The following is a 560,185-nucleotide window of genomic DNA, read 5'->3' as shown; positions in this document are numbered from 1 at the left end:
AACCTCAAATCCTACCTTGCAGATGGTATGTTACAAATCAGATGATTTTGTGTGTGGTAAATACATTTAAGGCACTCAGGACCTTAAGTCAGGGAGTCTCAATATTTCAACACCTGGGGCTGTGTTCACACTGTCTGCTCACCGGCTGCCAAGTTATAAATGATGACAGTTTATTGAAATTGCTACTAATTTAATTACTAATACAAACTGGTTTACATATTTTTTCAATAATTTTCTTTAACAATCCCACTGATTTATTTTTATTAATTGTTCATTTAAAATAAAAACTTCTAAAAATTGTCTACAGAATGATAAAATATTACAGAAATGTATGGATGCCACACAAAACACATTGGCAGGCCATGGGTTTTGAATCCTCTACATTAAAAAACTTGTATGTTTTAAAATGTTTCAGGGTCTCAGATTGGAGTGAACTTTTTGGGTATGGAATCAATTGGCTCAGGATAGGGTCCAATGTCAGACTGTTGTGAGCATGGTGATGGATCTTTTGTTTCAATAAAAGGCATAGAATTTCTTTACTAGCTGAGTGACTGTCAGGTTCTTAACAATTAGTCTGCTCGGTTTGAGTTTGAATATATACTTGAAGTTAATATTGTATATTTCATTGTTCCATGGATATTCCTTTATTTATTTTCAGTGCTGTGCTGTTGACATGTTTGATAATCAGTACTGTGCAGGTTCGCTGAATAGCAACACACCAGACTTGTATTTAGTGGATACCCTAAAGACAGATAAAGCCGTAAAGAGTATCATACCAATTCTGATCTGCATTCAGGATCAAGTAATGAAAATGCACAAAATTTGCTTGCCTTCATTTGAAAGCTTATATATATATATATATTTATATACATAATATTTGAAATCTGCAATACATGTAATAGTACAAATTAACAGTTAACATTGATCAAGATCACTATTTAATTCAACTTCTGTTAAACTGTAAACAAAGACAACAACAAAATAGAGTAAGGAAACAATGAGTTGCTGTTATTGTTTCAGGAAGTTAGGGGTCTCTGTATTTGGCCATGCTTGCTCTACGTTTATGTGCTATTATAACAATTCCTATTTTCGAAAGATTCGTCTTCGTAGTCAACAATACAGTATTGAGGAGCGCTATTTATTAGGGTATAAGCATTTATATTAAAAACCTTCCTTAAGGAATCATTGAAAGTTTTGAACACTATGTATGGTGACATTCAAAAACAGGTAAAAATATTAACACCAGTTTCTAAGAAATCAATCTAGGGAACAACACCTTGGAACTGTGTCACTGTTGCAGTAGCCATATGTATGTCCTGGTTTGAAATTTTCAAAGTAAAGGTAAAGGTAGGAAGACAAAAATGAAGATTTATGTAGTAACAATACAAGATTCATATAAAAAATCACAGTTCCTGTACTTGTCATAAAAATGTAAATTGTTAAAACTGATGAATCTTATAATTGCAGTTACGTCCTTTTAAAGGATTAACCAGATGAAAAAATGTCACTTCCCTACAAAAATATTTTTGTGATAAACTATGACTGATGCAGGCTTAATCATTAGAATATATAAACATACACAAATTCTCCAAGTCTACTTCAAATGCTGGAAAAATACATCGTATCATGCAGTCACTTGCTTCAGAAAGTTATGTTTTGTAATTTTGTGTGGCAGAAGAATGTTGATATTTTATTACTTTCTGAATTATGTCATACTTTAAAAAAGATACAGGAAATAGTATGTGGAATAAAATACTATTAATGATAGATAACCGTAAAGCATAATGAAATCTGCAGATAAAGTAAAGCATGACAACAGTTGCAAGGATTTTACCCTTGAATGTTATACCTGGAGTGTTTGTAGTCAAAGCCTGCTACATGATAGATTAAAGATGCATTGTTACAGGCACAAAAGCCTGAGATGTGCTAAATGAAATGCAGACTGATTGTTTATACTGTCCTTATTCTTAATAACTGTAGTATTAGAGTTACGTATAATTGTGAGACTTCACAGTATTGGATAGATCTTGGAATGGAGGGTCGTATATAATTTTTAACCCCTTTATATCCTCATAGGACTTAGAAGTCCCACCAATTTTATGATCATATATTTTGAAATTGGTAAGAAACAGAACAGTGTGGCTTCAAGTTCTAACATCAATAAATACTGTTATAAAGAAATAATTATTATTATGAATATTATTATTGTATAATTATCTTAATCATATTCATTAATATGAACCTTAACATTATCACTAAGTTAAGTGAAGTAATTTTCTCCAAAGTAAAATTCAAGGACCAAATGTCATTATTTGTATTCAGGAGAACCGCAGTTTGCCAGAGAGGTTTTCTGTGGTCTTTGTTAGGTTCTACAAGAGATGCCAGGGTACTATATTAAAGTGGACAATTCTGCTTCCTTTTGCAGTCCTCCAAACTCTTGATTCTTAACCAATCCATCATACCACATGTGACTGCATAACTCCAAGAGTTGATACGACATTGCGTAGCAGTTTCTTAAACAGGTAATAAAATTCAGGACATAAAGGGCTAGTGTGATAGTTCATAGTAATTTTAAATTCTACAGAAAATTTCAAAACATTTTGCCAGAGAACGAAGCTGTCAGTATCACAGTTATGAGCAAAGAAGTTCATTGAACTTTAGGGCAGCCTGTATATACACTTGTGTTGAATACTTGCTTGATCATAAACATCAAAGAGACATTTGTTGACGATTAAAACAAATGCCTGATTTTCTTTCATGTAGCAGGATTTGATACAATTTGAAAAGTGTTCAAAAAGTTGATGTCCCTTCTTCAATGTAATGCTGCGTTCCAGGGGGAGCTTTGTACGTGGGGTAGTTCGGGGTGAGAGCGTTCTGGGCAAAGAAGGCAGAATAGTCTTTCTTGACTTTCTTTGGACGGAAGGCAGGTCCTTTGGCCAATGCTTTCCTGGCCTCGTTCTCAGCCTCTGCTTGCAGCTTGTAAGCTGATGGTGGCCACTTCTGATCCCCCCTCATGTTTTGTCCAACTCCTTTTGTTGCCGCGGGTTGGGACGTGAACACGGGCGGAGGTTCCTGGCTCACTGGTGCAGCAGCTCGTAGGACGACTGTCGTGGGAGGTGTCTCGTACTGCGGTTGGTACACCTGTTGTTGGGGAGGTGGGTAGAACTGATTCTGTTCCTGTTGTTGCTGTAGTTGTGATGCTGGTACTTGGTCAAATGAATTCTCCCAAGTATTTTGCTGCTGAGACACAGGACCCTGTAAGCATTTATCACTAGAATCCAGGTGTTTCTTTTCAAGACTAAACGTGCATAAATCACTTTCCTTTCCTTTGGAACAAGTGTAAAGTCTAGATTGCAGCCTTCTGGCTGTGCCAACATTCAGTTTTGTAGTGGCTACCAACGTTATAGAGTAACACTGTTTTCCAGCTTCCAATTGTACCCTGAGGATGGAGGCAATGTTTTCCGGGGAATTGTTGGTAGTCACCCACAAACCATATTCTGAACACTCATTACAGTGAAAACCTCAAATCACATACATAATGAAGTTATTTTTTAAGGAATGCACTTAAACAACACTGCAAAGTTGTCGTTCTGTCCGATAATCTGATGTCACACAGTTGAAGTACACGCAATAAATTTCACGTCAGTAAAAGTTTGATGCGGTGGGTAGGATATGTTATCTTATTAGAAATCTCTAAATGTAGAATGAACGGATGGTGCAGCGAGAATTTGGGGATGCCCAGAAAAATTGGTTAAGCCATATAGTTAAGAGACCACAGTTAAGGGAGAGTCTACTGTAGTTTTTCCAAGTTACCCCAAATTAATTTACCCTACGTATAATAAAGATGTTAATTTATTCATAACTTGGGTTGGATACTACTAGTAAGGTTATGTTATGCAGTCCCCCAATTAACCGAGCACTTATTACCTTTTTGTAAACTGCTTGTTCTGCTACAATGTTCTCAGAGTTTTCTGAGGGAGGTGGCCAGGCAACTCGTTTCAGACCTGAAATGGTAAGACATCCACAGTTACTGTTTGCCTGCCCCACCGATTAAATATTTTAGTAACTCAGCGTGTTTCTTCAAAAAAACAAAAGAAATAATGACTGCGCGTGAGTTTTTTTACAAAACTATTGTTCACTTCATGTATCCATACATTTAATGGCTCATGGAAGAATATTTATGAATATTGATTTGTCTTAATATGTGTGTGTAGAAGGAATTCAGTGTTTATTGTATAATTTACAGAAGTTAATAGACTTTCTTTCTGATTCTTACTCTTGAATTCCGAAGAATATTAAGGGTTTGTGAAGATATAAAAAAAAGTGAAATTGTGTTAACATTATCTGTAATTTTCAGGAGTGCATTAAGTTATTAATTTATGTATACAGTGACGCTGTGTTCATTGTCAGCCATTGCAGTGCACAGTTATATTAACCCCCCCCCCTCCCCCCCCCCCGACATTTACTGTGCTAGCTGCTCATCACTTTACAAAATATATTATGTGCAGGTACAGATGTGTCAAATTCTGAGTACCATTATGCTTTTTTTTCTGAGGATTTGTTACGGTGACATTATGGTTTAGCATTAAAATGTACCTTGTACTAGCCAGTGATTTGAAGGAGATTACATTATTATATCAGAAATAAATAACTCCGATGCAGACCTTATCTTATACAGTAACGTAGTACTAATATTGTTGGTGATAAACAAATGAACAGCAAAGCAGAGACAAATGTTCTTCCGTAAAAAAAATTAGTGCAAATAAATTAATACATTACTACCAACAAGCGTTCCAAAGTCTTGCAGCCATATTCGACCAATGGGAAGATTCCCAAGAACTATTCTGGAATATTTTGCTTGCCACAACCATTACTTTTATCCAAACGGATTGGCCATTAGTACAGTTCGGATGACAAAACTTAAACTGGCCAGCTGGCCGTAATGAAAAACTGTGACTGGACCAATCAGCACATTTGCTTTTTCATTCAGTTCACTCGACGTAAGAATATTAATTAAGTAGATGAATGGACTGTTGGACAGGTGAGTAATAAGAGACCTGAAACGTTGCCAGAGACCCTTCATAACTAATTTCCCATTTTAACTACATTATAACGTAAACAACGGAGAAAACATAGCCCAAATAATCTAAATGTAAGCTGTCTTGTTTACTTAAAAGAGAAAAAAAGAATTATTTTTGCCAAACAGTGAGTCCTCTCTCTTTTCTATTCGGAATTATGACTAACTCATTTAATTAGTTTTTATATTAAACATGAAATCATAATGTTATGTTCACTAACTTTTAAGTGACAGAAATCTATTAAATAAAGAAGACATTTTCTCCCATCTCAGTGTTTTACTGTGTGAATACTTGCAGTCGAAAAGGCCAGCTGTCAACGAAATTTGATATTAAAATTGACATCAGTTTTGTATTAACCGAGCCCGTGTTTTGGCTAATGAAGGATTTCACATAAGTCCATATAGGCAAACATCAAACTAAATTATAGTTGCTAACATTCATTAAATTGCACAATAGAACCTATGTGATTTCAACGGCTGCACGTAAACTTTGCATCATAAATTTCGTCGAAAATGCAATATTTAGAAAGGAAAATTACTTATTCCCTATCAAATCTAAAACTTCTTGACGATGGTGAAGAGTCATTTGAATAAAAATTTCCTTGGATATTATCCATCGTCTAGTAAAATATAAAATATAAAACGTAAAACGACGTTTCGGAGATGGGACTCTATCTCCGTCTTCAGGTTCCTACTTATTCCCTGTGGCATCTTCAGTAAGGGAAGTTTCTTTAACAAACGTTGGCATCATTCAAATTTTGTGTATCAGACCTAGTTACGACCACTTAAACACTGCATGTGTGCTTACCCTTGATGTTTCTATTCCGCGTTGGGCAGATATAGCACCAACCATTTCTCTGCTACAACTAGCCGTTTCCGTAAGTTAGTTTGAAGTTAGCTCTGTGTTAATATTTATCGACTTTCTGATATGTTAATCGTAAGAATCGATATAGTCGCTTCATGTTCGAGATGTCTTGGATTCAGTTTTAATAAACCAAGAATCAGTCATAATTCAGATCTGTTCTTCAACCACGATTTCCCCTGGTAAACAAGTTGTTATGAAAGAAGAGACTTGTTATACATTTGCCTTTCAGGTACCAGCAGTCTACATTCACTTCCTCCTGCCTACTAAGGAACGAACGAACCAGCTAACTAACCAAACTGTCCTCGACAGCTATCGCCTTCATCCCATCAGGCAGTCATAATAGGTATAATGGAGTTGTACTATGACAGACGATCTATAAGCTACGAGGCAGGATTCGAGGCTGTGCTTCGGTCGTCAGACAGGCACACTCACGCGGAAGAACGTCGCCCACCAGTTCAGTGAAGCGAGGTAATTATTGACACGTGTTAAGTAATTATGTCCCAACAGAAAACTTGGCTTCTGCGGCGATGAAAAATAACTACGACATCCTCAAAGTATCTGAGCAGAGTTGCAATGTTGACATGTGACCGCCTTCCTGGCCTGGCAAAATAACAAACACTGTTTCTGTAACAGGGGCACTGTCTGCATGTAACAACTCTATAAGGACAGCGTGAATTTTGATAAAATTTAATACTCGGGAGTTTTGTTAATTGTCCTTACAGATTCCAATTTTAGTTGGAATCGGACAACAATAACGGGCACATTATATGAGTATGCATGCATGCGTTGCTGCTCGCGTGACGGGGGAATCCCTCCCATGCATTTTGCATGGGGAATCTCCATCCAGGGAATTCTCCTGTCATTCACAAGAACCAAAGGTCAAATTCTGGCGAACGCGACAGAATTTTTATCCTTTGTGTGCATTTCCTAGCTTGTTAATATTATTACATGTGAGGACAACGAGAAGTGGATTTACATTGCGTTACAAATTTAAGAATACGACAGATAATATTAAGTGTCTTCGAAAACACACGATTTGACGAACTCATAAGTCGACTACTTAACTGTAGCTCATAAATCATCCTTCCTAACACAGGTGAGACCTCCAACCGGGTGAGTTCAGGTGCTGCCAACAGTCGGCAGGCTGATTACACAGGCTTCTCAAATTAGAGAACAGAATGCCTGGACAATGAGACATACACACAACATAAGCTCACGGACTAGCTTGTTGGTCCACCGCTGTTGCAACATACCGAACAATTTTATCACAAAACAATCTTTTCCTGGTGCCCATTATTATGCGTTCTCACGTAACGAGTTCATGTTATGTCTGTCCGCATATTTAAATTCGAGAACCCCTGGACGGATTTTGATTAAATTTGGAATTGTCGCTATGATATTGGACGTTAACACAACTCGAAACTTTTAATTTCGCTCAATCGGTAATACCAATAGGAGAAAAAAAGTAATTTTCGTTGGGCTGGTAGCGTCTCTGAAACTACGTATGATAACAGATATAAAATTACGCGAGTTTGTTAAAATATTTTTTTTAATGTGAAACAATAAATGGCGGCTCCATTAAATCGGTTTTTGGCTTTCGGTTTAATGGGGCAAGTAATTAACCATTAGAGCATTCAGAATGAAATGTTGTAAAGAACGCATTCATAAATTACATCTTCAAAATGCGTATTTGTTACTTGTATTGTTATGAAAGGTAAAAGAGTAAAATTCCTCCTTATAATACCTCCACACATTTTTAATCTCGTTCTAGACGACTAGACGGAGGTGAGTGGTCGGCCACCTTTTTGTTCCGGGTACCCACTGGATGGGAAGCTGAGTGAACCCCAAAATCGGTCGTGGTGACGAAGGGAATAATCGTGGTCCCGCCGATGAGGTGAAACTGTATTTAGGACGGGGAACCATTTATAATTTTAGTCAGAAGTGGTCGTTTGCACGATTGAGAAAGAGATCGTGCAATCTCGATGTGGCATGTTCGCTGCACAGGAATGCTACGTTAATCAATGGAGCAGTCTTGCCCTGCTGTGTCTTGTGAATCTGTATCCTGTCTCGTCTCTGCATTCCGCGATACCAATTTCTACTTTCTAGACTGACGCCAGTGAAATGCGATTAATGTACGGAGCCAAGGGTGTGTTGCTTTTTTTTTTAAAACTTCCGAAGGCCGATAGGAGAGAAATAAGTTGGTGATTCACATATTCAAGTGGGTGTAATGTACAGCTAATTCTACTTCTAACCCTTCAGTTTTCCGTTTTCATTGGCGTTTGAGTTGTTTTAGATACACTAGGTACACTAGCTGTACCTTTAGAAAAAATAAAATAAAAGTACTGAACTATTCGAAATATTAGCTGCTCGTGACACCTTCACCGATCAATAGAGTTTTTACTTTTCCTGTCATAAAACGGCGAACTTATATTTAATACAGAAAGCGGTTCAACAGTTTTGTTAACGAATTGGCATGGATATATACTTCCTGTCTGAAGTACAAACCAGTCTTTATTTTTCCAAAATGCTTTCTTTCTTATTCTATATACTTCATTGGGCTGGCATTTATGTGGTGTACCTGATAGATACAAGTTAGCTGTGACCATAAAGCAGGGCAAAGTTACATTACAGAGTAACAAATTATTTTTGTTTTTGTATGTCGTCATATATTGCCCACATTGAAAATACCCGAAAATAAAAGTTATATGTTAGTTTTTAATGTGTCAGTTTAGTGTTAGTGTGACGTTTTCGCATTACGCCATGGAGGCGTGCAGGGATTTGACCTTGAAAGTAAGATAGTGTAGTTGCGTCATATTGTGATTTATTAAATTAAAATTAAATTATTTGGTTATTCCGTCAAATCACAATGTATTTAAAATAAGATAATTAAAATATCATTCTGTGTTCCATATCGAATATTAATACAATTGTAAATCGATTATTCGATATGGAACACAGAATGATATTTTAATTATTTTAATTATCTTATTTTAAATACATTGTGATTTGACGGAATGACCAAATAATTTAATTTTAACTTGAAAGTAAATAAAATAGGTTAATACATGACAACCCGAAAGTCATCATGTTGAAATCGCTGCGATAACTTAAAATCTTGTAATACGTATAGGTTAAGGGTCATCATAACGCTCCGGACGTTTAACGTTGGATCTAAGGCTTTGTTTTCCGTAGATCTGGTACGAAATGCTTGTCCCTTCCAAGAATCCATCCCTGACTGTGTAGCCCCTAGTCAGTTTACTGATTAATCTGCTTTGCCTGCCTGGCTCATAAAATAAATTTATAGCTCACTAAAGAATTTAACGGGTTTAAAACGCCTCGCGAAAGCTTCAAAGTGTGTATAAAATCTGATTGATGGATTTTCAGAATGTCAAAAATAATTTAAGGTTAGGAACTCGGTTATAACGTCCTGTCAGACAGCCCTTCATAGTAGGTCCAGGTAGAAATTTTTGTGCACTAAAGTTCTGTAGGAGAAACTTTCAAAATAGCTTAACACAACAACATACGTCCCAAATATATCTCGACTGCTGGCAAGTGTTTCGGTCTTGAATATTCATCAATCAACAGCTATGAAACTGAGAAGCCAGTGGTCCTGCATTCTGTACACATTCTTTTTCTTTTTCCTTTCTTTTTTCTTTTTCTGTAGCTCGCATGATTGAAATCGTGTTAACGTTGCACTCATATATAATTTAACTAAACGTAGTCTGTGTTTCATCTTCCATTATTTACACTTCTGTTATGTTCGATAGTGCCCATTGTATGAGGTGAATTTAATACAGATGACGTTACGGGGATTCGATGTAATCCCGTGTTCAGATTACTGTCATTGTAATTAATTTACTGATGGTGCGGTGATTAATATACGGGCTTCATATTCCAACGGGCTTGATTCGGACCCCAGCCATTAACATCGAACACAAAAGAACAATAAAGTTTCCTTTAGCATAATAATCAGTCACATTAAAGAAAAGAGACAATTCCTGAAACATTCTATACATTAAATATATTTCAGAAAATAGGTATTATACAATATAATTCGCTTGTCTCATGTGTTAGGCAATTATTAGTGTTTTTGCCTTTTGGGGTAACTTACAGTCACTTTCTCGGATAACGTCAGTCCCATTTTTGCGAACAATTAAAAGTAATTGTCGTCTAAATGTGATGATAGAAACGTTACCTACGTTCAACCTTTCAGCACAGTAAACTTTACTGTAAAATATCTTGGGTTTTAGTCAATTTATAAAAATTGTTAATCTCCTTAGGTAGGCCTAAATATCTCATGCCACGGCTTATGAAAGGATAGGTTTGCAAAAATTGGATTGTTTTCTTTTTACATTTTTAAATAAACTTACACAGAAAGACGTTCGTATTAGAAAAGTATTAAAATATGTGACCACAAACTAAACGCGCTATATCATTATAATGTTAGTCTCAAATACAATATTAATCGTTACTACAGAAAAAAATGCAGACCTTTATAATTTCTATTCCAAAATTCCTCTCGCTTATATAAATTTTAGAATTGCTAAGGTTCGGGAATGTGCCGCGGTTGTACAGAATATGAAGTTAATATAGTATAAACTTGGTACAAGAACAAGAATATGTAAATTTAACTGTGTGATCAGTCTAAAGGTCCATCTAGCAGTTGCATTCATGATTCCATTTTTCCTAATAGCAATGTATCAGAGCGTTAAGAAATGCCATACCGTGTTGATTTATTTTAAATTTGCCAAGTAATGTTACGTTGACCCCGATTTAATTTCATCGAATGTTATAATTAGAAAGAATTTTTAACGTGCAGGTCTCTCTGGACCCTGAGTTATAATAAAATAATTCTTTATGCTCTGTCATAATTATACAAAGTATTTGAGATTATAAATGCGACCACAAAAATTACGACTATCCGAGTCGTTCAAAGCAATTGCTTCCGTACTGGGTATTGAAACTGTTTGAAAATCCAGTGTTACAAGGACAGGCTAGAAAGCAACCGATAAGAAACAATGAAGAAGTTAAGCAAATCTGCTTAAGAAATTCTTACGAATGAAACCCGACTTATACCAGAAAATCGTTTTTTATCACCCCGAATTACGAAGTATTTCGAAAGTTATGTCTTGTAATTATAAGAAGACGCGATTATATTTGGATTACCTTCTCGTTCTTTGCTTTCACCGATGATTTGTCTACCTACGAAACAATACTTAATAAGATGACGGATAACTGCTACCCGCTACTGAAGGAAAAGAATTCACTTGATGATTTCAGTTGGTAGGTGATTCAGAATATCTCCGACTTTCGCGGCAGTCCACTGCTAATATGGATTCTATATCTGGGTCATGGCACACCCTGTATTTACTTACAGCGTAATCGATAGAGCACCTTCACTTGCAAACAGGATGGTTATATTCACTGACTAAACGAAATGGGTGTTACCTTCGGTGCGCGTTGTGTTCGTGAGTTAAAATATGTTAGCAGTTATTTTGATTATGCTTATTTAAGAAGTCAATGATTTATCGTATTTTTGCATTTGCCTCAAAGTATATTAGAAATAAAAGCGTGTAGCGAACATTTAATGAAGCAGTTACTTAGTAAAGACGCCTTACCCGAAGGTTGTAGGAAAGAGGACCGCAGGTCGTCTAGTATGTTCTCCTGCACACCAAGGAACTAAAATGCTAAACCAGATATAATAATGGGAACTAGGCCAAAATGTCTCAGCCTACATGGCGGCAGGGGGTAGAGGAGAGTTGTACCGTAACACAGTTCGCACGTAAGTATTCTGCAAATCACAGTATTTTGGGTTTGGTGGAGAGATGTTTACAAACAACGCATGCGCGGGTCTGTTTGTGTGTTGTTTCGAAGGTGGTGGAAGGAGAAAGTGGGGACAGATATCTGTATTAGTTTTTTCCCTTCTTTTACCTGGCAAAGTGCTGAAATAAAAAGTCGAGAAGGAACAATGTCGATATTTGATGTCGTTGCTAATGCCATGGATGCGGTGGCCAACATCCTTTGGTGGCCACTCGAATTGATGAAGGCTTCCTCTAGTGTTCGTCCCTGATATGTCTTCTTTTTTAGTACCGTTTTAAGAGAAATATATTAGTAAAGAATAGAAAGAAGGAAATACAAAGTCAAATAAAAAGATAGAAAAAACAGAAGTATTAGTAGTTAGCAACAACAGTCCTCAGCGAGTTGATCTACCAGATTTCTTCGGCTCCAGATGCGTCAGTTGATGCAGAAACCACGTGATGACGTAAGCATGAATGTGCAGGAATAGCAACTTCAAATCAAATGGCTTACTCTTTAGGATATTTGTTTAGTGTAAATGTCTCGAAACCATTTCGTGCGCGTTTGAATTTTTGAGTTCGTTTTGAAAGACTTGGAAACGATAAAATTTCAGCGACAAAATCTCTGGCATAGACACGAAATATTAAGCCAGCGTCTGTTATACTTAACATTGAATTAGTGTCAATCCTAAATGTAATCCACCCGTAGTTGTTGTTCATGAACTAACTACACCCACGATGCAGTTCCCTCTAGTGAAACAGAAGTCACGCAAATTTTACAAGCTGAAAGCAACCCGACGACGAGATACAAAGTTTCCATACGATTTTACGTGTTACCTTCTGGTCTGTGAAACCTCATAATGGTAGACGTTTCCGACGTTTCGGAGGAATATTTTGTATTCAGGTATAAGTTATGGGAAAGTATCAGAACTAAATACCCCATTACTACAAGGCGTCAGATTCCACGACGAAACGCTGGAAATTTTAAGCAAAACACTTCTTAATTCTACAATCTGATTTGGCGTTAATCGCCATTTTCCTGTATTGATAATAAAAGAAACAAAAGAAACCGGTAATGATCTGCGTAAACAGCTTCATTCGCGTTTGCAAGAAACGTCCAGGAGATTTCACATGTGCAACGGTCGGAAAATAAATATGAGGAAAAGGAGGGACGGAGATGAGGTGAGAATGAGGGATTAAGATACGAAATAAATCATTCCCCGTTAAATTTAAACGGGTTTTATCACTTTTCTCGAAAAAAAATTTGAAACTTTACATCCTGCTGACAATAATTCCACGGAAGAAAATAAAGCAAATTCCACTGTTGTTGCACACTTATTTCTGTTTATGTTGGACGATTTATATAAGACTACAAATATTTGGCTTTCAGAAATCTTGATGCACTCAACTGAGTCATTAGGAGACGTGGAAACAAGATGGATGATTCGTCCGATGGACAAACCGGTCATTTACATAAGACGTATGTACTCATTTAATATTCCCGGATTAATATAAATTAAGCTAACTCAAAATGGAGGTTCCTACAACTTGTGTCTTCTTCTTTTATTGGTTTTGAAGAATGGCATGTATGAGCGATTTATTTCACCAAAAACTTTGGAATCACTGTTAAGAGTTGATGAAGAAACTGTTGTAACCATTTCAGCGAATACGTATATAAGCCTAAAATGTTATTTCTCATCACTTCCGTACACATTCGTTTCGTATTGGAATTATCTCAAGTCCCAGAGAATAGCTTACGTATTTACAAAAATTCTTACGTATTATATTATTAATGAAACTTTCATTACGGAAATTAAATTTCCGATCCGGCATGTCAGTCAAATTATGACATTACATTATGACGTTACAGCATAAAATAATGTAAAAACATTCTTCATATTTATCACCTGCATTGTTTTTACCACTGCAAGTATATTTAATTTAGATAAGAAAATAATTATTACTATCGGTACCAGCACATTTCGAGTATGTAAGTGCATTTGATCTTGGTTATATTCTACGCAGAAGAGATGCTTTCCAGTGCATCGTCCAACAGAACCGCTCTGCAAATCCTCGCACTGAATTAGAAGCTTCCCGCTCTAAGCGACCCAGGAGCACACAAAATGCAAGTGTGTTATCCCTCTGGCCTGTCTACAGTCACTACTCACTGCCCGAACCTTCCCTGGGATCTTGAAACAACCACGTGGGTTAATGCTGTATCGTCATACTGACCCCCCACCACGGACTACATAATTGCTACAAAGACCACTACTCCGGCCCCTCGACTGACCCTGTCTATTGTGAGCCCTGGTTCCACACAGAGAATCTAATTGGTTCGACTGGACTACTTGTGCATTAGAGAGAATCGGAGATAAGACACTAAAATACTTTTCCTGCTGGGATTGAGAGTATGTGAAGTGGTAATTATGTAAATTTGTACTAGGAAATACGCGGTTCGAAACTCGTGTGTTCCACGTGCTATTCTGGCCTATGTTTTACGTGGTTGTATAGCCTGACAGAGCAAATGGCATGATAGAATCTTAAAACAGGCCACGGCCAAATTAATCAGCGACGTAGTCCGGGCTGCAAGCATTCACGGACTAAGGTGTCAGCTTATGCATGGTCTATGATGCTATACATCTTCTCTGGACCTCTGTTCTTATTTAGATCCTCCACTGAAGAATCTACCCTCGCCTACGTCACACTAATAATACTACGACGCATAAAATAGGTTTCTGAAACTTATCTCTGAAGAGACAGGTAGCAGAATCCTTCGCCATTAACTTCTCCGAATTCAAGTCTATTTCTCTCTCTGCTTTATATCATGAAATAGGTTATAATCATTCCCTTGGAAATTTACATTAATTCATAATTCAACTCTCCTGAAGGGGTGATTAACTAGAGGCAGAATATTAAATTAAACGTTAAGTAATTTTTTAATAAAACATCCGTCATCTTCCTTCTTCTTAAGCTCCCTCATGGAAATGACCGGTCCATTTCACGGACGTCAACTCGCTGAGCCTACCTGGTAGTTTGGAGTAAATTCTTACCACGCAAAAATAAACTACAGAACATACCTTTGCCTCCTCGTTGCCTCTCTTCCTCCTCCAACATCTTGAGAACAGCAGAATTTGCCAAGTTTGGAGCTGCAAGTTGATGGAAGTCAATTCTGCAGGAGATGAAACCCACAAAAACATATTAAAAAGGTAACCAAGGTCGCGTATAGTAACTTTCACATTCACAGGGTCTAACACACCATTCCGCCAGCGGTCTCTGTACTTGATACTCTACCTTCAATTATCTTGAATTATCCTTCTCGATCTAGGTCACTGCACTTTCAAACCGTTGAACCACTAAAGAAGTTCGGACAGTGATCCTGTGTGCGATGTGTAAGGAATACAGTGCATTAACTCTTACTTAAATATTGTATAATGCAAGCCGCGGATTTGAGCAGCACACAGTGTCGTCTCTATGTACGCAGATGTAGAGAACTGTATTGCAAGTGGAGAGCTCGCTTGTTTTATTACGAACAAAAAACCGGCTCTTGCTAGAGACCTTGGAGGTGAATGAAAACTGTGTTCCGACGGTAATTGCAGAACTGCTTTTTTGTTCCCAAAATAAATGCATGAAATTATCTGCGCAAGGCATTTCCGTAACTGCACAAACACGGCGAAGCCCGCAACGCCAAACATTTCATTTCGTGTAGTCGAGGAGAGCCCCAACAGTTCGTGTAGAGATGTGACGGACCAGTTTCGAATCTTGGCCGGATTATAATCTATATTGACGGAAATTATTGTTAGCCTGCATTACCATCAGAAGGGCAGGGAGTGCATCCTTCAGAATCCTTATCTAATCACCTTATACGTGTATGATCATCGTCCCACTCTGCTAACCTTGTAACTTATGTAGTTGAGACAGCGTCGCATACTGACCAATGAACCGACCAAGCAATCAGTTATCTTCAGAGTAGATAGTGCGGTTCGTACTTGGAAGGTCCTTCGAGATGATCCTTTGACTTCTCTTTCCACTTATCGATATCAGTGGCGGCAAACTGTCTTTTAGGAAAAGTGTAGGTTTGCTATGAACTAACCGTGGGCCGGAGAATCCCATGACAGAAACTATGAAGTTCAAATTGTTAAATAGCTATCTGTTATTCGCATAGAGTGAATATGCTGTATAGACATAGTTTCAAATGAGACGATTAATTTCTCTGCCGCCATTTTGTGCGCTTGGCGACCATCAAAGACCTACGCCTACGTCTTAGGTTTCTACTGCGTAAGTTTAACTAAGCGGTACACCTTTTGACCTGTATTAGGAACGTCCCCTTTTGAAAATGTGTTAGGGCTCCAGCGATTCGGACCCCCTCTGCGTGGTTTTCCTCCTTTCCTGTGGTCCATTTATAGCAGTTGTCCCTTGAAAGAGTCTATGCCCACGTAAGCCTCCACCCACTAATATTTATTCAGTAGTTTCCATCAACGCTAAATAATCCTTGTAGCTGAATAAGCGTCTTTAAATAGGATTTGAATCAATAACGAGTCTGTGTAAAATCACACTTCAAAAGTAACGGTCATTTTATCGTAGCCTTCGTGAGTTCATGTTAGACGCCAGTAAGGATCATAAACTACCAATAACGCAGATAGAATTAAATGTATGTTCACATTCCGTCACCAGAATTCACAACAAAATCACAGTATTAAGATAGCACTGAGAAACATAAATTATTTTCTTATTTTTTACGTTAACTCGTATATGTGTCTGCTTTAGTGTCGAAATTTTCGATGAATTTGTTTTAAAAAGTCATGCGTAATTAGGTGTTGAATTTGTATAATAAATTTGCATTATAAAATATTTAAATATATATACATATCACTGTGTCAAACGTCACTTCAATAATGAAATCTGTCTAAACAGATATCACAATAATTTTAAAAAAATAATAAATAATTTTTATCACGTGTGTCATAAATATTAGACGACAAAAATTGGAAAGGCTAAGATAATTAAGTACGTGGACTTAAAGTGAATGTGTGAGATTAGCAAGTTTTGTGTTGGCATTGCCATATTTAAACCCATGAGACATCATGTTGTAATTTTAGATTTGAAACTCACCCAAACACACAAATTACTCATATATTTACCACAGGCTAAAACTTCGTTCTGCTGATAATATCCACTTGGCTTAGATCCTGAGGATGTTAAGTTGTGTTTGAGAGGTAATGGGGTTCGAATCCTCCGTACAGCAACCCAGACGACTATCGTTCGAGGCTCCGGCTATGTGACTGCGTCTCCTCTCGCGGTGATGGCTGAATCCGTGCGCTCCCGTCACCTTGGAGACGTGTCGAAACCCACCCCCTCCCCCCTCCGTTCGGTAAGTTGTCATCAGAACTGGAATATCCCATATACTGGCCCGCATATTTTGCTGCCCACTACGAATGACTTTAATTTCTCTCGTTACTGAACGCACAATAGAAATCCTGGTATCACGTGAGACTGTTATTCAGATATACATTTAATTCTTTCATGTGCGTTGTATGCCATGTCGCTCACCCCCATCGATTTAAAATCCATACCAAAATTTTAGTCGGAAAACCTGTAGAGGAGTGGCTTTAGAGGTTTAGGCGCAGATGGGAGGATAATATTAAATTGATCTTAATAAAGTAGCACGTGAGGATGTAGACAGAGCAATGGCGGGCTCTTGTGTACCTTCGGGTGCCATAAAAGACTAGAAATTCTTTACTGGCTTATTGAAAGGAGTTCTTCTCCATAAAATTGCTTAATAACTAAATGTCTTGAATTAAATTGATACAAACTGTTTTTAAAATAAGACAAATCAGTGCAGAGATAGCGGTAACTATGTTAAGTATCAAGATCACTTGATTCCTACACATAAATTCCGTTTTGGCCCTTGTTTATGAAAATATTTATGTATTTATTAACATTTATTTAACGATGCTGTCAATATCTCAGCGCGTACAAGCTGGAAGAAATAAACTTAAGTAGACCAGTTGATGCGCTGCTAATTAGACGACGTATGTAATAATTAAGCAAATTATATGCATCAGAGCGCAATTCCTTATGCTGAGATGCATGTAGCTGAGAGTAAGGCCATGGGAGCGGTGCACTCATGGCAAGAAGACACACTGCTTTGTTCTCACATTAAACTGCACTTTCTCTCTGTACTAGTTACTTTTAACAAATGACGGTCACTATGCGTCCTTTGCACGGTGTTTATGAAATATATGTGCTCGGCTGTTTAAATTCGAGAACTGCCGGACGAGTTTTGACGAAATTTGTTACGGACGTTATGTCATTAAGGACTGTTCTAAAATCGTATTTTTTAAATTCTTTTAAATACGTAATACCACCATGGCGGATACACGAACTTGTGAGGCGGAATGGACTTTAAGCTCAATTTAATATATGTTTCAAAAATTCTGCATTATGATTATCATGAAGGCGGTAGTTCACGTTGTGCTATACAAAACTCCTGGAATCTACGTGGTAAGGAAGGTACCCTCTATTTGCATTTGTTTATAACTTTCTGTCAAATGTTTGGCAGAAGTTCTTGCGATATGTAATCCAAAGTATGCGCTATAGGCTATTGATGATCTGAAAATAAACCTCATCTATCATCAATATTTACGGACCTGTGATCGCGTTGAAGGTGGTGGATTAAATTCCCACCTACTAACAAATATTCACTTTCGTCAACGGTGACGAACATTGTCGAATTATTTTACAGTTACATTTGAACACACGAAATAAATAGTTATTGCTAAAGATACGATTTTGAGGCTTTTGAAAACACATCGGCGAGATCCGGCCCGTGTACACGGTCGTTTCCATGCCTTCAAGATGTTTAACTACAGACAAGATGCTTTGAAATGAAAATGTGTATTTATCGTAAGTCAGTCAATAGTATTAGAATTTCGGTGCAATAGCCCACGCTTAACACCATTAGACACAATACTGAAGTGGTTTGAACCAGGACACACTGCAACTATCAGCTTCTTATGAAACGTGTTACTGGCCAGGTTGTTTGGCTCTGATGTTGTAGACTTGAATCTTGTTCGATTCCCAACCGGATTACAGGCTATTCTAATTGTTCGTGCTTTACCTCAGTTTATCTAGGAGAATATTGATAACAGAGCTCGCTTCCGATCTTCGAAGAGGACTCTCACAAAGACGTTTCCGAAATAAATTCTTCTATGAATTTGTTTCCTCATTGTAACTACCTTCTGAGAAGTGTTAATTTGGGTTATTAAGCTGTTTCGCGTTACTACTTTTTTTTTCTCTCTCTCTCTCTCTCTCCCCCCCCCCTTCCAGTGTTAATCCAGATATTTCTCTGAACATTTTGTTTTTAGTAACTATGTTTCAATTCTGTCGAAATAAGAGAAGTTGTTTCGCCAGTGATACGTATTAAATCAATATGCAATGCTAATAATATGTATTTTACTTTATATGTTCATAAATTTCCCACCATTCGGTTTTTATTTACTTGGTGAAGATGGTATCTCAATTTGTTCCGTATAGTAATTTAGTAAGAACACAAGTCAAGCAACAAAATATGAATTGCATTTCCTTAACAATGGTCAATTAGAGAGATTGATGTAAAAACAAATTATCACCAGTTCGAATAATGAGAGATCTTTTGTATCACAGCTGAGGTAGCATCGTGTCGCCGTGTTGATGCGGCAACTTCTCCGTCACGTCAATCAGGCGGGACAGTCTAAACGATCAATTAAGGCGTTTTCCTTTCTCGGAGGAATCGCAGTTTGCAGATTTTCTTAATTGCATTTACTCTGCAAAATTCGAACATACCTTCTGTAATATGTAATATTATTGTTATCTGATGCACTGCAGCAAGAACCTAGTTTACATAATTCACATCATAATCTTCTTCCCGCTATTCGTTCATCAGAATATTGGTACTCAAATAATTTAAACTTTCGTCACCTTTGCAGTAAGAAGCACGTGCTAGTATTGTTCCCGTCATATAATTCTTTATTGCAGTTTGCAGCGCTTGAAAATGTTGCTTTTTTTAGTCACCACTTGTTAATCGCCTGTACATAAACCATAAGCCGGAGTTGAATGACCGAGGTTCGAGGCAAGTGCGTGTTACAGATTTCTGACTCGCGTGTGGTACTGAGGTTTTAGATTTCTTGGAACTTTGTATTAATCATCTCTGCACGTCTTTACGGTACAGTCACCCTTTATCGCTGCATAACATAACACAGCTTAGTTCATAAAACAAGGTAAAATAATATAAAACTTCGGCATTAGAGGATGGGCCGCAAAGAATTTTGAAAGTTGTTGAACGTTTCGGTAAACATTTTAGATTCCATCTTCAGGGTGAATTTGTTGGTTGGACGTTTTAAGCCTTACATAGGCTAGGTATGTAGCAAGTGTCTGATTGGCGGAGGTAAAATAAGTTAAAGTTATGCTTAAGCAACATATCCTGAGGATATATTGACGCTTTTTGGAAAATCCCCAGCTGATCTTTGGGTAGGAGGCTGACTGGACACCGCAGGTGGCTTAAATGTGATGGCGAAGAAGTTCTTTTGTCCCTCATGGGAATAGAACCACGATCGTCACGATAGCCAGTCAGTTCACTAATTTAGCTATTCTAGCTAACACGTAAACCAAGAATCAGTATTTTATTCTGTTAATTCTTTAACTAATTTCGCATGATGTGTATAACCTACTTTTATTCGAAGCCTCTAAAGCACTGTACTGTATCCATCCGTCTAATTTCAGATGTACGAAGTTGCATGACACATGAAGGAATCCACTCCGGAGCTGACAGTTCTGTTCTAAATCTGTATTCATCTAGTTTCACCACCGAAACCGATGAATCACAGTCACCGTAGTTGATACACACATCATAATAAGTAGATGTTATTCATCGCGTTTAATTAGGTCTACATCTGAATGAAAATATCTCAGGGCTTCGACTGTTTTAAAGATTCAGGAGGTGTGGTTGACATCCTATCCGTAAACGTGGGGTTCTAGGGTCATTAACCAAACTCCGGCGTGTGTAAGAAACATGAGATTTGTGATGATCGTCTGTTTACTTTCCATGTTGTTTTAAATATATTTTCTTAAAAATAAATGTACGTTTCTCGGTCCACTAAACCTCCGACTCTTCGAGGAGTGACTCATCCGCATGCCAAGTCTCCTCTGACTCTGACGCACGGAGCGATGACGCTTGAGAGACGCCATCTGTCGTCGTCGGACGGAGCATCCTCGTACTTGACCCTCGTTACCTAGCACTTAACAACCGACAGGGTTAATGACATTCAACTGTAGTACTTTGTGTAATAAGTAAATAAAAGTGCGGACTATTAAATGTAATCCCGTCGGCACGATATCTGATACTACTACTTTAATTCATTGACAAATTTCGTCTCAATGCTTTAAACCCTACTGCTAACTATGTGTGCCACTTGCTAAGCAATCAGTAAAGCTGCACTTTTTATTTATGGAATTCGTATGATTCCCACCTTTCACATCGATTATTTTAATGGTGAAGTGATGTGTTTACTTTGCGGTATGGACTGGATTATTAAATATTATTTAGACGAGCTCCCTCTTTAATAGAGTAATCGTCGCATATTGAAGCATTACTTTTTCCAGGTTATTTAATTACGATGTTTGTACTTGATGAATTTTATGGCGTTAGAGGAATGGGAAGAACTTCTTGAAGGGTTGGTTTACGCTATGAGGATTTGGAACGAAGCTGTTGTATATTTTAACATGTCATCTCGCAGTTTCTTGGAGAGGCAAGGAAACGCAGGAACAATTTGAAAATTCCTTGTGGCATGATCAATATTCGAAGTAGGTACGTCCCGAATACAAGTATTAAAGCTACATTTGAATATTAATTTTGGGGATTTTAACGTGGTTATCAGTAGCCCAAACTTTTGAAATGTGGTTGACTTTTTATGTGATTCATTTGTTTTAGAGTTCTCTAAACTCTTGACTAATTCATTTAATTGTGAGTACACACATATACACATTCATCATAAGGTATAATGACATGGTGTAAGCGACGTTGTCTCAAAACCTAGTCACATTATATTTTTGTACTTACAAACTATGAGTATTTCAGATGGCTCAGACCTAGATAGGTTGCCAGTGGATTTATTGGTTCTAGTCCAATCCCTTAATTCGGTGGGTCAGAGTAGCTATTTGTCAGCGTTTATAGAAAAGGCGGCAGGTGATTCTGCACTATTTGTCATACCGTGAGGGACGCATGTACAAGGCTTGCATGTTCCGAGGTCTTCATCTTACGTCTATTGGCCGAATTTCTACACTGCATGCTGTTCACAGCGTTTTCGACACTTGGTAACACCGCACTCAGGCTATTTTTTTTAAATAACTAAGTTTTTGCCTTGTCTGTGCAAACTACGGCTCTTGGATAACTGGTATTCTAGTTTAAGAAAGAAAGCAAACCTTTTTCAAGGAAAAAACTGTCGTCTGAAATATTATTTTCTCATAATTTAAGCCTAAGTTGTGAAAACCTCTGAAGAAACCAGCTATTATGAGTATCAAAGACTGACGCTGATTGGTTCAACTCTCATCACGTGATACAATGCTTATTTATGCATGAATGTTATAAAATCTTCTCGGGCGATCACTTGCACGAATGTTGAATCAAAAACCGACGTTTTGGAAATAGAATTAGTTTCCGACATGGCAAATCGCCCGAGAGGTTTCTGTAAGTTAAAGTTTGTAATAGCTCGATTAGCACTCGCCCATCGTCTGGTTTGAATCGTGGCTTTGTTTAACTGACGAAATGAGGTCTGTTTCGTCTCTGACATAACGCCTTGACCGTGATACGCCTGTACTCAGTGAGTCATTTCAAGCGATCGATTACTCGCCAAAGTTTTAAAATACCAAACTATTTGTCGCTTCTGGATAATTACATTTGTGGTTCTCGCGGCAGTGAAGATGAGTGTGTTGATCTTCTGAACTGTAACACAGTGCGTAACTTTACATCACTGCGTTGTACCGAGCCACTACTTCATACAACGTTTGTTTGAGGTAACCTTAAGTTAGCGCCATTTTTCGGTCTCTAATTACGGTGGTTTATAAATCTTGGCTTTTGACTGTTGCGTTCATGTGTATTTAATCGAATCTCTCACTCTTCATTCGTACAGACTCCAAATTCTATCGCTTTACGAGTTATGTAACTAAATACCATGGAAGTCAGTCATTAATTCAAGGACACGGTGATCCTTTTGTTAACGGATGGCTGTGAACAATGGTCCCAATTGGTAGATTTTGTAACTGATGACAGCGGCCACCAGGTTGCCTATGTGTAGCATATGTGCGGATAGTTCTGCCAAACTGCCAAGTGTGTCTACACACACCACTCATTTGTTTGGTATTTCTATGTGTGCAACCCTTTGTTAGTCCACTAGTCCCTATCTGTCTTCCTGCACACACATATCACTGAGTCAACATAACTAAAATTAAGTTTACTTACTCAATCCGTATGTTACGGGAATAATTTGCAACTGCTAAATATATTCTAAGTAATGTTATTAAAATACTTTAAATACCTGTAATTGTCACTATAATTATTATCGTATTTAATAAAAACTGTTGTAGACGGAACAAAATACGTACATTACAAGATGTATTATTCCTACACCGGTATTAAGCTATTTATAAGAAATTATTTCTTAGAAAACCACACATTTTTCACTTTTTACCTTTAACATAAGTCGCATCCAATGCACCATTACAAGGCTACATTACAAATCAAAGGACACAGATATCTCCTACATAAATGTACGTTATCGATAGATGTATAATATTCGAGAGTGTTTTCGTTATGAGTCCGTTGCATAAGATGCGTAAAATGACGAACAAAAATCACATTCGCCCTCGCCTCTGCTCACTTGCTATTGTCCGAATTTGTCCGATGTCTGTTTACGAAATTCCGCTTTTGGGATGCAATCCCATAATCATTAGTCATTAAGCTAATTTAATTTTGGTTTGTATCGATCTAACACATTCCATAATGAATAATGTGTCTGAAGGGTTCATCGGGGTAAATGTAGCATAAAGCAAATTTCATTTTATTTTAAATATTTTTGTGTTGTTAAACAGAAAATAAATTCTACAATTATATGGGAAATTTACTTTGAATTTGTTGCTGCATCCATATTGTTTTCGTTCTGATGGGCCTACTCTCAAGAAGTTGCCATGTTGGCATTATTTACGATAGGAAATTGAAACCCGTAAAGTCGATATGGGCTCTTATTGAAACCAAATTTCATGAAAATCCGTCGAATGAATAAGAAGTTACTAAAGGTGTAAAAAACAGACTTGATCACACCTAAGACTTAATAAAAACAGACTGGACCTATTGACCGCAATTAATACTAAACCACTACTACAGGAATCACAGCCGCTGACGCTCAGACGACCTTGAAAGTCGAGGTCAGCAGTAAAATCTGAGGTGGGAGTTTGTACCCACTCTCGATAAATGATGCCTGAAACCTCGGCTAGTCCTGTGACGTAACACTGCACTCGTCGTCCTTCAACTCCTTATTGCGTTGAGGAGTAACTGAGTTTATTGCCTGTACTCTTAAAATCGTCATGCGCAAACTACCAGCTTCGTCGCTAACCGACGCTAGTCCAGGATTACTTAAGAATTGAGCAAATTTCTATTGCAGCTTTTCCAACCCCATAGATCAGAGTTCTTGACAACCTGACAGTCGTTCAAGTGGTCAAGGAATTCCCTGCATTTTACGGAACTAATCCGTCGCCATCGGTCCCTGTACTGAAACGGCTGAGTACCGAGTCAGAGCAGAGACCGTTTGGCTACACGCTACGTTTTCACAGCTAAGAATTATTAGCCCCTGCCCCACGCCATTCCTTGCCGGCTGTCTGCAACTGCTTATTCAATATTTCTCAACTACTCGCCAAATTTGGAGGCCACAGCCTCCATCTGTAACCTGAGAACGCTCCATGACGTAACAATGGACCACATTAATATCTTCATTAAGTCCAGCTTAAGAAATAACAAAAAAATCAGAAGATGTCCCGTCTTCTGGGTTGTAGCATCATGTAGTCTGGTACAAGTTTACCAATGTTTCAGAGGCCCTTGCTGCCTCCATCGTCAGGGCGATATGTACTTATCGCCCTGATGATGGCCATCTTCGTACTCACCGACGCGGTAACCTCAAGCCCTACTTTTCACATTTATTATCGTGCTTATGTAACAAAGGGCTTCACTTATAACGTCCTGCTTTCAACTTTCAATAGCTGTGCGCTTTGATCTCGTAGCAATATAATGAGGTTCATATCATTAGCAGTAAAACAGCTATTATTTCCATGGACAACATTGACCAACTGATGTTTGTTTGAAATGCAGACGTAGAAAGTTTTTTTAAAGATATTATTTATATCAACTTGTGCTTCAAACCGTTAAAACTAGCTTCAGGATCTCAGTCATGAATAAAACCGTGGACTCGAAAGATGGCTGTTGAGTGGAATTACAGCGTCTCTGTGCTTGTTTTGCATTATATTTCAGTGACTCATCAATGCACTAGCTTCATTCCACCTTCCTGCTGCACACTGGTTTTTGTGTTCTGACTCTGCTCTATGTTTAGAACTTGAAATATAGGCCCCTGTGTGTTTTTGTAACTTTGAGTTGACTTTTTGTAGCATGTTAAGTATGAGGTCACACGCTGCGGTTACTTAGTTGCTGTAACTGGACCCCTGGTTTTTGTAGTAACAATATTATTTAAATTTAATACAAGTTTAATTTCTAAATCTGTTCAAACAATGAATTAGATGGTTTATAAATACAATGCAATAAATACAATGATTTGTGTTCAGTGGACTATTTTCAGAAAAATTCCGAGCGGAATGAACTATTTTTACGGAGCAGAGCTGACAGAGAATTTCACTGCCTTTTACAGAACACAAAGCTTTATTACTGTGTTTACAAAGTCCCACCAATTGACAAATCTTACGCCAGATGAATCCAATTCACATCTTATTTTCATTAAGAATCATCTTAATATTATCCTTTCATTCACACGTTGGAATTGAGTTCTAGAAGCATCGGTTCGAATCTCGACCGGATTACAAACTGAATAACGTTTTCAGCTGCCTTTCAGTGATTTTTCAGCGAATTCTGTAAAAGTTCCTTTGAGACAGACAATTTTCTGTTATATTATGAGAGAATCTTCATATTTAAGTTTCAGAGGAATGTCTCGCCTCAATTTTTTGAGTGTGGGCCATACGAAAACCCAGAAAACCGCCCACTTCGACGATCTTCTGTGGTATGACGTCCACACTGTTTAATGAAACTCCGTTCGATACTTTTTCTTACCACGTGAGCTTATTCACTACATCTCTCTCTTTCCATTCTTCGTTTTTAAAGTTTTGGAACACTTTGGTTCTGCAGCGACCAGACCCGCCGTCTGAAGTGGACCCGCGTCTGTGTTTTTTCACGTGGATTCTTTCAGACGGGAAGATTAATCGCCCGTGTGACTTCTGATTTAGAACAACTAACACGATTTTCGCTAGGTCTGATGCGTGTGCACTGTGGTGAGCATAGGATTTCATTTAATTCGAAGTGTTCATAAAATAACGTTGTAAACACTCTTGTTAATGTCCCATTTTGCGAGGCGAAAGATGAAAATTCCGCCCACTTTCGTTCAATGATTTTACATCAACACATATTTATCAATCGTTTTATATTCGACTTCAGTAGAACCGAGCCCGGATCCCTTTTAATAATAAACTTTATGCTATTTAATAACTGCTAATCTGGAACAAATTCGTTTAGTATTAAAAGGAATCCAATTTTCAAAATAAAACAAAGGATTAAAATTGGATATTAGCAGCGCACCAGGAAATGATTTCCCGAGCTCAGTTGTAGCCCTGATGATGAAGGCAGCAAGTACTTCTGAAGAATTGACAAACTTCTACCAGACTACACGGACCAACAACTCAGATGGCGTCTTATCCCGGTTCCATTATTCGGTGATATACTTTTGTCTCATTAATTATTGTCATAGTGTCTTAAAAAGGTCGTCTTACCATCGCTAAAATATTTTACAATTAAATGGGCCCACTTTGTTTTCAGGTAACATAATTGTTTACATTATAATCTTATTTAGTGCGGAGATGGAGTAGATCAACTGGAAACTGAGAAGTCAACTAGCCTCAGTAATAATGAGAAACGTTGAAAATCGGAAAGTGTTATTCACTTTTGTGATTTAATTGCATTATTTATAATGCAGTCAGTCACAGTATTAACAGTTGAGAGCTAAAAGTACAGATCAGAAAGGAAGAAATTATAACCTGTGGTATCACTCAGACGTTCTGCTTACCCGATGGCACCATTGGACAGAGCCTGGGTGTGTTTGTTGAGGGCTTCCTGCACACTTTCTGGCGAGTACAGTCTGATGGGTGAGTTGAACTGCTTGTTCACAAGAGTAGGCGCAGCCCCTCTGCCCAGCGACATATTGGTGCACCACTGCTCGACCTGTAGGAAAAATAGAGTTGTCTTATGTTGTGACGGTGGGAAAATTGACCGGGTCTTTAAAACATATGCAACGCACATTCAGTGCAACACAGTAAACTTAAAGACAACAAATTAACAAATGTGTCTGACTTTTATTTTGAGGTATCCTGTTCGAATATCGTCCAGGAGAGAGGTTTCACAATGTTTTCTTTAGTCATTCCAAAAAAATGAGATGTCCACGCTCATTTCCAGTATTGCTCCCCGTTGCTTTCACGTTATATTCGACACGTCTCCTCAGCTGAATCAACAAGTGGCCGAATTTTTAAAAAAAATTAAACGTAATGAGAATCATGGCAGAATAAACGGACGATTTCGAGAGCTTTCTTGGTTCACTCGACGTTATGCAGACACGAAGGCTTGTGGTATCACTACCATGAGTGTCCCCGTAATAACATCTTATAAGTAGGAAATTCCATTGCTATACAACATGTTAGATTAATTATAGTAATCATTCTGATAGCATTTCTTTAATTTAAAACCGAACTTAAATAATCAAAAATGTAAGTCATCTCGATCTAGTTGTACACACCAAATGAAACACATAAGTGTAATGAAATTAGGTACTCGAATTATGGAGCAGAAATTATCGTGTTGGTAAAAGCTCTATAAATATATTCAGTAACTCCCGGTTCGAAACTTAACTGCGCTACGAGATATCGTAGCTGGTTTTCTGTAATTTTACTCAGTGTCCCGAGTGAATACCGACGCAGTACGTTCTCCTTTTTCGAAATTCTAAACTTCTTCAGAACAAATTAATTATCAATATCTCATTTAAATCTCCTCGAGTATAACTTCTGGATTCAATATAACGCCATTAAATAATGGTTACTCGTTATTAATTAAACATTACATGCGTAAAAGTTTAGGGCATTCAGTAGCGTTGATGAAATGTTTGTCAAACTGTCAGAATATTTAGAACGCTTTCTAGATAGTGAAGGAATTTAATTTACTCTTGGACATAAATGCAGGGACTGAGCACCCCCTCTCCCACCCTCAGATTTAACAAACCGAGGTCGCAGTTTTCTTGCCAAGTGCGTCACTGCAAAGTGACAAAAATACCCAACCAAGATAAAGGACTGTATTTATGTGACATGTAATTTCACAAGTGTTTTAAAACACTGAAGAAATTTGCATTAGTGTTTACTTTCGCTTGACCTGGTGTAATATAAATATCCTTAAGTTTCTGCCAAGCTACCACAAAATACGAGGGCATGTGACACATTTATTTTTAGTTTTAAAGGCTTTCATGACAGAAATCGTAATGGAAGTAACGTTGAATCTATAGTGAATGTTTAAATGTACCATAAAAACAAGCTACCATCCTTCAATCAAAAAATAACAAAGAACTCCGAAGCAAAGGTTTTAGTTCACATGTAGCACTTATAGAATTTATCTTGGGGGGGGGGGGGGTTCTGTTGTCTCAACGCCTTCAATAGAAATATGAGTTTTGAAAGTGACCTTACTTTGGTGAAATATTTACATATTTCAAATATGTTTATTTCAGTGCCCATGCTCTGATGAAGTATTTGTGCTCAGTCCTTTCTGAGGCTGTCTCCTTTCTGATATGATAAGCACAAAAGTTGCCCGATGTATTTATTTTTCGGTGTAAAGGAGTGAGTTATTTCTTTATGTTCTTGTACTTAAAAAATTTCAGCTAATACGAGAATAATTTTATGCTTGTGAATGATGGAAAATAGTAGTGGCATGTTTTAAGCTGTAATCATAGACAGATACACGGCAAACAGGAAGGATTCATAGTAAGATGTAGGATTCTCGTGACAAAACATTCTTCTCAGAGCTTTGTTCTCAAACACATTCGAATTACGGGGTTTTTTAGGGCGGGTAACCAAATTTAGCTCCCTTAAAAACAAGTAAATTTTTCTTCTGTATAGTTTATTAGCAATTTTTTACATTTTTAAATAGGCGTCGGGAAGATAAAAGATTTTAACTAAATAGTAACAATCATTTTCAGAATTCAGCCCGTTCTTTACTTCTCCATCAATGCAATTTCAATCTGTTTGTCCTCTTGTGTCAGAATCTATTAGTTACCCATTCAGCTTAATTTATCATATTATCTGCATGAAAAATTTCCTCTGTTGAGAGAAATTCCCATCGGATGTCCTGAAATGAACCCGTGTAGCTAATGCTCCTGGAATTAAATAGGCTGCTGCTTCGCTATAAAAAGTATAACGCTTAGGAATGCCGGCCAATGACGTCACACCGAAGCGATGTTACATACATTGGAAGGAATCAGAGTCGTTATTTTAAAATAAGCGTAAAAATCTGTTTGTCATAACCCCACACACAGTTTTTATTTTAAAACATCAAGTTAATTGTAGCCAGAATTCATAAATCTGATGTATTTAATATTATCATAAAAAAATTCATGTTGTTTTTGGTGGTCTGATTGATGCTTTGCATCTTGTATTCTTTCTCCAGGAATTAAGACGAGAAGAGTGACGTAAGCACTATTTTGAGAAAGCACCGTGCATTGTTTTGTACTAAGAAATGTGCTCACGATCTACTTTTTTCTTAAATTTGGAATCGTGCCTTTAAATGCAGGCCGACAAAACATAACGTCATATAGCGATACTTTTTTTGGACTGTCTCATGCATACACACGTAAGATTAAAGCGTCTGCTCATTGCCCAATATGTTATGCACGTAACGAACGAGACCTCATACTCTCTCCTTTCACGATCTGTTCCTTGAAATTCGTTCAATTAATGAATGCATATTATTAAGATACTAAAGAGAGAATAAAAACACGGTTGAAATGTTACAAGTTCTGTCAATATTTATATTAAAATATGGGTATAGGAAACAATTATTTATTTTCATCCGTCTTATCACAATATTTAAAATTTCTTATAATTAAGATAATAAAATATTATTGATGTTCCATATCGATTGATCGATTTACACTTTGGAACATCCTTTACACAACATGTTTCAGTTTTTATAAAACCATCTTCAGGTGTATAAGATTTTCGAACTTAAAACTCAAATATTATTCCATTTGGTGATGTTTTATGCCATTTTTTTTGTTTTTTGTTTTTTTTGGAATAATATTTGAGTTTTAAGTTCGAAAATCTTATACACCTGAAGATGGTTTTATAAAAACTGAAACATGTTGTGTAAAGGATGTTCCAAAGTGTAAATCGATCAATCGATATGGAACATCAATAATATTTTATTATCTTAATTATAAGAAATTTTAAATATTGTGATAAGACGGATGAAAATAAATAATTGTTAGACTATTCACAATATGACGCAATTACACTATCTTATGGGTATAGGAACTGCGCTTTAAATGGAGCTAATGCAAAGATGGAAATAGCAGAAATTGTATTCACTCATTAAAACCGATTTGTAACCATGGGCACGTACCATCTGCTTTAACAGTCAGTAATTCTGCACTTTGTTTCTGTGTGATTTTGTATGATTCTTAGTGTAAAGAGAGATTATTTCCTTAAACTTCATTATCAATTCATCCTTGAAATGCAGTCGCGTAGTTTTTGTGGTACTGACTGAATTCTTAAATATTACATAGATGAGCTTCAGCTTTAAAGGGATGAGATGTGATTTTGGAAGTTTCCATTATGTCCATTTACGTAACAATATAATGAGTAATAGACTGAAGAATACTGGAAAATAAGGATAAATTAGAAGCGTGTGTTCTGCAAAATATTTTCTTCTTTGAGTAAGATGTGACACTCAGTTGAGCGTGGAAACAAAACTATCCCATCTGGATTCAAACTTAATGACCATGGTGGAATTTTGTGTGCGAGAACTGTAGAATCTATTTTTGCCTGGAATTTCAGCAGCCGAGTCCGACCTGTGTGTGGTTCACACGACACTTGGCGATGTGAATCAGCGGCAGCCAGACGATGTCAGATAAGATTCTGTATTATTATGTCGCAAGTAGGCATTGTCCATTGTCTGAGATTCATTTAATAAGTCGATTTCATATTTTTTTGGACTTAGATTTACTCCCGTCTTCGTAATTTTTTAATGGACTCTTTGCCATCTAAATAGATTACATAACGAAAAATGAAAAAAAAAAAAAAAAGGGGGAATATTTGAATGCTACTTTATTCATATGTTTGTGAACTAATTTGCTTGTGCATTTAAATATCTGCTTTTCCTCGCCAGTTGGGCTTGCGATTTCCCACATACTCAAAATCATGTGTTTACTGGTCTGACGGTAGATGAATGCTTCTTCCTAAACATAGCAAGCTTTGTTCTAGTTTATTTAAGTTTGGTGAGTTCAGTTTGTATTTAGGCTAGACAGTCGCAAATAAACCTGGCAAACGAAGCAGCTACAGACCCATTAGCCTAACTGTATCCTAAATACTGATACCTTTTATTATTTGTATCTGCGATTTTTAATTTGTGTACACTAATAGAATTAAATAATCTTATTACGAATATTTTTTATGAATTCGGTTATTATGCGTAGTTCGTAATGCATAATTGGTGGTTATTATCTATAATTCCCAGTTGGGAATTTCCACAACCGCCATTTTTGATTCATAATTGCCAGTTAATCGCTCTTGCCGTAATACATACATCTCCTAGTTTGTGGCTTTCGCACTGTGAGATTCATTTTGTCTGGGGGCAAGGCAGCCACGGTTCCCCAAACTCACATTTTCTCATAAGGACTTGGTGTTGCCAACAGCAGGGTTTTTCAGGAACGCAGCCCCCACAGTTGGCGAGAGACCGAAATGTATGTGTGTACTGTATCGCCATTTCGTTTGGAATAGTGCCTTTCTTGGAACATTAAAACCGTCTGCTTTTGCGCAATCTTCTGGCTTTGTTTTCTGAGCTTTGCAAGCGGCTTGAGTAGGATTGGAACTCAGTGTCTGACAGCTAACTTGAAGAACATCGCTTCGACACCCGACATTGCTACCTCAAAACACTTCTACATTAAACACACATATCCGATTTGTTCATCGATTTGTATTGTTTAGACACTTCTTCAATAATTGCAGAGGTTATGTGCTTGGAATGGGATACAAAGTAAGCAAGAATGTCAGGTTTATAAGATTTCGAAGGAGGTGGTCATGACATATTTCACGGTACTAACCAGGCATTTGCTTGTAAACACTGATGAAAATCTCATGGTAATAGGTGTCGCGGCCATGATTAAAACAGCGCTGACAGTTACCGGTTGAGCGGACGCTCGGTGAAATGACATTTAATAAAGACAGAAAAATGGTTTAATGTAAAAGCTTTCATTATGTGTAACTCTTAAAATTAGTCGTCTGAAAAATTGACGGTGATCAGTTGACTTTAATACTTACACATTTTTGAGAACATCTCGCCGAGAATTCACTTAAGAGAACTGTCCTGAGTAAAAGTTGCAGATACCCGTAAAATACGCACGTTGAGTCTGGTAGGATTTGAGGTTTTTCTCAGCTGTGAGTAAGAAGATGACTGTCTTCTGGGTCGTAATGTTTTGTAGTCTGGTTGAAGTTTACCAACATTTCGGAGGTTCTTGCTGCCTTTAGCAGCAAGGACATCTGCCAATATTACAACCCAGAAGGTAGCCACCACGCTGTTTCTGCTCGATCGTAATAGAGCCTAGTTGCCGAACCACCAGCGTTCAACTGTCATCTAGTTGATCTCCGCTCTTAATTGTTTTACCTGATTCCTAGATATTTAGAAAGCTGTGAATAACCAGCGTATCTGAGTGTATAAAATGTCACATATTAACCCACAAATTCATTTAAATAGTGATACTGATTTTTTTAAAGGAAAACTTTGCTTATTGAAAATATTTTAAGAACTTTCAAATCACAATAATAATGAAAACTATATTTTGTGATGATTTTGTTGTTGACCTATGGCTTGCACCTGTTACGCCACTGCAGTTTAGGTCACTGTCAGGATCTCTGATGTCTTATTATAGATCCTGGCGTCGATTAATCGGTTGCAGTCAGACGTCTACGTCTTTCATCAGACAACAAAGTCTGCAACACTCTAATTGTCATCAGAACATCAGTGGTACCGCTCAGTGAATCTCTGCAGTCTCTTATGAGTATGTCTCAAGTCTGCTGAGGCAGGAGTTCTAGAATTGGAGTCCTCGCTTAATTTAATGCTTTCAAAAATGTTTTGAATATAAAATAAATTTTATCTTTGTAATGATTTTCATGTTTTAATGTCAGAAGGTGTACCACTTTTCTGTCTTTATCTCCAGTTCAGATCTGGAACTTTCCTTAAAAGAATCAATCATTCATCTGCCAAGCTGTATATGTCAACTTTTGACGAAATGGACCACAAAATTTTCCTCTCATTCTTAAACCGTTTAGCCAGATTGAATTCGAAATTAACCTAGAAGTTATTTTATATATTTGGAGGACTCCTTAAGCGGGATACTGGTTTATTGTAAGGCTTGTATCTACAAAGGAGAGCACAGTATAGAACAAGTTAGGAAATATAGGCGTTGCGTAACATTGCTGGAGTGTTCGTCTTATTATTGCGTCTAGATTTTCAGTTCGTGGATAAGTAGTGTTAGGAGCTACGGACTGTTATCATGTTAAATAAAAACTTGATAAATAATTTTAAACTAACTTGAAATTTAAATTTTAGGAGTGGCAATTTTCTACAACAGAAGGGGAGTCTAATAGGCCAAAGTATACAGCAGTTAGGTCTATTCAGTCGCCAGAGCCTTATTTATGAAACGTTTGTTGCATGTATGTTTTCTTTTCTCCACCGTGAAAGTCTCTTGTCTGTCGTGTGTCGAAGTACTACAAAATTATTAAGCTCCTTATCATGTAGGTTTGTTCAACCTTCGGTTACTTACTCTTTATGCAGTCCAAAGATTCTCCTCAACATTTATTTTCAAAAACCTAAAGTTTGAGTTTATTTCCTAGGGACAGATAGAGCCCGGTAAGTAAATTATTCTGAAGCAAATTATAACAAAGCTTTTCTCGAATTGAACCGGTTCTTAATTTTATCATGAATAAAAATTTTATTAAATTAAAAAATATCATGGAGTAAATATGGGTAATCAAGGATATTGTGTTCTCTGTACTACCACATCTCTCGACACCGAGAAAGACAGTGTTAGAACTATGACTAAATCCTACAATGTTTATGTTAGTGTTGACAGGAAGTGCTGAAAAGTTAGGTTATGAATAGCTCCCTTCATGTTCTGAGATTTGTGTCTTCACTTATGTTTCCGAATTTACTAAACATTTCTATCATCTGTGTCTTTAAGTAAAACCATGGAATCTTCAATTTAATTTGCTTACCAACTTACAATAGTGTTGAATTTTTCTGTAGTAAAACATCTTGAAATGTTGACTGACAATAAAAAAATGAAAGAATAAACGGAAGTCGGAGGGCGTGTCTCGCGTCAAACTGGCCGGCCTATTCAAAAGCAAATGCGATCCATGTGGTAATATGTTTATGTTAGAAAAACCTACCTGAATCTCTGGAGCACCCAGAACTGCCTTCCTCCCTTCTGCAGCCACTACAAGCACCTCCTCTTGTCGTGTAACTAAAAATCTGTGATAATTCCAAGTTTACATTCCATTACGAGGATAAAGGTGGGTGTTGTGACTTACTCACAGAAGCAAGCCTGATGGGATGAGCCCGGGGCGTGAAGGGGGGCATGCCTTGGAAACATTTTATTTTTAGCAACCTTTCTTCGCAACCAAAGTGTTAAGTTTCTAGAAACACTCTTGTATTGGCTACATGTGTTCACGTGGCTTTGCTTCAATTTTACTATTGGTGAAACTGATGTCTCATTCACTAGACTGAATATGAACATATTTTGTGTTAACTTTTATCGAATGATGAGATTAAAAACAACGACTATTAGCTGACCACAGGGTCATGCATGTTTTACAGTATTACGTTTCCTTTACGGAATTAAATTTAATCTTTGGAAGTGTATACTTTTATTTTGTTTGTGTTTGTCTGGAACTGGATTCGAAAGTTTGGCTTCAATAAAGACGAACATTTTGGACCAAAGCCGAGTCCGCAAGCGATGGAACGCTTCTCAACTGATGGTTCTTCCTCCTTTACATTACAAAGTACTGGAACGGGGGTTATTAAAATTTTGGCGCCCAACAGAAATATGAAACATAAATGAGACGTGGAAATCACTGTAAAGACGCCTGGACGTAATTTGAACCCAGAAAATAAATTATAAAAGTTGGCCTCTGTCCGTGTAAGGAAATAAAAATAAAAAACCAATCGCATTCCTGATGTTATTTAATGTCTGGATAGCCTGCTGAGGTTAAGGGAGTAAAATGTATATTCTTGATGTTCTTAAGATAAGAGCCATTAAAGGAAGGTTTTTAATAAAGTTCTTGATTCTCTGTCTTCTTGTTCTATTTGTAGAAAACATGCTCCTAAAAGATAAACTGGCTCAGGAGAGGTGCCTATGACGGGATTTTTGTGAACACGGTAACGGACATGAAGATTTGGGTCGTCTGGTTTGTGACGCCATGTCTTCTTGTAGATGATTGCCAACTTTCCGGGTGAAAGCTCGGTCGACAGATTCACTCCCGTGAGAACATGAAATTTTAGGTGGTAACGAACGTTAAAGTTTCGCAAAACAAAGAATGTCTTGACAGGCTGAGTAACTATTATATTTTAAAATAATAACTTGCACTACTATCTATTTAGGTGCATTACAGACGATTCTTCCCGCGTAGCTTCTGGGCAGGTACATTCCCGACAGCAGCGACACACCAGTGGTTTAAATACGAACTGTATGTTTTGTAGAACATTGAAGTAGTTTATCTTTCTTTTTAACTTATTTGCATAAACTCGATTGTAGAGGGCGGTAGTGGAAAAGAAGCTTCGGAAACAGCTATCGGCCCTGTTGGTTTTGTCGGTATTGAATTCTGTGGAAGGTGTTGAAAGTGTCACAAAAATGAAAACTTACAGTCGCAAGAAACAGTCGCCAAGATATGATTTTGACGACACGTCTATGAATTTTAATGAAATATGCAGGCTATGTTTATCAGAAGAAGGAGAAAAGGTTCAGATTTTTGAAGTTGTTGATGAGGTTCCTCTCCCATTGAAAATAATGGCTTGTGTGTCAGTAGAGGTTGGTTCAATTTCGAAGTATTTATATTGACATTCTTCTGTAATGTATTGTGAATTGTATTAATTAAAGGCTAACGTGTGTTTGAGTAAAGCTATTTTGAATTTCTCTGATGCCCAGATGTGCTCGGAACGTGCCGTCTTTTAAAATAACGTTGACTTTTTTTGTTGTTGACATACAGGGACAGTTGCCCTCACATATAGAAATATATTCAGTGGGTTGGGCGGTAGCTTTATTTATTATTAATGGCTTTGTTACATGATTACTTCAATTTATGACTAGGTTTCATAGTATACATCAAGCATTAATCCTGTTGTGTTTTAAAATATTCTGTTTATGGTACAATTTATATAGTGCAGCCCCCAATTTATATATGTATTAGTGAGTCTGCTCCTATTTCTTAATTTTAATGGCCACTGATCATACTAAAAAAGCAACGTGAAAGGACCCGTAGTAAGAGATCGTGAACTTCATTTCTTTACATTTTGTGTTTTTAATTTATATTGTGAGTTACATAAGACTCTCAAGACATGTGACAGTGAACAGTAGGACAGGCACAGAAAAATTAAAATATTAAAGAAATGACAAGTGAAAATTACTGAATGATTTCTCACCACATAGTGTTGCAGGGCGGTTTTTGATCCCATTTGGTTAATATGGAGTACTTTTCCAGGTTTTTGAAGGGGATGGTTTGCCATCTCAGATATGCCGACAGTGTACTGAAGAATTAGACAGTTATTACAAATTCAAGCAGAAATGTGAAAACTCGGATGCTAGACTGAGACAGCGTCTGAAAAATATTAAAACAATGCAATTCCAAGCCAAGGTACCTCAGGTAAAGTGTAAGTTTACTGTAAGCAAGACCACACACACTTGTCTGTCAAATTAAACATAATTACTCACAACATGGTGGACAAAGAGGGAAGTGGTTTCTTTGTATCAGTGACTGCTTACTTATCTGTTGTAAGTCACATGCACGTTTTATTTGATAGACGTGTGAGTGAGTCTAGAGCTCACCCTGTTTCCTATGAAGTGGATAGCTGGGAATAAAGCGACCAGAGTTTGAAGCTGGCCGCTTGCCTCCAGTGCAAAGGTCTAGAAAGCATGGAGATTAATCTCTGTGCTCTCTGTATGTGATTATACTGTTGCACAAGGACAACTTTAACCTTCCTTACCCTTCACTTATTCTGTTGTTTTGAAAGTGGCTTGTTTCATTTTGGATTTATCTTACACCTGTCTACAAGGAAAGTCAGTCATAATTAACTTGGTTTATTTATTGTAACAAAGAAGCTCATAATTTCCTGTCTTTTTTTCAGACTTCAAGCCTGATTAAAGGAGATGAAGATGAAGATTCAAATGAAGTAGATGATTTATTTACACAGCAGGAAGAAGAGGAACAAGAAATCATAAATAATATCAGAGAAGATCTTGAAAATCATAAAAGAAATAATGTAAATAGTGGTCCAGTTGATCAGAGTATAAACTACAATGTAAAGACAAATGTGGGTGAGAGAAATAATGAAAGGGAAGGTGCTGTACGTCCTACAAGGTCCTCTGAAAATTACATGCAATCAAGTTTCAAGCGGTCCGCAAATATGACAATGTTAGCAGTGAAACATGAACAGGTTGAATCAGAACATTCCAATGTAGCTACAAAACAGAACCAGAATCTTCAGAGTGGTGATCAGAACCAAGGACAGCAGCAGAGTGATGCTGCTGTGGGTTCACTCCCTTCCATCAGCCATCTGCAGCATTATACTCCACAAGGTTTACCATTCATATGCACCAACTGTCCAAAGAGATTTGCAAAAAGAATTGACCTGCGCCGCCACGAATCAGTTCACAATCAACAACGAGGTTTCGAGTGTCCTGTGTGCGAGAAGTGGTTTCCCAATAAGACAAGTTTTGGGCGCCATCAGCGCACCCACACAGGGGAGCGCCCTTTCTCTTGCAATCACTGTGCCAAGAGCTTTTCACAAGGAGCTATCCTTGCTCGTCACATTATGACTCACACAGGAGTCAAACCATTTAAGTGTGAAATCTGCTGCAAAGGGTTTACACAGCGAGAAGGTCTTCGTACCCATATGCGTCAGCACACTAATGAGCAACCAGAAATACAGCTTCATGAATGCCCTCTTTGTGAAAAGTCATTCTGCCATCCATCTGGCCTCTCCAGACATTTAATTATACACACTGGAAAAACATTTGATTGTACTATATGTCCTAAAGTTTTCACGGATTCATCATCTCTTAGAAGGCACATGAGACGTCATGGGGATACCTCAGAATCACCATTAAATCAACCACCACAAGAACACGGTTCAGCATAAGTAATGCCTTTTCATACACTTGGATAATATTGCTATATTTACTATTAACTTTTCATAGCTTTGCAATTATTATGAAATCTTTATTGCAAGATGTAAGATCCACATGTTTTCCAGTTGTATAAATCCATCTTGTATGTGGTAGTTATTTCCGGTCATGGAAACTAGCAATGGCTGGGGGTTTGTCGTGCTGACCACAAGTCACCCTATATCTGGTTGGATGATCGTTCCCCTCTGCTTAGGCATGTGAACGTGAGGCCAGCAGTCAAGCTAGTCGGCTTTGGCTCTCTGGAGCTGTTACGCCACAGATTTAATTTTTAATGTGGTAGTTATTATGACTTAAAGCATATTTAGCTTTATGTTTTTTTTTAAAAACTTTAATGGCATTTTCCTGTGTCTATATCAGTGTACTTGTAGATTTTATAGTTTTAAAGTTCTCCGTATTGGGATGGTATATACATACTGTGTCACAACTACTACAGTCAAGCTCTTTTCTAAAATGAAAAACTATATCTGTTCACATTATTGTCATATTGAAATGTATGTTTGAATTAAAACATATTTGCATGAATTGGTTATTTGATTTGCCTCTTAATTTTCTATGAACTTCTATTGTTCTATTCTAGGAGCATGAAAATTGACTTGCAAAGAATTTTATTAAGATTTTCATGATGTTTCATGCATGGAGAAAAATTATAATTGAGGCACATATTTGATTCCATTATAGCAATTTTCATGTCTAGGAATTTAAAAGTTTGCAGACAGAGGAAACGTGTGTGTGTGTGTGTGTGTGTTAAGAAGTAACAAGAGAAGTCTCATGAGGTAAGGCTGACAACACAAAATCTTCGTTCTATAGTGACTACAAAATATGGTTAATTTCATATTATCTTTTATGAATACTAATAGATCTTCATTGTATTGTTTACTGAGTGTTGTAAATCTAGTGGATCATAAATTTATGGAACTGCATCAGTCTGGTTGTGTGTATTTGTATTAAATTTGGTCATGAAGTTTTGTTTTATGTTGAAAATCAGAAGTTAATATTCACTGAACTGCAAAAATTTGACTTAGATATTGATGTTCTAAGATGCATAGTATGTATGATGTGTTTCTACTGCTTACCATTTTAGAATGTGAACATTTCTTTACAATTAAAGAAAAGCAATCAAAATGCATGGGAGCTGGCAATGTGTGCTGATCTCTGTTCTACACCTATTTATTCAGCAATCATCATTCTGGAAACACCATCACAACATTGTTGTTCAGCATTACCGGACATGTTCTGGGATGCAGTACTGCAAGACGCCCATCACTTTACAGATCAACTCAGGCAGGGAGTGATCTTAATAGACTGTCAGTTTCCTTATGGCTGCATGTCGCACTTGTCTATCTGGTGGCTAGCAGACTTGAGCAACCAGTGGGAGAGAGTGTTCATGTTAACTGTGTTCATCTGGCAAAGACTTTCAATAATGAAACACAAAAAGTATTACTTTTGTAGTTTACTGGTATACCATATTTTGGAATGCAGGAGAACCAGCCAGATAAAAACATCTTTAGCCTGCTCCAGCCAGCCAGACATTGCTAGGCAGCTATTTGAGGCTTATGCTCATTGTCTGTGGAAGTGCTGTTAAAGAAACATATTAGACTTAAGGGGGGGGGGGGGGGGGGAGACTGCATGACATTCCATGTTCTATGTTAGCAAGTCTTCAGATGTTGACAGCTGTTTGCATGCTGTCATTTGATGTATCATGCAGCATCATATCCCTTGCAATTATAATTGTGTAACCTTTGTTGTGTGCTGCGTTGTAATTTGTGTATCATCGAAGATGAAGTACAGAAGTATACACTTACATGCCAAGATTTTCATGCCACACAGGATTTGGTTAACACATGCTCATGCTGTGCTTCTGGTGACTTAATAATGACTAATCATGTCAATGATTATATGCCCTGTGAGAGTGCTGAAGTCTCTGGTAAGACAGACAGAACAGTGACGTTAACACATTCTGTTGAAGTTCCATTTCTCGCCCCACAGCCATTCAATTTTCCTTGGATGTACTTCAAATTTCTTAGCATCTATACATAATTTACACATTTTTATACTACCCAGGTTTCTTTTATTGTGGAATGTCTCTCAAGAGTCTCAGAGCTTGTGCCTAACACAAGAATCTAAAGATTAAAATACACTTAGATTTGAATGGTAAATATGTAGAAATTTTGAAACATGCAGTCCTATATTATAACAGTATATAATGTCCATATGACTTTCTAGTTAGACATGATGTTTTCCTCCACATAACTTAGAAAGAAATTTAGAAATAATGAATGTCTTGACCTCTTTTGTGATGAGATTAGTTTAGAAATGTTATGTCGTTACTGAACTTTAATGTTCACAATCATCAGAAAAGTCTGCCTTCGGACATTATAGGGAAGTTTGTATTACTATTGTGTGATTTATGCCACTGTTTCCAATTGGTCTGAAATAATGTCATTTTCCTAGCAAAACTGTGCATACATTTCTAACTACCCTCTTCCTAAGTGGCCATCAGTGGTGATGCAATAAGTAAGGGCCTGTTTGTATCTGTATCGCCATCTAACATACGATACCTTTAACTTCTATGTCAATACAGTTACAAAATTAAATACTAGATGGACGCAATGAAATACCTCTTTCACGAGCTCTTTTTCTATAATAAAATGTTCCAATCTGGTTACAGTTTCTGATTATCGCTACTAGCACTTATTGATGTAATATATGTCGACTAGAAAAGAGTATTAAGGTGATTTTTATTGAATTTACTTTAGTTCCAAATTTTAAATGATGACTGTAGGTAACTTGGAAAGGCGCGAAACGCCTTTATACGCTGTGCGCATAGTTACCGCGCATGAATGAACCCATAGTTGAACGCCCCACCCTTTACGGCGGACGCCATATTGTCAATGAGGTGTCAGTCAACGTGACGGTTTTGTGTGTGTTGGAGTTATGAGAAAGTAAGATTGACTGTTCATGTAATTTTGTGGATGTATAGCGTCTGGGAGTTTTAGTTTATGTAAGTACTAATCGAATTCATATTTCTCTATTGCTGCTTTTTAAATTGAGAATGAAACTGACATTTTCACATATTCCGTGTAGCTTAAGGAAAGGCGCTAGTGTCGCAAAATTAATTGTTTTATTAAATTGTAATTCAGTCTTTTTTAAATACATGCGGAAGAAATGGATATGAACATATTATTCTGTGTTTCAGTTGAACCTATTGTTTCAAGTTACCGGCTAAATAATATGGTGGGTAATATTGAATTCTCATACATGTGGATTTAGGCCACAGTATGCAATAAAAGTCACCGCCACCTGTGAAGTTGCCGTTGCTTTACGTGTTTTGTCTTTTCATGTCGTCTCTTGTAAAATTTCAGAAGGAAGGTACTTAGATCAGGAAAAGTAACTGTTTTAGCTGACTATCGAAACTGTAGTCGGTCACATGTGTTCTGCATGTCCAATGTCTGCTGCCCGAAGTATTTTGCCTATATATATATATATATATATATTTGGGGGGCAGTCGTTGATACACAGAAAATTCTGCTAATAGTGTGTCATGGGATACCACTTGCTTCGAAATGGAACATTAAAACAAGATATGATAACTTCCAGCTTCAACCAGTTTATAATCTTCTGAAAATTTGCCATTGTCTTGAGGGTAACTGTTGTTTAATCTTTTTCTAAACAAATGGCTTCTAATGAAATTTCATATGTTGAAAACAGTGAAGTCTTCCAAGAATAGTGCATTTTTTAACTTATGTGTCCAGTAACAGCACTGATGTTTCATTTCTCATTTAGAAAGTGGTTTTGTTGTTAGTAGTGTAATATTTTGTTTCTCCAGTGGATGTAAAACCAAATGCAGTGTGGAAGGATATAGGTGTAACTTTTTAAAATACTGGTTTAGATATTTGTATGAGCAGAATCATGTTCAAATTTAAAAGGCACATTACATGGTCTTGCAGCCATATTTTAATGACTCTAAGACTAAGGCTACTTAAGATAATTATGCCATAGCTTAGGTACATTTTTATATAACACCACAATAGGATACATAAGGATAAAAATTTACATTGCATGTTCATGTAAAACTGTGAATAAGAACTTGGAAGTGCACCATTGTAACCAAGATTTGCATTTTATTGCAGCATTGCATTTCCTTTCAATCACATGAACAATTTTTAATCTTTTCCTCTCTGTTTGCAGGTGAATTTTTTTTCTTTGGTCGAAATACCCGCACTATACATTCAAAATGCCGAAGTCGGTGAGTACAGTTCCGTGTTCATGTTTAGTATGACATATTAAAGTTGGTACATTACAATTCTCGCCTTCAGAACATGTGGCTTATGCTGTCATATTATGCTTTTCAGGAAAGTATTGATCATTCTGATCTTCATGACGATCCACTCATTTTTGACATCGTGTTGGAAAAAACCTGTTAACAAAATACCATTTTGTTGAGATTTATAGGTGGTCTATGCTGCTGATGTAAATGTTCTGTTCCTTATCAAACTCTTCTTCTCCTGATTGCATTGTCCCAAAAAGAAGCCTTTTTGTGTTGTCTCAAAGATTTCAGCAGTGCTGTGAACCTATTAACTCTCCCGTTTAGCATTTTATATGTGGCATTATAATGATGTCTTTCATGAGTCAGCTTGTAGTACACATTGAAATCATGTGACATGATTTTTTGCTATGATTGAACTCCAATATTTGAAGATGTTTTCTGATTTGATGTGCAGGTCAGATATGGATGCTTACATTGTTTGGAATGCCTTTTGATAAAACACATATTTTAGTAGTTTTATGTCTTCTTAAGTCTTGGTCAGTTTTAATGCCATTATGTATAATCAGCTAGATGGGAATACAAAATAGAAGGTCATATCCAGATACTCTCTCTCTGGAAGTACATATTTGATTTTTGTAACATTTGGTAATGGGGTGCCTGTGCTAAAAGTTCTGAAGCAAATTCTGATTTTGGTCTTTTGGGCTGAGTTCATGCCAGGACCTCTCAAATGAGAAAAAGAAGTGTTGCCACATTGTAACATTTTTGTGTCAGGCTCATTGCGTTCACAGTTGATTGTGATCCATAAATGGGTTGAAAATTGGAAAGCTTCTCCATCCTCATCCCAAGCACTTCTAAGATTTTCTATGCAGTATTTGTATAATTCTGTCTTCAGAATGAACGTTTTTGTTTTGCTGATTGCTGTTTTAAGACAGGCCTGTTTGTGCATGTGGTTTGATATCTGATCTAGGAAAAAAATTTTGGCAGGAAGACAATTACTTTCCAATGCTCTCAGCATTAGCATTTCTGTGTTTGAACTAAATTACTCGGTCAGCTAACATCAGTTAACATGGATAGCATTTATGGTACTAAATTATTGACCTTCAACCAATGGTCTATGTACCCACAGGTGACAAGTTGTGTGCATTAATTGCAAGACAATTCTGTTTGCTGGTTTGTTCTTGGTGGGGATGGTTTACATTACCAATCAGCCAGTCTGCCAGCCAGGTTGTGCTAATGACTATTTACACAATGCTGTTTGTGAACATCACCGTCAAGTGGTTAGCAGTCCTGCTTTGTGCTTGGGAGGTTGTGGGTTCAGATTTTGACATGACCAACCAAGGTTCTTTATTGTCGTTAGGTTGGCAGTTCATCTACATAACAAGTTTTCTGATGAAGGTCTCAGTGTTTATTAGAATCCTCCACATGTTTTAGCCTCAATAGGTCGTCTTCAGGTGGTTCTTTTTAAGTGGTCGAAACTAATAGATACAAACGCTAAATTGTATATGTATTTGAATCAAATAACATTCACATGCGACCTTAATCGTAAAACTTATTGTGTAGACAGACTGTTTACCTAAGGATCAACACCGACATGTAACGGGATGCATTCTTTAAAAAAGATTTTTTTTTCCCTCTGTCCTCCAAGCAAATGCCAGGATACTACCTCAAAACTCTTTTCCATTTAATTAATTACTGTCAACCTGCTATTTGAGGCGATTTAATCAAAGCAATTAAAAATGTTATTAAATAAACCAAGAAAAAGTGCCCACATGGTTTGCACTTTACAACAAATAGCGGTATTATTATATCCAGGATTTTTTCTTTCTTTTTTTCCCATCAGTCATTTATTAGTGCCTTATTTGTTATAACTTAAAATGAGAGAGGATAACTTTTTCCAAATGAAATTATCACGCAGAATTTTGTTAATGTCACATTGGTTATTGCATTTGTAGAGAAAATGAAATACCCCCATATGTTTTAGTCTCGTACCGGATTGCATGATAGAAAGTGTTAAAAGTGCTGATGAACGTTTAGGAAATGTGGCAGTTTCAACATTTGGAAATGACTGTAACAGATTGAAAGTATATTCATGAATGCGGGGAATGCTTGCTACCTTTCGGTTCTTCCCATTTGCAGTTCCGACATTTTTAAACAATAATTTTACCCTTTTTATGGAACTTTGTATTCTACATTCGAGGGAAAACAGCTTGAGGTACTGAGGTTAATATTTTACCTAAGAGAGCTGAAGTAATAAGGGACTGGAGAAAGCTACACGACAAGTGACTTCATAATTACCTTATGTTACAAGGGTAATCAAGTCAAGGAGAATAATATGAGTGGGGCATGTAGCACGCATTTTAGCTTTGAGAAAGCTGTATACAATTTTAGTTTGAAGGCATGAATGGTCCATTTACATGTAGGTCTTTAGGTTTTCCGATAAAACTTTTGTATGCACACTTCAGTATCTTTATTGTTGATTTTTGTCGAGAAGAAAATCCACAGCTTGACTGAGGTATTAATTAGCTTGGTCGTAAATGGCAGGAACTCGTTTGGGAAATGTGAATTCCAAATAACGGCGCACTTTGTTTACTTCATGTGTCGGTGTGATGCCTAATCAATTTACTGCCATGTGTTTGACTAGGAGGAATGACAATTACCTATGGGGATAAAATAAGTGGTATCAATTATCGAGTGAAATATTGAGCAACAGACTGACGAGTGCTGTATTTGTATCACGTGATGTAATCATGTGTTCATTTTATTGCATTTCAAGATTGTCTGAAAGGTGGTGTGCTATGACTAATGCGAATGGTTAGTCCACGCGTGCCAGGTGTTTTGTGCGTTCAGTAAGTTTTAACTGATGTTATAAAGTGAATTAATTGTACAGAATGATCTCTAAGCCAGTGTGGTGGATCTGGAACGTTAATTATCTATTCTATTATAAAAATTTGTGATTCCTCGTTGTCGTCAATAAATTACGTCATCAACAATGCCGAGTATAAACAAACTCGGCATTGTTGTGGAACACGACAATGCCGAGTACAACACAACAATGCCGAGTTTAGTGTCTTACTCAAGATTTTAAAACGCAACCAACCCCCCCGAAGGGGTTCGTTGCTTTTTAAAAACTTGACCAACCCCTCCGAGGAGCTCCGAAAGGAGCGTTCTGCCCTAGTTTATTCACATATTTGGAATATCTGATTATTATAAAGCTGAACAAGACTGCAGGGAAAACTTTGTGAAGCAGAGTCCTTCTTGAGAAGGCCGTAGTTTCTCATCTGCCCAAGAAATTTACCAACGTTTATGGAACCAGATGGTTTATTACCTCATTCACAAGAACCTGTCACTGCTGTATATCCTTAGATACCTCCATATTTCAATTATTTTCCAAAGCTGAAACTGTTAACCATCTGAAGCTCGAAGCTTGTGAAAAGAGTATTTAAAAATTCAGTCTGTACTTCAAGCACACTTCTTCAGTACAAAGAGTAATTGGCTGTTTGTTCATAGAATCATACGAAACCCATAAATATTCTGTGAGGAAACTGAATGTTAAAGTAGGCTAAAGGGCTAAGTGAAGGAAGAGCTGTTAGCGTTGAGTGGTTTTTACCCCTCCCCCCCAACTGTGTCCTTTCTCATTCTTTCTGCTCTTGCCTCTTCAAAAAAATCTAGAGTTTCTTCATGTGAGATTTAAGGTTTTCACAGCGTTGAAAACGTGTTCTTAGTATTGTGAATGGTGACGAAAGTTTCGGAGAAACAGCGCATCTACGTTCAGAGGAGTCTTTTTTTTTCCCCTTCAGATCAGATATTTATGTGTAGTTAAAAAGAAAACAGTTATACCGGATCCATAAGAAATTTCTTGGAGAGATCGCTATTTCACCAATTTATTATACAAGTTTTGATACGAAAATAATGTACAATTGTATATCGAGCTCTTATAATTGAAAAAAATCGGATTTTGTAGTCCGTCCGACAGCTAGCATAAAATGTATATGAGGTTTGACGACATGGAATATTTTAAACCTGCGGATTCAGATGACTTACTACGATATTGACAGCAAACATATATACGTAGGTGCAGTGGTTGAATTTCTTAGTTCGTTTCAAACGCCCCCGTAGAAACATAGCTTGTTCAGATTACAAGTTACAGTGCATTACAGCGTGCTGTACAGTTCTTATACTCGAATGTATTTGTAGATTGAGGTATGATGAAATTATTTCTTCCCTGTAAGTGGCAAGAACAAATTAAGCAACGAACTCAACCTTTGTCGTTATTACCTTCCTACGTGTATGAATTGATTACCAGACCCATAATGGAATAGCTGTAACAGGCAATGAAGTGTGTTACGGATTACTAATGCACCTCCTGCCGCTACCAAGATATTGGTTGATGTATGCATGTATTTTGAGCGTCTCCCCACCCACCCACCTTTGGAACACCAAAGCATTCGGAGGCGTTTGGATGCACAGTATAAGCAGCTCAAGGATTACTTCGTGGAGTTGAGATTTTGGTCCTTTTAGTTGGATGGAATTTAAGGACAGCGACTGTTGAAATAAACCAACCTTGACCTTGAATGCAGCTGACATTCTCTGGGTCCTCAATACTGTATTTATGACTGTTCTGAAGACCTCGCAAATGGTCTTTTTCCTCGCGGAACTGGTTGAAGAATGTTTGTACAATGTCGATATTAGTAACACTCCAGTGTTATTTACTGGTGTGAAATCCGGTCTCTCAAATTAAGGGAAGAACACAGATTGAGAGGTTTTTTTATTTAGTGTTCTATCTGACGACATGTCCATATGAAGAGGATCCTTCCATCCTTTTCTCGGACTGGGACCTGTTCATATACGTTCTTGGCAGATGATCCAGAAGTGGTTTGCCATTGCCTTCTTCTGTGTGTGAATGGGATGCCACGGAGAAACCGGGGAAGCCCCCGGAGGAAAACTCCGTGTTGCCTAGACCACGGCCTTGCCCAACACAAGTTGGATCAAATTTCAAAATGAAGAGATTTGTAATTTCTTCTCTACACGGAATTTTATTAGAATCATTTCAAGGAGTAGGCGTATGTGGTGATCGGGGAATGTAACACATTTAGTTTTAGTTGGCAGACCTGAAAAGGTAAAGGCTGAACATGAATCATTAACCTGTCGGATTCTTTCCAAGTATCTTTCACCGTCTGGTGTGTGTGTTCTTTACAGATCAAGGGGGGGGGGGAAATATTGTTACTGACATGGATGCGTCATAGAAAAATCCTCTTGCCCTGTCAGGGATCGGTGGATGTGTCATATGATGATAATATTGTTAAAGAATTCGAGTGGTCGGAAATTATTTCAGTACCCACACGAATTTATCATATTGAAATAATTACAATGTTATAACAAGCTGCTGGTAGTTACATTTATTCGATGACTTATCGCAGAAAAAATGTTATCTCGCTTTTGACAAGTTGTAATCGTTTGGCGATAATCTGACATTAATCTTTACGCTGATCCGAAATTGGAGTTTGGACGAAAAATACCTTGCAACTGTGGTTATCTCTCAGAATTGAAAGAATGTGATGTTTACAAGTAAGTGTGGCCTGATAATGCAATAAACGCGATATAAACACACGTTCGTATGAGGGATGCCTTTACAAAGGAATTTAGTGTCTAGTATCAAAATAAGGAATCGAGATGCGTATTTTTTCGAGCCTTTTCTATACAAGTGGGGCTATTCCATATCATTAAGATAAAAAGAGTAAAGCTGTCCCGCTACACGCCATGTAGGCTTTTTTTGGGGGGGGGGGGAGAGGCGATATAGCTCTTACTCATTCTTAACCTCGACACCAGATGGGGTTGAGTGGTCAGCATCACGCCCCGGCCGGATTTACCCCCGGGAAAGGACCCCGGTACCCATCGGATAGGAGGGTCTGGGACTAGAAGAAAAACCACCTGCCACTGTCCGGGATCGAACCCCGTAGGCCTATTAATTCTGACAAATATTGGAGTTTCCATCATATTCAGTGTTATATAGAGCAGAACATTGCTGATGTTTGAAGTGTTGGAACAGTTTGGGGCGTATCGAGTACGAATGGGATGAATTCCTTGAAAGAACTTCATTATGACTCTGTTAGTTAAACGAAAATTTTCCAGTAACTGTAAGGCAGTAATTAGAGGCATGGTGACCTGAGGGGAAAATATATTAAACTGGTATACAAGAGTGTAAGTATATGCCATACGTAATGAGCATTAATTTGAAATGAACGTTGCTCATTAAAAACACAGCTTAAAGAAAATGGGAGAGGCTGTTTGACTTTGAAGTTGATGAACAAGGTTTTGGCGCCCTTCTAACCTCTCGAGTTCCAGAACCTCTTCAAGGCTTTGCGTATTTTCGTTGCCCATTGCCGAAAACGATTACATTAATTTTTTATGCGCGTCAATATTGAACGTTCATAAAACGGAATTATGCAGTATATATTACACTTAAGATAAACGCAGTTCTGCTGGCCCAGGGCGAGTTGTCTGTCGCTCGTCGGGCGTCAGTGCTGCTGGCTCCTGTCCATGTCCTGGAAGATGCGGCATGTTGCTACGTTTACAGTTCCGCGTTACATGTTCACATATGTATCAGTTTATATACGTACTGTTATCTGGAACGAAGTTTCACATAACTGGTTTTATCCCTGAAAGTGTTGCGCGGTCGTTGCTATTTGTTTATCAGATTTTAGATAGAACAGTTGATGAAACTAACTTATCATGCAATTGTATGTTTACCCATGTCATATATTCAGACACGACCCGTCGCCGTTTAGAATTTACTCTTCACAAACACCGGCCTTTTGGTGTTTGTCCCACGTTTGTGGTTGATCGTGGCTGTTAACTGCCAGCGCTGCAATGTGCAGGGTAGTGGACAACTCAGGCTGTTGTAGGCAATCACGTTTTGAAACAGCCCCCTCTGACCATATCGTAAACCTCAGGTGGTGGTTAAAAGTCTTTCGTGAAAACATGAAATTTCACTACTTGAGGACAAATTGAAGCTCCTGGAATGGTTTTGGCTTCGTCAGCTTAATTTGCAGTTTATCTTTTATTTTTAACTTTTTTTGCCGTTGTTAAACGCACTCAAGGCAGTCTGTAGGTTTTTTTTTTGCAAACTCATCATTAACCTCCCTCTGACAACACGTATTTCGTATCTCGCAATAACGCGGACCGATTAAAACTGTTTAAGATTTTTAAGCATGCCAACTGGTTGTGTGGGACGCTGTTACGTGATCATGTGCACAAGTTTGGAAATGTACGTGTAGCATCACAATTCTGACGTGTTTCCTGTCATGAGTAGCGGATGAACTATTCGTCTAGCATGGAACACAATATTTTCTCTAGCTTGCACTTCAGACAGACATTAATTGATATATTAACACTTCGTGGTGGAGGAAGTGAGGTCTTGACATTTTTATTGATTCAAAACGAACGATAACATTAATAGCCACGGCTCGATGTTCATTAGTTTTCTCAATATACGTTCAATAAAAGTCTAAAGTAGATCGTGTTGAGGAAACTGTATTTGTCACGAAATCCCATGTTAATTTTCTGTGCAGTTTAGACAATACTGAGTATAATGTGGGTTTGGGACGAACTGTGGATGATTGATGATGTCGTATTTCTTTATACACCTTTAATCGCGAGTATTGATAGTGTTTTGAAAGAGTTGCATTCTTGACGTTTTATCTTTTCATAGTAGGTTCACGTGTGATTGAACCTCTGTATACCTCGCGCATGTCAGCCACATGTTGGTTCGCATATTCTGTAATATGATCTTAGGATCCTGGTAAAACCCCGGAGTCAGGACATTTTTTTAATTGCGCCACATTTTAGATTTTATTATTTAGACCAGTGGTATTCAACCTTTTTTGTTCGCGTACCCCCCAGATGTAATTTCTCTTCAACTTTGTACCCCCCCAAATTTGTTGGTGTATAATTCAAGTTATACATAGTATATAATCTACATCTAAAATAAATTAAATAAATTACATTACTGATTATTCAGTGTTTATCATAATTTTTTTTTTTAAATTTCACGTACCCCCTAAGATGTCTTCACGTACCCCCGGGGGTATGCGTACCCCAGGTTGAATACCACTGATTTAGACTATTATGATTTTGCCCTGCATTTTGGTGGAATCCCAGGCGTGTAGTTGAGATGTAGAATTGACTCCTTCCCAAAGGATTGTTCAGAATTTGTCTAAAAATGAGATACTACAGACTTCAGAAGATTCGGTAGGATTTGGGGTTTTCACGGCGGCGAGTCCGAAGATGGCTATATTCTGGGTTGTAGCGCCGTGCAGTCTGGTAGAAGTTTACGAACGTTACAGAGGTTCTTCCTGCCGTCATCATCAGGGCGACTCATCACCAGACTACACGGCGCTACAACCCAGCAGACAGTCATCTTCAGAAGACTCGATCCGTGAACGTTCTTAACACAAACCCCACATTTCATTGTGGAGTTCTGTTATAAAATTCAAAATGGGCTTATTTGTTAATAAAGATGTCTTATAATGTTTAGTCTTCGGTTTGAGGATCGCTATTTTGCAATTCGGAACAGGCAACTCAATGTATGTCATTGGACATGTAAAATGCGTTCTAGACACGAACGTGTTTGAAAGCCGTTCCAGGCGTCATCTGTTTGATGTGGGCAGTGTTCAAAGCACCCGAGTCTGGCATGTTGCTACTTATCCTGAATTTCTAGAAAAATTGTTTATTTGGTAACCAGCATAAAGTTGGCGCTGAAATTCAACTCTCTTTCGCATTTTAATTCCCGACTCTCTTTTGTCCTTTCATTTATCCGGCCCCTCGTTTTTATCGTTGTTCCTTTCGTACCCGTGTCTCCATCAGAGGTGGTAGTGACGGACTCAATCATCAGGTCGATCACTCATCACCCTGATAATGGAAGCATAAATCGTCTTTGAAACGCCGTTCAGATTGTGTGAGGTGTGACATTCCAGTCAGCCATCTTCACTTAACCCCTTTTTTTACTTGAATTTCAACAGTTTTTTAATTTTTCACATATTGCACAGATCTTAGTAAGACTACAGCTTTTATTTAAAACATTTTTGGATATAGTTTATATAGTCTATTTATTTAAATGAATCTCATGACGGCGAATATGAAGATGGCTGTCTTCTGGGTTGTTGCGCCGTGTAGGTTGGCACACGTTTGCCGTCATTTCAGAGGTGATGTGTCGTCCTGATAATGGAGGCAGCAAGCACCTTTGAAACATCTGTAAACTTTTGCGACAAACGAGAAGACAGCCATCTTCAGTGGTTACAGTTATTTTCTGTCTTTATTTTGGGGGTTTACGATGCGTGGACGAATTTCTAACTTAAATATTGTCACCGAAAGTCGAGCTCTCCTTGGTAAGGCCCTGGGTTCGAAAATTAAGCTAACCTATCTCCGCAAGAGTGTTTCTATGATTTTCTTCAGTCCCTTCAGGTAAGTGCCGGGCTGTACCTTCTGTCACATACCATCCAATTTGCGTTTGTCATGCTATATAATTAGGCTTATGTAATAACAACTGCAATCGCCTTTAGAGATTCTTTGAAGCCTTGTATCAACTCCAGTTTGTATTTTCCATTTACCTCTCATCGTTTATGAAATGAATGGAGAAAATTACGAATTCCGTGTATTCTGTACGCCGAGTGGCAGGCATTCGTGTTTGGTTCCAGATCTGAACAGTGACCCAGATTTCTCCTTCGTGACCTTGAACTACCGTCGTGATACGGTATCGCATCCTGCTTACGGAGATGAAGCCGACGCTGTGATGAGCGTTGTGTTTCCTGTGCATGCTCTTGTGAGAATGCACTAATTTATTGCGATTAATGAAGACTACATTGTCATGTAGTCTCTGATTCATAAATGTACATTTCTTACCTTATATTTGCAACTTCTTGGGCATTTCATGCTTGCAGCTTTTGTTAACGTAAAATTGGGTTTCCAGAACGAAGTGAAACAACTTTTTCGCTTGGCCAGTTTTGCCTAAAACCGTTTTAAAGCAGTAGCTGAGTTTAATTTCCAGGTTAATGTGTTTGCAACTCGGCCATGTGTTGGAATTAAATTGTATAAAATAATTTAATGAAACCGCTATAACGTTTTTTTTTTTAAAAAAATTTGATCAGTTCAGTGAATTTTAACAAGTCTGACTATAAAGTAAACGTGGACACAGCGTGTCTGGGGGAAACTAACTAACTAACTAACTAGATGGCTTACCGAACCCGAAGGTTCATCACCGAATTAACCAAAGCCCTCCACCGGACCCTGTCCTGGGCCAACAAAATCCAGTCTCCTTCAACTCCTATCTCCCATAGAGATTATCCTCCCATCTACGTCTAGGTCTCCCGAGAGGTCTCTTCCCCTCAGGCTTCCCAACCAGTACCCGGTGCACACCTCTTGTCCCATCCATGCGCGCTACATGCCCAGCCCAGTGTCTGGGGGAAAACCAACATTAAACAGAAGTTTTCTCCGGTCATGAATTTAAATATTTCCTGGTTGACCTTGGTTTTCTTCAGGCTAATGTCTTCGAACAGGCCTTGGGCATCTCCTTCCGAGTCCTTACCTATTCGCATTTTAACCTCCACCTTTAACTTTCCTTTCACTGTAACCGACTGTTGAAAATCTGCCGTTAAATCACTTGAATACGCCAATAGTCGCGTGATGTTTGACGTGCTGATTAGATTTCGACACTTTGGCCCCAGCCAATTGTGCAAATAGTTGGGTTTGAATTCTTTCCACTTGGTTCCGTTCAGCGTTCTGGCTTTGTTCAGCGCCGTATCGCCGGATGCAATGGTATATCTGAGGTTGAGGTGGTGTCTAGAGAGTGGATAAAAAGATAAATTTGCTGTACCAGTGTTGCCAATATACCTCTAGTTAAAAAGTTGTCAGTGGAACCATGGTTCCGGAGAATTTGACGTAAATACGTCTATACGGAAAGTAAGTTTATATATTGGCTTTATTTTAAATATTTTCTTCATACATGCTTTACAATTGAGTAAAGTTTGTTTAAGACATTGCTGGACATGTCTACAAGATGGAAGAGTATAGGATACCCCAAAAAATATTGGAAGGAACAATATATGGGAGAAGGCCAGTGGGAAGACCTAAAGGTAGATGGCTGGATGCAGGGACGACTGACTCCTGAGATCTCCTTGGAACAGCAGCTTGGAGAAGGATAGCGTTGGATAGAGAGGATTGGAGGAAGAAGATAGAGGAGGCTAGGGCTCGATTTTGGGCTGTTACGCCATGGTAGTAGTGGTAACAAGTATTTGATTATGATCAATATTGGGTTTTATGAAAACGTGATATGTAGTTAATGTAATGTTGGTTGGGAATGCGTCGAATACAGAACGCAGAGGTAATTGGTTTCCTTTTCTCCTCGTACTAAGCGTAATTATGAATTGTACTGTACGGCTGTGAATGGGGGGGGGGGGGGGGTAGTGCACTTATTGCGCGGAAGTCGTATGGAAGGAAACTTTGAGGTGGTATTCCAACGCGGAAGACCACAAGATTCACATCTTCCCCGCCGTGAGAACCTCAAGCCGAGGAAGCTTATTGTTTTGTTCTGGGTTGTAGTGTCGCGTAGTCTGGAAGCGTTAACAGGCGTTTCAGAGGTTCTTGCTGCTGCCATCATCAAGACGATAATGGAGGCAGCAAGTACCTCTGAAACGTCGGCGAACCTCTTGACTAGCAATCATACCCCCCCCCCCCCGAGAAACTAAACTAACCGCTCGAATGGAGGGTTAATTAATGCTTGATTAAGAACGTGTGGATCGTATTTTTTTTAAAATCCATTCGCGGCATTTCGTTGATCGGTTCTTCCGTCAGAGTCGTGAGATGAATCTTATGCTGCTTGAATTACGAAACAAATTAAAGCTTAAATATCCGTGTGAAACTGTAAGAGCAAATACTTAGGCCACTGTTTGAATAGTTCTAATGCGTAATGTCATCTATTTTTTCCTCTTGTGCAAACCTACACACACGAACGACTGACGGCAGATATATAAGCCTCAATTCGAACGTCTGAAAGAGTTTTTGTTGGAGGTGGAAGAATAATCAAAGATTGGTATCCGGTGACACCCGGAGCCTGGTGACAAATAATGAGACAGCATCCAAAATTAAGTCGTAGCAAAAAAAAAATAAAAATGTGTGCTGTAGCCTTTAGTCGTCTGTTTGTGTACACGGGCTTAATAAAAGATGGAGAATTTCTCGTCTTTGCTGCTAACACGCGTAGAGATGTTTGAGAACAGGAAGACGGAGAAAAGGCATAATCGGGGCTTTATAATGTGCACTTTGTCAGATAGTGTTGGGGTTGGAGAGGCAAGTAGCACGTGTGGAAGGACTGAGAAATTTGCAAGAAATTTTGTTAGGAAGGCATAGGTGGGAGAATAATATTAAAATGGACTAAAATGTAAATTTGGGTTGTGAGGTGAGGTCGAATTCATGTGATTCAGGGTAGGAGTCTATGGTGGGATCTTATAAACATAACCGGTTTAATATTTTTTTTTACTTTTTTGGTCGCCATTGTGCTGCTTCAGTCCACTACGTTTCGCGAGATGGCTCTCCCATCCTCTTGTGAACCTTCGTGCTCCATGAAGGCTAGTTGATAGGCGTTGGTTTGTGAAGAGAGATTCTGTTGCTTGGAATGAGATATCTAGTATGAGTTTAGTTTTGTTTTCAAGAATCTGGCGTTAAGAGGATAAGATATGCAAATCCATGAGTTGGCTTCGGGTATCTCCGTATTGAACAGGTGTTTTGGACATGTGCTTTCAATTGTTCTGCAACACTGCACTTGGCGTCGGACAGGTGGAACTTTGGCGGTTCAATTTGAATGTTTGTAAAGGGAGTTGAGCACTTTTTTTAGTCTTGTTTAGTTTCATTGGTGGATGGCTTTGAATGTGTCGGTTGTTATTGGTCAAGGAACGAGTGCGCATAGTCAGACCCCCAAGGTCGTCAAACCGGCTCCTGACTGGCAGATGTACGAAGACTACGTCATATCCAGTCTTCTGAATGTCTGTTCTTTTGTAAAGGCTGGTTTGTCGTTCAGTGAGGAGCGTTCATTTCTGCAGTGTGAAGTCGTGGTATTAGTCTGTAAAGCAAGGAAGCTTTCAAGATGGTGGCCGGAGGCAAATTGGTAAGCTTTCCATTGTTAACATACTGGTGGTTAGTTTCTTCAGTGTCGAGAAAATGTTTGGAAACTTGAAGTTGCGGGGTCTGTGTTCTGTTTTCGTGTTATAAGAAATTCTATTGGAAACGAAACATTTTCAGAAATTCGAATCTCTGATATTAATAATGGAAGGTAAAACGTTGCGTGATGTTTGAATGCCAGACTGCATTACCCTACAGACCAGGAGACAAGCCATTGGATTTAAGTTGTTAACGGTACGAATTACCTTTTAAGACTTTACATGGCGTGAAGGTTTTCAAGATTATGTACATGAAAATTGCATTTTTATTGACATCGATTTCAATAAGAGCAATTTTGGTCAAAATTTCGGAGCTGTAGTGACGTTTTCAAGTCATGTTGTGACACCTATGGATTGGAATGATTGTGATATTGATTCGTAATCACCTGGGACAGATATCCGTTAATAGTGATTTCATATCATTTAGGTCTGATACGTATTATCTTAGAACGTAAAGTTATGATAATTGATAACTAGCACGATAACGCAACTTTTGATAACTAGGAAGAGGAAATGTCATCCATGTATTGTGTTTGTTAAATTTCAGATCATGTACAGAAATGTTCAAGTTCGGTTAGCACCACAGCCAAGAAAACAGTTTGCCCCACCCAAACTATACGGACATGACATAACCAGTGCTTTCAAGCTAGTAGTGGTAGTTGAATTAGCAGTTTGGTTCAACAAGAACAGAATTATAATTTCTGCATCGCGTCTTTAACCTCGGGTATCGTTGATTATTCCCCAGTGCCGGATGAGGGCTGATTTTATCCTAAATTATTATCTAGGTATTTGGAAGACCGAAATGAAGTTGGGCCGTCTAGGCTGGTAGATATTTACCTAAGGTTTCTGAAGAGCTTACTGGCTCCTGAAGCCTCAGTCAATATTTACCAAACTACACGTTACAAGAAGATAAGCTGTGTTTTAAGATTTTCCTTGCAACAGGGCAGAAGTCATAGTTCGCTAGAGGTTGACTTATTTCCAATACCTTCATGCCTTTGGGTGCGTTGGTGTGAGATAAAGGTAAAGTTTACCCTGATACTAAGTACGTGCGGCCCAGATATCACCGGTATGTAGGATTAATGCAGGTCTTTTTTCGTTTCATACAAACTCATTTTAAACGCCTGAGGCAAATCTATATATATATTATTATATTATAAAAATTTGTGATTCCTCGTTGTCGTCAATAAATTACGTCATCAACAATGCCGAGTATAAACAAACTCGGCATTGTTGTGGAACACGACACTGCCGAGTATAAACAAACTCGGCATTGTTGTGGAACACGACACTGCCGAGTATAAACAAACTCGGCATTGTTGTGGAACACGACAATGCCGAGTATAAACAAACTCGGCATTGTTGTGGAACACGACACTGCCGAGTACAACACAACAATGCCGAGTTTAGTGTCTTACTCAAGATTTTAAAACGCAACCAACCCCCCCGAAAGAGGGTTGGTTGCTTTTTAAACACTTGAACAAGCTACCCCGAAAAAGGGGGTTGGTCAAGTATTTTAACCCTCCATTCGGGGCAACCAACCCCCTCCCCCCGAAGGGGTTCGTTGCTTTTTAAAAACTTGACCAACCCCTCCGAGGAGCTCCGAAAGGAGCGTTCTGCCCTAGTAGATTTAAATTTGTCCATTACTAAAATGTGTTGATGAAACGTGGTGTTATTTGATCAACATTGAATACCCAGTGGTATATTTATACTGCCCCCCCCCCCCCCAAAGGCTGTTAGGCACGTGCTGTGGCATTTGATTTGAACGTAGAAACGTTTCCCGGTTTTCTCATGTTACGCGTTTTCGAGTTTAAATAATAAATTACGACAATGGGTTACTGCTGCCGCCCGTTGTTATAAGTCGTGAAACAGAAGTTGTTCATTATTGTAGACATTATGTTGGAGGGGAAATGTTAAACAGGAGACTATCTTTGACTTCTGTAAATACTGACACAAACGTAAAACATTACCATATACATGAAATTAACTTTGCGTAATTTGGTTTTTATAAATTTGTTGAAATTAACTTTGCGTAATTTGATTTTTATAAATTCGTTGAAATTAACTTTGCGTAATTTGGTTTTTATAAATTTGTTGAAATTAACTTTGCGTAATTTGGTTTTTATAAATTTGTTTAAATTAACTTTGCGTAATTTGGTATTTATAAATTTGTTGAAATTAACTTTGCGTAATTTGGTTTTTATAAATTTGTTGAAATTAACTTTGCGTAATTTGATTTTTATAAATTTATTGAAATTAGCTTTGCGTAATTTGATTTTTATAAATTTGTTGAAATTAACTTTGCGTAATTTGGTTTTTATAAATTTGTTGAAATTAACTTTGCGTAATTTGGTTTTTATAAATTTGTTTAAATTAACTTTGCGTAATTTGGTATTTATAAATTTGTTGAAATTAACTTTGCGTAATTTGGTTTTTATAAATTTGTTGAAATTAACTTTGCGTAATTTGATTTTTATAAATTTGTTGAAATTAGCTTTGCGTAATTTGATTTTTATAAATTTGTTGAAATTAACTTTGCGTAATTTGATTTTTATAAATTTGTTGAATTTGGCTTTCCTTTCCAAATCTTAACGACATTCTTGTGGGTGTTACTATATCTTGTGCAGCTTTAACGATAATCTTGTGGAAAAGCTCGTATAGCTTGAGTACGATACTAACTATTGTCGTGGTCATGGTTAACTTATAATTTCTGAGGCAATGTTCCAAAAGTGTTTAAATAATTTCTATGGCGAAAGCGGCTCTTTGATAGTGCGTGCTGTAAAGATAAGCTGATTCATTAATGCCACTCTCATACAGTTGGCGTTTTGCGACAACCTTGCCTGGAACACTTCATCTTGCACTGATGATGAAGGAAAAGTGTGTCAGTAACCAACTCTCCTTGAAGTTTTCGAATTGGGACTGCGTCGTGCAGCTGCCTAGCCTTCAGAAGAGTTACAATACAAAACACATGCAATTGTACTGCAGGCTTTAAAATAAATGTCTCCCCTTGATGCCAGCTATGAACTTATGACAGTCTTTCAGTTGTGACCCACTTACTACGTTGGCAGTCGAAGAAAGATCTGAAGTAAGATTTCAGAGTCGTTGGACTTCGAAGATCATTGATTTTGTTTTTATTTAAAGTAAAACCTGGAAAAAGTATGTTGTGATGTATTAAATGTAGGGGTGGGGTGGGGGGAGGGCAATAAGTGTCATTTATTTATTTATAGTTTTAAAGTACCTCCTAGCTTTGTCGCGTCCACCCGAATGTCGTTGTAAGATTTAAAATATTCTGGATTTTGGACTAAATGTTACGATATGGAGTAGCAGTATTATATGAAGACCGAAATATGCACAATGCATGTTTTAATAAACGATTTCAACGAAATTGTAGCTATTTGTAATTTGGCCCCGGAGGTGAACTGCTTCTTACGCACCCGTTGTTCATAATTTTTTGCAGATGAATGTCCGGGTGACGACGATGGACGCGGAACTGGAGTTCGCGATCCAGCAGACGACTACGGGCAAGCAACTTTTTGATCAAGTTGTGAAGACAATCGGCCTGCGGGAAGTGTGGTTCTTTGGTCTCCAGTATACGGACAGCAAAGGCGACCTCACGTGGATTAAGCTCTACAAGAAGGTATGTATTGTGCAGTCTTGGCTTGCGACGTATTTAACATAATTTAATCGTGTGGTGGATTACGGGCCGTGTCCGAAATAATGGTGAAAAATACTAATGCTTTTCATGTTCCTAGTTTTTTATTTTTGTAATTTCGTGTTTTGGAAGTGTAAAAGCACTTGCAGGTAACAGTTGCCGTGAGTAAGTACTCAGTTCAGCTTGGGTACTCCCTGACCTCCTTAGATTATGTATTTATTATGTTGAAAAGGTGTCACGGGCGTTTTTTTAATTTAGCACATTTGTTTATTTTTGCCTAGCCTAAATTGGGTGTGTTCTAAAATGTCTCAGGCCCTTGTTATGTGATTTTCAAAAGGAGAGGAAGATGTAGTTGAGTGTTTTGTGGAAACTGCCGAGTTTTAACGAGGGATTCTGACCCAGCTGGCCGCCAACGCCTAGTAGCCCTTTTGCGATAGTGACGTAGAATTTTCAACAAATTGCCATGAATCTTTAGTCTTCGCCTACATTGCTGCTATCAGCAGATCTATAAACGTGAACGTGGGTCCAAGATAGTGAAAATCTGAGAGCACTGACTGGCTTTAATAATTCTGACATCAAGAAATGCTGTAGTCCTTAATCTCTTTACTGCGTGGGCTTATCTTTGTAGATAAGTGTGCGAACTACTGAACTCTTACCGATCCCACTCGAGATTCGTGTACCTGTCTACTGATGTCATTTTTTCCCTCAGAGCCGACCAGACAATTTCTTCGTTCTAGTCCAGAGGTTCCCAAAGTGTGCCCCCCCCCCCCGGGGGGGGGGCGTGTTTTTATGAAAAACTTTTTTTAACGAAATATAGAGAAACATTTTTAACATCCTTTGCTTGGTTGAGGCAGTTTAGTTGTCTTACAGTGCTGTATACTAATACGTAAATTTTTATGTCAAATCTGTTTGCTTGCACTTGTTCTGGAAAGGCTGGGCGTCAAATTTATGAAATGTTTTTAAGGGGGGCGCAAGGTATAAAAGTTTGAGAAACTCTGTTCTAGTCACTTTTTAGAATGATTCAGAGGCTGTAAGAAACTTCACCGAGTGTACGCAGGTGGTGAATCTCATGGTGTAGGAAAGTCGATGATGTCATTTCGAAAGACGCGTCAGAATTACGTATTAGCTCACAATAGTATCCGGGAATGAGAGAGACGAGCGTAAAAGCGTGTGAGTCATCCGTTTGAACATCTAGTTTGTGATCTGTGTGGCGGATTGTAATTACTTCATATATAAAGATGCGGATCATTGTTCGGTGTCTGCAAGGACGATTAGGTGACTTTGCTCCGGGGAAGGTGTGCGTCAGACCGTAATGTGTGGGCGGTTATTCAGGTCGAATAACCCGGTTATTTGACTTCGTGCAGAATTCGTTTCTGATCAATAGTTGGTGTTTTAAAAGGGGATTTATGTAAATCATTTAACGAAGACAGGCTATCGTGAGGTATTTTCGTTGTCTTCCTTAGTTCCTTCATGTAAAATCACTAGGGTGTAGGTGTTCTGTGTTAAGGGTAAATCTGTAATGCCGAGGGTGTGGCTGTGCGCCACACCGAGGTATGTGTGAGAGGGGCAACGCTTTGAATATTGTTAACCGCCTCACTAGACGGCTTCATGTTCTGAATGTTTTGTCGGCGGAGAAGGGGGAACCCCCGTGGCACAGCGAGGAATTCATGCCACCTACCGGAATAGAACCCCGATCTTCCAACCCCTAGCCAGCTATCCCTGCTTCCTCTTAAATCTGAGCGTGCTGATTTTAAGTAAATTGATTTTATTACGCACTGATGCAATTTATTATAAACTAGCTCGGTTCTACACGCGTGGGAGGACTGGAGGAATTTATTTTATAACTTGTGGCATCAAAATGTCGTGCAACAGAAGATGAACCAGTGCCCAGCTAAGTGTCACCTACAAAATACCAAAGTTAATAAACTTGTTTCATTTCTGGTTGAATTTAATTGAAAGAATTTGTATTTGTCAGAACACGTTGTTTCTTCGTTTCTGTAATCCGATTACTAAGCCTTAAGTACCCCTGCTGATTAGTCGTGGCTTCATAGTAGGAAGCGACTTAAATATTTCTTAACTTTGCCCTTCACTGGGGTGAATTAAGTCGCAGTGTTTCGAGTGCATAGCAGAATAATTGTAGGAGGAACATACTCGGTGGGGCATACATTTGTAACTGTCCGCTTTTCATTTAATATTTACTGCTTCTTAAAGCGGGACAAGGTTCCGAACAGTGTGGAAACGACGGCCTTGTGTAACCGGCGTTTTAATTGCGTCATGTACTTTATACTGGCAAGAAAGTAAGAGAACGTTTGAACGGAACGTGTAGTCTTTGCCAAATTGAATTAGTGTGGGCGGGCTCAGATTTCAGCGATTAAATTTTTTTTTAAATTAGGTACTAATGGGTTATATTATGCCGAGACCTGTCTAAGAAAAAGCTGTTACTCGTAGGTTATCCCGTACCTGAACATCCCTCTAGTTCGGTGCAGGTAAACTTTTACACGAAGTTAGGGTCAGGTAGATGGTCACGTCATCCAGTGGCGGCGCAGAGAACTAAGACTTTCGGGGATAGAACGTTAGCTGTTCTTTTTCGAATTCAGGTGCGTTGAACGAGACGTAACTTTAAGAACTAATAGTTACTTGTTAAGTGTTCGTAGGTCACGTTTCAGAACGTTTCGAAATATGTTATGTAAGTAAGTCTGCGGAAATGAAGGACGTGAAAAAATACAGCGTTCCCACCAGGTATCCCATATTAAAGCCGAGGACAGAAATCTACGTCATACACGGATACAACCCCTATTACCTCCACGTGCCCTATACTCTTCTGCTACTAAAGGTGAACGTTGAGTAACTCCGATTTGATACGCAGGCCATCCCTCCTTTGCCTTGTTTCATACCTTTATTTTTGAACGTGGCTGTACTGCGTTACTTTATTTTCCCCTCCGGAGATATCTTTACAATAAAATCGGGGTTTGATCCCCGATGGGGGCAGAGAATTTTTCCTCTAGCCTCTGCGTCCAGACCGGCTCTGGGGCCCACCCAGCCTCCTCTACAATGGGTACCGGGGGCCTTTCCCGGGGGTAAAGCCGGCCGGGGCGTGATGCTGACTACTCACCCCCATCTAGTGCCGAGGTCAAGGAAGAGAGGAGCTATACCTCCCCTCCCCCCAAGCGCCTACATGGCGTATAGTGGGACAAACTTTACTAACTTTACTTACTGGCTTTTAGACGGTTAATGCACTAAATTTCGATACCAAGCGGCTGAAAGACCAGTGCAAGAGACGTCAGGTTTTGTGGGACTGCCCAACATAAATTAGAAGGCATTGAACAGTAACCGTCTGTATTAGAGACGTTTCCGGCCTTAATCGGTCGTTGGGGTAGCCATTTGACATGACGTGACCCGACCCGACCCGGTTTCCCTTTAAACAGCGTACAATCGCGTTCACGTTCTGTTAATTAACTTTTTTTAATTGGGAGCTTGAATGGGTCAATAATCGAGATTCACATCAAACTCAGAACTATCAAAGATCAACTGGAAAGATCAAAGGGGAGAACTTGACTTTTCTTAAGTTCGCCCTTCCCTAAAAATTTGATTACATTTGATGTTGTTTATTTTCGTTAAGATTTTGGTAATCTGTAATAAGACTCGTTCATTCAAAGGCTTGAATGGACGCCAAAAGTTCATGCACATTTTCTAAATAATTCTTGAAAACACATGAAATCGCTGATCGTTTCTGGACCATATTCTGGCAAGAAACTCGTGATTTGTACATGGGCTTTCCCGTGGTGCGTATTCTCGTACAAACATTTTTTGGACAACAAGGCGTTGGGCTTCCTGGATCTGATTTCGATTAGGCGTGTTCAGAATGCATGTAATTTCCATATCGTTACTCGTACCATAAGAAGATCCTTTCTCTGATAAAGCGAAGACCCGTAGTAATTGCTGTTAAGTACAAATATTCCGAGACTTATGAAGACAAATAATTTGGTGTGGCGCCGAACCCAGACATCGACATGCCCCTCCCCGAATGCTTATCCAATACTGATACATAGGCGGATTCATGATTCGCTTTCTTCCCTACTTACCTACGTATTTTAACAACAGTTAAATTCGAAACAGATCATCAGGGAATTTTGTTGTTTTAATATCTATTAGCTTGATTGAGAATGTTTGCCGACGTGCTCCACTGCTGTAAGAGATGTTTTCGTCTTTCGTAACAGAAGACGGGTTGCCAGGCCACATGTTGTGTATACGCACGAAAAAGAGCAGGTTGAATAGTGTTACGTGTATGATGATGTAACTCCTCCTCGCGTGATAGGAACAACAAAGCAGTTCTGCCATAAAATACATCATCCGAACTTGAAAATGGCAGCAGTGTTTATGACTTAACCTTGGCCTGGTGGTTCGCACACCGTTCAAATTGCTGGCAAAGACACCTTTCAGCTTGAACGGTTCAAAAGCTCTTCGTCACAGAAAGTTGCGTGCCTGCAGTTTGGCTGGAGAGCCTCTGTTCTTTGGTTCATTAGCAGTTTTACGGTTCTAAGGGATTCAGACCAAATATGAAAGCACAACTTGCTATTCGAATGAGTCTCTCCATATGTTCGTCAGTCTGACACCTCCTGTTAATTTAACGCTCTAATTAAGCTGGAAAATTATGTACAGAGGTAGGTATTGCCAAATACTGACATTAACAAAACATTTTTCTTGATATCACGTTAGTTTTTATTCTGTGGGGTGATACATTTTTGTGAATAACGCGGACCGCGTGTTGCGAAATCCTGTGCTGGGAGCTTTTTGAATGAGTCGTGTTGTAATTTTCCTCGATGTGCTGAGAAGGGGACTTTATACGTCCTTGAACGAAGGGACACTCAGGTGATCTTGAGGTCAGTATCGCACTGTAGTTGTTGGTAAATACACTTCAGACCTGTATTCACAGTGAAATGTAAGACATGTATTTACTTAATCTTACCCACGGGTTGTTGACATTGGGTTTGTTTCCCCCTCTGGTGTGGTGTATGTCAGAAATTGCATTACTTGTTTATAGGTGTTAAAGGAGTTGTAGTACAGAAATTAATAATTTGCTCCTGATTATTTGAAATTCATGAGTAATGTCATATTGGCGTGTATTATTAATATTAAGAATTAACATTACGTTTAGTTCCATAATAATGTCAGGTCTAATAGAGTATCTCCTCGTTACGCAATCAGCTGTTTTGTTTCAAACACGGATTTACTGCAACTTAATATACAAAGTGTTTCTTTGCCGATCTTCATAGATCTGTATTGTGGACTGGATAAAACGTCCTTAGTTTTACAATATAATTGTACAGGATTTTGCATGTTTTGTTGCTAGAGAGTGTTAATGGTCTATTTTGGTTCTTACGCATGCTAGCCTGAGAACATACTCTCTAGGATACTTCGAAAGCTGAAGAAGACTGATTCTCTCGACGAAGACGATTTGGTAAGATTGAAGCAGGATGCCCCCTTTAACCACTTCCCCATTTGCCTGTTGTAAATAGCTTAGTAACTTTGTGGTTTTAGTAGAGTTGGCCTGAATCAGTTGTTGTGTTACGTGCTTCGTGGCACGATGGAATGAGGTTCAGTTGAGCGCCCGGGTAGTTATGCAATGTGCGCTGCAAGATTATTTTCGTATTGCACGTTTGATATTATTGGAATTAATATTATATTTGATATTATTGTCCCACAAATCGCGGATGCCGTAAATAATTTTCCACGCCATTAGATTTTATTGTAATATAGTGGATTTATTCTCTTTGTGCGAACGTTATCTACACAGAATTTATATTCGACGAGATTTTGTATTTAAGATGTTATTGGAACCCTGTTGGCGTGTCATAAAGTTGGCCCCGGGGGGGGGGGGGCGAAAGTAGGTACACAGCATTGTATTTCTCCGTTGCCTTCCAGAAATTCACAAATTTTTACATGCAGGAATTTGACCTTGATATAATGGAATGGTGCCCAGTAGGCGGACACCATTTAACTGGCTTGTGAAGTGTCAGTGAATACGAATATGGCTGTATCGTGCGATCTTCATCGATATTTTTAATTCTTCCACAACCTCTGTACTCATAGACCCTGCCGATTTGTACCCGTTCCCGAGAATGAAAGCCACCCTAGTCAATAAAATGGGCTGAAGGAGGTCACAGGAAGAGGTTGAACGGGTGCTTCCAGAAGTGGTACTGCCTCTGGCAGAAATTTGACACAGCGGAAGGAAGTAGAGTGAACGGGACCGCGGACAACAGCAAATATATTTTTTCTCTCTCTTAATGAAGGTTGGGGATTAATTTGTTTCATTCCGTAATTGCAGTGATTGATTCAGGCCAGGAGTGAGAGGTGTTACTGTTTGTAAAGAAACACGGTATTTACGTATTTGTGACGTGAGAGTGGGTTGGACCAATGGCAGCTGGGTTAGTAGGAGCTTTGATTTGATCTCCAGCTGCGCTTGGAAGATAATTAAGTAAATCCCGCGATGATGACACGTATTACTATCACGCAGGTTACGCAAAGCAGGCCACTACACCACTTTAAAAATCGCTTTAAGTTAGCGGGAATTGCGTGTTTGTCGCAGATAGAATTAATACTGGTACGAAGAACTCTTGTAACAGAGCGATATCGTGCTTTGTTCTGAAGTATGGTCAGGAAGAAGGGAAGTGCAGTATTGTTTTGCAAGTGTCTCACGGTGTCTTGATATCATTCAGAACACGTAATTCAGAAAGCGTCTGTTGTGTTGTAAGCAAAGATAGGAAGTCAGCAGTGTACTTATAAAGAAGCTAAGTTGATCATTCGTATGAATAGCTGTTCCATCACAAGGATGACAGGTTGTTGGAATAATCAGGGGTCGGATTCATACAGCAGGCCTGCAATGATACGGGACTCATCCGGTTTCAAACCATTTTTCGGATGCGTTGACATAAGTTTTAGCTGCTGCTGTTTGATGTAATTTCGGGTTTCGGGAATGAGCAGCATCGTAAGTAAATAGGTCAGTCTATACTAATGAATAGATAATGTAGCCTGGTGACAGTAGGGGACAACGGGAGACCCAGAAGTTGGCTGCATTCACTCTGGAGCAGTTTTTGGCTAGTTGTGTGCCGCGATGTAAATTGTATAATTATTCGCACACGAAATCAAAAAGGCAGTATCTTATCGTTCGTAATTATAATTCATAATGCACTCACATATTCGTCATCGATAATTTTATTCAACGTGTGTTAGGTTTTGTTTTAATAAGCGTGCGCACTTACAGGACAGAGATTTGTCTCCTCTCGTAACGATACATTTTCCTGTGTACCGTAATGTTTCTTTGACAAAGCAGGGCGTGCAGCGGTTGAAGAGTTTCCACTGCTGTGGGGAAAAAAAACTTTAGCGCCTGTTTCAAGAATAATTATTGTATTTGCCGCGTTCCTGTTCATACTGCGACTTTTATTCAACTCCTGGAATGTGGTTCGTGACCGTAAGGAATTTCATGAAAGCCGTGTACAAACATATTCAAGGCCGACTGTTCTTATTAGAAACGTGTTTTCTTTTTTCGTGTGAAAATATGGCAAAATATAATTTGTCCCGTCGTGAGGAAATAATCGATCTGAATAGAATTCGGCCGCTTAAATTCGTACATTTGCCGCAAAATACTTTCGAGCTTGGATGACCTTGAAAAGAAACGTAGTAGGTATGGGAACACAACGAAGCGAAGTCTGTCTGTGAAAATGCCATCGATTGTGTCGAAATTAAAAGGGTACTTCTTTTGCACTGTATCGTGTATGGTCAGACTCTTAGCTGTCTTGGTCACCTTGTCCTTGCCATCTTTCGTTCTCTTTCAGTGACATAGTTTTGCTTCCTCTGTAGCTCCGATGCCGAATTCTGTCCAAATCCACATTCGACCATACGGGGTAGATTTGACACCAAGATATTAATAGTTTTGTTCTGTCAGTTCATAGTTCATTATCACGAATTCATACATTTGTTACAATGACGGCTGTAATGATAGAAGCGAGTTCGTGTACCATCTGTGGTGTTAGTGCAACGTCATTGCATAGTCAGTCTTCAGTTGACCTTTAATTGAGCAGTCAAGTTTGACGATGCCAAATTGACCAAACCATGACAGTAGCAAGCTTTGTTCTCCACATAAAGCCAGGATGTATTCAGAATTTTTAGATATGCTGGGTGCATCGATATATCAACGAACTCCATGGAGCGGTCTTCCTTGAGAATCTAACAGTCGCTTAGCAAATCAGTTTCCGTCTGTAACGGAACTCTGAAGGTTTATTGCCGTTTTTACAAGTCATTCACCTGAACCAGGAGAAAAACTAGGTCACATCCTCGCTGACTATTTCTTGAAGGTACACGTGCGTCTCCGAAATGGCATCTTCGTTTTTGGTTTTACCCTAAAAATGCTCAGATACGTGTCTTGTGTCTAAACAGAGGGCAAGAAGGGCATTTTGCTATCAGGAAACTTCACATGGATGATGCAGTGACGAATTAACTACTTACTTGAATAGAACAGAGTTTATTTACGTTGCGTACATCCTTCATAGGCCTAAGCCAAGGAAGAGTTCTGTGGGGCCCATAACCTGACTTCCCCCCCCCCCCCCCCAAGAGGGCGTGTGTGCTACGTAATGTAAGCAGTTAACCAGCGTTGATTATGTGTAAGTAGACCACGGACCGGCAAAAAGTTTATTAATTAAGGCTTTGACCGGGATGTTAAATCTTATGTGGTACTGCCTGATTCGACTTCTAATGGTTAAGTGAAGTGTTTTCTTCGCGGTACGGTCTGGATTCGTAAATATTATGAAGACGAGCTTCGGCTTCAAAGGGTTAACCAGCTGATTTTCGTAATGGTGAGGTGTAGTGTTTTCTTCGCGGTACGGACTGAATTCATAAATAATATTCAGACGATCTTCGGCTTCAAAGGGTTAAACGATGGTATTTGAAAGCGGTACTGAGGAATATTGAGTCCCTGTTATCGACTGACCTTGTGGATTCTTGAGTTGTCTGCCAGAATTCTAACTTGCCAAGAGAAAGTGGCACTTCACGCGGTGACACTTACCAGTGACTCGGCGCAGTAGAATTTCGTATATTTCAGGTTTTTGCTTGAGATTTCTTGCTATTTTTAGCGGGTATATTTTGTTGTCATGTCGTAACTATCGGGGTGTTTCCGCCCTTTAAGAACATAACAAGCGCTCAGTATACTTTGAATCGCCATGTTTGGCGACTTCACCGTCCTTGTGAATGACACGTTTTATTAAATTACTTTTGGTGAAAGTTTTTTTGGAAAACGGAGAAGTGTTGGAGGCATGTTGAGGGGCAGCTTGACTGAAGTCTCTGTTAACCCTGTGAAGAACAGTAATAGCTATGCGCCATCTGCATTAACGGCGTTCCCAATTGAATCGGTTAGCATAAAAGGGACCCCACTCCACTATCTGGGCCAGCGTACTTTATTATTTTTTTGGCATGAAAATATATTATACACTGTTTGAGAAGGCGGGTCTTTTGAGCAGAAGAAAGTCAGTCCATACGAATTTTAAACCAGCGAGGAAGATCGCAACAAACCCAGTAAAGTAAGCGTTCTTAGGCTGAAAAGGATACTAACCAATGCAAAGGCTGAAGCTTGAAGTTGAGTTCTAACAGCAGCATTGGCGATGTTTGAAATAGATACGTATTGTGTTTCCTTTGAGGTAGGAGCTGGGTTTTTAAATAATTAGGTAGACTTCGTGCTTCATTTGCCTGTCTTGGGTGTTCGTACAAATTCTTCGTTATTTGTGCACTTTATTGGTGAGAATTCAAAATCTGCCCAGCATGTGAGCCATTTTGTTTATAAATTAGAAGGAAAAACTGAATGAGGAGTTTCTGTTGTATTTTTCCCCAAATACTGATATTAAAGGTGGTCAGAATTGAGCATTGTGTGGGTGAGGCATGTAGCACGCACGGGGATTTGGGAAATTAATTCAGACTGCCAGAGAAGTCCGAAGAGTCCATCAGTAACCTGGTCACGAATGGGTGTTAAAGTGGATGTCAAGTAGGGTGTAAACATGTTGATTGGATTTAACTGGCGCAGGTTTCAGTCTGATTCAGAGTTCTTGTGAACGGCTGGGACCAGGTGAACAGCAGTCAGCTTTTGTTTAAGATCTCTGCTCCATGAGTTGCTCGGTTATAAACTCAGAATATGCCTGTGCGGGTTTTCATTCGTTCTGCCGCCTTTCAGATTTTATTCCTCAGGAGATCTCTAGAATGAAATGGTTTAGCAATACATTTACCTTTAAATGGCAATTGAGTTGCCACACCAGTTTCTTTTAAGTAACCTGGTTAAAGCCTGTCGTAAATATCGTACTAATAATAGTCGAGTGGATGAGGTAAGACGTTGAATGAGTTGGAGTAAGAACCGAGATTTTGAAGTGCACAATCTGGGCGTTTCGCGCATGTTGTTTGTGTTTTTACGATAATTTCATAAGCAACGCGTGGTGCAAGGTGATGTTAAGAACTGATTTTTTGTAACTGTACCAGACAGGTTAATTTATTCGTTAATACGACTGATTTATTGGTGGTGTACCCAAATATTTGAACAGAGCTACATTTACGAAGGGTGTATTAGCTGTCTTCATTTCATTCTGCACTCAGGCGTTTGGAAGTTGGACCATTTGGTCGGCCGCTTGGAGAGATGGATTGGCATCCGCTCAAATATGGAGCACAAGTCTTTTGAGAAGCTAATAGTATCTCAGCTAGTTAAGTGCCCCTCCTTTTGTAGAATCCCTTGTCTCAAACCGTATGACCATTTAACATCATCACTTTATTTGGGATCGATTTGAATGTTATTCGCCCATCTATATCCAGGTATTCAAAGTGGCCTCTGCCCTTCAGTGTTCACAGCTAAAATTGTGTGTGCATTTCTTATCTCTCCAACCTACTGGCACAATTCCTCACAAATAATCTTTCCAGTTATTTTCTCAAAGCCCTCAAGTGTAATACGACAACTTGCAGTTGAATATATTAAGTTCTCGTTTAAGAGACGGGAAGGTAAAGTGTGAACTTGATACAAGAAATATAATTTGTGAAGCTTCTCGCTGTGTCAAATCTAAAAAGAAACGTTCTGACTCTTTATGTGTGTTTGTTTTTGAGTGGTGCCTGATGCACAGAACTCGTTTTTGAATTAAAATGGTGTCCCAGTTCTCGTTGTTATATTGCCGAGTACAGACATATACGAGTACATCACTCTTGCATGTAATAGCAAATTGGCGGGTGTTACTTCACAGCTGGTGAGCAGTCGCTTTGTGAAGACGATGGAAGTGTCTTGTTCCGTCAGAGTTAACGTCATGCCATTCCGTCAGATCTCCTAATAGAGTTAGGTGTGGGTGTGCGGTAAGCGCTGTTTCACGCAAGTAAATTAAGAGTCCGCACATCCATCTCTTATGATAAAAGTAGTTAAATGCGTGTTGTCATGCACATGTTATGCGTTAATAGGAACTTTGTTCGATCAGTGAAAACCAACAGAATGGTTAGCATTCCTGCTTTCGGTTAGATAGGTGTCAGGTGCATCTGTCCGGAGGCCGGATCTCCTGACAGGGATTTTATTCCCCTTGTAGTCCACAACCCCGCCAGACATGCTGTTGCCACATGTCCGCTTCCTTCCATGCCCTTCCCAATTCTCTGTTAGTTACTTATCCTGTCATTTGTCACGTTAAATTGTATATAATTAATAGCAACAGTACTTTATAGATGTCGACTTAAGTTTTTCTTGACAACTTTCGAAAGTCTGGGAACCACAGGATTAAGACATGCATCCTGTAACTTCGGTTATGGGAAACTTGCAGGTTGCATTTTAATCAATCCTCAGAACCAAGTCATTGCGTACTGTGTTGACGGAGACGGGAACGCTATTATAACCCGTCGTTGATTGAAATTTATGTGTTTGCATTTTTTTTAATCCCCTGATTTAGAACAGTAGGACGCACGTGTGATACAGGTTTAATAAGCCTAATTAATGCTAGTTCAAAAAGTAGCAGAAGAAGAATGGAGTTGTTTCATACGAAGTCTTTCAGATGAGGTAACGGAGCCAAATAAGCTAAAGCAGTGGGATAGAGAAAATATTTCGGTAGTAATTGACGGGTAAACATGGACGTAACGTATTGGTTGATACCTCTTTTAAGAAGTTGTCACGCAGTATAAAAACCAGTGAAATTTGACAGGTCCTCCGTTAATAATTTCTCCCTTTTAAGGTTTGCTGGAAAACAGCTGTTGGCGTGTGTGTTTATATGAATTACAAGCTGCAAAATATCGGTAATGGGATATAAACTAGGACGTATTGAGTTAAGAACCGGATAAACACAGCTAGCTGACAGCCTTGTTAAAAATAGTACCGGTAGATCATTTAAGATTGCAAAGTGTCGTTCTCTCCCCCACATTTTGAATACGAACTTGTGTACGCGACGGAATGCCTGTGTGACACGATCCGACACCTCGGATGCTCTTGTTTGCGAGATTGCAGATGAGAGATCGTGTTTCAGAACGATCATTTCGGTTAGCGTTGGTTATTGTTAGCAGTAACCTTTTCGCAGGTGGTCACTCCCCCTCCCCACTACCAAGAATTTAAAATGACGCAATGTTTACGTATTTCCTTGTTTCTTACGGAGAACTGATATCCGATTAGGTTTCTCCTAAGATTGAGACATTGTATGAGATGTTCACTTTTTCCTCTCAGTTGCCCTGGAAGCAGTGACAGTGATCGACGCTGAAGCAAACATCTTTGGCAAGCGCATCCGGTCTAGTGGCGGGAAACTGTGCCTCATAAAACATAAAAATATCAACACATGGAATGACGCTTTTGCCAAAAGGCCCCCCCCCTCCCGGATCCTGCCCCTTTAGTAAATCCTGCTTGGCTGTTTTGCGTTGATGAATGTCAGAACAGTTATCAAGACGATGTAAAGAAATTTTAATTGGTTGATTATAATAAACTTCATTGTATTTCCAGATGTTTGCATGATGTTTAAAAATAATACTTTATCATTAAATATTTTAAATGTAGTGGTCTAGTTCAGTGGTATTCAACCTTTTTCGTTCGCGTACCCCCCAGATAAAATTTCTCTTCAACTTTGTACCCTCCAAAGTTATTGGTGTATAATTCAAGTTGTACATAGTATATAATCTACATATAAAATAAATTAAATAAATTACATTACTGATTATTCAGTGTTTATCATAAAATAATATATTTTTTTTAAATTTCACGTACCCCCTAAGATGTCTTTGCTTACCCCAGGTTGAATACCACTGGTCTAGTTGATAACTTTAGGAAAATACGTTGATACTTCTAGACGAATGAAACAGTTTGCCAGTTGTCAGAGGTGAAAGCATTATCTGAAATGAAAAACAGCATTAACCTTTACGTTTTGTATTAACTTTCATACATTTTGATTTGTCAAAAAAAAACCTGTTTTATACATTTATAAAGATGCTAGTTCTGTTGGTAACATTTGAATTGTTCTTACACGTGCACTTACTGGGATCCATGAACAAGATGCAGTAATATCAACGTACATATTGTTTTAGACGTTTGACTACAGTTATAATCCCTTCGAGGAGTTGTAATTCAGATGGAGGAAAGATGAAGTTAACAGACAGACTTTATGGAAGTTTGGAAATCTTTAGCTTCTGACTTGTTGGTAACTCAGGGTTGTGTCTTTGATATTGGCAGGTTCGAACGGTTTTGTTCGAGTCTGTCATCAAATCATACATGAACTCTGGTATTCAAGCTTGATAGTCTTCGGCTTGTGTAGTAGTAATTAGACCCTGAATGAATGACCTTCGGTCGAAACAAGTTTTGCATCTATTAATATGCTAGCACATCTCCGCTGTAGACTTCATACATGTCTTTCAGACATTTTATATTTTTGCTTGGCTCTGTCGATACAGACATTTAATTTCACAGCCTGTGTGAAGTAGCAGTTAAAATGAAAGACTAAAGATTTGCTTCCTTGTACTTTAACTTAAGAAGGATGTAGGAGCAGCGTGAAAGCTTGTGCTTCTAATGACGGAACATTCCAGTTGTAGGTAGGATTTGAGGTTCTCACGGCGGTGAGTACTAAGATGGCTGTCGTCTGGGTTGTAGCTCCGAAAAGTCTGGATTTACCAACGTTTCAGAGGTTCTTGCTGCCTTCATCATTATAGCACCGAATCAGCTGCACACCAAAGCAGCGAATAACCAAATCTTCAGTTTTAAATTGCTCTTTTGGATAATAAAATAAGCCTGTATGTCTAATTTCTGTAGCTGCATTTTGTCATTGCCCTGTTGCTTAGTTGAAATTCCGAAGGAATTGGAGATACTTAGTGCACGTATGAAGCACTTGAACACGTTTTAGTCTGGCTTAGACTGGTTAATTTCGTCATGGTTACGTGTTGAAGCAGACATCGTGTTCTCTTGTTTAACATTTTATTTGCTGTTGCACGTTTCGGCGAAGTTTGTTAAACAGATGAAGTTCACAGCACGCTTTTTTTTTAAACTGAAGTGAGGTTTTCTGATCTTGTCGACGAGTTCCCTAACACATGTAAAAACGATGTAATACCCGTTTTAACATTCGTAAAACCAGGCGCGTTTCGGTATTATAGGGCAGTATTTATTGTCATACATGAACCAAAACTATCTAGAATAACAGCAAATCCAGATACCAGCTCAAGTTGAATTTCATAATCAGACGCTGTTGTCTTTGGGGAATACTAAAATTATTTTGTGACGTGCGTGCTGGTTTTGTATAATATGTATTGTGTGCGGTAATAAGTCACTCCTCTGTAAGGGTTTCGATTTCTGAAGTCCAGCCATTAAAAATTTTGTCGGTGAGTCGTACAATTTCCACAGGCAACCTGGAAGTGACGGTTGCGTTCAACTTAATAAGTGAACGCACTGTATTTCGATGTCTGATGACATTTCACAGCCGAACGGGCTTGCATCTCGCGGCAGTGTTAACGTAATATTTCAACACAGCCCACAAACAAGAACATGTGATTGGATAGGCGGTTTCAGATGTGTAATAGAACATTTTTTGCGACAACCTGACTCGTCTGATTTTCCGAGATTATTTTAATTCTTCCAGCTGTCTAACCAGAGTAAAACGTAAGTGTTGTTACATGGGCGCATTTGTACACTAAGAATGAAATAGGTCACGTTGTCAAACCTGCTTTATTTTGTTTTTTATTTTACTTGCTGTGAATGAAAACTTGTTGGATTCTGGAAGCCGGCAGGTGTACTTGATGTCAAGGACAGTGAAGGATTCATATGGAGAGCCCAGGTCCAATATTTTTGCATTACAAATACGGTGCAGCTCAGTATTTGCAGATTATGTAAACCCCTTGTTCTCGTCTGTCCAACTCTCACATGAGCCGCCTTTGAGGATCCAACGTCATCAAGGATGCAAACAGTGGCCGCAAGTCATGTTTTGCGAGATACATGGTAAAAGAAATATGATCAAGACAGGTTTTCGCAATGCTTTAAGAGCCTGCGTTTTTCGCTTTACGTCAGTAGCGGGAGACTCGTAGATAGGCTCATGAATACTTGAAGGCCATTGCCGGCAGAATTTTGCAGTGATGGCTGTCTTCTGGGTTGTCAGGCCATGTAGTTTAGCAGGTTCACCAACGTTTCAAAAGTCCTTGCTGCCGCCGTAGCCAGGCTGTTACGATGGAGGCAGCAGTGACCTCTGAAAAGTCTACCAAACTACACGGAGCTACAACCTGGAAGACAGTCCTATTTGTACTCACTGCCACGAGAACCCAAAATCCCACTGAGAGGTAGCATGTTTAGAATCTGGGACAATTTTTTTATTTTGTGATTTTTCTTGGTTAATAATTTATAATTTCGTATAATTTGTCCCCAGTTTTTAGATGCATATACGCTGCAAATATCTGGAAATACAAATGTGTGGTAAGTGGTTACCCAGAAACTCCCTACTTATATTGTCTGTTTATAGTTGACTTCAAGCAGATTTGGCACCAGTGTAATTGGCATACAAAAATTCTGTATTGGAAAGTATTCACTCGTCTGCAAATTGTATCTATCGCCTCAGATGAACTTGTTGTTCTGGACCACCAGACAAGTTTTCCTCTGTGAAAATTATTAAATTTTCTTCCCCCCACCCCCAGTCAGTACTTAAATTATTGCTGACTTGAAATTCAATACAGATCTATGTTTTTGAGGACAGCTGCTCTCATCTTCAGATAGTAGAAGCCAAAGCCATTGGACACAATCTTTAGCCAACATTCTATTCAGCTGACAGTATTTATTGTAGAACCTCCACACCAAATTTCACCAAAATTGTAACTCAACCTCCGATCATGCATACGTCGTTACATAGACCATTTATTTTAAGGCCTCGGTGATTAAAGAATTGCAGTGGAACATCTGCATGTATTACAATATTCTTGAAGTTGCTTTTGTGATTAGCATTTTGTCTTGCTTGGTTATCCAGGCTCTTTTTTAATTATAATTAAGAGTTAAAAAAGAAAACATTTTTCTGTCATTTTATGTCTTGTGTTGTAAGTACTTGCTACATTTTTAAATACAGATTAATAATGATTGATGCACATTTTGTATGTTGGCTGGAAATAGCAACACTAAAGTGTGGCTCTTTACGCATTGACGCAGGTTGATATGTGCAGGATGTCTGCCATCGCGATTTAATTTGAAATGACTGGTAGGCCTAGGATGGAATTTAGTTAACATTGGATTCAGGATCAATTTTTTAGCTGTTATGTGACTTGCGTGTGAATATGTTCTCTACTTATGCAAGGTGATTTTAGTGTTTTTGCTTATGGCCACATAATCTTTTCTTATTTGGAATGTGATTGATGTGGTTTATGTATTATTCTGCATTAATTTTTTTTCTCTTTTGATGCTTGCAATTCTGTTCGCTCTTGTGGAAGACAAGTCTTACCAAAATATGGGTGAGTGACAGTATATGCTGAAGTACACAGCTGTTTTGGCCATTATATTGGGCTGCTTTATGGTCCAGTAATGAGATCTGGCAATTATGTAACTGGTCTGAGTTTGTGTGCAGCAGTCAGCAAGACTATTGTTTACTGTGTTGGATTGTGTGACAGCACAATTCGTCAGTTTTGTGCCAGTCATTGGGAAGGTCCTGATGTTTTAAAAATTAGTGACTTGTCATGAGACTTGACTTTTCCAATATGGTACGAAGAGAAACACCAAAAGCCTTCACTCGAAACACACTAGCTTCTAAGACTGGGAAACTGCAAATGTCAAAATTTGAAGTTAAAACCATTCTCATTTGCTTCTTTATATAAAAGGAATATCCTGTGTATGAGTTTGTTTCCTTTGAACAGATTATTCTACCATCACCATTTAGTATGTTTAAGGTAGTGCAGTTGATAGAAAGTGTTTGGTCGGACAAATGGATTTTGCATCGTGACCTCACACAGCACTTTCGGTAAAGTGATTTTTGCCGAGAAAATTGAGAAGTGTTGTATTAAACATCATACTTAGCAAATTCAATCTCAGATGCCTTCTTATCTTCACAAAACTCCTTGAAATGGTCTCTTTTTAAATAACTGGAAGATATTCATTGCAGTGGAATGGCTGGAAGGAGATTTGGAAAGTGATTTCCAGATATGGCAGAAATGCTGTAATGTTGATGTTTTGTCAAAACCAGTCCAGTTTTGTAATCATCAGGTCTTGTAAATAACATTTTGTGTTTTAGTATTCAGAGATTGGTTGAGTATTTTTGTCTGCTGTACCGTCATTTATGGTAGTTTTAATAAGTTCTCAGTTCTGTCACCGTTATTGTACTAAAGTTTTTAAATATGTCATTACGTAATATTGTGCGTGTGGACATAATTGATGTTTGTTTCTTAATTATTTGAGTCACTTCCTTGTATTTCCTTCAGTCAGTTTTACGTTCCTGTTACACTGGTGAAAATAAGTGCATGTGGGCATGAAGGAATTTTTACAATTTGACATAAGAATTAAGGTTTCTTGTGCTTCTAAACATTGTCAAGTGAATGGCATGTCCATTGGCTCTGTAGTTGTGGTTTCTTAGTTTCAGTGGGTACTTAACGCATCATTTGTAATTAGTTACAGCAGGTGAATCTAAGCGGGTGTGATTTTTATTTTTGGGAGGCAGAGCTCACCAGCAAATGCACGATACTTATTAACCATATTTTGAAGGTTTAATAAGGTTCATTTCTGCTTCATCTGCCTCAAGAGCATATATTAGATCACTCATGTTCCATACACTATTATAATTGTAAACCATTTCTCAGCAGATTGCTTCGTAATTTGCGACTGTATGTTCACTCACTTTACTCCACTTTTAAAGGTTATCAATACTTATTCTTCCATTTTAATTATTTTAATAATGTTACAACTGTGCTGTGTTGTATTCTGTTTTTGCCATTGATGGAAGTTAACTTTGCTGTACTGCTGCCACAGAAGATGAAAAGAAAACTGTGTGAATGTAATCGGCCTCTCTACCTCCATCCTTTAGACCAGTGGTATTCAACCTTTTATGTTTGTGTACCCCTAGATATAATTTCTCTTCAACTTTGTACCCCCAAAGTTGTTGGTGTATAATTCAAGTTATATGTAGTATATAAAAAAACAGGAGTAGAAAGGGTTAAACCATAAGGTCGGTTATAATTCATAATGATGAGTAGTAATAATAGTACTAAAGCTTAATTGTTAAATGTCTTTGTTGTGGTTACAACTTGCGTACATTATTTTCTAAATGTTGCATTCTTCAGGTGATGAGCCAGGATGTAAAGAAGGAAAACCCCCTTCAGTTCAAGTTCCGCGCCAAATTCTACCCAGAAGATGTTGCCGAGGAGCTGATTCAGGATATCACGCTCCGTCTTTTCTATTTGCAGGTAATGTGCTTGGCTTGTCCACTTGTGTTTCATCATGAATTGTCATGTTGTGATGCAAAAGTATTTCAGCTGTAAGTTAGAAAGGAAGTAGGGGTAGGAAATAATGATTATGGAACTTCCCAGGTAGTGGTCTGCATCCTGTGGTGTATGATATGTGAGGGGCTAAGTCAGTTATCGTCATCCTCTAGAAATTGACTGTTGCAGATCTGCATGTGTGCAGGGTGGAACATTGCTAGCCCATAAGATATCATGCAGCCTGTGTCTACAAGCATCTGCCACTGGACCTATCCTAAGGCAGCTGAGTCCACCTCATGCCCTCACGCTGTTTCTTCAAAATAAATTTTAGTATCAGTTGCACCCACTTCATTGCTGGTTTGTTGAAGTTCGGGATTGAACATCATGGTGAAGTGACTAACGCTCGTGCTTCAAATTTGGGACTTCCAGGTTAAAATCTGGGGCTGGAGCCCAGCTATCCTGGGTGGGTTGTGGTCTTCCTCAGTCCCTTCAGATATCCTAGTCTAGTAGCTAAAATTAGGCATCAGACTCTTTCTAATTCAGTAATTGTCCTGCAATTTGATGCTAGGTAATCTGAGCTATTGAAAGCATTGGTAAGTAAACCATAAATAAAATAGAAGTTTAGGAAAATTTACAGAAATGATTTGTGTTCAAAATCAGCTGAAATATAAAATGATTGTATGTACAGTTGCTCAGTCAGTATAATGACTAGCTACAGAATAATGCATGATTTGATTTGTTAAAGGGTAATATAAAAAATATTTTCTGTACTTAAGATAGGGTATTTGCCTGTTTGGCATGTTTATATTCTCATTTTTAAAAGGAGCATTGTGGGAAGATGATGGTTGAAAACTTTTTTTTCTGTTGATTACAGCAATGTCTGTTATTTCTAACAAGGGGAAGTTTAGTGACTTTAATTGTCTGAAAAAAAAAAGGAGCAGCATGATTTATTAATTTTGTAAGTAAAGGTCAGAAGAGTTAATTCATATTGAGTTAATAACTGTAATGATTTTATCATTTTCCTTCCCTTCCCATTCCATTCTCATTGTCTTCTCATGAGGTCATTACAGGGGTCAGTCCTCTTGATATTGCACAGTCGTCCTGATCACCATAAATTTCAGTTGGCATCAGGGTGAACTGAATTTATCACAAGACTGATTTAACCAATTTTGCATTCAGGTGAAGAACTCCATTTTGTCTGATGAGATATATTGCCCACCTGAGACATCTGTTCTTTTGGCATCATATGCTGTTCAGGCTCGTCATGGAGATTACATGAAGTCTCTCCATAGTTCTGGATTCCTTGCAAATGATCGCTTACTGCCTCAGAGGTGAGTCTTTTAAAGTAGACGTTCATATAGCTGGGATTTCAGTGGCTATTGTCGCATGACTTGCCGTATATAGTTTATTGGTTATTGTTCTGAATATAAAGTCATGCTACTCATGTCATTAAACATCCTTCGTAATAATGTGCGAAGCATTCTTCATTTTGCCAGTTTGTGTGTGTCAGAAGTTCGTAAATTAATAACGTTGCTAATTCTTACCTTTTTGTTTCTTTCTTTTCCAGAGTCATGGACCAACACAAGATGTCCCGAGATGAGTGGGAACAAAGTATCACCACCTGGTGGAATGAACATAAGGGAATGCTGAGGTTTGTGATGATTTCTAATGAATTTGATGTGATTGTCAACATTGGTGTTATGTCACTAGCAACCTCTCTCTGGGTGAGGCCACATTCAGCATGTGAAAAGGGAATGAAGGGTTACATTTTAATTGCCAATACATGCTCATTAAAATACGGTACACAGTGTTTTTATTCAAGTGGCATCACAACAAAGGAAGTTGGTATTCTGAATTTATTTAATTTTGACTGAAGGAAAACTGCATGTAAATTTGTAATGTATAGTTTGTATATGTCATCCATGGGCATAATGATTTACACAGAATTTACAGCTCATACATTGGGCAGTGAATATGTTAAATTGAGCATACTTTGTGATTCAGGTATATGGAGTACATTAACTTCTAGTCTTTGAAATAGCCACTACTGAGGACTGTGAAATCTTTGTGTTGTTGTTTTCCAGGGAAGATTCCATGATGGAATACTTGAGAATTGCACAAGATCTGGAGATGTATGGTGTGAATTACTTCGAGATTCGCAACAAGAAAGGAACTGAACTGTGGCTTGGTGTGGATGCTCTAGGACTTAATATTTATGAAAAGGAAGATAAGTAAGAAGCATCTTGTAACTCTGTAGAACTTTCTAAATGTTGGGTGTTTATGTCTTGGGTTGAGACCACTTTATTTGTGGAGCATAATGTTAATTGACACTTGAAACTCATAATGAATTTGTGGGCAGGATAAAATTAGAGTTTAAGGCTTCATCATCAGGGCTTATAAAGTAGCAACGGTTACAGTTTTTAATTTTAATACATAATACGCTAGTCAGTAAAACAGTTATCTTGCTGCTGTGATGAGACAGTTTGTAGAACATGGCTGACACTACACCTCTCTACCATTTTGTCAGGTTTGTCTTACACAGGTGACACTCAGCAGATTGTTGCAGCATACCATAAAACAGGGAAGTATATTCAAAAGTTGGTCATATTTTGGCATATTTGTATATATTGAGCCAAAAATACTTTTAATTTTTTTTTTGCACTTGATGATGGGGAGAAGTGCAGAAAAATGTTTAATCTACACCATAACATGAGAGACCAGGCCTAAATTTTTTGTGTGAATGCCAAGTAAATGGTAAAATGTGTTTGAAAGATTTGTTCATTGTCTGCAATATAATGTGTTTTATTTACTGTGTTTCGGAACTTGTTCAAGCTAAGAAAAAGCCAAAAGAACAGGTAATATGAAGGAAACTGAAGTTGTAATCACTTCACATGAGAAACTATAATGACTGGTAAACATTGTAATGTAAGTAATTATATTGCCAGTAAGACTTTGTGTGGGACCTTGGAAAATTTAATTAGCATGTTGTAAAAGTAGTATAACGACCTTGACTACACTGCAACTACCCAGGTTAGTAATTAAATGTTTTGTTTCATTAACAGATTGACACCGAAGATTGGTTTCCCTTGGTCAGAAATACGGAACATCTCCTTTAATGACCGGAAATTCATCATTAAGCCCATTGATAAGAAAGCGCCAGATTTTGTATTCTTTGCACCACGTGTACGCATCAACAAACGTATTTTAGCTCTGTGCATGGGTAATCATGAACTGTACATGCGTCGCCGCAAACCAGACACCATTGATGTCCAGCAAATGAAGGCCCAGGCACGTGAAGAGAAGACTGCAAAGCAACAACAGAGGTCAGGAAAATACATGCAAATGAATGGAAGTATAAAGCCCTATATTATTAGATGAGCAGTTGTTTATTGTTTTGGAAAGATTGCGGATCAATTCTTTGTTCTTGCTACATGTGTGTGTTCATTTGTACTTTAGGTCTTGTTATTTCACAATAGAATCCTGTATTATCCCAACAGACTTCATGTGAGGTCCTTACATTCTCTAAACCACTGTTTCTTAACTGCATACCACAGACCCTTACCCAGATTTATCTCATACATCTTGAAAAATATAATATGGACTAACCAAAACATGAACATACTACTGTTGTAAGCTATTGGGTTGTTCATTCCCATCTTCTGGCATCATGTGAAGTGTATATATGCAGAATTTAAGTGATTGACATCAGAGATCTAGAAGTAGTTATTTTACTCTTGCAGGGAAAAACTGCAGCTTGAGATTGCAGCAAGAGAACGTGCAGAGAAGAAGCAACAGGAATATGAGGAACGGCTTCGCACCATGCAAGAGGAAATGGAGAAGAGACAACAGGATCTTGCTGACGCTCAAGACATGATCAGGCGTCTTGAGGAGCAGCTCAAACTGTTGCAAGCAGCCAAGGAAGAGCTGGAGGCTCGACAGAATGAATTGCAGGTACATAACATGAAAGACTGGAACAAATGGACTAAAGCCATTCAGCTTCCATTTCTTAAATTAAGAATCATGGTGTAGTCAGTGACTCCACCATAAATCATCCTTTTCAAGGGTTGTTTGGAATAATAAATTTTAATTTATTGTTTGTGCATGTAATTAGTATTGTGGACAAACATGAAAACAGATTTTGTAATCTTTAGTGTGGTTAATATATAATGGACAGGATCAAATAACAACAGCCTTTGGGTCTTTAACCTTTTACATTCCAACATCAAATGGAAATTGAGTTTAAAACCAACACTGTACAGTGTCATTGAACTGTAAACAAATCATGCCAGTTGTTGTTGACTTGTAAGTTTGCAAGTACATAGTAGTTAACGTCTTACACAGTGAGGAGAGGTCTTGCAGTTCCAACTTAACGTTAACAGTGTGATGACTCGGAATGAAGCTAGAAGGCAGTTGTTTCAGTGATGGTAGTTATTTTTTTTATATGAGCAAGATGAAAAGACAATAGGGAACGAGCAGGCATGGGTACAAATAGTGCTTGTGGAAGGATAGAGAAGGCTTTGCTATATGGTAACCCACCTGAGTGGGTAAACATCACTGAATGATTACGGAAAGGAAGGAGGAGTTAATGTAAAGTTTGGCCTAGACGGTGATTATGGGAGCTGTCTTGCTGAAAACTTCATTATTGAGATGCTTCAGCATGGGCAAAGATGTTAGGTACTTTTGTCTTCTGATACTTTTCACATGAATCATAATTGAATAGAGTTGCAGAAGTTTATAATTATTGCAGTCCATGATGGAGCGCCTGGAGGAGAGTAAGAACATGGAAGCTGTTGAGCGAGCCAAGCTGGAGGAAGAAATCAGAGCTAAACAAGATGAGGTGGTGAGGATCCAGACTGAAGTGGAGCAGAAGGATGAGGAGACGAGACGTCTTCAGGTATAATGCGTTAACATAATAAAGCATAAGAGTGATGAGTACCTTATCAATTAACATTGCTTTATCAATTATGTATGCAATTTGCTCCTGAAAGTTGCAATTTTTTCAAGTTTTAAGGTGTGGGTTTTGTTACAATAGGAAGAAGTTGAAGAGGCAAGACGGAAGCAAGACGAGGTGAAGCAGGCACTTCTTGCGGCCACTACAACACCGCAACATCACCATGTCCAAGAAAATGAACAGGATGAAGATGATGAGGTGTTAAATGGGGATGTAAGCCGGGACTTAGCAACGGATGACAATATTATTGACCCCATAGAGGAGAGACGAACATTAGCTGAACGCAATGAACGTCTTCATGACCAGCTCAAGGTAAAACCTCAGTTGATATAAGAACTTTGGGGCGGCAAACAAAAGTCTTTCGTGTCCTCTTTCCCTCTTTTTGCTGAAGATGAAAGCAGAATTTGGCTTCCAAAATGTGATTTTATTTATGATTTAGCCAATGCATATTGCCCAAGGAAATAATTTTACACAATTATGTCTGTTCTGAAGTAAGCCCATTGTGCCATGGTACATTGAATTTTGGTACATTATACCCATTCACTGCACTTTCTGACATACAGATAAGAACCTCAAAATACCAAATTGATTAATCAGTTTTACTTATTTTAAGGAAATGAGTTAAAGGAAATATCTCCATGTGAGGTTGTTGTGTACATAAGTGCATTGTGTGTATGGAGCCCAAAGAAGTCTGTTACTAGTTACAGTTTGCAACTTGTTTTGCCAAAAGTATGACCCAAAATGTGTTGCCACTGTCCTGGGTGAAACTTAGAATATGTACAATGTTATCACTAAGCCAAATTGCTCAATGACATGGAGTCAAGTCATTTCACTTGTCTGTTAAATGTATTTGGTTTTCAGGTGTTACTGTCTGTAACAGTAAATACTTGTAAGACTAGAGTAAACATTCTGCATAATCATCTTTGTTTACAATCCTTATCTTGAAAGACCTTGAACAGGAAATGAACTAATCATACATTTAAAGGCAAGCTTACAAGATTTCACTTTTGAATTGTGATGTGTAAGTCAATATATGAGATGTTGCCACATAAGTCATGTTTTGTTGTTGAGCAAATTAGCTCAGCAGTGGTACATTCATCTTAGGTTCGGTAAGAGGACTGGTTGTTTAGACTTTTGGTATTTGAATTTTTTCTTCAGTCCCTCTGTAGTGCCCTAAAATATTCTGTCTTATTTCTTTCCCATTTATTGGTTACAGTCATTCTGACATCTTGTAGGTTCAAAACTATGTACAAACGATTCAGCATAATTGAAGAAGCAACGGTTGATCCATTAAATGTTACGCATGTATATCTTCTAGTTTCAAGCAGGGTTTTGTTGTTTAAGTTCTTGACCCAATTAAAAAGTGGAAACATCTTGAGAAGAGAATTTATGTGCATGTAAAATCGTATGTTGATGTTTCTGTGTTTTTTAAAAGTTCATTTTGGAAGTAAAATTATAACGTACAGTATCCCTGCTAATATTTAATCTTAAAATAAAAACATCAGTCCTGCGCTGTAGCCGCACGGTCTGAGGCATCATGCTTCTGACCGGTGATACGGAATGCGCACTGGTTTGAGTCTCGGGGAAAGAAATTTCTCATGAGATTTTTGACCAGTGTATGGGACCGGTGCCAACCCAGCATCATGAGGAAATTGGGGAGCTACGATGGTTAGCGTAATCCGGTCATGAGAACTAGCAATGGCTGGGGGTTTGTCGTGCTTACCACACATCACCCTATATCCGGTTGGATGATCGTTCACCTTTGCTTAGGCATGTGAACATGAGGCCAGCAGCCAGTTGGTCGGCTTTGGCTCTCAGAGGGCTGTTACGCCACGGATTATTATTTATATAAACATCATGTTTGTATTTCAGGCTCTGAAGCAAGACTTGGCTCAGTCTCGTGATGAAACAAAGGAGACAGCAATGGACAAGATTCATAGGGAAAATGTTCGTCAGGGTCGCGACAAGTACAAGACCTTGCGCGAAATTCGTAAAGGCAATACCAAGCGTCGTGTGGATCAGTTTGAAAACATGTAACCAGTTGGAAGGGCATGGTTTATTGATAGCTGCATCAGAGTCAGCAGAGCCAAGCTACAGGCACTGATTGGAACTGCAACACACACACACATCCAAATTTTATTGATGTGTTACCTTCGTGATTATTTCTGATGTAACAGATCATTAAAATTGAACTTATCAGTGAGATTGATGTTGCTGAAAATTAATTTAGTAAGGAAATGATTCACATGTATGGTAATTGTTGAAAAGCAAGAAATTTCGTAGTAAGGGTGATAGTGTGCTCTTTTTGTCTGGGCTTCCTAATTGTCATCATGAAAAAGAGAAATGTAAATACTTTGCTATATTTTTTGTGGGCAGTGTTGATGGCAATATTTATTTCACAAAACTGGGAACCACATGGGATTAGGATTACTGTTATGCTGGCAACTCTTGTGTTTCTTGTTATTGGTGCAACAGTTACCATGCATTTGAAACTTCTGATGGAGAATCATTTTCGTTTTCTGCAACAAATGATGTTGACTTGATAACTTACTATTCAGCAATCATCCGGCCTAAGATATCATTTAACCTGGAAAGTGGCCATGGTGTATCATGCACTTTTCAGCGAATATTTGGGAGAAATGGACATATCTTATATTAAAAATTGTTGCCTTGGTATGTTTGCCCTTCCCTCACCCCGAGCCCCTCACCCCCCCCCCCCCCACACACACACACACAGGATGATTGAAGCAGGAATTAATATTATGAAAAAGACTTTTTAAAGGTATACTGATAGTATTGTTAATGAAAATGCAGGTTGTCTGATTATTTCAGATGTTTGTAAATTATTTTTCAATGCAATAATTTTTATAATCAACTGCTGTCTCTAGTAACAGTCAAGTCTGATGCCAAGCTTTACAACTTTTAATATTAATTGCAATCTTCTGTTGAATACTTACACTTGAAATTCACTTAACGAGCCTTGGCATGTTATTTGAACACACATAGAAACTAAATAAATTTACGTTCAGTTGCATAAAATCTGGGATTAGGCCCCCTCGTGCATTCATTTTTAGAGTGTATTTGTTCATGCCAAATAACTTCAGTAAGTCAAGTCTTTTGCCAGTTAAAAGAGAAGTAATAATTTATATGGAGCTCAGAAAGGGAGAGGTTTATTCACTTAAAAATATATATAATTTTGATTCCATTAGGAAGTTTTCTTGGACTGCAGTTGTGTAGTAGTAATTCATTTAAACATACTCATTTTCATATGCTAAATATAAGGTATTGTTTTGTCTTCTCTGTTGTAGCATTCCATTTCTTTATTTTCCAGGTTCAAAGGTCAGTCTTAGAATTTTTATGAAGCTCAAAGCTGTATTTGGTGACCACGTGTTAACCCACTGACAATAGCACTAGTTTTATATGTGCTATATGCCTTGTCTCTTGTTACAGCAATACAGCTTTGAATTTCTACTTGACTGCTAGTTTCTAAACTTTGTATGTGTAACCTAAATTTTTATGTAAACTGATGTCTGCTTTACACCTGTCACATTGAATACTTTCATTTTTTGTTTGGATGGCTGAAAATCTATGGTCGATCTTATGTGCAGTGCCATTTTACAGAATTCTTCCAAACCTTAATCTCTTCACTGTCACTTAAGTCATGTTACTAATATTGTACTGATTGGTGCTTTAAGATTTGTGTTGTATATAGTTCTACAATTGTTGGTGCGCAAACGCAAGTCCTGTGTTCCTCTCCAATTTCCATTCTTTGACATTAACAGTGGAATAGTAGGCTCTCATTTGTTGACTGCAGTAGTTGATAATTCAATGCGTAAGCCACTGGTAGAGAAATGTCTTTAAAATATTCAATTATTAACCAAGTTGCCTTTTGAAGAAGAGTAATGGAAAGTTGGTGAATGGAGATTGAAGCTTTGTTGAAGCTTGTAAGACACTTTTCCTATACTGGAAAAATGATTACATCAAGCACTTGTACTTCTCTTGTTCCTGTTAGAAGAAAAATATTGTTAACATGAAGCTAATTTTTTATATCAGCTTGAACAGTTAATTAAGTACTAAATAATATTAAAAATAGTTATTGGAAATTTTGGTTTACTTCTTAATAAGTATAATAAGAAAACTTCTGATATTTTTTTTCTGGTATGGGATATATAGTATGTATATGTAGTCCTACAAAAATAATTGAATCCCAGCTTGTAAGATTTAAAGTAAGTTGATATTCCTTAACAGGCCATTTGTACTATTTTGAAGAGACATAGGGAGTACTCAGATTTGGATATTCTGTAAAGCAGCAGATTTGGACTGAAAGTGCAAAAAAATGAGACAGAAGATATTAGTTTTTTAAGTACTTTCTGTATAGCCGTAGGGATATTCAAAACAAGTAATAAAATCATTTCAATTTGTTTTTTTTCTCTCTCTGTCCATCAGCAGCTGAATTGGTTTTGCAGGTTAAATTTTATATAGGATCATGCCATGCTAAATCACAGCCCTTAGCACAAAGACTGCAACCTTTCCTTAAGATCAGCACGTCTGTTGACCCTTCAGTTATCTTAGTGTAGTCCTGCTCATTATTTCCACAGACATATCCTTAGTTACTTTTATAAAATGGTTGCAACTACATGTTTCTGTGGATGAGTAGCACGTTAAAAATATGGAACATATGCCAGTACTTCATTCTAGTTGGCTTTCTTTGGGTACTAACTGTATTGACTGCCTCTTTACCAAATACTGGTGAAAGTTCATGCAAGAATGTAAGAAATATCCTTGCCAAGAAAGAAATGCATCTTATTTTCTCAACACAACTATTTGGTAACAGACTTGGATTGACCATCTTGTGATAATAGCATGGCAACATAATTTTAATGTTTGTGTATGCGAAACATGATTCATTACGGTGCCATACTTTTAAATTATCATTTTCTTTCATGTTCTGTGCCTTAAGGCTGTTTAAGGTCCAGGCATATAGCGTGTGCCCATAATTTTGATTTACTGTTGCTTGTAACAGCTTTGGGTCTGTGACTTTGGTCCCTGTATTCTAGCTCAGTTTTTTTCCTTGCACTGTTCTGTTATTAGTTTCTGAGTGACTGAAACCATTTTCTTTGGGACTCTAACCCATGACAGTTTTCAGGGTTGTGGCCTTTGTTACTGTAATCTACTTGCCCAAAATAACTGGCCTTGGTGCTGTTCTATAGAAGTGTGTTATGGGACAGTTGTCCTAGGTGGGTATTTGAGGTGAAGAATGAGTGAAAAATTGTAAAAGTAATGGTTTTAATTTTGATACACAGACTAGTAATTTTTTAATTGTGAAGTTCATATTCGTTCAATTGTTTGGAAGAGGCAGACTCCAATACTGCATTAGAAGATTGATTATTTTCCATGCCAGAGTATGATTGTATGTACTGCATTTTCTTAACAGGAGAGTGCTTTGGAAATCTTTAGGGAAACTAATGTCAGGTGCTGATCTTCAAGTTAAGTATAATCACGCTTTAAAGATAACGTGATTTCGTGGAAGGGAAGGGATGATAAGTTTGCTACCTGAAGCAGCAGTAGTTCTGGAACTGTTTTTGTGTGTTTGTTTGTTTAAGGTCCCTGCTGGATAGATTTTCGTAACAAGATTTATGGGATGCTGTGAATTAAGGTTGGTTGGTGTTGGTAGTTTCATTCATCAATGCTGTTTGCTAGTTTCTATTGGGCATAGCGGAAATGTGAGGTTACGAAATTCATGTTCGCCTAACTAAAATAATTCAAAACTATGAAGATCCAATGTAACTGCACAAAATTGCTTGTATTTGAAACTACTTTATTATGGAAAGTCTCATGAGACATCCGTAAGTAAATGGATAAAAAGCAGATCTTTGGAGAAACGTAGTCTGAAGGTTCTGAGGTGAAGTCAAAATATTTGTGCACGGCAGGTCTTTCACGGGGTTACTTATTTGGGTCGTGTGTGAAGACCTTAATGAACCTTTTGGTTTTATACAAACGGACTGTAATCAGTAGCAATTGTCAACCAAAGACGGAATACAAATGTTACTGTGTTGAAGCGGGTTAGTGCAATCTACTTCTTACAAAAAACTGCGATCTGTATGTGTATTTATTTGGTATTTAAATCAGCCTGAAACATGTAAACTATACACGACAGCTAGAAACTTTTCAACCTGGAAATGAGTTATGTTGGTAGGACTGTTGGAAGTGTTCTTTCGGCAATGTTTAGGATATACCGACTGAAGTGATTGACGCCGACTAGTGTGTACCTTAATTAAACATTTTTAGTACTGATTACTGGTAGCAAAATAGGCCAAAGAAATACATATGGCAGATGATGACTGGAAGAAGAGAGTGGGGATTAAAATAAATTTTAGCCCAGAAAGTTCTGAGGATGAAGGGTAAGACGAGTTACTCTTTAATACTGACAAGTTATGTCAGCTCTTACGCTGTATATTCCTTTATATAAACAAGTTCATTGCTTTATTACTGATGTTGGAAGTGTCACTGCACTTGGTTTTATCAATTCAGTTTTCAGCATTGTATGGGGTATGTGAAAAGAATGTTTCGAATTGAATTTCTTTTTTCACAAATCAAGAATTTATTTTAGGGTGAACAAGAATGTTGATCATGCCAACGGAAATCATTTGTCGCCCCACTGCTTTGACAGCATTGAAGGAAGTTTTGATGGCGAATACCCCAGTGATGATATATTGAAAGAATTCGGTGATTATGGATCCACCCCACCGCGAACACGCATATCTCGTCGACAGAGAGAAAGGAGACAGCGAGAAAAAGAGGAATTATGGTAAGGTTCTAAAATGTTTCTTTGTAGAAATTTCTTTCCTTATATCTTGGACGATGTTTTATTCGCCCAGCTAAAGTGCAAAACTCGGTCCTGCGATATGAGTCAATGATGTGTTTGAAAACCGGTTTTCGAATTCGGAATTTGAAGCCTTTACATTTAACTTTTTTTACACAGTTACTTATTTTATGTTTTACTAATAATGAAAACCTCATTATTTATTACCTTTCATGTAAAAATCTACTAACTCATTGCACTTCTACACAGGCAGTCAAGTATAAAATTTGGACTAGCTTTACATTGTTTTAATTTACAATTTCGTTTGGGCTTTTTGTTTAGGCAGTTTGAGAATTTGAGGGAGTGATAGCTGCCAGTAAATTTTCCAGAACTTACTGTTACTTGCCTTATTCTGTTTCATATATTTGCTTTTTGTTTATTTTCCATTTTCTGTCAAATTAATAAAGCGCCTAATTACTTTTCTTGTGTTCTGCAGTAACACAAAGAGTGTACCAAAGTTGATCCAAGCCAAAACAAGGCGACGAAATACAATGGACAGTTTGTATTTTACTGAACTCATGGAAAGATCAGAAAACAACACACAGCAGGAAACTGGTGAGTATTATGCTCAAATGGGAACTGGGAAGGGGCTTCTTCCCCCTCTCCCCAACATTTTGTATATGCAAAATTTATGAAGCGTGACAGACACATACTGGGGTGTGCACATACAGATACATTTATTCTTGTGAAATATTTTTTTTTGTGTATTCATTACACAAAGAATATAGAATTAATGTATAATGTGAAGGTTATGTTTTATCTGCCCATCTATATGTTTCACCTGAAACTACTAACCAGACTTAGATGAAATTTGGTATTAAGGGGTCTACTCTGAATGTTGAGTGAATATAATTTTGGTTTGTGTCAGTCATTGATACATGACAAATTATTAAACTCGTTAAGATCTACCATTTTTATTTTAATTTTTTTTAATGTGGTGAATAATGAAATGCAGCATTTCTGACTCTGCAGTGCTTGTACTGTGATTAGCTTCCAATATATACATAAATCATGTTTGTGTAAATATATGCAATAAAAGCACATTCAGTGAGGTATGCAGCAAAGAATATCAGATTTGAGTTTTTCATGATGGTAGCAGTGGTGATGATGATGATCTGGGTTCTGGCACTGTGTGTGCTGGTAAGTAGATGCCATTGTTTTAGAGAAGCATACTGTCTCCATCTTGATGGCTGATGTGACAATGCTGGGAATCAAAGGGATTATATAGAATGGCAGAAATAACACAAAGAGTGTGTTTGAAAAAATGTACTCCGTAGGATTACACCTTTGTACTCTTGTCTGTCTTCAGTAATGTGTACTCCTTAGTGGTGGTGTACGTAGAGTGTTTATTCTTCCTTACTGATAAAAATATCTGAATTCCACTTACATAAATATAATTACAAAAATTTCAGACCAGCTTTCACGGCCAGAATCAAACAAACGCAACAAGCGGACACTGAAGTTATTACGAGGATCAGAACGTGATCTGAAGTTGGATATTTCTGGTGTGGAACACCCTACACATAATATGGAAAATGGAGGTGAAAACAGAGCTGAGAGTCTGCCTGCTGTACCACCACAACCAGCCATAAAGGTAATAACACTATTTAGAAGTACAATTTATGGATTCAACTCCCTTCTTGAAATGTTATAAACAAATCAGGTATTAAGTATTTTAGGAGACAGTCATTGTCACCTATTGCATGAGAAACAAGTGTACAGTCATGCTTCATTAAATGAGTGTTTACTGTTTAAATGTGCACAGTGTATAATATAAATCAGATAGGTATTTTTCATGACAAAATTTGGTTTCAAAGGAACATTTTATGATGGCAGAACCAGTGTGTATGTTGACATCATACTTATATTTTGAATACTGATATTCATCTTCTAGGATGTAATGCTATAAGAAGCTGTTGGTAGATACCGTTGTTTTGGAGGAGCGTATTGTAACCCTGAAGAAGGAGACACAGTGTTCCTCCAAGGTATCTACCAACGAGTCCATGAAGGATTACGACCCGTAAGACCATAATTTACATCTTCACTACTACGAGAACCTAAAATCTCGTATTGTATTTTTAATCTATGAAATGTGATTTAGTCCCTATTAATTGATTTTTCACAGCATCCCCCGAAATGAAATCCTAGTTACATCACTTAGTCGTGCATTGATTAAACTTCAGTATAAGTCTGAACATTAAATTTAACAAAGTTGGATTTTATTCTAGATTTGTTATTCTGCAAATTTATGGTGGTTGTAGAATCTAACAAACCTGGATAGAGATTTAGTATGTCAGTATGTTGTAATTATGTAGCATGTAATGAAACGTGTTGTGTGTGGTAGAAAATATTGTATCGCTGAATTTACAAAATTTGATATCCAGTTATAAGACAGACGTAATCAGAGTACTGTAGATTTTGTAGAAATGCATCTAAAAAGACGTGATCACTGTTTGTTCCAGAACGTCTTAGTGTTAATGACAATTTTGTTTCCGTCTCCAGATTTTAAATTGATGCCTTAATTCTGGGTGTTGGTATGTCGTGATTATGTAATTTATTGTATTGCTGTACCCCTATTTGAAGGATGTATGAAATCGTATTTCACCCGTAACTCTTTTCTCCAAAGGAGTTACTCTTATGAGTTGATTTTTGTCTGTGTGTGTGTAGAACAGCCAGTAATTAGTGTATTCTGTTACATTTTTCCCCCAAAGTCCATTTTTTGTATTGTTTTCACATACCAATATGTGAGAAGCGTGTTTGTATTTGCATTAGAATGAGTATGTTCTAATTTTTATAATGTATAATTTTTATTTTTCTCTTATTATAAGAGACCTTGTTATGTATTCTGTCAGATGAAGATTTTGTGATCTTATCTTGTAGTAGTAGTGGTAATTTGTATTTGTATTTGTCTGTTTTCTTTAACATTTGCTGGGATAAACGACTTGGTATCAAGATGATGGTTTTGTTATGTAGGTGGAGACATGTAATCGATTCTTCAGCCTCACATCAAAACTTGTTGCCTGCAATGTATTGAAAAAGAAATCAGAGCTGAAAAATAAACCTGCTGACTGTCCGGATGAACGAGTAGACTTCTACAACATGTTTTCTAAACTCATCCGCATGGGCAGTAGTGATAAACAGAATGATAAAAATCCAAGAAGACATGTGAGTCAAATTGTGTATTGTTTTATTATTATGTTATTAGGTAATATTATTATTATTATTTGGTTTTATTTTAGAGAGAAGATTTTGCTGCACTGAGGCTCACTCGGTGTTTGCATTTTGGAAGAATTTCAGGTTCTTTGGGTAACTTTTGAAGTCAATTTAAGGTATGATATCAGATAATGAGTTGTTTTGGAGTTGCATTTAGTGTATTTCTTTGTAATTACAGTTTAAAATTTGTAGAAAAAGGCTCAAAATGGTAAGTACTGAAAGTGACTTTGACTTTGTTTTCTTTGTAATTCCCGTCATGTAAGCACATTTTGGTAGTCTTTTCTCTGTGAAATATTTTGAAATACATTTAAAACAGCTTTATATTTTATTCCAATGTCTAATGGGCTTTTAGTATACAAATATAGAATTGCGGTGCTTGCAACTCCAAGAAAGTTTTGCAAGTATAATTAAAATTGGTCATTTATTTTGAATTACATATTTTTGTGGAGAGAATGATCAATATGCTTTCAAGTGTATTGTCTGTCTATAAATTTAGAGGTGTTATGTTGGCCTCAAAAGTACTTCTTTAGAGCACTAAACTTGTTTCAAAATTATTCTCTAACTAGTACTGTAAGTTTAACTGAGTTCATTTGCTTCTCAGTTGAGCCGGGAAGAGCATCTTTGGCAAAATGAGTTGAAGGACCTGATCTGGTTAGAACTGCAAGCATGGCACGCTGACAGAACACCCACCGAGCAAGATGAGTATGTTTGCAAGGCTAGACAGAACGTGGCAGATTTACTGAATGACATTATGAGCTACAGGTACATTCAGAATTTAGGTTATGCTGGTTTTAAGTTTATGAGCTGAAAAATGTTATTCTGTTCTTATGTTTATGTTCTTTCAATTTTTATTCTGTGTATTTTTTAAGATTTGAGCGGAAAGAGGTATCGACAGTGGAAGGTGACTTGAGGCAGTTACCTGCACCAGTTTCCACTCAGTCAAGTGATAGCGGTGTTAGTGGTGATGGGAAAGAGGACTTTTGTGAACCATGTAGTATATCAGACAATAACAGCAAAAAATGTGTGTGTGCCGGCTGTCTCTCCATGTACTGCCATAGCTGTGTGGATATTCAGAACCAAGCATTAAAGGATGTGGAGAAGTTACTTCAAAGACTGGAGGCCGCTGAAGCCCTGTATCCATCGAGCAAAGCGTTTGCAGCTCAGCATCCTCTTTACAAATGTTCGCTGTTTGTCGGGAGGGTTAAGGTAAGTATTTATGAAAATAAAGAAGTGAAGAGTGACACTCCTCAGTACTTTCCCATATACTACAATGGTAGAGGGAATGTTCTGCCCTTATGTTAAAGAAAGGACTACAGTAATTCCCAGGGAAGTGGAGAAACTGCATTAGTAATTGGATGTCTTACTGTTTTTGTACTGTCAGAAAACAAGAATTTTTGGGAAGAACTTATGTCTTCTGCTTTCCTTCAAGTGTTTTGGTCGGTATGCTAAGGCTGGCAAGGCAGTACATTACTAATAACACTATTTAGTTGTTCATTTCTATTCTAGTTCACACTGTTACAAATTCCAATCATGTTTAAGTTTTTAGCTGCAACCTCAGTTTTTTCAGTTGACGACTTGAATTAATATTTTTTTGCAGAATTTGTAGGTATGTTATCCAAAACCACATCGTGTTAACTGAGAAGACTGCAGTCCACATTTCCACTGCCATGTAATTCTCATACCTGACAAGATGTCTCTTGTTTCATGCAGGCAATGTGCTTATGGTACAACATGACAAAACATCACCGCCTTAAAATGCTGATCATCGGGAAGCTTATGTATCTTCATCAACCAAAGAATTATAGTTGGCCTCAAGTGGGACCCTTAAATGAGGATGATCCAAATGTGTCATCTGGTGTTGGAACAGACATAAGTGATGATAATTATTACCAAGATTTTCGTCACACTTCTAGGTAAGTGGTGACACAGAAGAACAGCAATTGTACTTTCATTTCAAATTGTTATCTTCTGAGCTGTGACACTATGTAGTTTTGTAGCCAGTTACCAATATTTTAGAGATGTTTCAGTTTGTTTTGCATACTAATTAATTATCTTTTAGGTATATACTTATTTACAGACTTTAATTCCATTGGGAAGCACTTTAATAAATGTGATCGTGATAGTTTGATGGTTTGATACTAGTTTGTATTCCTCCTCAGTCTGTTTGTACGTATTTCTGTTTTGCAGAAGTGGTTCGGTTGAAGGGAAACCATTCCGACTTCACAACAGAACTGTCCAGTTTGATGTGGACAGCAGTAGTCCATCAGATTCAAATAATTCAAATTTCTCACATGGTACAACTACCACCTCATCATCAGATGGAGGACTAGAACCTACAGAATGTCAAGTGTATTTTTACAGTGCATCAATGATTGCAAGCATGGGCTCAACATTTTGTTCCTACAAGGAGTCAACATACCCTTATAGGTAAGGTAGAACAAAGTTATAAAATTGCTGTACAGCTGAAGATATAGCCCTTACTACTCGGAACAAATTTTTTAGATCGGTAAAAATGAGAAAAAGTGAACATGTGATTTGATGTCCGCTGTTATGTTTGTCTCTCATCATTAATAAGTAAGGTGTTAATTTCAAGTCTGAACTTGGGTATTTTCTGAATTAACATTTTGGAAAATCACTTACCAGTTTTTGTCATGTCTGTTCTTCTATTTGATAACAGCACCCTGAGTATCAAACTGTGATATTAAGTCAGATCCATTAAATTTTCCCTCTTATCAATATATGACAACTTGATTTACAATAACTTATGATTATGCAACCAATAAACAATCATACATTTTTAATTTAGCACTCAAGGGTGTATTTGTCCACTGTTGTTTTGGTATCTTCATTTTCATATGAACAGTATTGACATCTTCACTCATGTGACAACCTCATATTTCAGATTTACATGATTTTATTGAAGAAGTTATTTTTTATGCAGGAAATACATGGAAGAAGTTCTGAAAACAAGAGGCTTGAGGAAAGCAATAAATTTCTTAGAAAAGCTACACCATTATGTGCTCCGAAAGGCAATGATTACTTTGGCAAAACCAGCTGAATCTGCTTACGTTGTCATAAATAATAATGACACTGCAGAAAAGGCAAGTGCATGTAATACAGATCTGACAGACTTTGGAAAAAGGCAGTGATCTAGGTACATAGTACAATAAAAAGGTGGCATAGAAGTGTTGAAGGAAATAAAATTTCTATTGCTTGAAAATTGTGAACCTTGGTAGCATATTAAGGCATTTCATTACTGCCAGTTTTAATGTAACAGAAATTCCAGTTTTATGAATAATGTCTATCTTACTGTTTTATACTAATATGACAATAACTGAAGCCATGATTAATATAATTTTGCCTTTAAACTCCTCTCTCAAGATGTCTTCAGACTGGCACAAGTAATATCCAGCACAAAGATTGTAGTACAGGTACTAAACTTTGTCATATGACAGTAGGGGATTTAAAGCCGTGTACTATGGTCCTGCTGGCTGGGCTCTAACGCCATGTTTAATGGTTCTCTGATGCACAGACTGCTGAATTTCCATATGCCTCTTAAGGTTGTGTAATCCTCATTCCCATCAAAACTAGGAACCTTAAACAAAATATAAGTGAAAGATACAAAGTATGTATATAGGAAAAGAGAATGGTAAAGGTCATCCATGTGGTGAACTTCAGTTAAGTTTTCATAGTTTAAGGCCATTCTTCCCTTTTTCTCTCCAATGTAACATCTTTAATCTGTTTTAATGGTGACTGGTCCACTAATTAGAATCTTAATTTCTAATTATGACTTTTTAATTTATTTTTCAAAGAGTGATGCTTTATCATCACAACAGGAGATCACTCTCGCGGAGACTGTTGAACATTCTGAAGATGACGAGGAAGAGGAATTACGCCGTTATGGCTTTTGGAGCTGTGAAGCACAGTCTCTTGGTCTGCCCTCATATCGGGCAGCTTTTTTGTTTCTGTCACGTATACCACTTGAGATGATTCATGAGTTCCTTCGTATGCGCCTTGAACAGAAACCAAATCAGCCATCAGTATTGAGTATCCGTCAGGTAAGCATGACATTCATTTGTGTCAGGGTTTTCAGTCAACCAATAAAATTGTGTCTTTATGGAGGCTGTATAATCAAATGAAAGAGATCAGGGTAACTCTGCATTGTGTCTGTTTTATAGGTAATCTTATTACTGTCATGTGTTGATCGTATATATCCATGTTTTCTTGCAGTTGATGAGGGAGTTGAAGGAAGGACTCCGAATTGCTGTGCTACACCGACAGAGGTATCTGACTTTGATCCATACAGTTCTATGGGACAAGGAAAAAGAAACGCTAGAATTATATGAATCAGTAGTGTCTGAATTTGATCAGAGTATGAAAGCTGTCCTTAAGGTAAGACATCAAGTCTGTTGTTGTTTTTTCCCTTCTTCTTCTTCTTCTTCTTCTTCTTGTGTAGCAGAAGTTTTGGTTCCTTGTGTGTGTGTAATTTTACAAAGTAAATGGAAAGTAATACATTGGATAGATACTAATATGACCCATGGTACAGGATCTTCCTAGAAGAGTTTAGTTTTGATGCTGATCAAGAAATTTCCTTTTTTATGGAAGCCAGTGGTTCACTGTTACGGTTGCTAAAGCCAGCCATTGGATCCTGTTGTGAGCTAGGTGAATTTAGCTCACATTTTCACACCCCTTTCATGTTCTAAGGTCTATCTTAATATTATCTTCCCATCTTTATTTAGGTATTCAAAATAGTCACTTCCACTGAGGTTTTTCAGCCAAAATGTTGTGTGCATTTCTCATTTCTGTCATTTGTGCTATATGGTTCCCAATCCTATCCATCTTGATTGAATCACCCTCATAATATTAGGTGAAGCTTTTTTTTATGGGGTGTCATTACATTGCTATTTCATCTCTCCTTAGTCCAAATATTTCCTTCAGCACTTTATTATCATAAACCCTCATTCTGTATTCTTCCTTTAGAAAGAAAGACCAAATTTCATTCCCTTATAAAACAAGAAAAACATTATAGTTGTATAAAGACACTGATATTCTGATTCAAAAAAGTGAATAGGATAAGTCTGTATCGCAGTTTAAAAAATTACAAGGTAAAATGTAATCTAAATTTTAAGGCACGGTGCTTTTGTGGAGATTATATATAAGTACAAAACCTTCAATTTATTAATATAAAAATGGTTCTTTATATTTGTGACATATGCTGTTGCTGTTGTTCATACAGTAACTGAATGATTTATTCTTATTTGCTTATTGTAGGTCAAGCTTTTATTCCAGAATTATAGTCCATTATTAGGAGTGATATTTATGTATGGTCCATGTTTGTCTCATTTGCAGTATATATATATTTCATACGCATTTTTACAGCACATTTGGCTGGATTATATGTTTGCATTATGGGCAGCATCTTCCTTTTGTAAAAAATGTATTTTTTTTATTTATGTTCACAAATGTATGGTTACAGATAGTGAGAATTTAATGTAAATTTCTTGCTCTGTCTTGTTGTCAGGTTTATCTTGAATATGTGCAACAGTGGGTGCTTATGGTGCAACAGGAGGGTTACCAGAAGAACCTGTTGGAGGAGGAGTGGTGCTTTGTGAGGACAACGTGCCCAAAAATTCCTGGTGGGAAGGGAATGGCAAGCAGTACTTTTTGGTAAGAAGCTCTTCCTGTTGGACTGCTTGTACATATTGTTTACATCTTATTCCAGATTAGTAGTTCATATGTAGTCTTGTTTTGAGCTGTAACTTACTTCCAATTCAGTTAGGATATAGTGTAAATATTTCAGACTTGTATTTGAGAGGTATGGACTTAAAATCTCAGGCTAAGTATCTGAGTGAAGCTCTTGTGGTTTTTCTCAGTCTGTCCATTGAGTATTGGGACAGTACCTTCAAACAGCCATAACTGCCTCCTTCCTAACCCTTACTCACCATTTATCAGCTTCCCATTCCATTCAGTGCTATGTAAACAACATTCTTAAAACATAATTTTAAGTCACTTAAGAATCAATTTGTCTGTCTTGAGGGTTGTTCATTACATTTATATTACCTTAATTATAGTTAATATTCTAATTATATTAAGCATGATTTGTTTTCTTCTTGTAGTCATATAGCCAGCAGTATGCTCGGAGCCATTACAACTCAACTTGTATCAAAATGTGAGCAACTCAAACAGAATATGTGCAGTTGTGATGCATCAGATGACGAATCTTCACCCAAGTGAGTTTGTCACTTTCTCCTCTTAATTGCCAAATTTATCCACATGATAGACTACTCCAAATCTAAGGTGGCCCTCACCCCTAATAAGAATCACACACTGAAAATTATTCTTACATATATATATATATAGTATGTACATTTTACCTTCAAGTTCAGGACGGACCTTTCTTCTCGTAAATTCAAAATCAGTGATATTGCCTTTTCAGTATAAATGACTGATTACAGCCACCATGTTGTCTATCCCTTTTATCAGGTACTGTGATGGAAGTTGTGCATTAATTTTAAAAGTTTTCATATATATATTCTCTTGGTCAGTTTATGAAGAACAAAGTCTTTCCTGGAGTAGCTCAGTCAGTGTAGTGACCGGGCCACAGGCTGGATGACCAGTGTTCTGTTTGCTGGCAGAGCAGGAATTTTCTTTTTATCATTAGACTGGATCTGAGGTCCATCCAGCTTCTTATCCTGTAGGTGCTGGAGTTCTTCCCTTGGGGCCAGGTGCCAGGGAGTGAAACTATGTCTCTGTCTAGTGTTAAGGTTAAGAATGACTGGAACTATATATCTAGCCCTCTGTACATCTACATGGTATGGTGTTTAGTTAAGCACCAGCTTTGTCTTTCTAGTTCTTACTTTATCTCTCTCTTGTTTTTGTAGATTTAGGAACCCTGTAATGAGTGTGATCATTTGTACGCCATGAATGTGTAGTCTTACTTCATAAATGAATGATTCATAATTGAGCATTTATCTTATTTCATAGCCATACTCAAATGTTCAGTGTGAAATTTTCATCCTTTGTTTACAGGCAAACAATGTTAACAGTATGTAGAGAATTTCAAATTCTGTTCAATGAGACCCGCGAGAAAGCTTTAAAAGCTGTTGCTTTCTCTAAAACTCTCAGAAAAGATCTAGAGAATGGAGCTTTTAAAGAAGGAATTAGTCCAAAATGCAATGCCATAATTGCTGAAGCTTTAGAAGAACTGAAGGTAAGAGGAATGCCTTTGCTAACTTACAAAACTCATTTGATTTCCCAGTAGTCATTAAATTTGGTCCAATTGATAATGGTTTATTAAGTGTTCTTCATGCTCTAGTGTGACTAAACAACACCTTTAGGGCCCATCTGTCAGTCAGTCAGTGGAAACTGATGCCATTCAATTCTGAAAGTTTGTGACGATGGTGTATTGTTGAAGTAAACAGTTTTCTGGATATTATCCATCGTCCAGTACTAAATAAAGTCAATAAAATCCACGGAATTTCGGAGACAGGGATTAGCTCTCGATTTGGCCCAACAGAGTAGGTCTACCTGAAGACGTAAATAAGAGTCCCATCTCTGAAACGTCATGGATTTTATTGATTTTATTTAGTATTGGACGATGGATAAAATCCAGAAAACTATTTAATTCAACTGAGGCCATTGCTGAATTGCACTGTCGCAACAGTGGGCCAAGGTCGTTGTTGGGACCCGTTATTACAAGAATGGGAATAATGCTTGTTGGCTCACAAAAGTGTCCTTGGATTATGTTATTGCAATCTTCAGTCATTACTGGCTTAATTGCATCAGTGTGTACGAAAGTGTGGTTTAATTTTTTCTTAGAAAGAAACTTTATCGTTTCGAGTTGCCATAACTTCAAGTTTAAAAAGTGCAGAAGAAACCTGTGATGTACGAGATATGTCTGAGGTGGATGATACGGAGAAGAGTGCACTGGTGTCACGTTGTAGGGAAATACTGCATCAAGGATACAAGTTTGGTTTTGAGGTAAGTTCAGTTTTTTTGTTGCAATGGATTATGACATTATACTTATTAAATGGAGTAGGTGGATACCATATATTTCCAACTGTGATGATTGAGGGTTGAATTGTTAGCACTCCTGTTTGAGTCCAGCAGTAACTGGTTTTAAATCTTGGCCTGAGGGCTGTTTGTGCTGATATGTTTATTGTGGTGTTCCTCACACCCTCTGAACACTTCCTTCCACAACCTTCGCAATTAATTATTCATAATCATTCTTCGATTTGATGCTGTCTGACTGACCCATGTAGTTGAGAATGGAAGAATATATCTCTGTGGATGAAAGATGTCATTTAATTTTTGCAGTACCATAAAGAAGTATGCCGCTTGGTGACAGGAGATGCTCGTGAAAAACTGGCCCGTGGGATGATTAGTTTTGCACAACAGTGGATGCACTTTGTCAAGGAACGCTGTGAACGAGGAAGGGGTTTAAGGCCCAGATGGGCTAATCAGGGCTTGGATTTTCTCATGACAGTCTGTGAACCTCAAAATACAAACTTTCTTGATGATCAGCAGTTTGAGGTAAGTCTAGGGAATGTAGTATTGAAATAAAGCATTTAGAGCTCCTGTTCAGATCATGGAGGTATGTAGGTGCTTGAAATCATGTGTGAAATAGCACCCAATTTTTGTCTTCTGCATTAATAAGACTAGAGAAGCATATTCTATGCTAGGGGTAAATGATTTTGTTTAAGAAACTAATATTTTGTACCATTTGTTTTAATGGTACTTTTTTTTCTTTTCTTTCAGGCTCTGAAAAGTAGTATTGATGAATGTATTTCCCATGTAATTGGGACAGCAACTCCTACCAGCAGTACTCCCCCATTTCACCCTCACAATTCTCGGTCACCGTTAGATCATTATCCTCGGTCACGGGGATCCTCACCTTCTCCCCGCTCAAGGACCCCTACATACAGAGTCTCTCGTTCCCAACCCGATACTGCAGTAACTCCAGCCCCACCATCAACCCAGCATTCGCTGTCAGCTCAAAACAGTCATAGTGGTACTGACAGTCCCAGTGAAACAGTAGATGAAAGTTTAGATGGAGCTGTAGCTGAGACCCTTCATATTCCTCTTAAAGGTAGGTATCATCATAAAGATATTGTGGTAATTTGTTTACTGCCATGGGCAAACCATAAAATTATTCTTTATTTATGCAAAATTTAAGGGCATATTTAATAACTGCATTTAAATTTAAAATTTTATTTGACTCTGAAAATTCTTATTATAGAGAACTTCTTCCAAGAGGAAGAATCATTTTGACTTAAAATAGTTTTTTTTTCCATGAACAATGGTATGTTTTCTATGTTCATTAAAATTACTGTATTGATTAGTTTTAAGTAGGTGTAACTTACTTTCACATTAAGAGATGAGTATGAAAATATTAATGTAGATTTTATACGTGACAGTTATGAAAATAAATGGTTTGAAGAAAACATGTAGTGTGAAGACATGTTATTACAGAATTCATTCATTAAATTTGTTATTAGAAGTAATATATTTTAAGAAACAGGCCTGCATGATGGAGAAATTTTATAATATATAACAGTGAACTTTCATTTCATACCTAGAAATTTGAAAATATGTTAGCCTATACCTGTTGTTTGATGCGGGTGTAAAACCTTGTCTCTTACTTTAAGGGAAATATATTTAGGTTTTTTGAGAAAACACTGCTGAAGTAGAGGTAGACAGGCAGAAGTAGTCATAAGAATTTGGACAGTGATATAATGAGGATCTTCATACTGTTGTCTTATATTGTTAGGATAGGATGACATTTGGACCGAATAGGTTAACATATGTAAATCTCTCTTACAGTTTGTTTTAGTAGGGTTTTATGTTATAAATTGCTGTTGTTGCTGCAATGTGAAAGTGCCATGCCTTGTTTTGCTCCCTTAGCATTGCCTCGAATTGAACGAGTTCGAGAAGCTGTCAAGAAACTGGATAGATCCTTAGAGGAGAGCTTACGTATCCAAGAGCTGATAGGTTCAGTCACTGATACCGAGTCTGAAGACAAGATCCATATTAAATCACGGAGTGTCACCTTTAGTTGGCAGAGAGGCATCAAGATTGGTAAGTCATGGTTTTCAGTATTTGCTATCATCACACACCTGTTTAACATTGTAACATTTGTGCGTCCCTCAAAATGGCTATAATGTCATATGGAGACAGTGGTGATTACATGGTTTACAGACTTTGAATTCCTTTTTCTTGAAAGGCATCCCATTTTTGTAGCACCATCAGTTTGCAGATGCAGTTTACAGGCCTAGTAAGTGATAAAAATGTTAATTGGTGGTTAACGTTATTGTTGTCATTCACAAGATGTAAATTTAATTCATGCATGTAAGATTTGAGGTTTTCACAGCGGTGAGTATGAAGATTTCTGTCTTCTGGGTTGTTGCGCTGTGTGAATATTCATCGCCCTGATGACGGAGGCAGTATGACCTCTGAAACATTGGTAAACATCTACCAGACTACACAGCGCAACAACTCAGAAGACAGAAATCTTCATACTAATCGCCCTGATGACGGAGGCAGTATGACCTCAGACACGTTGGTTAACATCGACCAGACTACACAGCGCAACATCCCAGAAGACAGAAATCTTCTTAATTCATGCACCTTTTTTGTCTCACCTTCATCTGAAGACAGTGAAATCAAGATCATAAGAAAAACATCATCAATCATATGAACTGATTATTGCAATAAAATATACTTCAATGCAAGGAATGACTATTTGGATTCTTTAAGACTTGTGAATTAATTCTTTTACATGAAACTGTTAAATCTGAGCATACTCGTGTTGTTCATGTCATAACATCAAGGTTGGTAATCATAAGTGTTACTGCCATACTGTGAAGACGATTCTGGATATTCTGTAAAGTGGTGAAACTCTCCGTTTGTGTTTTCATTTATTGGAGGGCTGTCTTCTTTTCCTAGGTTTTCTTTAAGACTTTTTTCAGTGATGTTCAGCCGTGGTCCGTATTCTCTGTGTCTCGTAGCATTCCCATAGATTGTTTGAACAGTAGGATGCTTCCTCTTCCCTTGGATCTTGTTAGTTTTATTGGTTGTTCGTTTGGCATCTTGCACTCTCAGATGCGAGTGTGAATGCTTGCTTGAACGTACCGAGATGCGTGATTTCATGAGGGAGTAACCTGGACCATGCCAGTCATACCAGTACATTCCCTGGTACTCAAACATTTCTGGAAGCTCTCCATTCAGGTACCGGCCATTTAGGTTGCTGCAAAGAAAGAGGTTTAACATTAATTTGGTTGTGTAGTTTTCTTTATAACATTTGGTGGACTCTTATGTGAATATGCTTTCCTGACTGATTTATAAGTTCTTATATTTAAGAACAGTACTTCATCGTGCTAACATTTGCATTTTAAGCTAACTACTTTTGTTTCAAAATGCATGAAAAGTGTTAACTAGTTCTTGGTGCCTATTTTTATGAGTAAGAATGATTGGGCATAACGTAACTGAGTAAAGAAACTTTGAGTCTCTTGCTGAGCACTACACCATGAAGATGTATATGGGAAGGAGGAATTAAGGCTCCATACATTCACCAAATGATGGTGTCAGTTGAATGAAACCCATACGCCTTCACACAAAATCTTTTTAAGATACATTTTGGTATTATTCTCCTAGCTGCACCTAGGTCTTCCTGATGATGTGTTCCGCTTTGGTTTTACATTCTGTATTTAAATCCAAAGAAAACAGCAACATACTGGCAGGCACTTGGTTCTCTAAGCGTAGATCGTTTCTGGATTTTTTGTTCTGTACTGTAGATGTCTGCACTGTTTTGAGTTTGTAGTTGTTTATACCTGGTGTCACATCCATTGTACCACCATGCTCCAGTATGGGATTCTGCACAGTTTCCATCATGCCAGTTATCATGATCCATGTCATAAGTTGAGAATTTCATGCCAGCATGGTACACCAGTGAATCTCCTGTGGATTTCAATTAAACACAGTTTTGTTGTAAGTTTATAATAATCTGGTTTTATGTAACTGCAGGTGTCCCATAAGTCTGGAACCACAGGCACTATCAGAGTTCTGACACAGCTGTTATAAAGTATTCTCAATACTTGCACCAACTTACGCAACTCATTGCTGGCTGTGACCCTATATGGAAGAATTACCTTCACTTATCTTTTTTCACCCATAACTATGACGAAGACAAGATATGTGTTGTCTGTGGTTTCAGGTATTGGGACACTTGTACAGTACATGATATGTTATTAGGACTAATTTATTGAGTTTTGATTACAATAGTTAGTTCCCTAATGCTTATTGTTTTCTATACCTGCATCTCCTTCATAACTTCCTAAGAAAGAGACTGAATATCCTTCCACTTCTGTACCAATGGCAAAGGCTGAGTAGAGGGCATAAGATTTTTCCAAGTTGAAATCTTGCAATTCTATCAGTAATTCAGTTACCTGGAATAGTAGTAGTGGGATTTAGAATAGGAAAATAATAGATACATTTATTATCATAGTATTTGCTGTCAAACCAAAATTACCTTGTAATTTGTTAATGTGTGAAGCTTCTCAAGACCAAGCCAGAATTCTCCCCCAATATTACCAAACCCGTGTTTGTAATCATGCCAGCCTCGGTAGAAATCCACAGTGCCTTCATAACGATTTTGTACCACCTGTTACGATAAAATTATTTGAACTATAGAATATAGTATATGAAGCAGTTCCACAAAACACACTTTCAAATTTTTATGGACACAGACATTTTTGTTTCCAGTTTTATATATCCATGTAGAAACACAAATCTCATGAAAAAATATTCATCCTTGCAAAGGAGTTAACTTAGTCATCATATTAATAGTACCCAGCATGGGGCCGTCATATAATATGGCAGTATTTGCTAGCAAGAAGGGCATAAGAAATGTTGTCCTTAACATGTTAATATACAACTTACAGTCCAACCTCCTCCTCATGTCTCCAACTGGCAGTACACAAAGAAAGGTACAGAAGAGAGAGCGGGTTTGATCCTGTAAATGCCTGAAATGTTGTGGCCTTGCTGCTGCACTTCCCAGCAGTCCCGTGGCAGAGCCTGATCACTGGGGCAGTTGACAGAGGCAAGCTGTGCTTGTGGTAGAACTTTTACTGGTGAGATGGACTCATGTTTCAAGTCTAGCATCGCGTTCGTAAAGTACTGCTTGGTGAGGAACTGTCCACTGATCCCCATCATATGGCTAGAAGAGTGATCAAATATAGATGAAAGATTAAAAACTACTTGGAGGCTTGAAATCTGCATTAACTGACCTTCATGTAGTGACTGAGAACATTTTATTTACAAATGTATGACACATCTCAATATATTACCTATCGGGTAGGTAAAAAAATTAGCATCACCCATTATAATTGAATGTCTTAATGGTTGGCAAGCAATACCACTTTTAAATATAAGTGATATGGTATTGGTATGAAATACTTATACTATAATTTTCCAAAAAGCACATAGGTATATGTAGAGTCAGATACAGATGACTTCATCTGTGAATAAATTGTTTTATTTATATAGGAACATAAATTTACACATTGCCATATATGTAAAACTATGAAATTAAATGTGGTGCACATGTTTCATTTCCGGAAAATAGTTCCCTTCCCCAGAAGGATCCTTATTAAACCATTTATAACATGTCACAACACTTGTGCAATACAGTGCTCTGCTAATTATGTATCCAGTGTCCATCTTTACTGCCACTTGTATGTTGCGATCAAAATTACACCCGCACAAACGTATGACGAGGTTTATGACATGATTGCATCTCAGAGAAAGGAACCATATGCTACATCTATCAATATGCGCATCATTCCTAACTTCCAAGTTTTACATTACTTCGTAATTTATAAATCTACATTCCGTAATTAATTGAACAATTTTCAAGAATGCAGAAATCCATTTTCTCTGTCACACTCTGTAGATGTCTGCACTCGTCGCATTTTTAAAAACTAATATTTCATTATAACTGTTAAACTGCTAATACCTTGTCATATTATTTAGTTTTGTGATGTTCAGTTTGAGGATATCATAATCATCTTTTATGTGTCCTATTGCAGCACGTATGGTGGAAACAGCAGTCATCGTCATTTGTAATCTGTTATTCAGGTCATCTTCCGCTAGATCTAACACCTTTCTTTCTGTAAGAAATTGTGCATATGCATATGAAAATAACAATCTCACCATAGTTTTGTCTGATAATGCGTTTGATCGAACATGCCACTGATTTTCATTTGGGATTCATGATTGTGAATTATTGGTGCATATGTTTAACCGAATATTACGTGAACATTTCTGGTCATGAAGTTTTGGATTCATAAGGAGGCGGCATTAGGATTATATTATATTTAGAATTATTACATATGAATGAGGTTTGATGTATTGTAGGGTAGTGACACACAGTCAGAGATACATTTGTCTTAGTGATGATGGTCGGGCTCATTCTCAACAAAAAATAATTTATGCAGTTGAAAGTTGTTAAATAAGCAAGGAACTGATTAATCATTCAGTCAGCAATCTGTTAAATGTTGTGTAAAAGACAATGGAAGGTCTGAGAAAAATTTATTATCATCACCAACTATTGTAGATAACCTTATGATTTGATCCATGAAACTTAGAAGTGTGAAGTAAACATGCAAGATAAAAGTCGGTAAGCTCATTGTCTAGAGTTAAACATGTTCTTGTGTGGAATATTCTTCCACAATCACCTGACCCAGCCTGATAGCCACGTATCTGGTCTTGCCCGTGTTTGAGCCCAGTGGTGTCAATCTTAATAGCCTCCAGTGCAGCCTCCATCTTGCTATTCTGCCAGTCCAACTGCCGTACCCGCTGCGATACTTCCCTTAGTTCGGACTTGATTCCATCATTTCTCTCCTGTGTTTGCACTTCCATCTTTGTGAGCCTGAAGAACATTGAAACTAATTAATGCAATGGTGCAGGGTATGATAGTTACTCAGCTAAACAGAAAAATTTCTATTTTATGGAACTTGAAGGGTCATTGTCATGTTCACAAAAGTCGATTGTGAAATTAAGGAGCTTGTTCTTGTTTAAGTGCCTGGTGCTCACTTATTACAATAAATTTTTTATTAGTATGTTTTGTGAAAAAAAAACCAACGATACCTTACTGCCAGACAAAGTAACTAATGGTGTGATGTGTATTTTTCTACTGGCAAAAGGAAAGAGTGAGTTAAAAAAAATACTCTTTTCAGTTTGAAGAAATAAAGAATTTAACTCTTATCTGCAGCTTTTGAAAATTGAGTAGTGAACCTCATTGACAAATTAGCAAAATCCCTGAGCAAGTCCAATACATAACCCTATTCTTCGTCACATGTGTAAACACATACATAAATGTACATTATTTGTCTTTATTTGACTGTGTTTGTACCTTCATTGGTTATTCACTTAGAAGAAATCTTCGTTAGAAGCTAGATTTGCAGAGTGCGCTTGTTAAGATTGTTGTTATTTCTTACCTGTACTCTAAAGTTTCAAGTCTTCTAAGCTGCTGCTCATATAATGCATTCAGTGCAGTCATACGGTCACTGATTCGCTGCAACAGTTGAATTGCTCTGTCCAGCAGCTGTCCATCTTCAGATGTACTGGGGTTTGTTCCACTTGGATCCAGATCTCTTGACCCAGAAGGCAACACAAGGGTAGATGCATTTTGAACCTGGAGTGAAAAATATGCCTTTTTCCTCATTTAAAAAGATTAATGGCCCTGACATTGGAATGCTTTTTTTTAAATCCCCTCTTATTTTGACAGCAACATTTTGTGACATGGAAAAATCCAGTATGAATTTACATATGGAAGCCATAGAGCTGGGAAATTGTGGCAGACTATTAAAGATAAGATTTGGAATTTGGAAGTGTCAGGAACAGTTTTAATTGCGTTACATAAAACATGACAAGCAATATAGATACAGTTTTTGTGAAGTATTATGAAATAAACAAGAAGGGATGAAGTTTGAAACCCTGACATTAGGCAAAGATGCGAGAGTAGAGACATTATGAAAAGAAAGTACGCCATTGAGGATACACTTGCATGGACATGTGTTATGAATGGATGACTATAAGATTTTTTTAGGATAAGGTGGAAAGAGTAAGAATGCAGAGAACTTGTTGCAAGATGAAGATGTTATGATGTAATGTACTGTGGTAATTACTCATGTATTTCTTAGCATGTGTGTGACTACCAAAAAATTTAGGAAAGTCAAGTTGGAATAACATTAATGATCTAGATTTATGTTTTGGGTGGTACTTGGTTTCTTACCGAGGGTTTCATAATTTATCTAATTCTCCAAGAAATTGTACGATAATATCTTGAAACAGGCCACAGTAACATTCATCTTTCCTTCTCATCCAGCGTCATGTAATAACCCAAAAATTAATAAATGAACATGCAAGAAAAAAAACCTCAAGGTAATCTCACCACAGAATTTCTGGTCCCTTCACTGAGACCTGCCGTGCCTTCGGTGTCCCTTATCCGAACACTTCTTCGTCCTTGACGGCCCTTTTGTGCAACATTGAATGATGGTAGCTGAAATTGAGAATTTTGAGCCCTGTCTTTGTTTTCATTTTGTGCATAAATAAACACATACATAAGGCTTAAAAGTAACACTGAAATGACTGAATGGACAATTTTCATGTTGATCAGTGATCTGTGTAGCACTGTGCTCTGTTGAAGCTGCTGAACATGTGGGCAGTATCATTTCTGATGGGTTTACCAACTTAAGTGTCTGCAGGCTGCTTGTCTTTTTGTTTCTCCTTTACTCACTGATGCTTTGGTGGTTGTTTTTTTCTTCCCCTACAGGACTGAGAAGAAATTCATGTTCTCTTGTGACAGAATTGAAACAAACATTTCAATTTGGTAACCAGTTGATTCTTTAATATGTTCTTTGAAAAAATATTTGTGCTGAGAATGATGGTTGATGCACAAAATATATGAAAATCAAGTCTTTTAGTAATTATTGTATCACTTCATTATGTCTGTATCAATTATTATTTCTAATTTATTAGTTATTGGCCAGCTAGAATCAGGTAGTAGCACTTCCTGTACAAATGATGAAGTGGTTGTCAGAACCGTGCCTGTGACATGTAGAATGCCTTGTGAAGTTTAAGTTGGTGTAGGTTGAGGGCCTTTGAAAGTACGATGCAGAGGAAAATTTTTTGAAGATAAGAGAGAGGAGAAGTAACAAGAGGATGGAGAACATTTCATAATGAAAAGTCTGATTATGATTTTAGAGCGTGAACTACCAGGAACGTATGTTCATAACTTTCAATGTTAAAAAATTAGCATGGCGTGCTAATCTTTGCATTTGAATAGCACTGTCTGTGGGCACCAAACTTGCAGTGTTTGATAAACTTACTCTTTCATTTTTCTTCTTGATTGGGTGTCTTAGTTATGTTACAAACTTTATTTGTAAAGGGAAATCCTCTCTTCTTCATTCCATCATTGCAGTGTTGTTTATGTATTCTGAAGGGCCTGTGTTTTATTTCACATATTACAGTGTTAGTTTTGTCTTTCTGGCCTGTAATGTGCATCTGTCAGATATTTTTTATTGTGTAATTCTATGCCTCAGAGCCTTCTTTGTCCATCTGTTTTTAATTTACAGTTGCCAGACTTCCATTATGAAATGACTGGCTTCTTTGTCTCTAATAAACAAGTTCTGGACAGTTGAATAAGTTAGTTTACTGTAACAGTAGGTAATGCTTATTGCTGTGAATTTAGACAGAATACTTCTGACATCATAGATTTTTGTCAGTAGGAAATAATTTGCTGTTTTCTTCGGTGTTGATTCCCTAAAGTCACTGTAGCATCTCTAGAAGTTAGACTTGGTGTAATACTAAAGCCCTAGACTTGTATTCAGCAGGTACTGGGTCTAAATATCAGCTGTCCTGACTGTTTTTTATAGTTTTAATTAGTCTTTCCAGGCCAATACCCAGACGCTACCTGAGACAGATCATGAGTGCCTCCTTCCGTATCCTTACCTACTCACAATTCATGATCATCTTCCATGTCTTTTGGTATTGTTTATACTCTGCATTTTAAGTTATATATTTTAATAACCAAAGAATAAATCAAATATTTATAAAAATAAATATTGTATGTGGTCTTATTGATAAATCATACGCAGATTTTCAGAGTATTTTTATTTAAGCATCACCTTGTATTTGGAAAAGAAATTCCTTGTAATTCATCTTACAATCCATTATTTTCTGAGGGATGCTGTGGCTATCTGGTATGAATATGTGAGCTGAAGCTCTTGTAATCATTCTTATTTAATGAGTCCTAGAAACTTCACGAAGAAGTAAATATATAAGATTAATTTATTGGAACAGATGGAAATGGTTTCTTCCGCCACTGACATCAGTTAAAAACTTTTGTTTTTATGCTAGAAATGAAACTGTTTTTTGCAGTGAATAATTTGTAAATAAGATTGTACATTGAATTGCTAATTTATTCCTTCTAGTGATTGGCGGTTGTAACATATTCCCTCACCTCAAAAAATCAAAATTCATATTTTCTCATCAGCATTTTCTAAATGTTTTCTCCTCACAATTCCAAATTATATTTTCGTCTTATTGAAATCCTTATATCATTTATCATTAGTCATCTCTGTAATAAGGCAAAGGAAATGTACTTCTTTTTAACAGAAATATGAATTTTATAATTTGAAGACTGAACCTAGAAAAGCTGAATGAAGGTTCTGGCAGTGAGCGAAATCTTGAAGTTCAAAATTGAGAAAACTCATAAATAACTTTTAAAAACATACAGTATAGCAAACATGAAAAATGTATACAATATCTGAAGCAAATTTCTCATCCTGAGTTTAAGATTCAAGATACTGCAGGCTTAATTGATTACCCCTTTAAATTAAATATTGAGTGATTAAAAATTATTTATCAGTTAATCATGACAGTTTAATGTAGTTTTATTGTAAGTGTGAATTCATCTCTGATGGAGTGATTATTTTTCTGTTCACATTATTTTGCTTGCGTTTGTGCGCAGGTCAAGGCCGATTTGGTAAAGTGTACACCGCTGTCAACAATGAGACCGGTGAACTAATGGCAATGAAGGAGATTCAGTTGCAGCCTAATGACCACAGAACAATCCGCAGGGTGGCAGAAGAGTTGCGCATATTTGAAGGGATACATCACAGCAACCTAGTGCGCTACTATGGTGTGGAAATACACAGAGTAAGTCCCCCCCCCCCCCCATCTCATCTTATGTGCTCAATATGGTTCCAGCCAAACAGACTTATGGGACTACACGGAGTTTCCGCTGCAACATGACTAGACTGTTGGGCTGTTGACCATGTGTTGTTTCATATGTTGAAGGTCAGAGGAAGAGATGTTACAGCTGTTTGTTTCTCCAGTATCACTTTTGTGGGAGTTCAGAAAATGCTAAGGGCCGTGTTTTGTCTTATTATTTTTAGCCTGTACACAGTCTCCGATAGAAGAAATGAGAGAAATGGCTTAAATTGGTTTAAATCTGGTATTTGGAAATTGAGAAGGATGAGGAAAGAATTTTGAGAAAAGAAAATGCTGTCTGTGCAGTGAGCATGAAAATTCTGTACATATACGTAAAATGCGTCGAAACGAAGAAGTGGAGTGAAAAATGTTTGTGTGATATAAATGAAGATCTCGCTTACAAGATGATGATAAATGTATGATTAAATATATAATAAAACACTTGTACAAAATTGGATGTATTTTTAAAATACAATTAGTAAGATATATTTAGAGGAAGTTGGGGGGGGGAATTGTAATTAAAAGAAGAGATATTTCATGATGTTAATGTTTTTAAATGTTGCATTGAGGCCTGTACCAGTTACGAAGTTCAACCAGAGTGTTAAGTAAAAATGTATACACTTTCTTGAAGGAACATGCTTTTGATGTTCTGCGTAACTTGTTCGGAATGTAGATATTTCTTTGTTTAATTTTTCTTTAGAGACATGAATTTAATATAGTTTTATAATATTGATAATTTTTTATGTATTTTAATTTTATCTTGATGAGTCATGCTTATGTACTTACCTATAAAGTATTAAGGAATCAGTTTTTCTGATGTTGGAAATCCCTAATTATTACTTTAAAAATTGTGGATTAGAGAAATGTTAATTGTGATGTTGCAGGAAGAGATGCTTATCTTCATGGAGTTCTGTACAGAAGGCACTTTGGAGAGTCTTGTAGCTGCAGCAGAGACCAGCGGTCTGCCCGAAGTTCTGATCCGTCGATACACTCGGCAGCTGCTGCAGGCAGTGGCTGCTCTCCATGATCATGGCGTTGTACATCGTGACATTAAAAGTAAATTACCACTACAGGTCCTCTTTATTGAGGCTTTGGTGAGATTTTAGTATGCTCATTTAGGTCTGCCACTTTACCTGACAATCTAACAAAATGTGATGTTGTGTCTTCTGTTCATATTTCTGATCTGGTCCCACTTCTAGAAATATGACGATTATGTGCAAGTAAGAATGCTGTACCATAGCTCAAGCATTTAAGTGATGCTTTCAGAGTTACGTTCAGTACCAGACAAAGCATAGGAACTTGTGATGGACAAAGTGGCATTGAGTTAGATTTCTCTCCAAGTTCTTTGGTTTTACTTTGTCAGTCGTCGGTACACGCAACCTTGGTCCTCAACTGGGTTCGTGTTGTGTAAAAGTAGAGTAATATTACCAGTAACTTTTTCCATTCTTCTAGGTGCAAATATCTTCCTAACAGATGAAGGAAACTGTCTCAAGCTGGGAGATTTTGGCTCAGCAGTGAAGATCAAAGCTCACACTACGCTGCCCGGAGAACTGCAGGGCTTTGTTGGAACTCAAGGTCAGGACCCTTTTAGCCTCATTAGCTTGCTTGCTTGCTTCTCCCCGCCCCCCTCCTGTTTTGAAATTATCTGTTGTGTTTTGGAACTAAGTTTTCTTTTCCATACTTGTGCTTATGTTTTTATTGCTAAGTGGTAAATGAATAAGGAAATCAGATACATAAGATGCTTATGTTACATACATATGGACGGGGTCTGTTAAAGTTGCAAGTTGCAGGGTGGATACCTGGAGTTTAATTCTCAGCAGGAACAGGAATTTTTTGCTTTATACTACATTCAGACTGATTCAGCCCATAGCCAGTGATTATGAAAATCTTTAATTCGTAAGATATTAATCGTGCGCTGCTTTTACTGTTCTTAAAGTTTCAAACATTTTGTTGTAGCGTACATGGCTCCAGAAGTGTTCATGAAGACAAATACTGAAGGACATGGCAGAGCGGCAGATATTTGGTCTGTTGGCTGCGTTGTTGTTGAAATGTCTTCGGGAAAGGTATGTTTATGTATGACTGAAGAGTGAAGGGTTCCACATTGACACGTTCTCATTATAAAAAATATCATTTGGAAAATATGTGTATTCCAGTTTGGAATAAAGCTTTCTTTTGTTGTTATTATGTAGCAAATGGAAAATAAAGAGACATGTGAGAGAATAGAGGTTTTGTTGCAGCGTCCCTGGGCAGAGTTTGACTCCAATTACCAAATAATGTTCAAAGTAGGAATGGGGGAGACGCCTGCTGTTCCAGACAGTCTTAGTGAAGAAGGTCATCAATTTTTGCAGCACTGTCTCCAACATGACCCACGGCAGCGAGCCTCTGCAAGTGACCTCCTGCACCATACCTTTGTGAAGGCGAGTGCATTGACTTGTTTCTCAATGGGGATCCTGTCAGTAGAGTTTTAAGTTACTTAAAGAACAAGTTGGAATGCTCATTCTCTTAGGAGATAATTCTTTTGAATAAATATAAAAGAATATTTGAGACTGAATAATCTTTAATCCTAACTCAGAAATTATTCTGGTGCATTCACCAGAATTTGTTATTTAACCTTTGTGGATGGCTCCAATGACAGAGTTGTTTGGGTGTGTGGTGCCTGTCTAGCTGGGCAATGACATCATCATGGAGTATTCTTCCTATGTTGCACAGCTGGCTGCAGATTCCCCAGGTAAATGAGGTAACTTGGGGATTCCTCGCCCAGTTACTTCCACGTGCAGAAAGGTGTGTAGGTCTTCATCTAAAGTTCCCATTATCATGTTTGAACCAGAATATCAGTGTGTCAATAGATTTTAGTATAACAACCCTTTTTTTAATCCCGCTACATGCCTATGCAGGCACTTGGGGGGGGGGGGGGGGAGTGGAGGTATGGCTCATACTCTATCTTGACTTCAGCACCAGATGGGGTGAGTGGTCAGCATCACGCCCCGGCCGTGCTTTACCCCCGGTACCCATTGGACAGTAAGCTGGGTGGGCTCCAGAGCCGGTCTGGACGCAGAGGCTAGAGGAAAAATCCTCTGTCCCTGTCGGGGATCGAACCCCGATCGCCCAGCCCGTAGCTAGTCACTATACTGACTGAGCTATCCCCGCTCTCTATAATGTAAATATGTTCTGTGATTCTCAAGTTTTTACATGCGGATACGTACAGGAAATATAATAGGTGCGTTTCTGCAGGTTTAGTTGTGAACACGGCTAAAAGTGGATGAGTATGCCACCAGATGTGAAATGTTTGTCTCCATTTCTGCGTTTCAGATTGAAGATGATGACGAATGCATCTCGACTGATATACCGTCACTTGTTGAAGACTTCTTAAAAGACGGTGTGAAGAAGGTCGTGAAGTAGGCATCAAGTGTGGGAAACACTCCTCAAAGTATTTGAGAAGTGTGATGCTGTGAGTATGGGGCGACGAGTATAAGATACAAAGTAGTTGATGGAGCCTATTTCTTTACTATACTGCCTACAGGAAATGTTACAAATATACAAACCTATAGAGAATCCGGTGATGGGATTGCTGTATGTGTATATGACGTAGAGTTATTTTTGGGTAAAGATTTTTTTGCCTTTATTTTGTTGCTGAATGTTAATCTCAGGGCTAGAATTATTAAGCTTTTTTTTGGATTTGTCTTTTGAATGTTATCTTTTATTTACTTTAGGTATGCATCTCAAACTTCCATTATCAAACCACTTTTTTGGTGGATGTTCTTCAGTTTTACGTAATTCTCCTGAATTTTGTAGATGATAACACGGACAGAATCCAAATATTGCTTATAATTTTATGCTCTGATATATATATATATATATATATATATATATATAAACTGTTAGTCTGTACATTTTATTGTATATAGTACATTATAGTGAGCATAGGCTGCGTGTGCCACAGTATTGACAACTTTGCATTATATTATAACTTGTCATTTTTGAACCTTTTCCAGTGAATATAATTCTTGGTCTCAGAATGAAACTTCATATATCCATTTTTAACACAGAATTTTATTTCTATTGTAAATCGTGTAAAAACAGATCTCTTTTGTGCCCTTCTGATCTGTGTGACAAATTAAATATATTTAACATGTCGCATAATGGGGCTGCATGTAGCTGCTGGAATACATATATTCATAATTGTATGTATTTATTTATTATAATGTAGAGTGATTGTCCCGTGCCATAGCCGCGCGGTCCAAGGCATCGTGCTTCGGACCGGTGATACGGAATGCGCGCTAGCTTGAGTCTCGGGGAAAGAAGTTTCTCATGAGATTTTCGACCAGTGTATGGGACCGGTGCCAACCCAGCATCATCAGAAAATTGGGGAGCTACAATAAGTAGCGTAATCCAGTCATGAAAACTAGCTGGTTCGTTGTGCTGACCACACATCACCCTATATCTGGTTGGATGATCGTTCACCTCTGCTTAGGCATGTGAACGTGAGGCCAGCAGCCAGTTAGTCGGCTTTGGCTCTCTGGAGCTGTTACGCCACGGATTTAATTTTTATGGATATTGCCATTATTATTATTATTTAAAACTCTGAACCTTACATAAGAGGAGGTGTTGCATTGCAATCCTTATCCAAGTTTTCCGTGGTTTGAAATACTGCACTTCCCTTCTGGAAGCTGTCAGTCTTTGAATTCCTACTCCATATCTGAGAGACTTTTCTGTGTTCAGTTACAGCTCTTCAGCTAGTACCTTGTTTGTTTTGCATATTTTCTTCTCTTTTTAATCTAATTGACTTAATTTCTGATTTGAGTTTAGCAGGATTTAGTTTACTGTATTTATCAGAATAAATAATAAGGGCACAATAGTACAGAAATTAAAACAGTGTCGAAACAACTGAAGAAATTAGTTCTTTTATTGATACAGATGCAGTTACTTCGTTCTGAGAGCATATCAGCTGTTAGACCACGTAGTGCATTGTTTTTACGTACTGTGGCACGTGTGCGTACCAGGAAGTAAGATGAGATTTTAGGTCTTCATAGCAGTGAGTTTTTGGATGTAGTCTTGTCAGTGGTTACCAAAATTTTGAAGGTACATCCTGCCTCTTTTAGTGTAGAATATTGCCCTGAAGAAAGTGGAGGCAGTATGTTCCTCCCGAACATCAGTAACCACCAGCATTACTACACTGTAATGACCCAAAAGATTACAGTTTGAGGAAATAAGATGACCACTTGATAGTTTGCTGGAAAAATGGTTCTAGAACCCACTTACAAAATTTTTATGAAATATTAAAGGTTTGCTACTCAGTTATGATTTCTAAATCAAAATTTCTTTTGATAAATTGGTTTGGGATGAAATAATTTTAATTTCTATTCTTGAATAAGCTAAAGAATGATAAACGTCTTTTCTGCGAAATGCAGTCATCATGTAGCCCAGGCCTGTCCAACCATTTCAGGGTCTTGTATTACTTTCACTTATGTAAGTGATTTAATAGATTACAAAAGAAATATACATGTTTGGTAGTTAATTTAACATATGAAAAAACGTACTGTACTCGGTCACAATTTCTCTGTGCAGTCATGTAAGTATTTTTCTGTTAAAATTGAATTGTATCTTCGTGTTAGTATTTTCATAGTTGAAAACCCAAGTTGATTAAAAGGACAGGTCGATCCAACTTTTTTTTTACAGTAGCAATAATTTATCTGCTGCAAGCTACACGTTGAACAGATTCTCTAGCTTCTTGTGTTTTCTTCTGGGGTGTAGAGGTTATTTATAAACTGAATCCTACTTAAATCATACACTCCCAGTACAATTACATTTTTCAGGTTAATATTTTCATTATAATTTTTGTACATGTGGCCATCTGATTTCTTGTTTGGCGAATTACAAAGCTGTATTTCTTTTGTATGATTGGTGAATTGCTTTTAAATTGCTCTGAGATCAAATTTAGTAGTTGTCAGTCACTTTACATAATGTAATTATTGTGTAGAAGTAAGTGTTATACAATCCTTGTAGTGTGTATATTGTTTATTGCTCATGATGGAACAGTACACAGAAAATTGGCAATCTTCTCTGTGGGACCAATTAGAATTTTGTGTTCTGCTCTATATGACATGCTCAGTAGTATGAGTGTACTATAAGAAAGTGAAGTATATAATGTATATGTGATGTTTTTAAGATTATCTTCAACATGATAGAGTAAGTTGATGAGATTAGCGGGTGACTCCATAGGAACGTTAGTCAGAAGTCTCTTATCGGTTTCGGCTCTGTGAGATCGGTTGATTCTTGGTTTAATTAATGACTTTTTATTTTAATTAAATTAGTTATGTAGCATTAAAAGGATCAGTGTGATGATGAATTGAGAACTGTTCACGGTCTTTCTGTTCCTACAATGGTGTGGAGGAACTGAAAAAAACAGCAAAAATCTCAGCTGACCGTAGGGCCAAGACCCAAAGTAAAGACCTGTCAAATGCAAATGGATGACCTGGTCACTCAAAATATTTTTCAGGTTAATGCACAGTTCTGCATAAAAATTTTAAATTGGGGCGTGCGCATTTGAACTGCCATCATTTATTTTTATTTTGGTGGATCATTTAAAAAAAATTGGATTGCTCCCTATTACCACAGCAAAGCATTCATATTAAGTGTGTTATCTCAGCAAACACTTTAAAAAACAATTTCTCTCCGTTTGTTGTATAAAAGTGCCATGTTGTGACTTGTGATGTACGTCATGGAAGATTAAGTATGGTGTATATATTCAGTTGCCAAAATTTTCACAACTCGTGCCTTGGGATTTGGCCGACACTTTTGGACAGGTCATGTTAAAAAACACTTCTTTCACTTTGGATGTAATTCTATCGGAGACTGAGTTTCTTGGCTCAATCTTTTAATTGTCGATGTTTGCCTTCTGGTCAGTAACTCTGTCTGATATTGAAAATATGCACGTAAGTTCGGTGTGAAGTACCTTGAAATGCTGCATAACCCTAAGGACAATTTTTATGTGTGTTTACACACTTTCTGGCTTTCCTGTTGTAGACACCTGCTGCTTCAATTATTTTAAATCAATGCATTGTGTTTCATTTTTAAATAATGGTGGTTTCAGGTATATTATTTGTAGCATTTTCATTTTACAAGTTTTATCTGTTTTGAGGACATTGATACCTGATGCTATGACTATTGTTAAAATACTTAGTATTATAAATCCTAAGGAATACATTTGTGATAATACCCTGCTTATGTGGCAGCATGTATTTTGGGTTTCAGTTGCTGACAGCAGAAGTGTCGTACCGAGCCACACGAACAAACTGTCAAGTTTGAGCAGTACTTGAAGTACTTTAGCTGTTTAGTGGCACATTGATTGAAGTTCTGTACCTTTTTTGTAATTTAATTGGCCTGAAAACAAATTATGTTTCCTGCCTCTCATTCCACATCGTTCCAGACAGTAGTTGGTACTGCGTCGAAAAGCCAGCTCGGTGGTTTTTCAGGTGGATAAACTGAAGTTCTAAGAACTTAATCTACAAAATAGGCATTTCCTTATTTTAAAATTTAAGTTCAAGCAGATTTTATCAAAGTGTAATCAAGCTGGATTGCTGGAGTTCAATTCCTGGTAGGGGCAGGAATGTTTCTGTTGCCACTGCTTTTGGACTGGTTCTGAGGCTGGATATATTTTGCCGAGAGTAAAGTGGCCAGAAATTGAAAATGACCATTTGGCTCCTTGCAGATTTCATGACTGTCCTCATTTCTGCTGAATCAGGTTTACGTCTGCTTATCCAGTTAGGAGGCCATTATTTTTTTACTATGTGCTTGACGTCAGGTTTAAATCCACTGATAAATCACAGAATGGAATGGAAGGTAAGTGAATGTTATCTGCCCATGTGGACACTTAATGGCGCATCTAGGTTGAAAAAATTGTAGCCCAGAACAATTATGTCAATTAGAACAATGTCATTAATGTTACATCTTGAATGAAAGCTCGGTTCACTTTTTTTTTTTTACCATTCTGTATCTGGCATGGATATTGTTGCAGTCACTGGTGTTCTTTGCTTTAATTGTTAATTGTGTTTAATGTTTCAATATTTCATCCATCTTGCGATGGTTTATTTTAATGGCGTGCTTAAGAAAATTAGTCTGTTGTTCAGGCGTTCCGCAATTCTGTCTTTGTGAATGGTACGTAGAAGTGGAACTTCTGTCAGAAATGAAATCTTTCACGAAACAGATTTTACATTAAATTCCCCAAACTGTTGACTTTATAGGCTTTTAGTAGAGTGATCGTGTTGAGCGCTTGTTATTATTAATAGATCCCGCATTCAAGCCAAAGAATCTGTATAAACAGGAATACGTTTTACTTCTGTTACATTTCTTTTGAAGTTAGTTTGAAGAATTATGTCAGAAAATTTAGCAACTAGTAGGAGCTCTAGGCCATTTAGGTGGCAGTAGTGGTACTGAACCAGGGTTGCCATTTGATAGTACAGTATTCTGTTTACGTTTGTCAAATCACAGAAATGCGTGCAAATGACAACCCTTCGGCACAGTATTGTAACATTTGTATAAAACATTATACTTTGAAATCAGAACTTGTTTTTGTTTTGTTTAATATAAAAAGAGTTTGGCGTGCAGAATGTGCCTAGAACTTCGGATATAATTTCTGTATTACCTTATACGATACTTGAGGTTATGTGTCGTATTACGCCCATTTCTCTTACAAGCACGGTGCTCGTATTGAAAGTTGTGATGTACAAGACTGAAGTATTTAATTATTCATCCATATAAAATAATTAGCATTGTACAAACTTTGATTTTTTAAATCCAAGCAGAATAGGTCTGCTGGGGTATCATATGTAACAGTATACAGACCCCAAAGGTTACAAGAGGGGGTGTACATTTTTCTCATTTTATTATAATTAATGTCATAGAAATATGAATGGTTTGCTTAGGGTAAGGGGGAAGCTGGTCGTGGCCTGTTTTAGTGTATATTGTAAGTACGACCGAACCGCAGTGTGAATCGGCACCTTCATACGCTTCTTTAAGCTCCATTTTGATATTATCCTCCCATTGAAACCTCGGTCTCCTAAGTGTTTCTGTATTTGAGGTTTTTGGCTAAAATTTTGTATGCACTTATCATCTGTCGCAGGCACGCTATATGGACCACCCGATACTTTATTTGATCACGTCGGCAATATTAAATGAAGAGTACAAATTGTGAAGTTTTGCATTCTGTGATGTTATCTGGCTTCCCGTTTCTTACGCCCGAATATTCTCTATATTCATACATTTATCTCAGATCTTTTAAGTCATTTTATGTATTAAGACAAAAATCAAAATATTTGTACGCATATACAGACTGAACTATCAAAACTTATTTTTGCCTTTCATGTCTATTCATGAAAAGTTGTGGAATGTTTGCAGTTTCCAATACGAGCACTGTGAACTGATGTTACAGAGACTGTGAACAAATATCCTACTCTGTGAAGAAATTCAATACCATTTTTGCAATAATAAAATATTGTTGAAGTTTAGAAATCATTTATTGTAAATAAAGTAAATTTATAAATAAATAAACTGTATTTAGTTTTCTCAGGACAGGTCCAGTGGGTTGGCTTTCGAAAACATGTTGATGAATCCTTGAGTTTCATAAACGCAGTTTTTTTTGACAACTCTTGTTACATTCAACCAACATGTCTGATTATACCATGCAACCATGGACAGTATAATTTGGTTCGGTGTCTGCCATCCATTAGAAGTCTCCTCCAAGATCATACATAATTAAATTTTATTTAGAAATTCATATAGTGTCAATTGACCCAATGGGATAATTATTCTTCGGACGGAACAAAATTATATGCATGAAGTGCATGAAATTAAGGCATAATGCGGTCCTGTTTGCTGTTTTATCTCCAAAAGTATCACTGGATGGCAGTGCTGTGAAGACCTTGTTTCAATTCCTGATCAAGACATTTTAAGGTACTACACTGCATTTGTTATTTTCACTGGATATGTATTTATTTGTTGTGGATTAAACAATTTTGGGGGGGGGGGGACATGATTGTTGGTAAGGGTTAATGACGAATATTGGAGGTCGTGATGGCGTCAAGAAGAAGAAGCATTTACCTTTGGTCGTAGTGGGAGTGGCAACCTCCCTGTGGGGCTGGTCACTTCATAAAGGTCGTGCTAACAGTCACGTACACAGATTAAAGGTTGCAGTTTCTTACTTCAGTGCATCAAATTACATAAATGACGTAGCTGGGAGCGATGGTCGATTGCCATTTCCGCGTCAGATGATGACCACATCAAGTTTACCTTCACTCGGCCTTCCAATGTCAAGTGGAGTAAGTCATTCATTCCTTGATTTAAAAGTGGGTCACCGATGTTGTAGGCTACTGTTCGATGCTATTTGTATGCCTTTCACATTCAGTTTGAATATGTCCTCAGAGGAGGCCACGACATTCCCTTAGAGGATTGCAGGGTTTGTAATGACAGCCAGTCCGGTCAATTGAAAGTCCGCGTAGTCTAATATTCCAATTACATAATTTACTGTCGTAGGACACGTAAGACGTCATGTAATTATAACGAAGCGATCGAATCAGCGTCCTAGATTGAATCTTAAAGCCAGTTTCAAGGCTTTCCTTGTCGTTTCAAGGTCACTGTGCGTTTGTTGAAATTGTACCAAATTGGTACTGACCTCGCAAACGTTGGGTTCCCTCTATTTTGAAAGATGTTGGGACTGGTGAAAGCGATGACAGAAAGTTTGGAAGGATCTCACCAGGTACCACTTAACCGGCTTAAAACAATTAATTATGCAGTCAATATAGGCTATTTTTCAAGGTTTGTAATCATAATCCATTGACGTTTTCAACAGGGTGAATCCTCTTATGACACTGTCTTGTCAGTCTCTCTCTGCCGTCACACAACCCTCTCTTGAGAACCGCTGAGTTAGTTCGTAAAGTACGTAAGGTCCCGAATTGGGGGGACAGGCTGCTCTGGGCGCAATGAGACGCATATCGAAGCAGTGCGATTGGTCATTGTGGTTCTCTCGCATCGAGTGCGTTGTTATCGTTTGGAAATGCAGGGAATACGAACAACAAATCCCCAAACGTGCAATGCCGAATTAGGCAAAGTTTTCCCAGGAGTATTCTTATCTTCGTGACGCAAGATTGTACGAATTGTATGTGAATCTGGTTTAGATCGTGAATGTGAAGCGGCGAACTTGATTTATGTTGCAGTGATATTTGTTTTAACGTTATTGCTTGAGGATTACGCAATCCATTATACATTTGATATGTGATCTGAATGAATTAGTCCTTATAAACGCATTTAAATGCTCTTATCAGTTGGGGGGGGGGGGGCAATTTGGCTATCACCAATCAGGTAGAATAGCTCAGGCTGAATTCGTTTAAAAGCAAAATTTAATCGTAATTATAAACGAAGAAGCTGTTTCAAACGAAACACCAGGCCGCGTGCTCGGAAGTTTTCTCATTCGCATTTCCTAGCAGAGTTTAAAAATTATGCTAATAGTCCATCTCACGTGATCACGTACTTTAACGAGGCCACATTTACCAACTCCGACGACAAAGTAATAACATTGTACATGTACTACGCAGTAGTAGTACTAGTTGTTGTTGTTCTCATAATTAACTTAAGCTGCAGGGTCGATTGGTCAATAAGTTATTTTCTTTTCAGGAAGTTTCGTCTCAGTGCTCACGAAAGACCGCAACTGGATTTTGTCCTGAGCCAAAACCAGTCTCAGTATTTCAAGTTCTCCAACTAAAAATGTTGGATTAAACGCCTTCCCACTCGTGCTACATGCCCTCCCATCTCATCCTTGTGACGTTTATTGCCGTCCTTGTGCTTTCTGTTCAATGGGATTGGATCTCAAAGAAGGGCAGTGATAATTAGCAAAGTTCTGGCCACTCGTTATACGCGGGTTTGCGTTCCTGTGAATCGTCTTGTATATCGAAAACGTGTAAAATGAGAGACGTACTAGGCATCCAGGCTAAAAACTTGTACTTTAAATTAAATGTTTACTTGTACTAATGAAACATGTCCATTCTACATGAAGACCAAACATCGCGACCTGGTGGTTCGTATTCCATAAGACCCGGCTTCATATCTTGGAACAGAGACCGGTTATCTTTTATGAAGATTCTCGTACCTTTCTTCAGTCCCTCCAGACAAATGCGAGAATATAATATTTTAAATTATTACATGACTGTTTACATTCATATCCTTTCCAATCCATTTCTTTTTTTCACTGCAGTCTGACTTGCTGACAGCGTCGTTAGATAAACCAAAGGTAAATAAATATATGAGTATCAAATTGAGCTTAAAATATTTCTCGAAATACGACTCGCTACACAGAAAGATCTGCAAGTTGCATATGAACGTTTTTGGTGTATTTTTTTCATTTTATGATGCAGGCCTCAACAAAAATAATTTATTATTCTGCATCGCAATTAATAAGGCAGCGGTAGATTTGTGTATGTAGTAAATTAACTTAAAACGTCAATGAGGTATATAAAAACACGTTCTAAAAATATGCTGGCTCAATGAAGAACATTTTTCCAAACTTGTATTTATTATGCCACGGTAAACAGGACTATCTGTTGCAGTGTTGGCCGTGGGTGATACAAAAGACCAAAGCTCTGTAACAAATCTGCGTGGAGTGATATGAAAGCAGAATTTCACTATCTGTTGGCCGCTCTGTAACATGGCTTGGGCTAAATGATTCACGCGCCAGTAGACCGAAAGTACAAATGACCCTTTTTCATTAGTGTCCGTCGACTGTTTTGAAAGCGAATTTCCAAATAGTGAAAACTAGACGTTCGTTAAACAGAACAAATCAGCGTTGGGAACATGAATAACAATTGTGAGTCTCAGCACCGAAAGACGTCTGTGTTAGGCGTCCGTAAAATCTGCTTTTCTTAAAGAGCAATTCGCCTGAATGTGTGTTTGCTTCGGTGTTGATAAAACGCTGATTAACTGAAATGACCCATTTGTCATTTATGGTCGGAACATTCATGCAAAATATTTCCAGCAGTTGCTCTGGTGGTTCCCAAACAATTAGAACAGACATAATTAATTTACGAATTCTGCAACATTATAATGTCGGAAAAGGTGTAAATTTAATCCACATAAAATGCAGACAATTTTTTCATGTACAGAATTCCTTTTGTTAGAGAAGTAGATATATCAAATCCCAATATTTAGACAGATGAAAATACATTCTCAATATTATGATGGCTTTAACTGGAAAGAGCATTTTCCATTGGACCTTTTCTGGAGGCTACTAACATATTATCTTAAAATGTTTTTTTTTTTAAACTAAAGCATATACTTATGTTCATATTTATTAAAATTTCGTGTAATCATTTTTAAGAATGTTACTTACCACATCTTTGAGATTTAGTTGCGAAACATGGTTTGTTTAAAATTTATTGTAAACACGAAGATAATAAATACACATTTGATACAGTGTTCATAATTATTTTACAAGAGTACTAATTTTTTGAAAATCCGTCGAAATTCTGAAACAGGTCACTTGGTGTCTCACTCAGCAACACAAATAGTCAAAGATTATTAATTAATCGATACAGTCAAATCGGAAGATTGGCAGCAGTGCTGTTTGATATGTTCCGTGTTAGTCCGCAAGAACAAGTAAGTTGTTGGGTCAGGTTCTGAAATGAATTTGTGTAATGAAATGCGTGCTACATATTCGTCCATATTAGAAGTTTCGAGATCTAATAGTGTAAATTTGTGTTTGGTTTTATACACAAATATTTGTGAAAAGCGTATCAATTAGGTATAAAGATTATATTCTTTTCCTGTCGCAAAGGAGGTGCCTGAAACAGGGCTCGCTAATGCATCTCTTCTGTTGGAACGGACGTTATCGGGAAATAAACTTCCAGAGACCATTCAGATGCATCAGAAGGTAGATGAAGGTGAGTGTATCTTTGTTAATTTAAATGGGATTCGTGCTGTAAAGTGTGTGTATGATTAGTAATGTTTCTGATTATAGTTTTAATGCTTATTATAAATTCAGTCGTAATTGGCCATCTTCAGTGTTTGAAACTAATAGATGTGACTGCTAAGTTGTATACATATTTCGTGTTCCTGACATTACTTCGTAATAGACTGTCTTTTGTTTCTGAGTACGTGATCAAACAGCACCAGCTTTCCTTATTTATTTATGCTTATTTAACGACACTATCAGTAGCTCATAGTATACAGTATCTTTGTTTACTACGAAGAAAGACGGCGGTACATGGTACACGGTGGAGTAATTTTTTTAAAGTTTATGCTAAAAACAACAACGTCACTAATACGGCTGCATTTTGGCTGTAGATTTTTGTATTTTTATGTTTTTGTTTTTTAATATTCGTGGTTTATGAGAAACAGCCTACTGCTATGACAAGTCTTACATGAAACATCTTTCAGTAGACGCTCCAACGAAATATATATATATAAAAGAGACAGTGTCTGTGTAGACCTGACCTGATGAAGGGTGGGTTTTCATGCCTTTAAAATTACATCCTCACACGCTCGTGTTGTCCCCACGTTGATTGATCCCCCCCCCCCCCCCCCCATACACACAAATATTTCATACGGTGTGTGTGTGTGTGTGTGTGGACACAGTTATAATCTTCTGTCACACTAAATTCAATTTGCTTAAATGCAGTGGTTAATCCGCTTATCATAAACTCAAAAAATATTGTGTTCGATTGCCCTCTAGAACAGTTGTGTAATTTTAAACCTCTATTATTGCACACATTCTCGGGTTCTCATAAATAACACCAGAGCTTCTTGCAACTGAAAAAAATTTGTGCCGATGCTGGATTTAAAAGAATTAAAAAGTGTACTCCAGTTTGGAGCACACGTGCAATAAACTAACTTCATGTAGCAGAATCATTCTTGAGAAACTAAAATTCTCTAAACTAGTCAATAAACCCCTCTCCTTTTAAGAATCCTGAAGGTTCATTAGGCCTAACCTGTTCACAAGAGCCAGGTGTCGGTCCCTATCCTAAGCCAGATTAATCCAATCCACGCCCTCTCACCCTATTTTCCTAATACCCATTTTAATATTATTCTCCCATCCGCACATGAGTCTTAAAATGTCGGATTTTCCAACCATAATGCCTCACCCATCTCATTGTGAGAATATAGTCATGTTGCTAACTCTTGTCGTTACTTAATTTTAAAGATGTCCCTGTAGATCGAATACCGTCTGATCCACTTGTCTGCGTTTGCCTTAGTTTTAAGATCTGATGACATATCACGATGCTTATAGAAGTAAGCATTTGCCTCTGCTTAGTTAATTCATATCAGAGATTTATTACGTCACAGCACGTAAGGCATTGTAAGATATCTGAGGCTTATGTCCATGTAGATTGCTCTAATCTAGTCTTGGCAGTCATTATGGACCTACTGACTGCGTGTATTAGCTGCAGGGGTTTGTATCAAATTCTGAGCCATTTGAGCCTTTAGGGTACTGCAGTAGTTACCATATAATTTTTATATCAAAATGTCCTGAGTTCGACACTGACTTATATAATTAATTCATTTCAATTCCTTTATTAGAGTGTTTGCCAACAGCAAAGAGCCTATGACAGGCAAACACTAAAACAAAAATACAACAAAAAATACAAATTACATACAAAAACAAATAACTACCAAACACTAATATAAAAGTAAAACGTCAGTACACTGAAAATGAATTGCTTGGTAAGGGGAGTAGAGTCGAAACGTCGTACCTTACGTGTCGCAGATAATTTCCAACTTAATAATGAATCGACCAATGCAACTAAACTTTACAGACTCTACAAGATTCCACTGACCCTGAGACAAAGTATCAGTTTGTTATTGATTACCTCAAAGACCTAAGTCAATCAGCGGCTTTTTCTATCAAGCATAGTAAAAATTCATTTGTAAACGTAAAGTAACTGGAGGTCTCCTTGGGAGTTACATATGATCAACATTTCTAGCAATAGATCAGTAGAACTGGGCCACTTTATTCAGAGCAAGGTTCAAGTGTTTTCAGTAAGAGTATTCTATAACAAAATGGAGTTAAGAATGTTATAACAACTTTCAATAATGTCTGCTGTTCGTGAAACAACTGAGAGGGCAGTCAGACAAGACATTACATGTCAGCGCCCTTTCAGATATGAAAACAATTTTAGAATGCTCGACTTTTACTGTTGGAATAATTTTATTGGCTGTGCCTTGTTTATAACCAAGATCCGGAACAGTTCGGAAGCCAGTCGAATCTGACATAACCTCAACATGCTGTCTCTTTATTGAAAGACGTGAATTGTGTTTCATGGAAACCTGTAATTCACAAAGAATTTTATGTTCTCCCTCAACGAAGTGCATAACATAAAACGCGAAATGTTGATGAAATTTGGTACTGGCTTTATAGCCTACACAAAAAGTCCTTGATTTTTTTTCGTACCGGTAAAATATAACCCGTCAAATGGAAACGTATATTTTTTTTTGTCAAAAACTGCCCGTGATACATTGAAAGTTGATACCAAACGTAAGATACAGGCTTCTTTATGTTTCAAATAAGTGAAGATGATTTCCTTCTGGGACGTTACTCCGTGTAGTCTCGTAGAAGTTTAGCGACGTTTCACAAGTGGTTTTTGCTTCCGTCATCAGCGCCCTGATGATGAATGCAGTGAATATCTCTGAAACGTCGATAATCTACCACATAACACGGCGAAACATCTCATAAGACAGTCGTCATCTATTTAAATATTTTATGGTGAATAGCCTTATTTAACGAAACACAAAGAAAAATAATTTCAGCGATAAATTTGTGTAGTCCTGTAACTAATAGTTACTTGGTCGGCAAGAAATGAACAACAAAGTCGCTGAGGTATTCAAAATCGCAAGGAACGTATTTAGAAAGTAATTTACGAGAAAGGGTAGAATACTCCAAATTGAAGTAAAACTTTCTGCTTACGTTGGTATAATGTACGAGCATCCATTACACTTTAACTTCCAGTAAAACAGCTTGCGGTATCCGAAAACATAAGCACGTCTCTTCATTTCGCTACAACACAATCATCTGTAAAAGAGTCTGTCTTTCCCACAAGGGCGTACAGCACAGTAAAACAGGCTACAGCCATGCCAAAATTTACAGAAACATTTCTTTCTCAGAAAAGAATAAACTTTCTCGTAAATCGGCTTCACATTACCAGCAAACAAATGGAATATTTTAGCGCAGACAAGTGTATGATAATTTTAATAACAAGTGATTAATTATTACGTGTTTTTTATCACTTGAGTTTTAGGTTATTCAATTATTTTGGGTGAGAATGTACTGAGTTTCCATAAAAGGAATAAGTGAAATTCAATGTTCACCTTTGGTTTCAACTTATCACTATCACCGACCGGCATATTACAGCGTACTGAAATACCGATACATAGCAATCTATCGCGTTAAATAATCGGTATCGACAAGCAGAACAGGGAAAACAGGGAACTGCAGTACCGACACATGTCAACCTCTCGTACCAAAATGTCGTTGTATCAGTGCACCTCCCCGTGAAGCTGGTGAAAGCGTGATCATCACAAGCCGCTGCCCTAATTTGTGCAGCAGATGGGGCGGCGAACACTATGAAAAGACTATTGAATCCCTCGCACAAAAAAGTGATTCATATTGAAATTGTGACGTCTGATGAACAGCATTCTACGTCTGTCCTCTTTTGTGTCCACTCGGCGGTTTCTATGGGGCAGCTACAACGCACGAATCACAGCTTTTTGAAACTAAAATTCAGGATACCATTTGCATGGGGGCTTATGTTTTTATTTAGCGAATTCGTGCTCGTTCACCATTTATTATCAAAATAGCGCACCTGGAACCTTCTGTCAAGTTATCTGTCTTCTGGGGTGTTGCACCGTGCAGTCTGGTAGAAGTTTACCAACGTTTCAGAGGTCGCCTCTGCCTCCATCATCAGGGCGATCAGTTAAAAAAGTGTCCAAAGAATTTACTTACCGAACGTTGTTCTTTGCTAAAATAAAGGACCTCTATCTGACGTCATCACCAGTCCCAGTCGATTAAATCCAATACCTAAAAGACAAAACACGCTCAATTGTAACTTTCTATTTATTCATCTTTATGAAATTATGTTAATCCTTTCAGAATTTTGTATTGCACTTTCGAACAGCACGACGTCAACATCCATTCATGCTTCTCGTGTGCTCAACACCGAACGCATAATCCTTCCCTCTCCCTGCCCCAAAATTGTTTTCTTTTCCGAGAAGAAAGTGCCAGCTGTCTGTATTGGACGTTTTGCCTTCATTCTCTTAGGTATACGACGTTTCGATAGTTGGCTCTATTCCCATCTTCAGGCGACTTGTTATTATATTGACACGATATTTTTTTTATATTTCAAGGATAGTGTGGACGAGTGGAATCAAATCTAGGTTTATCACAATGTAGTACAAGGCTAGTGCGTTGTCTACTAGACTATCGTAATGAAATATAAATCAGTCCACAAATTAACATCCTGGTCTTTAAAATCTATTTAGTGATACTTTTGAGTCTACTCTTAAATTACCAAAGCGGGACTTTCTCCACGCGTGCTGTGTGTCCCACCTACGTCATCGTCTTTAACGTAATGATTCTAACAGTACTGTGAAGAGCACGAGCTCCGCACTGTGGAATTGTCTTGTCCGTCTTCAGTCATTTGAATATACAGGGTGTCTACAATGAAACGCCCGAATTTCATCGTATTCTCAGGAAGTAACGAATAGAGATATGGCCTATTTATTGACAAATATCAGTCACACAACACATCAAGTTTAATCAATACACTTGTACGTGAGCACCGTTGGTGAGTAGGATATCTAGTCTGTAATCGAGTTCCGCCCAGGTCCGCTGCAAAATGTCAGGGCATTTCATTGTAGACACCTGTATGTTAATCTATCAGTGAAATAGACCGCGTTTCATCGGAACTCTACGAAATGATGAATACTTAAATGGATCAGTAATTGTATAATTATTCATTTGTAGTTTTTCCTGCACTAATGTTATACACAGACACGTATAAATAAAAGAAATAAACACTGCACGGTAATTTGAAACCTGTTCTGCAGCGTAAGGAACAACCACAAACAACGGTGAATTTTACGCTATTCGGAGCTAAACGAAGCAGGGAGGCAGTGTTACAGCCGCAACGCCCGAGGCCTGGACAATTTCTCCCCGTTCTTTCATGCTCCTTAAACACCGCCCCAGTGACGGTCGCCTTGTTAAGAAATACTTCAGAATGTGATAGCTGTTCAGAAATCATTACCTTCAAAGAGTACTTACTGCTTTGCACGTAAATTCAGACATCAGTAACTTACAGTTATTTACTAAATAAAGCAAATTTTAAGTTAGTAAAAGCTAAATATGTTTCTCAGAGGTGCTTCAGTTTACAAGGCAATGTTGGTAAAAAAAAAGAGTGAAATTGTCTGTTAAATCATCATCAAATAAGAGAGTTGTTTTTAAATTAATTTTAAATTGTTAAATGAATTTATATTTATTTCTTCTTTGTTGATTAGGATAATATCAATAAATATAATAAATCTAATAAATATCAGTACGTATGTGGCACTATAAACATCCCATAAAGAATTAAAACTACAAAACTGGAGAAGACTTCACTGAATTGATAAGACTTTAACGTACATTTGCGACATTTGTCTGCAGTGACTGATAGAAAAACATAACTCATTAGTCAGAAAACGTAGCTTGTAGTGTGTGTAATCTGTAATGGGGCAGAAGTTTCAGCGATAGATATGTATCTGCAGCAACCTATCTGAGTCTACAAGATAATAAATAGAAGACGGTGGACGTCATAACGCCTGAGAGCGCCATCCATGATCTTTCTTACGTTCCTTGAATAAACAGCATTACTCTGCCGATTGGGACATTGACGACAATCATCGGGGTTCAGCAGGCTAGTCAGAATTAATTGTCTTAGGAGTTCTGAACGTAACTGTGTACGATAAATGAAAAGGAAAGCTAATGACGTATATGAATCAGTAAAGAAGGCTTTCGCAAAAATGGTTATATCGCATAATTTCGGGCTCATTTTGATCTGTGCCCGTTTTCGTAGCATTTCATTGGATGGTAATGTTAAGTAGATTCACCATAGTGTAGCGAATTGGCTTGAATCCGCCTAGATTATTTACCATTGTCATAACAATTAAATTGTTTTCGTCCTAGCATTTCGCAGAAACGGCCAACGCGAATTTCAGTCGCGCCAGGCGGTTTCAGGAGTTCCACGTCTGTGCCGCAGACATGCACTACTAACCATCGTGATCGCCGTCGTGAGCTGAAAGTGATTACCCCAGCGCATTCATAAAACATAATTATATAATACAGCTTCACTCGTACTGTGCCTCACCACGAGGCTTTCTTCAGCTGTTTCGGTCTGGTACTGTACCTCCGTGAGAGGCATTATCCATTTGCTTTATTCGTATACCGTGACTAACCAGCGAGGCTCTACCCAACTGTTTCTAGCTCATCAGTGAGGCATAATGCATGTGCCTCCTTGGAGTATATTATCCAGTCGATCCGATCGTATATTGTGCCTCAACTCAAGGCACGTTTCATTTTTTGAGAATCACTGATAGCTCTTTGGGGGGGGGGGGGGGGCACTGACCACGAAGCAACTTCCGTCAAATGAATGCGTTTGAATTTACATTCGTATCATTACATCATGCTCTCAAACGCTCCAATATAGCATCGTGTCTAGCGATTGAGGTTATGTTTTCAATCACCCCCAACAAAATAAACAAAAAACGAGTATTTATCAGGTCGAGATCCATCTGATCCACATGTTGTGTTTCTACGGTAATATGAAAGTCTTAAATGCAAAAATTTCGGGTTTGTTTTGCTTTGTAATTTTAAGTATGTAAAAGAAACTGCAGAATTTCTACAAATACTTGTCTTAAATGTCGATTGTTATCAGTGCCATGTGAAAGATTGTGAGGCCATGCGATACAAATGACAAACAAATAATACGAGAGACGGTGGTATATGTGGAAACACATTTTGTGGATAACGTTTCCACGGATAGAAGCTAACAACGGTGCAACACGAAGTGAGAGTTTCTTTTCTTTTCTACCCAACCGCAGAAGCAGCAATGCAGACAGCGAGTTACTGTTCTCCGGGTCCTGTAGGGGAACACGTCGTAAGACATGCTCTGTTGTTCAGAGTAGCTGTGGATATTGCAAGTGAAAGGTGATAGATAGTGTTTGTTCCGGCACCTTCAAGACACCCAACGTCAAGGACGAACTTACTGGTCCACATGTTCACTATGTCGCTTCTGCAGGTATGCACCAGGGTCGCTGCTCTCAGCTTATTTTAACGCCACTGTACTACTTCAGGGATACGTGGACAGACGAAATATTTAGCCTAAGACAGAGGAGTAAGACGTCAGGATGTGGAATGGATTTATCTAGCTCACGTCAAGTGCCAGGGTCTGATTATTTTGGATATGGTAATGGAACCTTCGAGTTCCAATAAAGGCAAAAACTTTTTGGCTAGTTGAATGTACTCGTATATTAGTTTCTCACGAAGGACTCTTCTCCAAGGATTTGGTGGGATATTAACACTCATACTACACACGAGAATCTCAATTTAAAACATTGTTTTTTTTAAAAAATTATTTATTGTTTGAGATCAGTGTAACAAATATTTCGGATCATCCCTTACCAACTGAAGTTAATTATCAACACAGATCACCCTTTCTCGTGGAAATATATTAGCACAAGACAGTTTCTAAATAGAAACTAAAATGGAAAGTTTCCAGTCTGACTTTATTTGGGGCGTAATCTTTTTTTTCCAGCATATGATGTGTTTAACATGCCAACTTTTTTGGTCTGAATTTATTATACGTTTTATTATACGTTGATCAGAAGCATTTCCAGCTATCTGCGAACACTTAAAATTAACGCCTCGTGACTTCCCAACAAATCAGATTATACGTTATAATGATAATTTAGACTCTTTAATCGCAGGACGATAGGCACATGATCGACTTACTTCGTGCGAAAGCGACGTCACGTGTACGAAGGGCGAAGAGTGGTAGTTGGGTTGATGTAGTGATTTCTTGTTTCGTGGAAGCCATCTCAATTTATGTTCCTGATAGTAATTCCAGGCAGGTCTGGTTTAATATCTCGAAACAGAGGGCAAGGTCTTCATTAGCTACACAGGAGACAAATGAGTGGATGGTTATTTCCGTAACGAGAAGACAGACTGGGCACGCTCAAGGAAGAGAGATGTGTACGTATAACTTGTTATGTCCGCCTGTGAAACTTGGTGTCTGAGCTTAAGGGTAGAACGCTGATTGAGGACGTTTATCTTATCACCAGTTTTTACAGAGATCAAATCAAAGAGTGAGATAAGTGATGAATGTAGCATGCATGGGGAAACTAGAAATATTTTTTAATTTTATTCGGAATTTTCTAAGGGAAAATGCCACTTCAAACATATAGAAAGGATCTTAAAGAAATCGGGGGTGAATCTGATTAATGTGACTTGTGATGAGATGAAGTGGCGAGTTCTTGTGAATGCAATGACGAACTATTTTATTTGACTGTAATCAGTGGCGGATGGTGATTTTTTAAAAATATTAGTCAAATCCCTAGGCGGGTGGAGGTTCGTAAAAATGTTAACACTTGAGTATATATACAACATACTACATTTTCCATGGTGCAGAATTACGGGTCCCAACACGGCACACGCGTACAACAAAGGTTACATAATTAAAATAGCGAGAATTTTGATAGAGCACGCAAGCAATCAGATTGTTAGGAGACCTCCTTAATATAAAGTAGAAACACAAAGTTCGATATGAAGGAGAAACAGTAAGATATTATTTGTGAGTTCTGAACCAAGTCGATGTTCTTTATGTCAATTTGAACTATTTTCAATAACGTTTTATTAATTATTTAAGTATAATATTCCCTGCATAAAACTCAATAAATATCTTACATTACGATACAATTTTCGAAGCCCATAAAATAGCGAGCGAAATGTTACAATCTGTCGTAAAGTGAATAACAGAAATGTTCAAATATACATCTAGCATTCAATATGTTCAGCGCATGAAACCAGTAGGAGAGCTTTCTGTGCTATAACAAACCTGCTAATAAAATTCCCTTACAATTTGAAGATTTTAATTTAACGAGTATTTTAGAAACCCCATATATGGAATTAGTAGGCAAATTGAGTAAACTATGGTTTCATCAATAACTGGTATGAATCATTTATTATCGGAACAGGGGGAGATCACTTTGATGAGTTTGGTGAATCTGTGGGGTTTCTGAAATATTGATTGAACTATGAATGCAGCATAGCCCTACAGATCCAGCTGCTGGCATACAAATTTCTTTTGTAATGTGAAACGAATTGCACATATAGAACGCTGCTTTCAGAAATTTAACATGGACCTTGTTCGTTGTGTGACAGTTACAATTTATCCTGCAATAAGAAATTGACTCTGGGGAAAATTCATGACACCTACTTTTCTCAAAATGTTTCAATAGATATAATAACAACAGTAAGACGTATAAATTAAAGAGTACACATGTTATTTGTTTATTTATATTATAATTTCCACCAAAACCCGCCCGATACAATCTCAAACATTCGCACAGTAGTTATGTTTGTAACTGTTAACATATAAAAGAATATTTCACACAGAATTTGTACGTATGCCTTATATCGTATCATTACTCATACATTACGTTACACCTACCTTCAGTGATTATTTAGTTACCTTTGACAGTTTGACAGATAAATATATAATTCTCACGATCGCCATGTTGTTTTACGTTCTTCAAAGCATTACCTTAACAAAATCCACATGGACCTTTTCCATTGAATCTCTATTACCACTCGAGATTTTAAGATCATGCGCTAGTAGTTGATGCAGTGTCGCTCCCCTTACAGATTTGCATTATCGGCACTGTTGATGGTTGGAAATTAATTTTGCCTTGAATCAATGGCCTCCAGTAGCATGTTCTTCATACCAGTTTTCATGACTTTAAATATATTGTCGAAATATACCATTCTAGACTCTAGCAGGTCGTACTTCGATCTTCTAAGTATAAAAATTTAGAATATATACTTTTAGACCTTGAAGAAACTGTATATGGCTAACTTGTCTGATGACAATTGCACGTGGTCACGAAGATGACCACAGGGTCTTCCCAGAATGAACTGATGATGAGGGTTGCCACATCTGCGGTTTTGGTCTCGTATCCTTGGAAACTGAGATCCAAATTGCAGTCGGAATGAGTCAGAATTCTGGATTTCCAAAGTTTTAATGCCTTATAAATTTATATTGCGGTTAAATTTTTTTTACTGAAAACAAGTTTTATATTTGTTATATGCTGTGGAAGCTTAAGAAGTTGGTGTCCACCCGGATTAGTCTTAGAATTTCAATAAAAACTTCAAGAAGGATTTAATTCTGTCGCTATATATATATATATATAAGCAGGCTTTGTACAAATTCAACTGGCCTGGATCCGAAAGGTCTGCAAATTCTCTCATGCAAATCTCGTATTTTATCACATTAAGTAACACGCCTCGATTATTTTGTTTGGGGAGAATTCAGCAAGTCACGCGCACTTTCTAAATCTTGCAAAACGACACGTACTGGTCAAATTTCTCGTACATAACGGCTGCAGGAACTAATATGTTCTCTTGATGTGAGCTCCGATATTGAATAATGCAACAACGAGAGGTCTGTCTGTTGAACTTAGGTTATATCAGATATGATTATAATTTTAAACAAATGAAAATAAGTTCAATTAAGAATTTATACCTGACTTTAAAAACAAAAATTTGATATTATAAAGAAAATGCCCCATTTTAATTAAAATGGCCATAGATCAACCCCTTGTGGTATCGTAATGAGCTTCGTATAATGTTATATTGATAATTAAATAAAGGTTTCGTCGATTCATTAATGGACGAGTAGATCTTCGTATAGTCATGGATACACCAAAGAGTAGATGAATGTTAAGTGATGAATATACAAGGAGAAATAAAGCTGGAAAGATGTAAAGGGGAATACAGATGGAGGACGAAAGAAAGAAAGAAAGAAAGCTTACAGAGTTATTGTAAATGAATAGTTATATATTGACGATTATATTTTTCCATCCGTCTGTACGCATAAAATATATCCTGAACGGCTAAACGGATTCTTATTAAAATTTGTATGGACGTTGGGCCCCTGGAGGCTACTACAAACTCATAAATTTACATTTTCTATAATCCTTCCTATAATCATTAATACCGACGTGACAAATGCTCAGACTTTTGAGGATGCGCCACTCATCATGCCCCTGACGACGTCATCACCTCCTGATGGATGGATGACTATGAAAAGAGTGGAGAATGGGTGAATCTGTATTGTTTTCGTGCCAGAGGTAAGCCGCTTCACACTTGAGCCTGAAGGCTATGCTGACGGTAGCGTAGCTACTGGTAGGGCCTTCCTTGTCAGACAGACCGAAGTTGAGATGCCAGACTAAGAAAGACACCCTGGTCCACCAGGTTGGAGGTTGAGGCGTCGGGCTAGCTCCTCAGCACTCGTAAAAAATAAACAATTGCTAAACTCCCCAAACGGAGAATCGGAGGACGTCGACAGATGTTTTAAACAGATATAATATATATGAATCTTGAATGTTATTATCTTAATGGCAGTGGACACTTATGAGGCAAAAGAAAAGTATATAGTTATATAATTTTTACATAGTAAAAAATAATGAAATTTTCAAGATATTTTTGGGTAAGTGAAAATTTGAAAATAAAATTTGGCGTGCATTACAAAATTACAAACCTGTCAACTTAACTGTCTTTCACTTTTATTGTTTTTTTTTTAATGTACTTGAAATGTTTATCTGATACATTCGCTTCAGGTACGCCTAAGTCTGTTATTCTGGAATGTGTATATTTTCAGATGAAACACCTAAATGAAAGTAGAATCATGAGATCTTCCCAGAAAGTTGTGTTTGTTATTAGTTTCGGATTTTAAATTACCTTCTTGTTAATGGCAACACGCGACTGTCACGCTATGTGGCGAAAGTGAAAGCTACCCGCTGACAGTCCCCGGGTAGAGTGTCTTTTCGTCGACTTCTGCGCATCAGATTTATTCGTACGGCGATACAATATTTAAATTTAAATGCTTCTGACGATGGTCTGTTTCAGTAAGCATAAGTATCATCATCAGCTGCATGTCATCCATCGTCTTGGTTTTTCTCAAACATAACTTTCATCTTTACTCGACACGATCTCTGACCAGGCCTAACGAAAGCGAAACTCCTGTCAAATTATTAACTCTTTAAAGTCCAGTGGTAACTATACGTACCACCTGTTTCTCAACCAGTAAATCTGCATCATTATTTATTTCCTTTATATGACTCTCGAAATAAACAGCAACTATTTCCTCAAACAATATTGACCAGCTGATCTTAGTAACGGTGAAGTGAAGTATTTTATTTGTGGTACGGTTTGAGTTCTTAAATATTATTTTTGCGAGCTTCGGCTTCAGAGGGTTACGACTAGTAGGGATTTGTCTACTTGAAACGTCTGCAAGTTTAGCACAGAAGTGGGATCTGCAAGCGTCTACTCTCTGTCAACTCGACAGCCTAGAAAATGCGGGTGAAATGGGAAATTAACGCATTACACAACACAGCCTTCACCTTCCACTCCAAACATACTTTCGCTTCTCATCCGCAGGTAAGTGTACACGTGGTAATTCAGATAAATAAGCTAATTACGCTGTTGACTAATGCGTTTTTCTTGCTTTAATTTGTTAATAGATTTTTAATTCCTTTGTCAACGCTAACCCCAGGGGATGTAAATTGATTGCAGGTGAGGTGGAATAAAGTGCTGAGAGGGGAATATATGGACCGAACAAAGATTAAATGGGGAGGATGCGAAAAAATGCACTTCATAATTTGTAACTTATGTTGCACGACTTTGCATTTTTCTCTTGTAAAACAACAGAATAAATTGCAGATACGTCTGTCTGAAAGGTGACCAGTGAGGAGGAAAGACGCAAACCATTCTGAAACTAAACCGTGCTGCATCAAGTTTTTATACGAGGGACGAATTGTCCCTTACCATGTACGTCAGCTCCTGACACCTCAATATATATCCATGATTAAAACTTTTATTAATATTCCAAATAATTTCCACTACGCTCATCTCAATAGTTTCGATATCACACAAGTGATTTCTTCTTACAATATTGAAATCACTTCTGAAAGAAAGGAAGACAAACACGACGGTCTAGACATGCTGTTTACTGTGCCATTCTTCGTGCCTGGGTAATACAACTTGTATTCATATCATTTATCTACGACACATTCGCCAATTTCAAACTATTTACAGGCGTCATTTTCTGTTGTTACTCCTTCTCTATACTACGTGAAGTTCTAAATCTGAAATTTGAAATCTCAGAAGTTTCACAAATGTTTCTTCCGCTTTAAATGGATCTGTTACCTCAGGCATGTCACGCGGCACAGAACTGGAAGGAGCACACCCATTTACATTTTCCAGGTCACTTACGTTCTTATTTGTTACCTTCTTATTAGTACGATACAAATCTACAGAATTTGTTGTGATGTCTGAGTGCTTTCTAAGAGCTTTCAACTTTTATTTTAATTGGCTTATTAAAGTTTTCTGCTCTGTACTTCATCAAAAATTCTTTCTTCCAAATCTCCATCGAACAATGAAAACGAAGTAATTATGTCATTTATTCTCCCCTTCTTTATATGAGAGACCCTCACAATAAGAATTCCTCCACATACCTCACCACTCTGCCTTCCTTCGTTTGCTCCACTGGAGGCGGGTCCAGCAACTGACTGAGGTGCAAATGTGTGCTCATGGCACAAGACATCCGCGAAGGCAATTGAGTAGAAACGAAATGGCAGAGCGTCGCTATGCGCATCTCCGAGCCGACTTCACGGCAGATTGGTATAGATATGCTACGACGTCGTGACAAGCCATATTTACAACAGAAATGAGGGGCAAGAGGCAAACTCGAAGCCAAGCGTCACGACGCCAATCGCCGAACACGCAAAAAGGACGATTCATTTGCGAATTTGGGATTCCGGACGTATCTGAAACGACGTCGTAAAACCGACGCCGGTCCTCGCGACGTATGGCTATATTTAGCATCGGTGACACTCTGAAAGCACCTTGAAAAGATGCTTCAAAACTGACGCCGATCGTCGCGACGCCAGTCGCCGAGATGCTCCAAGAGACGCCATATTATCGCGGGCTTGCATGGGATGCGTTTTCAAATCGAGTTGGAAAACCGACGCCAGGCGTCGCGACGCCACTCGTCGCGACGTCGACTGAAAAGGCCATATTAAGCATTCGTATCACCCTGCAAGGACTTTAAGCCGAAATATCAAAACCGACGCCGAGCGTCGTGACGCCTATCGTCGTGACTCGCCCTAGAGACGCCATTTTAATGCAGGCTTGCATGGGATCAGTTTGTAGATTTAATTGAAAAAACGACGCCAGGCGTCGCGACGCCTGTCGCCACTACGACGCTTCAACAACCGTTTCGTTCTGTCACAATTGGCAGAAACATGAGCAAGAACTTTCATAACCGACACTGAGCGTCGGAAAAATATTCGTCGCTATTCATCATCAGACATCATATTTGGAAGTACGATCGCTGTTCTTCCATCGGGCACGTCGGATTAAAACCGACGTCATCAGTATAAGCGACGACCTTGAGGACGACGACATTAGACGCCATATACATCGGTGGTGAGCGTCGGAAAACCACTTTACTCGACATAAAAATTACGCCATGTTACAAACCCTAAGGCAAAGACGTCTATTTCGCAACGTAACCTAACCCAACCTACCCGAACCTATCCCTGCCTAACCTAACCTAACCGAACGAATCACAATCTAACCTTACCCAACATGACCAAATAACCTACTCTATGCTGCCAATGTGATCTTCTAGGTGGCATAAGGCGCTACGGGGACAAAGCGACGCGACGCTTATGGTATCTACGTCGGGAAATGACACCAAGGAGACTAGATGAACCTCGTATTTAAATTCGACTCGAAAGTGAAAGATAAGTGCTTGAAAGACGTGCGTACAGATAAGACGGTGGCATTTGGAGCTCCTATTCAAGTTCCTGGACTTTTTCAGAGTCGGTACCGTCACGACTTACCTTGATTCTAGCATATGGCTTCCCGGCCAGAATTTCCTTTACTTTGAGGTTCTTTATTGCAACTCTAACACTGGCTTTCTGCCATCATATTCTTGTGTATCTCGATCAAATTATCGATTCTCGCTAATCAACTTGTCGCGATTACTATGTCATATGTCCCACCTTGATATTTGATTTAACTGTTCGCGGTTCAAAGCAATCTGCATGCATTTCACGGGGTGTGAAGACTTATGAAAACAGTCAAGGCTTTCGGATCCATGTAGAAGAAGCATGTTATTGGAATATTACCGTTAATGGTGACATACTGAGGATTTAGGAGGAGGTTCATTCGCTTCGAAAGACTGAAGACAACAACGTAAATAACTCTGGTTAGGACAGCGGGTAGCCCGCCTTGATCCCAACCGGGTACCTTTCGAATGAAGTTCTACAAAAAACAGTGACCAATCTGCTGTTAAAAGTTGTCCATGAACCAACAGGTCCTCCCTCACATACCTCATGGTCGCTATGTGTGTCAAGTATGTTCATTAAAGTGTCTTACAGTAGCAACGAAAATGGTTGTTCTATTGGCGGTACTAACAGGTCGGCGATGTTAAAGAAGCCAGTTCGTAGGCAACTGTAATTGGAGACTACTCCATAATGACTACATTTCAAGGTTCTACGGAGGTCTTATTACGTCACGAATTGTGAATGAAGTAGGAGGTCATTACAAAGAGCGGTCTGCAGTTCCGGTAGCCTGGTGGACTATTTGACTTAATTATTTTGGCAACGAAGATGGCGTATGCAAAAATTCAGCGGAAATGCAACACTCGTTGTCAAAGACACGGACGCAACTGGCAACTTGAATAATTGTATCACTCGATTTCTGGATTTTCTGCGTCTGTTCACTTAAAATAACGCGATGTTTGGGAAAGTGAATCTGTTTTCGTCTTCAGGTGGAAAAGCGAAATTTATTCACTGTAAGAGTGGACTACTGGATCACTGGCGACATCTTAAAAAATGAGAAGCCTATCCAACGTTTTGTGCCACATAAAATACTGAGAAAAAATTCGGACCCTGAATACTACAATAAGGAGGTGAAACGGTTAAAGTCAAGGGTGAGAAAAGCATATAACAGCAGAAAATTAGGACAACAGCACCAAGAGGAACTGAAACGTCTATCAAAGCAGTTGCTATTAGCTAAACAAAATGCGCAGGAAACATTTTTACGGACAATATTAAGAAATGAAGGTAAATGCTGGACCGATTTCTACAAGTATGTAAAACGACGTAAAGGAAACAGGGAAAATATTCCGGCGATCAAGGATGGTAATGGACGGCTCATTACTGACTCGATAGAAAAGGCCAACTCCCTTAATTTCTATTATTCTTCGGTATTTAGCTGCGAGCGTAGCATCCCGCAGATACAATGCGCTAACTCAGGCGAACCCTTCGCCATTAGTACTAAAATCATTAGAAAAAGGCTAGCAGGGATGGGAAAAAGCAAATCAGTAGGGCCTGACAGCATTTCTGGGGAAATTCTAAAACTGGGTGGGGAAGCCATGATTCCATACCTGGCGCGATTATTGGACGTAACAATTAATAATGCCACTATACCAAGGGACTGGAAAAAAGCCATAGTGGTTCCTATTTACAAAGGAGGTGATCGATCATTGGTCACAAATTACAGACCGGTCAGTTTAACATCGGTGGTCTGCAAACAAATGGAACACGTTATAGCATCGTACCTGAGGAAAAACTGGGAGGAAAAGAATTGGTTATTCGAGGGTCAACATGGGTTCAGGCCGGGATATTCATGTGAAAGTCAAGTAATCACGGTTTGTCAGGACATTGCAGACACACTGGATAACGGAGGAAGGTTAGACGCGATTATAATAGATTTTTCGAAGGCCTTCGATTTAGTTCCTCACGATCGGCTGCTTATGAAAATCGCGGCATCGGGCGTGGACTCGAGGATAGTCGTATGGATAAGAGAATTTCTTTTAGGCCGAACGCAGAGAGTTAGAGTAGGAGGGCAATTATCAGAGGAAGTCAGAGTAACATCAGGAGTACCGCAAGGGAGTGTATTGGGTCCACTTCTATTCCTCGCGTACGTAAATGATATTTGGAGGAACATTGAATCGACTATTAGACTTTTTGCAGATGACTGTATAATATATAGGAAAATTATAAATAGTAAAGATATAGAAAAGATGCAGATGGATCTAAACAGTCTGGGGGAGTGGGCGGTTGAAAATGATATGAAAATTAACCCAAGTAAAAGTAAGGCAGTTAGTTTCACGAGAAGTCGGGTGAAGGAACCACTAAACTATTCGTTACGGGACCAAATAATTCCGGAAGTGAGCAGTTGTAAATACTTGGGAATTATCTTAAGCAGCGATTTAAGCTGGGCTGATCAAGTAAATTATACGGTGAAAAAAGCCTGGAAGGCACTTCATTTTACAATGCGTGTTCTCAAAAAGGGGAATAGTAACACTAAAAGTCTAGCCTACACATCACTAGTGCGTCCGATTCTGGAATATGGGGCGGCGTGCTGGGATCCTTACAGGGAGGGGCAGATAAATGCGTTAGAACGGGTGCAAAGGAAAGCATGTAAATTTGCATATCACAGGAGCGATTCGAACTGGGAAACCCTGGCACAGCGTAGAAAGATAGCACGAATATGTGCTCTCTTCAAGGCGTACACGGGAGATCGGGCATGGAAAGCTATAGGTGTCAGATTGCAAAGGCCATACTACCTGAGCAGAGTCGATCATATTCGGAAAGTTAGGAGCAGAAAACAAAGAACAGATATCGGAAAATATTCCTTTGTAAATAGGACCATCCAACTCTGGAACCAGCTACCTGCTGAGGTTTTAGGGACTCTCTCCTGTAAACCAAGTACGTTTAGGAAGAAGGTTAGGAAAGTGATAAATGAGGTGAAGTAAAGGGAATAGATGGGTGGGTGCAGTGAAGGGGGGTAAATTGGGGTGAGGATGGGAAGGTTTCATAAGTGTAGTGAAGTGAAGAGAAGGTCCTGATGAAACGTGTGATTCATTACTGTTACTGACTTATGTCTAGTTGGTATTAATTTTTAAGTTATGTACTTTAGGTTATACGGTTTTGTAATATTATGAGCTGTTTTATTTTGAGTGTGGTGTGTTGTTTTGTTGTGTCTTATTGTTCTTGTTGTGCCTTATGCTTTTTGTGTCTCATTGTTTTTGTTGTGTCATGTCTTTTTGTCTTACTGTATTGTTGTGTCTCATTGCTTTGTTGTGTCTTATTGTTCTTGTTGTGCCTTATGTTTTTTGTGTCTCATTGTTTTGTTGTCTTATTGTTTTGTTGTGTCTTATGTCTTTTTGTCTTACTGTTTTGTTGTGTCTCATTGTTCTGTTGTTTCTTATTGTTATTGTTTGTGTTGTCTTATGTTTTTTGTGTTATTGTTTTGTTCTGTTTCATTGTTCTCTTGTTTCTTATTGTTTTTGTTGTCTTATGATTTTTGTGTCTTATTGTTTTGTTCTGTCTCATTGTTCTGTTGTTTCTTATTGTTTTTGTTGTCTTATGTTTTGTTGTGTCTTATTGTAGGACCACTGCCACCGGGTAAAAACCCATTTGCAGTCAAATAAATAAATGTAAAAAAATATTCCCTAATTTGACGGATACGTTTGGTGATTCACCAGTTAGTAAAGGGGTAATCCAGTGTCGAGAAAAAGAATGCACGGAGCTTTACCTCCATTCCCCATGTGTCTTCATTGCGTCATGCTTAAACAGAGGGGTACCTTTACCAATTGACCTCATGGTCAGTGTACTCGATCTCCCTCGCGTGACTGAGTGTCTTTCTTTAAGGTCGTACGGTCCAGCGAGTGTGTTTAGAGGTACTTTCTGCCTCCATCATCAGTTTGATCGCCCTCTGATACGTCGGTTAACTTTTGCCAAACTACACGGCGCAACAACCCAGAAGTAATCTTCATACTCGTCTTGAAATCTCACCTGTCACTGTCATTGTGCTACCGTTGAAATAACGGGTGTGCTGCTTTCCCGGCCCCTTCAGTTAACAGGAGCCGGAGCTGTTGTGCTGCATTTCAATAAGACAAACACTATCTTACTCCAGTTTACAAATCGTAAGTGTCGCTGTGTGTGTACTGCTAAACCATGCCCTGCCCTTTCCTATTTCCACGGCTTCTCAGCTCGACGCCCGTTGCATGTCCTTGCTTTCAGTTATATCCGTTTAGGGCCATAACTGATAATTACTTTATTTGCATTAGCGTCAGCTAGTGTCCGTCCTTCGCTTACCAGCAGTTCGGAAACTGTGGTCAGCGAACCGCGTTGACGTTAGAATTATCCTGAGTGATCGACTATTAGATTCTAGATTTTCGCTGAGCTGAAATTGTATACTTTTATTTTCAATATTATTAGACACCTTATAGTCGTTCGGGTGGTTATTGACGTGTCGGAGGAAACTGGTGTTTCTTTCTTCATAGTAGACGCACGGGATAGTCAGGTTCCTCCGAAAATCTGATACATTTAAACAATCTACAAACTCAGGAAACCACGACATAAAAAATTCTTAGGTTGTTTGGCAAATTTATTCTAACTGTAGCATCAAATTACATTGGATGATAATCAGGGTTGGAGATCAGATAATTATTTGAGAGGGTTAAGACTTTTTGTCTGTGTTCACAACGGTTACACGTTTCAGAGTCACCTCCATACTCAGAGTCCTGGCGAGTGTTTGTGTCCTTCGTAAATTTATGCTAAAGGACTATAGACGTCCCGTGTAATAATCAGCGTCTCAAAGAGGGGTACAAATAAATAAGAGGTCACGGACTTTCATTTTTAAAATTTGTGTAAATAGGCTTGTGGCAAAGATGGATTAAAATTCCTCAAACAAAAATTTATTTTCACTTCGAAAACACCTGCACATTTTAACTCTAACTGAAATAACTTCATACAAAAAGTTAATAAATTCCGATCTGAACTTCCTGTAAAGTAGAGGTTAAACTGAAGCGTTACTAATCAAAATTAAATTCTGTCCGAAAACTTTTATCGTAGCTTCCCCCCACACAAGATTTCGTCCACTTCAACACAGACACGGCTTCCAAATTAGGCGCTCATTTTGTGCAATTTGTATGACGAGAAAACCGTGTTAATGGCACAGAACGCTGTGTTTTCATCGGATTTATATCCTTATAATTGAAATAGCTTTGCCCCTGATCTCTTGTTGAGACTGTACAGCATGAACCATGAACGCAGGTACTGGATAATTTTGGAAAGGGCATTGGACAGGCTCCAACTTCGCTGGGCTTTAACACCGTCAGCGAGATGGAAAAGCAACGTAACTTAGTCGTCCGTTGCCTTGGTATATAACAATTTTGAAAGCCAGAAATGAGCTTTCAAGCGTAATTCAACCTCACATCGAAACACTTAACGAAGATCTGAGTAATGCGCTGTCTACATGATTTATCCACGTCTTACGCATGACTGCAATAGAATTCCCTTCCATCGCAACGACGAAGGAGAAGCGTGGTAGGTCTCTAGACGTGGCAGATCATACTGAAGGCTCCGTTCAGAATGAGGCTACACCTATTGCCCTACTGATATAACAGGTCTCTTCCTACTTCCTGAAGATAGAGAGCTTTCGAATCGTCGCTTATTTGTGGTATATTTAACTACGCTGGTATTACGTCGAATGATGGGATGATTAATCCTTTGAAGTCGTATCTTGTCTAAATATGATATATAAGAATTCATTCCGTACCGCAAAGAAAACACAACTCTTAACCATTAAGAACTCAGATGGTTAATGTTGTTTGAGGAAATTATCGCTGTTTATAGTGAAAATCATACGAAACACACAAATATAAACTGAAAGAGTTATTGATTATTAACGAAAGGTAGGAAATATTGTTACCATTGGTATCTACAGGTTAATGAGAAATGAACTGGAAAATACAATAGGTCAATACGAAATTTCAAGATTACGCCTGTATAGACCAGTACAGGATATGAAATGAAGTGTAGAGTGTAATGGAACTGTGTGCACACTCATGTATACGGGTCTATAATCGCGTCTGTGTATATGTGTACATGTATGTATGTATGTAGACCTACGTTGACCGAACGTCGAGTGGTTACCAATCGTAATTTGGGGCCTCCTGCGTTCATATCTCGGTCCGGAGACCAGCTGTCCTGACTGAGATTTTTCGTGGATTTTATTACTACTTCTAGGGCAGTGCTTTGAAATAGACCACGGCCACTTCTCTACCAATTATTTCCAATTAGAACGCTGGCCTTGTAATCCTGGGGTCTCGGGTTTGATTCCCGGCGGTGCCCGAATTTATAACTTGTGTTGGGCAAGATCGTGGTCTAGGCAACACGGAGTTTTCCTCCGGGGGCTTCCCCGGTTTCTCCGTGGCATCCCAACAATTACTCCATTCACACACAGAAGAAGGCAATGGCAAACCACTTCTGTATCATCTGCCAAGAACGTATATGAACAGGTCCCAGTCCGAGAAAAGGATGGAAGGATCCTGTTCATATGGACCTGTCGTCAGACAGAACACTAAATAATAATAATCATTATATCAGTCGACGCCATTTCGTCTGAACTACTGACAGTACCATTAAATGAAACGTAGATAAATAAATAAATACACAATAAATTAATGCGCGGAGGCCCGCGCGCGTATGTGTGCGCGGGCGTACGTATAGAAAGGAAGTATCTGAAAATGGAAAAGTTCGCAAGTTTTCAAAAATAATCTTATCCTGGTTATCTGAAGTGAAAGGAGATTTTTCATCTCTGCTTGTATTGTATATTCTGTGCCATTATTCGGGCTCTATTATGTAAATGGCACTGGTGACTGCACTGCTTTTGGAGTTCGTTTGAAGTTCTATAGAAACTACTGCTGTGAATATAGATTCCCTGTTTGCATCGATGCTTAGTCATGTATGTGAAGTTCGCTTCCAAACGTTTGCTTTGACACGCAGTGCCTCTACGGAGGAATGCATAATATGCCGTTTTCTTGTGACATCACGAGTATTCGAAAAAATGTTAAACATCGGTTTGTATCCTTTGAGGGAGGTTTATCGTTTTTATGTTTTAAACCTTCGTTTCAATATTTGATTTTTGAACATCATAATCTTTAATAACTCGTGGACTATTAATTGCTATAAGAGTATAAGAAATCATTTGGTAGAACACCTTTAACTAAATCACTGTGGCCGAGTCCTTTTTGAGAAGCTTGTAGTCGCTCAGCTAATCAAAAACTTCCCCGACGTTTACGAACCCAAAAGTTGAATTACGTTTTCAACTATCCTGAGTTAGTTAAATCCAGATCACAACCCAATAACCTGTGTATTTAAGAACCATTTTAATAGTATCCCGAGTGGTATCTTTTTCCACAATTTTTCTACAATTTTCTCGCTCGTCTCTTGAAAATCTTCTGTATCTTTTGTTAAGGAGGACAAATTAAGGCAGTCTCGTTGATTCCGGGTGAAATAAAAATAAACACCGAGACTTAAAGCGGAAACGCCTCGAAAAAAGTCTTGTAGGTTAGGCAGAGTAGATAATATTGTAATGACTCTTACACGGGTTGTAAACAGAGCAATCTGAAAATGGCGTAGCGCAGCGACTTTTAATAACAACTTTGGTACCAACTGGGTCGAGCCTTCTCTTTCCGTTGCCAGGAATTTGGACGATTACTTAGTCATATGGTCTGCTGGCTAGTTATGCAGTTAATAAATGAATCAGTTAACATCGCCGACTATTAACTTAATACTTAACACGTGCTGCACACGGTCCTCGAACCCTGTGTTGTGAATCTCTGTTTCATGCATTGGGCGATATTGTTCATTCATTTTATTGAATCATTTCGTGATAAAGCTTCTACTCCACTGACAGAGGTCAACCATCTTTTTCTTGGACAACATCGATAGTTTTCATCCGATCTCGACAGCGTGCCGTCCGCTTTCCAACCAAGACTGTTTGTACTTGTATTAGCAAAAACTCGAGTTGAGATGAAATATCCAGCCAAGTGGCTCCATCTTGCAGGGCCTTCGTTGGAAGTTGATAGTTGCTCAGCTGCTAAAGAAATTACGCGGGTTTTTAGAACCAAAAGTTGAGTCACAAACTCCCAATATCGAAGCCTACACTGAGATCGCTGGATAGAGCATGCTCCTTCATGTTGCTCTTTTGTAGTAGTCTGGGTGACCCACGTGATCTCTTCCCTAAAATTTAGTGCGCATTCTCACTTTTACGTGTTTCGCCTAACTCATTCTGCTTTGTGTATTTTTTTTAACACTTTGGATGATCGATAAATTGACAGTTTTCTGCAATTTAAGCAGGATATCTTCTGAATTTTGACTGCTCATAACGTCAAAATTAAACATTTTTTTATCATCGCTGAATCACCACTACATTAGCTTTTATATACTTGACAGGTTTGTTTTGTGTGTGTGTGCATCACATGCTATAGTAACAGCATAGTTCTTGATTTTCATCATTCGCAATAATATAACCATTTGACAAAAAAAAAATTAATGCTCGTAAAGAACATCATAAAGTTTCTAAAAGTGAAGGTTCTTAGTCCTTGAATTTAAAGAAAATACAGGTCTTTTTTAACTGTATCCTACTGGCGTATCTCTTCTGTTCCTTCCGTTAAGTTCTGCTGGTCATTCAGAACGGCATATGTCCACTTTTCCTTCCAAACCGCCATGTTCATTGTCAATGAACGAATCTTCAAACGACCTTCTTTTGTCGATTGCAGGAATTTCTGTTAATCACCATGACGACGATCTTCAAGGTGAGATTTATGTTATGACGCTCTACTGAACAGCGCGAAGTAACAACTCGGCCTTGTGTTATCACAGACTTCTCAGCGGCTCTCAAAAGCTTTTATTTACAACAGATTTCAGCACTTGATTAACTACTTAATGAATTGTTTTATAATCTTCGCAATTTATTGAACGGAATTAAAAATCTTCTTTCTGGCGTCTCTTTCGTTGCCACCTATGTTCACCCTGTCTACCGTACAAAATATTTTAATCTATTTCCTTGTCTAGTCATCTTTCAGACTATCCTACTGGCCTAGCTGTATTACCCACGTAATTTTATTTATTGTCTAACAAGCTTACATCCAGCGTTTTAAGGGTTGTCATTTTTACAGTTTATGTTATTCTTTTGTTTTTATCACGCCTCGTAATGCATTTGATAATGGGTTTAAAGTCGACTCTGTTGAGCGGTTATTCATGATTGTCAAAGGGTCTATTACGAAATCATCTCTCGTTCTAATGCAACAACACGTCAATCCCTACTCTGGCGAATCCCAGCCTCCATTCGAATGGATGCCTAGGAGGTTTACCCTATGAGTTAAAACGGTAGTAGCGTGAAACTGACCACTCGTCTCAACGTAGTGACGAGTTACGAAAGTATGGATTTTTGGTTCCATTTTCCTTGCAGTTTACGCCGTCATGATCTGGTGCTGAGTCACAGGGGAAACCTGTGTGCTAACCTTCTAAATATTGTCGGGAAGGGTTATTCCACGTGCTGATATTGAAATAGTGAGCAATTAACATTCTTCACGTTACGAAAGAAATATACAACGTCTTAAAACCAGTCTCTCATGCCCAACATATTTCTTTAAAAAAGCGAAATCTCTCCCCACGTCTGTTAAAATTTCATGGTGATCAGTGCAACTTTCGAAATAAGTAATTTTCTCGGTTACTATGCACAAACAAAAGAAGGCGGGACCCACGCCCTGAAAATTTTCGCGGCAGAAACTGTAACTAAAAGTCAGCGCAAAGTCATTTTCTTTGTTTCAACATGCCGAATAATGAGAGATTCTTAATGATCGGAATTCCGTAAGAAGTGATGCTGCTGTTATTAGTTGTCTTTATTACATTATAAAACTTAAAGCAGTAATTTTCTTTAATCCTATTCAAAATTGAATCACATTGTTCTTTGGAGCAAGTGCATTCTGTAAATTAGTGAGATTGCTTTTCTCATTATATCTCATACGCTTGAGGTGTCAGAAAATGTTAAATTAATTTTATTTAATGCTTGCTTGCTTCAGAGAGGGAATTGAAATTTCGGATGAAATACAAGTGTCTCCTGTTTTCAACAAGTCACGACCCCCGTTTCATAATATCCGCTGCTTTAGAACACAATGAAACGTTGTTCAAGAGAAATCCTTCATATTTATATCTGTCATGTTGGCTTGTTCAGATTATACTAACAATTACTTAACGTTCTTTCTTGTAGTCGAGAGACAACTTTTTTCCCCCCACAGTTCAGAATTATTTAATAAATTTACTTTCAAACTTAATGTGATTTGCAGCGTGCAATACATGAATACTCAGCCGAAATATGTTCTCCCTATTCCTCTGTTCTGAACAATAACCTCGTGCCTTGAATATGGCGATTGTGTAGGTGGGAAGGTGGTATAAATTATGGGTAATCTGTAAAGTCTTCGTCATAGGACGTCTATTACTCGAATGGAACTGTAAGCCAGTTGATAAACAGTCAGCGAACCAGGATCCTTTTTAGAGATTTAAATATCACTGTCTATGGTACTTCAACAGTTTAAACTTTTTAATAAATATAAAAAATTAGAGTGAAAAGACTGTGTTGATGTATTTCCTAAAAAAAATCTGGGTATAAGGGTGACTACATTCTAAATCTCATTATTCCCCTGATCACAAAAGCTCTAGTATAAGAAACACCGGACGTCTATCGTGGAGAAACGAACACACACCAAACTCTTGGAAAATCTGAAGTCGATCTACAGAAACAGAAAACATCATTGAGGTCACTTCCAATAAAAAATCATTAGAAGCGATGATTTTTATTCACCTCAGCGTTGTCGTACGTTTTATTGACAAGACAAAGTCTGCATTCCATTGACCGGGGGTCGAATACGGCAATTCCAACTTTAATTAAATCACCACATTAATTAATACGAGGTTAATCTGAAATACACGTAAATCCACAGGACCTTAAACTACAATTTTGCCCTGAATGTCATGTTTTTTCCTCGAGTGTCCCTCTCACCTCTCAGCCGGCCGGCCATGCGGTGTGTAAGCTGGTAGGGACTGTGACCTCGCATTCAGTGCCGTATAAATATGACACCGGCCATTCAGGGTATCAGCACTATCTCACGTGTCACGATATACACTCAAGATCATGTCTAAGCTGGTAAGTCTGCTTAGTGGGCCGGAAATATTTGCTCGTTGAACCGACAGGCCGATTATTGCATTCCATACTCAGGACGGCAGAATAGTGTAATTAGTTTACGTGCCTGGATGTGGTGTGTGGTGTGGTGTGTGTGAAGCGATGAAATTGGTGTGACTTTCTGTGCGGTAATTTGTTTGCGAAGAATTATTGGATATGGGACACTAATATTAATGACGCTTAAAAATGTTATACAACACGGATATGGGCTTTTAATTCCGTGTATGGAAAATACTCACAAAAATTATTCACAGTTAACCCTTCGAAGCCGAAGCTCGTCTAAATAACATCTAAACGTTCAGTCCGTACCGCAAAGAAAACAACACAATTTCGAAGATCGACTTGTTAATACGGAGGCGTTTTAATGATGTGTCGATAGGTGTCATAATCTGAGGCATCCTGGTTCATTTCGACACCAAGGAAATCATGGGCTCAGCGCAAAGAAACACGTAATCAGGGTCTAGTGGCTGGACGCTTTCTTACGTAATACGATTGAGGAACTGGAAATCTGGAATTTTATAGTTATTGTAAAGCTGTCGTTAATGTGAAAATATTGCATTCAGCTGTTTTAAGAGAAATCAGCACATTGTTTCCGTTCAGTTGCATAAAACAAAGTTAGTGTCGGTTTTATTTGTGTAAACTTGGCCCCGTTAAAGACAAACATGTCGCATTGCGTAACATATTCATTTCGATTCAACGAAATTGTTATAGAGCAATTGAACTCAACAGTGGCAGGCAGACACAGTAAGAGTGTCATTTAATGGGACAGACCAGTCTAGCAGCAGGTGGTACCCTGTTTTATACAGATAATTTTTATGGGTTCACTCCTTACTGAATCGAAATTATAAATCTTGAAGATCTTGCGCCACCATTTTGTTTATGTATCTGTAACGTGCAGGCGGGTGTGCATATAAGCAGACATTATAATCATTACCACATTACGCCTATCGTATATTTGAATCATAATATTTTTAAAATGATTTGATATTTTATAATCTATACTTTATGGAAGCCATCTGGACTTAAAAGAGAGGAAGAAATAAACTGGAAAAAGAAAATCACGTGGAAAACTTCAGTGTATGTGCTTTTCACCAAAAACTGTTAGAGCCGTTACATCAAGAAGGGTGATGATAAATTTATACAAATTTTGGTAGGGAAATCTAAAGAGAAGAGACCACTTGGGAGACCTAGGCATAGATGTAAGGATTCTGTTGTAGTTGGTCTTAAATGTGTTATTTGTGCGACAGCAGACTGGATTAATCTAGGTCAGCACAAATTTAGTCACGGTTATTGTAAACATGATAGCAAACCCTTCATTCACGTCCTAAGCTTAAGTCATATTACATGAAAAGTTATTTGTAAAATTCAATATTAACTTCCATTACGAACATTTAATAGCCTTGTGATTCAATTTAAACGGTTTCGTAGGTATAGAAAATGAACAAACACATAATAACTGTTGCCTGTAGGTTAATCTAATGACACTGTAAAAAGTTCATGATATAAATCTCAGTCAATCTGAAAATATTTTTAATTTAAATTTTGCCATAAAAATAAAATATTTTTTCTTCTTATCGAGCCAAATAGCGCGAGAGGTTTCGACCCATAATACCCTCTTAACTCGGACTTATATTTATGATGGTTGTATTCAGGGTGTTACCGTACCATGACTCTGGTCCTACCTAAAAATATTAAAAGCTCCTTTCAATGCAGCATCGACATGCAAACAGGAAACAGAATTTGAAAATGAAAGTATGAAGAAAAACTCTATACTCAAATGTGGGTATAAATGCCGAGGATTAATTTCAGTATTGACAATTTATCTCTGAGATGCGTCAAGGTGTATTTTATTGTATTTAAGTGGCCATATTTCATATGAAATTAAGTTAACTCATCTGTAGTCCGATACATCAAAAGTGTTAGCTGACGGCCTATTGTAGGAGCCCAGGTGTGTTGTATAGGAACTGCTGAACAAACTAACAGCATTGAAACGGCGTCCGTTACAGTTGTTTGTCACGGGTGAAAGTGACGAGCGCTCTGTGGGTGAAAGCGATTCGCGGATCGCATGTTGCATCGAACTCTCGAAGTGAAACATTCTGAGCACCGCTGAATACAACTCGTCACTTCGTTACAAGAATGGCAAGTTGCAGGTTTGTTCCCTACGAGAACGCATATTTTCCATATTCGATCTTCGGTTTTTTTTTTCGTACATCAATGCCCTTGACGTTTACTTATTGCAGAAAAAATTCTAATTGCAATATTAATCATGTTATGAACTAACAAGATGATGCGTTGTCCTTGAAAAGCACACAGTCCGCTCGGCTAGTCAAGAAATTCCTCATTACCGTGTTGATAAAAATCCTCTACAGCTCCCTCTGTGACCTGTTTCCTTAAGGCCCACTTCAATACCATCCTCACACCTAGGTCTCCAACTAAATGTAGCCATTTCTTATCTCCCGCATGTGTGCTACATGGCCCACCCATCTTATCCTCACTGACGTGATTATCCTTATAATAATCGCTGAAGAATGAAAGTTACGGCATTCCTCATCATGCAGTTTTCTCCAGCCTGTAACTTCACCATTCTTCGGTCTAAATATTTTCCTCAGTATGCCGTTCTCAAAGATCTTCAATCTGTGTTCCCATCTCAACGTTAGACACCAACTTTTACACCATAAAAAACAATAGGTGAAATTGCAGGTTTTATATCTTAATCCTTGTTCTCAGATAGCAGACGGGAAGACAAAAGATTCCTAACTGCATGGTAGCAAGCATTTCACGAAATTAATCTGTCTGTTAATACAATTTTGAATCATATTATGGTTTTGTAAATTATTGTTTCTTGTAATTTATTAAATATTGGTCATCCCAGATAATACCTTAAGTATAAGCACCTGAAAGACTACACGGGTTCGCAACCCTGATGGCCAAAATCAAAATTTTCACGGTCATAAAATACCTCAAATTTGAATTATCTAACTGGGTGACTGACCACAAGCTTGTCAACAAGGACTCTGCTTCATGGAGTTAGTTACTTAAATCTGTGGGCCACAGTGTATGCCCGGATGTTGAAACGAAAAAATATACAATTATATTCATTAATTTAAAATTTAAAATTACTTTCTTTGGCCGGTTATGAAATGAAGAGCCTGTGTTCGATTCTCTGCAAATTTTTTGATTCTAAAGTGTGTTTTTTTCACTCAATCCTTTGTTACAGTTGCAATAATATGGTTTTTGAGTATCCGAATAAATAATAGGCATTAATTCTATCACACTTCGGAACAGTGACCTGATACTAAAATCCAGTGTTTATGGTTGATCAGTTTCATCGCTTTACTGAAACAAACGTCATCAACATATTTATAAAAGGATTAACTTCACTTCGCGTTTCAGTTCGCTGACTGTAAATTGCGAATCCTTGCTCTTTATACAACTCGCCATGCACCAGTGCGGTACGGGTGGACACCTGATTCTGTAAACGGTCAGCGCTCTTCACCGATTTGCTTTCTTACCTTAAATTGGACTTTCGTAATCCGAGAGCAGCATTTCGCTAATGCAGCGTGTCCAATTTATCGCGAAACCCTCAATGACAACATGGCGTCACAACCCGCCAGCTTAGTTTCAAGATAAATATGACTCCCCACATTTGTATGACGAGTTTGCAGCCATGCATTGGAGAAAACTAATTACGTCATCTTGAAATGTTCGCCTGTTTCAGTGACTTTCAGACGTAGTTTTATTACAAAACAGATGACAAGCGCTCTGAGTGACGCAAGTAGTACGTATTTTGTTCACATGTGGGCAGTCAACGAGTATCGTTTTTCTCTTTTCATGCTGGTTTGTGAACTAATAGACGAAGGATTGCCAATGAGATCAGAATCATTCAATGGGTTCCTGTATGGGCATGCGGTAATATAACTGAGTACATTTCTGTTCTCGGAGTCAGTACCACGCGGTTTCTTGAGAAGTGTGTGCTATTTCATTGTGACTCAACAGTAATGGATCCCATGCTTCATTTATTACTTAAGGTATTTTGTACAAGGGAAGTATTTGTAATCGTGAAAAAGTGGAATGTGTGAACGTTCAGTCTACAGCACAATATGTTTTATAACCACAAATTGCAAGTAGTTTTGATAAGATCACAAAATAAATTCATGGTTTCCTGGCTACATGGATATAATTAGTAGCAATTAGTTTTTACAATGCGAGAGTAGTTTTCTGTTTCGGAAAAGGAAATATGGATAATAGAAATCGTTCCGATCGAAGGAAAGGACGTCTATAGGAGAGCAGTGGAATATTATTTACTGTGACATGTGTTGTGGAATGTTAAATGAAGTCTGAGTGTCAAGAATGTTGTTACTGAGCATTGCGTACTGTAGGAGCAGATACTACCAAGATATATTAGTGATATGTGGTGTGTCAGAAACAGATAAATATGAACAATAAATAATATAAAATTGTAAAGTGAGAATGTGTCAACGTTTTTAGTTATTACCGTCTCCTGTCTAAATCTTAAGACAGAAACGCAAATTTATCTGTTGTTTTGTACTGTGTGAAATTTGGTCCCTCATCCTAAGGAAAGAACACGTTTTGAGGATCTAGTTTTGTAGCATCCTGTTCTGTTTCAATTATAACAATTACACAGACTTTCCGGGAACATTAACAAAATTATTTATTGTACTATAATCGGACGTTATATTAATAAAACGGTGTATGACGGGTGGACATAGGTGAAATTAGCTTGTGTTTGCACACAGGATGAGAAACATTAAGACGCAGTGGTGACGTTTCAAGTTTTAGAGTGTTTACATGACTCTGGTAGAAGATGCGAAAATGTAGAAAGTAAAATTTTATGACAGTGCTGTACCTGCCTGCAAGCGCACACGGTGGTATAACCAATAAGGATAACATCGTCTTCCTCACCTCAGTGAGAACCTCAAAACTCATGAAGTCTTAGTGCTCTGTAAACAGCATTACTTTTCATAACCGACTAGTGGCATAAAATGAGGCATGCTCTAAAGTGGACCTAATTTCTAAGTGCGCAGAAGTAATCATAGCTGACGCTCCAAATGTGGGATAAGTCGTCATGAATTATTATTCGTTCGAAAAAATATTTCCACAAAAGAGTTATTTCTCTTAATATGAGGGAGTAGACTGCAAGGAGACATGCATTATAGCTGAAGTGGGTGTTTAATATCGCACTCCGTCCGCTCTAACTACCAGGAAAGAGTTAATCACTTTGTTGACTGAGCTATCATGCTTATAGGACACTTTCGCATGGAATAGAAAACATACGGATCCAATATTCATATGTCAAACGGGTAAGTTGACGTTAGGAAAATGCACCCACCTGTATTGCAACGCAAAATCGTTGTGTTAGAAGCAAACTTTGGAATGAAAATTCTTTTGCTCCTTACTGAAGTAAGAAATGTAAAAATATGGACATACTTCAACTTGACGTCATATGTGGGAAGGGAAATACAACAAAGAAACGTGATCCACATTAACAACGTTACTATGGCGACTGCTAGTTCAACACTTTCCCTGCCGCGTTCAGTGAGTGAACAGCAAGTTACTTTGAAACGATTAAACGTGCTTTTAATCATGGATTTGTCCAGTTTCTTACAAACGGATAAACATTCTGGCCACACTGCCCGTGTAACATCGGTAAAAGTATTTCAGTATTCGATTGTCGTTTTCTGGGTATGGTTGTGAAGTTAAGACTTCAACTCAGAAGATAGAGGCGATACGTTCTTCCAAAACATTGGTAACCACCCTTGAGGTATGACAGTCACAACACAGAAGACCGCAGTCAACATCTATAACGCCACAAGGATCTGAAACGTCAGGTGCTTATTAAATTTTCGTCGGATTTATGAAAAGGAAGTGACAATCTGGAACGTGATCACACATGTGTAAGCGACGAAACAAGAGCATTCTCAAGTTTAAAAGCAGAAACAGCTTCTGGCGATACGAAACTTTTGAATGAAGAAAATTAATTCTTATCACGTAGTCTTCACCGAATCTCCGTATGAGCGGATCCCTGGGGCAATGCTATGTCCCTTGTATGAAAGGCCTGTTCTATCAGTCGCCCTTTGCCACATTTCTGAATCCTTTATAAAGTACAAAAATTTAAGAAGAAAAAAATTCACAATTTCGAAGACGTTAAAAGGTAAAAAAACAATTAAGAGATCCCGGTTTTAAAAGATCTCAAACGTTCATTGTCGTCTTCACAGTCCACTACTTGAACTCGTAGGCCAGTTTTATCAATTCCACGCCCTACTCACAAGTAGGAATTTACGTTCATTCCAGTTGTAGTTCGTCAGCAACACAGAGTACTTACAGATACAATCTTGTTCTTTGACTTCATTGTCATCTTGACGAAGTTGAATACTCTAGATCCGTCTACTCAGAGAAGGATATAGGTAACCTGGGGCGTATTTCTGTAGGAAGGAATGCAGCACACGTGGCTGGGTATTTTCTTGCGTAACTCCCAGCTGTGACCGACTTAATGCCCGTGTCTTGAAGGACAATGGCTGCTGGCAAGGCCAGCAAACAAACGAGTCGTGTTACACAGAGCGAAGGAGTTCAAGCGGTAGTAGCCAGCAACTGAACTCGCGTTACAAAGAAACGAACTTGAACTTATTTGGGAGTCCTTACGTGGCTTAAAAACCGGAAATGAACTTTAAACTCTTGGAGAATTCTTACTAAGAAACGAAGTTGGACTTATTTGGGAGTCCTTACGTGGCTTAAAAACCGGAAATGAACTTTAAACTCTTGGAGAATTCTTACTAAGAAACGAAGTTGGACTTATTTGGGAGTCCGTACGTGGCTTGAAAACCGGAAATGACCTTTAAACTCTTGGAGAATTCTTACTAAGAAACGAAGTTGGACTTATTTGGGAGTCCGTACGTGGATTAAAAACCGGAAATGAACTTTAAACTCTTGGAGAATTCTTACTAAGAAACGAAGTTGGACTTATTTGGGAGTCCTTACGTGGCTTAAAAACCGGAAATGAACTTTAAACTCTTGGAGAATACTTACTAAGAAACGAAGTTGAACTTATTTGGGAGTCCTTACGTGGCTTAAAAACCGGAAATGAACTTTAAACTCTTGGAGAATTCTTACTAAGAAACGAAGTTGGACTTATTTGGGAGTCCGTACGTGGCTTAAAAACCGGAAATGACCTTTAAACTCTTGGAGAATTCTTACTAAGAAACGAAGTTGGACTTATTTGGGAGTCCGTACGTGGATTAAAAACCGGAAATGAACTTTAAACTCTTAGAGAAATCTTACTAAGAAACGAAGTTGAACAGCTTGATTGTTGTTTCCTGTGCATGGCGATGTTTATATAGATCTTAAGAAGCAAGAATGGAGTCGCTGTGTTTTGGTTGAAAGAAGTTCCGATAATCACTGCCATAAAAACGCAATGCATTCTATGGACGAAATGCCACGTTACTAACAATTAAAATGATCAACATACAGAATGTCCCGAAAAAAGACGCGAACACACATTCAGTGAATGAACATTCAATTAAAGTTGCTAACAAAGAATGTTTTGTGCCCCCGGATCTTGTCAAAGGAACTCAAGCCAGGGCATAATTCCGATTGTCTGTGCCTTCCATTCATTGCTTCGACTTTAACCTTTACTTTGGTTACAGGTTTTGGTTTGCTTGGCCGTCGCGGTTGGTGTAGCCGTTTCTCAGGATGACTATGACCATTTCTTTAGCGGCCCCAACCCCGGCAGCGGGCCATCCATCCCCAGCACCCCTAGCGGAGGTAATGATAATACCGGTATGTATGTCTGTTTAGTGGTCCCTGGGACGAATCCATTGTTGTTCGGTGTATGACAGGAGTACTAGGACGTATGCTGTTATAGAATAGGCTGGTATTCTTAATTATTTAATGATAATGCTTTATATTTAATCAAATTAGTCTAACGCTTGTAAAATAATGCTTATCTGAGATGACCGTTGGGGCACTATTCTGGTAAAACTTGAAAAAATAAGAAGACTAGAGAATTAAAAAGAACCTGTTCATACAAAAATCTGACTTCGTGGAGTGGTGGCGTACTCCTGTAATCCAGCTACTTGGAGGCTAGATGTTGAGGATGATCCTCAACATCTAGCCTCCAAGTAGCTGGATTACAGGAGTACGCCACCGCTCGTTAGAACAGGAGATCAGCTGGTGAAGACTGTTTCCCGCTTTGTGTAGAGCCCAAAAGTTCATTACTGTGTTAAAAAAGACATGACACTGGACCCTATCCTGTGTTTGCTTAATACAGTCCACATCATCTACCACTATTTTCATTACACATATTTTAATATTATCCTCCCATCAACTCCTTGGTCTATCACTTACTTCCTTCCTTACAGGTATTCCGACAAAAATTTTGCAAGCATTTCTCAGGTCCCGCCCATTTCACCAACCTTGATTGTATCGTCATTATAATGTTTGCCCAAAAAATACAAACTGTGAATCTCCTCATTGTGTAACTTTTTCATCATGTCTATTACTTGATCTATCTTAAGTTTAGATGTTTTCTTCAGCAACCTCTTCTCAAAGACCCTCAGTCTGTATTTTTCCAACAGAATGAGGTCCAGGCTTCTGATCCATATAAAACAACAGGTAACATTTCAGTTTTCTATATTTTAATCCCAAATGTTTAAACTCTGCCACAGTGCGAATAATCTGAAGACATTCTAATAACAGCATAAGAAACCAGTATAGCAGTGTTGAAGTTACTTACGCTGGGACCTACAAAAATGCTAGAGTCCAAAAGAAAAGTTCAAAAGTTTTGTAAAAATATGTCTGTTCATTAACCTCTGACAGTATTCAGTCCTGGAAGCAGGTGAACCAGATCGTAGAATCATCAAAGCTCTGTTCATATTAATACCGAAACATCTAGTTTCTCTGTCTTCAATACACGCGATGTTAATTAACGTGCTGTGTCGTGAATGAAGCATTCAGACATACCAAACTTTGTTCTGTGCAGACGAGAAAGTGTTGGCTTCATTAGTAGACTCCTTGCACTGACAGTGATAATTAACCATCTCTCATTCACTTCTAGGGCCTGTCCTCTTCCCAAATTCACCGGCCGGTGATGAAACAAGTGGTGTCATCGTAGGAGCTTCCGGCTATGGTTTCGTTCCTCCCCGAAACTCAATTGGTAAGCGTTGATAATTACAGAACCAGCAACTGTTATGATAACGGAGGCTCGTTTGCCAGCGCGCAAACACAGCCCCTCGCAATTAGAATAACACACCCACGGCACACTCTCTAATAAAACAAGCTGATAAAATTCGGTCACTGCTTTTGAGTATAAAACATGGTTGGTTTAGACAAGGGACGAAGTCATTCCTCTCTGCACGTGTTACTCACGTGTGTATAACAACATGCGGGCTTCGGATAGTGGCTAAATACATGAATAATCGCTCTTGTATTGATCTGACAAGTTACACATAATTATCTTCCCTGGACTGCGTGAAATAATTCGCTCAAGTCTGAGGTCCTGTCTAACATATCGTAAAATGAACATGACTATTTTCTAAATTCTTGCGCTGAGTAATCTGGTAGAAATTTACTGCACTGGTAGTTTTGGAAATAAGAGCAAATGTTGTGAGTCACAAATAGGGCACAACAATTACTGAGAGACTTATTGGTAAAATGAATGTCTGGCGATAAAAATTTGATTGCCTGTACAGTCGAGTGCCACAGAAGACTTTAATGCAGCTCATATTATGCTACTATAAATAAGTGTCTTGGTGTACATACAAACACGTTTAATCTTGTACGACATATTAGTGCTTTCCCCATAACAAAAAGAGGAACTCACAATACATTGGCCACGTGAAAGTAGATTTTTTGTTATGGTAGAAACAAATTGGCTTAGACAGAGTAATCGGCGTACTATTGAGTACGAGCCTCTTATAAAAACACAGTCCGTGATTATCCACAGTAAAACGCCTAGCAGCATACCTTTCTTTCGATAGATAATTTGATATCGCGTTAATGTAATCTACGTTATTTCTTTCTGTATGTCAGGCTCCGTCAGACGTGATCTAACCAGAATGGCAGTCAATGAACCATTTAGATGTATTTGCTGCTGACAATTATATATAAATTATTATTATTACTATTATCATTATTAAGGAATGAATCCCATGATGTAAATTGATGCCTATTACACAGCAAAAGAGATACGAGCAAGTTTAAAAAAAGAGTTTAAGATATTTACTGAAAAGTATGCTATAAATATATTGTTCTGGGTTGTGTTGACTTGTACGTAGATACGTTTTGGAGAAACGTGCTTTAGCCCTAAAGGTGGAGACAGGATTTCTCCGAAAACTTAGCATCCACTTCAAGCCCCCACGGAGTTAGCAACCCAGAATAACATCGAAATCTTCGCTGCTGTGATAAGATAAGGAAATCGTCAAGATCACTGGGAATGGTAAATTATTGGAACGTTCAAAAATATCTTCAATCTCAGGAAGTTCTTGTATATCAGCACGCCTGTTAAAACTATTATTAGTGCCATAAAACATTAAATTCCAAAGAGAAATAACGAGGAATGCAGTTAAATTGTCCAAATTGTCACAAACAGGTAATGAAAGAAAGTAGTCAGAAAAATAGCATTAACATTTTAAAATGCATGTTAGAAAGAAGTGGTTCGAAGCCTGGAAAAGTGTTCCGACATTCCAGGTTGAATGCCTCTACCAGATTCGTCATAATTTGAATTCGGTTTACGTGACAAATGCGAGCGGTCTGGTGTTCAGACTGTCCAGATCTCTGTGTAGGGCAAGTGGTAGACAGTGAGTTGGCAACACTTGAATTTCGTAATTACAAACAAAGCTCATTTCTGGAATAAAGTTTTGTGGCCCCTGAAGAACAGCAACCCTCACTCCGCAACTACAAGGGGTCGAGTCAGTTTGCAGTTAATGTTCTCATCTGCTGGGGGCACAGACACGCAAACTACTCCTTTCTGGAAAGAGGCGCCATTCTTTAAAGCACTTAAGTAACTAACTAAATGACTTACAAAACCCGAATTTTCATCACCGAATTAACCAGTGCCCTCCACCGGTCCATGTCCTGGGCTTTAAAATTATTCCTTCCCGTTCCGAGGCTTGGTATAATGTTTCGTAAAAACACAGTTTTTTTACGGTGAAAGGTTGTTAGCCTCACGCCCAGCCCCCAAGTTAGAAGGCCACCCCTCGGCGTCTGTCCGCGACTGCTTTTTAAATATATTCGCAGCTAACCTTCATAACTGGAGTCTGTTCCTTCAATCGCAACTTGAGGACGAGCCATGCCGTGGTGGCAGGGACACACCAAATTAGTTACGAGAAAATCAATTAAGTAAAAATCAGTACCTCATTAATTTGAAGGAATTATTAATAAAATCATAGTGATGTACGAAATTAGACTGGCATATATAAATAGAATGCGTATGACTGACTCCAATAATGCAGAGATTTCTTTGAAAAGTTGACAGTCGCTCAGCTAGGCAAAATTTTTCGTGTTTCATACAGACTCAGAATGACCACCGTCACAATTGACAGCGGTGAGCAACGTTGCTGCTGTGTGTACATTTTCTTGGAACAGCTGTATGTTAATCTTTCGTACGTAGACTAATTAAAAAGCCAATTAACACCTTGCCGTTGCGCTACTGTAATCCCGCATCACATGAACCAAGTTTCTAACTAGCAGGGAAATATTCACTTACATTTCTTTTGACAGCGCCAAGTGCTGTCACACTTTCTTCACGCTGCAACATCGAAGAAAACAAAATATTACGAACGCCAACATTTAATATTTTTTCCGTCAAATACGATACGCCCAGATAACGCAAACTGTCCACATTTTTTATCGCAAAAAATAAAAGCATTTATTAATTGATGTCCGCTCTGTTTGACTGCAGTCGCAAAAATACCAAACATTACACTGGATCCATGTTTTGTCTTCGGCGAACGCGAAAGGGGGAGGGCAGGTTGAAAATGACGAAAACACTAAAAAGGTTTTGCAAAAACCGTAAACTGTCACGCTTAAAATTCCTATCGTGACGCACTACAGGGAACAGGATTACCACGGCCCAATATCCCGCTCCATCATCATGGTTTGCAGTGCTTAATTTGACTAATTTGCCGGTAGAAATAGAAGGGGTGATTAGTTGGGTGGGGGAAGGGGGCAGGAACGTCAACTCACTCCGCTGCACTTGATGGGAAGTGCCAGCGCTTCCCCAAGCGCTTTGGGACTTCCAGCCGTAGGGATTATTGCTAATTCGTTGCGTGGTGGTTCTGCAGGGGCTGGTGCAAGCCCGTGATACGATGGACCCCACCTGCCGGTCACTCTCACTAACTGCCATCCGCGAATATGGCAGTACAGGCCTTGCCTGCAACAGTGGAACAACTGTTCTGAACGAATTCTTTTCTCTGACAGTCTCGACCAGCTGTCCGTCGATGTATTTTGCGAAGCCGATATTAATTTTTGTAATATTGCACAATTTGCCCCTAAATTAAATACCATATTTTCTTCGGATTATTAATACATATAATAAATCAAGTTTGTTTAAGAAAGGTTTTCATGAATATGTGTTTCTGTTTGCAGTCGTGAGTTAGTAGCGTTTTTAAACAAATTGTCATAAAGGCTCAATAAATTTCTCTTATTTATAACTCCGCGAGTTGATAAGGAGAGTTGAGTGTGGTGCTAGGTCTTAAAAACTTTTGAGAAATCTTTCCCTCCTCAAAACCCTATAGGACCTGCCATAAGTGTGTGAAGATGTGGGCTGAATTATGTGTCTTCAGCGTAGGGTCAAATATAGGATCTCGTGAATGCGATAATAAAACTCTGAATTCGTTAAAAGGCGAGCTATGTTTCGATAATCTGAGCGATTTATCAGCTCCATATACTTAGCTTAATTATCAAGATATTTATCAGCTTAAATATAAACTACCTAAGAAAAATGGGGAAATGTTCAACATAATTTCCGTGTAACAAACTCGTACTGAGATTTGAATCAGGTTCTCAAAGGCGTCATTTTCGGAAGGATAAACAGGCGATGCATCAGTTTTGACTAATGGCTTGTCGCAATGAGGTGACCTCCGGGGACTATTAATTCTGTTCCTTGCCACATTAATCGTCTTCGGCAATTGGGGACATTCTGCAGTTAAAAAAAAAAGCTGTGGTTGGTTGCAATACGTGAGCTGTGACTGCAGAATAGCGCTCCGGATCGTTCCAGTCTGCTTGAGATCCACAGGTTTTAGTATTATCACGAACAGAGTTGCGGTGCGCGGTTGAATTTGCACGGAACTCGAGTCTAATTCAACCATCCCGATATCAGTCTCAGGACTAGGCTTTCAATTTAACTTTCCCAGTTCACTTCAAGTGCAGAACAGAGCCCCGAAAGTTACTGACCAGTGGCCACCATCGAAATTCTCAGTTCTTCTCGCTTTCCGCTCTGTTCCCATATTTCTGGCTTTCCATTGCATTTCGGCTAGAATATGTGGTAGATGTTACATATATGCAGTTTAATATGAAGGCATGAGATTACACGTGATAGGAGTGGACTTAAACACACGCTTATATTACTTCAGCCTATCAATAATGTATTCTCTTTGCATACGCAGTTTGAAAACGAAATATAAATTGAAATTTTGGATTCACATGCAGAATAGAGGGACCCACCATTCTCCTAACTATCAGCTAGTTCCAGGGTTCATAATTTTGCGTGCTGGTGATGTGGTGTTACGGGCTAATTATTCTATAAGCCCGCAAAAATCTATAAACATAAATGACAATAACGTAAAATTCCATGGAACTACACAATGTCCTACTCTGGTGAATTACTAGAAATGTCTACTGCCCTATTATAACACCTTAACGGCATTACGTCTAGGTGTGGGTAACCGTAAGTTTATCGACCCGAGTGACACAGTAAAAAAATTTAAGAAGTTAAAAAATGTCAGTTAGGTTTTGATATGTATGAATGTTGGCCTAATATTACGCCTTATATCAGACCGAATTAACCAACTCCATGAAGCAGAGTCCTTATTGAGAAGCTAAGATTCGGACAGATAATAACAAATTCCCCCGTCCTATGGAAACCGAACTGTCGTATTTACAAGAGCCTGCCATCGGTTCATATTTTGAGCCAGATAAATTCAATCCACACCCTCCAATCGTATTTTCCCTCAGATCAAATTCAATATATCCTTCTCACGGCGGATAATACGAGGCGCGTCCCAAAAGTAAGTTTCCCAGGGGCCGTTTACAGAAACAAAACACAATTTCATGGAAATATTTATTGCAACAGATACAGCAAGTGTCCAGCTATTTTTCAACATATTCGCCACCGGAATTGAGACATTTGTCATACCGTGGGACCAACTTTTGAATACCTGTGTCGTAGAAGTCTGCCGCCTGGGATTGGAACCACTGTGTGACAACCATCTCCGCCTCTCTGTCATTCTCAAAACGCTGACGCTGACCGGACAGGAATTTCTTGAGGTGTAGGAAAAGATGGAAATCACTGGGAGCGAGGTCCGGGCTGTAGGGTGAATGATTAAACACCTCCCAGCTGAACTCCTGCAGGAGACTTGCTGTCCGGCGAGCCGTGTGCGGCCTAGCGTTATCACTGACCGCACTTCACAGTCGGCGGGAGCTGGAATAAGAACCTCCATCTTCAACAGCTGCAACGATGCTACTGTGAGAACGCGGGAAGTACCGCTAGTGCATGCGCCATGCTACGTCATTGCTCTATCACGTACGCACAGTCGCTTCGCGCAATATAAGGTTTGCTAGCTGTGGGACGAGTGGGAAACTTACTTTTGGGACGCGCCTCGTACATCTGTCGTTGTTCTCGGATGTAACGTCGTGTAGATACGAACGTTTCGGAGTAACATAGTGTCTCTATCTTCAGGGCTGATATCAACGTTTCGGAGAAACACACTCTTTCCATCGTCAGTCCTAAAAATGTAATGAGTATTTTATGCGAAACGTTAGTTATCTATCTAAGAGTCAATATGGCGTCACAACACAGAATAAAAACATCATCGGACACTTTTATTGTGCAGAACGCGTGAGACGGATGTGAATAATCTTGGTGGCTTGCGCAGGCTCTAAGAACTTTAAAGAACTCTGTGTTCACAAAGAAACGACAGATCATAACGTCTCCGTAAAAGTACTCAGGTTTAAATTATCTGAACACGTCGGTTAGCTAAACTGTAATTCAAATTAATAATCGGGGAGAATGGATGTTTGCGAACTAACCTCTTCTCGCGGCAGCTTTATCTTAACGGCTGTTACGAGATTTTACGACGCGGGACACGAAGAACCGCGCACTCGAATCGTCTCCTTTATTACCTGACGCAATAAACACAAAAGTAACAGGGAGTCTCATAGTAGCTCCTGAGGGCTGTTTAACATGTAAATTTGCAATCACACTTCTTGAGCCACCTTCCTTAACTGCAACATTCGCTAGAACTGTACGTATCTTCACACACACTCAGACTTTAAAGCCCTACACATGCACGCAGAAGCGTCTAAGTACAAGGTCCAAGGTCTCATCTCAACTTGTATGTCAGGAAATCAGAGCTCCTCAAACCTAAAGTAGTACGAGTCAAATTATTTTTTAATATCGTATGAGATGAGATGAATCTACATATCTCCTTGAAAATCTTTGGACCTAAACTGTGAAATAGACATGTGCAGACCTATTCTACGAGAGAATCTAGTTGAGGTAAAGGGAAAACTGAAAATATTAATACATTTTTCATCTTTATAGTCTATATATTCCGGTATATTTTCTACTCCTGGCTATGTGACGAATATATTTATTATTTTTTGCTTAACAGATGACGTACGAACAGATTTTCTTATAACTTAGAAAATGTCAGGCCAAAGACGCCTTAACAGAAGCTGTCTTTTCAACTACGAGATACATTTTAACGTGGGGTACTTCAGTGGCTTGTCGGGTGTCACCTTTCCACAATAAATGGAGATGTTTCTACGCGAGATATACGAATTCTAGTGATTTCTGAAATGTGTACAGATTAAGCACGAATTTACTAATATTTTCTACATGTTATCCAAATCTTAAAAAAAAAAACTGATTTGCGTTGTACGTCGAATCCTGACTGTACACATCCAAACGTCAACACTCACAGAATGATAAAAGTGTATCAAAGCAAAACACTTTTAACACATCGTGACCTATTATACGTTCATATTAATTTTGCAGAATTATTTCGACGCAGCGAAACACGTTGCTACGTTACTCGTAAATTCGTTGCTAGGTAACCAGCCCACAGAATCCACAAACATTCCTTTCGTATTAGAGCAGATAGACATGTACACAAAAGTATGCATTATTTTTACAGAGATCTGTCGAGTGTGAAAATTTTAAAAGAGTCATTATTATTTTATTACTCGGTGTGCGTGGTGTTTGTCCGTGGAAACTGTCTGTCATGTTTGCATGACCATCTTGTGGCCTGGGGATACGAAAGTGTTCGCCTGAGGAAATACATTTAGCAAACAGAGGCATGCAGGAGACGACGTATGCAAATGATGTGCTCTGAAGCAACATTTGGATGTAGCACTGCTGCTGCATTAATTCAATATTGATTCACCTGTGAGCTATGAGAATCAAAAACCATCGGCAATAATTGCACGTAAATAAATTACGAAAAAAGCAGGAAGTTAGGTTATGTGTACAGGTACAAGCCATTAGCAAATAAAGACTGCTACTTCGTTGAAGGGGGAAGAATATTCTGGGACAAAGCTAAATTGTATTAATAAAATTTTTTAAAAAAACTATGCTGTCACCAATTTCGATCGTATTAATAGTACATTGAGTATTTATATTTCTTTCGAAATTTGAGGTGCAATGGATACCACGCCTGGCCTATCATTTGATTCTCTTCCGAAGGCTGAGTGAACTAAATCAACTTTTCGTGGGGGGTCTCTAAGTTCTTGCAAGAAAATTCTGGGATCTCACCAAGAACTTAATCACGAACGCCCCCTTCCACAACCGAGACAACATTAGTGTGTAATGTTGTGGTTGTACCATTCAATTACTGATACTAAAGCATATCTTCTCGAGGCCCTTCCAGTATTGCTTCTGTCAATTACAGACAATTGCATCTGTCATTGTCCCAATTAACATGCAATGGCTTCACGTCGGACAGTAGTTCTGGTGGAAACACCCCCCCCCCCTCCCGCTTCGGGTGCGACCACAGCAATTCCAGGTAGCGTCTGACTAATTGTGAACTATTCACTGTGACAGGAAGATGTCTTCTGGGTTGTTGTGCCGTGTAGTCTGATAGAAGTTTACCGACGTTTCAGAGGTGCTTGCTGCCTCCATAATCAGGGCGACGACTGAAAAATCTCATATGACAACCATAAATAGGAGTACCATTTGTGGGTAAAATGCAGAATTATTTGTTATTAAAACAGGTGGTACTGGTATATATATTTACCGCTGGGCTTCAAATGGTTAATTCCTCACAATTCATAATGTGTCCAAGCTACGTAACGTCGAACGTTGGTAAAGTATGGTTATATAACTTGGAAGTTAATTAATGTCGTTTGGTGCAACTCAGAAACTTTTCAGTGTTAGGGACATGACCACTTATCAAAACTCGTTTGTATGCCGTGGGGAATAAATCAGAAGTTTAGTGAGCTTATTTCATAAACTAGAATGTCTGTCGTATAAATCCTTCGGTGCTGTTTCCAGGAATGGATTAACATAGACCATCATTCAGAGCGTGACAGACGAAGAAAGTTTATGAGTTTGCCCCAAGTTGGAAATCATAAAGAAGCTTATACGATTAAATTAGGTTCAACACGACATAAAAAAATTCTACCCCATTTTTCAGGTTATGGGGGCTAAGAACACAGAAGATGAATACTACTACTTAGAATTAAAATTTGTAAAACATCGTCATATTACGCTATAAATGTACGCTTTCCCTGGTATTATGTATTTTTATATTTTTTGAAAGAAAGTGTGAACTTTACTCAAGTTTTTCACATTTCCTAAGCAGATGTGTCGTCTTTGGAGAACTCTTTGAGTGTTTCTGTGGTTTTCCCTCAGTCTTACATCCGTAATTCTAAAGTAGATCAAGATGTCTCCCATAATTCATAATATTCTATGTACGATAAATCTTCTCATTTAGATAATTCGCAGTAGTTTAAACTTCTACACTGGTTAAATAGCTTAACAACCAACCAGCCAGCCAAAAAAGTATGTTCCTTAATAGATGGGGTTTGAAAAATACTGAAAAGTCCTGGCGTTATCAAGGTTTTGGAGGTGGACGGAAGCACAGCTAGTATTAGAATGGCATTGTTGTGCAGTAAACAATGAAATTGTTTGTTGCAGGTGGTGTACCGCACTATGGCAGTTTCTCATCGGGTCCTAGTTACGGCGGCTTCTTCTAGACTGACTACCTCATACCACATCTCACCACTTTCATCAACATTTCCACACTTCAAACAAATGTCTTTTATTTATGTTTAAAATAAACAATATGTTTTAAAATTAGATATTCCTTACTTCAAAGACATCTTTTTCCTACGCCCAACTCTTTTGATGAGAACATGTCACACGTGTTAGAAATCATTAATACGTAATTTCGTCATACATGAGAGAAAAGGATAGAAGCAAAGTTGAAGTCTTTCAAGTACGCTGACGCGAATACTGGCTTTTGAAAAGAAAAGAAACACATGTCCAGTAGCCAAGTGTATCTGACACTTCAACAGGAAAGAAAAAACGTCAACTTCCTAAACGATTTTCTTCACATTTCCTCTCTCCCTTTTCATTTCATTACGTTTCGTGTCTCCCTCACTCCCTTCTTCTCAAAAGTTTCTATTTGCTAAATCGATTAGCTTCATTGCTTTAACGAGAAGTTGGTTGAAAACGCTTAAGAAACTGTCAAGTATGTCCCGTTGCGGCTTCGAAAGAAACGAAATTCCCACAGCGTGCAACAATGGCACACGATCCCTTAGAACTCAATTACGTTTTACGTTACCTAAAAAACCAAAGGTGTCTTGAAGATTTCTGTCTTCTGGGTAGTTGCGCTGTGTCGATGTTAACCAACGTTTCAGAGGTCATACTGCCTCCGTCTATGCGATGACGGAGGCAGTATGACCTCTGAAACGTTGGTAAACATCGACCAGACTACACAGAGCAACAACCCAGAAGACAGAATTCTTCATACTCACCGCTGTGAAAACCTCAAATACTACAAAAGTGTCTTGTTTCAGTGTCACGACCTAGTTGAACAACAATGGGAAAAAACATTAAATAATAGACAGGAGCAGAAATATTATCAATATCCATGTTATGCACCCTATTGTGATTATTAAAATATATACAGATTATTTACTAAGGTGTCATGTTTAGAATCCACGAAACATGTCACTGTAGGAAGTATCTTTGGGGATAAAAATATACTGTGTATGACGAAACCTCTGCCTTCTGCATACACGGAAATACTGAAAACTACGCTGATGGATTACAACAGATTTAGTCCTTCCAAACGCGCGTAATACCGAGAATATAAAAAGTTAACTGCTTCTTGTGTCCTTTTTGCCTCAAAATCCAATGACAAGAGAGCAGACCTCTCAAGATTTGCACAGTCAGCTTCGTTAGGGCCGTAACCACTTCACACAGCTGTGGTTAGTTCCTGAAATCCAGTTAACTTTTTTTTTTCCATAAGTAACGCGACAACAATTACAGAAACGAAGTTTCTGGAATTGTTAGTCATTAATCAAGCGTAATAGTAGCGGTAATTCGGACAAGTGGTCAGGACGCTCACGTGTGAAGTTAAATTGTTGCCCTGGCAGGTCCTGGACCGTATTATTCACTTTTCTCTTTGTTATAGTTCCTTGTCGTTCTGAGCGATTTCCTGTTTCATTCGATGGATAACATGAATATTCAACACGGCTTTATTCAAACAGAGGTTGATCTTACACATTTCTGTTGGAAAATGCTCAAAGCATATTTACCCTTGAAATCCCCTCGAGGGGAATATGAATAAAGTTAATGAAATTTCAATGTTTTGACTCATTTTGGACATACAACACATGTCAAGCAAACATTTAAAATTTGAATTGCTTCTGTAATGCTTCGTGGAAAGGAAATTGATTAAAAATAACCACAAGAATAGAATCCAAATCCTTTCAAATACAACGAAACAAACCAGTGTTGTCAGGTTATAATCTACATTTCAACATTAAAAATAAAAAAAACTGCTACAACAGAAAAAAAAAAATACTGGAACTGTTGGTTTCTCAATTTTAAATGATCATCAAATACACATGAAACTGGTGCCTGTAGGAAGGAATATAATTTCGATACGAAGTGACGTTATTAGAATACAGTAACATTACAATTAATTATAAATTGATTTTTCTGTACAAAAAAGTTGTTAAAAGGCGTTTATGCACATATTGAGATCAGAAAAATGCACATGACTCGTTTGCGTGAACATTGCTATCGCCATAGAAACATTTATTTTTGTAGTTAAAACAGTGAACTGTCAAAGTGGTCCAACCCATAACCTATTTATTTATACAATAAATTCCATAAAAAAATGAGTTACAATGAGAGAAAATGTAATTTGTTTTACAATTGCTGAATTTAATGTTGGTTGTGTCACCTTTGTTATGAGCGTGTCTCTATTGAGATCTAGCAATTATGTTAAGTTTATTCTTAATGTTGCAAATTAATTTCCATGTATTATATTGATAAATATATTGTGAATCTGTGTGTATTGTTTGTTTCTCCAGCCATATTTGTTTTTTTCTGAATTTACTAAGCTTTAGGACTACACACGTTGCGTCTTCAAGATAGAATATTTTAATGCCACTCATGGAATTTGTGATTCAACGTCACGATCGTAATAATAATCTCAGTTAAAAAGGTGTTAATGCATTCATGATAACAAACAGGATAAATGTTACAAAAATATGACTCTATGTTATGACTATTTTTTTCAATAAATTACTTTCATCTGTTACCTTTAGTCTCTTTCTTTAAACATTCTCTTATATAATATTTATTTTCTCCTCGACACGAACTTTTTAATCACCCTGTATAAAATTCCTTCTCTTGTTGACATTAACATTAACTCCACCTCTGTGAACGTTCACTACACGTCACTGCAGTCGCCATGACGCGTAGTATGCAGCAGCTCCACCAAATGGGCAGAATTTAACCCGTTCTTCTTGAGTTCGATCCCGTGCAAGGCAGTTTGCTCTGGCAAGGGCGACGATTGCGTGTGGTATAACTGTATACTGTATGAAGTTTTACTGACGTAGATGCGTACTGATTTTATTCTAAACAAGTTTAATAATAATAATAACATCGCGATATAACAGTGAATACCAGTACTTGTGCGGATGTTTATGTTAAGGATAGAATCGTGTGAGGACTTGTGTACGAGCAGAGAGCCAAAGGACGGGCTAAATTGTGTGTTCTTATGAGACCACCAAACCCAGGTGAATGCAAAGTAACTTAACCTAACAGTTTTTCAGTAGATAAATTAAGAAACAATCAACTGTTTGAAGCTGGCACTTGGAGATAATGTTATTCACGTGAGTTCAATGTGGTTGCCAGTTTACCTGAATTAACTACATTGAAAAGTTTAATTTAAATTAATGAAACCACAGACATACAAACATAATATTTCTTTATAATAATCACGGGGTTTAGTAGTGAATATTACAGTTATTAGTAAAAAGGCTTAATTATTTAATTCACAACAGAAAGAAATTAATTTCGCTAAATAATGTTCGTATTACCTTTTGAAGAATTTCTCTGTTGTAAATATTGTAAATAATTCTTTATTCGTCTGTAAATCACGTTCGCCATGGACGGGGTGATTTATAGGTTTTATCAGGGTAGTAGTTCAAGTTGTACCGTAATTGGGCCTTGTGCAATATTTTTTATAATCTGCGATAATTAGGTTAGTCAAAATTAAACTGTGATATTTGGACTACCAGTGTGTAGAATTAAACTCCCCATATGGTAATTTTCTGTGCAATATTTAGAGTCAAACTCGCCATATTATATCATTTCATACACTGTCTGGTCGACGTTAAATATCGTCGATTTTGGAAACAATATTTGAAGTAATCATGAAATCGGGGTGATTACATACAAAAAGCTGTGCAGTAATTTATTATCACTAAACTAACTAACTAGATGGCTTACCGAACCCGAAGGTTCATCACCGAATTAACCAAAGCCCTCCACCGGACCCTGTCCTGGGCCAACAAAATCCAGTCTCCTTCAACTCCTATCTCCCATAGAGATTATCCTCCTATCTGTGTCTAGGTCTCCCCAGCGGTCTCTTCCCCTCAGCCTTCCTGACCAATACCCGGTGCACACCTCTTGTCCCATTCATGCGCGCTACATGCCCAGCCCATCTCATTCTTCTCGACAATACTGGGGGAGGAGTACAGATTTTTTTAAGCTCATCATTATGCAGTTTTCTCCACGCCCCATCGTCTTCTCTCCTAACCCCAAATATCCTCCTCAACACCCTGTTCTCAAACACCTGCAATCTGTGTTCCTCTGTGTTTAATTGCCTTGATTTTTTGTCTTCATTAATTTTAAATCCAGGGATAAAAAGATATTGGACATGACTCGACACCGAATTCCCCTTCCTTTTTGCGTTGTAAGAGATTGTAGACAGCGTTTGTTTCAAGTAACCAGTGTCTACTGGAAATAAGCTTGCCCAGCAAGAAACCAACAAAATACAGACTGGCGTCCCACAAAGCAAGCGAAGCGCGAAGACTTGGAGCTGTGTCAGTCACATGGGTGTGGATTTCGCCAAGCGCGAGGAACTATACAATTAAAGAAGTAAAACCAGGAAACACCAAGGAAAAACGACATCAGATGCAAATTTTGGACACAACTCCTGGAGGACCAAGAATCACATTGGCCCTAACAACACCTAATAGACGGTTGTTCCAGAGAAGTGCCACATCGGAGATCGTTGCCAACAATAATTTCGTTGCGCAAAACTTCCATTATGAATTAACCCGGAACTGAACACAAGGAAACATTTTAGAACCTCTGATCGCGCGCTTGCCAATATAATCTCGTGAAACAGAGTACTGATTGAAATTTCAATTAGTACTAACAGGCTGTTCAAGAAATCCCACGCTTCTATGACTTCGAAGTTTCATTACTTTCTTCACAAGAACCTGCCATTAGCCTCTTGAATCCAGTCCACAACCGTAAGATGAATTTTAATACGATCCTCCCATCTGAGCTAGGTCTGCGTCTCGCAAGTTGCCTTTTCATTTGAGGTGTTCACAGAACAACGCTTTTTACAATCAAGAGTTGTGAACTGTTCACAACGTTATGTTACAGGGTCTAAGCAGATTTGCTACATAAATGTAGGCCTAACGTGCATTAGACGCAGAAATTAATCACGTAGCTATTCAATTATTAATTTGCATTTCCTGCTCTCTTCTCTGTCCAGATGGAAACATTTAAGGGGAAGCAGGCATTACCGTTTTCTCTCTTGAACTTCTCTTATGCATTGACGGATCGGGAATTATGTTCGTAACTTTGCGTTTAGTTCGTGTTGGAAACGGTAAACTTTTAGCAAAATGTTAATTGGTAGGATTTGAGATTTTCATGGCGGTGATTCTGAAGATGGCTGTCTTTCGGGTTTTTGAGCAGTAGAAGTTTACCGACGTTTCAGACTACACGGCGCAACAACCCAGAAGACAACCATCTTCAGAATGTTAATTTATTTGTTTGGAACTCTCAGAAGCGCACAAAATGTCGTGAAGTTTCCAAATTAAATAATGATAGCAATGAAAACTATAACAGAGAAAGTCTATTCTTTAAAGAATCAAATCGCGGCTGGATGGAATTCGTGCGTATGTACGAACGTTTTTTAGTCGGAATTAAAAAAAAGAAACTACCTTTCCGCCATTAATAATATCTTACTTTTAATTTAGTTAATTTTGTAATGAGTATGTGCCTTTACGGATGCATGAGGACACTAATAATTTACGACAAAAATTATAATAATAATATAATTGAAGAAAGCGAAGATAAAAGAACGTTGTGGAATATTTTGGTTGGTGAATGTATCATTAAACACACATTGCAATGGATAAAATAACAACTGCAGTAAAAGAGTCACAAACAGAGGATTTTTAATATATGCAGACTGTATCATTCTACGTGAGAATAAGGAAAATAAAGTGAAATATGTCTTAAAAGGGCATAAAAATTCTAGAAAAGTCAAATTAAAAGACCGGTTGGGATAAAAGCGTAGTCATTAGAATTCACAAATAAAATGCAGTCGTTGTAAGAAGTAAAATGTCACAACACTTTGAATAAATTTAAAAGCGTTTCTTACTTAAGTATTAAATTACAGGGATAATGTTAAAAATAGTTAACATAAAATATTACTTTCCTGTTATGCCTATTTTGACACACGAAAAGAAACGTACAAAAAACTGAGAGAGTTGTAAGCAGATTACAAGCAACGGACATTGATTATTTAAGCAACGAAGGAGGAAGGAAGGAAGAAAGACAACTTAAACCGAAAAGCGGACAGCATCTGAAGGTAGAAGAAATGTGATACAAATATCAGTGAAATCAAGGCTCAGATAAGATGAGATCTGTTCAGGCTCGGACCGTTCATGTTGATCGTGTCAGCCGTAACAGCCCGGCTAACACTGAAAAATGTAAACAATAATAAGTCCTCTGTCTTGCTCTCTTGGTCCAGTGATACTCCAGGATGGAACAGTGGCGTACTACATACGCTCGCGGCGAGCGTAAGCCCCTGATTAGCTGACTAACGACGCCTGGCAGGACGAGTTTTAGAAAAATGCAAGGACAGAAACACTGAACGTAACATGCAAGAATATATTTTTGCCCAATGTAATTAAAACAGGTGAAATGGAATAGACGAAATTTTATTAGGTGTTATGGAAGGTACGTAAAATAGCTTGTAGGAGAAATAAAGGTGATAGAAGTGGTCAGATAATACTACAGTAGGAAAATTGGTACTTAGATGAAATAGATGCACGTAATTGTACTATTGTATTACAGTTCCTGAAACTACCGCTAGATGTAGAAACCAGGGAAGTTGTGGTTTTGCGACAGCCTGCCATCTAAGATAAGAATGTAGTACTATGCACAAAGTGCATTCCTCCCGTAGTAAAAGTACGTAGAGTCTTTACTGCATACATTTCTTGCAATATCGTTATAGTGCACCAACTCTAATATTTGAGTATTATGTACAGTTCTTGATTCAAAATGTAAAGCGTAGAGAATACCCTGTTTCATGCTACATTAGAATTGGAAGGAAAGAACACAAAGTAGTCTCTGATTATTAATTCTTACTTTTCGTATAGAGACAAACTAAGTACACAACAACACGACAAAAACACGTAAAAGTTAAAAGGATGAAAAATTCTCTTCTGACTCTAGTTCTGCTAACATTTAGTAAGCGACGATTATTATATACAATAATTTAAAAGAAATTGGCGTTATTGGTTTTTAACTGTGACGTAATGAAATCGGGTTTGCCTCCCATTGTATCTTAAATTAACAGGCCTTAAACATTCTGATTTCAGGTATCAAACTGTTCTTTAATCTTCGCCACGACGGCTGCTGGGTACAATATCAGAGCAGGGATCTTATCACTTTTTCTCTCCGATAGACGATGTAAAATTTTCGAATTTAATCTTTACGTGTCATGGAACAAATTTTGAGAAACTATTACTTGTCGTTGTTAGGATTCCAAGCAAATACTCTTCTAATTTTATTGGTAATTTTTATTATATTACCGTATTAATAAAATAATCGTTCTTAATTTCAGCCAAACCATGTCGAATATCTTTTGTAGTTAATATAGGGCACGACATTATAATTTTCAATCATTTCACTGTATGCGATTTCAGATTCTCACGGCGGCGAATATGAAGATCGCCTTCTGGCAATTTGCGCCGTGTAGTCTCGTACAAACTGACAGATTTTTCAGAGGTTCGATCGTCCTGATAATGGTGGCAATTATCACCACCGAAACATCGGCCGATTTCTAAGAGACTACACGGCGCACTATACCATAAGACATGTATCTTCATATTTTTCCACTGTCATCCTCTCGTATTTAGGCTAATGCGATTGTACTTAGTTTCAGAGCACGAAATATTGTTAAATAATGCATGAATCAATCCAAGCTACAGACAGGAGTCTGTCTTCTTCAGTTCCATTACCCCCAAACCGTTTCAAATCCCCATATTTTTGTCTCAAGGCGTTTCCCATAGCAGCAGGAACTGTATTTCAAAGTAAACGACTGGCTGGCTACTTGTGAGCATTTCAAAAAACAGATGAGTTGGATGGTGGTCGGTGAAATATGAGGTTCGTAGAAAGAAAAGCTGCCGGTTATTGAAACTGTAGCTACCATACTTGAAAACGATATTGAAACTGGATATTATGAACCTAAACATGCAGAAAACTGAAAAAAGAGAGGCTTTACTTTGTCGTCTGAAACTTTTTATGGATGAAAGTCAAAACTCACTTTCTGAAATAAAGTGCATAGAGCGTCATTCAGTATCACGATGGCTAACTTCTACGATTTTGGGCCCGTGTAGTATGGCAGAAGTTTACTGACGTTACAGAGGTGCTTGCTGATTCCATCATCAGTACGATGATGACGTCAAACTTCTATAAGACTATATAGCGTAACATAACAAAATCCTTAGTATATTTCTCATCTCCCCCATCCAAACCGCAATATTAAGTCAATCAAAATTGCATAATACTAAGGGGTCTCTATAGATCACAAAGCTTCTTCTTGTGTAACAATCTAAATTTTTAATTTCTTCCTTCTTTATCCAAGAAATTTCTTGTATTTTTTTTTAAATTTTCCCTCACGTCTTAGATTATATTTCAGATCCATATAAACTACTGGCACAATTAATTCTTTGTCGTTTTCGAAAATATACAGAATAATAACATTTTCTGAACTGGATAATATCAAGCGTTTACATAATTTATTGTTTCGAATTTCACCATGAACTTAATTTTTTATTTTATTCCATTCTGTGTCCGTTCGCGTGTTTGATTTCCAATAATAATGAGTTTATACCTATTTTAAATGAACATGAAGGCTAATGATGAATGTAAAACCTCGAACAAAGCGTGTGCCTACCGTCAACTGCACTAACATTCAACTCCTGTACATATTTGCCCGGAGTGGTCATAGTACAAAAATTAAATTCAAATCCCAGTTTGTATCAAGGTTCATAACGCAGAAATCAAACGCCCCGAGTGAGCGAGAAGTAGCAGTGTTAAGCACAGCATCTTACTGAAAGGTAGACCAAGTTAATTAAGTTTGTTCTTACGCTGAAGAGGCGGTGTGTGTGTGTTTACAGGCGCTTCAACTGACTGGATGTTTGCACCTCTAGGGATATCTGCACATCCAAAGAGATTATTGTACTCGAAACTTTGCACTAGTGAATTCTACAAATGAAATTTCAAGACGGGAAAGCGAAGATTGAGTTATGTTGTTCAACCTTACAAATTTTACAAGTTTATTGAGAAACACTGCCTTAAGTCTAAGGGGTTAATTATGAACATGGATTAACGGCGGTAAAGTTGCATTCTGGCATTACTGTCATTGACGGAAACTTAAACATACTGAAGAGTTCGTGTCCCTCCGCCCATCGGCGTGTTTCATCTCTAAAATTACCGAAAAGGTTCGACCACATTCTACACTGTCAAACATTGTTATAAAAATTGAATAATATTGTCGCAACCGCCACGGTGGTCTAGCGGTTAGAACGCTGGCTCGGGTTCGATTCCCGGCTGTGCCCGAATTTATAACTTGTGTTGGGCAAGGCCGTGGTCTAGGCAACACGGAGTTTTCCTCCGGGGGCTTCCCCGGTTTCTCCGTGGCATCCCAACAATTACTCCATTCACACACAGAAGAAGGCAATGGCAAACCACTTCTGGATCATCTGCCAAGAACGTATATGAACAGGTCCCAGTCCGAGAAAAGGATGGAAGGATCCTGTTCATATGGACCTGTCGTCAGACAGAACACTAAAAAAATAATAATATTGTCGCAACAGTGTCCTTGGACCAGTGTTACAATCACGGCCTTGTTATCTGATAATATTGTATTTATTTATTCATTTGCTTGCCCCAATGGCATTATTTCTCTTGATGTGGCTTAAAAACACTTCTAGAGTTGTCAGTGTATTCCAAAGAACACACCTTTCTAGCCTTGTTTATTTATAATTTATTCAATTTTTGTGACAATGGCCTTGGACCTCACGTTCATAAACAATTTCCTATCAGAAGACAAGTAATAGTTGCATGCATACTCGTTGCAAATGTGAATTACAGACAAGAAACGATTCTGAATTGGTACTGGGCCTACTGTAACTTTATGCCGTTAAAATAGATGGGTTTCCCCAAGCGAACTTCTCTTCTGTCGTTGCATTTTAAATAGCCATAAAATGTCCAATTTCTGCTACCTTTAAAGCTCTCTGTTCTTAAGACTATCAACACTCCACGTCCCAAAACGCTGAAAGTACGTTCTTTTGTACTGGATTTTCCTTTTGAAGTGATGTACCCTATATTGCAGCCATTTTATTAACAAACTAACAGTAAAAATTCCCATTTTATTTTTACTACTCTGCAAATGCGTCGATGATACTGATGACGATGACTATAATGACGAAACTTAAGTGTATGGAAGCAAAAATAAATAAAAAAATAATAAAGCGAATGGAAGATGGAAACGAAATGGACCATAAAAACGAATGAAGAAAACCTTTAAATCAAACCAAACCGAACTAAACCTGGAGTTATTAAAACGTAGCCTTTAAACGTTGTTTTGGTTCCTTGGTTTTGAAAGTTCTTCCTTCTCTTTTTAACGACTGCATATCAAAAAGCTGTTGCGGTGGAGAATGGTACTATTTTCAAGACACAAGAACCTCTTTGTACAAACACAAAGAGTAGCACAAAAGAAGGGTAAGGGATGTATTTTTGAAAGTTGTGATTTACGACACAAACAATAATATTCCTGTTCTCCTTCCCCCCCTCCCCCTTACTAACAGATAGGTTTTTACGACTTCGTACGTTTTTGTACTGTGCGCGTATAGCTATAAGGCACAAACTCCCCACCTCCTCTTCATCAGCATAGACTCGTCTATTAAAGTTCATAATATCCCTTCGCGTCGTATTACTCATAAACGAAGCTCGGAACCTTGTTTTATAGGCTCTGCTTGTCGTTTCTGTTGAATTTGACAAGGTTATTATATTATCAGGACTTGGCTATAAAATATACATTATAGTGTCTAAATGCTACCATTTTCTCCAGTGCAATACTCCTCACAGCAAGCGTCATTGCTGTTTTGCATTGCACGGTGAGGTGAGAACATAAAAGATGGGTTAGGCTGACAGTCATTTGCGTTGAACACTGTAACACTGTATTCTAGGATTCAGTCAAGGCTATTACGTGAGCGGAAATAAGGACTTTCAGGTGATAAGATATGAGTGATAGTCTTCGATACTAACACCTCCAGCTTCCTTTAACAGTTATTACATATCATTTTTTAAAAATCAAATGTTTGAGGCTGTCGTTTGGTTTTAGTGGCTTTTACGCTTTCTTAAATAACAAGATATCCAAAACGCGAAGAATGTCTTGCACGGAAAAGATGCAAAATGAAAAGGTGGAGAATAGTGGGACAACGAAAGGTAATTCACTACCACATAAGAGGTTAAACATACTCCGTGTCTTTGTAACCAAAAATAATATTTAACGACACATAATTGAAATACACTGACAGCGAAATAGTCCAGTATCCTCTCTATTTATCCTGCTCAATTTTACTGTCTTCCATACTCACATAAACTTGTCGCCTGTGACGCCATGCAGGTGAGCTTCCTGGCTGAACAGCACATAGAAATCTTCATTCCGTGTCTGTGGATGCTTTAACTTTGCACTGCGTTGACTTCAGTTTATATTTTACGAGTTTCTAACGCTCACTGTTCACAGTAAACCATAATAAATACAATATGATACTTTACAATAACTTCACATGGTAATTTCCAACGAAATACACACGCAGAATAAACTGTAATCTATCACTCTTGCATGCATGCACGCTACTATCTTCCGTCTTTTGTTTCGAACCTTCGCGAAAGTTCGGCTTCAATTCGATTGTTTTCGTACAATCATATGTTACGTGAGGCACTAGTGTAGTGAAATGATCTAAGATGGCGCAGAACTGCATAAAATTCACTGTTAATTAGTTAATATTTATATACTAAGTTATGTGTTGTACTTTACGGATTAGGGAATAGGACTGAAGATTGTGCATGGGGAAAGGAGAAGCAAATGCCAGTCAACTGAAGAGTAAGTACTTTACAAATGCTTTCATTTTTGTAGAATGCAAAAACAGCACCAAGATGGCCTCATGGAATCAGCATTTAACTGTAGGTTTCACAAGTAACGTACCACTGAGGCAAGGAGCTTAAAAGTTATTTCGTAGACAAATCATACACATACTTACAAAAAAAAAGTCGTTGATATTCTGGCAATTACAAACGTGGTAAATGATCGAATATTTTAAAATCTGTTTCTTTATTAATGTAGTCACAATCTGTATTAGTATAAATTATGTACAGAAATGAAGATGGCAGTCTTCTGGGTTGCAGCGTCGTGTAGTCTGTTAGACGTTTACCAATATTTCAGAGGTCCTTTATGCCTCTAACATCAGGACGATCACCGCCCTGATGATGGAAGAAGCAAGTACCTCTGAAACGACTGTAAACTTTTACCAGACTACAGAGCTAAAACTCAGAAGACTGCCATATTCATACACATCGCAGTGAGGACTAAAATTTCTATGTTCAGAAATGGATCACTAAATTCTGTGATTAGTAATAGTTTTTAATTCTTGCTAGCTTCATATTGAGTCGTTTTAAGGAACTCAGACATCTGAAGTTCTTCCATGACGTCATCATGTTCTGTTGTTCATTTGTTCATACCTACGAGTACTTAGTTATTCTCTACCAGTTAGTGTTTCTATGTAATTTTATATATATATATATATATATATATATATATATATATATAGTGTTAAAAAAATAAGAAGGGAAAACTTAGACGGTTAAATTACAGTACTTTAACATAAAGATAAAATTACTGTGCCCCAGTCTCCAAAAGATAAGGATCCCGGGTTCGACACTTGGAAGCATTTTATTACTGGCGAGGAATTATTCTGTCGCATTTATTTTTCCTTCATTGTATTCACTGGAGATAAATGGCTGATGAACATTTTCATTTTGTCAAAATATGAAAACATATTCAACCTCTGTTGCACCCTGAAGATGGAAGCTATGCTTTCTTCCGAAACGTCGGTGAGCACATACAAGACCACACGGCGTCATAACCCAGAAAACCAACCTTAACATCTGATGAAACTGAAGTGGTCTTTTGCTAAAAAAAATTTCATCTCAGTTTATTAATTTGTGTATATTGTATGCAGGCTAACCAATTTTTCAGGTTGAATGTTGTAGAGGACCAGAAATAGAAAAGTTTTGGAAACACAGGCTATGCCTTCCACGCTTTTATGATTTTCCAAGTGATACAATCTGTGTTCACAGTGGATGGACAGCCTCTGTACGTCCGTGTTCATGTATCCGCATCAGTAGTCACAAGTTAGTGCTACGATCTGTTGAGTGGGTTATTCAGTAGCTAAATTCACAGCGGGAATTTATGGCAACAGATTCGCTCGTCCAAGTTCCTGATGAATCATTATTGTATTTAGTCAAATAGTGGCGCTAAAGCAATGCAATTAATGACTATCCTACTGTAAATAAATAGTACCAAACACATTTCACGCGTTTTTTCATATGTTTTGATCACAGAAATAAATGCACTGCAGTCAGTACAATGACTGGGCTGTGGTCTGGACGACTGCTGTTCGATTTACGGTAGGGGCATTTTCGCCACGTTTAGGACGACTCTGGAGGCACTCCCAGATTTGTATCCCATGTACAGAGCTGCCGCAGGGTCCTTATACGGGGTAATGCGGCCAGAGAGTAAAGCTGACAAGTCTCAGCTGCGTCTCCGATCTCTCATTTATGTTCCTACAAAATTGAGACTCCGCCAGACCCTACCATAGGCGCCACCTTAACCTCGTTTGTATTACCAGCTACCAGAGTCGCCATCGTCAGAACTTATTTTAAATGTTTTCCGCATCAGACTCGTACAGTCAAGCGTGACGGACATTGGGTGTTATAGATGATAATGATGATGGTGGTAGAAATCTACTAAACGTGGGGGTTTACGTGACTAACACGAAAGTAAAATTCATATGCATTAATTTTGATAGGCAGGGCTACAGTAAAAATCAGACATCGTGTTCCTAGCAAATTCCGTAGGATTATGCGGGTTTTTTTTACAATTACCTGAGATAACGTGCAGATGCGACAAGTAAAAGACAGAATATTAACTTTTCTCCCCAATGCGACTTACGTGCATCGCCCATCTCACACTTGATGATTTCATTGTTCTTATAAAGATTTTAAAATATTAACTATTAACGTGAATGATATATCTCTACTACATAATATCCAGTTTATTCAAAATAAGTCGGAAAGTAGCACTTCTGTGAGCCTGATATTGATTAACGATCACACAAGCTTCATGACAATCTTGATCCAGTGTGAACGAACTGGGGAGGTTTCATTATTCATGAAATTCTTTTGAACGGAACAGAAGATCAGAGAATGGCTCAATTAAAGGAGATTTTCCGCCTGTTTGAAGTCTCGAAGCATCTCTGCCTTCATTAAGCTTAGCCTCTCGATGATCTCTGCACATAGCCCCACCCCAGTCTTTCGCATCGCAATAAAACCATTTCAGAGCCAGTATCGAAAACACTTTTAGACAGAATGCCTCTTCCAGACATTGCGTGTACGGTACTTGACATATTTTCTAGCGAAAGGATTCTCCGTTTTTGAAAATAAAAGTAATTATTCCTTTACACTTTATTTCATTATTACGCAGTCGCCAATAAATGTTTTGATAAAGGATTTTTTTTGCGTTGTTGTATTCTACAGCACGGGGAAGAAATGCAAATAATTTATAAGCGACGTGTTCTTAAAAATTCCGCAGCTTTTACATAAATTCTTTTTATAATATCATTAGTAGCAAATTTTCATTAGATGGGTGAACATCAGAAAGAGCTGCTGTTTTGTGTGATTATAACTAGAACGTATGTGTGTTATTAAAATTCCTACGTATGGTACGAAAAATAAATGAATAATTATCCATTTAAAGCAGGAACTTACATAAACTTACCTAAGCTGAAATTGTGCGATTTGCACCAAACTAGGCGGCTTTTTTTTCTTGAGACCAGGAAGAGATCATGTGATATTAAAAACCGCGGAAAATATAACTGAGTTTGTTTCCCATTGAGGGCATTTCCCGTAGCTCGGGAACTAAGCGTGATAGAAGAATGGCGGCAAGGAAAAATTTGTTCGTTTCAGAGAAAATATTATAGGAACTCAGGTCACAAACCCGAAAACTATCCTGATTTAGAGTCCCGGTAAAGATTTTGGATTTAGGGATAATTTTTTTCTATAATATTCAACGGCACCTGACCCTCGGGAACACATACGTGACAAATACGAACCCGCGACGAGAGGCTCAATGATGTGTTTCGACCTCGACACGTGATGAGCCGGGGAATGCCACAAGAAACGACGATGGAAAACAGACGTCAACTCAGACCAAAAACCAAGCCAAGAAATATTCTGGAAGCGATAGTGTAAGATGTCAGCAAACCGACGAGCAGCGTCGAGACACCAATTTCCCGACACCGAAATTAAACTCCATACTAGGCTAAGGACGGAATCCGTCACGGCGTTAAAAACCGACGTCGAGCGGCGGCGATTCAGAATTCAAAATCTTACCAGGAAGAACGTCGGAAATGCGTAAGGCACAATGTTGGAAAACCGACGCAAAGCTTCGCGACGCAGCAACAAGAAGCAAAATGTAGCGTAGATTAACCTAACCTAACAAAACCAAACCTAACCTAACGTAACATAACGAAACCTAACCTAACCATACCCAACCTAACCTAACCTAACCCAAACTAACCAAACCTTCATCACGGCGCAATACCAACATCAGAAAGATGGCTGGAAATCTTGCAACATCACTGGTCAGGAAGATAGTGAATCGACGCGAAGCGTCGCGACGCCGAACATCACGATGCCCTCGAGAGACGCCAAATGTACTTAGAATATATATCCTGATTAAACTGGATACATACCAGAAACCGACGCCGAGCGTCGCGACGCCCGCCATCTCGACGCCACAACAAGCACACAGGAAAGTTACTCAGACCGATAGAATAACTTTCGGAGAGACTTTAGAAAATCGACGCCCGGCGTCGCGACGCCTAACATCGCGACGCCCGCAAATAACGGAAAATGTATAGTACAGAATTTCAAAAATGACAATGAACACTAATGTTGAAAACCGACGCCATTCGTCGCGACGCCTATAGTGTCGTCATCAACAGACGCCAGAAAGAGCCATACATTTTTGGTACAACGTTCGGAACAATACTCGAAAATCGACGCCAAAGTTAGCGACGCTATTGAAGGACGAAATCTTACTAAAGACGGCGAATCAACCTAACCTGAACCAACCTTACATAACCTAACCTAACCTAACCTAACTCAACCTAACCTAACCTAAACTAACCCAACCTAACCTAACATAACATAACCTAACCCAACCGAACCTAACCTAACGTAACCAAACAGAACCAAATCTAACCTAACCTAACCTAACCCCACCCAACCTCATCTAACCTAAATCAAACTAACCTAACCTTCATCACGGCGCCATACCAACGTCAGAAAGATTTCTGGAAATCTTGCAACAGCACTGGTCAGGAAGATAGTGAATCGACGCGAAGCGTCGCGACGCCGAACATCACGATGCCCTCGAGAGACGCCAAAAGTACTTAGAATATATATCCTGATTAAACTGGAGACATACCAGAAACCGACACCGAGCGTCGCGACGGCCGCCATCTCGACGCCACCACAAGTACGCAGGAAAGTTACTCAGACCGATAGAATAACTTTCGGAGAGACATTAGAAAATCGACGCCCGGCGTCGCGACGCCTAACATCGCGACGCCCGCAAATAACGGAAAATTTATAGTACAGAATTTTAAAAATGACAATGAACACTAATGTTGAAAACCGACACCATTCGTCGCGACGCCTATAGTGACATCATCAACAGACGCCAGAAAGAATCATACATCTTTGGTACAACGTTCGGAACAATACTCGAAAATCGACGCCAAAGTTAGAGACGCTATTGAAGGACGAAATTTTACCAAAGACGCGCATCAATCTAACCTGAACCAACCTTACATAACCTAACATAACCTAACCTAACCTAGCCTAAACTAACCCAACATAACCTAACCTAACATAAACTAAACCAACCTAACCTAACCTAACCTAACGTAACCTAACAAAACAAAACCTAACCTAACCTAATCTAACCCTACCCAACCTAACCTAACCTAACCCAAACTAACCTAACCTTCATCACGGCGCCATACCAACACAAGAAAGAATTCTTGAAATCTAGCAACAGCACTGGTCAGGAAGATAGTGAATCGTCGCGAAGCGTCACGACGCCGAACATCACGATGCCCTCGAGAGACGCCAAATGTACCGCGAATATATATCCTGATTAAATTGGAGACATACCAGAAACCGACGCCGAGCGTCGCGACGCCCGCCATCTCGACGCTACAACAAGTACGCAGGAAAGTTACTCAGACCGATAGAATAACTTTCGGAGAGACTTTAGAAAATCGACGCCCGGCGTCGCGATGCCTAACGTCGCGACGCCAGCAAATAACTGAAAATTTATGGTACAGAATTTCAAAAATGACAATGAACACTAATGTTGAAAACCGACGCCATTCGTCGCGACGCCTGTAGTGTCGTCATCAACAGACGCCAGAAAAAAGCATACATCTTTGGTACAACGTTCGGAACAATACTCGAAAATCAACGCCAAAGTTAGCGACGCTATTGAAGGACGAAATCTTACCAAAGACGGCGCATCAACCTAAACTGAACCAACCTTACATAACCTAACCTAACCTAACTCAACCTAACCTAACCTAACCTAACCTAACTCAACCTAACCTAACCTAACCCAACCTAACCTAACCTAACGTAACCTAACAAAACCAAACCTAACCTAACGTAACCTAACGCAACCTAACCTAACCTAATCTAACCCTACCCAACCTAACCTAACCTAACCCAAACTAACCAAACCTTCATCACGGCGCAATACCAACATCAGAAAGATGGCTGGAAATCTTGCAACAGCACTGGTCTGGAAGATAGTGAATCGACGCGAAGCGTCGCGACGCCGAACATCACGATGCCCTCGAGAGATGCCAAAAGTACTTAGAATATATATCCTGATTAAACTGGAGACATACCAGAAACCGACGCCGAGCGTCGCGACGCCCGCCATCTCGACGCCACCACAAGTACGCAGGAAAGTTACTCAGACCGATAGAATAACTTTCGGAGATACATTAGAAAATCGACGCCCGGCGTCGCGACGCCTAACATCGCGACGCCCGCAAATAACGGAAAATTTATAGTACAGAATTTTAAAAATGACAATGAACACTAATGTTGAAAACCGACGCCATTCGTCGCGACGCCTATAGTAACGTCATCAACAGACGCCAGAAAGAATCATACATCTTTGGTACAACGTTCGGAACAATACTCGAAAATCGACGCCAAAGTTAGCGACGCTATTGAAGGACGAAATTTTACCAAAGACGCGCATCAACCTAACCTGAACCAACCTTACATAACCTAACATAACCTAACTTAACCTAACCTAACCTAACATAACCTAACCTAACATAACATAACATAACTTAACCTAACCTAACCTAACTTAATCTCGTGATGACATTTGACACAAAGCTGGCAAATAGGGGCCTAAACCGACCGCAAAATGCAAATGAAGCCAACAGAAACCTCAGAACGCCACGTGCAACGATTGTGACAAACCGACGCCGAGCGTCGGCAGGTCGCCAAAAAGACCTGCTATATATACTCTGACGAACCAAACGTACCCGTCCTTATACACTCTTTGTGTGGTCTCAGGGGAGAACTTGTTACTTGATTCATAAAAAAAACCCGTACATTTTATAACTTTGGGCTGTGGATAGGGGTCGAAATCCTCAGAATTGGACCCCCCGGCTCCTGATGATGGCCACTTTAAGATCTCTCGTCTCCTATCTGAAATGCATCTAATCGGATTTATGATTGAAACGTAACATAGAGGACTGCATAAATAGCACGACGAATCGAACCCATTTCCAATTTCAAAGTGAGATATTGCACAGTTCAAAAACTGCTGGGTGATGAGTCATACACTCGGACGCAACCTTCCAATATTATTACGTATTCCTGTTGCTGCAAATCCCGGTTTAACGGGCCCATAACTGCATTCGGTGGCCATTGTATGGGGCGCCATGTTGTATTGAAGTGATAAAGTTTATTACTTATTATGCTTGAACAAGCCCAAACTATAGACTATATTTTGGCAACACATAACAAAAAAAAATGTCTTTACTCCTCGGTTTAACGACCCCATATTGTTTTTCATTGCGGACTGGATGGGGGATAATATTACGAGGTCGCAAAATTTACGTTTTATAGGTTATCAACATTATGCAAGAACAGTGAAACATTGGGATGGAGAAAAGATAAAGGGGCTCGGGGGGGGGGGGGAAGCAGAAGCTGGATGATGAGCCATTAAAATTTTGGACGCGAGATTTCAGGTCCAACAAAGACAACAGGGGGACCCCACCCCCGCCACTAAAAGCTGTCTCATTTCAAAAGGGGCCCTAAAATAGAAAGTCCTAAATGTAGAAGCGAAAGGTAACTAACTCTTTGGCGTCGATCGCAGGACTGGAGGAGGCCGGAAGAGGTAGCTAGGCAAAGATAGCGTCAAACCTAAGTGTATAAACGACCTATGTCTCTTTCATGAAATCTGCTCGGTTAAAATGCTAAGTAGTGTTTAGTAGTCGTGCGTTGTACTCCGAAAGACCCGACTTTGAATCACGACTCGGCGACCGACTATACAAGCTAAAGTTTTTCGCTGTTTTTATTCAGTCCCTCTAAGCAAATTTTACTCGTAGGCCTTAAAAAATGTCAAACAAAGTCTAATCTAGTGCCTTAAAACAGTCTCGATCTCTTCCTTCCACGTCCTATCCTGTTTATCTTTCACGATATGTCCATTCAATTCTGTGTAACAAGCGGATAAATTTGAAACATCTATTTTAAATTAAACAAAAAAGAATTAACTAATGATACATGTATCCAATAAGGACATAGGGATGTGTGAATATTATTGACATGTCAATCTTCCTTGAAAGCTGCATGTTTTTTTTTAAGACCAGCTACCACAAAGGGGTGCAGAACGGAAGCAAACTTGCAGTAAAGAGTGTTTCATGAGAGTGATTTTCGTAAGAAAATTAGCAGGGTTGCAGAATCGTTTCTGAGGAAACTTTTGTGTTAGTACGAACGACAGTGGAGTTGACTCCTTCTCATGCAGCAGTCACTAATTTTTCTCGAAGCGCTCGGTGTGAATATCGCGTTATAAAGGAATTACTCAACTGGCTACAGACAGGACCAGTCAGACTTCTTCCCTAGGGAAAATCTGTGACCAGATTTTGGGAACACCGAAAGACAAAGAACGATAGTAGAATAGAATAAGAGTGGTTATTTATTTGGTTGAAACACATTTTAAATTATGAATAACTTGGCGAATGGGGATGGACGTAGATTTCATCATTCACTCGCCTCTGTCCAGTGTCGATTCGTGGAATGCGTGGAGTTTTACCTCCGCTGTACAAAATGTACAGGAACAACTTCACAGAATAATATGCCGACGTTATAACATATAATTTTCTTTTTTTTTTTTAGTTTCTCAAATGCCGAGATTTCCTTCTTAAAGCTTCAGTGTCTCTTACTTTCCTTGTTTCTGTTTTGTTGTAATGCACTTCAAGGGGAACTCTTGAACAGGCAAAAACGAGGGCCCAGCTCCGCCTTTGAAGGGAAGCTTGCGTAGCAGAGCTCTGGGTAATTAATTAATATGATGCAGCGCCATAGCTGAAAATCGCATCGTGTGTTCCTGTTCCCTCTCCCATAATTCATGTAAATTTGAGTTGAGTCAAATCCGCACGCAACCAATGCTGATTAGGCTAACTTTGATCTATAGTGCATTACACTGACCCAGGTTTGCTTCTCTCCCTAACTTGTCCCACCTGTTAAGCATTCCACGGGTCACAATCTATTGTCATGAATTTGCGTATTATTATATGGGGTACTGCAGCGTATACGATACGGATCAAAGTTCTCGAGATGTTTCCGAAACTTGACGTAAAAACACTCTTCACGCCGTGATAACATCTTACTGTTCTGTCTCTCAAGGACAGACTCACAAATATCTTCCTACCTCAGACCAGCAATTACAATACGTACAAAGTTGATTATAAAATTTTGAATTATGTGCATTTATAAATTCCACTGTAGACATTTTAAAAGTCGACATGCACTTTTCAACGATGAAACAATCTTCATTCCTTCTTTCTGTGTTACGAAACGTTTTAATAGATTATTTTCACCAATTAAATGTACTTCATCGTACTTACGACACGTATTTCAGTGTTAGAATACTTAATGAATTTGAAAGGATATGGCGTATTCTGCCATTTGCGTGGAGGGACTGAGAAAAAACATGAAAATGCTCACTCAGACATGGTAGCCGGTACCTGGACAGAGATTTTAATGAAGAACCTCCTTAATATGAAGGTAAATATATAAGCGCCCGCACCACTACGTTCGATTAAGGGGCCTAAGAATCAGTTTTATTTATAATAACGCATTTTTTGAAAATTATGACAAGATTATTAAGTGAATTTATACTTTAAGAGAAATGTATTGGTTTCGGAATACCCTGTAAGTAACGCGTGGAGTTTTGTTCATTAACACGTCCAGCCAGATTAACTCTTTGGCAGCTCAAAGGCTGGGTTTAACATCTGCCCGTTATTGATTTTCTTCTGAGCAAAAAAACTGTCACTGAATCGTGGAATCCGAATTGAAGTTACGCTCAATGGAAAGCGATCCTTGCAATTACGCTGCGTACACTCAACAGCCGTGTTGAATCTGAGGAAGGTGCAATTATAATGGAATTAGCCACTGCTGGGTTCCCCGTTGCTCTAGAAACGCCACCAACCAGAGATATTAAAGTGCGGTTACCAGGATCCATCATGGCTACAGTTGGGGTCAAAAACTTGACCCTGGCTTGATTGTTGTATGGCAGGAGACTTTGCCGCGTCACCAAAATTCAAACACTGATTAGTTGTTAGTCTATTCATATTCGGGAGGTCCTGCGATAGAGTTTAACCGGGAAAGAAGCAGTTCTGATTGAAGTATTTCGTCGGCTTACTCAGAACGTCTAGGAAAATCCCGTTGTTGTACCGGGACCCACACAAAGATAACCAAGTACCTTTTTCACCTACAACTCTATTAATTAATTGCCCTGTGATTTTAAGTTATGTAACTTAACGTAATAAGAGCCGGGATAGCTCAGTCAGTATAGTGACTAGCTACGGGTTGGATGGCCGGGGTTCGATCTCCGACGGGGGCAGAGGATTTTTCCTCTAGCCTCTGCGTCCAGACCGGCTCTGGGGCCCACCCAGCCTCCTCTACAATGGGTACCGTGGTCCTTTCCCGGGGGTAAAGCCGGCCGGGGCGTGATGCTGACCACTCACCCCCCATCTAGTGCCGAGGTCAAGGAAGAGAGGAGCTATACCTTCTCTCCCCCAAACGCCTACATGGCGTACAGTGGGACAAACTTTACTTTACTTTTTTAACTTCACGTAATTTGAAAACAATGTTAGCTGGTCTAATAATAACTCATAAACTCAATGCATTAATGTTAATCGTCACTGTGAATATCTAACAGCCATTTTGAAAAATCAAGTAGCAGTGCGAGCCACTATTTTGAAATTACGATAAATATACAATATAATAAAATGTAGGATTTGATATTTTCACGGCGGTAAGTTTGAGGATGGCTGTCTTCTGGGTTGTTACGCCGTGTAGTCTGGCAGACGTTTACCAACGTTTCAGAGGTCCTTCATGCCTTCATCATCGCCGTGAAGTCAGACATCTTAATATAATAATACTTCCTTATGAGATTTACATGCAGAAATCAAAGTGTATAATAAACTGGGCATTAGAAAGGGGGGAAATGATCTTGGCAGAGATCTAAGTTACAGAACGCTATGAGACTAATGTTTTCTGCTCAGTTGATATAACTAACTCGGCTCCAGCTAATGTTCCTGGAACCATGACAACTAATTCCAGGAAATGTTTAATATTTCTCGCTCTGTACGATTGATTCACACCACTCGACGTCTGCTTACCGCTTCTGTATTGTTCGGCGTGTATACAAAATATATATTTTAAAGGAATTTAAGAATAGACGACACAACGAAAATACTTTGTCTGGGAAAGTGAAACGTTGAATAAAGTTACACACGTAACAGAATTTATTTCTTTTGAGTTGTGCGTGGCCCTTCAGCCGGACAATGAACTCATTAGATTATATATATTATATATTAAATTAAATCCGTTTTGTAAAATATTTCACTTACTAGGAATGGCAGTGATATCACATCTCGTGGGAGCATTCTGTGCTTTGTTTTAATGGGCCTTGGCGTATTACGAGAGGGATTTAAAGGAATTTACGTTACGCTGGAATATTTTTGCTGTATGATTGGCAAAGCCTTGTCATATTGTAGCTCAAGGTCATAATGTGAGTGTAGTTCAGTCATGGACCATTCATGCTGTAAAGATGGCCACTCCACTATAGAAAATTGCGTTTTAATAAGTATTTTTCAAGCAGATTTATTTATATAAGAAGTTTCTGATAAACATGAAGTCCTTTGTTCATTTTACACAAAGTTCGTGGAAGAACATGTCCTTCTGATTTGTCACTTAAGCAGCATCAAATTGCATGCTTCGAGGTCACGGACGAACTATCCTGCTCGGTTCTAAGTCACCAGTACAGGGTTGCTGCATTTGCTACGGTGCGCGTTCTGAGCTGTCGTCACTCGCCTGGACTCAGCTGTTCGTGCCGCGAAGGTGCACGATTTTTCTGTGACTTTGACGCGTGCAATTTGGCGACGACTAATACAGAAATAATTAAAGACTGTGTTAGAACTAGTGTTCCAACTGTAATAAACTTGGTCATAAAGAAAGTGGGCCATGTCTGAAGGTCATAAAACCATAACCCTTCTGAACCACTACCACTTTCAGAATGACATCCCTTTTCTGTTTCCTGTCGCCCATTTGCTGAGCGTGGTAAACTTTTCCAGGGCTGGGAACTTAACTCCCCAGAAGAAGTCACTGCATGAAGTACCTCCCCCAAAAAAGAGATGTAATTTTGACTGTTCTGGTTAGGGACGCCATTAATGCCGATTTCACTGCGTCTCAAAGTGCCCACTAAATACTGCGTCTAACTTGTCTTTGCACTGGGTTTGAGTTGTCTTTGAATCCTGGTTGCTTGAAACTTGACTATAACAACTGTTTCCGAGCCACGAATATTAAAGCAGTTTTTTAATTAAGGGGGAGGTGGAAATTTTATAGCTTACATTACGGAATATTAACATTCACCAAAAACTATTTTTGCATAGAAATACAGGTTCAGCCGGAAATCAAGGCAGCCAGCTATATTTTATGTGCGCATTAAAAGAAGACAGAATTCGTCCTGAATTTAAATATTTTGTGCATCAAAAATAGGCTTGTCATTATTTCTTTCCCTCTCACTTTAATGGGTTTTGTATTTAAGACTACTCGATTGACAATTCTGCTCCCAAATCTTGGTAAGTCGTAGCTCTGTTGTGTCTTTCGAGGCTGGGGTTACAAAATTAGGTCGTGGAAAATTACATTTCTCCATATCATAAAATTCGTAATATCTCTGGCAACCAAAAGGTAAAAACGGATTATTGAACGATGAGATTTTAAAGTATTTCGGATATGTTTAAATATCATTTCCTGTTATGATTCATGTACGTATCAGTTTATTAACGTCACTTTTCGTCTTCTAGCAGCCAATCAAAATTCTTCTCTATCTTTCCACTGTCTTTCTCTCACCCTCTCTCTACCATTCCATCCGTCCGACTCTCGGCTTTCCTCTCCTATCATCATTCATACAAAGTAACATTTAAATCAAGAGGAATCGCAGGCATTTTTTATACGGTTTAATATTTGGAGCAAAAATAAGTTGCACTTTAAATATTTATTAAATATGTTAATGTATGGGTCTTGATGGGTACAGATACAAATGTTGGTTATAAAGCCATTAACACTTTTTAGAGCCAGAAACTTCTAATCCTTATTCGAATAAATATTGACAATACCAAAATATATTTCGAATAAATTTTAACCTTAATGTTATCAGTATTTTCGTCATGTACACATATTTTGTACAATAAGACTTTTAAAAAAAACTTATAACTTCGATCTGATCTTCGTGTAAAGTTTATATCGATGGGAGTAACAATTAAATTTTTTCGACAATTTTAAATACACATAACACCGGACTTTTAGTAGTTTTTGAAATGACACTTGCAGCTGGAGACACATAATGACTTCGCATTAATAGCTTATTTTATGCACTTTGTTCAGGAATGATTTTTTTCCCCCCCTTTTTATGTTTTCGGACGCATTGTGTTTTCTGCTACATGTGTGAACATGTGCTCGCACATCTGCAGTTAAATTTCAACAGGGACGGACACGCTGTCCGTAATAACTTTGTGGTTTACTTGCAGTCCTGTACCCCAAGCAGTGCTGGCACTGAACGCCCTCAGCAGGGTCAATGAAAGCGAAAGTACCTTGTCACAGCGAGATTAAAAGCGCGTGCATAGAATAAGTCGTGGTCGCAAACATTCGCCTCTTTTCCTGCCACCCTCAGGGTTGTTACAACGAGCTGCTAAACAAAGCCCTTGCCCTACACCCAGTGTCGTTATCTGCTGTGTGTTTTTATTTATTCTAAACACTAATGCCCTGTTTATTCTTTTCAGAGATACATTTTTTGTTAACATGATAATACACTTACAAAAAACATAATTTCTTTAATTTTATGTGAGTTTCAAGAAGCTTTATAATTTATTCAACATTTTTATAAAATATGATTGCGGTGAATAAATCAGGGAGAATTACATGAATGGGACACGTAGGACGCATGAAATTCGTAAGAAATGTCATTGTTTGAATCGTAAACCCGGAGAAAAGAAACCAGGAGACGTAGGTAAGAGAATAATATTAAAATGGAACATAAAATATAATATACAAGGCTACGGAGTAAGCTCCTATGGCGGGCTATTTTGAGGTCCGTAATGTACTTTGAATTTCTAAAAAAGGTAGGAATTTGTTGGCCAGCTTAGAGATTTTATCCTTCTAAAGAAGAAGTCGCTGTCTTCTGTATTGTGACGCCATGTAGTCTGATAGAAATTTAACAACTTTTCAGAGGTCCTTGCGGTGTCCATCTTCAGGAACCTGATGATGGAGGCAGCAATGACCAGACTACATGGCGCTTCAACCGAGAAGGCAGCCATATTCTTAGTCACCGCTGTGGGAACCTCAAAGTCAACGACAAACGAGTTAATTTAGTTTTTTGCGAATATGATTGAATGACCGGAAGCATAGGTACAGTTATGCAAAAATCGTGGCTGATAAAATGACACTGAATACAGTTTTTAGTTGTCTTATAATTTAATTTAAATATTTGAAAGCATGAAGCTGTTACATACGCCGCTGTTGCTCAGAGATGCTTTCCTTATTACTATTGTTGAGGGAGTCCTTGCACGCATATTAATGTATTTTAACGACTCTGCTGCTGAAGGACAATGGGGACCGCAACCACTAGAAAAGGGCCGAAGAGAAATGTGGGGGGGGGGGGGGAGGTAAGGTGCTGTACAGGATTAAAGCCAGATTAGAGGAAGAAGTATTTTGTGGCCTTAAGATTACGCAATATGACGCTTCTAACTTTATTTTTTCTTATCTCCTCTAAGGGGGATATAATACAATAAGAATGAAATAATAAGACACAAAATCTGTCGCTTGGGATTGGATTGTCGCCACTCCAGTCCTTGTATTGTCTAAGATGGGTTTCCCCCCCGCTCCTCCTTCTACTTGGTTCGTATTCTAATTGCATTTCAAGGTGTCGCATTTGCGTATTGTTCGCTTACTTGCTCTGAATTATAAAATCAGTCGTATTAAGCATGTGTTCCACAGTAAAGGAAAACCGCAGAGCCTTCTTATTATTCTAGAGGTGTCTGTGTTAGTACCACAAACGAAGCGAAATTCGCAAAGCGGTACATTTCTTGCCCACGTTCCGATTGTATTTTGCTGCCTGAAAACAGCACTGACCCAATCAGTCACGCGTTTGCAAGACTCTTTACCAGTATTTGTGAGTACTGATGATTCTTTCCGCAGTTAAACATAATCTGGCCGCCATGAGCTAGGAATCACACGCTTAGATATTTGCAGTTCAAACGAATACCTGACAACACAGCTCTGTATTCTTTCGCCCAAGCTGGATCTTGCTACGTCGACATCAGGTAGTACTGTAAATCTATGCAGTAGCGAGGCGTCTGTTGGGCCCGCTATTTTCTCTCTCAGGCGCAAGTCACGTGCCCTCATATATATTACGAAGTGAACGAGTAAAACCATGATTCGCTGCCTCTGTAATGCAGGCGTGCGATCTGTACCACGCTGTGCACGAAACATTGTACAGTACATGTGAAAATCGCCACATGGTCATCGTGTCGTACCCCATTGCACTAATTGACTTCATTAATGTTCCTATTGATACAACGCCATCTGCAACGTGATGCAGGAGACCGGCAAGCAGCGTCGATGCCCACTTGGCGTCTACCTGCACAGGAGTAATTATGCAGCCTCGTTTCACTATGGCTGCCAAATTCTGAAACTACGTCGCGAAGCTTTCAGTGGTCTGTTGTACCAATTGTTTAACGAATGTAAAAAAGGAAAAAATGTATACCTAATTTTCACGCAGATACGTCCAGCTTTTTGTCAGGTAACCGTAAGAACACTGAAATTACGACTGCAAAGCTAAAGGATAGGGAGTGCTGTGGAGGATAATATTATAATGGGTGTTAAATAAATAAAATAAGAGGATATTAATTGGTTGTGTCTGTTTCTGAACGCGGTAATGAACCTTTAATTCTATAAAGAGAGGAATATTTCTTGTTTAATTAAGCAGCAATTAGCTTCTTAATAAGAATTCTGCTTCATGAAGTTAGCATCTTCTTATACACACTGTACCCTACAAGACATTTGCCAGACTTACTGTTTTCCTAAATTAAAATGATTTTAATTCTCCATCGCCTGGCAATTACAAAGCACGTAATTTCTGGGCGTCTTGAATCGCGTGTAGGGGTTGTAGCAAAGGATAAGGAACTTTTCTTGGCTCCGGGTAAAACGAGACGATCTTCACTGCAGTACTTATCTCCTTATTGCCAATGTCTTCCAATTATAATCCGTGTACACGGGCTGGTGATTACCGCCAGGCGCGTGATAACGAGATAGCATCCTCAAATAGCGTTTAATATTATAGACTATCATACTGCTGATCGTTAGGCACAGGAACTGCTAGAAACTGGCTTGATACTGGAGCTCAGACATTTCTAAGGTTTGAACTCATGGCCTAATATAGGTGTTAAAACGTAATCAACTCTTATTTTGTTGATTATTACACTTTTCCAGCCTCTTAAGCAGAAATTTAACCAAGCTCATCTACAAACTAAAACTCTGATAACTGTTTTTGTTTGTAAAAATGGCGGATTGTAGGTGAAATTGAAGAGGTTAACGACTGACAGAACATACATATAGCTTAATGTAAAACACGCTCGTTATGCTAAAACGCGGATAGCGAAAGCGCATATAACGAGAGTCGCCTGCATCCACAAATACAGCTTAAATTTGAAAAAAAAATTCTATTTAGTAAATATTTAACGAATTAGTAGAAGGTGCTTTCAATTTAACATTTTCACTTCTGTAATATTTCCTTGGTTACAAATTGATGACAGCTAAGTGTTCTTTATTGAAATCCGATAACTAACAATGACAACGCAGATGGTGATTGGTGGTGGTGATGATGACGATGATAATGATTCTCTAAAGTCTGTGGCGTAATTGCGAGACGGGAATTATACGTAATTGCCGGTTATTATTTATAATTCCCAGACTGGAATTATACTTTATAATTGCCAGTCGGGAATTATAGTTTATAATGCCGACTATTGTTCATAACTGACAATTAAACTCTAGTACTGTAAAAAAAACAGGGCGTTTAAAATAAACTTCAGACACTGAACAATAGTCAACTTAATACTTATATGATGATGATGATGATATTGGTACTTCTGTACGGATTGTCAAGATGGTTGCTGGGTCGAACCTCGAACGAACATGACTAGCTGGCTGTCCTCAGCACGCCGTATCTGTGCGTCACGTGAGCGGAGGGAAGTTCCCTCAAAGTGCTCACGCGTGTTGTGGTCAAATTTATGCACATTTTACATGTTCAATGTAGTTATATGGTGGGGGGGGGGGGGGGGCTCGTAAATTAGTGAACTGCCTGCTCAACCCGACAGCATTACAACGCGGTGTTATGTGGTGTGTGAGATCGTGCGCTGGTCCAACCCGGCGCGAATATCCAATGCATTTAACTACGACTATGAGGAAGTTACAAGGAATTTATCTTGAAGCGGTGAATGAGATTGGCCGGTTATTTAACATGCGTAGAGTCGATGAAAAATGCACACAAAGTTTAAGTCAAAAAACATGAATGGAATAGGTCACTTGAGAGACTTAAGGCATTAAGGTGTGGATTGGACTCATCTGGCTTAATGTACAGTTCAGCGGCGGGTTTTTGTAAACGCGATAAGAAACCTTCGGGTTTCATAGAATGTAGAGAATTTATTTTGTCGCCTCAATGATTTTCGATTTCTCAGATTGAACTGCTTTCTTTCCTGTAGTTAGTTGTATTCTGAAGTGACTCATGGAATTTTCCATACAAATATGCGCCCTACAAACATGCGATGTCTCTATGGAAACTGAGACATTTATCAGAGTGGTATGCGTCCTCTGTCCTTCGTCCATAAATATCCATTCCCTGTTCTTTTAACCACCGTTTCACTGCTTTTCAATTTAGCAATATCAAGTCCAAGACTGCAGGTGCTGCTTCATATATTACCACTACCAATAAATTGATCGTTGATAGTATTACATAATAACAGTGATTCAGCTGCACATGGCATCTAATAAAATGGGGGGATGTTGATGTATGAATATGCAAAGAGTCGGTTGTGGCATATATGAAGATACTATTACAGCATGAGTCCAAAGGGATTGAGTAAAACTGCGAAGAACCTCGGTCAGGAACCACTAACCCAACCGAGATTCGAAACTGATGCTTTCTCACTATAAATCTTACAGTGCCACACGGAGCTGCCCGGTTTGTTTATAGGCTTTATTAAGATTTCTCCACTTTGTGTAGTCTTTGTTCACTATAGAATAGAAGATGGAAAAGTGGATTGGATTTGCATAGAAAATTAAACTGAATTTTTGAACTCCTTAAATATCGAAAAATTCTGCATTATGCATACGCACAATATATGGATTTAACTTCACCAAACCTCCTTATAACGGAAGCCGATCGATATCAATATTTTTCTGTTTAAAACACATTCCCCTTTCTACACACTTGTTATTTCTGGATAAAAATGTTGTACAGTGAACGAGCGTACCGCGTGCGATCCAAATCAGAAGTGTGGCGTCCATGCTATACCCCCTCCTGTGTACAACAAACAGACAATAATCATATAACTTGAAATTTCATTCCTTTACACACTATTTCGTTTCTTTCTTATGTATTTCTCTCTTTCATCCTCTCATTCTTCCGTTCGTTTTTCAGTAGTGGTATTAAATGCGGTCAAATTTATGTATTTGTTTCCCGTTTGTGACAGGAATGCTCAGTCTCAAATACATTATAAGAAGTACATTAACGGAAAACAATAAATACTTAAGGATATTATTTATTATGTTTTCCATTCCGCAACCGTATATTGGAAGTAATAATATATTAATGTATCAATACATATTTGTCAAAACAGGAAAATTGTCCGATAAATAATGCTAGCTGAGTTTTACACTTTCTTTTCACTGCGTAATTGCATACAATATCATATTTTCTGTCTTAAGTTAGTGGCTTCAAATCTGGTCTCATAGTAAAGGCAGTTTTATTGATTCGAAGACTTCGATCAAGAAGTAACTTATTTCATGAAAAGAACAGCTTCAGAATTAACTGATGTGTAGATGATAATAATATTCCAACTCTTACGTTTTCGTCTTCTGAATTACCCCGATTCGACAGAAATTTCTTGTAAATCTCCATGCATTCATAACCTAAGCACTAAATAGTGGTAACTGGTTCGTCCTATATTCTAGCCCCTTTTTACAAGGAGGCAATCAGCGATGATACTGAATGGGAAATTAGATGAGAAGTTTTTCGGTATTGAACTCTGTTCCTCTGGGAATTGATCCACGGTCACTTTACTGAGCTGTCCTTGCTCAAGTGACGTGCTTTTATGATTTATACACAGCGGAGGTCCAAGGTCAGTCCATGTGGGGTTTGTGGTACACGAAGTCCTTCGGCTGTCTGCTGCCAGCATCGTTCCACCGCTGCTCCATATTCTCCCGTGTATCATCTGGGGATGGACAATGGAGCAGTTAGCTGCCCATTTTCATATAGACGTAGTCTTGCCCCATTGCAACAATAAAAATAAACAAAAAATAATTTCTATCGCACTCAAACATTACAATAGAAATGAAACATAACGGATCTGTCGTAATATCGAACTTTCTATGTTCAACTTCCATGCACTAAACGTAAAAGTGAACTTTTTGGTTCGTGTTAAAATCCCCTTCAACCAACGCGTTACCTGTGCTGGGAGGGGGGGGGGGGGGAGGGTAGGCAGCATCAGTCATTTTCTGCAATTTGCTTGCGAAAAAAGGCTTTTGTGAGTTTTCATTTTATTTCACAGTTTTTCGGCATGAAGTTAAATTTTAAATCAGATCTAAGAAACGAAAATACTGGTAACATTTATGCATCTCATTCATTGAAGTAAACATTTCCTTAAAATTTTCTCAGATAACTTGTTCGGTTGAAGATTGCTATTCTAAATTCTAATCGGACAAAGTAAAACCTCTAAAAATTAAACATTAATAATCAGACCGACAAACACAGGCAAAAATAAAAACAATACAGAAATAAAACGGCAAATAACTCGATACTGAAGTTAAAATATGCAACCCATAAATTAATTTATACTAAGTTACACTATCGTCACAAACTTTCAGATTTAACATGTCCTAAATAGAAATATTCCTAATTATATGTATACGTATTTGGTAAATTATTTAAGCCGTTACATAGTTCATTAATCACTAATGTATTCGGCTTATTACTTATTTTCATAGTATGTTACTAGAGACAATCCGTTATTCCATTCATCCAACTTTTCCATTAGTGAAAGCCTACCTACCTGTGTCTTTATAAACTGAAAATGGAGAGAAAAAAAATCACGAGAACTAACAGAGCGGTGGATTCGCTACGACTTACACCTCTTTATTACAGCCCATGGAAGGAAGACGCTGTCTTTTGAATAGCCTCTTCAGTTTACTTACAGGAACAGAAGTACGAGATTAAATGCAGCACTTTTAGTACTCCGAAATGGAAGCTCTGGAACTATCCATAGTCACAGGGATTTCCAGACGAACTCCAGAGGGAAAATCAAATAGGTCTCTCTAAGTGAGTCATAATGCTCCAGTCTCTCTCCCCCCCTCCAGTCTTCATATAAAAGTAATGCGCTCGGTAACTGTAAAATATCCCAGTTCCAATCAGTCGCAGAGGATTGGGAATCATTTCTGTAAGTTTAACGTCTCACTGTGGACACGGAGGTTGTATACCACGAGTGATGACTCAGGCCTAGCGTCCCTGCTTCGCATTCGGAAATTCCACTTTCCATCCAGTCTTATATTAGGAAGAATCGATACGAAACTCAGCTGAGTTATCGACTGTCCCTAACAGGTTTTTCGTCATTAAAGGAAACTCCCATGGTAGCAACAAATGTTCAAGCAAATTACACCTCCGTCTTGTAATAACAGTTTTTTTTTCCCGGGAGCCAGAAATGACAGTTCCGTTCAACTTTAAAAGTGAACGCACTGTATGACTTAGACGCAAATAACTGAGTAAACATAATTCTCATTCACCACCCACAGATCCACTTATAAACGAATTCCAAACAGCAGCGTCATACAATTAATGCTAGTAGTCTCTTAGCTGGTCAATATATACGAAACTAGAAAGTTGATTACGGTGTTCATAAAATTTTATTTTTTTTGCGCTCTGTTCTGATCAAGAAGAATGCAATCCACTATCTTTATCGCCTTACTTCACTTAACATTTATTTTAATGACGTCTTCCCATCTACGCCTAGGCGATTTCTTGTTTTCAGGTTTTTCAGCTAAATTTTATTTTTAATGGTTTTCTCACCTGTGTTTTGCGCAAGGTTTACTAAACTTCCAACGTATCTTGTCCTCCTTCATTTTATGAGAACAAATTATGGAGGTCCCAATTTATCCGGGGTTCAGACATCTACAAACTGTTCATATAGAAGATTAGTTTATCCCTGCGTCTAACAGTTCCGTCAGTGGAATGGACTAAATTTCCTACGCAGTGTCCCAACTGAATAAACGCCATCTGTCTCTTACCAGCACAGTCAGGCCGGCTCTCCTATTCGCCTGTCCGTTCCTAGCTTTCACTCTGTGCACGTTACAAAGTAGTAGTGACGTAGTCCATTGTTTCCTGCATAAAGTCATGAGAACGCTATTGGTAAGTACTGTGGTCATAAAAATACACAGGGAATGGGTAAGTGCTTTGTCATTTAAAAGAGTGATTTTGTAGGGTTGAATGTGGTAGCGTTCGAGTGCAAAAGTGTAACAACATTTTGTGAATCTCTTCAGTGATGTGCCTTTAATGGCAGTGTGTCGCTTCAATCCTTTCAATAGAGATTTAGTTCTGTTTGTCTATGGGCTCAAGGCGGCTTCAAAGCTCTTGTCCGTACCTAATATAGGGGCTAAAATTAAGTCAGGTAAATTCCTCTCCCGAAACAAAATTATTGTAGGAAGGACTGAGAAAGAATTTAAAACTGAGTAGTAGTATTATTACCAAGAAGTTTTAAAATAACTTACGACGCCTGATTCATTAAATAAGTTACTTAAATCTGTAATTTGAGACCAGCAAATGAATTATTAATGATGATGGTGGTGTGACAGGTGGGGGTCTTCACGTTTCGAGAAAATCGTGCAATGCGAATCCTTGTGCTTTGGTGGCGTAACATCGACTTTCGAAGATACGCCCCGTGCTTAAATAAGTATTAAGCCGTGCAGACTATGATGAAGTGCCTCACCTCCAAGGTAGCAACCCCAATACCCTATGGGTGGACCCCAGAGACGGTCTGGACATTGTATCCAACAGTTTACCTGTGGTCCATAAGGTCCAACTGCTGTAGTCGGGACGAATCTGTGCGTCTGAAGACCGTTAGAAGTAAATTACAACGTCGTCAGAAGGCTTGGGAGGGGCAGTAGATAAGAAAGCATATACTGTCCACACCATAAACATTGCTTCTCAGAGGCAATATTTTGTAACTCGCTGCCTTAGTTCCTGTGTGGGTGGGTAACGTCTTTGGTTTACGTAGTATATGCTTTGTTTTCCTACTACCTGAAAACTAGTGGTATAGGCAAAACGCAGTTTACTTCTGGATACATTCATTACCCGGAAAATAAAATCTTTTAAAGCGCACGGCTTTGGCACACGTCAACCCTTGAAATCTAGCAGTGCGTTCGGGTTCGGTAGTCAAAGAATCTTTGTCCCAGTAGTTCTATCAGTTTAGTACGTTTTATGCTGGTGGTTGTAGCTGTTAAGGGCTTTCCGAAGCGGCAGTTTAAGGGCCGCTGATCCTGCTCTGCGCTGTACCTCGTGATTGAAAACGTCTCACTCCAGTCCAGCCAGCAGTTTCCCTCAACGCATAAAAAGTTCTATTTTATTGCCGCGTCAAGAAAGTCGATTCTTTCCCACTTCGTTGACGGCGTAAGTGCGTGTGAGTGTGTGTGACGTTGTTTTGATTGAAAGGTCACTGCATTGCGGATGTGCATTCTTAACCACTCGCAAATGGTATCATTCAACCTGCACTACACCACGAAGCTCGATATTTATATGTTTCTTGTAAATGTAACTCCTCTGTCTTCTGGGTTGCTACGCCGTGCAGTCTGGTATAATTTATCGACGTTTGATAGATCCTTGTTGCCACTATCATCAGGGCGTCTGGTAAGTTTCTATCAGTCTACAAGGCGCTACAGCAAATATGAAAACAGCAATCTTCATCTTTTTTCGGTTATTCAACATAAATATATAATCGTGATATCGTAGAAAAGGCATACCTAGACCTGTAAATGCGGGTTTGTGCGATGATTTTCATTCAAAATATGTTATTTGTGTATTATAATACAAGGACTTTGTCATTTTTATATGCGTCATTGCAGCGTCACGGTTCACCAGACCTGCGGAGGAATTGTGTGACCCATAAAAACATTTTTGCTGGCTGTCGTAAAATCGTATGGATACAAAAAAATAAATGACGCAAAATAAGCGGGTAATACATGAAAACGTTATGGGAAATGTAAATGGAACCAGCAGTGGGAATAATATCATTTCAGATTATAGACTCAGTATATTTCTCAAATTCTACCAAAGGTTTGAGCTCTGTACAGATTCTGAAGTGTTTTCAGGACAGAAAAGTAAGTTATATGGCCGGCCACGCTCTCTGCAGACAGGATGACCAAAAGCTATTTAAATGAAAAAGATAAAGCACTTGAACATTCATAAACTCAACTCGTGGCTTCATAATTCAACTATTTAATTACGTAATCTCAAACGTTTCTTGCATCTGTCATACATTTTGAAATAGGGTTTTCCCACCAATGTTGACAACCTATATAACAATAGTAAATTATAAAGGCGTGTGAACTTACGCATAAGCTACTTCAATGTTCCAGCACAGTTAATTATAGACTAGAATTGGCCTACGACCTTAAACTCTACCCAGCCTACCTAGTCATTGAAGAGTTAATGATGCTTAATAAGACCTCAATCCTGTTTAATAAAAACTCATAAACATTTAATATATAAATGTCTTGTTTCCAGTTGCAACTGACTTGTTTCGACTGAGAATCTGCCGTAGGCTGTGGAAAAATAAAATAATAGCTAGAGAATGTAGAATGCTGTAATTTTTAATAAACAAAAATACAATTGCATCACATTTTTATGATGGATAAAACATTATTTAACAAACGAAAGATTATCGGGTTATTAAATCTGGCTTCGTTCGTCCGAAACCTACACTTCTAAGGAAGAAAGTCCCACGCCAGAATAAACGAAATAACAACATTAACAGAGCCTTGAGATAAGCATGAATATAAGAAATTTACTCTGCCTTTATAACGAAAGAGTCTCTGCATCTAATACAAACAAAAAATATAACCTTTCACATAGCGAGAGCTGCTCTCATTTCATATAGGGTTTATTAACGTGATTTTCTGCATCGCAATAATATTAACGAGATTTCAAATAATCAAAAAGCTTTCACTCACTGAAAGAAATATTTAAATCAGTTATATCCGTTCAAGAACGTAACCCACGTTGTTAACACGGGATCTGTGTAAAAGAAAAAGCCTTTTATTTCGCATTACGCAACATTTTCCAAGAACTATCGCATAAATTGTGTATAGTTGCTAAAAGAAGGTTGTGTTTGTAAAGTGCAGATGCTTTTCTGTAAAGCCATCTTGATACAACGCAAAGAAGTCAGTCTGATTACGTTTCTAGAGTGAGTGACAAGAAGTGTTATATTATGTATGATCTTCCATCCACTTTATTTATCTCGGCATCCTAAGATATTCAGCGACCATAACATTGCATTCTTCATATCCTATCCATAACCCCACTACCGAGAGTCGTTACGTAAAAAGACATGGCGTCCTTACCACCTCGTAAAGACAGCATCGGGCCTGTCACTACTTCTCGCCTTCCCTCTTTTAGACGTCGCAAAGGGGATCTTTCTGTGTAAGGTTTCGTTCTTATATTTCACTGCTGAAATCCCCGGTTCATATCAGGTTATAATAAATACTAGGGGAACACCGGGTCTGCGGGAAATGGTGCACAAGCGAATAATCTCTTCTATACATCGATGAGTAAAATGAGCTGTTCTCTTTTCGTATTTTGTGCACACAAATTAAAATTAACACATTCGTACTCGACTGTGTTACGAGAATATCAGCTTTAATTAAAGAGACTTGGTAAATAGAGGGACTCATGTTATTTCAGGTTCATATATTTTGGGAATAAAGGAATGGATAAAACAAGAAAAGTATAAAAGTGGAGGAAGAAAGGACAGAAAGCAAGAAAGAAAAACGGAAAATATTTTATTAAAGTTCCATAAGGGGTTTTTCTTCTATTTGATACCGTGTAAGGTCCTTTGAAATATAAATATAAATTAAAATTTATAAAATTGCAAACAGAAAACAAGTTATATGAAACTACTGACATGAAAAGTCTCACCACCCCTACAAGAAAGACCAGTAAAACCATAAAATGTCCATATGGAGGAACGGGAATACAGAATCAGAGTAAGAAGATTAATTGGCATGCGATAAGACAAACTTTAGCTCTTTCCTAGCATATCTGTGTAGTAATAATGCTTTTATTTATATTATGGGCACACCGGGGTTAAATATTTCTTTTGTTCCTCTTTATTAAATGTCGCAACGTTTAATAGTGGTTAGTGAAACACGATCATTTATTGTTGTTTAAATTTTTTTAATACGGTAACATAATTACATTTTATATTGTCGACAGTTGGGAAGTCGATAATTTGAACTCATTAAATTGTATGAAATGTGATTAAAGAGAAGGGTCCATAAATTGGAAGTTATTATATAAAACACGGGTGTTGGCTGATTCCTTCTCCAGCATTTGGGAATGGCTTAAAGGCTACAGCGAAAGATCTTAACGACGCAAAGAGAAAGTAATTGAAATCGTTCTGTAGCGATATTTAGTGTAATGACGTACGAGAAGGAGCCAAGAATTCTGTTCTTTTGTAAGTTTTAATTAGATCAGCTGTCAGGCACATTTGAATGAAACTGTCTGTCTGTGTGCCTGTACTCTTGATTGGGTGCAGGTGGCTGATAAAGATCAAGGTCGTGTTAAAACACATCACAGCTAGCAGTGTTGGTTTAATACAGTGCACCACCTGCTTTAACACTCAGTAATTCTGTGTTTTGAGCACGGAGTGTGTTTGTGTGTTTTATACGACTCTCAGAATAAGTATCAGTTTTTTTTTCTTCAGAAAAACAAACAAACCATATTTATCACATGTTTAACGTATTTATTAGTTCTGAAAATGGAGATAGTATGTTCATCCGAAACTCTGGCATCTGCCGACGAGTCTACACGGCGCCAGAACCCAGAAGATCGTCACAATATTTGTACATAACCAGCTAACAAAGTATGTTTCATATTGGAGGGCCCTCTGAAAATTATGGTGATTGCTTTATTGAATTGAATATTCGTTACCGTATTCACAAGAACCAGCCACTAGTTCATAATCTGAGCCAGTTGAATCCAGTTCACAGTTTACGCTATATTTCTTTGAGACATATTTACTGAAGAGTAAATAAGTATATAAGGTATTATTCACACATATCTTTGATGAATAACGGGCGAATAGAGTGGATATAGGCTGCAAGTTTTTCTTAGGAGTAATGTGTAAGACTCTGGAAAAATTAGTTTGACAGCATGAATGTTATCAGTGAGCTGTTCGCTGGTTTGCGATTTCCAGGAGAGCAGTTTCTTCAGGTGCGGTTACGTCGTTCTTATGTCAGTGTCGAGGGAGGAAAGACAGTTCAGTGGTCGTTTTCTTCTGTTCCAGTAGTACGAGAAACCAAACGGGTTTGCAATAAACCTTTTTAACTAGGGTTTTCGTATATCAGAAAGTGTCTTTACGATGCCCTTACTACTCTCCTTCCACCTTTTTATGATTCTTTTCGTCTTTACTTTCCGAAAGCGTTTCTGCTTGCGTTTTTATGAGCCCTCTTCTACTAAACCCGTCCAAATTCCGTCTCAGCGGAGCGTGAGTTAGGGGAGACATTGGTGGGGTGGAGCGATTCATCGGGAACACGATACAAAGAGTCAGGACACTAAACAGTCTCAATCGCCCGCCGAGGTACCTTCAGTCATGCTCACGTGCTGCTGTGGGTCTACCCTGGCTTCCTTACTCTTCTAGTGCTGTTATTATTAGTGCTATTTACTCTTCACTGCAATTGGTCGGAGCATGACTTATCACGTGCCCTGCAATAAGTCTCGGATTTTACGAAAGGAGGGTTAAGGAAATTGTATTTGTGATTTAACTCTTTGAAGACAGAGAGAGAGTCCACGAAACCCTGTTCACATTCACGTCTTGATGCCGAGCTCTGGGTCAGTTTTTGTATTCTACCTGTTTTACGTCCCTGTACGTAAAATGTCATTACGCTGACGGATACTGTGAATAGAATGTCCTGAAAGGAACATCCTGCAGACTCCAGATTATATTGAACTTGCATCTGCATTCGCTCAGTTCACATTGACCCAAAGTTCTCCATATGAATGTATCGCATACGATACATTCATATGGAATCCTTTCAGACACGTACGTCGTACGTGTAGTATACACGCACTGCTTTGCAGGCTGAAAGTCTCTTACAGGCTTCGTCAATATTCTGACGCCGTGCACTCTTGTGGCTAGAAGAGCTTCCTATGCCACATATATGTTACACTGGATATTTAACCCTTTTCATGCTGTGAATGAGTTATATCGCTTAGAAACATCAATCTTCTATTGTGAATGCTTTTGGAATATGTGTGAGTTAGTAAAAGTAGCTACTCTATAAAATGGAAGAAGCCTCATAGCAAGAAAGAAGGAAAATAAAGGAAACGCGAAGAGAAAAGAAGGAGGCGAGCAGAAAACAGGAGGAAGAAACAAACAAAAAGGAAACTAACCAAAAGACAGATAAATAATTATTTAGTGGGCGATAAAAGAAAGATAAAATAAAGCAATCAAACCGATTTAGCAACTTTAGACGAAGGAAAGAAATCAGGTGGTAAAAACGCGAACCAGTGCAGAACGCGAAGATATCATTAGTCTCGAACGCCTGCTTTTCATAAACATCCCTTCCTAGTTGTATATAACACTTCAGTTAATTGGGAAAGTTATTACATTATAATTTAATGACGGCAATTGACGGACCGTGTTCTGAGAACTATATGAAATTCAAAATACAAATATTTGTCTCAGAGCTGTTTATTAATACACGTTAATAATAAATGTAAATAAAGTTGAAGCAAGCATCTTGAATAAAGACGACATATAGATACAGGCAAAATTAAATTTATTTTAAATCAAATTGGATTGAATGTGAATTTACTCTTCCGCTCTGTCGCAAACATGTATATACAAACATGTTTGTTCCCATTATTCGTTTGGTCTCCCACTGAAGTCTCCGTTCTGATTTATCTTCGTATGATCATATAATCAGCGGTCTCTCTTCATTTCTTGTCCGTGAAAAACACTCAACACGAACTCAGCCTCCATTTACCTACTGACTTGTTTGTCAGATACATTTTAAACGAGTCAGCCACGCTTTTCGTGGTATTCCTCATTCATTCTTCGACGAAGATGGAGTGCACTTGTATCTGGGGAATGTTTTGGGTTCGAATCTCTGACAAGAGACCGGCTGTCCCAACTGAAATATGTTATTATTTTCTTCAGTCCCTCTGGAAAGATTGCTGGATAGTGCATTAAACTAGCCCTTCCAATGCTTCATAGAACGAAATAATTTTATTGTAATTATAGTAATCAAAACTTGGAACCTCAGACAATGGACAAAGTCCCATGTAGTTGTGGTTTAACTGAGAAAAACAATCTGGGATAGGAATATTTCTATACAGTGTCTTAGGCAATCTTCAAAATATCTTGTCTCTATCTCCTGCTGACACTAAATATTCCTCACAGATTAAGATTAATCACGCATTTATCCTTAAAATGTGAAAAACGTGTCAATTTGCAGCTATCATAACGATAATATAAAACGTAAGAAAACATTGGTTACGATCTTCATGCGAATCTTTTTAAGATTTTATAACTGCTCTTAGTTACACGCCAATTCTAGTCATGTCTTGTACAGAGGCCGTTTTCCATTCGTTCGGAAAGGCAATTCTGAGAAAGTCTTTATACTTTTTATAGAACACCAGCTTTAGTAGCGAGTGTGAAATCGTGATTTTTACTTCCACTATTCTTTCATCCCCTTTGTTCAGTTTCCTGGGTCGTTAGGTAGCCTTGGACATCATTAACTTGAGCGGTCATTTCCAAAACTGAATGCAGTTAAAACTGATGGGCTGCCCCTTGGATTGCGTCATTTTCTTCACTGCAACGTTTTCTGTTAATTGTTATTGTAGAGCTCATAATTCACGGCCACTACTGCGTCATCGTAACATACAAAGCATTCAGTACTCCACGTCTGGTGATCCCCTTCAGTTCATACTGTAATTGATTGCTGTATAAATCGATCAATAAGCAACTTAATTAGTTTAAAATCTGCTCAGGACCTCATGTTATAAGCCTGTAAGTTTATTAACTCAGTTCATTTTGGCAGGTACCATGGAAACCGATACATCTGGAGTGGCACTTACAAGCTTTCGGTATACGTGGGATCTTGTGAACACAGTAATAGGTTTTGGAGTTTCATAAAATATATAGAATTTCTGAGCCAGCTGAGAGACTATTAGCTTTTCTAGGAAGGCTTTGCACTATGGGGTCAGTTACTTGGTATTATTTATTTTACGAGTTTCACTCCATATTTCATTTACTTTAATTCATTTTATGGCCCATTTTACTTAAGGGACTGAATACGTTTTTGGATGCGTTCTGAATCTATTCGCTGTCTTTATGGACTTTCATTTTCTCAGAATCAAAATATTAAATTCTCATCACTGTGAGACGATTAAATACAGAGCACGCGTGTCATGTGCAAACAAAAACACATTCCATTTAACATATTTTAATGCTAGACGTTCTGGTGAAATATTCATTGTTCTTTATATAATTTATCTGTTTAATAATTAATTCACTAATTAATCGTATGACATGAGGATAAGGGAATATCTCTCGATGTCCAGTTCCCTTTGATCGGGCACTCATCCTATGCCAGCTTCTCCCTTGTCATGCTACTGTGTAGCATATGACAGAGTCCAGGTACAATATAATTACAGCATGCCATGTAAATACATTTCCGTAACTCTGGGTTCGATATTGATTGAATTTGCTGCATAACGCCGGTAACACTGTTGACATCATTTCCGGTCTAGGTATAAATCTGTATTTCTGTTGGCTGTCTTTGCCCATTCAACCGATTTGGGACTGGAGGTAAGCCTTGCCATTTACCCTGCTCAGGACAGAGGCAGTAGGCCCGCGGCAAAGGAAATGGGTTTAAGACGTTGACTTCTGTGGTCTCATAAGGTATTTACGACAGAAGCAGCTGTCCTATGCTGTTGATGCGAGTCGCAGTGGGGTGTCCATCGGCTCTATTTGTCATTCTTCAGGAGGTCTGGTAGCTTATGGCTGGCTTGGTGCATCGTGCATCGTGCATAAAAAGTGACGGTAATAGGAAGGAGGTGGCACAAAGGAAGTCAGGCGTGGCCAAGTTTGACGGCTTCAACTATTCTCTTCCAAGTTTTCTTTTCCTGGCAATACAAAACGTATGTAGTCAGCACACTGAATTATTGAAAAGTCGTATGTAGACCTGTATGCTTATCTATATATTAATATATATATATATATATATACATATGTGTATGTTATATGCTTACGTGTGTACGTGTTTGTGTGTAATGTGGATGCAGCAAAATCCAGGGGCATATCCACTGTATGTGAGTGTCTGTGTTTGGGCTTCACATATTTTCCACGTGGTTGCCCATTCTAATAGGCATAGTTCAGCGCTTCACAGCACATCAAAATATGTTTTATTTACATGGCGTACATGGTGTGCATGCGTTCATAAACAATAATATAATTTGTTCCTGTGTATTTTTGTATGCATTAAGAAAACAAAGAATTTAATGTATTGGACATAATTTGTAGTAGCGAAGGGAAAATTTATAAAAAGAAATAATTCAAATGCGAACTGCTGGAATAGAAATGCTTAGATAAAAATAAGTCTGAATTATGACTTGCCAATGGGTTAGTGCATTATACGATTCCGTAGGATTGAGTTTGGTTACATATCAGCTCTCTGAGTTCCTCAGTTACAACACATATATCAGAGGTTAAGTTACAATGACTCATCATCATACTCGCATCAAAATATTTCGCGCAACCACCATGATTATATTTTATATTTTTGTCAGGAAATGAATAAAAGTAGGATACGTTTAAAAAAAAATCATTGCCGATCTGGATTTTGTCGCTCTCTCTACTTCAGACGTCCTTATGACGGTCGTACAGATGAAATAAAACGTATTGCTCACTTCCCCTGTGTCAAATTGCAATAAAATTAGTTTATACACTCCACTGGACAGACGCGGTCTATTTCTCTCTGGATTCATACACTTCCTGGAAATAAAGATAAAACCAAAGTGTTTGCCACTTTTCTCATTGTCTCACTACACACTAACAGATTCCTCATTGATAAACTGATAATAGGTCAGCTGTTCAAGAAATGTTTCGTCTGAAATGAAAATCGAAGGCCCATTATCGTGTCCACACAACTTCCTTCCTGAACGGATCTCAGGCCAGTTTGATCCAGTTCATTATTCACATTGGAAACATTTAGGATTAATTTTAATATTCTTTGTCTGTGCCTAGATTTCCCAAGTGATTACTTCATATTTTCCGACTAATAGGTATATTTTGTGAGCATCTATTTTCTCCCACATGCGTGGTAAGTCTCATATTACATATTATCGGAAATAATATTTTCATAATAATGATTTTACATTTCTTGAAACTAACAAACATTTCGATAAACTTAAGTGAATATTTTCTAGCATTTAGAAGCCTAAATGTAGAGTCCTGTGCAGTGGTTCTTAGTAGGCCTGTGACGATTACAAACAGAATCATAAATGATTCGAATGCACGTGTTTAAACGTGTTCACCAGGGAATGCAATATCAAGGCTAATTGCAATATCTGTGCAAAGGAATTCCAGTGGCTCGAAGGGAATGCAGCAAAAGTTGAAGGGATGAAATAATTGGCTAGTAGGCGACGTAGTGAAACACAATTTTGAACTTCTGCTTTCAAACCTCTGTTGTTCGCTACGTCGCTCTCGGAACAAACATCCGAACAGCTACATCGTGGTAGTTTTGGTTATCTATAACAATAAGTATTTCGTATATTTCAGGAAAATCTTTACAGAGTATTTATGATGCTTTACACAACATATATTTAATTAATTAACACATTAAAATTAGTATGAAAAGGGTCGCATTTCCACGGCGGTGGTACGACATATAACAGGCTGTTTCTTTTAATTTGATATAATTTAATTTGAGTCTACGTTTGAATATATTCTTACCTGATTCTCATTATACGGGTTAGGTGTACAAATTAAATCCAATAAAATTAAGAATCCCGTTTCACAGTTAACTAAATTGTTATCTTTTTGTCTACTACGCGTTATTTGCAAAGTATATATATATATATATATATATATGTATCATACATGAAAATCTACTGGGAAGGGTGTGTCTGTGTAGTCGTTAGGTTAGCATATTTCATCTCCGAAATTATTAACTGGATTTCGATTAAAGTTGGTAATTGATGGTCTTCAATGAACGTGGTCGGACGAATTAATTTTGAGTCGTATCGATTCTATACAGACCTAGTCCCCACTTCACACGAAGCCCAGCTTGAACTACATCGATCTTTTGAAAAAAGTTCATCTCCGCTGACGTAGGGGTTACATTCTGCTTTATCTGAATTCATAGATACATTTGAGATTATGTGCAAAGTATGTAATAGAATATGTTAATCTGTGACGCCTTCTTTGTCTGACTTTGTCTTCCTTGTCAACTTGTGGTTCACTGTTGTGGCAAAAATGAACTCTCAAATCATTTAGTTCATATTCACTTTTCCATAACTGATGTTTTCATGTTAGAGTGTATAGAAATTGTGCGGGACCGCATAACAAAAATTCTAAGGCATTGAACACACTGTCAGTTTGTTGTGTATTTGCTGAAAATGAAATTAGTAAATACAGACACGCGTGTTTGTCCAGGATGATATTCAAACGTCTGGGTGTTAGGATTAGTGAGAGATGAACACAGATCTACTGATCTATAACGTTGTGCTTTCTGAGGACAGAAATACGAAGTCATGTAATTTGAACAAGTCCTGTTAAACCATCTATTGATCATTAGAAGAAACCTACACATAATCAAGCGACAGTTCTGTCTTCACCACTCCCAGTTTCTGGTCTAGCAGTTGCGAAGTTTGCCCGAAGCCGGACAACCAACCAGATCCGCTGAGAATTGTGGCACAGCACGCCACTGACAGACAGACAACTCGCTAATAGCAAATAAACTTACGCTAACAAGTTCGCCGGCCGATAAATACGAGAGGATGGGCAGAACCCACTCTTGTTTTCAGATTGGATTGAAACAAATTTACCAAGAGCCACACTGATAAAACACGCGTAGGTGAAAGATTGGAAATTTCCGAGGGCGGTAGAATACGTCGTATTTGCCTTTTAGTATTATTAACGTGTGTGGGGGAAGCTTTTTGAAAGATGCCCTTAGCTGAAAGCGTAGAAATCAAATACGGTTTGTTCATTTTTATTCTTTTCTGAATGTCTTTGTCGATATTATTACTGCCTTGGTTTTGTACTTCTTCCATCGTCTTAAGATTTTTAAGGAAGCGTTCATGCTTTCTTAAAAAGTCTTAGGAATTACTGAGTTTTGAAGGATGGATCTTTTTTCGTTCTCAGTTAGAAAAGCAGAAGCCTTTTCTGTTGGATCCCGCAGACCGAGCTGTTTCCGATCTATTGGAACAGCACACATCTCCAGGAAATTACTATTGTAAAACTTTATTAATTTCAAACGTAGCCTCTTTCACAGAAGCGACAATTACCAACACCAGAAACAGCATGTGACCCTGGTTCATGGACAGATACTGTGTTTAATAATAACATTCTCAAAGTCTATTTAAGATCATTTTTAATATTATCCTCCCATCCATGCCTAAGTATCCGAAGTGTTCTCATCTCTTGAGATTTTCAGAGAATCTAAGTGCAGATGTTTATAAAGGTTATGTAAAATGTATGACAGATGTCATATTGTTATTTTGGCAAACCCGTCATCACGTGGAACGAACGGTGACCGTTCGGGACACGTGACGAATACCACGAAGCTTGATTTTTTTTTATTTCATTTCACTTTCGTGACCTCAGCGATTTTTCTGAAGCAAGAAAAAAGAAGATGCTGGAATTCAATTTGGAACGTCGCATTTGCGTTTAGTTGGCTTGCTTGGTGGGCTGGAAAATCTTTCTTTTTTTCTTTTTCGTGTTCAGCTACAGTTAGTCTGATGCTTCATCGGTCAAAAATGGAGGTCGAATCCCCTAGTCCAGCCCCATGCATTGCGTCTTAAATTTAAAACAGCCAGCAGACCTTCAACGTTCCCTTTAAACTTGAATTCTGCTCACAGAACTACAGAATGTTCCATTTATAAAGCAACACTTAGTATATAACACATCAACAACCTTCACGCACAAAACGACGAAAAACCTGAAATATAGCAGATCACCGTTATACCGTGGGAATCATCATGTCCCCCCAAAACGGTTATATTTAGTTCGTAGAAATGACTAGAAATGTGTTTTAACTTTTATGCAAGACTGTACTTTCATATTCGCTACTATAACTCACTTAGTTGACTGTACGGCTACATTCATTGGCTTGTGTACATATATGGGCCATAGTCCGTTGTTTATCTACGTAGTAGATAAATATTGTCTTCACTTGGCCTCTAGCTCATAATGCGGGTGTTGTATTCGTCGTTCAACTCCGCGGTATAACGAGGGTTTACTGTATTGAAATCTTGCAGCCGTTTCCCATTTTTTGAAACTGACGTACTTCTTGAATTCGGTACGGTCGGAAATATCAGCTGATTTGTCGTTCGATGAGCATTTGTCACAGATAAACTCTTCCTGTACCCCTAAATTTCGTTACCATCTGGTATATTGTTGTACTGTTCGGTACGTTCTTGTCAGGAAACGCATTGTTAAATGTTTGACGAACAGCAACAATTTCAGTCAGAATTAAAGTTTGAGAATGAACACACGATCTCCTCGTGAATACGCCGTGTTCGTACCTGCACAGTTTTGCGAGAACGATGTTTGAATCAGGGGTCGCAGGGAAGGTTGGGAGAATCTATTAAACGGTTTGGACCTGCTTATGATATTTCTGTACAGCAGTACATAACTGTTGTTGCGTTGCGTTTCAAATGGTACACTCTGTACATCTTACCCCTTCTCTTTAACGGAGGAACGTGTTCTGGAACTGTTTCCGAACACCGCAGTACGCAATCACACAAGAACAAACACTCATTTTGTGTATTGTACGAACAAGGATGTTCTGTGCTTGCAGAGTACGCTGGCATATCTTCGTATTGATTGAGATTACGTGTTTAACGAGGGTAGACCTATATTTAAATTGATGCTTATTTTAATATAATCAAGTAATACGAAACACTTCCGATTACTCAGAAGTTTTAGATTATAAGACTTGGCTTCAGTTTCTAATAACTACTGCCTATATTTGCATATATTTTTACAGTTTTCTAACCAACATTAGGATGCAAGATATGTTCTTGAAATTAAAAGACGCTGTTTTGTGAAACCCGTAGCTATATTCCTTTTGTTACAGATTTTCTCCATTGGATGTTTTAGTTATATACTTGACTCTAGTCCTTATCCTCTAATTCCTATGTGTCTGAGCTTAATTTTAGTATTATCCTCTCATTAACGCGTGTCTCCATAATGGCCTGTGTGTACCCTTCCCCTGTATTTTCTTAATTCAGTACATTTCTTGCTATTTTAAACTCTTGGTGATATCGGCAGTGGTCAGTCGAAACAGGTCGGGAGAATATCGAGAGATGTCAGAGAAAGCACTGAACTAATTCAAACGGCTAGACAATTTTCTCTCCCCCCCCCCCCCCCCCCCCGTGGAGACCTGGGATTGAATCCAGCCTGACTTCAGGTGATACGTATTAGTATTCACGTATTAGTGAATGACGAAGTTGTACTGGAGAAAATTTTTCTTAGAGTTTTTTTTTTTTGGGGGGGGGGGTTCCCCCTGCTATCATGTTTTTACTTTTTCTCCATGCACATCTATCATCGCCCCACGAGGTGTGTGGTAGCCCTAACCAAATTACCATACTCTCGGTTTTAAGTCAGCAGTTTAATCTCTCACCAAGTACTTTGCTGGTCTCGGAGTGAAGACAGAAAAACTGAAATCTTTAAAACTCTAATTTAATTAGATTCTTTTAGTGGACACGAAGACTGGTCACTCTCCATAAAGAAACAGAAACATATTGAGAATGCTTGAGAGTGGACTGTCGAGGGAGATATTTGGACATAGCAGAAAAGAAATAACCTAACAGGACGCTGGAGACAGTTTCATAATAAGGAGCTCTGTAATATTATTGGAGCAATTAAACCAATGAGCAATAGACTAACGTGGCATGTAGCACGCATGAAAGATACCACACATTCAAACATAAAATACGAAAGCAAAAGACTACTTTGAAGACGTAGTCATAGATGTGAAGTTGATAATAAAAACATTTCTAAAAGAAACAGTGTGTGGGTATGGATTCGATAGGCTTAGAATATGGTTCTGTGGCGAGCTCTTGTGAATATAATAATGGACCCGCGAGTTTCATAAAAAGCTGGCAATTGATTAGCTCACGGAGGACTTCTACTCCGTAGAGATAATTGGTTATAATAAAACTGAATCTCTTTAAAACCCACACGAGCGCAACAAATCACGTGGTCCCAAGTGTCAGTAATATGCTTTGTTGAGTTTGCTCATTATTCCCGTCTAGAATCTCTTTGTCCTCGTGTCCCAATTAGTTTGACTTTTCTGGGTAGCAGATGGAATGTTTGTTATTTGTTTGCGCTAATATTGACTGAACTCTGCACAAGCAGAATTGCGTATTGACCTTTACAGAAACCAACGAAGAGTCGCTCCTAGTGACCCGAAAGTTGTAAGCCAATAAGATATTCACGAGCTTTGTTATGGGTGGATGGAAACTGGCATTCTCAAATTAATTGATTCAGCATCTTATTCAAGGACGGATCCTTGTATCCGGCGTAAACAAATCCCTGAAGCATGGGAGCCATTGATGTCATAATGAAGACTTGTAGGAAAACAGATGCAGAATCTGACATTCTCACGGTAGTGTGTTCGAAGATGGCCGACTTCTGGGTTGTAACGCCGTGTAGTCTGATAGAAGTTTACCGACGATTCAGAGGTTATCGCCCTGATGATGGAGGCAGCAAGGACCACTAATATCTTGTTGAACTTCTATCAGACTATACGGCACTGCAACGCGTAAGACGGCCATATTCAGGAAAAAATGTTAGCAACCGCGAGATTGAAAGCGTAGGCTGCAATCCGCTTTACCGATGTCAAAATATCTGGTAGTAGTCTAACGAGCAAGGATGTTGCTTGCAGAATATTCTGGAAAAGTCTCCCTTCACGGCATGATTTTATATTCTTGTTTCTGTGGTACTCAAGGTACTAGATAAGAGCGAAATAAGGCCACTTAAAGTTTTGCACGAGGTAATATAATTTTACGCATAGCTTGAAATGGGCTGGAACGATCCTTGTTTCAGTATCTTTCAATGTATTCTTCTCTTTCGGTACGTTGTAAGTAAAAGTTAATTACTTTGCATAAAATAAAAGTCACGTCCTGACGTGTGGCTCCGTAAATCTTCGAAACGTGATCTCTTGTTTCTATATTTTTATTTATAAAATAACAAAATTGTCGTTACATTTATTTCTTTTGGCACGCATACCAGATTTTTATTTGCGTAATTAAATTTTAAGAATATTATATTTCATATACCCAGACGATATATGAACGCCCTCATTTTTAATTATGGCTTCGTAGTTTTTTTTATGTTCATGCAAGGTCGAATTTTAAGCCTAGTTATTCACAACAAATACAGTAGTCATCTATGTAGTAAAATGAAGATTTTCAAAATATCTTAATGATGACAGTTTTACAATGCCAGCTTCAGAGTTTCGTCTAAATTTTCTGAACTTGTAAGTGAAAACGCGTGCTTGCTCTTTGTGTATCCCTCTTCTACTTTTTCCCAGAACTTATCCTGCGTCTTAGATTCTTTAACAACAGTATCAATAATACCTTGGAAGAAATCCGAAGGAAGCCATGAAAACTTTCGAACATCACAGCCGGGCTTTGGACCGAGATTTGAACCTGGGATCTCCCGATTACGAGGAATTACTAACCACAAGATGCGACGTTTAGATATTATTCATGCACTTATCACTTTCCCTATCCTTAGAAAGATGAGCTGAAAATTTTAAACACTTTGTTTCCAGCGCAAGATCATAATATTCAGGTTACTCGTAATTGCATTGTAATCTTTTATCGTCTTATTACCGGAGAGTCGCCCTGCTAGTAGCCTAATTATTCCTGACGAAGGTGGGACGACCGAGGGGTTCAGTTGGTTCATTATTCATAGAACGAGGTTCTCATTATCGGTCTCCGTGGGGACAAGGGGACGTGTCCCTGTTTAACTTCATGCTCTATGCTCTCAGTTGCCACCTTCTTCAGAAAGGGTTTCAAATAACGGCGTCCGATAAAAGTGGCATCAGTTAAGTTGGCGCTTCAATTTTATGAGACCAAAGTAATCACAACTTAAAAGCCCTGATAATATATACAAAATATAGTAAATTTTAGGACTCAATTATGAACGCCGCATTGACTGGCATATCGAAGGTTTCTGACAAGTTAACGCCAAACCCAGGTTAGGTTTAAGCCCTTTTAGTCCTTTCTGTGATACGGATAATATACTTAATTTACATGTAATTTATTCTAGGACACTGACAATGATTAAAGTACAGATTTCGATTAAACTTTTTATCGACGGTTCTATACTAAAATATGTACAGTGAATTAATTTTTACCTGCGTGAGAATCAAATAAAACTTCACGGATTTGTTTAAAAAGGCGTCGGCGTAGAACAAAAAAAATGTATAAAATATAATTTAGGTCTCAGCTTTAACAACTTTGATTTGAAACAATTTTCGCCGTGATGAATATGTAAAAAAATACTAACTAAAATAATTTTGGTCCGTGTGTAGTTGGATTAGATTTAGCACTATGGGTCTGCATCTACAGTGAACTAACAGGAAAGCCAATACGATACAAAAATATAACAAGGGGTACATTTGTAAAATAAATTTAACAGATTGGGATAGACGTCGATATTGTAAGGACAATATTCAACTGGATCTCAAACAAATAAAATATATGAGGCTGTGAACTGGATTCAACACCATAGAAACAGGTGTCGGTATTTTTTTTTTCTGGACACGATAATGAAATTTTTGTTTTCATGTAAGGCTTGGAATTTTCTTACTGTCTGATCAACTCAAAGTTTTTCCTGCAGGACTGTGTTCTGTAAATAGTCGTAAGATCGTCGGACGAAATTTTACTTTTAATTTTTAAAATTGTTGCATGGTTCAAAAAGATGTATCTCACTATAATCTGTTAAGTCATATTTTATGTACAGTTTTATCAGTCTTTACGAAATTAATTATATTCTTTAATTCAGTTTCACTTTTCTTGGAAAAATGTGCCCACTGAGATAAATTAAAGGAAATCAGTGTACTGAGTTATTCATGTTTGCTTAATTAATATCAAGTTCTTATAGAACAATGCCTCTAACAAATTAGCTGAGCTTCCGGCTAAATTTACAGGTGGTCCATGACCATTCACTTTTCCTCTGCTCTTCAATATGAATTTCTTTTCAACAGAAAGGAAGAAGCAAGCTTGTAAAAAAAGTTACATTAAAAAAAACATTTCAGCGTTTTATGTAAACGAGACTGGTTTGTTATACTGTGCCAATTTGAAAATGAAGGATGGAAGCTGCAGTTAAAAAAATAATGAGTAATGGTTTTGACTTTAATAAAGGCCCGTTTGTAAAAGAAGGTGCGGTTTTTTTATGGCAAGGGGTGAGTAGGAAATGTATGTAGGAGCAGGCAAGCAAGCAATGCTTACCATAATTGCAAAAACATCGACAACAGAGACAAATAAGTTACTCCACGAACCTCAGATGTAAAAACATTCTCGATTTATACCTATCCATCTCTTTACCTACGAAAATAATTAAAATAAGTTTATTGAGTAAAAACCGCTATAGCTTCCATATTTATGAAAATGTAAAACAGGAAGTGAGCAAACACGAACATTTCTTGCCAGATGCAGTCACGTGAAATACTATTAAATGTACGATCTCGTGGAGCAAAACGTGGCCCGCAGGCCTGAAAATGCTCACTAGAATATTTAATTTGGCCCAGAGCAATTTTAATGTCAGTAATAAATTAATATTACATTATAATAGTAACAATTTTAAATTCCCAACCGTGCGAAGCTTACAAACTTCATGAAGTTTTAATCGTGTGGTCATTGTGTTTTATTTTATTACAAGTGTCTTGATTAATCATAAAACTGTGGTATTCTCGAGAAATGTGCCAGGGACTATCACTTCTTTGACGTCAGTCGTAATAGAAAGACAAGTGACAGTACAATGTACGAAAGTTGTTACAATAAGTAGTCCCATAATGACGTTATATAAACATTACAGGTCACCTGATTTCTTTGTTTTGAAATTTAAATCTTAGTCTGTTGAAATTGTTGTAAAAAGTCTTCAAATCACAAAGTTCTGTATTAGCAGCTACTGAGGGAGAGACGCTTACTATGTTGAATCCGGTAGCCCGAGCGATCTAAGTTATTTGATGGATTGTGCTAAAACTTTATTATAAGGGAGGGGTTCTCAACTTGCGGCCCGCGATATTTGTGTGCAACATTTAAAGCACCAGTTTATAATTGTATCTTGCCATTCCATCTCCTGATTTAATTAGGGAACTGAACCTGTCTTCAATTAAATCTTTCCATTTGGCAGCTACGTTGTCCTACCACAAACATTCCTGAATTGTCCTCTTATTGCAACGTTTTGAGGCGAAATCCATCCACGTAAGTTTGGAATAGTGAAGTAAATTATGTAACAAACGGGACACGCCAAAAGGCCTTTGTGCATGTATAAAAATGTGTTCGAAACTCTGTTACGAAGAGAACAAGCTGGACGAACCAGTGTGGCTGCGTTATGTAATAATTTCTAAATTGTTCTAATCCCCATAAGACTGTCATAGTGTGCGCTACAAAAGGTCAGTTTTATGTATAGAACGTCCCAAAAAGATATATACACACGTAAGACTTGAGGTTCTCACAGCGGTGAGTATGAACATTTCCGTCTTCTGGGTTGTTGCGCTGTGTAGTCTGGTCGATGTTAACCAACGTTTCAGAGGTCATACTGCCTCCATCATCAGGGCGATGAGTATGAAGATTACCGTCTTCTGGGTTGTTGCGCTGTGTAGTCAGGTCGATGTTAACCAACGTTTCAGAGGTCATACTGCCTCCATCATCAGGGCGATGAGTATGAAGATTTCCGTCTTCTGGGTTGTTGCGCTGTGTAGTCAGGTCGATGTTAACCAACGTGTCAGAGGTCATACTGCCTCCATCATCAGGGCGATGAGTGTGAAGATTTCTGTCTTCTGGGTTGTTGCGCTGTGTAGTCTGGTCGATGTTTACCAACGGAGGCAGTATTACCTCTGAAACGTTGGTTAACATCGACCTGACTACACAGCGCAACAACCCAGAAGACGGAAATCTTCATACTCATCGCCCTGATGATGGAGGCAGTATGACCTCTGAAACGTTGGTTAACATCGACCTGACTACACAGCGCAACAACCCAGAAGACGGAAATCTTCATATATACACACATTCGATAAATGAAATAAAGACACTTTAATAAACTAAACCATTACATACTTCAGCACTGGCACTCAGTGAATTAGCGAATCTAGTGTAAGTGTTCAAAATGGCTACCGTTAGCTTCTTGGCACAGTTGACAGCGATGAGCAACCGACTGACAAGAGCATTTGCTTGAATCACATATTTAAGCCACCATAATGCAAGTTATATACTAAACCTAGTGGTCACTTGTTGTGTTCCGGAGCAGGTACTAACTTACTATTTACGGAAAGGTTTAGAATCGACTGAAACATGTTCTCTAATACGCTGTAATGTAAGTTACTTTCTATTACAATTAACTGGGTCCTGTTTTGAAAAATTATCCAAATAGGACAAAATCTATAGTGATGAATATTCATGCAATATTTTAACACCGAAACAAATGTACCTTATGTGACCAACCCAGGCCTAATTTAGTTACTTCAATGCACACATCGTCTCCGTTAACTCGCCCACGGCTTATTAAGGGAGCTGTGGAGCCGCAGGTACGACTTAGCTCGCTGTACCATTAAAACGTCGAAGTCACTAAACGTGAATCGATTTTGTTAAGCGGAATATTGACACATAGTTGTGCTGGCTAATTCATAATCTCGGTACAATGCCTTGTAATTATTATCTTAAAATTCAAATACTAAACTTATCTTCTTTAATCAAATTTTAATTTTATTTTAAATAATTTCGCCACAGTCAATTTCTTCCACAATTGTGCTAGTCTACTCAGTACCTAATAAATCGAACTGTAACACGTGGATTGAAATTGTGGTTTCAGGCTGTTCTAATTACCAGGGGTACTGAATCAATCACAGGGGCGCAAAAACAATTCCAGCTTTATATTTTTGATTATTGATTTTAAAATAATTGTCGAGTGGATTTAATGAATTCTGCAGTTGATTTAAATAAATGTAATTCATGACGACTTCACAGTTATGATAAAAAAACTTAAATAAATTACAAAGCCCAATTGTTGCATTCAAAGTAGTATATATAACTACAAGGTTTTACAATATTAAAAAGAAATGTAACAAACAGGTTCACATATTTGGACATACAAGTGCATTTAACTTTCTGAAAATGCTGAGATTCACATTTGCTTTTACTTAACTAAATAAATACAGGCTCCTTGAAAAGCTAAAAGTAGTTAAATTTCTCAGAAATTTCGACTTTTATGAAATCTGAATACAAATTGAAAACTTGAAAACTAGTGGTCCAATTTTGTTGTGACTTCCATACGACATTGACCTATACGAGGACTCATTTTGACATGAGTATGGTCAACCAGGTATTTACGGTTTGGCAGAAATAAGCCTGAGAAGATATGACCTTGAGAATTTTAAAGACACGTATCTGGAAAACTAGTGGGCCGATTTTGTTGTGACTTCCATAAGACATTGACCTATACGAGGACTCGTTTTGAGATGAGTATGGTCAACCAGGTATTTACGGTTTGGCAGAAATAAGCCTGAGAAGATATGATCTTGAGAATTTTAAAGACCTGTATCTGGAAAACTAGTGGTCCGATTTTGTTGTGACTTTCATAAGACATTGACCTATACGAAGACTCATTTTGACATGAGTATGGTCAACCAGGTATTTACGGTTTGGCAGAAATAAGCCTGAGAAGATATGACCTTGAGAATTTTAAAGACCTGTATCTGGAAAACTAGTGGTCCGATTTTGTTGTGACTTTCATAAGACATTGACCTATACGAAGACTCATTTTGACATGAGTATGGTCAACCAGGTAATTACGGTTTAGCAGAAATAAGCGTGAGAATATATGACCTTGAGAAATTTGAAGTCCCGTATCTTGAAAACTAGTGGGCCGATTGTGTTGTGACTTCCATACGACATTGACCTATACGAAGACTCGTTTTGACATGAGTATGGTCAACCAGGTATTTACGGTTTGGCAGAAATATGCGTGAGAAGATATGACCTTGAGAATTTTAAAGACCCGTATCTGGAAAACTAGTGGTCCGATTTTGTTGTGACTTCCATACGACATTGACCTATACGAGGACTCGTTTTGACATGAGTATGGTCAACCAGGTAATTACGGTTTGGCAGAAATATGCGTGAGAAAATATGACCTTGAAAAGTTTAAAGACCCGTATCTGGAAAACTAGTGGTCCGATTTTGTTGTGACTTCCATACCACATTGACCTATACAAGGACTCATTTTGAAATGAGTATGGTCAACCAGGTAATTACGGTTTAGCAGAAATAAGCGTGAGAATATATGACCTTGAGAAATTTGAAGTCCCGTATCTGGAAAACTAGTGGGCCGATTTTGTTGTGACTTCCATACGACATTGACCTATACGAAGACTCGTTTTGACATGAGTATCGTCAACCAGGTATTTACGGTTTGGCAGAAATATGCGTGAGAAGATATGACCTTGAAAAGTTTAAAGACCCGTATCTGGAAAACTAGTGGTCCGATTTTGTTGTGACTTCCATACGACATTGACCTATACGAGGACTCGTTTTGACATGAGTATGGTCAACCACGTATTTACGGTTTGGCAGAAATAAGCGTGAGAAAATATGACCTTGAGAATTTTAAATACCCGTATCTGGAAAACTAGTGGGCCGATTCTGTTGTGACTTCCATGCGACATTGACCTATACGAGGACTCATTTTGACATGAGTATGGTCAACCAGGTATTTACGGTTTGGCAGAAATACGCGTGAGAAAATATGACCTTGAGAATTTTAAATACACGTATCTGGAAAACTAGTGGTCCGATTTTGTTGTGACTTCAATACGACATTGACCTATACGAGGACTCGTTTTGACATGAGTATGGTCAACCAGGTAATTACGGTATAGCAGAAATAAGCGTGAGAATATATGACCTTGAGATATTTGAAGTCCCGTATCTTGAAAACTAGTGGGCCGATTGTGTTGTGACTTCCATACGACATTGACCTATACGAAGACTCGTTTTGACATGAGTATGGTCAACCAGGTATTTACGGTTTGGCAGAAATATGCGTGAGAAGATATGACCTTGAGAATTTTCAAGACCCGTATCTGGAAAACTAGTGGTCCGATTTTGTTGTGACTTCCATACGACATTGACCTATACGAGGACTCGTTTTGACATGAGTATGGTCAACCAGGTAATTACGGTTTGGCAGAAATATGCGTGAGAAGATATGACCTTGAAAAGTTTAAAGACCCGTATCTGGAAAACTAGTGGTCCAATTTTGTTGTGACTTCCATACGACATTGACCTATACAAGGACTCATTTTGACATGAGTATGGTCAACCAGGTAATTACGGTTTAGCAGAAATAAGCCTGAGAAGATATGACCTTGAGAAATTTGAAGTCCCGTATCTGGAAAACTAGTCGGCCGATTTTGTTGTGACTTTCATACGACATTGACCTATACGAAGACTCGTTTTGACATGAGTATCGTCAACCAGGTATTTACGGTTTGGCAGAAATATGCGTGAGAAGATATTACCTTGAAAAGTTTAAAGACCCGTATCTGGAAAACTAGTGGTCCGATTTTGTTGTGACTTCCATACGACATTGACCTATACGAGGACTCGTTTTGACATGAGTATGGTCAACCAGGTATTTACGGTTTGGCAGAAATAAGCGTGAGAAAATATGACCTTGAGAATTTTAAATACCCGTATCTGGAAAACTAGTGGGCCGATTCTGTTGTGACTTCCATGCGACATTGACCTATACGAAGACTCGTTTTGACATGAGTATGGTCAACCAGGTATTTACGGTTTGGCAGAAATACGCGTGAGAAAAAATGACCTTGAGAATTTTAAAGACCCGTATCTGGAAAACTAGTGGTCCGATTTTGTTGTGACTTCCATACGACATTGACCTATACAAGGACTCATTTTGACATGAGTATGGTCAACCAGGTAATTACGGTTTAGCAGAAATAAGCGTGAGAATATATGACCTTGAGAAATTTGAAGTCCCGTATCTGGAAAACTAGTGGGCCGATTTTGTTATGACTTCCATACGACATTGACCTATACGAAGACTCGTTTTGACATGAGTATCGTCAACCAGGTATTTACGGTTTGGCAGAAATATGCGTGAGAAGATATGACCTTGAAAAGTTTAAAGACCCGTATCTGGAAAACTAGTGGTCCGATTTTGTTGTGACTTCCATACGACATTGACCTATACGAGGACTCGTTTTGACATGAGTATGGTCAACCACGTATTTACGGTTTGGCAGAAATAAGCGTGAGAAAATATGACCTTGAGAATTTTAAATACCCGTATCTGGAAAACTAGTGGGCCGATTCTGTTGTGACCCATGCGACATTGACCTATACGAGGACTCATTTTGACATGTGTATGGTCAACCAGGTATTTACGGTTTGGCAGAAATACGCGTGAGAAAATATGACCTTGAGAATTTTAAATACCCGTATCTGGAAAACTAGTGGTCCGATTTTGTTGTGACTTCAATACGACATTGACCTATACGAGGACTCGTTTTGACATGAGTATGGTCAACCAGGTAATTACGGTATAGCAGAAATAAGCGTGAGAATATATGACCTTGAGAAATTTGAAGTCCCGTATCTTGAAAACTAGTGGGCCGATTGTGTTGTGACTTCCATACGACATTGACCTATACGAAGACTCGTTTTGACATGAGTATGGTCAACCAGGTATTTACGGTTTGGCAGAAATATGCGTGAGAAGATATGACCTTCAGAATTTTCAAGACCCGTATCTGGAAAACTAGTGGTCCGATTTTGTTGTGACTTCCATACGACATTGACCTATACGAGGACTCGTTTTGACATGAGTATGGTCAACCAGGTAATTACGGTTTGGCAGAAATATGCGTGAGAAGATATGACCTTGAAAAGTTTAAAGACCCGTATCTGGAAAACTAGTGGTCCAATTTTGTTGTGACTTCCATACGACATTGACCTATACAAGGACTCATTTTGACATGAGTATGGTCAACCAGGTAATTACGGTTTAGCAGAAATAAGCGTGAGAATATATGACCTTGAGAAATTTGAAGTCCCGTATCTGGAAAACTAGTCGGCCGATTTTGTTGTGACTTCCATACGACATTGACCTATACGAAGACTCGTTTTGACATGAGTATGGTCAACCAGGTATTTACGGTTTGGCAGAAATATGCGTGAGAAGATATTACCTTGAAAAGTTTAAAGACCCGTATCTGGAAAACTAGTGGTCCGATTTTGTTGTGACTTCCATACGACATTGACCTATACGAGGACTCGTTTTGACATGAGTATGGTCAACCAGGTATTTACGGTTTGGCAGAAATAAGCGTGAGAAAATGTGACCTTGAGAATTTTAAATACCCGTATCTGGAAAACTAGTGGGCCGATTCTGTTGTGACTTCCATGCGACATTGACCTATACGAGGACTCATTTTGACATGAGTATGGTCAACCAGGTATTTACGGTTTGGCAGAAATACGCGTGAGAAAATATGACCTTGAGAATTTTAAATACCCGTACCTGGAAAACTAGTGGTCCGATTTTGTTGTGACTTCCATAAGACATTGACCTACACAAGGACACATTATGAAATGAGTATGGTCAACCAGGTTTTTACGGTTTGGCAGAAATAAGCGTGAGAAAATATGACCTTTAGATTTTGAAAGACCCGTGTCTGGAAAACTAGTGGGCCGATTTTGTTGTGACTTCCATACGACATTGACCTATACAAGGACACATTATGAAATGAGTATGGTCAACCAGGTAATTACGGTTTAGCAGAAATAAGCGTGAGAATATATGACCTTGAGAAATTTGAAGTCCCGTATCTTGAAAACTAGTGGGCCGATTTTGTTGTGACTTCCATACGACATTGACCTATACAAGGACTCATTTTGACATGAGTATGGTCAACCAGGTAATTACGGTTTAGCAGAAATAAGCGTGAGAATATATGACCTTGAGAAATTTGAAGTCCCATATCTTGAAAACTAGTGGGCCGATTGTGTTGTGACTTCCATACGACATTGACCTATACAAGGACTCATTTTGACATGAGTATGGTCAACCAGGTAATTACGGTTTGGCAGAAATAAGCGGGAGAATATATGACCTTGAGAAATTTAAAGACCCGTATCTGGAAAACTAGTGGGCCGATTTTGTTGTGACTTCCATAAGACATTGACCTATACGAGGACTCGTTTTGAGATGAGTATGGTCAACCAGGTATTTACGGTTTGGCAGAAATAAGCTTGAGAAGATATGACCCTGAAAAGTTTAAAGACCCGTATCTGGAAAACTAGTGGGCCGATTTTATTGTGACTTCCATACGACATTAATATATACGAGGACATATTTTAACATGATTATGGTCAACCAGGTAATTACGGTTTGGCAGAAATAAGCGTGAGAAAATATGACCTTTAGATTTTTAAAGACCCGTATCTGGAAAACTAGTGGTCCGATTTTGTTGTGACTTCCATAAGACATTGACCTATACGAGGACTCATTTTGACATGAGTATGGTCAACCAGGTATTTTCGGTTTAGCAGAAATAAGCGTGAGAAAATATGACCTTGATTATTTTGAAGACCCGTATCTTGAAAACTAGTGGGCCGATTTTGTTGTGACTTCCATACGACATTGACCTATACAAGGACTCATTTTGACATGAGTATGGTCAACCAGGTAATTACGGTTTAGCAGAAATAAGCGTGAGAATATATGACCTTGAGAAATTTGAAGTCCCGTATCTTGAAAACTAGTGGGCCGATTGTGTTGTGACTTCCATACGACATTGACCTATACAAGGACACATTTTGACATGAGTATGGTCAACCAGGTAATTACGGTTTGGCAGAAATAAGCGTGAGAATATATGACCTTGAGAAATTTAAAGACCCGTATCTGGAAAACTAGTGGGCCGATTTTGTTGTGACTTCCATAAGACATTGACCTATACGAGGACTCGTTTTGAGATGAGTATGGTCAACCAGGTATTTACGGTTTGGCAGAAATAGGCTTGAGAAGATATGACCCTGAAAAGTTTAAAGACCCGTATCTGGAAAACTAGTGGGCCGATTTTATTGTGACTTCCATACGACATTAATATATACGAGGACATATTTTAACATGATTATGGTCAACCAGGTAATTACGGTTTGGCAGAAATAAGCGTGAGAAAATATGACCTTTAGATTTTTAAAGACCCGTATCTGGAAAACTAGTGGTCCGATTTTGTTGTGACTTCCATAAGACATTGACCTACACAAGGACACATTATGAAATGAGTATGGTCAACCAGGTTTTTACGGTTTGGCAGAAATAAGCGTGAGAAAATATGACCTTTAGATTTTGAAAGACCCGTGTCTGGAAAACTAGTGGGCCGATTTTGTTGTGACTTCCATACGACATTGACCTATACAAGGACACATTATGAAATGAGTATGGTCAACCAGGTAATTACGGTTTAGCAGAAATAAGCGTGAGAATATATGACCTTGAGAAATTTGAAGTCCCGTATCTTGAAAACTAGTGGGCCGATTTTGTTGTGACTTCCATACGACATTGACCTATACAAGGACTCATTTTGACATGAGTATGGTCAACCAGGTAATTACGGTTTAGCAGAAATAAGCGTGAGAATATATGACCTTGAGAAATTTGAAGTCCCGTATCTTGAAAAGTAGTGGTCCGATTGTGTTGTGACTTGCATACGACATTGACCTATACGAGGACACATTATGACATGAGTATGGTCAACCAGGTAATTACGGTTTGGCAGAAATAAGCGTGAGAATATATGACCTCGAGAAATTTGAAGACCCGTTTCTTGAAAAGTAGTGGTCCGATTGTGTTGTGACTTGCATACGACATTGACCTATACGAGGACACATTATGACATGAGTATGGTCAACCAGGTATTTACGGTTTGGCAGAAATAAGCGTGAGATAATATGACCTTTAGATTTTGAAAGACCCGTATCTGGAAAATGAATTGTCCGATTTTGTTGTGACTTCCATAAAATATTGACCAATACGAGAACTCATTTTGACATGAGTATGGTCAACCAGGTATTTACGGTTTGGCAGAAATGAGCGTGAGGATATATGACCTTGAGAATTTTAAGGACCCGTATCTGGAAAACTAGTGGGCCGATTTTGTTGTGACTTCCATTCGACATTGATCTATACGAGGACTCATTTTGACATGAGTATGGTCAACCAGGTATTTACGGTTTGGCAGAAATAAGCGTAAGTTAATATGACCTTTAGATTTTGAAAGACCCGTATCTGGAAAATTAATTGTCCGATTTTGTTGTGACTTCCATAAAATATTGACCAATACGAGAACTCATTTTGACATGAGTATGGTCAACCAGGTATTTACGGTTTGGCAGAAATAAGCGTGAGGATATATGACCTTGAGAATTTTAAGGACCCGTATCTGGAAAACTAGTGGGCCGATTTTGTTGTGACTTCCATTCGACATTGATCTATACGAGGACTCATTTTGACATGAGTATGGTCAACCAGGTATTTACGGTTTGGCAGAAATAAGCGTGAGATAATATGACCTTTAGATTTTGAAAGACCCGTATCTGGAAAATTAATTGTCCGATTTTGTTGTGACTTCCATAAAATATTGACCAATACGAGAACTCATTTTGACATGAGTATGGTCAACCAGGTATTTACGGTTTGGCAGAAATAAGCGTGAGGATATATGACCTTGAGAATTTTAAGGACCCGTATCTGGAAAACTAGTGGGCCGATTTTGTTGTGACTTCCATTCGACATTGACCTATACAAAGACTCATTTTGACGTGAGTATGGTCAACCAGGTATTTACCGTTTGGCAGAAATATGCGTAAGAAGATATGACCTTGAGAATTTTAAAGACCCGTATCTGGAAAACTAGTGGTCCGATTTTGTTGTGACTTCCATACGACATTGACCTATACGAAGACTCGTTTTGACATGAGTATGGTCAACCAGGTATTTACGGTTTGGCAGAAATAAGCTTGATCTAAAATTCCTGCCATTGGTCCCTGTCCTATTCCAGTCCATGTGCTCATATTTTAGTTCTTCAAGATCCATTTTAATAATCTCACATACAAGGCTCGTCTGAATTTCCTTATGCGTATCATTTATTGTCATAACCATCTGATCCTGTTTCATTTGGTCATCATAATAATACCTGGTTAAGAACACAAATTATCAAGTTCCTATTACGTAGTTTCCTCCAGACTCCTGTTATTTCCCCTTTCTTGTGTCGAAACATTCTCCTTAGCGCTCTGATTTCAAATATCACAATCGTGTTGCTATGTATAATGCCATCATTAATTAAATAAGATTTTAAATAAACTTCTTTGCCTTGTTAAAACTTTCATTAACTAAGAGTCAGCTGTTTTTTAAAGTATTTTTATCTCTGTTGCTTTGTTCCCTCCATAAACTTGAATAGGAACAAGGACAGCTTAGAAGTCGGTATATAATAAAATCATGCACTCAAACAAAACTGTTTACACTTGAAAAGGCACTTAGTGCCAAACGCGTTTCGACAACAAACTCTTGTGCAATTAACGTCCAGTGTGGTATTACATAAAGTATGGTTTTGTAAAATGCATCCTTTTTATGCTTTATAACAAACCATCGTCTTATGAATTGTATGATTTAATATGAATTAATATGTTTGCCAGTGATGATGACCTGTTGAGGTTGAAAAGCTTTTGGCACTGTCTTTTCAAATGTAAACAATTTTATTTGAATGCATAATTTGATATGTCAATACACTACACGGTACGCAAGGTTTGAAGACTAGAAGTCGGTGTTTATTGCTCGAGGAAGTGTGTCGAAGAACAAGGAATTTTCTTCGCCTAATGACAGAATAACTTACTGTTACTTTTTTATTTTCTTGCAGTGAGATTATTTTTAACTTTAAAAGTGTTATATTTTAACCTAACTGCGTTGTCGTGGCGATGTCATACATTTTTCTTGTGAGGAATGTCTGTTCCGGTTTTAAAACTGCTTGGTGTCTGAAACTGAAACCAACGCGTACAAAGTTCCTAGAAAAAGGGCGACTTAAGTGGTCGACTACTTTTCAGCAAATGATCACCAACCAACATTGCCAATTATATACGTAGGTTATTGTTATTATCAGTTGTTAATGCTGTGTTATGGTGGCGGAGTTGGTGGTCCAAGTCAGACACCAGCGCACATATCGACTGAATCATTTTAGAAATCTCAGGTGATTTCTTACTCAGAGCAGGCTGCTAGCTGAGTATTCTCTTAATTATACTTAATCTGTGCAATATCGAAATAGCAGCTTGAAATATATCGATTCTTTAAATAAACATCCAAATACAACACTATTTTGGTAGTGCACTTGAAGATATTGTTTCGATTATAAGCTCTTGCAGATTAAACAACGTAAAAGCGGGTATTGTACAATTTACATTAGCTTATCATAAACGTAATAACCCCTGATGATGATCTCATAGGTCGAAACTAGTCGAGTTATAATGAATTATTTAAATAATATTGGGGTTTTATTCTTTTTGTTTCAAACACAAGTGCTATGTCATGAATTATAATATAAACAAACATACTATTGTCATTATTTCGTACCGTCCCTGACTTAAAATCTAGCTTCATGATGACATGACGAATCGATGGGCAGGTACAGGTCAGTGCGCGTTCGATTTCCGGAAGTGACTGGGAGAGACAGTGGACCTTTGTCTGCCTACGCGTCCGGACCGACTCTGGACCACGCATAGTCTCCTCACCAACGGGAAACGGAGATGATTTATTTTGAAGTTTAAAGCTATGTTCATCTGTAACTAAGTTGTGGAATGCGTGGAGTTTACTTTCACATCCCCCCATACTCCTTTATGGAGTGACGTAGCGACAGTTTTCTTAATCTTGTCGTGGCTACAACTTTGAAGCCGAAAATCGTATAAATAATATTTAAGAATGCAGTCCTTACGGCAAAGAAAACACTACTCCTCAGTTATGCTAGGGAGGTAATCCCTTTTTACGTTTTTGTCACTAGATACAGGGTTCACTATAAATTTGGATCCTGGAACGGACATTTTTTTTCTGTTGACAAACTGCTGTGACATTTCTTTATTGTAAGATACTGCGCAGTTGTACTAATGCCATTCTTGCTTTAGTGACAGTTTTAGCCAATTACTTAACCAGTAGCATTTCAGTGGCATGAATGTTCAGTCGCTTGGGTGTAGACAGATAGGCGAAAAGGACAAAGTCAGAAGTTCCGTAGGAGAGACGATGTGCAATCTGCCCTGTTTCCTCCGTGACTTCAGGAACGGCTTGTAACGAGGCAGCTGCGAGTAATTTTTAGACTAACTAGTTTTCAAGGTCATTAGGTTATCACATGGTTATAATTTGTTGTTTCCGTTGCAAGCATAGTTACGGAAAAATATACTTATGATTTAAAGACTTTCTTTTTACATATTTCCACCACACGTCGCACCTAAAAATACATAACGCACGGATTCAGCTAACCGAATAAAGCAGACTCATTCTAGAGAATCTAATAATAGTTATGCTAGTCAACAAATTTCTCGTCTCTTGTAGAACCTGGATATTCATTACCGTGTTCTAAACACTCACTTACTAAACTTTATTCTGAGCCAAACGCATCCTGTTTACTTTTCACATACTGTTCCTTTAAGATACACTTCAATATTATCCTCCTGTCTACACTGTAATTTTCCAAGTGGTCTTGTTTCTGAATGCTTTATCGGTTTCTGATCTCTCCCGTGCGTACTTCATAACAAAGAGGGTACTTGTTTTGGTCCTCATTATGGAATTTTTTTCTAGTTTTCTGTCACCTAATCACTAGGCAACATTTAAATTTTATCTGACTGGAAGATACAATATTCTGAACCGCATGGTGGCAGGGTAGAGGAATGGTGGACATGCACTTAATAACAGTGACACACATCAATCAGTCACCCAGTCAGCTAGTTTTATTGCTGTTTTGCTATAATATATAATGGATTTAATTATCTTATTAAAACAAATCTCGGTACAAAAATCCATTTCATTCGTCTCGAAAATAAGGTTGCGTTAGAAGGTTAAGTAATGCGTGATTTTTGCAACTGCACATGAGAGGACACATTTATTTTTGTATTTTCCGTTCTGCACACAGCGTTATCTCTTGCTAGGATTTCAGCAAATGTCTTGTGAGGAATAACGTTATTATAAACTTTAACGGAATATAATAAATATAACAATCAAGAAATAAAATAGATCACTAATTATGATGTCTGCCCTTCACTTAGAATTGTTTGTTTTAAGTAATGGATTCTGAACTTGCGTGTATTTACTAACATATTTATACGTTTGTTATTCATGGAGAACTTGTGTTAACAGAGGGAGTACCAAAACGTTATCTGATGTTTGCAGTAGGATGCACTGACCTGGAATAACCATAGAACAAATCAGGGTAAGTGGTTTCGTGTATTTCCCTCGGGAAGTTATTAGCGGAAACAGTATTAACTTAATGAGTTGCTAAAAATAAACAGATGTGTCGTGTTCTTAGAAACCACATTCTGTACACAAGGCACTCTGTTTACAGCAGAGCTTTCTTGCATGACACGTATGGGCTTCATACCTATTCCCTGTACTTTAGATTTATAATGGACGAAGCTAACGTATACCAGATTGTGCTATTAGCACTGTTCATAAAATTATATTCTCGTGGCAATATAGTTGTAATCTCTGGACTACTTTTCTTACTTAAGGAAAGAAAGAATGCTTATGAGATGAGATTGTAAGTTGGTGTGAGTTCGTACCCCCTTTAAGTTCTCGGACCAGGTAACTAGTTTTCACGAGCCTTGGTACGAACTTTATTCCATTTTAGGCCACCCCAACCTCGTAATTTTTAATTTAATCCAAACGGCGATAACAGACGCGCGAACTTGTGGGTTGCGATCTCTTCTTATTAGCGCCTGAAACAATGAATAATGATTATATTCTAGTTCGTATTACCTCCATCATCAGGCCGTGATGATGGAGGCAGCAAGCAGTTCTGAAACGTCGGTAAACGTCTACCAAACTACACAGCACAACATTCCAGAAGACAGTCATCTTGAACAATTAGTTTCAATAACACGCCTCTTGGCTTCATCTAGACTGACCCGCTTCACAGGTATGCTGGAGAAGATGCCGCAGAGGAAAGGCGTCTTTTAAATAATTTATTTTACACTGCGTAAAATAAAGGCTCATTACTATTTTAAAGACGAGTGGTAAATACATTTGGAATTTGAGCAATGGCATAGTTAATTGTTGTTGTTAGGAACTGTGTCTGGGCAGTCTCAGGAAACAGCAGCATAAATTTGGGCAACGTGTAATTTTACAGCGTCTGTTGAGATCTTGCGATATTTGCACAACAGTAGGTCTTTTATCAGAGGGATGGAAAATAGCGAATCGCTGATCGAATGCTGGACCCGTAGTCGATTCATTTGCACTGAATATTGCAACTGACAGTAGATAAGATAATCAGATTTAAACGTTCTGGCTTCCTTAATCAATTTGTGGATCCTTGATCTGTCAGCGCCCTGTACCATATGAAGATGAAGTTGTTAACGATTTAAAATATTAATTAATTATTAAATACACTAAGATACGACAGTTCCTCTAATCCGAAAGCTACTGGAAGCTTCTTCTTCCAAAAAGAACTGAGCAGGGCACGAAGGTTTCAGGCTCACGCCCTGACAGCTGGGGTCAAGAATGAGTGGAGCTTTATTTCCTCGTCCCTATACGCCAATACGCTAATATCTTGAGCTTGCGCGTGTCAATTTTATATTGTGACATAAATATATTTAATTTAATGGACATTAGGCGAAGTTAGACTTCAAAATCCCTCTGAGCATAAACGATTCCCTTAGCCTGCAGACTGTGTTAGTATCCATTATTCAAATCATTGCCGTCCACAGTTGAACAATATCAAAGCAGCAAGTGCTGGCAGAATTCAGCTGTTGTCTTCTCCCCACTCGTCCTTGATGATTCCGGGGAAGTCCCATTCGGGGATGCTGCTTTCACGAAAACAGGCGAAACGCTCATGTGGGAGTTGTCATGACAACACGTACAGTGGTCTGCGCATGCTACACAAGAGTTTAAGCTTCTAAAGATGAAATTTAATAACATAACATTAAACATATTTGCACAATCCAAAAGCAGCGTTTTATATGTTTGTAATATATATATATATATATATATATATATATATATATATAAGAACTCTAGGCTGTCTTCATATACAGGGTGTTTCGTTTAAAACAGCAACCCTGACTAATACGAATGAGTCCCTTCACGTATAAAACGATTAAATCTATGGCGATATTGAATTCTTGTAACTTTGTTTCAGCTGCTGCACTGCTTTAAATCGATATGGCCGTAATTTCAGCGGTACAGTCGTTCGATAAACAATTGTAACAACTAACAACTGTTTACTGTAAAAGTAACAGGTCACGAAATTGTACACCGAACCACGGACTTAGCAGTCACTTGTAAACACGTTAATGAAATTTACGAGTTTTACAAGACACAGGGGAATTTATTGAATAGATGCGCTACTATTAGCTTCTGAAGAAGAACTCTCCTCCGTGGAGTTGGTATTACCATAGTTGTAAACTACTGTTAATTACGTAGACACGCGTTCTGGTTCAGTAAGTTGCAAAGGACTATAACCACTTAGTGACATGTTAATTGTCGTGTGTCACTGTTGCTCTCACGTACCAGTTCACGCGTGTGACACCGTGACAAACATTCAGCTTAACCTCGCGTGATCATCTGGTATCCACTGCGATTATTCCTTTAATTCTCCTGGGGTATTTATTTTCTGTTCAAACATTTGTACTTCAGTTTGGAACGAGAAATGACACGGCCAAAGGGCATGATACACAAATTGTGGGTAGAATTAACATATATATGGCGTCATTTACTGGTCTGTGAACTGAAAGCAAACATCGTTTGTCTGCTGGAAGATCAAGAGGGGATTTTAAGAGAGATTTGCACTTAGTTTATTTCATTTTATCGCTGTTTAGTACTCGGACACAACTAAGGTGCGGTGATTCCTAGCGAATGTAAATATTCAGGTGACATAGAACGTATCGAACTTATTTTATGTATTTATATTCCTCTTTGTTCTCTGTCTTCGTATTCTTCCTCATAGGAGGCATGTGTGTAAGGATGTCGTTCCAGCACTCCCAAATATTAGTGGTCCATTCTGCTGCTACGAAGAATGCAGAACCACAAATTCTAATTTTTCTTCTTATGCTTTGTTTTATTCCTCCACATGTGTCTTTTAGTGTCGCCAGAAATAATGTTCTGACCAAGTTCCAGAGATACTTACTGCCTCAATCATCGCTCTGATGAAAGAGGCAGTAAGTACTTCTGAAACGTTGGTCAGTTTTTACTATATTACACGACGCAATATTCCGCCGCCGGGAAAATCTGGAATTTAACGAAACTACTAACACTTCTAGTCTGTCATGCCTTCTTTAATCAGAAATGTCAGATTATAAATGTTGATTGTGATATTTAATCGGATCTATAATAGCCACTCTGCGTATTTTGATAAACAGAACATTTTAATATACAGGGTGATTCAAAAGGTTAGGTCCGAACTGAAGGAGCGTATAGAGGGACTCGGAGAGAACAACTTTCGAATAGGAATCCATGTCCTCCGAAGTTATCCTGAGTCAATCGAGGTCATTGAAGGTAGGGACGTCTGATAACATACCGCTGAAGTAATCGTACTTTGCTATTCTCCTACTAACTTAATTTTGTTTTATATTAATGTAAGGATTACATTAGCAATCTTACAAACCAAATTATTTGAGCGGTATGTTATCAGACGTCCCTACCTTCAATGGCCTCGACTGACTCAGGATAACTTCGGAGGACACGGATTTCTATTCTAAAGTTGTTCTCTCTGAGTCCCTCTATACGCTCCTTCAGTTTGGTCCTAACCTTTTGAATCACTCTGTACATATTGTTTTGTAAGTTACTGAGTTAATATTTTTCTATGATTCGTATCCATCTACCATTGACTTGTTTTTAGAATTGACGTGGATATTTTCTGATCGTCCAACTATATTCCACACTTGCTCAATCATAAAAAAAACCTCCAGTGATTTGGTCGTCAATGTAACATGTGTTTGGTACGATTATTAGCCAATTCTCTGTCTGCCATGTATTGTTCTGCTGCAGTGAGGCTCCTAGCGGGCATAATGGAGTACTCACAGTCCAAATATAAAACATCTGCTGTACACATTTGTTTATCAGACTATAAATGAAATACTCGTATAGTGCACCAATACATTTCATCTTTAAACGAAACGTGAAATTACGCAGTTTGAATAGCATTACGTAAAATCATAAAACTCCCGCAGACAGCGAACAATCTATTTTTTTTCCCTGTTTTAATAGCCTAAGTAATATCACTATAACTTGTGGCATGATGTTTTCTCGGCTGTAAAAGTGTGGAGTGTGGTATTTTGGATTCCGATGGCGTGTAGTTTTGGAAGTTGCTACCTTCCACGTAGACAGACCACACGACTTGACAACACATAATACTACAATACACAATATGAACTTTATGTTAAAACCTGTCACGTATAATGTTTATATAGGACCCAGGCAATTTTCAGGAAAATGTGACAAGTGTCAGCCTCACAGAATGTTTCGGTATAGCAGGTTAATAAATATATCAATTTACATTAACACGGCGTAAATTGTTTAGCGAAATTTAAGGTCTGTAAACAAGTTGTATTTTCCAGTTGAAAGCGGGTGCTTATAGGCTAATAAAATATTATAATGTTGTAAAACTAAGCGTGTTAATATGTAAATACAAATAACTAACTAAACAAACTCAATAGAACAGAGTCCTAGAGAATCTAACAGTACAGTTATGTAGTAAAGTATTTCCCCTAACTTTTATTCAAACCGGAGCTTCGTTACCTTTCTTAAATATTCCACTAGTCCGAGATCCTGTATACTATTTCGTAGCATGCAGTTCCTTTACGATGTGAAGCTGTTAGCCCCCACCCAGCCCCCTAGCTGGAAGACCACCCCCTTTCGTCTGTCCGCGAATGCTTATTTAATGTACTTGCAGTTACCCTCCATTTGTGTATGCTGTCAAAACACGCGAAGCAGTGGGTGTTAATAAAAATTTATAAGTAAATAGACAGAGAAGTCTGTTAATAAAATAATAGACCTAGACAAGTACAAATCGTAGAGTAAAAGGTGTTAGAGACCTCCAACAATATGAGGGGTGGATTTTAATCCTTCCAAAGGGATTGGATTAAGGGCTTGATCTGTGGCAGTGACAAGGATAGAATTTGTTACATTGATTCATCAGACGTGAAGAATGTCAGAACAGAGGTGAAGTTGGAAAGAATCTGTTTGGGCTATAGCATGCACTGTAGATTCTCAAATATTATTCAACATATTTATTCGCAAACCATGTTCAAATTCAACGCAGTAATTAATGACAGTTTTGACTGTTGTAGCAGTTTGCATTCTGCATATTAATCATTTCGTTTACCGAAATGTCGTGCTTTCCAATTAGTACATGAACGCTGAAGTATGCGTGTTCACGTCCTATAGTCTCGTGACTTTTGTGCTAATTCAAAATGGTTTTGGCGATAAACTGTCAGTTTGGAGGAGAACACCACGTGTTGTTTGTAAAAAAGAAAACAGAAAAAAACAGCTGATATAATACATCCGGGTGAATAAACTCCGAACATCGACTTTCTAATTTGTTTAAATGTATTATATTTTCATACACGGAAGGTATGTTACAGACACTTTATACAGTTCGTAGATTTCAGGTTCTCACGGCGACGAGAATGAATGTACTGTGTTCTGGGTTAGTACGCCGTGTTCTCTGGCAGAATTTGACGAGGCTGCCATCTTCACTTTAAAGATCAGTGCATTTCGTTGATCATGTAACTTCTGAACAACAAACGTGCAAGTAAGTTCAATGGTATACACACATGGCTCGGAAAAGCGTTTTTTTTTATAATTGTTCAAACACTACGCACGAGGTCCATGCCTCAGACCGCGTGACCACTGTTGAGGAAAATGGTAGTTCTTTATTCTGAAAATCACACGAAACTTATGACTGCAAACAGGAGCACAATTTAAAGTTAATGATTGATAAGATAGACAGTAAATGTGTTTGTCATTTCGCTGTAAAGAGCGTTTTAGTCACTGTTTCATCTTCTGTTGTAACAAGTGGAGGAAGCTGGCCTCAGATAACTGTCCTTGGTACTTGATTCAGGGGATTCAAGAATAGCTGTTGCTGAATGCGTAGCTTTCGGCTTCAGGAACGAACGGTGTAAGTGCCTCTGAGACTCGTGCCTCATAACAGAGGGGGGGGGGGGGGGGCACAATGCTCCTATCTTCTGCTTATCCGTGTCCTGAGGTTGTTCCTGCCTGATGTGTCTCCTCCGTGTGTGTGTAGTCAGGACTCGCTGTGCCTAGAGCCAGCCGCTCGCGTTATCACAGAATGTGAGTTTCAACGTTTTAGAAATAGGTCCCATCCCTCACCGCACCCCGCGACGGTAGGCACGTTGTTTTCGCCGTTATCTGATGATCTGCAGGGCATTAAATATTTTAGTCCCCCTCCACAGACGAACTGTAGAGCCATGTAGTGCACAAGTGTTACTCAGCCTGTGGCCCGCGACGAGATGCCACGTCTTCGGTTTGAGTTATCAGTCTCAGGTAAGAGACTGGACGGCGCAACAACCCAGAAGACCGTCATGTTCATATTCGTCACCGTGAGAACTGAATTAGTACTGTTGAGTACCTACAGACTAAGTGCCGAAGTTATGAATGCGTGGACACTTACACTTTTCTACACGCCTTCACAGCATGGTGCTTAGTCATAACAACTGAATTGTCTAATATCATTTTATATTACAATACACGTGATTGGTAAAGACGATTAATTGGATCAGCTTTAATAATTATTAACTAAAGAATACTAACTGAAACAATCAGATCTAATCCAGACTTAAAAATTAGAACTAAAAATAAGGTGGACTCAGGTTTAATGCATATCATAGTATATTATTCCTTCCATGCACTCTGTTTCTCCAAGGGGTCTTTTCCTAATAAAATTTTGTATTCATTTCTCATCTCCACCTTGTGTTATACATTGACTTCCGTCTCATCTCCTTCAATATGTGTTATCACCTAATGTTCGCCGTATCTAAATACTTTCAAATATTCAAGTTGTTTAGTTTCTAGTATAGACATGAGCCAGCTAATCTTCTCACGTGTATCTGTCTATAAATGTACAGATTAAAATACATCGAAGTAGGATTTGAGGGGCATGTGGCAGGTATAAGAGGTACCGTGTGCCTACAAAATTTCAACAAGGATTCTTGAAGAGAAAAAGACAGCTTGGGAGAATTAGACGTAAATGTGATAACGGAAGCGAGATTTCACAGTGGATTTATCGGGCTCAGAATAGGGACAAGGAGCGACCTCTGTGAACACAGTAATAAGACTATGGGTGCAATAAAAGGGACGATGTGATAAGCAAGAGTTGACGGCTATGATCAAAGCTTGCCAAATAAATGCAGACCTATAAAATGAATTTTAATTAAACGTATATTCACGTCTTGAAAAACTGGGCGAGAACTATTTGGCACGACAGTGGAAATCACCGTCACTTGTCCAAAAGTTTCAAGTCATTGCCGACATTTGTAAAATAAATTACCAAAATCTTTTAGTAATATCGAACTGCTCTGTAAAGTAAAAAGAAAATCTCTGTTGGCAAACACTTTAATATATAATGCGTGCACTTCATTAATTAACACAGAATTTCTTAGCCTAAGCATTTTTTTAAATTGAAAAGTTGGTGACATTTCACAGTGTTGTAAATATACTGGAATTAAGGGAAACGAAAATAAATTGTTACCAGAGGTAGCAGACGTAACTGTCTACAGAAAATATACAGTATTGAACCCTTTAAGACTTAGAATTTGCTATTACTTCAGTTGTTGCTAAGTTCTTTACAAATTCACTTATTTTCTTTCGTTTTCTTTCTATATCAGAGAAGCAAAGCCATTCCTTACACATAAAGAAACCCTCATTGAAAAATTCAAAGGAAATTGATCTCACAGATCTTTATTACTGTCAGTTTATTTAAAGACGCTTTTTCAGTAACTCAGACTATATATAGCTTCGACTCGTAGGTCGTAAATCACACTTAACATATGTAAAAATTCTCCTTAGTTAATTAATAAGATGTCCAAGAGTGAATTTACGCTGTTCTATTCAGGCCCACCCACTATACAAAGTGGAAATAGAACGTGAAGTTTTTTTATTATGTATAATTCACATCACGTAGACTTGTACAATTTTTTTTAGTAGTCTCTATAAAACAAAATCTTTACACACAGGATACGTTGCTTTAACTGTCCATGTGAGTGCAAAAACAAGGAACGCGTCCACAAAAAAAGGCGGTTGGTCGGTTTCGTTGCAGATTACTTTTATGGTTATACAATTCAAAGACTTCTATTTTTTGCAGTATGGTTATATTTTCGTAGCGGATGCTCACATGGGTTTACAACAAGCTGGTAATATCACGAAGCAATAAAAGCAGAGTTCTTCTTTCGATTCTTGGCCACAATGAAATTTTTGAAATCTGATGAAAATAAGCGGTTATTATATTTAGTATATTTCTTTGTATACATATATTTATTCTTCAAGTCTATACACAAACTATATTAATATTGATGTTAAAAATTAAAATTGATATAAATATTTCGCGCTATTCATCGTTTCCTCGATGTTACAATTTGCGCTATGTATTACAACATGTTTCGATGTCTCAGCATCATCTTCAGGTTTTATTTTTAAAACTATTCAATATTTTTTAATGCACGCTTTTCAGTATTTGTAGATTGTAGGTTGTAGTTGTGGATGTTCCTTTTTCTTCTGATTCTTTTTCATATTATGTGGCGTATTATATTATTTGTTCATTATTTCTGTAAAATTATCAACAATATAATTAACATTATTAATATTATTTATATGTAAATGAGTTTGGATATTGTTATAAAGGTTCACTATAAACATAGAAACACAATAACGTTTTATTTATTCTTCAAGTCTATACACAAACTATATTAATATTGATGTTAAAAATTAAAATTGATATAAATATTTCGCGCTATTCATCGTTTCCTCGATGTTACAATTTGCGCTATGTATTACAACATGTTTCGATGTCTCAGCATCATCTTTCTTTGTATATTAACTTTTTCTGTATTAATCTTTTTCGGTATCAGACACGTTTCCTTGCTCGTCAAAGACGATTAGGTTACTAACATAACAAATACTAACAAAGCTCACCAGTTTATTTCTCTTCAACATAACATCTGTGGTTTAGTGATTTCACTACGCATTGTAGTTCCAATACACAATTTAGGTAGATATTTGTTTTAAACTAACCACCATATGCACTCAATTTCTCTAGTGTAGTATGGGTACGGTTTCACTGACAATGCACAGAATCAGCCATTTGCTGCTGATAAGTTAGTTAGTCTAATAAAAGGTTAATTTACAAAATACGCTGCTAACAACCTGATAGTAGCAGTATTTCCCTTTAATACTGACAGAAAGGTGAAATTTTGAATTAAATAACGCAGATACGGGGTCCGTTACTGTGAGTATTTAAGATAGGTAATTAAGGTCTGTTATGTTTATATACATTTCTTAATTAGTATGCACAATAACACTGGACTGCTTTTAGCATTTCGAGGTAAATCGCAAATGGAAAATTAATTTCATGAAAACATATGTCCAGAAAGTCCATTTTGACAATTCGGCGTCAAATTTTGGGAGTTCTTTTTTTAACCAAACAATATTGAGTATTCTGAATTTATTAAAATAATTGCACAAGTCTGTTAACAGTCTCTTTGAATCGTATCTGCACAGACGAGGTTCCGAAATGTTCTAATTTAATTTATTTTGATTTTTTATCTCGTTCCGCGAATTATATCACAGCTACTAATGCGATTAAAAGGGTAGGACGTAATTTATTACCAATCTCACTTCTATGTGATACACGCCATTACCACAATGAGACTTAGACAACCGAGTTATCGTGATATGACCACTGCACCTGTTGTAAATCGAATTCCAGAGAAAAATTCAATTATGAATCTTCAAAACACGTTCATTCTCTGCTCTTTTCTACACCTTATTGTCTCTGATGTACATTAATTGCAGATGCAGTCTGTTATTGCAAGAAACTATTGATATATCTCGCTATACATGATTACAAATCAGTTTTTATTTAATTAAATATTTGCCACATCGAAAGCAATTTATATTAATAAAAGTTATAGAACTAAATTATTTATAAATATCGCATACTTTGTCATATAGGTCTGCTAGATCTTTTTGACGGTCAGCCGTTTTGTTAGATTAAACATCGTGAACTGTGAAAAAGTTAAAAAATTTTACTTGACACAATAGTTCTCTTACAACTTTTATTACGAAGATTGAAATGTACATATCATTAATCTCATCAAGCATCCCGTTAATTAAAATATTAATTGGAAATATGTGGAATGAAGTGCTTGTTGACTGATATAAATTACTAGTGCATCGGCATTTGTCTGCGTGGACTGAATGAAACCATCAAAAATTCCTTAGTCTTCGGGCCGAGGTTTGAAACTAAGACCTCCCGAATGCAAAGCCACTCAATCAATACGTTTGTTGTTCCAAAGTGATGTACACGATTTTTGTGGACAATGAATAGTAGAAATATAATTCTACTTTAACACTAGAAATTCAGCCCTTGTACCAAAATAACGCAACAAATTTATGTTTCGATCCTAGATCATTCATTCTATTTACGTTAACGGCGAAACCCTGAATTCGTTGCTTTTGGCGCGCTGTGTTACTGTACGATGCGGTCGCATCATAACTGAGGCCAAACGGTTTATGTACTGCACCCACCCTGCAAGGGCTGCAGCCTGATAACAGCCTAAACCAGTGCGTTGTCCGCTAGCTGACGTGTTCATTCGAGTGAACAAACACATCTGAAAGCATATTCACACAAACACATGCATTCCTGTGTTTAGCAACACACTGACATAGACAGGCAACCGGAATCAATTACTGGCCCGAATTCTGAAATTTATATCATGTTCAGTCTTACTGACATTTTCACCATACAATACACTTTCTGGGTTTATTTTATATTAGAATTCTGAAAAATTGATATCTTTTTCACATTCAATATGTCTTATGTTTACACAGGGATAACTTAACGCTTCCTTACACATCCTTTCCATTCATTATTCACTATCATCCTCTCATTCGATGCTATACATTTTGAGCTACTGAAAATGTTGATAAATAAACTACAAAGAAATAAATATTAACGTTTTCTGTCTTAACAGTATCAAGCTGATATAGAATATAATTAAAATACGTAAGGATCAATCTGAAGTTTATAATTTATCTCGCAAACAAACGAATCTTCGATTAAGGCAGTCTCATCATTTGGTATGCACTTAACGAAATAGAAATAACAATTCTTATAACTACTCATTGTTAAGTCCAACGTGATAAAATGTGCAACTGTAACAAAGAAAAATAATTGCAGGAACACTGTGTTGGCCACTAAAGATGAACGAACAGTGAACAATGAACATTGCTCATTGTCCGAGGTACATCTCAGGCAAAGGACATCGTCCAACGTAGTGTCCCTGTAATGAATCAAATGTTGTCACGAAGCTATAAAGTATCACTGAATGAAAATCGATGTTGCTTAAGTGAAAAGCTAAGAACGTATTTGCAAACATTCTACAATTATTTTCTTAGAGCTGTGTTGTAAAGTATCCGTAAGAGGTAAGTTATAAATTCCAAAGAGTCACTATAACACCTTTCTTTAAGCCAGTGTTGCATTTTCTCGCCATAGAACCTCCAGCGGGAAGTGGGCTTCAAGTTATAAAGGCAGAAGGGGCGCTCATGGGGTTGTCTAGATATAGCTGCAGCCATAGCGAAAGTCTGCTGGGAATTCAAAGTAATTGGAAAGTTTTAAAACGGTTTAATTGTGTAATACAGATAGCAGACCGGAACACTACCATCACGTGCAGTGAGAGAGGGGAATACCCATAAAACGATTCGCCACTGGGACGGGCGCCATCTGCCTGAGGTTCGAATTACGTATGGGTTTTGTACTCGGTTCCGAAGTACGTCCGCTTTTAGTAAATGAGAAAGGGTTGCACAGTGGTTTGGAAATGCCGTCAAGGGACGGTTATCCTCTGTTTAATGTTTGTGTTTTGAAAGTTTCATTTTATTGATATGCTCTTGTCACAGAGGAGGGAAATTTTGAGAGGCGAATGAAATTCCGCTATTACCTTCTGTCATCAGGAACTGTGAGGTAATTGTTCTTACAAAGTATCGCAAAATACTGACTGCCCATTCTGATATTAAAACGTATTCTGTCTGTACACATATACACATACATACAGGGTGTCCATAGCTTAACTACGTGATACTGGGTTCATTTTGAGTAGAAAAGTTCTAATTAACATGGGTCAGATTCGCAACGGTTTGTCTACTCAAAACGATCCTAGGATCACGTAGTTAAGCTATGGACATTCTGTATAATCTTCGATTACAAACAAGCAACCATGAGCCACACTGTTTGAAAATGGCAATTTAAAGCAGGCCTAGGTTTTATTATTGTACGTAACTTGTCTTGGGACGTGAAGAATAATTATTATTTTAAAGATGTTTTGTTGTATTTAGGAACCGTGCGATTTAATGGTAAGACAGCAAGTCTTGGATTCGAGGCTACGGACACACAGTAAGGAATTGTATGCCGCTCCCTTTCCTTACAACTAATAAAAAATACACTTTATATATGTGGGAAACGGGTTTTATCTGTTACTCTGTATTTCACTGATGTTGGAGTAGAGGTAGATTTTTAGGACCCTCAGTGGTTGGGTTTAAGCTATAGTCTCCTCTGCGCGCCATAATCTTTTTCTTTAATATTATTCCCCCACCGGGAACAGAACGGGAATATATTTTTCTGCCTGCCCGTGTCTAAAATGTGTATAACCCTCTTCACATTATCCTAGCAGACATAAATCAAAGTGAGACATGCCTCGACAACTGAAGTGCGTGCTTTCATAAACGCACGACGAAAGTACCTCAACATTTAAAACTACGTACACGCTTTCTGTTCTGTCTCGACCGTACGCGTAAGTCTGGCATCATTTCTACTAATTAATAAAAATTGCTTCGTAATTGTAACACGCGGATAGTCTAGTGGAGATATATGAACTTCCTATTATGCGTTGATTTGTGCACTTGTCTCAAATAACGCGTGATATCGTAAGTTGAACAAATTGTTTTCAGCTGAATTCTGGTATCGCTGTTCAAATCGGTTTCATGACCCCATCTCAAAGTTCTCACGAACTTCACTTGATCGATTTGTGGTGCGCAGGAACTGCCACCGACGAGAATTTCTTGAGAACCCATTTTGTTTAAGATTTATTCTTAGCTTATCCGATGACGCCCTTTCAACCGCACTGATTTTACAGTGTCGATGAATGCAATGAAAGAAAAATCAGGTTTTCAGAAGTTTTTGATCAATTGAAAAACTCCAGAAGGTTGTAGAAGAACGATTTTACTTACCGAATTAATTACTTAATAATGTCAATTATTTATAATGAGTTACTGAGTCGGACAGTATTTCAATTAATTTTCAACGTTCTCTTGTCAACACGAATTTATTCTTATTGCAGTTAAAACCATTACATTGAATTATTCCGTTTAAGCTACTCGAAGCCACCCGCTTTCTTTCCATATCATCAATTATACTGTATGTCTATACATTCAAATTCTAACATGATATACTAACTCAAAGGGGTGGAAAATTGCTTTTATATTGACTTTGCAAAGTTCGCCCAAACATCTTGTCTTCTGGAGCATCCGAAACGCCAAGTATACATAGGCCATGTGTTTCGAATTGTCCCTGGCGTGATTGGTATTCATCGTTCATCTGTAATTAGATTTGACAACAAGATTTTGTCTTCCACAGATATAGCCTCACTACAAATTTCGTGCTCTCCTCTTACCAAACACCTTACTATATGTATATATACGAGAACCCCATTTTATACCGTTCATGCAGATCCAAACGGGGGGGGGGGACTTTCTGTAGGAGGATGAAATATAATTTACAAGGTACGTATGCGTAAAATAACAGACACATCCAGTCCCTTCACGTTGGACTAAATATAGAACGACACCAACATGTCTATCATATTACACAACTTGATGGAATGGTACACGTGACTTGGATTTAATGTCGGATATACTGCAGAATGTTGATGGTAATATAGCTGTTAGAAAGTGGGTAACAGCTGAACGTAGTAGCCATAAGAAACCCGGAACTTTGAAACTACTAACTTCTCATTTCATTATTATTATTACAATTACTGTTAGAACTATGAAAACCACTTCTGCTGGCGTGAGGGGTAGAATGCCGAACGGATATTGTGAACAACTCACCAACATGTACTACACTCCGTTAAAACAATCAATTCAGCAACAAATGTTTCATGGCTACAGAACTAATACTTCTAATACGGAAGTAGTTCTACTACCAAAATTTTTAATAGGTCTGTTGTGAGTTTTGGTAATTAACAATCACGACAATAAAATATAAGGATTTTCAGTTTTAGTTTTTAAAAATGTTAGCCGGGATAACATAGCTAACACAGTTAACATTACGCTCCTCTCCGACAATGACACTCAAGTCCATTTGCTGTGATTCGGAACAGAATTGTAAAACAAGACCAGAAGTTGGGTTTTCGACGTTATTCTCACGTGGAATGCATTGAAAAGGAACGTGGGGTGAGTCCCCACGAATTGTTACATGAATTTCAAGTGGGCGGGGGTGTAGAAATTGACAGGAGAATGTGACTGAATAGTGGCTGAGTGTAGATGAGGGCCCGTATTTGGATACAGGCTAACAAAAGCAAAGCGACATCTCCTCCTATTTTGAATGGCATAACTGTGCTGGAAAAATGCAAATGTAACGTAGTAGTTTCGAAATTTTAGGGTAACAAATCCATATGTTAATACTAGAAGCAAACTGGATTATTAATAAAGCAGGAAAGTCGACTAAACTGTTCAAGTTGTTTGTGGTTAATGGTACTACATGCACTGGAATACAACAGAGCCGAGGAGATAAAATGCTTCGTTAACCGGCTTCGACTACCCAGCTAGTTGAGGCTTAAACCCTTAGCGAGCGAGACCACTAGGAAGAAATATGTGTAGTTGTGAGAATAATATTAAAATGGGTCTGACGGCAATAAAGTTAGAGTGTGAACCAAATTAATGTGGCTCAGGACATGGATTGGTGACGGACTTCAGTGAGGATAATGAACCTTCAAATTCCATAAAAGACGGGGAATGCCTCTGCTAGTTGGTCTGCTATAAGCTTGTCAAGGAGAAATATACTCTGTGGAGTTAGTTTGCTACGTAATGAAGAATGTAAGATAATATGGAATACATACCACACATCGATATCGAAATTACTTGACAGGTATCCAATCACATCGAATCATCTACGAGGTGCGATCGGAAAGTTTCTAGACTGCGCCTATAAAAACCCGTACACTTATCTCAGGTATTAAATTCATCCATCACCCTCGAAGTAGTTCCCCTGGGAGTGAACACAACGATCCCAGCGCCGCTGCCAAGCCTGGAAGCATCCCTGGAAATCTTTCTTTGTCAGCCTGTCAAGCACCATCTGCGATTCTGCCTGAATCTCTTCTATCGTCTCAAATCTCCTTCCCTTTAGCTGAATTTTCATCTTTGGGAAGAGGAAGAAGTCACACGGAGCTAAATCCGGCGAATAAGGAGGGTGCGGGATGACGGCCATGGTGTTTGAGGCCAAAAACTGCCGAACTTTGAGGGCGGTGTGCGCTGGCGCGTTGTCAGAATGCGTCGCATGTGGAGTTCTTCCTTTAGAATCAGCTGACAGGTCCCATAGCCTATCCCAACAATGTCGCACAAGTCGTTGATGGTACGACGTCGATCTTCGTGAATGACCTGCCGAATCTTCGTAACATTTTCGGACGTTGTGCTCGAAGATGGACGTCCAGAACGCTCGTCATCATCGACAGAGGTTCGGCCATTTTTAAAACGTGAATGCCACACAAAAGTTTGTGCACGACCCATTGCGGACTCCCCAAATGCTTGCTTTAGCATTTCATAGGTTTCCGTAGCCGTTTTGGCGAGTCTTTGGCAAAATTTGATGCACATGCCATTCCGAAATCGCAGGAGGGTCGGTGTAATGCACTACCAAAACGCCCGTAACTAGGAAACAAATGTTAATTCGATGATGCCGGCTGGCACACTGATTCACTATGAATGTAGGCCGCACCCCCTAAAGGCAGAAGCTCCTACTACATCCGGTTCGCCCGCTATTGACACAGTCTTTAAACTTTCCGATCGCACCTCGTACATCATTCAAAGTTCCTTGTACAAGTAACTGATGTCCTGTTAACGATGTGGTATACGTTTATATGTCTTCTTGCCTCCTTTTAGCCTGTTTACGAAAGCAGAAATATTGACAATCTCTAAACACGCCAGTTACAGCAAACCGTCAACATGCTACGTCAGACGAAATCGATTCAATTATGCGGTTAGTGGTAGCCGCTTGCACTTTGTAATCACTACAGCGAGAGTTTGTCAGCGAAGCTTTTCCTCTCAACCCAGTAAGTATATCAAGACAAATATTAAATTAAACGTAATGCTATTTTCGCTTGACTGCTTCGTGCTCATGACGTTGATAAGCTGGTGTCAGGAAAGTTTTACTTCAGTCCCAACAACGGAACCCATGACATAACACACAATCTCTGTAGCCGTATAAATTAGCCCATAATTTGAATGACTAGAGAATTCTGGGCTTTTGGCTCATGGCTGCTGAAGGTAGTCTGATATATAAATTACGCTTCATGCATAGGCTAACCATCAACACATGCACGGTATGTGCATGTCCGTGTAGTGGATTTGAGGTCATTAACAACCGCTTTAATAATGGTTAATGATGTCATATGCTTCTCGTGGCGTCATTATAGGTCTACCGACAGAGAATTAAGCCTCTTGAGGCTTGCCAACAAGCGGAGATAGAAATGGATTACTGCCAAACTGACAGTAGTCTTGCTGGCGCCATAGGTAAGATCTCTTGCAGCCCGGATATTTTCTTGCAAACAGTACTGCCTATATAATAACAGAATACTAATGTAATGTAATGTATTATTATTATTATTATATCCCATCTATTCACCACTTCATAGGGCATTTACTTCCATGCACCCGAGACAAACCTTGCTCCTGAGGTACACAGTGCAACAGCTATTTCTGAAATACATTTTGGTTTCAATATGTGTTACATGTATTATATATTATTATTATCCCATCTCTTCACCACTTTATGGGGTTTTTACTTCCATGTACCCGAGACAGACCTTGTCCCTAGGGTACATAGGGCAGCTGCTATTTCCGGGATCCATATTGTTTTTAGCAAGTGCCACATGTATTATGAAATGTTTTACAATACATGTGACACCAAACTACTTCCTTCATTTCTTCTCTTGTCCAAGCCACTCTTGTTTTTCTTGTGAGTCTTGGGCTTGTTGGCTGTGCGTGTCCATGGTTGGCCTGCGTTGATTTGCCTCGTTGCCGTAACCAACCTCAGCCCTTGGAATACCTAGGCGACCTGTACTCCAGATCTTTGTCTTTCCATTCTTCGGTAGTAGCTGCACGGTTGTCCACACTTTGAACTAAAGGATTATTTGTCGTGGTTTACTCCTCTAGATCCGCCGTGTTCTGTTATATAACAGGGTCACCTCTAGTCGGATGTGGTTCTTCACCACGCACGGACGGTCTTGAGCAAGGAGAGGCTCTTGGATGCCTAGCATCTGTAATGCGCTTCACTAACTCCTGGCTGGGTGAAGACCAGTGTCCAGCATAGTCAGACTATGATGGTGAAAGGTATTACCTTAACCCATTATTATTATTATTATTATTATTATTATTATTTGCTGTTGGCAAACACTTTAATAAAGGAACTGAGCTGAATGTTTTATATAAGCGGGTTGAGTTATGAGGATTTTTCGTATTGTAGGTGGCATTTTGTCATTGTGATATTTCAGGTTCTCGCGGCAGCGAATTTGAAGATGACTGTCTTCTGTGATGTTGTACCGTAGCACTTATGACGGGTGTCCGAGCTTCACCCAACATCTGCAGACCCGGCATGTGCCACGCAGGGTCTCTGCTTGACTCGGTCTCTGCCTCACACCTTCTCAGCTTGACTCGTTCTGTGCTTCACGGTCTGTCGAACTAGGTCCTTGCAGCGACGGCCTGTTAGAAGTCGGGGCACAGTATGAACGTTTCGTACACAGAGAGGTAGGAAGAGGCCGGGTCATTCAGAGACAGAGTGCGGCAGAGACAGTCATCTGGATACCGGTTTTGAAAATTTTCAAAGGGGTACCATCGATAAAATTTATCAAAATTTTCGAAAACTCAAAAAATGTAGGAAAACTACCAAAAGCGCACAAAACTAATTTTTTTTAAAAAATTCGGACTTCGAAAATGTTTACGAAGTTTCCGAAAATTTTGGTTTTGGTGCGCTTTTCAGACAATTTATATGGCTTTTTGATATTTCAAAAATTTTGCGCCATTTGGAAGATTTCCAGCATTTTTCGATTTTTTGAAAATTTTGAAAAATTGCTTTAAAATTCTCCCCATCCGATACCTCCCAAACACGACTTCTGGCGTGCCTGTCTCTGGCGAACCCTCTCACTGACTGAGGGATTCTGCTGTACACAGTCTCTAGACCATCCGGTCTCTCTATGGCCCTGTTTCTTACGCGCCGTCGTTGCAAGGATCGCTTCCGGCGGAGACCGGGTGAGGCATAGACGTTGTCCGCCAGAGACAGAGTGAGGTAGAGAACGCGTCCGGCGGAGACTCTGTGAGGAAGAGACTGAGTAAGGCAGAGAGCTGGTGAGGCTGTCAACGAGTCATGCAGAGACCTGCTGTGGTAGAGACTATTTCTAGGAGGAAGCTGTTCTAGTGAAGTTCGAGTGAAAATTTTCACTTCAAAATTTGTTTTGAAATTTTTCGTAAATTTTTGGTTTTGTGCGCGTTTTAGACAATATCCAGCATATTTTGTTTTTTCGAAAATTTTCAAAATTCCCCACGTGTTTGGCGGGCATCTCTTCGGGAGAGCTTAGAAAAAATATTAAATTTTTCAAAATTTACGAATAATAAAAAATGTTGGAAATTGTCTGTCCAGCATATTTTGATTTTTTGAAATTTTTGAAATTTTTCAAAATTCCCCCATCTGATGCCATGCTGAACCGGTCCCTTTCGGGCTGTTTCTGATGTACTGTGTCTCTGACAAATGCGGTCTCTGCCTAACTTGGTCTCTGCACGGACCGGTCTCTGTATGACACGTCCCTGACATGCCGTCTCTGAGAAGTCCAGGTGCGGTAGACAACACGTAAGGCAGAGACCCTGATCAGTGGAGACAGTCCTGCAGAGGTCTATTGGTGCAGACGAAGCAGGTAGCAACCGGGTGAGATAGAGGCCGAGTCCTGCAGAGACAGTGATGCATTCACTGTTTTGGCGGGCATCTGTTGCCATGCCTGGCCTTGCCTGGCGTTGACCTGCCTTGCCTGGCCTTGTCTTGTCTGGTTTTGCCTTACCTGGACTTGCCTTGTCTTGCATGGCCTGCCTTGCCTAGCCTGGCCTTGTTTCCCTTGCCTTGCCTGGCATTAACTTGCCATGCTTGGCCTTGCCTTTCCTTGTCTTTTCTGGTCTGGCCTTGCCTGACCTACCCTTGCATGGCCTTGCCTTGCGTGCCTTGGATTGCCTTGCCATGCCTGGCATTGGCTTCCTGGCATAGCCTTGCCTTGCTGGGCCTTGCCTTCTCTTGCCTGGCTTTGCCTGGCCTTGATTTGCCTGGACTTGCCTTGCCTTGACATGCATGGTCTGGATGGCCTTGCATTACCTTGCCTAGCCTGGCCTTCCCTTGCATTTCTTTGCCTTGCCTTCCCTAGCCTGGCCTTGCATGACCTGGCCTTGAATTGCTTTACCTTGCATTGCCTGGCCTTGTCTTGCCTTGCCTGGCCTTCTCTGGCTTTGCATTTTCTGGCCTTGCCTTGCCTTGCATTTCTTTGCCTACCCTGACTTTGCCTTGGTCTTGCCTTCCTTTGCCTTGTCTTGCATGGCTTGGCACTGCCTTGCCTGGCCAGTCCTTGCATAGCCCGGCATTGCATGGCTTTGCCGTGCCTGACCTTACTTTGCTTTGCCCGGCCTAGCCTTGCCTGGACTTGCCTTTCCTGGCCTTGCCTGGCTTTGCCTGAACTTGCCTCGTCTTACCTCACTTGCCTCCTTTGCCTGGCCTTGCCTCGCCTTGCCTGGCCTTGTCTAGCATGGCCTGACACTGCATCGCCTTGCCTGCTTTGCCTCGCTTTGATTCTCCTTGCCTCCCTTTATCTGGCCTCGCCTGGGATTACCTGACCTTGCCTGACTTTGCCTTGCCTTGCCATGCCTGGCGTTGCTTGACCTTTCCTAGCCTTGCCTCGCTTTGCCTGGCCTATCCTCCAGTTGCCTCCTCTTGCCTCGCCTTGTCTTCCCTTGCCTGGCTTCCCCTTGGCTTGCCTGAACTTACCTGGCCTTGCCTCCACTTACCTCGCCTTGCCTGGTCATCCCTGGCCTTGCCTCGACTTGTCTCGTCTTGCCTCGCCTTGCTTCGGCTTGCCTCCACTTTCCTCGCCTTGCCTCGCTTACCTCGCCTTACCTCGCTTTGCCTGGCCTTACCTGACTTTGCATCGTCTTACCGCGCCTTTCCTGCCTTCCTGGAGTTGCCTGGCTTTGCTGACCTTTCCTGCCTTGTCTGGTCATGCCTCCCCTTGTCTCGAATTGCCTCACTTACCTCGCCTTGCTTGCCCTTGCCTGGTCGTGCCTCACCTACCCCACCTTACCTTGCCATACCTCGCTTTGCCTGGAATTGCCTACCTTGCCTGGCATTGCATACCCTTGCCTCCCATTTCCTAGCCTTGCGTCGCCTTGCCTGGCCTTCCCACCCTTTGGCTCGCTTTGCCTGGCCTTACCTGGACTGGCCTGCCTTACCTCGCCTTGTCTAGCCTTGCCTGCCATTACCTGGCCTTGCCTCCACTTGCCCCGCCTTGCCTCGCTTTGCCTCCCTTGCCTGTCTTTCCTGGCCTTGCCTCGCCTGTTCTTGCCTGACCTTGCCTTACGTGTTCTTACCTCGCCTTGCTTGGCCTTGCCTGGACTTACATGGTCTTGCCTGCATTGACCGGCCTTGCCTGAACTTGCCTCGCCTTGGCTGGTCTTGCCTGCCCTTGCCTCGCCTAACCCGCCTCTCCTCGCCTGAACATGCCTCTCCTTGCCATTCCTGGCCTTTCCTAGCCTTGCCTCGACTTGCCTGGCCTTGTCTAGCCTTGCCTGATATTGCATCGCCTTGCCTTGCTTTGTCTCGCCTTGCCTTGCTTTGCTTCGCAATGCCTCGCTTTACCTGGCCTTACCTGGGATTACCTGACCTTGCCTGGCCTTGTCTGGCTTTGCCTGGACTTGATTGGCCATGCCTGGCGTTGCTTGGTCTTGCCTCGAATTAACTCGCCTTGCCTAGCCTTTCCTCGCCTTGCCTCGCTTTGCCTGACCTTGCACTGCCTTGCCTGGCCTATTCTCCAGGCACCTCCCCTTGCCTCGCCTTACTTCGCAATGCCTTGCCTCGCATTTCCTCCACTTCCTTCGCCCTACCCCGCCTTGCCTGGCAATGCCTGTCTTTCCTGGCCTTGTCTCGCCTTGCCTGGTTTTGCCTGCCTTGCCTGGCCTTACCTGCCAATGCATCGCCTTGCCTCGAGTTGCCTGACTTTGCCTGGCATTGCCTCCCCTTGCCTCTCCTGCACATTCCTCGACTTGCCTGGCCTTGCCTATCTTGCCCTGCCTCGCTTTCATCGCCTTGCCTCGCCTTGCCTGACATTGCCTTGCCTTGCCAATCCATGTCTGGAGTTGCCTGGAGCTGCCTCGCCTTGTAACGCTTTGCCTGGCCTTTCTTCGCCTTGCCTCGCCATGCCTAGCCTTTCGTTGCCTTGCCTCGATTTGACTGGCCTTGCCTCCATTGGCCTCGTCTTTCCTGCAATTGCCAGGAATTGCCTGGCCTTGCCAAGACTTGTTTGTCTTGTCTGGCATTACCTGGCCTTGCCTGACTTTGCCTGGCCTTTTCTGGCCTTGCCTCGCATTTCCTCGCTTTGCCTGACTTTGCATCGCCTTGCCTCACATTACCTCGCTTTGCCTGGCCTTGCCTGACCTTACTTTACATTTCATCGCCTTGCCTCGCCTTACCGCGCTTTGCCTGGCATTGCCTGTTATTGCCTGAACATGATTGGCCTTGCCTCGAGTTGCCTTGCCTTGCTTCGCAATACCAAGATATTCCTCGCCTTGCCTGAAATTGCCTCCACTTACCTGGCCTTGCCTCGCTTTGCATGGCCTTTCCTGGTCTTACCTGACTTGCATGTCTTTCCTGGCATTTTCTGGCAGAGCCTGACCTTGCCTGGACCTGTCTCGCTTGCCTGGTCTAGACTGGACTTGCCTGCCTTGCCTGGCCTTCCTTCGTATGTCCCAAGTAGTGAGAAGTCACATGTACCTAGTCTTGAGACGTCACATGTCCCAAGTCTTCAGAAGTCGCATGTCCCAAGTCTTGAGAAGTCGCATGTCCCAAGCCTCGAGAAGTCCCATGTCCCAAGACTTCAGTAGTCACTTGTCCCAAGCCTTGAGAAGTCACTTGACCCAAGCCTTGAGAAGTCAATAGTCTCAAGTATTGAGAAGTCACTTGTCCTAAGCCTTCAGAAGTCACTTGTCCCAAGCCTTGAGAAGTCACTTTCCCCAAGCCTTGAGAAGTCACTTGTCCCAAGCCTCGAGTAGTCACTTGTGTCAAGCATTGAGAAGTCACTTATCCCAAGCCTTGAGAAGTCACTCGTCCCAAGACTTGAGAAGTCACTTATCCCAAGTCTTGGGAAGTGCGTGTCCCAAGTCTTGAGATGTCACTTGTCCCAAGTCTTGAGAAGTGCGTGTCCCAAGTCTTGAGATGTCACTTGTCCCAACTCTTGAGAAGTGCCTGGACCAAGTCTTGAGAAGTCACTTATCCCAAGTCTAGAGAAGTCACTTTTCAAAAGTCTTGAGAAGTCACTTGTCCGATGTCTTGAGTAGTGCGTGTCCCAAGACTTGAGAAGTCACTTGTCCCAAGTCTTGAGAAGTTCTTGTCCCAAGTCTTGAGAAGTCACTCGTCCCAAGTCTTGAGAAGTTCTTGTCCCAAGTCTTGAGAAGTCACTTGACCCAAGTCTTGATAAGTTCCTGTCGCAAGTCTTGAGAAGTTCTTGTCCCAAGTCTTGAGAAGTCACTCGTCCCAAGTCTTGAGAAGTTCTTGTCCCAAGTCTTGAGAAGTCACTTGTCCCAAGTCTTGAGAAGTTCTTGTCCCAAGTCTTGAGAACTTCTTGTCACAAGTTTTGAGAAGTCACTTGTCCCAAGTCTTGAGAAGTCACTCGTCCCAAGTCTTGAGAAGTTCTTGTCCCAAGTCTTGAGAAGTTCTTGTCCCAAGTCTTGAGAAGTCACTCGTCCCAAGTCTTGAGAAGTCACTCGTCCCAACTCTTGAGAAGTCACTCGTCCCAAGTCTTGAAAGTTTGTCCCAAGTATTGAGAAATCACTTGTCCCAAGTCTTGAGAAGTTCTTGTCCCAAGTCTTGAGAAATCACTCGTGCCAAGTCTTGAGAAGTTCTTGTCCCAAGTCTTGAGAAGTCACTTGTCCCAAGTCTTGAGAAGTTCTTGTCCCAAGTCTTGAGAAGTCACTTGTCCCAAGTATTGAGAAGTTCTCGTCCCAAGTCTTGAGAAGTCACTCGTCCCAAGTCTTGAGAAGTTCTTGTCCCAAGTCTAGAGAAGTCACTTGTCCCAAGTCTTGAGAAGTCACTCCTTCCAAGTCTTGAGAAGTCACTCGTCCCAAGTCTTGAGAAGTTCTCGTCCCAAGTCTTGAGAAGTCACTTGTCCCAAGTCTTGAGAAGTTCATGTCCCAAGTCTTGAGAAGTCACTTGTCCCAAGTCTTGAGAAGTCATTCGTCCCAAGTCTTGAGAAGTCACTCGTCCCAAGTCTTGAGAAGTTCTTGTCCCAAGTCTTGAGAAGTCACTTGTCCCAAGTCTTGAGAAGTTCTTGTCGCAAGTCTTGAGAAGTTCTTGTCCCAAGTCTTGAGAAGTCACTCGTCCCAAGTCTTGAGAAGTTCTTGTCCCAAGTCTTGAGAAGTTCTTGTCCCAAGTCTTGAGAAGTCACTCGTCCCAAGTCTTGAGAAGTCACTCGTCCCAAGTCTTGAGAAGTTCTTGTCCCAAGTCTTGAGAAGTCCTTGTCCCAAGTCTTGAGAAGTTATTGTCCCAAGTCTTGAGAAGTCACTCGTCCCAAGTCTTGAGAAGTTCTTGTCCCAAGTCTTGAGAAGTCACTTGTCCTAAGTCTTGAGAAGTTCTTGTCCCAAGTCTTGAGAAGTCACTCGTCCCAAGTCTTGAGAAGTCACTCGTCCCAAGTCTTGAGAAGTTCTTGTCCCAAGTCTTGAGAAGTCCTTGTCCCAAGTCTTGAGAAGTTATTGTCCCAAGTCTTGTCTGCTTGTTTAGGGCTGGGCCTCACCTGTCTTAGCTGAATTCAAATTTTTTCGAAAACTCTTAGTTTTCTTCGCGTTTCACGCCATTTGCAGTCGTTTTTAATTTTTTTCAAATTTCGAAAAATCGAAAAACGTGGCAAATCGTCCAAAAAGCGCACAAAACTAAGAATTTTTGAAAATTTTCAACTTTTAATTCTTTTCCGAATTTTCCGAAAATTTTTGGTTTTGTGCGCATTTCAGAAGATTTGCAGCGCTTTTTGATTTTTCGAAAAATTTGAAAATTTTTCCTTCTAAATTTGACCTGTCCCATCCCTATCAGGACTAGACTCCCAAGTCTTGAGAAGTCACTTGTCCCAAGTCTTGAGAAGTTCTTGTCCCAAGTCTTGAGAAGTCACTTGTCCCAAGACTTGAGAAGTCACTCGTCCCAAGTCTTGAGAAGTCACTCGTCCCAAGTCTTGAGAAGTTCTTGTCCCAAGTCTTGAGAAGTCACTCGTCCCAAGTCTTGAGAAGTTCTTGTCCCAAGTCTTGAGAAGTCACTTGTCCCAAGTCTTGAGAAGTCACTCCTCCCAAGTCTTGAGAAGTCACTCGTCCCAAGTCTTGAGAAGTTCTCGTCCCAAGTCTTGAGAAGTCACTTGTCCCAAGTCTTGAGAAGTTCTTGTCCCAAGTCTTGAGAAGTCACTTGTCCCAAGTCTTGAGAAGTCATTCGTCACAAGTCTTGAGAAGTCACTCGTCCCAAGTCTTGAGAAGTTCTTGTCCCAAGTCTTGAGAAGTCACTTGTCCCAAGTCTTGAGAAGTTCTTGTCGCAAGTCTTGAGAAGTTCTTGTCCCAAGTCTTGAGAAGTCAATCGTCCCAAGTCTTGAGAAGTTCTTGTCCCAAGTCTTGAGAAGTTCTTGTCCGAAGTCTTGAGAAGTCACTCGTCCCAAGTCTTGAGAAGTCACTCGTCCCAAGTCTTGAGAAGTTCTTGTCCCAAGTCTTGAGAAGTCCTTGTCCCAAGTCTTGAGAAGTTATTGTCCCAAGTCTTGTCTGCTTGTTTAGGGCTGGGCCTCACCTGTCTTAGCTGAATTCAAATTTTTTCGAAAACTCTTAGTTTTCTTCGCGTTTCACGCCATTTGCAGTCGTTTTTAATTTTTTCAAATTTCGAAAAATTTTGAAAATTCTCAAAGGGGTACCCCTTTGAGAAATTTCAATTTTTTCGAAAAATTTCGAAAAATCGAAAAACGTGGCAAATCGTCCAAAAAGCGCACAAAACTAAGAATTTTTTAAAATTTTCAACTTTTAATTTTTTTCCGAATTTTCCGAAAATTTTTGGTTTTGTGCGCATTTCAGAAGATTTGCAGCGTTTTTTGATTTTTCGAAAAATTTGAAAATTTTTCCTTCTAAATTTGACCTGTCCCATCCCTATCAGGACTAGACTCCCAAGTCTTGAGAAGTCACTTGTCCCAAGTCTTGAGAAGTTCTTGTCCCAAGTCTTGAGAAGTCACTTGTCCCAAGACTTGAGAAGTCACTCGTCCCAAGTCTTGAGAAGTCACTCGTCCCAAGTCTTGAGAAGTTCTTGTCCCAAGTCTTGAGAAGTCACTCGTCCCAAGTCTTGAGAAGTTCTTGTCCCAAGTCTTGAGAAGTCACTTGTCCCAAGTCTTGAGAAGTCACTCCTCCCAAGTCTTGAGAAGTCACTCGTCCCAAGTCTTGAGAAGTTCTCGTCCCAAGTCTTGAGAAGTCACTTGTCCCAAGTCTTGAGAAGTTCTTGTCCCAAGTCTTGAGAAGTCACTTGTCCCAAGTCTTGAGAAGTCATTCGTCCCAAGTCTTGAGAAGTCACTCGTCCCAAGTCTTGAGAAGTCACTCGTCCCAAGTCTTGAGAAGTCACTCGTCCCAAGTCTTGAGAAGTTCTTGTCCCAAGTCTTGAGAAGTTCTTGTCCCAAGTCTTGAGAAGTCACTTGTCCCAAGTCTTGAGAAGTCACTCCTCCCAAGTCTTGAGAAGTCACTCGTCCCAAGTCTTGAGAAGTTCTCGTTCCAAGTCTTGAGAAGTCACTTGTCGCAAGTCTTGAGAAGTTCTTGTCCCAAGTCTTGAGAAGTCACTTGTCCCAAGTCTTGAGAAGTCATTCGTCCCAAGTCTTGAGAAGTCACTCGTCCCTAGTCTTGAGAAGTTCTTGTCCCAAGTCTTGAGAAGTCACTTGTCCCAAGTCTTGAGAAGTTCTTGTCGCAAGTCTTGAGAAGTTCTTGTCCCAACTCTTGAGAAGTCACTCGTCCCAAGTCTTGAGAAGTTCTTGTCCCAAGTCTTGAGAAGTTACTTGTCCCAAGTCTTGAGAAGATCTTGTCCCAAGTCTTGAGATGTTCTTGTCACAAGTTTTGAGAAGTCACTCGTCCCAAGTCTTGAGAAGTCACTCGTCCCAAGTCTTGAGAAGTTCTTGTCCCAAGTCTTGAGAAGTTCTGGTCCCAAGTCTTGAGAAGTCATTCGTCCCAAGTCTTGAGACGTCACTCGTCCCAAGTCTTGAGAAGTCACTCGTCCCAAGTCTTGAGAAGTTATTGTCCCAAGTCTTGTCTGCTTGTTCAGGGCCGTGCCTCAACTGTCTTAGCTGAATTCAAATTTTTTCGAAAATTCTTAGTTTTCTTCGCGTTTCACGCCATTTGCAGTCGTTTTTAATTTTTTTCAAATTTCGAAAAATTTTGAAAATTCTCAAAGGGGTACCCCTTTGAGAAATTTCAATTTTTTCGAAAAATTTCGAAAAATCGAAAAACGTGGCAAATCGTCCAAAAAGCGCACAAAACTAAGAATTTTTGAAAATTTTCAACTTTTAATTTTTTTCCGAATTTTCCGAAAATTTTTGGTTTTGTGCGCATTTCAGAAGATTTGCAGCGTTTTTTGATTTTTCGAAAAATTTGAAAATTTTTCCTTCTAAATTTGACCTGTCCCATCCCTATCAGGACTAGACTCCCAAGTCTTGAGAAGTCACTTGTCCCAAGTCTTGAGAAGTTCTTGTCCCAAGTCTTGAGAAGTCACTTGTCCCAAGTCTTGAGAAGTCACTCGTCCCAAGTCTTGAGAAGTCACTAGTCCCAAGTCTTGAGAAGTTCTTGTCCCAAGTCTTGAGAAGTCACTCGTCCCAAGTCTTGAGAAGTTCTTGTCCCAAGTCTTGAGAAGTCACTTGTCCCAAGTCTTGAAAAGATCTTGTCCCAAGTCTTGAGAAGTCACTTGTCCCAAGTCTTGAGAAGTCATTCGTCCGAAGTCTTGAGAAGTCACTCGTCCCAAGTCTTGAGAAGTTCTTGTCCCAAGTCTTGAGAAGTCACTTGTCCCAAGTCTTGAGAATTTCTTGTCCCAAGTCTTGAGAAGTCACTTGTCCCAAGTCTTGAGAATTTCTTGTCCCAAGTCTTGAGAAGTCACTTGTCCCAAGTCTTGAGAAGTTCTTGTCCCAAGTCTTGAGAAATCACTTGTCCCAAGTCTTGAGAAGTCATTCGTCCCAAGTCTTGAAAAGTCACTTGTCCCAAGTCTTGAGAAGTTCTTGTCCCAAGTCTTGAGAAGTCACATGTCCCAAGTCTTGAGAAGTCATTCGTCCCAAGTCTTGAGAAGTCACTCGTCCCAAGTCTTGAGAAGTTCTTGTCCCAAGACTTGAGAAGTCACTTGTCCCAAGTCTTGAGAAGTTCTTGTCGCAAGTCTTGAGAAGTTCTTGTCCCAAGTCTTGAGAAGTCACTCGTCCCAAGTCTTGAGAAGTCACTCGTCCCAAGTCTTGAGAAGTTCTTGTCCCAAGTCTTGAGAAGTCACTTGTCCCAAGTCTTGAGAAGATCTTGTCCCAAGTCTTGAGAAGTTCTTGTCACAAGTTTTGAGAAGTCACTCGTCCCAAGTCTTGAGAAGTCACTCGTCCCAAGTCTTGAGAATTTCTTGTCCCAAGCCTTGAGAAGATCTTGTCCCGAGTCTTGAGAAGTCACTCGTCCCAAGTCTTGAGAAGTCACACGTCCCAAGTCTTGAGAAGTTATTGTCCCAAGTCTTGAGAATTCACTTGTCCCAAGTCTTGAGAAGTCATTCGTCCCAAGTCGTGAGAAATCACTCGTCCCAAGTCTTGAGAAGTCACTCGTCCCAAGTCTTGAGAAGTCACTTGTCCCAAGTCTTGAGAAGTTCTTGTCCCAAGTCTTGAGAAGTCACTTGTCCCAAGTATTGAGAAGTCATTCGTCCCAAGTCTTGAGAAGTCACTCGTCCCAAGCCTTCAGAAGTTCTTGTCCCAAGTCTTGAAAAGTCACTTGTCCCAAGTCTTGAGAAGTTCTTGACCCAAGTCTTGAGAAGTTCTTGTCACAAGTTTTGAGAAGTCACTCGTCCCAAGTCGTGAGAAGTCACTCGTCCCAAGTCTTGAGAAGTACTTGTCCCAAGTCTTGAGAAGTTCTTGTCCCAAGTCTTGAGAAGTCACTTGTCCCAAGTCTTGAGAAGTCACTTGTCCCAAGTCTTGAGAAGTTCTTGTCGCAAGTCTTGAGAAGTTCTTGTCCCAAGTCTTGAGTAGTCACTCGTCCCAAGTCTTGTGAAGTCACTCGTCCCAAGTCTTGAGAAGTCACTCGTCCCAAGTCTTGAGAAGTTCTTGTCCCAAGTCTTGAGAAGTCACTTGACCCAAGTCTTGAGAAGTTCTTGTCCCAAGTCTTGAGAAGTCCCAAGTCTTGAGAAGTCACTCGTCCCGAGTCTTCAGAAGTTATTGTCCCAAGTCTTGAGAAGTCACTTGTCCCAAGTCTTGAGAAGTCACTCGTCCCAAGTCTTGAGAAGTCACTCGTCCCAAGTCTTGAGAAGTTCTTGTCCCAAGTCTTGAGAAGTTCTTGTCCCAAGTCTTGAGAAGTCACTCGTACCAAGTCTTGAGAAGTTCTTGTCCCAAGTCTTGAGAAGTCACTTGTCCCAAGTCTTGAGAAGTTCTTGTCCCAAGTCTTGAGAAGTCACTCGTCCCAAGTCTTGAGAAGTCACTCGTCCCAAGTCTTGAGAAGTTCTTGTTCCAAGTCTTGAGAAGTCCTTGTCCCAAGTCTTGAGAAGTTATTGTCCCAAGTCTTGTCTGCTTGTTTAGGGCTGTGCCTCACCTGTCTTAGCTGAATTCAAATTTTTTCGAAAATTCTTAGTTTTCTTCGCGTTTCACGCCATTTGCAGTCGTTTTTAATTTTTTTAAAATTTCGAAAAATTTTGAAAATTCTCAAAGGGACAAGTGACATGTCAAGACTTGGGACAAGTGACTTCTCAAGACTTGGGACAAGAACTTCTCAAGACTTGGGACGAGTGACTTCTCAAGATTTGGGAAGATTGACTTCTAAAGACTTGGGACAAGAACTTCTCAGGACTTGGGACGAGTGACGTCTCAAGGCTTGGGACACGCACTTCTCAAGACTTGGGACAAGTGACTTCTCAAGGCTTGGGACACACACTTCTCAAGGCTTGGGACAAGTGACGTCTAAAAACTTGGGACAAGTGACTTCTCAAGACTTGGGACAAGTGACTTCTCAAGACTTGGGACAAGTGACTTCTCAAGACTTGGGACAAGTGACTTCTCAAGTCTTGGGACGAGTGACTTCTCAAGACTTGGGACAAGTGACTTCTCAAGGCTTGGGTCACGCACTTCTCAAGACTTGGGACAAGTGACTTCTCAAGTCTTGGGACGAGTGACTTCTCAAGACTTGGGACAAGTGACTTCTCAAGGCTTGGGTCACGCACTTCTCAAGACTTGGGACAAGTGACTTCTCAAGACTTGGGACACGCACTTCTGAAGACTTGGGACACGCACTTCTCAAGACTTGGGACAAGTGACGTCTCAAGACTTGGGACACGCACTTCTCAAGACTTGGGACAAGTGACTTCTCAAAACATGGGACAAGTGACTTCTCAAGACTTGGGACAAGTGACTTCTCAAGACTTGGGACAAGTGACATCTCAAGACTTGGGACAAGTGACTTCTCAAGACTTGGGACACGCACTTCTCAAGACTTGGTACAAGTGACTTCTCAAGACTTGGGACATGCAGTTCTCAAGACTTGGGCAAGAGACTTCTCAAGACTTGGGACAAGTGACTTCTCAGGACTTGGGACACGCACTTGTCAAGACTTGGGACACGCACTTCTCAAGACCTGGGACAAGTGACTTCGCAAGACTAGGGGATAAGTGACTTCTCAAGACTTGGGACAAGTAACTTCTCAAGACTTGGGACACGCACTTCTCAAGATTTGGGACAAGTGACTTCTCAAGACTTGGGAAAAGTGACTTCTCAAAACTTGGGACAAGTGACTTCTCAAGACTTGGGACACGCTCTTCTCAAGACTTGGGACAAATGACTTCTCAAGACTTGGGACAAGTGACTTCTCAAGACTTGGGACAAGTGACTTCTCAAGACTAGGGACAAGTGACTTCTCAAGGCTTGGGACACGCACTTCTCAAAACTTGGGACAAGTGACTTCTCAAGACTTGGGACAAGTGACTTCTCAAGACTTGGGACAAGTGACTTCTCAAGACTTGGGACACGCACTTCTCAAGACTTGGGACAAGTGACTTCTCAAGACTTGGGACACGAACTTCTCAAGACTTGATAGAAGTGTCTTCTCAAGACTTGGGACAAGAACTTCTCAAGACTTGGGACAAGAACTTCTCAAGACTTGGCACGAGTGACTTTTCAAGACTTGGGACAAGTGACTTCTCAAGACTTGGGTCACGCACTTCTCAACACTTGGGACAAGTGACTTCTCAAGACTTGGGACACGCACTTCTCAAGACTTGGGACAAGTGACTTCTGAAGACTTGGGACGAGTGACTTCTCAAGACTTGGGACAAGAACTTTTCAAGACTTGGGACGAGTGACTTCTCAAGACTTGGGACGAGCGACTTCTCAAGACTTGGGACAAGAACTTCTCAAGACTTGGGACAAGAACTTCTCAAGACTTGGGACAAGTGACTTCTCAAGACTTGGGACAAGAACTTCTCAGGACTTGGGACGAGTGACTTCTCAAGACTTGGGACGAGTGACTTCTCATGACTTGGGACGAGTGACTTCTCAAGACTTGGGACAAGTGACTTCTCAAGGCTTGGGTCACGCACTTCTCAAGACTTGGGACAAGTGACTTCTCAAGTCTTGGGACACGCACTTCTCAAGGCTTGGGACAAGTGACGTCTCAAGACTTGTGACACGCACTTCTCAAGACTTGGAACAAGTGACTTCTCAAGACTTGGGACAACTGACTTCTCAAGACTTGGGACGAGTGACTTCTCAAGACTTGGGACGAGTGACTTCTCAAGACTTGGGACAAGAGACTTCTCAAGGCTTGGGTCACGCACTTCTCAAGACTTGGGACAAGTGACTTCTGAAGACTTGGTTCTCAAGACTTGGGACGAGTGACTTCTCAAGACTTGGGACGAGTGACTTCTCAAGACTTGGGACGAGTGACTTCTCAAGACTTGGGACAAGAACTTCTCAAGACTTGGGACAAGTGACTTCTCAAGACTTGGGAGTCTAGTCCTGATATGGATGGGACAGGTCAAATTTAGAAGGAAAAATTTTCAAATTTTTCGAAAAATCAAAAAACGCTGCAAATCTTCTGAAATGCGCACAAAACCAAAAATTTTCGGAAAATTCGGAAAAAAATTAAAAGTTGAAAATTTTCAAAAATTCTTAGTTTTGTGCGCTTTTTGGACGATTTGCCACGTTTTTCGATTTTTCGAAATTTTTCGAAAAAATTGAAATTTCTCAAAGAGGTACCCCTTTGAGAATTTTCAAAATTTTTCGAAATTTGAAAAAATTAAGAACGACTGCAAATGGCGTGAAACGCGAAGAAAACTAAGAGTTTTCGAAAAAATTTGAATTCAGCTAAGACAGGTGAGGCCCAGCCCTAAACAAGCAGACAAGACTTGGGACAATAACTTCTCAAGACTTGGGACAAGGACTTCTCAAGACTTGGGACAAGAACTTCTCAAGACTTGGGACGAGTGACTTCTCAAGACTTGGGATGAGTGACTTCTCAAGACTTGGGACAAGAACTTCTCAAGACTTGGGACAAGAACTTCTCAAGACTTGGGACGAGTGACTTCTCAAGACTTGGGACAAGAACTTCTCAAGACTTGGGACAATAACTTCTCAAGACTTGGGACAAGTGACTTCTCAAGACTTGGGACAAGAACTTCTCAAGACTTGGGACGAGTGACTTCTCAAGACTTGGGACGAATGACTTCTCAAGACTTGGGACAAGTGACTTCTCAAGACTTGGGACAATAACTTCTCAAGACTTGGGACAAGTGACTTCTCAAGACTTGGGACGAGAACTTCTCAAGACTTGGGACGAGTGACTTCTCAAGACTTGGGAGGAGTGACTTCTCAAGACTTGGGACAAGTGACTTCTCAAGACTTGGGACAAGAACTTCTCAAGACTTGGGACGAGTGACTTCTCAAGACTTGGGACAAGAACTTCTCAAGACTTGGGACGAGTGACTTCTCAAGACTTGGGACGAGTGACTTCTCAAGTCTTGGGACAAGTGACTTCTCAAGACTTGGGACAAGAACTTCTCAAGACTTGGGACAAGTGACTTCTCAAGACTTGGGACAAGAACTTCTCAAGACTTGGGACAAGTGACTTCTCAAGACTTGGGACAAGAACTTCTCAAGACTTGGGACGAGTGACTTCTCAAGACTTGGGACAATAACTTCTCAAGACTTGGGACAAGGACTTCTCAAGACTTGGGACAAGAACTTCTCAAGACTTGGGACGAGTGACTTCTCAAGACTTGGGACGAGTGACTTCTCAAGACTTGGGACAAGAACTTCTCAAGACTTGGGACAAGAACTTCTCAAGACTTGGGACGAGTGACTTCTCAAGACTTGGGACAAGAACTTCTCAAGACTTGCGACAAGAACTTCTCAAGACTTGGGACAAGTGACTTCTCAAGACTTGGGACAAGAACTTCTCTCGACTTGGGACGAGTGACTTCTCAAGACTTGGGACGAATGACTTCTCAAGACTTGGGACAAGTGACTTCTCAAGACTTGGGACATGAACTTCTCAAGACTTGGGACAAGTGACTTCTCAAGACTTGGGACGAGAACTTCTCAAGACTTGGGACGAGTGACTTCTCAAGACTTGGGAGGAGTGACTTCTCAAGACTTGGGACAAGTGACTTCTCAAGACTTGGGATAAGAACTTCTCAAGACTTGGGACGAGTGACTTCTCAAGACTTGGGACAAGAACTTCTCAAGACTTGGGACGAGTGACTTCTCAAGACTTGGGACGAGTGACTTCTCAAGTCTTGGGACAAGTGACTTCTCAAGACTTGGGACAAGAACTTCTCAAGACTTGGGACAAGTGACTTCTCAAGACTTGGGAGTCTAGTCCTGATAGGGATGGGACAGGTCAAATTTAGAAGGAAAAATTTTCAAATTTTTCGAAAAATCAAAAAACGCTGCATATCTTCTGAAATGCGCACAAAACCAAAAATTTTCGGAAAATTCGGAAAAAAATTAAAAGTTGAAAATTTTCAAAAATTCTTAGTTTTGTGCGCTTTTTGGACGATTTGCCACGTTTTTCGATTTTTCGAAATTTTTCGAAAAAATTGAAATTTCTCAAAGGGGTACCCCTTTGAGAATTTTCAAAATTTTTCGAAATTTGAAAAAAATTAAAAACGACTGCAAATGGCGTGAAACGCGAAGAAAACTAAGAGTTTTCGAAAAAATTTGAATTCAGCTAAGACAGGTGAGGCCCAGCCCTAAACAAGCAGACAAGACTTGGGACAATAACTTCTCAAGACTTGGGACAAGGACTTCTCAAGACTTGGGACAAGAACTTCTCAAGACTTGGGACGAGTGACTTCTCAAGACTTGGGACGAGTGACTTCTCAAGACTTGGGACGAGTGACTTCTCAAGACTTGGGACAAGAACTTCTCAAGACTTGGGACAAGTGACTTCTCAAGACTTGGGACAAGAACTTCTCAAGACTTGGGACGAGTGACTTCTCAAGACTTGGGACAATAACTTCTCAAGACTTGGGACAAGGACTTCTCAAGACTTGGGACAAGAACTTCTCAAGACTTGGGACGAGTGACTTCTCAAGACTTGGGACGAGTGACTTCTCAAGACTTGGGACAAGAACTTCTCAAGACTTGGGACAAGAACTTCTCAAGACTTGGGACGAGTGACTTCTCAAGACTTGGGAGTCTAGTCCTGATAGGGATGGGACAGGTCAAATTTAGAATAAAAAATTTTCAAATTTTTCGAAAAATCAAAAAGCGCTGCAAATCTTCTGAAATGCGCACAAATCCAAAAAATTTCGGAAAATTCGGAAAAAAATTAAAAGTTGAAAATTTTCAAAAATTCTTAGTTTTGTGCGCTTTTTGGACGATTTGCCACGTTTTTCGATTTTTCGAAATTTTTCGAAAAAATTGAAATTTCTCAAAGGGGTACCCCTTTGAGAATTTTCAAAATTTTTCGAAATTTGAAAAAAATTAAAAACGACTGCAAATGGCGTGAAACGCGAAGAAAACTAAGAGTTTTCGAAAAAAATTGAATTCAGCTAAGACAGGTGAGGCCCAGCCCTAAACAAGCAGACAAGACTTGGGACAATAACTTCTCAAGACTTGGGACAAGGACTTCTCAAGACTTGGGACAAGAACTTCTCAAGACTTGGGACGAGTGACTTCTCAAGACTTGGGACGAGTGACTTCTCAAGACTTGGGACAAGAACTTCTCAAGACTTGGGACAAGTGACTTCTCAAGACTTGGGACAAGAACTTCTCAAGACTTGGGACGAGTGACTTCTCAAGACTTGGGACAATAACTTCTCAAGACTTGGGACAAGGACTTCTCAAGACTTGGGACAAGAACTTCTCAAGACTTGGGACGAGTGACTTCTCAAGACTTGGGACGAGTGACTTCTCAAGACTTGGGACAAGAACTTCTCAAGACTTGGGACAAGAACTTCTCAAGACTTGGGACGAGTGACTTCTCAAGACTTGGGAGTCTAGTCCTGATAGGGATGGGACAGGTCAAATTTAGAATAAAAATTTTTCAAATTTTTCGAAAAATCAAAAAGCGCTGCAAATCTTCTGAAATGCGCACAAAACCAAAAATTTTCGGAAAATTCGGAAAAAAATTAAAAGTTGAAAATTTTCAAAAATTCTTAGTTTTGTGCGCTTTTTGGACGATTTGCCACGTTTTTCGATTTTTCGAAATTTTTCGAAAAAATTGAAATTTCTCAAAGGGGTACCCCTTTGAGAATTTTCAAAAATTTTCGAAATTTGAAAAAAATTAAAAACGACTGCAAATGGCGTGAAACGCGAAGAAAACTAAGAGTTTTCGAAAAAATTTGAATTCAGCTAAGACAGGTGAGGCCCAGCCCTAAACAAGCAGACAAGACTTGGGACAATAACTTCTCAAGACTTGGGACAAGGACTTCTCAAGACTTGGGACAAGAACTTCTCAAGACTTGGGACGAGTGACTTCTCAAGACTTGGGATGAGTGACTTCTCAAGACTTGGGACAAGAACTTCTCAAGACTTGGGACAAGAACTTCTCAAGACTTGGGACGAGTGACTTCTCAAGACTTGGGACAAGAACTTCTCAAGACTTGGGACAATAACTTCTCAAGACTTGGGACAAGTGACTTCTCAAGACTTGGGACAAGAACTTCTCAAGACTTGGGACGAGTGACTTCTCAAGACTTGGGACGAATGACTTCTCAAGACTTGGGACAAGTGACTTCTCAAGACTTGGGACAATAACTTCTCAAGACTTGGGACAAGTGACTTCTCAAGACTTGGGACGAGAACTTCTCAAGACTTGGGACGAGTGACTTCTCAAGACTTGGGAGGAGTGACTTCTCAAGACTTGGGACAAGTGACTTCTCAAGACTTGGGACAAGAACTTCTCAAGACTTGGGACGAGTGACTTCTCAAGACTTGGGACAAGAACTTCTCAAGACTTGGGACGAGTGACTTCTCAAGACTTGGGACGAGTGACTTCTCAAGTCTTGGGACAAGTGACTTCTCAAGACTTGGGACAAGAACTTCTCAAGACTTGGGACAAGTGACTTCTCAAGACTTGGGACAAGAACTTCTCAAGACTTGGGACAAGTGACTTCTCAAGACTTGGGACAAGAACTTCTCAAGACTTGGGACGAGTGACTTCTCAAGACTTGGGACAATAACTTCTCAAGACTTGGGACAAGGACTTCTCAAGACTTGGGACAAGAACTTCTCAAGACTTGGGACGAGTGACTTCTCAAGACTTGGGACGAGTGACTTCTCAAGACTTGGGACAAGAACTTCTCAAGACTTGGGACAAGAACTTCTCAAGACTTGGGACGAGTGACTTCTCAAGACTTGGGACAAGAACTTCTCAAGACTTGCGACAAGAACTTCTCAAGACTTGGGACAAGTGACTTCTCAAGACTTGGGACAAGAACTTCTCTCGACTTGGGACGAGTGACTTCTCAAGACTTGGGACGAATGACTTCTCAAGACTTGGGACAAGTGACTTCTCAAGACTTGGGACATGAACTTCTCAAGACTTGGGACAAGTGACTTCTCAAGACTTGGGACGAGAACTTCTCAAGACTTGGGACGAGTGACTTCTCAAGACTTGGGAGGAGTGACTTCTCAAGACTTGGGACAAGTGACTTCTCAAGACTTGGGATAAGAACTTCTCAAGACTTGGGACGAGTGACTTCTCAAGACTTGGGACAAGAACTTCTCAAGACTTGGGACGAGTGACTTCTCAAGACTTGGGACGAGTGACTTCTCAAGTCTTGGGACAAGTGACTTCTCAAGACTTGGGACAAGAACTTCTCAAGACTTGGGACAAGTGACTTCTCAAGACTTGGGAGTCTAGTCCTGATAGGGATGGGACAGGTCAAATTTAGAAGGAAAAATTTTCAAATTTTTCGAAAAATCAAAAAACGCTGCATATCTTCTGAAATGCGCACAAAACCAAAAATTTTCGGAAAATTCGGAAAAAAATTAAAAGTTGAAAATTTTCAAAAATTCTTAGTTTTGTGCGCTTTTTGGACGATTTGCCACGTTTTTCGATTTTTCGAAATTTTTCGAAAAAATTGAAATTTCTCAAAGGGGTACCCCTTTGAGAATTTTCAAAATTTTTCGAAATTTGAAAAAAATTAAAAACGACTGCAAATGGCGTGAAACGCGAAGAAAACTAAGAGTTTTCGAAAAAATTTGAATTCAGCTAAGACAGGTGAGGCCCAGCCCTAAACAAGCAGACAAGACTTGGGACAATAACTTCTCAAGACTTGGGACAAGGACTTCTCAAGACTTGGGACAAGAACTTCTCAAGACTTGGGACGAGTGACTTCTCAAGACTTGGGACGAGTGACTTCTCAAGACTTGGGACGAGTGACTTCTCAAGACTTGGGACAAGAACTTCTCAAGACTTGGGACAAGTGACTTCTCAAGACTTGGGACAAGAACTTCTCAAGACTTGGGACGAGTGACTTCTCAAGACTTGGGACAATAACTTCTCAAGACTTGGGACAAGGACTTCTCAAGACTTGGGACAAGAACTTCTCAAGACTTGGGACGAGTGACTTCTCAAGACTTGGGACGAGTGACTTCTCAAGACTTGGGACAAGAACTTCTCAAGACTTGGGACAAGAACTTCTCAAGACTTGGGACGAGTGACTTCTCAAGACTTGGGAGTCTAGTCCTGATAGGGATGGGACAGGTCAAATTTAGAATAAAAAATTTTCAAATTTTTCGAAAAATCAAAAAGCGCTGCAAATCTTCTGAAATGCGCACAAATCCAAAAAATTTCGGAAAATTCGGAAAAAAATTAAAAGTTGAAAATTTTCAAAAATTCTTAGTTTTGTGCGCTTTTTGGACGATTTGCCACGTTTTTCGATTTTTCGAAATTTTTCGAAAAAATTGAAATTTCTCAAAGGGGTACCCCTTTGAGAATTTTCAAAATTTTTCGAAATTTGAAAAAAATTAAAAACGACTGCAAATGGCGTGAAACGCGAAGAAAACTAAGAGTTTTCGAAAAAAATTGAATTCAGCTAAGACAGGTGAGGCCCAGCCCTAAACAAGCAGACAAGACTTGGGACAATAACTTCTCAAGACTTGGGACAAGGACTTCTCAAGACTTGGGACAAGAACTTCTCAAGACTTGGGACGAGTGACTTCTCAAGACTTGGGACGAGTGACTTCTCAAGACTTGGGACAAGAACTTCTCAAGACTTGGGACAAGTGACTTCTCAAGACTTGGGACAAGAACTTCTCAAGACTTGGGACGAGTGACTTCTCAAGACTTGGGACAATAACTTCTCAAGACTTGGGACAAGGACTTCTCAAGACTTGGGACAAGAACTTCTCAAGACTTGGGACGAGTGACTTCTCAAGACTTGGGACGAGTGACTTCTCAAGACTTGGGACAAGAACTTCTCAAGACTTGGGACAAGAACTTCTCAAGACTTGGGACGAGTGACTTCTCAAGACTTGGGAGTCTAGTCCTGATAGGGATGGGACAGGTCAAATTTAGAATAAAAATTTTTCAAATTTTTCGAAAAATCAAAAAGCGCTGCAAATCTTCTGAAATGCGCACAAAACCAAAAATTTTCGGAAAATTCGGAAAAAAATTAAAAGTTGAAAATTTTCAAAAATTCTTAGTTTTGTGCGCTTTTTGGACGATTTGCCACGTTTTTCGATTTTTCGAAATTTTTCGAAAAAATTGAAATTTCTCAAAGGGGTACCCCTTTGAGAATTTTCAAAATTTTTCGAAATTTGAAAAAAATTAAAAACGACTGCAAATGGCGTGAAACGCGAAGAAAACTAAGAGTTTTCGAAAAAATTTGAATTCAGCTAAGACAGGTGAGGCCCAGCCCTAAACAAGCAGACAAGACTTGGGACAATAACTTCTCAAGACTTGGGACAAGGACTTCTCAAGACTTGGGACAAGAACTTCTCAAGACTTGGGACGAGTGACTTCTCAAGACTTGGGACGAGTGACTTCTCAAGACTTGGGACAAGAACTTCTCAAGACTTGGGACAAGTGACTTCTCAAGACTTGGGACAAGAACTTCTCAAGACTTGGGACGAGTGACTTCTCAAGACTTGGGACAATAACTTCTCAAGACTTGGGACAAGGACTTCTCAAGACTTGGGACAAGAACTTCTCAAGACTTGGGACGAGTGACTTCTCAAGACTTGGGACGAGTGACTTCTCAAGACTTGGGACAAGAACTTCTCAAGACTTGGGACAAGAACTTCTCAAGACTTGGGACGAGTGACTTCTCAAGACTTGGGACAAGAACTTCTCAAGACTTGCGACAAGAACTTCTCAAGACTTGGGACAAGTGACTTCTCAAGACTTGGGACAAGAACTTCTCTCGACTTGGGACGAGTGACTTCTCAAGACTTGGGACGAATGACTTCTCAAGACTTGGGACAAGTGACTTCTCAAGACTTGGGACATGAACTTCTCAAGACTTGGGACAAGTGACTTCTCAAGACTTGGGACGAGAACTTCTCAAGACTTGGGACGAGTGACTTCTCAAGACTTGGGAGGAGTGACTTCTCAAGACTTGGGACAAGTGACTTCTCAAGACTTGGGATAAGAACTTCTCAAGACTTGGGACGAGTGACTTCTCAAGACTTGGGACAAGAACTTCTCAAGACTTGGGACGAGTGACTTCTCAAGACTTGGGACGAGTGACTTCTCAAGTCTTGGGACAAGTGACTTCTCAAGACTTGGGACAAGAACTTCTCAAGACTTGGGACAAGTGACTTCTCAAGACTTGGGAGTCTAGTCCTGATAGGGATGGGACAGGTCAAATTTAGAAGGAAAAATTTTCAAATTTTTCGAAAAATCAAAAAACGCTGCATATCTTCTGAAATGCGCACAAAACCAAAAATTTTCGGAAAATTCGGAAAAAAATTAAAAGTTGAAAATTTTCAAAAATTCTTAGTTTTGTGCGCTTTTTGGACGATTTGCCACGTTTTTCGATTTTTCGAAATTTTTCGAAAAAATTGAAATTTCTCAAAGGGGTACCCCTTTGAGAATTTTCAAAATTTTTCGAAATTTGAAAAAAATTAAAAACGACTGCAAATGGCGTGAAACGCGAAGAAAACTAAGAGTTTTCGAAAAAATTTGAATTCAGCTAAGACAGGTGAGGCCCAGCCCTAAACAAGCAGACAAGACTTGGGACAATAACTTCTCAAGACTTGGGACAAGGACTTCTCAAGACTTGGGACAAGAACTTCTCAAGACTTGGGACGAGTGACTTCTCAAGACTTGGGACGAGTGACTTCTCAAGACTTGGGACGAGTGACTTCTCAAGACTTGGGACAAGAACTTCTCAAGACTTGGGACAAGTGACTTCTCAAGACTTGGGACAAGAACTTCTCAAGACTTGGGACGAGTGACTTCTCAAGACTTGGGACAATAACTTCTCAAGACTTGGGACAAGGACTTCTCAAGACTTGGGACAAGAACTTCTCAAGACTTGGGACGAGTGACTTCTCAAGACTTGGGACGAGTGACTTCTCAAGACTTGGGACAAGAACTTCTCAAGACTTGGGACAAGAACTTCTCAAGACTTGGGACGAGTGACTTCTCAAGACTTGGGAGTCTAGTCCGGATAGGGATGGGACAGGTCAAATTTAGAATAAAAAATTTTCAAATTTTTCGAAAAATCAAAAAGCGCTGCAAATCTTCTGAAATGCGCACAAAACCAAAAAATTTCGGAAAATTCGGAAAAAAATTAAAAGTTGAAAATTTTCAAAAATTCTTAGTTTTGTGCGCTTTTTGGACGATTTGCCACGTTTTTCGATTTTTCGAAATTTTTCGAAAAAATTGAAATTTCTCAAAGGGGTACCCCTTTGAGAATTTTCAAAATTTTTCGAAATTTGAAAAAAATTAAAAACGACTGCAAATGGCGTGAAACGCGAAGAAAACTAAGAGTTTTCGAAAAAATTTGAATTCAGCTAAGACAGGTGAGGCCCAGCCCTAAACAAGCAGACAAGACTTGGGACAATAACTTCTCAAGACTTGGGACAAGGACTTCTCAAGACTTGGGACAAGAACTTCTCAAGACTTGGGACGAGTGACTTCTCAAGACTTGGGACGAGTGACTTCTCAAGACTTGGGACAAGAACTTCTCAAGACTTGGGACAAGTGACTTCTCAAGACTTGGGACAAGAACTTCTCAAGACTTGGGACGAGTGACTTCTCAAGACTTGGGACAATAACTTCTCAAGACTTGGGACAAGGACTTCTCAAGACTTGGGACAAGAACTTCTCAAGACTTGGGACGAGTGACTTCTCAAGACTTGGGACGAGTGACTTCTCAAGACTTGGGACAAGAACTTCTCAAGACTTGGGACAAGAACTTCTCAAGACTTGGGACGAGTGACTTCTCAAGACTTGGGACAAGAACTTCTCAAGACTTGCGACAAGAACTTCTCAAGACTTGGGACAAGTGACTTCTCAAGACTTGGGACAAGAACTTCTCTCGACTTGGGACGAGTGACTTCTCAAGACTTGGGACGAATGACTTCTCAAGACTTGGGACAAGTGACTTCTCAAGACTTGGGACATGAACTTCTCAAGACTTGGGACAAGTGACTTCTCAAGACTTGGGACGAGAACTTCTCAAGACTTGGGACGAGTGACTTCTCAAGACTTGGGAGGAGTGACTTCTCAAGACTTGGGACAAGTGACTTCTCAAGACTTGGGATAAGAACTTCTCAAGACTTGGGACGAGTGACTTCTCAAGACTTGGGACAAGAACTTCTCAAGACTTGGGAAGAGTGACTTCTCAAGACTTGGGACGAGTGACTTCTCAAGTCTTGGGACAAGTGACTTCTCAAGACTTGGGACAAGAACTTCTCAAGACTTGGGACAAGTGACTTCTCAAGACTTGGGAGTCTAGTCCTGATAGGGATGGGACAGGTCAAATTTAGAAGGAAAAATTTTCAAATTTTTCGAAAAATCAAAAAACGCTGCATATCTTCTGAAATGCGCACAAAACCAAAAATTTTCGGAAAATTCGGAAAAAAATTAAAAGTTGAAAATTTTTAAAAATTCTTAGTTTTGTGCGCTTTTTGGACGATTTGCCACGTTTTTCGATTTTTCGAAATTTTTCGAAAAAATTGAAATTTCTCAAAGGGGTACCCCTTTGAGAATTTTCAAAATTTTTCGAAATTTGAAAAAAATTAAAAACGACTGCAAATGGCGTGAAACGCGAAGAAAACTAAGAGTTTTCGAAAAAATTTGAATTCAGCTAAGACAGGTGAGGCCCAGCCCTAAACAAGCAGACAAGACTTGGGACAATAACTTCTCAAGACTTGGGACAAGGACTTCTCAAGACTTGGGACAAGAACTTCTCAAGACTTGGGACGAGTGACTTCTCAAGACTTGGGACGAGTGACTTCTCAAGACTTGGGACGAGTGACTTCTCAAGACTTGGGACAAGAACTTCTCAAGACTTGGGACAAGTGACTTCTCAAGACTTGGGACAAGAACTTCTCAAGACTTGGGACGAGTGACTTCTCAAGACTTGGGACAATAACTTCTCAAGACTTGGGACAAGGACTTCTCAAGACTTGGGACAAGAACTTCTCAAGACTTGGGACGAGTGACTTCTCAAGACTTGGGACGAGTGACTTCTCAAGACTTGGGACAAGAACTTCTCAAGACTTGGGACAAGAACTTCTCAAGACTTGGGACGAGTGACTTCTCAAGACTTGGGAGTCTAGTCCTGATAGGGATGGGACAGGTCAAATTTAGAATAAAAAATTTTCAAATTTTTCGAAAAATCAAAAAGCGCTGCAAATCTTCTGAAATGCGCACAAAACCAAAAAATTTCGGAAAATTCGGAAAAAAATTAAAAGTTGAAAATTTTCAAAAATTCTTAGTTTTGTGCGCTTTTTGGACGATTTGCCACGTTTTTCGATTTTTCGAAATTTTTCGAAAAAATTGAAATTTCTCAAAGGGGTACCCCTTTGAGAATTTTCAAAATTTTTCGAAATTTGAAAAAAATTAAAAACGACTGCAAATGGCGTGAAACGCGAAGAAAACTAAGAGTTTTCGAAAAAATTTGAATTCAGCTAAGACAGGTGAGGCCCAGCCCTAAACAAGCAGACAAGACTTGGGACAATAACTTCTCAAGACTTGGGACAAGGACTTCTCAAGACTTGGGACAAGAACTTCTCAAGACTTGGGACGAGTGACTTCTCAAGACTTGGGACGAGTGACTTCTCAAGACTTGGGACAAGAACTTCTCAAGACTTGGGACAAGTGACTTCTCAAGACTTGGGACAAGAACTTCTCAAGACTTGGGACGAGTGACTTCTCAAGACTTGGGACAATAACTTCTCAAGACTTGGGACAAGGACTTCTCAAGACTTGGGACAAGAACTTCTCAAGACTTGGGACGAGTGACTTCTCAAGACTTGGGACGAGTGACTTCTCAAGACTTGGGACAAGAACTTCTCAAGACTTGGGACAAGAACTTCTCAAGACTTGGGACGAGTGACTTCTCAAGACTTGGGAGTCTAGTCCTGATAGGGATGGGACAGGTCAAATTTAGAATAAAAAATTTTCAAATTTTTCGAAAAATCAAAAAGCGCTGCAAATCTTCTGAAATGCGCACAAAACCAAAAAATTTCGGAAAATTCGGAAAAAAATTAAAAGTTGAAAATTTTCAAAAATTCTTAGTTTTGTGCGCTTTTTGGACGATTTGCCACGTTTTTCGATTTTTCGAAATTTTTCGAAAAAATTGAAATTTCTCAAAGGGGTACCCCTTTGAGAATTTTCAAAATTTTTCGAAATTTGAAAAAAATTAAAAACGACTGCAAATGGCGTGAAACGCGAAGAAAACTAAGAGTTTTCGAAAAAATTTGAATTCAGCTAAGACAGGTGAGGCCCAGCCCTAAACAAGCAGACAAGACTTGGGACAATAACTTCTCAAGACTTGGGACAAGGACTTCTCAAGACTTGGGACAAGAACTTCTCAAGACTTGGGACGAGTGACTTCTCAAGACTTGGGACGAGTGACTTCTCAAGACTTGGGACAAGAACTTCTCAAGACTTGGGACAAGTGACTTCTCAAGACTTGGGACAAGAACTTCTCAAGACTTGGGACGAGTGACTTCTCAAGACTTGGGACAATAACTTCTCAAGACTTGGGACAAGGACTTCTCAAGACTTGGGACAAGAACTTCTCAAGACTTGGGACGAGTGACTTCTCAAGACTTGGGACGAGTGACTTCTCAAGACTTGGGACAAGAACTTCTCAAGACTTGGGACAAGAACTTCTCAAGACTTGGGACGAGTGACTTCTCAAGACTTGGGACAAGAACTTCTCAAGACTTGCGACAAGAACTTCTCAAGACTTGGGACAAGAACTTCTCAAGACTTGGGACAAGAACTTCTCAAGACTTGGGACAAGGACTTCTCAAGACTTGGGACAAGAACTTCTCAAGACTTGGGACGAGTGACTTCTCAAGACTTGGGACGAGTGACTTCTCAAGACTTGGGACAAGAACTTCTCAAGACTTGGGACAAGTGACTTCTCAAGACTTGGGACAAGAACTTCTCAAGACTTGGGACGAGTGACTTCTCAAGACTTGGGACAATAACTTCTCAAGACTTGGGACAAGGACTTCTCAAGACTTGGGACAAGAACTTCTCAAGACTTGGGACGAGTGACTTCTCAAGACTTGGGACGAGTGACTTCTCAAGACTTGGGACAAGAACTTCTCAAGACTTGGGACAAGAACTTCTCAAGACTTGGGACGAGTGACTTCTCAAGACTTGGGAGTCTAGTCCTGATAGGGATGGGACAGGTCAAATTTAGAATAAAAATTTTTCAAATTTTTCGAAAAATCAAAAAGCGCTGCAAATCTTCTGAAATGCGCACAAAACCAAAAATTTTCGGAAAATTCGGAAAAAAATTAAAAGTTGAAAATTTTCAAAAATTCTTAGTTTTGTGCGCTTTTTGGACGATTTGCCACGTTTTTCGATTTTTCGAAATTTTTCGAAAAAATTGAAATTTCTCAAAGGGGTACCCCTTTGAGAATTTTCAAAATTTTTCGAAATTTGAAAAAAATTAAAAACGACTGCAAATGGCGTGAAACGCGAAGAAAACTAAGAGTTTTCGAAAAAATTTGAATTCAGCTAAGACAGGTGAGGCCCAGCCCTAAACAAGCAGACAAGACTTGGGACAATAACTTCTCAAGACTTGGGACAAGGACTTCTCAAGACTTGGGACAAGAACTTCTCAAGACTTGGGACGAGTGACTTCTCAAGACTTGGGACGAGTGACTTCTCAAGACTTGGGACAAGAACTTCTCAAGACTTGGGACAAGTGACTTCTCAAGACTTGGGACAAGAACTTCTCAAGACTTGGGACGAGTGACTTCTCAAGACTTGGGACAATAACTTCTCAAGACTTGGGACAAGGACTTCTCAAGACTTGGGACAAGAACTTCTCAAGACTTGGGACGAGTGACTTCTCAAGACTTGGGACGAGTGACTTCTCAAGACTTGGGACAAGAACTTCTCAAGACTTGGGACAAGAACTTCTCAAGACTTGGGACGAGTGACTTCTCAAGACTTGGGACAAGAACTTCTCAAGACTTGCGACAAGAACTTCTCAAGACTTGGGACAAGAACTTCTCAAGACTTGGGACAAGAACTTCTCAAGACTTGGGACAAGGACTTCTCAAGACTTGGGACAAGAACTTCTCAAGACTTGGGACGAGTGACTTCTCAAGACTTGGGACGAGTGACTTCTCAAGACTTGGGACAAGAACTTCTCAAGACTTGGGACAAGTGACTTCTCAAGACTTGGGACAAGAACTTCTCAAGACTTGGGACGAGTGACTTCTCAAGACTTGGGACAATAACTTCTCAAGACTTGGGACAAGGACTTCTCAAGACTTGGGACAAGAACTTCTCAAGACTTGGGACGAGTGACTTCTCAAGACTTGGGACGAGTGACTTCTCAAGACTTGGGACAAGAACTTCTCAAGACTTGGGACAAGAACTTCTCAAGACTTGGGACGAGTGACTTCTCAAGACTTGGGAGTCTAGTCCTGATAGGGATGGGACAGGTCAAATTTAGAATAAAAATTTTTCAAATTTTTCGAAAAATCAAAAAGCGCTGCAAATCTTCTGAAATGCGCACAAAACCAAAAATTTTCGGAAAATTCGGAAAAAAATTAAAAGTTGAAAATTTTCAAAAATTCTTAGTTTTGTGCGCTTTTTGGACGATTTGCCACGTTTTTCGATTTTTCGAAATTTTTCGAAAAAATTGAAATTTCTCAAAGGGGTACCCCTTTGAGAATTTTCAAAATTTTTCTAAATTTGAAAAAAATTAAAAACGACTGCAAATGGCGTGAAACGCGAAGAAAACTAAGAGTTTTCGAAAAAATTTGAATTCAGCTAAGACAGGTGAGGCCCAGCCCTAAACAAGCAGACAAGACTTGGGACAATAACTTCTCAAGACTTGGGACAAGGACTTCTCAAGACTTGGGACAAGAACTTCTCAAGACTTGGGACGAGTGACTTCTCAAGACTTGGGACGAGTGACTTCTCAAGACTTGGGACAAGAACTTCTCAAGACTTGGGACAAGAACTTCTCAAGACTTGGGACGAGTGACTTCTCAAGACTTGGGACAAGAACTTCTCAAGACTTGCGACAAGAACTTCTCAAGACTTGGGACAAGAACTTCTCAAGACTTGGGACAAGAACTTCTCAAGACTTGGGACAAGGACTTCTCAAGACTTGGGACAAGAACTTCTCAAGACTTGGGACGAGTGACTTCTCAAGACTTGGGACGAGTGACTTCTCAAGACTTGGGACAAGAACTTCTCAAGACTTGGGACAAGTGACTTCTCAAGACTTGGGACAAGAACTTCTCAAGACTTGGGACGAGTGACTTCTCAAGACTTGGGACAATAACTTCTCAAGACTTGGGACAAGGACTTCTCAAGACTTGGGACAAGAACTTCTCAAGACTTGGGACGAGTGACTTCTCAAGACTTGGGACGAGTGACTTCTCAAGACTTGGGACAAGAACTTCTCAAGACTTGGGACAAGAACTTCTCAAGACTTGGGACGAGTGACTTCTCAAGACTTGGGAGTCTAGTCCTGATAGGGATGGGACAGGTCAAATTTAGAATAAAAATTTTTCAAATTTTTCGAAAAATCAAAAAGCGCTGCAAATCTTCTGAAATGCGCACAAAACCAAAAATTTTCGGAAAATTCGGAAAAAAATTAAAAGTTGAAAATTTTCAAAAATTCTTAGTTTTGTGCGCTTTTTGGACGATTTGCCACGTTTTTCGATTTTTCGAAATTTTTCGAAAAAATTGAAATTTCTCAAAGGGGTACCCCTTTGAGAATTTTCAAAATTTTTCGAAATTTGAAAAAAATTAAAAACGACTGCAAATGGCGTGAAACGCGAAGAAAACTAAGAGTTTTCGAAAAAATTTGAATTCAGCTAAGACAGGTGAGGCCCAGCCCTAAACAAGCAGACAAGACTTGGGACAATAACTTCTCAAGACTTGGGACAAGGACTTCTCAAGACTTGGGACAAGAACTTCTCAAGACTTGGGACGAGTGACTTCTCAAGACTTGGGACGAGTGACTTCTCAAGACTTGGGACAAGAACTTCTCAAGACTTGGGACAAGTGACTTCTCAAGACTTGGGACAAGAACTTCTCAAGTCTTGGGACGAGTGACTTCTCAAGACTTGGGACAATAACTTCTCAAGACTTGGGACAAGGACTTCTCAAGACTTGGGACAAGAACTTCTCAAGACTTGGGACGAGTGACTTCTCAAGACTTGGGACGAGTGACTTCTCAAGACTTGGGACAAGAACTTCTCAAGACTTGGGACAAGAACTTCTCAAGACTTGGGACGAGTGACTTCTCAAGACTTGGGACAAGAACTTCTCAAGACTTGCGACAAGAACTTCTCAAGACTTGGGACAAGTGACTTCTCAAGACTTGGGACAAGAACTTCTCTCGACTTGGGACGAGTGACTTCTCAAGACTTGGGACGAATGACTTCTCAAGACTTGGGACAAGTGACTTCTCAAGACTTGGGACATGAACTTCTCAAGACTTGGGACAAGTGACTTCTCAAGACTTGGGACGAGAACTTCTCAAGACTTGGGACGAGTGACTTCTCAAGACTTGGGAGGAGTGACTTCTCAAGACTTGGGACAAGTGACTTCTCAAGACTTGGGATAAGAACTTCTCAAGACTTGGGACGAGTGACTTCTCAAGACTTGGGACAAGAACTTCTCAAGACTTGGGACGAGTGACTTCTCAAGACTTGGGACGAGTGACTTCTCAAGTCTTGGGACAAGTGACTTCTCAAGACTTGGGACAAGAACTTCTCAAGACTTGGGACAAGTGACTTCTCAAGACTTGGGAGTCTAGTCCTGATAGGGATGGGACAGGTCAAATTTAGAAGGAAAAATTTTCAAATTTTTCGAAAAATCAAAAAACGCTGCATATCTTCTGAAATGCGCACAAAACCAAAAATTTTCGGAAAATTCGGAAAAAAATTAAAAGTTGAAAATTTTCAAAAATTCTTAGTTTTGTGCGCTTTTTGGACGATTTGCCACGTTTTTCGATTTTTCGAAATTTTTCGAAAAAATTGAAATTTCTCCCCTTTGAGAATTTTCAAAATTTTTCGAAATTTGAAAAAAATTAAAAACGACTGCAAATGGCGTGAAACGCGAAGAAAACTAAGAGTTTTCGAAAAAAATTGAATTCAGCTAAGACAGGTGAGGCCCAGCCCTAAACAAGCAGACAAGACTTGGGACAATAACTTCTCAAGACTTGGGACAAGGACTTCTCAAGACTTGGGACAAGAACTTCTCAAGACTTGGGACGAGTGACTTCTCAAGACTTGGGACGAGTGACTTCTCAAGACTTGGGACGAGTGACTTCTCAAGACTTGGGACAAGAACTTCTCAAGACTTGGGACAAGTGACTTCTCAAGACTTGGGACAAGAACTTCTCAAGACTTGGGACGAGTGACTTCTCAAGACTTGGGACAATAACTTCTCAAGACTTGGGACAAGGACTTCTCAAGACTTGGGACAAGAACTTCTCAAGACTTGGGACGAGTGACTTCTCAAGACTTGGGACGAGTGACTTCTCAAGACTTGGGACAAGAACTTCTCAAGACTTGGGACAAGAACTTCTCAAGACTTGGGACGAGTGACTTCTCAAGACTTGGGAGTCTAGTCCTGATAGGGATGGGACAGGTCAAATTTAGAATAAAAAATTTTCAAATTTTTCGAAAAATCAAAAAGCGCTGCAAATCTTCTGAAATGCGCACAAAACCAAAAAATTTCGGAAAATTCGGAAAAAAATTAAAAGTTGAAAATTTTCAAAAATTCTTAGTTTTGTGCGCTTTTTGGACGATTTGCCACGTTTTTCGATTTTTCGAAATTTTTCGAAAAAATTGAAATTTCTCAAAGGGGTACCCCTTTGAGAATTTTCAAAATTTTTCGAAATTTGAAAAAAATTAAAAACGACTGCAAATGGCGTGAAACGCGAAGAAAACTAAGAGTTTTCGAAAAAATTTGAATTCAGCTAAGACAGGTGAGGCCCAGCCCTAAACAAGCAGACAAGACTTGGGACAATAACTTCTCAAGACTTGGGACAAGGACTTCTCAAGACTTGGGACAAGAACTTCTCAAGACTTGGGACGAGTGACTTCTCAAGACTTGGGACGAGTGACTTCTCAAGACTTGGGACAAGAACTTCTCAAGACTTGGGACAAGTGACTTCTCAAGACTTGGGACAAGAACTTCTCAAGACTTGGGACGAGTGACTTCTCAAGACTTGGGACAATAACTTCTCAAGACTTGGGACAAGGACTTCTCAAGACTTGGGACAAGAACTTCTCAAGACTTGGGACGAGTGACTTCTCAAGACTTGGGACGAGTGACTTCTCAAGACTTGGGACAAGAACTTCTCAAGACTTGGGACAAGAACTTCTCAAGACTTGGGACGAGTGACTTCTCAAGACTTGGGACAAGAACTTCTCAAGACTTGCGACAAGAACTTCTCAAGACTTGGGACAAGTGACTTCTCAAGACTTGGGACAAGAACTTCTCTCGACTTGGGACGAGTGACTTCTCAAGACTTGGGACGAATGACTTCTCAAGACTTGGGACAAGTGACTTCTCAAGACTTGGGACATGAACTTCTCAAGACTTGGGACAAGTGACTTCTCAAGACTTGGGACGAGAACTTCTCAAGACTTGGGACGAGTGACTTCTCAAGACTTGGGAGGAGTGACTTCTCAAGACTTGGGACAAGTGACTTCTCAAGACTTGGGACAAGAACTTCTCAAGACTTGGGACGAGTGACTTCTCAAGACTTGGGACAAGAACTTCTCAAGACTTGGGACGAGTGACTTCTCAAGACTTGGGACGAGTGACTTCTCAAGTCTTGGGACAAGTGACTTCTCAAGACTTGGGACAAGAACTTCTCAAGACTTGGGACAAGTGACTTCTCAAGACTTGGGAGTCTAGTCCTGATAGGGATGGGACAGGTCAAATTTAGAAGGAAAAATTTTCAAATTTTTCGAAAAATCAAAAAACGCTGCATATCTTCTGAAATGCGCACAAAACCAAAAATTTTCGGAAAATTCGGAAAAAAATTAAAAGTTGAAAATTTTTAAAAATTCTTAGTTTTGTGCGCTTTTTGGACGATTTGCCACGTTTTTCGATTTTTCGAATTTTTCGAAAAAATTGAAATTTCTCTTTCTTTGAGAATTTTCAAAATTTTTCGAAATTTGAAAAAAATTAAAAACGACTGCAAATGGCGTGAAACGCGAAGAAAACTAAGAGTTTTCGAAAAAATTTGAATTCAGCTAAGACAGGTGAGGCCCAGCCCTAAACAAGCAGACAAGACTTGGGACAATAACTTCTCAAGACTTGGGACAAGGACTTCTCAAGACTTGGGACAAGAACTTCTCAAGACTTGGGACGAGTGACTTCTCAAGACTTGGGACGAGTGACTTCTCAAGACTTGGGACAAGAACTTCTCAAGACTTGGGACAAGTGACTTCTCAAGACTTGGGACAAGAACTTCTCAAGACTTGGGACGAGTGACTTCTCAAGACTTGGGACAATAACTTCTCAAGACTTGGGACAAGGACTTCTCAAGACTTGGGACAAGAACTTCTCAAGACTTGGGACGAGTGACTTCTCAAGACTTGGGACGAGTGACTTCTCAAGACTTGGGACAAGAACTTCTCAAGACTTGGGACAAGAACTTCTCAAGACTTGGGACGAGTGACTTCTCAAGACTTGGGAGTCTAGTCCTGATAGGGATGGGACAGGTCAAATTTAGAATAAAAATTTTTCAAATTTTTCGAAAAATCAAAAAGCGCTGCAAATCTTCTGAAATGCGCACAAAACCAAAAATTTTCGGAAAATTCGGAAAAAAATTAAAAGTTGAAAATTTTCAAAAATTCTTAGTTTTGTGCGCTTTTTGGACGATTTGCCACGTTTTTCGATTTTTCGAAATTTTTCGAAAAAATTGAAATTTCTCAAAGGGGTACCCCTTTGAGAATTTTCAAAATTTTTCGAAATTTGAAAAAAATTAAAAACGACTGCAAATGGCGTGAAACGCGAAGAAAACTAAGAGTTTTCGAAAAAATTTGAATTCAGCTAAGACAGGTGAGGCCCAGCCCTAAACAAGCAGACAAGACTTGGGACAATAACTTCTCAAGACTTGGGACAAGGACTTCTCAAGACTTGGGACAAGAACTTCTCAAGACTTGGGACGAGTGACTTCTCAAGACTTGGGACGAGTGACTTCTCAAGACTTGGGACAAGAACTTCTCAAGACTTGGGACAAGTGACTTCTCAAGACTTGGGACAAGAACTTCTCAAGACTTGGGACGAGTGACTTCTCAAGACTTGGGACAATAACTTCTCAAGACTTGGGACAAGGACTTCTCAAGACTTGGGACAAGAACTTCTCAAGACTTGGGACGAGTGACTTCTCAAGACTTGGGACGAGTGACTTCTCAAGACTTGGGACAAGAACTTCTCAAGACTTGGGACAAGAACTTCTCAAGACTTGGGACGAGTGACTTCTCAAGACTTGGGACAAGAACTTCTCAAGACTTGCGACAAGAACTTCTCAAGACTTGGGACAAGTGACTTCTCAAGACTTGGGACAAGAACTTCTCTCGACTTGGGACGAGTGACTTCTCAAGACTTGGGACGAATGACTTCTCAAGACTTGGGACAAGTGACTTCTCAAGACTTGGGACATGAACTTCTCAAGACTTGGGACAAGTGACTTCTCAAGACTTGGGACGAGAACTTCTCAAGACTTGGGACGAGTGACTTCTCAAGACTTGGGAGGAGTGACTTCTCAAGACTTGGGACAAGTGACTTCTCAAGACTTGGGATAAGAACTTCTCAAGACTTGGGACGAGTGACTTCTCAAGACTTGGGACAAGAACTTCTCAAGACTTGGGACGAGTGACTTCTCAAGACTTGGGACGAGTGACTTCTCAAGTCTTGGGACAAGTGACTTCTCAAGACTTGGGACAAGAACTTGTCAAGACTTGGGACAAGTGACTTCTCAAGACTTGGGAGTCTAGTCCTGATAGGGATGGGACAGGTCAAATTTAGAAGGAAAAATTTTCAAATTTTTCGAAAAATCAAAAAACGCTGCATATCTTCTGAAATGCGCACAAAACCAAAAATTTTCGGAAAATTCGGAAAAAAATTAAAAGTTGAAAATTTTCAAAAATTCTTAGTTTTGTGCGCTTTTTGGACGATTTGCCACGTTTTTCGATTTTTCGAAATTTTTCGAAAAAATTGAAATTTCTCAAAGGGGTACCCCTTTGAGAATTTTCAAAATTTTTCGAAATTTGAAAAAAATTAAAAACGACTGCAAATGGCGTGAAACGCGAAGAAAACTAAGAGTTTTCGAAAAAATTTGAATTCAGCTAAGACAGGTGAGGCCCAGCCCTAAACAAGCAGACAAGACTTGGGACAATAACTTCTCAAGACTTGGGACAAGGACTTCTCAAGACTTGGGACAAGAACTTCTCAAGACTTGGGACGAGTGACTTCTCAAGACTTGGGACGAGTGACTTCTCAAGACTTGGGACGAGTGACTTCTCAAGACTTGGGACAAGAACTTCTCAAGACTTGGGACAAGTGACTTCTCAAGACTTGGGACAAGAACTTCTCAAGACTTGGGACGAGTGACTTCTCAAGACTTGGGACAATAACTTCTCAAGACTTGGGACAAGGACTTCTCAAGACTTGGGACAAGAACTTCTCAAGACTTGGGACGAGTGACTTCTCAAGACTTGGGACGAGTGACTTCTCAAGACTTGGGACAAGAACTTCTCAAGACTTGGGACAAGAACTTCTCAAGACTTGGGACGAGTGACTTCTCAAGACTTGGGAGTCTAGTCCTGATAGGGATGGGACAGGTCAAATTTAGAATAAAAAATTTTCAAATTTTTCGAAAAATCAAAAAGCGCTGCAAATCTTCTGAAATGCGCACAAAACCAAAAAATTTCGGAAAATTCGGAAAAAAATTAAAAGTTGAAAATTTTCAAAAATTCTTAGTTTTGTGCGCTTTTTGGACGATTTGCCACGTTTTTCGATTTTTCGAAATTTTTCGAAAAAATTGAAATTTCTCAAAGGGGTACCCCTTTGAGAATTTTCAAAATTTTTCGAAATTTGAAAAAAATTAAAAACGACTGCAAATGGCGTGAAACGCGAAGAAAACTAAGAGTTTTCGAAAAAATTTGAATTCAGCTAAGACAGGTGAGGCCCAGCCCTAAACAAGCAGACAAGACTTGGGACAATAACTTCTCAAGACTTGGGACAAGGACTTCTCAAGACTTGGGACAAGAACTTCTCAAGACTTGGGACGAGTGACTTCTCAAGACTTGGGACGAGTGACTTCTCAAGACTTGGGACAAGAACTTCTCAAGACTTGGGACAAGTGACTTCTCAAGACTTGGGACAAGAACTTCTCAAGACTTGGGACGAGTGACTTCTCAAGACTTGGGACAATAACTTCTCAAGACTTGGGACAAGGACTTCTCAAGACTTGGGACAAGAACTTCTCAAGACTTGGGACGAGTGACTTCTCAAGACTTGGGACGAGTGACTTCTCAAGACTTGGGACAAGAACTTCTCAAGACTTGGGACAAGAACTTCTCAAGACTTGGGACGAGTGACTTCTCAAGACTTGGGAGTCTAGTCCTGATAGAGATGGGACAGGTCAAATTTAGAATAAAAATTTTTCAAATTTTTCGAAAAATCAAAAAGCGCTGCAAATCTTCTGAAATGCGCACAAAACCAAAAATTTTCGGAAAATTCGGAAAAAAATTAAAAGTTGAAAATTTTCAAAAATTCTTAGTTTTGTGCGCTTTTTGGACGATTTGCCACGTTTTTCGATTTTTCGAAATTTTTCGAAAAAATTGAAATTTCTCAAAGGGGTACCCCTTTGAGAATTTTCAAAATTTTTCGAAATTTGAAAAAAATTAAAAACGACTGCAAATGGCGTGAAACGCGAAGAAAACTAAGAGTTTTCGAAAAAATTTGAATTCAGCTAAGACAGGTGAGGCCCAGCCCTAAACAAGCAGACAAGACTTGGGGCAATAACTTCTCAAGACTTGGGACAAGGACTTCTCAAGACTTGGGACAAGAACTTCTCAAGACTTGGGACGAGTGACTTCTCAAGACTTGGGACGAGTGACTTCTCAAGACTTGGGACAAGAACTTCTCAAGACTTGGGACAAGTGACTTCTCAAGACTTGGGACAAGAACTTCTCAAGACTTGGGACGAGTGACTTCTCAAGACTTGGGACAATAACTTCTCAAGACTTGGGACAAGGACTTCTCAAGACTTGGGACAAGAACTTCTCAAGACTTGGGACGAGTGACTTCTCAAGACTTGGGACGAGTGACTTCTCAAGACTTGGGACAAGAACTTCTCAAGACTTGGGACAAGAACTTCTCAAGACTTGGGACGAGTGACTTCTCAAGACTTGGGACAAGAACTTCTCAAGACTTGCGACAAGAACTTCTCAAGACTTGGGACAAGTGACTTCTCAAGACTTGGGACAAGAACTTCTCTCGACTTGGGACGAGTGACTTCTCAAGACTTGGGACGAATGACTTCTCAAGACTTGGGACAAGTGACTTCTCAAGACTTGGGACATGAACTTCTCAAGACTTGGGACAAGTGACTTCTCAAGACTTGGGACGAGAACTTCTCAAGACTTGGGACGAGTGACTTCTCAAGACTTGGGAGGAGTGACTTCTCAAGACTTGGGACAAGTGACTTCTCAAGACTTGGGATAAGAACTTCTCAAGACTTGGGACGAGTGACTTCTCAAGACTTGGGACAAGAACTTCTCAAGACTTGGGACGAGTGACTTCTCAAGACTTGGGACGAGTGACTTCTCAAGTCTTGGGACAAGTGACTTCTCAAGACTTGGGACAAGAACTTCTCAAGACTTGGGACAAGTGACTTCTCAAGACTTGGGAGTCTAGTCCTGATAGGGATGGGACAGGTCAAATTTAGAAGGAAAAATTTTCAAATTTTTCGAAAAATCAAAAAACGCTGCATATCTTCTGAAATGCGCACAAAACCAAAAATTTTCGGAAAATTCGGAAAAAAATTAAAAGTTGAAAATTTTCAAAAATTCTTAGTTTTGTGCGCTTTTTGGACGATTTGCCACGTTTTTCGATTTTTCGAAATTTTTCGAAAAAATTGAAATTTCTCAAAGGGGTACCCCTTTGAGAATTTTCAAAATTTTTCGAAATTTGAAAAAAATTAAAAACGACTGCAAATGGCGTGAAACGCGAAGAAAACTAAGAGTTTTCGAAAAAATTTGAATTCAGCTAAGACAGGTGAGGCCCAGCCCTAAACAAGCAGACAAGACTTGGGACAATAACTTCTCAAGACTTGGGACAAGGACTTCTCAAGACTTGGGACAAGAACTTCTCAAGACTTGGGACGAGTGACTTCTCAAGACTTGGGACGAGTGACTTCTCAAGACTTGGGACGAGTGACTTCTCAAGACTTGGGACAAGAACTTCTCAAGACTTGGGACAAGTGACTTCTCAAGACTTGGGACAAGAACTTCTCAAGACTTGGGACGAGTGACTTCTCAAGACTTGGGACAATAACTTCTCAAGACTTGGGACAAGGACTTCTCAAGACTTGGGACAAGAACTTCTCAAGACTTGGGACGAGTGACTTCTCAAGACTTGGGACGAGTGACTTCTCAAGACTTGGGACAAGAACTTCTCAAGACTTGGGACAAGAACTTCTCAAGACTTGGGACGAGTGACTTCTCAAGACTTGGGAGTCTAGTCCTGATAGGGATGGGACAGGTCAAATTTAGAATAAAAAATTTTCAAATTTTTCGAAAAATCAAAAAGCGCTGCAAATCTTCTGAAATGCGCACAAAACCAAAAATTTTCGGAAAATTCGGAAAAAAATTAAAAGTTGAAAATTTTCAAAAATTCTTAGTTTTGTGCGCTTTTTGGACGATTTGCCACGTTTTTCGATTTTTCGAAATTTTTCGAAAAAATTGAAATTTCTCAAAGGGGTACCCCTTTGAGAATTTTCAAAATTTTTCGAAATTTGAAAAAAAATTAAAAACGACTGCAAATGGCGTGAAACGCGAAGAAAACTAAGAGTTTTCGAAAAAAATTGAATTCAGCTAAGACAGGTGAGGCCCAGCCCTAAACAAGCAGACAAGACTTGGGACAATAACTTCTCAAGACTTGGGACAAGGACTTCTCAAGACTTGGGACAAGAACTTCTCAAGACTTGGGACGAGTGACTTCTCAAGACTTGGGACGAGTGACTTCTCAAGACTTGGGACAAGAACTTCTCAAGACTTGGGACAAGTGACTTCTCAAGACTTGGGACAAGAACTTCTCAAGACTTGGGACGAGTGACTTCTCAAGACTTGGGACAATAACTTCTCAAGACTTGGGACAAGGACTTCTCAAGACTTGGGACAAGAACTTCTCAAGACTTGGGACGAGTGACTTCTCAAGACTTGGGACGAGTGACTTCTCAAGACTTGGGACAAGAACTTCTCAAGACTTGGGACAAGAACTTCTCAAGACTTGGGACGAGTGACTTCTCAAGACTTGGGACAAGAACTTCTCAAGACTTGGGACAAGAACTTCTCAAGACTTGGGACAAGTGACATCTCAAGACTTGGGACAAGAACTTCTCTCGACTTGGGACGAGTGACTTCTCAAGACTTGGGACGAATGACTTCTCAAGACTTGGGACAAGTGACTTCTCAAGACTTGGGACATGAACTTCTCAAGACTTGGGACAAGTGACTTCTCAAGACTTGGGACGAGAACTTCTCAAGACTTGGGACGAGTGACTTCTCAAGACTTGGGAGGAGTGACTTCTCAAGACTTGGGACAAGTGACTTCTCAAGACTTGGGACAAGAACTTCTCAAGACTTGGGACGAGTGACTTCTCAAGACTTGGGACAAGAACTTCTCAAGACTTGGGACGAGTGACTTCTCAAGACTTGGGACGAGTGACTTCTCAAGTCTTGGGACAAGTGACTTCTCAAGACTTGGGACAAGAACTTCTCAAGACTTGGGACAAGTGACTTCTCAAGACTTGGGAGTCTAGTCCTGATAGGGATGGGACAGGTCAAATTTAGAAGGAAAAATTTTCAAATTTTTCGAAAAATCAAAAAACGCTGCATATCTTCTGAAATGCGCACAAAACCAAAAATTTTCGGAAAATTCGGAAAAAAATTAAAAGTTGAAAATTTTTAAAAATTCTTAGTTTTGTGCGCTTTTTGGACGATTTGCCACGTTTTTCGATTTTTCGAAATTTTTCGAAATTTGAAAAAAATTAAAAACGACTGCAAATGGCGTGAAACGCGAAGAAAACTAAGAGTTTTCGAAAAAATTTGAATTCAGCTAAGACAGGTGAGGCCCAGCCCTAAACAAGCAGACAAGACTTGGGACAATAACTTCTCAAGACTTGGGACAAGGACTTCTCAAGACTTGGGACAAGAACTTCTCAAGACTTGGGACGAGTGACTACTCAAGACTTGGGACGAGTGACTTCTCAAGACTTGGGACAAGAACTTCTCAAGACTTGGGACAAGTGACTTCTCAAGACTTGGGACAAGAACTTCTCAAGACTTGGGACCAGTGACTTCTCAAGACTTGGGACAAGAACTTCTCAAGACTTGGGACAAGAACTTCTCAAGACTTGGGACGAGTGACTTCTCAAGACTTGGGACGAGTGACTTCTCAAGACTTGGGACAAGAACTTCTCAAGACTTGGGACAAGTGACTTCTCAAGACTTGGGACAAGAACTTCTCAAGACTTGGGACGAGTGACTTCTCAAGACTTGGGACAAGAACTTCTCAAGACTTGGGACGAGTGACTTCTCAAGACTTGGGACGAGTGACTTCTCAAGACTTGGGACAAGTGACTTCACAAGACTTGGGACAATAACTTCTGAAGACTTGGGACGAGTGACTTCTCAAGACTTGGGACTTCTCAAGACTTGGGACAAGAACTTCTCAAGACTTGCGACAAGAACTTCTCAAGACTTGGGACAAGTGACTTCTCAAGACTTGGGACAAGAACTTCTCAAGACTTGGGACGAGTGACTTCTCAAGACTTGGGACAAGAACTTCTCAAGACTTGGGACAAGAACTTCTCAAGACTTGGGACAAGAACTTCTCAAGACTTGGGACGAGTGACTTCTCAAAACTTGTGACAAGAACTTCTCAAGACTTGGGACAAGAACTTCTCAAGACTTGGGACAAGTGACTTCTCAAGACTTGGGACAAGAACTTCTCAAGTCTTGGGACGAGTGACTTCTCAAGACTTGGGACGAATGACTTCTCAAGACTTGGGACAAGTGACTTCTCAAGACTTGGGACAAGAACTTCTCAAGTCTTGGGACAAGTGACTTCTCAAGACTTGGGAGAAGAACTTCTCAAGACTTGGGACGAGTGACTTCTCAAGACTTGGGACGAGTGACTTCTCAAGACTTGGGTCGAATGACTTCTCAAGACTTGGGACAAGAACTTCTCAAGACTTGGGACGAGTGACTTCTCAAGACTAGGGACGAGTGACTTCTCAAGACTTGGGACAAGAACTTCTCAAGACTTGGGACAAGAACTTCTCAAGACTTGGGACGAGTGACTTCTCAAGACTTGGGACGAGTGACTTCTCAAATCTTGTGACAAGAACTTCTCAAGACTTGAGACAAGATCTTCTCAAGACTTGGGACAAGTGACTTCTCAAGATTTGGGACAAGAACTTCTCAAGACTTGGGACGAGTGACTTCTCAAAACTTGGGACAAGAACTTCTCAAGACTTGCGACAAGAACTTCTCAAGACTTGGGACAAGTGACTTCTCAAGACTTGGGACAAGAACTTCTCAAGACTTGGGACGAGTTACTTCTCAAGACTTGGGACGAATGACTTCTCAAGACTTGGGACAAGTGACTTCTCAAGACTTGGGACAAGAACTTCTCAAGACTTGGGACAAGTGACTTCTCAAGTCTTGGGACAAGAACTTCTCAAGACTTGGGACGAGTGACTTCTCAAGACTTGGGACGAGTGACTTCTCAACACTTGGAACAAGTGACTTCTCAAGACTTGGGACAAGAACTTCTCAAGACTTGGGACGAGTGACTTCTCAAGACGTTGGACGAATGACTTCTCAAGACTTGGGACAAGTGACTTCTCAAGACTTGGGACAAGAACTTCTCAAGACTTGGGACGAGAACTTCTCAAGACTTGGGACGAGTGACTTCTCAAGACTTGGGAGGAGTGACTTCTCAAGACTTGGGACAAGTGACTTCTCAAGACTTGGGACAAGAACTTCTCAAGACTTGGGACGAGTGACTTCTCAAGACTTGGGACAAGAACTTCTCAAGACTTGGGACGAGTGACTTCTCAAGACTTGGGACGAGTGACTTCTCAAGACTTGGGACAAGAACTTCTCAAGACTTGGGACAAGAACTTCTCAAGACTTGGGACAAGTGACTTCTCAAGACTTGGGAGTCTAGTCCTGATAGGGATGGGACAGGTCAAATTTAGAAGGAAAAATTTTCAAATTTTTCGAAAAATCAAAAAACGCTGCAAATCTTCTGAAATGCGCACAAAACCAAAAATTTTCGGAAAATTCGGAAAAAAATTAAAAGTTGAAAATTTTCAAAAATTCTTAGTTTTGTGCGCTTTTTGGACGATTTGCCACGTTTTTCGATTGTTCGAAATTTTTCGAAAAAATTGAAATTTCTCAAAGGGGTACCCCTTTGAGAATTTTCAAAATTTTTCGAAATTTGAAAAAAAATAAAAACGACTGCAAATGGCGTGAAAAGCGAAGAAAACTAAGAGTTTTCGAAAAAATTTGAATTCAGCTAAGACAGGTGAGGCCCAGCCCTAACCAAGCAGACAAGACTTGGGACAATAACTTCTCAAGATTTGGGACAAGGACTTCTCAAGACTTGGGACAAGAACTTCTCAAGACTTGGGACGAGTGACTTCTCAAGACTTGGGACGAGTGACTTCTCAAGACTTGGGACAAGAACTTCTCAAGACTTGGGACAAGAACTTCTCAAGACTTGGGACGAGTGACTTCTCAAGACTTGGGACAAGAACTTCTCAAGACTTGGGACAAGAACTTCTCAAGACTTGGGACGAGTGACTTCTCAAGACTTGGGACGAGTGACTTCTCAAGACTTGGGACAAGAACTTCTCAAGACTTGGGACAAGTGACTTCTCAAGACTTGGGACAAGAACTTCTCAAGACTTGGGACGAGTGAATTCTCAAGACTTGGGACAAGAACTTCTCATGACTTGGGACAAGAACTTCTCAAGACTTGGGACGAGTGACTTCTCAAGACTTGGGACGAGTGACTTCTCAAGACTTGGGACAAGTGACTTCTCAAGACTTGGGACAATAACTTCTCAAGACTTGGGACGAGTGACTTCTCAAGACTTGGGACTTCTCAAGACTTGGGACAAGAACTTCTCAAGACTTGGGACAAGTGACTTCTCAAGACTTGGGACAAGAACGTCTCAAGACTTGGGACGAGTGACTTCTCAAGACTTGGGACGAGTACTTCTCAAGACTTGGGACGAGTGACTTCTCAAGACTTGGGACAAGAACTTCTCAAGACTTGCGACAAGAACTTCTCAAGACTTGGGACAAGTGACTTCTCAAGACTTGGGACAAGAACTTCTCAAGACTTGGGACGAGTGACTTCTCAAGACGTGGGACGAATGACTTCTCAAGTCTTGGGACAAGTGACTTCTCAAGACTTGGGACAAGAACTTCTCAAGACTTGGGACGAGTGACTTCTCAAGACTTGGGACAAGAACTTCTCAAGACTTGGGACAAGTGACTTCTCAAGACTTGGGACAAGAACTTCTCAAGGCTTGAGACGAGTGACTTCTCAAGACTTGGGACGAGTGACTTCTCAAGACTTGGGACAAGTGACTTCTCAAGACTTGGGACAAGAACTTCTCAAGACTTGGGACAAGGACTTCTCAAGACTTGGAACAAGTGACTTCTCAAGACTTGGGAGTCTAGTCCTGATATGGATGGGACAGGTCAAATTTAGAAAGAAAAATTTTCAAATTTTTCGAAAAATCAAAAAACGCTGCAAACCTTCTGAAATGCGCACAAAACCAAAAATTTTCGGAAAATTCGGAAAAAAATTAAAAGTTGAAAATTTTCAAAAATTCTTAGTTTTGTGCGCTTTTTGGACGATTTGCCACGTTTTTCGATTTTTCGAAATTTTTCGAAAAAATTGAAATTTCTCTTTGAGAATTTTCAAAAATTTTCGAAATTTTAAAAAAATTATAAACGACTGCAAATGGCGTGAAACGCGAAGAAAACTGAGATTTCTCGAAAAAATTTGAATTCAGCTAAGACAGGTTAGGCACAGCCCTAAACAAGCAGACAAGACTTGGGACAATAACTTCTCAAGACTTGGGACAAGGACTTCTCAAGACTTGGGACAAGAACTTCTCAAGACCTGGGACGAGTGACTTCTCAAGACTTGGGACAAGAACTTCTCAAGACTTGGGACAAGAACTTCTCAAGACTTGGGACGAGTGACTTCTCAAGACTTGGGACGAGTGACTTCTCAAGACTTGGGACAAGAACTTCTCAAGACTTGGGACAAGTGACTTCTCAAGACTTGGGACGAGAACTTCTCAAGACTTGGGACGAGTGACTTCTCAAGACTTGGGAGGAGTGACTTCTCAAGACTTGGGACAAGTGACTTCTCAAGACTTGGGACAAGAACTTCTCAAGACTTGGGACGAGTGACTTCTCAAGACTTGGGACAAGAACTTCTCAAGACTTGGGACGAGTGACTTCTCAAGACTTGGGACGAGTGACTTCTCAAGACTTGGGACAAGTGACTTCTCAAGACTTGGGACAAGAACTTCTCAAGACTTGGGACAAGTGACTTCTCAAGACTTGGGAGTCTAGTCCTGATAGGGATGGGACAGGTCAAATTTAGAAGGAAAAATTTTCAAATTTTTCGAAAAATCAAAAAACGCTGCAAATCTTCTGAAATGCGCACAAAACCAAAAATTTTCGGAAAATTCGGAAAAAAATTAAAAGTTGAAAATTTTCAAAAATTCTTAGTTTTGTGCGCTTTTTGGACGATTTGCCACGTTTTTCGATTTTTCGAAATTTTTCGAAAAAATTGAAATTTCTCAAAGGGGTACCCCTTTGAGAATTTTCAAAATTTTTCGAAATTTGAAAAAAATTAAAAACGACTGCAAATGGCGTGAAACGCGAAGAAAACTAAGAATTTTCGAAAAAATTTGAATTCAGCTAAGACAGTTGAGGCACGGCCCTGAACAAGCAGACAAGACTTGGGACAATAACTTCTCAAGACTTGGGACGAGTGACTTCTCAAGACTTGGGACGAGTGACGTCTCAAGACTTGGGACGAATGACTTCTCAAGACTTGGGACCAGAACTTCTCAAGACTTGGGACAAGAACTTCTCAAGACTTGGGACGAGTGACTTCTCAAGACTTGGGACGAGTGACTTCTCAAAACTTGTGACAAGAACATCTCAAGACTTGGGACAAGTAACTTCTCAAGACTTGGGACAAGAACTTCTCAAGACCTGGGACGAGTGACTTCTCAAGAGTTGGGACAAGAACTTCTCAAGACTTGCGACAAGAACTTCTCAAGACTTGGGACAAGTGACTTCTCAAGACTTGGGACAAGAACTTCTCAAGACTAGGGACGAGTGACTTCTCAAGATTTGGGACGAATGACTTCTCAAGACTTGGGACAAGTGACTTCTCAAGACTTGGGACAAGAACTTCTCAAGACTTGGGACAAGTGACTTCTCAAGACTTGGGACGAGAACTTCTCAAGACTTGGGACGAGTGACTTCTCAAGACTTGGGAGGAGTGACTTCTCAAGACTTGGGACAAGTGACTTCTCAAGACTTGGGACAAGAACTTCTCAAGACTTGGGACGAGTGACTTCTCAAGACTTGGGACAAGAACTTCTCAAGACTTGGGACAAGAACTTCTCAAGACTTGGGACGAGTGACTTCTCAAGACTTGGGACGAGTGACTTCTCAAGACTTGGGACAAGAACTTCTCAAGACTTGGGACAAGTGACTTCTCAAGACTTGGGACAAGAACTTCTCAAGACTTGGGACGAGTGAATTCTCAAGACTTGGGACAAGAAATTCTCATGACTTGGGACAAGAACTTCTCAAGACTTGGGACGAGTGACTTCTCAAGACTTGGGACGAGTGACTTCTCAAGACTTGGGACAAGTGACTTCTCAAGACTTGGGACAATAACTTCTCAAGACTTGGGACTAGTGACTTCTCAAGACTTGGGACTTCTCAAGACTTGGGACAAGAACTTCTCAAGACTTGGGACAAGTGACTTCTCAAGACTTGGGACAAGAACGTCTCAAGACTTGGGACGAGTGACTTCTCAAGACTTGGGACGAGTACTTCTCAAGACTTGGGACGAGTGACTTCTCAAGACTTGGGACAAGAACTTCTCAAGACTTGCGACAAGAACTTCTCAAGACTTGGGACAAGTGACTTCTCAAGACTTGGGCAAGAACTTCTCAAGACTTGGGACGAGTGACTTCTCAAGACGTGGGACAAGAACTTCTCAAGACTTGGGACAAGTGACTTCTCAAGACTTGGGTCGAGTGACTTCTCAAGACTTGGGACTTCTCAAGACTTGGGACAAGAACTTCTCAAGACTTGGGACAAGTGACTTCTCAAGACTTGGGACAAGTGACTTCTCAAGACTTGGGACAAGTGACTTCTCAAGACTTGGGACAAGTGACTTCTCAAGACTTGGGACAAGTGACTTCTCAAGACTTGGGACATGTGACTTCTCAAGACTTGGGACATGTGACTTCTCAAGACTTGGGACAAGTGACTTCTCAAGACTTGGGAGAAGTGACTACTCAAGACTTTGGACACGCACTTGTCAAGACTTGGGAAAAGTGACTTCTCAAGACTTGGGACAAGTGACTTCTCAAGACTTGGGACAGGTGACTTCTCAAGACTTGGAACAAGGGACTTCTCAAAACTTGGGACACGCACTTCTGAAGACTTGGGACAAGTGACTTCTCAAGACTTCGGACCAGTGACTTCTCAAGACTTGGGACAAGTGACTTCTCAAGGCTTGGGACAAGTGACTTCTCAAGACTTGGGACAAGTGACTTCTCAAGACTTGGGACAAGTGACTTCTCAAGACTTGGGACAAGTGACTTCTCAAGACTAGGGACAAGTGACTTCTCAAGACTTGGGACACGCACTTCTCAAAACTTGGGAGAAGTGACTTCTCAAGACTTGGGAATCGCACTTCTCAAGACTTGGGACAAGTGACTTCTCAAGACTTGGGACACTCACTTCTCAAGACTTGGGGCAAGAGACTTCTCAAGACTTGGGACAAGTGATTTCTCAATACTTGGGACACGCACTTCTCAAGACTTGGGACACGCACTTCTCAAGACTTGGGACAAGTGACTTCTCAAGTCTTGGGACAAGTGACTTCTCAAGACTTGGGACGAGTGACTTCTCAAGGCTTGGGACGAGTGACTTCTCAAGGCTTGGTACGATTGACTTCTCAAGGCTTTGGACGAGTGACCTCAAGGCTTGGGACCAGTGAATTCTCAAGGCTTGGGACAAGTGACTTCTCAAAATCTGGGACAAGTGACTTCTCAAGGCTTGGGACTAGTGACTTCTCAAGGCTTGGGACAAGTGACTTCTCAAGGCTTGGGACAAGTGACTTCTCAAGGCTTGGGACAAGTGATTTCTCAAGACGTGGGACAAGTGACTTCTCAAGGCTTGGGACAAGTGATTTCTCAAGACGTGGGACAAGTGACTTCTCAAGTTTAGGGACAAGTGACTTCTGAAGAGTTGGGACAAGTGACTTCTCAAGAGTTGGGACTAGTGACTTCTCAAGAGTTGGGACAAGTGACTTCTCAAGAGTTGGGACAAGTGACGTCTCAAGAGTTGGGACAAGTGATTTCTCTAGAGTTGGGACAAGTGACTTCTCAATGCTTGGGCAATTGACTTCTCAAGACTTGGGACAAGTTACTTCTCAAGGCTTGGGACAAGTGACTTCTCAAGGCTTGGGACCGGTTCCGGCAGACACGGGGTCTGACGGGCTTTGTATCTGCCTCACGCGGTCACCGCCGGACCCAGGCATTGCAGAGAAGGCCCCTCAGAGAACGCCAGAACCGGTGTCGGACCCGGTCTCTGACGTACCGTCTCCGACGGACATGGTCCCTGCCGAACTCGGTCTCTCCTCGATCCCGTCCCGTCTCTGTAAACACCAGATCCTGCAGAGACCGAGACCGGCAGTGCGTGTAGCCAGAGACTGAGTCTTGCACACACCTGTTCTGCTGATAATAGGGTGGGGAGAATTTTGATTTTTTTACTTCAAATTTTAATTTCTTTTCGAAAAATCGAAAAGCTGGAAATTGTCCAAAAAGCGCACAAACCTACAAAAATTTGAGTTATAAACTTCAAATTATTTCAAATATTTAAGAAATTTGGTTTTGTGAGCTTTCTAGAATTTTTATATTTCAAATTTTTGAAAATTTTCGAAAAATCAAAAAACGTTGGAAAATATCTCAAAAGTGCACGACTAAAATTTTAAAATTGTTAGTTTTGTGCGCTTTTTGAACACTTGAGCGACTAATTTGCAAATCTCCAAGACGGGTCACTGCAAGTCAATCTCTTACCTCATCTGCCTCAACCAACTCACTAAAAGTCGGTAGTGGTGAGTACACTCCCGTCAATTATCAGAGGAAGTCAGAGTAACGTCAGGTGTACAGCAAGGGAGTGTATTGGGTCCACTTCTATTCCTCGCGTACGTAAATATTTGGAGGAACATTGAATCGACTATTAGACTTTTTGCAAATGACTGTATAATATATAGGAAAATTATAAATAGTAAAGATATAGAAAAGATGCAGATGGATCTAAACAGTCTGGGGGAATGGGCGGTTGAAAATGCTATGAAAATTAACCCAAGTAAAAGTAAAGCAGTTAGTTTCACGAGAAGTCGGGTGAAGGAACCACTAAACTATTTGTTTCGGGACCAAATAATTCCGTAAGTGAGCAGTTGTAAATACTTGGGAATACTCTTAAGCAGTTATTTAAGCTGGGCTTCTCAAGTAAATTATACGGTGAAGAAAGCCCGGAAGGCACTTCATTTTACAATGCGTGTTCTCGAAAAGGGGAATATAGTAACACTGAAAGTCTAGCCTACACATCACTAGTGCGTCCGATTCTGGAATATGAGGCGGCGTGCTGGGATCCTTACAGGGAGGGGCAGATAAATGCGTTAGAACGGGTGCAAAGAAAAGCATGTAAATTTGCATATCATACGAGCGATTCGAACTGGGAAACCCTGGCACAGCGTAGAAAGATAGCACGTATATGTGCTCTCTCCAAAGCGTACACGGGAGAACGGGCATGGAAGGCTATAGGTGACAGATTGCAAAGGCCATATTATCTGAGCAGGGTCGATCATATTCGGAAAATTAGGAGCAGAAAGCAAAGAACAGATATCGGGAAATATTCCTTTGTCCAACTCTGGAACCAGCTACCTGCGGATGTTTAGGGACTCTCTCCTGTAAACCAAGTGCTTTTAGGAAGAAGGTTAGAAAAATGATAAATGAGGTGAAGTGAAGGGAATACATGGGTGGGTGCAGTGAAGGGGGGTAAATTGGGGTGAGGATGGGAAGGCTTCATAAGTGTAGTGAAGGTCCTGATGAAATGTGAGTGCATCAGTTCACGACGTATGTAATTCATTACTGTTACTGTCTTGTCTGGTTGGTATTAATTTTTAAGTTATGTACTTTAGGTTATATGGTTTCGTAATCTTATGAGTTGTTTTATTTTGAGTGTGTTGTGTCTCATTGTTTTGTTGTATCTCATTGTTCTGTTGTGTCTTATTGTTTTTGTTGTCTTATGTTTTTTGTGTCTTATTGTTTTGTCGTATCTCATTGTTCTGTTGTCTCATTGTTTTTGTTCTGTCTCATTGTTTTCTTCTGGCTCATTGTTCTGTTGTGTATTATTGTTTTTGTTGTCTTATGTTTTTTGTCTACTGTTTTGTTGTATCTCATTGTTCTGTTGTGTCTTATTGTTCTGTTGTGTCTTATTGTTTTGTGTCTTATTGTAGGTCACTGCCTCCGGGTAAAAACCCATTTGCAGTCAAAATAAATAATAATAAAAACTTCCGATCTGCGGAATCTATACGACAGCTGGCTCCAGTTCGAGGCGCAACACGGTGTTGCTTCCTCCTCCCGCATCAGTGCCACATGAGTTTCAAAAAACGAAGCCGACTAAGTCATCGAGTATTTATTCTCCAGCGGCAACAGATCATAAATGCCTTTCGGTGTTTCATCGTGCCAAAGCCGTCTTGACCAGCCCGGTTTTTCATCGATCTACCTCCCTGGACTAAATTTTTCAGGCTACCAGCCATTACGTTATATTTAGCAGCTCAGGTCCTACCAACGCTTCGCCCCAGGGAAAATATGGTCACCCCTCCTTGGGGGTGGGGTTCCAGTTGCAGATCCACCCACACCACACCCGGTTCTACGGAGTCAACTACCAGGGCCAACATTATGTGATGAGTCGTCTTCCGATGGGCCATTTCCTTGGCACGTTCTACTCTTCAGCGGGGTAGCCTAAGGAGTGTTCCCTCTTCTTCGTCAGCTCTTTGGCATCACTATGGTTACCTACCTCGACGATTCGCTGATTTTCGGCCCTCACCTCAATGCTCCAGCCTACCCAAGTCACGGTCTACTTCGGGCTGTCCATCAACGTTCTGCGGCAGACCTTGCGGCCTACATCATGTATCCAGCATCTTAGGGACGTTCTGCATCTGGTTCTCAGGGCCTCAGTCCAGGACCTTTGTCACAACACGTGTCACGCTACCTGAAACTCTTGGGCTATGGGTTGACCTCTATTTGCAGCAACGCATCTGCTTCATCTTGACAGCTACCGGTATGCGATCCTCCAAGACCCCCGTTGCCTGAGGGTGTCTTTTTGGTTTCGTCAGCTGTACTCTGACGCGATACCTTCAACTGCAGGCGCAGAATCGGCCCTCCGCACCGTACGCATCAGTCCTTCTAATAGGATGAACGCACAATTAACTTCGCCCATATGGCAGCAGCGCTTGTCATTCTCATCTGGGCATTACGGTTCCACGCGCAGCCAACAACATTCACCTTGGACATGGATTCGGACATTACATATTACGCGCTGCGCACTGATAAGGGGGCAACGCTCCGCCATAACCAGCTCTTACAACAGCTATTTTGTGCTTCTGTCAAGATAAAATTTGAACGATGCCATGGCCTCGCTGTCTTCTTTGTCCACTCCTAGGCAAATATGGATGTTCCTTTATCTAGAATGATACTTGTCCAATACAATTCGGATTATTCACACGCTATAAACGGGCAGTACTCACTGCGGAGCCCGGGAGAAGCACAGATGAACTTTGAGGGATATGGGCTTTAGTTGGGCAATCATGGGCAGGTGATTGGTTGGGCTGACCATGGACTGGGATGGACGTGAGTTTGACAGGTCAAAGGCTGGACATATGCTGCTCTGGGCATGGGCCGGCCTTGATATGTAATGGTGTTAGTAAGGTCTGGTGAAGACCTGAGCTGGGATGGCCACCGGCTTCCTATGCATCCGTGCACTTTTCAGTCGTTCTGTAAGAGTGGCTATAAACCTATCTGGTCCATATACCAATCCCCATGTGTGTGTATAGCTTTCCGCCACCTATTCGTCTCAACTGTCTGTTTTACATACACATCTCTGAAGCTATCGATCCATCTATTTATCTATCCCTCTATTTACAAGTCTATCGATTTCTCTACCAATGTACATCGATCTATTAACATTCCACCGATATCTATCAATAAGAATATTCATAGTTCTTTATACCTAACATACCTATGTACTTACGTATATATCATCATCTATTTTTTATTACATGTACATAAATAGTTTCCTATCCTGTACCTATCTCTTTATTTATACAGAATGGCGCATAACTGAGAACCCGCAGGAAAGCGCGGGAGTATTCCAGACGCTTTCCATCATCTCTTGGCTGTTATTTTTGCACCAGCTGAATCTTGTACTCGTAAGAAAAAATATGAAAGTCCTGCGTCAACATTCGCCGCAGCCGATCGGGTGTTAAAATCTCCGCGAAATTACCTCTGTATCAATAAAACCGAGCAACAGTTTGTGAAATAACAGTTCAACAGTTGCTGCACACTGCTGGGATGCAAGCCTCCATTTGCAAAAAATAAAAACGTAAATAATTTTTTTTTAAAATGGGATGATTAATTATGCGCCGTACTGTATTATTCATCTACGTATCTACGGAAGGGAAATATATAATACAAAAATAACAGGGCCGCGAACTCTGTTTAAGCAGAAAATTGTTTTATTGTAACCACCATCACAATGATGATTATATTTATTCATTTACTCTTATTGTACTAACATATAAAAAGCCATCAAAAGCTCATATTTCTTTGTTTGAGAAATTATCAATATTTTGATGTATAATAACAATGTGTGCTATCCAGCCTTAATGTAGACTGCTTCGGAACACACAGAGTATACAAAATACACACGCAAGCAGGCACACAAGCAAGTATTGGCTGTTTATTCCATCACACGTACAAAACACACAGAAAAGAAGTATTATTACTTTCTAGATACCTTACAATTAACCATATCACTTGTCTCAGGACAAATCTGTTGACGCACTAAATGTTTGAGAGTACATATATAGGAAATCACCTTTAGCCCATCTATCAAATCAAACACAGCTTGTCATAAATTCAGTCCCATCATATACACAGCTGCCACATAAGTACAGTTAAATTTAATTTCCGGATCTTGTTAACCTAGTAAACACCGTCCTGGTATGCAATTTTATTTATTTTCATGGAAATGCACGGGTCTGTTACCTGAGGAAGTTTTAATTACAAAATTATTGCACGCAAACTCATAACAATCAGGTTTCATGGTTAGACACGCTTGGTCAAAGCATATAAAATCAACGTAATGTAATTCGTAAAACAAGTTTCTTCTCAGAAACTATCGAAGGGCTGCGATGATATTTCGTACTGAGCCAAATAATAAAATTCGTTTAGAGAGTTCTATTCCATTTCGTATCGATCCACTTTGCATGACGATCAAGAACCTCATATTGTGTCCCAAATATTAATCGTCCTACAAAACGTACCAAATGACATAGCGCACAAATCATAATGATATATATAAATATAACATTAATTTGAAACATTCTTAGATACGGTAAATACTGAACAAAATACAAGGATCTGAATTTCTAAGTACGGTCCCAGAGACAAAAGGAACCTAGGCCCAGACTGCTTGTACTAGTAACAATACATGCAACAGGCAAAACTGCTTGTTCTAAAACCAAATGTCTGTAACTTCAGGCTTTCCCTCGTGATTTGGCAATCAGTTTGTAAGACCAATTGATTTCTTTCCTGGACTACATACTTAGAACTGGCATCATAATCATTGCTTTTTACTGATAACTTAAAGTGACGGTCCATTTGGTTTCTGCAACATTACTTGGAACAGATTAAAATATATCAAGCATCCACATATATCCATGTTTGTGATTTTATGACAAGCTTTTATTTTTAATGATCTAGGCGTCCATAATGTCATCGTTAAACAGATTTGCTGAAACAGGATCGACAATATCAAGTTACGACTAAGAGGCATCTTTTTCCCAGATATTACACTTCGAATCATATTTGTGTATGTATATTACACTTTTGGGCTTAAGTATTCACAAAAACACTCCTCTTGTTAAGAATTTAGGAATATTTTTGTAATTACATTAATGTAGCACAGCCACATGTCATCCGAACATGACTAATGTTACATAACTGAAGCACATAATTCGTATTTGTAATGAACCACACTTTACATCAAGAAACCATATTCATCATATAAGCCATTGCTTAATTAGCAATTATTGTTATTTATATCAATGATAAAAAGGCTATATAATTACTAACTTTACATACGTTTGCTTTTCCCAACAACAACTGCCTCCAGTGCATGACTCGTAACTTCACTTACAAGGCACAGTCAGAAGCCAACGGTGTTAGTGATGACTTCGAATTTCAGAGCTTCTCAATTTCGGTCGTTGCTTTTCACACACCGAATCCAGCATTAAGATTGGGTTACAGGGCATTGTGGTCTGTTATCTGCAGCGGCGCTAGACTAATTAGATCAAATTTCCACACTGAAATGTAATTGTTTCTTCTATAAAAATGGTAAAAGTAGTTCACATTTAATTCCACCAGGAAAATGTTTTAAATATGTTCAATTATAACGGCAGCTTTGTAAAAATATCAGAGCCCTGTTCCCTATACAAACTTAGTAAATCAAGTTTTAGGATTCTCGGTGTCCTGGTGACACGAAATCTGCACATCCAGACTATCTAATGTCACTTTTACAAAGAGTAGTTCCAACAGCCCGTAAAATTCTAGTGTGGACAGATCGCAACACATGAAAACCTCACCAGTGACAGACGGACGTATTTCGGTCTCAGACGCACTGAAAGATCGAACAACATCCACCAAACACACAAGATGTTGCTTTCTGACTGACCAAGTAAGCGAACCTAGTAAAATACGGCTTCTCTTAAGACCAAGTGTAAACGGTAAAATGTAATACCTTTTCAAAACAAAACCATTAAGCTATGTTTACAAAAAAAATTGCACTTATAGAATTTAACACTTTAAACAGTCAAAACAAAGCACATGACGCAGAAAAATATACCACAAATGTATAAATCCGTTCATTTCATCTTAACCACTAGTCATGCGCCTTCCACATAACTGAGTACCAGGTCTGACCACGTGGAATACAACCATTCAGCCAAGAACGGAAGTCTTATAGTACAATGGAGCTGAAGTCGAATACAATAATTCTTGATTACACGGACCACAAATGGTAACTTCTTAAATACAAAACAAGTGGGTAATCACAAACCAATTTTCATACACGTGGCCACATCTTCCCAGAGTTCATGTGTACGAACAGTATCCTGGTCCCAGCGAAAGTTTCACCATCCTAACGTACAGCGTGTGCTCAGGACACAGAGCCGGCTGCAGTATATACTCACATAGAGACAGTTGATTTTACTACAGACTGCAACACTGTCATTAACATTGTAATGACCGTCATCAGGATACATTATCACATACCCAGGCGTTGCATAGCAGACATCATACCGTATTAAACTCAGAGATCTATAGCTAAAAATTTAGACTTACTCAAAAAGGAAATACTGCAACAAAATAAACTGTCTTCCACAAATCTGTAGCTTCGTCATTAACTAGTCCAATCCATCGACATCACCAGTTTTTTAAAATTATAAATATATTCCAGATTTTTAAATTAACACAAACTGAATAATTGGTCGTTTCGTAAATGTGAACTCAAGGCTTCCTTTAAGTAGCAAGAGGATTAACACAGCATGAAAAACAAACCAGAAACAGTACGCAAGCCATTCAAATGCACAGAACATGTAAATTGCCACTAATAAGTATCAATGGTACTACTACAGTTCCGATACAGAACAGACAAGCTCCTTTTCTATAGAGATACATAACAGGACACTTTCATCCTTGAATAAAATCAATGATTAGAAATAAGTTCATAAAATGTGGTAAGGCATACTTAAGGATATCGTGAAGGAAGAGATCTCCACCATCTTCCTTCTACCCAGAAGATGTCAAATATCCCTTCCTCCGAATCACTGGTAACCACCTACAAGGCTGCATAGCGTTGCAACTCAAAAGTATAGACCCACATTTTTAGATCTGTGAAAACCTCAAAACTCTCAAAACTTTTATTTTACTTGTTTGAGGGCAATTATTCACAAAGCTACTTAACCTTAAGTTAGTTTCTCAGCTTTCATGTGATCGCCCTCGATTGCCTGGGGACATCGAATCTGTACGAAATTTAAAAAAAATGAATAGAATCAGATGCTAAAGGCGAATTTAATGTTTGTCCCTTGGTGAACAGGACCTCCCTATGTAGAAATCATATTCACTCATAGGTATATACTGCAAGTTATTTTGCATGCACATATTTCTGGTCTCTGCGACTACTAATCAACTATTCAATCTTTTTCACTCCATGTACGGTTTCAACTACACCATTAAAGAAATATAATTACAGTAAATGTGATGAAATTATATAATATGGCATACACAATGCGCGTCAGTCGGATTCAATTGTTGTTGAGATGGGCAATAACAATCAATTGTTTATTTAAAAAAAACAAGGAGGGAAGCTTCCCACAGTAATAATGTTGCTAATCTGCAACGACATCTATATTACAATAACCATTCTAAGCTATTCTAACTACAAAAAGCCTACACCAAATTGTTTTATTATTATTTTCTTATATTTTAAGTATTACAAAAAATTTGTACTTTGATAGGGGAGGTTGGAGCGGGAAGGTTCTGTTTTATTACCGATAATTGAGACGACTTGGTTCGGTAAAATTGATACATTTATAACAACACGTAAGGAGCAAATTAAGGCATCTGCTTACCTTGTGTATTCACATTTCATTTGACAGTAGAGGGGTCACAACAATTTCGAACATACACTTTGCCTCTTTTATGTCTTCGCACGATTGCGGTAGTGTTGAAAATCTTGTCTTTCCGAAAACTGATAATGAATTTTTAAATTGGAATGTCGGGTTTTTTTTAAACGAAAAGCTATCTCCCCATATTTCTGCTTAAATATCCCAAAAGCCTTTGATGCCAAATATTTCTGAGAGATAGTCCTATTATATGCCCCGTACAAGTCCTGATCGGAGCCTATACAGTGTTAAAGGGGGGTGGGAGGGCTTATGTACTCAAAAACTACCGGTTCATGTGAGATTTGCTGTTGGAACGGAACAATTCTATTTCCCCTCCGAGTTCTTCGGTTTTCCCTGCCATCATTCCCCGCAGTTCCATATGCACTCACATATTATCTTAGGGATAAACAAAGGGCCCATTAGACGCCAACAAAGACAAAGTCTCACCCCATCGCAACAATACAGCAGTTACAATAAACAATTATTTCAGCCACTGCAAATGTTGCTCCAGACAATGAATATCGCTCTAATGTCATCATCCTTTCCCGTATTAGGCCACGAGGCCAGTTACGGTCTTGTATTTTCCGTCCATCTCTTCTGAGGTCGGCCGAGAGATATTTTCCCAGCAGGGCGGTATTTCAAAATTGCCTTTGGGAATCCCGCCTTAAATGCAACAAAATCTATTGTAAATCTCCCAACACAGTAGCGTACGTGTTTCTGTGACACAAGGTTAGGAGGAGCCTTAATTCGCTTCAGTTCTGTCAAATTCACCTCCGTCAGGTGTCATCAATGAGCCTGCCATAAAACAAAAAACCGATCCCTAGCTCTCATGAAAAACATGGAAAGCAAACAATCAAGTAGCGGTTGTTTAATTCCTGCCAACCATGTGACACAAAAGTTTGGTAATAATACAAAAAAACTACAAAATAAATCAATCATATTTTAATATTAGTTTCATTTAATATGGCTACGTAAGTTTACACCAATAGCCCATCTGCAAATACTATATTTTCACAAGCAAAGATCCCTCTATACTACAAACACAGCATGAAGCTACTTTAAACTACAGTTACAGAGTTACAAAGAATTCTTTTAGTTATTAATAGTTTGAAGTGACGTCATCCTGAAGCTATTTAATTACTTGTCTACGTACATTACAATCTAACTACGCGTGGTATTAGTATACTGGATGTCGTATTACAAGTGCTTGGAAATAGTGTCATTAATGTTATCACTTATTTATTATTGTAGGCCATATACAAGATATGTGTAAACAAGATGGCCGCTGCGCACCTGTTTAATTACTTTTAATTCGCGTGTATACAATGAACAGTTTTAAGCAAGCAAAACAGATGTAAGGCCATTCAAATAACGGTTGTGAACATTCTCAAGGCCATTACCACTCTCCAAAATTGCTGTTTGACTCCTAGAAAATTAACAAAATTTGGACTTTTCAGACGTTTCTAGTAAGATTCATCATGTTACACCGCAAAGATGGAATCCGGTAATTATGGGGGGGGGGGGGGGGGGACGCTTAGAAACACACCGGGGAAATCTTCAGACGGGCTTGTTTTGGGTTACGTACAAAAGAACAAGTCAAATTTGGGGTTTGCATCTCCAAGTCCACTTGTGAGCCGTGTCTATTCCTACTGAGATCGTACAGTCATTGTCGATAGTCTGTCAACACGTTACGAAAACGTGAACTGTAAGATGCTATAATTTATGTAGTGGAAAAAATATCAGAAATTCAGAACCCCTCCCGCCGAATTTCGCATCCTCCAACACCTGCTGCCTCTGAGATTGGCGATGACTTTTCAGGAATCTTATCACAATACGTTAAATTACTTGACTACTATTTAGTTCTGGGAATTTGTGGAAAACGTCGGAAGTCTGCGGAACTTTGGTGAACGTAATTTAGAACTTAATACGTTTGGAAACGTACACTACATCCTACAAATGAAGTTACTAAAAACTTCTGCATGAATAGTGATTCAAGCCATTAAAAAATATGCACAATGTTTTTTTTTACAAACGTGTGCATACAGTCAATTCCTTTTTGAAATGGCACACAAGAAAGTGCAGCATACATTTATGGGCAGAACTCCTAAAATCCCCGAATACTGTCACACCGGGTAAGCATAAAATCGTTCATAACTCCACCGTTAAACGCAATTACATATAAAGAAGTATTAGTTTCGACCTAACCTGAGTAGCAAGATTTTATGAAGGTCACAATTCTGATCACCATGTTTAAATACAAAACATTAGGTAAAAAAAACTACATGCAAAAATTAGTATCATTGTGTGACTATGCTAAACCATCGCCTCTTCAACGTAAGAGTCTACATTTCTAGCACTGTACGTGTGAACCAACAGTTCTACACCAAGACTGAAAAATGTCACGCAGAGCATACAGATGACCGAAATAAATCATTCATGACATCGCATTCCACATTTCAGTTTCAAGATCTGGTCACTCAGCTCTAGAAATTATAAGGTTACTTAGTGCTCCACTTGAAATATTATTAACCCTGATTTATACGCCAGTTCCCCCCCCCCCCCTCAAAATGCCGTATATAAAATATATAATTTATATAATTATGCTGGAGGTAAGTCTCCATGTAGTTTCCATTAATATTAAAATATAAGTTACGACTAATAGTTTAGCTATTACCAATACAATAAATCAATTTAGTCGTATAATTTATGCTATGAAAGAGTACAAAAATTCTGCATGAATAAAGTTTTTATATGAAACACGATTTCTGGCTTTCGTAGTAACGATGAAACAAACACAGAAAAAGTGTTTACCTTCTGTGTTCAATGAGGTAATACCCTTTCATGTCCTTAAGTTCCAACAGCATTTGCAAAATCTATAAAGATGAGAATTTTACTGATAAAACGCAAACAAGACATGTTTAATCATTCAACGGAAGACTAATCACCTAACGAAAACCTGTACCAGCATATACTAAAGTCGTGTGTAGGTCTGTCTGTGGTTCCCCTTCTATTCCTGTTATACGGACGGAACTAAAGGTAACAGCGAGGATTTTATCAAACAACTACGTGCCCAGCTGATATTTCACATTGAAGAATGTGATACAAAATAATGCCATTTTTTTATAAAGCACTTCTTCTGATGTAAGTAATAACGTTCCCAAACTTGAAACCTTTAAATCCACATTTCTCTTGCTGCCTTTTAAGACTGACAATGCCAATGACATACAGACGAAGCCCTACAACGCTAAAACGTAATTTAAGAAATGCGGGATTCCTAAGTCTTTCAGAGTCTTCATACAAACCATAACACACTGCATTAAAATTTAAAGGACAAGAGAGAGGGCACTGGACCCCCCCCCCCCCCCGGGGGGGGGGGGGGCAAGAAAACTGCCTCGAAAATGTTTTAATCGGTGGGGTGGAAAAGTAACACATCAGTCTTGTCTATTTAATACGGGGCAGTTTCCGGTTTGTTGGGAAGAGCCAATTAAAGACCAGGACTGCAAAAACATGTACCTGTCTGCTAATTGCGGGTGCAGCAATGCCTTGCCTCACGTATCAACACAGATCATCCCAAACCCAACTCATGGTAAATGTCACTAAAAACACTGTGCAAATGTAAAAAATCGATACAAAAGACCCTATTTGTATACAAAATATATCTTTTTTATACATTTGTATTTATAGTAAGCTCAAAAATACAAATAATTAAGACATCAGACAACTATTTTTCTCACTGATTTTATTACTCTTAATATCAAGAAAATTGTTTATCAACGCCTTTGTCAAATGTAGTTTTTTTTTTTAAGAAATATGATTTTGTAATGTGTGTACGAGAAAATATAGATTAGAACTAATTCAGTCTTATAAAACAGGCCACATGGTTGGAGGCAACCGCTCTTGCAATGCACCCAACGATACTTAAAACACAATACTCGACATATGTAGCACGCACTTACACGTAAAAGCCAAGGTATGCAAGATTTAAGAAACGCTGTGCCAGTGCTCGTGATTAGTTACGTTTATCAGTGACATTTAAGCTATTAAAAACAAAACATACTGAAACAAGGTACTACTATGGAAAGAATAGGTAATAACTGTAAGCACATAACTACAAACTACTTCAGTCGATAATTGATCAGAGTGACCGAAAAGTAGTATCAATATTATCATGTATTTAACATGACTTATTACTGGACTGTTTGGAATTTGTTTTGAGTATGGTTTTCACGTACACTTACCTCCCTATCAGAAACTGGAGTCATATTTTGAACAAGAATGAAAAATACCAACTATTGCTTAGCATTTCCTGACACGAAACTGCTCTCAAAATTACTTTCTGGTCACTCTGTGCAATCAATACAAGGTAAACATTAACGCAACAAATGCAAACGACACGATCTGACTTAAACAATAAATCATCCATTTCGTGCAAAATCGATTTATCTCGCTCGTTTATGAGTCAAGGTAAGTGTAGCTAGCAGCTTCTGTTCACAAAACCTGCAAATTCATTGGGTCTATTACCATTCTTTAACAAACCACCTACTAGCAATATCCTGGCCAAGAGGCTATGCTCCGATATTATTATACTAGGACAAGATATGGAAGGGCCACTTTCAAACAATGATAACGTTATATTTAATTTGCAAAAACTCGAAATACTTTATACACATAATTTTATAGCACAGATATTTTGTGACAAGGGGTAACTATACATAATCACCAAATTATTTCATGGAATACATATTTTCTCAATTCAGAGGCAACGAATGCTAGAAAATTTATCATAATGGCCTGGAATAATCCTGACCTCACATAATTTTACTACGACCCATTTCTTAATATTACGATGATACAATGATATATATGACAACTACATTTTATTGCAGTAACTACCAGGATATTTTGCAGTTATCATGGAAATGATCTACAAGTACATGGTGGCATTCGTTACTTCGAATTCATTCTCACCGATACTCACAAATACGAAGTACTTGTGACCGATCCGTGCACATGACTATGACGTCTGAACACACATTACACGGTATAAGATTTTCCATGCAAAATATCCTAATTCATAAATTGCCTTTCCAGTGAATAAATGTAATAGTCCTGAAGAGGTTAAAGTATATCTGTGGAATGAACATTCGTTTACTGACAGGAAGTACAAAGGGATCTGTATGTGAGAGAAGGTTTCCTGTGGCCCTACTCAGACACTAACATTGCAGGATTCAACACCAAATCCCTACTCCTAAGACTTCACCAATCTCATTTAGTATTAAGATAAAAATTTGCTACTAGAATTAACAATAGGCCTTTTTTTTGCATATCCTTCATGCATATCAACAACAGCCACTTCAATCCAATTTCAAGGTCAATCTTTCCGCACCGAGCCAGTTTCCATTCTCTTCCTTTGGTCCACACCACCAGCTTTCAAATTTTGGCAAAAATCATATACCACCGTCTTGATATATTATTGGTCTGGTCTGCACAAATGACCGAAAGATCATAAATCCAAATAACAGACCTTACACATATAATTACCAAGACAATTTCGCTACCTTTGTTTCCAATCTAGGCCCTTACATTCTATAATACACACTTTCACAATGCAAACACTTCTTTTCTCTTTTGTTGTACTATGACCTTATGCTTCATACAGCATATTAATTTAATTTTATACAAGATCTTAGGAAACGTTTGCAATGCACATATCTTTTGAAATCAATGTAAAATCATCATCCTCTTTTTAAGCACCAAACAGCTCTTTATCACACTAACTTACCAAAACACAAACTCTTTTGTAAAATTTCCGCTCATTTCTACGTAATTTATAAAAAAAAAAAAACTTAGGCCATCATGAAATGCGACAAGACGACGGCACGGCTGGCGTACCTTCCCCACAACCCACATACATTTTGTATTCTCCCCTCCCCATTAAACTCATATCCTAATATCAATCACACTACAAAAATTATTTTTATGAAATAATTCAAAATAAACCAAGGTCATTACGGTAACAAAACTACCAACCTAACGACGTATAACTGATTACATCATCATGTTATAATCTGTAAGAAATGGACCAGAAGTTGATAAGCCCATTTACATAGGAGTAAGTGGCTCAGTTGAAAGCACATCTTGTAACAAACAGTAATATATGTACTGGTTCTAGTGTTAAGCTATAAAGCAGTTATTTAGTGACAATTACAATGCCACCATTATTAGATAATACGTAACAAATGACCAGCCACACGCTGGTGAAAATTTTTGTTTTAATTGATATAATTCTCCAGGTAGCGAAGTAATATATTCCTATATTTAAACACCACAGGTGGATACATCGAGGGTCAAAGAAACTGAGCCCACGGCTATGAGATCCATTTATAAGACACATTAAAATAAACTATGAATGAAAAGTAAATTTCTATGACCTCAGTGGATGCTGATAATATTAATCAATACATCACATTAATAAGTGTCATGTATTTCATTACTGACATTCTCCATCATATCAGATGAATATAAAATTGTAATTCCTTATCATGCGAAGTCTTACATAACTACAAATGTATTTTTCAAAGTGTATTATTGTGCGTTAAGTATTCACTGTTTGTAGAAGAGAACTTCATAAAATTTTACTGCTAAAACCACAAGAGATGGGAAGGAAACCATTCATAAGAAAATGCCATAGAAGTCACTAGTAATTTTATTTCTGTTATTGTAAACCACGTAAAGATTTGTCTTACCAGCACTCGAAATTTCAAATTATAAAACACACTGCAAATCAGCCCTAAAACTTTGACGAAAAAATTGCAATTTCTATGACAGCTCGTGTGTCCTGCGTGCCGCTCAGTTTCTGTCCCACAGTAACCACGCTCACTTATAACACATCAAACACGCAGACGTGCAACTGTAACGCATCTCGTCAAATTTTACTTTAGTCAATCCACCAAATAATTGGCAGAGGTATATGAATGTAGGCAGGATGGTCGGTTCCACCAAACTTCAGCTCAACCAGCGATCTAAATCAAGTCCCATTCCGTTCCTTTTCTAAGTTTTCCAGATACTGTACGAATACTAGCAGGAGAAATGTTCACAGCCATAAAAACCTGCTAAGTTTCTAAGGTTGGAATTATGATCACAATAAGCAAAAATCCTGTAACATACTGAAACAGCAGCAGTCAGTAAGAATACAATTCTGGTATTCATTCACTGAAACCATATTATTAAGTATCGGCATCGGACAATGTTGCAATGAAATCAATTTTTAATAAGTCAATATAACCTATATCAATATCCAATGGCTATATTTCGTATTACTCAGGTTCGATACCAAAGAGTTATCGAAAGTGAGAGCGAATGAGTGAACCCTGCAACTAAAATAGCCACTGATGAGCCATTCTTACAGAACGACTGTTCATTTCATAATGGAATTTGTTTCTCGTAGCAAAGACGTAGGATACATTTTAGATATATATATTATATACACACACATAATTGACTCTACCTATTGCACTTTTGAAATGGTGGAACCGGCCACGAGTGACAGCTGGTCAGACTGTATGCCCCACAAACAAATAAGCTCCATACCGATTGAAAATCAAACACAACACGAAATTACTTCAAATCATTCAGATTCAAGGGCTTAGCTGCAGTCAGTATTGCAGATCGAAGAGGCATTACGAGGACTTATTTATTGCACATTTTAAGGGAAAGAAAATATTTTAGATTTCTCAGACTCCTTATAAATTCAAAAATTATTCTCATTATTTTTCTACTGGTTTCTAACCAGTATTATAGATATATAAAGAATTTGTTTATTATCTTTAATCTGTACTTCCAAAATGAAACAAATTCTGATGTCATGGGTAGGGTGACCAACATAATCGTCCCACATATTCAGAATACAAAGAACTGCTACAACAAATATTTGCATAAATAAAAATCTCTCTCCCATGAATTATAATTATAATAGAAAATTAAATATTTAATTACATGTTTATCTTAACGTCATTGCCAATTCATGAAAAGTAGAATAAATATAGAAAGTAATCTCTAGTGCCATAAGACAGTATACTTTAATTGAATATACAAAGACAATTTCTCATTTCTGACATGTTGCCTAAGAAATAAGCTGCAATATTGACTTTAACCAATACCCTTAGGGTACAGGTCCACAACATTTGATGAATGGAACTTCATATTCATTACACAAGTTTTAACTTAGAATAAACGGCATCACCGCCTTCTTTGTTAACAACAATTATATATGGAAAATGAGGTGATGTTTTTGTACATCGGTTTTCATGTTTAAAAAGGCTTTTTTTTAGTAATAAAGATGTTTGTACGCAAATTAATCACTTCGAGTGATCGATCTAAATGGTAGAGATCTCCACCAAGGCAGTGACCAGACGCTACTACAGAAGAGGAGACAACGAATTTTACGCCACTCACCCACTGACTTTCTAAAATGTTAAAAATCATTTTCTCTATGGAAAGAAAAAGAGACGTAAATTTGAAAAATTTATTGATAGTGGTCTTGTGGACTAAGATTTCTGTGTAGTCTTATCGGCAGATGCCAAAACATTCTGGAGATTAACACAGAATGCTCCTTTGAAACGTTTGTAACCGCCTACAAGATTACACAGAAGACCACAATCAAGTTATTCACGACTGTGAGAACCTCAAAACTTTGATTAAACATTATGACTGAATATCATAAATACTTTGATTTACATCATCACGTAAAACAGACCGAAATGTAAAATGAATGTGTAACATCAGAAATGAATGCAGGGTCCTGTACAGAATATATAGTAACTAGACTATTCATTACTTACGGAGCCACATTTTATATTCATGTGACTGCCTGTTCCGCAGTTAAAAGAACATAAATGGAGATAAACTGAGCTGAAGTTATCATCCAAGTATGGGATTAAACCTGTTTGTCTCTAACCGATACACAGATATTCATAGATAAAAGAGTGGTGTTTTATCATTGAAAATATCTAGAAACTCTCCAAGTTTATGTTGGTATACCTCGCGGCCGCGTAGTAACACTGTTCGCCGCCAGGGGCGATATGAGAGAAAATGGCTGCCATCGAAGACGGGAGCCTTTTGTGTACTGGATTTCCACGTTCACCGGACCTGACGCCCTGTATTTTTTCCTGTGAGGGGTTCGTCAAAGATAGAGTATTCGTGCCACCCTTACCACAGACCTTGCTTGATCTGCGAGCGCGTATCACAGCAGCCACTGCAGCAATCTATCATGATATGCTGCAACGTGTCTGGGAGGAACTCGAGTAAAGGTTGGATGTGTGCCGAGTTACCAAGGGGGTTCACATTGAACACCTACGATGTACTGAAACAAAACTTGGAGAGTTTCTCTATCCATCGGTATCAATTTTGTACATCTGAATTTCATTAAACGTGAGTAGCAAGTCTGTCAAATCGGAAACATCATTTAGATTTGCCCTGTATAACTATGAATGAGAATTTATGATATAAAATAAAATATTTCATACTTCAAAACCATGGATTCTTTGCACCATGAGCATTTTTGTGAGCAGTGGACATGTTTTCCAGAACTTTGAACATCCTCATATAAAATTTGCATCTATCACCTGCTTTGGTGGAACTTGCCGAAATTTCTTTTACTATGACGAGGATTTCTTTGTGAAAGTGAGAAACTGTTTCACTACCATTTAGAGATTGCTTGCTATTCTGATGCCGAGTCTAACGCTATACAACTGTAACGTTCACACTGTGGCATTATTTATTTGGCATGTTCTACGTGTTACGGATTTCTTCTAAAGAAAAACGTGTTTATTTATGGTGGAGAGTATAACTGATTTTACTTGTACTGAAACACAAAAACATTCAGTAACATGATTAAACTTGATGTCTATAATGTCTGTAGACTACTGAATTCATTTTTAATTTGCATTTGAACTCTCAAAATGCAATAATACAAATCCAAGTTACAGAATAAATCTATCTTTAATAATTAACATTTAGGAAGTCATTTGAGCGCTGCATTTATCTTAGTGTCAAAAGTGCAAATATTATATATGCAATTTATGCACCCATATAAACATATCTAATACACTGATTCTAGTCTTATCGTTATAATGGCAAAGACTTAAAAACAGTAAAAATTCCATTAATATTTTCTCTTTGAACCACAACCAGACACAAAAGAGTATCTGCAGAGTAATATATCATGTAATTAATATAGCATTTTCATACCAAAGGTGTTTCAGGCTGAAGTGGTGAATATCTGTAGACAACCGCAGGAACATTAAGGATAGGACACGTTTGGTGCAACGGCTCGATTAAATCTTCTGTTTACTGAAGCACTTGTCTACTTTTACTTTCACGCCGATTATGCTCGAATGCACTTAGTTTGATGACAATATCCTTTATGTAGTGTTACTGATGTGCGTATAATCTGATACGACGCTACGCGACTAGCCTACCCGATGCAAAAAGTTTATGCAACACTATTCCATGACATCAACAACAAAATTCATGAAATGTATTTATATTATACTCCAACATTATATGACAAAATAATTTTTTTTAAAAATTTTATTACAATTATGCCAATGACTAATTTGAGCATATCTACATTATTACATAGTAGACACAAATATATATATTATTACCAAGGAATTTAACTTCCCATTGTGATGTAGATATTAATAAATACCGCTAATTTTATAATGTACAACATTTCTTCATGATTAGTGTGTATAATAGTCATGCTCAAATTACTCTTAAATAGAAACAAGTCGGGTGGTAGAGACAAGAGTAGGCACTGCAAATGTCTGTGCTATCTACCAGTGTTAACGAATACAAACCATAAATGTAGATGCAAATTTAAATGTAATAATTTTAAATGCGGTACAGAATTAATTCTTCGTTCCGAAGTACGGAAATATAAACATCCTGAAGAGACAGGACTACAGACGCAACATCTCTCAAAGACTACCTAAATAATAATAAAATAAATTTAAAAATAGATGTCATTAAATGAAATTTCAATTTTTGCAAATATATAAAACTGAAAGGGGCATAGAAAAGCAGTAAACAAAATAATGCATTATCAAATTAAATAGACTGTGTTTTAAATCTAAACGATTTACAATAACTGGCCAAGAGAGAATTACTTTTTCATTGTAGCGTTATACGCAAAAAGACTGGAGATTCTTCTCGCTAACCCAAACAACTCTGGCATGTGAGATGCACGATTAACTCAATTTGTACAGTTGAATGTCAAAAATGTATTATAATGAAATGGTATACACTGAATGCCATTGCATTTTAATCATATGACACGTAGGAAGCAACATGTTTTGAAAATCCATATTACAAAAATTTGTGGTTGCAAGGTACAAGCTCATCACATTACCAACCTTCACAATAAAAATTAATTATACAGTCCAGTATGACCGAGCGTTTTCATCGTGATACATCCCGCAAGTTTAACAATTTTGATACAGACACAAAATGCGGGTGACATTTTTGAAAATTCGGGAGACATCTAAGGTTTGAAAAACACTGACTGTATTAAACAATTACTTCTGACCATAAGACCACATTTATATTGTTATGAAAAAAATAAAATCTACATGAATAGATACTGAGCCTCAACCTTGCATTATGACAATGAACATAGCAAGATGTTAAAAGACTTATGGCCACTGGTGGAACAGTTTTAAACACTTCAAAGACTATTTTTGACTGTATAGCAAATGACAAGTGTATTTGTCGTGTAGCTTCAAATGAAACTGACCCATACTTCAGTTCCGACACCCCCAAAGTTTGTTACGTAACTTTCCTGCTTAAATTTGGCTTCCGGTCCACAATGTTTTTAAAGTGCGTTACCACGTTACAGTGAAATAGGGTCACTTACTCTGATAATTCTGTCCTGTTCTCTGTATCAAACACAAGTATACGCACACCACGAAAGATTTTGGACTTGCAGAATGAAAACAGCCAACCACAACTATGAGTACCTATGTCACTGGTACTGACAGCCAAGATAGTCAAATACAGACATGATATTTTTCTTGATATTAAAAAAAAATATATAACATGGCAGTAGAACTGTACAGAAGATGTATGCATGTATTCAGACATAACTTGGTGCCTCTGAGCTTACGTACCCAGCACATGACTCTGAGGGACGGTTTCATGGGCTCTTCATATCCACCGTTGAACCGCCGTAATAACGAATCTCCAAACCTTACCTGTTCAATCCACCTTCTCCGGCAACTTCCTTCCACTTCAGCAAATATTGTATATGCTATTCCTAAATGTGCTAGCACTGTTAAGGCCATGCCTGGAGCATATCACGGGTGTAGCAGAGAGACAGAGGCTTCACAAAGTGTGTGTCCACAGCGCCACAGTGCAGGCACGGCAGAGGATGACTGTAGTCGGAGTAAAAGTTGAGCCTCTGGTGGGGTGGCAGGATTGGCTTGGCACAGCAGTTACACTGCGTTAAAAACAGACAACTCTATGTTATTGATTGAGTTTGGAGCCTCAAAATACTTCATGTTTATTGACCATTATGAAACAATTTCACGTAGTGTATGGAGAAAGTTACGCGATGTGTTTAAAGAGAACTGTCAATGGTTGTACACGTATATAAACTGAATGAAGAAAACCTTGACTTAAAAGTACAAAACTAACTTAACTTAGGTACTATATAACTGGTTTAATTAACATATAAATGCTTCGATGTTGTTTTATAATTTCTATATGTGTATTATAGCAAATTTTTGTAACTGATACGTTAATGCCATGTACTGTTCGCCTATGTATGAAATCCAGTTTCACCAGTGGTGGCAACTCTGTATGCGTTAAAGAACCATCGTTTTTCACAGGAGGGAAATTTCTTGACTCTATGATCGATTATTAGCTTCTCAAGAAGGGATGTACTCGGTGAAATTACGCCATGTTGTTGCTATAAGACGTAAGTTATTGATCTCATAACAGCTTAATTCTCTTCTGAAACATATTTTTCTTACGCTGAATAAAAGAACTAAAATATTTTCTTACTCTGTACCGTCTTGTGGTGCGATCAGGTATGCAACGCGGCAGAGTTTGTATATAAAATGTAAAGGCTCCATTACAGGAAAATAATGTTTTTATGATGAGTAGTAGTCGCCCTCGGTGGACTAGTTGTTAGTGTGCTCGCGGGTTCAAACCCGGCCGAGGTCGATGGATTTTTAAGGATGATAAAAATCTATAGCTCAACTTCCTTCGGAGGGGAAGTAAAGTGAGCGGTCCCATGTCGTAGATTTACGGCTTGTAAAAGAACACTTACAAGGTGTTTCGTAAGCAAAATTCAGCGGCAATTTCTCACCCATCTCTCTCTCTCCTGATTCTCTACTAGAAGGCTCTAGCAGACAAATCAGGATTTGAGTAGAAATTGTGTAGAGGCAGTGGGTTTGTCACTCACTACTCAAATGCACTCTTCAAAGACTAATAAGGACAAGTTGCCTTGAGCCTTGTAGTGGAAATGAATGAATGAATGAATGATGAGTGGTACAACAACGTGAGGAGTGCGCAGGTTTTCAAGAACAACGGCGCACGGCAATTTGTTTGAGAGCATTCATGAGATAGTGTGGTTCCAGCAAGATGGCGCCACATCACATACCGCACCAACGAGTATGAAGTTGTGGACGTGTTTGTGTACCTTTTCATCCAAAAATGAACACCTTCGTGTATTATTCTCCGATATGCATCAAAGTCTCCAAAACTCCAGTGCATCATAAACGGGCGAACTGGTCAGTATGTTACTTCTGCATTTTAACATTGTTCACTACATGGGCGTGTTTGTTCCACGCGTTACTAAGACAGACAACAACGAGCTGTGTACAATTAAAATGATCTGCCCGGCGTAATCCCTGCGACATCTGGCCGACGAGTTAGCGCGACAAAGCAGAAGGGATGCAGCCGCCACATAATCAGACTGATAAAACTAATCTTTCATAACCACGCTGCATATTCTCTTCAAAATAAACCAGCGATCAATGCTCGTCACAAACCGCATATCATCATGTTCAGACAAGCAATTGTTCAGACGCACGAGATGCCAGCCATTCTTAATAGCAATCTGCTGAAATTGGTAACGAGGAATGAATGAAAATGATAGGAAGAGTTTTAACAATGGAGAAGGAACAAACAAAAGAAACGAAAAAAAAGGAGAAGGGGAGGGTTGAAGAAAAGAATAAGGGTGGATGAAGGTACAAAGTGAACAAAAGAACGTTGTTTATACCGTTCTCTCTGTCTGTTACTACCTTCGATTTTAACATTTTCTTTCGATGCATATAGAACCCTATAAACCTAGAATACTTCATTATGGTGTCGTATTCCTTCAGTTCAGGAACATTTTTTTGGACAACTCTGTACTGACATTTGACAGAACTGAAGTCTTGCCGCGCACTTGTCAGGGAACTACATATCATACTGCCTTTTCATTTGAAACTGTTTTCACTATCCGTCAGCATAATTGATGAGTCTACTGTGGTATAAATTTAATATCGTTCTTTTAATTGGGTACGAGGCAGTTGAGCCAGTTGGCGCTACAACAAGACGTCCGCTTACAATCGCAGGATTCTTAAACCGAATTTCAAAATATCTGCTCTAGTTTTTATAGTGAGTTTTGTTCAGACAAGTTCGTTGTACTCCGTAAATCGGGCATTACATTTTCTCAATGTAATCAATAATCACTCAGCTTTATTGTGATTTCCATTATTCTCGCAGAAACTGTGTGGAATGCAGATTTTAATTTCATATCTGGGACGTCAATACGGACACGTGGAACAAATTGCAGTCCAAAAGAACTATGGGAATTAAAATGTCAGTATGTTAACATTACGAACGAAAATTAAGTATGAGTCAGTTCCTTCAATTAGGTTAGAGTTCCTGTTTTGTGGCCCCTTTGAAACTGAATATTAGAAAGGTTTTTCATAATTTTCAGCCATCACTTTTAAAATGTTTCAATTCTGACCACGCAAAATTAAGAGGAAAAAAAAAATACTGTGCTAATTATATGCACAGTGTTTAATGGAGTCACGGAACTGCAAAAACCAAGTAAGCAGCACTTTCTGAAAACAAGAAAAGTAGTGAACCCGTCATGTTGAGATTCCCATGTGATTCTCTGAGGCATTAATAATTCATTATTCAAAACTTGAACCAGAACAGAATTTGGATTCACAACTTGACTGAAAGGCACGCAAGGCGTATTTGGTTTGCCATCAATTCTTGAGCAGAGGAGTTTTCCAAGGCCAGGAATTGAAATTATTACTTGGTACCTGTTCTATTTTTAAGCGTTTCAATGCCAGAAGGAGGTCATAGGGTTGCAGAGGATCCAAGCTTTGCGGGATGGTATAAGCATAAATATTACGGGGAGATGGGAATCTTGTAATGAACCCTCCTTGTACGGCGACCACACACAGCAGCATACATTCCCACATTCACACGAACAGTTTAGTTAATGCTGCCTTATCGATCTACGTTCTAAACTTCACTTTCACTCGTCCTGCGTCGCCTTTGTTTCTTCCTACAGGCACAGTGGGGGGGGGGAGAGAAGTAGTAAATATATTTAAGCTTCCCTCGTCTCAGCCCCCAATGACAGAAACACAGCAATGTCTTGTAACACTAATAAGACAAAACATAAGTTTATACATTTCTACCCACCACGTGTCTATAGGACTACGCCCCTTCCTCTCAGCTATTATCATACCGTCACCCTTTAATTAAAGAAAATAGCCCGAAAAATAAACATTGTGGATTTTTCGCATTTTATAGGCTATATTTTTATGGAAATTGGATACCTGATTAACACTTATAAAAATACAAACAAACAACGCCTTTGTATTGGTGCGATTTCAGGTTCTCACGGCAGCGAGTATGAAGTTGGCAGATGTTGGGTCGAGTAATCTGGTAGACGTTTATCGACGATCGCCCTGATGATGGAGGCAACAGGTACCTCTTAAATGTCGATAAACTACCGGGCTACACGGTGTAACATCCCAGAAATGCAAATTAAAAATGCAAGCTAAAGTGTTACAGCTCTCCACAGTCGTAATTGTCGTCAGAAATTATTTACTGCCAGCCACTACAATAACCCGTTTGTTTTCCGAAAGAAATAATAAAATAATATACACCTTCACGCTTGTTGAACATCCTCAGTCTTGAAACACAAAAAAAATTGCACATTTAAACAAATACCTCTTCATGACCATGTACAGTTTCGTGAGATGACATTTTTTGGTGTGCGTGTCACGCGTCTTTGACAGACCAGGCAGGTGAGAAAAGGTTGCGATACACAAAGAGTATTATCTGAAGGAGCAGAATAATTCATTTCGCTCGACATAACCTTTAAGAAGTCCCATTACCAAATAAAGCTTAAACTGTACCGCTGTTTACACTTTATCGGTTTTTTTTCCCGTTTCACTGCACTACACATATTTACTAAAAATCAGTCAGGAATCCAAGGTAGATAACGCGGTGCAATGACAAAACATGGCACCCCAAACACCGTTAGTGGCTTTTTGCAATACATTTACACTATCTTGCCATTCTAACCGCAGGGGCTGAATAAAAGTTGTTTTTTTAAATGGATGTCTCCACTTGTAATTCACAATATATTTACGCATAATATATCTCTGGGTACCTAAAAGAAGATAATTTATATTGAAGAATGAGACTCTCCTACTGGGGTAATAAATGGTGCACTCGCACTGTGTCACATTTCTTGCATGACTGTACATGGGACATTGAATATAATGTCGACATGAATCTAAATAATAAATGGCAATGCGGCTTAATGGTGGGGGAGTACATTTAAAGGATCACATGAAACTTCATACACAACTGTCACGTAACATACTGACCGCAATGAGTAGATATTCCCAACAGCTCAACACGTCACACGAAATCCTGGCGTGGTGGTCTTTCAAGTTTTTTAAAGTGCAGTCGTGCTTAGCTTCTCAAGTTTTTGAGTTCTTCCCCCCACCCCCACCCCCACAATCCACCTTCACATTCCAAAAAAAACAACAACTGACAAACATACTGACCAGGTTCAAAGCAAAGTCATTCGAAGGAGAACGAGTGGAATGGTTGGAGGTAGGCGACAAGCTCTGTTCAACGTATCCTGTCATTTCTGCAACACGTGTAACTCACTTCGAGCAGCATTCCGAACCAGTGTGTCAAAGCCGAGGAGGACAAAGAACAATGTTACGAAATCGTTGCTGTCCGAGACAAGAGTAATCGAATCTCTTTCTTGAAACGAGTAATTAATTAATGTATGGACTTTTATTTATTTTATTTTCCTTTACTTTTCGACTAACAATTTATCTTCCACACGCAGCTTCACCAGTTGATTTAATCAATACGCCGTCGTCCCCTAATTTCTGTCCGACGCTCGGCTCTGCGTCAGTAAAAGCTGGGGAGATCTGACTGGCTCCAATTCCTTTCAGAGTCACAGAGCTGAGTCCGGAATAGTAGATAAGATCTGTACTTTGATGCCTGGAACGCAAAAGGTGGCTTTACACCACTGTTTCACTTGACCTTGGCATCAACTTTGGGGGGTGGGGGGGGCAAGCTGTGGACCGCGTTGCTCACTTTCGATCTCATTGTATACACTTTTACCAGCCGTATTCATTGAACAGCATCCGGACGAGCTAATTGGCCACGTCGTGACTCCGTGTACAATGCTTGAACAGAACAGAGTTTCAGCCTCCAGCCATGTACAAACTGTACAATACAAACCAAGACCTTACAATTTTCTAAATCCTAAAGTGATGTTAGCATCATAATTCCAGTTAAATCGTAGAGGTGAGTTAGTGGATCAACCCGGAATGTCTCTGAACAACACTTGTACATAAAAACAATGAACATAAACTAATTACTTAAATATGGGAGCTGAACCAAGTTCCTGAACGACAAGTAGGCCTTTCTTGAACACATTTCAGACAATGGACAATTTGATTTTATTGTAATAGCATATAATAAATGCTAGAACAGACGTTAATGGGCCAGTATATATGTATATATCAATTTATCCAAAATCACGACCCACAAGTCCCTAACGACAAGACAATTCTGTACATAAGGCCTGAAGCACAAAGGTACGAGACTCGTGGCGTATTGACTACTCAAGGAAATAATTTATGCCCAACATCGAAAACATCAGTCCAAAGCTTAGCCTCTCTCACATCCGAACATCACTGTTCGTAATTTCTATCCTCAACGAAACTTCTGATGGTCTTCATTACTTGATCTAAGAAGATCTAACAGGCTACTGATGGCAGTTCTTTTTTCCTTATTCTGAACAAAGCGTAATCCGTATAATGGGTTCTTCAAAATCCTATTACCGATCTGAGATGGGCCGGTTAATTCCTGCCTACGAGGACTCGGAATGCATCAGCAGCTCAATACCCTGCCCGCCCGCCCCCCGGGGGGGATATGGCGACCTGTATTTCTCCTCTACTGCCATAATCCCAACAGATGAAACTGAAAATCTAGTCGTGTCAGTATTAGCACTATAGGGTTTAAGTGGCATGAAAGAAAGTCACGATAAAAGGAGTAAAAAGCACACGTAACTCTCGTCATCTGCGTTTTCATGAGCAGAATCCACTGCCAAAATCCAGGCGTATCAGATAATGTGATTCAGATAATAAGATTAGCATTCTGGCGCAAGTTTAACATAAAAATGGCGTTACGCGTTTTGCGATGTGCGTTGCGATTTGCTGAAACACAAACAACCCCCCCTCCCCTCCCCTCGTATAACAAGAATCACATTTAATAACAAAATACAGAATAAATGCGGTAATAAAATGAACGCGAACAATAATTCTTAAAAAAAATACTAAAACAAAAATTGTTCTAGACAATGGCACGACAAATTCTTTCCCATACATAACAATAAGTTTGGACAACAACATAAATTAAATGTGACGAAACGTCGAAACGCGTTTCCTGATATCAGCATCAAGAACCACACAACAAAATCAAAACGAATGATAAGCAACAGAAAGTTCAGAAAATATTATTACAGAACGTTTTTAATTACATTCCACGAAGAGGAAGAAGGGCTTTTGCAAAAACCTTTTGGCTTAATGATCACGAGGCACTGGAGTGTAAAAAATCCCAAGATAAACATTGGGGGGGGGGGGGGGGCGGAGGAGGAAACTTTCCTACTTTGTTTCTGAAAGTCGTGCGTGCTAAAACGTATTCATACGAATTCCCTTAATATTTCACTGTTCCTGGTTATCAAAGCACGCGAACGTGTCTGTCTTACCTTGGATCTCTCAGGGCAGCAATGCATGGCGGCGAAAATGTCGTAGGAGTACATGGTACCGAGTACCAGTGACGACCCGTCCCAGGGAGTGCTGCAGTGTACACAGAGGAGCCTGCGTCTTGGGCCCCAGCCCTCCAAGCACGCCATGCAGACGGCTGACAGGAACTGCGTTCGCCCTTCAAGCTTGACCTGCACAAACACACAATGATTTACCATTAAAACTCACGTGTATTCCGCCACAAGTACACGTGAACCGTACCTCACGCGAGTTAACACTTCGCAGCACGAAACTCATCTAAATAATATTTAAAAATTCAATCCGTACCTCAAAGAAAACACACTTCACCAATACAGTGATCTACTGGTTAATGCTGTTTGATGAAACATAAAAAAACCATAAATACAATTCATGGGCAAAACGCGGGATTATCTCCGTGGCTAGAGGGATAAACTATAATTCTGTTTCAAGCTCGTCTCTCACGTGAGGTAAACTGTGATTTGATATGTCCCAATGATTGGAAAGAAAATTAGTATGTATGAGTTAAAATATTACAACCTAAGTTTGACTGATGCTTCACGTCCTGTATTTCATATAACGCCCTAGATGCAATTTAGCAAATCTAGTACATCATCCTGAACTTCACTGAACGTCTAAATTGTATAACCTATTTGTACAGATTAAAAAAATCAGTAAGTGTGACTTGTGAGGACGTTCCTAAAACTTTTTCGACCTATAAACTTTCACTGGTGCTGGTAAATTTTGTATCACAAAGACAACAAAAGGGGAGAGTTACAGTTTTGTATTAAACGAATGCAATAGGAAATTTTGTAATTTTTTGAGGGCTATGGTAATTCTGAATACATTATTTCAGAATAAATGACAAATTTTACCTCGAATGTGAAATAAATGGCTTCCAGCTTATTTATTTTTTACTATTATCCTACGCTGAGTGTTGTGATACAATTCAATTAGTTCACAAGTGTAAATAAATAACCCTAGATGAGTAAGAACGGAGATAAATGGTAATTTAGAGCAAAACAATCTTGTCTAACTTGAGGTATGCCTAAATGACAAGAGCGTTTCTGACTACACAGTCTTAGTAGTTAGCTCATTTCAAATAAATTCAATTTTAATTTAGTGAACTCCTGTCACGTGTCAAATCGACAACTGCGTCTCGATACGATAAAACAGTAGAAGTGCACGAGATGATATTTTAGGTTCTCACGGCTCCGAGTATGAAAGACTGTCTTGTGGGGATGTGCGTCGTGTAGTCTGGTAGAAGTTTACCGACGTTTCGGAGGCACTGCCTCCACTCATCATCCTGATGAAGGAGGGAGCACCTATGAAACGTTGACAGACTTGTATTAAACTGCACAGCGCGAAAATCCCAGAAGACAGTGCTTATTCCTGTCTCTGCCGGGAGTCGAAGCATGGTCACCCAGTCCGTAGCGAGTAGTTTATTTTAGATGAACCGGCTCAGATAATAATAAAAATAATTATTGGTAATGTCATTATAATCGCCACTGCCACTGCGGTTCTATAAAACGAAATGACAAGACCAGGGATTTACCACACCCCTATTACGGTTTTATATGAACACGAGTCCAGTATTGTTAATTTACATTCCCATCAATGCTTCAACCATACGCAGAGTAGAACAACGAAGGTTTTGCAATTATTATGGATTGTATTTCACAGTAATCACGTTTATAATAATAACATGATCAAATTAGAATGGTTACAAGCAATACCCCTCTCGTAACTTCGCACCATCAAAATGTGGTCCTATTTCGTGCATCGCATCTGGTACGTATTACTGTATGCGTAAATGCAAGGAGGGGGGGGGGGTCCGGTTTCTTAGTAGGATTTGAGGTTTCTCTTGGCGCAAGCAGAAGGAAGTTATACAAGCGAAGGGTGGACGAAAACGCTAAAAATCGTGTTCATCAGTGCAAAGATTTTAAAGTAGACGTCATAAAATGGTGCAAAACGTAGGCCCACGTATATGGGAATAATATTAAATTGGTGTGGGGATATAAATTTTGTGAGCATTTCAGCACATCAAACTTCTTAATTTAATGTCATTAACGAACCAATTTAACTTCATAGCGGACATTTTGAATTTAGAGTAAAGAACCAAGCAACGGAACACAGCAAGCCTACTATTTTCCAGACAAGGATAATTCATAGTAAGTAAAAACTGTTTCGTCTGCAAGAGACGTTGGTTAGTCCGTTTCTTGCACGAAACCACGGACGAAACAGAACAATGACCGAAGAGAGTACTATAAATGTTTACTTACTTTCGCTGTGGTGGAAAAGATGACAAATGTAAACTATGGAGAGAGTTGGGGGGTGGGGGGAGAGATGAAGATCAAAAGCTACAAACACAAACAAACTCCAACAGGCAGAGAGTCTCAAAGTTTCCAATTAAGAAGACGCAAAAACGTAGAAGCAAGAAGCAGCAGGAGCACACAGTCAGTACTTTCCGTTCAAACATTGAATTGCTCTATGTCTTTCAGCCCCCGCCTTCCACCCCTCCCCCAACCCCCATATATAACGTCGCCGTTTCAACCATCCAGCAGTGGAGTTCCGCGTCTCTGAACACAGATCCTACTGCAAATTCTATCGTTTCATCCTCGGAATCAAAACAAGTTAGGCCAAACATCACACCGAGAAGCAGGGCGAAGTCCCCTGGGTAAGAACCCTCGAAGTAAGAAGCAGGAGCAATACTAGTGCGCACTGGTTTCTACGGCAAAGTGAAGGATTTCTTCCACGAGCTGCCATCTTCGAAACAGTCTTCTAGACACTCCACGCCTCACTGCTTTAAGTTAAATAAAAAATCATAATAGTAGTTGAATGTATACAGCGTAGTGGCATTTACATAGACCACCTGAGAGCAGTAGTGGTATTTAAAAGGAACCGCAAAGGGTTAAGCCAGCAAATTGATTCAAGAAAATATACAGATGTAACAAATAAAATATATTAATTCCCATGTCTACTTCCATCTTCACTTAAGCCATTGCTCTATAAAGTTGCCAACCACCTACAGGACAACATCCTGTCGCAACACAGAAGGACCAAATACATCCTCATAACGCAATCCTGTAAGACCAAATAAATACCTAACTATAGAGATTCTTACTTTAGTAGCATACCTATGTTGGGACACCTGCAATTTATGAGCCACGTAGTAGTCTACCAAAGTCAAAACAAAGATCGGACTTCGAAAACTAGGCGTGTAATTTCCACAAAGACACGACGTAAAAGAAACCTGACGCCGTACGGAAGCCAGCTGTCGGTCGCAACAGTCATGCAGGTAGAGTGATGGATAATGGCGACAGCCATGCAGGAAGTACTCAATGCCCACATGACGACGTCTTTGTTATTTCTTTTGAAATTCCGTTTTTAGTTCCGGCAACAGTAGGCTAGTACGAGGAAGTTTTTGTTCGCCAATAGAGTCGGTCGGCCAGTCTGACGCTCATGTGTTTATGCATGTCTGCAGCACAAGGTCAACTCCAACCCAGAACCACTTTCGCTCTCCGAATTGCAGTATGAACAGCTGGCTGCAAAAACGCAATATAAATAATTGTGCGTGGCTGGTTCGTTAGCGTTCTTTGCGCAAAGAGTTTTATCTCCGAAAATACCAAACGCATTTCTATAAAATTTCGTATCAAAGGTTCAGTCAGTACAGACTACTAACTTCACGACTGGTGTTCGACTCCTGGTAGGGGCGTCAACCCTAGCTCTGAGGCCCATCCAGCCTGAGGGCTGTTTCCGTGGAGATAAAGCGGCCGAGGCGTGAAGCTGACCACTTACAGCCATCTAGTGCCGAGGTTATGCTACACATCCACTCATCATTATGCCGATGTGGTTTGGCTCTCAGATCATCTGCTCTGTAATTGGCGTCTTTAAATTAAAAGAAAATTCATATTCGTTCAAAGAATTTATATATAACAAATAATACTCAAAACGCATACTTACTTCGAAAAAGAAGACAGTACAGGTATATTTTCACAAATATGTGGTCACAGTGAAAAGCAATTTGTGAAAGTGGTTATGTCATCGTAACTGAATTTCGTAATTCACAAATCTGACGAAGGGTGTCGAACCAAGTGCCCAACGTGGACACACAAATACAAGGCGCTGATAACAAAGGCCCCATGTACGACGCTTTCAAAGAACAATCCGACTTCCCGCCAAAACAGCGCAAATGTATTCTACACTTTTACACATCCTTTGGTGCTCATTTTTACCCACTGATACAATACGGAAATATGGAAATAATATACTATTACCCTTTCAGGAAAATCTTTAAAAAGAACCCCATCCGATGTCTGTGGCCGCGCCCCACGGCAACGGTGGGTTCTCTTCCGGTCACTTGTTATAGTATTTCCCGTTAGAAGGGACAGATGCTGTGTGAATTTCCGTCAGGTGCTTAATTATTTAAATCCGCCACAGCTGTGGTGCATGAGATAAGTGCAAAAGTAGGTCACTAGGTTTAACCGGATGTACAGAACAAAACATTGACCAAGAATCTGCAGAATATTCATTTTAGAAGAAAGTGGGGATCATTCCATAATTTATTTTTGTAATGACTGATCTGGTGTTTGAATCTATTGTGGCCGGACCTTAACAGACTAAACCTCAGCAACCAGAAGAGGGGGGGGGGGGGGAGTGAGAGACACTTCGATTTGGGGGGGGGGGGGGGAAGAGCATCTTATAGTTAGAAGGTCCCCAGGCAATGCCCGCTCTTCCTTCTGTTAAGGCAACCAGAAGCTCACCGACATAATATTTAAATGTCCAGTCCGTACCGCAAAGAGAACACAACGGATCGCCATTAAAAGATCGCCTGATTAATGCTATTAAGGGAAATAATCAGTGAGAATCATACGATACCCATAAATACACTATGCTCTGTGGGCGAAATTCATCTGGAACTACTCGGGGACACGACTACTGAGGTACTCCTAGCAATCCAGAATTCAGGAGACCTGAAACAACGCAGGAAAACGGCAACCCCATACTTTTATTAAGGCTTAATGAACTTCCATATTTGAACGGGAACCCGATAATGCGCTTAATTTTAATCTTGTTCTCCAAGTGGAATTGTTGCGGAGCGGAATCCAGAGGGCGGTGGGGGGTCCTGTCAAGAGGATCCGAGCCTGCAGTAGCTACTACCCGCTTAACAAGTTCTACCACAGCGTTATCAGCCGTTCTGCGCGTACAGGGACCAGACGTTTTACAACGGACGTCAACAAAACCGAAATTTAATAAGAACAGGATCTGAGGTTCACACGGCGGCGAGGGTCGACAACTGTCTTCTAGGTCCTAGCGGCGTACCTGCTGCCTCCATCATCGGGGCGATGAGTGGTGATGGTGGTAGCAAGTATCCCTGAAATGTAGGCAACTTCTCCCAGACTACACGCCGCTAGAAGACATTCATCTCTACAAAGATAGTTCTATTTTTATATTCTTAAAAGAACTGTATCAACTGATGTGGCTGCTATTGGTGTTATTATTTATTTGTTGTGTAACAACGTACTACACCTAAGAAGGCTGAGAGGTGACTATTCCACATTCGACGTTTTAACAGTGATAAATCAACAAGATTTTAAGATATCACTTATAAATTAGTTATTAGTAAAGATATTTGCATTAATGTTAATATATAAACAACGTATGTTCCAGTCGGAGCGAAAGAATTAAAATTATTAAGAAATTTGTTAACTTCAGGGTTGTCTTGATGGGGAAGGGGGAGTCTCTCACCGGTAAAAAAATAATATCCAACCCCCTAGTTTAGAATGAGCATGGTCTTAGCAGGTTTCCAGAAGGTAAATAATTGTGGGAAGCTATGAGACATGCAATCCAATAACTAATAACGATTCCATACTCGAAACTATGATGTGTTTTGTGGACCTAATGTGGACAGTTGTCAGAGGTTCCAGGCTGAATTAACTACACCTGACAGAATTCCTATGACCCAAAGAACTTCTCCGATCCTAAACGTCACAGAAGTACACGTTATCATCTGTTATAATCACACAAGAGAGAGGATCCTAATGCATCATTTACGTCAATCGATTGTGTTGCCTAGAAAAATTAACCTCATTATGACAATGAAGCCCCTAAACGAAGTACAATGAACATTAATGGGTTACTAATTTTGGTTATTATTATAGTTTTTATTAATATTCAAACCTCGTTTTATTCCCGGTGCGTCTGTAAATGTCATGTTTGCTGCTGTCAAGCAATTCAGTGATTTCATTTAAGTGAATGATTGTATTCTCTCAGTTTTACGTGTTCAAAATTTGGTCAAGAAACCACACAGTTCGTAGGTCTAAGTTATTTACCACACTAAAGTAATTAATTAACTCTGTGGTCAAAATGAAAAATTTACCGATTATTAAAGCAGGTGGTTCACACTTAGTACTGGGGTTCAAAGGTTTAATGCGTCTCTAAAAATGTAACTGACTCATTAGCATATCACTTTAGTAAAAAATACTCTGGAAGAGAATAATTCAAGGGCATACATACGACATCTGTAACAAATGTGTGTTGCAACTTCCGCCACACTGTTCCGGTGGACTGGCAAATGATATTTCGATACGCCTGAGCGTGCTATGAGAAACGAAGTGTTTGTGGGCGCCTACAATTTAGTGTCACTAACATTTACGCTCCTGTCAACGACTAGAACATGGTTGCCCACGTCCCAAGCACACAGTCATTACTGCCAGTCTGCCTTGACATTCAACAGCTGTCAGAACGCCAATGCGGGAGAGGGGGGGGGGGGCACACGTTTCATCACAATTTAAAACTTCACAAAGTTCCATTACAGAAACGTAAAATTAGTTTACTCAAACAGAAAGCTGATCCTGACCCAATGTGAATTTTCAAGTAGTACCCCACCCGTCACGAATGAGACTTTGGATAACTTTTGGAAATAGTTTAATTTGAAGACCCACAACAAAAGAGAAGATAACATGAAGATGGGTCTAAGAGATAGGTTTTGGAGATCGAATTTGGATGGAACTAGGTTAGGAATGCGGAATGTGCTACACTATTAGTGGTTTTGAACGTTGGGATTCTGCTAACATCGGTCTTTCGCACGTAAGAACCACTAAGCACACAATACATCTTCTATCTGTCTCTCGAAAGAAATATTCAAAACACATCTCTTTCTTCTGGGAAGGCTGGGTTGTCATGTTCCTTTTGAGTTGCGTGATTTGATTTTTAATAGATACCTATGGAGTTGTGAATAAGCACATTAACTCAAACGACGTAAAATCCATTTATAAATCCATCAACAGATTCCTTGGATTGTAAAAACGCACAGAAAAAACAGGCCCAAATCTTCCGTGCCGTGTTATTCCAGCAAATGCCTGAAGGGTCTCGGGTAAAATAGAACGCCGTCAGTCCGGACGAGAAACTCGTCTTCCACAATGACATGCTATTTCTTCCTTGTTACGGTGACTGACTTTACACACGTATTTGCCAAATGAGATCTGGGAGAGCAGGAAAACGAAAAGCAAAGCTTGTTATCCGTTCATTCCATCCTTCTTTCCAATACTAAAAATAACGGATCTCAGTTCTGTTTGTTTCCGTAGTTTCTAAAAACATGTACATAAATCGCATATTGGAGATGACTTTTCATCCGACTACTGAAAAAAAAGATGGTCATTTGCTAACGGGAGTAAGTTGTGGTGAGAACAATTGCATAACACTAACTCGGTGTCCTACCCAAAGGCGGCCGTTAGTGTTAATGACACTAAAACTTCCGAGTTTTGATACCACAAAAGGAAGGCGTGTAACTACTGTTGTATCATTTGAAGTTACTGAGATGGTAAAGAAGTGAATTCGGGTTATTATCCTCTGCGCATGCCTCGTACAAATTATATTGTTCTTTCGCGGCGAGGCAGGCAAAAATTAGGCTTAGCATCAGAAATCGTAAGTGCCACATTTATAAAAACGTAACAATGAAGCCCTGGTGATAGAGACAGTAAGCAACTCTGAAACGTCGGTAAATTTCTGCGAAACTAAACGGCGCTACATCACGTAAGATATATTTTCGGAAAAGATTTCTTTCGACTGGATACAATTTCTTCTGGGATAGTAACACCAAGTTTATTACCAAAATTAACAGGTTTTGTAGAGTATTTTATTCCAGAAAAATTGTCCTGTAACACAGGATATCTGGGTTGCGTCACCGTGTAGCCTTGAGGATGGTTATGAATCTTGCGGAGAACCATATTACCTTCGTAATTTAAACTGACAATGGCGGTCACACTTTTCTCCAAAACGTTTACGAATACCTATAAGACCACAAGTCGTCACAACCCATAAAACAATCAAAAATTTCACCGCCGCAAACACCTCAAATCTCATGTAAGATATCGTGTCCGTAAACTGAAGATCCCTCTTGAAAGTTGTACATGGGTGGACAGTAATATCGGTCTTAAATATCAACTACATTAATCGGCTTAGGATAGTAATCAACTTACGGGCTGCATAAAAGACGAGTTTCTCGAGTCGCTGAGCAACTACAAGTGTCTCAACAAGGACTCTGCTCCACAGGGTAAGACTAGAAAAACAGTTCTTGCTTAATATGAACCTCGTTAGCATGTATTTCACAAATTTATACTAAACCAGTCTAAACATATCTTGTGACGTCGTTTAATTTAAGAAGCCTAGTCATAACTTTTTTTGTAACAACCATAACATTCAGTGTGGAAGAAATGGAACTACATACAAGAAGTCGACTCATGGGCTAAATTCAATGTTTATGAGGTTAATGGCCCAGATTTATTAACTCACTGACTCATTTCGTTCACTGTTTGTGTCTAGAAATAAACGCGAAGTGTGTCGCAGGACGCTAGCTGTTGGTCCCACGCACACAACGTGTCCTGTTCTGAACATAATGACACATTAATAGGGTACGCCTAACAGTCTTTGTAAATTTGTCTTCTGTTATCCCGGGGATGTCACTCTTTTGACTATTTGCTGCAGCAGATAAAGCGGCCAACAATCCATAATGTACAACACAGTATTTACAATATCCACGCAGATTACTTTGGGCTCTTTCTAAAAATGTTCTGCATCTCCGTGAGATCAACAATATACTTTGTGCACTAATTTTTGTACAAGGAGAAATTTTAAGAAAATGTATACGCTCATTCAAACGACATGCAAAAAATACGGGATCCAAAGGGCAGATATCGACCAAGATAAAATTACCTTGGGAAATACTGGAGCAGATTCCCACAGCACCAAATTTTACCGAAACCCGTTCAGCAGATTCGAAGAAGAAAACTTCGACACCTTCATCGCCGTGAAAACCTCAAATATCATCGGTTTACAGTTGCTTGGCATGCTAACAAATAATCCGGTAAGCAGACTCACATCTGCATGTGACTTACCTCGAGGCAACACTTTCCGTGTTCTCGTGGGCTCAGAAAGAAGGTTCCGTCCACCAGAGGATAGCGGTCGAACACCAGCATTGGCGACTGGCAAAGTACACAAGCCACGCGAGAAGTGTGCAAAGCTGCCAGCGTTGACAGGATGAAGCATCGGGTGTCGTCGTTGCCATGGTTACCTTCATCCTCCATCTGCAAGATGCAACAGACAGAATTCAGAATAATACGTGGAGCTTTCCCTGCCGCCAATCCTCCAACACCAACTTCGTGACTTTCATTACTTTTACCTTGGCGATCAGATCAACTCTCCTGAAGCTCTGTACGTTAACAGCAAGGAAAGTTGGGCCTATACTAAGACACGTCTAAAGCGGAACCTGTATTGAACGGAAATATAACTTATTTGCAAATTTCTCTGATCATGAAAAATATTGAAAAGTAAGTACCCAAAGAAAGAAGTTACAAGGATAAGCAGCGCTGTAATTCATTTTCGAAACTATTTTTCGTGCATGCACGTGGTTTCATTTCCAAAATATACAGTCAGATTTAAGAAGCCGTCTCGCAAACGAGATGAACTTTGTCTGCGCCGCTCTTAGAGACATAAAAGCCAGTAGCTAAAGAACAGTCTTGACACGTGCAGCAGGATGGTACTGGAACAGCGTAAATTTTGGCACCAGACAGCGAATATTTCCGATTTACGAGACATCGTCTTCATATGTAGTGCAGGAACAACCTTTCACATCTCTCACTTTGCACGGAAAGTAATTTCCGTATCTGGGATTTTAGGTGTGTGGTGTGGTGTGACCTGGGCTACGGGGCCTTGCGGTTCAGTAAGTGATTAACACTTTATGCAATAACGATTAAATCACACAGAAGACAACACGGCGTTATAACCAACAACCGACAGCTTCCAAAACGTCGACAAGTCTAAAACCTGCTCTTTAAAATTAACACCACTACTTGGATTACTTTGTGAAAAGACTTTCCTAATATTCATGACAAATTATTTTCTCTGCTATACGCGTAAGTTATCTTGGGAGTTGCCCTCCTCATAGTTGACTCTCGTTCTTATCGGCCGCATCGTCCCGCCATCAGGCGTTCTACCGACTGTTTTAAAAAAAAAAACGTCTCTACAGGCGATCACAGACCCGATAATCTCCCTCTCGTTATTGCGAATTACTTCGTTATTCTGCTTGTGCTGTTGGTGTTAGCCACGTGACGCCACACAGAACACAAGCTGTCGAAGGATCGGGGCGGAGCAAATGTTTCCTACCAGACTCGTACAGAAGAAGCCTTCCGTTCCAACCATGCTCCCCGAATTTAAAACCGAGGAGCCAGCAGCATTTCGTGGGGCGCTGTATCCACATGACTACTGGTTTGCCTTCAGCCTGGTGGACGGAGGAACGAAGAGGCATGCAATGCTCCCGCTGTGCCTACCAAACAGGTTCTCTTTACGGACACCTGCAATCACTCTGTCGTTGCAACAAAAATATAACTTGTGCTTTGTCTGTCCTAGAAGATATTCACTGGTCCATAAACATGCATGGTTTCACAGCGCCCGCCAAATCCGGTTCCAAGTATAAAAACTGCACTTAAAATGTCATAGATCCAAAGGCAGTGAAGATTATTCGTAATCGTAGGTTTATGAGGGAGGGGAAACCACTAATTCTTCCCGCAATCTGTCTTCCAGTTGCAATGCCAGTTACTAGAAAATCTCGTAGCTGTCTGGAGTTGGTAGTCCTACAACCTTCGAGTCTGATTGTTCAACTTATAAATTATCCACAAGGAACTGAAGACTAGACTTTGGAATTAATTCGCAGTTGTTCGTTTGCCCAGTTACAGAATTTAGGCCTCAAACTTGGTCCTACTAACTCCACGTTGCAGAGACCTTGAGAAACTGATAGTCGCTAACTGGTCAAGAAATTTCCTCCTGTTCACATGAGTCCATCATAACCGGTCCCCATCCCGGGCGAGTTAAAACTAGCTCACTCTCTCATCAATTATATTTATTATGCATAGAATACTAGTTACTTTTCGGGATCACAATCTACAGCGTGTATGAGATAAAAAAGTAGATGACATAAATTTCGTAAAAGGGTAGAAGTGAATATTTTGCTGGCCGCTTAAAAGGTCTTACTTACGAAATAATTGAAAGTCATTATAAATGTTAATATTTTAGAGGGCATTTTGGAATACGCAGTACTACGGTGCTGTGATTGTCAATTTGGTTAAGCTTGTTACATTGCATTTGTGCTTTTGCACTGATTTTCATAGAAACAAAAGAAGGACTTCTGAACAGATTCGGGTTGTAGCCGTTCAGATGTTTACAGAAATCAGGTTCTCTTAACGTGCAAGAGGCTTGTCGTACTCCACTAAAGGGGCACGAACTGTAGAGGCGGTCGGAAAGTCGCAGGACCGCACAAACTGATTTGTGATTAAAATAACTTGCTAAACAAGTTAACAAGTCAAAAGGTGTTGAAAATCAATTGACCGACCTCTGTCGTTTACCTCCCCAGACAGTAGATATTTCAGCGAGACGAAATCTGCAAATATAAAACTACTTACAAGAATGACGTGTATCTATACATGTCCTACATCATAGATCACAAATATAGTTGTAAAATAGAAAATCCTCTAATTCATTAAGTTATATGGACTATTTCGGTAAGAAGGTCAAACATTGTTTTGGCTTAAGCCCTTTTTACCGCGCGCCAAATTACGTAAACACTTGTTTATAAAATAAATCTAGTCCAACTGGAATTTTCGGACCGACAAGAACTGAGTCCGTCGCTTGGGAAACAATGCTTCACAGGGAGGAAAGGAAATTATTACAAAACTGGTTGAACGCATTTAAAATTCACCGGTGCAACTAGTCCCCCAATCCTGAAGAACACTGGAACGGCTGTAAGCAATTCCAAGTTTCCTATTTGGAACCCAAGACACGTGACGAACAAGAGAGACAGTTCACTGCACAGAAACAAGAGCGATCATGGGATTTTCTCTTCCAGCGCGTGACGTCATGTCACCCGTCGTGACCCAGGGCAATTTTCAGCTGACACATGAGTTACCCGCATGATAAGACATTTTACGCAGTCACATTAGATTCAATGAAGACCTTTATTTATCTGTTTCGGCCAATAAATTGTATGCCACCCCACCACGTAAATAACTAGCTTATTTTCTTGATAACTTTCGAATTGAGTCTACTGCTGACTTTAGCTGTGTATCGAATTGTGTGGCATCACAAGATATTATTAAAAAAGCCTCTGGTTGCTGGGTTTTTTTTAACGAAGGATCAGTTGCTTAATGCGCTAATACGCCTTTCGGACTCTGGCAATCGGAAATAAGTTCTTTTTTTCAGAATGGAGGCAGTAGGTTCCTCCGTTTAGGGTGTAACCACCTACAACCCGAACACTATCATTTTTTTTTTCATTTTCTCTTGTCTTTTCCACTCTTCACTTATTATATTCATTCTCCCTTCCTCGGCCCCTTTGTTCTTCTCTGTCTTCACCTCCTACTCCGAGAGCGGATGTAGCGTCAAACCGCTCAGTAGCAGCTAGCGTGCTGTTGTTACTATTAGCAACAAACTAATTCCATGAACGTAGCTGGTGGTTTATTGCAAACTCACTTTTACATGGAGCGGCCTGTAGACCGAGTGAGTCATGGGTACGAAGCTATTAGACCAAAAAGCTGTGTGGAAAGAATTCCAGTACACAATTTTTATAAAATATTTACCAATCTTATAAAAATACCACGTAACCAAATGTAACCTGACCGAACAGAACCTAACCTAAGTTAAAAGAGAGACCAAATTTCACACCCAACACAAAATAAAAAGTACGATATGTTTTTTTATATAAACGTCACGATCTTAAACGGCAAAACAAAAGATTAGATCTTATGTAGTCAGAAAGAATATTTTTGAAAGGGTTTGTGGCGATAAATGAATTTTTACTTCGGCGAGGGACTGATTTTCGATGACCTCCAGACCGCAGTAACTGGCGGCTTGTTACACAATTACATGTTGAGTTGCTTTTCTTCGTAAACAAGTAACTAGATAATGCAATGACGTAGAGAAATCGTGGCATTAGTCACGTACTACGCATTCAGATCCAGTAAAAAGCTCTCAACAGCCATCTGTAGATCTGTGCCCAGGATTAAATATCTGACAGCATGGAAGGGGGGGGGGGGGGCCTGTTCAACAAATCACAGCACAAAAAGCCAAGATTTACAAATCAGCAACTATTGTGAAATCTGAGGTTCTCATGGCGGCTGTCTTCTGGGTTGTTGCACCCTGAAGTCTGATAGAATGTTTATCGACGTTTCAAAGGTGCTTACTGCATCCATCATCAGGGCGATATCTTCAACAGCAAGATGTCTTAAAGAATACTCCATTGAGATTTGAGGTACTCTCAATGGTAAAGATATGAATGTCGTTCTTCTGGTGACATGTTCCTCAGGAACGTTGGTATCTACGAGACGACACAACGCAGAGAAACATCGAAAACAATAACCTTGTCATAATTTTTGCCTCGTCATCATGAGCTACTTCTCTTGAAACCATACACAGGCACAGATTTCTGAATATTTAGATATGTGTGTGTCATCTTCACATCTTTAAATATCATTTCTTCCACAACACGACGTTCCAATACAATCTCATGCCTTCTGGAACATTTAGAATTGAAAACAAAGTAGCAGGTAATTTTGCCTGAACTCGGTCGATATTCAGTACGATCACTACATTTTAAAAATGCCTGTCATTAAGAGTAGTTGTCACGGTAACCGAAGCTTAAGCGTGCAAGTATCTTCTGCTCCTGAAAAAAGAAATGTTTTTTTTTATTCTTCAGAAAAGTGTTGATGGCAATTTCTCACTCTTCTCTGATGAAATTATTTTATCTCGTCAGCAGTAACTAGTCAACGGCTACTGCTTTCGATTCTGTTTCATATCTATTATTCTGGCTCTCGTACTCTACGTGAAACGGGTTTTCACTCTTATCGGGGTAACTGCATGCACATCGTCATGAAACGTGTATAAAAATTGAAAAGTGGACTGGAAATTAGTTAAAACTTTCTCTCATACTGTCGTACACGTGATGCCGCCATATACGAACATGACGAGAAAATAGGCAATCATCACGCCACGTCATTTAAGCCATAAACAATTAAATGGATGTTTCTGCAATGAAGCGGAAAACTGCTCTTTCAAATCCGATGTCTGCCCAAGGGGTGGACGTACGGCAAATGAGATAAAGAGAACACGAAACCAAAAAGACCTAGTCCTCTATTTATTTATTTTTTTGTGTGCATACGAACTCGGAGGGTATTAAAAGAGAGGCTGTTCTGTCATATTGAAGCGCTCACCCCAAACCCCAATCCCATCCCATGGGGTGGATTAGTCATAGAGCAGAAGAGTCCAACTCCAGCTAGCCTGACGTTCCATCATCATTCGAAGAAGTGTAAACAAACTGAAAACTAATTACTGCAGGATAACAAGAGTTGGACGAATACGTTTTGCTGCTTTTCACACTGCATCGGCCTCGATGCCACGCATTTCAGACACAGATCTATCGCTGGAAACCCTACAATCCCACATACACCACTACCTAGCAAATAGATTAGATTGAACTTATTTTAAATATACACCACGTGGAAAAAGTCCCGAATGAAAGACACTTACCTTGACGTCTGCTATGTGTACTAGGATGATTTATAAATTGGAAAGCATAAGGAAAGAAGTGGCCGTGGCTTAATTTAAGATACTATCCGATGTTTGACTGGAGGGACTGAGGAAAACATCCAAAACGTCATAGCTGGTTTTCGGGCTGAGATTTGGCTAGGGCACATCCTTGAACATGAAGCAGGAGTGCCAACCACTCGGTGGATACATTAAGTAGTCGCAAGTCCTGATTTTAAGCCCATAGCAACGGGCATCTACGTTCAGTGTACGGCAGACATTTTGTTTTGCTCTCAAAGACTCGTTAATTTGTTAATCTAACCCCAAGGGTGTGTGTGTGTGCGCGCTGGTTAATAACAACGCCAAAAGTTATAACAGGGTCATTTTTTTCGGGTATAATACTTGCAAAGACATTCGAATCTCAAGATCCAGAATACAGACCTGCATGCATTGACCCTTTAAAGCTCGAAAGCTTTCACAATCGGTGACTCTTCCGTTTTGTATTCACAGGTTTCGTATGATTTGCACAGTAAACAGCAATTACTTAATCAAACAGTGTTAACAAGTTGACCTTTGTAAAGGTGAACTATTGTGTTTTCTATGCGGTAGAGACTGATTCTGCTTCAAAAGTTAAGGTTATGTCATCTGCCGGGCCACCTTCCATTTCATGAGCGACTATCAGCTTCTCAAGAAGGATTCTGCTCCATGCAGTAGGTTACAGTCCGACGCACTTCAACACGGATTATATAGTGCGGGGAGTAGACTGATATAAACTAATTTCATGGGCATCTACCATGGTCTAATGGGCGTGGGAGGGTCTGAATTCAGTTTCTGGTGATCAGAACTCCTATCCGTAACTGCTAATGTAGTTTCTCCAGTCATATTTGCCTCCGTACAAAAGGGACACATGAGTTTCCGGTTAACTCCTTCCTCCTTTAAGGCACAGACAAGTCCGGACGTGAAACGAAGGCTAGAATCCAACCAAACCCATGATGTTTCAGAAGATAACAATTCACAGAATTCTTCAGCTTCCGCAAATAAGCCAGAAAGTTACACATGACGGATACAACAGAGAAAGAATGGATGAGAGTCGAACTAGCAACCTCAGACAGCTACGTCAAGGACTAACAAATCGGACTATCGAGACATGCAGGAATGTTTCATAAATAGACCCACTTCTAGGACACTTGTTGCTACTGACGCCACATGACTCTCCATTTCATTCTCTCTCTCACTCTCTCTCTCTCTTCCATCCCATCCAGCTGCACTTTTCCTATGTCACGGACCCAATTAACTGCAGTAAACATATCAGGCTACCCGTAGCCAGGGTTTATACTAATGGGCATTCACAAACCACTCTGACAAATGAAAATGGGAAGTGATAAAGTCGGATTGGCCGAGTTGTCGTTTTAATATCATTGTAAAGTATCTAGCAATAATGCCAACTTAATACACTACAACGATATATTACCGCTGTTGGCAGAATGGAATATCTACAAAGCATCGTGACGCCAGAGTGTATGTCTGAAATCCCATCGGGCAGCGACCACTTTTTCGTTTTTCCTCCATCAAACCGTCCCCCCCACACACCACTCCAAATTAATTTACAATTCGTAACGCGGGGTTTAAAAGTAGCAACACTTGAAGCACGACGCTCATTTCAAAAACTATGTAAAAATTGAGTTCCTACCGCAAAGAAAATATCGCGTCTTCATTACAAAGATCAAGTGGACAGTGACGTTAGGGAAATATTCGCTGTTTACTCTGAGGGTCACACAAAACCCACAGAAAGTTGCGTTAGCGAACACAGCATCGAAGCAGGTGGCGTAGTACACAGTTATAACAGTACTTTAAAAGGCTGATGTAACAGCGTATTCCTCAGAGCTTACGTAAGACGTTTTACGTAGTAGTGGAAAATGTGCTCTAATGGAGTACGCATTTTCCATTACACGTTTATTGCGAATTTCCAGTTCTTTATGGCACTGAAATAGATAAAAATCAGTGTCTTCGTTTCATAACCACACAGTGGCGAAATTCTGCAAACAACACGAGCGGTAAAATTCAGTTGTAGAACAACAAACATATCAAGCAATAATTAGTAACAGTAAAACGCAAATGTTTTACATGTACATCGTTAAATACATCCCAACGTCATAAAAAAAAGATACTCCACGCCTCCTCACACCCAATAGGCCTATCTTTAATAATCATTTTAATATCATACTCGTATCAACATCAGAGTCTACAAAGGGATCATCTCCTTCGGATATTAGTGACTTACGCTTCATAATATCCTGTGCCTGCTACATGCAACGCCCATCCCCAATAGCGTAAATAAATTCACGTCACAGTTTCGAAGATAAACACGAGGACCGCCGGAAAAATACAAGTTCTGAGTAATGCGTCACTACATATGTGGTTTGTTCAAAGGATCCGTGTAAAAAAAAATCACCAAGGCAGTTTTTTTTAAAAAGTAAAAACATGTCACGAAACTTAAAATGGCATATGTTAGTATAATCACAACCAATCGCCTGAAAACAGGAATATAAGAACGTGTGAAATATATAAAAATGTCACGTCATCGCTTCATTCGATTACTTAGCAGGGTCCAGAATGGACGAATTTTCATGGTTTGCCGATAAACGTCTCGGGTTCTGATGACATAAACGCAGACCGTCGAGTCTATTCAACTATAAAACACTCTCAACTACCATCAAATCGATTTCCCACAACTCCTGGGTTCCTAAATAAGAGCAGGGCACATCACAAACACTAGTTGTGGTACCATGTCTACTTTCTACATCCACCAACAGATGGCACTGCGACATGGTTTGTAAGATTTCTGCGTACCACTAATAAAAATACACAAATGAGGGGAGCTCATTAAGAGAGAAAACAAAAGAATGTCACCGCGTCTCAAAGTACTTATCCTGACATGCATTATTAAATCAATTTTCTGACATTGCCACAGCAAGCCTACAGTCATTCAAACAGGACATGGCTGCCCCACTTTCGGATAGTTCATAATCATCATTTCAATGACGCAATATAACCCCTCGGAGTTAAAAAAGCACACAATGCGCTCCACCTCGGGTTTCCTGAGAGTGTGTTCTTCGGGATTAACTGGCGGGTTGCCTAAACAATCACGGTAAAGGGCATAGGTTGAGGTATGATAAGTGTCTTGACTTGATATCCGCGCGCAGAGCAAACATATCTGAACAGCAGGGCACGAGATTATTCAGAATCACTTCGTATTCATTTTCCCACTGCCTTGTACCACAACCAACAGCTGGCTACCTTCGCGCATAATGCCGGATTTCTCTACACTGGTCAAACTCGTTCACTCACCAGTAACTGAATGAAGTTTGATTATTCAGCTACGGGGTGAAGGGAAGGGATGCCCCTCCAACAACCTCTCCGCTACTTTGCATATTCATTGCCACGTGTATAAATGCAGCAGTAATACCGAAGACGATGTGCCATGGTTAAAAGAAAACGGTGGCATTCTTATTAGAAAAAACAAACGTTTAAATGTCGAAATTCAATTGGCATTTCTGCAATTTTGAGGTTGTTAAGTCTATAAGCGTTCTTTAGTAATATGACAGGTTTGAGAAAACAGTAAACATTCTCTAAACGTTTACGAAAACACTTCATTTATTATCAGAATTTGTGTTTCTCACGGCGGTGAGTACGAAGATGGCTGTCTCGTGGGTTGTAGCGCCGTGCAGACTCGTCGTCCAGGTGATGCGAGGCAGCGAGGATCTCCGAAACGTCGATAATATTCTACCAGACTTCACGGCGATACAACCCTGAAGACAGCCATCATCATACTGCGTTTATTACACCATAATTAAGCTAGGCATTGTCTACTGTTTGAGGCGTCGGTACATTTATTTAATCACGCCCATCTGGCATGAGATACATCCCACTGTTTTATGTTTGTTAGGCTAAGCATCTCCGATTATGCAAAAATGTTGCTACGCCTATCTGGCACGATGCCCTCGATATATAAACAGACTAAACATCCTTCAAAAATGTTGAAGAGTTCAAGGAGGCACTACAGAATGACAGTAACAAATCAACATTACATTCAAGATTTATTTAAGAGGTATCTATCATTCAGTGCAGTATCTTCCCGCACCTTGTTTTAAATCCTAAGGAATAAAATATCTAAATAAAACAATAAAAGTATACACGAAACATAGTTCACATAATGGGAAACTCAACATAAAGAACCATTTTGTTACAAACATGCCTACCAAACCTACGAACAGAAAAAATGCCTGCTCGAAAATATCTGCAAGCAAACACGATAAGTACACCAGCAAACAGACCACTCGGCTCTTGAAGCAAGCGCAGATACGTCAGTGAAGATTCTATGTCAGTTCTATAAAAAAAACACTTCTCGACACCACCGCCATGTGGTCTTCTAGCTCGGGGCTTTCAATTTCTCTCTGAATTAATTCCTTCATTTGCGTTTCGTGTACGGGAAACGACCACAAAGAAAAACAGTTTTACTTCAACACTGCCAACACTTTCATCCGCTCATAAACAATTACCAAATCCTTGGAACAGAATCCAACACTCATTCAACTGGTCATCAAATTTCCGGGTTTTGTGGAACACAAAGGATCATTTTCGTACTCACAAGAGCCCAGCAATGGCCCATAAGCCAGATGAATTCAGTCGCATTCTCACACATTGTTCTGTTACGAGCTAATTATTTAATAGCACCCTCCCTTCAACTTCAAGGTCTCCCAAACTGTCGCTTTCTATCATGTTTTCCAGAATGACATTCACCGTTCCACGGGCGCCCTAAAAAATTTCACTCACCATAAGTAGGTATTCATTTCAGGAAAAAAGAGAAAAAATGTTTCTGTGTTCACAGCATTCCCTGAAATGTTGAAAAGTCGGCGTCCATGCACCGTTCAGTTACTGTAGTCGGGTCGAATCTGTGCGCTCGAGATCCGTCAGAAGTAAAAGGCTAGGGGATCACGTACTGTCCACACAAACATTATTTCCTACCTGTCTGGGGCAATGTCTTGGGATGCGTTTGTTTCCCTTCTACCCGAAAGCTGGTGACGTAGGCAAAACACACAGATTGGCCCCTTCACGTCTGGAATACAACGCGAAGAAGCCCCGTTCTAGTGTCATTTGTGTTACAGTACGCAGCCTCTTAAAATAAGGATACTTAATCGTCCCATGTGGGCGGAGGTCTACGACCTCGTTTCGCGTTCATAAATAATTAAAGTTGATGACAACCACTGCCACTGCAAGCGCTGACGAGTGTCGAGAATGACAAGCCAGCAAAACTGAGTAAATATTTGATTTCACAAACGTTTATCTACAGTAAGCCATTCTGGAATCTACGGTGTGTTAGGTACACTAATCAACGAACTCAAGACACACACAAGCGCAATTTTGTACTCGTAAACAGTCGAGATAATATTTAAAAGGAAGGGTGAGAAAATGTATTGGCGGGATCAACTGGACACGGTCATGAGTCGTCGGGTTACATAAATTACATAAAACAATTCATCTTCAGATGCTGACAGTCGCTCAACTGGGCCATAAATCCCCTCCTTTCATGAAACCCATAGGTTAACAGCTCGTCACAGGACTCCAATTGAATTCAGACGGCTGTCTACTGGGTTGTTGCGTCGTGGTCTGTTTACCGACGTTTCAGAAGTGATTAATGCCTCTGAAACGTCGGCAAACTTCTACCAGACTATACGCCAACAACCAAGAAGACAGATTTCTTCATACTCAACGCCTTGGAAACTGAAATTTCAATTGAATTCAGTACACAACCTCACACCCCTTCTCTGTCAGATCAATCTCAATATTATCCCGCTATCTGCTCGTGTGCGTTCCAAATACTCTGTTCTCTCCGAATGTTCATAATCGACTTTATTTTTTTCTCTCCCTTTTTCGGCTAAATCATCTGGAATTCTGTTAATACTGTAATGCCACACTTGACTCTATCCGTGATCATCTGAGACTGAGGCCGTTCGGACCACAACCGCACTGCAGTTGTCAGCGAAGTGTGCACGCGTGTGTTTTGTTCTCCGAAACTAATTCCACTGCCCCTGGTTTACATTGCCCTCTCAAATCGAACAAATCCTCAACTGGGAAGAGTTTAATAAAACTGCATTAAATATTTCAGACAGATTATGGAGGCTTTTTGTCTGTTTTAAAAATAATTTCTACATCCGGCAACACGGGTCTCTCCACAACACATTAAAACGCAATGTACTAATTTAGCACGGGAAAGCTTGACTTTCCGTAGCACACAGAATGCAGGATTTACAACGCAGAAAATGTATTTGTTCTATTCCTTACTTTCAAACACGTAATTTGTACTCTGTACAGTTTCACTAAAAACTATTTGATACGATTACAGAATAATGAATCTGAAAGGAAGGAAGGGGTCGCGGCCTAATTTAAATTTAATTTTCCTAGAGAGATTGAGCAAAGCCACGAAAAACCACAGGATAGCCTGTCTACGGACCGAGAATTGAACCCGGGGCCACACGAATAAGAAGTGAAAACCACTCGACGACAACATTCGGTGAGTGAGTGTTACGTATGTCAGAGAAAAATAGTTTTTTCCCTTTAATTCAAGTCATCAGCGACGCTTAAGCAATAGACGTGTTTTACGTTATCATGGATACTGAATAAAATATAAGAACCATTGTGTTTATGCCAAATAAAACTCAGAGTGTGGTTAGTGTTCCATCACTTATTCTGCAGAAAATGCAAACGCCGCGTAATTATTTTTGTAACAACACTGACAAAAGTATTAATTTAAGCAAAAAATTATATCATAATCAGCCACTCGTCCTTGAGAAAACACTGTGTTACGGAATTAAACAAATGTGTGGGCACTTCAGACGTGCCGAGGCTCCACAATACCTGACTGCGAAATCTGAAATGCGACATGCATGCAGGATACAGCTCGGAACAAGTTTCATACAATAAGTTTATGGGGAGACAGACACAGAACGTTTGTCTAATTCGTGACCCAGAGTTGACTCCTGTCAAGCAAGTCTGATACTTGTATACAAAGAAGCGGTTACAGCTTTCAGCTTCAGGCTGTACGTCGACCAATCCACAGTATTAAGCTGATAAATAGATAATGTTGTCTTTAAACCTTCCGTGCTGATTTACGCCTTATATAGCAACAAAAATCTGAAAATTCTTCTTTTTTTAAATGCGGCATTAGCGTTGTAGCAGCAGCAGCTATTTTTGATGCACGTTTATCGGTGACACATATGCATTCACACCCTGACGATGGAGGCAGCAAGCACCACAGTATGTTTAACCGAAACGCTGGTATCTGCCAACAAATTAACACGGCATCACAACCCAGGACATCATCGTCAAATCCATATGGTATCTGTTGTCACCACTGCATGGCGGTCCTCATATTATGGATAGAGAAGGCCTCCAGATATGAAGATTAGCTGCGAATTTAATGAGGAGCTTCGTAATTCAAATGCTTTCCGTTACAAACAGGTTATTACTAGGATGATCACATAAAGATGGACAAGGCATGGTACATGGGAGAAAAGATAAATAAATACAAACTTCTGGTTAGATAGCTTGAAGTAAGGAGACCACTCGGAATACGTAGGCCTAAAGTTAAGTAAAGTTTGTCCCACTATACGCCATGTAGGCGTTTGGGGTTGAGTGGAGGTATAGCTCCTCTCTTCCTTGACCTCGGCACTAGATGGGGGTGAGTGGTCAGCATCACGCCCCGGCCGGCTTTACCCCCGGGAAAGGACCCCGGTACCCATTGTAGAGGAGGCTGAGTGGGCCCCAGAGCTGGTCTGGACGCAGAGGCTAGAGGAAAAATCCTCTGCCCCCGTGGGGGATCGAACCCCGGCCGTCCAGCCCGTAGCTAGTCACTATACTGAGCTATCCCGGCTTAATACGTAGGCGTAGATGGGTAAATAGAGTTCGGAGGTTTTTATAGGATTCGTCTGGCTCAGAAAAAGGACGGGTGACGGCTCCTGAGAACGCAGTAATAAATGTTCGTGTTCCATGAAAGATGCAGAATTTCTTGATTAGCTGAGCGTAGCGGTACCCGAATTTATAACTTGTGTTGGGCAAGGCCGTGGTCTAGGCAACACGGAGTTTTCCTCCGGGGGCTTCCCCGGTTTCTCCGTGGCATCCCAACAATTACTCCATTCACACACAGAAGAAGGCAATGGCAAACCACTTCTAGATCATCTGCCAAGAACGTATATGAACAGGTCCCAGTCCGAGAAAAGGATGGAAGGATCCTGTTCATATGAACCTGACGCCAGACAGAACACTAAATAAATAAAATAATAAGCTTCTTAATAAGGACTCTGCCCCATGGAGTTAGAATTACTCAGTTAGTTAGTTACTTAGTTATCCCTCAAATTACCAATGCGTTTCTTTGGTCTGAACCTGGAAATGTGTTCTGGATACTCAAAACACAATGCAGTCGCAAAGGAGACAATTATATATGTTATTCCTCCGACCGGAACAAGGTCGGATTACAAATGTCACTAATACGTTTGGAATCAACAGCCCTCAAATTAGAACCATCCCAAGCCAACCGCGGTCGCCTTGCTCCTACATAACATCAGACGCCGACAGAGTTCTGGAAGTAGAAGACCACTTTGCACGCCCGGGCGGCCGACTAGTAATTTACTGTCCTCTGCATCCATCCAGTCCACCGAACAAGGCTTGATAATAGAGCAGCCGTTACAAACCACCGAAATGTTTACAGAACGCAGCAGGCAGAAACACAATCAGATGGCGCTATTTGTTCTAAACTTGAGTCCTGCGGTTTGACGTTGCTTCGGACTGGAACCAGCCAGAGCGTCAGAAATCCGAGTCCGGATCTTACGGCTGACCAGTTTTCTTGCCCCAATATTTACTGTTTCATAGGCTTCGTTGCTAAGTTACAGCAACTGTAGGAGCCGTATTTCAGCGCAGAATTTCTAGGGGCGAATTCTCTGGGATACGCTAGTCCTTCTGTTTTAAGTAGCCCACAACATAAACAATATTTCCCATCTCTCTTCCCGGTTATTTCCGTTGTCTGTCTACAAGACGCTAGGATATCATACAGGCCATGATGCATAAAGCGATGAATGCCTGCAGATTTTTCGTCGCTAGACAATCTTATGCGACTTAATAATACATGGAGCGTTCAGGCTGATACTTCCAAGTTGGATCACCATACGGGGCCACAGCGGTAAAAACATAGGATTATATTACCGTGTTCACAACAAACATGGGTTTCTTTCTGAACCGGATTGAGTGGTAGGTCTGCGAAGGATTCCTTATTTGCTCTTGTTGGTCATTCCAAAGAGAGCCTATTTATATGATATTATTATTGTGAGATTTATTTATAGGATTCTATATTACAGAACTTCGGTTTAAGACAAGCAAAAATATATCCGTAGCGTTACTACAAAAGGCTGGAACGTAGCAAACATTGACAAGAGTTAATCCAGAAAGTAGGAAGAGTGAGATATTGGGATATGTACTGAGATCTGAGATTCTCGTGGCGGTGAAAATGTCGATGTTCTTATGGTTTATGATACCATGAGGACTTTCAGGGCTGGCGATGAAGGCTCCGAAAAGTCAGTATCTTCTTCCATGGCATTACGAACCAGAAGTCCAACATCGACAGCGAAAAAAAAAAAATATATATACGTGTCTTGCTTCTGAGCGTGCAGGGCTGCATGCGTGTTATTACCAGTCAAATGAACGAAATCTGGGAATGCACGGAACGAACAATGCAGACTGGCCTCCAGCACAAGGAAGAACGCTAGCCGTGTAGGTCACCTTGGCCTCCATAAAAGTCAGCAAAAAGAAGGAATGATCTACCTATGACGAGTACAAAAAAGAAACATTCCATTGTTTGTGTATGGGGAAGTGAGACAACACAGAATTGCCATTAAAGGTTACTACCACCGTAACAGGTCTAACTAGCACACAATAGGGAACAAATGTCCAAAGTTAGTAAACAGGCGTCAGTGACGTAAGCGGCCAGAAATAGACTCAATCAGCGTCGGTACAGCCAGCGTGTTTGTGCCAAGTTTTTATCTGCCACACTTTCACATGCTGGAGCGTTACTTAATGCTCGTTCTCGTGCAGCGTCATTCGGTAACGATGCAAGCCGCACCACAGCTAAGGTGGCTAGTCCCAGGCTTCAAACTGCGAGGAAGCAGTCTACGTGTATTTCTGATGGACAAAGTAGCACTGGGACAGACTTTTGTCCGTGTCTTTCGGCGTTTCGCTGTCAGTATCAATCCACCGCTGCTCCATATTCTCTCACGTATGTTCAGCTCTAAGCGTGTACGGTCTTAAACCGCTCGGACATTGGGATCGCGGGTTCGAATACCACTGGCAGCACGTCAGTACGTAACGGAAATAAATTACTTGCATTTGACTTAAATTCTGAGACTCTTGCGTAAAATGCCTGTTAGCATTAAGGCTTTGACCGGGATGTTAAATCTTATGTGGTACCGCCTGATTCGACTTCTAATGGTTAAGTGAAGTGTTTTCTTCGCGGTACGGTCTGGATTCATAAATAATATTCAGACGATCTTCGGCTTCAAAGGGTTAAGGAAAAAAGTACCGTTGTGTTCAAAACTGATAGGACCCGAGATATTAAGTCCTGACGGTGGTATGCCCAATACCGTCTTTGGGCTGTGCATTTCAACCCTGAAGATGGAGGTAATACGTCCCATCGAAACGTCGCTAACCATCAACAAAAAAAGGCACGGAGTCACAAACCGATAAGACCAGTCTGCAAGTGATACGACGATTAAACACACGCACAACAGCCGTCCTTGAGTAACCTCAGGGTAAAAAGAGGCGGACAGCTAAAATTATACGGTGCAGTTACATTCATTAACTCTGACACGTACTAATTCTAGAGTACTGGTTTATTATTAACTAATCTGAACTATGTGACTAATTACAAGTCTACGGCAGGCCTACGGCGGCAAATTGTTTTATAAGCACAACACACAAACAGGAAATTGTTCCATTCCCGTTTCATTACAGGAAAGAGGCTTACATAATGCTTGTACGTCTTTATTGAGTCATTTCCGTATCTTTAAATTAATATCAAGAGCAGAAGGGTTTGAGCCAAGTTCCGTACTAAAGAGCTTACTGAAATGTTTGCATTGTGACGTGAATTTAAAGGATGGAGGAGACAGGTCATCGGAATATTAACCCCTTCAAGCTGAAGTTCGTCTAAATATTTAAGAATTCCGTCCGTACCGCAAAGAAAACAAAACAATTCACCATTACAAATATTATCTGTTTAAGGAAATAATCCCTGTTTATAATACGAATCACACAAACTGCAAAAACGCAAAATTAAGTTGTTGAAGCAGATGAGGGCAGACAGTTACCATTGGTCTTCAAAGGGACATTCGAAGAGAAGATTTAGATCTGGTGCAATGAAAATGCCAATGCCAAATACCAGATTAGACTTAAGTAGGGTCTATAGCTTTCAAGTGTTAATTTAGACTTGTTTATTGTTTACAGTCTCACATCACAAATATTGTCGGGTCCGCCACAAATAAACTGAAAAATTCAAACGACGCTTCCCGACACTTCTTTGCATTCCAAAGATGCCGAGTTAAAATCTTGGCTCAGGTACCAGCTATTGTGGATGCGGTTCTTAGTGGTTTTACTCAGTACCTAAATATGAGACCACGGCCACTTAGTACCACATCCTTCCCAATTCAATAATCATCTTGTCGTTAGACGCTAGTCTGAGGTCTGTCTTCCTTGATCACCTTAGTAATATTTTACGAAGTTCCAAATTACTGTTATCTAATTTTCTTTGTTCTCCTGTTATTTCCTCTCTCTTGCGTCCAATTATTCTACTCGCCGCCCTGTTCTCAGAAACTCTAGTGTAATTCGTTTAAAATTAAATGAACCATTGCATAAAAGACATAAAACCACGAGCCACCCCTTCGACCGGTATCCTACTGTCAAATTACGAAACGCGTAAGGGAACTGATTCATACAGCAAACTTATCGCCGAATAATTTTCATGGATCTGTCGCTATTTCGTTATATTGTTATCGTTTAGGAATTCAACCCTTGAGAAAACCGGAGGATATACCAGAGATCACGAACAGAAGCAACAAGTTCGCGCTTTGCATATTAAATCTTTCCTCACATGTTGCAAGGACACCTGAAGACATTATATTCTAGTCAAAGATGACTGTGCCGGGTCTTCAATGTTTCTGTCTGCTCCAGGTAAATACAGATCTTGACAGATCATGATTTGCGTGCGCCATATATATTTGGATACCCATAATCAGTCCCACCGATGGCCACTTGCATGGGTTAGAAATCTTATCCCCATCCTACAAGACAATCAGTGTGACCAACACAAAACATCTCATGCCCTACCTAAATAATTATCTTCCTTCCGACAGCGTAAAAATCATGCACCAACCACAGCGTCATGGCGGTGTAACTACACTAATATATCTCAAAAAATAAAAATAAAAATCCATTGCAAGTAAACTCGTTTTATCATAAAATTACTCTAGTTAAAAGATACAAAGTAAAAATAATAATATAAAGTTACATCAAATACACGGAAACATTCTAACGTGGAATCTAATACAAATGCAACGTAAAATAATCTGTGTCAATATAGGACCCACTGCGTAACAAAGAAGGGACAGTAAAGGAGGCTTTTCTTCGAGTTCTTGGGCTGCCCCCTGCTAATCACCGCTCCACGCGATGTGTGACAGCCCTGACCAAGCAGCACATCATCACACCTTCGGTCTCAAGTAAGAGGTTTCACCACTGACCCTGAACGCCAACGGTCTTTCCGAATAAAGGTAATTTAATTATCTGGATTACTGAATAAAAATGTAGCGTACAAAAAAAAAGATGTATTCTGAATCTCTGGTGTGTGATTTGGTTGATGAGGACATGCAAACCGTGAAAATGTTATTTTTATTCTAGCAGATAATATATGTCAACCGCAAAACCTGTTTTAAGGCGGAAAAACCCGGGACTTCAACATAAATTCATTCCGAAGTCAATTCACGTTGTCTCAATATTTCGCATTATATTCTAACGACAGGTTACTCTGTAAAACATCCTTAATGAGACCGTTCTGGGAAATTGCGTCGCGCAGTTTCGAAGACGTGACAGACGTTGCGGAGATGTTCACTGCCTCTATTATCATCACCTCTGATGATGGAGGCAGTCTGTAACTTCTACGACATTACACGACGCCATATCCCAAAATTCCGTAATCTTAATCCCCTTCGCCGTCAGAACCTGAAATATTCCTAAATGGTTTATCGAGAAAATTCATCCGATGTTTCTAGCCTGTGCATTATCCTGCTTCTTGTGGTAGTGCGTTAATTTTTAGGTGATCTTACATTTATTTATTTCAACCGACTGCGCCGGTTAACGTAGCGATCAAATCGAGAATAATAAGGAGATCAGTCGAGAACCTGACCTGGAGACGAATGCAGATGACAGGATATCGTCCTGGAGAATCTCTTGACAGACTAAGCAACTATCAGCATTTGATGAAATACCTTGCGTCGAATTGTTAATGCAAAGCTCTTAACGGATCCACTTATACAGTCCAACAAGAACACATTACATAAAACACGATGTAATCACGAAATCGATCGAAGGAGTAGCTGTTCACTGCAGCGGTCACAAAATCGATATGCAGAAAGCACGTGAGGGAGACGAGAGACATTCATGTCGAAGAAAAACCACGACGACATTGGATAAAATCACGTCATTTTTTATCATCAGTCAACTTAAGAAAATGGCCAACATGCACGTCTGGTTTGTTGATTCTTGTAGCCCTCGTTTGTTTGTTCAGGGCAGCTAGCAGCTGCGAGATGAATCCAAGCTGACACCTTCCCCGAGTCTGAAGTATTTCACATCCGTGTCGAATTGTTCTGTTTCACAAGGAAGAGAATAATACATCACTCCTGTGATGGCACGAGGCTTTACTGACAAATACAGGGCCGGAAGATCAGAAAATCCCAGCGACTGGGCACCGAAACGCAATTCATATAAGCTTAAATGGCTGGCTTTTCAAGAAATTTTGGGTTCTATAAAAGGACGGGTTTTCTTGACGAGCTGAACGACTACTAGCATTTCAATGAATAAGCTATCCTGTATTACGAATTAGTTAATTAGTGTGTTTTATAAGAAGTTATCTAACGCGAAACAGTGTTTCCGGTAGAGCGAACATCTTCAAGTCTCGGGTGGATATCAAAGCTGTAATTGGGGTAATGCACCGTTAACAATTTGAAGCTGAAAAATTCATACTGCATCGCCGTCTGAGATTTAAAACATTCCCATCCAGTTTACCAACGATAATTCAACGCTGTAAATAATAATCAAAGAAGGGACACACTGTCTACATAAACACTGCGGGCTACAACGGGTTATTAAACGACTCTGTTTCAACCCCTTGAGGCCGGAAAGAGAGAGTGAGTGAATGAGAGAGTTAGGAACGAAAGTGGAGTACATACAAAGACAAATATCGCGGGGGTGACGTCAGCGACGTTTGATTTCTGGAGGAACAAAAACCATTTTTGTTAGATGGTTCCCAGGCATTGCCCACTCGTCCTTCTGATACGGATAGAATGACAGTGAAGGCTGTTGTAAGTAGAAGCATGAGACAGGTAAAAGAATTTTTATTTTCTGTGAAGCTCGTCTAAACAATCTTTAAAAATTCAAGCCCTTCCTCAAGAAAAAACAGCATTTCTCCATTACAATGCACAATTGGTAACCGCTGTTTGGGGAAATAATCGCGGTCTACTCTTTTAGAACCACACTAAATTAATAAATATACTCTGACGGTTAAAGCAAGCACGATCAAGAGGATATTGGGTTATTTCTTCAGGTGTTGGTATAAGCTGGCAAAGTTGCAACCGATACGGACACAGACTTAGAAAATATTTGTACACGGCACTGCACTATCGATCTGTCTTCGTTGTGTTTGTGGATTATTAATTCATTACAGAGCTAATACAACGGCACGAGCATTCAAATGAAGCTAATTAAACCGCATGTTCAACAGAAGCAAATTGCCGGAATGACATTCTTTATCAGGTTAGGCTACAATCATAACAGATAAAACAATAATTTAATGTCGTTTCTGCTTACCTGTGTACACAATTCATGTCCATGTAAATGTGACTCATTTATACTGGGTTCGGTATAACCAGAAGCATGAGTGACATCTGTCAAAATGCAGTACGCATAAGCAGCACTATTCCGCCTTCACTCGCACCAGGTCTTGTTATGGTTAGCGTGCTTCTAGTTAGTGAACGCAGTGTATGCACCACTGCGCTGCGAAAATAACTGAGCCCATTATTTCGAAAGACAGCGAAGAAATTAAAAACAGGTGCCGAAGACCATTCATCATTTTAGTAAGAGAGCGGTCAGTTACCTCAAAGTAATATGTGACTGTTGGTGATAATCGAGAAAAATTATTAAATACTCTACATGTGTCACATAGTTTGAGGACGGGAATTAGCGTATTAATTCTCCAACAGAATTGCAGTGATTTGTGTCGACACTAACCTTCAAAGTTTCAGCCAGAACACGTGAGAGTTCAATATTATTTCGAAACAAGAATCAGTTCAAGTTTAGATAAATCGTCAAGAATAAACTGCTAAATTCTACTTAGGAAATCCAAATTTCTTCAAACCCTCTAAAGCCCAGAGGTAACTACACGCACCATTTGATTTAATAATCGATAACTGTGCTTTTTGTATTTGTGTGTTTCGAATAATTCTCACTGTAAACACCAACTGTTTCCTTAAACAGTATTAACCAATTAATCTTCGTAATGCATATCACCTGTGTTTTATTTGCGGTACAGACTGAATTCTTAAATATTTAGACGAGCTTCGTCTTCAAGGAGTTAAGTGCGCTAGGACCTGCAAAGTCCATAATCGCGTACAATTGGTCACTTTATGTCAGTCGCTTGCTGCCGGAGAAGTTCCAAGTTTTTAAGTACTGAATCTGGCTGTGCAACAAGGTCACTTCACAATAAGCACGAGATAGAAAAGGAAAGGAAAGGAAAGGAAAGAAAAGAAAAGAAAAGTAACAGGGCACAGCTAAATGCAAGATTGATGGGTCCTTAAATTGCTCCTGCATTCAAGCGGGAGGCAGGCCTTGGAGAAGGTTGCATACATAATGGGCACACGTTGGCAGAGAGAAACTTCCGAGTACATTCTTCTCCACTGGACAAACAAATCAACAACAAGAATTTAGATCTCGTGTTTTTATGTATTATTTTTATATGAGCTCGTTTTGTAGCTGAGCACACATCTATCTTGTAATTCGAATGTATTTTCCAATGTTTCCTAGGTAACAAACCGCGGACTTCCTTCACTTTTAACAGTAGTAACAACGCCTCTTTAGAACATTCACCACAGTGTCCCCTAAAATCCAATAAAAGTGAAACATGATTGACTGCCATGAGGTCAGGTAAACACGGAGGCCAAGAAATCAGATTTGGTGATCTAGTCTACACAACAAAAATACACAGTACGAAAAGCAAATGTAGCTGCACACAAGCAGACCGAAGTTAGGTTTCGTTTCTCTTCGTAAAAAATTACTTACAACTGGAGAACTTCGTCTGTCCGCGGGTCTAAAGCCACACACAGGCAAGTCTCGTGAATATGGTAAATCATTTCGTAACGTTTCCTATCCTCACGAGAATTCCGTCCGTCCGTCCGTCTCGTGGATTCACGGCCCTCAACTTTGTAAGTCTCCTGACTGCACAAGCGTACCCTCCCTTGGTACATTCATCATCAGGTGGATTTTCCTGATACCTAAGATACGCTGGAGGGCGAACGCGGTAAACACCCGAATTGCAGGTTGCAAACATGCCGAGGCTATATAATCCGAGCTCATAACAAAATAATAAATAATAAATCAGAATCACGAATTAAGCCCATTGTCTGTTATGGTTAAAATGCCTCAAAATATTCTTACATCTCTTTATCACCTCCTGACTTCCGAAGTCTGTTAATAGAGCAAGTTTGGAACTTGCTCTATCTGCTTCTAGACGCTAATAAAAGCACAATTTTGCTAAGTTCGAAGCGCCTCGATTGTTGTTTATATCATATCTTAATAATTATCGTGTAGGATGTCAACTAAATTAATCTAAAATCACTTCTAGCCACAATACAATGACACACAGGGCTTACTTAACTTCACAGATCCGATATACAGGCCCAAGTCACCTTCGAATTACTTCCTACAGGTAAGGCAATATTGCCCCGCGAAAAAGCGTGCTGTAATTTGGACCCACAATCACAGGAGGCATGGGTTCGAGTCCAAATCAAATTACATGCACTTCAAGGGCCAAGGATTTTATCCACTGTACCTAAAAGTTCGTCTGGCACCAACAAGGTAAGGAGAACTGAATAAAAAGGTGGGCGGGAGAAAGAACGAGAGAGAGAGAGGGGGGGGTGCATTTCGCCATAATCGGTTAATCCAGTTCTACCACATTTTTCTTCGAATTTAACACTTTCTTCTAGTCCCTTTCATTACAATGGATCAAATCGCATGTATGTGGAGACGCGCATATAAGAAAATGATCCTAAAAATATACGCAGCGTATATATCAAAACCCGCAAAGCACAGGAGCGTAAAAGGCTGCATACCTTTATTACAAGTAGCACGAATAGGCCATTATGTAGGGGCTGCTCATAAATATAAAGGGTACACGCAGGGTGGATTCGATCATGGCACAGAAGTGAAAAGAAAAAAACAGCCATACTTCTGCCAGAAATTTCGTCCCGTTCACACCCAGTTAGTGTAGGATCTGACTACGAACTGGACGACCAGGGTTCGATCCTCGGAAGGGGACAACATACTGCCACACAAATCTGAATCTTATCGCTGTATTACCTGCGTCACAAGAAGAGTATTTTAATTATTTAAATTTATTTGTGACTGATATTTACACGTTTAACAGACCACAATAGGCCGCCTGCATGCCTACAAATCATCCAAAAGTAAGTCAACATTCAGTGACTAAGTCACATCTGCAAGAACTTTAATCCAGTATTCAGATGAAGCCACGCCCATAAAGTACTTGAATTACCAATTCCAAATTGGAACCCAATATTAGCCGACTTCCTGCGTAGTTTCGTGGTTTGTAGCGTCGTCAAGGGCCCCGATCTGCAACGTTAACATTTTGATTATCCATCCCAACATTATGAACGGACGTGGAGATTAAACTTAATGAGCCGTGTTCATTATCAAGATAACGCTAAGTGCTTCTAGCTAGGGTATTAGTTCAAATTATCACTTGCTGGCATAACTACATAACAAAGACGCATAATGTGGACACAGATCAGATGTTTTATCTCCGGAGCCACAAGACGGATTTATACAAAATTTGATTTTTGCGGTCTACATTAAACATAGCAAAGCTAATTTATTGTCGGTTCATACAGTGCCAAGATAAACCATAACCCCAAATTTGCATGCAGATCAAACCATACTTAATTGTCTCAAACAAAAGCAATTTGCTTTTGTTCCGCATAGTGAAAGTTCAACATATTCTGCATTAAACAAATAACATGTCGTTCCTGTATATATAATCCTGTCACGGCTTCCATGATAAATCACTAACATGAATAACTATTTACATGGTTAAAATCGGATAATAAATTACTCGTTACGGACTCTGTTTTAGGATCAGCATCATTCATTAGGGTGTTCTGGTATTGGCTACAAGTAATGATGACGATGATACATAAGTAGTATGCCTAGCTTAAGTATCATCTTCGTACTGCAGACAGCCAAATGGCTGTCGGCGAAGAACGGTTTGACAGCCAATGTTCTGGGAAGACGCCAGAAGTAAAACATTCAGCGTCCCCCACATCCGGATTATAAGAATAAATGACATTTGCCCGCCTTATCAAAATGACCAGGAACTTCAGGGGATATATGCTCAGTATCCACAGCGCAAAATGGCAGTGTACTGTGCGTAAAGAAAGAGCTCAGAGGAAAGGAAATGAACAGAAAAACTAGGAAATTAAACTCTTCCTTTGATGTAAAAGAGTTCTACAAACGACACCTTCCAAAAACATTAGACCAAGTACCAAGACACTTCGTAAATAACATTGTGATTACCCTCCTCCCCCCGGACGCTTTGCCCCAGAGGAAAGATCCCCGGTACGAAGCAGACGGTAACCTACGTTCACCTCGAAGGTGACCTAAACGTGGGGGCGAGGATGATAATCCTGCCCTGCCTGGAGTCAGATTCCGGTTGTCTAGAACATATTCTAGCGACAATACTGATTCAGCTGCCCGGCTACAATACAATTAAAATTATTTCTGGCTGCATGCGGTGTGACTGATTCTGGAACAACACAGTTGTATTTGTAAGAAATGTACATCAAGGAGAGAGGGGGGGGGGCACAAAAAAGGTAGAGTGGATTTTAATTTTCTACTAGAGAACCCTTTTCTTGAACAGGGGTTTTCCGACCGAAAATTGGCTCAAACTGGCACTGTCTCTTAGAAGCCCAAAGCTCATTTTAAAAAAAATATTTTAAAATTCAGTTTCTACCTCAGAGAAAACACAAAACATCACAATTACAAGGTTAACTTTGGTTTATTGTGTGTAGGGAATTATTCCACGTTTATTCAGAGAATCATACGAAACCCATAAATACAATCTCCGAGAAAAATTCCGCTTTAATGCAAGTTAAAACACACGGCACATACAGTTATCACTCTGGTTTAAACGGTCAGAGAACAGTACGGCACAGCCAGCAATTGTCTGCTCTCCAGACTAGAAGACTTGATCTCAGCTTGTGACGTTCTCAATTCGTCATGAGGCATTTGCGTTCCCAGCATGTAATTATGCCATTTTCTGGGCCTGTTTTGTGCAACCCCCATAATATGCTGAGAGGAAAAGGATTCCTGGATACGGAGAGTCGAAGATCGCACAGAATGTGACTAGCTAGGGGCACTGGCAACAAACGCAAATAACACGCACACGATGAGCGAAAAGGAAAGAACGTAACAGAGCAAAGCATCACGTTGAGAAGAGTAAAATGTGAGAGAAAGACAAAACTTCAGATAAGGAAGACAAGAAAAAAGCAGCCGAGAGTCTCTGAATACAAGACCGGAATATTGAGGAGTTTGTCAAACAAAAGAGGCCAGATTGTAACTTGCTGAAAAACAAAGGACTGGGATTTTTACTGCCACCAAAGTCGCCCCCCCCTCCACCTCCCACCAACTTCAATGTCCAATTCTCAGATACATGGCTCCATTCGCAACCTACACGGAGCCATCAACGATAAGAGCAAATGGGGACCGGGTTCAAGTCCCACCCAGTTTATTTCCTTATAACTTTCCTGTCAGTTCTGAAGGAGATCGCGATAGGAACTGTGGAGTATAGGAAATCAGAGATCTACTGCATGTGGAGGACCTGAACGAGTACTTCACGACTGACTGTGAGTGGATGATCAAACTTAGCGACTGCAGGGCACTCGGTAAGCACAGATAACTGACGCTGCAACTCTAACACCAAAATAACACCACAAGAAATCTTAGGAATATCTCGTGATCCAATTCAATTAAGTGAAACTAACTAACTAGATGGCTTACCGAACCCGAAGGTTCATCACCGAATTAACAAAAGCCCTCCACCGGACCCTGTCCTCGGGCAACAAAATCCAGTCTCCCATAGATCCCGCCTGACATTATCCTCCCATCTACGTCTAGGTCTCCCCAGAGGTCTCTTTCCCTCAGGCTTCCCAACCAGTACCCGGTGCACACCTCGTCCCATCCATGCGCGCTACATGCCCCGCCCATCTCATTCTTCTCGACTTAATCACCCTGACAATACCGGGAGACGAGTACAGATTTTTAAGCTCATCATTATGCAGTTTCCTCCACGCCCCATCGTCTTCCCTCTTAGGCCCAAATATCCTCCTCAACACCCTGTTCTCAAACACCTGCAATCTGTGTTCCTCCCTCTGAGTGAGAGACCATGTTTCACACCCATATAAAACAACAGGCAAGATTATTGTTTTAATTAAGTGAAAACAAAAAGGAATTATTTTGTTTTCCTTAACTTGTATTTAAGTCGATTTTCACTCAATGAACCACTCGTAAAGCAATGTAGACATCAGCCCCATACCTGATTTACCTCCAAGTTTCATGTATCTCATTCCTTAAAATTCAGTTGTCGTGTGTGCTTACGCAAGACGACATATGACAAAATGACTGACGTATCTGCGTTCCTGTAACTGGGGTAAGGCGATTAAACCGGAAGTTGAATAAAATATCCCAGACTAGATCCGTCTTTCTCAGAGCATCAAGGGATTTTCCATGTGCACATGTCAGAGCAGTTTTATGAAAAGCCTTTTTAAGTAGACGAAAATGGAAAATAAAATGAATTTTAGTATAATAATAAAAGCTAGCAAGTGATGAATTGGGCGCTGGGAAAAGAAACGGGGAATGAATGAGAGAAAGAAATGGAAAGTAAAGTATAAGAGAGACAATAAAACCCCAGAAATAAAATAAACAAAATTCATGACAGAGACAGGAGAAGCTTGAAAGTGCACACGGAAGTAATTCGGAAAGAAATACGAACACAGGAACAGGGGTGGTAAGAGAGATAAAAGACGAATGAACGAAGTGGAGGGAAAAACGCAGGTTTTGGCCTGTAGGGCAAACAGAGAAGGAAACAGTCTATACAGGGGAAGGTGGTCGGAGTGCGGAATAGGAGACAAAGTTCAAAAGATATTCCTGGAAGCTTTTGACGAAGAGGGAAGCTCAGAAATATCTGACAAAAGAAAAATGAAATCTTGCCCTAGTCGCTTTAGTAGCAATTTCGAGTTCCTGTATTTCTTTCTTTCATTTCCCGTTCCGTCTTTCTGTCTGTCATCAAAATGCAGTTTTGCGACAAGGCTGGGGGGAAATTAGAGTAAAAGAAAGACTAATATTATGAAATACGAAGGTGGAAAGAATGTGAGCGAAAGGATCTGCAAAGTGGAGACGTGCTGCAAGACGGCACACGTCGCGCGTGTCCTTTGAACGACCTGCATAATCAAATGTGTAAGGTTTGGCCTGACAGACTCCATGTTTTATCTCCGTTGCTACTGAACGCATTTGGTCAATAATAAACCAAATTGGGCGAAAATGATTTTGGATCGTGTCGGACCACGTAGGAGTACCAACTACTTCACACGTAGACCTAGGTAAAACCCAATTTTATAATTTCTCTAAAAAAAAACCAGAAACTTACGTGACATTGATACAAAAATTATTTGACATGTTTGATTATATGATATATATTTAACGAAATACAAAAAAAATAATTGGCCTATATGACTATGCTGTGATGTCTAGTGTAATTAATATTTCAAAGATGGAAATATTAATACATAAATAAATAACAATAAATAAACATAAAGGCTATTTGTTTCTGAGAGAATTGCGCCCAATAGTCTACTCAATGGCGCTTTCATGAAGGACTGAACAAATATGAAAGATCGGGGAAAGATTAAACCATACAAAACTACAATTTTAACTCGTGTTTTGTGTAAGTGTGAAACGTTGTCTATCACTTTAAGGGAAAACGCACAGTCAGAGCGTGTTTGAGAAACGGGTGCTGAGGAGAACATTTGGACCGAAGAGAGATGAAGTGACAGGAGGCTGGAGGAAACTGCATAATGAGAAGCTTAATAATTTGTACGCTTCGCCAAATATTATTATAATGATATGGGTAGTGCCTGTAGCATGTATAAAGTGACTTACAAATATATACAAGATTTCGGTTGGGAATCCTGAGGAGATCACTCGACAGATATGGACTTAGGCTGGAGGAAAATTTTAAATGTATCATAAATAAATAGGATTGGTCGGACGGTGTCCAAGGAGATTCACGTGCCTTGGGGTAGGAGAGGTGGCATGCCGTTTCGAGTTCCGTAATAAATCTCCGGGCACCGAATACGGCAGGATATTTATTAACTAGCTGAGCAGCCACTATCAGGTTCTTAATAAACACTCTGCAATACGGAATATGTGATTCACTTAGCAGGTCGGGTAAACAAGGGGATATTCAAATTCTTGACTAGAGGGAATGAGAATAGATACGAGCCAAGATAGCAGGACATGGCCGAGATTCGAACCCGGGACTTCCCGTACGTGATCACAAGAGCTGTCCACTGCATGGCGACGTATGGCTAACTGCCATCACCGAAGCGTCGAATTGAAATTCGCACTTTACTGAAGAACCCAGAAAGACCTCAGGGGAAGTTTGTGTGAGATGCCATTAAAACGCGAACTGATACAGAGCATAATTGTTGGTCGTAAACTAACATCCAAAAAAGTTGCTCTAGGGCCATTACTGTCACAAAAAAAGAGCAGGGAACAATATTTTACCAAACCCTCCGCCGTTGAACGCCCGGCCTCTCGTATTAGGATACGAATACTGCAAACATGTTGTTACAAAGGCCATGCTGATTTGATATTCAAATTGAACGTTAATAGGCATTCAGAAAACAGTTTAGTCCACTAAAAGAAGGTCAATTTGTATGTAAATTGTAAATGAAAAGGGAGGGGATGTCAGTTCAAAATCGATTCATGTTCAATTTTCCTTAGCGTGCCTGCGAAGGAACGAATTGCAACGGGCGTACGGAAGCGATTAGAATTATGTTCGAACGAAGCCAAAAATACGCAGCGGCCATATGAGTAACGGAAAACCATGTCCTCCGGAGATTTGCTCAACCCAGCAGATTTAATTTACCTAACTCATTTTATCAGAAGACGGCAGCGTCCACAGGAACGGAAACACAGCATCGCCTCTTTCAGAAACAGCCCGAGGCTCAAAGCAACTGCCCCCCTTCTTCAGAGATGTTCTTTATTTTCTGTTTTATATTAATTTACTGATTTATTTATTTATCTTTTAAGGGAAATTCCTTCAGGCTCTTAAACCTGTCTCTCTTCTTCACAGAACGTGATTTATCATTTATTTTATATATCAATTTCCTTATTTATTATTTACTTAAGGTTTTAAGGTAAGAGCTAAAACATGCTACAGTTAGACGTTGTACGTTAGAATAACGGGTCTCACGTCGGTCGATAGTTTAGGCATGGTAATTATTTTATAGTCTATGGCAATACACTGAACGCATAACAGAAGACCTGGTAGTAACAGTGTAATAATTAACACATTTTATTAAAAATCCTGTATATAAATATAAAATTACAGTCACATTAATTATTTTCACTAGGCCTACTCAGGATCTTCATATTTGTGAGTTAGGCCACTGTTGCTCTCACGTCTTCAGATACATTACATGTATTATAAGCTTTATTTTTTTAGGTAAATGATAGATTTATCCTAAGTTACGTTATTAATACGAAGGAGTGAGACAATGTCTCTGCAGATGTGCCCCAAGAGTAGTTACATATAATCGTTAATTAAACAAATTATGACGCCAGCGGGTTTTCTTCGAACATCAGCTGTTTATTTTATAACCTCACCTTCTAACCGAAAGTGTAACAGAAATGCGATTTTAGCATCGTTCCTTTATTTTAATTTCTGGAGTCTTTGTGACTGTCCACTACCAGCATAAACAAACTAACGATGGATGTCCCCCGCATTAATTTCAAAATTCCTGTAACTTCTCTCCTAGCCGCTAAAGTCAGTGTCGTACGTTGTCAAATATTCAGTTACCGTACTTCAGATTCACACAACATACATCATGCAAGAGTAACATACGAAGAACTGCAGAAAATCACCCTCTGGAACTATACAGCCAACTGAGGTTGATCTTTAATTGAATACTTTAGCTAAATAACGATAGCGGAAGGGTAGCATGAACGGCCTTGGTCCTACGACCTCAAAAGGAATACCTTACCGGCCACTGACGAAGAGGGTGATGGCAGATTAGTACGAAAGATTGGTGCAATGATGATTAATTGGGGAAAACCCGAAGAATTTGTGGAAAACCCTGCCCCATTTATGTATTATCTACAACTAACCGCAAAATAACAACAACGATAAAGAACTCGGACCTCCCTGGCGAGATGCCGGAGACAAATTGTCTGAGCTATGTCACTGGGTTTCAGTTCCCTCAGGTTAGCCTCGTTAGCTGAGTCGTGTTCATTCATTCTAGAACCTACCTCGATCACAACAATTATATACATATATATAAAGTACCAAATGTAGAGCAAACCGAACCGTGGATTTGAAAGGAAGTGTATGGGTTTGAGTTCTGTCGCTCGGTTCTCCCCAGAAGACATTGAGGTTGTGTCAAATGTAGTTACGTACCAAGTGAGCTCGCTTTCTTGTCAACCCTTACAGGAGGGATGGGTGAGTAGCAGGGCGAGATCAGATGAGTCGGAAGAAGAGAATGACGTATCGACAGAATCACGTCACTCACATGTTTCCGCAACTCAATGAACACGTTTCCAATTCTGTAGAAAGTTACTTCAAACACACTTCAATATCTGAACTGTGAATATAAACTTTAACAAAAAAAAACCGCGTATAGTTTCAAAACGATACGTAAATAATTATCTGAAAATGAGATAGGACGAAAAGTATCAAAATCTTTCGGGCTGCGAAATAAAACAAAGTTCATTAACATACTAAAGTAGACGTGCTTCGGTACAGCAGGCCTAAATCTATTGGTGCTGTGACAGCACTGCGACAAATCCACCTGATGTGAAACGTGGTCATGTCTTCAACCCCAAGAGAAGAACGGAGATGATGGCTTTTGAAAACAGAGTAATATGTAATGTGAATATTTTGACCCAAGGGAGGACAGAGAAACCTCTCGATTTTCTCACATTTCTCTTATTAAAATATTCAAGATTCGTTTATTTTTGTACGTACAAACAGGCACTATACTTGGACAAACTCAGTGGCTTCAGAATTAATCACAAGTACACATAAATAAAAAATTTAAATTATTTCATTGCAAAATGTGTTACGAACAGATTAGTTTAAACGTTTTAGTTAATTAATGATAAAAAGTTATTATATAGGTTAATCAGTTGACAATTTAGTCTACTGAGAACTACCTTAGTCATCGTAATGAGACAGCAGACCTTTGATTTGCAATTCGTATGAAATTTAGGACGTGTTCTGCAAAAACAGAAAGGCTGAAATTCAAAAGTAACATACTTGAATGGCGTTAACCTCTCCAGCTAAAGGCAGCACCCCAGCTTGATAAACCTCACAAAGAAATTCCGTGCTTTTATGGAATCAAAAATTTCATTACCTTCTTCATTAAGTTCACCACTGAACCCTATCCTTTGTTAAATTCTGTCCGCTACTTCCATTGTATTATCATCCTTTCGGACCATACAGCTCAGATCCGTATTTTGCCGCAGACTTAGATATCTAGTTAGGGTACTGAAGCATACGTGACATCATAAATCACTTTCCTGGCTGCATGCAGGTGTGTAAGTTTCGACAACTCAGCACTTCGATGAATAATTTTGGCAACATGCAAATAATTGCACATGGGCTTACAGGCACTACTGAAGTTCAGAATGACAGCAGTGTTATCAGGTGGCTTGCCTACTGATGACATCATTAAGGCTCCAGGAGAATCCAGTGCCGTGTCGCCACTCCAGACGATTCTGAAGCCTGGATTTCTTTTTTACCAGCTTCTATATGTAATGCAGGAACTACACACACACACACACACACACACAGGGCTTGAAATAGGTCTATATGGTCTCCCGCTCGTCATATACTATTTTATTCTGTGACCTGACAGTCATAAATTCACAAGTTATTTATATTAACGATTCTAGTTTGTGTCTTAATTGATGTTAATATGCAAAAATATTTTTTTTTTCTACGGAGAAACACCATCAACCTTTAGGATAGTCGGTCTCGGGGCCTGGATCCAAAATGGAAACCTCCGGAATACGGAGAAGGTATTACTAACCACTGTGCCACAATGTCCGGATGAACATTGATGGTACTTTCAAAATTTTCATATACAATCCAAAATACTGGATTGACATTAGCCATATTACTACTCCAATAGAAGCCTTGGGGAAAAAAAAGGAGAGAGAAACTGAATGAACGAAGTCGGATAAAAGATGAAACCACTGACTGAATCCTGTGGCATGCAGTTCCATATTACTAATGGATATTGCAACCCCTTTACTCACGTTCACTGAGATCTACACGTGCTCTCACTTTCAAAAGTATGCATCATAATCAGCTATAAGCTCCCGCAATGCAACCACCACAAGCGTATTGAACCATCTGTGCCTAAACCAGAATTCTCAAAGTATATTTTTTTTCCGGCAGAAACAGGCACGATCAAACAAAATGTTCCGAGTAATGCACCGAAAGGAGACGGACTTTAGGACTGGAATAATGGATGAAGAAACAGTGAGACACGTGCACAAAGAACCTGTCTGCAAACCCAGGCAAGGATAATACAGCAAGTCAGAGAAGAAACTGACGGCTTCCTCCCATTACCATTGTAGTTCAACATTCATAAATCATGTCATAGTTCGACGGTACGTAACTGATTCAGCTGAAAAAGTGTCATTAAATAAACAAGAAATAATTAAAAATCCTCTAATAGATACAGCAAATGGAAGTACAATTTTTATACAAAGAAACACTGAAAATGTTTTTCAAGTAAATACTTTGGATCACAGCAAGCGAGGAGACAGAATTAAACGTGGTTAATGAATTCTGACCGCGGCTCAAACCCTCGAAGACGATGAATGTACCAACAATTGTAGTGCTAGTATAAACCGTATCTACTTAACTACCTAATGCTGATGTGAAGTACACAAAGCCTCTTTATACCCACTTCACATAATTTAATATCTTAGTAATAAGGTAATAACATACAATTTATTAAATAAATATTTATAAAACCCTTTCTAACTCTGCATCCAGGTGTGAATAGTGTTTACTAAATAGATGTTGCCGACATCAGACTACACGGCCCTTCCAAACCCTGTCCTTCGCGAAGTCCACACATTTCATAATATTGACAGTCATCTCCATGTTCTGATTATTCATCCATTTTGGTATGATCCAGGCCCCGATGCCCGTCTGCTTCTCTCGTATTTCTGATGCGTCAGTACCTTTTGATTAATCTGAAGAGGCAGTACCTAAGGTCCGCTTTCATTATCGCTGACTTGACTACGCACAGCCTGCAGGGGCTGAGGTCAAGTGTGTATCTTCCCCCTTGATATGAGTTAGCTTATTCCAAGATGAAGCCAGGGGTCTTTGTTTAGGCATCACTGGGCACGCCAGGGGTTTAATTAAGGGAATTGTTCTAGAGTTAAGTACAACTTTCATTGTTCCCTTACTAACACTCCAGCCCCCTCCCCCTCCATTTCCCAACCTCGTGGCTTAGACTTCAAAATACAAAGATTTTTTTCTCTATATGACGTACAGTATAATATCAACATATAAAAATGTATCCTTTCACTGACCTGGGAAGAGACTTCGTTCACGTATTCCTAATTTATAGACGTTGTTTGAACGAAGGGCATAAAATAAAAGGATATGTCCGTCTGTCCGCTAGTTTCACTACCAAAACCACTTACCACTTCGATCAAATGTAACAAAAGAAAAGGTCTCCATTGAAATTCGCTTTGGCCAGTATCAGTCCATAATAACTCGTAATTAATTTGCATATGGCTAAACCCTAACTTCATCAACTTCACGCCACCATTATGCTATCCAAGATATATTTAAAATACATTATAATCTTCAGATTTATTGAGTGATTGATTAATTCACTAATTGTGATTTTACTGACAGACCACATGTTACTTTATATCGAAAGATATAACATAACATAAAAACATCTCTGCACGTCGTGTATTCGAATCATAGCAGTAAGCAGACATCCCATCTGTTTGGAGGAAATACGGTCACGCAGATTTATATTAATTTCAATGTAAGTATTTCCAGCCTGGCTTCGATATGAGCTGTCATATGAAACCAGCGTCATTTTTTTAACTAACGAAAATATTGTAGAGTTTCTAAGAAATAACCCGCCAGACACCTAAACTTACTGAGCAAAGCAAAAGTAATTCTGAAGGCACATGCCAATTAACAATACTAAAAGTGCACCGAGTTGTTGTAAATAATAATTTGCTGGTAGAAATCACAAATCACTGTGCCGAAGAATTAAACTAGACTACAGATCCAGCTGTTTTTTTTATTTTATTTTCTGGATGTTATAAATGTGGTGCACTATTTATTAATAATTTTTTCAATAAAAATTCTAATAAATAACAAACATTCCATTGCAACCACTTATTAAAATATATAATCTAGCGTATTTTTTCCCGGTTAGTTCCAAACAACGCAGCATTGCATGGATCCACAAAAGTGCTTTAATAGGAAAAAATATATAATGTAATTTATCTGGGCAGAACGAATAAGAACAAAGAACAAAGTTTATCCACTAGAACAGGGGTGGCCAACCCAAATGATCTTTCGGGCCACCCCTGCAAATGCATCATAACTCCGCGGGCCACATATAAAATTATATATCCCCATATTAGATTTAGATACACTATAGACATATTTTTGGAGTGAAAAATTGAAACATAATGAGTTATTATTATTGTGTTTACTATTATTCTTACATGTAAACACAGATAATATAATAATAATGATACTAAGAGTACATTGTAAAGAAATATATAGCACTAAAAATTTTAATACATTGGTTTTCACTACTTTGGCCATTATAAAATAAATATATTTTGTAAAAGTGTGATGAATCTCGCGGGCCGGAAAAATGTTCAAGGCGGGCCACATGCGGCCCGCGGGTTGGCCACCCCTGCACTAGAACATTATCACCGAATGAAGGTAAAGTCCTAAGAAGTATCAGGCCATATGACAGGTGTATAAGGGGTTGTATGAGATGAACTGTCAGCAGCACGCTCGAAACACCTTGTCTACAGGAAAAGAGCTTTTCGAAACTGACTGATAAGAGACTGATCCCACAGCGAGTTCGGCGGTGGTAGTGAACAGAATGTCTGCCTGCATCGAAACCCGGAAGTCCACCTTGTAAGCAGTTTCTTGGCGACAGATAATTTCACACACGCAAGGCAGCGTTTCCTTCCTCTACAGTTGTATTAGGCACACAATGAGGCAGATATCGTAGTCGGCAGCTTACAGTCTGAAGCCATAATAAAACCACCCCTGGTGTTATTAAAGCGACAGCCTGGTGGTAAGCTACCCTCAAAACAAAGCTTGAGAATATGTGACATTTTTAAATGCGCAAAGTCTGCTAGTTATTAAATTTGCCGCGTTTAAAGATTGCCACATGGACCAGTGGACTGGAAAGCAGAAACCGCAGAATCAGAGCCGTGTTCTTCCTATCTTAAGCCCAATGGAACAGAGAATCGCTTCCTTTTAAACACATCACCATGAACATAAAACGTCTACAACATTTACCTTTACTTTCTCTGATTCTCTGTTTCATCGCGAAAAAGGCTGAATTCTGCCCAACCATTCAAATCACCACAAACTGATTACAAGAGATGAAAATAAGACACGGTTTCCAAGCTTTTGTAATTGAATTTTTGCAGTCGGTATGCTAAATGACGTAGCATCGCAGGTGCTTGCACAGCGGTGGGCTCGTTGCTTGTTCAGACGTCATTAATAACGGGCCTACGTATTTAAACACAATACAGCACAGAATGAGAGAGACAAAGGAAACGCAATTTTGTGATTCCCAGCACGCGAATATTATTTTAATTTATTATGCCGACAACCGTCCTCGAAATTCTCTTCTAATCGTCTCCTACGCCCTGTGCATTTATAATTCTGTTATATCCTCCTTCATCAGTCTTCGCTCATTCGATCGAAGGGGCGGGGTTTTCCTCATCTTTCAACTATATCACAGCACTTAACTTTTCATGTATTTCGGTTTTTATTATTTTGCTATATCTCGCCAGTACATCTATCATAGGAACTTAAAAAGGCTTCCTTTACTGCTGAAACAAAAAACTTGAAATTTAACCATTTGGGTCCTATATCTTGAAATGTATCCCAGTTTCCTTTACGTGGTCCAAGAATAACCCGTCTTTTAAAGCCGATCGCAATGAGATCCGAACGTACAGGATCGAGAAAGTAATCCGTACGGCTTAACTCTTATTTGAATATGACAATGATTTTCGCCTGCAAAGATTATATAAAGTACCCGGGAACTTCAATACTTTTTTCCCTAGGTGATTCCCTATCAGAAATGTCACATAAACATGAGATCGGTTCTCAACTGTCAGGAAGCTACGGATGTAAATTAAAGAGAAGATCCGTTTACAGATGTATTTCCAGTGTGTCGGGGCACCTCACATTTCAGATCGGTAACCAATGGATTGGTCGTGGTGGTCCGAAGACTTGGCATATGCGGTTACCGGACTTAACTCCGCCTATATTTAAATGTATGGGGGCCATACGAAGAACATGGTGTATGAATGCCAAGCAATCAGAAGAAAAAAAGCAGAGTATCGACGTTTCGGTGCTACAAGATGCATGAATAACCCTTCTACTGCGGAGGAAATACCTCTACCAACTTTAAAGTCTGTCAGTATTTAAGTTCACTTTATCTTACTTTGATACTAGGAACGACCCGTTCTTCAAGTGCCTGAGCACTGCGGGTCCCAACTTTACGTTGGTTTGATCTATAGACATTCGGTAGGACTCCTTGGAAAAGCGATCGGCCCGTCGCAAGGCCTCTACCTGTACAAAGGACACCACAACACAGATATCCACGGCTTGAGTGGGATTCGAACCCACGGTCCCAGCGACCAATCGGCACAAGTCCCACGACTCAGACCGCGCGGCCACAGAAATATAGAATTTAAAAACTGCCCTTGTTGTGTGGTTGTTCTCCTCCATTCTCACATTCAGTTGTTTTCTTACTTCAAATAATTTTCCTTTTATTCTAACTTTGTACTCCAGACTTTTGTTCATATGGCAAAAACAATTATAGCTGAAATTTCAGGTTCTCGCGACTACGTGTATGAAGATGCTGTCTTCTGCACCTTGTAGACACTGACCGACGTTTTATAAAAGCTTACTGCCTCCAACATCAGGGATAAACATTTAGAGCTATTAAACCTGCACACCTGGACGTTATTGCAGTGCACACTGAATTCATGGATATGAAGTGAAGGCGAATTATCAGCTGTTTCGACGCCATTAAGAACGGCGGACAATAGCAAGACGAAACTCCAGCCAGGTGTCGCTTACAAGCTGCCGCACGGTGCAACTTCTGTTTGGTATCATGGAGTCCACTGGCATGAAAGAAGTTGCCTGGCTTGTATCCTGCAACAAAGTTGATATTTTGAAGAGGACGAACTCGACTTACGTTGCTATGGAAACGTAGCGTTGTGGAAGCTTTCATCTTCGTTGCTTCGTATCGAAGCCAGCGTGTTTTGTTTCTTTTTAGTTAAGTGATGGTGACGTCAGGGTGCGCGGTGAGGCAAATCGGACAGCGAACAGCAGAGCTGCCGACTTGCCGGCGTACGTGCTGCTTCACACGAGCCACACAGTTCCGCACTCAATATGATTTCCGAACGATATGCAGGAAGTTATTCCAGTTCTGTTCAGGATGCGATATCCAACGCGCAGCCGAAAGTGTCCTCATTAGTCGTCTGCATCTCCGATCCTCGGCCTCGTTTCTTCCCTCCCCAAAAACCTCTTATCTGCCCAGTCCCCCCCCCCGTACTTTCCCTTCGGGGTGTATCGAACGGGTCTTATTTTCCACTTCAGCTGTCACGGATTCAGATTAAACCATCTGGCCTGTCGTGATTCAACATCAATTTCCCAAACAATTCCTGCATTTCAGATACGTCTTAGGGATCCTTGGACGAAAATACTGATACTTCATCTCAAAAAATAATAGAACACGCATTAAAAGGACACACCGATTCGAACCCATGACTGTGTATCATGAAGGACTATGGTCAATGTGATCGATTATCGATCTTGACGCAAATCTAATACAAAAGGAAATCGTTACGGGTGACGATAAATTTATTGTCCTTAAAAAGGGAGAATGCCTTCGCCTGGTTTAATTTTCATAGTTTAAAAAAATCTCTTTCCTTTTGCTTCACTTAACATTTGATCTCTCTTTCCGCTTTTACGTACATTTTTTCTTCCTCTAAGGTTTCAAGTCTACAGAATGCGTCATAACACATTACTACAAACGACTGACGATTGAATGTAATAGCTGACGACAGAAACCGAACACAGAAGATACGGTTCTTACACGGTGCTAAACAAATAATTGTTTTGAGGATAAAGTAGCATAAGTACACATACGAAAACACGTACTCAAGTGCCCTTGAAAGTTATAAGAAAACACAGTAAAGGATAAGGAAGGAAATTGCAGTCTCCTCAATCTCGAACCACGGACCAACTGAATGCGGATAATTAATTAGCCTAGTCGCTTTGTTGGCAAACGCGTACACGTCAGAGTCACGTTAATGAATTGAGAAGTTAAGAGGTGATATAGTATGCGAGATTACAGGTTACCACGGCGGCAAGCAGTTTATCCAACATTTCAGAGGAGCTTGCCACCTCCACTATCAGGGCGCTAGCAAGTACCTCTGGAAGGTTGGTAAACTTGTATCAGACTACGAGGTCTAACATTTCAGAAGTCAGTCATCTTCTTGTACAATATGTTTACACAAACGACTTTGTGACGACCGAGTAGCCTAATCACGATATAAACCTAATTAGTATTTGTCTTTTTTATACAAACATCAAAGTGCATGTTCAATCTGTTTTAAATTTAATTCTGAACTGTTTTGTTTGCTTCGCCCATCGGCAAACCGCAGATCACACGCACAGCCCCAAGTGCGAAGTCCCTTCACCTGTGCGTTTCGCTGTCAATCCCAATTGCCATCTACAAGTGGCGACGTACCCCGAAGAAAGAGTAGCATCTGCAAAAGTTATGCAGTGCGCATAAAAGATACGTGTAGCCAACTTGTTTTATCACATGATCAAAAAAAAACACTTCAAATAAACAAGGGTCCAATTTTGCATCCATGCAGACTGAAGGACACACACGTTAGCTACTGGAATGTGGTACACTTAAAAATAAATAAAATTACACACAAATTGTTTCAATACATTCGTTTTCCTTGCAGATTCTGAAATGTAGTTTCCGTTCATTCTCACACACATAAGCCCATCAATTAGAAAAATTTTTCGTTGTTTTATTTTGAAGTACACGTGATCTCACTGTAAGACCTCAGTAAATGAAGAGCTAAAACAAATCTTCCTTCACAATGCACGAACCCTTTCACAGAGAAACAACACGAAAGACAATGAAAATCCTACAACGAATCCCACAGATGAAGATGACGAGCGCTTAAGAGATAATGAATTCTGTCACTGTGCCATGGTAAACCCACGGGTTTCAAAGCCTACAATGTCACCTGATCAGGGGCACTGATTCGATTAAAGAACTTCAGAGTCTGGCTGTTAACGAACAACGGTTAATAATATAGATAATTTGTAATTCGGTTGCACTTGGATCAGTTAATAAAGCTTTTTCAACAGCACAGACCTGGGGGGTTATAGATACCCGTAGAGCCAAGATTCGAACTGTGGATCTACCGAATTCGAAGAAGTGGTGCTAACTACTCGAACCACGATGTCACGTTTTGAAGTACGAGGTGCGATCGGAAAGTTTCCAGACTGCGCCTATAAAAACCCGTACACTTATCTCAGATATTAAATTCATCCATCGCCCTCGAAGTAGTTCCCCTGGGAGTGAACACAACGATCCCAGCGCCGCTGCCAAGCCTGGAAATCTTTCTTTGTCAGCCTGTCAAGCACCATCTGCGATTCTGCCTGAATCTCTTCTATCGTCTCAAATCTCCTTCCCTTTAGCTGAATTTTCATCTTTGGGAAGAGGAAGAAGTCACACGGAGCTTAGAAAGGAAGTTGGGGTCGGTTCTTGCAAGATCTTTGAGCTCCTGACAAACGAGAAGTCGTAACTACCATTGATAATATTCATTATTGCCGAGTGGATTTATAATTCATTAATGAATCGACGTGAACTAAATCTCACGATCTTTTAGTGAATACCACTGAAAAGTTGAAGTGATGCCAGCAAACTGAAGAGACTTCTGAACCCCTTCGGTGAGATGAATATTTCGACTATTACACCGAAATTATGTCGAGCCGAAAGATCGTAAAGTAAGCCGGATGCCACACCCGACCTGCGAGCTAGGAACCTGCGACTCCCGCTTGAAGTCAACGCGTAGAGTAGTCGGGACTAAACCGTGCGTTCTACGTCCATCAGATTGTACCACAGATCACATGGGTGGGAGTGGATGCTGGTAAGGCAGCATGTCCTGTACAGACCGCAAACAGTGCTTCCCGGCGGCAGTGCCTTGTAACTCGCTGTCTCAGGTGATGTTTTTGGATTGCACAGTATAAACTGTATTGGTACATCGGATGAAAAAGCAAAGCATAATCCTTCATCCCATCCCCGTCAGCACAGACACTTGACAGGAGCCCCCCCCAACATGAAGAACCGAGAAGGGCTGAGTAAAATAAAGCGATAGAGAGAGATATGGAGATGAGAAGAATCAGAAGGAATGAAGTAAAGGAATAAGATGGGGGATGAACAGAATGATAACATTCTGAGAGAACATACGCCTACGAAACTGAGGGCGAAAAGTATGGGAAATTGAGAGGAGGCAATAGTTACAGTAGGAAGATGAATGAAGGAGAGAAAGTAAAGACAATACTATTTTGAAAAGTAGTGTTAGCACATCACAAGCATGCATCAATTTGGGTAATGTTTTTTTTACCCTTTTCCCCGAACGACCTGACTCGGTTCGTAAACGCGTTGCAATCTCGCACCGCCGATAATAAATTGCTCACACACGTTGCAATAAAACCCACTCGCTCGTCTCATAACGCCTGCTATTTTATATTCACAACTTGGATATTTCTTAATATCACATCTTGTAAAACACATAACACCATTTTCTTCTGCAATACTGCACGCTATAAATAAAGAAAGAAAAAACCTATGGTTCACATGTAACAGTTCCATATGCCACTTATTCTTGACGACATTTCATTCAACGGAGGGAATTTAAAAAATTGTGTCGAAGGAAAGCATTTCGATTTTAATCTGACTGTCACAATAATTCTTCAATTGTTAAATTTCGAGACTCGTCATCATTTTAAAGCTCAGTTAAGCCCCTATCGCCATCAGCTGTTTGTATGTGACGCATTTTTTTTTTAATTTCAGCTTTAACTTTGTAGCGTGATTCTTCAGATCTGGAATTGGTCTAAAATGAATATTCAGCGATCAGTAACTCCGCTAACGCTCCACAGCCTCGCCTATACTGAGATGAAACATTTAAAAGTATCACGAGTCATGATATTTTCGGGCCGCATTCAATATTACGCAATCACTGAACATTAAACAACTTGCAACACAAATGTGCGCATGAAAGCATTAATCAAACACTAACTTCCGTGTACAACTTCAGCTTTTGGGGATGAGACGAGTCAAATGTTGAGAATTGCCCGGCGCTTCGTCAAACACTGCAGTTTCCATTTCAGGGCTGTACACAGAACTCCAGTCCCGAAAACCTACGGCCAGGAACTAGTTTTTGTGTTCCTCAAACATAATGCGAGAGACTTTCTTTTTACTAAGACAAATGTTTCATATCGCCAGTAGCATGATTCAATTAATGTTTTCAGAACGGGTAGTGTTGCTGTCCATGATAAATTAGAAAGAAAATGACGAGGAAGTAAATGCAAGGAAATAATAATAAAAAAAAAAGGATTAAGAAAAATAGAAAGGAACAGGGCAGTGAAAGACGACAATTTTCGTTGCTGGTTTTCAGAACCATTACTTTGCCAGGTGCAAAGGATTACAGCATCAATTGCTGCTCGTACTTCCGTAGTTTCTCAACGTAACCTATGGCAAGACCTGACAGAGACCGGCGACCAAGTAACCAAACGGCCCCGGGCAGGGAAGGTGAGACGGGGAGAGGATTACGCATCCGCAACGTCTTGAGTGTTCTCAGCAGCGCGAAATCACTGTGCAAACGTGGTCCTGACGTCTCAGCTCTGAGCAGGTTTATTAACAATTCGCCCTCCATCCGTTTATTTTGCTCCAGGGTAACCAACCTCATGAGATTTGTAGATCTACATGTTGATAAACAGCGCAAACATACCAACACTTGTTAGCAATGTTCATGCATTCACGATATCACTTTCAACTTTCTTGCACTCAACATGTGTGTTAGACACGTGCTAATTCACAAAATCGTTGAGGCCCTGATGGTGTAGGCAGTATGTTCCTCAGAAACGACGGTGTCTACCTATACGCCCACATTTCGTTAATCACTTTGTTAGTAATGTTAAAAGGTTTGATTGGATTCATGTGGCTCAGGACAGGTACCGGTGGTGGACTCTTGCGACGACAGTAATGAACCTTCTGGTTTCATATAAGACAGAGAATTTCTCGACTATCTGATCGTAATATCAGCTTGTGGAGAAGAATTGTGCTAAAGGGAGTTAGAACCCGGAGTTTTCGTGGCGATGAAAATGAGGATTTTTGATAATATGAATTGTGACACCGTGTAGTCTTGCGAGAGGCTACCGGCTTCCCGAACGAAGGCTGTAACGTTGCAAAACTACACACCACAATTCCACACTTCAGATACGGCGATAAAGCGACATATTCGGAAAGACAGTTTCTTCACTGAAGGTGATCGTGCGACATTTGGCGACGTCTTGTATCTCTTTGCATTCGCAGTTCCCGCTGGCTGAAGTCTCTCGTGCCGGAGAAGCGACTTCTCACGTCGGCTGCAAAGATCGTCCCTGTAAGCTCTCACATCTCACTGCCGTTTGGAGCGGAATGTCACGTGACAGGACAATTTTGTCAAATGTGGAAAATCTTGTTGGTTGTGAACAGATGATCATTTGAGTGCGTCCCAGCCGTTGAATACTAATTAACTGTGCGACTCGACTGGGTCAGAATGGACTGCGTGAAAGAGTAACACATGTGTACGCCACTTCCATTTCGTGTTTCTGAAACTGTCTGCCTTCCAGCAGAAAACCAAGAATGATGTTGAAATGGTAACGGTCATCAATTCTATTCTGTATGCATATCTCGTCTGCCACATCCGTGCTACAATCCCCGCTCATCAAATGCTTAATTAATCTACGTAAGACTGATGACACATGACCGAATCTAAATTCTGGTATTTTTACGGCAAACTGCTTCTGTCTCGCGCGTATTCAACTTACAGGGACACTCAGAGGTCGCTTCCTCGACATGAAATCTGAGACTATTTACTTAATAAATTATAAATAGAGATCCATAATGGCCTACAAGAACTTTTAAATATAAATTATTGAGGTTTATCGTAAATTTAAATTCAAATTATTGAACTGCCCGCTGTTATATGCGTTTGAACAGCTCTTTTTTAAAAAAAATAACTGCGCAGAAAATGGTCACATACCGAAACAAATAATTGAGTCCTGTGGTTACAATTATTCGGTTGAGTGACTGTAGTTAATGAGGATGAGTCGCGTTCCTGCAATAACAAGCAACACTCGAGAATCTATCGCCTTTCTATACTGAAATTACTATGTCGGGTGGACCGAACAGGGCTGACCATTAACGACAGCATGACGTAGAGGAAACACCTGCGGGGTTTCGTCGTGTCCAGGCCGTCACTTGGCCTGTGACGTCTCTGTGGGTGCTCGGCAGCCACCGCAGATGCACAACAGAACTCATCCTGCCTTTACGAAATCGGAATGTTCATCAACGCGTTCACAAAATCCCGCCAACTGCATCCTACCCTAATGCATCTGAGTACAATCCACATCAACACGCTCTACTGCTTCAATAATCATTTTAATGGTATCCTACCTGCACAGACGCGCACCATCTACCTATTCATTTTGTTTGATCTAAAACTCTTGCGGCGAGCAGATTGAAAAGAATTGTCTCATGCTATCAGCCACGTCAAATTGTAAAATGCTCTGTCCCCTTCGTCAGATTATGGGAACAGATGGTACTTGAATCGTCGGCGAGATTTTACCATTTGACGTGACTGATAGCCCAAGAGCATTTTATTAATATCTATTCATGTGTTTACTCTTCCATTCATCCGTTCCTTAATCCCCTCTCCCTCTTCCTTTCTTGCTAAATGTCGTGTCTGAGTACTCAGTACTCCTGTTTCTCATCGGCAGGTAATAGGTTCAAATCCTGATGGAGGTTTTTACGTGTTCTTTTATCAATCGATCCGAATACCAGTGTTCCGCATTACAACAGACCACAACCGTTTCTTCCACATCCTTTTACCCTGACATTCGACTTTTCATAACGTACGAAGTTGAAAAAGTGTCATTAAACAAAGAACCAATTTTCGTTCTTTTATCTCACGCCTTTACTTTCTTTCCTGTTCTATAAATGTCTTCCTCCTATTCACTCTTTCTTTCCTTCGCCATTTCTTTTTCGTTTTCGATACCTGATTCCCGTCTGCATTTTTTATTTTCCTTCTTCCGCTTCATGAAGCAAGACACACACACAAGCATCTGTTACCATCCGGGCACTGAAACCCGGACCAATGTCTCAAGCGCTCACCGACCGGTGTTTGGCCGGTTTAATTAATCTCTTCATCGCCAACCAAAGAATTAGACGAAAAGCAGAAATTTAACAGCTTAGTTTTTGATGCTAAAAACTGACACCGGAAGTCCCCCCCCCCCCCGGCGCTTTCTATGGATATACATTTCCGCCTAAGGCATGTTTCGAGCGTTTAAATTCTGACATCGACGGCGCCTCTCGACGCCCTAAGAGAACACGAAATTACTCTTCAGGGGCTGCCTAACACGATTCGATACTCAGATCCACGACGCTGATTTAATTCAGTCCCTTGCGAGTTTCAGGGATTCTTTCCGAAGGGTAATTTGTTCGGCCTGTGTTTCTTTGTCACGTCTCACTTTATAACAGGAGGAGGGGAAGCCGTTGAGCGTCTCAGCGCTCACCGGTTTCCCTTTTGATATTAAGGGTGTTGGAAACTCCGGTAAGACTCTACAACCAGCACAATGTGACAAATGTGGTCCTCAGTTCTGGATTCACTTTCCACTGAACATCTTGCAGATTCACAATAATAAAGCCTTCATATAATTAAAAATGTTTCATGTTACAAATGACATCTCGGTTTACCGTCAGTCGGGGAATTTGTTGTGTACGTCTACAATTGCTGATAAAAATAAATATCTATTATTTCTTTACAATGGCTTTGATGATGATGATAATAATATAGCACTAATATCGAGTATCTACAGCCCCATCACGATATGAAAATTCAATAAAGATACTTGTACTCGGCAAAGAATTTATTCAAGTGTATAATCTACTCAGTGCAGAACTTTTGTAAATCTGCAAATATTTTTAGTCCTGCGTCACTTCCGAAACCATCAATCAACGCCTTTTCCAACAGGTAATGACACTTATGATGATAAAAACAATAATAATACATGTCATCAATATATGTGTAAGAAACAACCGTACGTAGAAAAAAAAAGATAGGAAGATGCACTCGAATAAAGTTAGAACCAGAGTGAGGAAGATGCAGTCCAGCGCAGTAAGATGAGAGAAATAAGATCACGTATCTTATAGATAGAAGCCTGTTGTTCCAGTTGTGTTCAATCTTCAAAGGAAATATGCCGATAGAATTGACAAGTAGTCTGCTGTAGTACTCTGCACTGACAAATAATATTAAATATGTGTGGCATCAAGATGAGATCATTGTGATTCCGATATTGTTTGGGAGAACAAGAGAAATACCGCAGACGTTACTTCAAACATCAAAATTCGCGAAGGCAGTGGATTTTAAGACAAACGAGAAGTCATGTAAGCGAACACGACACAAATAATCATTGAGAGCTCGTGATTTTTCTAACAAAACACAGACGGAACACATAAAATATGTTAGCAGAGCGGTAGAGAATTTGGTTCAAACCCGGAATTAACCAGTTGGAACTCAGGTGAATTCCGATGCAATTCCTCCAAGGTATCAGACCGTAGTGTCCATCTCCTCTCACGGCCAATCCGATTCATCATTAATCAAAATCATTACTGAACCTCACCAACAAAGTTTACATTATTTTAAAGTCTAATTTGTGTCCTGTTTCATATAGGAATATAGGTCGGAGCTGGGCCTACGTCGTCCTAGCAGCGTGAGCCGAGGGGCGTGTTTCCTGTACCTTACACTGAACGTCCAAGTGTTCCTGACCAAGAACTGTCTGTGCCTTTAAAGTTCCAACGCCAGGATCGGGCATTCTCATTCAACCAGCCATCAGGCAGTTCGTTTAAGTGTCGAAAAAGGTCGCTTAGCGAGTTACGCAACTGAAAGCAGTTTGTTCAGAGATAAGATGTAACACCGTAGAAACGCCTTTTTCGGCTCAGAGGTTATACGCCCTGGCTAAACAGACAAACGCCTGCCTCAGCAGACTACAACGTACAAACACAAAGGACCTGTTCAATTCGGAATGATAAGAAATAAGGTAAGGATTCGTGGACTGAATGTCGAAACGCACGTCGTGTCAGAGAAAGTTATCAGTCACAGGTTGGTCCATCGTTCTCTGCCTCAGAAGCAGCTACACAAAACTACAGTAAGGAAGGAGGAATAGGGAAACAATACAAGAACGAATAACGCGAAGAACGGACATAAGGGAAGAAGAAGAAGCAATGTGAGGAAAGTATATAAAGAAATGGTGTAAAGAGAAAGCACGGAAATAGAAAGAGAAATGAAAGAAAGAAAGAAAGAAAGAAAGAAAGAAAGAAAGAAATAAAGAAAAGCACAGAAGAAAGACAAATTAAAAATTAGAGAAAGAGAAAACGAGAGAAGAACAGAAGCGTAAATAATAAAGAAAGAAAAGAGAAATAAATGAAAGAGAAAAATTGATAAGAATAGGAGAAGATAAAAATTAAGAGACACAGGAAAACCGGAAGAAAGGTAAAGAAGACAAAAGGGGTTAGAGAAACACGCAAATAAAGATGAAAGGACGTAAAAACAGAAAGGACATACGCAGAGAGGAGATGTTCGCGGTGTCTGAACGTTGTGCTTCAATCCCCAGCGTCATCTCCGTAGCAATTGTTCGGACTTGAGGGCGAAGTCAGTTTTATGAAGCGAAGGCGACGGCCATCTACTGGACGGGCGGGCTCTGCTGGCGTAAGCAGTCAATAAAGCGAGACTTCAAAGTGAAGACGTAATTTGTTAGTGACATGAATCACAGCAGTGAAGTAAAAATAATAAAATGAGGGTTGGAGCTATTATTGACAGCAATTGTCCGCGCCGGACTCCCTGTGTCGAAGAGATGGTAAATAATTATACAATTACATATTCCATTTTTGTACGTAATTTCCACTAGCGCCAAAGGCGAATTATAGGTCTCAAAAGTTTTGAAACGATCTCAGAGTTTATAATAATTAAGATCTTAAACGTGTTTGTCGCCGAATTTGTAGGTACCATCACGACAATTCCGCACAGAATTTCGCATGGCTAGATTCAATGTTTCATTATTCATCACTAACTAACCGAGCGCTACAGTACATGTTTCGCGCAGTCGCCATGCTGTCGTACGTCCCACAAAACGTTATTTTAGCGAAAGTTTGACATTCTTCAAATATTTATTTCCACTCACAAATTTCAGGACCGTTACAACTGTTCCTTCCCTTCCACATAATCGAAAATATAAAATAAGGAAGTACTGAAGCCTTGTGTTGGGGAAAGTTTTAGAAATGTTTAAATGGATTCAAGATTTTTGAATTGGAACAGAACTTAAGGTTTAATCGTTTAAAAAGGCTTCTTTCAATGGAGTACGCCACTCTTTTATCTAGAATGGATAAATTAATCCTCAGGAAAACTGCTGAAATAAAATGTGATTCTTAGCGTTACAGAACTTCGGTTTCAAGACTAAAAGTTGACAAAACCGGACTTGCAAAGCTTCACAATCCTAGAAGCACAGAACCACAAATATCGTTGGTGGCAGTGAAGTGGCGAACGTGTAATGAGAGACAAGAAACACGTTCAATGCATTCTTATTGCCTGGAATACAAAACCGACTTATCTGGGAAGAGGGGGGGGGGGGGATCATCACTACGTGACAAAACAGTGCAACGCTACTAAGAGAGCGCCTCCATTTCTCAAGACGATAAATCATGCCATTTTACTTTATTTTCATTGAATGCTCAAAGAGCTGTAAGGAATGCAGTTTGGGACACGCCCTCCTGCGATGGGACCTGCATGTTCGTTAACCTGAACACAAGAACCCGCCAGAAGACTGTATCCTCAGCTACATGAATCCACCTGACACCCTTCTTTATGGTGCGTTTTAATATTATCCTCATATTTACGACTAGGTTTTAGAAGTGGTCTGCTCCATTTAGGAAATCCATTTCAAGTTTCGTTTGAATTTTTCGTGCTTCCGATATAATGCACACGCAAGGCAAATTGTTCAATTAATAAAGTTCTTCAGGACAAAAAATTCTCCTCAGAACCCTGATCTCAAACACCATCAGTCTGGAGTCTTCCCGTTAATGTGACAGACCACGATTCAAACCAATAAAAAATGTTCTTTCGTACATTTTAATTTTACTTTTTCGACAGCAGACGAGACGATAAAAGATTTGAAATGCAGTTGGCAAGCATTAGTTTGCTGTTAATTCCTTCGTGAATATAATTTTGATTTCTGAATCTGTCGTAAATCCCCTTCTTTACAAACGTCGAAACACTAATACGACCAAAAATGATTAGACTCAAAATTAAATAGAAATACGATGTAAAAATAAATAAATTTGGGGTGTGATGAATGTGGATTGAATTCATCCGTCTCAGGACAGGTTACAATGTCAGGATCTTGTGAACAAGACAAAAATACTTCAAAGCCATCAAAGGCGGGGATTTTCTTCATCACGTGAAAAACGTACTAGCTTCGCAAGAAAAATTGTGCTCCATGGATTTTGTCACGTAAAATTAAGGTTCTGTTAATGAACTTCAATTTCAAAAATCGTATTATTAGCACTGAAGAATTAATTTCTTTCGCGGAAAGTTACTGCCACCTTTTTCCCTCTTCCCATAACACGGTGTAATGTTACTTTGACTGCCAATTCATCTCTTCAAGATGTTTACGATATCCAATTAAGTTTTATCGCTCTGTCATTATCACAGCTATTCTGCAACATTAACAGGGCGGTGTTGTTTTATGCTCCCAAAACAACACCACGGCAAAGCGGCTTTTCGGTGCAAATAACGAAATTATCTTGCCTATTATCAACACGATTACCAGCGAACTCAACGTACTCTTGAGTTCTTAATAACGCTGAAGACGATGAGTAACATTTATGACTAACACTGTCATCTCAAAAGAGGCGAAACACCTCCATCTACACAGTCCACGAGCGTTCTTATAAACCTCTGCATCAGTTTTACTTTTTCATCATTAAAGCAGATAAGTTGGGAAACTGTAAAGTCGTCACGAACACACGCATGACTGACTTAATCATTTCAATTAGAGCGTTTCGCCAAAATAAGTTTTTAATTAACACGCAGCTCGATTCTTCAGCTGGCAATACAATCACGTACGGATCTGGTGTAGCAGAGGTGCAAACACTTTTATTCTTGGTCTATTTCAAAGCGTGGCGTCGCATCTGAATACTTTCCTGACGTATTCATGACAGTTCTAAGCTTCCTTTATGCATGCCTGTAAATTACAGTATTATTCTGGTTTACTACAGCTGGGAAAATACTATTCGTTTTCTTTCCCCATTATCGATTAATCCTTTAAAAGTACATAAAAGTAAATAAATACATGCAGCGCCTAATTCAACAACCAGTGACTGTCCTCTTTGCCGACAGAGTGTATTTACATCGGTTTTGTATAACTTTCAGAATAAACAGGTATTTATATCCTTTCACAGCGCCGACAAACTGACTAGCTAACCAGTGGAACGCTGTGTTACCTATGCTGTAGTCTGAAACCTTATTGTTTAGACCAGCTTTGGCTTCAGAGAGTTAAATAGTTTAGGAGTAATTGCTTTTCTTCACGCCAGGTTACGCCAATTACAATTACGTTCTTTTCCATTGAATATAGTCGAGAAATTATATGCATAATTTTTAAAGTTATGCATGTACAGTGTGGGTGATTAATTAATTAATTAATTATCTTCTATTTAAATACTACATAAAGCCATTAATTTTTATTGCTGTTAAAAAAACATGCTCAGTCCAGAGAGAGATCTGTACACTACTTGAAGTTAACAACACAGACAGACACGGTCCTCGGAAAACGAACGGCGCGCTCTCTATATTGGTACGTGAATCAGCAAAGGTTCAGTATTATTAGTTCAGCGTGTTGAACAAACGAATGACAAAGGACTGTCAAAATGCGAAGTCCTATCCGTGTACCTTCAAAGACAACATGTCAAAGCATTCCAAAACTAAACAGCAGTGCCGGCTGATATGACCATGTCACAGAACTTAATTTACAACTTAAGCCTTGATTTAACACAGGGCTGGCTCAAACAGCACCCGGGGAAATATCTGTTCAGGTCGTGAAGGGGCGACATCGTGGTGATAGCACTGGTTCTCGTCGCACAGCAACACACAGCCAAGTCTGTCCACGACAGGGATACGGGGAAATTCGGAGAATCAGAACAAGCAGGTGATGACGAAGAACAGGGGTTGATCATCCAGTATTCAGCCCGTACCGCAAAGAAAACACAACTTTTCACCATTACAGAGATCAACTGGATAACGCTGTTTAAGGAAACCTATTAATACACTCTGGGGGCAGAATACAGAGTTACTGAATGCTGAAGAAAGTGGTACATATATTTACCACTGGTCTGTAGATGCTTAAGTGACCACTGTGCAAATTGCAAATACTCCAGACTATACTATTTCTTAAAAAGTTAAAAATATCAAAGGAATTAAGGAGCGAGAAAAACAAATATATTATAAAGAAAACTAAGAAAAATGAAAAATATTAAGACAAAAGAAACCAATGAAAGAGGGAAATCAATAAAAAAACGAGATATTTTATACCATTCCCACTTCTCTGTTGTTCAGGAAATCAGTTATATATAAACGTTGTTATTTGTAATTGCATGCGCCTAAAAGATACGTCATTCAGATTAAATATCACGTGTGACGTCATGCTTCCAATAAATGCCCCATCCCGGACGGGGCAGTTTTTCTCAGGTGGAATGAAAGTTCGGAAATATAAACACTGGCGAATCGTAATAGAAGAACAGAATTCTATCTGAGTGTACATTTACAAAGTTCTTTAAAGCAGTTGTGTGATGTGATTAGATTTCAAGTCATATCTACCTGGTTGCGAGGAAACGCCTTGTTAAGTTAGCCTAGGAGCATGACTTGGACACTTTATGTCAACCCTGGATGGAGTTTTGACGTCATCGGATGTAACGACTCACAATACCGAAGACATCTCACGGACTCAAAAGGGACTCCAGCGTCTCGATACATCAGTTTAAAAGAAATCAGGGATTATTTTCGCTTTTATGTAGAGTAAAATCTATCTAAAACAAATTTGTATTACACCGAAAATCTCTTTTTTTTATCGAACATGTCAACGGTACAAAGATCAGAGTAAAGACGAATGCAAACAGCTCTAATAAAATGAAAACTTTCAATACGAAAACAGAAGGAAAAAATAATTTAAGGGATATTTATTTTCTGTTAAGAGACATATAACTTTTATCAGTATTGTTATTTCAAGCACTGATCATAGGGGGCGTTTTTGTGTGTCAAATGCGTAAGAAATTAATCCCGACCATCAATAAGTACAATACTCCATTACACTACAAACTCTGAAATAAAGTTCATAAGAACAACGAAATGCAATTGGACCGACTGTAAAAAGGCAGAGAAGACATCAACAGAACATTTTTCGGACAAATGTTTCAAATACGGAAGCATTATGTATCCAACGAAACGCATAACGACAAAATTTCATAATATAGTCATTTTCACGACGAACAGTTTTTATATGAAGATCGACAAAGTTATATTTTAACTAAATTCTACAGACTCGATCCTTGCCATAATCAGACTCGCCTCACAGCTTTCGGTGCCAAATGCAGCCGAAATCCATTCAGTAATTCAGACGACGTAACACAAAGGCCGAAACGCGGTCTCCCTACTACGCGTATACTTTGAGAAATTCGTACAGAAAGAAACTAGAAACAGATATCGTATGGAATGAATTCTCTGCGAAATAAATGCGGGGGCAAGACAGAAAACCTACTTCATATTAAAGTTCGTATCTGATCATCACGTGGGGGACGGGATCTGAGATCATTAACATGGATACTTTACACTCACTTTATCAGAGTTAAAAACGAAATATCGCAGCCCCCCCCCCCTGATACAAATTCCTATTCAGATGCTAATGTATACTGATCAGGGCCCGCGAGAGATATGCAGCCTAGTGCATCGTAAAAAGCTAACTCCAGTACGTACAGATGCAGAGAGAGCTTACATCAATGTGAGTATCCTCCCCTTAGGCGGTGATAATATGCAAATAGTGTAGTCTAATTATAAGGGGCTGCTCCTACGTTTACGTGATGACCTTGCCAAGTCCGCCATTTTAAACAAACGGTCATAGAGCATTCATCCGCGGCTTTAGTGGGTTCGATAAACAGAAAATACATGTGTTTTGCCTAATTTTCTTGTCTACACAAAAAAGGCAGGCTAATGTTGGCATGTGCCTCTCGTCTGCCAGTAACGTTTGAACCGATATATTTTCACGAAACTTTGTACAAACATCGTAACACTACAGACCACTTCCCCATTACGCTTTTTAAATGTATACGAAAAGAAACGAATTTATGAAGTCTATGATAATGCATGGCATTTCTTCATAATCTATAACATATAAACTTAGCAGCTAAGCTAAAATTTCACTCACGTGTCAATATTACCTCTGTAAAGTTTTCATTAACTGCAAATCATAAAGGTTGGAATTCCACTAATTCATATATAACAGAACCCATAACACAATTACTGATATTATATATATATATATATATATATATATATATATATATTTCCGGTTAAACAATGTTTGTACATTTTTGTACAATGAACTGTGTGTGTGTATTCTTCCCTATCGCACTCCATTTTCACCTCACAATAAAACATTAACGGATACTTGAAATAAGATATTCCATGACATCCTCGCAGGTCCGCGAGAAAGGACCTCGCAACACTTTTTTAAAGATCAGAATATTTCTGCAAGGCTTGACGCATTCCAGTTAAAATAATATGAAATTTGTCACCACTTTTTTTTCGCAAAACATTAATCAACGACACAGTAAAAATTAATTTATAGTAAGTTAAAACTTCGGGGAAACTTTCAAGTTAACTGGCAACGAGGATTGGCCGATACGACTCATCAAATATTTTTGGTACGTAACGCCATCCAAATCCGTACACGAGGTCCGCTGATACAAGAGTACAAATGAAAGAAGGTGAAACGCTAATAAGCTCTATTCACGCACGTAAAAATGGCTTCAAATTCTGCCGAAGCTCTAATTACGTTTCGGTCCACACACACGCGCGCTGCCCCCCCCCCCCCACTCCCGGGCTCTACTAAAAGTCTAAATGGTGAAAGCGACAAAATTAGAGAAAATCTGATGTCTACTCACACGTAACAAATCTACCTAGCAGATTACATGTGCACGATCAAAGGCATGTCCTGTTAATTTTCTGTCAAGTTAGAAATTCACAACTTCCTCTCCATTTAATCACATTTTATGTAAGACATTGAATTTACTTACGAAACACTGTATTCGTATTTCGATGTTGTCTTCATCGTAAAAAATCTGTATATTTTAATTATTCACTTACCATTTTGCATTAGGTAACCTGGCGAAGTATCAACGCAAATCAACGGAGAAATTCATTTCGGTTGTCACTTACCTTAAAGAAAGAAACAAGTTTCTTTTAACATCTCGCAGGGCATTTCAAGTCGTTAATTAATTTCATCAAGTAGTCATATACAAAGAGATATGAATAGTCCTGTGAATTAATTACAACGCCGTTCGTCGTATCGAGGGGGGGATGCCCTTCCGACAAGCAGGCAAGAGCTATTCATGTTACCAGATCCATTCTTAGCCCCAGGCTCTCAAAAGATGACGTACAAGGAACACAGCACAGATGATCGTGTAAAATCAAATTACTAAACACGATAAATGACAATAAGTCGAGAAAATTGGCTCTTAATCCTTACTACAGTAGCAAAATAGTTCATTCCTCCTCTCAAACACTTAATAAGCGAGACCCTTGTCACCCTAAAACGTCTAAGCGAGTCCTAGGGTTGAAGACGGAGAAGACACACACAGAGTTATCGAAGAAAGATGCGAATATGAGCTCGGTCCTTTAGAAGTTAACAGTTGCTCAGATAGTGAACGCATTCCACGTATTTCATGGAACCAGAATGTTCATTGCAGTGTTAGCAAAAGCCCGTCACCGGTTCATATCCTGTGCCATATGAATCTAATCTAGACACTCCATTTTAATATTATCCTTCCATCATGTCCTTGGTCTTCAGAGTGGTCTTTTATGTTCAGGTTTTCCAACCAAAATGTTATACTGTACGCATTTCCCATCTGGCGAAAGGGCTAAGATGAAAAAAAAAACAGTCGTGAGCAACAGATGTGGTCCTCCGGCTTGGGAATAGTTAGGGATGCCAACATCACACCACAAAAAACAACGTGTTTAGAAGTGGTAATCGTCAAGAATGACTTTTAATGTGTAAAATGTTCCGCTATAACAGGCAGATCGGTATAATGCACAAATAATTCTTTGAAAGCAGTTACAACCTTCCGTTCGCCTGCTTTTAAACATCGAGTCAATGTTAAGCTTAAATTTTACATTACTTCAAATTTGATTCTGTGGCGCAATTACTTTCAGAATCCCATCAAACCGACACAAGGTCTTCCAGCAGCTCACGGACAATGAATATCGAATGCACAGTTTTTACGGCCCCCCCGCCCAACCCCCAAAGCTCGAGGACCACCCCTCGTCTGCTACTTAATAAATATGCTGCATTCACAGCTAATCTCCATATCTGGAGGCCTTCTCGAACATACGCAACCTGGCACAGCGCCATGCTATCTTGACAAGGGGTACACTTAACAAGAACATTTAAATTATCTGCTACAACTAAACAGAATTCGACTTCTAAATACAGATCATGGACTTTCAAAAACCGTATCGATTCGTGGGTGTACCTTAATACATCACATAAGATAATTCGAACAGCAAACGTTTACAAAGCAACAATGATTAAATGAATAACGACAGTGATTCAAACACACGGTGTTTTATTAACCTCACAAAACACTCCTAACTGCGTTACATTTAGTAACAATGGAAGAATACAGCTTTGAGAACAAAGTCACTACGTTAGACGCATTAGTACATCAAATTTAGGCGTTTATTTAGCGTAATTAGTCTAAAGTTGCTGAAGTTGTGGCTCTAATCTGTCTCTGAATTAACACGGAAATTCCGCGGAGTGCAGAGAAATTTCCCTCGTACTTAACAATACAAGAAGCATTTGAAACAGTCGCCAAGAAATTTCGGGCGGGATCCGCTGTGTTGATGTTTTTGTTCCAACACTCACTCCTCTTCCCCCGCTTTACACATACAACACAGCTCTCTCTATCTAATAACCTTGGTCTGTTTTAGAGGACACAAGCACTCAAACGGCTGACATACACACACGATGTATTACCCAACCTGAAAACATTTCTTATTCCATCGAAAATCCGTCAACAAAGATATTCCAAGGACATGAAGATCTCAAACATTGACCCACTCTACCGAAAGGAGTTAAGGATGAAATATCTGACATTCTATTGCTGTGACCTCTGTATTTAATCTTAAATGCCTGCTATCAATGTCGAGGGCTATAAGTGAAGGTCCATCATGTTCTCTTCGTTAGTCAATGCTTGCTATTGAACTTGGCTTGGAGTTATACGATACCTGTAGGACCAATTTACAGTGTTTGGTGACCGAAATCTAACGATTAAACCTATTACATAACTACTTATCACTATTTTCAGTAACAGAAATGTATTCTTGTAATCATAATTCTTAGAGGACTTCAAATGACTTCATATCAAACAGACCTTCACAAAAATCAGCCACAGAGTGTTTTTGACATAGAACAGAAGCCAGAAGTTGAACGGCAGACGGAGAACCAAGCTAATGGGACCTAATAATCTAATTCCAACATAATGATATTAACAGTTTTAAACTCACTGGATATAAACTACGACGCAGAGGACAATAGACTAATTATGGCCTATAAACGAGAAAGTAACATCAGGGCGAAGGAAAGGGCACACTGAAGTTCTTCATAGTTACTAAAGTTCACGCAATAATTTAGGGTTATTATAAATCAAGGGTGATAAGTTGGGAATGACAGGGATAATATTAAAATTTACCTCACATAAATGGTGTTTGATGATGTGGTTACAATTTTACTGACCAGTATTACCTCTTTTGAGCACGGAAATTTACTTTGGGATTTCTTAATAAGTTTCTTTGGCAATAAAGATCCTGTACAGGAAGTTAGTTACGTGAAATAAACTTCTCTTAACTAGACATTAACCCACTGATTCCCAAACTTTTTCCTTCATTACCCAAAATCGCTTATCAGAAAGTCCTTTTTACCCAGTGACTGCACAGAAAACATATATGACAAGTGAACAGAGATCGGTAAAAGATAGGAAGCAATCAATATGTTTGATGCAATGTCTTTATTTTAAACATCTCTAAACATTTTAGCAGCCACAACAAATTTAATAATTATTCACCATGAATATTTCATCACCCAGGTCCCAGCTAATGAGTATAATGCCACTGCTCCATATTATTTACTAGTTTCACAAAATTGGGAGCAATTGGAGACAGAGAACACCTCACATCCTATTCAGGGGTCAGCAAAGTTTTGTTTTGTGCTCTTTATGAAGGCAAGAGTGGAAAATCCTATTTCACACATGCAGGTGCTCGAAAACTGCAATAATTGCATCACGGCCTCCCCAGCTTCCACAAAATATTCATCGTGAATTTTTAACCAGAAAGACTCCAAATGGCCCTTTAATTCTTCAAATATAAAAACCACTTTTACCCCTTTTTTGGGTAATTTACTCAGGTTTGGGAAACACTGCATTAACCCGAAAGGAGTTATGAAACGGAAGAAGACATAGGTCGACGTTAAGATCTACGAGATCTCGTAGAACCCTTGTACGTATGTTTCATGATCACACACGAACAGACCACATGTCACAGCACTACGTAGCAGAAAGTCGTGTGGGCAAGTCCTAACAAGCACCTGGAGCAGAAGACTTCGACAAAATGAACGCCTCTGAAAGAAATCGTTCGTAGTGAATGAACAGTCACTTTTCAGTGCACAAACACAGTACTGCAAGGTACTGAACAGAGCAGAGACCAATCGATGAACGAGTTGCGGTCGAAATACACAAAAAGATGATGTACCAATGCCCCGATAGGAAATGCTTACTCAGATGTTTAAAATCTAATCACGCAACAGATACCGCACACCAGAGCCAGAAATGTATTTCATAAAATATGTACCACACTCAAAATATGACGTGTCTTCTGGGACGTTGCGTCGAGTAGCCAGGCAGACAACATCCGACGTTCCAGAAGCGCTTACTGTATCCATAATCAGAGTTCAAACCACAGTTTTAATAACACCTGAAAGTCCGATAAGCACCAAACTTTTGAGAAAAATCTTATACCACGATGTTAGTAATTTTTAAACGCCCGGTTGGAACCCAATCCGGGCCCCTTTGATGAAAGTGACGACCTCGTGTGTTAATTTTATTCTGTTTACATTTATGAGTCGTCATAAATGTTACTTTCATGTGAAGACTGGCGAGCATAAGACAACAGCGTTCGGTTTCGTAGTTTTTAAATAAAATTCAGTATGGATAAGGTTAACTATAAATCGATTGCGATAACAGAAATCTGCATTCAGTTTGCGTGACAAAGGCTACATTTTGCCTTTGTCTTTCGGGCACGGACATTTATGCATTTTTCTTAATATAATTACCGCGTGCAAGGGAACACTGCGCGCAGATACGTGCTTGGGTACGCGCTGATACGGGAATAGCCTGTAGTTTATAGTTCCAAACGTTCAAACGCAACTCCATAATCTGTTTACGGTCTATAAATTGGTATTTTAACTAAGTACCATTCTTCATTTTAATAAGAAGACTCTTCAACATCGTTTATTATAATTTCGACAAACTGTTTTAACCTTTTTCGACATTTGACTTCCCCCGAGAGCTGACATCAAAATAAACCCCCAAAAGTCGGTTCATTGCAACAAAACAAAGATGCAAATGGCGCTTGACATAACAGAACACTTTATACACCAACGTTCTTAAGCTGATTGGCCCGCAAAGACACGTGACACTAGATGCGCAGAAGCGTAAATATTCGGTGCACCAACAGCTCTCCTGCCTTGCCGACTCGGAGAGAAACGTACATCACATGAGTAGACTGCATCATGCTTAATTAAAAAGAAAAGAGCAATCTACATCTGAAGAATTGACAGCACGAAGTTTCGTGAGTAGGGCTGGAGGCAATACATTTTAATCACATGCACTGTTCATTGGAGACTGTAACACACAAAACACAGGAAAAAAAATGCAAATTTAAAAGCCTGAATTAAAACTTTGTTCAAACCAAAATGAGGCAATTCTTCCAAAATAAATAACCATACTCCAGCTGTAATCAGTTCGCCAGACCGTGTCACATCTTTCGTAAACAGTTATGTGACAATGATTAACTGATTACATGACAATTTTGATTCGAGACTTTCATCTTTACCCTACGTGTATTTCTTACGAAATATCACACGTTTCGAGAGTTCCCTCTGCTTCTATCTTCAGGCTTTCGTTTGAATGACACATTTTAAGACTTTTATCTTTGATATCATGACAAACAAATCTTTTTTAGGTGTTTGTGTGAACGCAAACCTATAAGGAATATAAACTATAACAGATATATTTGGATTCCATTATGAGCAAGTACGTATAGTGCTGCCGCCTACCTGCACACTGCAGAGACTGAGAGAAACTCTATAAGGTTTTTAAAAACCGGTCTGAGCTGTATGTTTATGGCTGTGACAATAAGCCTCCCAACCATATTAATAAGAACAGTTATCATAGTTTTGCTAGGTCCATGTACGACTGTAGGAAGGAGGAAAGTGGAAGGGGAGAGCAGGGGCCCAAGACATACAATAAACTTAACACATACGGGCTTACGACGTTGCCAAGTTGAAGATAACTTACAATCCTACGCTAGCTGAACGGTATGCATTTTAAACAGACATGGTAAACACAAATGGCTTGTTTGGTACCTTTTACAAGAATCGACACTTTTGTCTCGTCCTTAAACACCGCTCTCAGTGTACGATATCAAGAAGGATAAACATATATGGACTTCGTTGAGATGAATACAAAGGATCGCAAACAGACTTTTATATAAGCATACTGAAAAGTTTCACCAAGCGTTGTTGGAACGATTATATAGTCGAGGATGAAATGGGCTGACACGCATGAAGAAAATACGAAATGCATACAAACTTGTGGCAAGGAGGGAGGACTTCGGGAAAGCTAAGAACAGACGCGAGGTTGCTATGAAACGAATATTAGAAAGATGCTGTGTGAAAGCGTGGAATGAATTACACTGGTACCGAAATGTCCTACAGGACTTCTTGGCTGGGCAATTACAGACTGCGGTGTCCGTTTTGGCTAGTCGTAAGTCTGGTCGTGTCTTGGAGCAGCACACGTTTGGACTAGCCACGCTCCTCTGTTCCACGTTTTCTTTTGTCTTAGTCTTCGGGGATTAAGCAAACTTAATTCCTTCACAGGCTCAAAATCCCGTTTCCAGTGTCTTCACAGGCTTACAATACCACGCTGGTCTCGGCCAACATCCTTTTGCCAATTTTCGGTACTTCCTCTAAGTTAGTAAGCTCTGTAGCTCTGTTATCAGTCTCTGGTTTCTCATGCGTGTCAGTGTTGAAAACGTTCTGCCAATGGGTTTTGTAAAATTTCTAATTTCTGCCAGTTCAATTCATATTTCTGCAAATAATCCATGAAAGTATCTCACAATATCTTCACCCCTCTATCTTCACACACACTTTGTATAATTTCAAATTTGTATTCCTAAATAAGTGACTATCTGAACAGATCAAGTATTCAACATACCAGTACAAACGTTTACCTTTTTCTCTGGCCATCTGGAATTTTTATATTTCTCTAATTACTCAATTAATGTAGTCCTACTTCTATATTTCATTAACTGATACTTAAACCTTAACCCTATTTAACGTTCGGTGTCAACTACAGATCTGTGCATAATTCCCTGACAAAATATTATTTTCGTAAACAGCATTAACCAACTGACGTCTGTAATGGAGACACATTGTGTTTTCTTTGCGGTAGAAACTTGATTATCTAACATCAGCTAGGTTAGATTCGTGCTTCAAATGATGAATCGTTTCTTATTTATTTATAATACTGTTATACGGTGTATACGCACCAATATTCGGCATGAAATTGTTATTAACATTTACCCTGTTAATTTAAATTTGTGTCATCTGGTGTCGACAATACAAGTACACGGCATCAACACTTCTGTTACCACGGTAACAGCAATACTGCACACAAGCCAAGTAGGCTGTTCTACTCAGGGTCCAGAAGTACTGCAGAACACAACGCAATGCAATATTTCACATCTAATATCACCACGCAATGCGGGGGATTTACATTTCAGTAATAATGAAATCCTTGTTTCTGGTACTGCAGCAAAGGAACCAAGGTTCGTGTATACAATTTAAGCAGAATTCGGACTTGCAGTACATTCGTTACATTCCTGATCCTGTCGTGACAACTATCTAAGAACACAAGGGCATTCCAGACACGCACGATTCACTTCCTCAATTACAAAGCAATTCCCAAATCTTGGAACCAATATTTCAAAATTAAGATCCCTTGAAGCTCATAATCCAATATGGAGGACAGTAATTACAGGTCTCCAACCCTAGCAGTTAATTTAATTAATTGGTAACTGCGTTAAGCCCTTGCCTGTTGCAATTACATTTCGACCTGTTTTGTACAATAAAATCGAATTGAAAGCCATACTAGCAGTTGATGTGATTTGTGAGTTGAGGCCGGTCGCTGTAATGAGGCGTATGATTCATGAGATGGAACAGTGTATGGACTAGTTTCTGCTTCTTTCAAACATTTCGGAGGGAAATATATTTTAACAGAACAGTCACGCAGTAAACACTGACGGCAGTTAAAGGATATAAGACTTGAGGTTCTCACAGCGGTGAGTATGAAGATTTCTGTCTTCTGGGTTATTGCGCTGTGTAGTCTGGTCGATGTTAACCAACGTTTCAGAGGTCATACTGCCTCCGTCATCAGGGCGATGATCGCCCTGATGACGGAGGCAGTATGACCTCTGAAACGTTGGTTAACATCGACCAGACTACACAGCGCAATAACCCAGAAGACAGAAATCTTCAGTTAAAGGATACATTTAACCGAGCTTAAAGAAATCGTTTTCCAAACTTTGTGGTACTCCGTTCGAATCTCAGTCACACAACCGAATAAACTGACTGTGAAATTCAACTATTTTCCTCAGTCTCGCCAGGCGAATGAAAGGACAGAAACAAGCAACGACAGTGTTGTACCAAATCTTAGCTTACTCACTATTCACGGCCTTCCATAGATTATGGTCTTCCGCGTTGCATAAAAACTTAGTAAATACGACGAAAACTTTGGAGCAGAAACACCGCTGCATCCCGTTCTGCACACGAATCCAGCTTTCACAACCCTACAAAATTACAGCTTCTTATAGGAAAGCGGCCTCAAACGAGCATTCTTTTATTTGAACAGAAATTAAGCCCAAGAATCGTCGTAAGACCAAACACATGGGAAAGAATCTTTCTAGAGAGGTGAACACTCACTGCCATCTTTTACGTAACTCGAAGACTCTCTAACATGTATACCGGAGGCTGCCACTGGGCGCCAAAACCTGAGCGAGATGAACCCAGTCACACCTCCTCCAATATTCACGTTGATGTTGTCTTTCTATTCATTACCAACTCTCCCAGCTACTATTTTCCCTTCACGTTTTCAGACAAATTTTGTGCAATGTCATCGTACTCATGCGTGCCAAAGGCCTCGTTCATTTGATCAGCATAATAGCATCCGGTGGAGAGTGTATACTGTAAAATTCCTCGCTATGCATTTTTATCCAGCTTGGTGTCACTTCATCCCTCTTAGATCCAAATATTCTCCTCAGCGCTCAGTACTGTTAACGCTCTCGGTATGGCATTCTCTTAGAGTGAGAGGCTAAACCTCACGCCACTTCAAAACAACAGGAAGAATTAATCTATTCGTTTTTAGATAACAGACAGGAAGATGAAAGATTGGAAACAAACGTTCCGTGAATGTAATCTGTGTAATATGGACGAAAGAATTACTGAACTGTCTCACAGAACACCCTTCAGATTCAAGACAGCGTGAAACAGTCCGAAGGCTCCAGCTACATTAATGTCTGATACGATCAAAGAACGTCTGAGACGGCCAAATGCCCAGAGGAATAAAGGAAGAGTGGGGAATATCCAAATTGTAGAGAAAGAGAGAGGAAGTTAAGCGACGATGATTCGCCATTAAACACGTCTTGTTTGCCCTGAGTTATGTTAGAGGTTGGCAGGATGGAGTTAACTCTTTCGTGGTATGACGTAATGTTAAAAAAAGAGTAATAAAATGTCTTTGCTGTTTCCGAAGTTAAAATGGATTACGTAAACCTACGCCCCTCAGTACATAACGTTGTTGTTGTTGTTATTATTCATATTTTTTTCTCTCCTCACAAGTTTTCCTGGTAATGTTCCTCTTGAACCAATGGTGAACCTTTCCACTCTGTCTTCAAGTAGAGAATCTATTGAATGTTTTCCTAATATTTTCCCAGAAATTTTTAGCACATTAGTTACAATTCCTGTGGCTCTAATGACACAATATTTCATGTTCCACATTCGCTGAATTTCTGTACTTATTTTTTGTATTCTAATATATTTTCGGGCTCCCTCTGTATTACATCCGATGGTATTGCTACAGCTATCAGTAAGCAAGTTTTATCTTAATCATCATCATCATCATGTTGATCACTATACAGCAACTTTTATGTGTGTGTGTGTCATCTGGCGCAAGACAGGACCAACGAGTCTGTTATCACCTCGATACTTAACCTTCTTTTGGTTCCATAAAAGGCGCGTAATTGCTTGAATAGCTTAATAAATACCCGCTCCACAGCGCTGGTTATATTTCTGTTTATTCGAAGACTTAATTACAGTAGAAATAAAAGAGTAATCAAATTGTTATGATTAAAGAAAACTAAAAACTTGAAGGGTCATAAAATCCGAGTGTATATTGGTGGTAGAGAGTCGTTGAATAATCAACGATCAATGAATAGACAAAAGACTTCCAGTGTCTCTATTATACTGCAAATGAGTTGCCATTTTTGTATGGAGCAGTTATTCAAATGAATTCACAAAAACGTATTCAGAACATAATGAAACGGACGGCAACAACAGCGCGCAGTGTCAAAAAGTTGCACTAGAATTGGGGAGGGGGGATCCTCCCTTGTATCGCGCACACGTGTCGAATTACTCCTGACATCTGTACCGCCATTCCAGAGTGAACCAAAATTTTGTCAACATTTATTTTCGTAGAATATTACAATTCGGTAAGCAGCCTCCATGCAACCGCGGTGGCAAATACACGGACAAAGGGGGACGGAAAATTAAACAAGTGACAGACGTTTTCAATCCATTCCACTGCTGCAGGAGGGGGGGGGGGGGTGAACGCCGCTAGATCGCCATATGGAGCATTTCATTATGGAAATTACTCAAAAAACAATTACAGTAACAAAATCCAGTGAAAGAATAAATCGGAAATCGATCAGTGAGATGGTCAATATTTATAATCCGCTACAAATAACACATACAGCAACGTGTAACTGCGGGGAATGTGAACAGAAGAAGGGTCTGTACGTCACAAAGGCTCGCGCAGTGTTAACAAAAGCAAGCACACAAAATATGGCTGACCTAGCCAAAACAACTCTCGTTAAAGTTTTTACACATGCACTAGTGACAACAAACTCTAAGCTCTGCGATGACCAATCTTGCTTGCATATCCGGCTGGCTTTTCTATTTTCTCTTTTCGCCACTATAGCAATGCTGGTATAATAGCTTACCCCAGTGTTGCTCAACTAATGGTCCGAAATACACTGTGTAGGAAGCTGCACGCACTTAGCTTTCGTATCTAACACGTCTTTCGGATACTTTGTGCACAGTCTAAAGTGGGCGTGTATTTATACAATATTTCCTTCTTTAATGCTCCTAGAAATCTCTGATTCAATAAATGCCTAAACTTCATATTTTATTTTCGTTTTATAAAGGTAACGGACACGCTGTAAATTGGGTCAACATCTTACACTAAGCATCTTCACTTAGTCTTTGTAGTTGTCTTGGGTTTTAAAGGGCGAGGCAATTCGAAAATAACACCACAGCAAGAACGAGGCTTTTAAAGGACATCAATTCTGTTCCATTCTCCAGAACGCAGTGTTTAGAACATTGCTTAATTTTTAAGGTGTCCACTAGATTAATTTCATTATGCTTACTTAACGAGTCTGTTCTCACTTCACAGGTTATAATCTAGCGTCAAATGGAAGAGATGATTATGAATGGTGAATAGGTAAGGATAAGGAAGGAAACAGTCGTGACCTATTTCAAAGACTTCGGATTGAAATACTTGGGAGAAACATATGAAGTAAACTACTGGTAATTCGGTCGAGATTCGAAGCAAGTACCGCCCGAGTTCAAGTTTGTAAGTAGCTCCCAGTTGGTGTCCTGGCAATGAAAATGAGACACTACACAACTCAGCAAAAAACTCGGCTAATTATTTTACTGGGGCCTGCTGAAATTCTGCTACTGATTCCATATGTTGTTATGTATCCATTTCTGGAGTTTACATTTTGCTTGAACTGAGATTTAATTTTGATTACTGGTATGCACAAACATGGCTCAAGGACACTTGTGTTTTGCTTTCGAACTCCTGCCGCCATTATCTGTACTATGTTCCCGTACTTTGACGGCGCGTTAAAAGCGAAAAGCTTCCCAGGGCATGGTTAAGGCTTCGACCGGGATGTTCTTTTGTTAAATCTTATGTGGTACCGCCTGATTCGACTTCTAATGGTTAAGTGAAGTGTTTTCTTCGCGGTACGGTCTGGATTCGTAAATATTATGAAAACGAGCTTCGGCTTCAAAGGGTTAACCAGCTGATTTTCGTAATGGTGAGGTGTAGTGTTTTCTTCGCGGTACGGACTGAATTCATAAATAATATTCAGACGATCTTCGGCTTCAAAGGGTTAACCACGTTCTAATTTACTTGCTACAGCGTTGCTGTCTGCGTACACTTGGATGCCACACGTGGTACCTTGCTTTTAAAAAAATAACACAAGTTACGTGTCTCTGAAAACTGTGATATCAGAAAAATGGATTCAAAACTCAAGACTTACGTGAACAATTCTAAATCGAAAAATACAGACACGGAGTTTAAAATATTATTTAAACAATTAGGCTATCGCTCTCAGAATATCGAAACGTTTGCTAAACTTCTACCAGACTACACGGCCGTGAGAACCTTAAATCCTACCCAAAACTAAAATTGTTCTTTTTGTTTTATATGGGTGTGAAACTTGCTGTCATCCTAACGGAAAAGAACGTTAGAGCGAGTGTTTGAGATTAACGATATGAAACGAAATACGGGGAAATTGACAGGAGAAAAACGTGTAACCAAATTACTGTTGTTCAAGTGGATACGGTAATAAACCTTAAGGTTCTATAAAGAGCGGAGAATTTCTTGACTTGCCAAGCGACTGCTCTGTATTGTGCAGTTATAAATCCCCATAATCAGCTTCGCATAAAAGTAAGATTCCTAGAACACCGTTTTCTATTCACACACCACAACTGCCACATGGTTATCTTCGACAACCCTCGTTTAAAATATTAATTATCTGAACACCCTGTACCAACATAATTACAGACATCTGGCAGCGGTGGGCGACTGACTCCAAGGAAGGAGGAGGTATGCAAAGTATCATAAAGGGCCTACAAGAAGATTAGATAAAGAAAACATAAATTTCTATGCCTGCCGATGGCATCATCGCTCGACATAACACACTGTGACATCCTGCATACAACTAACACGAGTGGTTCACTTTCGATGGCTACGTAACATTTAAAAATGATTCTGCCCTGATAATTATATTAAAATTAATGCACATGTTGGAAAAGTGGCCGTGTGCCAACACGACGTTTCCATAGTGAGAAGCATACCCCAAAACATCCAGACTCTATAAACATGGCTATTCACACAGTGCGTTTATGGTGATACGTACCCTTCCTTCCCCTAAACTGCACCCCACTAACAGAATCATAACAAATTCAAGGACTGGAACACTTTCTAGTACATTATTACATCTTCCAGTTATAATAAAGTATTCTCATTTGGAATTTTTAAGTATTTATATCCAAGACATGTTCATGCTGATCAGTGTGCAAGGTATCAATCAGGTGGTTGGCACAGTCACTGGTAGTATCCAAAGATTGTCGATTTTCCGTAAGAGACAGAGCCCAATGGTACCTTCCCTTCATGTTTTCTGACTTAGCATTCTGTACACTTTTATTCTGTCTCGCATTCGTGCTACGTCCCTCTCACATCTCAAAATCTTAATGATGTTTGATTGAGAGTAAGCCCCTGAGAACTCAACCTCAGAAAGAGGATGATATTGTTGTCAATTATAGAAGAAAACAAAACACCATAAATCCCTTAATTTCTCAATAATATTAGATTGTTCAAACCAAATTTTAAATGTGAATTTTTAATCGGATACCAAGACAACGATGATAGACCTATGATAAAGATGGCTGACATTGAGATAAGTGTAATGGTGGCACGGTTTTACCTAGGCCAGCAGCCTTGTTCCTGGAGACCTTGACTAGGGTAATGAGATCACCACAGACAGGACATGACAAGCAGACAAAGTGAGCATGAAATAGGTAGCTTTATGTGACTCAAAAGTTGCCTTGGCCCAGGAAACGAAGTCTCAGCGCTTGGGGCGTCACGAATCTCCAACAAGCAGTGACAGACTGACCAACAAAACTCGCGGTTTCCTTTTTTACTAGGACAGAGGCTACTGCATCGTACTGGGTAATCCTGGATGCATCCGTAGTATAGGATATTTCCAAATATGGAATGTGCTGCGATCTGGTGGCCGAAGAAGGCGGATTTAATACCCGTAAATACACGTTGTAAATAGCGCATGAGGATATTTTGTGTATTCTTGTACGAAATACACTTTCCGAGCTTCTTGCATACATGCAGATAGGGACTGTATGCAAATTTAAGTTTTACAAATATCTAAGTAACGTCTTAATATAGCTACTTCCAGATAAATCAGTCTACAAAATTCCCCTTTAAACAAATTCAAAGTAATCGCTTGCATATGAATACCACGAACAGGCCTACACGGAAATGCAGTCGTTACAATCAAATAAAGTCACCACCGTTTTTGTCGTCATACAATCTCAATACGCCACTACATTACTCTTCTTTCAAAGTTAATTTCCATTTGAAGGACCATCATGTTCTGGCAATTTATTACTCGGTACTCTGAGGCGTCGGAGGCAATGGCGTGTATACCAGCTAACTCACTTCTAGATCTTCCCCTTTTCTATCGTAATTCTAAGACGATAGCATCGCCCGTACTGTCATATCCCCTTTAGGACATCGAGCGCTTATAGGACGTCAATGAAAAAGTTGTCAGTGGAACCACGGTTCCGGAGAATTTGACGTAAATACGTCTATACGGAAAGGAAGTTTATATATTGGCTTTATTCTAAATATTTCCTTCATACATGCTTTACAATTGAGTAAAGTTTGATTAAGACTTTGCTTATTTAACTTGAATTATTAAGGCTTCAGATGGGTCTGTGGTAGCTGAATGTAATGTAAAGTAATGTAATGTAATGTTTTATAGGTATAAATAATAATAATAATAATAATAATGACCCTTCAATATAGACGTATTTACGTCAAAAACTGGCCAAGAGGATTGTAACGTACAAGGTACGTTCAGCGTACACAGATTAACAGAACTTTGAAGCACCACCATCCACTATTTTCAAATTTTGCAACAAAATGTGTATTTATATACGTGGGATTTTGAGCTCTCACGGAGGCGAGTACGAACATAGCTGTCTTCTGGATTTTTCCACCGAGTAATCCAGTAGACGTTTCGGAGGTTCTTCATGCCTCCATCATCAGGACGATGATGTGCGTCCTGATGACGTTTATTTCGAGTGGCGAGTCGGTAAAATTTATGACTGAGAAAAGAAGCTGACAATTTCAGCGTTGCCCCCCTGAAAAGACTTAACAAAATCATGACAACCTCAGTCCGGATATCTCTTGGGTTTAAGTCCCAATTAAGTTGGTTTCAAGAACTGCGCTAAGACCAAAGTTGTTTCGGCAAAGGAGATTACAGGAACAAAGACCACAACCCCCGAAAACGTGTCCTAGGTCCAGTTCCAAATGAGGATGGATTTTGTAGCTCGGATAGCGTAAGCCTGTAAGAACTTGTCACATTCCCCATCGTCACCCTGCAATAAATGAAGCTAGTCAGCGTGTGTTGTCTCAGGGTGACTGTACCTACATTCCTTTCAAACTTAAATAATAAGATTAATGTTCGTCTGACGAATGGCTTAAAAAATGTCCATTTTACAAAAAAACAAAAAAACACGTATCTTGAGTATTAATTTTATTGCTATCTGAGGACACAGGGAAAGGACTTACAGCTTGCTTATATTTTAGCGCCTATCATAAAAACAAATTATAGTAGCATATATACACTACATTTCGGTAATTTTATTCTCAAATTCTTATGAAAAAAGCCACGTGAGAGGAACGTCATATGTATTGTCATATGTTGTACTTCACTGAGTTTCAGTGCGCGGACTTTCTTCCATTAAACAACTTTCTTCCATAAAATACACAAATCACGGAAGATGCACTACTTACTGCCCCATCCTTGGACTTTATGAGTACTAAAAGATAATGCAGTTACTGGAGTTTGCTCAATACAGTGTTAAAGTACCTAACTGTGTACCCAGCAAAGTGTATGGTTTAATTCAAAAATTATTTGCATTACCCCCTTTAATTTAACTTTTTAGTTTATTTTAAGTGGTTAATTTCTCTGGTAACTTAACCTAGAGATCAGTCGGCTTCTGTTATAAAATAAAAATTAAAGAACAAAACTTAAAATATGTACCCGAAATCGTGAAGTGTATCAATTTTAAAAAGCTCGTTTTGAAGATCGTAAAAGAAACGCAAGTCCCATTATTTTTGACGAATATTACTACAAACTGTCACGTAAAATGAAACTGCTGGCATAAAAATGTTCCTTAACCATCGTATAATGTTAAATACACTAAAACTGAAGCTAAACATCGAGCCCGTGTTATCTGCCGCCTGAGTACTGTACAGATCCTAGTCTGTAGCTCATTAAAAAAGTGTGTTAAATACTGAATATTTTAGAATTACCTGAATGTAAAAATATGACGTATCGGTATTTTGCATGAAAACAAAGAACCCCTTTACGGACAAATTAAGTTTCCGTTATGTTTGCTTCAAAGCTTCCTCGAATACTTTTATAACATTCACGTATATCATAATAAACCGACAATAATTAAATGTTGTGCACGTTAACAAGGAAATAAGATATACACACAACATTTATGTCGAAAAAGGGAAGAGATCGTCTGGCGAACGTAGTCGTAGATCTTCAAAGTGATCTCCTACCTTCACTTTTCAACTCTGTTCACACTTTCCTCGTCGTCTTCCCGCGCGTACAGAAACACGACGAATGACGAAAGAATCGAAGACGTTCAACAGCGGTGCACCTCTACTCCATCGTAGCTCACTCCTCTTTAAGACACAGCAAATGATGAGATCTCACGTGTTTCCCTTGTGATCTTTGCTGTATCAGAGCTGACCTACTGCCATAGAGCATGTCGTTAAGTGCACTTGTGTGCTTCTTACAATAACCCTCTTCAAATGTATAAAGTGTTCGACTATACCCACAGAAAGTAAGCGCAGTTGGGCGAGATCCTCTGATACAGGGTGGGCCTCTGTCTACCTGCGCGACTGCCATCATCCCATTCGAAGCTCAGGATGGGAACGAAACTGTGCCGAACAGCACAGGATGGAATGCTCCATCATTCGTAGATCTACAGGGCTGTTGCATTTAACAAGGAAACGTAATCCGTGGCCGAAGGTCGAAACACATTTTGACCAATCCACGAGTACCAAATGGTTGCACACACCGCGTATAATTTAGGAGACGCCGGATAAAAACCAGAAATCGAAAGTATTCTCGAGGAATTTCCGTGTCCCCTTACCGGACGACGGAGGAATTGTAATTAGATAACGCTGTTTTCAGATAAGCTGGGTAAGCCTGTAACAAGAAGTAACCTCACAAAATAAACATTCAAAAGAGCGTTACAACTTTGAGGTAGGCTACTGGTAAATATTTCTTAAATTATTTCTGTGCAAATGCCATTACCTTACTAACCTTCATGTTCATTAAGAGTAAACAGAAATCTATTAAGCCTATTTCATACAGAAATATACTAATGCAAATTTAATTACACTTTAGATTAGACTATGTAGCCAGAAATCACTTTTCCTTGTGACTCGTTAAATACTTATTACCACGTTGAAAAATGTTTCAAATAAAATTTGTAGATCATAATAATCTACTAACTGTGCTCCATAATTCTTCATATTCGGGAGGCATCGGGTTAGAATCTCAGCCCGGAAACCGTCCTTCTTGGCTGAGGTATTTCGTGGTTTTCCTCGGTAATTTAAAGGTAAATATCTATGACAGCACCTCAAAATAAATAACACCACTACCGCCTTCGCGTCTTCTTTTAAATTCATAATACATGCTTATAATATGTCCAGTTAGAACAACGTCGGTGAATAAGGTAAGGTTATAATTCTACACACCGGTAACTTCGAAGAGTTAATTTAAAATTCTACTACTCTGGGATACATTAAGGCCCCTGGCAGTCACAGGACCTACGGATCAATACATAAACATCAGAAAACAACCATGAACTGCAATCATCACGCCGAGTTTAGAATTTTCTGAAACCAAAGAATACCAAAATCATCGAGTGCACTGGTTCGTTTCCAGTGACCGTACAATCAGATCGCATAAAGTCAGAGGAAATAAAAACTGAGCGAATAACAGTTTTGAAGTTTACAATTTGTTCCCCACCTAAAATTTACAATTGAGTGTGCGGGCATATTGGTAACCGCTTTGGATTTCAATGAAGATTCCTCCATTAAATCTGTTCCGGTTAGCCAATTCGAAATGGAAGTCACGCTTGAAACCGTCTGCGTTTAAATACGCCATTAATTCCAACGAACATTCTGGTATATAAAAATTTTAATTAAAAACTTAAATAATTAACTGATTTTAGACATTTTGTATTAAGTAGAACTGCCCAAACCCACACCAAGATATCAGCACAATTAAAAATCTGAAACCACACGTGGCATATTTAAAACTGGTCGAGGGGCGTTGTATGTACGGCACATTACAGAGGTCATCGTTTCGCTATCAGCAACTGAACCACAAGCCATGTGGAAGAAGAATAAGAACAATTCGCAAATAAATCTTTCCCGTTCACGCTACGACCAATTTTTCTTTAATCCAGACCCAATCAGCTTGGCCATTTCGGACTACACAGAAATTATACAATTTAGAGAAACTTAAATGAGGTTTCGCGGGAGGCAGCCAGCTGGTTTAATTGAAATTCAGGTCCTGAGTTGTTAACAACTTTCTTCAGAAATACAATGGAGAAACAGAGGAGTTTTCCATGGTATTAAACCAAGCTACACAACATCTGTAAAAGTATTATACATTGCGATATATTCTCATGTGACTGATTCTTCGGTAACGAGGGTCCTTCGTGTGTATAATTTTTCCTCTCGTTTTGTACGGCCATTAAAACAATTCTCTCATTCTCCGACGAGAATATTTCGGCCCAAGACGGATTTAGTGACATGAAGATGGAGAAACTGCATTAACGGCAGCTCCATAGTTCGTACTCTTCGCCTGGCATTAATACGATTATCAAATCAACTCGGAAGAGACGTGCAGGAGAGGAAACAAAGACCTGTGTACAACATTTAGGCTCGAAAGCCTGAGGGGAAAAGCCGAGTAGGAAAACCTAGGTTTAGATGGAAGTGTAACATTAATATGGATCTTAAGTAGAGTGGGCGTGTACCGGATTCATCTGCCTCAGGATAGGAACTGAAATTTGTGTGAACACGGAAGTAAACCTTAAGGTTCCATGTTTTTCCTCCGGTAAACGCTTGTGAAAAGTGAACAATACAATAACGACTGGGCACTTCAACACAGAGGATGCGATGCGTGAACTGAAACCACTGCAAATCAGACCCTAGAGACCAGTTGACCATGATCAGAGGGGTGGCGACTACCCAAACTGCTGTGACATCTGGAGTTCTGTAAAGCGCGCCTTTAATCACATTTAGTTACTGAATGTCAGGATCGCACATCATAATAACTCCGGTGCATTCGCTCTGTTATTGCCTCCCGTTTTCATAACGTAAACTGCAAATTTTGATTCTTTATAAAACGGGCCTCCAATATAAAATTTGATCAAAATCAGTCCACTGGTCCTGAGATAAGCCACGACAGAGCATAATAAATCCCTTCTGTTTAATTACCGGCAAAACATATGTTTCATTTTCACTTACAAAAATCTCAAAACATTTCTGGTACCGACATGTCAGGTGTTCATTATTGTTGTCCGATATGAATCAATAATGGTTTGTGTCGACACTTTCCAGTAATACACCGCAACACAAAATCCGTTCTGCGGTTATATTATATTTATTTAGTGTTGTGTCTGACGACAGGTCCATATCAACAGGATCCTTCCATCCTTTTCTCGGACTGGGACCTGTTCATATACGTTCTTGGCAGATGATCCAGAAGTGGTTTGCCATTGCCTTCTTCTGTGTGTGAATGGAGTAATTGTTGGGATGCCACGGAGAAACCGGGGAAGCCCCCGGAGGAAAACTCCGTGTTGCCTAGACCACGGCCTTGCCCAACACAAGTTATAACCGGGAATCGAACCCGAGACCCCAGGATTACAAGGCCAGCGTTCTAACCGCTTGACCACTGTGGCGTCTGTTCTGCGGTTATCGAATTGTTAAACGTGAAGTGACAGACTTTGCGTATCTTGGCATGCATTTAATGTTATTATAGCTTGCGCAGTTAAAACGGAGTCGTCAAACAACCTAAGAGTCCATCAACCAAATCAATCAATAAATGTAATTCACGAGAAACAATGGAGATTTTACAAGAAATAATGTTGCACAAGTTTAAAATTAACGGTCGTGCTGTATCTCCGCATCGCGGCGGACTTACCGTCCAGCCTCTCCAAAAATTTAGAACATTCGTAATTTATTACGCATTTCGACATGTTGCGACATTACAATAACGTGTTCTTAAAGATGGGATTTACTTTAGAAACACTGGGCACACGCTGGGGAAAAATGAACAATCGTCACACAATTTTAATTTAATTCCGAGAATGGACACCATTTTCAAAACAATAAATAGTTATTTTATTTAAAATATGGTTTCGAGATGAGCAATTATTTCCTGTGAGTTTTCAGGAATCGTAATATACATTATATCATTTGTATTTAGGTCTAAATTTAAATAAAACTAAATGAACTGGAAATATAGACCCTGTAATAGCACTATTCCAGTTCAGTCCAAAAGCTACTACTAATAAATTACAAACATAATCTGCTCATGCGAAACTAAATGTAACTACACCAACTCGAAAGTTCGTCGTATTATTAAAAGCAGAGAAATGTAATATAATACTCGGTACGGTCACTATAAATTAAAATGAAAGCCGCGTATGAATCAGATAATTTCAGCGCACCACAGATATTACAAAAGTTAGTTATTTCCTTACCACCTTTGCGTAATTCTGGCTACAACAGTCGAACACATTTGTCGAATACGTTCTTTGAAGTTTACATTCATCTTTCTTTGTGTATTTATTTATTTATATAACACAAAAATAACATGTTTTTTTTAGTCTTATACACAGTGCGAACACGGGTGGCTACGTATTGCACATACAATTCGTTTGCTAATTAGCTAATTAGGCATATTAGACGCATTCCTTTAAGGCCTAATTTAAATCATTCTCAAATGCCTTTTAAATTTTTGTTGTTAGGGATTAAGGTAACGTAGACATTTTTAAATGCATCATCCCTTTCGCCTTCTTCGCTCCACTGCTTTGGCTATCGTCTATAGAAATGTTACAAAAGACTTTGTCGTGTGTCCCCCGGTAATAAATCGAATGACCACAATTTGTTTCAAACCCCAGGAAAATGCCACGTTTTCTTTGGCTTTTATTCCACCGTTACCTTGTTATCGACTTCCATTTATACCGCTAGTATCAAATAATGGTGTTTATTCGTCTGCAAGACACCCGTTTAAATCCCGGCCTAAATTATTATTACTTATCCCGAGGGAAGACCTCGTGGTTTATACCCGCCTTTCAAGCGTAAATTACAGGACAGTGCTTTAAAGTAGGCCCTGGACACTTCTTCTGGTTCATCATTTGGAACAACTTGCAATGTCTCCCATTCGACAAAACTCAGCCTCATCAGTTGGTATGTTGTCATTAAAACAGCCTGACACCTCAGCTTCACTTCATATACATCAGACACATTTGTGTTGAAAAGACAAATAGATCGGACCCAGCATCGAAGTAAGAACGAAAGAATTTTATGGTACAATAAAAAGTATAAAGAAATGAACACTGAAAAAGAAAGAAAGATTTTGAAACTTCATTTTTACAAGAAAAATAAATTCGTAAAGAATAAAAAAAAAACTCGATGACGAAGTTTGACAGGGTAATTATTTGTACGCTTCCTGCAGGCAACAAATCCAATTATGCAAACACCTGAGATACTTTCAGCAAAATCAAAAAGGTCCTCCTCCTCTTCCCGTGCGCTGTCAACCAGCGTTGCCATAGAGACAACCTTCAGTATAAAGCCAAGAGATACGAGACACAAGCGTATCATAGAAAACACACACAGAACAGTAAGATGATCACAAACTGCATTGGTATTTGTGACAGGCTCAAACAGGGGAGCGGTGCAATGTAAAGTTAAATGTGTGCATCAAATACTTCTCCTCTGAGGGTTTATCTTATCTTCGGGTACTCACATACAGAGGGGACTGTGTGGGTGTGTGAAGAAGGCACCGAATACACATCACATCGGTTCTTTGCAATGTGCATTTAGAGGTATATGACAGCCCCCTTGTTCGACAGTTCCCACTTGGCCACCACATCGAATCGTCATTTTGTAATCAACGCTCGTAGGACATTCAAAAGTACGATTTTGAGGTAGAGCAGAACAGCACAATCTCCACACCAAATTTCATCCAAATCCGTTAAGTAATTCTCATGTATAAACATTGGACAGACACGAACGACCAGCCCATAACGCGTTCTCCCCGTGCAAAGAACGCATTAAAAAGTGATGTATGAATTCCAATAGCAGGTAATTTCATTTTAGTCTAATATGATACTATTTCACCTAGAAACATCTTCGCTACTCCACCTAGAAATAAAGTTCTTCACTTCCGAAAAGAAGCTTAATGTTCCTGAAACGTAGTGATGGTACCTACTTCTGTGTCGTGTAAAGGTACAATTTGGCTGCACGCGACAGAGACAAGCGACCGAGGCAGGCGACAGAATTGCGAGACCGAGACTGGCTGCTTCCTGTCTGCTCTCTGGACAATCTTATGAAGTACAATTACGAGCGCGAGACAGAGACAAAGCACAGGAGACCGCTCTCGGACCAGTAGTGTCTCGCGACGGGCTCAGGCAGCACGTGTGTTGTTGAGTAAAATAATGGCAGAAATTAAATTTACTGGTGACCAAGATGAGCAATTGGTAGAATTAGTAGCAGAAAACCGACCACTGACCACCGACAGAAAGATCCTTCTTCACGTCTGGTTTTGAATATTGAACTCATAGGTTTTCTTTGTTTCTTTCGCAACAAATAACACAGCAACACATCATCTTCTTCGAGTAACCTTTTTAGAAGCATTTTTGTACTTATTTTTCACAGAATATGTGCACGTATGTCTCAACAAAACAAAGAAAACAAACACTTTGCCGCATGTCTCGGTCGTCACCTCAGAAGTGTGTGGCGACAAGCTGCGATGTGTCCGTCTCCCGTCTCTGTCGCCTGCCTCGGTCGCTTGTCTCTGTCGCGTGCAGCCAAATTGTACCTTAAGAGCTTACTTACATGCTCCACTGCACAGAAACAAAACATACTGAGAGACTTTTCACGTTCAATACAATTTTAACATATTTTACTGCACACGTGATCTTACATTCAGAAATTCAGTAGCTTCTGGCGTACCGACTACAGAAACTCCAAGACATTAAGGTACATCTGGATCTGGCAATGTGGGAACGTACCCAAACCTCACATATTCAACGTGCCTCATACGGCAAATGACCTAAAAGCACTACACTCGACAGCGTAAGTAAGGCTTCATCTACCAGCTACGTAAGCAAAATGTTAAAACAGCTTTATAAGCAGCAGCTGCAAGCCAGTATCCACTGTTAAGTATTAGCTAACAGAATACTTGTTTTTTCAGCAAGCTCTGACGTCATGCTTGGTAATGCGAGTTTATGCATAACATGTCACATAATCCATCATGCAATATCAGTATTATTTCTAGACAAGAGATGACCTTCAGCACAGCCCGGGGTTGAATAAACTACGACTTCCAGAATAACAACAATCTGTACGCCTACCCAGTTCTGGAAACTTTTACACAGAAAGTGTAATCTCTTATCAAAGAATGAATGTTATCAATTCTTATCTGTTGATTGCCAAAATGATAAGTGACCTTCGGCTCACATTTCGGAAATAAAACACTTCAAATGTGTTACTAGGCACAACAAGGGGGGACCAACTTTCGTCAACTTCTAGAGGACTACATGGCGTAATATCCCAGAAGTCTGTCATCTTAATCAGCTATACACATAATTCGTCTACAAAACAGCATAATTAAACCTCACTGAAAAGATAAATTTTATCGTTAAAGATACAGGAAATATCCATTAGTGTGCTAAACCGATACAGCGCCAAGGAAAATGCTCCAATGGAGAATAAAAAGTAACAAAAATATTACATACTCATCAAATTAAAAAGAATGTCATCAGTAGATCATGTAACAGGCACCAAGGGTGAGATAAATAACGTAAAACTTTATTTATTTATTTAGTGTTCTGTCTGACGACAGGTCCATATGAACAGGATCCTTCCATCCTTTTCTCGAACTGGGACCTGTTCATATACGTTCTTGGCAGATGATCCAGAAGTGGTTTGCCATTGCCTTCTTCTGTGTGTGAGTGGAGTAATTGTTGGGATGCCACGGAGAAACCGGGGAAGCCCCCGGAGGAAAACTCCGTGTTGCCTAGACCACGGCCTTGCCCAACACAAGTTATAAATTCGGGCACCGCCGGGAATCGAACCCGAGACCCCAGGATTACAAGGCCAGCGTTCTAACCGCTAGACCACCGTGGCATCGTAAAACTTTATAGAAAAAAAATTGCGGGAAGATAACACTTAGGTTATCTGAAGTGGATGGGACGACAGTAAGGTATTTTATTTACATAAGGTTTATTTAACGATGCTGTCAGTAGCTCAGACTCCACAGAGTCGGAACTTAAAAACATGTCCGCAACGTCGGTCTCTGGACCAAGATTTGAAAGCGGAACCTCACGAATACGAGCAGGAAGAATAACCACTATTCGGGCTGTGAGATTCGGTTTACAATAACATTCAAATCGAACTTAAATAAATAAGAACGTGAAGACGTGTTCTGGAATCGCCTAGTTCAAGTAGGGTCGAGTGGGATATTCTTTGTTATCCTGGTAATATATCTTCCGGTTCCGTACAAGGCGAGGAATTCCTTGACCAGCTGAGTGTACTATCAGTTTGCAAAGAAGTTATTTGCTTGCATGTAGTCGTGACGTGTGACAAAATGTGCTGACATGACATCTTTACGTTGTTTAGTTACCCACGCAGAACACAGAACTAATACTGTCAGCTTTCAAACACATGTAGACGATCAACATTATGAGTTCATCAGATCACAATGAACAGCTGAAACACAGACAAAGTTTGGATGGAGACAGGCTACAAGAAAACAGCGGCCATTTCTCCTGTCACCGAATAAGAGCGGAAAGTTCAACCACTTTTGGTTCTCATTCTTTTTATTTGGAGCCCTACAGCACACTTATCACGCCCTCTTTCTCCTCACCTCTTCCGTCCTTTCCCTTCTTCATTCGTTCGTTTATATTTCCTTAATTATTTTCTTACTTCTTTCTTTCCTCTAGAAATTCTTTCTTGTTTACTTTCATGGCGTATGGATATATTTGTATGTCCTTCTTTTATTTCTCATTCAGAAGAACGTTCAAAAGACTTGTCAGAAAACCTAAATATAATAAAGGACAATCGCTAAGAAAAACCACGTCCTTCTGAATAAAATGACTCCTTTACACTACAGCACAAAACCCTCGTTATTTTACCCCACAGCTGCGTGTCTATTCGGCAAACGTGCGATAGTAAAACACTCCATAAGACGATCTTCAAACTCGCGTACATCACGATATCTTCTTCAGAACATTTCTACTCTCATTCTCGTCTGAATTTTACATCACAAAATACTACCAGCCAATAACGACGTCCCTTTCATCAAACTATGGGCCACATTCTCGAAGCTGAAGTGGAGCCCTGACCACTTCAAGTGCCTTAGAAAAAATTCTCTCTCTCTCTCTCTCTCTCTCTCTCACTATACAACAATTAAATCCCTAAAAAGGGTAGGGTTAGGATATGCCTAGTCTTAACGATGTATACAAAATTAGCAACTGTAATTGATTACATATTTCACAGAAACGAAAATTATAAGCGAGCCACTTACTGATTATTTACTTTCCAAGAACAAAGCTCCTCCCTCCCTCCACGTTAACTTAATGTTTTCATAACAACGTTCTCTTTCTGTTTTCTATGTTTCCAGATTTATACGAAAATATTAGATAAATATTACCTAAGAACAGATATCGTAGCAGGGAACATAAATCTATAAGAAAATGTAAACAAGAGAAAAATATGAACTGCTACAGAAGATCTCCATAGAACTGACACCTCTCTCCTTACTCCGTTTCTCAGAAAGCCTTTCTTCAGCTGCTGCTGTCATCTCGTGCCGTATCTGTGGAGAGTGCGCGGTTCCCTTTAAAACTATTCTTTTTCAGCTTTGTACTACACTACAGAAATGATGTTAGCAGCACTGATCATGGATCCACATGAAAACGAAAAATGTCTACGAAACGAAAGGAATCAGTCTCTGCGGCTTCGGTGGTGCTATTTCGTTCAACCAGCAGCAGCTGGCACCCCCCCCCCCCCAACCGCCCCATCCAATAACCAGGATATGTTCGATTTAGGTCGTTCCTTCCGGCTGCGAGAAACACTTTTCCCGAAAGAGACGCTGGCAAAAAGACGATTTCTTAACTCTCTCTCTCCATTTCGGTTTCAAAACTCTTCTTCAGGGCTCTCCAAGTTCTGAAACACTGTCACATGTAACAATCGATACCTTTTTTTTTTTTTTTTTTTCGTAAATATTGGTGGGCTAAGTGCAGGGAACCACCGCCCAGGCTTCAGCATGAACACGTCGGTGAACATTCTTCTGTGAATGTTGCACCAAGCGCTGAGATTATTATGACTTGGCACTTCTCCCGCCGAGTTTTACTCAGCCCAACAAAACTCCTCGTTTTTCTTTATGTGATATCCCTGGCATCGTACAGAAAATTAAAATTCACAAAACGTCACAAATAATTTTACGTGACTAAAAATCAGAAGTGTTTTTTTAACATGCCTGACACTGTTAAACTCGAAATTTATAAACTTATTCAGAGCTGAAACGGTCAACGTTCATGACCGATGCATCTCGTTCATAGCATGAAAAAGGTTATTATAGAGTTTCACAGACATGTTCGACCCCGGAACACTTTTTCCAAAAAAAAAAAATAAATAAATAAATAAATAAATAAAAAATAATAATAATAATAATAATAATTAGTACTGACGAAGCCAAAAATCAGACCTAAGATATCCAAATTTAAATATCACGCAGAGAAAGGCTATCTTTCGATACAAAACTTATGGGCAAAAATTACCAGAAATAAATATTTTCTATTACACTCGGTACCACAGAGAAATTAAATTATGTTTTTGCTGCTAAGAAATAAACTGACAAGTGAATCAAATATGGCCGTAGTTCGTTCTTGTGGTAATGTATCACGCAAACTCAATTCCGCAGAGGCACCGCGTTTGAAATTGTCGCCACACACACACACACACACACACCATGCACGATCTGGAAGAATCCAAAATTCTTGCTTTCAACACAGCTGGGCCGAACGTCAGAGGGATTTTGTCGGGGACATGAGAAACGGGATGACTCAGACATGTTAAAGAGACGAATTTGCTGGAGCGGTAATGTTAGCTGTTCTCTAGCGCCACACGGTTACACAGCCTGACAGATCAGATCCATTTACAAGTAACTCCTTCAGCAATGAGTTTAAACCATGAGACATCTCACTCTGAACTATCAGGTATTTCAAAGGCACTTCTATAATTTACATTAATGGAAGTCACAGATGCTAAGATGAGTGTGTTTTGGGTTGTTGTTACCCTGATGACGAAGGCAGCAAGCACCTCTGAAACGTCGGTAAACTTCTACCAGATGGCGCAAGAACCCATACGACAGCAATCTTCATATTCGAAACCGTGAGAACCTCAAATCTAAAACTGTATAATTACGCCATTCTCACCATTATACCATCAAAAAGGCTCTGTTGACCATTTGTAAATTTTATGAGGACCTGAAATCTCACAAACGTAGCAGCTGAGCGGTCAGTTCTCCGTATGCTGAAGGTCTCGTGGTCGAATTTCGTCACGGAGATTGGAAACAAGGTCGTAGTTTTCCTCAGACAAGAGTTGAAATAATGCATTCAACCAGATTACGACAGCTTCTTTTCGATTCCATCCCAATTCGTCACGTGCGTCCACCTTCACACTGGGCGACACATAAACGATTCAAACGATGAGTCGTCGTTCAATAATAACATTAAATAAACACGCCATTCGCTATTTCCAAACGTAAGAGACCTATACGCCATTTCAGAGTCCGCACTTAGGTTAGACATAAATATTGACAAAATGTCACTTTAGTACATTTTTACATGGCTAGCAGACACTGTTATATCACACCCCTTACCTAAATAACTGAAGGGGGGATTACGTCTCAGACTGTACAGCGTGGAATGATATATAAAGATTGATAAATAATTAATTGGAAGGTAGTATATTTGCGTCATATTGTGAATTAGGTTAATATTTTAATATTTTCCGTCAAATCACAATTTTAATAAGATAATAAAATATAAAATATTTAAAATATCATTTCACGTTCCGCATCGAATGATCGATTTTCCAATTTGTAAATCGATCATTCGATGCGGAACGTGAAATGATATTTTAAATTTTATTATCTTATTAAAATTGTGATTTGACGGAAAATATTAAAAAATTAATTGGAAACATATTAAAGGAAGCAGTCGTGGCCTAATTTAAGGTGCTATCACGGGCGTTTTTCTGGAACAAACTGAGGTAAACCACGGAAAACCTTCGTCATGATGGCCGGTCTTAGACACGAGATCTTAACCCGGTATCTCCAAAATATAAATCATGATTGGCATCTGGTTGGCTGCAACGTGATAGGATACAGCTGGCTGTGGGTAAGACAAAGGCAACGAGGATCGAGGGTGAATTTCGGGTATAATTACATGCACGTCAAAGTTTTGTGGCCATTCTATAAACCCAGGGAATAAATTCCGGAGTCAAGTTAGCGGAGCACTGACCACCATTTGTTTGGACGTCACGCGTGAAGTACAGTATCACAAGTCAACTGCGGTTTATCGGACTCTGGGGAGCTCGAATCAGCAGCCACAAACGTGTGAATATTTTATAAAATCCTAATTTGCCTAGAGTGATGAATGCAACGCAGGAGGTTACGTAAATTATCACGGAACACTTAATTCGAGTAGGGCATTTCGAGGGGGGGGGGTGCTTTTATCAACCCGCGCGAAGGAATTAAAAGGCAAAGGTGATAAATTTATAATTCTGCTCAATGCCATTAGAAAGCGAAAGGGTTGAATCTGGACAGTACACGCAGACACAAACTTCTAAGCTGTTTCACCAGCAACTGGGGAAAAGAAAAATCACCGTATCAGTGAATAACTTTGACCTCTCTACATGTTGAATGAAATTTATCTAATTACGTCTTTTGATTATTCCTCTGTAACTTAATTACCATACCTGACGCGTCAAGCGACCTGAAACTTGTATGGTAGTGCCACCTACTAACTAGCCCGTGTGTTACACTGGGGTATAAGATGGCACGACACACCTCATGTAGCCGGCCTTATACTTACCCTAACAAAAGCCTGTTTTTACAAATGGGCTCTTATGACACGTCCGTCTCTCTTCCTTCACATCTTCATCAACATCCGTCCTCCTCCCTCTCTTCCTAGCCTATTCTACACCTTATTCTTCATTTCCTCAAGTAAATGCTGTCCTGACCCACATGTTGAGATTTCAGGTTCTCACGGCTGCGAGAATTAAGATCTGTATTCTGGCAAGAGCAGCAAGCACCTATGAAACGTCGGTAAACCACCGCCATACTACGAGGCTCGTCCACAAAGTAAGTTTCCCTGGGGCCGTTTACAGAAACAAAACACAATTTCATGGAAATATTTATTGCAACAGATACAGCAAGTGTCCAGCTATTTTTCAACATATTCTCCACCGGAATTGAGACATTGGTCATACCGTGGGACCAACTTTTGAATACCTGTGTCGTAGAAGTCTGCCGCCTGGGATTGGAACCACTGTGTGACAACCATCTCCGCCTCTCTGTCATTCTCAAAACGCTGACGCTGACCGGACAGGAATTTCTTGAGGTGTAGGAAAAGATGGAAATCACTGGGAGCGAGGTCCGGGCTGTAGGGTGAATGATTAAACACCTCCCAGCTGAACGCCTGCAGGAGACTTGCTGTCCGTCGAGCCGTGTGCGGCCTAGCGTTATCACTGACCGCACTTCAGTCGGCGGGAGTTGGAATAAGAACCTCCATCTTCAACAGGATCTGAAAGGGTTTCACTACGTAGCTTTCGAATTGCGTTGTAATAATGCAGACGTCGTCATCGGGAGAAACACGTGATCATGAAGCCTTGCTCTCGTTTCTTCATAACATGATTTATCCAGAGAGAGAGAGAGAGACGCGGGAAACGGAAAACCTGCATTTCCACCAACCCACTCGCAGTCACAAGACAGCGGCTACAGAAAACAACTGATTCGGACAAAGTTATGATGACTCACCAAGCTTTATGTATATTTCTAAGTCGCTTTGACATAACACACAGCAGGAAAAAGTAGAAAACCGATGGTTCTTGGGGCAGAGGCTTCTGAGAACATTTTTCAAACCGGAGAGAGACAGACAGACAGACAGACAAGAACGTGTGTAGCACAGGTAGTGCCTCCCGCGACCATTTTGAATTCACAGGATCAATATTTGGTAGAGGGGGGTTAGCAGAAGGTTTTCATTACACGTGACATGCTACTAGGCACAACAAAGTACGATGTTGTAATCCAAATATAAAACACGAGACAAAATGTACGAGCTTTGCTTTGTTATTAATTAATTCACAGGTTAATTCAGGCACGAGAGCGTGTCTATAGATGCGGATAAACAGAGAAATGCAAACAGGAATTAAAAACAATAAAAAGAGAAGACATAAATACAGAAACAGAGACCACAAAATTAGAACTTGCGAGAAGATTCTTTAAGCAGGTCTATTTTATTAATGTATGCGACTATCCAGGAGTTTAGCTGCAAGAAATAATATGCAGAAAGAACTTTATCAAATCTCTGGGTTCAGATCGTCTAATTTCTTACGACAATCAAAGGACCTCTGTTGGGAACCAATGACGTAAAAAGTAGTTATTGAACATCTAACACACGTAAACATAAATGTACAAACGAATCACATGAATCTATGTAAATGTCAGTCTTATCTCACGAACGACCAATGAAGTTCATGTGTTTCGTTAACAAACTATTAATCAATGTTACAATTAAATTTGCTTTAAGGACGATGGATACTGAGGGTACAACACCCAATAAGTCATCCGGATATTATTAATATTATTATTTAGTGTTCAGTCTGACGACAGGTCCATATGAACAGGATCCTTCCATCCTTTTCTCGGACTGGGACCTGTTCATATACGTTCTTGGCAGATGATCCAGAAGTGGTTTGCCATTGCCTTCTTCTGTGTGTGAATGGAGTAATTGTTGGGATGCCACGGAGAAACCGGGGAAGGCCCCGGAGGAAAACTCCGTGTTGCCTAGACCAAGGCCTTGCCCAACACAAGTTATAAATTCGGGCACCGCCGGGAATCGAACCCGGGTAACACGAACAGCGTTCGTAAGGGATACGTCGCGAATACAAATCTACAGCATTACAGGTACACCAGCTCACATGCTGTCGTACAAACACAAATGTTCTACACATTAAAAATATAATTACCGTCAAGAAATGCAGATGACAGTACGTACACAACTCGTAAAGTCTCTGTAACGTTTAATAGCCTACACACATTCCTTTCCAGTGTTACAGCCTGTACTTTACAGGCCCACAAAGCCGTTGTGACAAAGAGACACTGTCACACTGTTTATTAGTTGTCATGGTTACATGAAGGGAGAAGCATACGGGCGACCTCCTATGAGCTAGTCCAGGGGTCCCTTACAATATGAAGAAATAACTCTGGTAGGCAAACATTTCGAATGTGTCCCATGTCGGGTGCCGTGGATATTGCTTTGCATTGTACGCACAAAATATTGTACACGTGCCGGATAAACGGCTTTTCAAAGACTTTATACACAAAGACGATTCCTGGGAATTATGTTTAATCAAATAGCTTTTACGACCACTTCCAAATCCCTCGATAACACATAAATGAAATCTGAAGAGTAACCTCTTACAACATATAAAGAATAAAAACTTCCAGGTCACCAAAAGCGTTACGTAAAGATGTCGCGTATAAATATTAAAATATTTCTTATACTTCCTCGAATTCATTGATAACAGAAGAATAAAAATAAGTTACAGACATCAAGGACTGGCTGAAAATAAAACAAATATAACATACGTAATGTCCCGAACATTCAAACCACAGTTTCACTGTTGGTTTCTCCGTCACCAGTTTCTGTCTCTGAGATGTTTTCCCAAGCGCTGAAAAATAGAAGCATCATTTGGAAGAAGATTTGTTTTTTAAAAAAAAAGTTGATATGAAAGAAAATATCAATGAAAAGTTCACTGAAAGAACAGGGCAGTGCCTTCTGTAGACACTTGATAAAAAGGCTCATCACACGGCACAAGTCTCTCAGCTTCCTTGAAAAAAAGCCCCCCCCCCCCAAAAAAAAAGGTCTGTGAGTCAAGGGACGTTGCATAACAATATAAAACTAGTACGTATAGTATTAATTTTAATAAAAATGTTCTGTTTAACATACAAAACTGAAGGACGCGTGGGAGTGTTTCCCGGAACTATCTAATCTGTTGTTCCAGGGAGTTTCATTTCATTCCGGCAGATTTCGCTGCTGTTATTCCACACAATGCAAGCAGCTACTTTTAAACAATAAGAAAGTCAATGTCGTGTGTTAATGTTAGCAATAACGGCCTTAATGTATGTACCAGAATGAAAGAAAAACTCATAAAAATGGCAGAGAATGTCCGACCTATCCCGCCTTCTAAACTTTGCTTTGGTATTTACGACGAAAATTTATGTCGTCGGGTACAGCAATCGCCCGGACATATTTTTTACCGCGGACAATGAGAGGGCAAACAGGGTAAGTATGGATGCGAACAATAATGGCAAACAGTTGTAAACTCTCGGCGATATATAGATCACTTTCACCTTGTTTCAATGCCTCATACCATTCACAATTCCTATGGAACCCCAACCCTTAGTAAAAATTTCGAAACACAGCTATAAAAAGCCATCATCATAATAGTAAAAAGAGAAACAAACTATTGTTACAGAACAATCTCAGGCAGGAAACGTCATATACTTTCGTATGTAATGTATAAAACATAAGATTACAGCAAAGCAGAGCAAACTTACGCATTGATATCTGCAGTTTTGTCAGAAAAGTCGAGGAAGTTTGAATTCATGTTGTCGCCAAATATACGAATGACGTCCATGGTTTCTACACCACTGTGGTCTAAGCACAACTCCGCTTTCCTGCTACGACAAACGCCCTCAGTGGGAATCTAATCCAGGACACTTCTTCAGGACTTCTGACCATCACATGATCTCTTCCTGGTATCAAGAAATAACCATGCCAAGTTTGCTGCAAATCGCTATATCGGTTATCGATCTATAAGCGAACAAACACACAAACCTACAATTTCTACTTGGTATATGAAGTTGTTTAGGAGAGCTTCGAATTTAAGTGTTGCTGCAGTTTAAGGAAATAATCGCAGATTATTCAAATAATCACAACAAAACCCCATAAATACACTCTGGGATCAAACCAAAGTTACCAATTGTTAATGTAAGTGGTACATATAGTTACCATTTCGTTTTAAAGGCTTCACATGGCTCAACAAATCAATATTTCTGCCCAGCAATTTCCTACAAATGGTAAATGTAACTAAATTCCAGTAACTAATGAATCAAGCCGGCCACGATCAGGCAAAAATTAATTCCATCATTATTAGTATATTGTCGTCTATGTATTTCCAGAAGTGTGGGCACATTTTTCAGCCATGTGGTCTAAAAATGCAATAAAAGCAGACCTGAAATATATGACTCCATATAATTAAAAAGTGGGGGAAGTGTACTTCAATTTGAAGTACGCTCATTTTCCCAAAAAGTGTCCTTTGTGATTCTGCACACCTAATAGTATATGATATTAATATATTACAGCGAAGCGTGTTGTGCCACGTATAAAACCTTCGAGTCATATATAATCTTCCTTGCATTTACTTAAATATTCTAACGTCCAAAAAAAGCTCCAAGTAAAAGATATGGACTTTAATGACGTCTGCATATGACATTAGTCATTTTGTAGGAACAGAACATTATACAGAGTATAAAGTTTGATTCAAGCTTTGTTCGAAGAAGCCATCATATTCAACAGAAATGGATAGAAATTAAAATTCGCAAGACTAATTTCAATGTGGAACACAGCAGCAAGCTTAATCAAAATTGATGGAATATTTTTTGATATAAGACATGCCTGAGAATTCAACGAACGGAAAGAAGAACCTGGATTCTCTTTGTGCGCTTTATTCAAAGGACGCCCAATAACAAACAATTATTTCTTCCCTAACGCACTATTATTTCTTGCATGTTTATCAGAAAGTGGGACGGATTGGCTTTACACATAAAGCAGCAATAATCACAAATTTGTTGTGAGCCCAATTATTGACATGTTTATTTATCATTTATTTACTGTCGGCGTTAGTAGCTCAGGCCAAAAATCGTCGATGGTCTAGCGGTCAGAACACTAGCCTTGTAAGCATGGGGTCCCGGATTCAATTCCCGGTGGTGCTCAAATTTATAACTTGTGTTGGGCAAGGCCGTGGTCTAGGCATCACGGAGTTTTCCTCCGGGGGCTTCCCCGGTTTCTCCGTGGCATCCCAACAATTACTCCACTCACACACAGAAGAAGGCAATGGCAAACCACTTCTGGATCATCTGCCAAGAACGTATATGAACAGGTCCCAGTCCGAGAAAAGGATGGAAGGATCCTGTTCATATGGACCTGTCGTCAGACAGAACACTACAAATAAAATAAAAAAATAAATTTATATAACACATTAAAATAACATATGAGCAACTTATACGTCACGATGACAAAATATCTCAAAACAAATTAAATGCCTGAAGAGATGTAATTCCTAGCCTTGGTATCTGCAAACTTATAAACAATGGCGTCACAGATCAGAAGATGCGCAGGATCCTCATCACTCGAGATTATGGTGACGACGAAAACGTGTGTGTGTGTTTGCATAGTAAATAACATCAGAATTTATACTCCTCACAAAATATTGGAAAAAGGATGGATGCGAAATCCATTTAAAACTTCAGGGGTAACCAAGATACAAGGTTAAGAACAGAGTGACGATTCGGAATGACTTCATTTTACTCCCGACAGAAACCGATGGAGAATGAGGCTGTTGTTAACACGGCAATGAAGCTTCTGGTTCCATAAGAGCAGAGAATGTCACTAGCTGAGCGACTATTAGCTTAACAATAATTGATACATGGAGTTAGTAACGCACAGGGATGCACCAGGGTTCATTTAAGACCATATTCAAACCAAGGACATGTTTGGAGTCGGAAATGCGACTGAGATAATTAAAATGACAAGATCTACAATAAATCAAGGACGACGAAATTCAATTAGGTTACATCTTACCTTTATCGATTATAATAATTGTTTTTTTAAAAGAATTGAGAAAAGGCAGGCTACTACGATGTGGACAGTTTATTGATCAGCCGGTTTTCAGGGATATCTCGGCAATGACCCTCCTTCCCTAGCCTCTATATGCGGCAAGTCATTCCATTACGCGGACCTTAAACGACACACAAACCTGGCATTCTTCCTTATTAACGACTTACAACATACTCTTAAATGTTCCAGTAAATATTCACTGTGCTGGGAAAGAATATAAGAAGAGGAGGCAGTTTTAAAGTCTCGGGTTCCTGAATTCGGCATGACGTTTCCGAATGACAATCGAATCGTTGAATGAACTTATACGACAAGGTACCAGCTTGGATAATGAAACGGGGTAATCCGAAAAAGTGTCTGATTACAGGTTGTAAGTCCGCCTCTAGCCAGTGCGTAAAGACCAGCTCTGTGGCTCACCCAGGATCCCATCCAATGGGTACCTCAGGTCCTGAGAGTGACCGGGGCGTGTCGCTGACCACTAGCCCCTTCACTTTCCCGGAATGAATAATTTTTAGACAACGTCAAAAGAATTTCATATTTTGCCTCCTAGAAATGAATCTTGGTTGATTCAATACGAACATATTAATCAGTCATCAACAATTCATTTTCGATCGCGCCACTGGGTACGTAATGAGGATGTCGGAAGTAAGTCTGACTGAGGGTGGGGTGACGTTCCAATTTTGTCTACGTGCAAGTAATTCAACGGTAATCAGCAAGGTTCGACTCTCCCTGACGCCATAACTGAATGGGTGTGACCGGGGACCTAACAGACGACATTTGCAATGAATGTACACTAAACAGGTACAAGTACGGCTGCCAAGTAAATGTCGCTGTAACATCAATAACACTTTTCAAGTATTAAATTACTATTGTCTACATTTAGTGTGAGATAAACTCCTCGGGAGATCTGCCCAAAAAAAAATGTTGAAAGAAAGAGAACAACGTTATCAGCTTCTGACTTCCTCGTCTACAAATTATTCAGCTCGTTAGACGCCAAAGGAAAGCGACAGACATGTGGAAGAACTGAGATGAGGTTTAAGCATTGGGTCACTGGGTGGGGCACATTAAGACAATGGGCTTCATAAACTGTTATCTGAATTCGTAACCCCGCCCAGTCGCTCCCCGCCTCCTTATCTAGGGAGTGAGACACAGTCTAGATAGTTTACGATTTTAAACTCCCGTCACCACTGCTGTAATTTTCACACAGAACGAAGTTAGAAATATAAGAACATGTTTACTAAGCCATATGACTTGATGTTGCCAGCTGTTTCATATCCAATTATCATCATTTGACTGAGCCCCAATCACTGATTGAGATCCCTCTAGTACAGATCTCCACCCGCGGCACACCACAAAAATTTCTTCTCACGATAAAGGGGGTACGAAACTATACATAGCCATAAATATGTAACCACATATAAATCCCTGTCGTATAAGAATGCAGGCGTATGAAGCAAAACATAACACATGTTGAATAACACTATCGATAATAAACCTCCGTGTGTGTGGGTGTATGTGTATTACGAACTCTAATTACGAAAGACAAGACGTTAAAACATACAAGATTTAATACAAGAACGTTAGGTCTAGGTACTATGTAACACATTCATTAAAAATTCCTTTGAAATTCACACGTACAATCCTCCAGTGCTCAGTCTTCATGTTATCAAGATGTGTTTAATAAAATACCAACGAAAATGTAATGTTTACGTTTTAGGACTGAAGTAGATAAAACATGCCAGCTGGCACCGAGATAATTCTTGTCTAAACACTGGAAGTTTCTTGGGTAAAAAACAGATATCACTTTACGATAAATAAAGACACAACACAGAATACAACATTATTATTGTACATTTTTAAGTAATAATCGACAGCTACAACGAAGACCAAATGAAGAGGTGAGTAAATACCTTAGAGTGTAGTTAATAAAAGTATCGTCATTCTCATGTGTACTGAAATTACAAACACCGCACGGTGATAAACATGCATCTTCTTAGTTAACAAGTATGTATTAATATCTCGCATTAAACCTGACTAAATGTCTTTTAACAAAGCTACTCACGCTAGATGGGGGTCAGAACATTTGGCTGATGTTTAAGAATTATAAACCCTGCAGCGGTCTGTTTTTACGTTACGTAAAAAAATGTTAGTATTTTGAAAATAAGCAAAAAAAAAAACGTGAATCACAATTAAACATCCAAATTCGATCGAAATCCCTTCGGTAATTTCGGCTAAACTAATTCGAACAAGTTAACCATATAACTCTGAATTGTAGGTTTAATAACCAATAACTCTGCACTTTGTATTAATGAGTTTCGTATGATTCTGACTGCAAATTGCGATTATTTCCTTAAACAACATTAACCAGTCGTTCTTTGTAATGTGAAGTGTTTTCTATGCGGTAAGGACTGAATTATCAAACATTAATTAAACGAACTTCGTCTTCAAAGTTATAATAGCATTTCATGAGCACTCGATTTATAAGCAATGTAACACGATAATCAGGACATGCAATATCCACCGAATATTTGCCTATACCATCCAAAGGGCCGACAGCAAATTTCGGGCGCACAGGCGCCATGATGTAGGACACACAACGCTGTAGAGAAACTTGTGGTTCACGTTACCTTACTTGGAAAGCTGACCGCATCACACACTTTGAATTTCGACTCAACATCTGAGACGCCGATCCTGCAGATCCACTTACCTGAAACAAGAATAAAAAAATTACAGTCAAGAGCACTTCCTGCTCGTAACGCATAAATTTGAAACATGACCCCTTTCAAGGGTCTTCATCAACAACTCAAGCACAGACTAGCCTAAATAAGGCTACTTTGACAAGCAACACCAAGGAAGTCTTGATATGGATGTTCATGTTATTTAACGAAGCAACCTGAAACAAGAAATTGTCGCGAAGAATCCAGGACATGCTCGTATTTTGTGTGATTTATTCAACGAAACTGCCAGCACCCAAGCAATATAGAATCGGAAACTAGGCTTAATGAAATGGGAATGACTTCGAAGGAACCAGTAGCTTCTGGCATTTGCTAGAGGGGGGAAAAGAAACTTCACTTAGGCCGGCCAGTCCCGGCAGAAATCTGAACCCGGGATCTCCCGAATGCGGAGCAGGAGTCCTGGCCATCGACCACGACGTTCGGTGATAGGTATATACAGCAGAAATTTATTGCACAGGACTGTGCTGAACAACGTCATAATACGTTTAAACGTGTGCTCCGCGTAACAACTCGGACTGCAAAACATTTACGGAATAAAATACAATAAGAAGTAGTACAGAATATTCTTGTGAAATATAATAAGGGTCCCAATTTCTAAATTTTAATTTTCAGCCTCTGTAGCACTGAACATCACAATAGTTAAAAGGCAGAAGATCATAAAGTGGTCCGTGAGGACCCTCTGAAATTTTAGATCGCTATTATCCTGATAGACGCTTTAACAACCAGCATCAACCAACTGATCCTTGTAACGGACAATCGTTGTCTTCTTTGTTTGTCTTAATAACACTGTTTACACAACTTTTGGTCCAACATGCTCGATTCGAACCTCAGGATGTAAGACGCAAGCAAGGTTTTGAGGTTTCCCACCGACACAGAAGAACATTTCTTGTCAAGGGGAGTGTAAGGATGAATATATTTCCCCAAGACCTGCAGGCACACCCTGAAACACACAGTGGCTTGCCTCCTTGGCAGTCACCTTCAGGCGTGTCTTGAATTCGAAAGGCTTGGGTTCGATGCCCAACTATCACGACCTGATACATCACGTGACATGTGCAACTGAGACGTCGGCCAACATTAGCCACAACATACTAATGTAGCAAAATAAGCAATAATAATTTAAGGTTATTTATTGAAAATATATTTTAACAACTAATTTGTAACGGAACTATTAGTGTGTCCATTCCTCGTTCTCTTGTCGGGGAAAAAAACTATTTAAATACTAAATTATTCTGATAATTTGAGTTTCAATTAAACAATAATAACACTAATGTAATTGACCAGTTGAGCGTATACAATGCTAGTTGAGGATCTGTACAAAAGTTACACGAATGTCACAAAATACAGCGACCAAAAATTAAATACAAACGGTTGTTTAAGCATGGGTAGTCGACACAATTAAACAAATATCTATTCTACAATATTTAATTCAGTGATTATATTCATTCAATTACACGACTATTAAAGAGATAAATTGCAACTGATAGATACAAAACTTGAACCAGCAATCGACAGACATCAAAGGCCAGTAATGTATGTAAAATTATACCTACCCGCTCTAGTTTTATTACGAAACACACCTTATGAAAAAAACAGGTAATATTCTATATTCGCATTTAAGCATATAAATATATCAGCCTTCTTAACACATCACCACAAATCTCGACCAACACATTTTAAGCCTTCAAGTTTCCTATCATCCATTACAGTACATAAGTACCCAATAAATAAAGTGACACGCTTTAAAAAATTCCACAGTACGTTTCAGCAAGGTTCTCTGCAGAACGAAAACAACAAAACTTTCCACAGCCATAAAAATTCCACCGAACATTATCGAAGTATCTGCAAAGAGAGAGATCGAAGGTCTTGACAGTATCGGGCACTGCATATAGACAAGTATTCATAAACAACCAAGGTAATGCAGAAAGGATTTAAAGGAAGGTTACAAAATAAAAAAATAGGAAAAAGTTGTAACTAAAAATAAATTTAGAAACCGGTTGTACATGATCACACTTTGTACGTCCAATAAAAGCTGCTTTTCCTTGGGGCACTGGCCTTCAACTTAACTTAAGGGTTACGACAACTGAAACTGCACTGTGTATGACTCCATAATTTTATAACCGTAACATGTAGACGGATAGGTACAATCAGCAGCCCCGTTATACGTAAACTTAGGTAAAGTAAAGTAAAGTTTGTCCCACTATACGCCATGTAGGCGCTTGGGGTGAGTGGAGGTATAGCTCCTCTCTTCCTTGACCCCGGCACTAGATGGGGGTGAGTGGTCAGCATCACGCCCCGGCCGGCTTTACCCCCGGGAAAGGACCCCGGTACCCATTGTAGAGGAGGCTGGGTGGGCCCCAGAGCCGGTCTGGACGCAGAGGCTAGAGGAAAAATCCTCTGCCCCCGTTGGGGATCGAACCCCGGTCGTCCAGCCCGTAGCTAGTCACTATACTGACTGAGCTATCCCGGCTCATACGTAAACTTAGGTACCACTTCAATAAAATAAATATAAAAAATTAGTAATATTTCATATTATCAAGGCGATGAGTATGAAGACTTGTCTTCTGGAAAGTTTCGCCGAGTAGTAAACACATCTGAAACGTAGATCAATGTTTACCAGGCTACATGTCGTAACATCCCAGAACACAGCAATCTTCAAACTAAATAAAAATACATGAGAAATCCTTGCAAAAAGCACGAGTAGGCTTAGTCATAATGATAACTGTGTTTAGTTACAAAACAGCTTTTATTAATACCTTCGTTATTCTGTTCGAATAATTTACATGGAACTGATTACGAAATAACAAACACAAAAGATATTTGTTTCAACACAATTCTTCCAAAGACCACCAGAACAGCAAATCAACCAAAAATCAGTTCGGAGCAGACCTAATGAAATATGGCGGTGATCACGCATTGTTTCGTCCCAGCCCCCTCTCCGTACGTTACAACTGAAAGCGCACACATAACTGTTGTAAGACGCACTATTACCATTAACCTATATCGAAAACAATGTAAGGACAGAGTGGGCAGTGCGAAGGTGAACTTGGCCATTAGCATGACGCAATCTTTGAACAAAACACAGACAAGCACAGAGTTTGCTGCACGTGTCTGTCCGAACTAAAACCCGTCCTTCTGGTCACCGGAGCAATGAATATGCATTAAACCCTACAAAAAAGAAAAAGAAATTAAAAACATAAAACCTGAACTTCTTCTTCCAGGGGATTCAGACACACAACGAAAGAAAATGCTACTGCTATTTCTACTTACATCTTTTTTAATTTATTCACTCACAGCATAAGAAATTGCCTGTTCCACACCACTGCATATCAAAACAGTTGAAAAACTTGACCAAACTACGAAAAACACAAAGAGTTGCCTGTTCCAAAAAGCACACGAATCTGTAAACTGTGTTACGGAGCCATACTTCGAAACGTCGATGAGAAGCCAAGAACAGGGAGAGTACGAAATTCGCTTTGGGGCCAGTTCTCAGTTCTGTTTCACTTAACAACAACAACAGCAGCAATAATAATAATAAACACACAAAAGATGATTAAGAATAACTTTACAGTCTGTATTAAATTTACATCCACAAATTTCATACTATAATCGTGCGTAGTGGCCTATACCGTTGAGTACGGTGGTACCTGATCATCCTCGCTTCAACCCGCGATATTTGAAGTTCATAAATTAGTACCCAAGTCGCGAACGAGTGGCTAGTATTCTGGAGAATCCAGGGTTGAAATTCCGGCCCGGATACAGGTTATACTGGGGATTTTCCTCAATTACTTCAGCCAAATAACGGGACTGCCTTAAATTAGACCCCAAACTATTCCTTCTATATCCTCCCTGGTTCATTAATCACCCGGTTATCCGTCGCAAAATAGGCTGTGCTCCTGATAGTGTATTTAAATTAACCGCATATTTTAGCTGGGATCACCCACGAGAATTAGGTTTTTTTCCCCGATGGCAAGCTGATTTACTCTCAGACTAAAATCATCAGGAGTATACATATATGAATTCAAGGTTGGTGAAAGTATTATAAAGCAGTCTGTGAACTGGCACGGCTCCACAAAGGTTTATATTGGATGACGAGGCAGCTGATCGAACAGCAGACTTCTGCAACAGACGATGAAAGCAAGTGACTGAAGCAAACCAAAAATTTTCGTGTCTCTTTTCGAGAGTGGACCAATAGTCGCGCCCCATATAAACATAAATAAAATAAACACCGACTTCCTGGGTGCTACGTTTCCGAGCCAGTGGACTGGCCACCGCGGTCACCGAACCTAACGCCACCAGATGTTTTCCTGTGGCGCCACCCACAGTCTGTCGTTTACACTGACGGACCAAGAGCTGTTCACGAATTACAGAATAAGCTATGAACCGAGAGTTCCTTGAAGTTGGCGGCCAACAATTTGATATTCGACTGTACACTCTGTGCTGCGCGACTTTTGGGCCACCGTGTACTTAGTCTGGTCGTACAACTACTGGCCTAGAGCGTCCACAATCTAAACGGACTGTAACCAAACAGCTGCCCTTTATGAAATGTGTTGTATAATAACGGCGTAATCAGTTCAAATATTAGAAGTGACTACTGTCACTGACCTCCGCCCAACCCACAACTTCAGTGAGAGGTTTCTGTTTACCTATCAAGATAAAGGTCGGGCGTCCAGTTGTGAAGGAAGCCGTCAGATCACGTAACAAAACCAGTATTGTGTACAGACGGAGAGCGTAAGGTAAGACAATGTGGTCACGTGGTCACGAGGTCACGTACTTTCAGTTGAGTCTCGACCACTCGTTACACACAATCACACATGAAAACTTAAAACCCAGCGTCTCGCGTTAAGGGACAACACAGACTGAGGGACTTTAGATGACAGGACGGTCATGATTTTATTCGGGCCTAAGAAGGCTGAAGTGATAATTGAACAAAGGAAGATCATATGAGCGGAGCATGTAGCGCGCATTGGGGAAACGAAAAATAAATCCAGATTTGGTCGGAAATAATGAAAGGCAAAAGTGGCCTAAATGCGAAGACAGTTCCTCCGAAACGTTGTAATCGACCTACAACTCAACGCCGAGATAAAACCCGGAAGATCAACATCGATGTTTATGAATAAATACATTTAAAATGACGCCATTGCATGCATGCAGGATTTGCTGTGGATATGCACGAGGACTGCTGACAGCAAGGATGCCTTCTGGAGCAGAACATCGTCCTTACCTGGTTTAACGTGCATGTAAGTATCAACGTCCATGCTTTATATTCTCGTCATTCCTACCACCGGGTTTTATAACAATAATATTATAAGTTATGCTTCCGATACCAAATTTTTACACAATAAAACCAATTTCCTACAAACCTGACGAACGACGAGTCCTGTCTAGTACGTCTACGTATAAGTAAGTATCCGACTTCGAAGAGGAGACTCCTAACAAATCGCGAAGCCTCGTTCTGTACTGTAAATGCAGACAGAACTTACGTGGCCGTATCGATTCAGCTCCATGTTATGAATCGTACATGGAGAAACCCTACGAGTTAACTTTCACTTCGCTCTGCTCTGGTAGCAGCTTTACGTTAATCCCTAAAGAAACTGCACTTATGGGACTTCTTCACTAACAAATTCGTACGATGTAGGTCAAGGAGGGATTACACTATGAGGACCAATGACCGGAGGGGTGAAAATACTGTGTCAGCCTTGTGAATTGAAAATGCTCAGAATGCCATACACCCCACCCTCCAACAAGTTAAGGTGTGCAGGTACATTAGATTTGTAGTTCATAGTCGCCACTGCCTGCCCCGGAAACTTTACATCAATTTAACTTACAGCTCAATAGGAAAACGTAGTGGCAAGGCCCAACTTCACCTCTCCAGTTTGTATAACTAAGGAAGAAAAATTTCAAAACCAGATTTAATACAGTTAGCACTAATTTCCAACGAAGTCACAAGCCATACGTAATTACCGCTGTTACCCGCGTTTCGTTTGCAATTCGTAGTGTTTCACACTGGTATTTAGTAATGATTTATTTAAATTTAGGGATTATTTTCTGACTGTAGTCTGTGGGCCTCTTCATCATCAGCACCCACGCAGCTGCAGAGCTCCGCCCCTGCAGATCCCCTTGGGTCGAAAGAGAGAACGAACTTTTCGTTCAGAGACGAGCGACGGAGTTATTTGTCCGAGTAGCAGCTTCAAGACAAGTGACTGATCAACTCCGCAAGGCCAACGTGTTTCACTACCGGGTGTTCCCGTTCCTACAACCAACACTAGTCTACTCACAGCTTAGGTTATATTTCATTTACTAACCATGAAATTTCTTATAACACATAAAATACAATAGATTAAATGAACTAATCAAAGGTTATTTAATTACGTTGTATCAAATTAATACGTTAGGCCCACTTAACGCCGAGTCAGGATGACTGAAGTTAAAATGATCGGACAGGAAGTGGTCCTAAGCCAAATATGGGACATCCTTGTCCCGTCCAAAATTCGAACAAGATACCTCCCGGAATATAAGTAAGAACAGTTACCGACTGCGCCAACTTGCTCTAGACTCTAGAGGAGTGAAAATGCGAAGGAATGCAGGGTTGAGGGGTGGGGTGCGCCTAGAGAGTTAATTTAAAAAGTAAGGCTTTGTTCTATCACGAAATGATGATCACGATTAAGAACTGAGTTCATTTTAAGCCAGACGGGAGTGGAAGAAAGCAAAAGTGGCCTATATAAAGTATAAAATTGGCCTTGAGACTGAAGATAACGACGAAACGCATCATTCATGATAATTACGGAAGGAGGCGACTGTGGCCTATTTAAGTTTATTGGAGACACTGAGCAAAGCCATGAAACAAAATCAAGTCAGTGTCGGCAAAATTCGGTCACAGTTCAAACCAGGCGTCTTCCGAATGCAAGAGTGAAATAGTTGAAGTATCAAGCGCGTAGGCACACTGTAACAGGGGGGAGGGGGGGCTGCGGTATTTTCGCCAAAACGCGTGCCAAATACTACTCAGACACTGGACGGACAAGCTGGCCGTGAGCCATCTTCACATAATATAGGCGTAAAAAAAAAGGTTTCTAGCGGACCTCAAACGGTCACTGTTTACATTTGCAAGACGAAACTCCACTTTCAGTACTTATTTATTTTGTTGGTGGTGGACTGACAAGATAATTTGCAGCACTGCCCAGCACTTTCACTGTTCACAGTGTGACACTTCCTCAAATCACTTTCCAGAAATGATCGATGAATGACAGAAGGTGCACACCTTCTCCATTTTGGTAGGTGCTAACAGACGCGTGTAGAAAGTTCCAGCAAGCATCGCAGTTACATAACGCACAGAACAACGCTCCTCCTGAGGTTTGATTGATGTGTTACTGTGTTCACGTCATCGCCATGTGCTGTGGGTTTGAATATCTGCAGAGGTGCGTTCAAGGTTGGCAAAACAGGACTGACAGCATTTTATTTTCTCTTCAGAATATTATGCCATGATAAATTTGTTCCTTAAAGGATCCGACAAAATTTCCCTCACTCAATAACTCATGCTACAGTCTTTTTCAGCAGAAATAAAGGAGGAATAAATAAATAAATAAATAAATAAAAAGAAAAGAAGAGGGAAAGAAAGTGGAAGAAAAGAAACAAATAAAATCACTTTTCGTCACATATATGATACTTATTTCTGAATATTCCCCATGTCATAAGATTTTAAAACGCGTTTTCAAAGACTGGATTTGCTTCCGGAATCACACAGCAGGAGAAAACAATTTCTCGCTCACGATTCAGGACTTGGTCAGTCCATGCGGTCCTCTGTCACCCTGACGAGAGAAACGTATCGTTTCCGAAACGTCGTGTTTGGAAAACTTTAAACGACAGACAATTTCAAAAATATTTGTGTTGCTTGTAACAACACACAGATTGTAAAAAACATTTAGCTTTACTGGCTTTTGGTGTTCCACATAAGCAAACAGAATGAACGTTTAACAACAATAATTAAAATGTGTACAGCCCTCCGTTGAATGGTGGTTTATATACCTCAATAGCGTCATATGCTTACTACTGACAGACAAGGTTATGCAATTAAAACTTCTTTTCATTCTTAATGACATCAAATATGTTATCTGTCTCTCAAACAAAATAAGTCATTTCATTTCAACAATATTTGTTAAATACCATTCCGGTCCGTATCTTATCAGCAATTATATCGCATAATTTGTACAGTATTAAATAGATTCCGTTTATCGATTCACATCGTTCGGCATAACTTACTTTATCAACACCACTATCATCCACCAATCTCTCACTCACAATACTGCGTTTACAACACAGAAGCTGCCATGATCTTTTTTTTTTCATTTTTTCCCCACGTATATCTCCAACAAAAGAAAAACAGATGAATAAAAATGGTGCGTTCGGTCGGTCCCAGAAATATTTCTCTTTTATTTAATCAAGTATCTAGCACAGGATAAAAAAAATTTCAAACATAATTTACAAATCCTCAACTTCACATCTTGTTATGTAGAAAATCGTTCTGTGCCGATTCCTTTCTAACAACAGTAAATTGGACTTCAGGTTTAAGTACGGTTTGCTTTTGAATGATACGAATCAAAATTAAATTCAATGAACATACACCATCACCACCCTCTACCCTCCAGCACCAAATTTAATCGAAATTCGTTGCGTAGTTTCAGTATTGACAGACGTCAATGGAAATTAGGTTAAATTTACACGACCAGAATCTTACACATTAATTTATTCACTCTGCAGTGGAAAGAAAGTCTAAATAGCAGGAAAAACAACATAGAATTTGGATATTATGAGAACGGGACATTAGATATTTGCAAAATTATTTATTCAAATTGTTCTGTCTGTGTAAATTTAATTTTTCGACGAGCATTGCCGATTTCCTTGTCCTTGCACAACAAAAACGCCTGTCACTACAGAATTGCAAGCAGTTATTTCCGAAAATGAACAGCTCGCAGCCGCGAACACTGATTATCAAGGCGGCAGTCAAGGCAGGCACACACTCACACAAAATAATACTCGTAGTTCTTTTAGAGGTCATGGGTTGCGGCAATCACGTTCTCTCGACTCATAAATTTTAAAGAAAAACATTTGCTTCTTACTACAAACAAAATGACCTTCAAGTTCAGATCAATCTATTCAAGGATAATGTTTTTTTAACCATTTTCCACGGTTTGGCAGTGTAGCGAATTTAATTTCTACCCACGCTAAACATCCTGATCTGCCTAAGTTCTAAGCAACGCTGCATCTTAACGCGTTCAGAAGACCGGGTTCAAGCACGTCCGTCCTGACGAGGGATATGCTGCCATTTGATGAACATCGACCTGATGATGGAGGCAGCAAGTACCTCTGAAACGTTGGTAAACATACCAGTTGGACTCACCGACGAGAAACTCTGAAATCCTACTAAACTACAGCTGATTGTGTGTAGAGAAGGTTCCCACCACATTTGGTGTTTAGAAGCAGCGACAGGGAATCCGTATATGGATATATCATACTTAGTTTCGTCTGATTCGTTAGTAATTATTAGTATTATATGTAAGGGGTGCGCGTATATTAAATAAGTGAAAGTCTGTAAGCACTCAACAGGATACGGCTTATTTAAAACAAATCGAAATTTCTTTTAATTTAATTACTGAACGATTTTAAAAATGTTTTCACAGTAATTTATAGGCTACACGTATTTTACGACATTCTTTGAATCCGGTTTTTATTGGCAACCTCAAAAAATACAAACAGAATAGTAAATCCACGCCCGGAAACTATGTGTATTAAACACGTCCACGCAGCGGGTAAAGTTCAACACAGTCGTGAAGCATCAGCGAATCCACACGTCTTCTCAGAATCAGCACCGTTACTTCAACAGACAAAATGGACAAAAGCAGTCACCTCGTATGTTTACGTAACAAGCATAGAACCTTCGGAGCAAACGCCAACCTTCAATGACGTCAGCACCGTACTTCATTATAGTATAAAGATAATTTTCTCTGCTCAATAGCTCACTTAAAAATGTTTATATCGCCACTGATTTCTGTCCCACCCACTCAGGTGACCAACATTTACAGCTGCACAAATAAACCTCGAGAATGTGAATTTAGGGAAGAAGGCATTTAATAAACGCAGATCATGAAGTAGAGATCCTTGCTACATAAATACCTCTTGCCAGTATACTAGTAGGAGGAGACTTGAATTCACTAAATACTTAGCACCGTTCACTTTTAAATCGAGTATAAACCCGACTCCTACCTAAAAAACCTAAATATTAAAACACGAAATCGTATTTTTACGTTCTTTGAATGGGTATAAAGTTAAGTCGCCCCCTCTAAAAAAGACCAAACTTCACATGTGTAATAAATTAACGCGTAAAATTATTGTTATTGCAATGCGGATAAAACGATGTCTCTGCGGAAATGCAGTCGTGCCCCCAGACGATATGTGATAGTGTACGAAGCAGGAGTGGAATAATACTGGCAGAGTAAATCCTTAATACTCTGAGGAAAACCTGTCCCAGTACCGCTCTGTCCACCAGAAACACCACATGAACTGACCGGGGCGCTCACCTGGGTCTCCGTAACAGACCGGCGAGTAACAGTTTCATACGCATTTGAAAAGGCGACAGAAAAGTAAGAATTCTGAACTGAATATAAATAACAGAGTAGCCTTTCTTATGGCACGGACATTTGTTTCGTTGACCTCTCAAATAAGTGGCAGCCACGGTCGCCTCTAACTACAGAGCTGTCGCATTAATATGCAAGCCGGGTATTTTCTTCACATTACTGTAGACGGTCGTGAAGAGCATGGAACGACGCCAAATTGTTCCAGTGCGCGCACACACACACACACGCTTTGAGCAAACATTTTGCCCAGTATTACGACATAACTAAGTTTGTTCACGCTTAAGCTCCTTTGCTTCGCCATTCCTCAGTGATGAGTGCGTCTAAACAAAGGAAAGCTCATCTTTACAGTAGGTCACACACAATCTCCCGCGGAACCGAGGACTTTTAATGCACTCCAAGAAGTCCGGTTAAACATCCAGAATACATTACTTTTAATTTCTCCTGTGTTCCTTTTTGTTTAATTTCACCGTCCAGCGGATGTTTCTGCGTTGTATCCGCCAAACTCATCTTGTCAAATTAACATTTTTATGGAACGATAAACCTCGAAAGGAAGACAGAAAGGGAGGCGTAAGACAGCGACAAAGACAGAGACGACATTAAATGTAATAGAAAGGAATAAAACAGAAACAAGTGAATTTGATTTCAATTCACAATTCTTTCGTCATACTGAACACCTGAACGTAAATAAAGAACATATTATTAGCAATTCGACTTGTCTTCTCGGATGTTACGCCGTGCAGTCTGGCAGTTTTCACCGACGTTACAAAAGTGCTTACTGCCTCCTTGATCGAGGCCCTCATAATGGAGGAAGTAAGCACCTGTGAAACGTCTGTAAAATCTGCCAGACTGCACGGCGCAACATCCCAGAATAGTATTCATACTAGGCGCCGTAAAAACTTTAAACCCTACCACATAATTTTATAATTAATTTTAACCCTTTGCGGTCTCTGTCGGCCTGAGTCCGACATTTAAATATCCGAGTTCCGGTCCGATGTCGGACTGAGTCCGCCACGTATTTTACGAATTTTTTACGTGATCTGGAGTCACACTGGCAAACAATGTCAGCATATCATTGAAGCCTTCTTCTTTGTACTAGTTCTATCCTAGTTTTCCTGGTAAGACTTTGTGTACCTTATAATAGTGAAAGGAAGCAGGAGAGAATAGTCGTTTTATTCTGACACGTGTCGAAGGAATCCAAGATTCCAGAGCAAGTGTTTTGCCATACATCATATAGTGAAGTAATATCATCGTAAGTGTCCCTGTCATATTTACTTAGAATAGAAGTATTTTATATCTGATAAAGTTATAAAACAAATATCCTATCCTCCTAATTCTAAATTACATTTTTTAAATTATTTTTGGCGCATAGAGCAATCTACCACTGACATGTGCATATTCTTTCATCATCGTTTACACTTTCCTGGTGTTGAACTTGGTCTTGATCTTTCCCATAGATCCCGCCTGAGATTATCCTCCCATCTACGTCTAGGTCTCCCCAGCGATCTCTTCCCCACAGGCTTCCTCTTGTCCCATCCATGCGCGCTACATGCCACGCCCATCTCAGCCTTCTTGACTTAATCACCCTGACATTACTGGAACCTTGTACTAAAAATACAAGAAATAACATTACCCTTGTATATTGATGCTAACACAGGAAATAGCTTCACGTTCAAAGCAATTTAACTCCGTAAAATGAGCTACGGGCAGAGTCCTATGACCGGTCTGAACGTAGCTGCCCAAAAAATGCCTGTGCCATGACGGAAATCGAGCCGAAGTTACCCAGCCAGTTACTTAAGCTATATACCGCCGAGTGATGGGGTGCTTAATGAATAATGAACTGGAGAGGGCAGAGAAGGAACCGACCATTGCCTATGAGGTACTATCCCGTCATTTATCTAGACGGACCTAGGAAAACCAAACGAACCTCAAGAATACGATGCACGAGTATTAAAGAGTTCGTCAGCGACGTTCACTCTCCGGCCAGTAGCAAATCACTTCACCGCCTGAGCTATCCAGCATCATTTCAAAAGAGAAGCAAATGTCTTCCTCTTACAACATACAGGATAAAACACGAGCTTGTAGGAACTAATAACACAAAAATTGAGTACAAGTTGGCCTTAGTAGCGGGTTCTTTGAGAGACGTATCAGAGTCGCTAAGCAGGAGCACGTAAGTTATTACAGACATGCATTTGCAGTCGCAGTATGAGGGATTCTAATACTTCATCCTTCCATTTAGGCTGAAAGATACAGAGTAGAACATAAAAGCACTCTCTTCCAAGATTCAGCATTACCACGCTAACAGGTTTGTAACAGGCTTACAGTGTAATTAAAAGAAAGATGCGATGGTCAGGGTATGTAACACGCAAGTGGGGAATGAGAAATGTGTTCAACATAGCAAAGGGAAGCCTCAAACGAAAGATATGTCTTGACAGAACAAGGCATAGATGACAGGAAAACAAAAAGTGGATCTCAAAGAAACAGAAAATGGAGATGTGGACTGCATTGAAGTGGATAACTCAAACGACAGGCTTTTGTAATCACTGTACCGGACATCGGAGTTCATAAAACCCGCGACGTTCCTTGGTTAACAGAGCTACCATAAACTTCTAAATAAAGGCCTCACAAACTGCGGTATGAAAATAGCCAAAGGAAGACAGGGTCAAAGAGAAAATTACATTAGTACTTTCTTAATTTGCAGGCTTCACCAAATATTATCACAACGGTGAGAAAGTCGGACATGTAACACGTGGTAGATACGAGGTGCGATCGGTAAGTTTCAAGACTGTGTCAATAGAGGGCGAACCGGATGTAGTACGAGCTTCTGCCGCTAGGGGGTGCGGCCTACATTCATAGTGAATCAGTGTGCCAGCCGGCATCATCGAATTAGCATTTGTTTCTTAGTTACGGGCGTTTTGGTAGTGCATTACACCGACCCTCCTGCGATTTCGGAATGGCGTGTGCATCAAATTTTGCCAAAGACTCGCCAAAACGGCTACGGAAACCTATGAAATGCTAAAGCAAGCATTTGGGGAGTCCGCAATGGGTCGTGCACAAACGTTTGTGTGGCATTCACGTTTTAAAAATGGCCGAACCTCTGTCGATGATGACGAGCGTTCTGGACGACCATCTTCGAGCACAACGCCCGAAAATGTTACGAAGATTCGGCAGGCCATTCACGAAGATAGACGTTGAACTATCAACGACTTGTGCGACATTGTTGGGATGGGCTATGGGACCTGTCAGCTGATTCTAAAGGAAGAACTCCACATGCGACGCATCCTGTCTGAGGACCAGAAGCAGAATCGACTTCTCGTTTGTCAGGAGCTCAAATATCTTGCAAGAACCGACCCCAACTTCCTTTCTAAGCTCCGTGTGACTTCTTCCTCTTCCCAAAGATGAAAATTCAGCTAAAGGGAAGGAGATTTGAGACGATAGAAGAGATTCAGGCAGAATCGCAGATGGTGCTTGACAGGCTGACAAAGAAAGATTTCCAGGGATGCTTCCAGGCTTGGCAGCGGCGTTGGGATCGTTGTGTTCACTCCCAGGGGAACTACTTCGAGGGTGATGGATGAATTTAATACCTGAGATAAGTGTACGGGTTCTTATACGCGCAGTCTGGAAACCTTTCGATCGCACCTCGTAACAGCATATAGGCATAACATTGCTGCAGAAAGCCCTCAATGGAAGGGACTACTTGGCAGATACAGGCACTGACTACAAGATATTATTAAAAGGATGTATGTGGGTTTGCGCATGTGCACCACGAACTACAAATTGGTTAACAAAGCTCTTCATTCAACACATAGGCCACACAAGAAAATGCACTCGGGAACAATACAGCACACATTCCTGTTTCAACTAACGCTGTCATTTTTAACTAGAGAAGTTCTAAATATAAACTGGGCCCATCTCGGAGTGACAAGACTGAAAATACGACATCAGGGCGTTCGCCATTGAGGCAGATGTCAGTTGCTAATGCCGCGCTGCCAGTTTGGTCCATCAGTCACAATTTGGCTGCCTAGAACAATTACAGCAGAAATGCAATGTTTATCCGGATCAACGACTGAAGGCATTCTGACCACAGTTTTAGGAATTCAGGCAAGTCCATGTGTTATCAAGTATTCCTATTGGCTGGGATTCAGACGCAGTAGCAATTGAGTTAGTTCGAGGTAAGAGGTCAAAGTTCCGAAGAGTCCCAGACTATTCTGACTGAAGCATTTTTGTAATTAGTGTTTATACATCAGCCCCTTTTGGGGGATAACACTTTGAAAGATCGCGATGTGTACAAAGTATCATCACTCATTGAACTCAACTTCATAACGACAACCGTTCGCATACGCCTCGGGGCCGTGGTGTACAGAAAGGGTTGACCAAAGAATAAAGTAAGGTGGGAAGGGAACTGGGTGAATAATTAAAGAAAAGAGGATTGGGATATACTTGGCATGATCAAAAGGGAATAGTAAGGGTAGGATGAACACAAATTTAAAAAATAGCACAGTGTACAAAACGTCATAATCTCTGTAGATATCAGGGATACGAGGTCATTAATATTTTATTGTGATGTGAAATTTGAGTGGGCTAGTGAAACATACACAGAATGTTGTACAAGGAATGACAGGGGGGTTAGCACGGTTTACGGCTGGTACTTGGAAACAGAGAGGGATCAGAAAACGGTCTGAGAAAGGAGATGCCCTCTATATACAGAGTATGAGAATGTTTTACGCATTATGTTAGACTGGAGACGAGAAGGTAGGGTGAAAAATGTTTCCAGCTGAAAATGGTTTATTAATAATGAAGAAGTAGCTTATAAAAGAATGATAAATTGGAGTAACGTTATAGAATTACAGAACATAGAAAAATATTTGTATAAAACTAGATGTAAATGAGAGAATAAAATAAGTAAGATTTTAGTGGGAAGAGAAAGTTTCTGTATTTGAGAATTACGTTTGTGCAGCAAAAGAACACAGCCATTATATATACTAGTTACTGTAGTCTGTGGTCCAAAGAAATCCGGTCTTCAGTATAGAAATTTCAACTCAAAAAATGAATAAACCAAATATCGTGATCAATAGGAATACAAGATCTGTCAATTACATAGCTTGACGATTCTATAAAATAAAGTCACAAACTTATAGCCGGGTATGAGCACATTAAAAGAAATCGCTTCCGACTTCATACACGCCTTCTAACGTGAAACTCTGAAATTCGCTCTCCCTCTGGACGAGGTCATAATCTATACTTTAAAATAACTCCTCCGAACGTCACGATCAAATATGTCTCCTTAATTTGTTTAATGAACCTATAAAACGTGTATTGCAACCGCAGAATAAATATATCTCAATTATTGTTTTATACTAAATGATCCAGCTCATCAATTCGGAGCGTTTCCGCACTCATAACGAAAGTTACATAACTGTCATGTATTATCAGCTTAATTCACTAAAAAACGTTATCAGGACTCCCCTTTCTGAACCGCAGACTTGGCGGGGAAACAAGCAATTCGTTCTGTTACGTAACCTTCCATTCGGTACACAGAGATGTTAACTTTCGGTCAATGTCATGGCCGCCAAGTCACTTGCAGTTAGCACAGCGCATATAAATGAACATTTGAAGAAAAAAAATGTGGCGTGATACACTTGCAGACAGACAGCCACTTCGCATATTTCAGCTGAATAGAGATGCAAATTAAAGGTAATGTGTGACTGGGGATTTAACTTGTCAGATGTGATCCTTGAAGCAGCACAAGTGAATGTCTGCGTCCTTCCTCGGTCATCAGAGCGAACATCAACATTCACAAAAGTACCAAGCACGTTAGCTCGCCGGTAATGTGTTCCATTTTTCATTCTGGAAGATCTTACGTCATTGTAACATCGCTACCAACACTACTTCGTGTTCTGAAGGCTACGGATGCTGGTAACTCTGAGGTTTATCATGGTTTTCACCAGTCCCTTCATCAAATGCTGGGATCCCTTTCATCCATTTGTATATTATTTTAAAATAAAAACTCTGCCAGTAGCAAATATTAGATTTTCAAGGACCTGCGTTCTAGATTCAGTCGGGGTGTGTAAAGCTAGAACAAGCTAGCACCGACTAGGCGCATTATTTACGTTGTCCTTACAGTACTGACAAGGACAGTTAATCTAGACAGACTGCATCAATACTTTCATGCACAATTTATTTACATCAGCAGTTAATACACTCTCGTTCCATATGTTCTGCAAGCCTTTCCGTACTGTTAGGGGTCCCTGTTTACTGCATATAGAGTAGCTATGTCCCAGTTCTCCATGCGTATCGGCCTTCAAGCACAGAGAACTTATTTCCTGTCGTTAAAACTATAGTACCGGTGAAGGCTATTGTTTGTGTTCACCTGCAGCTAACAGGGCTAAGAATCTAATTCGTCACAGTGATAATGGGATCTTAAGGGACGGGACTTTATCCGTTTTTGGTTAAAGACACGTACATACTTCTAAACAAGTCAGAAATTCATACAGAATGTTACTCGGAATACCGGAAGGGTAAAGAGTACATGTGCGGATAATATTAAAATATATCTTAAAAATAGGGCGTAGGTCTGTGAACTGGGCTCATTTTACTTACGAAAGGTACCAGTGATAGACTTTTGTAAACATGGTGATGAACCTTTAGGTTGTATAAAGACACTTCACTTCAACCCTGAAGACGGAGACAGTACGTTTCTCCGAAACGCTAGCATCTACCGACTACGACACCACAAGCCTCAAAAGAACATCATCATCGTCATCCCAAGATCACCTCCGCAGTGCACAAAAAAGTACTCCCCCTTCAGGAGGATTACGTAACTGCCAAAACACAGCAGGAAGGCACAATTTTTATGTGTAAGACTGTACAAGGTCAAACGACAGGAAGTAGTAGTTCTGGCGATTGAATATATAATTCACAAAAGTTGTTTCAATGCCAAAATATAGTAAACACAAGCCCATTGTTCGCCCTTGCAGGATATCAATCAGACGCCATATTTCTGACATGCGAACAAAAACGATTCTAGCATAGATGGAAGAATTGAAGTTTTTTTTTTTAAAAAAAAAATAAACGGCTATCGCGCACAAGCGGTTTATCCGCTGCAGCGGTAAAACTACCGTAACCGCGTATTCGAGTTGCCTGTGCGCACGGACGGTCTGAATTTCTTTTCAGTTGGGAGCTGGATTTTGTGGAGACAGTTGGCGTGTGCTCTAGGCCGATAAGTCGAGGTGTGGATTTTGTTGGAGACTGTCGCTGTGTGAGCTTTATGCTAAGAGCAAGGACAAAGCGTAGAAATAAATTTTGGTTCCCTCCACTTGTAAGTCAAAGACTGTCGAAAGTCCAATTTCACAAGTTATACGACGCCCTGCGTATGTATCCGAAGAAATCATTCAGATACTTTCTTTCTCTCTTTTATATATATAAAAGGTCAAGTTGGCTCGAGTTCGGCAGTAGAGCTTCACAGACTTCTAACCACTGTTACTCTTTAGCTTTTCTCGCTGTACTCCGATATGGCCGAACTCATGTGCCTGGTTTGGCATTTATACGTCTTCAATTATGCAAGCCCGGCACGCTGTGTTCCGACACAGAACCGACTTAATTGCAAAATGTCGCGAGTCATTTTCATCAGTCGGAACTGTACCACTTCTTCATAACATTGCCGTCAGTCTATTATTAAATCACGCAACACTTTGTGTAAAGAATGTCCTTGCTAGTGATTGGTCCACAGCACTGTTTATCGGTAATCCCAAAATATGACGTCACGCAAACGTTCCGAACCTACCGGAACAGCGGGGACATTACGCTGCTCGTTGCATGCGCGTAGCAGACGAAAGGGAACGAGCAGTTGCACGTACCTGGACCTGGACATGGACATGGGACATGGGACAGACATCGTCCCCCACCTTTCGTCACTGACGTCCAGTGAGACAAGTTCTCACCGAGTATACGCGCAGACATGGCAGATAGTATAAAAAATATAAAGAAAGATACGATGGAATTGTTTTAATGTGATGAAAGGCTCTCAGAAACGTGAAGTGACAACCAGTGTCAAATATCATCCCATAACACGAGAAGCTAACTGCTCAACTCAGAAACAGATAAGGAAAATAATAATTCAACAAAAAATTGTATTATCGAAAATGTACTGTTTTTGTCCTTCTGTAATTCATTTGAGAATGAACCCCCCTGTTAGTTGGTCCAACTAACTAACTAACTAACTAACTAACCAACTAACTAACAAACAGGAATGTTCTGTTTCAGAGCAGAAAGGAAAGTTATGCAGATAGAGAATACATTAATGGAATATTGGGGAAAGAAAATAATTTCCAAAAGAGGAAAACCAAGAAATGAGAAACTTCACACGTGTATATTTCTCGGTTGTACACGTGTAGTAATAATTCTTTGTCAAGAAACGGACTACTGCAGATCTAACCAGTTTACATACGACAGGCAAAGGCCACATTCTCATACCGAAGTGACCAACCACACCTCAGTGGCGGATCGTGGTCAAGAAATCAGGTTGTGTGAACACCCCCCCCCCCTCCACAATTCTAAGGTACTTTTAAGGATCAGAATAACAACACGTCCCTGCTGTGTTACATGACAAAACACTTACTTCATACTACACAGACCGGAGCATTTGCCACTGGTTGACATTAGTCTTTAATGATTAATGACGTAAACAGTGGAGAGATAAAAGCAAGGACAGCTGCACTCACGGCAATTTCTATTTATTGAAAACACTCGAACAAATATTAAGACATTATGTACAGATATTTATAGAATGTTCCACTAACAGGACTTCGTAGAACTAAACTTCACTGAGTCATTATTGACTTAACAGTGTTTTAGACTTAACGACGGTTAATTTGACGACACTTTCAACTAAGCTACGTAGCTAATACCCCATGTAACTTCAGGATAACTATGAACGATGATTTGCAAAGAATGAGGAAGGAACCAAGGCGTAAACTTCTTTAAAGGACTACTCCAGACCTGGTGAAACTGAGAAAAACCACGGAACGTTTCTGTCAACAGAGCACGCCGCGGGGCCGAAGTCATAACCTGGGGTCTCCAAATGAACGCATCCAACTCGTGTTGATTTCGATGTAGAGAACATCCCATGGGATCAAGAGATCGCCTACCATCTGAGAAAGTACGGAAAATGCCTTGGTTTTGCCTGCCTTTCGAAAACGAAGTCCGTCAAAGTAACACAGCCTATAAGAATTCAGTCCGTGCCCCTATCCAGAGATTTACATGAATACCCTCAAGAAACCACAAAAAACTGAGAAGAATCTACAAACACAAGATAATTTAGAAATTGTGATAAAAATCCGAGTTCGAGCGAAAAATCTATTTAGTAACCTTATGAGATTCGAATCGAGAATATTTTAAATACAAGTCCAGAGCGCTACAGCATCGTCTTTCGTGCATGAACGAGATCATGCGTCATGAACTATATATTATAATATAACGACATTTATAACAACTTGTTTCAATAACCAGACCATATGCCTTCTGCAGGAATAAAATTACAACACGCTAGTTAACTGTATGTACGTAGTGATGGCGGACCAAGAGGTTAATCGGGTGTATTTTGCACTTGATTTCCTTTGTGAATAAAAATGCCCCGGACAGCAAGTATGCCCTAGAACTTGATTAGACAATGGGCCCACTGAGAGTGATTCAGTGGCTTAATGTGCAAAACTTATTATTCGGAGGTATGGGGAAATTCGGGGACCGACAAGACGCTGGATGAGAACAAAGTGTCGTGGAAACACTGAAATATACTTATACAATTTTGGTTTCGGAGACTTAGAAAAAGCACTTGGGGGAACTAGGTATAGTTGGAAGGATAATATTAAAAAAGATCTTACATAAATGGGCCTGAATGTCTCAAGTCGAATAAAACTTTTCAAAGACTAGAAACAATGAGGGCGTTTTGTATGTACTGACTTTTCAAGTATGAATCTCTGCCATGAAGTTAGCTAGCTAGGTATTTGGCAAGAGCTTACCACGGAAAGCAAATGAGTACAGCCAAAAAGGGGTGGTTCTTCATCTCGTAGTCTGGCGCAGAGCTAACGCTGTGTGTTACAAAACGTTTTAGAAACACATCAGGATCACTTTGTAGAGGAAATAAAAGAAAAGCTACAACGTCCTGACATTTCCTTCCACAGTTTTTCTTAAACCCTGGCGAATCGTAGTAAAAATAAGTGACAAAGTCACATGCAAATTTACTTTCCTTAGTTATATTTTACGAGTATTTTTTTTAATTTAACAGCCAATTTTCTGATTTAGTCTTCGTCTCTTATTTTTGTGTTTAATTATTTTCAAGAACAAAATTCTGTAAGTGTGATTAAAAGTGGTTACAGGAACAAAACATTCTGAATACGCGTAATTTAAAACTTCGTGTTCCTTATTATTAAAATCTTAATCCGTGGAGCGAGAGACACTTTAAAAAATTGTGAACGGATGCTGAAGAGCGCTTATACATTGCTATGAATATTGCTTGCCTACTGGTTTCTCGGTCATTTACTTAATTAACTTTTACTTGATGTATAATTCATGTTTCAATGCGGCAAAAATTTAATGATCTTATAAATGTCCTTTTCAGCCCCCCCCCCCTCCCCCACAAAAACACACACAGTTTTTACCGTTCTCCAGCGACCACTGTCCTTACATGGGTCATGTCTATGATGGATGTGGCAGGTTCCTCCGATCTACGAGTCTACATAACGTCATAATATAGATCACACTTCAGCCTTAATGTTGCCGGAAGTGTTGTTTCCAAAATACTATATCTTAAATACATTAATTTAATGTGAATTTTTAACTACAGATGTCCCACGTTACGTTGGAACCGAATCACTAGCATTTGGCGTCAATATTCTGAGTTGTGACTGACTCATCATCTCCCAGTGGTTCGCTCGCTGTTGCTACGGCATGCTGTCGTGGCGGGTTCCACGTTAAATGGGACACCTGAATTTAACTGCTAGAAATAATAGAAGATGACGTAGGTCTCCCACAATGAAATGTAAGGAAACAAACCACAATCATAATACGGCGGAATCTTGGTGCGAGACAAAATTTTAATTGAACTCCGTACACTCTGATAAAAGTCCTTAAGTAGACCCATATTTCCTTATAATAAAAACAATTATCATTTACTAAAGACCATACACAGAATCGTTTTCACTTCATTGTCTATTCTTAAAATTAGTTTTCATGTTATTTTAAAGAAGCTAAAAAAATAAAATTGCAAACGTAAGTTTGATTAAACTTTAATCCCGTTAACTTTTCGAGATGCTTTACAAATTATATATATATATATATATATATATATTCTCCCATCCTCTATCACTTTTCAAAGTCTCGTGAATACCAAGCACAATTAAGCAGTAATTGCCTAGATTAAAGTACAGTAAAACTTTCCATTGTTACGTACTGTATGCATATATTTAAAACATGGGAGGCGTATCCTGGAAAAATCCCTCTCCCGGCACTTTTCCCAAATTCCCCCCCTCCCACTCGCACTGTCTTTTAAGTCGAAATTTTCAGTAGCGAGTACAAGAAACATTCATTGTACGCAACGCTACACTTGGCAGTTCTAAAGAGTTACTTCTCGTCCTGGGCGTCTGTTGAATGAGAGCGAAAAGACGTCAGTGTGGGCGCAGGGCTATCACAAATCAGCTAAAAGCCACGCGTGACCTGCCCACAGCGTTAAGTTAAGCACACCAATATGTCTGCAATAATTTCATGTATGCTCTTAGAATGTACGGAACAACGAATCCTTTATCGACAGACGTGGCCCATGTAGATACATGCCTACTGCTTCGGAGTGTGTATGAGCCAAGCGTCTCTGAATCCGTAAAGAACGCCTTAGTAGTCCGTAGGCCTATTAGTTAAACGCTACCACCATTGGGTGGAGAAACAGATTTAGACGAGGAAATAAGACATCTGCAGTTCTCACTTGAATCTCATTCCAACAGAAAACTCCCCCTTCAATTATTTTGGTCCAATAAAACAGAAGAATGGGCGGGCGGGCGGGTTGTTCACCCCTGCTAAGTAGCGTACATAATAGAAGCGCCTAGGAAATATATTAGTCATTAGGGGCTGTAAGGACGAATTCTGAAAACTTTTTTATATGTCGAAAAGATTAGGTTTAACTGTAAGTTAATACCATAGCGTAAGCTCTGGACTACTTGCGCTAAGCCCTCGAAGTTACACTGCAACGAAGATTATCTGAGTATGAGGATTAAACTCGGAATCAAGCTGAAGAGTCTGTAGATCGGAGTAGGATATAAAATCTGGTTATGTGATGCCAGCATCTGAAACGACTGGGAGACCTTCCTTTTCTCTTCTTTTCTTTTTTTTTTCAAGGCGAGAAAGGGGTTGAGTAGGTCTACGTTTCAAATTTATGGTGGTCTAGTAAAAGCTGAATATTAAGTCACGACATGGCCATGAAAGGAGAAGTGGCCCTGTAAGTTGTTAATAATTTGGCTATAAAGTAGCAATACGGATGGTTACCACCTGCAGAACCGTCACGTTCCTGTGGTAAAAAAGCTCGCTCGCATGCAGCAGACCGTCATTTAGGCATTATCAGGTGCATTAAATGAGGAAACAGACTGGTTTGTTTGTGTCTTGGTTATCTCAGCTGCTACGTTACACAACATCGAAAGGAAGGAAGATTACGAACGAGGAATCGGGAAAGTTGTACATGACCGTGGACTATTTTAAGATACTTCCCATCCTTTACTGCAGGAACTGAGGAAAACCACGAAAAGTAAGAAAATTATAATTCTAGACCGAGAATCAAACCGGGGTCCAGCTAGTAAGAAACAACGCTGTTAAACGCTCAAATGTGATCTGAGCAACGATAACTCGGGCAGTGCTCCATAAAATGAACACTTTAACTGCTATTATGGATTACGGAGAAGGACACTTTTACAATCTGAAGCCACCCCCTTCTTGGGCTACAAACCTATTGGAAAAGCACAAATATCAAAGACTTCCATCAACAGACTACACAATTAATTGAATTCTGATTGAATTTATTTAATTGAACTCTCAACTGTTTTATATAATTGGGTTCTTTTAATACTGTAAGAGATGCAGACCAATTCTCTCAGTAGGTACGTTTTAAGGAACAAACTTTACAACTGGCATTAATTATCCAATGCAGGGCTAGTATTTACGTCACACATCCTTGATGATTACGTACTATTTCGAAATATGTCGCCGTTGATTACGAATTTCACATGTACATAGGTCTAACTGATAATTTGCGTAGACTTAAAAATACTTGGTATAAACACACACACACCATGGACAACGAACAGCCCCATTGCAGAGGGAACAACAAGACTAGCCGACTTTAAATTCTGAGAAACAAATTGTACCACTCTTCTTGAATGGGCGTCGGTTCCAAGTAATGGCTGGATAATAAATTTGCATTTCAAATTTATAATACGGTAATCTGCCTTTGTTTGGTCAGAACTCTACCCAGCCTGGCAGCGTAATTATGGTCCTATCCTGTTTGCATCACAGCTGTGACCAATTCTTCTTGTCTAATTCTAATTCCGTACTATCTTCCAGCGTAACAGTTTATAACTACAAATCTGAAATTCCACCTAGTGGGCACACTATCCGAAAACAGAATTACCAGTTACTTAAACCCATTCATCACCACAGCGTCTCCCCTTAATCAACAAAGTTTTAAACACGCATATTTCATACAGTATTTTAAACATTAGTCGGGTTATACAAGTCATAACAATTTCATTAAAGTATATTAAGTTGGTGTTAGAACACAAAATATGATTCTTCAAGAAATGCTAATAAGGCTCGTGTGTGTGGTAACCGTATTGTTCATTCAAAATGCCCCACACACATAATGATTGTAACTTACACATGCCACAGCCAGTCCATTCAATTATGAATTCAAGTTATTTGCTTCGTCGCCGACGTCTGTGCTTTCAAATTACAAAAATACAATAACTTCAGAAATAACAAAAGAAAAACAGGAAGTAAAGCTAGCCAAGTTCAAAGCCCGATAAGCGAAGGTGTTAAGACAATTTTACGACAGCGGATGAGTCAGGATTGCTTACTAAGTGGATACGAGCTGGAAGGCCCGGTCAAGGAGATCTTGCTTTCAGACCGCGCCAAGACCAACTCTGGGTTCCTTCCACCTTGCTATCCAATAGGTTCAGAGACCCTTTCCTTGGGAGCAAGGCGGCTGGAGCTCGAAGGAAACTCGCCAACTAATTCCGAGGCACAGAATGAATTGAGGTTTCCCTCTGTGACCTATGGTGCTCAATTATATTCTGCTCTATTTTCGGAAAGGATAAATAGGAGATACATTTCTAAACAAGAATACAAAGAAGTTTGTTTCACTGGCAACATTTCAGACTAGTTAATGAGGCTACATCTAACCCTGTCACCCATCCTCTGTGTTCAGAGAATGACTTCTGAAAAAAATAATAAAATACAATTTGTCAAAAAGGACACAAAGTGGTTCATAAATGTACAACCAATCACTGGAGAGTAAATGTCTTTATCTCATGACAGCATACGATGCAAACACCTCCCCAATACAAGTTACAATGTCGCCACCGAATTAATTATCTTGCTTGGCAGAACAGTGCGTTCAAATGATTCTTAGGTTATTCAACAGCAGTCTCTCAACTGCTTGGGTTATCGTCGAATTGTAAAGCCATTTCCAGTGATGAATTGGAGGGATGTGGAAGCGATCTGGCACGGCCTTACTCCAGCGAATGAGAGATTAAGCAAGAGACTGAGTAGGAAAGTGAAACTCCACGGCCAGGATCGAGGATCTCACGGCGGTCAGTACGAAGATGGCCGTCTTCTGGGTTGAGGTCCTTGCGGCAATTGTGGCAAACTTCTTCTAGACTATCTTCTTCAGGGTCAAAGTCGAAACCGGGACGTGCCGAATTCGAAGAGGTGGTAAGCAACAAACGACGATCGGTAAGTCAGTGCGGGGCGCTATTCTGGCATAGATTCAAATGATGAGCACTGACAAACAGTATAACAAATGCAAATACAATCGAGGACTAGTTTGCCTCATTCAGTACACTGCCACTGTCCACGTACAATAAGGCAAGAATTAATCCTGCAGCATAACTAGCAGCCTCAATGGGGGACTCACTGTGAGAAGACCGAGCTACGGACCCCCATTTGCTAGTATAAATAATAAAACAACAGACATTTTTAGCTCGTTGCTCTAAACTGCTCAAGACGTTCTTTAGTCTAATGGAAATAAAAGAAAAAAATCCCCCTTCATCGCCTCTCCCCAGCTCTTCAAGAACGAGTCATGGTGGAACAACATGCCAGCTATTATTCCGACTTCCACTTAAATAAGAAAATATAAAAAATTCTCCTTGAAGCGTCGTGGCTCTAACTTTCCATTTAAGGAGGCTCTTTGAATAAACCATTGTTTAAAATTCTTCATTCTATACATACGGAATGCTTTCATAAGACCCGTCACCTCCTAAACCTGAGTTATCAAGCTATTCGGTAGCATGAAGTTAGTGTGCCACGTATATCACATCACTGGATAAAAGAATAATGCGTAAAACTGACAATATGCAGTCTATAGAACACCACTGTACCAGGTATACACACCCCCCCCTTAAATTCGGGAGGGCCCAGCTGCTTACAGTCCCTTCGGGAAAATGAGTTGATAGTGCCTTAAAATAGTACACGATCACTTCTTACCCAGTTCATTGATGAGAATAATCCTAAAGATAGACGCTACATAAACTATTTCGTTAAATCATTTCAAAAGTAGTAACGATGTGACCCACCGTCTTTAAAACCAACAACTCTTACCGTTTATACGTATTTATGGGTCTTGTAAGATTCTCAAAGAAAGCAGCTATTATTTCCTTTAATACCATTAGCAATTTGATATTCGTAATGGGGGAAGTGTTGTGTTTTCTTTGCGGTACGGGCCGAATTCTTAAATGTTATTTAGCCGAGTTCTGCCTTCAAATCAAAATTTACAACCCCTTAACGCCGTCAAAATTTACCCCCCCCCTCCCCTCAGTAGGAACTTCTAAATTATGTATTAAACTTCCAAATTAATAGCCTCAGCTTTCTCTAATACAAAATTTCAAAATTCCGTCTTTTATGCCAATCATTACACTAACGCCTTCACTCTTACTTTATCCTTAACAGAAGGACGAGCGGGCATTGCCTGGGGACCTTCTAGCTATAAGATGCTCTTTCTCCCCCCCAGATATCGAAGTGTCTCTCACTTCTCCCCCCACCAATTTCCTCTCTCTCTCTCTCTCTCTTTGCCTTCAAAGGTTTACATACCGAAGTCACACAACAAAACTGAACCATAATGCTGTGACTTTACAGCAGATGCATGAAATCGTGTCTGGGAACAAATAAGTAATAAAATCAAGCACACGTGTTCGAACTCAAACGCTTAATTGAATGTAGCACGGACATGTGACTTCAGAATTCATTATGTTTAAACGCTACTGTCATTAACTGAATCCTTCTTTCGATCCCTATAACAACCTGATGCCATGGCCTTACGACTACGCGTACACATAAACAAACCAATAGACAACTCCAAAACGTGAAAAAGCATTACATATTTCAGTATTTCCAATCCTGGTAGGGCTATTCGATTTCTGGATCTTTGGGAGGTGGGCTTTGAGGATGGCAAATGGTTGGATTTGGCTCAGGATCGTGGCCGGTGGTGGGTTCTGCTACCAGGGAGTTAGTTATATATTCTGAAAGGTTCTGATGATGGTGTAATACAATCAGGATTGCCGGGATTTTGGAATTTGTCAATCGTCTGGTGTTATAGAATTACACGTTTCGAGGACTGGGCCTGACCTCGTCTTCGGTAATGCTGAAGGGTAAGGAACTCGCTTTGCGGGGTTCGTCAGAATGTGCTAACCTCCGTTTCTGGACCTGAAGACGAGGGCAGATCCAATCCTTGAAACGTCACGTAATTATACAACACCGAGCGATGAACTAAGTCCAAAAACCCAACGATCCAGCATGGAATAATGTTCCGAACTGCAACCTAAAGACGCAAAGGTCACAATATACTGCTGTTTCACAAGGGCTGCCACGTTAAGGGTATTTGAGAAAAGTTGACCTGAGAACCACGAACTGACTGACAGGAGGGTGGAGGGAAGAGAATATGAGAGTTTCTCAAATTCGCACTAGTCACCTCATATTATTACGATGATGAAATCAAGGAGAATAGAGTGGTCGGACACGAAACGCGCGTGGGGAGATGAAAATTCGTACAAAACTTTTGTTAGGGAGTCAGAAGTGAAGAGATCGCTCTGAAGACTCACTTGTGTGTGGTTGTCAGGATAATATTAAAAAGGATCTTGAAAGTAAGAAGTGAGTTGGATTCATATGGCTCACAAAGGGAGAGGTTGGTGAGGTTTTGTGAGGACGATAATGAACCCTTAGCTTCCATAAGATCCGGGGAGTTTCTTAAAAATGCGAGCTACTATTAAATTCTTCAGAAGGACTCTACTCGATGAAGTCAGTTGTGACATCAATTAAAGAAGTAACCAGTAATGTACTGGCACTCCAATTTAGCAAACTGAAAAGCTTTCTTTGTGTTTGTCTTGTTCGTTCCATGACAATATAAAACCAAAATATCTCTTACCAATGAAATGTAACAACAGAATATGTTCAGCTCAGTGTCTCGTGATGAACAGCTTTCTGCAACGGAAGCGTATAATTTGAAGAAACTACCACTTTTAAAATTCGAATATCGTCAAGTTTAAATGCGGTTTTCTTCAACTGTTATATTATATTAGTCCAAAACGTAGTGAACTCTTGACATTTCAGTAATCAATCCAGAACCTGGGACAATATTTGATGACGTTGGATGAAGATAATTCTTCGACGGGGAGGATATGACAACGTTGGGACCTTTCAAGTACATTTCAGCATTAAAAGGGTCTGAAAAGTAGACTCTGAATCTATAAATAAGGGTGGAAGTGCCATACTGACATCGTACGCAAAATCATTCCATTAAAATGGCAAAAATCCATTAAAATAAAAAATAAACTTACGAACTGAAATGTGTTCCTGCAGGCGGAAGGTACCTACGCACAAAGTCATGGAGGCGTATAGGGAAGTGGAGGTACAGTTCCATGAATTCTAGATCTCATTATTAAATAATGCTGAATGAAAGCTTATTGCTGTCTTACCTTTATTGAACCTGAATGATATTTCTGTATCTTTTGGCAGGAGGTTATTTGGGCACAAGAGCCAACCCGCACGTCCCAAAGTTATATTAAAAAAAGTCCTCCCTGACTAACAAACCTGTAGCAGCGTCTCTCTCGATAAATTAAAAGTTGCGAAGATGGTCCTGTTTTTTATTTAACCGAAAGGTTCACTGCTCTGTACACAGGAGCCCTACCCTCAGACGTTCCATGAACCTCTTCCAGAATATCAATTATATTATTACCGACTCATTTACGTCTACGTATCTCATCAGACAGAGGCTTTCCGAAAGTTAATGCACTCCCCTTTTGCCCAGCTAGTGCGTGTTCCGTGGGCGTCATCCTCCTTGACCTGATCGCCATATTCTAGATACTGTAAGCGAGGGTTAGGTACATCCCTGTGACGTATGCCACCTGGGATGTCATGTACTGCACTACTAGTAAACCTAAAAATGTACGCTTTCTTCTCTATTTTGATGTAAACTCTAATGGCAATACTTCATAACACTGAAAGTTAATGACAAAACAAACAAATGAATAATGATGCTATGAATATCCCAGCATCAAAAAGCAACAGAGATGTGTAAGAAATATCTTTGTACTAAAGACCTATGTTTTTCTACTCAGGAATAGATGGGTTACGCAAGCAACACATTACCACTTGCCTACGTCACAAGAATTTACTTAATTCTCGCTTAGAATTCTTACGAAGTTTAACGGCGGCGTAACCTGTAGAGCTTGAATCAGGAGCAATGCGCAGGCGCACAGAGTAAACTATTTAAACGTGAACAATACACGCCATGTTTTAAACAGTTGTAACTCAGCTGGCTTGCCAGATAAATTTAAGTAAATACAGAGGACATGAATATGACAAACTATTATTACACTTCGTCTCCCTGAGGCCGTTTCCCCTCGTACACTTATTTCCTTCTTGCAAACAGCTGGCAATATAATTATCTCAATATTTACCTACTCTAAATTTACCTCACTTCTGTTACCGTCTTGATTTATTTAACAGTTCTTTTCTAATTGCACTGGTTATACAAATGGCTGGGAATGATCAATTTGGGAGACTGTGGAAGAGAGTGGGTATTACCCCAGCATTCGACACGATGTACTGAAGAAGACCACACAAAACCTGTTTAGAAAGCTACAGTCCGTAGTCTAATTAAATAAGGTCAATTAGTGCGTTCAGAGACTCCAAGCTTTTCTAATCGGGTTACCCGGGATTTTAGTTCCGATATTAAGTCCCAGTAGGGTGTAATTCTTTCGTGAATTTCCTTAGCCCCTCTAGGCAAATGCTGGGATATAAAAATACGATACACCCGTTTCCATCCACGTCATTGTATCATCGAGCATCATCCTAACAGCCAACACTGCATGAAGAATTTAGTGCCACAGAGTAGCGTCCTTCTTGAGAATGTAATAATAGCTCCGATAGTCAAGAAATTATCACTTTTCTAGAACTCCTATGTTCATTACCGTCTTCACCAACCAGTAAGTCCTACCTCGAGTCAGTCGAATCCAAACCACATTCTCATATGGTACTGTTTAGATGCATTTTAATATTACCCTCTAATCCCTTGAGGGTTTCAGACGAAGACTTCATTGTGTATTTCTCATCCTACATGTCATGCGCACACGATATTTCTCTCCTGTGCCACTGGCTTAAGTTTATAAACAGCCCATGTAATGACCTCAAAAATGTAGAACATGCGACTGGAATGAGATTCCATGTTCTGCGCCGTGTAGTCTGATGATGGAGGCAGCAAGGTCCTCTGAAACGTTGGTAAACTTCTACCATACTACACAGCGCAACAACCCAGAAGACAGCCATGTTCATATGATCCGAAGTTCGTCTGCTACGTCGAAATTACATCAATGAACCTCTTGCAGTCTCATCTACGTGTGGAGTTGACCGCGAGAGATAAGTATCGTCAGAAACACAGAGCGTCAGGAGAAGAAAAGTCAGGGAATCGATCGGAGTCCCGCACAAAAAGCGTGCTTTGTCTGTAGCGTCTTCCTCTGTTCCCACAATTCCACGCTCCACGCACTAATGGACATGCCGTGCTTCGTACACAAATCTTCCTCTCCCAAGTTATTTTTATTCTCACAGTGTTCTTTTTTTGAAGGAGGGATAACGGAACCAAACAATTTTTTTCCCAGCTTGGTAACGAGCTAGGAGGACATTCTACAACAGAGCCGGTCGCCATCTTGATGTTCTCGTGCCCTTCAACTACACCCCCCCCCCCTTATTTCTCTCCCGCTGAGGCAATGGATTGTGCGTTTTACCACCACGTCACTTACCCACCCCTCCCGGGGTCAATGCGTGAGATGATGATGGCCATAATCTCACAATCGAAGCTTTCTTCTCCCGTATGTTGAAGGCACGCCGTGGATTAAGTTATCAGCGCTGGGGGTGGGGGGGTGTACAAGATACGCGTTCCCAGACATAATTTGTTTCTGGGTTTTATATTACAGTAACACTTCCGAACCCCCAACGCTAAATGGCGCCAGTCAAGTCACAACGCAACACCGACGCATAAAACGGCAGGCTTTGTCAAAATTTAACAAAAAATTTTCATTAATTTCTGCCTCTCGAGACTTAGAACAGGAGAACAATCAGGAAAATTGTGGTACGGGGTAGAACGACGATGACAAAGTAACGAGCAGAAAAACGTGAAAGAGAACAAGGGGTGACGAAGAGAGGACGGGGGAGACTGAGGAAAATAACAAACAGAGGGAGGAAACAAATAAGAGAACAGGGGGAGAGGAGGATGAAGGGAAGGAGAACGAGATCGATAAGAAGGGTGATTGATGGTGATAAGAAACAGCAGAAAAATAGAAGCAAAAGACGAATGAGAAGAAGGCAAGGAACAGGAGAGAAATAAAATGAATTTACTCATAATTCGTCGGATATGAGAGGTGCAATATAATTACAGCATTCCTCTTACTTTCTGAATATTGATTTCAAGTCGTTTCTACATTTTGGCGGTTTTGCTTCTACAGTGGCTCAAGCAACGAGAAAGTTCACGGGGGTAAGAAACATGGACTGGGGCTACGAGGTAAACCCCTTGTATACCACGTGCAATGCAATAATCAGTTCATATTTACCAAACAATTAATAAACAAAAAAATATAATTAGGCCGTGTCGCTTGTCCCTTACCGTAGAAAGTGACATTGGAGCAGGTTTTCCTTGAACTCTCTTATCCTAAACGTCGTTCCATCACAGTTCCAAACGCGGTCATAAGTTTCATCTGCGAACCGGCAATCATTAAGATATACAGCTTTTATCCGAATATTTTCCGGCGTGGTTTATATTTAACAAAACACAAGGGAAAAATTGTTTTGATGGTACATTTATAACGCGATTGGCTTTTCAACAACATGCCTCTATATGCAGTATGAAATAATATGCGTGTTTAATAAATGAGCACTCGGCATCGCATTTCGATGGCCCCGAGTGTATTAAAGCCTTTGTAAATCATGGAATTCCAGTAAAAGTAGCACGGGGCCTGAACGAGGGGACACAACAGAGAGAACAAAAGGAACTGTCGTAATCCTCGGGGACCTGACAGAAAAAAAAAAATTAGATTCCTCCTTCCGCCCTGCTTTTCCAACGACACTGCAATCCCCAACCATGCATACAGATGATGCAGTCTGAACTGGCCTCACTCTGTCTTATTTGACACCAGGAACAAAGGAAACTGGCATCTTCATTTCCATCAGTCGGGAACTATTTGAAATGAAAACTCATTTTGCTACAACCAGTAGCTTTCGCTGAATGTTATCACTCAAATTGCTTTCCACTGTGATGTCACGATTCAGCGCACATCGTCTTCATGTCGAGAACAATGTTAGGACAGGGCATTTGTCTCTGCAAAATGTTGTCAAGTTACCAAATGGCAGGAACCTTGATGGGGGGGGGGGGGTAATATATATACCCTATCCATAGGAGTCTATCCTATGCCCAAAATACACATCTCTACTTCCTCACGATGGCTATGAGTCTTAACAAGCCAAAGATTAATCTGTGAAATAATTGTTAAGTTTATTATTACCGTATTTAGACAAGGCCGTGGTCTATGCAACACGGAGTTTTCCTCCGGGGGCTTCTTCCCCGGTTTCTCCGTGGCATCCCAACAATTACTCCATTCACACACAGAAGAAGGCAATGGCAAACCACTTCTGGATCATCTGCCAAGAACGTATATGAACAGGTCCCAGTCCGAGAAAAGAATGGAAGGATCCTGTTCATATGGACCTGTCGTCAGACAGAACACTAAATAATAATATTATGAGGTGGTCTAGCGGTTAGAACGCTGGCCTTGTAATCCTGGGGTCTCGGGTTCAATTCCCGGTTTATAACTTGTGTTGGGCAAGGCCGTGGTCTAGGCAACACGGAGTTTTCCTCCGGGGGCTTCTTCCCCGGTTTCTCCGTGGCATCCCAACAATTACTTCATTCACACACAGAAGAAGGCAATGGCAAACCACTTCTGGATCATCTGCCAAGAACGTATATGAACAGGTCCCAGTCCGAGAAAAGGATGGAAGGATCCTGTTCATATGGACCTGTCGTCAGACAGAACACTAAATAAATAATAATAAATAAATGCTATACACTACGACCGGATATGAGGCTTCAGAACAATTATAATGATGCAATAGTATTAAACAGAGGCACGCTGGACAGATGATGGGCTGATAAGTAACTGGAGATAAAAAAATCAAGAAATGCATGCAGAAATACGGTGGCAAAAGCCTCGTGGAAAGTACAAATTTTGAATATCGATTATATGAAAGGATGACATTAAGATGGATCTTGCGGAGACGGGCTGCGAGAATGGTAGGTAGATAAAACTGACTCAGGATCTTGTGCAATAGCGAGTTTTGATATCACCTGTTGCAAATCTTCGGGGTTTTACTGTCTGACAGCGTAAGATATATTCAGTTCTGTGGCCAAAGTGTTCGTGATGTAACTTCCTTTGAAATAAAAGAGGTCTTTCTGTTACTCGCATACTCAAAAGTTTAACAAAGGAACCTTCATACTTCGTAGGACAGTTAGAACAAGCCCAAAGGGAAAAGTGAAAAAGTCTCGTTTCTCATATCGCTCACTTGTGCAATGCAGAATGGAACGAAGATTGTGGCCAGCAGGACCTAAGAACGGACACGGACCCACAGAAGTATCGTCGTCAAACTCCAGCAGTCGCCAAGCTGTTCGTATTACAAAAGCCACACTTCGTGGATTCTGCGATTACTACCCAATACACGATTCTGCTGGGCCTACATATCAATCCACCGTTTCGAAATGTTCCAGTCCATAGGTTTTCGTAGTGCCAGCGATGAAACATGATGACGGACAGTCACCAACTCCCTATTATGTCTTCCTGCACAGAATGAATAGCAAATGGAGATGTGAACGAAAGGGATCCCTACTGTTCGTGTTGCATGAATTGTGGAAAAACTGTACTACCCACTGTTGAGACGGCAAGTCGCGTCTTGCGCCACGTATCTCCAAATTTTGTTTGAACTCCTACCGAAAATCGCCCCCTCTCGTTGTTATGACAAACCAGAGACGATATATATTCCTGAAAATAGTTTTCCCCTACCCACCGGAACGATTCAGTGTTCATACCAGCAGCCATCGGTGTGCAGTGCAGCCAACTTCATTGAGGGTCCCCGTAACTTCTCGTGCTACGGACATTTCCAGATTCAAAATGCGTCCGTCTTCCTTTATAAAACGAACTGCAGTGATTTCTCAGTTCTCACAAGTCGCCCGTCAGTCACAGAACCGTTTATTCTGCATAAAATGGAACAGAGAATGGATGGATGATCATACGAACGCGTGAGACACGGTTGGTGGGTGACAGACTAGACTCGGCTAATTAGGTAGTTGGTAGGTTGGCGCGCGATCGTATAAGACAAATAACATGAGGGGGTTAAAAAGAGAAATAAAGAAATGTAGAAAGGAGGTAAGACTTAAGGAATAGAAAATAAATTAAGTGTGGAGAAATACAGTTAACGAAGAACAAATAAAACAAAAGAAAATATAGTAAAATATTGAGAGAAACTACGAAACGTATGTAGGAAGGACAAAGCAAAGATCCAATTGCCAAAGAATATTTACCATCAGTCATCATCGACTCGTGTTACATATCTCAATGAGCCTCAGACAATATCTCAAAACAAGCATTAGCCTCAAAAACACCTCGAGAGATACATGAGCCTCCATTCTCTCAAATTCTCAAAATTACGAACTTCAGAAGCCTGGGCCAGTGTAAATAAGGTGACAGGCGTCAATTCTGACATTAAAGCACTTCTGATACAGGAATGCATTTCCATGTATGTAACGTTTAATTAAATAAGACGAATGATGCCGACAAAGCGTTCTACAGGCAGAACTCCGAATCAAATTGCCTTAAGTAACGAGCAGGCGGCTTCAATAAAGGGCATTTATGGGAAGATTAGTGGGTCTACTGTGCTAATCGACTAAATGCAACGACGTTTGATTGGCCACATATATGTTGCCGCCTCGGGACAAGCGGTTTTAACGCGTAACATGGCAATGGGACATATCCATCAGGAACAGATGGAATCAAATCCATTACCTAAACGTAACAGAAACGCGAAAATGCGCTGTAATTATACGAACGAAGTTGTAGTTACATCAAAACATGCAATTTCCCCGTCCGCTTTCAGTAATAAGAAAGCACGCGAAGTGACCTAGTGACATGGAACTGATTTCCTGGCCACAATAATTTGACTTCGGAATGTTTTGCTGTTGAGAAAAGAACGTAAATTGCTGGAGAATTTTAAACGGATACGTGAAATCAGAAATACGACGCTGTTAAAGCAAAACAGACCCATGTCCATGTAGGTCTTGTGGGTTGTAACGCCGTGCAGACTTGGTAGATACGAACGTTTCGGAGGAAAATACTTCTTCCATCTTCAGCTCTGGAGACGTCTCCACCGCAGTGGGAACCCAAATCTGATGTTACAAAATGACAGGCTCAGTGGATAAGGCAAAGACTTATATTTTCCAGCTGTCTTTTCGAAGAGTGTTGAGGGAACTGTAATGCTTTTTGCGGATACGAGGGGGGAAACGTCTTTATGTTCAGGGCCACAACAAGACGAAGTAGTTCGACAGCAACTCAGCATCAACAGTAAACGGATTCGCAGTGTCCCTCATTAAAAGCGACTTCCTTATTTTCAGCTGTGTTGCGGTTTTGAGTCTCTCTCTCCAGAACCTAATTTAGAACGCATAACTCAATTTCATAAATTGAGCTTCTGTACAGTCATTTACAGTGGCATCTCTAGCAATGCGGGGGGGGGGGGGGGGGGGGGATACGGAAGGGAAGAAAATTCCTACACAGGCTTCTTGTACATGTAAACGAACTGATACTATTTTAGTACGAACAAGATCTGAATATCTAGAGACCAATTAGCAAATGAGTACGTACCACAAACAGAAATGCATTTAAATAATTATAAACTTGGACCAGTCGTAACAGTGTTACGTAAGATTCTCTGCAGATCGATACGACTGCGAGAAAAGACACGTGAATGCAGCGCAAGTACGTAGAATCTAGTGACAACTTTCACACGTTTCACTTTCGTAACTATAAATGTTCATGAATGACAAGTTAAGGTGCCTTAACTTCTGTAAAATTGTAGACCTAAGGTAAAATTACAGGAGGATTAAAACTGTAACACTTTACTGTAACCGCGATGCAAATGATCTGTAGTATGTAAATGCATAATAAATATCACGTACTACAATGTTGGCCGAATGTCATAAGAATTCGATTGCTAAACACTACGACAAAGGATATCTGAAGGCAGACAACCAGGTGAGAAAAACGAAGTGTAAATAACTTTTAGGTTGCACCTACCAAACTAACTGACAGGAGAAAATATGACCTACTACAAATGTTGTATTTATCTACTACTGTGAGAATGTTTCCGAGGTTTAAATGGGCGAAGAATGGATAACGCAATGCAACAGGCTTTTGGTTCTGAAACATTAAGGAAAGAGATGACTTACAAGACCTACGCATAGATGGGAGGACAATATTAAAAGGGATCGTCCAGAAATAATGTGTGAAGGCAGAGATAAAACTGGTACGAGTAGATCCAACTGGTTCAGGATAGGATCAAATCGTGTGAGCGTATGTGTGAAGACTATTTATAAGCCGCACTAGTGAAAATGCAGTCCTACTGCGAGATCAGTTAACGATACAGGCAAGCAGAATATGTTATTTCGGGTATGTAGAGTGTCTTCACAAATGTTGTACTCTGGTATGAATACAGAACAGTAGGTCAATTTGTATCTTATATGCGTCATGTTTGTGTTTGATTAAATATATTTATTTTGTACAGTCTATACACAAACGTTTGAAGTTTATTGGTGTTGTGTTGATAAAAACCTGAAGACGACGGTATTACCCGTCGAAACATGTCGTTTTAATAAAAGCGCTAAAAAATATAATGTAAAATCGTATTTACGATTAAGAGCGCTAATATAATATTTTACACAACAAAATGTTTTAATATTATATAATTTTTACAACACCAATAAACTTCAAACGTTTGTGTATAGACTGTACAAAATAAATATATATAGAACAGTAGGTGTTGAGCGGGAGTTCAGGAGAACCGAGCACTGCTAACCACAGTTAGACCTAGGTGAGGATTCCATGGAAATCGAGGAACTGATTATGTCTGTCCACAACCATAACTGAAAACTGTGGTAACGTTCTGCACGCCTAAGTCGATCTGAAAACTGAAACAGGTGAATTCAGAACAGACCCAGAACGTTTGCACAATGGTGCGGAAACAGAACGCATCATTTCAACACCAGATCCCACCTGTCAGGAACACACATCTTCAGGGCCACCACTCGATGCAGGTGATTTTAATCGGCCTAAGCATCGACACTGAGCATGTCTTTGCTTGTAAGTGTCCATGCCTCACTGTCATACTTAAGACGGAATAGAAACTTAGCTGTGTATCTTGCCTCTTTTTCAGTTCAGTGTTCTTCGAATTGTGTCACAAATAGACAGAATTTTTTTTTTAACCAACTGATTTTTGTCTTGGTCATTTCTCATAAGTCACATCACAGCCAAGATATCTGAAATGCGATATTATTATTTTAAATCGGAATATCGTCTATAATTATATCTTCGTTGTCGTTGGTAATTTTCCGTGAAATGCCACTGCTCTAGCTTTCCTTGTTGATGTTTTCGTATCACATCCTTTGCTAATTTTATTCAGCGCAAACATTTCTCTCTGTAGCCCCCTCCTCCTTATCAAATATTAAAACCACGTCATCTGCAAATAGCAGCATGCCGAATAATCTTCTTCCCGCATCTTCTCCCTTTTTCCACTCATGTACAATGTGGTCTAAACATATTTTGGATCAAATCCCTGTTTAATTCCTCCATTTATTTTAATTTCCTGTGCTATTCTTTCATTCATATCTATAACAAGTTTTGTTTCGGCATACAGGTTACTACTTTAACCAGATGCACTGAATGTCATAATTTATATAGCACATCCCACAAAATGGTTTGTAAAATTATTAAAACTTCGAGAGCCGAAGAATTACGATCTACGTTTGAGCGTCTGCCTTCTACATACACCATTCATTATCATCTTCTACATTTGAAACAGTGTGGTTAAATAACCTACGGATTTTCAAATTTCACATTTTTTCACATTAAACGATAACAAACGGAACAGCTAAATCCCTGGTACTGTGACCGGGTTTGGAACTAACTATCTTCCGAGTGCAAGGAGCGAGTCCTGAGCTATGTGTTACGCTGTCAGCTTAAGAAAGGAAAAGGGTGTTGAGTTGGGGGGGGGGGGTCCACGGTGGAGTACCGTCATGGAACAGGGAGGGCGGACCTGAATTCATTCTTTATTGAAAAACACAGCCTGTAGTCATGACAACTGCCTCTTTACGAACCCGTTGAACGCATTTGAATAACTACAGCAAAGAACTGGAGTGCAGATCAAATTGACATCTGTCCTTAAGACATTCAGTTGATATCAAGTACGAAAGAAACGAAAATCGTTAAAATTAATCTGGGTTTCAAGCTGAGTTGCAGGGGGACAGTGACAACGAGTAATCTTGAAACTTTTTAGGGGGTTGTTGTGTTAGTTTCCTCCCCTTTCATGGTGGTGGAAGTTTCCGATGATCGATACCTGGCAGGCAGAGAGGGAACCGCAATGAATTTGCATCTGCAACCAGTCAGTAGAAGCCGGAAGTTGGAGAGAGCGTGCGCGCGTCCCCAAGTTCAGGGTGAAGGCCAACGGAGGCGTAACTCTCCCTCTTTCGCCCGCTTTCACGCGTCATTATTATGAATATTTAACGTGTTCACACAATGCGCGTGATGATGACTCTTGGGGAAGGTTTCGGAAAGGAGACAGCGATGCCTTCCAAATACACCGTCGCCCGATTAATTAATTATCCTGGAAAAGACTCAACATCATTAATACAAAAGACAAACACTGTGCACGATCCTATGCTAATTCCATTCTATTACCACATCCACAACCTTTGTAATCAAGATCCACATCGTGAGATTTCAGATTCTCATGACGGCGAATATGAACATGACTAGCACCTCTGAAACGTCGGTAAACTTTACCACACACTACACGGCTCAACAACACAGAAGACAGCCATCTTATGAATCTGCAAACTCACGTTTATATACAGCACTCACCCTCTCCTGTGCCTACCGCGACTATGCTATTCTCTGCATTTGCGTGGAATAGATTAGGAAGGAGTGGTGAAGAAATCGCAGTGATTCCAAGTTATCAGCACAATAAAACAATAAACTCTGTTGAGAGTCGTTGCTGTTTGCCGTCAGCTTATAAGGCTGATGTTAGCTACTAAAACCTACACTTTCCATGGGAATGACCATGTAAACCGTCCATTTTTCTCGTCCTGTTAGTATCTACTGACGATGCAAAAAACTTGTCATCCCCAGGCCGAATTCTACCTGAACGCTGTGGGCGCTCGAAAACAGATACACACCGCCTTCTCGAAAGCGGGTGGAAGGGAGGACCAATGGAAAAATCCCAACATCGATACCCAGTTAAAAAAAAAAAAAAACTTCTCCCAGCTGACAAATTCAAAAAGATTTAGGAAGTTGTGTTCCATGGTTCAGTACTTGAAGACACAGAAAATTTCATTTTCCAAAAATTGTGGTTAAAAAAAACAGCAATTGGAAACAAGAAAGACTACTACTGCCGGTTGCCCGAACGTGGTAATCATTTTCAAATTAAATCCACTGACAACAAATTAGTATTATAGATACTGACATATAAATAAGCATGTCATGACGTAAATCGAACCCAAACAATTAATTAGTCGCTGACAACAGCTGTGTCATCAATTCATGCAGAACAAGCCATGCTGCTAATGAACAACAGTATAAATCATGCACACGAATGTCTGGTGGCGTACCAGTGGGTCGCGACACTTCACTCTCTTGCAAATCATCATTTTCTGGACATGAATCATAACAAGATGCACACGTCCGAGTATACAAGAGTTTTATACTTTGTTTCAAGACTGTTTAGTTGACTATGTCAGATATGGAAAATTATTTTTACTTGGGAACGGCCACGTGAAGGTGGTATTATTAGTCATGGCTCAGGTATCGTGTCCTTTCTTTCAAGCGTTTGACGGGTGGAAGGAAGACTTAATCTGTCCAGTAGAAATTTTAAACTCGATTCATGACATTTGACATTTTTATTTACACACATGCTCTACTGCTCGATATACGTCCAGAAGTATGATCCTGTTTCAACCGCGGTACAGCCCATCAGGCCCTCATGTTTGTAATGTTTTATTACAAAGTAGGCAACACGAAACACCTCATACAAAAACACCAAAACAATTTCCCAGTCTTTCTTGTTACAACAGTGATCAAGCAAAGGCTGGATTTCCCCGTTTCAATTCGAGGTCTATCACCGAACAACGTACTCAGTTCTACTTCGTATCTAGGAGCTTCTGGGTTCGTATACCAGCCGTCGTAACTCCGGTCTCCCGTAGTTTTACTCAGCATTGACCGCCATGAAATACATACAGTTGAGAAAGTATTGTTAAAAAACCCAAAAATTGATCAGAATCAACGAGTTCAAATCGCCATGGAAAATACACCGGGCCTTTATTCCGGGCGTTCACTGATAAACCAAAACGCAGTCGTCAATTTCACACTCCGGTAAGTGTGAATGATTCACCCAACGCAAAGGCCTACAACACAGCCGATACGAGTCAAGTATCGTCTCCACACACAAAAAAACACAACAACAACAACAAAACAAAAAAAACCAGCTCGTCTGTTTTGGAAGAAACACTGAAAATAATGTCCCTGTGACAAGCGAGCAAAAGTTCTTACCAATGAACGCACTTTATAATATTACCTCCGGTTCAAGCTTGTTCTCTTTGACGGCAGAGAGAAAGAGAAGGAATGCAAATGTAATACGAAAAACCTTATAATAAAACGAAATAAAATTAAGCGTGACTGCGAGCCACAGTATGAATTTCGTGACTACGTTCGGTTCTGATTCACCACTCCTCAACAAAAGGTAAGGGCCGAGGTTTTCAGTTTTCCTCAATCAATTTACACGCACCTCTATGCGTAACTACAGAGTGGCGCCGAGGAACACGCACGAACTTCCCTTTTCGTTCCAAATCACCATTCTGAGCGCAAGGTGCATGTCAGGTTAGAGGTAAACAGGAAGTTAAAATTCTGCAGTGGTTAGGATATAATTAAGCGTCATTTAATATTCGTAACCATTTTCATAAAATGTTACAAAGCTAAATGACGAACCGTTCGTCACGAGACTTCTCGAAGTAACTGACAGTTCGTAACGAACTTACTGACAATAGAAGCGGGAGTTAATTCAATACAATTTAATTGAATTCAAATAAGTTATTTATTGTGATGTTTACCTCAATATTCCAGGCATACATTCGTTAAATGTACAAAATCATTGTCGCTTATCCAATAATATTTTAATCGTATTTCATTAAACAGGCCTATTTATCATATCGAAATATGTTTAAAAGAAAATCTGTATAGACCTAAACTGATGAGATGTTTGTTCTACATTACACACACATTTTTGTACGATTATGTGTTATTAATATATATATATATATATATATTACAAATAATTTCAACGTAATTTCAACCGTGGCGTGCAAAATATCCGGTCCGCAGCGATATTTTGCACGCCACGGTGGTCCAGCGGTTAGAACGCTGGCCTTGTAATCCTGGGGTCTCGGGTTCGATTCCCGGCGGTGTCCGAATTTATAACTTGTGTTGGGCAAGGCCGTGGTCTAGGCAACACGGAGTTTTCCTCCGGGGGCTTCCCCGGTTTCTCCGTGGCATCCCAATAATTACTCCATTCACACACAGAAGAAGGCAATGGCAAACCACTTCTGGATCATCTGCCAAGAACGTATATGAACAGGTCCCAGTCCGAGAAAAGGATGGAAGGATCCTGTTCATATGGACCTGTCGTCAGACAGAACACTAAATAATAATGTAAATCAAGGTTTAATACACACCCAGAGAACAAAATTTTATTGAAATCTGTCAAGTGGTATCGGAGACGACACGTGAAAGAGGACAGAGAGACCCAAAAGTTTCGTTGTATAAAGCAAAACGTATGCTTAAATCCATAACATAATATAATACAAGTCAATCCATAATACTAAACACAACTTATGATTACAGTTACATTAAAATTTCTTTCTAAATTGGTATTCACTTGTTATTAAAATTAATGAGGTAGACAGAAATCGAGTTTGTCAGCGTCTGAGGCTGAATATTCGATTGGACAGTTTTACATTCAGAAGACTTTTAGAAGGGCTACAAGATACAAGTTACAAGAGTAGAATAAAGATGGACAAAGCGAAATGCTCCAAACGAGGCGTCATATTTGTAACCATATTTAACTTCAGTCAAACTGAAACTGTATAACGGCAACAGACTAACTCATGTGGCAATTAAGTGGGGTGGGGAAGGGGGGGGGCATTGGCCCCTCGAAAGTCACTTTAAATAGAATTTCTGTCTTCATATTCGTTTACGAGAACAAGTTATCAGAACTACAGAGGTGTTAATAATGTCGCGGCAATGGCACTTAATGTACGTTCAAGAACAAATAAAACTGAGATACTGCCAGATTGAATAAAACTTGTTTCCGGCGAATGCCAAGGAAAACAGGATGATACTATCCTGCGATGGGTGGGAATGGCTGTGTATACGATTTCTCCCCTCTCATGTATACAACTCTGGACGAAAATAGACGTAATATTGAATGGGATTAGAAGGAAATGAATCGAGCGACCATTTAACAAAAAAACCGACGCTGGGAGGCGATAGCAACAGAACGTCGAAGGTTCGGTGCAGTCGAACACCAAAGTCCGAAATTGTACGCGATCTAGGCTGTTCCCTAAAACCGCCCAGACAACGCCTTCTCAAGCCGGTATATTCATTTGATCTCTCAAAGAATATCTGCTAGTCGTTTTCTTTTCTGATGCTGATTGCAGTATCTCACTCTAGCATATTCTGAGTTTCTCAGGTAAAAATGTGTGATCTCCCAGATGGTGGGTGGACCACCAATGTCCCGAATGAAAATATAGACTCCATCTTCAAGGTAGAACGTTGTTAACCACTTACGAGATCTCATGACGTCAGAGAGCAGATTACAATACTGACTATCCAGTTGTTTAATGACGCTGTTTGAATTGCAGAGGTTACGTACTGCGAAATGATATGCAGATATCCCGGCACGTTTGATAAAGGCCTAGAATTTTAGAGCCTTGATATTCTACATATTTTTTCGATGTTTTCCTTAAAACATTTTACCTTCGGAAGAGTAATAGCTTGACTAAGTGACTAGCTTTGAGTGTGTTGGTATCTGAACCCATTGATACACTACGTCAATTCGTTTACAATGCGTAATCAAGATGGAAAAGCATCTGCATACCTGCACACAACAATCAGCACTGTCGTTCCAAAGTTGGCAACACTGTATTCTCAGGCAAGCTGTGTCAGAAGGGGGCGCTGATATCACAGAACACGATGCAAGTATATGAGAGAATGAGTGGAATAAGGAACTCCGTTTCAACGAGAAGAACACACACAGGCCTGTTGTTGAAACAAAGGGGAAACTTAATAAATTGTTAAGTTTACGCAAAGGGTCAAACGGATACAAACCATCATACAGAAATATTTCACTTCATTAAAACATAAATTTTCGTTTTCTTTTAGAAGGTGAACTGTTCGTACTAACCATCAAAACTGATGTAACTTTCATAAAATGACAGTACCAAATCGCATTCTTTCACTCAAGACATTCTCTATCAATGACTGAATCATTTTTGGCTAACAGATGTCTAACAGACCCAGAGTTTCATGTTATTGCATTACAATGTTCATATTTGTTACTTGTTTGCTTTACAATGTAGACATACGTTTGTTTCAATTGATTGTGTTCGTTTATAAGTAATTACATTTCATTATGGTAATTAAACTGAACGTGGCACTCCACGATTCATTAACCACAATCAGAAATCCTAATCACTATTCTCCAAAAAAAAAAAAATGCTGATGGCGTTAGTAGTACACGAATGTGGTGGTGGAGGTAATATTTCGCATTTCTCCTGTACGGCAGTTCCCGGATTACGTGGTTTTGAGATATGGTTTGATGTCATTTAATTTTCACCTTCACCTTAACCTTAGTCTTGACATTCATACGCCTTCCTAATCATATTACCGTTTCCCGTTGACATAACCTGATCCCAGGTGCTCACACACATATATATAGTTGTTCTGACCTCGGTTATCCAGTTATTGGGATTTGCTCATTCTAACGGAGCCCATAGAATAGGCGTCCTCTTCACTATATGAGAAGACGAGAACAGATTCAGTCCTCGAAACATTGATTTTCTAAATAACATCAGACGATATACGAGGTCCAAAACCCAGCAATCCAGACTAAATGTGTTTATTCATCTCTTAACATATTCCTGCTGTCGTATATTTCAGAAATAAATTATAATAATTAAAACGCGGAACTCAAGTATTGAAAATTCAGGTTTTGGTGCATAATTAAATCATGCTGACAGACCGTATGGACAGACAGGTCCAGATTCGCAAGCAATATCGAAATTGGCTAGGTTTATGTCATGTCAGAAATGCAAACGTGTCATTCATCCCTATTATGATGTCTCCACATCGTGGTTGATGTTACATTACAGTTTCCTTGGTTCAACTATATAAATCTCAAATCTAAAACTTCTTGACGATGGTGAAGAGTCAATTGAATAAAAAAATTCTTGGATATTATCCATCGTCTAGTAAATATAAAACGTAAAACGACGTTTCGGAGATGGGACTCTATCTCCGTCTTCAGGTTCCTACACAGTTGGGCCCACTAGATAGAGCTAATCCCTATCTCCGGAGATAGATAACCTGAAGACGGAGATAGAGTCCCATCTCCGAAACGTCGTTTTACGTTTTATATTTACTAGACGATGGATAATATCCAAGTAAATTTTTATTCTATATAAATCTCAAACTAAAATTTCCAACAAGAAGTCCTGTGATCAAGACTCGGTCGATCCAAGTAACAGAGAGGCACACTGCCGTCTCATTGACATGAATTTTATTAATGCAGGTCTATCCTACGCTCAATAATCCAGATACCTGTTATAATCATTAATGCAAAACTCGTTCAATCAAAACGTTAGTCAGTCAATAAACACATGTCAGATTCAAGACCGATTCACCTCATATACTGGAAAAAAAAATCATTTTTCTTTTTGCGATGTCATACCCCAGTGGTTACTATGTTCGTTTACTGTAGATAGAAACCTACTGTTGCAAAGCTAATACCCTTACAGATATCACACTACACAAAATCAGAAAATTATTTTCCTCTGTATGTCGTTCAACGTTAACCATATCGAAAAATGTTTCAAACAGAACTTGTGTATCTTCGTTATGTTATGACATGAATAATTTTATATGGATGAACAATTTTGGTGGAAAATCGGGAAGTTCGATTCAAGTTTCGTGACAAGTAGGGTTTATTTTAGACCGGTAAGGACCGAAACTTAAGTCCCCCCAACACTTCAACACGACTCAGTATTTTAGTACTAAGCTCAATATAAATATCTTAACGCACAGAGGACCAGTACGTATTAAAAGATTGCATTATTTGGAGTTGGCATGACAACTGTCGGCCTAATATAAGTTACTGAATATCTTGAAAATAGGCCCTACAGAGGACGGCGACACCATAAAACATGATTCAGTATTTCACGACATACAGAAACAAGTATTATTTCAAATTTGTGTGTGTGTGTGTGTGTGTGTGTGTGTGAATGTAAGTATGAAAATATTATTAACACATAATTATGCCTTTCAGTTACAGGCATGTCATCTTTGCGATATAAATTAAAATTCGTCGAAATGTTTTAACCGATTAGCGTTTCTGCGGTCTAGTTAATAAATTACAAGAATGTCGAATAAAATAATTCTAAAGAAAATCAGTACTATACAAAAATACGAAAATTAAGCAATGTTAAAATAAAACGATTAATATAATCAAAAAATATGAGTTTCCTGGTTTCCTTAAAATGCCTCGACATGCTGTAACAAGCAAGAATTACAAATAACTAAGTTACAGCCAAGAACCACTATAGATCATCTTCAACAGAACGTGTTCAATTAACGATGCGTTTTTCCACTTAGCAGACCTTACACAAATTTCAGTTAAGTTTTTATTCGTCAGGGCAGCTGCACTCACTAAGAGCCACTGTCAAAAGGAAGGGAGAGAAAACCATTATCTAGTCGCACCCTCTTGCCAAATGCACTCAGGGTTTGGTAACAGTCTCTCCCACTGCCCAGTTTCTCATGATCAATTTATAGCCAAAGGCACGACAAATCTCTTTGGCAGTTATCATGAGCTGATAAGATTCATCTCCCATGCCCGCAATCTTTCCAAGATATATGTTTAATGTTATCATTTCATCTCCGTCTACATCTTCCAATTTGCCGCTTTCCAACAGATTTCTTCGCCAAGATTCTGATCTGACTACACTATGCTGGCCACATGGCCAGCCCATCATAAAAAGCTCCGAAATTTCAATATCCTAACAGAAATGGGTGACCAGTATAGACCAGTGGTATTCAACCTTTTTTGTTCGCGTACCCCCAAATATAATTTCTCTTCCAACTTTGTACCCCCAAAGTTGTTGGTGTATAATTCAAGTTATACATAGTATATAATCTACATCTAAAATAAATTCAATAAATTACATTACTGATTATTCAGTGTTTATCATAAAATAATATTTTTTTTAAATTTCACTTACCCCCTAAGATGTATTCGCGTACCCCCGGGGGTACCATCCACGTTCTCTGTTACCTGCATAGGAGTAGTAACATATGCTGACCATTCACGAACATCGCCCTGAGCACCTAGTTTTAAAACGCTTGCAAATGCAGGCAAGAATCACTCTCAAACGTCGCTAAACTTCCAGACAACAACCCAGAAGACAGTCATTTCCATACCCAAATATTTCTTTTCTCACCACACCCATTTACGTCATTTCCAAAATTGTAGGAGATATGGAAAATCTGCTTCTACTTTTTCCAAATTTCTAGGCCACTAAGATTTCTATGAAGCAACGGACATGGAACCTGAATTCTGACCGCTACTTGGGACATTCTTGCTACGAAACGTAAACAATATTAGGGTTGCATTGGGGGTGAGAAAGCAGGGGAAAGTGAAGGAGAGAAATGAGAAGAGGGATAACACTTTCCATTCTCCCTGGAACAGTTGAGTGGAGTACTATCCCCTCTCCGTGTGAGAGAAAGCCAGCACGACCCGAAACTAACCTTACCCAACAGAATTCATGGAGCCCCTTGCTGTTCGGAGCAAGTGAGTCAGGGTTAGTGGGGGAGAACGAGGGTGAGAGGGCAGCAGGGAGGAAAAAGCTCGTCATGCTTTGGGAACAGAATCAATAATATACCCAGAGAAACCACTACCCATTCCAAAAACACCAAACATACAAAATTCAACATACATAAACATCACAGATAAGGACGTAGCTAGTATTCAACCTGGTAAAATGACAACGAATCTGCTTTTAAACAATTCTGAGTTCGATTACAGATACGAGAAACAGCTATGGGTGATAGTACATCATGCTTCCACTTCAGCGAAGAGACGCTCATTTTCCCGATGACAACACCATATTCCGAATAAAGCATAGGCGAGCCTCGGGATGCCATACGACATGGCGCCGGCACACCGACGCCTACCGCCCTGACGCTAATATGAGATTTAAAATTAAGCGAAGACGAGCTACAGGGTGCCATATGACAGAACGCTTCCGAAACGATACTGACATAATGTACCGAGTTAAGAGGGACCTTGGTATGTCATACGACACGACGCTCGTAAATCGAGGTGGAGCGTTGCGACGCTGACACAACGTACCAAATGAAGGCCTGAAAAGCCGTAATGAGCAACAAAACTAGCAAATGGATGTCGAGGGTCGCGTGAGATATCAACTGCCAATATTTATCTATTTTAAACAGTGAACATAACACAGTCTAAACCAACTTAACATATCTTAACCTAAGGCAACACGGAGTTTTCCTCCGGGGGCTTCCCCAGTTTCTCCGTGGCATCCCAACAATTACTCCATTCACACACAGAAGAAGGCAATGGCAAACCACTTCTGGATCATCTGCCAAGAACGTATATGAACAGGTCCCAGTCCGAGAAAAGTATGGAAGGATCCTGTTCATATGGACCTGTCGTCAGACAGAACACAAAATAAATAAATAAATAAATCTAGCCTATCCTAGCCTAACCTAAAATAAAGTAAACTAAACAAACCAAACCTAATCTTACCACAAAACACCTCAGAACAGTCGGTCTCGCATGTCGAAATACGAACTCGGAACCTCGCAAATACTAAGCTTAACTGCGATAATGGTATTTTACAGAGAAGTAGAATGTGACGACTCGCGTGACAGAACGTATAAACTGAATTTTATTTAACTCAAATCCACTGGTTGAAAAGTTAATGCGGAAATAATTTTATCGTCTTCGGAAAATGAGAACTGCAAGTCACCCTAAATCGCCAATGATAATAGCCTAAGATCGTGTTTGCTTCTGCATGTACTCTCTGCTTAGTTACAAGGTCTGCAGTAACAAGCAGATTTCTCGGAATGATGTTCGACAGTCCTCAAATACTTCCAGGTCGTAACCGGAAATCAGGACGAGAATAAAGTCTCCTGACAAAGGAATCGAGAGGTGGAAAGAGATGATAAATTTAATAATAACTCAAGGATTGGAAGGGATTGTGTGGTGTGCCCTTCCCGATGGCTAAGACGGATACAATGGTACGGTTGCTTGAATGGGCAGGTCGTAATGATGATCCCTCATATTCAAGCTCTGGGGGAAAAGTGACACATGGAACTATCTGCAGATGCACCTTATATACAGTACTGACGTATACGCAGGTAGGATAGAAAGGCCCCTCAAATACACGCACTGGGTTCGAAATCCCGATGTTCCTATAATTGGCAAAAACATTTGAATCCCTTCGTGTATAACAGAATCTCTTATACACAGTTTGCAGCAACAAGGTGAAGCAAAATAAGACAACTTTTCATCGGCTGACCATCCGAATCGAGTTCGGTCACAGTATAAATTCAATATTCTACCAAGAAGCCAACTATCCATAGTTTTCAAGCCATAGACGCAGGTCATAGACGGATGGCTTCCTCCAAGACACAATCTACTACGTATTGGGACTTCAAACACAAATCGAGAATTACATTAGGGCAGACCCTTGGGGTCACCACAAGAGAAAACTTTTTACAAGCGATTTGACCATGTAAGATTTGATTTTTGAATGGCGGTGAGTCCAAAGATGGAGGCGGCAATGACCTCTGAAACGTTGGTAAACTTCTACCAGGCTACACGGTGCAACAACCCAGAAGACTTGACACTGTGACAAAGCTCTTGTCCACGATCATATATAAACCAAGTATTTAGTCCCAATTACTGTCAGTTTCCTCCATGTTTTCTGAATAACTTCCAAATTTCCTCCCTACATCTTGTTAACATACTTCACGTTCTGTCGTCTAGAATCACAAATTTCTGAGACAAAAAAAAAATAAAAACGTTCGCCTCTGTTGATAATCACCTACAAGACCACACGACGTCACAAGCCAAATCACAATCAACAATCCGAGAATAGATTATACGTGTATAGCCCGCGCACAATCATACATAAGCCTCACAATTTTATATACGTGTCATGTAAAGTGACGATAAATTTTGTGAAAAGGCACGTGTTTCTTTGAGGGGAAATTAAGCACTGAAATTGAAATTAAACAGGGCCCAAAACGATATACCACACGGTATAATTAAATCACGGACCCCACTTGACCCAAACTGAAATTTTAAGCCTCTGTTTTACCTTGACAGCTCTCCATTTTTTGAACATCTTGCAACATGCCACAGCTGTACCACCACGCCTCCACCCCTCTTGTGGCGCCGTCTATAATCTGATCTGTGACAACGTGAATAGATTTTAGTAGCCGGATCTCGTTAAGCTGTAGAATTAGGATGTGTTGCTTAGAAACACCCTCCATCTTTCTGTTATAACAGCCTGCAAAACTTTCTGGGGGTTGTAACACACCATTACACAAAATCTACGCACATCTGACGAATGATAAACTAAAATGAAACCACGTAGTTTGAAAATGTCTCCATAAATGCTTCATTTCAGATTTTAAATAAATAATTTCAAAACCACTTCGTTTAATAAACTAAATACGTTTTAATTAGCTCTCAAATTTTTTAAAAGCCATTTTACTTTGTACACAGCAAATGCCATTCTACTTGCTGGTTGTACCACAGTACTACCACAATGCAAAATAAAAGTTGAATTGACAGAAAAATAGACAAAAATTTAAAAACCTATTGTCTCACTTTACCATATTCGTCACCCTATAGCACACATGGGGGACCAACACATATCCATCCAACCAAAATTATATGCTCCAGTACCAAGAGCCCTTCGTGCTTCGGGGTGTCCAGGATTAAATTTCCCTGCTACTTTCACCGATTAATTAATGTGATTCACCTGACTTCATTCAGACAAGTGCTAACAACATAACAAATTAAAATATTAAGAAAATAAAAGATTCGTAACCAGTGTAACTTACTTCACTCTTGCGCTCAAGACACCTAGCCAATAAACGGGAAGAGAGACGAAAATAAAGAAGAAAGATGGGAGTTAACAAAGAAACAGCCATACAGTAATTAGATCTAATAAGCACAAAGGAAAATATCGATATCGAAAATAATGAGAACGATTATATGAATTATATTGTTCAGCAACCGATTTCCTGCTGTAAGGATTCGTAATGGCTGGAAACTCCATGGAGCAGACGCCTTAAGAATCCAATATACTACGCTCAGCTAGTAAAGGAATTCCCCGTTTTTTATGGAATCCGCCACCGGACCTTATATCCTGGGCTAGCTGAATCCAGTTCTTGAAGAACCTTTGTTCAGTTACATTCCCATCTGAACCTGTCTCCAAGCACAGCAGCACCTTCCCTTCAGATTTTGAAACTATAACTTGTGATACAAGCGTTATATTGTACGCGTGTTACAAAACATAATAAAAGAGTTAAAAACATGCATTATATTATCCATTTTCTATATCAGGCGAAGGTTGGGAAGCTTCGGATGAATATGAAAGAAGAAGAATATCAATACAACTTCGTCACGAATAGCCAATCAGCGGCAAGCGATCAATCATCAGTCACAGGACTGGAGTTCTGTACGACCAGAAAGGAATTCGTGTTCCTCACTGTCAAGAACAAAGCAGAAGATAGCTGTCTTCTGGGTTGTTGCGCCATGTGGTCTGGTAGAAGTTTACCGACGTTTCAGAGGTCATACTGCCTCCGTCATCAGGGCAATGAGCTTACTCGGCAGGCAGCAAGGACTTCTGAAACATCGACAAAGTTCTACCAGACCACTCGGCGCAACAACCCAGAAGACAGCCTACTTCAGACTCAGCGCCGTGAAAACCTCAAATCCTACAACACAAAGCGTTTTTTTAATTATTTGTAATATTAGCATCAACTACATCGTACACATTGTGTTGTTCCAAATATATTACGACTCACTTCCGGTAGAACTACTTTAACAGATTCAACAGTATGCACTATTAATAATAGTGGTAGTTACTAACTAGCAGGCTTAACAATGGCATAACGAACATAAGATTAGTAGTATCCTGTAAGTAGTCTGCTCATTCAGCACAGAAGTCACACATTAACTATTTAGAATTTCTCATTGGCGTAGGCCTCTATACCAGTGGTATTCAACCTTTTTTATTCGCGTACCCCCAAATATAATTTCTCTTCAACTTTGTACCCCTAAAGCTGTTGGTGTATAATTCAAGTTATACATAGTATATAATCTATATCTAAATAAAATAAAATAAATTACATTACCGATTATTCAGTGTTTATCATAAAATAATATATATAATTTTTAAATTTCACGTACCCCCGGGGGTATCCCAGGTTGAATACCACTGCTCTATACGATAACCAAGTTGTGTGAATTTACATCTCTCATTCCAACCACGGACCTTGAATAATAATAATATCAATGGCCAATAATGTGTTTATATGGAAATAACCAAGAAGACAGTCGTCTTCTGTTTTTAGCTAGTCACTAAAACCAAACTTAATCGGAAATCAAAAGTAGTGACACAAATGAGATCTGACAGAGGTGCTCTATTCATGCGCTTGTTCATTTTGTACACTTCGTGTTACAATGTATGTGGAGGGCCAAGTAAAGATATGCTGGTACATACCATGGTCTAAATACTAGACGTTATGCACTGGCAAACACAGAGAGTAGACTTTCATAAATTTAGAAAACGATTTAAGAACATTTGGTACATTTGCTACTTACTGAACTCAAAATATGGAAACTGAAATTTACTCAGCAAACAAAATGCTGTCGTTGCTCCCAGAGGCGTCACCTGCGCCCCCCCTTCCACCCACCCTGAAACTGTTTACACTATGTGCCAGAAATAATACATTACTGCTCCCTGCAACCCTAAATCTGCAGCTCACCCTCGCACGGCGTCGACCTACCCCAACACGTCAGGCACCGAGATGGATGCTCCCTCAGACTTGCTTCTTTTATTTTCAGCAAACCGTTAGCTGGATCCCTAACCAGACTCAACGTCATGCGGTCACCCCTTCATCCAACGAAAAAAAAAGCCCTTAAAATTAGTCGAATGTCAGGAAGGGTTCTCAGCAACAGACACTCCGGTTTCCAACAGAATCGTGCCCGGCAAGAAAAATGACGCAGGGTATAGATCAGCACAAGAGCGCTAAGGCATTTTAGAACGTTTTCTAAATGCGTTCTTTACTATTTTTCATACTTCACCGATCAAAATACAGGTAGGACTCGGTTTACGCCGCTTCAATTTATGACCGCTTCATTTTACGCCGGAAATCTCGGGAACCTAACCCCGGCGTAAACCGAGTCCTACCTGTATTCATTGACTTCAAACACGCAGTCATATTTTACGATCCGAGGTTCAGACGGCGATAAAGAAGTCGATGTTGGTTTTCTTGTTGAAGATAAGACGCCGTACGTTCATCCGAGACGTTCGCAGCCACCTACAAAGCATCATAATTCAGAGAATCCATCATCCACAGAAACATTTTCTTGCATTTCATTAAATATTCGCCATATTTTCAATAAAAACTGTATGGTGGGTCCTTTGTCACCACGCCACGTGGAGTCCTCATTTTAGAGAAGGAGGATTCAGCCTCCACATACGGAAGGTAACAACAGATCGAATAAGCAATCGCGGACAGCCGACAAGTGGTGACCCTCTGGATTGAGAGTTCAGAGAATTCACCGCAAACAAACACCTTGACACGAAATGTTACATGGGGTATTATGACGGGTACTTACGGAAGATTTTGGTGGAAAGTTATCCACTGGAACACCTAAGTGCAGACTGGAGTATAATATTAAAAAGTATATTAAGGAAATCGGGCGTGAAGGCGGACTGTATTCATGTGGCTCAGGACAAGGACCGGCGGTGGGCTCTTATCAACACGGTAATGAACTCTCGGAATCGATAAGAGGCGGGGATTCTCTCGAGAACAACTCTCCTTCATGGAGTGGTTAATGACAGGTTACATCCTGTAGACCTTCTCGTACAAAATATTTGTAATTTGTATCGTTGATCGCTCCAAATTTAGTTGGAACCCGTTTAGTAATTTAGAAGAGGAAATATTCCGACTGATGAAAGGACAAAATGTCCCCACTAATGCACTTCGTTAAAACAAACAAACAAACAAAGACACACAAGAAGGACGAGAAAGTATTCCAGTCCCTCAGCAGACTTTATGCTCATTTGGATTTTGTCTTCTGGGTTGTGAATCCAATTCTAAAACGACCTCGAAACCCGTCGAGTGATTTCAAAACAGGGGTTAAAGAAACACGAGAATTCCAGTGTCAAAATTAGTCTTTAATAACAGTTACAAAAAAACTACGTTTGGTACAGAATAATTTGGTTCTTAAAGAAGTTCACAGAAACGTATTTTTAAGGGGGCGTTTGAACATCACGTGATGCGGTAACCAGTTTCCCTTAGTAGTCATGTTAGAACAGTTTACATTATCTCGCCTCACGACTGCAATTTGTTACGCTCAGACAAACACCGCGATCTTAAGACCCGAGACATCCTTTTGAAAACGGGAAGAAACATTTTTAAAACGCGGTGTTGAATGAAACCAGCCTATGACGACAGCAACATGCTTTCGAAAAGAGGGCAAAGGAAGGGCGCGAGATCTGTAAAATACTGTCTATTGAAAGAACACTTTCTTTTTCAAAACAGGACGGAGGTGGAAGATCTACTTTCCTTGCAGCGACATGCATAAGAGACGCGTAGGCCCGTATTTCAACATCAAAACAGGATTTACATAAAAGAGAGGAGAGGACAGAACTGGTTTCACAGCTATGAGAAGTAATCACTGGTTTATTTATGGCTAATCTTACCTTCACATTTCGGTCTGCTGGATTATGACAATGTGCAGCCTTACATGTCATTTTCGACGTTGGGAGAACATGCTACCTCCATCTTTACTACCACTTCTTTTAACCTGACGATAGAGACACCATGATCCACCAAAACATCGGTAACCCCTCTACACTTAAGACTACGCAGAACAAAAAACTTGGAGTTCTCACAACCGTGAAGATCTCAATTTCAGTTTACTCTAAAAGTCATCGGACGATTTAAATTAAGATTTTTTTCGATCCAATATAATCTCTCCTTTGTATGACATTCAAATTAGATTTTGTTCACTGTCGAAACCACCTAGTCGAACATAAAATGGTACAGGACGTAAAATATATACACCTCTTTTAAGATCCACAATTTTCTGTATGATTGAATAGGATGATGAAATGCACAGAAAAACTGAACGTGAGATTAAAATATTCGTAGGCCTATCCGATACACAGTTATCTCCCAACAGCAGACTTTTATCAGCAATAGTCCCAAACAAAGATCATAAACAATTGGTGAAGCAACATAGAAAAGAACGTATATGGAAATTATTAGTACTCCAATGTACATCAATGCAAGCAGACGAAAGGCTAAGGAGACATGAAAACGATAAAACACCATCGAAAACTGATGATTTAGAGGGAACAACGTAAGATAATGTCTTAAAAATATTCTACCAGCAATAAAAGACAGATCCTGGGTCATTTAATGATGTTCCACCATTTGCTGAAGGCATTTTGTTAGTGAGTGATCTCAGAACTTGTATTAAGAGTCTGAGGAAAACAATGAAAAGCATGTCAGAATAATGTGTCCACGAAATTCGAAATGGGAACCCTCCCGAATACTAGTCATAAACGCCGAACTGATTTAACTGGTTCGTTGAAAAACAAGGGACATCACAATGACGAGTGTTGATAGAGCAGAACGAACATTTCAGAAAGGTAAGGACTACGTCAGAGAAAAGAAAAGACAGCATTTAAGAAACAAACTGAAGGACAGAAGAAAAAGTTTCTAGACACAACCTGTAACGAATAAAAAGAAATAACGTTCTAAAACCAGAATAGAAGAACAAGGAAAAGTATTTTTCGAAACACGGGTGGGTGGGGGGGGGGGGAGATAATATTCCGTAGAGACTGAAAGACCTGTTGTGCCCATGCGGAAATCGAAGTGAGTGGCCAGATATTTTTATTGAACGAAGTTGTTTTATCTCCTAGCCGACACAGCGGAGCAGCAGAGTCCAACTTGGATGGTTGTGGATTCCTCGCCCATTATCGGATCCGTCACAAAGCGATCTGACTCCTGACACAATGGAATTTCTGCTGCTCAGCTAAAGAAATGCAAAACTATTTCCAACGCATGAAACACAACACAAAGTATCGGCAAGTATGTCCACATGCCAGTTTCCATGGTCACAGACGCCAACAGGATTGAGAACGTGTACTCTCTGGAGTACAGTGACATTCCAAATGTCATTATTGCACTGCGATCCCAGGCCACTGTTGCACAACGTCTTTCAAATAACGTCATACAAAGATTATGTGAATCGAGATAACATTGTTGAGAGAAATGCGACAGACATATTGGGTGGGATCACATAGTGAACTTCGCTCACGCTAGATTGTGATGAAAAAGTTAAAAAAAACCGAGGAGATATTTAAACTCGGCACTGTGATTATCATCTTCCTTCTGTTAAATAAATATGTTGGAAATTCAGTACCATTTGTATTTTTCGCTTCATTTACCTTGTCCTAATAGAGGGGAACCAGATAGGATGGTTGGCTTGATACGCTCTGCGCATGCTCTGCTCAGTAATGTCATGCAAAATAACACTTCGTTGTACGCACAGCGTTAACAGCGCACGTGTAACAATGGAGTCAATATGGCAGCGCAGAATTCTATGTGGTCAGTGAATATCTGTTTTTTTTTTCCAGCAGGCCGTAACGAGCGAGCCAAAACCACTTTTCTGGAGTGTAGGCGCCAACTAACTCCGATGACGTAACAGCCCGTCCAACAAGTGGGCCATTTAGATGCAAACCATTTCCCTGCATTCCATTTTAAAGCATTTCAGTATAGATCCACAACAACGTCTGTTGCTAGAAATCGCTGATCCACAAAATCCCGAGGTTTAGTTGGCAAGCTGAGCGACTATCGGCTTCTCAAGAAGCTCTCTGCGTCTTGAGTAGTATGAGTGAGATTAAAATCAACAAGTTCTGTTGAGCTATAGATCGGCGAATTCATTTCACAGATCTTATCGACCAGCAAATGTATCTCCACCACACGAGATATACAGAGCGTAGCAAGAAATGGTTTTATACGACAAACTTCATGATCTGTAACTTACAAGCCTTCTAGTATTTTTTGAATCATGAAATTTTGGAGATCACGACAGGTTCCAAATGTACGTCGGACTGGGATATAAGAAACGAGCACATATCTGTTGGGGAAAACAACCTGGAAAATGGTCATTTGGCCGATCTTAGATATGATAATATTAAAATGGGGAAATAAAAGGCTCAAGACCGTGTTTAGAAAAGGGCTTTGGCATTAGTAGTGTTTTATTTTTCGGTTTTGCTACAAGATCTTGGTTTGTCGAACATATTACCCATGCATAGGTAAGGCATGGATGGATCCTGGACACCTACCGGGGAAAACAAGTAACACAGACGCCTGAGAATAGTAAGATTCCAAGAGGGTTAAAGGCGGAACTCAGAAATGTCAGCACATGTCGGAGTTTCACTTATTCAAATGTCATCAAACTGACAGATATTTTAGTGCTGGGAAGCAATGTTTATGTTGTGGACAGTATATGCTTCCTCATCTGCTACCCCTCCTGCCCCTCTAATCCCAATGCATTTTATTCTAATGGACGTCGAACGCGCACATTCAAGCCTCCAGTAGGATTCAAACCCAAGCCCACGATCCAAGAGTAGAACGTGATATTTCTTAACCACAATCTACTACTGTACGTCTGAGCATTTCATGAACACTTTCATGAGGCTGGCGGTAAATACTGGACAAGGAAAACTACTACATTCATCGGCACAGACAATGGATCCACTGGGCAAGTCGAGGTCATTACAAGAAATGCGGCCAACACTTTGCATTATAACATCACCATTTTAGTTAAGTGTTGTCTTCAGTCTTTTGTGTACGATATTCGCCCATCTCGTGACGACCTTTGGCTATTCACAGGGGCAGAAGGGAGAAGCAGGAACTGCGTTCCACGGTTTCATAAGCAGCAGCGAGCTTAAAAAGCTGAATCTCACACGCAATTTCTCTTTTTAATCCGCATAAATGGAATGCTGCTCTGGGACTAGCTTCCTACAGCCTTGAGTTTTCCATAAGAACTCCCTAAAGGGAATGAAACTCTACCGATTTGAATATGAAACTACGGTTCTATATCCAGGAGTCACGATGCCGACACAGTCATGCCCGCTGCGAGGCATGGCGGGGCGGGGAATCGGACATCTCGTACCGAAAGGTTCCAGCATCTTTGAACCTGCATCTACATTTCCCACAGGTGGTTCCAATATCTCACTCTCGGTTTACTTTACATGCTCAGATTTTATAGTGTCAAATTATGCATGGAAAGGCATTTGGCTGGAGGGACTGAGGAAAAATATGGTATCGGCGATGAGACCTTCTGAACTTGAGGCAGAACTACCCAACGACCTGACCTCGACGTTCAGTGAACATCTCAGTTTGAGCAATGATGTTTGATAAGAATGTGGTGAGTACAGTTAATTACACATGCCTCAAACTACAAGCGAAGTACAGGATCATTTAAACTAAATACACAGACTGAGGTTCTTTGGGAACAAAGCGTTAACGACAATGAACCAACCAAGAAACCAATACCTGAGGCTATTCGATCTATTTTGTCCCATTCAAAGAATTATATACGAGGTTAGCGGCCCTCATGTGTAAGAATCCATTCAATTCAATGGCGCTGCAGCCCAAATCAGGCACTGGCCTCTCAACTGTGACCTATATTAGAAATTTACAGAGGTTGAGAGGTTACAGCTGCTACTCCAGCCAGTAGAGAGTCAAGGACCGGTCACACCATCGCAGGCGGACAGGACGCAAGTAAAAGATTTATCATTGTACTGGGATGAAAGAGAAAGGAATAGGCAGGAAGTGAGTCTCGTAAACCTCTTTACAAAACTCGTACGTACGCACAAAAACACTTCAAACCTTTTAATCTGAATAATGTTTAAGAATTCAGTCCGTACCTCAAAGAAAACACAACACTTCACTATTATAAACATCAACTGGTTACCGCTGTTTAAGGAAATAATCGCTGTTTGCAGTGTGAATCATACGAGACATAAACAGATATGCAGAGCCACCGACTGTTAAAGCTGGCTGGACATACAGTTACCATTGGGCTTTAATGGGTAAAGCCACTTAGGTAACTTATATGTAGGCCTTCCACCTACTTAGCATTCAGTAACTCTGAGTTTTGTCCACAGAATGTATTGACGGGTTTCGTGTGTAATTCTCAGAAGAAACAGCTACTATTTCCCTAAACTGCGTTGACCTATTGGTAATAGTGACGAGTTGTATTTTCTCTGAGGCAGAAACTGAATTTTAAAGGAAACTGTTGTTACTCAGATGAACTTCCATATTTAAACGGCTAAGAAACTGAGTGATATACAAATTACGCAATAAAAACAGCTATTTATAACGCAAAATTCGTGGCCCAACATGGTACCTCTGGAAATTTAAGTAAACCTAACGCTAATCTAACCTGTTCGGTCATGTATAAGAATTACACGTCCAAAGAAATTACCCGCAAACACGAAACAGAAGTGACACTCTACAACCCACACTAAATTAGGACACGCGAATATTTACGTCAGACTGTACCACAAAAATAAAGGGCAAACACAGAGCATAACAGAAACACAAAAAGACAAGGGGCATATCATTAGCAGAAAACAGCAGGCCTGATTAAAATTGCCGGCTTACAGCATCCTTGTGAATCCTACTGTGATGCAGCTCTGAACTATGAATAATCCGCGAATCAGACGAAAGAGAAATAACGAGGACAGAAATGTTATTTGGGCGGACAACAAAGGTTAATAATTTATTAGAGGGAGAAATTTTTACTGATGCCAATTTTGCTGAAACAAGATCAAAGAACGCATGAAAGGATTTATAACTGCAAGCTCCATGAAACAGTCATCTTTCTCAACAAGATATAAGGTAAATGGCCGTCCCGTGAGTGATATATGAAAATGATAACGAATAAGCTAGTGAGACTTCTGTTGCTCTGAAAACAATTCCGTATTCTGCTCCAATATCTGATTTGCAACATTCTTCCATATCAAGAATCAGTAGATCTGTCTCTATTGTCAGAAGATGAATAACATTTGTAAAGTGCCTGAATTTAACAGGAGTAAACAACTTTTAATCATATGATTCATGGGATAAAATGTAGGCCTACAATCTTTGCACAAACGCAGTTCATGACTTCTTATGTTTAACACCTTTTTTTTTTGTCTTCAAGACAACGCCCAGCCAACAACATTTAGTTCAGTAAGAGTGAACGATCCGAATTCAATTCTCGACAAGGACATGAAATTATTCTCTTCGCCACCACGGGCCAAACAGTCTCATCATATCAACTCGATACTGGGTAAAGCAGCTACAGCGTGACCCTAACCACTCATTCCGTCGAATGCATGATTAAGATCGAACGTAACTTCTCGTCCAGTCCATCACATGTTTATCTTTCAGCCAGACTTGTAAGATATCGTATTCTGCCTGAATTTCTTTATGACATTTCAGTATCAAAATGTCACTTTTGCGTAATGATAAACACAAACATACGGCAACAGTCATCAAAAAGTTGTAAACTGCATTTAATTTCATACATGTTAACATTTAATCCGACCTCTTTACAACAAAAAAATTCACCCAACCATCAAATTACGTAGTTCTTTTCCACGAAAGACTTCATCTGTTTTTGTACAAACTGTTCCTTCAGGTACCAGATAATTCCATAACAAACTCTTCCTTTGTGTTGTAAGCTTTCATAAACTCAGTGCCTTCTACTCAGTTTCAACCACAGTTTTTTTTTAAGAATTGATATCCCGAGAGAAAAACAGAATTTGTAAAGTAGTTTCATTCACTTCTACAAAACTTCGTTCATAAAAAATACTAAGGCCCATTCCTCTATCATTTTGTTGTTACAGATTGAGATATGAAAATTTAAAGATATCAGGTCACCGTTTCTTCTAGATATTTACCTAACGATACATTATGCTTATCGGGAGACCAGCGTTGTACGTTAACTTGAAGAGCTTCCAGTGGGATTTTCAAGCGCACAAAGCCGCGGGGTGAGCGGCTTGTGTGGCTTGGCCTGTAACAGACGAGGAACACACCGGGTTCGCCTTCTCGTATACCTCATTGTACAGAGAATTAATAATTTGGGGAAGAGTAGAATTGCGCAGAGCTAAACCGAGAACAAGGGATGAGAATCATGCTAATGTATAAATGTTAGAACGTTTAACCAAGTTCCGTAATTGGAAAGCGTGCGCTAAAGTAACGCAGTAAAACTTGCCTGAAACGTAACTCTGAATAAATGAAAACTTGTCTTTTGACATAAAATGATTAGAACTGCGGTTCTAAAATTTATCTCGGAAGAAACATTACTGTTGGAAATTCTATAGAATTAGCCCCGACAGAGGGCGAAACATGTGAAGAACAATTTTTTCAATGCCCTGATGATGGAGGCATTGAGCGCCTCCGAAACGTTGATAAAACTTCTACCAGATTGCAAGGCACAGCAACCCTGAAGAGTCATCTTCATACTCGCCGCCGTCAGAACCTGAATTCTTACAATGAGCAGGGATGCTGCGAAAGCATTTAGAATCGGTTATAAGGTTTTAGTCTGAAAGACATAATTAGGATCTATGCATAGGTGAGGGTATGACATTGATGTTGATCTTAAATTACAGAATTCGAAGCTTTTGGACTGTATTCGACTGGTTCAAGATAAGGCCGAATTGTGCGGTTCTTGTGAACATGGCAATGGACCTTTCGTTCCATAAAGGAGAGGAGGGGGATTTCTTGACTGGCTGAGTGACTATCAGCTTCCCAAGGACGACGGCGGTCGAACGGTGGGGTGACACGGGATGAGAGAAGGGTGGTGAAAGACATATCTGATGCCATTTCATTACTGAATTCAGTCCACTTGTTTACATACGATTTCTGTAATAGAAGTTATTAGGGCCCATATTATATTCCTATTTACGTACTGGTTTCTCGAAGTAATTGTTAATAAGAGAAAAGTCTCTGCGAATTTCGACATGTTGGTTTCGCAGTTGAAAAGAAATTCAGAAATCGACTGGAAAGAAAGATGGCGGACAAATGAAAGAACCGCTTTAAATGCATGAATGTCAACTGAACGAAAAGAATCTCGTATTTAAGAATATTATTTGAGTCTGCTCACACCCAAGATCCATGATCTTTTTAACGCTTCTCATTCCGTCCGATAACCCGGAAGTCCAGATAGCATGAGAATAAATTGAAGGCCAGTCCTCAAGGAAGAGAAATCAACTTCCTAAACATGCAGATTCTTATAATGAAACAACTTTGAAAAAAAACACAAGTTATGTAATTTTTGTAGTAATTCCTGGAAAATGTTATATCCAGAATAAATCCTAGAGATATTGGAAAGCTTACTCATGCGAGTAAATGACAGCATCTTCTTTGTCTTGTCTTGTCTTCTGCCATGCAAGGATTAAGCCACAAGCTTCAGTACGTTAATCCGGTCTACATATAAAGTCTCTCTTCATCCTTGTAGATGACAATTCAATACCGGATTTAATAAACTCTATATCGAAAAAAAATACAGAACATCTAAGACAAAGAGGAAGAACTATGGGCCTAATATCACCCGTTGCTTGCATGGGTGTAAAACACGGTCTCTCACATTAAGGGCAGATGGCTGTCATCAACAGGTCCATGATGACTGACGCAGCAAATACCTCTGAAACCTCAAATCCTACACATGGAGTGTGTTCGAGAACAGGGTGTTGAGGTCAGTATTTGACCCTACGAGGGATAAAAGCGGCACGGAGCTGGAGAAAATTCCATGAGGAGCTTCATAATTTGTACACTTCGCCAAATATTATTACGACGATGGGAACGATAAGGCATGCAGAACGCATGAGGAGGAAAGACATGCGAATAATATTTTTGTTTGCAAATCTGTATAAAAATAGCCGACATAGAACACATATGTGTAGATGGGAGGATAATATTAAAATGTATCTTAAGAAAACAGGATGGGAGGATGTGGACTGGATTAATCTGATCAATGTACGAAAACTTATGATTCAATGAACGCCGGGGGGCGAGGGGAATTTCTTGGCGAGCAGAGTGAAACGAAACTTATCTTATGTTTTTGGGTTTGACATCAACGTGTTATACAGCAGTACTTACGACTAAAAAAGACGAAGTTCATCTTCATCTTACCTTAATGTGGTAGGAGTTCAGCTTGTGGCGTGGGAGAGAGTTAAATGAGCTGAAGTCCTGACGCCTGGAGAAGATGCCATTACCGCCACTGCTGCCGTAACTGAGGAAAAAGAAGAACACGAGTATGGTAACTGTTTCACAAAGCAGCACACGAAAACCCTACCTGTGGTTTCAGAACCAGTTTTTAAGAACATGCTTGATGCTGGTTTGAACATCCAGTAAGAGATAAAAAGGGACATCCCGAAACAGCACCAGAGACGGAATTTCGGGGTCACGAAATCAGTTTCTACATCCACAGACCAGACTTCAGGTTCCGTAGTTGCACTGACCCAAGCAACTACAAATCAAAATTCAAAACTGCCTTCTGCACCCCTGCTCTCATGGGTTTTGCTTCAACATTATTATCAACGCCGATCTCCTGCGTAGATCAGCGGAAAGAGAAAATAACTTTCGAAAAAACTTGAATCCAGAGACGAGTGAACAGTGTGCTGTCACCCTAAGAATTAAATCCGGCTGAAATAAAAAGGTATACTTAATTCATGCCAAATAAGAGTCCTAATTAGCAGCTAAAATCACAGAAGTTAACACACAAAGAAGTATTCAGTTCCTGGTTGGTACCGACAATATCAAGCCTCTCCATTCAATTATTATTAATTTTCTGGTAATTCGCAAAATAAATCTAAATACAAACGCGCAAAGGTCAGTCACTTTTCTTTTAAAACCCCAAATTACTAAAACACATCGTGTTCCCCGCGTGGGGGGAGGGAGTCAGAAAGAATAAACTGTGCCAACCTAACTAAGGGCTCTTCGAAATACAATGACCACGCACCCAGCCTCCTATCCAAAGGGTACCGGGGTCCTTTCCCGTGGGTAAAGCGCGGCCGGGGCGTGACGCTTAGACCCCCCCCCAAGCGCCTACATGGCGTACAGCGGGACAGCTTTATTTTTTTACTCAACCAAAACAGTTATTTATGAACATTAAGTATCGTATTCATATTTCTGTTGTGGAGACGGCTTTCACCAAAACTTTCCGCGGAAGGCAAAGACAGTTCATAGGTTATTTAAAGACGATATATCAACTGCGAAGTTATTTACTGTCATGAGATTATACTATATAGATGTAAGTTACTGCTACCTGGAATGGGTTTGGAGGAAGTGTCTCGCTCCAAGTGAATGGAGGGTGTTAGCATTCGCCTAGAGAGACAGCGGGAAACCTCTTACAGATTCATCAATGCTCCAGTCGATATTATGTACGGTTACAGCTGCCAGTGTGTTTACCCGATCAGCGTGCATGAAAGGGCACTGACGCAGAGAAAGCACCATTATTCTAGAATTCTTTTAAAGAACAATGAAGCTATCAAAACTTTACGTGCAGACCAAACATGTCGGCGTCAAGCCGATAGATGTATTGAAAAATAACACAATACAACAGTTTCTGAAACACATAATCTGATTCTGACAACTTTTAATTAATGAAAAAATAATATTTTAATTAAATACGTCATTCAGCCTTCCTCTTAAGCAGAGAGTAACATAAATGTGAGATACACCTGGTAATACGTACACACCCAATACTGATTTCTTCTTTCTCAATAGCGCGCGTTCTACGTCAGTTGGGATGATTGTAAATAATAAGTTAGGACGAAAGCAGCTGTGGTCTATATGGAAATATACTCTGACATAAAATTATAACTCAGTAAACAAAAATTCAATATGATGGTCTGAAACCTAATACAATGAACAACGTTTTAGTGCTTCACGCATTACTGTGTCCTCTCCTACTACTTCCGTTAATTGAATAAAGCCTGCATGTATCATTACAACAAGAATTACATTTTTATTTTACAAATCATTTCCTTTCTCAATTAACAAATTTCAAAACAATCGTGTACCGACTTCCCTCGTTATACACGGTGGTTGCATTCCCGCAAATAGTGGCGTAAAACGGGAACCGTATACGAACCATAACTTTGAAGTCAAAATGGAGACACGTTTTCGGAGACAGCCAACGTCAGAGCCCTGTAAATTCATACCACACATCTGTACAAAATCATGTCGTTACGATTCTGAAATTTTTAGGACACTCTGTAGACAGAATGTTTGCTCAAGCAGGCTGGCTTTTACGGAATGAAGCATTCCTTTCTAATAACTGTCGCCGCAAGATGGGAACAGCATTAAGCAGTTGTTTCGACACAGTGCTTCTTCAATATCGTAATGCTTGCCGATCCATTTCACCGCGAATGTGACATGTCAACAAATCCATCAAGCGACCTGATGATGGAGGCAGTAAGCAAATGTGAAGCAAGGGCAAACTTCCACCAACAAACACAGAAACATCGCTGTACCTGCTTGGGAATCAAAGCTAAGTCCTGCAGTCCGAGGGCTGAGACGTCTGGCTCGATACCATGACAACAACAAAATAATCTCAACATAAATAATGTTATTTGTCAATAAGAATTGCAAGCATTAAAGCATGACGTTTGTATGCGCCACGACCGATAAAACATGTTTCAAGGTCGGAATTATCTCCATAAACAGAACACAAGGCAAACCGAAAGCACATCCATAAGGCATAACCACACTACTTCCCTTTGCCTCAGGAAGTTGTATATTTGTAGTTAAAAAAAGAACACAAAACAACTTTTTCGTCTTCCTTTCGTACCGAAAAGTTTGAACACACAACTGAAAGCATGCATCAGCCAGCAGGCATACACAAGCGTCTCTTTTCAACACAGCGTTCCAATACGTAAACCGCGGGCCACATGCACCTCTAATGGGACTTGCTCTCGTACACTTCTCCGTCCGAATTTAATCGGGGAAGTACAAATACAGAATGGGACGTGAGGATGCGATGGTTTTCCGTGGGCAGCGATGTGAAATACGTCACATAATCGCGACCCCCCCCCCCACCCCCTTAAAAAACAATTTGGGATATTGGTCTCATTAGCTCAGCCGACATTTTGAGTCAGTTATCAGAGTTGAATACGTCCCCCTAAAGAAACGAGCACATTAATTTCCAAAGAATATATTCGCTGATGCTGGAACAAATTTCTAAAAGACCTAAAAATTTAGGCAATAAAACATTTTAGGAGTCCCCACATATCAAGTTTACCGATTTCAAAATATTACACGAAATGTTACACATGAACGTCAGTCTTAGGTGAAAGTTTTCCAAAAGTTGTTTGTTGTTCCGCCTTTAAAACGTCACCGGAGAACTGAAAAGTATTTGGCATCAGTTACCTAGAACCTGGAACGTGCAGCCTATCACACGTTTTTGGAACATTAGTTTACTGCCAACAAATATAAGAAAATAAACTAACCTAAATAAATAATTACATATTCGATGTTTGAAGTACAGTGTATTTTAATACAAATTCTGTTACCGGGGGAAATTCACCACCCAATTCCCCCTTTACCACTGATTATTTTTTAAACGTCTTGTCAAAATTTAGCTTATGTAACAAAACAGGTACAAGTTTCCTAATGGATAACACACGCCTATTTCATAATTCGCTACTGTCATACACAAAGCGCGTAATTCTCTCCTGCCAGACGCCAGATGAAAAAATAACACCGCGCACTGGACTGCCTCAGGGACACAGTAGACGCAGTCGAACAGGCCTGCATGATAATCCCAGACCCAAGAGATCACTTCTTACGGACTACACTCTTTGCATCATCAATAGGAAAACGTCGTGTCGATGGTACCATGGTGACATGATCGTGAAAACGGAGGTGTTTCCAAAGTAGGCAGAAGCGATTCCAACACTTGGGACCGGAAATTCAAGACTTCCAAACGTCTCCTTCTTCACATTTTCCCGTATTTTGACAAATAACCGATTTCTCCTACAGCCCTGAACTTGTGGAACACTGGGTATAGTGACGAGTAAGTAAAGTAAAGTAAAGCTGTCCCATTATACGCCATGTAGGCGTTTGGGGGAGAGGAGGTACAGCTCCTCTCTTCCTTGACCTCGGCACTAGATGGGGTGAGTGGTCAGCATCACGCCCCGGCCGGCTTTACCCCCGGGAAAGGACCCCGGTACCCATTGTAGAGGAGGCTGGGTGGGCCCCAGAGCCGATCTGGACGCAGAGGCTTGAGAAAAAATCCTCTGCCCCCGTCAGGGATCGAACCCCGGTCGTCCAGCCCGTAGTCAGTCACTATACTGACTGAGCTATCCCGACTCATATAGTGACGAGTACTCTTCATATTTGTCAGTATACATGAAAAAGTAACGCGAAATGTTTAATTTCAATTCAAGATTTCCCTTTAAAAAATGAAAAGGCAAAATGTTTCGCTATATAAAACTTACGCCTACTACCTTGTTTTTGGCATATCTTAATATTCGAAAGGCCTGTCGCAGATTATTTACAGATACTCAGAACATCCTTCTGAAAGAACTTACTGTTGTATTCAATAACAAAGTCATAAATTACAGATAACAATGTGATACTTCTAATTTTAACTAGACCTCTGCTGATATCATCAGATACCGGAGTAATCAAATAACATACGATTAAGACTTGAGGTTCTCACAGCGGTGAATATGAAGATTTCTGTCTTCTGGGTTATTGCGCTGTGTAGTCTGGTCGATGTTAACCAACGTTTCAGAGGTCATACTGCCTCCGTCATCAGGGCGATGAATACGCCCTGATGACGGAGGCAGTATGACCTCTGAAACGTTGGTTAACATCGACCAGACTACACAGCGCAATAACCCAGAAGACAGAAATCTTCAACATACGATTAACAAATGGTATGCGTTACCCGCATTATTTGCAGCGGCGATAATGCGAGATAATCATGTAATAAATAGAACACATAAGATTACCAGTGGATGGGAGTGAAAGAGAATTTATATCGTGAGGATTGTAAACGACCTGTACCTTTGATTCAAATGTATGCACAGATAACACATTCACATTGAGAGCAACTCTTGATATGCATATTTAACACTTTAAATCCCTGTGGTAATTACATACACCATCTTCTTCAACGATCAGTACTGCTGCGTCTTGAATTTATTATTATAAAAAAACTGTGATTATTTATCTAAACAGCGTTAAACAGATGATCTTTGATATGGTGATATGTTTTCTTTGCGGTACAGACTGAATTTTTAAATAATATTCATACTAGCTTTGGCTTCAAAGAGTTTTTTTTCCTCCAAAGTTGCTAAAATTAATTAAGTTGCAACTCTTTTTTGATAAATATAGTTCCTCTGAATTTCAAAACGTTATCAGTTCCAAATCAGATCATTCTTCGGTCTTGTTACTGTAATCTGATATTGGAGAAGCGAGACTTAACACAGGTCAAAGGTGTAGCCAGAGTTTAATCGCGAGGTAATTTTTATGTATCAGTAAGTCATGCACTCTTGCATTATATAAACTACGTAAGGTTTGGTTTCTTAATAATGGAAATGTTCATGACGTCACGCTTATCTGTCATGTGTAGCTACGCCACTGCAATGACAAATATTTGAGGATTATATATCACGACATCAAATAAGAGCTCGGAGAAAAATATCTTTATAACTTATGTACACATTATTAACTCCTGTTCAATGGACGATTTCTTAAATTCCCTGCACACAGTATATAAAGCATACCTCACTCACAATGGGGGAGCTTGAGTCTGTCAGTCCGTATTTTTCATATCCCAGTCTGCTTTATGAATCCTGATAAATTTCTACACCGAAGGGGGTGAATACTTTAAGTACAAACGGTCGAGTTAATTTAATTTGGTCCCGTATAGCGACTCACTGCAACCATATATTTTGCAAGCTGCTCAAACAGACCTTTCAGATTTTTCCACTGGCTGCCAACCACAAAAAAAATTCTCTAAGAACAAAATACTGTGAGATATAAGGTTTTGCATGGCGAGTAAAATGACGACGATCTTACGAGATGTGCACCGTGCAGACACAACGTTTCGGAGAGCCATCCTGTCCCCATCTTCAGGGCTGATAATTGCCTATTTCGACCGACTTCCTCGTTGAATACGCCTACTGAGCTGTAGTAGACTACACATTTCCGTTTACTCGTCATCATCGCTGTTTCTTGTTAATTTTTCAACTGTCTCCGTTTTCATATATCACGGCCACTGAGATAATCATAAAGAATATAATCTCGTTCTTTCAGAGTGAGATAACTTTTCCTGGTTCTGTTCTAGTTCACAGACAAATGTTCAACAATACCCACGCTGTGCTTTAATTACAGAGTCATCTGTCAAAACAACGCGAAAACGGAAGCTGGATTTAATCCTTCTTTTATTCCCTGCATTTCGTCCGCTTCATTTGCTGTGCTTCTCTCCTTTTTGTTCACTGTTCACTGTGTTCTGATCTGGTGAAAATAATGTAGACATCTGGATGCTGTAAGACTGGTTGCCGCGACACGTGACATGGGGGTCCAGTCCCGTCCCAGCGTCTGTCAGAATACCTCTTTTATTCCGCCAGAACATTTGTTCCCCTAGAGAAATGCACGGACTCGCGCCATATTTATTCTTTTTAACGGGGAATGCATTATTTTACTATTCATAAATAATTATCTCAAAATTAAATCTCTCTCCCACTGCTTATGTTCATTTCAGGTCATCTGTCGGAGTATTATCTGAGCCAAGAGAAACAAACTAACAAACAAATAATGAGAAAGACAAAAATAGAAAATGAAACAAAGTGTTTCGGTTTAAAACCCGCGAATACAAAGCTCCAATCACACGTCAGAATGGCTATTCTGAATTTTAAACAAAATAAACCTTACTGGCATAAACATACGTAACAATAATACGAATCTCAAAATAGTTAATAAATTGAAAATCACAATGCAATAATTTGTCTCTGTGGTTTATAGTCTAACAAAAGATGAGGGTTGTTGAGCAGTGTAGCCTGGTACGAGTTTACCGGCGTTTCAGAGGTCCCTGCTGGCTCCATCATCAGGGCGATCAACCCACAAGTCAGCCATCTTCAGAATCACCGCCGTGAAAATTTCAAAACCTACATACTCTATAACAAAAGATTTGTTCCATATATATTCTGGATTATGCTCGATAGAAGTTGCTCATCTGCTCGATATTCAAGGGATGGTAAGAACGTCTGTCTCACTACGTAGGTGGCTTAAATCATACATGGAATTTTGATCATAGCATGTCGTCTATCGTATTTCACACAATCACGGCAGTCTTCTCCAAGTACTCCCCTCTTTATGTACACCCCTGACCCGTCCAATTAAAAGTCCGGGCCAAATGTGAGTTACCCTCGTATTTGTTATTTCTGAAAAGTTCATTCAGGTCACTCCTGCGTCTGCTGTAACCCCCGGTAATGTTTAGTGCATGGACGTGAACGGCGATAACGAAATTCACAAATGTCGTAATATGACTGTACGTATGCAATTAGGTCTACTGTAATGTAAGTTACTAACTTGGCAGTAATTCATTTACATACATCACGAAAGGCACCGGAAATGTTGTGTAAGACTGTAAAATTTAAGAACACAGTCAGGGAGCATGTAAAATTTAAGAATCATTAGCCCATAGAAGTTACGTTACACACCCTACAGCGTTCTGGTTTTAAATGTATAGAGTCAAAGCACGATATTTAATTAAAGGAAGTAAATGTCCTTCATGTAGCATGCATGGGTGATATTAGAAATGCATTAATGTTTCTCGGTAATACTAAAGGAAAGAATCCATTTGGAAGGCATGGACGTAGGCAGGAGGATAATATTAAAACTGGTCTTCAAAGACGTGTCGGAGAATGTGAAATAAATTAATATGGCTCAGGATGCTTCCAAAAGGCTTTCTTTTTTGAATATGGTAATGAACGTTTCGGTTCCACAAATGGCAAAACTGATGATAATAACGATGACCATCTCCTGGGTTTCGGCTCCGTGTAAACTCGTCGGCACATTCCAACGTTCCATAGAATCATAGTCTCCATGTTCAAGGCTGTATATTTCTTAACAAGGTTGGCATCTACCGATAAGTCTATACGGCGCCAAAAATCAGAATAAGTCATCATTCTCACCACTGTGACAACCTCGAATCTCACGATAGACAACTACTTTAGAACCTGAGTAAATATTAGCTACGTAACCAGTATGTAATTCACCATTGCTAACCTCCGACAATTCACACCACTAATAATTATAACCAGACTGTCAACAACAAGCAATTTATAACCATATGGAACTTAATTCTGACTTGAATATGTCGTGGTAGGAGTAGAAATACATCGTAGAAACACACAGAAATTTGTAAACTGCTTACATTCAGAAGTTGGCTAATGAAAATTATTACAGCAAGATAACTCGAAGGCAGCAGAGAGAGTTTTAGAAACAGCACAAAATTTCTTGCGTCATTAGAACAGTCGACAACCAAATGCACGTTCCCTTTCTCGAGGGCGAGGAGAGTTACTCCACAACGCAGAATAACCTTGCAACGCGAAGTGCAGTTTGAACATGCGAGACCCCTAAAAATCCTTGACGACTGTACAGTAGCTCCTTTACCACAAGCCACAAAACAAATGCCGTCAAACTGAACCAGCTATACCTAAGTGGGTTACGTCATTCTGTTACGATGTTTATGCCAATGAGACGACTTCTGTCCTCTGTCTCCCATATTAATGAAGAACAAAGACAGAAGACGGCAAAAAAGACACGTTACCAAGTTGAAAACATCAACAAGTCTTGTGATTGGTCAAATGAATGTTCACACCCACCATTACTTACAGTACAGTCAATGCGATAAACAAATGACCGGCTGCAGAGTTTGCAATTTAGCAGAACTTGGGTGGGAAAATATGGGAATAGCTGCAATTAGGCAGACATAATGAAGGATTTACTTTGTTTCACTCTCAACTGATCAAAGCTGAGCGTCGTGCTTCAAAGGATTAAACAAACTTGGTTGTTATCAAATAAAAAAAGAAATAATTGGGCGAAACTTGCAGGACGCCTTATGGAAACCAGAAACGAATATTCCTACGAATTGCAAATCTGAAAACTTCAATTAAAATTAAAATTTTGGAGACCTAGTCGTAGATGGGGCGATAATATTAAAATGGACCTAATATATATATATATATATATATATATATATATATATATAAAGCTGGACTGTGGAATGTGTCAACCACCTTGTTAAGTATGAAGAAATATCAATAACGTCGAACGTATAATCACCAACCATGAGTTTGCTCAACACGTGCTGTTTGATTTATGGAACGTAAAGAGAGACCAATTAAGAACCTGAAGTACAAACCTAGCAAATCAGTTTCATGTATGAACATAAATCTTTAAATTTCATTAAGGCATAAAGGCCAAATGGCACTCATACCGAACACCAGCTGTTGCACTACTAACCCACGAAACTGCCATGTGCATACTTTCTTGAGCATCGCAGGGCAAACGAAATATCAGGCCACCAATTAGCGAGTGGGATGGGGCCGAAACGAGGCATGTCGAAAATGACCTGAAGATGGCTTGTATCTGCCAGGGGAAACAAACAAACGCCCTTTCGTTTTTATGACATTTCAGACCTTCCACTGCAATGAAAATTTGGATTGTTACCTGCTAGGTTATGCAGCTGTGTGGTTTTGTAGGTGGTTACCAACGTTTCGAAAGATACCCCTAACTCCATCTTCAGGATGGACGTCATATGCTTCCGAATACCAGTATTTTTTCCTGTAGATGCGTGTGAAATAGCAACAAAATTCTACCTCCTTCCTATTGGCCACCGGGCATGGAAGTTCCCATAACAAAGTTCATGAGACAAACTTGTATCCGGCTTCTGAAGCACGCATAAAGTGAATTATGGTTGGTAGCAGAAAGCAGCTTTCAGTATTTCGTCAACTGCGTTGTAGAACTACCTGCTCATTGTGAACTATGCTTTCCGCTTGCTACACCCAATGCCTTGTTTTATCGGATCATTGGTACTGAGTTCGGTTGTCAGTAAATTTCTACTACAGACCAAATTTTCAATTGCATCGTGTAAACCTTGCATGCCTTTTGCTTTAAACGCATCGTCAAGACAATCATAAACTTTGTACTTCACTGGACAGTAGTGTAGTGACTTATTTTCATCTTACCAATATTTAACATCTGAAAACAAACCTCTTCGTTTATCCGTGTACCAAACGCAAATATCCATAATTTACACAAAGAATTACTGAGAAGAAAGGAATTTTGCGTTATCTGCTCGTCGTCGAAAGAAAAATCCTATGGAATTGGTGGGTCTACTCTTTCGATGAAGGGAAAATATACAAAACTTGCTAAGAATAGTTTTCTTAACTCTTTACGAGAAATGAGTCCTAAGGAAGTCAACACATTTCGCTCCGCTTAGCTTTTCCTTCGTCACATCGTGACGCCATGTCAAAGGAAGTTTCACTACATGACCTTGCCTTGTCTTCTTTTGTGAAAAATTACAACCCGGTTTACATATCGTGTAACCCTGAAGACCTACGATGGGGATAAGGCCACTACAGAACTGCGATGAGTGGGTTACGTGGTGATAAAAACAGAACACAGAATACAGACCGTGAGTTTCGAACAGCGACGAGGGGAGTTACGAACCAAAATAACTGAGATTTTTAGAGCCATTTTGGCCACCGGCGCTGGTGGAAGTTATTTGTTCTTCTCTCCCACTGTTCTGACCAACTTCAAGGTTCAAGGCATAAACGTCTCTTAGTAAATATATTTTAGATAATTCTGTAATTGATACTGTCAAGCAAACACTTCATTTGCTTTTCCTCGTACATTCTGGTGAAAATAAAATTGTTTTCCCCTCTGTCGCCATTTGGATGTTAATGTAGATTAATGCCCAAATACTTCCCTGGGATTCAAACCCAAGCTACATTTCTAAAATGGCCCTCTGCGTGTCAGTTTATAATTCCACCCACACGTATCGAAAATTATGATCTTTGGCAGACCGATAAACAACACAAATATTATTTTTAAAAAAACATATATCTGATAATATTTTTGATTAGACCTATGTACTTTGCAAATTATCTCCCATTTTAAAATTGTCAAAACAAACATTAAACATATAAACCACTTAAGAGCCACTGAAGTGGATAATTAGAAACTCCCAGTTATCTCTTTGAGGGGTAGAGAAGGGGTGGGCAACGCCCTATTTTTCCTTAATTCAAAAATCCCATCTCTATCTATCTACAAACTGAACAAAGCGACATGGACTTTTCTGAACACGAAAGACTCCTTCCTTGCCTGGTCGAAAAATGCAGGGGCAGCGTGTAGAGTCGTTTATTAGAGTCAGGGGCACCGAACAAGCCAACCGGAAGATCACCACGACTGATTTTGTGTGGTTTTACTCAGGGCCTCCAAACAAAATAAGGGCCAAAGCCGAGAAACATGAGACGTCCTCTTCCAGTCCAGAGCACCGATCAAAACCAACCCTACAGTTCACATGTAAGTTCTAAACCTAATAACAACTACTCCTTAAGTTAGTATCGCCCTGATGATGGAGGCAGCAAGTACCTCTGAAACGTCGGTAAACTTCAACCAGACTACACGGCGCTACAACCCAGAAGGCGGCCATCTTCGATTGCTTGAATCATGCGTTCAATGGGAAACAAGGTATAGATAATATTTTTCTTAATTCTTAGATTAATTCATAAAAAGCGATTAGGTAAGTATCTGGAAAGAGACGACCGTGATTGGCCTCAAGCTACAATTAATGGCGGTGCCTGTGAGCGACTGCAGAGAAAGAACAGCTTCAGGGCGAAATATCCCCGACCGGAATTCGAAATGGAAACCTCCCAAACGCGAAACAAAGGCGTCTCCGTTGTGCCAACACGCATGATGACTATGATAGTGTTTGTAAAGGAAGGGGTGGCTTAATTATATTTGCACTGCATCCCATTATACTCGGACAAAGTAAACAAGACTCGAAATGTTTACTCAATTTTTCAACTGCAATCTTCATGAATTTGAATTCCTTTACGGTCTTCGTGATCATTTACAGCAGATGTAGAATACATTTGTTGTTTCTTTATTATTATCCATACTGTGCTGAACAGTTGTGGCAGAAGTTCGCTACCCGTACGTATGGGTCACCCGCAATACAGGAATAAATTACATTCATCCCACTATTTATTTTATATCGTTAGACCAAGTACCTCCTATTGCGTAAACATGTCGATACTCTTCTAGTATGATGCTCTTGACAAACAAAAATGTTTGTGAAATGTGCAATTTTTCAACAACAACAAATCAAATTCGCCCCGACAACTTTCGGTTTATATCACCAATATTAAATTTCATAGAAATTATTTAATTATTTTCGGAAATGAAACATGCAGCAGATGGATAGACACTACCTTTAGGTTATGCTATTATTCTTTCACCCTTCCTGTAAAGACTGAACGAAAATATATTCAACACAAATCTGTGTTATCATAAAGTGTATTACTACGTCAGGGAGACTGGCTGAATGCCGAATTCACAAAGAACGATCGACAAAGCACGGCTTAGTGGGTGGGCAATCCGTTACAGCGTGAGAGGACCTAGGGACCAAGGGTTTTCGCCCTTCCCCCGAGCGACAAATCGAGCTGTCCTGCCGCCCAAGCCAGTCTCTGACAACGTACAGCAGTCGGTGCCAAGTTTTGTTCAGTTTCACTGCTCCTATTCCAAACTGAAGTTGTGCTCTCTTCTTCGATACGATTAAAGTTCACTGAATCACTACTTAAAGTCTCTCTTTGACTTGAAGAGGTTGTAGGATGTAGCACCGAATGAGAGACAAATAAGACAAACATGTATAATGGGTAGGTATAAAAATCAGGCGTTAATGATCGATTTCAAAGGAGAATCATGGTGAACCTAACACAACGAAAAATCAGTCAGAACGGCCGGTGCCCAGGGAAAGATTCGAACTCGGTACCTCCTGTAGTACGCCCACACAAGTCTACGGCTTCACTAACAATTTTTTACCCAGTTATTCAATGTGAAAAAACATCTTAAAACATGAGGCAAATGCTTCTCAGGTAACACACACTTCTTGGACGTAATCGCCCAAAGATTTCTCCTCTGATTTCACATCACAGTCTTAACCCACGAAAAACAAGATCAGCGTGGAAGGAAACGCACCTGACCCTAAAATGTCACCATCTTCGCAGACATTTTTAGCATTTCAGCCACAGTTAATTATCTTTTTTTTTTCATATTGTTCCGTTCGGTTGATCGCAGAAAATTACAAAGCAAGCTTCTTCTTAAAAGTATTCACTATCCTTGTTTAAAACAAGAAATTACGACGTTTCGGAAACTGGCTGTGTCATTAGAGCTAGTCGCCATCACCGGAGATTAGCTTTATCTGACGAACCCAACTGAGTAGGTACCTCTTGCCTGAATACGGAAACAGAGCCAGTTTCCGAAACGTCGTGGTTTCTTCTTTTAAACAAGGACGACGGAAAAATTCCAGATAGTGAATAATTTTAAGTATAATCCACCATCGTCAGAACTCTTTAGAATTAAAGAAAATCCGAAGGAAAGACAGCACTTGGGACTGGATTTATCTGAATTGAGACCGAGTCCAGTCGTGGGCTCTTATGAACACGGAAATGAACATTCGGGTTCTATAATAGACGAGAAACTTCATGTCCAACTTATGGAATAATAGTTCCTCAAGAACTCTGCTCCATGGATTTAATATGTCGCTCGTATGATACCGAGTCAACAGAGTATTTTTAATTCAGACTCCCACATATCAGAGGTGAGCGTCGTGTTTACAGACGCATAAATAAAATTCCAGTATATTAAAAATGAAAAGGACGTTTCGGGCAACACAATAACACCTCACGGCATTATTTGCTACGAAGTTCAGGTCCGTGGCACCTCTAAAACTGGCACAGCTAACTACCAAAATCAGAGAAATCTGAGGTTCTCACGGCAGTGAAGATGGCGATATTATATTCAACCCCATATTTTTCCATCCCTCTCTCATCCAAATAATCTCCTCAGAACATTATTCTTCTTAAACTGTGGTTCTCATTTCGGGTGAGAATCGAAGCTCCACACTCACGTAAGAAGGGAAAATGGTTTCAAAGAATAACAGACAAGTTGTATGTATGTCGAAAGAATAAAACCTCGGACCAGGAAATGCATCGACAACAGATGAATCTTCCTAAAGCTACTAATTTTAACAGCGTTTATATCCAAGAATTAACTTTCGTTCATGGTGGTATATTTTTAGCTCAGGGCTTTCCCACACTGCAGTTACAGACACGCAAAGAAAGATGTGCCGAAATACACACAGGCGGTTCGCGTAACAAGACTGAGAACACAAATAGCCTTGTTTCAGGGGTAAAATTACGCAATGCACAGAAATTTCAGTACTTCGAGAAAGCTACAGCTGGACTGCTTGTATACGGAGACGTTTAAGTGCTTAATTAAACATGAAGTCTGTGATGGACCTCACAGAAAATACGCCTTAATTTAAACCCTAGAAGGCTCAGTGGAGGTAATTTCATCTATACAACTGTAATCGGAAATAACAACAAAATCTGTCATATACACGTTTCCAGGTTCATACAGAATAAGGGAAGCGTTTAGAAAAAATTCGAGGAACGAGGGGAAGGGGGGGGGGGGGCGAGGAAAACAAAGCTGTTTATAATCGTTCTAATATAAGGCAGGGCTGTCACGTCCAGAACATTACGTAACATGGATACACAAGTAATGCCAACCTCTGCAGCCGTGGCTGTAAACTACTGACCGGACTGGTGATTCCAGTTTCACAGGCCATGAGCTCGTAGGTTCGAATCTCGAAGAGACAGCATGTAATTTTTTTTACGTTAGTTTACTTCGGAAAAGGGAAAATATGGACTGGACCCAAGCTACAGAGCCGGTTCTTGTAACAGTGATCTAAAGGCTTTTGTTTTCGACGAAAACATTGTGAACTTTGGTCTCATTGTGGGACATTCTGAGGTTTTCCGTGGTTTCCACCCCAGCAGATGACAGGAACAGTAAACCGGTTATCACATACGTTACAACCGAAGGCAAGCTCTACGAAACTGAATTTCAAATTAGCATTGATCATCACGGAAAGAGCGGGCGACAAAGTTAAAAAGAATTATTCTGATGTAATATGGGAACGTGTCGAGTGTTGGACCAAATACAGAGAAAATTCGGGCGGTTACAAGGACAGATAGGACATTCGCGGTGTGGTTAATTTATAAATATTTATAATAAAATAGCTTTTAACACGTGACTCGCTTCCACAATCAATCTAGACACATTTCTGTGCAAAACGTGTATTCAAAAGAATATAATGTTCTTGGCAAAATTGTCCAAAAAAAATATGGTACGGTACGTCATAGCAGGAATAACACCCCTTGCTGAAGGGCTGTCTCAATGCATGCAGAAATTTAACTCTCCTGCTAATAATAATAATAATAATAATAATAATAATGCAAGCAGTTTGACCAACCTGACAACCTTCAGGCCGTAAATGAATTTGGAGACAACACGTAGGCACATAAACATGCACTGTTACCAACACAAACAAGAGAGCTGCGTGCTAACCCGCCATTGTTATCGTACGACGTATAATTACCACGTCTAGATACAATGTTGCCCCGTATACATTTCATCACCACGTCTACCGACTATGGTTCGCACCAACAACCGAGGATCAGTTCTGCCACCATACCACGCCTAGGTTTGTAGCGAATACAAAATTAATCCACAATGTAAATGATACTTTTCATAGACGTATTCTACTCTGAAGAGTCATTACTCATTGTGAGGTTTTTTTTAATAGTGTCCTGAGGCGAGTTTTTGGGTTCTTGAGCCGTGCAGTTTCGTAGAAGTTTACCGACGTTTCAGAAGTGCTTGCTGCCTCCATCATGTGGGCGATGACAGTCATCACCCTGATGAGCACCTCTGAAAAGTCCGTAAACTTCCACCAAACCACATGGCGCAACAACCCACAAGATCGCCAACTTAGTTATTCACGAGATGGTAAAGTTGCGTCATATTGTGATATAATAAATATATATTTAAATCTTGTCCGTCTAATCACAATAAAGTCTTATTAAATATTAAAATATTACAATAATTAACATTTAAAATATTTAAAATATTAAATGATGTTCTTTATCGAAATATTCGATTTACATTGGACCATCGAATATTTCGATAAAGAACATCATTTAATATTTTAAATATTTTAAATGTTAATTATTGTAATATTTTAATATTTAATAAGACTTTATTGTGATTAGACGGACAAGATTTAAATATATATTAGTTATTCACTGTCCATTTGTACAAACTCGAAGACGAGAATCCAAAAAGTGTATACAAAAAATACAACTGCTCATTAGTGTGCTGGGCTGAATCTGAAATCTAAACACCTACGTGGACTTATACCTGTTTGTAGTGTCATTCTACATCCGTCTCACGTCGCCTCAGACCAAAATTCGTGGGCGAGTGATCAGCAATCCTGCCTTGTATTTTGGGGGGGGGGGGGGTCCTATCACAGTAAATTATTTTAAACGACCAATCTTTACTGGCCATGTACGAAACAAAAATAAAGAGAAACATAAAACGCCATCAGCCTCGGGACAAAGCTGTTTTAGTTACCCTGCAGAACAACACGTCGACTTAAACGTGACTTTCTGAGACGAGTGTACCGCACAGTGTTGCCACATGTCGGTGCCAGTCGCGCGTATTAACAAGTCACGCGATTATCCAAGTTATTTTCAGGTTTCAAGGTGAAGGTTAAAAGGAGGGGAACACATTGAGAATGAAGAAAAACAGGATAACAATTTGATTAATATTCACAGGCCATGTCGAAAACTGGGCAATAAGAACAGGCTGTATATGGCGATGAGTAAATGATTGCCTTTGTTTTTAGCCTAGATGGTCCGATAGGTTTGAAGGACTTTGGAGCCTTTGTATGGAACGCACAGATTCACCGCGACTAGTGCACTCCGGCTGACTGGGAATCGTGTACACGAGTGCTGTTTTGAACATTACTTTTCTTATTTTTGCGAAGGCTGGACAAATGCTTTCCCTTTCCTATGAAGATCAAACAGAAACTAGCTTCATACAGCGAAGACCTTCTTGAGTTGCTGATAGTAGCTCAGCGAGTCAAGGAATTCTCGAGCTTTAACGGAACCTGAAGGTTCATTACCCTGTTCACAAAACCCGAAAATGAATACTACCCTGATCCAGATATATCCTGTCTACTCTTCAACCAAATTTCTTTAAGACCCATTTTAATATTATCTTCACCTCTACGCCTGTCTCCCAAAAGGTTTTGTCTCTTCGCGTTTCAGACTGAAATTCTTTATGCATTGCTCATGTCCCATTCATGCTACATGAGCCGCCTGTATTGTTACGATCTGAATAGTACAACTGGGCACCGTTTGTTGCCAATTTAAAAGCCTGTGTTTTAACCTGTTTAAACACGAATCCAATTATTAATTGCAAAAATATATATATTTTTTTAATTTTAAAACTTTTTCCTCTCAAACTACCAGATGTTACAGGTCTGATATTGGCATCTCGAAATCCGTTGGCAAAGTTAAAAAAAAAAAAGTTAGGCATACACTACAATTTTTTAAAATGTTTTGAACTGTCATAAAGGCGATAACATGAAACTAGCCGCAAATTCGTTGTTTGTATTTCAACAAATTAATTCTGCAGATTATTCGGACCTGCGTGGAAGCCAACTAACTCCCTTGAGCAGACACTACGCGCTCAGTTAGTCGAGAAATTCCCAGACTTTTAAAGAAACTAAAATGTTCGTTAAGCAATTCACAAAATCCCGCCACCAGTCCGTATCCTGCGCCAGATGAATCCAATCTACCTCTCATCCTAATATCCATTTTAATATTATTGTCCCATCTATGCCAAGTTCTTCCAAGTGCTCTCTTCCTCCCATGCTCTAGGTTTCAATTTCGTAGTTAAAATTCTTTAGTTTTATGAGTAACACTACGCGGAAGTAACCACACAGGATAACAAAGGCTACTGTTTTGTTCCAAATTTGGACTAGTCTTTACTTAGAATATACTGAATAAACTCGTGTATCAACATTCATGACTTTGAATTATGCGTGTCGAAACATCATGTAGGCTATTTATCGCCACAACATGAGGGCCCGGGGCTAACGCACGAATATGCGAGTGTCTTAATAATAAATGCATATTTAACCGTTTCCCCCCATGTTGGTTCATAATTATCCAAGGCAACCTTCATCTGCGCTTATATTTCCATTAATTTCTGTTGCTGAAGAACCAAAAACAAACTGAATGATTGCACATCACAAGGTCCATGGTTTATAAGCGAGATACATCGTGAGTAGAACGGAAAAGGTTAATGTTAATTTCTGTTAACGAGGAATGTAGTAAAATGAAAGGGTATATGTCATCGCTATATGTTTAAAGATTAGAAAACAATTACACAAAAAAATTGTAGGCCTAAATTTTTTATGTGGAATTCACTCTATGTTCGGAGTTACCAGCACAGCTGTTTGAAAGGGGCTTTTTATTTTGGAGCCCTGGGCACCAATATGAGTCAGGTAAATATTTATCAACGGCACTGAATAACAGAGTTTTCGAAAACAAACATGATAATTAAATTTATCGAGTAAATGAGATGTTCTTCCACAATTCACTGTTTAATTTTATCATTCATGTCAACTACTGCAGCCACAAACTTAGATTTTGAAACATTCTTAAGTGATTCGTCATATGGGTCCATAATGACGTCACTGTTTATTCCAGTTCTGTAATATGCTTACGTGCATTTTCTGTTGCGTGTATTTGGTTCCATTACCAGTTCTTATGCTTGCTCGATCGTACGTTTGAAAACAAATGCATAACAAAGTATACGAGGTTTATGCTGATAGGCACTTCGCAAAGTCATCTTTCAGCCTGCATATTTAACCAATATATACACCGTGAAGTAACGTAACGCTATCTGTATCCGGTACTGAAAGAACTTTCCTCTCAGAAATTCCCCAACATAACTGCGCAAAACAACTCCACCGAACAAACTTGTTTCGTGGGAATTTTAAGTTTGAAAGCAGGGCATCCACTAAGAACTTTTTTCATCGTGTGAAAGTATAGGGTTCTTTCGAAGCCTACTGTATTGAAATTGCATGAGAAACTGGAAGTTTTCCCTTATTTTTACATGAGCCTATTTCTGTGTCTCAGTTACTCACTGTTACTTCAGAACTTGATGACAAAATTGTAGTGATTAAATGTCCATATCTCAGTAACCGCGTAGTTTACTAGATACTTATATAATTCTACCTTTATTTACTAATATACCTCCTTTGTTCATTTACATAATATTTAATACGTGTACCTATTTCCTTCACGGCGTCAATTTAATTGTATGCAAATTAGTCTGAGTGGAACTTCTTCAAGTTCTCACGACGACGAGCATGAAGACGGCTTTTACTTGGATGTAGAGCCGTGTAGTCTGTTAGCACTTCATCGACGTTTCAGAGGAGCTCGTAATAAACTGATGATACCGCGTATAATCTGCAAAAACCGTTGTCCCGTTTGGTTGGAATGTGTATCGTGCAGTTATACATATTAGATATAATATATTCAGTATGTTTTTTTTAATATTATCGCAAGTCGGAAGACTAAGATATTATACTTGTTGAACATAGCCTTCTGTGTCTTGAGTATGAACCTAAATTTTAGGATTAAAAAATAGAGGCTTAATATTTATTTTGCCATTTAAGGTTTTTCGTAAAAGTTTTGCCCTGAAGTTTGTGGCGACATGCTACTTCACAAGGTCGCAATTCACATCATTTTAACTGGTACAAGGACGTGAACTTCGTCTGCAGGCAGAATACACGTCCAGACTAGGATAAATGGAAAGAAATTTCGAGAAAAATGAGTGGGCTCAAGAAATATATTTAAAAAATTGTCCACTTCAGCCATTCTCGAGTTACTTCGTCGGACAGACTCTATAGAGATTCGTAATCATTATTTGCGTCCATTTCTTATAGTAATGGAATACGCGATTCACCTTCTGCTTGTCAGTTTCTACAGCAAAGTTAATGTTCCGGAAGAAAAACATGGTGTACATAAATGGCATGTCGGCAATGTTTGGCAAGACCCCACATTCTTCGTTACGTTACAAGACCAGATGCCTACATGAATTAAAATACCCATTTCTGGTCCAGGCGTTTCGTAACATAATTGTTCTGAGATAATTAAATTACTTCAATAAACTGTTACTTAACGTCTATAACCGACTAAAACCCATTAAATTAATCTTCTACACGCATCTTTAACAAACTTCATAAACAATAACAGCGCACTTTAACCTCTTAAAACTGGCACATGAATGTTGTTGCACTACAAGAAATAAACATTCAATTATTCTTACTTATCATCAATTCGTGGTATAAAAACGACAGATTGACATCACACGTTTTCTATTATATACGAACGCGGCGCCGAAACGTGATAAGGAAAAACCAAGATCACAAAATAAAAAAAAACGCGTTGATAAAATACGTGCTCCAGACTGGAACCCCACTCTGTTCACGGGACACCGGTCTTCCAGGGATAAAAAGGGACTGTCTTTGCACAGTTAGAGAATATCCTGGATTAAAGGCTGATGTGTACACTCAATTAACTAACAAAGTACAAAGAACGACCACCAGATAAATCTTGGATAAAGAAGGCTAATAAATAAAAGGCACATTTCTGCATGGATGCCCAAAATATCATCACATCCATTGCTTTAGTTATTTATACGTCGAGTTTTCCCTGTTGGCCCAGCATGCAGGGGACCGCAGACAAATGAGGAGAGCTTGCAGGTCGTAATTACAGTGCGTACAGGTAGATACCCCAGCGACAACAAACTTGCTCTAATTTACACTTGTAATCCTGCGCATGACCAAGGACCCGTGTACGTGTGATATTTATATAAAGTCATTTTCATACACAGACGATGCAGAATACATTTGAAACTGCAGCTCCGGGTATAACTACCAGGAACAGCATTCGAAGAAACCGCAGTCCCTACAACACATCTTCCGGAATTCTAGATACATACAGGCTGTCCCAAAAAGATGTACACACAATTTAATTAATTAAATAAGCGACATTTTAACAAAGCAAATCATTACATAAGTCAGCATTGTAACTTACTGAATATGCTACTCTAGTGTAAATATTAAAAAAAAATCCACCGATTGCTTCGTAGCACAATTGACAGTAGTGAACAACTGACTGACAAGCGGCCAAAGTTGCTGCTGTGTATACATCTTTTTGGGACACAGTGTACATAAGGCTGACAGGCAAGAAGGAAATTCTGTAAAAACAATGGAACACTGGGACATTTATATAAAAATATCAGAACAAAAGGACACTGTTTTCATGCAAGAAAATTGAGCTGAAACATAAGAAGAAGCCGCTGCGCTTGTTTTAAAAAAAAAAAAATTGCGACACAGCATCAAAAGTTACATGTACGTTACTTATTCCTACTCTGGTGCATTAAACAATCTTGCAAGGCATCGATGAGTAATGAAATTTAAAAAAAAAAAACGAAAAGCTACCAGGAATCCAGTAATTTGTACGTCTGCTTTAACTGGTGTAAAACGCCACAGGAAATTCAAGGGTGAATGATTTCATTCCAGCCTATATTCCTTACCCCCATTTTTTGGTTCATCTCATTCTTTTGTCTTTTTTCCCATTTTCATCCCCCATCCATTTCAGCTCAGAACATTCATTACTGTTGTTTCAATGTCTTTGCCACCCATATTAAAAGTACAGGTGATTCAAAAGTCTCCATACATAGGGAAAACGATCACTCTTTTAAAAACTGTCACTTTATTCAGAAAACTTGGTTCATGGTGAACTCGCATCTGGTGTTATGCGCGTAATTGAATTTCGAATTCGTTCCTTTAGGTGATTTCCCTATGTACGGAGACTTTTGAATCACCCTGTAGTTCTAATAGCCGTAGAACTGTTGCAGCAGTTAAAATGCAACATCCTGTCATCTAGCGTCATTGACAAATAATGTTAGGCCTTTGAAGCCGCAAGCAAACATCAAAATGTGTTGTATATAACACGAATTGTTTCACGTGATGGTTCATTATCTGTCCTCTTTGTCCTTCGATTAAACAAAAATCTCGTGGAAAGAGACCCCTTAGGATAACTAGCCGTAAATGTGAAGTTAAGATTAAATTCTCCCACAAAAATCTCGATAAGTCGCCGTCCATCTAACCCCTCCTGTATCCATGGAGATTAAACTGGAAATTCAAAACATGTGTTTCCTATAGCAATAATTGATCGCGTTCTCATGAACATTTAATGTACGCACTGCAATTCAGAAACGTCGTATTTATAATCAATTATTATTAAATTTATACTGAAACGAGCTGCAATACTATACACATATTATGAAAAATGCTATCGATTTCATTGCATGGGGAATGCAATTTACTCCATGATGCTCGACATTCAATAAACCACAATGCATTGCAGCGTGTCATTATTTGTCGCGTGCTAACCAGACATTTGTGCTATTTGCAACTGCGAATAAAGTAATTGTTAACTGTGAAACACCACACAACAAAAAAGAACCACAACAGCCGACAGTTTTACAGTTCCCAACGCACACCAAGGTCAGACATAAATACGCAGAGTTTGTTTGTAAACAAGACTGCTTCCTGCAGGCACGTAAGCGACTCCATGATTCACTGTAAATGGGGTGACAGCAAAACTTAACATAGATTAGCGATACCATTCGCCAGCGTTGCCAAAACTACGAAAACTCGCTCTAGAATACGTGAAAACATTAAACAATGTTGAACTCAAAATTTTATTCCCATCGCGACAGCAAATTCATAAATGCGGGCATGATTGAAACGCCCTGCCCGTCAAGATTTTTGTGAAATAAATCGATCTGGACTAAACTTGGTATTTGGGTTCATATAGGTTAGACACAAAGCTTGCTTTGTATGAAACTGAAACCGAATTGTACCAATTTAATCTAAAAATTGTTCCTCGTATAAATTTTTTTATAGAATTTAAAATAAAGATGTTACTATGGTTTGTAACTAACGTAAATTCATTTTGATCTGGTTGATGTTCATTTCAACAGAAAGCAAAATAATGGATGACTAGAAGTAAAAAAGACATCCGTGTAGTGTATCCAATACATTAATCTACCTAATAAATTAAGTCCAATGGCGTAATATTACGAAAATATCGCGAGGAATTCCTTTAAAACGGATTAAAACACAATTTCCTGGAATAAATTAAGTTGATTTCTATGAGAACAGACCACAACATACACGCCTAACATTTGAACAACAGGAAAAAGTATTACTACTTTTTTGTGTACAAAGTTGTCTTAAAACAATAACAGCACACAAAAAAGCACGCCAATGAATTACACGCAAAGTTTCGCTGACTCAGAAAGGGAAAAACTGTCGCCTTTGAAGAACAGAGACAGATGTTCACATCAAATGCACGCAACGTAACTGAACTGACTGTATATAACACGTTGGCAGGCAAAGCATACCGCAACAATTCTAACGCGTTTGCTGGGTTTTTCTCTCTCTCTAGGTTTTCAACTTGTCATGCTGAATTTCGATGCGGTTTTCTTATGAACAGCGTAAAACAGGTTGAAAGGGCCTACAACAACATAGAATTTAATAAAATCAGTCCAACGATTATCGAATTACGAAGTGCCAATTGTCGGTGACTCGAAAACCGAAAGACTGTCTTTGTGATGTGTTTCATTTTTCTCTACGAATTTGCACAGAAACGTTTTTCGCTTCGATAAATATCAGTTAACACTCGAGAGGAGCACATAAAGGCCTGTGAAGTGTCCATTATTCTTGTCCGATTTCTCGGCCCACTGTTTCATAAAAGGCGGTGTACAATTTTTTTTATTAGGAATATGTACGAAGGCTTCCCTACAAACGCGCAATTTTACATTGTCTATCCTGAACAAGCGAAGTTCAGGTGCATGGGTGATTCGTGAAAGCTATACTGGTTGTCGCTGTTTGTTCCACTTATCATCAATTCAATTACCGCTCTTGTCTTCCGAAAATACAGAACGTCACTTTCATGCCCCAACATTTTTAATATTATCTTCCTATCTACACCTTCTCTTTCGAGGAAAATTTTCAACTTTCGCCTTTATGCACGTTACAAGTTTCGCCTATCTCATTCTCACTGATTTAATCATCCTACCAGAATAATTACGTGGCGGTGCACAAACATCTGGAGAAATTACAGCCTATAAATTTACGGGGAAGTTGCTTTTATTACTGAAACGATCAACGTAACAAAAACTTCAGCATCTGAAGGTCATCTTAGACCGCGTACACACATGAAACGTTCAGATTAAGCTCGTTCACTCGTCGTTGTTGCACACAGTCCATATAAAACAACTAAATCCGACATGAATGAGAGAAAACATCAACTTAGTATGCTTAAGACATTATCTTCCGGAAACACGCATTTCCGGTTTAGCTACTGCATCCCCCGTACACTTCTAACCACAAAGCTCGCGGTACAGGATTAACGTTTAACTTAGAGTTGGAGATAATCTGGATTAAAAACATCTAAGCTGCATACAAAAGCAATTTACATTTTTATCTGTTCTTCTACATTATCCAGAAGGAGATACTTAGCAGCGAAGTATGAAAAATGAGGAACCAGAGTTCTACACAGAAACGCCATCAAGTACACTCACTGCTGAAATTCAACTCACCACCACGGTTTCTGAATCTGTATCAGTGGTAATGGGTCTTAAAATAGATTCCACGTCCAATCAGGTTCACGATCTATAGCATTCCTATGGCGGTCCTTATGTAACATTTTCGGGCGTTGTGCTCGAAGATGGTCGTCCAGAACTCTCGTCATCATCGACAGAGGTTCGGCCATTTTTAAAACGTGAATGCCACACAAAAGTTTGTGCACGACCCATTGCGGACTCCCCAAATGCTTGCTTTAGCATTTCATAGGTTTCCGTAGCCGTTTTGGCGAGTCTTTGGCAAAATTTGATGCACACGCCATTCCGAAATCGCAGGAGGGTCGGTGTAATGCACTACCAAAACGCCCGTAACTAAGAAACAAATGCTAATTCGATGATGCCGGCTGGCACACTGATTCACTATGAATGTAGGCCGCACCCCCTAGCGGCAGAAGCTCGTACTACATCCGGTTCGCCCGCTATTGACACAGTCTGGAAACTTTCCGATCGCACCTCGTAATTAATGCTGTAAGTTTATAAAATGCTGGGAACTATACAATTGAACGCTCAGTAAGAACGCATTAACGTGTGACAACAGCGTTTTGGCCGTGACATTTTGAACGTGTAACATATATTACAGAACAGTTACTATTTGTTACGTACGTAGTTTATTCCGGTTTATGAAACTAAGGATATTTATAGGGTCAGTTGTTTGTCGACAGAACAAAACACTAATGCTTTACGTAACGAGATCATTAGAACCATTTCCGTGCTAACAATGTTTACGTGCGCAGTTTACTTAAGATGATCATACAGACGATTGAAAGATATAATGAAACCAAATTAATTTCCACCGACCTGTACTCTCAATCGGCTTTCATTGACTTGTGAATTAAACCACCGCTACAGGTTTATAAAATCGGGGTCACTGACCGGATAAGTTGTTGAAGAGGATTTTCACCACCTCATGAAGAAAAACGGCTTCAGAAAGACTTGCCAAACAGACCCTGGTATTACTGATTGATTCACTGCAGGCAAAATATTTTCATCATTCTTATCCGAAAAAAAAAGCATTTCGTCTGTTTTTCGTTAACCGAAACAATTACACGCTCACTGAGCTACATGAATGGATGAGAAACGCGTGCTACTGCTATTTATAGAAAATTAAATGAGCTAAATCTTTATTACAAGTTGCCTCTGTAACTGGCATCCACAGCTGTATGTGGCTACTTCCATTCGTTTCCTGAAACGAGGAAATCCTGAAAGTCCTCAAAGGGTTAAACGCGATATCGCGTTACAAGCCAAAGCCTGGAAAGTACGTAGTAAAACGTCGGCTTTCAACAATCCAGTATCATATTATTCACAAGATATCATTGTTCCATCACAAATCTACAGCTCTATAACTGTTAAGCATCGGGCCTATGCCCATACGAATTTTTTAAACTGGAAATGACCTCAGCTACACGCTCCAAAAGTTCTGAAATTTCGTCGTAAAACTTCAAAATTTAATATTCATACTAATTTCGTTGTAAAAAAAATGGACTAAAATGGTATAAAGATAAACTAAGATAGTGTAATTGCGTCATATTGTGAATATTCTAACAATTATTTATTTTAATCCGTCTTATCACAATATTTAAAATTTCTTATAATTAAGATAATAAAATATCATTGATGTTCCATATCGATCAATCGATATGGAACATCAATGATATTTTATTATCTTAATTATAAGAAATTTTAAATATTGTGATAAGACGGATTAAAATAAATAATTGAAAGATAAACTAACAAAAGAATAGCTCAAAATACTGGAGAATGAAACGTTTATTTAAACTGTTGTTCTTCGCCTGATATTTTGCGTGCCGCAAAACATTTTCTGATCAAAACGGTTTCCGTCTAATGAATGTTCCGTTCAGACATCATTAAGGATGTTTCGTACAGCAAAGAACGTGACGATGCTGGCGTTCAGGAAAGGCACTGCTCTCAAAGTATTCTGATTCTTTTCGTGAACGTTTCGATGATAAAATGCCGGGGCATTCCGCATATATATTCATCGCTGGAAGAATTCGCTCGCGAGTGCAGAATGTGTAACTTCCCTAAGCAGTGAAATCGTAACATTTCCCGTCTGGATGTGCCCCACCCTCAAACCTACCCTATGTTTTCCTTGTCGGGGAGGCTATCAGATTTTACACTGCCTCTTTACAGAAACGTGAAATGTCTACATTAATGTCAACTGCGGCACGTGCTATAATTAGATTACTGATAAAATTTCTCCCATTATATTACCATGTTCCTTACACCACTTCCTCTCAACTTCTACTGATTTCAGGGATTGGTAAGCAGCAGCGGATTTTTAGAGAACCGAAGCCAGGTATCAAAATATGAAATAAAAATATAATATCTACAATCATCATCTTCAATTCAGGGCTTTAGCTTCGAAACTCTTCTTGGTGTGCTAATAATCCTAGATTCGGAGACTATTACTTGTACTGCAATTTGTGATGGTAATAATATTTGTTGTAGGGTACAAAACATGTAGTTCTTTACTATGGAGCAGCCTCCAGCCTCCTGTCAATTCATCCCTGTTATGTCCAAATATTCTCCTAAGCACCCTCAATGTGTTCCTTAACGTGAGAGACCACGTTTCACATCCATGCAAACGAAAGCGTAAAATTATAGTTTTGTATATTTTAATTCTAGCAAACGTAAAGCTAAGAGGTTTTGAACTGCATGGAAGCAAGCATTCCCGAAATTCAACTTCTGAATGTGCTACATTCTTTTCGAATGTCAGACACGGGCTGGTCGCACAGTTTTGTTACCGGGACCATAAACTTATAGATTTTGGGTTTAGACATTACCCTACTTGTTCCGGACTATTGTGCCTGCTCTCAGGACAACGATTTACACCAAATACTTTTACGCCTTTATTGACTTAACCCTTCACAAGGCAGTCGTCGTCGTCGTCGTCGTGTTTCATTTGGTTCTCGAAGCAAACATAACGTCTTCTGTCATTAGGATACTGTTATTTTCAACAGCGATGCCGCGCGGTTTCTTCAACGTAGGAAAATAAGTTTTAAATATTGTTTACGAAAGTCTTGTGTGGTCTTGATTTTGTGATTTTAGCTTAAACGCAGGCATTTTGGCATGCAAAGAAAAAAAAAGAAGAACATTTCTTCAAAAATAAACGAAAGGTCGAAATCCTTGAGGTAAACGAAAAGACAAGCAAGCATCTCCACAATTATGGCCGACAGCCAAAAGCCAGCGTGGGCAACGACCAAGTTACGGCACATATTCCGATTCGACCGATCGAAACAAAAATCCGATACTATAAATCGACTAATCAGTGCTTAGCTCCCGGCCCGCAATTTACATCAAACCAACAAAGCTACTTTACGTGTTGGTGTATTGTAGTGCAATTTATGGTACCCTGACGGACCATGATGGTCCAGAGGCAGCCCCATCGTACCGTAGTGAATGGGGAAGTATAGTGTTCCTCAGCCCCAATTGTTTCATTTCTGACTGTATAATACGTTCTGAAAACATTCGAAGGAGGACGGAAGAGGTCTTGTAGACAGATAATATTCTATTTACAACGATAAGAAAACATCCCCTCCGTTAGCTGCTTTTATTTTTGAGGAAGACCGAGGCAAAGGAGAAAGTCGAAACTGGGTCTCAATGACCCATACGTGAGTTCAAAACAGAGCAGACTTGCGGACGTGGTATGAAACAGTTGACGTGTGCGCTTTCATTCTTCTCGTGTACGTGAGTGAAAATGTTGATATAAGGGATTCCGAGACCAGTAACTAAGAAAACAAATCCGCTGTGTGTGATCCATTATTTGGCGACCGCTGAACCACTTCATAGAGAGGTCACCGATGCTTATAGACGCCATGTAGACAACTCTGGCAACAGACTGAGGTCACCTTTTTAACGCGGAAGAGCTGGTCATAATTTGTTATATGTATCGTCTATTACCACTGATCTGAATGTCTCTGTAGTATCAAATCAACCCTTTGAATCATGAAGTTCATCAACGTGACATTTAATAATTAAGTTCGTAACTCAAAGAAAACACGTCGCGTTTCCATTACAAAGATAAATTTGACAATCTTCTTTAGCGAAATAATCCATGTTTGACCCGATGATCATTAAAAACCCATATATACAGGATCAGGTGATAGAAGTAAATTAACACCGTGCCTTAAAGAGTTAAACAAACTGGCTACTTCGAAGGAACATTTGTAATCAACCCTTTAGAACCCAGCGAGTGTCCCACGTGCTATAAGATAAGAATCAACACCAGCAGTTCGTGTATTTCGTCAGCTTCTCAGTGTTAAACGGTGGATTTTGAGAATCACCCTGTAGAAAATTAAAACAATTCATGAAAAGAGAAATAATATGAGAACTATTGTTTCTCGAGAAACGCAAATAACAAGATAAGATGATATAAAATTTTGCAAACAGCCCCCGCCCCCCATCCCAAAAAAGAGCTTTCCGCCGACCAGCGAATGGAAGCCACCGAGTCGATTTGGGGTGTTTGCCGCAGTGGTTTTGGTTACATTATGCAGTGAGGCCTAACTGATTGCTTTTGGGAGCCACAAAACACAATGCATGAATACAGCGGCTCATTCGGGATCCGAATGGCTGCTGCCCAATCACTTTATGGTTGCCTCTCAGGAGGGAAGTAAGATCATGAGCTCTAATATTAGCAGCGGAAGGAGTAATGGACACAGGAAACAATAACAGCCAATTACATCAGATTCAGTGACGTATGATTTTTGTGACACCTTTGCGTCATGACTGAATACTGTCTTGTTTGGCTGAGCATAGATGCACCTGATAACAAGCGACATTCAGGAATAATAACCACGTAACTTCATACTTGACGTCTCTAGCACACAGCTAAAAAAAAACGAACCACACAACTTGAAAAGAAAGCTGCTGAGACTGGACTTGATCAATTTTATTCAGTAGCCCAAATTCGGCAACCTCCATAAAATAATTACACTTTAACATATGTCCTCTCGCTTGACGGTATCAAAGAAACGAGATTCAGAAATCAGATACGCCGGACCGGCGCCACTTTAGATGTTCATATTACATTCACTTAATCAGCTGATTTGTATTAAGCTCTGGAGTAAGAGTCACCCTTTAACAGCAACACTGAGAATGGAAAATTTTGCATACCGGTAGACCCTAGACCAACTCAAATATTTGCTCTCCAACTTAATGGCTTCCAGACTACACGGAACCGGAAGCCACAATCTTGAAACTCTATACACGCGACAAAAAGAAAAGGAAAAAAGTATTCAAGGAAATCATCTGATCAAATTCCGGAACCGATTCTCCTGGATAATTAAATTATGCTATCCGGTCCACTGAGGATGCTGAAATAGCAAAAATTGGTTTTCGTTTTTCCTTCTTCTTTCAAGTTAAAAATGGCTTAAAGAATAGCCACATTTCCTCTAGGAGTGAAGTTCTGGCTAGTAAAACCCTAATTAATACCACACAAAAGATTGTACTACAATGTAATGTGACCTTGAGACGGAGCTTCAAAATTTGTACATACTTCATTACAAATTATTAGCATGATCTCTTTTTGAAAAAAAAATTAGATGGGGGGTCAAATAAATGGAGAATATTTAAGAAAATACGAGGAAAAATATTGGAGGTTATGTGTGAAAAAAGTATACGATTATTAGCTCAGTGCATGCAGTAAATTAAGGAACACGACCAAATGGTGAGAACTGAAGTTCTTACGACGAGGAGTCATTGGTTGTGTTTCGAGATATTCCATCATGTAGTCTGGCAGATGGACCACTCAACCGCGCCAACGGTCATTATACGCCTGTTTGTACTTTATCGGGTTTCTGTAGGACCCTATTATCGAAACATCGAAACGTGCATATTGAGAACGTATGAAATTGGCCGAACGATCTGACGTTCAGCTTCGGCCACACACACGTATTCAAAATGTTTATATTTCAGTGCCAAAAGAAGTGCTGGCCTGCCCGCGAACAAATAAATGTTCTCACATGTGAAAAAATACAAATTCTGGCCCCTCGGTGTGAATGCCGTTTCAAAAATACGTCTGGGATTCCACATCCAGTGTCTTTCACCAAAGACACAATTGGTATCTCACAGTGAACATTTACGAATTCAGAACTAGGTGTAAGGATAAATATTTACAAGAAACATTATACAGAACTGATAATCGACTTTTAAACACAGGGCATACGAGAATTAGACAGACTACGTTTGACTTCTAAAACTCATTAACTTATCTCCATAATATATGATAGTCTTCTTCAAAAATGTGTTAGTAATGAATTGTCTGTTACCAAGGATCACAACGTTCATTATAGTGCTCACAAAAGGTCGAAAATGAATTACAGTCAAAACAAATTTAATTCACCGAGTTAAATATTCATTTTGATATTATAAACACAGTTATACACACATAAATGACGTTTTCTAAAAGAATTACATGAAACAGTTTTGCATTAATTCCACATTTCCCCAAGCGTGCTATACCGTCTTGTTAGAATCATCCTTACGTTACTAGCATTAAGAACTCGAAACTCTTGTTATAAATGGACCGAAATATAAACAGACGTTTCAACAACGAAAATCCCACATCCCTGTCGAGTAAAAATTCATGTGGTTTATTAGACCTATTTGCCACTCGACGGTACGAGTACCTGCAATGTAGTGGAAGGCTGGAAACCAACTTGGTAGTGCTTCCTGCTTTAAACTTCATTCAATGACTGCGAACAATGAACTGGAAAGGAAGTGACATTCAGATTTCGCATGGAGATACTGAATAAAAATACGAACCCCAACTGACATGACAGCTGATAGCCCAGCCTAAATCTAAACCAGGTACCTCCAAGAACACAGGCGTAAAGCACGACTACCACACCTGTCTCCAGGGTCTTCGTGCGAAGTTTCTGGAGACTAAGCTCAATGTGAAGAGAACCCACAACCCAGTGACAGGGAATACACCAGAACATTACAAGGAGAAAAAACGCGAAACTACTATTACGTCACCCAAAAAAGCTTGACATTTTCTTTAAACTCATCAACTTGCTTTCATCTGACAGAACCAGTAGCGGGGCTTGTCTACATGTAATCAAATTTAGGGTCCCACAAACAGGTCGGGAATTTCTTCAGATGACGACTCCCGTTGCATTAGTTAAACAGTGACTTTCGACAATACGATGTGAGTCTGTAGATTTAGTTGGATGAAATCCAGTGGCAGACTACTGTTAACACTGTAATGAGCATTCCATAACAAGACGACATTGCATAACCAGCTGCGCGACTACTAGCTTCTGAACACGGGAAATTACTTTCCGGTGGTTGAATGGGATGTAACTTCGATGTGCGAGATGTTTGTCGGGCTGAACACTCCCATTCATGACGACCGGTGCGTGCAAGTATGCAGAATCGCCACTTACCGATGTTATTCCTGGCAGCAGGCCCACAAACCGTTTACTAGACTATTTCTTCGCGCCTGTCCTCGAGAGTAAGAACCATGGTCGGAGGGGCCACTTTGCTTTTCCTGTTTAACATATTGGAGGAATATTTCTAATAAACACAAAATATTAGTTTAATGAAACTTTGAAGATTTCTGTCTTCTGGGTTATTGCGCTGTGTAGTCTGGTCGATGTTAACCAACGTTTCAGAGGTCATACTGCCTCCGTCATCAGGGCGATGACGGAGGCAGTATGACCTCTGAAACGTTGGTTAACATCGACCAGACTACACAGCGCAATAACCCAGAAGACAGAAATCTTCATATTCACCGCTGTGAGAACCTCAAGTCTTACATAATGAAACTTTACTGGACGCACTCTAGGCCAACATGCCCCCACGAAGGGGTCTGCTGTACCTTTTACACCTGCGTCTTCCGTTTATGACGTTTGTATGAAACCCTATTATAACTGTCTTAGGTTATTTAACGACACTGTTTTAATCACACTGGTCCACTCTCGAATAAAATGGAAAAATAATCACGAATGGTTAAGTGCTGAAATTTGAAAGAAGGTGGTTATGATATATCGAACGATATGCATTCGACTAGTGAGACTGAGAAAAGAAAGAATCTTAGGACAGACGTGATCTACATTCTAACCTGTTCTCACGAAATATGAGTTTAGAGGGTTGCAGTTCTACCAACCTTCTCGGTAAATTTCAATATGAAAGAATGCTTGAACTTCTGAGCAACCAAACGGAAGTTAAATTGTAGTGAACGTTAACCTCCAGTTACGATCACCATAAAATGGACACCAGAGTACTTTAAAAATGTATTTCATAAATTATTTTATTCCGACTTCTCAGAACACTTATGTTGTCGCTCTCAAGACTTTCATCCGGTTCGTTTTGTACAGCCGAGTGGCCGACGTCTCGCTGATGATCTTTTGACATATTGGTCAGAGGAATTTGACTAAATATTTCATTATGATGCCAAGAATGCTTCACATACTCGTTTCTCAGCGCTACCTCCATTTATATATACGATTCCGCTCTGTAGGAAAAAAAAAAGTACTCGTGAGAACATTTTTACTGTCACCCATGGGCCAAATTATATAAAAAGCTCTGCTGAAAAGTTGTTATAAAGAGGACTGAGAGCCTTTCAGTATTTCATTTTGAGAGCACAAGTGGGAAAAAGAGAACTGCTGAGGAGAACTTCATCCTGATAAACAGGAGAACAGAGAACACGCAATAATGCAGAGCTTAATAATGCGTACTCTTTTCCAAATATTAAGTTAGTTCGGGAAAATGCAATGGGCAGGGCACTTACCACTTACAGGAGATATGCATATAAAATTTTCATTGGAAACCTCGAGGGAAGACATTTCTATTGATATGTAAGCATGAATGCGTAGAATTCAATGGTGGGCGATTGTGTACACTGATGACAGGTCTAAAAATAATTTGTAAAGAGATCTACACGCAAAGATGTACAAAGATGTTACATGTCCTCATATTATTCAACGAAGAAACTGTACAATTTCGTTACACTGCTGGTTGCAACAAATTTAGATCAACTATAGCGGCATATATAATACATTAATAACAAATCATTAATTCAGATTTAAGGACTTTAACTAATTTCATAAATACATTATTAAATTAAATAGGTATATTATTTTGGTGATAAAATCAAGTAACATCAGATCGGAGGGACAAGGAGGATACAGAAGAAAAGATGAGAAAAACGCGAACGGAATGTTTGAACATTTATGAAATCTAGCAGTAAAAGGGTTGAAATATTAAAAGTAATCTTAAAGACAAAGGAATCAAGGATGGGACCGGATTAATCTCGCTCATGGCAGAACCTATGCCGGCTTTTGTGAACACGGTAATGAAGTATCGAGTTCCATAAAAGCCGAGGCATTTCTTCACGATATAAAAATATGTTTACCAAAAATATATTACGTTTGCCATCGAAAAACACAATAGAAAATAATCAAAATCCTGCAATCGCTGATTATGGAAAGTTTGGGAAGTTATCACATGTAAAGAAATCTAAACTAATTACGGCAGTCCGAAAGAGAACACAAAATGTTTCGACAGTCACAAACAAGAAATGAATTTATCGGAAAATTATGCCTGTCTTTGTCGTCCATACGAAAGAAATTCTAAGAAAAATAAGGTTACAAAATTCTACACTCATAAACATTTACTAAAATTAGATCTTTAGTTGCCAAAAATATGGTGGGGGGAGGAGAACGGAAGAGAGAATCATCTGCTCGCTCACTGAATAAATTATTACAGAGGTCTGTTTATGTATTAATGCTACACCGAAGCAGGAGTATACCTATAGACCTACTGTCGCTGAACATTTAACAATAAAATAGTATTAATTTATAAAGTGAGACTTGCATGGCTCAACACGTTGTTAGCCAACTTTACGAACAAAGCATGCTGCACAAAAACATTAATGTTTAAATGTTCAGAAGTTCCAGATCCACCAGTTCGACATTTCAGTTGAATGCTAATGGAATCGAATTTATTATGAACTTGCAGTCAGCTTTTTGTAAAGTAAAATTTCAATTAAAACTGCGCACGAAAGCAATTCATGTTTTATGTAAAACAAGTACGTATGTGTTATTAAAAGTATACTGAATATATCAATGCACACTGAATGACAATTTGGGTATCCCGCATTGTATCAGGATTCATATTCCTAACTATTCTCAGATAAAAATATTTACTACATATGAAATTATAAGTTCTATGCGTGTTTTGTTACAGACACTTTCCAGACGCCTGAAACATGTTCTGTTTACTTTGGTTTAATTAACTAACCTATCGATTCTTGGTAGACCTGATAGTGTACTTAAAACACTATTAAATTTAATCCAAAGACAGCTTTCAAGAAGCTGTAAATTGTAACTGGAAACCAATGTAAACAAATTACGGTAATGGGATATTGCACTGCGAAGTCTCTCGTAGTAGCCGACACAAAATTCCAGATATGCAATGATGACTGCAGGAGTAAACGCCTACCAGACTACACAGCACATCAATGTCGCTGCCGTGAGAACCTGAAATCTTAACTGTAATGCATATTCTATTATTTAATCCGATGGATACGCCATACAACAGCCATCTCAACCGAAATACCACAGAAAATTACAGATAGATATCGGAACATGATTCAAATCCTCAATATTCGTTTCAAGTAGTCCAGGAACACAGACGTGGAGGCCAGATTAACGTTTATTGAAAATAAAATAAAATAAAAGTTAAGTTTAGACATGCCAGAGGCAATATGACACCGCATACCACAAACCAATGTTTTTTTAAAAATTACTTTCATAACCTACGTACATATTTTACGCAAAAGTGGCGCGCGTAAGGCGGCATCACCGATGCCTCATCATTTCCGTTCCAATTATGTCCATAGAAATCTCACACGATGAGTAATCCCAGTATTTTCCATACTTTTTTTTAAGCTTGATCGCAAGGCTGCATTCCAACTTTTGTGAGGGATGTCGGGGGGGGGGGGGGGGGGACTATCGATTTGGAGGCTTATGTTCTCACAGCCTGTAATCTACGTAAGTGAAACGCCTCTTCTTCAAATACAGACGCAAGTAATCCAGCTAGTACCCAAAGCCCATTCAGATCCAGCTTGGCAGTGTCATTATATGAGGATTACAATCCCGTAAATACGGAATGTTTATAAAAAGAACTGGTCTCAATAACATTCCGAGCACAACAATATAGGTACTTCTATTACAACACAGACCAAATATTTTTGAAAAAGAGGTTTAGGCCTACTTAGTTCTATTTTTCGTGATAGTGTTTCGGTGCCGAGTCAAAAATACAAGCCGTTAGTTTTTAAAGTTACGTCGACCTGATCTTCAGCTCAAATAAAAACACAGTGCAATTTTATTAATGAAACAATCTGAATTAATACCTCGCAACAAATGGTCGGAGAACGTAAAATAAGTGACCATACAGCCTATGTAAAATGAAACTTCGAACACAGAATGACAATTTTCCTTTGTGTTTCCTTCAATACTCACTGTATCATATACTGCAGGCCATTACTGAGCTGTCTCTTAACTAGCCTCTATCTATAAACAAGTTTAAACCAATTAAACATTATTTGAACGATACGAGCTTCACGTAAAGTGGGAAATCCACAATTAAATTACATATCAATTTAATCTACATGCCTTAATTAGCTTTATACAAAACTGAATAATATAAACACATCCGGAATGCAGTGTAAGATTGATACAAACAAAATTTAAATAGTCGCTTTACAAACTTTTGTGTACATCACAAATACCAAATTTCATAATATTTCGTCGAGTGGTTCCACAGATTAAACATGCGGACAGACATAACTTCGCCGTTTCACGATCATTATACACGCTCTGAGGAAAACAAATTTTATCTTTAACTTTGGCATTGTTTGATCGTATTTTAATGCGTCTAATAATTGAGAGAGGGAGTGAGGCATAATCCCTTCTGGAAAATGCGTACTGAATAAGTCAGAGGCGGGCAAAGTTACCCTTATCAGATACTACTGACAGACATGTAGGTCCAGTGTTCAATAATTACAAGATATGGGCTACGCAAAAGACTCCCACACGGAAGCCTGCAAACACGGGACAATAAATAGAATTGGCGACAACTTACTTCCTCGTAACTCAGTTCAATGCACCACTTTGAAGTTACATAACATTTTCAGGTTAAATAAATGACACGCGATATAAGCGCACACAAACAATTCCCCTTCCTCTCACTTTGGAGGGGAGTTCACGGAGGCACCTTCCAAAACCCTGAAATATTTTAACTACAAAATTTGAGATATTTAAACTTTATTTTACCTGAAAAACATATTCACTTCTTTTTTTTCAAAATGTATTTATGAAAGAACAGACAATGTATGAAAGGAAAGGTAGGCCCGGCTTTTGATTTTTTATTTATCCCATCCCTTCTTCCAAAAGAACATAAAATTCAGGATTCGCTTTTTTTTGGGTGTGGGTGTACCTGACAAGAGAGCGCAATTTCGTCAAACTACAGGCTAGGGTGTGGGGAAGTCAGTAAACACTGGCCAACGAGCTGTGCTCTACATCGGTCAGTCGCGCGTCTAGATAACTGTGACGATTACACCACAGCACTTCCGACTTCATTGTGAACGAACTACCGTTATAAAGAGGTCGTGGTTTCCATGCAGGCAGCGACCGCGATGTCCATCACTGAAAACTGCATCCCCAAAGCAGAAAGGCTTCGTTTTAAAGGCAGCTAAATTGTACCTTGTCACTCACAGCACATCTCGCTCGGCAAGCTCCTTAACCAGAAATCTTTTCGTAACTTTAAATACAATGTGAGAAGAATTTGAACCGTGTTGAAGATTCAGGATGGAGGAGATGGCCCCCAGATATTTGCGAATACACCGAACACGCTGTCGCAGATAGCCGACAGAGTGTGGTCCTCCAACTTGGAGATTGCACCAGGGCAAGGAACTCTCTTAAAATTTTGCATGGGACCTTGCACGTACACCAGTTCTTTGGCAGGGCCTAAAGTATTTGATGGACGGGGAATGTAACACGCATGGCAGATGAGAAGTGAATGGTATACGATTTTTTTTCCTAAAAATCTGAAGGCAAGAGACGATGTTAAAGACCTTGGCATGGACGTGAGGATAATTTAAAATGGGCCCTAAAAATAAGGTGTCTCAAGGCAGACTGAGGGAGGACTTCTGTGAACAACGTAATACACTTAAAGTTTCATGAAAATTGGAAATTTATTTACGAGCTTCTCAATGGCTATTCTCCATGCAGTCAACAATTTATCACCAAGTGAGGTGATCTTTACATGGTTAACATTGCACCACATAGGTTGGTACCTCTACTGGGGGGGGGGGGGCTGAGGTTTTCGTCTGGGGTCAACGACCTGGTATTCTTTAGTTTTTCATGGTTTTCCACAGTCCCTACTGGCAAATAACGGTATTGTGCTGTAAACAAAAATGACTGATCTTTCCGAACCTCACCAAATTAAAAATTCAGTATCACCACTTCCATCACAAACAATGCACGAGTCCTCAACATGTTAATAGGAACATGGCATGAGCGGAAACATGAGCTACGCATGCGATGCTAATGACGTTAAACGACACCCGAGAATCAACGGCTGCACGGCACCAGAGGCCGGAACTGGCGTCATGCGTTGATGATTTCCGGCAGAACTACATGAGACTGATATCACAGCGGCAGGTAAAGCCTATTTCTACCGCAATCACATGAGCAGGCCCGTTCACACTGGCGAAATGACTCAAAAATGGCCCTCAGAAATTAACATAAAACGCAATAATCCTGGGTCTGAGGTTAGCAAAAGCATTCCTGCTTCGTATTCGTGAAATCCTGGATCAGATTAGGACCCGCAAGTTGGCCACCCGGACTCAGTCCCTCCAGCAATATACTAGGCACTACATAAGAGTTTTCAGCCCAGAATGAGAACTCTTGCCATGTTCGCTGATGGTTTAATACAAGTCGAGAATACACTATTTCAGAAAATGTCTTTAATGACTACTTCGCCCCTTAAATTATAAGCACCCGGGAAAAATTACCTCTGCTAATATCTATTCACATTTTTAAATATAAAAATATAATGGCGATGAATAAAAGCTTCAATGTCTTATTTTACTATTGTCGATTTCATAGTTGTGGAGGCCAGGTGAATGCAAAATTCACAAGTTACAATTAATTTGAAACTACAGCGTTACGGAAGAAATCTTTCACAGCACAGGAAGGCCGTGTCGAAGGTTATTGGCTACTGCATTCTTCACGCCAGATAAATGTTCTAATTAGCTCAGAGAACATCATTTTCAAGTCAATAAAAAACAATGTCAGCTCCTGTTGGGTAATTACGAAATGTCATATTCAAAATCGTAATCTACTGAATCTCATAATCATACAGAAGTATACAGACCCTTCATGTCGTACAAAGAATTCAGAAATAATCAGCCCTTCACGAAGACAAGTCACGCAAATGTTTTCTTCGGCACGGATTCCGTGACGTCGTTCAATTGTGCAGCAATTTTGTATAGCCCCAGTATTCTTTCTTTGGGAGAACAGCCTTGTTGGGACAGACTGACATTAAGAGACCTCTACGAATAGCGGAGTGGTCTCTCCATCAAGTCACTTGACTAAAATCCTCATTTAACACATCGTAACTGAAGTTTCGTTTACGATAATTTGATGGCGACATGCTCATCACTGTTATATTTGGAGAACGAGAAAAAATGCTTCCCGCTGCTGCCTCTCAACACAGATCCTCCTTAATCACTCAAGCTCATTAGTTGGAGAAGCATGAAACCGTTAACTGCACGAGCATAATTATTATTCTTCAATTAATATGACATGAAAATATAGTTCTGTAACCCGCGCACTTAAAAAATGGATTACTAAAACCTAATTAATTAATTAATTAGCATTTTATAGTCTGTAGTAATTCTGCTTAAAATCATAATATCTCTCTGAAAAATCCTCTCAACAATACTCCCTTTCGCTGATTGATGAATAATACTGGACCATTTCATCAGAACATAATATTTCGAGTCTTATACCTGTGTTATCCGCATTAATGTTACAAACTCTGAATATTCTCTGACGTTAATAATTGAGTAATAATTTCTATGCGGCATAATGAATCCAACCCTGTTATACAAGGTCGTGGTGCGAGCTGGTCATGTTTTGATTCGAGAGCTTCAAAGCTAATTTGCCCTCAGCTAGAATAATTATACCAAATGTTCACTTAAGCGTGGTTATTCTTGCCTCTTTTAATTTTCGTTTAAGTAACAGGCCTACACTGAAACAGTCAAGATAGTAATGTTTTATGGGTACTCAGATGTTTTCCAGGACATCAGCACAGGAAAACCCGTTTTATGATAACAGTGCCTGTGGCAAAGCACGAGAGAGTCACATGCAGCTTGTGCAAACTGAGTCTATATATGTATGCTTAACCTCTGTTAGGATGGCCAGCTTCACGCTAGGACCACCTTAACCCAATGCAAATAATACCGGCAGCAATTAGGTAGAAGGGGACATGGAAACAAACATCAACTAGAAAATCATCCCAGAATTTGCTTCTTAAGTACAGAATAAAGTCACGATATATTTTTTGAGTCGGAAAGGCGCCTCTGGGCCGAGAAAGGAATATAATTTCGTTCAATATTTCGAGGCACGAAGTACATCTAAATAATATATTTAAGAAAATCAGTTCCTACCTCACAGCAAACACAACTCGTCTCCATTTCAAATAAGCCAGTTAATTAAGAATATGTATTCTCGGGTTACTACTAGAATCATATTAAATCCATAAATACATTCCGTGGGACAATTTCAGAGGTATTTAATATTAAAACAGGACGTATAACTATTTACTGCTGGGCTTTTATTTAAATGCAGACAAAGTAAAGGAGACTTTACTGCAAAGTCTGCCAACCAGGGTTACATAACGTGTTTAAAAACTCTGGGGTACATCTGTCAGTTCCTCTGTGGACTTCCTGTACACAACAATTACAGAGAATTGTCTGTAAGACGACCTCTTTTGACACAGGATATCGGCCGAAATATAAACACGGAATTGCATGTGTTATGAACCTGAGTTATATAACACTATGTGTTTCCTGGAAATATTTATTACTGCTGCAACTTTCTGAAGGATCCGTTAAGTAATGAGATTGCATATCGTGTACTGAACTGTGACTCCCTCAGTCGTAAAAAAAAAATTAATCTTTTGTACATTACATGCAGGACATTACAAAGCGCTGAAAAAATAACAAATAACGGGGTGACACTAACTCAAATTTCATACCGTCTGAGAAGAGTGTTTTTGTTTCATTTTCTGACGTATGATGGATAAGAATCGATTTTCGTTCTTCATAAAATAACAAGCGCGGATTACGGCCCACGTCTGTCCCGCCTGAGATTAAATTCAATAAGAACGCTAACAACGTCTCTTAGCCCAACGGAAAGGAAAACGAGCAGACAATATGTCCCTGTCAAAACGAACGCGACTATATTGCGCAGGACTAAACAAAAGAGTGTGTTCCAACGACGTTCTCATTTAACGCCCAAACAAGGAATCGAGGAGAAGACTCCCTCGTGAGAGGCAGAACTGTTCTGATGCACAAATTCCCTTATTTCATGGAACCCGAAAGTTCATTAGTGTTCACAAACTCCCGCATCCGATCCCTATCCGAAGCCAGATATATCCAATCCATGCCCCAGACCCGATTATTTTAAGATCAATTGTAATGTTGAAGAGAGTTATCTTCTGACTCATCACTGTGAAAACCTCAAATCCTACATTTTAATATTTTCCTCGTTTCTGCGCCTAGATCTCCCGAATGACCCCCCCCCCCCCCGTTCAGGCTTTCCAACCCAAACTGTGGGCGCTTTTTTTATCTCCACGTGCGAATTAAGAAGTTCCTCATTATGCAACTTTCTCTGTCCTCACATCGCACATCCCTCTTTGTCCAAATATTCTCCTATCACCTTGTTCCTCTTAAAAAAAACTCAATCTATGTTCTTCCCTCAACGTGAGAGCCATACGTCAGCATGGAGTGGTAGTTGTGGGTGGCTGTTTCTTCCTGCGCACAATTAGACTCTATCTTTCTCGCCTTCTGCACCAGTGAGATAAGCTTTGAAGAGACATAATAGTAAATAATGATCCAGTGTTCTCTAATAATGGACACTAATGACCGTAATTCCTAGAAGACCCGCCCGACAGAAGACTATAATTCACTCAGAGACAGCAAAGATGATGATCTCCATAGCAACTTCGTCACCTTTCCAAAGATTCTTAGAAACAGTTTGGACCTCAAGTCCAACGGCTGCAACTCGTACGGGCTACAAATTACATAACGTTATATATAGCACTCGAGAATTCCGATAATATATGAGTTCCAAGAAGGAGTGACGCTTCTCCGGGAAACTTTACGAGATCTAAAACTTTGTTCCACGGAAAGCACAGTTAATGGGAAAACATTAAGGGGCGAGGAAAACTAACGCCAAGGCTCGATTTGTTATTTCTAAAATACATTTCATCCGCCCGGTGCAGTTCGTAATGTTATTCAGCGTCCTCACTTACGTACTATACAACGCAGACTTACGAGTTAACGTTTTGCCCTGTCCGTGCGTACTTTTAAAATTGATTTGTTTGGACAACTGTTGAAAATATTTATTTGGACTGTGAAAAACAACAGTAGCTCAGAGACCGATTCTGTTTCAGATTTCAATGCTATCAGACTTACAAGTAAAACGTCATTAGCGCCAAGACATCTTGAACTTTTTGTACAGCCCTAACATGCCAGAAATATGTCATTATTTGATCATAAACATCTGCGCCCTGAGACGCACTGCCTTCAGCAATTTCTGGGGGAGGGTTCAGGCAGGCTTAACAACTTTCCCCAATGAAGGGAGATTAACGTTTATATAATTTCTTGTTCCAGACTTTGGATACTTCAATTCATCACGTAACTTGCTTGATATGTTCTCCGTTTTGAACACCGGTTACTTTTATCTCTGCCGTAGAGTTTTACAATCATCACATAACAACGTACTCACTGAACACGTATTTATCTCAATCCTTTCATTCCATTCTGAAACAAGTCAGACTGCACAATGAATAAAGGTGAAGTCGTCTCTGGTGCTTAATTAAGCACCACTTCATGAAGGCTTATAACGAGTGGAGGTATAACTCAACAAATTCATAACCTCGGCAAATCGAAAAGGATTGTCAGCTTCACTCCCCGGCCACTTTACCTCCAGTCACATTCCTCGACGCCACTAGATAGGAGGTTAGGTAAACGCTAGGACCAGTCTCGAAGCGGTGGCGAGGAGAAAGTGTGAGACATTAATTTAACACTGACCAATGACCTTAAATCAACTAAACCCGGTATCTCACCATGTAAATGAGGTCCAAAGACCGAAATACTTTCCAAAATGTCATACTTGAATTACAGCATTTGTTTCCAGACCGTAAAATGCAGTGGACCAACTTCAGATTTTTCCGATTCAAAATTGAAACACGTCAACTACCAACCTGAGAAGACAAGAGACAAATTCAGTTTGAAATATCTGCTAGTTAAAAAAAAATAAGAAGAGGAACGTAAGGCCTATAAATGTAATGCTTGCGTAAAATCAGATTGTTGGCCTAATTTCACACAGAATATTCAGTATCTAATGTTGTGATCTGTAATCCGTTTCCAGTGTGGAACTGTGCGACATGTTTAATTTGAACAACTGTTTGCCCACACGACAGACATTCTATCGGCATTATAACAACATTAAATGGATATCTTGCCCACGGTATAACTCACAGATATTATCCATTAAATTCGTATGGAGATTAACCCACAAGATAATTAGATATAGTGTTTGGGTTGGGATTTCGGTTTCACGCGGTGCTGGGTTAGGGGAGAACGTGTTCCCCCCCTTCCACAGGTCAACCTTTGCGTGTGAATTTGCTGGAGGAGTGCCTAATGGTATGTAAAATATTACGTAATGTCTAGTAGTAGTTACAGCGGGATCTGTATATGGACAATGTCCAATACCAACACACTGGGAAACGTCCGTCTGTCGGGTTATACATGGATACGTGGCTGGAACACTAGTCAACAACAATGACCACTTCCACACTCCGCTTATGGAACAAGTTATGACTGCAAAGTAAAGCGATGGTTTTATAACCACATAAAACCTGCCTTAACATTATTACGGCAAAAGCAAGGTACACTGGAATGCACTAGCATTGGCAGGTCCGGTGTTCGAATCTCCCCTCCCGCATGTCGGCTGTCATGAGAATCAGAGTGGTTTTACTCAGCTCCGAAGGTCAAATGCTGGGATAGTAGCTTAAAATAAGTTCTGATGCCATACTTCGAGACCCTAACACATTCATCTTTTACTACAGCAATGCTCCCACACATTATACACCTAAGTAACTGTGAAAGCGACGTTAAGTATAACACGAACATGACTAACCCAGACCGAATTCTGGGTTGTAACCTTTCTTACTGCCTGGTGAATGAACTCAAGCCATGCCAGATTCATTTTAAAACTCATTAACAGTTAATCATTGCCAAGGGGAGGATTTGACAGAATGGAGAAAGCTGTATAATGAGATGCCTCATAATTTGTACTCTGCCCCAAATACTATTTGGGGCACATAGCAAGTTAAGAAAGACATACATTTTTGGGCGTAAAACTTCGACGGAAAAGACCAACTGGTAGATCTAGGCGCAGATGAAATAATAATATTAAAAGGTACATTAAAATAAATAACGTATGAGGATATGAACTGGACCACTGACTCCTCAGGGTCCATAAAAGACGGGGAATTTGTTGACAATCTGAGCAACTACTAGCTTTACGAGAGATGACTAGACTCTCAAGTATATTCAAACTGCTGAAACTGATTAGTTATCCAGGGCTTCAGCATTTCTCATTTGTACAGCGCTGACAATGGTCAGGAAGAACACATGTCTGGGTGATTGAACTAATCATTCTGTGTGGGCGCCCTTAACCACGTGCCAAGTACACTTGTACTCCTGTGCCTTAGCCCCACGTCATTTCAAGTGTTAAGTTGAACAGCGACATATGTGCACAGCCGGCGCCAGAATTGACCAACACGTTAGCCTCGATTAACAAACTCCGCTGTGCAGATATTGTTGGTAACACGCTAAAATATGTTATTTTGTACTGATATTATGTCAAAAAGTATACAAGACACACAGCACGGGTGGGGGAATGAGTAAAGGTTGCCAAATGTTTACAGGATAACCTAAAGGAAAAATACCTGAAATAAAACTTTCGAGGGCCATAAGATAGAATCTTTTCTTTTTTATCAGCTAAATAGGGCTTAATCATAAACTTTTCAAGAAGGTATCTGTGTCATAGGTCCAGTTAAAATGCTGGATTAATTTCGTTACAGCTACAGAGTTCAAAAAAGCCGAAGCGAGAAATTATCCATGTTTTATGCAGTTTGTGCTTGTGATACGACACAGCCTTTCTACTCTTGTAGTATGGAAATGTTGCACGGGTATTTCAGTGTTCTTTGTAAAAAGCACTGCCTGCACAATGCCCTTTATATGGCTGGCTATCCATACGTATACCCACAACTTTGATGCAACATACAGAAAAGTCAAAGGGCAAAAACAAACTACACGAGAAGCTATTCCTGAAACATTCTCGTTTAACATCAACGTATAACACGGAATATTAGTCCAGAGATTTTTACGTATCACGTATCAAGTGTACAGCTTTGTATGAAGAAGAAATTTCTTGTAACACCACCAGTTTTGCGGCGTGTAAAGAATTCCTGTATTAAGACGGATAAAAGCGAGAGGCCGAAGGGAGAGCCTGCACCATTCGCAGTTGGCAATTGGCCTTGTAATCATGGGGTCTCGGGTTCGATTCCCGGCGGTGCCCGAATTTATAACTTGTGTTGGGCAAGGCCGTGGTCTAGGCAACACGGAGTTTTCCTCCGGGGGCTTCCCAGGTTTCTCCGTGGCATCCCAACAATTACTCCATTCACACACAGAAGAAGGCAATGGCAAACCACTTCTGGATCATCTGCCAAGAACGTATATGAACAGGTCCCAGTCCGAGAAAACGATGGAAGGATCCTGTTCATATGGACCTGTCGTCAGACAGAACACTGAATAAATAAATAAATAAATTCCAAACACCGACAACACAGAAGAAAGGGTGTGTAATTAACGCTTTGAAATCGAATATAGTTTAAATCATATTTAAGAATTCATTCCGTACCGCAAAGAAAACAAAGCATATACTTGCGTTAGGAATCGCTCAGACGAACTCATAACCTTCTGGATACGCAGAAAAATGTTACTAATCACTCGGCGTACAATTTACGAAAGTACGTTAATGGAAAACATACATCCCACCATGAAAGTACGCTCAAATTATATTCGAATAAATAATTGCAATAAACTTTATGCATTCTTCCGTTATCATGTCCGTAACCTGAAACGTAATTTGAGAAATAAGAGATACATCACTATTAACTTGAGACAGTGCTCCCAAATTCTAATAAAGCTATTTGTTAGTTAATTCCTACGACAAGCAGAGTGGTTCGTGGTCCGGTCTGGACATCACGCAGAGCGATCAGCAGCACACCCCTGCCAACGTGTACCGCACCTCAAGAGGATTTTGCCTGTGGCAAAACAAAACCTTTCCTTTCATCCTGAAAACGTTTCCTTAAACAAATAATCAGCAGTTGGAGCGGCGTCATTGCGTCACGCGATTGCAGTTATGTAATGAACGGAGAGGGGTCTCTCCAATTTGCAGTATTCCCTGCATACATTGTTCAAGCGATCTTCGACATCTTGCAGGCCTCATGTGCCTTGACGTTTATCTGTTGCAGACAAGCTTGTGTACTCGTTACGTGATCACATCTCTCTTAAAATAAATTATAATGAAATAACGAAAGTGCTAACTTTTAACACACATTTAATAAACTCCTACTTAGTGCTTGTAACAACATGATTAATCTTCTACATGCGCATTTAAAGAACGTCATAAACAATGTAAATAAGAGAGCATCTTAAAATTCTTTCCAGAAACACGAAAAGTTACAAAGCTGCAAGAAACAAGTTCGCCAAATTTTGTCAAGTACTTTCGGAGATGAAACGTCCGGACAGTCGACTACATCCAATTTTATGCAGTTTCTCCAAAGAAAGCTAAGAAGACACAATATATTTAATGCAGAATTCAATATAAAATGGCTACGTTTACTCATGTACGTATATTGCACTTAAGGAGTCTTTTAGAATTTTATTTAAACCCTTCTTCAACTGAACAAAAAAAATTCTATAGTGTAAAAATGTCATGATAAATGATGGTGATAAGAGCGTCGTTGAACACACACGCAAGCTTGTAAACTAGCGCAAATTTAAATAATTTTAAAGAATATGCACACATTTCAACACTTTTTAACTTTTATATTTTCAAGAATTTACGAAGTGTGATGAACCACATATACCCTGTGTAAGTGTGTCCATTCTTTTCTTAAATAAACTTAAAAACTCAAAACAGATCAAAATACGCACGTCTACTCTATACTTCCATTTTCTGATTTACGGTTAGAAGATATTTTTGAAAACATTTTTACGGAGCACGCAGGTCGACTGAATCTTTAGAATTTTTATATATGTGTATTTATTTCAACACGAAATTCTGCCTTTTTCTATGGTGAATGACAGTGAAGTCAAACATCCGAATGAAATCACACACAGTAATAAGAATCCTGGCTTCCATGCCACTGCATGGAGTTTAAATTACTTTCAGTTTCAGTCACACTGTCACATGAACAAGCTGTTTGCACCGCCGTTCACTATCCACTGTTCTGAGACAATTGCAGTGCAATCCAAGATGCCTTTCAAACAATTCATTCGAACGTTGTGGTTAACGTCCAGAGTACAATGACCCATATCAACTTGTACATTACAGTGCACAAAGTAGCTGGGAATAATTACTTTCTCGAGAGAGACTCCGTACATCAAAGTCAAACTATTACGGGGTTCTGCTTTCGACTGCTCCATTCGTAAGCTACGTCGGAGTTCCTTATGTATCATACGTTGTTTAACGACGCTTTATCGAGTTCAGAGATTATGTAGCTACAAATGAGGCCTGAGAAATCGAATGAAGAGTCGTGAGGAAGAGAGAGTTGACTTTATATTGGGATATTAATTAATCTGAGGTGATCCAGAGAAAAATACGAATATTTAAAGATTATGCCTTCGCTCTCTGGCACAGCATCGGAACTGTAGCACGAGAAGAACAGAAGGGAAGAAGATGAGAAGGAAAATTGATGACGAAAGGAAAATATAGCATTGCTGGAAGAAAATTAAGAAACAAATGGCCAACAGTAGGAAATCTAATCTGCTGGGTCCATTGGATAAAAGGTAATCTGCGGATTGAGATTATGTCTATCCAACGGACCTAACAGATTAAGTTTTATACTTCGCTTTATGACGGAAGAACGGCCGGCTAGCTTCCGAAATGTTGCGTTCTTTAACCAACAAAACGAGTCGTTGAAAAATGTCAAAAAACATGAATCAGTTTAATCTTGTTCAAGGAATGCGAGGGAGGCGTTCAGTGTTGTGAACGCTGTACGAGTCTCGTATCACTCACCTACCTCGTTCCCAGGAACACGGCGTTTTATGTGCACGATGATTAAAGACAGCCATAACTTAGGAATTTCCTTCTAGCCCACATGGGAAGGTAATACGTATTACTAAATCTTGGCATGAATGATGCAACGGATGTGGCATACAACAAAATCCAACAGGAAATACACACTCGTTTTGAAAGCCCCTTGAAAGACCATGCATTTATCAACTTAATCTGCCTCTTAAAGCTGTTTCTCAAAAGAGTATACCTAATTCACTGAGCAGTAAATTCAGTGCGTCTTCCAAGGGAAGTTTCAAACTCGTCAGAGAGCTAGTTGCATCCGTACTACTACCATTCCCACTGGGGCTGTACGTGGCACAAATCCTTATGCCGTCCAACCTGTGGGTTTATATTCGTACAAGGGAAATCATGAATATGTCGCGAATTCTGACAGTCGCTCAGATGGTCAAACTCCGCGCCTCTTGTGAAACACGTAGGTTCATTATCGTGTTCACAAGAGCAAGCCACTAGGCTCTATCATAAGCCAGATGAATCCAGTTCACACCCCCATATTACATTAATTCATGATCCATTTTAAGAATCTCCTCCAATCCACGCATCGTACTCCCTTTAGGTTCTCCAATCAAAATTCTGCAAGCATTATAATTGCTCCAACACGTGCTATATCTCATCGTTCCTGATTTTAACACCATAATAATTATTTGACGACGTTTTCCAAACGGATTCCTAGCCAAAATTCTGTACCATTCGTAACATCCCCATCCTAGCTAAATGCCCAGCCAGTCATAACCTCATGTCACGACCAACAGCAGACCTACCAGGTGATGAAGACGTCCTTCGTTTCGTAGGCCTTAATCTAAATTACTCACATCAGCTTTCTCAGATCCAAATATCTTCCTAGCCAATTTGATTTCAAGTATTGGTAGTTTATGTTCATCAGTCTAAGTAAGAGTCCATCTTTCATACCAATACAGAATTACTGAATTTGTTGTTGTTGTTGTTTCTATAGGTTTTCAGCGTTTTAAATGACTACATGTGAGAGCAGAAGTTTTCACTGAGGTGAGGACATCGATGTGGGTCTTCTGGGTTGCAGCGCCGTGTAACTATCCACAAGACTCCACGGCGACACAATCCAAAATACCAACATCAGCATGATAACACTTTACGGAATGAATAACAACAAGCATTTCCAGAGTTTTTCCTTCCCCTAGGTTCATAACAAACCTTTTTTCCCAGATACTTAAATTTTAAAAAGTTATCAAACGGTCAAGTTCATATAAGCCTACCGTGCCTTTCATTGTGCAAAAATCTGGACTTGGTAATGACTTTATTCGGAGTAATAGTACTCTGTCTAAACTGAGGATATTAGCCAACTGCCTAGAATTCGTGCTTCGTACTGGTTAAGTTCCAGATTCGAATCTCGATCCGGAGACCTTACTAAGGTTTCTCGTGATATTCCTACGCCGCCCTCCCGGCAGGAAAATACCGGATAGTAATCAAAAACTGGCCGGGAGATTTCTTTTAACGTCGCTTCAAATTAATCTCACATTTAAAAGCTGCAAAACAAAATTATTAAATAATGTATCATAACCTAACCCGACAATCATCTCCAAATAATAAGTCTGAAGCGTTACCGCTATGGTAATCTAGGCGAATGACATGCCTGGTTAACAAGCACTGTGGTAAACTGTAGCCATCACTGAACAAGCGAATTTGCAGGACTGTGCAGAACTGCCTACTTATCTGGTACAAGCGATATTACGACGGAGATAAAGATGCATAGTATACGCTTACATAAGGACACACACTATGATGATGAGGCACTGCATTTTTGCTTGTACGTCTTTATCAAAGTGCAAATATGTGTGCAGCGCTTGCGAATTGTACGTCTCCATACTTATCCATATTCAGCGTTCTTGCTTTTGTATACACGAACGTCAGAAGTTAAGTTCTTGAGTAGACAGTGCAGGTTTAGTTAACTCTATTACACGTAATGTCCACCTTATAATTCGTCCTTAACCCTAGCATAAAAATAGTTCGCTCAGCCTCCATATTGTTATGTTTATATTTTGCTAAAATATATAAGTACCGTCATACGAAATTAATGAATGTATGGACGGATGAATAGATGGGCGAATGGGTGAGGCCCCAAGGCTCGTGAGGCGTGTGACACCACTTGAAATTGGGGTGAAACTTCAGATTTTTTTCGAACACAAAAGTAGGTCACTTTACAAAATGTTTGTTCATGACATTCAGCTCAAGACTTTACTGAAACAAAAACAGACTGCCTATGCGAGTTATCTGTAATGCAGTTAGCTTAAAAATAACATTATCTGCACTAAATTATCACCTAGACCAACGAGGCGTACTGAAAAACAGCAATGATCGAATTTTACAACAACAAAAAACTTGACTACTCGTTTCAGTCTTTTGTTTCTGCGCAGAATATCACCGAAATTCGGACGCGAGAGCCTAGCAATTGCTACTTCAATTTTGGGCAAGTTGCAGTTTCAAATCTCGGCCTTGAGACCGACTATTTTGACTGATCTACTTCGTGCTTTTCCTCCAATCCTCCATGAAAAAGTCGGAATAGTACCTTGAATTAGGCCGTGACCAATGATCCACAACCTGGGTAAACCACTACAGTTTGAAGAATACAAAATAAATGTTTTACTACAAAATCATCAGAATTCTTGTTGCAGCTGTTGAGAACACAAAAATAAAAAATTGAATTAAAATGTCTGAGCAATGTGGAATGGTTGTTGCAGGGGTAATATTTTTGTTTTTTTGACTTCTAGATCAGGATTCGTCACTGATAACGACCGATTTATTCCTTATCCTTTCCACTTTATCAATCGTACTTCTTCATTAGACTTTATATAACTTGCGTTACTGACAGCTCCGTTCAATAAACACAGAATATGTAAAACGATTCAAATACTAATCAGGAAAAATTAGCCAATACCTCGCCTAATGCTACATTCAAACACGTAAATTCTTATAGTCTAGAAATGTGTTTTAAAAATCAAGCAGCTGGGGTAAACCTAAATTGATATTAAATAAAAAAACTTTTGCAAACAAAATTTTACTCCATGTGACGAAGCTATGCACTTGTTTCACATTTTAATTTTTTAATAACTTATTAACGCATTTAACACAACTTTTTCCAGTTATTTTATGATGGTGTGAAGTTTTTCTTTTCTCAACCTATGGGGAAAACACACAAAAGAATAATAACAAAATGTCAAGGAAGATATTTCAACGTAGAGCGAGATGACGTAACAAAAGACAAAAAATATAAATACATCTCCACTGATAGTACCGAGATGACATAACATTCCAGGATTCCCCCAGGATCCCCCCGGGGGGGCTATGTGGATGAAGCATCATACTGACCACTCTTCTGCACGTGGTGTGCAGGTAGAGAATGTCCATATTCGTCCAAGGACCTCAGGCACATGGTAGGCTACAGCTAGTCTTGTGACGAATAAAACAGGTAAATGGTAAATTGAACACAAAAGCAGTCCTAGACTCCACTGGTTAGACAGGAAAAGAAATCGCTGTGGACCGAGTAAACACAGAGCCAGCTCTGACGATAACTCCACAGCGATAGAAATACCGACCAGGCCAATGAACGGATGCGAATACCAGTGTCTGGTTTTTAAATTAATGGCACGTTGAAAGTCATTAGAAGTTTAGTCAAGTTTTCAAAAAGTCGGCAGATTCTCTCTCTTCCGAAAACAGCTCCACAAACCCTGCCCAGCAATCACAAAGCAACTAGAAAGTAATAGGAGTTAACAAAAATTAGGAGAAAAAAATCTCACTAATATATTACCGTAAAAAACTGTAAATTTAGAATCGTATCTTCTAGACAGTTAAATACACTAAGTAGTCGATTTTAAGGATGAAAAACCAGCGTTGATTCAAGGACTCGCTGTCAGTGATTATACTTGCAAAAGACTTTGTTCGGTAAGGGCTTCTTTTCCGGATGTTTATGCACGTGTTTATATATAACCAGAAGGAGAATAGTGGACTTGTTTGAAGTAGACGACATTTTTACTGCGGTCGGCTAATCTACAACTGCCCGATGTTTTGGAGATGTCTCTCTGCAATTTAAATACGCTATCGGCAATACATCATGAATACCTGCACAGTAGAAACGCTGACATTAAAACTCGTGGAGACAGCTTGAACTGCAGGCCAGAAACGTAATTTTCCTTCCTGTTTGTTTCCAGGGTGCTCCAAAAAGATGTATACACACATTCAATGAATGAAATAGACGTTTTAATAAACTAAACAAATTCACACGTGATCATTGGCACTTAGTGAATTAGCGAATGCAGTGTAGATGTTCGAAATAACCACCCTTAGCTTCCTGGGACAGTTGACAGGGGTGAGCAACTGATCGGCAAGCGGCCGCCAAAGTTGCTGCTGTATATACATCTTTTTTGGGACATTCAACACTATTCAACGTAAGTATTTTTGAAAACAAAACGTAAATCCCCGAGGAGATTAGAAGATTTATTCTTGTATGAAAGTAAGCACCTCTGAAACGTCGGTCAATTTCTACCAGACTACGCAGCGCAACATCCCAGAAGACATTCCTGTTCATATTTGAATCAGCTTTATAAATTAATTATAGGTTTGGTCTAATAAACAAAACACAAAGCCAAATAATTCTGACAAGCAGTTTTGTATGCAGTGCGATGAAATATTACATGAATAGGACCAAGGCGGCTGAAGTTTGGAGTAAGTTCCTCTATGGTTCTCAGTTCGTATACATTCGTTTTATGACGTCTACAACAACACCTTGTGTTACAAAACAAACATTGTTTCCTCGAACTTAGACTCGCCCACCGCATTTGGACATGCACGCCTTGTCATCCGACAGAGTTCGAACATCTAAACAGCTGTAAATAGGACACGCCAAGTTATCGCCTTGGCTCAAGCAGCCTCTAGCTCTGTCGTTCTTACCATGCAGTCAACTACTACTTTGTTCTCTCTTATCACCACGAGAAATCCTTTTTCGCATTAAAAAAAAGCCCTGTCTTCAGAACCTCAAAACCGCAGGATGAGCTTTAGTCAACTTTAATACACTTATGTCCCTAAAAATTGAACCAAGTTTGTTATATTGTGCTGTAGATACCATATTATAATTATCCATGCACCGATGCTCTAAAGCTGTCGTACGCGACAGATTACCTTTCGCACGACTTACTGGAAACTTGGGCATTTAAGTTCGAACACAGTTATAAAGCGTAGGACGATATGGTAGTTGAACCACGTCGATGAGTGCATAAAAATACATTATCTGCAAATTAAATCAGCTAATCATTTTGTACATGCGAAATTTGGGCAACGCTACCGGCATCCGACAGCAAGGACAACCCTATAACATTTTATATTTTCGTTATGCTCCCTGCTTAATCCCTCCTGCAATCTCGCATTAAGATGATTGTCTTCTGGGCTGTACCGTCTTGTAGTCTGATCTACAAACCAGAAGACAGCCATCTTCGTGGGAACCTCAAATCCTACTTAACCTCACATTCTTAACTTTCCTGACCTTAGTATGTACAAAACATCCCATTTCAATTAACATAAAACATATTCCTGAAAAGCATTTATAATCCACCTCAATACTACGCTATAATCCATTTTTAAACAAAGAGTTCTATCACAAAAAAAAATGAAAACTAACGGTCGATATAATGATACGTAAATTCTCGTTTCCGGTAAGGTATGCCCGTGTTGAGATGAAGTTCCTGTCAAACAGTCGGTATAAAGTTGATGCCCAAAATGCCCAACGGCAAATTTTTGCATACGTCGAGTCTTTTGGGCAGAATCTGAGATTATTAAAAAAAATTATATAATTGACCTGAAGTCTGAAGGTTTCTAGCGATGGTGCGTTACAATCTATAAAATTAAATTCTTTGACTTCGCCCATCGTCTACAAATTAAAATAAAATCACAACGTTTCGGAAGCGGGATCTTATTCAATCTTCAGGTAGAAAAAAAATGATAAGGGCAGAAACCCTATCTGTTGGACCCCTTCTTAAACTAGTCTCACACTTAAGGCTTTTTACTTGAAGATGAAATAAGATAGTGTAGTTGCGTCATATTGTGACTTATTGAATTAATTTCCTTATAATATTATTTATTTATTTAATTGTTTTCTATATTCATCCATATTCATTAATGTTTCTTTGAATCATTTACTTCACAGACCGATGTAAACATCAAAAGCATCACTTCAAACAATAAAGTTGTTCCATTATATGAAAATATCTGGACACGACCTCCAAAAAACTACACTACGAAAAATTGTAAAAAAATTGTAATTGAGTTTTAAATTTAATATAATTTTACACCTGATGATGGTTTAATAAAACCGAAACATGTTGTAACTGTTCCAATTGTAAATCGATTATTCGATATGGAACACAGAATGATATTTTAATTATTTTAATTATCTCATTTTAAATACATTGTGATTTGACGGAATAACCAAATAATTTAATTTTACTTGAAGATGAAAGAAAATCCAGCTTCCGAGACGTTGCAATTTTATTTTAATTTATAGACGATACAGAAGCTCAACAAAACACTTTTACACATAATCGGCATGTCTAAACAAAACTCTAACGATAGCCTTTTAGTACCCCTCTGGAATGAAATGGATGATAGTGTCTTCTCTGATAACACTGTAATCAACCGAGAACAAAATAGAGGATAAACAGGATTTGGGTCACCCACAAAATGTTATCAAACTGGTCGCGGAGGGCAGAGTAATAAACAAGCGGTGTCAGTCGATAAAAAAGTGCACAGCATGTTATTTATGATCGCACACAATTTTACAAAATTATTGTACATATTTACGATCCAAAATTAACGTTTTAAATGCCCCCTCTCGCAATTCAAACAAGTAATAGAACAGAAATTTTGTATCTTTGCAAAAATAAGCAGTTTGAATTTTCATTAACGACGAACTGCACACCATGCATTCAAGAATATATTAATGTGGGCCGAGTCCTCTAAAAACGAACCTCGTCTAAAATATCATTTAAAAACTGAATCCGTACCTCAAAGAAAACAGAACTCTTCATCATTACATAGATCAATTTGTTAATGATGTTTAGGGAAATAATCCCTGTTTACAACGAGAATCATACATTACCCATAATACACTTTTGATGAACCACAGTGGCTAATATTTAAGCTATGTATTTTATTAATGTCCTGTTCAATGAATTTCCTCTCTGTCTAGACTCGTAGAAAACTTTCATTTTCATGGAAGCCAACGCGATAGTCATGCACTTGGTTCTTACATAATTCAACCTGCGTCCAGTCACGTAGCCAACATTTACTTTTAAGTAACAACACAACGCGCGCTACAATCAAAACAGCGGAAATGAAGTAGCTTCTCATCGGATTTCCCCATTTCAACTACCAATAGCCTTTTCATATTAATCAACAGAATACCAACGAGACACTGATTTTTTTTTTTTTTTTGTGATTTGTTGAGAGCAAATACAGCGTCCATGGACTTTCTTTCCTTCCTGAAACCGCAGAAAGTCAGACGAATGAGTCACCAGTGGTCTAGCCGTTACATCACGAGCAGAAGTTCTGAACTCACAGTCCGTCTAGAAGGTTCTCACGGCGGTGAGTACGAAGATGGCTGTCTTATGGGTTGTAGTGGCGCGTGTTATGGTAGACGTTAATCAACGTATCAGAGGTACTTTCTGCCTCCATCAACAGGGTGATCTATCAGAGGTACTTTCTGCCTCCATCAACAGGGTGATCTATCAGAATACACGGCGTCACAACCCAGAAGACAGCCATTTACGGATTACATAGCAGGAGAACACACACAAATCTAGCTCCAAAACATTTAGAACACAAAAAACTTTTCCCTTTTCTAAAAAAAAAGTCTATAAAGTTGTCATCCGGGAACTTGAACTACAGTGGGTCGAGAATTGCAAGGTAGTCTACTGAATCAACCGTTTCCAAAATAAGCAGAGTTTATCTTCATCGGTACTCTGTAGATTATACTTCGTATTTCTACCCATACGACTAAGGAATAACAAGTTTTCGTTACTCTTAAATTGGTGGTATGTGAAAAAGAAGAAATTCAGTAAACAAGATACTTCTTCCAAATAATTCATCACGGAGGATAAAATATAATAAATAATGCCGGAAAACAAACGCATTCAGACTACCCAATACGCGACTGAAGAGCAGAGAAATGCAATTATTTGTCCACATAAACCACCATCACGAAATAATTAGAAACAAAACACCGATTTGCATTCGAAAATTGAATTACAGCTTCAACATTCTGCATACGTGGATAAAGAATTGATAATTAATAACATTCAATTCCAAGGACTGGGAACGGAGCCGACAAGGTGTATACACATATTTCGTTACTCAATACAGTAGAATTGTGAATGTAAGTGAAAGGGAGACCATATTAAGTACCTCGCGACATAGTTTCGAGTCGGAAGATGTTTGCTCCTCGGTCTTACGACATAGCCTACAGATAATTACTGGGTCACTCGGTATTTGCTGGGAGCCAAGGTCGAAAGGGACTGAACACTTCACACAGTAACAAGACTAGCAAGTCGGCAGTACTCCAACAGAGTACACGTATGTTATTATCGTTTTAACTTAGTCGCCTATTGTAACAAAGCTTATCAGCAAATAAGCGAGACTATCGAGGAAACCGTCTGCCTTCCACGTCTTTGGCTCAGTGTCCTGTTACTTGGTGTCTTATGCCAGCGTTTGTTAGGGTCCCCCATAGTTCGTCGTTGGTTGGTATAGTCGGCGCAATAGTTTTTGGCCGGTGGAGTAGCTGGCGGGCGGGCCTAGTCTGTGTACCTGACGTGGCACGGTCAGTGTATTTCTTTTGTTTGGGCGTTCAGTCCGATAAGCTCCTCGGCGCAGTCAGCATTATACTATCGCAAAAGAGACTCGCTCCTAGCCTTCCCTTTGAAAATTCCACCGGCCAAAAACTACTGCGCCGACTATAGTTGTAACGAAGAATTTAGAACGGAATTCTTGCGCGGACCATTCGAGGAAATAGTTTTCTCCAGTAAGCTCTGCAACTTGTTATTTCGTCCATCACTGGTTGTGTATTTAATTCCTTCATTAAACCTGAATTTGTTTTCTTGTCGAAACGATTATCTCCTGACGATCTCCTCATTAATTTTATTTCTGCAGCCTTCACTCAACATGGCTCAGGCCAAAGTGTTGTAAACTCTGATTTTTGTATGTTTCTGAAGAAAGTTGGGCTTGAATACTTGGTTTATACGTCCTCTTCATCGAAAATGATTAAAACAAAAAGTTAACGAAGGTAATTAAGTCTATAGTCTGTTTATCCCACATACGAGTACCTAGCTTCGATAAAATCAAATTTGAGTTGATTTGCATGTACAGTAAAGTATATCAAAACAAACCAAAAATGAATTTACAAAATAAATAAAAGGAATAAAAAAAATTACATCGCAGAACTGAGCATTCAAATATGAACTTTTCATTCTGATTGGGTGAAACTTTTGATAGAGACTCTCTCTGTAGTTCCAGATACAAAATACGAGGAGAGTAACAATTTCTCAACCGTGCTTTAGCTTTGTCGGTATTCACAAGGGCAAATATCGTTTTAAAACTATACAAAAGAAGTATTTCAAATATTTCGTCCCCCCACGCCCCAATAATAAAGCCAGCCGTTGTCAGTGGTTACAAAAATAATAGCTTTTTAATCTGTGGACTAAACAAATTAAACGCGAATTCAATTTGTGGTTGAAAAATCTGATTAATGATCGACAGGGAAAAATATAGACGCCATTAACTATTACACAGAATTATTTTTCTCTCCTAATATCCTATACGATTTTATCACGGAAAACAGGTGATTCCTAAAAAAATTTCTGACTTATTTTGTGAGAATTACACAACTATTTTTGTGATCCACTTTCAGACGCAACATTTTGAATAACATGTTAAAACTCTTGTGTGTAAGAAATCCTGTTCTGAACATATCAAAATAAAAATTTACCCTTTCCCTGCTATGAACGAGAATTACCGCTAAGAATAATCCAGATATCCTACTTCTGTTCCGTGTTATTTTATAACACGCTGTGACAACAAATGATTCTGTCCTCTGCAATAATGCTAGCACAGACTGTACTGGGCTGACCTTGATCTTGAACAGAACATCTGATTTTGCAGTTTTTAAACAAACAACAAACCAATTACAGTCTTAAATAGATTCTTAATGAACGCTTCAAGTATTCTGAGACATATACAGACGTAGATTACTACATTTATATCTTAAAATGGCTGTATTTCACAAAGGTGTTTTCTAATGCTACATCTGACGTGTTTCTGCATAATTATGAACTTAAATACCACACACACAACCCAACCTCCATCTCCGAGTAAGTTAAGAAACTGTAAGTGAAGACCTTACTTACCGTGATCTGTCAGAGAAGAACTCAAATTTGGATTTCTTCTTGCCACCGTTTCCAGACCCACTGTGGATGGGAGAAACACTTGGCTCGCTGGATCCTGATGCAGGTGGGGAAGAGGACCCAGTGGAAGATGACAGTGACCCAGTGCGACCCCTGACCTCGCCGGCAGCAGAAATCAGCTGAGCTTCCGTCCCGGCTTTGACCCCGCTGTTCTGCTGCACCTGGACGTTGTTACTGTTCGGATGATATGCAGGGTGGGCTGACAGCGCCAATGTCGGTCTCGTATTCTGTCGGTTACGTCGTTTCTTCTTCTTATTAGCGTCTGCATTATCATCTGCACGGCCCCCACAGCCAATGTTTGAAGGGGGAGGTGGCATCCAATCTAAATCTTTCTTCAAATGACCACGACCGCACAGACAACCGCAAGCTTTGAACGCCAAATCGTAGCCCTTTTTGGTCCACAAATTCTGATGACGTTGTCTTTCGGACCAAGATCTTGCTCGGCCACATGATTTCAGATAGGTTAAGACCGTCTGCTCCCAAGCATCAAAACATTCCCTGTGCATGTACTGCCCAACGTTACAGTGGTCGTTGTTGCAGGTAACCTTGACTGCGTCTCTCAGATCATCCAGGTTGATCATGTCTGCGTTTGTGTTGTTACTGCTGTTACCAGCTCCGAGGTTGCCGTTGTTGGCCCGCAGACACTCACCAGTTGGAACACAACAGCGCGTAACGTTGGCATCGTAATTCTCGATTGTTTCGGGATCGATACCGAAACCTTGAACTTCATTCCCGTTTCCCCCGGCTCCAGCTGTTCCAGCGGCGCCACCATGACCCCCGTGGCCTCCGCCATGACCGCCGTGATGGTTTCGTCGCGGTGCCATATCAACAGATTCTTCTTCAAAAGTAATACACCAACAATCAAAACAGTACCTAACTACCACTTCAATTTGTTAACATCACTAAGAAAATATTTTGCAATGAAAAACAGTGTATTGTCAGAAAGGTCTGTTTTCAGTTTTTTCAACGCTTTTAACGACTGAGCAACTGTTTTTAACAACAAAGTTCCTTCTGTATATATCTTGAGTCCGTTTCTTATTGCTTGAAATATTCAACAGAAAACCAGTGAAACGTTATACACTCGTTTACCTCTGGAATGGTTCATTTACATCAATGAAATAGCATTAATACGTAAGATTTATCGTAAAGAGACTTTGAAAGTGTTCAACACTTGTCTTCACATATGGTATACTTCACAGGCGGCATGCAAAGTCAAACTCTCACCAATAAAGCTTCAAAACTACCTGCCGAACAAAACAACCTTGACTTTCATTCACAGATAGTTCACAATCATACAATAGCGGTATAATAAATTGCCATCAAATGTTTCTTACCACATAGTTACGTAACAAAAAACGACGCAGATAACTGTGACACTTGACAACTCACGGACAAAAAAGTTTTTTTTGTCTTTCACAACGTAAAAAAATCTATCATTGTCTTGATCCTAGTTTCAGCCATTTTCCATTAGCTAAAAAACGAAAGGAACGTAAATGCCTTTCATTCAGTTCGTATTAACAATATAACTGTTCTGTAATTCTATAGTAAACATCCACCACAACGAAACTTAGAAATAACAGTGACTACTTTCATGAGATTCTGCTCTCGAACTCTTCCGTCAGCCGGCTTCTAACCTACAAGCAACTAGCGTGCCAGCTTCCCGGCATAACACTTCCACAAGCTGCGCGCGCAACAGAGAGGCCTGCACGAACTACGAACTGCTATTGGTCCTGTTTGAAGGTGGGGAGAAACATGACAATAACAAACGCGTCACGTGCTTAACCTAGAAAATTACTGGCCCTAAAACTTCCCTTTCAATTTCAATAGCATCAACAACTGCAGTAAAAGTCATCGTAGGGTAATCTATATTTAAACGTGATTCACTGAAGTGAGTGAAAATGTGTTCGCGGAATCGTACATTTCTTTAATTATATTGTCGTTAATTCAAATCTAAATAATGAACTAGCGTTTTGTATTACGGCCCTAAAATAAAAACTGACACGCAAGAAATGAATTCGTGCGCATATCCCCACTCCTCTTCCTTTAAAACCAATCAGAAGAGCGACCCTGAAAGGGTTCTACGTTCTTGTTCTCTCCCTGCAACCAAGTCCAGTCCCTGAAACAGGTTACGAATGTGGCGTTTCCATCTCAATTTCTAAATGTGTATATCTAATATGCTCCTGTGCTTAATCAAACACCAAACCATAAAGAAGGCTGTGGAGGTACCGGTCTAGTTGTGGTGGCCTTCTATACAAAAGGTACCGGGCTTCTTTCCTGTTCCTCGGGGGTGATGAAGGCGAAGCGTGAAGCTGGCCACTTATCTCCATCTAGTTCCGAGGTTAGAATGCTTGCGATTTTATCTACACTCCCCGTCTTCGTCTGCATAGCACTGAGCTACCTACATTGTCAAGGATTTGACTTTACCTTAACTATGTGTAGGCCCTACCAAGAGGACAATATGGGAGATTTCTGACATATTTCATATGATCGAATCAGGTATTTTTATTTGCAAATATTCGGTATTGATGACTATACTATGTAAGTACGTATATTGTATGACGAAGGTAAAGGTGTTTAGGTGTGCCTGGAACAGGATCAATTAAGCTTTTCAACTATTCTTATAACTTTATGAATTTAGTATCATTTTCAATTTGTCATCTCTCTTCAAGTTTCCAGGAAGCCTGATGATTCGGCAACTTCTCCGCCAAGCTGTTCAGGCGGGTGAGCCTAAGTAATTCACGCAGGCGTTTTCTCAGTTATAGAATGGCATTTTTAATAACAGAAAGTTTCTGTGCGGAAGCAGGAACTGAAAAATATTTTAAACCATGTGTCCATGTTAAAGAGTAGGGCTGATGCATAATTATCGTAATTGTAAACGTCAGGCTTATAGACATGTCATTTCACACGTACTCTGAAAGATGGAAGCCATAAATTCCTGTAAAAAAATGGTAGCCACCGACAAGGTTACTTGGTGTCGCAACCCAGCGGTGAAGAGTGCAAAATATGGAGTTCCTCTTCTCGTCTCTCTTATAATCATTGTAGGTTTTAGCTACATGATAAGGACAAACCGATGACTTTCGTGTTTTGGCTGCATTTCAAAAACGCCTAATTTTTCGTCACTTTAGTCGGTCTGTTCGCAAGTAACAGCATCCAAATTACAGGACTGATTTTGACAAAACTCGGTACGATATTCAATTTTGCCATTGGCTTTACTGGTTCTTCTTAAGAATTGCTTAACCTAACGGAATAACCGGGATTCAAACCCACCGCTACAAGAACCTGAACGTTCAGTGAAGACACGTGACAAAACACGAACCTTAAGAAAGGGATGCCCATTCCGCAGGCGGCCGTGTTATTTTTTGAGGTCCAAGCACTTTTCTCTAATAGCTACTGTATGATAAACGGCGTATCCGAAAGAACGCTTGGATGCTGTGGTCCAGTGGTCCCCAACGCGTTGCCCGCCAAGATCTCATAAACTCACAAATGTGCCCGTAGGCACAAAAAGGTTGGAGACCACTGATTCACAAAATATAATTTCGAAATTTCAGCGAAACGAGTATCACGTAATTTAATCTAATCCAACACATACTGAACTGACCTGCCCTAAACTAACCTAACATAAACTAACATTCAATTGAATAAAAATTTACTTGGATATTATCCATCGTCTAGTAAATATAAAATGTAAAAACGTAAAAACGTAAAACGACGTTTCGGAAATGGGACTCTATCTCCGTCTTCAGGTTCCTACACAGTTGGGCCCACTAGATAGA

General features: G+C 39.4%; 7 protein-coding genes and 1 long non-coding RNA gene across 22 annotated transcripts; 5 read left to right on the top strand and 3 right to left on the bottom strand.

Annotated features, from left to right (window-relative positions):
- Positions 1–821: 821 nt before the first annotated feature.
- LOC110838033 (uncharacterized) lies at positions 822–34,889 on the bottom strand. Of its 3 annotated transcripts, none has more exons than XM_022080799.2 (6): positions 34,730–34,889; positions 27,100–27,254; positions 14,815–14,906; positions 11,874–12,020; positions 3,928–4,004; positions 822–3,255 (listed from the first exon to the last, which is right to left on the bottom strand). In XM_022080799.2, the coding sequence occupies exons 2-6, from the start codon at positions 27,231–27,233 to the stop codon at positions 2,791–2,793; spliced, it is 915 nt and encodes a 304-aa protein (XP_021936491.1). In that variant the 5' UTR covers positions 27,234–27,254; positions 34,730–34,889; the 3' UTR covers positions 822–2,790. The 3 variants fall into 3 exon arrangements, with proteins under 3 accessions (XP_021936491.1, XP_021936492.1, XP_021936493.1); XM_022080800.2 differs by having other exon boundaries at positions 11,874–12,017; XM_022080801.2 differs by lacking the exon at positions 11,874–12,020 and having other exon boundaries at positions 34,730–34,888.
- A 1,192-nt stretch (positions 34,890–36,081) lies between these two features.
- LOC110838039 (uncharacterized) lies at positions 36,082–39,261 on the top strand. 2 transcript variants are annotated; one of them, XM_087355272.1, is made up of 3 exons: positions 36,082–36,366; positions 37,037–37,189; positions 37,680–39,261. In XM_087355272.1, the coding sequence occupies exons 1-3, from the start codon at positions 36,190–36,192 to the stop codon at positions 38,691–38,693; spliced, it is 1,344 nt and encodes a 447-aa protein (XP_087211398.1). In that variant the 5' UTR covers positions 36,082–36,189; the 3' UTR covers positions 38,694–39,261. The 2 variants fall into 2 exon arrangements, with proteins under 2 accessions (XP_087211398.1, XP_021936507.2); XM_022080815.2 differs by having other exon boundaries at positions 36,083–36,366; positions 37,037–37,198.
- Positions 39,262–41,605: 2,344 nt separating this feature from the next.
- On the top strand, positions 41,606–88,114 carry Moe (moesin). Of its 2 annotated transcripts, XM_087355217.1 has the most exons (12): positions 41,606–41,740; positions 42,928–42,985; positions 59,663–59,842; positions 78,605–78,727; positions 79,922–80,073; positions 80,310–80,393; positions 80,827–80,973; positions 81,805–82,065; positions 82,483–82,693; positions 83,490–83,636; positions 83,775–84,005; positions 85,566–88,114. In XM_087355217.1, the coding sequence occupies exons 2-12, from the start codon at positions 42,974–42,976 to the stop codon at positions 85,728–85,730; spliced, it is 1,713 nt and encodes a 570-aa protein (XP_087211343.1). In that variant the 5' UTR covers positions 41,606–41,740; positions 42,928–42,973; the 3' UTR covers positions 85,731–88,114. The 2 variants fall into 2 exon arrangements, with proteins under 2 accessions (XP_087211343.1, XP_087211342.1); XM_087355216.1 differs by lacking the exons at positions 41,606–41,740; positions 42,928–42,985 and adding an exon at positions 56,000–56,156.
- A 142-nt stretch (positions 88,115–88,256) lies between these two features.
- Positions 88,257–122,607, top strand: Mekk1 (mitogen-activated protein kinase kinase kinase 4). 3 transcript variants are annotated; one of them, XM_087355215.1, is made up of 25 exons: positions 88,257–89,349; positions 90,304–90,501; positions 90,992–91,110; positions 91,968–92,149; positions 93,529–93,720; positions 94,370–94,530; positions 94,638–94,974; positions 95,479–95,681; positions 95,956–96,195; positions 96,710–96,869; positions 97,581–97,826; positions 97,999–98,160; positions 99,290–99,435; positions 99,885–99,998; positions 100,798–100,978; positions 101,587–101,748; positions 102,085–102,300; positions 102,526–102,856; positions 103,672–103,845; positions 112,799–112,986; positions 113,925–114,096; positions 114,493–114,615; positions 114,997–115,103; positions 115,278–115,457; positions 116,350–122,607. In XM_087355215.1, the coding sequence occupies exons 1-25, from the start codon at positions 89,330–89,332 to the stop codon at positions 116,437–116,439; spliced, it is 4,404 nt and encodes a 1,467-aa protein (XP_087211341.1). In that variant the 5' UTR covers positions 88,257–89,329; the 3' UTR covers positions 116,440–122,607. The 3 variants fall into 3 exon arrangements, with proteins under 3 accessions (XP_087211341.1, XP_087211340.1, XP_087211339.1); XM_087355214.1 differs by lacking the exon at positions 88,257–89,349 and adding an exon at positions 89,865–90,094 and having other exon boundaries at positions 97,605–97,826; XM_087355213.1 differs by lacking the exon at positions 88,257–89,349 and adding an exon at positions 89,866–90,094.
- On the bottom strand, positions 102,963–112,252 carry LOC110838035 (uncharacterized). The gene is given in 9 exon segments (XM_022080802.2): positions 102,963–105,013; positions 105,597–105,723; positions 106,079–106,211; positions 106,295–106,426; positions 106,705–106,981; positions 107,780–107,933; positions 108,501–108,694; positions 109,263–109,459; positions 110,219–112,252. Coding segments are annotated over 9 exon segments (1,851 nt in total). The 5' UTR covers positions 110,435–112,252; the 3' UTR covers positions 102,963–104,592.
- A 4,009-nt stretch (positions 122,608–126,616) lies between the features above and the next one.
- Positions 126,617–171,965, top strand: LOC110838036 (uncharacterized). Of its 9 annotated transcripts, XM_022080808.2 has the most exons (5): positions 126,617–126,678; positions 126,857–126,962; positions 161,095–161,227; positions 162,504–162,602; positions 171,804–171,965. In XM_022080808.2, the coding sequence occupies exons 2-5, from the start codon at positions 126,957–126,959 to the stop codon at positions 171,860–171,862; spliced, it is 297 nt and encodes a 98-aa protein (XP_021936500.1). In that variant the 5' UTR covers positions 126,617–126,678; positions 126,857–126,956; the 3' UTR covers positions 171,863–171,965. The 9 variants fall into 9 exon arrangements, with proteins under 9 accessions (XP_021936500.1, XP_021936504.1, XP_021936501.1 ...); XM_022080812.2 differs by lacking the exon at positions 126,617–126,678 and having other exon boundaries at positions 126,685–126,962; positions 161,095–161,212; XM_022080809.2 differs by lacking the exon at positions 126,617–126,678 and having other exon boundaries at positions 126,685–126,962.
- A 2,675-nt stretch (positions 171,966–174,640) lies between these two features.
- Positions 174,641–198,339, top strand: LOC147872817 (uncharacterized). Its single transcript, XR_015536916.1, has 3 exons — positions 174,641–174,925; positions 183,776–183,834; positions 198,112–198,339. It is a non-coding gene; the product is annotated as an uncharacterized LOC147872817 (long non-coding RNA).
- Positions 198,340–308,604: 110,265 nt separating this feature from the next.
- LOC110830922 (hdc homolog, cell cycle regulator) lies at positions 308,605–558,064 on the bottom strand. The gene is made up of 5 exons (XM_087355391.1): positions 556,356–558,064; positions 497,504–497,603; positions 341,565–341,753; positions 332,154–332,342; positions 308,605–325,334 (listed from the first exon to the last, which is right to left on the bottom strand). The coding sequence occupies exons 1-5, from the start codon at positions 557,234–557,236 to the stop codon at positions 325,170–325,172; spliced, it is 1,524 nt and encodes a 507-aa protein (XP_087211517.1). The 5' UTR covers positions 557,237–558,064; the 3' UTR covers positions 308,605–325,169.
- Positions 558,065–560,185: the final 2,121 nt, after the last annotated feature.

The sequence above is a fragment of the Zootermopsis nevadensis genome, unplaced genomic scaffold (assembly GCF_977971745.1).
Source record: "Zootermopsis nevadensis isolate Lab colony 2312 unplaced genomic scaffold, Znev_1.0 Znev_ptg000024l, whole genome shotgun sequence".
In the NCBI taxonomy this organism is placed as follows: Eukaryota; Metazoa; Arthropoda; class Insecta; order Blattodea; family Termopsidae; genus Zootermopsis; species Zootermopsis nevadensis.
Note: the sequence above shows the minus strand (reverse complement) of the source record. Positions and strands in the feature narration are given on the sequence as shown.

Excerpts from the sequence above, each read along its gene's own strand:
- Moe (XM_087355216.1), top strand. The coding sequence starts at position 56,136 with ATGGTGGCCGGAGGCAAATTG. Across the intron at positions 78,728-79,921 it reads TCCGTCTTTTCTATTTGCAG|GTGAAGAACTCCATTTTGTC; the intron begins GTAATGTGCTTG and ends TTTTGCATTCAG. Across the intron at positions 82,694-83,489 it reads CTCGACAGAATGAATTGCAG|TCCATGATGGAGCGCCTGGA; the intron begins GTACATAACATG and ends TAATTATTGCAG.
- LOC110830922 (XM_087355391.1), bottom strand. The coding sequence starts at position 557,236 with ATGGCACCGCGACGAAACCATCACGGCGGTCATGGCGGAGGCCACGGG. Across the intron at positions 497,604-556,355 it reads TTCTTCTCTGACAGATCACG|TTACGGCAGCAGTGGCGGTA; the intron begins GTAAGTAAGGTC and ends CTTTTTCCTCAG. Across the intron at positions 325,335-332,153 it reads GCTGCCCTGAGAGATCCAAG|TGTAACTGCTGTGCCAAGCC; the intron begins GTAAGACAGACA and ends TTTTTAACGCAG.
- Mekk1 (XM_087355213.1), top strand. The coding sequence starts at position 90,021 with ATGGCAGATGATGACTGGAAGAAGAGAGTGGGGATTAAAATAAATTTT. Across the intron at positions 94,531-94,637 it reads AATGACATTATGAGCTACAG|ATTTGAGCGGAAAGAGGTAT; the intron begins GTACATTCAGAA and ends GTATTTTTTAAG. Across the intron at positions 97,827-97,998 it reads CAGTATTGAGTATCCGTCAG|TTGATGAGGGAGTTGAAGGA; the intron begins GTAAGCATGACA and ends GTTTTCTTGCAG.
- LOC110838033 (XM_022080799.2), bottom strand. The coding sequence starts at position 27,233 with ATGTCGCTGGGCAGAGGGGCTGCGCCTACTCTTGTGAACAAGCAGTTC. Across the intron at positions 12,021-14,814 it reads GAGGCAACGAGGAGGCAAAG|AAGACATATCAGGGACGAAC; the intron begins GTATGTTCTGTA and ends GTACTAAAAAAG. Across the intron at positions 4,005-11,873 it reads TTATTTCAGCACTTTGCCAG|GTCTGAAACGAGTTGCCTGG; the intron begins GTAAAAGAAGGG and ends TTACCATTTCAG.
- LOC110838036 (XM_022080803.1), top strand. The coding sequence starts at position 157,229 with ATGTGGGCAGTCAACGAGTATCGTTTTTCTCTTTTCATGCTGGTTTGT. Across the intron at positions 157,343-161,094 it reads GGTTCCTGTATGGGCATGCG|GTTTTGGTTTGCTTGGCCGT; the intron begins GTAATATAACTG and ends CTTTGGTTACAG. Across the intron at positions 162,603-171,803 it reads TCCTCCCCGAAACTCAATTG|GTGGTGTACCGCACTATGGC; the intron begins GTAAGCGTTGAT and ends TGTTTGTTGCAG.
- LOC110838039 (XM_022080815.2), top strand. The coding sequence starts at position 36,190 with ATGAAAACTTACAGTCGCAAGAAACAGTCGCCAAGATATGATTTTGAC. Across the intron at positions 36,367-37,036 it reads TGGCTTGTGTGTCAGTAGAG|GTTTTTGAAGGGGATGGTTT; the intron begins GTTGGTTCAATT and ends GTACTTTTCCAG. Across the intron at positions 37,199-37,679 it reads TCCAAGCCAAGGTACCTCAG|ACTTCAAGCCTGATTAAAGG; the intron begins GTAAAGTGTAAG and ends TCTTTTTTTCAG.